Below are 561,674 nucleotides of genomic sequence, written 5' to 3'. Positions count from 1 at the left end.
GTATCTTTCTAGCATACTACAATATATTATTATTTTTTTCCTCCTTAGCACCTTTTTTATATATTCATGTTCCTAGAGTAATTAGTTTGTGGTTCCAAAACCAATCAAGATACCTAGGAATTTGACTTTTTAGCTAGGCCTGTTGCTTTTCATTTCTGTACTTCATTAAATTTCTGCTTTTATCTTGAAAAGTTTTTTCTTCTTTATGCTTTCTTTTGTTTTACTTTGCTGTTCTCTTTCTAGCTTTATGAGCTGAGAGTTTGGTTATTTTCTTTAATTTTTGAGTAGGGCTATGCATTTTCCTCTGTTCAGAGAGAACAATATGCAGTGTTTTCATTATCATTATTTTTTTAGAAATTCTGTAATTTCATTTTGAATCCTTTCACCCAACAGTTGCTTAATAGGTTTTTAAATTTCTAGATGGGAGGGTCTTATATTTTGATTTTGGTAGTAATTGAGTTTTGCTGCACTATGCTCCAAGAGTATGGTTTGTAATATTTCTACTTTATGGAATTGATTTTTTTTTTTTTTTGAAAGAGAGCTGGTCAGGGCACTGGGGGTTCAGTTGGTTAAGTGTCTGCCTTCGGCTCAGGTCATGATCTCAGGGTGCTGGGATCAGGTCCCTGCTCAGCAGGGAGTCTGCTGCTCCCTCTCCCTCTGCCCCTCTCGTGCTCTCAGTCTTTCTCACTCTATTAACTTTAAAAATGTTTTAAAAAAAGAGAGCTGTTCGATCATTTTTTGTGACTGTTGCCTATGTACTAGAGGTGTGTAGGTATGGTCTCTATTATCCATGTGTAGTGTTTGATATATATCCATAAAGTACAAAAAGAAAAAAGAACCTTATCACTTGTTATTTAGGTTATTTATTTTTATTTATCTATCTTTAAATGTTTTAAGTAATTTTTAAAAAAGATTTTATTTATTTATTCATGAGAGACAGAGAGAGGGGCAGAGACACAAGCAGGCTCCATACAGGGAGCCTGATATGGGACTTGATCTTGGGTCTCCAGGATCACACCCTGGGCCAAAGGTGGCACTAAACTGCTGAGCCACCAGGACTGCCCTATTTTAAGTAGTTTCTATATCCAACATGGGGCTTGAGCTCACAACTCCGAGATCAAGAGTCGCAGGCTCCACTGACTGAAACAGCCAGGTGTTCCCCCCCGCCCCCGCCCCCACTGCACCGTTTAGGTCATTTATATCCTCATTTATTTTCAGTTCACTTGATCTTATACTGAGTTTGTGTTAAATTCTACTAATGTATTTGTCTCCTTGATTTATAAATGTGGTTGCTGTGCTGTTTAGTGCAGATATTCATGACTCTTATTTATTTATTGTGAACTGCGGCTTTTAGCATTAAAAGTATACTTTAAATTCTTTTCAGTTTCAGGATCACTGTCTCTGCTGTTTTTTGTTTCCATTAACCTAGTATACCTTCATCCATCCCTTTAGCCTCTAGGCATCACTTTGTTTTGTCTCTTCTATGCAGCATAGTTGGGTCTTGCTTTTTGAGAGTCAAACTAAAAATCTTTTTCTCTTTTAATAGGTGAGTTAAACCCATTTATATTTATTGATGTGACTGAATTAATATTCATATGATTTTGTTATTATTACATGTATTATGTTTCATTTGCTCTTTTTCCCTATGTGATCTTTTCTTTGTGTTTTTGAATATATATATTTGGGACATTTTGCATTTTTGTTCTAATGATTTCCTTTGAGCTTCTATCTCTTTTAAATGCCCTTAGTTCCTTCTTTTCTTACATGACCTTTTACTTGTTAACTCCCACCTATTGGCTATACATCAGTCAGGGAGTTTACTTTTTCAAGATCTTCTTTGATATTTTTAGATGCATTTTTCCCTACTTGTCAGCACAATCAGTCCTTTTGCTGCAGCATTCATTTCTTGGTTGGATGAAGCTTGTCATTTAGTAGATGCTTCAACAAAGCATTCTATGGGTGTAGAATTTCATGAGTTTTCATGTGTTTACAATTGTTGTTCTGTAGTCTTGAAACCTTAAGCTGTGCTTGGCTGCATATAGAATCCGTGGCTTAAATTTTCCTTCCTTAAAAAAAAAAATAGCTTTGTTGTTGCTTACTTTGTATGTTCTTTTTGAAAAATCAGATGCTGAGAGGTGCCTGGGTGGCTCAGCTGGTTAAGCATCTGTCTTCGGCTCAGGTCATGAACCCAGGGTCCTGGGATCCAGCCCATCAGGCTCCCTGCTCAGTGGGGAGCCTACTTCTCCCTCTCTGGCTCCCTCTGTCCTTTTTTTTTTTTTTTTTTTTTTTTTTAAATTTAATTATGATAGTCACAGAGAGAGAGAGAGAGAGAGAGGCAGAGACATAGGCAGAAGGAGAAGCAGGCTCCATGCACCGGGAGCCTGATGTGGGTCTCCAGGATCGCGCCCTGGGCCAAAGGCAGGCGCCAAACCGCTGCGCCACCCAGGGATCCCAGTCCTTTTGCCTACTTGTGCTCTCTCTCTCTCTGCTGGATAAGATCTTTTTTAAAAAAACCAGATGCTTGTGTAATTCTTTGGAACTTGTATTTGGTCTTTTTTGCTTGGAGGCCTTGAGAGTGTTTTCCTTCGTCTTTGAAGTTTTATTAGGATATGTCTCAGAATGGGGTGTTTCAGGTGTTTTGTCAGCTACCCAGTGTGGCTCCTTTCAACATATACCTTCAACCTTATTTTATTTCTGTGAAATTTTCTTGGATTATATTAGTTTTGTTCCATGGTTTTTTCTTTTTGAGAGATTCAGAGTTCTTTGGTCTGAATTCCATTTCAATCCCTTTCTACTTTGCATTTCTTCCTATTGTCCATTTATTTTTAATTTTTGGATTTCTGATTCAAGGTGTTTTTGTTACATCCTACAAGTTGGCTTGGGGAAATTTAATGCAGTTAGAGTTTTCTTCTGTTTCACGGTGGTATTTTGGGGGAGAATTTTTATTAGCTGAAGTGTTTTTTAGTCTTCTTTTTTGGTTTCCTATGGTATTTTGGTATAGATCTATTTAGTTGTCATTTATTTTGCAGATCTGGGGTTATTTAAAAGATTCCAATTCAATTGCACTCACTTCTTTTGTCTAGTAGGTATTTTTAATTAATTAATTAATTTATTTATTTTTAAATATTTTATTTATTTATTCATGACACACACACACACACACACACACACACACACACAGAGGCAGAAACACAGGCAGAGGGAGAAGCAGGCTTCATGCAAGGAGCCTGATGTGGGACTCGATCCTGGGTCTCCAGGATCACACCCTGAGCTGCAGGCAGCACTAAACTGCCGTTCCACCCAGGCTGCCCTAGTAGGTATTTTTATTGCCTCATTTCCACATCTATGTTAATATTAGATGCACAATTAAATATACTGATTTGCAGTTTGGGTGTTCTCCGTATTCCAGTGATTGTGTGTGTGTAGCTTCTGTTGTTCAAATTTTCCTATATTTATGGAGGGTATGTGGGGATAAAGGCAACTGCCTTTATCCTCTGCCAACTGCCTGTATTTTGGATAAAGGCAACTGCCGTTATCCTCAACCACCTGTAGATCTAATGTATTTTTTTTTAAAGTCCTTCTGCCTGTTGGGCAGCCAATGGATTGTAGGTGGGCAGAAGTAGAATTTGGGAAGCTAGTTCAGGGGAGAGGTACGTGTGATGTGACTAGGGGTGGAAGAGGTGAGAAGTGGGTGAGTTGGGAGGTCTGTTGAAGACAGAGTTGAGGTTGTGCTAAAGGATTGGCTGTGTGGGGTAAGGAAATGAGAGCCAAGGAGGGTCAAGTGGACACTCTCCAGCTAGGTCTCTTCACGGGGAGTGGCGGGAGCATGAGCTCTGCCCCTAAGTACACTGTTCTCTCTCAAGGTTATAAACCCAATGAAGGGAAACGAGGGGATGCTTGTGAAGGCGACAGTGGGGGACCATTTGTCATGAAGGTAAGTGCTGCTAAAGGCCAGGAACTGGTGGGAAGATCTTCCGGGGGTGGGGCTGAGTAAGGAGGAAGTGTTCTCAGAAATAGTTGCCCAACCGGGTACTGGACTTAAGTTCATGCCTTGGACTCACCCTCTTGGAAACCCCATATTTCTTCCTCAGAGCCCCTTTAACAACCGCTGGTATCAAATGGGCATCGTCTCCTGGGGTGAAGGCTGTGACAGGGATGGAAAATATGGCTTCTACACACACGTGTTCCGCCTGAAGAAATGGATACAGAAAGTCATTGAGAAGTCTGGAGGTTAGGAGGCTGCTCACATTCTAGGCTCCTCACTGCAAAAATCACAGAAACCAATCCAGTGGAAGATTTATTTTTGTGGTGTGTTCCTAAAACGATATAGTTCTCAATAAAAGTGTCTGTCAACAAGCCTCCATGCTCCCAGTGCTATTCGTGGGCAGCTCAGAGTGAGCCAGCGTGACCGGATAAACAGGACTTAGGGAGGCCACCACTCCTAGAATGGGGTGGGGTGGGGATGTGGGGGGTGAGAGGGGCAGGTGGCAGGGAGGTGGTGGCCTGAGGGGCTCAGCACTGAAAATGCTCCAGACTCAGGGCCTTGGTGGGATACCTCATTTAATGCCCATAAGAGGTAGGTGAGGAAATAGACTAGAAGCATCCTGTCCGAGTTCACATAGCTGAGAAGGGTTAAAGTTGGACTTGAAACACAGAAGACACTGAAGCCTGTGCTTTCACTTGCTCAGCTGTGGGGGCGGTACGGCACTCGTCCCAGGACCCCAGAAGAGGTAGTGGAAGGCCAGAGCAACAAGGGAGAAGTAGGTACGTTTCTTTAGTGCCTACATCCTTCTGCATGTCATTAAAATGACATCAGACTTAATGCCTCCAAAAAGGAGTACTTTAAGTGCCTTCATCTGGGAGTATGTGGGATATGGTGGTTAGGCATGTGGCCCGGTGTCAGACTGCCTAGGTTCGTATCCTGGCTACAACTGTAAAAGGGACAAGTCAGCTGACCACCTCGAGCCTGTTTCCTTACATATAAGATGTACAGAAGGACATTCTTTATCTAATAAGGTCTTGAGGATTAAATTAGGTAATTCACATAATGTACTTGGCAAAACGCCCAATACCTGGTAAGCTGCCCATAAGTCACCGCTGCTTTTATTCTCACTACTGCCTGGCATGGCAGCATTCCTACTTCCCTCCTCTGGCGCCTACAGATGGCATGCTGGTGCAGCTGTTGCTTCCTGGAATTTCTACTTCCATTGAGAAGCCAGTTGCTCAGGTCTGTAACTGCTAAGAAATGGGACCTAGAGGGTATGCATAAGTGGATTCATAAAGGGTAGGGACAAATATAAAAGTCCTAAGAGTCACAGAACCTAAAGCTGCCCCGTCAGCGCATCCTTCGAGGTTGCTACTGGCTGAGGGGGTGCGGCTCTGACACACTGCTGCCCTTCCAGGGCTCCCTCCCCCCCCATTTCCAGCTGCACCTCGGCCTCCTGCCATTTCTGTTAGGTACCTTCATGACTCGGGAGCAAGGCACCACAGTGCTACAGGTGCCACACTGTTTCAGCCGGCATGAAATGCTGATCACTGGATAATTCTCTGGAGGACTGTGTTGAAGGTACCCTCATCCCTGAGCTTGGGGGTGAGGTGGGGGAAGAGCATGGATGCCGCCATGATTACCTCTTGGCCTTGAATCTTCGACCAAGATCTTTAAACTTCATGGGTTAACATGGGAAGGGATGGAAGTATACACTTTTACCCACTTCCCTCCCTCTTTGTTTTCTTTTCCCATTTTTCAATACATCAAGGAACAGAGATCAGACCTCTGAGTTCTCTGCCCTTGTTACTTGGTTCTGGCCAAGAATCAGGGTAAAAACCGGGGATTCAGTGCGTCTGCAGGACCTCGGCAGCCCAGAGCTTTAACCACAGTGGGGGGGGGGGGGGGGGGGAGTGTAGAGCGGGGAAGCACAGGGATTAAGAATTAGAATATTCTGGCCCCGCTTTTGAAACAAGGGTGCAGGCTCTCAAGGTGGCTTCCCTCCAACACAGCTGTAAGCACTGCAAGTTCCGGACCCAGGCACTCTCTCCACACGTGTTGTCCTAGCATAGCAGCTAAATGAACTCCTCCATCTTCTTCCCAGAATGCCTACTCCCACGTTCCTGCTTCAAGGAAAGGCACGGGGGGGGGGGGGGGGGGGGGGGGGGGGGGGGAGGTGATTTCAGGCAGCACAGGGGCCACCTGAGAAACATGACTAGAATCAACAGGGGATTCACTTTCTGTCAACCTTTTGTTTCTTGAGCGCCAGCTGAGTAAGACAGTCTAGAAGAATTCCTTGACCCTTGTGGTTGCCCATCTTTATCCAGAGCCTTTTGGTCCTGAGTTTTTCTGACTATGGAGGGAGATCCTGGCGGATTTATCCTGGATGTGACTCCTCTGTTCACTTTCTGGTCCTCACTCAGCCTGAGCGGGAAGCAACAATGGGTCTCAACTCAGGCCCCCAAACCAGGCGGGGAGCTCCTGAGCACCCCCATCCTCCTTCAGTCAGAGCCCCCAAGTCCAGTGTCTGTGTGGAAGGCACTGCTGCCTGGCCCGGGCCCCAGGTCACATGCAAGGCGGCAGGAAGCCTGGGAGCCCCTGGAGCCATGGGGCTGATGGGAGGAAGTCATGACCAGAACCCTCCGGAAGCTGCAAGCGGAAGGCAGGAACAGGGCATCACTCCTACTCAGGGTAGAAGCACAAGTCTGTGCGCCCATACAAGGCGGTGCTCCTTAAGCAGGACTTACTCATGTTTGGCTGCTGGCTGGCCAGTCCCAAGGACAGATGACAGAGCTGCCCAGGCAGGAGCATCTTGGGAGACTGTTCTAGTTAATGCAAACTTTATTTATAAAAGACTCTTAAATTAGTTGTATCATGCCATGCATTCATACAGAATACAGTGACCCTTCAGGGCTACAGGGAGAAGAGATCACAGACTCAAAAGGAAAACTAGTCAAGAGTTTCTAATAGTTAAAAGCTAGGAAAGATCAGGACAACTTTACAAATGAGCAGTTAGAAATAAAAGACCAAGGCTACGGAGACTAGTCGGAGCTGAGCGGAGGGCAGCTGTTTACAAGTCTGTACACTAAACTACGACACAGACAGTCTTCCAGAGGCAGGACGCTGGCGGAGCAGCGGAGCGCGTGGGAGGCCCGCGGTGGGCACATCCAGGCAGTCTGTGTGCCAGGCCCGCCGAGCCCCGGTGACCAGGAGGACCCCGAGTTGAGTGAGCTGGAGCTGCGGGGCACGGGGCCGGGGCCACTTCACTTGCGGCTGCTCTTTATTCTCTCCAGTCTCTTTTTCAAGTCATCAATGTTGGCTGTGGAGGACGAGGATGTGGTCACACTTCCTGAAGAGTGAGTCTGGTTAGAATCCAGGTCTGAGTGCTGGTGCTGCTCCCGGGACTCCCGGAGCTGAGAGAGTTTGCTGTGCAGCATGTCCGTGGAAGAGGCGACGGGGGGGACTGCTGGTTTGGAGAGCAGAGAGGTCAGCGGGGGCCGCTCGTCCTGCTGTGGAGAGAAGGACACAGTTGGCAAAGTGGGTCGGTCTGAAGCTCGGGAGCAGCAGGGGTCGGCCTGGCCTTGACCCACCCAAAGGACCGAGGCCTACCTTCGTATTATCCAGACCACATCGCTGTCGGAGGATTTTGAGCCTCTCCAGGTAGACGGACGGTCCCACCTCCTCTCCATTGGTGTTACCTATGGAGGACACTGTGCTTGTGGGAGCGGGCATACACGAGACCTCCGTCTGAGGGGAGATGCCTAGAGATGAAATGTGGAAAGGACACTCAAATGTACACACGTCCCCTTCTAGACTGCCCAGTTAACCTGCCACCACAGGGAAAGATCTGGGGGCTTGGATATCACCACTGTAAGGACTAAAGAAGCCACAGGAGTTCCTCTGGAGTTGGTGGTAAAAGGGGCTCTGAAATACCCAAGACAAGCTGAGTGAGAACTTGAAGAGACAACAGAGAAGAGCAGAATATAGGCTGGGCCGCCTGTCTACACCCTGGATATGTGCGGCGTGGGGGAGGGGGGGTTGTACTCTGTCATCCTGCCACTGACCTGGGGAATCCAAAAGCCTATGCTACGGTGTCCAGCTGAAGAAGCTCAGGACTTTACATGCTGGCAACAATTAGACTAGGTTTGGACCAGGTGATACACAGAGGGAAGTGCTTATTCAAAACCAGGGAAGACAGCAAGGAGCTCAAGGCCACAGTGTGTTCATGGGGAAGACGCAGAAATGCAGGTGTCCAACAAACATAAAAGAGAGGGACAGGAACGGGCTCACAGGTCACTCCCAGCATGGAGAACAAGATTCTGGCAGCAGAGGGGAAGAACCAGAAAAATCCATCCACCAGTTCTTGAAATTTTGAGAAGGAACAATTACAAAACATAGGCATTTTAAACACCCAAATTAGTATCAAAACGCATTATATAAGCCAAAAAGGTAAGATCTTGGGAAGAAAAACTGCCTTATGGTAAACCGAAGAGCAGCAGGATACTCTACAGGAAAAAAGAAATCCTTAATGTAAACATATGGAGGATACTCTGACCAGGTGTCCATGAATGAGAAAGGGAGTGAGAGACAGTAGTGATGGGTGTCTGAATACTCTCCACACGCAACCACTCCACAATCAGTGGGGTCACACACTTGTGCTGCAAATGTCCTATTTAGGCCCAAAGTATCAGTCAAATGTCGGATGTCACCAGAAAGGGCTGCAGAAGTGAGAAAAGGGGCCCCTACCTCGATCAAGCAAACCATGTATGTCCGCTTACCTCCTCTAACATGCCATGCAGTACAGCAGTTGTTAGGTGAACTGTTCGTGTCTATCTCTGCCCTTGTGGACTTTAAATTCTAGCAGAGTTTTTGGTTTGTTTGCTTTTTAAAGATTTTACTTATTTGAGAGAGGGCACAAGAGAGAACAGTGAGCACAAGTGGGGACAGAGGCAGAGGGAGCAGCAGACTCCCTACTGAACAGGGAGCCAGATACGGCCTCGATCCCAGGACCCTGAGATCATGATCTGAGCCAAAGGCAGAGGCTTAACCGACTGAGCCACCCAGGAGCCCCATTTTTTTAAAAAAATTCATTTATTTATTTATTCGTGATAGACACAGAGAGAGGGAGAGAGGCAGAGACACAGGAGGAGGGAGAAGCAGGCTCCATGCAAGGAGCCTGACACGGGACTTGATCCCGGGACCCCAGGATCGCGCCCTGGCCTAAAGGCAGGCGCTAAACCACTGAGCCACCCAGGGATCCCTTTTTAAGATTTTATTTACCAGCAGAGGTTTTTGTCTGTTTGCTGCCTGGCACACAGCAGGCATTCAACAGGTACTCCTGAATGACAGGAATGAAAGCTCATCCTTTTTTTTTTTTTTTTTTTTTAATTTATTTTATTTATTCATGAAAGACACACACAGAGAGAGGCAGAGACACAGGCAGAGGGAGAAGCAGGCTCCATGAAGGGAGCCTGATGTGGGACTCGATCCTGGGTCTCTAGGATCACGCCCTGGGCCTAAGGCAGGCGCTAAACCGCTGAGCCACCCAGGGATCCTGCTCATCCTAATGTTAAAGTGAAACATTACTCCCCTATAGTGAAAAAGTCAGTGTCTGCAAATTACTGCTCACAGGAGCTAGAGACAAACAGCAGACCCTGGAGATGTCAATTTTAGAAAACAGCTATTGGGGCACTTGGGTGGCTCAATTGGTTAAATGTCTGCCTTCGGCTCAGGTCATGATCCCGGAGTCCTGGGATCAAGCCCCACATTGGGCTCCCTGCTCAGGGGGGAGCTTAGTTTTCTGTCTCCCACCCTGCTCATGCTGTATCTTTTTTTTTTTTTTTTTGCTGTATCTTGCTCAAATAAGAAAGAAAAGAAAGAAAAGAAAGAAAAGAAAGAAAAGAAAGAAAGAAAGGAAAGAAAGGAAGAAAGAAAGAAAGAAAGAAAGAAAGAAAGAAAGAAAGAAAGAAAAGAAAGAAAAGAAAGAAAGAAAGAAAGAAAAGAAAAAGAAAGAAAGAGAAAGAAAGAGAAAGAAAAGAAAGAAAAGAAAGAAAGAAGCTGTCAAGAGCCTTAAACCAAAAGAAAGACCTCTGGGATGTCTGAGTGGCTCAGCGGTTGAGCGTCTGCCTTCAGCTCAGGGCGTGATCTCAGGGTCCGGGATCCAGTCTCGCATCAAGCTCCTTGTGGGGAACCTGTTTTCCCTCTGCCCGTGTCTCTGCCTCTCATAAGTAAATTAAAAACAAAACCAAAAAACTTTAAAACCAGAAAAAAAGACCCCTGTCACCATCCAGAGTAGAGCTCTCACGTCCTACATTTAGTTCTTTTGGGAGTCCCTGAAATTCCCACTCTTACCGTCTTGAATTTGTTTGCCTATAAAACCGTGCTTCTTTGTTGTTTTCAGATTCTAATCAGGTTCCCTCTCACCATGTATCTTGCTAGGCTGAAACTTCAGTTGTGTTCTTATTTTTCTTTTGTTTTTAACACCTGAAATTATGCTTCTTCAAGATTTAAGAGTCTTTTCCTTGAGGTGTAATGAGCAGAATTTCTACATATGGATGGCATGCTACATATGGATATACCATATGTTTGATCAAGGGGTTGGGGGGTAGGATGCAAATTTTAAGAAAGGTCTGAGACTGGTGTTTGAACAAAGATCTGAAGGAAGAAAGGACTAGTTACAAGGCTATCTTGGGGAAGAGCATTCTACATGTAAGAAACAGCTGTTGCAAAGGCCCCAAGCAGGTGCGTGCCTGGTATGTTCCAAAACAGCAAGGAGGCCAGTGGGGGCTGGAGTGGAACAGGAGTCAGAGCGAGTGGCAGGAGATGTAGCTCTCGAGGGGTCAAGGGGCCTTATGATGTAGGCCCTTGTAGGCCTCTGTAAGGCCTTTTGCTTTTGCTTATATAGAGCCTTTGGAAAATGTTGGAGGAGCATTGTTTTGATGCTATGAATGGAAAGAATTATGGGAAGACACAGTAGAAGCAGGAGAACAGTGCCACAAACCAGGTGAGAGATGATGATACTCATGCCAAGGAAGTGGCAGTGAAGGTCATGAGAAGTGTGTGAGGATTCTGCACATGGTTTGCAGGCAGAGCCAAAAGATTTCCTGACTGAGGGGAAGACATGACTGAAAGAAAGGCTTTGGGTCTAAGCAACGGAGGTGCCATCATCTGAGATGGAGAAGAATGCTAACGGAGCAGGTTTTGGAGGAATGGTTGCAGATTGAAGCCTGTGGAACGCCAACAGTAAGAGTTCAGGGAGAGGAAGAATCAGAGAGGCCAAGTAGGAAGAGGCCAGGAAGGCCAGGTAGGAAGAAACCAAGAGAACAGGGACAACCGGAAGCACAGGGCAGAAGTGGTTTCAAGGATAAGGCGCACTGCCCTTGTCAAACACTGGCAATGGGTCAAGTCAGGTGACAGAGTTGGCCACTGTTGCAGCAACGTAAACACCACTGGTGACCAGCAAGTACCGAGGAGCATAGGTATAAATTTAAACCAATCAAAACCTCTAGTTCCAGAGCTGGGAGCTATTTTGAGCTCCTTCCTGTAGCCACTGGAGGAAGCCATACCTGTAGATGCGGGAATGCGGCCTTTGCCCTCCCTCTCCATCTCAATCACCCGAAGGCCTCTCTCAACATAACTCTGGAAGAACTGGGAGGAATTTTTCAGAAATGGTTCAATGTCAGCATCTGAATATTTCTTCTTATATTCGTACAACTCTGCTAGGCCCTGGTTACCAAGAAAAAGGAAGAGCGGGGAGACATTAGTCGGTGACCCTTCTCCCTTAAGCAGATGCCTGCTTGGCTTGCCCCTTCCCCTCTCACCTCTTTAGTGTTTTCTTTAGAGCCAATCTTCTTAAAAATCTCAGCTAAGAAATCATTCACTTTGGCCTTTGATGATTTTTCATCCTGTGGTTAAAAGACACAAAGGACTGGCTAGACTTGAGTTATTAATCAGGAACCCACAACTGGGTAAGAACTGAAGAGGTCTCAAAATCCAGACTTACTGGAATGTTCCTGTGGTAACAGCACCCGTGTCTGCAGCAAAAAACCCTAACATTCTGGTCACTAAATGCCTCCAGTCGAAGGTTTTCAACTAAATTAGCGAGAAAGGACCTGGCCCCTTTCTTCTTAAGTAGAGCTCACAGTGGATTTACCTGACAACCTTTGGTTGTGTGGTAACCACACCATTATAACTAGTTCATATTTGAAAACCTCAAGGTGGAAATGGTCACAACACAGCAGCAGGAGAGCGACTGGCCCATCCCCGAGCCTTCACCTTAGACCCTGAGAGGGTGGGCTTTAGTGCTTATGCCTCTGACAAGATCACCACCCTCAGTCAGGACACTTACTATTCGAGATGCTCCCTTTTCTGTTTCCTTATCAGACTTGCTCCCTGTCTGGTCCATGCTGTGCTTCATCATCCGGCAGAGGTGGGCCTCCAGCTCAGACTCGTTCTTGTTGTCAATCATTGTTAGGTGGTCTAGGATCTGAGGGAGACACATGCAGATTCAGATGACGGTGATGCCATATCCATGTAGTTCTCCTTAAGCTCTCTCAGGGACCAGCTGCTGTTCTCACTTACCTTGGGCCCTTTTAATTTGCATAATGTGTGCAGCAGTGTCTTTAGGGTCCTTATGGGAAATTCACTTTTGCATTGCTTCAGTTTCTCTTTGGGGAAGACTTTCATGAAAATGTGTATGTCCAGAAGAATTCTGTCCAGATTAATGCTGTTGATGGTATCAGGCAAGAGTCGAACCATTCTCCAGAGACACTATTGAAAAAAGAAACAAAAGTTAGCAAGAGTGGCTAAAGAATAAAGATAATTCCTGTCACCATTCACCTGCCCTAGGCTCTGGGGTCACTTCTGAAAGGCAGTCAGAGAAATAAGTGTGGAACATCACCATGTCTTTTGAGTTCAGCTGCTAAAACATGAACAATTTCACTCCAAGCATGTCACTGGTTAGTGTGTGACAAGCCATCCATGTAATCATCCCCACACCTCCCTCCCACTACCTGGAGATGGGCCTTAAATGGTGAGAAGATATGGAGAACTGGGTGTGGGACCTGAAAGTAGAGTAGTTCATACAGCTTAACCAAATCTACTCCAAGGAGACAAACTCTATTACAGTGTAATAACAATATTATAGCGGTACTGAAATGTTCATCCGGGGTCTTCTATCAAAGAGGGCTATTCATATCTATTTCCCAAAAAAAGGAATAAAATTTGTCTCATGAAACTAATTGTCTTTTGCTTTTAAGGACAGTTGTCTTTCCCTTTTAACTGTTTGAGGCCAAGAACTGTTCAGGCTTGAGCTTGGGGTGTAAACTGGAGACCAAGTATATTTTTCAGTTGTGCCTTGGTTGATTTAACTCTACGTCTTACTTTCAATCCCTCTTTCCCCATACTTTAACAAAGTATTGCATCTTTGACAGAAAAGAGATCAAATTATTTGCACTTTACCTTCATTACAAGCTCTGAGAATTTGGGAGAACTGGCTGTTGCTAGCAGGCTGTCTTGGAGCAAAACAAGTAGGGCACTAGAAAAGACATCCCAATACAACAGCATTAATAAGTTTCAAACATGCATTCCAATTAAAATCAGTAATTGAAAGGCCAAGTGTAAATATTCTGTATCCACCTAATAAAGTGAGAGCACATGGATCAGGACCATCTCTGATTGCCTGATATTCAGCTGTGAAGAAAATAAACCAGTCTTTTAAGCTTCCTGTTACCACATGGCAAATGGGAAAGCTCCTTACTCTACTTTTCACTGTCACTGGTCGCTAAGAAAGAAATGCACCTGAAGTGTACATGAAATGGCGAGGTAACCAACAAACACTACAGTCCTATTCTAGAAAACTCACTATGCTGGCTGGCTTACTGAGTTGTTACTAGTTTTAACTGCTATCTCAGGTTGGAACACTTTTTTGGTTCATGAGGAAGGGAAGAGTAATAAATCAACTTAACTAGGCAAACCTAAAGTTCTAATTGGTCTAGTGACTTTGGTTTCCATGGGTAGACAAAAGAGGTTGTTCCAAGCTCTAATGGTGAGATTATAGTTATACCTCAGGATATTGGTCTGGTCTGACTTCTCCAGCACCTTCACCACCAAGAGGTTCACAGAGCGGATCACCTGTTGTCCTTCCTCTAGATCTTCAATCCGAGAGTCCAGCATTAAGGTGATGAGGCCATGCATCAGGTCTTTCAGTACCCCTGTGGAGGCCTCCCGGGCAAGGCTCTCTATCTGAAACAGCTATCCAATCATACTTGTGTTAAAGTGGTATGGAACCCAGTGTACAGAGCAAGGAAGATATGTTCACTAACATAGGTGGGTGGCACATTCTAGCAAAAAATTATGTATTTTAAAAACTTCAGGGGCACCTGGGTGGCTTAGATGGTTAAGCGTCTGACTTCGGCTCAGGTCATGATCCTGGGGTCCTGGTATTGAGCTCCTGCATCAGGCTTCTTGCTCAGTGGGGAACATGCTTCTTCTTCTCTCTCTGCCCCTGCCCGCCCTCCCCCTTGTGCTCTTCTCTCTCAAATAAATAAAATCTTAAAAAAAAAATTTTTTTCAGAGTATTTGGAGAAAAAAAAATCATCAGACTCCCTCAAACCTCCAGAAATAGCCAAAATTAACTGGAGTGCTTCCTTCCTTCCTGTTATAAAAGTACTTTTAGTGTGAGAAGTTATCTGTGACAATGCAGCCAGGGCCTACCATGCCTGATGAAGACACTGGCAGGAAGCAGAATTCTAGGTAGTATATAAGTAAGCATTCTATTTTGTACCCGAACAATAAGGCAAGCTGGAGTGTCACCCAACATCCAGTGAAAGTAGTAAATTACATGTAAAACCCTGTAAGTGACATGGGACTTGCTGGAACTACACTGACTCAGGCTTTAGAACCCAGACAGGATGAGACTGAAGGGAAGCTCATGTTCTGCAGATGTGGCCTTACCGAAATCATGTTGCCAATGATACAGCTATACAGCTTGATGATCTCATCTTTCTCCAATTTCTCATCGGCCATATGTGTATTGTAGATGAGTCTTAGTTGCATGAACGTGGCTATCAGAAATTGATCAATATGGCCAGACATCGCTTCAGCTTTGTCTTCCTGTCTCAGGACCTCATCAATCTGGTAACAAAAACCCCAAGATATAGTCTCCAAGTGTCATATTTTTAAGTAGTAGGAAAATATACTTATAAGGATGTCTCTGTAATATTTATTTGCAAAGCACTTATATCTTACCTTGAAAAAAATCCAGTCACTTTACATATAAATAAATAGTCCTTAGGGAGTCTAACATTTAGCACATGTTTATTGAGCAAGAGACTGTTAGGTCAATTAGTCACAGAGCCTATTCTAAAAGGTTCACTATCTAGATCAGGGAATATAATCCCAATGTTTAAATGTCTCATCTATTAAAGTGTTTTAATTCCCATTATATCTCATTTGATCATCCAACAGCTCTGAGAAGTAGTAAGGTTAAGTAAGATCTCCATTTATCAGATAAGTAAAATAAAGCTCAGAAAGATCAGACTACTTAGTCCAAACTCAAAACTCAGGTTTCCAACATCCTGATCTGGTGTTCTTTTTGCTTTGGACCATTGGCTGTCTCTAATCATAAAATATACTGCTATGGGAAAAAATGTATTTCCTATTCACTACTGTAAAAATATCCTTATGATTACATAAATAATTCCTGGAGACAAGCACGCTAATTTTCAACGACCATCGTTTCATGCAGGGGTGTCCTACTGTGCAATTCCAGGGAGCAGCATGGAGACAGACTGCAGTGTGAACAGTGCCCCCTGGTGGTGTGGAAGCCAGTGGTCCTACTTCATTGATAACTATGCATGTTTAGACTCTGTAAGTACACACAGTTTTATACGACGAGTTGTTTAACAATGCTGCTTCAACACCAACACCATAAAAAATACTTTTTTCTTCCCCCAGGGGGGAGCTTACTTTTTTTTCTAAGATAATTAACATTAATGCCTGGTCAACATCTTTCATGTTCACAGAATCAAGCATACTTGCACACATAAACGAGGTCAAGGTTTAGGGCATTGTTTATTCTACCAGAGGATTATAGTACATACATGTCTCTGCATCTAGCTTTCCTAGCTCCACAGAATATTATGAAAATCCCCAAAGGCCACAAGAATAGCTCTATTTAAAATAAAATAAAAAGCTCTATTTTTAAAGCCTACTTAATAGTCCACATAGGCATGTACCAAAATTTACTCAATCATTCCCTTACCAAACTTTCAATGTGTTTCCAGTTTGGTTATTTTATTTACTATAAATAATGTTACAATAAACATCTCTGTATATGTATCCTAACACACTTGTGTTTATCTATCTAAAAGAAAGAGTCCCAGGAGTATAGTTTTTTAGTCTGAAGAAGACTACAATTATGGTATAATAGATATTACCATGTTGTTCTCGTTAAAAGACACATTTAATTCACATTTCTATGTTTGTTTTTTTAAAGATTTTATTTATTTATTCATAGAGACACACACAGAGAGAGAGGCAGAGACACAGGCAGAGGGAGAAACAGGCTCCATGCAGGGAGTCGCATGTGGGACTCGATCCCAGGTCCCCAGGATCACACCCCAGGCTGCAGGTGGCACTAAACTGCTGCGCCACTGGGGCTGTCCTACATTTCTATGTTTAATGTATGAGTACTATTTTTACAGAATCCCTATCAACTGTGTGTTATTACTTTTTGTCACTCTGAGGCAGAAAGTGCTTATTATTACATTAATTTGTACTTTGTGACAGAGGAGGGCCTGGACCCCTTTTTATGTTTTTACTGGCTTGGCTGTTTGGAGATATTCCATGATTTGCCTATTCACATCCTTTGGTCATTTTTCTGTTGGGTTCTCCATTTCTCATAAAAATTCATAAGAGCTCTGTTTCCTGTAATTATTAATCCTTTGTTGGTCATATGGGATGCAAATATATATCACAATATACCACCTGTTCATTGACAGTATATGGTAGATTTCTCCAGATTAAAATCTTAAAAATTTTGTATGATCAAATGTCTTATTCTGTTCTGGGTTTCCTTGTTTTTTAATGGTCTCCCCAAATTCTCTGGTTATTTAAAAAAATTTGGGCAGGGGGAATCAATTGTTTTAAATTTCCACAGGGTTACAAGGGTCTTATTCTTTTTCAATCTCTTCCTCCTCTGTAGTTGGTTCCTTCCTCATTCCTGACACTTAGATTTTTGTTCTCTCATCAGGCTAGTAAGGAATTTATTTTGTTTTACGAGGAACAAATTTAGATTTATTATTTTAAAAATCCATTTCATGAATTATAGTTTATCTCCTACTTTTAAATTTCTTTGGATTTATTTTTTATTTTTCTAATTTCTGGTATGTACTGAGTTCCTTTATTTTAGCCTCTCTTCAATAATAAATTCATTTCAGGCAATATATTTTTCTGAGGTCAGTAGTTTCAGTAGAGTTTTAGAGAGAAATGCTTTCCTATTCACTATTAAGATTTTTGGGGGACGGCTCCTGGGTGGCTCAGTCTAGCCTCAGACTCGATTTTGGCTCAGGTCATGATCTCAGGGTTGTAAGATCAAGCCCTGAACTGGGCTTCACGCTCAGCAGAGAGCCTGCTTGGGATTCTCTCCCTCTGCCAGCCCCGCCACCTCCACCCCTGTCATTCTCTCAATCAAATTAACAATCTAATTTTTTTTTTTTAACAATCTATATTGTTAAAAATAAAGAGTTGTGGGTTTTTTATTTTGGATCAAAGGGTTAGTCAGGAGCATGTTTCATACTTTTCCAAGTATTTTTTGTGACATTATTTATTAAAAAAATTTGTTGGTCAGTATATCTTTATCATAGCATTTGTTAAGATATGAAAAAGTATACACATTTTCAGAGACTATAAAATTCTCTTCACAGATATATATATCAAATCTGGTATATATGTTTACTAATATTTTTTTAAAGAAGATTTATTTCAGACGGAGAGCACATGAGTGGGGGGGTGTTGGGACAGAGGGAGAGGGAGACAAGCGGACTCCTTGCTCAGCAGGGAATCTGACGTGGGGTTTCATCCCAGGACCCTAGGATCATGACCTGAACCGAAATCCAGAGTCAAATGCTTAAATAACTGAGCCACTCAGATGTCCCACTAATATTCTTTATTAAGCTTTAACTTTAATGTGATACAACATACAAATCCTAAGAATACAAATTTTTTTTTTTTTTTTTATGATAGTCACAGAGAGAGAGAGAGAGAGAGACACAGGCAGAGGGAGAAGCAGCCTCCATGTAGGAAGCCTGATGTGGAACTTGATCCCAGGACTCCAGGATCACGCCCCAGGCCAAAGGCAGGCTCAAATACTGCTGAGCCACCCAGGTGTCCCCTAAGAATACAACTTAACGAAATTCTATGCCTATGCATCCGGACATCTGCCATTGAGGACAAGCTATAGGACACCCAAAGCATCCTAAAGCTCTCTTCCTGTCCCCCATGCTGGTACCTTGCCTTCCACAAGGGGTTACTATTCTTTCTGGGTTTTCCTTTTATTTATTTATTAAAAAACAAAACAAAACAAAACCCACTATTCTGACCTCTAAACTGGTAAGAATTATTTAATTCCTATGTCCCTATTTTTCATCTACTACATCTGTCCCAATTGTCTTAATCTGTAACTTGTCTTTTCTTTTTTTTTTTTTTTTTTTTTTTTTTTAAGTATACTTCACAACCAATGCGGGGCTTAAACTCATGACCTTAGATTAAGAGTCACATACTCAACCGAGAGCCAGCCAGCCAGCCAGGCACTCCACTTGTCTTTTAATTTTGTTACAAACAAGAGTATCTTGGGATAAGAGGAAGTTTTTAGAAATTTTAATGTAGTAAAAGATTTCTATTTTTTCCTTATATTCTTTGTGTCTAGTTTAAAAAGAAATCCTTACATAATGTGAAGTAAAAAATGTTCTCCTATTAAGTTTTCCTTTTCACATCTAGGTCTTTAATTCATCTGAAATATAGTTTGGTGCAGGAAATAGCAATCTAATAATACTGTTGTTCCCATGGAAAATAACTAGTCCTAGCACCATTTACTGATTAATCTAGGTTTTACCAAGTGATTTTTAATCACTTGGTGTTAAGTTTCCTATAGCTGTGAGTCTATTTCTGGACTCTGTTCCATCTCAGTGGTTGAGCTGCTTGTCTGGGCCAATACTACACACTATCTTAGTTACAGTGGCTCTGTAGCCAAAGGTGATGCTAGTGATAGAAGCCCTCCACTATGTCCTCATTTTGAAAAAGTCTTAACTTGACTTTGCAATTTTTTTTTTTAAAGATTTCATTTATTTATTCATGAGAGACAGAGAGAGAGAGAGAGAGAGAGAGAGAGAGGGGCAGAGACACAGGCAGAGGAAGCCTGATGTGGGACTTGATCCCGGGACTTCAGGATCATGCCCTGGGCCAAAGGCAGGCGCTAACCACTGAGCCATCCAGAGATCCCAACATTGCTATTTGTAAGCCCTTTTATCTCCCATATAAATTTAAGAATCTGCTTCACAACTGCAGAAAACTGTTGAGATTTGATTAGAATGGCTTTGATTTGATAGGTTAATTTGAGAACTGGTAACTGACAACCCCGAATCCTGTGAACATAGTATACTTCCATTTATTTGGAAATTCTCTAATATCATTCAATTTTCTCTGTAAAGATCTTATATAGAAAATGCCTGATTTATTCCTAGCCACTTAAACATTTTTGTTACTGAGAGTTTTATTTTTATCTCTTAATTTTCTTATGACAGTAAAAATATATGTAATATAAAATTACCATTTTAGCCATTTTAAAGTATATAATACAACAGCATTACATCACAGTGTTATGTAAGCATCACCACTATTTCCAAAACTTTGCTATCATCCTAAACAGACTCCATATTCCTTAAATAACTCTCCATTCCTGTCTCCCTGGCCCTGGTATCCTCTATTCTACTTTCTATCTTCATGGATTTGCTTATTCTAGATACCTCAAATATGTGGAATCATACAGTATTTGTCCCTTTGTGCTTGATTTATTGCACACAGCATAATGTCTGCAAGGTTCATCCATCTTATAGCATACATCAAAATTTCATTCATCTTTATGGCTGAATAATATTCCATTGTATGTACATTCCACATTTTGTTCATTCACCTGTTGATGGACTCTTGTTTTCCACCTTTTGTCTGCTGTGAATAATGCTCCTATAAACACTGGTGCACAACTATCTGTTTGGGTCCCTGCTTTCTGGGAGTGGAATTGCTGGATCTTATTGTAAGTCTATGTTTAACTTTGTGAAGAGCCACCAGACTGTTTTCCATAGTGGTTGCACCATTTTATGTCCTCACCAGCAATGCAACACAGGCTCTCATTTCTCTACATCCTTGCCAACATGATTCCCATTTTTAGAAAAAAAATCCTAATGGGTGTGAAGTGGTATCTCATTGTGGTTTTGATCTGCATTTCCCTAATGACTAGAATGGCAAACAACTTTTCATGTGTGTTTACTAGCCATCTGTGTATCTTCTTTGGAGAAATGTCAGTTTAAGTTCTTTGCGCCCCCCCCACCCCCCCTTTTTGTGGTTGGTTGTAGTTCTTTCTGTGTTCTGGATATTAATCTTATATCAGATATATAATTTGAAAATCTTTTCTCCCATTCCGTGGGATGTCTTTTTACTCTCTTGTTAGGGACCTTTGATGCATTAAACTTTTAAATTTTGATGAAAGTTCAATTTAATTATTTTCTCTTTGTTGCCATTGCTTTTGGTGTCATACCCAAGAAATCACTGCCAAATCCAGTAACATGAAGATTTTTCCCTAATTTTTTTAAGGTTATTATAAAAGAGGCATGATGAAAGATTTCACAACTTCACTGGAATGGGCAGCTTCACACAATGCCATCTCAGTAATGATTTATTTCAGTCTACATACTTTCTGAGAATGTTACCATCTCTAAATAAGAAATAATCCTTGGAACACTTGGGTGGCTCAGTTAGTTAAACTTCTGACTCTTGATTTTGGTTCAGGTCATCTCAGGGTCATGGGACTGAGTTCCGTGTTGGGCTCTGTGCTCAGCAGGAAGTGTGCTTCAGATTCTCTCCCTCTGCTTGCTCTCTTTCTCAAATAAATCAACCAAGAAAGAAAAGAGAAAGAAAAGAAAGAAAAAGAAAAGAAAGAAAGGGGGGAGGAGGGAGGGAGAGAATTGTTTTCCTTGAGTTTTTTCTGGAAGCAAAATGCCTCCTTCGGTTGCAGTTGGCTGTACTCCTTTCAACCAACACTTGGTCAAAGAGGGAAAGAAACTTTCTTAATGCCTGTCCTGCCATGACTCTGGCCACCAGAGTTCATACTCTGCTCTTGAGCTGCCACTGCCACAAGAAGACCCTTCTCCCCATATTTTCTTCTAAGAGTTTATAGCTTTAGCTATTATATTTGTCTTTGATCCATTTTGAGTTAATTTTTTTATATAGCATAAGAGTCCAACTTCATTCTTTTACACGTGGATATCGATTTTTCTGGCATCATTTGTTGAGAAGACTGTTCTTTCCCCACTGAATGATCTTGTCACCCTTGTCATTCAGACCACTAATATGGTTTCTGCAGTGATCATCCTCTCCCTTCAGTCCATCTACTCAATTTTAAAATTCTGAAACCATGTTTTTTTTTTTCTTTTGCCAGAATCTTTATATGTAATAATAAGTCCTCTTTTTATTTTTCTTTATTATTTTATTTTTTTAATAAGTCCTCTTTAAGTACTCTTCCCACACCTTATTCTCCCTTCCCCTGTGGTCATCTTGTCCCCTCCAGCAATTCCATTGTGCTAAGAGATTACCATTCTGTTTTTTTTTTTTTTTTTTTTTTCTTCCCAGTTACTGAGTCTCTTATGGTGTGGTTCATTATTATTCTAACCTAGTCAGGATTCACTCTTGGGTCTGCCTTTGGAAAGCCTCAATTTTGGCAATCTGAGAATGGGAAACATGGTAGTTTCTCCCCTTCTAAGTTTGTGGTATGCCAGCTTGCAATCTATCAGTCATACAGCACAGCATTAAGAGCAGGTACTTCTGCTCTTCTGTCTCTGAAGGTACAAAACCTAGAGACTTCCCAGCCTCAGCCAGTGAATTCAGCCTTTTTGTTTAGCAACCTATAGTTCCCTGGGGGCCAGGGAGAACACTGGGTCCTCCTATTAACACTCATATAAACCACTACTGTCCTTTATTTAGGGGATCTTCTGGTCTTCGTGGATGAAAAGAGACTTCTTTCCAGAATTTTTGGTGTTTCCATCTTCTTCCCTGGGCTCTGCACTATTGAACTTCAGGTTTTCCTGAAGGCCTATATGTGGAAAAGCCTTATACTTGTACCAGATGGAGCTTGAAACTTGTACATACTTCAGATACCAACTACCTGACCCAGCAGCTCCTCTGCTCAGATGGGTTTGAAGTCAATGGAGAAAGGCAACAGCAATGCATGTATTAAAGTCACTATTTTCTAGAATGCCCTCCAATGTCGAAACTTAAAAGGAGACGATTTGTCAAACAATAGCAAAAATCTTTTGCTGAGATCCCCAGTTCTTCCATTTCTAGCCATCTGCCCTCACAGAGATGTCAAACAGACTACTCAAACTTAACACAGCAAAGACATAGCTCTTCATTTCCAACCTCAAGATTGCTCTTCCTTCAGTTTTCCCTATTCTCAAGAAGCACCACCATCCATCCACCCAGGTGCTCAAGCCAAAAATCAAGGAGTTACTCTTCTTTTCTTACCTTACTTTTCACATCCCATCTGTCTCCAAGTCTTGTGGATGATACTTATCTAAAGATACTCTGGAACCACCCACTTTTTTCTTCTTCCCCACTATGATAATCCTGGTGGATGTGATATTATCTTTTTATTTTTTAATATTTTTTTTCTTTATTTATTTATGATAGTCACACACAGAGAGAGAGAGAGGCAGAGACACAGGCAGAGGGATAAGCAGGCTCCATGCACCGGGAGCCCGACGTGGGATTCAATCCTGGGTCTCCAGGATCCCGCCCTGGGCCAAAGGCAGGCGCCAAACCACTGCACCACCCAGGGATCCCCTGATATTATCTTTTATATAAACTCCAGTCATAACTTTGTAACAGATCTGGTCTTAAGAGAATGGCCAGAGAGACATTTTCCCCAATAAAAATAAAGTTCAAACATTATAGAAATGTTGAAATAAAGGAATTTATAAAATCCTAAATCAGTTGAGAATAAATTGTCAATCTGATGCTCCACGCCCATCTCATACTTCGCTATGTATTTCTTTGTCACAAGGACATTCTCCTTCATACTCCCTGAGGCAACACTCAAAATCAGATTAGTATTGACATTGTTACCATTTAATCCTCAGGCCCTATTCTATTTTTTCTAATTGCCCTGATCACATTCTTCACAGCTAAAGGCCAGTCTAGAATCATGTACTACATTTAGTCATGTCTCTCAGTCTCTTTTTGGTCTAGACTAGTCCTTAGTCTTCCCTTGACTTTCAGGACCTTGACATTTGTAAAATATCCCTTTGTTTGCATTTGTTTGAGGTTTCTTCATGATTAGATGACATTAGGAATGTCGGCAAAGTGATGCAGAATTTCCACTGGATCCTACAATGTGACACAGAATTTCATCTTGTCTTATTACTTAGGTTCACTTTGATCACTTCAAGGTGATGTCTGCAAAGCTTCTGTATTGTCGACTTAAAGTATTTTGTATTTTTTGGTTACTTTTTGTATATTAGTCATTTGCATTTTGTGGGGTGGTACTATGAATCTGTAAATATCCATTTCTCTTCAAAATTTTAATTTATATGGGTATGGACTTGTTTCCTATTTGGTTACATTTTATTGAATATATTTCCTAAATTTTATTCAGTTCATTGGGTTAAACCCTATCATTATCATTATTGGTTTTGATGTTGGGTCCTTCTGACCTGTCCCTATCATTCTTTGAGCCTTTTCCTACTATCTGGTACAATACGATATTCCAGGATTATCCTATATTTTTATCCTATATTATTATCCTATATTTTTCTAATTCAGCCCTAGAATCTACCCCTTCTCCAAGGAGCTCTCATTCCCTTTTAGTGGAAAATGGTATTTAGAAGCCAAGATCTGGAGGTGCTGGTTACTGTTGGGGCATTGCTATTCTTAGGTCCCCTCAATGAAAAGAACTAGGGAATATATGTATATTATATACATACATATATATCTATAGCATATACTTATACCACATACATACATATATACACATTTACATTGATATTTATTTCTACTTTTGAAAATCATGAGTTCATACTGACACATCGAATCTAATTCTGGTCCAATACCAGAGTTTATTCTATTTTGCTTTCCTTTCATATTTTAGTGGTTTTTTTTTCTGGCAGTAAGAAATGTGACTTCTATTTTTCTTATATTTCTATGGCCAATCTCTTGGTATGTAACCAATCTCCCATCTCTGCCCCCAGTCCTTCCCTATGCAGATGCCTATTTCTCCAGCTTCATTGCTGACTCCCCATTCTGAGCCACCTGCATGCTGCCTTGTGCCCAACACACGTGGATATCCTCCTCATCTTGCCTGGGAATCTATCATGCCAGAGTGGCTGTCTACACAACATCCTCTTCATCTTGCTTGCGCTCTGACTCCTGACTCTGCATCACCCCTCCTGTATGACACCATCCTCACTCTTGCATTAGGCCATGATGGCTCCCCACCCCCACCACCTGCCACAAGGTGGATGCTTACCTTGCTCTACCAACTTACTGGCTTTTCGACTAGATTGTTAGGAAAGGGAAGCAGAAGAAGAGAATGATTTTTAAAAATTACATAGCTTCTTTGCTCAAAATTCTCTAATGGTGTCCCATCACACTTAAAATAAAATCCAAACAACCTACCAAGGAGCTTTAAAGATCTACATTGATGAGATGATCTCTTTTATTTTTTAAAAAATATTTTATTTATTTATTCATAGAGACAGAGAGAGAGAGAGGCAGAGACACAGGCAGAGGGAGAAGCAGGCATCATACAGAGAGCCTGACATGGGACTCGATCCACGGTCTCCAGGATCACACCCTGGGCTGCAGGCGGTGCTAAACCGCTGTGCCACCGGGGCTGCCCGATGAGATGATCTCTGTCCACCTCTCAAATCTCATTCTGTACCATTCTCCCCCTTGCCCACTCTGCTCTGGGTACATGGGCCTTGTGTTGTTTCCTTGAATATTCCAAACTCATTCTTCCCTATAGCTTTTGTATTAGCTGTTCCCTCTGCTTGCATCCCTGACCACCAATCTAAGTAACTACTCAGCTCTTCTCTTTGATCGCCCCATTTGAGTTATATTTACACAGTAAATGCTATTATCTGGTATTTTCTTATTTACTTATCTTTCCCTGTCCACTAAAATGTAAGTAAGTTCCATGAGATTTAGTGCCTACTTATTCAGTGCAGTATCTCCAGCCTCTGGTGAATGAATGCAAAGTGTAAAGAGCAAGTGTCTATGAGAGCCATATCCTGGGAGGCAGGTGATGACACTGAGTGGTCCCTGTTCAAAACTTTTTCATCAGGGCAGTGCTGAATGCTGCCTACACCTCCTTTGATTCTGTAACCAGTAGGTAGCCACCACTTGTACAGCCTCCAATGCCAATGGAATTACTGCCATGGTAATACCCCCATTACCTGTGTCAGAGCTTGGATGCTCGTGTTGATGTCACCACTGGCAACTTGGGAGATAATGAAATTGATTGTGGATGCTGTATTACTGTGCATGTCATCGAAGTGTGGAGAAACAGCCCGGATTCTAGAGAGCAAAGGGAAAAAATTCAATCTTTGTTACAAGACATCCCAGTGGCATCTCCAGGTCTTTGTAAAGAACTGTTACCAGCCATACAGTAATCAGTTCTAAAAAGTTCTGACTGCACAGAAAGCTCTTTTCATCTGTGCATTCTCATGATCAGACACTGCTAACACTTAAATGAGAGAGATTAACTTACTTGGGTTCAGGAATAAGGACTGGTTCAAAAATGTCATCCAATTTGTGCTGAACAAGCTCTGGCATTTCACATCGGACTGTACCATTGTCATTCTCAATCTCATCTAGATCCAGCTGGAATTCTCGGCGCACCATCTGGGCTGCCTCAGGATGTCCACTCATACTTCGGGCTTGGCTAAGGGAAGCAAAAGGAGGCTCCTGAACTAAAGGAGATTTCTGAACCAAAGAGCAAGAGTAGCACTGCCAGTTGCCCCAAAGCTTCAAGACAGATGTTCAACTTCTGGTTTCAGCCCCCCTGAATGATGTAAGTCCTTGAGTCTAAGCAAGTGCCTTCAATGGGCAACAACACTGGTTCATGAATACCCTTGGAGGAAATCATTCTAGCTTGTATTTAGAATGCCTTTCAAATGATAAGTATTCTCTCTAGTTCACTAAAGCCAACAAACCTTGTACTACTATTTCAGATGGGGCAGAAAATGATTAATAAAATTAATAAATTTATTTATATTATTATTTATTAATAAATTAATAAAATTTATTAATAAAATTAATAAAATATACAGACTAAAAGCTCTCTACTCGAGATTTAAGAAAAATCTCGACTGGCTGGCTCTTTTTTGCCAAATTAACTGGTGTTTAAGTTTTTCTAATCATAAGCATTCTTCCATGCAGTGTTTGGAACATTTTATACGTTGAGGGACAGTCACCTCTTTCTAGGAATATTCACTCTTGACAGGTCAGGGACAGCATTACATCCAAGCGATAGGTATTTAAGGCTTTCAAATTCAAATTGGTTAACATTAGATATTGCATATAGCCCAAAATAGAGCTGTCTTGCTTAGGAGGCTATATTTTGAGTCTCTATGCCAATTCTGTGTTGCATGCATTTTACTTATCAGCCATATCTGAAGAATAGGAACCTGAGCATGGCCAGGTATAACACAAGGAAAAAGGTGAACCAATTATTTAGCTACTTGACATTGAGTTGACACTTCTGCTAGCCAGTTGACTTCTAGGGAAGGACTGATTCATGGGATACTTATGGATACCTTCTAACCTGTTTAGAGTTATAAACTCTAAACCAATTGCCCTCCAGAGGGGATGAATCCAAGTCAGAAGTTAGAAAGATATAAGAGCCCTGCTAATGAGAAATTAGCAGGCAGTACTTACATCCTATAAGTGCGATACATAATTCTGTCCACGGAAAAGCAGTGAAAGAAGGCACAAGACTATTTAGAAGTGGTTTTGAGACAAAGACAAAGACAATGAAGACTGAAGGATTAAACATTTGGCTACAAGACATTTCCCCAGACATTCCGTCATGCATGGTAATGGCTACAGAAACTCAAGATTATGTTACAGGATAAGCTCTAAGCACACAAGGCAAAGGCCACTGAGATGTTCTTAGACAAGTGTCTCCATCTACATACTTGAGTTTGGAGGACATGTCTTCTGCTGGTCCCTTGCGCAACATGTTGGCGTTGGAGTTTATGCTCTGCGTGCGCGGAGGTTTCTCCTCCACCTGTTTTATTGGGGCAGCTGAAGGCCTCTTTGCTGACCGCTTAATCCTCTCCTCAAGCATGCTCATATCTTTTTCAGAGAGCTGTAAGAAGAGCCCAAATTTAATTTATTCTCTCCAGAATATGAAGAGAATTAAAAACCTAATTGGAAGATTCAAGAGTCAATATCCATTCATATATTGAAGCAAGCAGAACCTACTATGTTGGTTTAAGTTTATTTTCAAAACACTAGCTACATTTTAAATCAACTATTGTTAAAACTTTCTATATTAGAAGACTCTATGAAAGAAAGAATACAAAAGGAAAGGATATTAATAACTACAAAACACCAAAGAGTAAATAACGCTTCCTTATGTCTCTTGTGTCACCACTATGTCAACTAAAGGCAAGAAGCTTCACTTTTGACCATCTGTAAAATTCCCATTTGCTTTATCTCCTTCACTGACCTGTAGTGAGGATGTAAACAGTTAACACAGGTAAAAATATATAAAAACCGTGCAAATATATAAAATACTAGGGAATAAGTGGAGCAAAGGACTGAGATACAACCACAAGTGACTGGCTCAAATAAGTAATAAGCAATGAGAGCAGCTGACATGTCTGCATAGTGTGGCTTGTAGCTGTAGCTAAAGACTCTTCTGATCTGACAGGTACCAGAATTATACCTATGAATACTTGCTCACTAAAAACTAATTGCACTAACAATTCTAGAGCAGATTTCTTAGGCAGAATATAAACCCAGACTAGCTCAAGATTTCATTCAAAAACAGTTCTCAGGACACTTGGGTGGCTCAGTAGTTTAGCGCCTGCCTTAGGCCCAAGGCGTGATCCTGGAGTCCTAGCATCGAACACATCGGGCTCCCTGCATGGAGCCTGCTTTTCCCTCTGCCTCTCTGTGTCTCTCATGAATAAATAAAATCTTAAAAACAAAAAACAAAACAAAACAAAAAACCAGTTCTTGTTTTTAAAGCAACTGTATAGCTTTTCTTTCTCAGAAAAGAAAATCTAGTTTCCAGTAAGACATAGCATAAATTGCCCTACTACAATCAGAGACAGCCTCAAGGGTTTATTTGGACTCTAGGACACACTGGGTTAAGCTTAATAAAACGTGATAAACACTTAGCTCGAGTTGCAATGACATGAAAGCTGACCGACCCCTGATTCTGCAATTCACATGTTGAAAATGTTCAGAGAAAAGTCACTCACAGTTCCAATGAGTTTGAACACCTGATCTCCATGTACATTGTACACAGTGACGATGGTGTTGAGGGCAGCATTGCGCACAGCGTTGTCACGGTCTCCTATGTGAATCGCTATCTCTTTTAAGGCTTTCCCTGGGGTTGGTTGGCAAACATTCATGCCATAGGACTCAACGAGACACCCCAGTTCTTCCAGGCACTCTGATGGGGGAGAAAGGTTAAATTAATGAGACCCAACACACATTCGGCTTAGAGACTTATCTTTACTAGATAAATTTGCCTTAGATACGTGAAGGACTAAAATCTTATTCTGTCTCTATTTAGAATTTTTCCTTGTTTACTGCTTTCTGATAAAACACATAATAAAATAATAGTGTTACAGCAAGTGCTCCTGGAAGAAAGGGATACCTGTGAGTCAGATGGCCCCTGTGCACTTGATTTTGTCACCAGGGTGGTACTGAGTGGTGCCTGTATCACCTGATACTCTGGCTCCACCAGTGTGCAACTCATCACTCTCACAGTCCAAATCGGAAGGTTGGAATCAACTACATGGACACTGAAGAAATGTCCTTGTTCATCTACAAACTATTTCTTTTAGAGGTCACTGCTGTACAGACTCATGCCTCAATTTAAATTGTTGTTTCACCTGCTCTTTGCTTAGAGTTTTTGGATTTGGTTCCTTCCATGATGAAGGGGAACATCTTGCTGGCTGGGTAGACAAGGCACATCCGGTTCAGGATGGCACGGACATCTTTACGAATGACATCCTTTGGTTCTCCAACCTAGTTGACAAGGAGAACAATGAATGAGGCATTTCCTGAGGGGCAAAGGGTCATCCCATGTGTCACTACATCTTGGAAGAACAGGGGCACAGGAATGAACGGTGGAATAAATGAAAAAGGGAGAGGGAATCAAGGGTGGGAACTGAGGTCAGCTGGGAACTTGGGCAGTCTTTCAGAGTGAGAACAATGTATTACCTTGAGGATGAGATAGGGGATGAAGGAAGATGCTTCATTCTCAGTAAGATGATACTCCTCCTCACTTAGCAGGGTGAAGAGTAATTTTAAATATTCTAGGGCTTTCATCAGGACGCTGGTATTGGTGTCAAAAAATCGCAGGGTAAGCCACTTTAAGATAAGATCCAGGCAACCAATAACACCCTCTTTTTCACTCTCCAAGTGCTTAAAACAAAACACAAATAAAATTGTATAAAAATTTAAGTTCCATTAGGTAAGGACCTTACAGATTTTACTAGACATCAATAAGAAAACTAGATTCTTATGATTCTATTTAAGACCTAAAATTTTGATTAAGTAAATAATACACTCATGTAAAAAAAAAAAATCTAAAATTTTGAGAGTCATTTATTCTATCAAATAATTAAAAAGCCCCCAAAACAGAGAACATGGTGTATTCTAGTTTCTTCTCAAGTCATGTTAACTTCTGGTTATTTCACAAGGCTCAGTATTCTCATGGATCTGATATACATGTGTATTTATCTACAGCAAACCTACATCAACCATAACAGCAAGGGCTTTATTATGATGCTGAAAGTCTGAGTGAAACATCTCATCTTGTAACCACTTAGCCACACAGCTAGACATCTGAGTCTTTAGTTGCTCAATGTATTCATCCCGTGGAGTAGTAAAATTCCACTTCAGCACCTAAAAAAAAGTCAAAAGGGATTATAAAATGTTCAACTGAAATGAGGTAGAGAACATTATTTAAAGCATCTGCAGAAATCAATTTAATAGAATATTTTAAAATTTGACAAGATTAATTTGTTATTAAATATGAATGCAAAATGTATTATCAAGCAGTCATACTTCTGGAAGCTTAACTCAACATCCTCTAGGAATAGAATATTCAGCAATTCTCACTAGAAAAAAAAATCAATGCTCTATTAATGTACAACATGGTGGATGTTATTGGCACAATTTTAATAAAGGAAAAATTTGAAATATCAAAATTAAAAATGTACATCCATTCTAGTAGGAGTTTAATAAAGATATATTCACATATGTGCACAAGTACCCACATTCAAAGATGCTTACGGCAGAATAGTTTATAATAGTGAAAGACTAGAAGCAACCTAAATGTTTATATTGTGGGTTGGGGATAAAGAAAGGTACATACATATGACGTACCAAAGAATGAATGGATATATGCATAAGTTAATGTAATGACCTTTAAGATATTACAATCATTAAAAGAAAAAAGTAAAATACAGAACAAAGAGTATAGTATAGAGCATGTTCCCCGTGTGTAAAAAGCAGGCTATATATTTATACATATATGATTATATAGTATGAAATACTCATACTTCTGAATACACAAACACACTGGTAATATTTTCTCTGTGGAGGGAGACTAGAGGAAGACTTGCTTCTCATACTACATACACTCTGGACTTTTCATACTGCTTGACCTTTTTTTTTTTTTTTTTTTTTAAAGATTTTATTTATTTATTCATGACAGACACAGAGAGAGAGGCAGAGACACAGGCAGAAGGAGAAGCAGGCTCCATGCAGGGAGCCCGACGTGGGACTTGACCCCGGGTCTCTAGGATCACACCCCAGGCTGAAGGCGGTACTAAACCGCTAGGCCCCGGGACTGGCCCTGCTTGACTTTTTTAAAAACAATGTACATATTTTGACAAAACATCTAACTGCCTAGTAACACCAAAACAACATAAAAAGAGAAATGATTGAAGCAGAAAAATAAGTCACCAAATCTGTCTTTTGAGGTGTCAGGTACATTAAGGATTAAGCAAGCAGCCTACTACAGATGTGTAATTCATAAAAATCAAGGAGTATTTTCCATTCTTTGATTATAAAAATTAAAACAATTAATGTTTCTTTCCATTTGGAGGAAGAATAGGCAATAATAACTCCATTCTATAGATCCTTTAGGAGCTAATGCTCCCATAAAGCTGTCCTGGAGAAGAAACAAGCTATGATTTATAAGCAAAAGGTTCAGTTCATTATTAGGTATTTCACAATGAAATGAATTTCATACAGTAAAGTTATTTTTGATTAGAAAAACAAAAAAGCAAAAAAACTCTTGAAAGTTCTTGTCCCTTCCTTACCTTTAATCCTTTTTCATCCTTCATTCTTTGCTCTTTTCCATTTGGAACAACAATGAATATAGGACCAGATTTGTCTTCATCCTCCTTTAAGCTGGTTTTGCTAGGTACTTTCTTCCCTTGTGCACTCTACAGCCAAAGTTCAGGGAACACTGGTTAGCTAGGCTACTAGTCTTTGGGAACATGATGTTATTACCCAGTAAGCGGGCATTCTATAAACCATGTACTCTCTATATTATACGCTCCATGAAAGAAACAGATGAGCAACAGAATCTTACATATACTATGTTTCTGTATAGGTTTTCCAAAAATGTTTCTCTCTTTCTTTTTAAGTAGTCTCTATGCCCAACATGGACTCCAACATGGGACTTGAACTCATAACCAAGAAATTACAACCTGAGCCAAAATCAAGAGTTGGATGCCCAACTGAATGAACCATTCAGGCGCTCTCAGAATTTTTTTTAAAAAAGATATTCTTTATTTATTAACGAGAGACACAGTGAGAGAGAGAGAGAGAGAGAGAGAGAGAGAGAAAGAAGCAGAGACACAGGCAGAGGGAGAAGCAGGCTCCCTGCAAGGAATCCGATGTGGGACTTGATTCTGGAATCATGCCCTCAAAAATGTTTTTAGTACATTCTCAAGTAACTGTGGGTTACCAAGGCATGTAATATAGTTGGAAAAACTCTAAAAAAAGTCTATGACCCAGACCAATGACAGATGATAAAGATTTCATCCATCCATTCACGCAAGACACACACACAGAGAGAGAGAGAGAGAGAGAGAGAGAGAGGCAGAGACACAGGCAGAGGGAGAAGCAGGCTCCATGCAGGGAGCCCGACATGGGACTTGATCCGGGACTCCAGGACCACACCCTGGACTGAAGGTGGCGCTAAACCACTGAGCCACCCAGGCTGCCCGGGTCATAGACTCTTTATTGGACAGCTCTTTTCTTTCTTGAAAATCTTTGACACCATTTACAGCTTTCCACATTAATGACATTTTAAATGGCATTTACACATCTTAGTCAAGAAAGCTTTTCTGTTTCTCTTCATATAAAATGTATCTCTGTCACATCAATATAACTGGATATTCTCTGAACCTGTTTCTAGAGAAACTTGCTAGGAACATTTTAAATCATTATTAAAGTGGTTTTGAAAAATAACCTAAGATTCTGAATCTTTGTATCAGATAGAAGACAATAGCAAGCATTCAGAATATGTTTTTTTTTTTAAGATTTTATTTATTTATTCATGAGAGACAGAGACAGAGTGAGAGAGAGAGAGAGAGAGAGAGAGAGAGAAGCAGAGGGAGAGGCAGAGGCTCCGTGTAAGGAGCCCAATGTGGGATTCAATCCTGGGACTCCAAGATCACGCCCTGGGCGGAAGGCAGGTGCTAAACCACTGAGCCACCCAGGGAATCCCCAGAATATGTCTTTAAAATAATATTTTATTTTCAAAACTGGCACCATTATTAATTATTAATGTAAATGTAGCAAAAGTCCATTATTTCTAGTAGGCCAGAATTTCTTTCTAGTTCAAACACTGAAGTCATTCAGTTAAAACAAGTATGAGATCATTTATGTGAAACTGCTTCATAAACTGCAAAAGACTGGGGAAAAAAGTATAGCATTAAGAACAGAGTCAAAAATACTTCAAAGCACTTGTGATCAAAATACTAAAATAAGCACTTGTTAAATTTGGGATGAGGACAGTGGGGAGGACAGGAAAAGAACAGCTTCACTGGACAGTTTAGAAGATAATTACCTGTTTAAATTAACTCACTGAGTTAAAGGACCATGCATAGGGAAGGAAACAAATAACTGTAATATTCAAAGGAACGGCCAGAGTGCTCATTCTATAGAAACATATAATAATAAATGTACTGGGGGCACCTGGGTGGCTCAGTTGGTTGAGTGTCCAACTCTCAGTTTTGGTTCAGGTCATAACCTAATGGGTCATGAGATGAAGCTCAGAGTCAGGCTCTGCGCTCAGCAGGGAGTCTGCTTGAGGCTTCTCTCCCTTTGTCCCTCCCCGGGCTTGGGCTTGCTCATACTCTCTAATAAATAAATAAATCTTAAAGAAAAATAAATAAATAAGAGTAGTAATGATCATAATTTGATCTTTTCTAATAGAATGACTCAGTGTACAAAACACACTTAAAAGCAATTCTACATCTAACTATGCAGAGTTAACATACCTTTGCTTTAGAGGAAACTCCTAGAGCTTTGGCCTTTTTCGGATCAGGCTTGGGTTCTACAGTGCTGGAAACAGAATCTTCAACAGGTGCTTTGAGAAAAAAAAGGCATCTACTATAAATATAAACTCTAATATCACTTTATTCTGAGTAGGTTAAATATATAATGATGAAAAAGCTTACAGTTTTAAATGTGTCAATTTAGAAAGTATTTTCAATTAGATTTTTTCCTCATCTTTTTTTCTGCCTCAATTACCTTTTTTTTTTATTTTAAAGATTTTATTTATTTATTTATTTATTCATGAGACACACACAGAGAGAGAAGCAGAGACACAGGCAGAGGGAGAAGCAGGCTCCATGCAGGGAGCCCGATGTGGGACTCGATCCCGGGTCTCCAGGATCACTCCCTGGGCTGAAGGCAGGCGCTAAACCGCTGAGCCACTCGGGAGTCCCATGCCTCAATTACTTTTTAAGCATAACCCTAAGAAATTAACTCAATAAATTTCCATCTACTTTGCCAACAGTTAAGTTGAAGTTTTAAAACTATTTTCTAAATAACAGTTAAAAAACCCTCTTTCCTAGATGGATACTTCCTGAAGGATAGGGTCTGTCATTGCTGATAGTATTTATTTACCATACAGCAATATTCCAACAAATGTTGTAATTGAATATATACTTTGATACCAACAGTTGTACACTGTAAAATTTCTAACCCTATAGTATCAATAGTTTCTACACCACCAAATGAATAACATTTCATTTAAGCAGGAAGTCTAGAGAAGTGGTTACAGATTAGAGTTTTATTTATACATGATGGAATTTTAACATTAGGATGAAGAAATCAAGAATTTTTTCTAAGAGATTAGTAAATATTAGAATGAATCAGCAAATGGGCAATTTAGTGGAAGAACTCATTTGGGAATGAGGAAGAGGAATTATATGCTGGTTCAGGCACTGATTGGTTGTCCTTGTGCCAATCACTTAATCTTTTGGGTTTACTCATCTCTTAATAAAGGGGATTAAACTAGATGGTCTCAATTCACCCTCTAACATTTAATAGCAGAAAATGTATGGAAACCTTAAAAATAGTACAGAACACTCATTTTCTGGAGTATTTCAATGTGCTATTCCAAAACCCCTTTTTGGACTTTGAAACCAAATTAATCATATTCATACCTTTAGCACAATTTCTAGCATATACTTAACAAAATGTTTGTGGTAGAAGGATAAGGAGGGAAGGTAGGAGGGCGGGAAAGAGGACCTAGTATCTAAGCTGTTAGGAAATACAGTAAGAAATGAAGGCTCAATTTCTTTTCTTTTTTTTTTTTTTTTAAATCTTTGTTTTATTTTTTTTAAATATTTTATTATTTTATTTTTTTTTATTTATGATAGTCACAGAGAGAGAGAGAGGCAGAGACACAGGCAGAGGGAGAAGGCAGGCTCCATGCACCGGGAACCTGATGTGGGATTCGATCCAGGGTCTCCAGGATCGCGCCCTGGGCCAAAGGCCAGCGCCAAACCGCTGCGCCACCCAGGGATCCCTCAATTTCTTTTTAGATTGCCCTATGCTACTTCCTTCCCCCTTAACCCTCTGAAAATAGTTACCTGAAGATGGCTGGAATTTGGCTGGAGCTGACCCTCCCATTGGTTTGGAACTTGCTTTAGCAGATGCAGCAGGCTTGGCTGGCATGTTAGCTTTGGCTTTCTCTAGCATGGCCAATACTTGATCTTTAGAAGTTGGCTAGGGAGGCAACATAACAGGAGAAGTGAGAGGCCACATACATGATACTCATACTATGCTTACTAACAGAGCTGCTGTCAAACACATCATTGAACTCCTAGTTTTGAAATACCTATGAAGTAAGGGAGGTGGCACACTGTACAAGAGAAGTAACACATTATGAAGTCATACTAAATTAGCTACCATTCTAGAAGGTTGTAATTTTTGCCCCTCCAGAGTCAGGTTCTTTGAGTTCTGTGTATTGTTCGATTTGCTCTCATTGGGATTTCAAGTGCAACTCCTAGGAGGTAATATGATCTCTTGCCTATATAAATTCATGTTCAATATTTTTCTAATGGCTTTTAACAGCAGCAAACCACAAGAAGTAGTACCTTTAGTTTCCCGGTAGCCTTGGCCATTTTCTCATATCCCAGATGCATCATGAAGAATGGCAAGGCATCTTGGGCCTTCTTCCGCACATCTCCATTGCGATCCTCCAGGCATGAATAGAGATGGGGAACACAAAGGATAAGGTCTGTGGGGGTGGAACGAAGAGTCGGTAGTTTCTCAGCCAGCCAGCCCAGAAGCTGCCAAAAGAAATAAAGACCAGTTATACACTTCAAGTGGAAAATTATTACTTACATCTTATGCTTTATGACTGCATCAGTACCAAACACTGAATTAGTTCTTACGCTACAACTTTCCATTATAAAATCAGTAATTTTCATTGTTCAAGAACTACGCTGTATTTAAATAATATACACAAAGATGACAATCTTAAGATAAGGACATGGTGGGCAGCCTGGGTGGCTCAGCAATTTAGCACCACCTTCAGCCCAGGGTGTGACCCTGGAGACCCAGGATCCAGTCCCCATCAGGCTCCCTGCTAAGAGCCTGCTTCTCCCTCTGCCTGTGTCTCTGCCTCTCTTTCTCTCTGAGTTTCTCGTGAATAAATAAAATCTTTTTTTAAAAAAAAGAAAGATAAGGACATGGTTCTTTGGACCATACTTAGGCATTAAACTCTAAAGTTCTGGGGCACCTGAGTGGCTCAGTGGTTAAGTGTCTCTGCCTTTGGCTCAGGTCGTGATCCTGGGGTTCTGGGATCGAATCCCACACTGGGCTCCCTGTAGGGAGCCTGCTTCTCTCTCTGCCTATGTCGCTGTCTCTGTCTCTCGTGAATAAATAAATAAAATCTTAAAAAAAAAAACTCTAAAGCTTTACTTTTTTTTTTTTTAATTCTTAAAAGCTTTAATAGTTCTTAATGTATTTTAAAGATGAACAACTTTTCACTTATCTTTTTAAAAAAATTCTAAGAATTTACCTAGTCAGAGAAAATGCAGACCACTTATCTGATCAGGGGAGGACAAGTTCTACCAGGACTTGTGTTTTCAGCCTTATATCAACAGTTTTTCTCTATTCCTTCAAAATAATTCATATCTCTATTTTTTTAGTTGAAGTTTGTATTGATAATTGTAGTCATATGGAGTTATATAAGAAATAACACAGATCCCATGCACTCAGTTTCCTCCAACAGTACACTTTATAAAATTATACATAGGGACACCTGGGTGGCTCAGTGGTTGAGAGTCTGCCTTTGGCTCAGGGTGTGATCCAGGCGTCCTGGGATTGAGTTCCCCACAGGGAGCCTGCTTTTCTCTTTGCCTGTGTCTATGTCTCTGCCTCTCTCTCTCATGAATAAATAAATACAATCTTAAAAAAATAAAATTATACTGTAGTATCACAACCAGGTATTGACAGATACAATCCACTGATCTTGTTCATAATGCCCAGCTTTGCTGTTGTCATTTTTGTCTGTGTGTATACTTACTTAGTGCTAGGATTTTATCACATATATTTTACTACATCTGACATCACAGTCAAAATTTTAAGCAGTTCCATTGTAAGGATCCCTCATGTTGCCTCCTTTATAACCATAAGCATCTCACTTCTCCCATTCCAATCCCTGGTAACTACTGATCTGTTCTCCCTTTCTAAAATTTGTAATTTCAAATATATTCAATAAATGGAATCATATGGTATGTAACTGGAGCTGGGTTTCACCACTCAACATAATCCCTTGGAGATTAATCTCAATTGTTGCACATATCTGATTCGTATATTGCTAAATAGTATTACTATACGGACATAAAACAGTTGGTTTAACCTTGCACCTCTTGAAGGATATCTGGGCTGTTTCTAGTTTTTTTGTATCATGAATGAAGCTGCTATGATTATCTGTGAATAGATGTTTATGCAGATCAGATTTTCATTTTTATGGAATAAAAAGATTACAATTGCTGGGTCATACAGTAACCATATGTTCGGTTTTGGGGTTTTTAAAAAAGACTTGAGAGAGAGAGAGAGCGTTTGTGTGAGGTTTGGGGCAGAGGGAGAGGGAGAGTCAGAATCTCAGGCAGATTCCCCACTGGGCCTGGAGCCCAACGTGGAGCTCAATCTCATGACCCTGAGATCATGACCTGAGCTGAAATCAAGAGTTGGACCCTTACTGACTGAGCCACTCAGGTGCCCCTTATATGTTAAGTTTTTGTTCTTTTTTTAAAAGAGACTTTATTTATTTATGAGAGACACAGAGAGGCAGAGGGAGCCTGATGCAAGACTCAATCCCAGGACCCCGGGATCATGACCTGAGCCAAAGGCAGACACTCGACCACTGAACTACCCAGGCATCCCACATATAAGAAACTGCCAAACTCTTTCTTAGAGTGGCTATACCATTTTACATTTCCTCCAGCAGAGTGTTCAAATTTCTTTGCATCCTTGCCAGCATCTGGTGTTATCACATTTCAGTAATTCTGATAGTTGTAGTGATATGTCAATATAGTTTTAACTTATATTTCCTCATGGTTAATAATACTGAACAACTTTCATGGGGCTTATTTGCTATTTGCATATCCTCTTCAGTGAAACATCTATTCATGTATTTTGACCTTTTTTTTTTCTTTCCTTTTCTTCTTTTTTTTTTTTTATGTAGGACTCAAACTCATGACACTGAGATCAAGAGTCGTATGCTTCACCAACTGAACCAGTCAGGTGCCCCATCTTTTGGCCATTTTCTAATTATTATTATTATTATTATTATTTTACTGTTTTGCGAATTCTTTACATATTTTAAATAATGGTTATCAGGTATTGAGTTTGCAAATATTTTCTCCAGCAGTGTACCTGCCTTTTCATCATATTCACATGGTTGCAGAGTGTAAAAGTTCGTAATTTTTATGAGGTACACCTTTATCAATTCTTTCCATTGATAGGACTGTGGTTTTGGTGTCAAATCTAAGAATTCCTTGCCTGAAGAATTTCTATATCCTGAAGTTTTTCACTGATGTTATCTTTAAAAGTTCTAAAGACTTGGGGTGCCTGTGTGGCTCAGTTGGTTAAGCATCCAATTCTTGATTTCAGCTCAGGTCTTCATCTCAGTCAGGGTCAGAAGTTCAAACCCCATGCTGGACTCCATGCTAGGTGTGGAGCTTACTTAAATAAATAAAAGTTTTATAGATTTATGTTCTACATTTCAGTCCATGATCCAGTCTGAGTTAATATTTCTATAGGATGGAAGGTTTAGATTGAGGTTCAATGTTTTATCTACAAGTGTCAAAGGCTCTAGAGTCATTTGTTGAAAAGGCTAGCTCCTACACTAAATTACTTTGGTAACTTTGTCAAAAACTAGTTGATCACATTTGGTGGGTCTATTTCTGGGTTTTCTCTTCAGTTCCACTGACCTGGATCTGTCCTCTGTCTCCCAACCTCTAGGTCAGTTTCTTGATTATGTTAGCAATATGTAAGCCTTAATATATGGTAGAGTGATTATTTCCATGCTTTTCTTCTTTGTCAAGATTGTTTTACCTAGAATATAGATCTCAAAATAAACTTCTATTTGTCTATAAAAAAAAAAAAAAACTTGCTGCAATTTTGATGGAAATTACATTAAACCTATAGGTCTATTTGGGGAGAATGGACATCTCTACATTGAGCCTTCCTATCTATGATCATGGCGTATCTCTCCATCTATTTAGGTCTTCCTTGAATTCTTTCATCAGCATTCTGTAACTTCCAGTATACACATTCTGTATTTGCTTTGCTAAGTGTACATCTAAGGATTTCATTTTCTTTGGAGTAATTGTACATGGTATTATTTTTTTCATTTCAATTTCCATATGTTCACTATATTATAAAGAGATGTGATTGATATTTGGGTGTTAATTTTGTATCCTACAATGTTACTGAACTCTTTTATTAGTTTACTTGTAGATTCCTTAGCATTTTCTGTGTAGATAGCCATGTTATCTGCCATTAAGGATAGTTTTACTTTTTTTCCAATCTGTCTTTCATTTCTTTTTCTTGCCTCACTGCAATAACTAGAACTTCCCATACTATGCTAATTAATAATGGTGAAAATGGACATTGTTTACAATCTTATGAGGAAAGCATCCAGTCTTTCACCACTCTTTAGATAAGAATGATATTATCTACAGAGGTTTTCTGTAGGTGGTCTTCATCAAGCTGAGGTAATTCTTTTCTCTTCTATTACTAATATGCTCAGAGTTTTTGTCTTGAACAGATGTTGGATTTTCTCAAATCCTTTTTTGTGCGTCAACTGATACAATTATACGACACAATTATACTTTTTCTTCTTTAGCCTGCTGGTATGATGAATTATACTGATGGATTTTTGAATGCTGAATTTATTTTTATGTTCTGATTAAAACCTTTTATTTTACCATTTCAGAGTTCAAGAAAAGAAAAAATTTCACAAAAAGTCTAGTCCTTTAAAAAATTTTATTGTTAAGGGGCACCTGGGTGGCTCAGTTGGTTGAGCGTCTGACTCTTGACTTTGGCTTAGGTCATGATCTGAGGGTTCTGGGATGGAGCCCCAAGTTGGGCTCCCACTCAGCTGGGAATCTGCTTGAGGATTCTCTCCCCCCCGCCCCGCCTCTTCCCCCACTTAAGTGTGTGCATGCTCTTTCTTTCAAATAAATCTTTAATTTATTGTTAAAAAAAAGTATATGAAGAAAGGGAAAAAAAGAGGTACATGAGTATAAAAGTTTCAGGAATTTGGTTTCATTTTATTAACTGTTTCATAATGAAACTCATTCTATCCATATAAGTATATTTATTAGGTAGGTCATACCTCTAAGAAGGTAAAATTCATGAGTAAAGCACATCATAATTGTAGTACTTACCTCTTGCCTCAAGAAAGGATTTTCCTTTTTGAGCTCTTCAGAAAGATCTTCTCCCTCTAGCCATTCCTTCATGCCTGTCTGTTCTGCCCAAGCATTCACAGTTGCTAGTGCAGCAGCCCGAACATTGTTCTAAATGGAAAGAATTAGTAAAGATAATATCAGTTACGGTTTGAAGGTAGGGAGTGAAAAACTGTTGCTTTGGCAACATGAACAACGGAGGTTTCTTTAAGGTCCACACGAATATACTTGGAATCAACTTCTCTGACACAGAATTGAGTTCTACGGTAGTACTGAAAATCCAAAGTAAAGGAGAAACAAAATTCCAACTGTAAGATCCCATACTCCATTAAACTAGGCAAAAACAGTGACCTGGGCATAACATATCATGTAAAGGGAATAAACTCAGAGGTTTTGTTTTCTGAAGTTATGTCCACAGTTCTCTACTAAAGAATGTAACTCTACAGGGAAGAGAACTCATAATAGTTAGACTGAAATTACTAACAATTTACAGGGTAGAAAACTCATAATAGACTGAAATTACTAAATTTGCCTGAACACTTAGAATTTTCATATTTATGTGTTCATAGAATGAGGTCTTACTGACAGGAAAATATTAAAACACTCCCAACTCCTTACATTAAATGAATTGCACAAAATAAAGACACATTCAAATATTCAATCTAGGGCTAAATATAAGAGGCTTGCAACTTTCGAGGAGACCAATTCTAGAACTGTGAAACTAAAGTGACAGAAAATTTTGCTCCAGCAGTTCAGGAGAACAAGGAAGAAAATAAATACATGACCTCAAAATTCATAAATGTATTCACTCTTCATAACAGTACTTAAAACAATGATGTCATAATCATAATAGCCAAATTTCTCAAGTCCATACTATATGAGACAGTAACAGGTACCTGATGTACAGACTGTTATTTTAGTTCTGAAGAATGAAATTTCACAGATAAAGAAACTGAACCTCAAAGAAGATAAATAACTTATCTAAGAGTCGTAAAGCTAGTGTCATAATTGCTCACTTTATGAAGGTGAGCCTGGGAGGTAAAGATGTTTATCACTATTTTCCTCCTAATGTTCTTTTGCCTACAAAGTTTATAGATTGTTTATGTATACTCTTACACGCAGATGTAAGAACTGCTCTTAGCCCAAGAATGTGACTGGCCTATTCCAGAAGGGAGCTGTGGTCAGCAGTCAGGTTTACCTTGCTGTCTCCAAGAACTGTGATGATAGGGATGCCTAAGTTCTTCACATGCTGCTTGATGTTTGGGCCCATGGCTACTGCCAGTTGCTGGAGGATATTCAATGTCTGTTGCACCTGAGTGGGAAAAGAGCCAACACTTGATGTTGAAACCAAGAGCAAACTGTATTTAAAGTTTTCTAAGTCAGCTGGTAAGCAGTCAATGCAGTAGAAAGTTTCAGGCCTTACTTAGCTTATGAGTAATTTACAGGCAGTGGCCTCTCCTTTTATCATTAGCTCTAACACTGGAGTATTAGGATTTTAGACCAGAAAGGATAGTGCTTTATAATTTTAAAGGTAAAACCTAGCTTAAGAAAATCCTGTCATAAAAACCCAAATAAAAAAATTAGAAATTAAGCATGTTTACACAAATAACAAGTTAGTTTTATAGAAGGATATTTAATATTAGAGTCCTATAAAAAGGAAATCTGAGATTCATGAGAATTTGATTAATAAACCTGCCATATACCAACCTACCTTGAGGCACACTTAAGAAATTAAAGGAGATTATTTCTAGTTCAAAGTAAAGTGACCATTCATTTCTTTTGCAGGTGAAGATTATTAAAAAGGAACTTCCTACAGGGAAGAGGGAAGGAAAGAAAAGAATAGGCATATGTTCTACGTACCAATATTTTATTCGAATCATTGAGTCGACCTTTCAAGGCAGTTGGCAGTTCACCTATATTCGGCTGGATAAATTTTGCTTCATTGATAATACCTGCAACTTCATCAAGGCCTTCTTTCCTGATCTTCCAATTCTTGTCACTAATCTTAGACACCAACTCCGAAGTGATTTTATCACTGAAAAAACAGAAGACAGAATCTTTAATTCCAGACTCTTAAAGAAATGATGTCATAGAAGTATTCTTGACTGAGAAAAAGAAGATTAACATTAAGAATTCACTACAAACCGCCCCCTCCTTCTCCCCCATTACATAAATCCAATAAACCATTTGCAACAAACCTACCTGATTTCTGTCCTCGGCAAAAGATCCACAACATCAGTGCCCACCTCATCTGGTTCATCTCCATCTTCTCCTTCATCTGTACCACTAATGCTGTGTTTGGAAATTCCTCTGGTTGGAGCAGGTGGGCTCTGCCCCTGCATCTACACACAAACAAATCAGTGAGGATAATGAACTTGATGAACGGTACAATAGCAAACAAGTTAGAGAATGGGCCTATGTTAAACTTTCATATTCCTTCATACCACTTAAAATTTACACAGTTTAAGAAAGGGGGGGAGGGGAGAACCTTAAGCAGGCTCTATACCCAGCACAGAACCTGACACAGAACTCGATCTCACAACCCTAAGATTATGACTTGAGCTGAAATTAAGAGTTAGATGGTTAACCAAGCAACCCAAAGAGTCCTACCCAACATATATTTTAATTCCTACACAGATCCCAAATTTGAGATTATATGGCAAAAGTTTTCTTTTTTTTTTCAAAAGGTTTTTTTATACAAACCTACCAGAATCTGACTTTCCAATCATGAAGCTGTCTTTTGACTTGGATGCCCAAGAAGTATAGAGTAAGTCTGCCCAAACTCAGCAACTTTGGTTAGAAAGTTTATTCCAGGAAGACCAAGTTTCTGTTTTTATTTAAGCAATTTTAAATGTTGATATACTTTCTGAATAGGCAATACATTCAAATGTTTGATATTCCAAAGGTACAAAAGACATAAAGAGAAAAATTTCCCCTCCTTTACCACAGCTATCCAGTTGTCCTCCTCATAAACAAAGCCATCAATTTCTTATGAATTCTTCCCAGGGATACTTTATGCATATAAAAGCAAATACATATATAGTCTTAATTCCAAAGGGTTAAAAGCTTAAATTCAACTAACATGAGCATTCTCAAGTCTACTAATGGACTGTATCATTTTTGGAATCTTTACCTTCTCAAATTCTGCATCTATTTGGGATAGGAGGGCAGGCTTCTCATCCTCAAAGAACATTCGCAAAGAGGGACCAACATACAGATACATCACACCAAGCAGGGTGATGGCTGAAGTCCTCACAGCCTGGCAGACAAAACAAAAAGAACTTTCCAAATGAAAACAGAACCACAAAGATGGCTGCAATGTTCCTACATATGTGGTATGTACTCACTGGGTTTGTTGCAGCAAGAGCTGTCTTCACATTGCTAATGAAAGCTTTCACATTCAATCTAAAAGAAATAACATTTAAAATTAGAAACAAAAAAATGAAATCCTCAAAGTACTCAAGAGTTTTATAAAACCAGACTCTAGGACTGGTTCCCTTTGGCTCTGTCCTCAACTCTCACCTATTCTCTCTCCCCATTCATTTACAGGGAACATTATATACTGTCTACATGCTCATTACTCCTAAATCCCAGTGTTGACCTATCCTCTGAATTCTAGATTCATTCATTCATACACACACACACACACACACACACACACACACACACAGCCTTTTTAACACTTCCATTCGAATGTATAGTAGATGTCCCACATCTGTCAGGTCCAAAACTCTTGACTGTCCACACCCCAAACTCAAATGCTGCTCTTCCCACAATCTTCCCTACCTCAGTAGAGCCACATCATTCCATCATTCACTAAGGCCATCCTTCACTCTTCTCTCTCCTATACCCAGTAACCTGTTCAGATCTTTCAAATATATTCTGAGTCCTAATACTTCATCTCTACAAACTATGGCCAAGCCACCATATTTTGACAGGATTATTCCAATAGCTTACTAACTAGTCTCTTTGATCCATACTATCTGTTCTCTCCGACTACAGTTCAAATGATCCTATTACTTTTCTGCTTAAAATCATCTAATGGGGGATGCCTGGGTGGCTCAGTGGTTGACCGGCTGCCTTCAGCCCAGGGCATGATCCCGGAGTTCCAGGATCAAGTTCCACATCCAGCTCCCTGCATGCAGCCTGCTTCTCCCTCTGCCCCTCTCTCTCTGTTGCTCATGAATAAATAAAAATATTTTTTAAAAATCATCTAATGAAAAAAAAATCATCTAATGGTTTCCAACTTATTCAAAACCCGAGGCCCAATGTGACCTGGCCCCATTCTTTCTCACATCTTATCTCTTCCTACTCCCGACCCACCCCCCCAACTCATTCCCCTCTTCTACCTACTGAAGAACAATCACTCCTTGCTATTTTCATTTTTTAAAATTTTCACGATTTTTTATCTGAGAGAGTGTGTGCATGTGTATGAGTGGAGGGAGGGGCAGAAAGGGGGAGAGAGAGATAATCTTTTTTTTTTTTTTTTAGATTTTATTTATTTATTCATATGAGAGAGAGAGAGAGAGCAAGCGAGCGGTAGAGACAGGCAGAGGAAGAAGCAGGCTCCATGCAGGGAACTCGATCCGGGACTCCAGGACCACGCTCTGAGCTGAAGGCAGGCGCTAAACCACTAAGCCACCCAGGGATCCCCGGAGAGAGAGAGAATCTTAATCAGACTCCAGTCTGATATAGGGCTTGATCTCAAAACCCTGAGATCATGAGCTGAGACCAAGAGTCAGACACCTAACTGACTGAGTCATTCAGGCACCCCCAAATAATTGTGTCTTTGCTTGAATGTCATTTGAGAACCTCTAGGGTAGTATTTATTTGGTAGAATGTAGAAAACTACTTTGTTGGTTTTTTTTTTTTTTTAAGATTTTATTTATTTATTTGAGAAAGAGAGAGAGAGAGTGCGGACACAAGCAAAGTCAGGGGCAGAGGAATAAGTAGACTCTTTGATGAGGGAGAAGCCCAATGTGAGGCTCAATTCGAGGACCCTGAGATCATGACCTGAGCTGAAGTCACACACTTAACTGTTTGAGCCACCCATGAGCCCCTAGAAAACTACTTTGTAAGACATTAAGAGGTATATAGTAAAAAATAAGCATGGCACAGAGAAAGGTAACATGGTATAGCAGTTAAGGTATTCTTTCTTAGAATCTGAAAGCCTAGATTCAAATCTTGGCTTTGCCACTTCAGAACTGTGACTTGGACAGATGACTCAAGCTTCCTGTGCCCCAGTTTCCACATGTTTAAAATGGGAATGACAATACCTCACATAGTTTTTATAAGAATTAAATGAAATGAATTATTATTTAGAAAGTGCCTGGCAAAAAAAAAAAAAAAGAAAAGAAAAAGAAAAAGAAAAATAAGAAGAAAAAGTGCCTGGCATAGGGGCGCCTGGGTGGCTCAGTCAGTTAAGCATCTGCCTTTGGCTCAGGGCATGATCCCAGGGTCCTGGGACTGAGCCTAAAGTCAGGCTCCTTGCTTAGCGGGGAGCCTGCTTCTCCCTCTCCTCCCTGTTCCCACTCTCTTGTTATCTCTGTGTCTCTCTCAAATACATAAAATCTTTAAAAAAAAAAAAAAAAGTGCCTGGCATAAAGTAAGCTCTGTAAAATTTTGTTAAATAAACAAATGTGTTCAATATGCAAACAAGTTTGGGAAACAGTGGGTTAATAAATAAAGTTAGGTAAGCTTCTCTGTTGTTTAGGTAAACTTGAATTCACCAACATGCATGACAGATCTCTAAACAAATGTGATTATATGTAGTAATTTCCAAATGTGTTTGACTAAAAATCCTTGGAACTGGCTTTTCTAAGGGATAGTTATTAACACTTATGGAAAGATAACTTAGAGAGCTCTAATGTTAGAGGACATAAAAATGCAGGAGCATGAACCAACATCAACTTTTGAGGAACAAAGGTAGTTATGTTTTATATATATTAGATGACCCAGCTCTGGCTTCTCATAAATGGCAGAGATAGCTACAGCAAACAGAATAACAAGTCAGAGGTAGGCACAATATTTAATTATTCTGTACCTGATTTCTTTCTGACTTACCCAGAAAAACCAAATTCTTTTATTGCATTTGATAGCCAATTCAGAGTTTCTGATTGATTCTTGGGATTCTTCTGTGAGAAAGCCATTGACATAACCTGAAGCGAAGAAGGAAGAAAACACAAATAAGCATGTATTCCCTCTTATATATCTCACAGAAATATAGTATGGCATAAAGGTAGAAGTGGTTTTTCTAATGCTGATAGAATTGCAAGAATGCCTTAGGAATGAAATATTTAACTAACACAAGAAAATGAGGTATGTGACAGGAGTATTAAAAGCATTCTGGACTTTACAACTCTTCATTAGTGATCACTCTGAATTATAATGTCTTAAGAGAAAAATCACTCTCATTTTTTAATAGAATATTCTTGGCCAAGATAAATTCTTATCAGGCAACAGTATAATATTAGAGGTAAAGATAAAAATGCACAATATAAAAATGTTTTGACTTGAGAAGAAAAGAACTACAGTTTAATCAGTAACCTTAAATTAAAATTCGGGAAAAAGCCAGAAAAAGTTGGGGAAAGAAAGCTCTGTCACTAACCTGTTCAGCTGTCCATGGCAACATGCAAGCTTCTGCTATTGCTGTCATAGCTTCTTTTGCATTGTTCCCACATTTCACATCTCCAATCTTGTCCACAAGGCCATCCAAGACAATCTGAGCTGAAGTTTTGGAAAAATTCCCCTTCTGGGCAATCAGAGCAACTATATGAAGCTTCATCTGCATCACCTGAACAAGGATAAGCATCACAAATTTATGAGTAAGCCAAAAACACTGATTTACTTATTTTTATGGCAGCCTAAAGATGTAACACAGGGATACCTGAGAACACGACCAAACTAAAAATGACAAGTTTATTTATTTATTTATTTTTAAAGTAAGCTCTACATTCAACATGGGGTGCAAACTCATGACCCTGAGATCAAGAGCTTCATGCTCTACCGGCTGAGCCAGCCAGATGCCTTTAAAAATGACAATTTTTTTTTTAAAGATTTTATTTATTCATGAGAGACAGAGAGAGGGAGAGGCAGAGACACAGGCAGAGGGAGAAGCAGGCTCCATGCAGGGAGCCTGACGTGGGACTCAATCCTGGGTCTCCAAGATCACGCCCTGGGCTGAAGGCGACGCTAAACCACTGAGCCACCCGGGCTGCCCCAAAATGACAATTTTGAACAAAGATGCAAAATAATTTTTATCCTTGCTATGAATTAAAATAGCTAATTGACAGCAAGAGAGAAAAAACCAAACTCAATGTTTTAAAATATTAACAAGCAAAATTAGTACATGAAAAGTTTATGAACTGATAAAATTAATTTCTCTATTCTCCTTAGGGTTATTTGCATATAGTACTGAATACACATCCTGAAATACATAATAAATGACCAAACTAACCGCATAACTCAGAGTTCCTACTAGTGTTGCTCACAAAAAACTACAATCCTCACGCAGATGTGTGTGCATGTGCGCGCGCGCACACACACACACATACACAGAACTTGAGAGATTTCAAGAACTTGTAGATTTTTAAGTGGAAGAATGAAGATGTGAAAAAAATTTAAATATATAGATTTTATATATTTTATTTTTTATTTATGATAGTCGCACAGAGAGAGAGAGAGGCAGAGACACAGGCAGAGGGAGAAGCAGGCTTCATGCACCGGGAGCCTGACGTGGGATTCGATCCCGGGTCTCCAGGACCGCGCCCCGGGCCAAAGGCAGGCGCTAAACCGCTGCGCCACCCAGGGATCCCCGATGTGAAAATAATTTAAAGATGTTAATGTGATGATGGCAGATGTATGGCTCTTGGGACCCCTTTGCTCATCAATATTTCCCTCTGTCTTGTTTGAATATTTAAATAACAGGAATTTAAAAAACAAATAAGGGGCAGCCCCGGTGGCGCAGCGGTTTAGCTCCGCCTTCAGCCCAGGGCGTGATCCTGGAGACCCTGGGTAGAGTCCCACGTCAGGCTCTCTGCATGGAGCCTGCTTCTCCCTCTGCCTGTGTCTCTGCCTCTCTCTCTCTCTCTCTGTGTCTCTATGAAAAAATAAAATAAAAAATATCTTAAAAAAAAATAAATAAGTAAATAAATAAGTAAATAAATAACAGGAATTGGTGAGGATGTACAGAAATTAGAATTCTCTTGCACCACTGGTGCAAATGTAAAATGGTGAAGCCACATTGGAAAACAGTTTGGCAGTTCTTCAAAAAGTTAAACACAGTTACCATATGACCCAATAATTCTAATTCTAGGTATATATCGAAGAGAATTAAAAATGTGCTCATATAGGGGCACCTGGGTGGCTCAGTCAGTGAGGCGTCTAACTCTTGATCTTGACTCAGGTCATAATCTCAGGGTCATGAGATGGAGCCCTGCATTGAGCTCCATACTCAGTGGGGCATCTACTCGGGATTCTCTCTCTCTCACACCCTCCCCTTCTGCCTCTGCCTCTGCCCCTCCCCCTACTAAAAGATAAATAGATCTTTTGAAAAAACGTGCTCACAAAAAACTTGTACGTGAACGTTCAGAGACAGTCACAAAGTGGAAACGCCACCAATGCCCTTCAACTTATAAATGGGTAAAGAAAATGTTCTACTTCCATATAATGGAATACTATTTAGTGATAAAAAAGAATGTAGAGTTATAAGTGCTACTATCTGGGTGAACCCTGAAAATATTATGCTAAGTAAAAGACATTTCATTATACGAATTGTCCAGGAGAAATAATCCATAGAGACAGAAAGTAGAGTTCATAGTTGCCAGGGATGGGGGGAATCTGGGGAGGAAGAGTGACTGCTAATGGGTATGGGGTTTCTTTCTGGAGTGATGAAAATATTCTAAAATTATAGAGTGGTAGGAGTTGCAGAACTCTGTGAATATACTAAGAATTGCTGCATTGTACACTTCAAAATGGTGAGTTTTACACTCTCAATAAAGTTGTTATAAAGAAAAATACACATATAAAATTATCCTCTGTTATGGATCTAACACATAGGAGGGTATTAGCTCAAATCAGGTATGCTTTTTCACTTAAGAAGCTGCATAAAGAGGGGTTTTAAAAGTGGTGTGTAGGGGAGGAGGGCAGCACGAAATCCTCTTGGCAGAGGAAGACTTTCTGGAGCTGGATGGTATGGCTGAAGTGCTGGAACAGTGCTAAGGGAACACAGTGTGCAAGGAAGCCAATGATCCTAAAGAGAGAACAAGAAGTGGCAGAAGAGAAGCAAAAAAGGGACTAGCAGGATGCCCAAAATAAACCTGATATATTTCAAACTTTTGTTTCCCACAAGGTCTATGAATATCTAGAGAAAGAAACTTTTCTTTCCTGTATCACTTTTTTAAAATAAATATTTATTTATTCATGAGAGAGACAGAGAGAGAGGGAGGGACATAGGCAGAGGGAGAAGCAGGCTCCCCGTGGGGGAGCCCACTGTATCACTTTCTTATACCTCCCTTTATACCTACTTTTTAGGCTAAATAATGGCACTGTTAAATTTTATCTCTATTATCAGTTAATACATTAAACTATGTGGTAATTTTTCACTGGTAATCTAAAGACCTTTTATCTTTTAACCAAACAAGTAAGAAACTTGTCTCCCTGTCCATCCCTCTCTTGACATGTGAAGATTAAGGGGCTTCTAGCCCTAACTAATGAGAAGAAAAATGCATATACATAAATTACACAATATATAGATATATACTTCCATATAAACTATCAATTACACAAAGGTATGGTTATGTGTTGAATCAAAATGTACACACTCCATTGTTTACATTTAAAGTTAGATGACACATTGGTTGAGTGATTTTTTTAAAAGGGCTAAAAATCATTAGCAAACTACATCTTTCTCAATTTATAGAGTATGATGGAAATTACTTTAACGAAAGATATTAAAATCTCCAATTAAAAATTACCTGAAAATTGGTTTCTTTCCACCCAGGTTTCTTGGCCAGCATCCTCACTAATGCCTGGCATGGCATTTCAGTTCGATCCATTAGTTCAACAGCCTTGAAGTAAAACAACAGAACGATATTTAAGGGGTTAACGGTTACCTAGGGAAAGGGTAGATACCAAAGTCAAGTAGGTGACTTGAAAGAGGAAGGTTATAGAGGGAGCTCAAATAGATTTGTTTCTTGATTTGGGTATTTGATGTACAGTTATATTAATACCATTGAAATTCCGCCCCCCCCCAACCCCATTTCAGGATTTAACGAAGAATTTGGTCCAAGGAATATAACAGTAAAAGTTTTCCTTTGCTTAATGTATGGCAGAAACTGCTTATACATATTTTGACTTATCTGATTTTCCTAAAAACACATCACAAAGTAGGATAGGTTAGAAGTGGTTAAGTACTAAACTTCAAAGATGCACAACTCAGGTCTAAACCTGACGCATGGCACAGGCAGGACTGAAAGCCAGGTCTTCTGCCTCAAGTCCCAGTGCCCTTGTGGTTTCTACCTTCCTCATGAGAATCAGAGTAAATGTCAAAAAGGAACTTTCATGCTCCTTTTCAACAAGGATTTCTGAAAGGTGCTTCTCATACCAAGTAACAATGTCTGTTCTCCTTCTCATCATGACAACAAAGAGAGAAACAGAAATGGATGAGGGGTGGTTTAACTGGAGTGATCTGTTTGCCCATGAAAAGTTTAATGAACAAATACTGTGATATTAAAATTCATCTAAATCTTATAATTAAAAATAAACCTACTTTTGTTGAATATTAAGTTATGAGCTTACACAAGCCATAGATAGAAAGCAGATATTGAAAGATTAACACTACAGAGCTAAAACCGCACCCCACCCCTCATCTTTAGTTAACAACCTAAAACATGTTCACTGGATACAAAACACAGCAAGTAGGGCAAGCACTTTGTCAATTTCATCGCTTCTATATAATGCAATGTTCTTTTGCATTCAACTCATCTATGTGCACCTACCTTTTGGAACTCTTCCATACAGGCCAGCCTTTCCTTCCAGTTACTGCTGTCTAGAAGTTGTATACAGGTAGCAGGAAGGACAGCTGAAGCTTTTTCTTCACATACTTCTATCTGTAAAATACAAAAACATTAAAATTAAGAATTGCTTGTGGGGGGGAATGCCTGGGCGGTACAGTTAGTTGAAGTGTCCAACTCTCAGTTTTGGCTCAGGTTGTGATCTCAGGGTCATGAAATTGAGCCTTATGTCTGGCTCGCACTCAGTGCAGAGTCTGCTTAAGATTCTCTCTGGGACACCTGGGTGGCTCAGCGGTTGAGCGTCATGCTCAGGGTGTGATCTCGGGTCTGGGGATTGAGTCCCACTTCAGGTTCCTGCAGGGAGCCTGCTTCTCCCTCTGCCTATGTCTCTGCCTCTCTCTCTCTCTGTCTCTCATGAATAAATAAAATCTTAAAAAAAAATATTTCTCTCTCTCTGCCCCTACCCCGGCCCGCTGCGCATGCTCTCTCTCAAATAAATATATGCATCTTAAAAAAAATAAAGAATTGCTTTAGGAAACAGATGACGAGGATGTAAAAATACCGCAGGCCAAACTACATGGATACTCCATGTGTATGCTGTGGCACCATTTCAATAAGCTAAAAAATATCAATCAACTATATATGTTGTACAGCTCAGGAAACAACTCAAATATTCTCATAGGAACCGATTTTCCATGCTTTTCTGAGTTTGAGGCACCTCGTATGAAACTGACCGAGAGCTCGGGCTCCACTATCTCTTTGGTCTCTGGTCCTTTCTTGTTCTTGGTTCCGGTGCTCCCTGTGCCGCCTGGTGCAGCTGGCTTCCCCTTCTTAGGTGGACCTCCAGCCTAAAAGCAATTACAAAATAAACAAATAAACAAATAAATAAATAAATAAAATAAAATAAATAAAATAAAATAAACCACATAGGACTCAGAACAGTGGTTTTTCAACTTTTTTTTGGCCAGCGACTCCCTGAAAATTTGATTAAAAATAAGGGACCGTTCAACCAACCAAATACAAGGTATTTTTGGTGCCCATAGAACTTAGCACTTTCAAGGACAGACAGACCTCCTGAAGACCATTTGTGGGGAAATCTACAGACCCCATTATTAAAGAACCTCTAAATCAGAATGAGCTAAAGAGATAAATGAAATGAAAATGAACTGAAATTATACTACATTTACAGATTAAGAATTAACATTTGATGCCTTAAATGCCTCTAAATCTTTCCTACATTAGTAAAAGGCAGTTTCTAACTGCCAGCAGCTACCCAATACTTCATCACAAGATACCCCAATAACAGGAAAATATCTTACTAACTCATTGTAGAGCTACCCAATTTTGAATAGAGTGGTTGCTATGACAATGCCAGTGAATGGTCTAGTTATGTTGAAGAAGGCCACAGAACTCAATCTTTTTATTGCTGTAATAGTTCTTCAACTGGTCTACTTGTATTTTCCAAGTATATGACCGACCAAATAATCTACAAAAGTGATGACTCTGCCTTTTCCTTCCTCATATCAACACAGGTTTTACTTTATTCTTTTATCTAATTGTAGATTATTATTAAATAACAACAGTACCAGCAGGCATTTTTTGTTTTACTCCTCACTTTAATAGGAGTGCTCCTAGTATTTCATCACTATGAAGCATGATGCTGACCTGTAGTTTATAAGATCTACTGCTGTCTAAAGATCTATCTCTATATATTTAGTCATGTCAAAGTATTCATCCATTTCTATGTGTTTAAGAATTCTCATCAGGAAGACATGCTGAAATCTATTACATTCCTTTTCAGTGTCTGAAATTAGATTTCTTTGCATCTCTACATTTAGTAAGTTTTCGAATATTACTATTGAATTGTCTGTGTGATCCTGGAATAAACTTCAGTTGGTCATACTTTTTATTATACTCACTGGCTTTTATCTGCTAAGACTTTATTTAAGTAGCTTGATTTAAATGTACTTCACTTCAGTTTTGAAAGGTCATAAGAAAATCACAGTTTATCACAAAGCAAACAGCCAATAGCAGTAAAGTTAATATGGTAACATGCATCACTATTCACATCATTCCACCCATTTTGGATATTTGTTAAACTATGCCCCAAACCTGAAAAAGAAAAGATAAAATGACAGAGGGCCCAATTAGTCTTCAACATTCAGACCTCCTCTGAAACCAATGTTATCTTGAACATAATCTGAGCTTTTAAAAAGGTATAATTAGTAAAACTAAAATGCTCTTTTTCATCAAAGAAAAACCTCCAATACTTGCCAGTTCATATCAGCAGTATGATTTTGCTGGTTCGTAACAATGACCCTATAGAGATTTCATTGTTTTCTGACCCTAAAAATAGAAAATTCTATACTCTTTGACTAACCAGAACACCTCTTCTAGATCCTTTTCTATAGTAAATAGCACTTTCTGTATAGAGAGGGACTTCAATTAACAAATCTCCTACTTATCTTTTTTTTGTTTGTTTACAGCTATATATGTTTATTAGCTTAGCAGGTATATTGATAAAGTCTTTTCAAAAGAAGAATGAAGTAGATTGTTCCCCCCTGCCCTTTTTAAAAGGATTCTTTGTAAGAGAAAGTTGGCCAGCATGGTAGGGTTCAGCAAGATAAGAAAAGGCCTTAAGGTACTGTTCCCAGGTCATTGTCCAGAGAGGCAACACCTGGTGACAGAAGAGAATGGCTGCCAACCTCCCATTAGAATGCTGAAGAACACTGCATAATACAAGCGAAAGTACACATACTGCAGTAGTTAGAAATGTCTGGGTCCAAATCCCAGCTCGGCAACTCTAGCCATTCACCAAATGTGTCCCCGCTTCCTTCTGTCTGCCAGAAGCTCATCTATGCATGGAGAATTGAGCAGTAATAAGATCTTTATCCCTTAAAGTTTATAACATGGTGTGGTGGTGAGTAGTAAACGAACAAGCAGACAATAAAAATACCAGAGTGAGCTGCAACAGCAGAATACTTAACCTTGCTGAGCCTCACTTTCCCTTTCTGGAAAAATGGGAATCACAAAACACTTATTTTAAGGGTTGTTTGATGATTAAATGATATTATTAGGTAAAATATTTCCCAAAGTGATGCTTTATTAAATACCAGTTCTCTCCCCTAATTCATGGTGGGGTTCAGGGTGGAGAAAGGAATAAACTTTCTATATCTACAGTAGATAATTTCATGCTTCACAGAGTCCACGGGACAAGTGTTCTCTAAAAGAATGCCATATTCACCTTTAGGCATTTTCCTCTTTTCCACTTATACAAAGATACAAGACCTTAATTGGTATGTAGACTTGGTGATATGATTTAACAGCATTATTAGCAAAATGACCAAGGTGATATTATTGTTAAGGGCTTTGCCACATTTTCTTTACTTAATGATTACTTTACGATCCCTCAAAATGCACTCCTGTATCTTGATTACCATTTTTAGCTCTATTAAAGTTTACTTAGCCAAATATATTGTTGGAATACTCTGTCTTTGTTGATGGATGTTCTGCTCTATTTTCAATGTGGTAACGAATTCATTTCTCAAATGAAATCATACTGGAAGGACAACCAGGAACCTGAGAATCAGATCCCGCCTTACCAAATTCTAACTTTTAAACCGTATTTCCCAAGTCATCTATTAACCTTAGTAGTAGGTGCCTTTTTTAAGGGTCCTGGTTTGGGTGCTGAAATGTCTTTTGTGTCCTTATCTCCTGCAGCCCCTGAAGTGGCAGTCCTTCCAGGAACAGGCTTGGATTCCTTCTTGTCAGCTGCTAGTCCAGCTTTCTTGCCATGTACCAGCTCTACTTTTTCTGAACATTCTTTGATCTAGAGAATGAAATTGAGATGAACATCATTAAGCCCAACTCTGAAATTTAATCACTGTTAGTACTTAACAAGTCATCTAAATCCAACTATATGAGAAATCAGAAAGCTTCCTTTTCAGCAAAAATAAATTATCTACTTTCTTACATTTTATTTCTACACAAATTAAAATTATAATAAACATACATTTTTAATCAAAATTCATATTTAGAAGGGTAATTTTCCAGACAGTCGAAATAAATTTATCTTAGAACATTCTTTTCACCTCCTCTAGGGACTGATCAATCAGCTTTATTTTTTTGTTTCTTTTTTTTACAATTTGGAAGTTATTTCTACTGGTATCACCACTATAGCTTCAGAGGAAATTTAAATTGTCAAAAGCTGTTTTCACAGTCCAGGCTTAAACTACCAGTGGCAAATGAAATAACCTTCACAAACTGATCAGCATTTTTGTCTTCATGAAACAGAATAGACAAAATCAAAACAAAATCTAATACACGGAGATAGAATTGTTGTCCAATTTCATTATAATCTATCACTAACCTACCTTATCAAGCTTGAGTTTATCCACATCAGCTAAGAATGGATTTACTGCTTTCTCACCCACCACTTTCAAAGCAGTACCCAATGCTTCAAATGCAGCATCTCTGACTTCAGGAGCAGAATCATTGATGTGCTATGGTCCGGAAGAAGCAAAATGATCTTAATACAAGATACTTTGGGTATTACTGATTTTAATTCAGACTAGTCATTATTGGATAAAGAATTTGCTTTTTACAGTTTACTGAAGCTAATTAAGTGTAGCTTTCCTTTTGCTAACTGTTATTCTTTTACATATTCTTTTTTGGATAAGGAAACCTCTGGTAATCCATTCAGCAAATAAGTGCTTCCTTTTCCTTCTACTCTCTATTTAAAATGCCTCATATGCAAAGGATCTTCAAAGACTCCAAATTGTATGCCTGTGCTTGGCCAGATCCAGCTGAATACCATTATATGGGCCAAATAAGAAACAAAATGTTTAACAGTGGAATCATAAAGCTAACTTGTGCTTTCCTTTGGGAATAGGAACACAGGGTACAAGAATTTGGATTCAGTTTCCAGAGCCCTCAGAGGTCTGCTCCTCCAAAGACCATAATCTATAGTCTAAAAGTCAAGTAGTCATGGTTCATAATTAATATGGAAAAAAATCTCCCCTAGGTATAAAAAAATTCCCCCAATTCCAAAGAGAAGTCTATACCTTAAGTAGAGCAGCACAAAAGGGCTTTAGCAAGCTCTTTGGCAGGGTAGAAGCAGTACAATGGCGGAAGCTTCTTGCAATAAAAAGAGATGTCTGCTGCTTGATGGTTGGATTTTTATTATCCATTACTGCTAAAACATCCTCACTGATGTTCTGTAGTGTGGTCTTTAGAAAAGAAAACATGGTCAGTGAGATTTTCTCAACTGTAAGCATAATCAAAATATTACACTGACAAAATTTATTTTAAACAGAAGTGCAAATTCATGTTGTCAACTTACAGTAAGGAAGATTGCATCGATTGCCTCCTGCAGGGCTTGTACCACTTGAGGTTTCTTTTCTTTGAATTTTTCCAAAATGGTTGGCACAACCTATAAAAGCGAACCGCTGGAATATTAATTTGCTGGCAACAAAAATGCATGAGGTACTGACATGCCACATGAATGAACCTTGAAAATATATGCTAAATCAAAGAAGCCAGTCATAAAGGACCACATATGTATGATCCATTTAAATAATTCCATAAAATATCAATTCTACACAGACAGAAGTAGATTAGTGGCTGCCAGTAGGCAGTGATTGCTAATGAGCATAGGAGTTTTTTGGGGGTAATGAAAATGTTCTGGATTTAGATGGTCATGACAGTTATACAATCTTGTGAATATATTAAAACCACTTACTTATAAACTTTAAGAAGGTGAATTTTACAGTATGCAAGTTATATATCTTGTAACAAGCTGTTATTAAATAATTTTGGTGCCACCAAAACAAAATGAACACCTAAGTTGGATAAAAAGTAATTTCCTTCTTGAAGGGCACAAAGATCTTACGCCAGAACAATTAAGGGTTCCCATTCTGCAGTGCTTCTCAATCCTTTTTCTGCATCTCCACCTTAATGCAACCATATAACCATTCCTATCAGTAACATCTTTCATTAGACAAAAAGATTCCCAACTAGATGGATTTAGGATAGGGGAACAGGTACAGTATGTAATTTTTCTTCCTCACCTAAGATTCTGATATACTTCACTAAACTGAAATGTCTCCCACTCCTTTACTATACTAAGAAAAAGAAATAGTACTAAAAATAACAGCAATTTTGATCAGAAGGATATCCTCTTACTCATGTACTAAGTTTAGATCAATAAAGTTGGAATTTTTATAATTTTTATCTTATAAACTATCACTAATTCATTAAATATTTGTTGAATACCTATTACATCTATTGAGTGCCCGGTACTGTGCTAGCAGGCAAATTAAAGTTTATCTTTTAAGGTCCCAAAGATATAGCAAAGGTCAAAGGCATCCAAAAAAATATTTAAGATTTCACCACATAAGTGATAGAGACCAGAAGAAATATAGTTTCTGTGGAGAAATATAAAAGACTTTTCAATACTAGGAGTTAGTTATAAACTTGAAAATCAAGATGTTTTAATGGTTATAAAGCTAAAGTTCGCCTTTATTTGTATTTTATGAGAAAGACAGCTTATAAATAGCTAAAGAAAATAAACCTGAACCATTAATATGCTTGACCTCAAATACTGTATATGACAGTTTTAAGGGGGTGGGGGGTGATATACCAAACTATAAGCTTTATAACTTTAAGCTGTATAATAAAATATCACAAAGCCAGAACCAGAACTAAAACTGGGCCAGGTAATCATCCAACTAGGATTTAGCAAATTAAAATGTAACTTAAAAATTGTTTTTCTAGATTAAAAGTTACTAAGACAAAAATACATTCTTTTAAAAAAAATGCTAATAAGTAACACAAAACTTACCAAAAGCTGATTAACATACTGATTACATGCATACACATAAGTACTGTATAATAATTACTGCTATAAAATATGGTTTATAATTTTATTTCAATTCATAATTTACATGTCTAAGGGTTTTATGGACTCATTTTTATTTCCCTGGTAACCAGTTAGTCATGATTTATTTTTATTTGGTAGTGTCTTTTTTTTTCAGTTGTCTGAAATTATTTTTAATGCTATGAGTAAGCAAGCTCCAAATACCATAACTGAGCTTACACATTAACTTCACAACATAAAACTGACACATGACTACAAACTATGAGGAGCCTCTAAAGTCAATCTAGGTAATCAAATGATCAAGTAGCAAGTTCAACCCTATAGTTTAGTATGGTCAATTTTCAGGATGCTATACCTTCTAAGTAGTTCAGACCAGATTTAGAGGCCAATTATAAATGCCACAATTAAAACATCCCAATTTATTAAAACTGTTACCAAATTTGAGTACTTCGAAATTTATACAGAAAAGAGGGTATAGTCAACAAATATCTCCAATTGCATTGCTTAGAACAAATCAAACTGATATACTACCAAGAGTGTAATCTATACAAAATGTCTCAAGTTTATAAGTATATTATTTTTTGAATAGGAAAACACTATAAAATACATTTTATATATTCATCTCACTTCTGGTTTTACTTTTTTTTTTAATTTATTTTTTTATTTTTTATTTTTTATTTATGATAGTCACACAGAGAGAGAGAGAGAGACAGGCAGAGACACAGGCAGAGGGAGAAGCAGGCCCCATGCACCGGGAGCCCGACGTGGGATTCGATCCCGGGTCTCCAGGATCGCGCCCTGGGCCAAAGGCAGGTGCCAAACCACTGCGCCACCCAGGGATCCCTCACTTCTGGTTTTATACTGCCTTTCCTACTTCCATTTTACTTTGCCCTGGTGGTTATCATAAGTTTCATTTCATCCTGTTATACCGCATATCTTATAAGAACAAAGCAAAATATTAATAAGTAAGCAAATCAATTCAACGAAGTATTTAGGCGATGTACCCAATTTTCTATGTAAAGCTAATAAATTTAGCTACAACACCATCTTTACTAAAATGTTGTGAGGGATTAGGCTCAATATTACTAAAATTTAGTGAAAAATTCACTTTGTCCAATCAATGTATAAAGATTTATTCCAAAGAGCTGCTTTAATCATAAAGCTAGCCTGGCAATCTTGGTAACGTTGATTTGTATCTAAAAAGGAGTGTTACTCACGTGTCCTGCATATTGTCCAAATTTCTTCCTCAGTCCAACAGCCAGGCCAGTAAGACATTTCGCTGCCAAAGCCACCAACATGACATTGGTGTCCTTTCCAACAACCTACAAAGAGGAGGAGGAAGAAAGGAAAACAAAACAGTCAGAATCCTGTAGAAGGGAACTGAAAATGTTTTTTTTTTTAAAGATTTTATTTATTTAAGATGGAGAGAAAGAGAGTATAGACAAGCAGGGGGAGGGGCAGAGGGGGAAGCAGGCAACTAGTTGAGCAGGCAGCAAGATACAGGGCCCTGGGATCATGACCTGAGCCAAAGGCAGACACTTAACTGACTGAGCCACCCAGGAGTCCCTAAAAATGTATTCTTAAAAGAACTCTGCAAGCTGTAATGCTAAAGCATAGCCCATTTGTTTCCTATAAAAGAGGAAAAATTCTTCCGACAGTACCAAATTTGAGGGCTTCCCTTTATTCTGTTTAGTCTCCTATATTAAAGTTCAACCAATAACATATACATAAAACCACAACTTTAAATAGCTAACTCTCCATTAATAGTAGTCTGGGCTGTCCAAGTGGCACAACTGTGCAGGGGGGACTCTGACAATGGCAGACAAGCTACAGGCCTGTTGATTTTGCTCTGGAGCAGGAAAAGCCAAAAAACAGCGTACGTCAGAGGAAAGACACCTAAGGGCAACAGCTCCAATGTTTATACTCAAGGAGCACCAGTAGAAACTGGTATAGGTACTGTCAAGAAGTCCATGGGGACTTTCATAGGGGAAGAGAGGAAAAAATAAAACAAGATGAAATCAGAGAAGGAGACAAACCCTAAGAGACTCTAAATCATAGAAAACAAACAGGCTTGCTGGAGGGGATGGCGACTGGGGGAAATGGGGGGGAGGGGGATGAGGTAACCCAGTGATAAGACATTAAGGAGGGCACGTGATGGGGACGCCTGGGTGGCTCAGTGGTTTAGCACCTGCCTTCGGCCCAGGGCATGATCCTGTCCTGGGATCGAGTCCCACATCGGGCTCCCTACACGGAGCCACCTTCTCCCTCTGCCTGTGTCTCTGCCTTTCTTTCTCTCTGTGTCTCTCATGAATAAATAAATAAAAATTTTTTTTTTTTTTTTTAAAGGAGAGTACGTGATGTAATGAGCACTGGGTGTTATATAAGATTGATGAATCACCGGCCTCTACCTCTGCAACTAATAATACATCATAGGTTAATTAACTGAATTAAAAAAAAGAAGTCCATGGAGACTCTAAATTACAAATGCCATTACACAACCATTCTTCTGAGGGAGCTTCTGGCCTTTCAGCTGCCATTTTAGATACCTAATGATCATTAAGTGTGTATTTAGAGTATCTTAGTGTCTAGCATTTTTTTTAATCTTTTATTTTTATTTTTTTATTTATGATAGTCAGAGAGAGAGAGAGAGAGAGAGAGAGAGAGAGGCAGAGACACAGGCAGAGGGAGAAGCAGGCTCCATGCACCGGGAGTCCGACGTGGGATTCGATCCTGGGTCTCCAGGATCGCGCCCTGGGCCAAAGGCAAGCGCTAAACCGCTGCGCCACCCAGGGATCCCTAGCATTATTTATATCATCATCTTTCTCTTTACTATATTCCCAGGTAGAAGTAATTCTTCCATTCCACCTCAGACTTAATTAGCCCCTATGATCTGGTATTCCATAAGTAGAATCCTTCCTTCCAGATTCCCTGAATTAAACAACCCCTAATGCATAGCATGCAAGGAAGTTCTAGATGGCACTTACATGCACTCCTAAGTGCTAAGGAGTAATGATTAAGAGGCAAGATTAACATTTTTTTTTTTTAAGATTTTATTTATTCAGGAGACAGAGACAGAGAGAGAATGAGAGAGAGGCAAAGGGAAAAGCAGGTTCCATGCAGGAAGCCCCACAGGGGACCTGATCCCCGGTCTCCAGGATCAGACCCCGGGCTGAAGGTGGCGCTAAACCGCTGAGCCACCTGGGCTGCCCCGCAAGATTAACATTTATTAAAAACAAATTAGATGCTATAATTTCATAGGTGCTTTATAGTTCTTATTTTTCAACCAAAATCCTATAAAGTAGAAAACATTATTATCAAATTTTACAGATTTCAAAAATTAGGTACAGATTAACTTGCTCAAGGTCAGAGCTAGCCAATGTGATGTGATGTGATTTAAACCCAGTTCTGTTTTGACTCCAAAGCTTTTGCTTTCTTTACTAAAGCATATTCACACTGTAAACTCATGTTATGATAAATTCATTTTTCTTATGAGAAGATGAAATCAGGTCCTAATAAACATTTTGTTAAGTCCCTAACTACTATATATCCATAAAGAAAAAACTTCCATTCATTTCTGTATTAAACTCACTATCAGGGATCCCTGGGTGGCGCAACGGTTTGGCGCCTGCCTTTGGCCCAGGGCGCGATCCTGGAGACCCGGGATCGAATCCCACGTCGGGCTCCCGGTGCATGGAGCCTGCTTCTTCCTCAGCCTGTGTCTCTGCCTCTCTCTCTCTCTCTCTCTCTCTCTGTGACTATCATAAATAAATAAAAAAATAAAAATAAAATAAAAAAAAAATAAACTCACTATCAGGGGATGCCTGGGTGGCTCAGTGGTTAAGCGTCTGCCTTTGGCTCAGGTCATGATCCTGGGGTCCTGAGTAGAGTCCCACATCAGGCTCCCCACTCAGCAGGGAGCCTGCTTCTCCCTCTGCCTGTGTCTCTGTCTCTCTTTCTCTCTCTCTCTCTCTGTCCCCCATTAATAATAAATAAAATCTTAAAAAAAAATAAAAATAAAATAAATTTAAAAAATCAACTATCAGCATTTATTACATATTTAGTATTATATGCTAGACTTCATATTTAGATATAAATGTATATTGTAGGGATAGTCATCAAAAACATGCCAGGTATCCCTGGGTGGCTCACTGGTTTAGCACCTGCCTTTGGCCCAGGGCGTGATCCTAGAGTCCCGGAATCGAGTCCCGCATCAGGCTCCCTGCATGGAGCCTGCTCTCCCTCTGCCTCTCTCTCTCTGTCTCTCTGCGTCTCATTAATAAATAAATAAAATCTTAAAAAAAAAAAAATGCCAGACTCCATTCCAAGAAATCTTAGTTCAATGAATCTGAGGTGAGATTTGGAAACAGTATTTTAATATAGCTCAAAAGAAAAAGGCCATCAATCAATCCCATTCTCGGGAGAATAGCTCTCCCTATCCACCATTAGAGCAATAACCAGTGGGAGCTGAACCCTAGATACTGATGGTCCTGATGGAAAGTTGTGAAGAGGATCTTGTGAACCTATTAGAGTTCAAGATGGTAAAGGACTGAATGAACTTCTAGGTGAGAGACGGACCAGGCCTATCTGACTTCAACAATCTTTGTCAAACATTGTGGTTTGATTAAACAAGTGTTCTAAATTGAGTAATGGGAGTGAGGAAGGTGAAGAAATGTTTATGCTTAAGAAAAATAGCATACGTATCCAGGAGGACTGCATTCCAGATTTGAAAATCTCCATGACTCTGTTCTAGACTAGGGAAAGGAAGCTTTAGCTCACAATGTTAATTTAACCTAAATAATTGGAAATATTCTATCATTAAAAGTGCTGTCACTCCTCCCATAAATCTAGGCTTACAATATGATTATTAGTTGATCCTTGAACAATGAGGGTTAGGGGCACTATCCCCCCATGCAGTCAAAAATCCACATATGACTTCTGACCCCTCCAAACTTAAGTACTACTACAGAAGCTTTTCTGAGTTACAGTTGATTAACACATATTTTATATGTTATATGTATTATATTCTCTATTCTTATGATAAAGCTGGAGAAAAAATGTTATTAAAAAATCACAACGAAAATACATTTAGAGTACTGTTCTGTATTTACTGAAAAACATTTATGTGTAAGTTGATCCTTGCAGTTCAAACTTATGGTGTTCAAGGGTCAGCTGTAATTACCAATTAGTATTTATTTTTAACTACTAATGTAAGCCACTAGTTAATAGTAAGCAAAACAAAAACACTGTCAACAAAGTCAAAAGTCAATGAAATCCACCATGATTATTGTGCTTAAAAAACTATGATGAATATAAACAGAAAGGGGTGAAATATAGAAAGACCAAGGGGAAAAAGAAAACAGTTAATAACACATAAAAAGCTAATACCCTGAAGACCCAAATCTTAATCTAAAGATTAAAAAAAAATCATATCTATCTATATAACTATCTATCATCTCAGCATCCATAGGTAATTAGCCAAGTCAAAGAAGCTATTGAAGGGAGGTGGAGTTAAGGGGTGGGGAGAAATGGAAGAACTATAACCTATGAAAATAGGAAAGCCCATAAAATATGCTAAGTTACGTAACAACCTAAAAGAAATTTCAGTTTAAGAAATAATTTCAGAAATACCAAAAGGAATTTCAAAATGAATAGTTCTGCATTACTTGTATTAAAGGCGAAAAAAAAAATATTGGGAGATTAGTGGGATTACTTGATATAGACAACAAACATAAGAGACCATTTATATAGGGATGAGGCATCGATCTGTAGCCTATTCAGTCTCATTCTCTTCCACTTTTCCCCATTTCTGGTGTATGTCTCTGTCAAGTCATCACAATAGGGAGATGAAGTCTGTGTTTACATGCAAGTAAAATCACATAAAAGTTTTTAAAATGCCTTGTTCCTGGTTAGTTTATACAACTAAATTAACTTTTCATTGTTTTAAATATATTAGCCACAAAATTAAATTTCCTTCTACTCATGTGTAGTCTTTAATGGGCCCCACTCCATCATGTGAAGAGGGAGAAGTTTCTCACAGAAATCTACTGTCTCTGTCTACCCAATTACAAGATCCATGATCCTCTCTGTGAAGAATACAGTGAGAGATTATTCATAATGCCACTGGAAATCACAGAACAGTATTTATTTGAACAGCTAATATCCTAAGAAATTGCATGTGGAGAACATCAATTAATATTTCTATCATTAGATAAAAAAATAAAAGCTTTTATCTGAGGCACTGAGAATTCTGGGACAAGTAATAAGATTACAGATAAAAATTATATGCTGGGATTTAGAGAGACTCTGAAGTTCTCAATGCTACTAGAATCTCATTTCCCTCTCTTAGTGCTTTTTCTACCTGTTCTCTTCCCGCCCATGCTCCAGGTTGGTGAAATCTTTTCCCTGTGGGCAATTCCCATCTAATTAATCTTGCCTGGGTCTGGGGCTCTTCAAGATTGGAAGACTAAGAACTAAATAAGATTGGGACAAATCATATCTCTGCCTCCAAATCTCATTTGGAGGAAAACATTGTCCATTCTCATTACTCACAGATTTCATATTTGTGAATTCACCTAAACCTAACCCTTATCAATCCTCATAGCAGTCTCCCAGTCATTCATAGACAAGCACAGAGCTGTGAAAAATCTGAGTTGCCTGGTGTGCACATTCCCAGCTAAGAATGAACAAAGCAACACTCTGCCTTCTTCTTTCAGCTCTTATACTGTAAACAAGTATCTTTTTCATGGTCTGTTTAGTGCCGCATTTCTATTTCTTTTCTTTCATTTTTGTGATTTTTGTTGGTGCTTTCACTGTTTAAAATGGCCCCCAAGTGTAGTGCTGAAGCGCTATTGTTCCTAAGGGTAAAAAGGCCTTAACATAGAAATTATGTGTGTTAGATGAGCTTTATTCAGGCATGAGTTATAGTGCTGTTGGCCATGGGTTCAATGTTAATGCATCAATAATATATATTAAATGAGACCTCTTCAAATGATAAAACAAGCTATATATATATTGACTGGTTGATGAAAATGTTGAGACCAAAGAGTTGCGAATCCTAGCCCTGTGTTTCCTTAGGAGCAATGGTTCAATATTTTCTAATCCAGTGCTGTGATGACTTTCTAGAACATAACTACCATGAATAATGAGAATTACATGTGTATATAATTAAAGATTAACTGCCCCCCACAGCCACCATTCTAATCCTCTGTAATTTCAGGCTGAAGAAGCAAATGAAACAAAGTTTTCTATATTCAAGAACATGTCTTTAGAATTTGTTCTTAAACTCTGTAATTATATCCACAGTATTTGATCTATACTCTCAGATTTTATGAAAAGCCATTACATATAAATTTATCAACCAGCAACAAGACCAAAGGAGTGTTTTCTAAAAACATTTCTTTCTTATTTAGCACTTGCCCGCTTTATAATGACCACATATTCCCCACATCTTTCACTTTACATGCAGATATACAAACAGAAAAATATTCTTCATATTTAACATTTGTCCCATTAAATAGAGCCAATTTAAACAGTTCATCCTATAAAACTATATAAAGCCAGTAATATTTGGTTCTACATCAGCAAGATCCTCTTTTTCTTGAGGTTTGTAGATGCTATCAGAAAGCATAAAAGCAAAATGATAAACAAAGGTTGAAAACCAATCCCTCCAAACTAACCAACGACAATTGTTTTAAACAACCCTTTAAAAGGGTATGCCTATAATTAGAAAATCACCAATAGTGTTCCTTAAATGGCAATGTGGTTGTGATAAAAAAGATGACTGATGGCGAGAAATTCAAAGGCCTGGTCTGTTGTTAGGTTACCAGTGTTGACGCACTGCCCATTTACCTTCTTTAATGCTTTTACTAAATCTGCATAATCGCCTGCTTCCAGTTTGGGGTTTTTCACTAGTACTTCTACAGCCTCCAGAGCTTCTTTCCTCTCTTGCCATTTTTTTGCCTCCTGCAAGACATGGTATGAGTCACTTGTAGAACAGAAAATAAGAAGTCAAAATAAACAAATAAAAGTCTATTTCTCACATGTTCCTAATTCAAAGATACATAATTATTTTTTGTTTTCAGAAACTTTTTTTCTAAAGCCGGTCAAAAAACAAAACTGCAAAACTATGCAGCCAATCAGAATGTTTTGTTCATATATATAAAATTTTGTTCATACATAATAAATATTTTCAGAACATTTCACAACCCTAAAGTTCTATAAGTAAAAGAATGGGATGCCAGAGACTTCTTTCTCACTTTCCAGGCAAATTGTTAGTAAGCAAGTTATTAAACAGGAAACCTGCTATAAAGTGTTTCTAGCATATCTTATAGTGGGACAACTACAAGAGAAAAGAATTTCCATATTGGCAACATTAAAAAGATCAGAAAAAGACTGGGATGCCTGGTGGCTCAGCGGCTGAGCATCTGCCTTTGGCTCAGGGCGTGGTCCCAGGGTCCTGGGATCAAGTCCCACATTGGGCTTCCTGCATGGAGCCTGCTTCTCCCTTGGCCTATATCTCTGCCTCTCTCTCTGTCTCTCATGAATAAATAAATAAAATCTTAAAAAAAAAAAAAAAAAAAGATCAGAAAAAGACAATCACTTAACCGACAACCAAAATTGCTTTAATCTTGGAGATCAGTTTTATACACTGGTGGTACAATGCTACTTGTTTTGTTTTATGGCCATAAAGTAGAAAATACCTCACCAGAGATCAAGGATTTTGCATTCCCACTATCTGAAAGAATTGGGGATTCAACGAAGATGACAAACTTGCCACCCTGGAGAAGATTACAATGCAATTTAATTTATCAAGTATCTATTAATCAGAAGTTAATGAGGGACTGAAGGAGGTGACAGCAGAGCTAGAAAGATCTGCAATAAATAACTACTAGGTCATGACCACTATGAAAAGAGAAGTACAAGTTGCTCTGGTATTACAGCAAGAGGATTTAACCTACTTTAGGCTGACAGGTAGGATCTCCCCTAAAAAGTGACCCTTAAGGTAAGATCTAGAGGATGAAGAAGTATTATGTGGTGAATGGGGGAGAATGATATAGGCAGAAAGAACAGCATATATTAAGGTCCAGAGTTTGGGGAGGTGGGGGGAGAGTGTGGCACATGTGATACTGGGAGAAGTTAAAGATGATATAGGAGCAGAGTGAGAGCAATTAGAGAAGGTAAGGCTGGAAGGTAAGCAGGGGCCTCAAAGGTGCCCTAGGTGGCCTCGATAGCCATAGAATGATTTCAGATATCATATTAAACTCATGGAAGCCACTGAGGGGATTTAGTGAGGCAATGATAAGGGAGGATTTTTATTTTCAAAAATGACAGCTTTGATTACATGGGGAAATGTGATGGGAGGAGACAAGAGCAAAGATAGGGAGTTTTACAAGAAGGCTTGTTCCCGCAGCACAGGGGACAAGAGATGATGGTGGTAGTTGGGATAAGACTGTTTCTCAGTTGGGGATAATTGCGTCTCTTGGAGTACATTTTAGCAAAGTCTGGAGACATTTTTGACTGTCTGACTGGAGGAATGGTATTAGTGATATCTGGTGGGTAAATGCCAGAGATGCTGCTAACCATCCTACAATGCATAGGACAGCCCCCCAAAACCCAGAATTATTTGGCAAAAAATGTCAACAGTGCCAAGGTCAGGGAAACCTGGGGTAAAGTAGTGGCAATGGGATAGAAATAAGGAGATACACTGGAGAAATAGTCAAAAGTAAAACGACAAGGAAAAAGAAGTCAAGAATAACATTCTGGTTTTTGGCAAGACATGTTAAAAGAAAATACTACAGTAGGTATATATACACAGCAGTATGGGAACATAGAAGCAACTGATTCACTCTACTAGGGAAGATATGGGGTGTAAGGGGACACCAGGAAAGGGCTCAGCAGAACAATCTAATTATAATCAAGTAATTATTTAAAATGAAATAAATGGAAGAAAGTTATCATTACTTACAATTTTGTCATAAAAGTCTTTGGGAAGTTTGGAAAGAATTTCTACTGCTTCCAAAAGCTCATAAGCATCTATCTGTGGCACCTCATCACCATCATCACCACCTTCCAGGAGAAAAAAAAAAACAAACCTTAAAAATGGATGGATCATTTTTACTTATCAAAATAGTTTTCACATTTTTTACAACCTGATGAACTCTTGATATAGAAGGAATCAGTTATTAATGCTATCAACAATTGATATTGTATTAAATGGAAGTTCTACAAAACTCGAGGTTGGGCCCATTCTTCCTAATTTTCATAGAAACCAGTGTTTAAAACTGGCTTACCTCCCTCAGCATCACCACCAGCAGACTGTTGCTGCTCCAACTTAGCTTCTAATTCTTGCTGGGAACGCAGAAATCGACTTGGTTTAGGAGCACCTGTTGGCAATTTGACCCATTCTTCTTCTAGTTCTTTCAACTACAAATACCATAAAATATTTTTAAAACATACCTATATCCTCTCGATTAGAGAACACACTTAACATTTATATTTACTAACATCAGAACCCAATTTCTTATTTATGTGGTTCTAACAGGGCAAGAAAAAAAGATATGTTTAAAGTGTATACATTTGGTAACATAAATCAAACTGACATATTTACTATTGAAGATGTATGACTAAGCACTTAGAAAAAAGAATAAAATCCACTTTTTAGGACACTCATTAGTTCATGAATTCAGATATATTTATATTAGATAAAGTCTCTAAAAACATTTGTAATAAACAGATAAAATGCATTTTATCCAAACAGATATTAGGTCCTGCCACCCAACAGCATTATAAGCAATCTTTTAAATTGCACAGACAAACCAGAATCACTGAATGCACAGTATTTAACTTGAGAGGACAAAACAGAGACAGCTATACTCAGAAAAAAAACAAGAACTGATTTCAAAATTAAGAATGAGAAATAATTATTTGTAAGGATAGAATATCAACAACAAAAGGAAGGAAATATCTTCATATGAGCCTTATGCAAAGACAACCAAAAACTTTGTGCCTCACCTGGACAGAGTTTATATTTTGTAATGGGGGTCTCAGAGCATCCCGAATCCATCTGTAAATCTCCACAGCAATTAGTTTTGCTTCATCTCGAACAGCCTTTTCTCGAGACTCAAAGAGTTTTGGCAACACTTTGATAATTGGCTTCAGCAAAATGATTTTGGAACCAAATTCACTAGAAGTAAAACATTGGGGAAAAAAGAAAAAACAAACTTCTCAACATGCAATATATTTGGGTAGTGTTGGCTTTCGTTCACTCAAATATAGTTCTGTACTTATTAATAGTTGAGATTTTTTTAAGGCAAGAAAAAAAAAAAGCTCATAACATCTATGTTTAGATAGCACTCTTCGAAGAATGTTATTTAATGTCTAGGGTCCAAATATAAAAATCTTAAAACTAACCTTCTAGGTAACCAGATTAGGGATAATTCAAATCCATAAATGACCAAACTTGTGTAATGTATTAAATATATGTTTATACATAAAAGCTTAAAAATATAAACAAATCAGTTTATACACATTTAGATGAGTGAAATCTACTTTCAATAAATTTTTAATAGTTCTTACAATTAAGTTGTTCACTCAACTTGACAGATCACTAATCCTGGCAGTATGTTTGTAACTCTAGGCAACCTGAATCTCTCTTTGCTTCAGTTTTTCATGGGGAAAACAGTTGCATTCTGACTTCTTTTAAAAAGGTAGCACATTTAACCTTATCTATTTGACACATTTTATATTTTTAAGTTCCTAATTGGCCAAATTTAGCTTTCTGAGTCACTGCTAACATTTCTGCATAACAAATTCTAGAGCAAGAGGGATTTAGTTATGAAACAACACTAACATTCTGTAGTAGACTCATATATAGTTGACCCTTGAACATATATAGGTTCAAATTTTGTGGGACCACTCATACATGGATTTTTACAGTACAGTACTGTAAATGCGTTTGTTATGATTTTCTTCATAACATTTTCTTTTCCTCAGCTTAATTTATTGTAAGAATACAATATATAATACAGATAATATACAAAATATGTTAATCGACTATTTATGCTATCAGTAAAGCTTCTAGTCAACAGTCGGCTATGAGTATTTAGGTTTTGGAGAAGTCAAAATTTATACACAGATTTTTGACTGTATGGGAGTTGGCACTCTTAACCCCTGTGTTGTTCAAAAGTCAACTTATTTATTATATTATTATGTATTTATCTAATGTGTATAAATTTATCTCCTGTACACAAATCCAACAAAAATTTGTGTAATAACTCCTGACATAACTCCAACAGGTTAGAGGAGACAGAAAATACTCTCCATCAGAAGTGATATTTAAAAAGTTTATATGTAAAAAAAAAAAAAAAGTTTATATTTATTTATCAAATAGTTTACACTTCTGGTTATGGAGATAGTTTAATGTAAATAGTTTATTTTTTATTTTTATTTTTATTTTTTTAAAGATTTTATTTATTTATTCATGATAGACATAGAAAGAGAGAGAGAGAGAGAGAGAAGCAGAGACACAGGCAGAGGGAGAAGCAGGCTCCATGCCGGGAGCCCGACACGGGACTCAATCCTGGGACTCCAGGACGGCACCCTGGGCCAAAGGCAGGCACTAAACCGCTGAGCCACCCAGGGATCCCCAATGTAAATAGTTTAAATACAGATATCATAACATGAAAATATAAAGATGATCTCCAAGATTTCCTTTAAAATCCCCTTTGTTTTAATAGAAAAATCTCAATTGACCTATAAGGCTAAAGGGAAAATAAGAACTTAGGGTTACCAGGACCCCAAGCCATGACCTGAGCAGAAGGTAGATGCTTAACCTACTGAGCCGATGAGGTGCCCCCTTTTTAGATTTTGTTTTTAAGTAATCTCTACACCCAACATGTGGCTTGGACTCACAACCTCAAGATCAAGAGCAGTATCCTCCACCAACTGAGTCAGCCAGGCACCCCAAGATAAGCACAGACTTGATAACTAAGTCAATTCAATAAATTTCTAAGATGGGGATCCCTGGGTGGTGCAGCGGTTTGGCGCCTACCTTTGGCCCAGGGCGCGATCCCGGAGACCCGGGATCGAATCCCACATCTGGCTCCTGGTGCATGGAGCCTGCTTCTCCCTCTGCCTGTGTCTCTGCCTCTCTCTCTCTCTCTCTGTGACTATCATAAATAAATAAAAAAAATTAAAAAAATAAATAAAAAATAAATAAATAAATTTCTAAGATGATAGAGTGAAAACACTATCTACTACTCATAAAAACACACCTACTATACTAGGCGTGAAATGAGGAAAAATATATTACACAAAAATCTAAGTGAAAGTCAAATTTTATGATTACTTTATAAACCAAGTGAAAGACCATAAAAAAGTTTGACTTATAAGCTAAGGATCATTTTTTAATTTTTTTCAAGATTTTTAAAAAATGTATTTATTACAGAAACAGAGAGAGAGAGAGAGAGAGAGAGAGAGAGAGAGGCAGAAACACAGGCAGAGGGAGAAGCAGGCTCCATGCAGGGAGCCTGACATAGGACTCGATCCTGGGTCTCCAGGATCACACCCTGGGCTGAAGGCAGCACTAAACCACTGAGCCACCAGGGCTGCCCAGGATCATTTTTTTTTTAAATATTTTATTTATTTATTTATTCATGAGAGACTCACAGAGAAAGACACAGACATAGGCAGAGGGAGAAGCAAGCTCCATTCCATGCAGGGAGCCCAACGCGGGACTCGATCCCGAGCCTCCAGGACCACACCTGGGCTGAAGGCGGTGCTAAACCACTGAGCCACCCAGGCTGCCCTAAACTAAGGACCATTTAACAAAATTTAGAATTTTGATATTTCCATGGAAGATAAACACCAAAGGAAGCACTTTCTCCAAGAAGTAGGTCATACACAAAATCTCAAGTGAGCTGAGTTGGGATGATCTTCACTCTCATAGGTCACACATTTAGGACTTCACTAGAGCTGCTTTCTAAAGTTTCTCATATGGATAGTAATGGGGACAGGATATCAGATTATAAGGACTGCCAAATCAGAACATACTAGTGGTTTGTCTAATTCAGATTTCCATAGCAAATTATAGCCACTTGTTCCTGAAAGAGATCTCATTCATGAAAAACTTCACTGCCAAACTGCAAGAAATTCTAGCATTGAAAATAACTTATTGCATAAGAGTAAAAGTTATTTTTTATTTGCTATTGCTGTGCTTCTGTTTAAAAGGCACATAGCATTTTCTTCTATTTTACTTAAAAGGCAGCTAAAGAAAGGCTTGCTTTAGCAAATAGTCTTTGGCCAACATTTCAAAGTACATAAATATGCTTGAGGATAGTAAGAGAAGAACTGCTTAAATATCCTGAGGAGTGCTTTTCCATGAAAAGGTCAATTCATACTTTGAGAACAGGTCAGAAATATTTACCCTGCTCATCTTCATTAGAAGGAGATTTAGATAAAATAATGATGCAACACCACTTGAAGACTAAAATTACTGAATAGAAAGCACCACACTTGAGGAATGACTTTAGCTTTCCCAGGTCACTTATTCTGGTTGGTGTGGCATGCCAAGTCAAGTCCAGCAGTTTTCATTTCTGTTTAAGCCAGGCATTCAAACTCAATTGAGATATTCTAGTTCACAGAACTAAAGCAAAAAGTCTTACCTTAAGGCTTTCCTCAGTGTCTCTATGCAGGCCACTACGATCTTGGGGTTTTTGTTGTCTAGGCCTTTTAGGAGCTCTTCTTGCACAGCCTCTCCTTTCTCAATCTCTATGTACATTAGACAAATTTCAATGCCTAGCTCCTTGGCTTTGGCTTTGGGTTGGTTGAACACTTTACTTACGACACCCGACACAACTTCTCCTGTGGTTCTGTAATATAGAGTACAAAGAACCACCACCACACACAAAAACACACTTTAGTAATTTCACTGCTTTGAGTCTCTTTTAAATTAAATAAAACCCATACCATTGGAAATCAGAGGAATTGAGTGGTTTGGGACCACATGCATTTGTCATAAAAGTTTTGGTATCAGAAGAAAAATGAAATGAAAAAAAGCAATGGTCTCACTAATGGCAAGGGTAACAAAACTATCAGATTAATGACTGTCATTATTGGTATAATCTCTGAAGTAAGTCAAGTATAGATTTCTTGTGCAATGAAGGGTTTCCCCCACGTTTTTGATATGAAGGGCTCCTTTCAATGACAGCAAGACTAGTTTTAGAAAACAAGGTCTCTGAGGTATGGGAGGAGTGGGTGATTAGAAACCTGGATTATCTGCTGCTCAAGTTAAATTAGTCAGAGTCACAGAGGTTGGTTAGCAACACCTCTCCTAAGAGAAAAATGCTTAATTACCATAGAAGTAAAGATGTGTTTCTCAGATCACCTCACTGGGAAGCTTTGTAGAAAGAGATTTTTGTAATACCCAAATGCTTTCCAGTGAAATTCTGATAATTCCTTTGCTAACACTTACCTCAAGTTTCTTCTAAAAGTTACTAGCGATTTTCCCTCTAGTTTAAAGTTAATTCCCATATAAAAGGCTCAAAAGGAAACTCACTAGCTCATCAAATCTTAAGATAAGGTTTTCAAGATTAACTTCTAATTTGCTCTTTAAATAATCTCATATAACATAGATTTCTGAGAGCAGATAAAAACCAAATGAAAAACAAGTATCAAGGAACTATGAAAGTAAGAAAATTAATATCTTCTAAAAGTTCTAATAACTAAGGACAGAGATCCACAAATCTACATAAATTAATTGGTGCAGCACCAGACAAGGGTTTTTACCAGAATAGTTGGAAAGAAACAACTTACTTTCCTGCTACGTGGGCATTTTCAACATAAACAAGTGCAGCTTCTAATCCTTTCAACTGAACCACTGCATTTGAATCAGTCACAAGTTTTTTGATAAGTCCTAAAAATTTGGACCATTCTGGGCTCTTTTCATCCTTTATTTTCTGGAAGATCTTCAGGGCCTCTTCATACCCACTTAACCTTGCTTTCCAGAGCTAAAAGAAAAGTATTTTGAAACAAAACACAATTTAATTATATTATTATCTACTGTTAATTGAGGGGGGTGAATGACTACCCCATACCAGGTAATCTGAATAAAGGACCCTCTGATTAGTAACAAAAAAGGAGTTTAAGAAATGCAGAGTTTTCAAAGAACATTAATTAATAAACTTTTTCTTATAAGTGTTTAATATTTGCAATATTCTTCCAAGGTCATCTAGAATTCCTAAAAGGCCACTATAAACCTATCTCACATTGTATCCAAGTATTAGGTTTTCCTTTTTTATAATATGTAACTTACAATTAAAGATGTAACTTACAATTAAAAATGTAACAATTCAAAAGTGATATATGGGGGTGCCTAGGTGGCTCAGTCTGTTAAGCAGCCGACCAACTCCTGATTTGGGCTCAGGTTATGATCTCAGGGTAATGAGATTGAGCCCTTAGACAAGCTCTGCTCTCAGCATGGAATCTGCTTGAGATTCTCCTCTCTCTCTCCACTCCTCCCTTCACTCACTTGAGCACAAGCTCTCTTTCTCTCTCAAATAAATAAAAAAAATCTTTTTTAAAAAATGAGAAATCATCCTACTGAAATTGTCTAATCTCCAAAGCATGTTGTTTTCTCAGTTGTACTGTGTAATCATTAGGCATCTCTATACTGTGCCACAGATTGTAAAGTGCTGACCCAACAAGCTAATGACACTGAAATCTGAGTTCCAGGAAAGTCTTACCTTGTGTTCACATTTCTGATCAACCGGCAGTTTCATCCACTCACTGTCATCTCCCATTGTGCTTCCAGTTTCTCCTCAGAATTGAGTTATTTCTGGTCAGAGAAAAAACGGTACCTAGTTAAGTCTAGCAATCAAGCAGTCTTATAAGACAAAATGACTTTTCTGGGATTATTATTTTATCGTGCATGAACCCATAAGAGTAAAAAAGCTCATTCTTTGGTCAAATGCCCATTTAATCCCATTAATCAAACATTTAAAATCTAAATGAAGGGTGCCTGGCTGACTCAGGTGGTAGAGCATGTGCCTGTTAATTTTAGGGTTCTGAGTTCAAGCCCCATGTTGGGTGTAGAGCTTCCCTAAACTGCATCAAAATTGAAAAAAAAATCTAAATGAATCTAGAAGGGACAGTTATTTGTTTTTAAAAAACATGGGGCATCTTGCTGGCTAAGTCAGAAGAGTGTATGACTCTTGATCTTGGGGTTGTGAATACAAGAATACATGGAAATACATGGGAATACACCTACATTAGGTATAGAGATTACTCAAAAAAAAAAAAAAAAAAAAAAGACGCTTATATATTTTCCCAAGTGGGAACTTCCCAGATAATATATCTGGGAAAGCCAGAATGAAACTGAAGAGCTGACTACCTGGCCTTTAAAAGGCTTCATATTGTAGCATTCCGTTTATATGAAATGTCCAGAATAGATCAATCCTCAGAGACAGAATGCAGACTGGGGGTTACCAGGGATTGGAGAGAACATTTGGAAACAGGAAGTTACTGCTTCGTAGGTAAGGAGTTCTATTGTGGTGTGATGGAAATGTTGTGAAACTACATAGAGGTGGGGCTGGCACAACATTGTGACTGTACAAAATGTGGCTGAATCGTTCACTTTAAAAGAGTTAATTTTATGTGAATTTCATCTCAATAGAATCTCTCTCTCTCTCTCTTTTCTTTTTTAAAGTTCTCAAGTGATTCTAATATGCAGCTTGGGTTGAAAACCTCCAAAGTTACTTACTTGGCACAAGTTTAAGCTGCAAAGGCAATTTCTCCTATCTGGTTGTTGTTGTCGTTTTTAAAAGACAAACACCCAATGAAAGCTTTCAAATCACTTTCCAACTAAGAGAATGTGAACTGTCTATTTGTCAGTATTAAGTTCATTGAAATACTTTTTCTTTCTTTTTTTTTTTAAGATTTTATTTATTTATTCATGAGAGACACCGAGAGAGAGAGAGGCAGAGACACAGGCAGAGGGAGAAGCAGGTGCCATGCAGGGAGCCTGATGTAAGACTCGATCCCAAGGACTCCAGGATCACACGCCCTGAGCTGAAGGCAGACGCTTAACTGCTGAGCCACCCAGGTATCCCTGCAATACTTTTTCTTTTTCGTTGCTTTTAAAAACATGAAGAAAAAGGTTATCCAACCTAATTGCCTCATATAAAATTTAGATGCCGTTGTGTTATACTTTCTGAAACGGCTTCTGCTACTTTATAGCCTGAGTTTTTAAAAATTGGTGTTTATGGGTTTGCTTCTTTCTAGTCAAAGGAAAGGCCTGTTTCATATAAAAACTTCTCCAGCCCCTGAAATAATGAATACAGTGTTTGTTTATATATGAGGCACTGGGGACTCTTGCTGTCTCTCTGTTTGTCTTCTCCTAGGATTCATAGATTAAGAAAAAAAAGGACTTATCCACTAATTTTCTCCCAGAATTGTTTTAATTTAATTTATTTATTTATTTATTTATTTATTTATTTATTTATTTAAAAGATTTTATTTATTTCTTCATGAGAACACACAGAGAGGGGGGTGGGGCAGAGGGAGAAGCAGGCTCCATGCAGGGAGCCTGACACGGGACTCGATCCCAGGTCTCCAGGATCATGCCCCGGGCTGAAGGCGGCACTAAACTGCTGAGCCACCCAGGCTACCCCAGAATTGTTTTAATTTTAAAACTAACTTTAGAATTTAGGGTTTTGTTTTGTTTTGTTACATATACAAGAAAATATATACAATGTGAGTTATGAAGCATTACAATAAAATTGACCTGGTGACCTAACACCCAATCTAAAATTAAAACACTACCATTATTAATATTACTACACTTGCGTATTTCTTTCCTACCCCATCCCTCTTCTACAGTAGCACTTTCCTGAAGTTTGTTTAGTTCTATGCCATAGTCACATACCCCTAAACAACAAAATTAACTGTGCTTATTTGTGAGCTTTAGAAAAATATTATCTGGGGGGCATCTGGGTGGCTCAGTGGTTGAGCATCTGCCTTTGGCTTAAGTCGTGATCCCGGGGTCCTGGGATGGAGTTCCTCACACCAGGCTCCCTGCGTGGAGCCTGCTTCTCCTTCTGCCTATACCTCTGCCTCTCTCTCTCATGGATAAATAAAACCTTAAAAAAAAAAATATATATATATATATATATATAAAATCTGGGTGTCATCTTTCATAACTTCCTTTTTTCATTCAATATTTCATTTGTATAATTCATCCATATGTGTACTATAGTTCAAATCCACTCAAAATGTGATCCAAAGAATTATGCTGGTTCACAAACGTATCAGAGACAAGTACAGAAATGGAGATAAGAGTTTAGAAACTGCCATGGCCTATTCTAACTTCTTTTACTATAGTGGTTTGAGGAACTGAAAAAAGTTCAGCAAGGCTTTTTAGCCTTGCTATATAAAATGCAACACAGACAGTAAGGAGGTAAAAAGTCAGGCTGGAAAGTAGTCAATATCAGACCCTGGAAGGTCTTGTGAGCAGTGTTAAGGAATTTGGACTTTATCCCAAATATAAAATAAAACTCTGAAGGACTGTAAATAAGAAAAATTATGTAGTATGTTATCAAACTTGCATTTTTTGAAGATTGTATGGTGTACATGTAAAAAAACAATGTAAAGAGTGGTTTGGGACAGTCTGGATGGCTCAGCGGTTTAGCGCTGCCTTCAGGCCAGGGCGTGATCCTGAGGACCTGGGATCGAGTCCCACATTGGGCTTCCTGCATGGAGACTGCTTCTCCCTCTGCCTGTGTCTCTGCCTCTCTCTCTGTGTCTCTCATGAATAAATAAAATCTTAAAAAAAAAAAAAAAAAAGAATGGTTTGGAAGGCAGTAACAATGGAAGGAAGTCAGAATACATCAGTCTAAATAAATGATGGTGGTTTGGACCTATGGACAGTAGCAATGCAGATAGAGGAAAACAGATGGATTTTAGAGATAAAAGGAGTGCTAAAGAATGTTCTTACATAGTGAATATAAAAGGAGTATAAAAGAGGGAGGGAAATGAAGTTTTGGACAAGCTGTTTGAGATACATGCTAGACAAGTATAGACAAGTGCAGCATTTAGAGATTTAAGCATGGAGCTCGAGAGAGATCTGGCCTGGGGATAAAAACTTAGAAGTTACGGGATGCCTGGGTGGCTCAGCGATTGAGCATCTGCCTTCGGCTCAGAGCATGACCCTGGAGTCCTGGGATCAAGTTCCACATCAGGCTCCCTGCATGGAGCCTACTTCTCCCTCTGCCTGTGTCGCTGCCTCTCTCCATGTCTCTCACAAATTAAAAAAAAAAAATTAGAAGTTATCTGTAGATAAATGTAAGTAAAACCAAGGGGAAAGATGATAGCTCTGAGGAAGAGTACATAGTGAGAAGAGGGCCCAGGAAGGAATTCAGAGGACACCAGCATTTACAGGAGAGGTAGATGAACCCCTCAATTCACCATGCACACTGCCTGGAACATATAAAATGATCAATAAATGTCTGCTGGGGAAGGGGGGGAAAAACACAATAATCCAAAAACCACTAATAGTTTTATCAAACTTGAGAAAATTTTATCACCTTCTATTTCTGTCTGCAAATCTAAATTAAAAAGAAAAAGAATTCTGTATCTTCAAAACCACCACTGGAGAGGAGACCTAGTGTAAGTTACTTAGGCAAATGTATACTGTCTCAGCATGCTTGTGTGGAAAGTGGGGATATTAGTAGGGGAGAGTCCTACCTCACTGGGTTGTGGGGATTAAAGGAGTTAGTCTATCTAGAACTCTTACACTAGGTACTTGGCTCAATAAATGTTAGCAATTTACTATATTATCAGTATTTGGTCTTTCTAATTTGAAAATACTGCATTTCTAAATTACGATTGACTTTATTTTGTAATTTTCTAGGATTAAAAGAGCAAACGAAAATACCTCAAACTGAATTTAGTTAACATAAATGATATATTCATTAGTACAAGTCATGAATTGAATGTTTGAAAGAAAATAAAATATATTACACAAAATGTATAGGCCTTTTTTAAAGTAGGTTCTACACCTAGCGTGGAGTCCAACACAGGGCTCAACCTCACGACTGTGAGACCAAGACCTGAGTCACGATCAAGAGTCAGACACTTAACTGACTGAGCCATCTACGCATCCCTACATAATATATAGACCTTTTATAATTTTAGTATAGTCACTTTACCTTCTTACTTTTATGTATGCATTGACCAAATAAATAACTGAAATTAAGGCTTTTTTTTTTAAAAAAAAACCTTTCTTGGTCTAATCAATATTTAGGGGCGAGACCATGCATCTCTTGATCCTTTGAATGTAAAATGGAATTAATACATTTACATCCCCAAAAAACAAAAACAAATATAAATAAATAAATAAATAAATAAATAAATAAATAAATATACATTTACACCCTACTTTGTCTTAAGGGTCTACAAAAGGGGTTCTTTTTGTGCCATAGGCCCCTGGTGCACTCATAGGCCCTTTCTTTGTTGTTTTGTTGTTGTTAGGATTTATTTATTTATTTTATTTTTTAAAGATTTTTATTTATTTATTCATGATAGTCACACAGAGAGAGACAGAGAGGCAGAGACAAAGACAGAGGAAGAAGCAGGCTCCATGCAGGGAGCCTGACGTGGGATTCGATCCCGGGTCTCCAGGATTGCGTCCCGGGCCAAAGACAGGTGCCAAACCGCTGCGCCACCCAGGGATCCCTAGGATTTATTTAAGAAAGAGAAAGAGACAGCATATGCTCACATATGAGTGGGAGGAGGGGCAGAAGGAGAGGAAGACAATCTTAAGCAGGCTGCACGCTAAGCACAGAGCCCCATGATGAGCTCAATCTCACAACCTTGAGATCATGACCTGAGCTGAAATCAAGGGTCAATCATTTAACCAACTGAGCCACTCAGGCACCCCCAGAATATTTCATAATGCATAAAATATATAAGATTATGCCAAATTATTTTAAAATATATTAAATTATCAAAATATTTATTTTAAAATGTGAATATATGAACTTCTCCATTAATACATTAAATAAAAACTAACAAACTATAATTCTAAAGTTACAATGAACAAAAATATTTTGATATGTTGTATCACATCATATGATTATGAAAATTATCTCTAGGGACATCTAGGTGGCTCAGAGGTTGAGTGTCTGCCTTTGGCCCAGGGCGTGATCCCAGGATCCGGGATCAAGTCCCACAGCAGTCTCCTTGCAGGGAGCCTGCTTCTCCCTCAGGCTGTATCTCTACCTCTCTCTCTTTGTGTCTCTCATGAATAAATAAAAATCTTAAAAAAAAAAATATTTCTATTGGTGATAAATACACATGTCTTCTAACATTATTGTTTCTTATGGCCTATATTCTTAACTGAAAAAAAGAGCTAAAGTTTCAGTTACATGGTTAGTAAAAATTAAGACACAAATAGTTTTCCTTCCAAGTTCATAGAATCCCTGAATTTTAATCCCAGCTTAAAATCTCTTGCTCTATAACCTTTCAAAATTCTACAAGCACCTGAAGACTCCTTACTTTCACTGTTTACAACAGTCCCAAAGTCTTTACTTAAAACAGTTAATACCAAACTTAAAACAATGAATATCAATCATATATTTCAATAGTACTTTATATTTTACAAGTATTTTTACAATAATATTCCTATTTGAAAATCTAGTGAGGAAGACATTTAATCACTTCTATGTATTTCACAATGTAAATGCAAGCACACTGTTTTATTATACCATTGGGTTTTCTTTCTTTTTTATAGTACTCTTAGTTATGCAGCTCTTTCTCACTAAATTGCAAGATTCCCTTGAGCAAGAGCTTTTGTCTTATTAATCTCTATCCTTACAAAGCTCAAAAAAATATAAAAAACAACATGGGAGAAAGCAAATATAATTATTCTCTATTTACATATAGGGAAATAGAGGTTCAGTGTCTTACTCAAAGTCACCTAAGTAGGAGAGACTGGTCTAGAAGAGATTTCTTGAATCCTAGTTTGGTGAAATTCTTATAATAATTTATCTACCTATGGTTTCTAGATTATCTATAGTGAAAACTAATCAAACTTTATAAATAATAAGATTTATTTTGATAATTACCTAATTCAATTAAAATATAAAGAGAAGGGATCCCTGGGTGGTGCAGTGGTTTGGCGCCTGCCTTTGGCCCAGGGCACGATCCTGGAGACCCGGGATGGAATCCCACATCTGGCTCCCGGTGCATGGAGCCTCCTTCTCCCTCTGCCTATGTCTCTGCCTCTCTCTCTTTCTCTCTCTGTGACTATCATAAAAAAAAAAAAAAATATATATATATATATATATATATATATATATATATAAAGAGAAAAAGAAAGGAAGAAAATACAAAGAGTGAATGTTTTCCATAATATGAAAAACAAGTTTATTTGACTCCAAAAGGATTTAGGTAATTTAGAGATAAATTTAAAATTTAAGGGGGAAATACAGTAAAATAAAAAATTAAAAAATTAAATAAAATTTAAGGGAGAATCATCTCTAATCAGCAGTTGCTTAATAATCAAGTCTACCCAATTGGGTGTTAAAACACTGTTAACCTGCTTTTGGATAAGAAAGGAAGGACTACAGTTTTAACTGTAATTGTAATTTGGAATTATTCATGAAATTCAACTCCCCACCCAGCATCAAAGCCTTCATTCTACTGAGATGGCTCTGTACCAATTGATAAAATCTTTTCTTGAGATTAAGAAAAAAACAAAAGGATGGTAGGCTATGATGGCTATAATTCATATTAGTTCTAATTTTTTTACGAAGATTTTATTTATTTATTCATGAGAGACACAGAGAGGCAGAGACATAAGCAAGGGGGAGAAGCAGATGCCTCTCTGGGAGCCCGATGCAGGACTCAATCCCAGAACCCTGGGATGCCCTGCGCCAAAGACAGACGCTCAAACTAACTGCTGAGCTATCCAAGCATCCCTTAGTTCTGTATTTCTGACTATAATTCTAGAACATTTGGGGAAGAGGTCACTAAAGTGACCACTTGTTTGAAAACCCAGCTTTGCCTCTATCTGCAAATTTTATATTTTTAAAAATAAATTTTATTTTTTCATGAGAGGCAGAGAGAGAGAGAGAGAGGCAGCGATATAGGCAGAGGGAGAAGCAGGCTGCCTGCAAGGAGCCCGATGTGGGACTTGATCCCGGGATCATGCCCTGAGCTGAAGGCAGTAGCTCAATCTCTGAGCCTCTCAACCGCTGAGTCACCCAGGCATTCCTCTATCTGCAAATTTTAACTAGTCATTATCACAAGGAAAGTAAAGGCCTTGAGAACATTGGGAACATATACAGGAAATAATGAAGAGGAACCTCAGAATCAGTACAAAATGGAATACATATAGAATAAAATTTAACAATTTCATGAAAAGTCACATAAGTTAAAGGCCGGAATGGTTTCTTTAGAGGAATGTAGTACTGTTTTCAGTACTCACAGCAAACTGAAACTAAAATAACATTTGCAATAGCCAAAGAATGGGAATCACCCAAATGTCCATCCACTGATGAACACATAAATAAAATATGGTAAGTCCATACCAAAGAAATATTATTCAATAATAAAAAGAATTGAAGTACTATAAAGAAATCCAAAGGTGTGGTGGGTGGTTCAGCTGGTTAAGCACCTGACTCTTGATTTCTGCTCAGGTCATGAGCTAGGAATCATGGGATCAAGCACTTCCTTAAAAAAAAAAAAAAAAAAGCAACTCCTAAAACTCAACAAAAACCCAATTAAAAAATGGGCAAAGGACTGGACTAGATATTTCTCCAAAGATCTACAAATGTTCAATAAGTACATTATTGAACTCAACATTATTAATCATTATGGGAATGCATATTGAACTGTAAGATACTATCTCACACCTGTTAGGATGGCTACTATTGAAACAATAACAAAACAAACAAACAAACAAAAAAACCCCCAAGTGTTGAGGGGCACCTAGGTGGCTCAGTGGGTTAAGCATCTGCCTTCAGCTCTGGCCCTGGCCGTCGTGATCCCAGGGTCCTGAAATCCAGCCCCACGTGGGGCTCCCTGCTCAGTGGGGAGTCTGCTTTTCCCTCTCTCTCTGCCTGCCACTCCTTTCTCATGCTCTCTCCCTCTCTCTCAAATAAAACGTGAAAAAACAAAAACAAGTGTTGATAAGGATGTGGGGAAACTGGAACTCTTGTATACTGTTGTTAAGAATGTAAAATGGTGGGCAGCCCCGGTGGTGCAGCGGTTTAGCGCCGCCTGCAGCCTGGGTGTGATCCTGGGGACCCGGGATTGAGTCCCACGTCGGGTTCCCTGCATGGAGCCTGCTTCTCCCTCTGCCTGTGTCTCTATGAATAAATAAATAAAACCTTAAAAAAAAAAAAGAATGTAAAATGGTACAGTTGCTGTGGAAAACAATATGTCAAAAATTTTTTTCTCAAAAAATTAAAAATAGAATTATCATATGATCCAGCAATTCTACTTCTAGGTATATGTCCAAAAGAATTGAAAGCAGGGTCTCAAAGACATATTTGTACACCTACATTTATTTCATAGCAGAATTATTGATGATAACTAAAATGTGGAAGCAACCCAAGTGTTCATCAGTGGATGAGTGGACAAGCAAAATGTGGTATACACATAAAATAGAATATTATTTAGCCTTAAAAAGAAATTCTGACATTTGCTATAACCTGGATGACCCTGAGGCCCTTACGCTAACATGAAATAAGACAGCCAAAGAGACACAAATACTGTATGATTCCACCTGAATGAAGTAGTCAAAATCAGAGACACAAAACAGAATGGTTGTTGCCAGTGCATGGATGGATTGAGGGATGGGGTATAAAACTTCATTTTTCAAAATGAAAAAAAAATATGGAGATGGATGGTGGTGATGGTTCTACAACATAATGAATGTATCTGATACCAGTGACCTGCACAGTTAAAAATGGTTAAGATGGTAAATTTTATATTGTATGTATTTTAGCATACACACACACACAAAAGAAATGAAGTACTGATAAGTCCTATAACATGGATGAACTAAAAGAAAACAGTCATAAAGAACCACATATTAGTGTGATTCCATTTATACAAAATGTCCAGAGAGTAGACAAGTCTATACAGACAGAAAGCAGATCAGTGGTTGCCCAGGACTGAAGTGTCTGGGGATATTAAAAGGGTGAAAGCAAAGGAGTATGGGATTTCTTTTTGGGGTAATGAAAATGTTTTAAAACTGTAGTGATGATTGTACAAATCTAGGAATATACTAAAAGCTATTGAATTGTATAAATGGTAAGTGGTATGTAAATTATATTGCATTAAAACTGCTTTTAAAAAAATCAAACTAACAAAGTTTACTAATAAAAGTCTTGAGAGAAGATAAGAATGATTTGTTCAAGCTATTGATCATTTTACATGTGCGTGGATTGGCTGCACAGGCTAGAGTCCTTTCTAATAACAAGATCTAATAATAAGGAATTATTGTATTATAATTTTACCTACAGCATTCACATTTACTCAATTTCCCTATGGGCAAACTATGATGTGCCTAAGTTTACAGGAGTACAAGTAAGAAGTCTAAACAAATAATCATAATACAAAATACATTGTGTGGAAAGTGCTTTACACAAGGGATTAGTAAGGGTTATGGTAGTTCAATATAGGATTAACCTCCAGTGAGTGAGGGATGGTCAGTGAAAATCTCACAGAAAGGATGGTATCAAAAAAAAAAAAAAAGATGGTATCCGAACTCACAGAGAGTGATGAATGACAGATGGGATTTTCAAAAAACAGACAAACTCAAGTAGAAGAGGAGACATCCTAGGCTGGAAAAAAAAAAAAAGGGGGCAAAGTCTTGGAGATAGGAAAGTACAGAGCATATTCAGAGAACAACGTCGGCTCCATTTACAACAGTCTAAGAGGTAGATTAGGGTCTCATCATGTAGAATCTTGAACATTAAGCTAAACAGAAGATGCTGATGACTGGAGCAGGGCAATGACAGTATCCTATCTACTTCAGAAAGATAAATCTATGTAGAATGGATTGCAAGGGAGAGGAAAATAGAATCTTGATAGGAAATTATTACAGTACTCCAGGACAAAGATAAGTATGAGTCAGAACTAGGGGATGGAAATGGAAAGGATGGGCAGGGGAGACTGAAAGGAGTTACATTAAAGAAGTGAATCAGTAAGCCTTAGCAAGTTAAGGATGTGGGAGTAGGAAAAGTCTAGTAGGGGACTCCAGTCTCGGTGACTGGGAGAACAGTAGTGCTTATGACATAAAAATGTCAGAAGTAGTTCTGGGTTGTTTAGTTTTAGGTAGTGGAGAAAAACTGAGGAATATGATAAGTTTGATTTTAGACTTGAGAAATATGATCTTCAAGTGATTGGAAATATGGCCCCAGAGGATTCTGGATTTTATAAACACAGATGTGGTAAACTAAGTTGTCATTACATAGCAAGATTTGATGCTTCAAGAGTGAATAAAGTTGCCAACAAAGAGAAGCATTAATAAAATTAATCTAAACTATATATATATAATCATATATATAATATGATAAAAAATATATATATGATGCTTGCTATGGTTCATTCAATCTTAGTCCAGATGATAAATATTCATATTTTCAAGTTATTCAGAGCTCTCAAGAGCCTTTACCCTAGGCTGAAACAGAGGCAAAGACAAGGAAGCCAGCTAAAATAAATCTGTTCCACAGAAATATTATAATCTATTTCCATTGTTGTATCTAAAATGTCTTCCAAAGAGCTCAAATACCATACAGTCTACACTACTGCTGAAAAAGGTTTAGATGTAATTGTTTATTTTTAGACCAGGGGGTAAGAAACATTTTCAAGGTCATACATAAAGGCAGAAATTAGGATAAATTTCAAACTGATTTTTCAGTTTAAGTATTCAATTGAACAAATCACCTCTTAAGTATGCATTATGTATTATTATAATATATAGACACAAGCAATCGATGCATGTTCTCAATCATCAACCAGCTAAAAATAAGGCACCAAGAGACTAGTCATGAGTGATGTTAGAGCTGGGCCTACAATCTTTATCTCCTTTCTCAGTCCACCAACTCTGCCGCACCACTCATAAGTCCAAGTATAGTGTTTTTTAAGTTCCTATAACTTGACAGTCTATAAGAATTATACAGCTGCTAAACAGTCTGTTTTAGCTTTCTACTTGGGAAGCAGAAGTGGCAGTGAAACTATTTTATGGCTAATTCCCAAGCTCTTGACCTACAAAAGCTCTTCACTATCACAATACAAGAGATCTGGATCTGATTACCATTCCTGGACTCTCACTTCTGGCTAAGGAAATGCTACTGCAGAAGTATAGAATAAGTGTGAGGGAAGTCTGAGGAAAATTTCTGCCCACTGAAAAAGCAACCCTTTTGAATGACCAATATAGTATGATAATAGACTCACTCAAAAAATGATTAATTATAAAACAGGGATAAAGCAGAATACACATACAGGCCCAGAAAGCTTTACTCAAACCTTTATCGAAAGGACAAACGGATTAAAGAAGCATAACAATTATGTAACTGTCATAGAAAATTTAAGACTTTTATCAATTGGCCAAGCCAGACAAAAAGCTCATTTCTAAGTAACCAGTAACAAAATGACAAATCCTTCCCTCTAATTTAAACAACTTCAAAAAAAAAAAAAATAAAATAAACAACTTCACTGCTTCCGGGTAATTCCGATTAACAAGGACAAGTGTTGGGAGTATTCTGCATTATCAAGAGGCCAGAGAAATCTGAACTGCTTCTCTGGCAGGTTATCTCAGCAAACTTGGGTGTGCTTTGCTGTCCTAGTCCTGGGATGATGGCCTCTCACAAATTCCTTCTGAAGGGAAGGGTAAAGAGCTGTCCCTTACACATCCTGATATTCATATTAGCAGGACAGAAGATTAACTAGACTCTCCCTAGGAGATGACCACTGTTAATGTCTCCAAAAGGGGGACCCGCACCAACACAGGCCTCTGGGGAGATGGAAAGCTAAACCGGCTGTGAATTAGGTCAACTTCCACAGTTACCGCTCAATTGTACCAAGGCAGCTGAAAATCTAATGCTTACTCATCCCTAAACTACCCAGGTCTTCAAATCCCAGGCAAAGGACTCAAGGCCCAGGACACTAGATCCAGCTCCACCCATCCAGCTCAATAGAGCTATATATATATATATTCGGGTAAAAGCAATCTTCTCCTCACCCCAAGTAGGAACCAGTCTGGGGCAAAGCCTGGTCGGTCGTGGACACCGCTCAACCACTGCATATCCAAACAAGCACCCTAGGGCTGCTGTCACCACCCAGAAGTAGAGCAGATGCCCCAGGCTTTAGCTCACTGCAGCCGGCATTGTTTACGCTCTTTCGCCGCCTAAGCCTCTGATAGGCCAGGAAAGTCCCCTGCACTGTCCACCAGGACTTCCGGCATGGGCACAGGATGCTTGACCCTCGCCCGCAGTTTGACACTTACGCTCCCTGGGCAGGGAGAGGTCTGGGGGCCCTACGGTCCGAGCAGAATCAGCAGGAATACCCGGCGGGCCCTGGCGGCATTGGTGCGGAGGGCCGCTGGGAAACGCCTCCTCCGGGGGCGGGGCCCGGAGCTCGCTATCAGAGTGCCCGCCCCACCTCGGCCCCCTCCCGGCACACTCTGAAGGCTTAAAGGGGCCGCACCTTCAACCAGAGGTCTGCAGGACTCAGGGTGCTGCTTCCAGCCCATAGGGTTTCCAAGGCATGAGGCAAATGGAGCACCAACAGGAGGACTCTAACCGGGCTGGGTGTACCTCTTTCTTGGTGGCAACACAGGCAACGTTCCAGAAACAAAGGAGATGACCAGGTCCTACTATCACAATCCTAATCTTGACTCCAGGGATGAAAAAAAATTGCTGCAGGCAATAGCCAAAGCATCAGGATAAAAATATAGCACCTATTATGTAAGCTGCTTATTCCATTAATTTGAGCAGTTAGTGTTCTTCAAATGGTAATTGAAAGGCCCAGAAAATAATTTGGGCAGGCTTCATTGCTTCACCTCACCCTTTCACTGCCTTCCTTCTCTACACCATGAGAAATCCCAGACAATGATAAAAGGTAAGTTAAGAAGGTAATAGGAAGCGAAATGGAAAACATTCTCATTCTCGTGAGCAAAATGTGCTAAGAATTGGCACAAGAATTCAAAAACTGACCAAGAATTCACTACAGGTCTATGCAGATAAAGAAATCTTGTATGCAAATACAATTGTGATGTGCAGCCATCGAATTCAATATAAAGAGTTCTTGAGAAAACTATATAGAAACTGGATTATTATCTCAGGGAGTCAAGTAATGGTCCCTGAGGTTGTCAGAGAGTTTTAATTCTTTTCATAGGAGGAATTTTTCCTCAATCTCAGTTTACAAGGTTTGATGGCATTTTGTGTCTCACACCATCGGGAAAGAGATTTATGTGTTTACCAAGCCTATATTGCTCCATCTAATCTAGATGAATAAAGACATCTTATTAAAGCCTTAAACTACCACCATACAAGGGTGGGAATCAATTTAGTGAAGCAAAAGACCGTTTATAAATATCCAAACATCCTCCATCTCAAACATGGGTTCAAAGGGAAATATAAATTCCAACGGACAGGCATGAATACTGTCCTTCTTACTAGGGAACAGACGGAAGTTACAAGATCTTAGAGAATTCTAGGATCAGGCTGCTGGGAAGAGAAATGGATTCATATTAGAAATAATGTGATTTTGAACTGCAAAGAAAATCTCACTTTAAAGTGCATTTAACTGTGAATGATACTTTTGAATTAGGTAATTAAGACCTTCCATTCTATCCCCATGAAGCATATCACACCATTCTAAGGGTAATGGTTTGCAGATCAGTATCCTCATTAGATTGTGAGCACCTCAAGGGCAAGTGCTAGAATGTATCCTAATCATCCTTTTCTCCCAGGGTGATACAAAATGAATACTTAATATTTATCACAAAAATTAGGACCAACACTTTCTTTACACAAGAGTCCAGACAACAGTCAATAAGCACAGTGAATATATGTATGCATGCACACACACAAATGGATTAATACCCAGTGCTGTGCTTTAGTGAATCAAAAATTTAAAGAGAAAAAAATCCACTGATTTTACAGTTCAGTCTATCGGAGCTCAAAATTATTTTTATAGGGATTTATAGCTTTTGTCCCAAATGCACATTTTATATAAATACTCCTGAAAAATTCTCAGATATTTTACCAAATATCACAGTCTAAACATAACCCATCTTATTTTGGTTATTATTTTTACTATATACCATGAGGAGACTAAATTGGACAAGTAAAACTTCATAATTCAACAAATTACCAATTAGTAGTAGTCTCCTTAACATGGCAACATGGACTCTGTTTAGGAAATGATTTAGTAAATATTATATATAGAAGAGAACATAATAAAATGATAACAATTCATGTATTAGCAAAGTGGGATTTCTTTTTTCTAACGTTTTTCTCTGTAACACATCAACATAGAAAAATATTTAATGTGCATATAACCAGCAAGGCAAAAGGAAGTTTTAAGCATTAACTGAAATTCTTTATTAGATCATATTCAATGAAAGAAAGAGGCCAAGTTAATTATTAAGAGTATGGACTCAAGATAGAATGTTAGTTCAAATCCTGGTTGCAACCATTTATTAGCTGTGTGGCTTTGGACAAATTCCTACCCTCTGTGCTTCTGTTTTCTATATGTAAAATGGGAAAAATAATAGTATTTACCTAGTTGGGTTATTAGGAAAACTAAACCACTTAAGTTTATTATATTTGTAAAGTACCTAGAAGAGTACCCAGAAGAAAGTGCTATACATTAAGCATTTGAGAAATAAAATATACAATGTTCAACAAATGCTGCCTACCTTTTCCATCACATTCCTTTTAAAACTAAAAAGCTAGGGCACCTGGGTGGCTCAGTTGGTTAATCATCTGACTCTTGATTTCGGCTCAGGTAATGATCTCAGGGCCCTGGGATTGAACCTGTGCTGGACATGAAGCCTGCTCAGGATTCTCTCTCTCCCTCCCCTCCTCCTTTTGCTGGGCTTGCTTGCACACATGCACAAACTCTCCCTCTCTGTAAAACAAAATAAAAAATAAAACTAAGAAGCAAGGGCACCTTGGTGGCTTGAGTCAGTTGAGCGTCTGCCTTTGGTTCAAGTCATGATCCCAGGGATCAAGCCCTGTATCGGGCTCCCTGCTTCTCCCTCTGCCCCTCCTCCCTACTTGTGTGTCCGCTTGCTCTCTCTCAATAAATAAAATCTTTAAAAGAAAAAAACTAAAAAGCAAATGTATACCATTGACTGCTCCTAGCTCCTTGTGTTCCCAGCTGTCAGCAGTCATTAACGGAGTATTAGAGAGAGGAGAGATTCCCCAAGATGAGAGCCTTTAAGTAAGGTTTATTAAGGTATAACTTACATATAGTAAAATTCACTCTTTCTGGCACATGTTTCTATTAGTTTTGGCAGACACAGAGAATCCAAAACCACGATCAAGAACATTTTCCTCAGCCCAAAATATTCCTGGTGCTTCTTTGTATCAATCACAGGGCAATCACATATCAGTATGCTGTTCCTACAGTTTTGCCTTTTGCACAATGTCATATTTAAAAAAAAACAACCATACAGTGAGTCTTCTGAGTGGCTTTTTTCACTTATAATACAATTGAGATCATCCATGTTGCTGCACACGTTAGTAATCTATTCCTTTTTACTGGTGAGTAATAGTCCATTGTATCATCAAACACATTTTGTTTATCCATGTTACCATTTAAAGGACATGTGGGAGGGTATGGTTGAGACTTTGGTTCAGGGCTGATACTTAGTGTGGGGATAGAGCCCCATATCAGGCTCTCTGTAGGGAGCCTGCCTCTCTCTCTGCCCCCCCCCCCCATCTCTCATGAATAAATAAATAAAATCTTAAAAAATAAAATAAAATAAAGGACATGTGGGTTGTTTCTAGATTTTAGCAATTATGAAAAAAACCATTACAGATTTTTGTATGAACATAAGTTTTCATTTCTGTTGGGCAAATACCCAGGAATGGGAATGCTGGGTGGTATGGTAAGTATATGTTTAATTTCAGAAGTCACTGCCAAACTGTTTTCCAAAGTGGCTCTATGAACCATTTTGCATTCCTCTTCCATCAGCAAGGTCTGAGACTTTAAGTGCAATTAGTTTATGTCTTAGTACTAATTTCTAATATAGCTCTATATTTTTATACCTATGAATTAAAGCCAGTTCTTTCTTCAATTTGGTGTTAATGGTTTGTAACTTACTCTTCCACTTACAAACCAGTTATTGATCATTTGGTATGAATCTTAAATGCTACTTCGTAACACTTTCATAGGGAAATATCAATGAAAATTACTCTTTCAAATCTGGATCAACAACAGAACAAACCAAAGCATATATTACATACCTATCAATGGAACTGTTTTCCAACATTCAGATGAATTTATCCATAGCCTTAATAATCTCTTTACATAACAAGTCATATTAAACATCTTTATCAAAAGTATAATTCTCTTGATTTGGAAGCAAAAGAAGCTTTAAGAAAATATTTTAAAACTTATCATTTGTCCACTATTACAAAAAAAAAAAAAAAAGAAAAAAAATGCTTTAAAAAGGGGGTCTGGAATTTTTGTACATTGTAGGTTAGCATGGAGAAACTGATATATCCATTTTGGAAAATGTTTGTTATCAACCCACTCCCAAGAAAATTGAGAACATGTCCACACAAAAACTGGTATATAAATGTTAATTAATAACAGCATTAGTCCTAATAGCCCCAAAGTAAAAACAACCCAAAAATCTATCAACTGATCAAAGAGTAAACAAAATGTAATATATTCATACAATGTACTATTACTAAGCCATAAAAAAAGGACTGAAATAGCATACATGCTACAACATGGGTTAACCTTGAACACAATATGCTGAGTGAAAGAAGCCAGATGCAAAAAGCCACGTTGGGGGATGCTTGGGTGGCTCAGTGGTTAAAGCGCTGCCTTCAGCTCAGGCCGTGATCCTGGAGTCCCGTGATCCTGGAGTCCCGGGCTCCCTGCAGGGAGCAGGCTTCTCCCTCTGCAGGTGTCTCTGCCTCTTTCTCTGTGTCTCTCATTAATAAATAAATAAAATCTTAAAAACAAAAAACAAATACACAGTACAGGGAAAGAAAAGTTTCTGAGTCCTCTAGTCACATCTAGGCACCATTTGTGGCACCAACAAGACAGTATCACATTCAGAGCAGGTCTTCTCATGGCCTCTACTCAGGGCACCACACCCAGCTGAACACTCTATTATCCACTATCACTCAAAAGGGATTTAAAAGTTATATATTAAAAGCCCAGGAGAAGGGATCCCTGGGTGGCGCAGCGGTTTGGCGCCTGCCTTTGGCCTGGGGCGCGATCCTGGAGACCCGGGATCGAATCCCACGTCGGGCTCCCGGTGCATGGAGCCTGCTTCTCCCTCTGCCTATGTCTCTGCTTCTCTCTCTCTCACTGTGTGCCTATCATAAATAAATAAAATTAAAAAAAAAAAAATTAAAAAAAAAAAAAAAAAAAAAGCCCAGGAGAAACAGCTTCACTGGGGAATTCTACCAAACATTTAAAGAATTAACACCAACGCTCCTGAAACTCTTCCAAAAAATTGAAGAGAACATTTCCAAACTCATTCTATGAGGCCAGAATTACCCTGATATGAAAGCCAGACAAAGCCACTGTAAGAAAACTATAGGCCAATATTGCTGATAAATACTGATGCAAAAATCTTCAAAATACTAGCAAAATGAATCCAACAGCACATTAAAAATATTATACACCATGTCCAAGTAAAATTTATTCCTGGAATGCAAGAATGGTTCAACATACCAAAATCAATCAATATAGTACACCATAACTCATTACAAGAACAAAGGACAAAAACCACATGATCATCTCAGTTGATGCAATAAAAAGCATTTGACAAGATTTAACACCCTCAATGATAAAAACACTCAAACTAGAAATATAAGGAAACTGCCTCAACATGATAAAGGCCATTTATGAGAAGCCCACAGCTAACATCATGGTGAATGGCTGAAACTTTTCCTCTAAGATCAGGAACAAAGGGGCACATGGGTGGCTCAGTGGCTCAGTGGATAAACGTCTGCCTTTGGCTCAGGTGGTGATCCCAGGGTCCTGGGATCAAGTCCCACATCAGGCTCTCCAAAGGGAGCCTGCTTCTCCCTCTGCCTATGTCTCTGCCTCTCTGTGTCTCTCATGAATAAATAAATAAAATCTTAAAAAAAATATATCAGGAATAAAGTAAAGGATGGCTGTTCTAGCCATTCCTATTCAATATCATATTGAAAGTTTTAGACAAAAGGAATTAGGCAAGAAAAAGAAAAGGCATCTAAATTATAAAGGAAGATGTAAACCTATCTGTTTGCAGATGACATTTTTTATGTAGAAAACCCTAGAGACTCCACAAAGGAAAATTGTGAGAATAAATATATTCATCAAACTTGCAGAATACAAGATCAACATGCAAAAATCAGTTGTATTTCTATAAGCTAACCAAAACAATTTGAAAACTAAGAAAACTTCACTAACAATAGCATCAAAAAGAAAGAATCCTTAAAAAAAAAAAAAACTAAAAAAAAAAGAAAAAAGGAAGGAAGGAAGGAAGGAATGAAGGAAGGAAGGGGAAAGAAGAAAGAAGGAAAGAAAGAAAGAAAGAAAGAAAGAAAGAAAGAAAGAAAGAAAGAAAGAAAGAAAGAAAAGAAAAGAAAAGAAAAGAAAAGAAAAGAAAAGAAAAGAAAAGAAAAGAAAAGAAAAGAAAGAGAAGAAAGAAAGAGAATCCTTTTGGTTAGGAATAAACCAAATCCAAAAAAAAAAAAAAAAAAAGGAATAAACCAAATCCAGGAGGTGAAACTGATTGCTTCTCAGCCTTTTGGCTAAGATCAAATGCAGGAGGTAAAACTGAAAATTACAAAACAATGCTAAAAGAAATTAAAGAAAACAAATAAATGGAAAGACAACCCATGTCCATGGACTGAAAAATTTAGTAACATGTCCAAACCCCCAACAGCATTTTCTTGCAGAAATAGAAAAGTTCGTCTTAAAATTCATATGGAATCTCAAGAGACCCTAAATAGCCAAAACAACTTAGAAAAAGAAAAACGCTGGAGGACTCACATGACCTGATTTCAAAACATATTACAAAGCTACAGTAATCAAAACAGTATGGTACTGGCATGCAGACAAATATACCAATAGAATAAAACAGAAAACCCAAAGATAAACCCTTATATTTAGTATCAAATGATCTTTGACACTAAAAGGGGCCAAGACCACTCAATGGGGGAAAAAAGTCTTCTTATCAAATGGTATTGGGAAAACTGAATATCCACATGCAAAAAAACAAAGTTGGATTCTTATACCATATACAAAAATTAACTCAAAATTACTGAACACCTAAAGAGCTAAAACTGTAACATTCCTAGAAGAAAAACATAAGGGAAAAGCTTCAGGACATTGAAATGGTCAATAATTTCTCAGATATGATGTGCACTTAAAAAAAAAAAAAAAGAAAAGAAAGAAAAGAAAAGATACAAAAAAAAGAAAGAAAGAAAAGAAAAAAAGATACAAAAAGATACAAAAAAGAAAAGAAAAAAATACAAATCAAAACTACAATGAGATCATCAACTCACACCCATTAGGATTATTACTATATATATATAAAAAAAAAAACCTAAAATAAATATTGGCAAGAATGTAGAGAAATAGGAACCCTTGTACACCATTGGTAGGACTATAAAATGCTTTAACTGCTATGGAAAATATGTTGCTCAAAAAATTAAAAACAGAATACCACATTACTATGTGTCCATCAATCCCACTTCTGAGTGTGTGTATACATCTATGCATATACCTATCCAAAATAATTAAAAGTTGGGTCCTAAGATTTGTACACCCATGTTCAAAGCAGCACTATTCACAATATTCAGAAGCAGCAGCAACACAAATGTCCACTGAAGAATGAATGAATAAACAAAATGTAGTATATACATATAATGGAATACAAGCTTTAAAAAGGAAGGAAATCCTGTTACATGCTACAGTGTATAAACTTTGAGAACATTAAATGAAATAAACCAGTCACAAAAAGACAAATACTGTATGAGCCACTTATATGCGGCATCTGCACTAGTAAAATTCGTAGAAACAGAAAGTAGAATGATGGTTATCAGAGGCTAGGGGAAAGAGGAAAGAGAATATACAGATTCAGATTTGCAAAATGAGAAAAGTTCTGGAGATCTGTTTCACAACAACGGGAATATACTTAATTTAAAATGACTTAATTAAAAATGGTAAATTTTGCGTGTTGTATATTTTTACCACAGGTTTTAAGAAGTGAAACATTCATCCATTCAACAAAGTGCTCTGTAGCTATTTAATAAAAAAAAAAAAAGATGATGAAGCCTAACGTAAACATTTAAATTTTAATGTGGAAGAAATACATTACTAAGCTTTATTATTTTTTTAAAGATTTATTTATTTATTCATTCATAGAGAGAGAGAGAGAGAGAGAGAGAGAGAGGGGGGCAGAGACACAGGCAGAGGGAGAAGCAGGCTCCATGCAGAGGGCCCCACGTGGGACTCGATCCAGGGTCTCCAGGATCACGCCCTTGGCTGCAGGCGGCGCTAAACCGCTGCGCCACCAGGGCTGCCCCATTACTAAGCTTTAAAAAGAAAATTGGAAGACAGTATATGAAGTCTAGTTCATTTTTGTGTTTGGTAAAACTATATACAGGGATGTATATACACATTGGTAGTAGGCTGATAACAACCCCCGAAAACACTAGATTTTAATCCCTAGAACCTGTAAATGTCACTTTATTTGGAAAAAGTATCTTTACAGATGTGATTAAATAAAGGATCTTGTGGGGCAGCCCGGGTGGCTCCGCAGTTTAGCACCGGCTTCAGCCAGGGTGTGATCCTGGAGACCCGGGATCGAGTTCCGTGTCGGGCTCCCTGCATGGAGCCTGCTTCTGTCTCTGCCTATGTCTCTGCCTCTCTCTCTCTCTCTCTCTCTCTCTCTCTCTCTCTGTCTCTCATGAATAAATGAATAAAATCTTTGAAAAAAAAATTAAGGATCTTGAGATGAGATTATCCTGGATTACATCTGAAAGGGCCCTAAATGCAATCACATATATCCTTCTAACAGAAAGAGGGAAATTTAACACACACAGAGGAAAGCCACATAAAGGCAGAAAAGAGTAAGATTAGAAGAGGCTGAAGTGATGTGACATAAACTAAAGAATGCCAACAGATACCAGAAGAGGTGAGCAAGGGATTCTCCCCAGAGCCTCTGGAGGAATATGGCTCTGCCTTGGTTTTAACCTTTGTAAGACTGACCTAAATTGTGTTGGACTTTTGGCCTCCAGAGCTGAGAGCGAGCAAATTTACGTGGTTTTAAGCCACCATGTTTATGGTAATTTGTTACAGAAGCCATAGAAAACAAAAAACATTGTATATGTTTGAAATCACATACAAATTTTCTGGAAGGATCCACTGTTTACAACGGCTACTTCTAAGAAGTATGTCTAAGGGGCTGGCTAAAGAACTTTTACTTTTTACTTTAATATCTAGCCATTCTTTTGTTTGTTTGTTTAAGAGTTTATTTATTTGGGATGCCTGGGTGGCTCAGCGGTTAAGCATCTGCCTTCACCCCAGGGCGTGATCCTGGAGACCAGGGATCGAATCCCACATGGAGCCTGCTTTTCTCCCTCTGCCTGTGTCTCTGCCTCTCTCTCTCTATGTCTCTCATGAATAAATAAATTTTAAAAATCTTAAAAAAAAAAAAAGTTTATTTGAGAGAGAAAGAGCAGGAGTCAGAGCAGAGAGGTAGGGAGACAGACAAGCAGACTCCATGCTGAGGGCAGGGCTTGATCCCATGACCCCAAGATGATGACCTGGGCTGAAGCAAAACCAAGAGTCAGATACTTAACCAACTGAGCCAACCAGGTGCCCTCTTAGCCATTCCTTTATAAAACAAAAAACAAACTTCAGGTTTTTTTTTAACTTTAAAATTCCAGCTTGGAAACTTGAAGCTGGTTTTGTCTATACTTATCCCATAAACTAAGCCTCACTTCTCTCCCTTAACATTTTTTAGGTACCGTGTCTCCTTTGAAAGAAGGAACAGATCTTCTTTATTACCCCAGCATCTAGCACAGTGCTTCACACTCTAACATAATTCCTAAAATGACACCATTTCATCAAACTATAGAAGTCTTAAATATATAATAAATGTGTTCCTTGAGTTATTTATAAATAAAATTTTGTATGTTGAATGTGTATTCAAATAGGTCAGAAAAATATACATAATAGAATTCTGAAGCAAACCCTTTCTCAAAGTGAGAAATCACTCAGCAACAGATTTTGAAATTTTATGAGTTTTGCCACTGTTTTCTTAGGTACCCATTCATTATTATAAAATCCATTAAGAGACGGTAATTTTAATTTTAGAATCTTTGATTTTGGCAAAGCCATGCAGTAAAATAGTTGTTTGCAATAAATCTGATTGTAAGAAAGCTCTAGTCAAGATTTAATTCAATCTAAACCTGTCATCTTGGGCTCTGGAGTTAGATCTGAGTTCTAAAACATGTTCTGTCACACACTAGCTGAGCCTCAGTTTCATCATCTGTCCAAACAGCACGATCTTCACGTGATTCCTTATTTAATACACACTTCTAGAACATTCACTATGTGCCAGGCACTATTCTAAGCACTTTACATTTATGGACTCATTTAAATTCTTATTACTCTGAAGTGATATAATCATCTTCATTTTACAGACAAGGAAACTGAGGCATAGAGATTAAGCAACTTGCTTAATGTAATTCAACAAATGTAAAAATTAAATGAGATTTTGCCTTATACATGTTACGAATCCCCCTAACATCCACACATTACTCCCCTGCCTCACAAGGACATTTGCTTGTCCAATCATGTGAAGTTTCTCTGTTAGGCACTCAGCTATGGGCTGAGTATAGGTTGTACAATATATTAGCCTAAGGCCAGCTCCCAGAGAAACTGATACAGGCATATCTCACTTTTTTGCACTTTCCAGATACTGTGGTTTTTAGAAATTGAAGGTCTGTGGCAACCCTGCATCAAGCAAGTCTATGGGCACCATTTTTTCCAATAGCATTTACTCGTTTTAATATTTTACTTATTTATTTTTTAAGTAGCTCTATGCCCAATGTGGGGCTCGAACTCACAACCCTGAGATCGAGAGTAGCATGCTCTGGAGTGCCTCACTGGCTCAGTCATTTAAACATCTGCCTTCAGCTCAGGTCGTGATCCTGGGTCCTAGGATCAAGTCCCAAGTCAGGCTTCCTGCTGAGTGGGGAAGCATGCTTCTCCCTCTCCCCCTTAGTCATGCTCTCTCTCACTCTCACTCTCTCTGAAATAAAGAAAATCTTTAAAAAAAAAAAAAAAAAAGAAAAGAAAAAGTTTTATGCTCTACTGACTGAGCCAGCCAGGTACCCCATGCTTCTCACTTTAAGTCAAAAGCTGGAAATGACTGAACTTAGTGTGGAAGGCATGTCCAAAGCCAAGATAAGCTAAAAACCTGACCTCTTACACCAGGTAGCCAAGTTGTGAATGCAAAGGAAAAATTCTTGAAAAAAATTAAGAGTGCTACTCTATTGAATGCACAAATGGTAAGAAAGTGGAAAAGCAGCCTTACTGCTGATATGGAGAAAGTTTTAGTTGTCTGGATAGAAGATCAAACCAGCTACAACATTCTCTTAAGCCAATGCCTAATTGAGAGAAAGACCCAAAGCCTAATTGAGAGCAAGACCCTAAATCTCTTCAATTCTATGAAGGCTGAGAGAGATAAAGCTGCAGAAGAAAATTCTGAAGTTAGCAGAGGTTGGTTTCGTGAGGCTTAAGGAGAATAATCTCCATAACATCAAAGAGCAAAGAGTAGTCGCAAGTGCTGATAGAGAAGCTGCAACAAGTTATCCATAAGATCTAGCTAAGAAATCAACGAAGGTGGCCTCACTAAACAACAGATTTCCAGATGAAGTCTTCTATTCAAAGAAGATGCCATCTAGGATTTTATAGCTAGAGAGGAGAAATCAATGCCTGGCTTCAAAGTACAAGCTAACTCCTGTTGGGGGCTAATGTAGTAAGTGACTTTAAGTTAAAGCCAATGTATATTTACGATTCTGAAAATACTAGGACGCTAAAGAATCATATGCTAAATCTACTCTGCCTGTGCTTTATAAATCGAACAACAAAGCCTGGATGACAGCACATCTGTTTACAACACATTTTACTGAATATCTTAAGCCCATTGTTGAGACCTACTGCTCAGAAAAAAATGATTCGTTTTAAAATATTACTGCTCACTGACAATGCACTTAGTCACCCAAGAAGAGCTTTGATGGAGATGTACAAGATTAATGTTGTTTTCATGCCTGCTAAAACAACATTCATTCTGCAGCCCATGGATCAAGGAATAACTTTGACTTTTAAATCTTATTATTTATAAAATACATTCCATAAGACTGTAGCTGCCATAGAGAATCCTCTGATGGACCTGGGCAAAGTAAACTGAAAACCATCTGGAAAGGATTCACTATTCTAAATGCCATTAAGAACATTCATAAAAAAAAAATTTAGAAAAAAAAAAAAATTCATGATTCATAGGAAGAAGCCAAAATATCAATATTAACAGAAGTTGATTCCAACTCTCATGGAGGACTGTGAGGGGTTCAAGACGTCAGTGGAGTTGGGACACCTGGGTGGCTCAGCGGTTTAGCGCCTACCTTCGGTCCCAGGCGTGATCCTGAAGTTCCCAGGATGGAGTCCCACATCAGGCTCCCTGGATGGAGCCTACTTCTCCCTCTGCCTTATGTCTCTGCCTCTCTGTGTGTGTGTGTGTGTGTGTGTCTCATGAATAAATAAATAAAAATAAATAAAGACTTCAGTGGGGTAAGTAATTGCAGATGTGGTAGAAATAGCACAAGAGCCAGAATCCAAAGTGGAGCCTGTAGATGTGGCTGAATTACTGCAATCTCATGATAAAACTCTAAGGAATGAGGAATTACTTCTTATAGATGGACAAAGAAAGTGGTTTCTTGATATAGAATCAACTCCTAATGAAGATGCTGTGAAGACTATTGAAATGACAATACGGGATTTGAAATATCACATAAACATAGCTAATAAAGCAGCAGCAAGGTTTGAAAGGCTGACTCCAATTTTGAAAGAAGTTCTACTGTGGGTAAATGTTATCAAACAACATCACATGCTACAGAGAAAGCATCTGTGAAAGGAAGAATCCATTGATGCAGCAAACTTCACTGGTGTCTTATTTTAACAAATTGTAGGGATCCCTGGGTGGCGCAGCGGTTTAGGGCCTGCCTTTGGCCCAGGGCACGATCCTGGAGACCCAGGATCGAATCCCACGTCGGGCTCCCGGTGCATGGAGCCTGCTTCTCCCTCTGCCTATGTCTCTGCCTCTCTCTCTCTCTCTCTCTGTGACTATCATAAATAAATAAATTAAAAAAAAAAAACAAAAAAAAAAAACAAATTGTACTAGCCACTCCCATCTTCAGTAACCACCACCCTGATCAGTCAGCAGCCATCAACATCAAGGCAAGACCTACCAGGAAAAAGATTACAGACTGCTGAAAACTCAGGTGATGGTTAGCATTATTTTAGCTATATATACAGATTTTTTTTTCTTTTTTCTTTTCTTTCTTTCTTTTTTTTTTTTTAGATTTTTAAAAGATTTTTTTTTCGTTTTAAAGGGAGACAGCACATGCACAAGTAGTAGGGGGGTGGGGGAGGGCAGGGGGAGGGGGGGAAGAAAGGCAGGGGGAGGGGAAGAGAAGAATATCAACCAGGCTCCAAGTCTAAGACAGAGCCTGATACGGGTCTCGATCTCATGACACTGAGATCATGACCTGAGCCAAAATCAAGTCAGATGCTTAACTGACTGAGCCACCCAGGCACTTCACAATATATTGTCATTAAGGTGTGCGTATTGTCATAATGTTATTGCACATTTAACAGACTACAGTGTAGCGTAAACATAACTTTTATATGTGCTAGGAAACCAAAAAATTCATCTGACTCACTTTATTGTGATACTCACTTTATTGCAGTGGTCTGGAACTGAACCTCCAGTATCTCTGAGGTATGCCTGTAATTAGGGCTGAGAACTAAAGGAAATAGGGATTAGCCAGGCAAAGGCATAATGAGTGGAGATAATAGAGAATGTTACAGGCTTGTGTGTGAAAGCCCAAAAGAGCTAAGCAAAAGTAAAGAACAGAACTGTAACTCAAGTGGCCAAGCAGGGGCTAAAAAGGGCCATATTATACAAACCCAGTGACTTTATTCAAGGAAGGAGTACTACAGATTGCCTGGCAATTACCAACCACTCAAGAAATGGTAACTATCATTATTGTGTTGTTAATAAGCATCATCCCAGCCATTCAGGGATTTTTTTTTTTTTTAAGGATTTTATTTATTCATGAGAAACACACAAAGAGAGGCAGAGACATAGGCAGAAGGAGAAGCAGGCTCCCTGAAGGGAAGCCCAATGCGGGTCTCAATCCCAGGACACCGGGATCACACCCTCAGCTAATGGCAGACACTCAACCACCGAGCCACCCAGATGTCCCCATTCAGGAATTTTAAAATCAGTTCAGACTTAAACCCATATTTGAGTCCTCTGGTCCAAGAAAGACCTAAATTAGGGTAAAGCTCTTAGGATCAAGAAAGATCAGTCTTTTCTGGTTTAAAACAAGACTTAAAAGTGTTTAAAACAAACACTTTGGGTGTACAGGTAATCTATTCCTTGTTATCCTATAGAAAGTAGTTTTACTATTAATTAAAAAGTAAATGTCACTTATAATACTCAAAGGGATTGTCCATATTTTGTTTGGAATAATCTCCCTTATTAAACATTGTTCAAAATAAGCAGGTAGTCCTCAGAAGTGTAAAAATTGGTTTTGCAGAGATTTCTGATATGAGATTTGGTCTTTACTATCAAATGAAGCAATCATGCTAGTTCTAGACTAGGAGGCTTTCATAAGGCTTTTTTTTTTTTTTAAGTTTTTATTTGTAAATAGTCTCCACACCCAACATGGGGCTCAAACTCACAACCCCAAGATCAAGAGAGCCAGTTAGGCATACCTCATAAGACTTTTTTTTTTTTTTAAGATTTTATTTATTTATAGACACACACAGAGAGAGAGAGAGAGAGAGAGAGAGAGAGAGAGGCAGAGACACAGGCAGAGGGAGAAGCAGGCTCCATGCCAGGAGCCCAACGCAGGACTTGATCCTAGGACTCCAGGATCGCGCCCTGTAGGCGCCAAACCAAACCGCTAAGCCACCCAGGGATCCCCAAGACTTTTTTTTTTTAAGATTCATTTATTCATTTTAGAGAAAGGGAAAAAACAGGCATGAGTGGGAGGGGCAGAGGGAGTGAGAATCCCAAGCAGACTCCACACTGAGCCTGGAGCCCAATATTTGACTGTGCCACCCAAGTGCCTCTCATGAGCCATTTTTTTTTTTTTGAGATTTTATTTATTTATTCATAGAGACACAGAGAGAGAATGAGAGGCAGAGACACAGGAAGAAGGAGAAGCAGGCTCCATGCAAAGAGCCTGACGTGGGACTCGATCCAGGGTCTCCAGGATCACACCCTGGGCTGCAGGCCGCACTAAACCTCTGCGCCACCAGGGCTGCCTCATGAGCCTTTTTAAAAAAAGAATGTACCGGGCAGCCCGGGTGGCTCAGCAGTTTGGCACCGCCTTCAGCCCAGGGTGTGATCCTGGAGACCCTGGATTGTCGAGTCCCATGTCAGGCTCCCTGTGTGGAGCCTGCTTCTCCCTCTGTCTATGTCTCTGCCTCTCTCTCTCTCTCTCTCTCTCTCTCTCTCTCTGAGTCTCTCGTGAACAAATAAATAAAATCTTAAAAAAGTAAATAAAATAAAAAAGAATGTACCACATTTAATACAAAAAGTGTGGAATAACAGCACTGAAAAAAATTCTTAAAATCTACAAATGAGAGACGTCATGCTACAAATGGATAAGGACATCAAAATGATTTAGAAAATAAACAACTGTGAATAAATAGAAAAATAAAAAATAAAGCTACTTAGGAAGGAAATAAGATGTTCTAGACAGCCAAAATGGTCAGATAGGAGAGGTCTATACTTGAAACAAACTTATATAACTTTTTCATATAAATCTAAGAAAATACCTAAGCCTCCCAGTGTTCTTAAACAAAATATACTAATAATCATTTAAACCTTTCAGGATAGGGATGCCTGGGTGGCTTAGTGGTTGAGCGTCTGTCTGCCTTTGGCTCAGGGCGTGATCCTGGAGTCCTGCGATGGAGTCCCACATAGGGCTCCCTGCAGGGAGCCTGCTCCTCATTTTGCCTATGTCTCTGCCTCCCTATCGCTCATGAATAAATATAATCTTTAAAATAAATAAGTAAATAAAACTTTTCAGAATAATTCACTACTGCCACAAAGACATGAGTGACTCTTGCACCAGATCTAAATGGTTCCAATATGGCTTTTTTGAATTTTAATGTTGTACATTTTGTAGCCTTCCTTCCTCAAACCTTTTGATCAAGCTAACACTTTTTAGTTAGCTTGTCACAGCACTGTTTTTTTAAGTTTTAGCTCTTGAGGGGCACCTGGGTGGCTCAGAAGTTGAACATCTGCCTTTGGCTCAGGTCATGATGCCAGTCCTGGGATACAGTCCTGCATCGAGCTCCCCAGAGCAAGCCTGCGCCTCCCTCTGCCTATGTCTCTGCCTCTCTCTGTGTGTCTCTCACAAATATATAAAATCTTAAAAAAAAAAAAGTTTTAGCTCTTGATTTAAGGAAGCAAGAAGGTTAAACTGTGCCTAAGAGGGAGTAGGATCCACTTGAGAGAAGCCAATAAAATTTGTGATAACTACTGAACTGGTAGCTTTTTGCCTTTTTTGGTTTACTTCTTGGTAGTTGACTTTCAGATACATAAAAAACTATTTTAAGTCTTATGACTAAAAAAAATGGAAGAAAAAAAAGCATTCATATTAAACAAATGAATTTCAAGAAATTCTATAAATGACTCAATTTTTTCTCATCCTTACAAAAAAGGATCTAAAAATCACTTTAATAACAAATCTCTAAAAAATATAATTAAGAGATTTAAAAAAAGAGATTAAAGAAGTAGGTTTCCTTTTTTTTTTTTTTTTTTAAGATTTTATTTATTTATTCATGAGAGACACAGAGAGAGAAAGAGGCAGAGACATAGGCAGAGGGAGACGCAGGCTCCATACAGGAAGCCCCATGCAGGACCCGGACCTGGGCTGTGGGATCACACCCTAAGCCATAGGCAGCCGCTCAACCGCTGAGCCACCCAGGCATCCCAGGAGTCCCAGGTCTCTTAATTCTTAATAAAATATCAAAAATCATGTTTGAAGAGACAAGGTCTAGAGACACAAGGTTACCATGGCTTATCTGACACCATATCGATGCCAAAAACATATGACCATTCCAGCTGAGTCAGAATTTATGCTTTCAATGCATCTCTAAACAAAGATCATATCTCAAGTCAAACAACTGTTACCAGGTCATGGAAAACAATGTTTTCTGTGGCACTTAAAAAGTGTTCATTGAGAGGAAAAGTTAGATCTCAGTAAAAAGCAAGTTACAAAGAGGACATTTGTTTGGGACATAAGCTTCCTCTGAAAGTTGGAAGAGAAATGTTTGTATTCATGTTTAGCTTAATATACAAGCAAAAAGATACAGAAACAATTTTATGTATGTGCATATACATGAGTTAGCATACACACATATATTACTTTGCTATGTCCACTGAGAGGGCATAGAAATAATGACATCCCCAGCAATGAGCACATGGGCACCCAGATCTCAGTTTCTATAAATCACTATCCAATAAAAGAAACCAAGGATCCTTGGAGAAATGGCTGATTCTAGGGTTGGGGCAGGGAAAACATAAGATGTATCTGGAGCATCTTGTAGTACTAGAAAGTAAGGAAATGCTGAAAAAGAAAAAAAGGATGGAGACATGTCAAAGGGACACAGGAGCCAACATGAAGATCTCCCAATGGTCAAAGCTAGAACAATTGAGGAAAAAAATAAATAATACAGAATCAGATTATAACTAAGAGTACAAAATAGATACACTGATATTGATAAATGATTGAATAAAGAAACGAATGGGGGAGAAGAGACAAATATTCCTTCCAAAATTCCAAATAATAAAAGTAGATACTCTTCCCTCCAAGTAGTGGTACTTAAGCACCCCCATCCACTTTGAGGGTAGGCTAGAGGTAGGTAGGTAGTGATTCACTTCCAAAAAATTCAATATAGAAAAGTAAAAATAGTAACCTAACATATTAACATGGCAAACACTACCTTAACCAAGTGATACAGGTCAACATCCATCAGTGATATCATGTCAATGTCACATATCCCCTGATTATGAAATAATGGTATTCTGTGGCATTCTTTCCTAAAACATCTAACTCTTCTCATTTTTAAATGAGAAAAATATTCGATAAACTCAAAAGGAGGGACATTACACAAAATAACTGCTTAGTGCTCCTCAAAACTGTAAAAGTCATGAAAACAGGAAAGACTGAGGAGCACTCAAAAGACCAGAAAAGGCTAAGAGAGACCAAAACTACATACAGTGGGTTACCCTGGATTAGATCAGAACAGAAAGGAGATATAAATAGAAAAACTATAGAAATTCAAAAAAAATCTGGAGTTTAGCAAAAAGTAATGTATCAGTTACTGGTTTTTCAGTTTTAGATGTTAACAATAGGGGAAACTACGTGAGAGGTATATAGGAATCTGCATGCTTCATTTGCAACTTTTCTGAATATCTAGAAGTATTGGGGTCCCTGGGTGGCCCAGTGGTTTAACGCCTGCCTTTGGCCTGGGGCATGGTCCCGGAGTCCCAGGATCGAGTCCCGCATCAGGCTCCCTGCATGGAGCCTGCTTCTCCCTCTGCCTGTGTCTCTGCCTGTCTCTCGCTCTCTCTCTCTGTCTCTCATGAATAAATAAAAATCTTTAAAAAAAAAAAAAAAAAAGAAGTATTATAAAATAAAAAGTTTATTTAAAAAATTCCTCTGAGGGACGCCTGGGTGGGTCAGAGGTTGAGTATCTGCCTTTGGCTCAGAGCAGGATCCTGGAGTCCCTGGATGGAGTCCCACATTGGGCTTCCTGCATGGAGCCTGCTTCTCTCTCTGCCTATGTCTCTGCCTCTCTCTGTGTCATAAATAAATAAATAAATAAACAAACAAACAAATAAATACTTTAAAAAAATAAAAAATTCCTCTGAGGGGCACCTGAGTCGCTCAATCGGTTAAGCATCTGCCTTTGGCTCAGGTCATGATATCAGGGTCCTGGGACGGAGCCCCATGAGCCCCACATCGGGCTCCCTGCTCGTGCTCTCTCTCTCTCAAACAAATAAAATCTTATAAAAAAAAAAAAAAAAAGAGCTCCCAATGGACAAAGCTGGTACAATCTGAGCAATAAAAGAGTATTGGAATATCACGCAAAGTATAAAATAGATACCCTTTATTCCATACTGATTAAGTAAATACTTGACTAAATTAACAAATGAGGAAAGAGACAAATTTCCCACGCAGAAGAATTCCAAATAAATTATGTAGATACTCTTCCCCAAAGAACAGGGAGCATAACTCTTCATTCCTTAAATGTAAGCAGCACAGTTACTCGTTTCCAAAGAGGACTGTATGGAATGGGGCGGAGGGGGAGGGTAACTATAGTAGAGTACCCGACAAACATTACCTCAGCCAGATGATCAAAGTCAGTATTAACAGTCAAAAATCATGTTGATAGGATGTATCCTTGATATGTTATGATGAAAATGGTACTTTCTCCTTGCCATCATCCTCCCCAAAACCCATAACCCCAGTCTAACCATGAGAAAAACATAAGATAAATTCCAGTAAAGGGACAACCTAAAATATAGTTGACCAACACCCCTAAAAACTTCCATTGAAAGTTTTTTTTAATTAAAAAAAAAAATAACAACACAGTCGCTGTGGTGGCTCAGTTGGTTAGCACCTGACTCTTGACTTCACTCAGCTCAAGATCTCAGGGTCATGATATGGAGTCCCTGGCAGGCTCCAACAGACTCTGCACTGAGCATGGAACCTGCTTAGGATCCTCTCTCTCTCTCTCTGCTCCCTGCCCACTCACTTGTGTGTGAGCATGCTTGTTTGCACTTGAGCTCTCCTTCTCCCCTCAAAAATAAAATAAAATAAAATAAATAACAATGGGGGAGGGGGGGGCAGGGCGCCGGGCTGGCTCAGTCAGTAGAACATGAAATCTTGATCTCAAGGTTGGGAGTTCAATCCCCACATTGGGTGTGAAGCCTACTTAAAAAATACAATAAAATAAAATCTTAAAAAATAAATAATAACAACAACAAAGGCAGGAGTGAGGAAGCCAAATCTACCTTCCCTCCCACTTGACACAACATAAGACTGCCATTTTTCCAGTTTTCTTTAGTTGAAGACTTTCCAAATTAGAAAGATTGAGATACTGCTCACATCCAAAGACATAGCAACACAGCCAGCTTTAGTTATATACTGTCTTTATCACTTTATCATATAGAGAAGACTACAACAGTTTTGGCCAATTTTGTTCAACAAATATTTTTTGACTATTTGTTCCAAGTATTGTTTGAAGCATTGAGGTAACCTCAAAGACAGAAGAAGAAAAAAAATCTGTGCTCTGCTTTCATTTCTCTGAGGACAACAGATAATGCACAACCAAACAATAAATGACCTATCAGATAGTGATAAATGCTATGAAGTGAAAAAAAAAAAAAAGGAAAGTGAGGCAAAAGTGACCAAGAGGACTACTCTAATTGGGAGCTTAGAAAATGCCTCTTTAAGGAGATGACATTTGAGTTGAGACCTGAGTGGAGCCTGTATACAAAATGAACAGCAAATGTAAAGGCCAAAAAGAATAAGCTTAATGTGCTTGAGGTGTCTCACATAAACAGGCCAGCTGCCCTGATAGGAATGAGATAAGTAACGTATTCTGAACTCCAGAAGTAAAAATACAAAAGTCATTTAAGGATCTCAAACAACTCCAACACTGCCCATCAGGAGTCCATCAATGGTAATTAGATTAAGATCTCAATTTTAGGATCCCCCAGAGTCTCCCCCAAAGTCACAGCTGTCCAGTAACTACTGTATTTTGAACCACTCCATCTTCCTTCCAAATACCACCATGCCTATCATTCATATTTTTTCATGGCTCTGCCAGAAGTATTTAAAAAGCTGGTGGGGGGCGGGGGAGGCGCCTGGGATGGCTCAACTGGTTAAGTCTCCAACTCTTGGTTTCGGGTTCTGAGATCAAGCCCAGCAACAGGCTCTGCATTCAGTGTGGAATCTGCTTGAGATTCTTTGGGGCCCCTACATGGCTCAGTCAGTTAAGAGTCTGCTTTCAGCTCAAGGTCATGATCCTGGGATCAAGCCCCACATCAGGCTCTCTTCTCAGCAGGGAGCCTGCCTCTCCCTTTCCCTCTGCCTGCCATTCTGCCTACCTGTGCCCTCTATGTATAAATACACAAAATCTTTTATAAAGAGTAAATAAATAAATAAATAAATAAAATATTTTAAAAAGGAGAGGGGAGGGTATTCTACCCAGAAATTCTCCCTAATGTATCTCATTACTTCATGTAGTACAACCATCGGGTCAAAAGCAAAGGCCCTGGAGAAAGACTAACTTGGGTTCAAATTCAGATTTTACCAGTTGCATGATCTTGAACAAGTTGCATAACCTTTCTGAGTTTCCTTATCTGTAAAAAGCTGTGAGGATTAAAAGAGATAAAATGTGGCACCCAGTAACAATTCAATAAATGTTAGCTACTGCTAATAAAAGTATTTGAGTATTTTGTTCAAGGACCAGAGCTGGGCCAGAGGGATTATAGAAAATACAATTTGCTACAGAAAATTGTTTGAGAGATAAAACTGTCAAACTCCCTTAGGTCAGAAGCTTTGTCTTTTTCTGGTTCACTGGTGTATTCCCAGAATCCAGAACAGTGTTTAACACACAGTAGGCATCAATCTCAGTATGTGTTGAACAAATCAATGAATGAGATGAATGAGACTCCATTAAGTCAAAGGAGCATAAGAGAGCCTGGCTTTACTTCAAAATAAAGAAAAGTTTTCATTCCACATCAAGATTTTAAACAATATCCTAAGGCCTTGTTAGAGATATATTTATTATTTCTAATTGCCTCTTCAAAATCTAGAACACTGTTCATAATATTAAGGTACTCAAATTTATTGCAATTAAAAAGCTCTGCTGCTAAAATTGAGCTGTCAGTTGTAGGCCACACTACTGTTCATAATTCAGAGCTGATGATCAAAACGTTAAAAGTAATAAAGAACAAGGTATATGAATTGTTATGGAATACCCTGCTTACCTCTGACTGCTCTCCAGTGAACAGACTTGGAAAACTTGTGTAAAATTTTTTTCTCACGAGTTGACTAAGTTTAATTTATGCCTTATTTATGGCAAAATAAATTGATCTCACCTCCTCTGTATCATTAAATTTTATGAAAACAACATGAGAGTCTGTTCAGTCACTTACGAAAAGCCCAAATCTTTTAGACTTCTTATAAGTTTCCAAAGATTGTTAGCTTAATATATCGGCTCTTTAGGTCAAAGAAGGACTTTTCAGGGTGATGAAAATGGAGACAGAAGTTCACCTCTCTAAAAATGAGTTTTCAATTACTATAATTATGCATAAAATAAGACAGGCAGCATTTCTGGGCCAAGATCTGATGCCTTAGTTCCCCGTGAGAATTAGAGCCAAGCATAAATTTGGGGCAAGTTCTGAAAAAAAAAAAAAAAAAAAAAACCCACTTTACCCTCTATTGATGCTGAATGAAACACTCATTGTTAGGATTCATCAACACGAGTATATTTTCTAACACACAGTAAGCCACTCGGGCAACATCGCTTTCAGCATTTTTCTCTCCCAGAAACAGAATGGGATGCGTTTAAACCCCGACAGTTATCAGGACTGCAGGGTAGCTATCTCAACCGCCTAATAGTGGTAAGGGCTGAAAAAGTAAAAACCGAGTTTACCGAATCATAAAGTAGCAGGGCCTGCTTAGTTAAGCTAACCTACACTGGTGGCTATTGTATAGGTCCTCCAAACCTCCAGAGCTGGAAAGACACCTGAACTCTACTGACACCTTTTGAGAGAGGAAGCCAGGCGCGAGGGCGGCGCGGTACGATCGGAATTGTTAACACCGCAGCCGGCCGGCGGGGACACAGGTGCGCGGGCAGGCCCCGGCACCGCAGTCCTGGTCACGCTCCGAGACGACCCGGCCCTTCGCCGCCGCGACAGCCCTCCTGGATTCTTATTCACTCATTCATTCATTTGACAATTATGCGAGGGGCACCGTAGCAGGGCCGGCTCGCAGGGCCCCCGCCCGCCCCAGCCCCGGACCACCCACAGCCGCCAGGCGCGGCCCTGCACCGCCCGCATTCCCCTGCCGCCGCCGCCGCCGCCGCCGCCGCCCCGCCGCGGCGCGCTCGGGTCCCCCGGATGCCGGGCCTCGGCTGCACGCGAGCGCCCACGCCCCCCGCCCTCCCAGCCGCGGGTCCGCCGGCCTCCGCCCCGCTTCGCCGCCTCAGATCCGCCGGGTTCGTGCGGCGAGGGAGGGGCGCGTCCGCGGAGGCTCCCCCGCCCAGGGCTCAACACCCCTCGGCGCGCGCGACGCCCCGACCCGAGGGCCTGGGTGGGTGGGTCGGGCCCACCGGCCACTCACCTCCGCCGGGTCAGAACCGAGGGGCCTGCTCTAAGCCGTTTGAAACCGCTTGGGCCGCCGCACACCCCGCAGTGTCCTCGTTGTTTATTGGTTCCCGACGGACCGCCCATCGCCCGCTTATTGGTCCGTTTGAAAGGCCTGTGGGCACGCGCCGCCCGCAGCTTTAAAGGGGCCGCGCGCAGCCGTGTCTCCTTCGGAACCGGCGCTGCCTGGTGGGGTGGGGATGTGGGGTCGCTGGCGCGAAAGCTGCCCACGACCCCGCACCCCCCCGCACCCCCGAGAGAAGGGCGAAAGCTGTGTGGAGAGCTGTGCATCCCCGGCCATCAGCATGCTTGCTTTTTTAAATTTTGGCCATTCGAGCTACTGTCAACACCTGGCAATTTTTTAAAAAGTCATTTCATTCACCAAATACCGATTGTGTAGCTAAGTACGCGAGGGGAACGAGAGGCAGCTGGGATATCGTGGAAGGAGCAGTGAATGGAGCCAGGATGCTGGATTCTGGTCTTGGACCCGCTCTAAGCAAACCACTTTCCCAGTAAATTATTTGTAGCTCAGTTTCCTCAAAATAGGATAACAAGGTTTCTCTTACAAGCCTAGGGTGAGGATTTAATATAACTAATTGGATGTCTAGGAAAGGCCTTTGAACAGTAAGTGTTCTGCAAAAGCCTAATATTCCTGTTTCTCATAGAAATGATAGGCTTGGTTAATGTGATATCCGAAAGTCTTGTTTAGCTCTAAAAAAATCTTTAAGAAAGGGGGGGGTGGTGCTGGCGCCTGGCAGACTCAGAAGATGGAACTTGCAACTCTTGATCTCAGGGTTGTATGTTCCAGACCCAGGTTGGGTGTAGAGATTACATAAAAATAAAATCTTAAAAAAAAATAAAATAAAATGTGATAACCTCTAGCCCAATAATGCCGCTGTTAGGAATCTGTCCTACAGATCTATGCACGTATGCAAAGAAAAATGTCGAAAGATATTCACTCAGCAATTCTTAAGATATGGGAGAAAAAAACGCCCCACAAACAAAAAAACCCAAACCCTAGAAATTACAATGTCCATTCATAGGGAACTTGTTACATAAATTACAGTATATCCACTCAATAGAACACTATGTAACTATTAAAAAGAATCTGGTTAATCTGTACGTGCTGGTGTAGAAAAATGCACAAATTTTATTTAATTGAAAAAAGGCAAGTTGCAGAAAAGCATATATGGAATGATTTTATTGTATATGGTTATAAATGCATATGTACTTGTGTGCATGCCTGAAAATGGTTAGAACATTTCTGGAATTTCAAGAAATTATTTAACAAGGAGAGTAGATAGGGAAATGAATTTTTTGCCTTTGACATGTTAATTTAAATATATATATATGTGTATATATGTATATCAGGGAGAATATCTAGCAGTGGGAAAAGTAAGAGTAAGGGCACAGAAACAAAGTACAATTACATGTAGGGAATTGAACATGTGAGTTTGATTTTTAAAAGGGGTTCATGTTGGGAAGTAGGATACAAAACTGGCAGAGAAAGGCAGATTCTAGGAGGGTCTTGAATACTAAGGTAAGGAATTTGTACTTTAAATAGGTGATAGGAAGCTATGAAAGGTTTCTGAGAGTCACAAAATCAGAATTGCACTTTAGGAAAACTAATTAGCTTGATTGTCTAAAATGGGTTACAGTTGGAAGCCCCATTAGGAGTCTGATAGGAGGTGATAGCAGTGGAAATGCTGAGAACAGATTCAAGAAAGGGTGAAGGATTTAGCAACCAACTTGGTACAAAGGTGAGGGTGGGGCCCATTTAGGGAGATGAGTCAAAGAGCATGCTAGGATTTGAGACTAGGCAGTGATTGATCAAATGGAAGTAGAAAGTCAGGAGAAGCCAGTCTCAAGAGGAAGGCAAGGAATTTAGTCTTAGACCTGTTTACTTTTAGGTACCAATGAGACATTGAAGCATAATTTCTAAGTAGATCTAGGAAACACAGGATGAGGACTGTGAGAAAAGATTAGGACTCAAGTGATACAGGCTTAGGAAGCACCTCCAGAGAGTAGAAAAGATGAAATTGTAGCAGTGGATGAGACCACAAAGTGGGAGAGTGGAGAGTGAAAAGGTGGGGCATGAGGACAGATCCATAGGTTAGGGGAAGGAGAAAAGAACCAAGCAGAGCAAAAAGGTCAGAGTAACCTTTGAGAAATGGGTTAGGTACATACAGAAATAGTCTTCTTCAGTCATTGGTCATTGGCATGTTTATTTTATTTAAATATTATGGAAAATAAATTGAAGATTACATTTATAAGGAGAGTGTGATGGTAAACTGGAATTTGCTCTATAAAGGATGTATGGAGTCTGGATCCTGGAGAGCTTTAGAACAAAATGGCAAATCCCTTTTTGTCTTATGTGGTTTATGTAGCCCTACTAGAAGGTGGGCATTAGATGTCTGATTTCATTCTTTTATTTGTTCATTCATTCAACAAATATTTATTGAGCACCTAATATGTGCAGGGACTGTTCTAGGCACTTGGGATAAGTAGTGCACCACACACACACACACACACACACACACACTCAAATCCCTCTCTTATGGCACTCACATTATACTGAAAAAAGCATAGACAATCAACATATAAATAAATTATATAGTATGTAATTAGATAATGTGTGCAATGTGAAAAGAAAAAACTCAGTAAAAGGGATTGGGAAGTAGAGTTAGACATTAATTTTATAAAGGATGATCAGAGTAGGTTCATTAAGAAGTTTACCTTTAAGCAAATACTAGGTGAAGGAGTTAGCTATGAGTTTATCTACAGGAAGTGCCAGCCAGGGGGACCCGCTATGCAGAGACTCTAAATTGGGAGCATGCCTCTCAGGTTAGAGAAACAGGGAGGCCAGTATAGCTGAAGCAGAGTAGTTGGCAGTAGGAGGATAGTAGGAAATGAGGTCCGATAGATAATGGAGGGCAAGGAGTGGCAGATCCTGTAGGGCCTTGTAGAAACCTAACATAATACCTTGATCCATAGTAAGTGTTCAATAAATGTTCAGCCAGTCATCTTTTGCAGTCCATGATTATCACCAAATAGCTTTTATCTATGTATTATCAGAGTGACATGTGCTTACTTTATTCCAAGGACCTTTCAGTAGTTCTACATAAGGAAAGTATTAATGGGACAATGAAACCCTTCTATGCATTAGAGATCAAGGTGAATACACTATTATTGCAAGTGGAAGCAGTAAACAAATGTCAAACATTGTGTTTGCTGAATAACTGTGCTGAGCATTTCTGAAAAGCATGCTAGGGTGGGGACAGTGCTCATTCCATGATAATCACAAATGGCATTCTGGGAGAGAAAGCTCTGCAATGGGACATGGATCCATATTTCCAGTCTAAGAGGAGCAGCTTCAGTGATTAGCTTCCTCTCAACACTCGGTCCAGGTACCTCGTGCATTATTCCCTGGAGAAAGCAGTGGTGACATTAACACAGGCCTCAAATGGCTGTGGGTTTTTGTGCCTTTACTGGCCTCCCAGCTTCTTCCATATTGTACTGGTTGCATTTAATAGGTGATTGAATGAAAGAATGAATAACCCCTTTCTCATAATCCATTCTCCCACAGCCCCCCAAATGCAGGCTGTTCAAGAACTCTGACCACAGAAGCATCAGCTCCACCAAAGAGGAAGGAGGCAGAGGGAGAGATAGGGGCCTCATTAGCAGGCTGTCAACAGGCTTTTAGGGGCAGGAGGGAAAACCACTGAGAAGGACAAGATAAGTGAGAGTTCTTGGCTCTTTGTGTCTTGTAAAACGAAATAGGCAGATTGCGTAGCTTGGGGCTAACTCTAGCCTTGGGTTTAAACTCAGACCCCTAATTAGGCTGTCTGGATCTGTTTTAACATCATGTCAAGGAGTCCAAAATTGTGAGTTGGAACCTTGACTGGAAATAAAACTCTGTTCCCTATGTGGAGCTCTGCTTAGCCTCTGCCAGCTGCTTAATGGGAGAATGATCTAGAGAGAAAATAAATGGGTGAGTGAGGGAATGTTACAAAACAAAGGCTGCCTGAAACATTCCCAGATACACATCCTATTAAATGGATCAGTTGAGTCACCTTCACATATGAAGAAAAGACATACAATTTCTTAGCTATAAAAAGGGTTCAATGACATTTTTCATTATGTCCATAAGTAGAAATAACTGAAGTTTATGTTCTTGAAGTTCAGTGCATTACACTTAGAATCTTGTGTACCCTCAACTCTCATAGATGCTTTTTCTTAGTTCCTCTGCAGCACTTTGTTTTCTGTAGGTCTAAGTTTGGTGAAAGCTTCAATTCATGCCTTGGAGACCTCTCTATGGGCCACAGAGACGTTTTTACCTTAGGTTCCCTTATTTGTTCATGCAATTTAGAAAGAAGGACAGGGACTACATTTTGAACGTAATTAGCTTGTAAAAATATGTCCAGTTTGTTAGAATTTGACCAACCATCTCCCTACTCATCGGTTTCAGGTTTTATATCCAGAGAACCAGACAAGGAATTCTCGACTCTTGTTTTATCCCCAGGATTTCTTGGAAGGAACATAAAAACAAGTTTCAGGCTAGAAATTACCTTAGCAATCATTTGCCTTAACCTTTTCATTTTACTAATCAGGGAAGTATAAGCCAGCTCATAACCTGAAAACAGGGTGCTAAATCCTTGACACTTTTGCTTAAGTCCCATCGGCCCCACTCCAGATCCTTAACACCTGGGCCATCAGGCCCAGCCTCCTTTTCCTCTCCCATTTCTTGCTAACGTGGCAGGACAGTTGCAGGTTAGCAAGACCTTTATGGTTCAGGCAGTGTTGAATACCTGATTATACTGGCTCCTGTGGTCACAAGGTGTCAAAATACATTCACCAAACTGTTCTCCCAGAAACATTTCCCAGTCTTTAGAGCAAATGGTGTGTGCTTAATATATTCATTTTTTCTTCTCATTTGAAAAGTTATTCCTGAGTTTGCAACTTTGGTGGTCATTGTTCATGGGGTGGCCAGTAACCTTGAGCCTTTGGGAGGGGGTACTTTCTACAGGTATATAGGCTTATGCTTTAGTCTGGATTTCATTGCTTCAAATGTCCTTTTTTTCCTCTGGTGTGAGTTTTTTCAAAAAAAGAATGGTGGAGTAAGGGGATGGTTGTCCTTGAGCTATTCCATTTGTTCCTGTTCTAGCACACATATTTCCCACCAAAATTGGAAGAATTATACACTATAAATTACCCTCAGCTTTCTTGTTATTTAAATACAAGAGGCTTCAGTCTTTCTTGCTTTTCCTTTCTTTTTTTGGAGGTTGGGGGCATAGGGTGGGCATGGAGGCTGTTGCTAGATTCTAAGATCTGTGCTCAGGCATGGAGCAGGACTTGGCCCCCAGCAAGAGATGAGGGAATTCATAGAAGCATTATTCTATAAAAGGCTTGTGGTTTAGAAAATCAGCTACTGATCTTTGACATAGTATTCTCCATCTGGCACTGAGATTTCCATGATTCCCAATCATCACTGAGAGGTGTTACATCCAGAGAACCTGAGAAGGGATCCCCAACTCACTGTCCTAACCTTGAGATGTAGTATATAAAGTATCAGAAGGCAGCTTTTTTAAAATAAAAGGAAAACAAACAAACAAAAGGAATCATAATATTGATTAGATCTGTTGTCAGAATCACTGTAAACCCTAAGATCAAAAATAGCTAGGAGCGGATTGGGGCCTGTGATGAACCCTCCTTGTCCCTAGTACTTTTCCTGCTAGATCAGACAGTCTTGCCAGTGATTATCATGGCAAGGCAAAGTCCAGTTCTGTGACAATGAGGTCCTTATAAACCTAGAACAGAGATAAAAGATGTAGGTATATATGCCATGACACTTTCTTCCAGTGCCTGAAGGAGATGTCACTAACAATCTTGACACTTTCCCCATTGAGTCTCAACAGGACCTCAGGCAGCCACTACCAACCAACTGGAGTTGGCCCTTGAGATGAAACCTATCTGTTATCCCTGTTCTAGAGGAAATAAGGATTTCACAAGCCAATGAACTCTGGTCTTGACCGGTCTTCTCAAGATGAGCTGAACCTCACACCTTTTATTGCTCTTCATCATCCTCACATCCTCAAAGGACACAGAGGTGATGTGTCTCAAGAAGGTTTTCAAAAGCATGGGTCTGCCGGACAGAGCAGGTGCAGTTATTAGTCATGACTCCAAGCCAGGCACGGTGATTAAGAAAAGCTAAATTTATATTAAATTATCATAAAGTCCTAAAATACTGAACATAGTGGTTAAATAACTCCAGAAAGTCCAATCTCTCCAGTGAGTAACGTTAAAACCATTACACATGAGCGCGGGAGAATCACTTCCATTAGTTTAGGACAGAGAGGTTTTGCTTTTTTACATAGTGAATCAGTGCTCAAATAGATATTTCTTCAAATATGTCTTTTCTACATTCTGAACAGCCCAAGTGCAATAAGATCCTTCCCCCTTTCCAATCAAGAAAATGCCACTTTTCTATTTTCTTCCCATCCTCAACCGTGAGTCTGAGGACCCAAAGTGCTCCTTTTTTTACTGCCCCGTTTAAGTGTGAAATGTCTCCCTTTCTTCCCCTAAATGGCACCTCGCCTCTCCCATTGTGTGTACTGGAAAAGACTTGCTGGCCTGGCCAGGCTGTCCTGTGTGGGTCCAGACCTGGGTTAGCTACTACCAGCAGGGCTTAGGGCTTGGCACCTGTCTCTAGCAGCCTTAGAACTGACCAGAAAAGCTTTGCTTTTAATTGTTTTCACCGACATGTGTGGCAGTGGATTTCTCAATACCGACAACCACAGGAAAGTTTTCAAGTCAGGACACTTCCCCTAGAAGCCCCTGCCTCTATTCTCAGCCCATTGTCTTCCCCCTTGCTGCTTCTAATTCCTGGGGAGAAGGGTCTGGATCTGCCCTAGGCTGAGAGGGCTTCATGAATGGTCCTACCTTTCTATTCCTTCCCCCTACTTTGCGTCTTAATGTGGTCCTCCTCACTACCCCAAGCCTACGTCAGAAAAAGCAAACTAGGCAGTGTGTGTGGGGGGGGAATAAAGGAAGGGGCTATATAGAAGGTTTAGGGCAGAAAAAAAAAGCCTCCACTCCCCTGATACTAGCATGAGACATGCTCTTTCTGTGAACGAGCATGAACCAAGTAATGGCATCACAGCCTGGAAAGTCAGTCACTTAGCTGGGAAGAGGGTTGGAATGGGAAGATCACCACCCCTAGAGCCACAGGTTCTCTGTCCCTTAACTTAGATCCCTGAGCACTTGAGAGAGAACACAGGAGGTTCAACCTCATGGATACTTCCCTTGAGGCCCTGTGCACCCCAAGTCTACAACCCAATCTCTCTTCCTGACCATTTATGAAAACTTCTGGCCCTTCTTTGAAAAGTTGTTTCAGGACCTCTATGCTTAGAATCCCCGACAATGAGCGGGGAGAGAGGGGCCGAACGTTAAGGTTCAGGTGATGTGCTACTTTTGGTCTAAGTGGCGCTGGTTAGACCGTGCAGGGGCTCAGCGCTTGGGGCCCCACATTCCTCAGGCCCCTGTTCACAACCTGGTTATACTTAGAGTCAAAGACATAAGGGTACTGGCCAGTGGTGGCACCCACGGGGGAATTCATATTAGCCAGCGACCATGCGATAAGGGCTCTGTCATCGGAAGGTAGAAAAGCTTCTAGATACTCTAGTAGGAGGAAGAACAGTTTGAGCCACACCCAGATCTCACCAATACTGGCAGCTGAAAAAAAAAACAGTAGCTCTTAGGGCAAGAATAATATCCATTGCCAGCAATGGACAGGACATGCAGCCCAACAACCCTTAAAAGCTTTCTCATATTACCAATGCACTTGAGGCTGGAGGCTTCTGAGACGCCCATACCAGCTGGGCTTACTTCTCCTTCCTTTCTCAGCCTCTATCCTTCATCGCTCTCTCTACCCTTGTCCCCTGCCCCAGCCCCTTGATGGGCAAGTTCTCTCAGAGAAGCGGCCAGGCCAGCTCTGATGGGGGAGAGTGAAGTCTTGGGGATCATCAGTTCTCGTGGGGCAGGGTACCAGGGAAAGGGGAGGTGGAGCTCTGTACTGATGAGGAATCATTACCAAGCCTAGTTTCAGAGGCTCAGGATGGAGTGCAAGAGGTGAGGTTCGTGGTAAAATCCAGGTCTACGTTTTCGGGATGCACCATCACTTCTTGTGCACAGGTAGTTACGGACTCAGGTGGAAACAGCTCCCGTGGAGGTCTCAGGAGCAGTTTTTTTGGGGGAGAAGGACGAGCACGTAGGTTGGGGGGCCTGTTGTATAAGTGAGCACAAGGACTGGAAGTCCATAAAGGAGAAGGAACAGGCAGGGAGGGAAGAGAACATGGGCATTTAGACCTGGCTCTCTGAGGAGAGCTTGCGTTCATGTTTCCAGCCTGTGTCTGGCAGAGAGCCCCGTCTTTCTGGAGTAGCTGCGGTATGGACGCTGCTACACTCAGACTGCTCTTCCTGCAACAGCTGCTCCGTCTCCGTATCATCCAGGGAGCCCGAGCTGGCCTGGATAGACACTGTGTCTGTCTTCATGCATACATGATCCCGCAGAAGGCCCCCCCGTGAGCTGCGCAGTTGCTTGAGGTCATCCCACTCAGCATCATCCCCAGACAGAAGGCAGATTCCCTCTACGATCTTGATCTTCTCCTTGGTGTAGTTATGGTCAGGCCCGCCCTAGGGTGGAGAGTGGGGAGACACGGTCAGTCAGTTGGCTCTCTATAAAGGATCTCACGGTGAACTGAAAAAGGAAGTGGATGGGGTGAGAGGAGGTGTGAGGAGTACAAAGATCCCACAAATGAATGGGGAGACGTGGTCAGAGCAAACAGATGAGTCAGCCTAAAAGGAGAGTAGCAGCTAGGATGATTATTACCATCCTCAGACAGGGAGGAGGGAGAACCATGGCTTCCAGTCCTGCATCATCCACTCACTGGCTAGGTCACCTTGGGCAAATTACTTAGCATCTCTAAGGTCAGTCTCCACATCTGTAGTGTAGGGAGAATAACAGTATCCACCTCATAACCAAGTGCTGTGGGGGATCAATGAGGTGACACATGGAACACAGTTAGTAGGTGCTTGACACATAAGAAACACGAAATCATGTAAGCCATTGTTACATTGTTATTGTGGTTTATTAATGGGACATCATGCTGATGTACATGATCAAAGGTAACTGATAAAGGCAATTCAATGTGTACTTATTCAGAATTTTAAACTACTTCTGTGATCTTTTATTCTTACTTCTCTTCTTTCTAATTTTGTTTAGGAGAAAATTTTTGGGAAGTAAGACAGAAGGAATCTAGAAAATCTTATTTGGGTTCTGAGTGTCAGTCAATCCATTGGGGTCCCATAACCTATAGTGTTTTTTTGGGGGTTACTCTGGCCCTGCTCCCACAAGCCTTGAGGCCATTCCCAAGTGACCTGGGATTGTTCTAAGGACAGTGACAGTTCTAGTCAAGCTTCTCCTTTTATGGGTTTCTCAAAGGGTAGGCTTACTCCTGGTTTCTGGGGGATACCAACCAACATGCCTACCAATACCAGGGAAAAAACAGGCATGGCTTAGGTTCTGTCCTGGGATGGTGTTCCTGCCAAGAGCTCTGCAAGTGCTCCTCTATTTTAGTAGCAATTCAACTCCTTGGATATTTAACTGAGCCCCTACATTTTTTTTAAAGATTTTATTTTTGAGTGATCTCTATATCCAATGTGGGGCTCGAACTCATAACTCTGAGATCAAGAATTGTATATTCTATTGACTAGCCTGGCTAAGCACCTTTACTAAGCCCCTACATTAAACCATATATTCTGATGACTGTACTCTAAGAGTGACAGCTCCCTCCAGAGCAGAGACAGACATAGCACACAAGCACACAGGTGCATGCCTGCAGACCCACACCAATTCACCCAGCACACCCTCCGAGAGCTGAAATTAGCTTAAGATTAGATGGAGACATGCAGTATCTTCATTGCAGAGACACACTGCTGAGTAGGTTAGGAATTAGGAAGAGGTGGGAGCAATGGCACTGGCAGTTTGGGGGGGGGGGGCCCACCCTTTCCTCTACAAACACACCACAACAGGTACCTGAAATCAAGAGGAAATCAGAAGAGAAAGGGTGAAAGACTGTCTGAGGGGTGAAAGAGCTGCTGAGGAAAAGCATACAACAGAAGAAAGAGGTCACACACTTTTCAGTTATAACCTATGACCCTTATGACAGTTCTTCTCTGGGGCATCAAACACTCCAGGAACCGAAGACTCAGGAGTCTCTCAAAGATACTAATTGAGGAGGGGTCTACCAACCCTCTAACTGCAAACTATCCCTGCAAGTTGTGTTTTGGCTTACAGTAGAAGCTTTTTTTATATGGAAATTCATGGATCCAGAAAGCATGTGATTATTACATAAAATGTACTCATTGTGCATAGGAGCCCTGTATATGTGAGGGCACGTGTTGACTGTGCTAGACAGGCCAAGAGAGTAGACCAATTAGGTTTCATAAGGGATATAACTCCTGATGAAGAGTTACAGGATTTTGGAAAAAGCAGGGATCATATTAGACTAGGAAAATCTGAAATTGCAGGGTACTGATCCCTTGTGGAACTGGGACTATTTTTCAGGCCTAAACATTCAGCATATAATTTTTCACTGAAGCAACAAAGGAGTTAAGAGAGCAAAAGCATGTAAATCTTTAGAACTCTAGAGAAATCTCTTAAGACTCTGTGATAAGAGAAAGAATAGCAAAAAACCCAGCCATTCCCAGCCATAGATGCCAATAGCTTGGATCAGAGGTTAGAAAAAGGGACAGTCCAGGAGCTCGTGGATTTTTGGGGTATTGTCTAGGAGTCTAGGGCATCTCAAAGGGGTGCAGCCTCACTGCAGGGGAATGATGACTATGAGAGGGAAAACCTATGAGCCTGGGAAGTTACCTCCTGGTAGGGAGGTGCATACTCACATGCTTTCAGACCTAGACCTCCTGGAATCTGCTTACTAACCTTGCTCTCACTAAGGTCACTCAAGCTGGTCCCTCAGAGAATCTAGATCTTTCCAGAAACCCAAATCAGATTTAGTTCTTCTGTTCACTATAACTGCCAAAATGGTAGATGGGACTACCAGTATCCCTCACTGATCCATTCAGGCAACTGGAACATATCCTTCTCCCCCTCCCCCGAAAAACAAAAACCAAAACACAAAAACCCCCACCTTAAATGTAAATTGTAATTTTTACCTCTTTCTTATAGCACAGTTGATTGTACATGGCTGGTTTGGGGATTGCTTCAATTTTCACTTCCTGAGTGGAAGTTCGGTAGGAGGGGTTGCTGTAGGTCAGGTTCCCCATTCCAGGATCAGTTAACTTGGATTTTTTGTGTCTTTAGGAGGAAAAGTGATGAGAAATTAGTTCAGATCTTTATGGCGGTGGTATCTGGGGAAGTTGTACCCCGAATGTAGCAGGCAGCTTCTAAGATGGCCCCAGTGACCCCTGCCTCCTGGTCCTCACACCTTCTGAATCCTTGTCCCTTAAGTGTGGGCTACATTCAGTGACTCACTTCTTTCTATTTTATTTTTAATTTATTTTTAATTTTTAAGTCTCTACACCCAGTGTGGGGCTCGAATCCACAATCCCAAATCAAAAGTCACACATTCCACCAACCCCTGGCGACTCACTTCTGACAGGAACAGAATATGCAAAAGTGATGGATGCTAGATTAGGTTCCAAAGAAATCTGGGGCTTCCATCCTTGGTTGCCTTTCTTCCCTAATTCTCTCTTATGCTTCCTCCGAGGGAAGCAAGCTACCTTGTTGTCGGTTGTCCTTTGGGAAGGCCCCACAAGGCAGATAAGGGAGGGAGACCTCTAGCCAACAGCCAGCAAGGAACTGAGACCCTTAGTCCAACAGCCTATGAGGAACGGAATCCAACAGCTACATAAGTGGGGAATCTCTCCCCAGTCAAGCCTTGAGAAAAGACCACAACCCTAGATGATACCTGAACTGCAGCCTGTAAGAGAACCTTGAGGCAGAGGCACACAGCTAAGCTGAATCCAGATTTCTGACCCACAAAAACTGTGAGATAATAAAATGGCTGTCATTTAAAGTTGTTGAGTTTTGGAATAATTTACTATACAGCAATAGCTAGCTAATAGACTGAGTCAAGCCAGATCTGCATCAATCCCACACCTATTATTTACTAGCTGGGATCTTGGTGGACATAATCTAAACTCTATGAGCCTCAGATACTCATCTGTAAAGTGAGGAATAACAATACCTGTACTACAACATTGTTGTGGCATTGATACATAGTCACTGACTAGTAACTGTTACTATTATTATTAGCATTGTTGTCCTTAGCAGGAACCACAGCAGCATAGCAAAATCTTGGTATTTCTGCTGCAAGCTGTGTTGAAAGCATTTGGGGAAAATAAATAGAGGACCACAAAAAGAGGATTCTAAATTGAAAATGACATACTCCACCTTCCCGGGATGATCCCTATGGGGCAATGACATATCAAACAATATTGTAATAAAGGCCATGGTTATGTGAAGAGAAAAGCCTTTTGAACTTCCATCATTTGAGGTGAAGTAGAGTAGTGGAAAAGCAGAGGTGCCAGCATCAGTCCCCGCTTTGCCTCTTACTGTTTGACCTTGGGTAATACCCTCTGTGCCTTTGGCATCTCAGTCTACAAAGTCCCAACAGCTGCTTGGTCATAACACGTGCAACCTGCTTGAGTTGTGAATGGTGAAGAAGAATAAGGATTCAGGTTCTACCCTTCCTTTCTGTGGCTCTGACCAGAGACCCATCTTGACGTGAGGCTGGTCAGAGGTTGGATCAGCAAGACATGGAGTTCGGGAGATCACAGACGTGTTAATGAGGACCAATGGACACATGGCCCCCGCAATGAGGCTGAGGTTACCTGTATAGCATCAAAGCTGCGATCACCACCAAAATCAGCAGAATACTGAGGAGTCCACCAATGACGTAGCTGACATGAAGTCCTTCCCCTAGGAGGAACAGAGATGCTAGGTGGGGACCAATGACAATCCTCCAGTTGGTGTGAGGGATGGAAGACAGAGGGCTCCTTTAGTAGGGGTTGGATGCCACACCATCTGAGGTCAGCCAGGGAAAAGGCCACAGGGTAGAGGGCTGAGACAAAACCTAACAGCCTGCCAGCTCTAATGCCAATTCCACTACTTACTGTCCAATGTGACTTATGGCAAGACACTTAACTTGAACCCTATGTTTTCTCATCAGTTAAATGTAAATAATAAAATGCTCATAGCCTGGTGGCAGTGAAACATGAGCATTTACATACATATATATGCACACATGTATATGTGCAGACACATACACACAGCTTAACAAAATGGCTGGCATATGGAAAGCACTCCATAAATGGTAGCTAGCTAATATTAGTTTTTCTATTTACTCTGAGACATGGGTTCAACAACCCCAGAGCATCCCCATGAAGGTTCTGGAAGCTATCAGTGGAGACTTGAATCCCCTACATCCTTTTCCAAAATAGTTGGGCACTCAGGGCTCACCTGGAGCAGCAGGTACAGCCTCATTGGAATGTGCACAGAGGCCCAACTGGGCATCCTTTTCAGAGCATCTGTGGGGCAGAGAAAACAGAATGTGAGGGCTACTTGTATTTGATAAAGATCTTGCCTTCCTCCAGGTAAGAGAGAAAATCCTGGGGGGGGGGGGTGCACCTGGGGGGCTCAGTTGGTTCAGTATCTGACTCCTAATTTTTAGGTTAGGTCATGATCTTGGGGTTGTGAGATCGAGCCCCAAGTAAGTCTCTGGGCAGGGTGTGGAACCTGCTTAAGATTCTCTCTCTCTCTCTCCCTCTCTTAAATAAAAAAAGAAAAAGAAAAGGAAAGTCCTAAGAAGGACAGGGGAAAAGGACTATGAGTGGAACTTTTAGATATCTGATTGTACTTGATGGGAGACATCAGAAGCATAGACTAGGAAATATAGAGAAATCATTGTGAGTCACTGTCTTCAAGATGCTACATCATATTTAAATGGTTTCTTTCTTTTTTCTTTCTTGCTTGCTTCTTTCTTTCTTTCTTTTTCTTTCTTTCTTTTCTTAAAAGATTTTATTTATTAATTTGACAGAGAGAGAGAGAGAGAGAGAGAGAGAGAATGAGAATGACCAGGAGGAGCAGCAGACAGAGGCAGAGGGAGAAGCAGCCTCCCCACTAAGCAGAGAGCCCAATGCTGGGCTCAATCCCAGGGTCCTGGTATCATGACCTGAGTCGAAGGCAGAAACTTAATCGACTGAGCCACCTAAGTGCCCCTTAAATGTTTCTTTCTAAAAAGATTTATTTATTTATTTATTTGAGAGAGAGAAAGAATGAGAGAGAATACGAGTGGGGGCAGGGTAGCCCAGGGAGAGTCTCAAGCAGACTCCCAGCTGAGCACAGAACCTGATGCAGGACTGAGATCATGAATGACCTGAGCCAAAATCAAAAGTCAGCTGCTCAACTTACTGAACAATCCAGGAGCCCCATGCTTAAATGGGTTTTAGGGATGCCTGGGTGGCTCAGTGGTTGAGCATCTGCCTTTGGTTCAGGGCATGATCCTGGGGTCCTGGGATCAAGTCTTGCATTGGGCTTCCCACAAGGAGCCTGCTTCTCCCTCTGCCAGTATCTTTGCCTCTCTCTGTGTCTCTCATGAATAAATAAATAAAATCTTTCAAAAAAATTTTTAAATAAATATATAAATAGGCTTTAAAATATATACTCTTTAAAAAAGATTCCTCTAAAAAGGAGAAGCAGGTTTGGAAGTGAGCTGGAAGTCTGCTGACAGAATGCTAAGGTACCAATGGGAGGATTTATTAAACTACCAGGATGAGCTGGAAGAAACTACCAGCCAACCAAACCCCTGATTGGATACAGATTATCACAAGGTCTAAATAGACCTTGAAAAAAATTGTTTTTCTTCTCTTCATTCTTTCACCAGGGAATATGCAAGACATCCAGAGGGAGGGCTCAGAGAACCAGCTTGAAATGCTAAGAAGGTAACTTCTTTGTGGCACGTTATGAACAGGCAATTAAAGGCATATCCTAAAAGGCTAGAGAAAAGCTATTTGAAAGAGCATTTGAAACCAAGATGCATGAAGTCTTCAAATAGACTATGAATTTAAGAAAATATCTTAGTAGGGTTCAGAAGTTTTCTAAATTATCCTAAAGAAAATCAGATTAATCATGATTGATAGTACTTAAAAGTTAGTTAAAAAGCTACATGTTTATATCTGGATGTTTGCCTTTTTTTTTTTTTAAGATTTCATTTATTTATTCATGAGAGACACACAGAGAGAGGCTGGGACATAGGCAGAGGGAGAAGCAGGCTCCCCACTGAGCAGGGAGCCAGATTCAGGACTCGATCCCAGGACTCCGGGATCACGACCCGAGACAAAGGTAGACACTCAACCACTGAGCCACTCAGGGGTCCCGGATGTTTGCCTTTCGGTATAAACTAAAAAGAGAAAATGGGGCAAATAGAATTAATTCGATCATGTGCAAATTTTATTTTATTCATTTCTTAATACCCTAATTCTAGTTCTCAGACTTTATTTTTTAAAGATTTTATTTATTTGAGAGAGAGAGAGAGAGAGCATATGTAGGAGTTGGGGTCAAGGGATGGACAGAGAGAGAGAGAAGCAGGCTCCTAGATGAGCAGGGAGCCTGACACGGGGCTCAATCTCAGGACCCTGGGATTATGACCTGAGCTAAAGGGAGATGCTTAACTGACTGAGCACCTAGGTGCCCTTCTTTTTTATTTTTTAAGTAAACTCTACACCCAGTGTGGGGCTTGAACTCATGACCCTGAGCTAACGAGTCACATGCTCTACCAACTGAGCCATCCAGGCACCACGCAAATTTTATAACTTTAAAGACATGAGTCTAAAATAATAATAATAATAATAATAATAATAATAAAATAAAGACATGAGTCTAGAGCTCTCATTTGGGATTATTATTATATTTCTGTTTCCAGAATTGAAATTGTTAATTATCTTTTAAGCTGAAGTTGATACTGAAAATAAGGAGACCAGTATATCACAATGGAAAGAAAATGTCTTAATAGAAAAATGTCTAGAAAGATAGACATCAAAATAGTAACAATAGGAAAGTAAATCACTATCTTGAAAAGGTATCTACACCCTCATTCACTGTAGCATTATTTACAATAGGCACAACATGGAAACAACCTAAGTATCCACTGATGGATGAGTGTATAAAGAAAATGTGGCATATATATATAAGATGGAATTTCTTTCTTTCTTTTTTCTTTTAAAGATTTTATTTACTTATTTATTTGAGAGAAAGAGAGAGCACAAGTAGTGGGGAGGAGCAGAGGGAGAGGGACAAGCCAACTCTGAGCTCAGAGTAGAGCCCAATGCAGGGCTTGATCTCATAACCCTGAGACTATGACCTGAACCGAAATCAAGAGCTGGATGCTCAACAGACTGAGCCACCCAGTCACCCCAATATATAATGGAATATTATTCAGCAAAAAAAAAAAAAAAAAAAGACATTCTGCCATTTGTGACTACATAGGTGGACCTTGAGTACATTATGCTAAATGAAATAGATGGAGAAAGACAAATACCATGCAACCTCATTTATACTGGAATATGAAAAAAAACAAACAACCCAAACTCATAGATTGGTTTGCCAGAGGTGGGAGGTAGCAGGGATGGATAAAATGAGTGAAGGTGTTCAAAACATGCAAATTTCTAGTTATAAGATAACTAAGTCCTGGGGAAATAATGTACAGCATAGTGAATATCATCAACAATACTATATTCTACATTTGGAAGTTGATAAAAGGGTAAATCTAAAAAGTTCTCATCATAAGAAAAATAATTTGCGGCTATGTGTGGTGATGGATGTTAACTAAACACACTGTGCAAATCATTTTGCAATTTATACATATATCAAATAAAAAATATTAAGAGTAACTATATATCGGGCTTCTTTCTTCTTTTTTTTTTTAAGATTTTATTTATTTATTCATGAGAGACATAGAAAGAGAGGCAGAGGGAGGCAGAGGGAGAAAAAGCAGGCCCCATGCAAGGAGCCCGATGCGGCACTCTATCCCAGGACCCCGGTATCACTCCCTGAGCCAAAGGCAGAGGGAGAAAAAGCAGGCCCCATGCAAGGAGCCCGATGTGGCACTCTATCCCAGGACCCCGGTATCACTCCCTGAGCCAAAGGCAGAGGGTCTCAACCACCGAGCCACCCAGGCTTCCCTATATTGGGCCTATTTCTTAATTTCTATCCATACTTCCACATTATTTTTCTTGCAAAGTATAAATTAAAAAAAACATGAGAATTTCTCTAAAATGTAATATCATATTCAATCAAATTTAAGATGTGTCTTATTTTATATTTATATTGTTAGAATATAAAACCAACACCTCTGGAACAGGAATGTGTCTTACAATCAGTGGCATCTCAAAAAAAAAAAACAAAAACAAAAAACAAACAATCAGTGGCATCTCACAATTGATGTTGGTCATTTTTTCAGTTGACATTCTCAATTAGAATGCATCTTAAACTGATAGTACCATCAATTTAATTAAATACATATTTTATACTTGATCTGAGAACTGTTCATGGTTATGCTTGCTTATTTAGTAATAGGATGTGTGTGTGTACGTCTGTACACACATGTGCACAGACATGCATGTGTGTCTGAAGTCATTATAAGCTAAGGCTATCACAACCCTGAGGATGTTCCAAGTCCTAAAGCCACACCCCAGAGATCACTACGACTTGGTGGCTTCTAAGTAAACTGTAGAAGACCATCTACTAAACAGGTTGTATGAAAATCTCACAGAAAAGGAGGAATGCCATAAAGGAAATGACTGAGCTATGAACGCGGTCTTCTGCTGGTGAGAGATGGTGATTTGGAAAAAAGAGCCCTGAATCCCATACTGAATACATTTACCTTCCTTCAACCTCCTCCAGAGATGTGCGGGTCCGGGTGGTAGAGGAATGCAAGGTGGTAGGCAGTGTGTTGGGTAGCACTGGGCTCCTTTCACTTATGCTGGTAGCCCTGGGAGCGGGGGGCACTACACCAGGTACTGGAGAGAAAAAGAGGACTGGAGTGAGTCCCTGGAACCCTCAGTCTCTACATATGACTCAAGAATAGCACCCTGGGACAGCTGATGAAGCAATCTTATAGCTACCCTAATCCTAGGCATCCTTATTAGAGGCTCTTAATTCTGTAAAAAAAATGGATTTGGGCTCCAATATTCTCTTAATTCTGTATAAAATGGACTTGGGCTCCAATATTTTCTGTAAAAGATTTTATTTGTTTCTTTGACAGAGAGGCAGGGGGGTGGGTCAGGGCATGCACAAGCAGGGGAAGTAGCAGGCAGTGGGAGAGGGAGAAGCAGGTTCCATGCTGAGCAAGAAGCCTGATGTGGGGCTTGATTTGAGGACCCTGGGATCATGACCCAAGTCAAAGGCAGACACTTAACCAACTGAACCACCCAGGCACCCCTGGGCTCCAATATTATTAGCTCTGGATGGCTCGCTGGTCCACAAAGGTCAGGAAAAGATAGCAGTTCACAGGCCACAGCAGGGATCAGGGAACTAGGAGACCTGAATTCCATTCTAGTAAATGCCAGAAGCCTGCCAAACCCAGATTTGTACTATTCCAAAGCTCAAACTAATTGTTCTCAGTCACTTTGCGTTACCCCCTGAAGCAGATCCCATCTGAAATGACAAAGCTGAGGCTGATGATCTCCTGCCACTCTGAGGGCTCTGCTGTTCCAGGGGGCCATTCAATCCAACTCACCAAGGGAGCAGGGCCGGCCATCTGGCTCATCAGGACATGCACATACAAAGTCTGAGGCTCTGGCAAAGCAGAGGTGGGTGCAGCCTCCATTGTTCACACCACAGGCATTGGTCCCTAGAAGCAAAGCGGGTGAGTATTTGGTTTGGGATAGAATCAGGTCTCCCAATTTGACACTTCTCAGAAAGGAGGAGCCCCAGGGCCACCTCACCTTAGGGCAGTAGGGCAGAAGGGGTACAGCCACATGGGGCTGAAAAAGGTCTAAGAGTTTAAAATGGGAACCAAAAGGCTCCCTGTGAGTCTCATTGTCTTGGTCATTAAGAGCCCTTGGGAAGACAAACCACCCCACTAATGGTAAGGAAGTAGGCTCAGGACCCGGGAGCCCACCTGTCTGTCGTTGGGGAGAAACCACAATGATATCCATAAGCCCTTCTACATTCGCCAACACTGTCTCCTTGTTGCGGCCTGAGTACTTGTCAACACGCTGGATTGACTTGGTCTGCCAGTCTGTCCAGTAGATCCACCTGTCCTGCTACTCAACAGGAAAACCCAATAAAAGGTAAATTTTATTCAACAGTCTGACCCCAGCAGATCTCCTGTGCTTCAGGATATACATTCCCTCTGCTGAAATGCCCTCTATGTCTCTTATCCAGCACACACTTGTGGGTGTCCCCAGTATGGCACCATCCAGGAAAGCTCCCCATAATCCATACAGAATTCACTCCTTCATGCTGTTCCATGCCTACTACCTTTTATGCTCCATGGTCATTCGTTTACATGTCTGTCATGGAAGATTAAATTCTTCAAGAACAAAAAATGTATTTATCTCTCAATTTTTAGCACTCACACCCAATCCTCAGTTAACTGAATGGCTCAATGAATAATGAGTTCTTGTACCTAGCAAATAGGAGTAACCTGGGGGCAGGGGGTTCTTCTAAGGTCCCTGCTCTTCTGGGCCCTTCGCTTAGAGCCCTGGCCCAAATCTTCTGGTTATTTCTGGGGAAAGCTGCCATCTAATGCAGTGATCCTGAGATTCTCAAGCAGGGGTGGGGAGGGAAGAGAAGGTGGTTCCCTCCTGCTTCTGGGTATATATGAGGAATCCAAGGGGACACTTAAATATTGAGAAACCATATTCAATATCATCTTGTAGTTTGATATTTGCAGTATGGCATGGGAGAGGCTTATCGTTAAGTAGAGCCAAAATCTTATTGGCTGGTAGGATATCATGCACAACGCAGGTTTAAGTGGAAATTTGTCAAAAAGACCAAAGATTTTTAAATGATTGAGAATCCCTGTTTTGGCCTCAGGCTTGACAGGTCTCCTTTTTCTCTTCCCTGAATTGTCGTACAGGGTTAGAACTCAAAAATGACAGCCAGCAATAATTAAAATGATTAAAAATAACATGCACTGAGTACTAGATAGTGTGCTAATGCTTTGTGTATATTTCAGTTGGACACCATTATTAAATGGTAATGGTAAGTGAAGCTTAGAGAAGTTCAGTATCTTGTCCAAAGTTGCACTTATTCAATGATACAGGCGGAGCTTGAACCCACAGAGCTGGCAGATTCAAGGCACTTAGTAAACACATGCCAACTGGCTGGTTGCCTCAAAACTCTGGCTCATAGCCACTCCACCCTACTGCCACTAAGCAAGCTGCCTGGGCCCAGATGTTGGAAACACAGCATTACAATCAACTAGGGAATCTGTTAAAATACACATTCCTGAGCCCAACACTCACAATGCAGATTCTTTATATCCCAGGGCCCAGGAACCTACATTTGAGAGCCCCTCCCTCAAATGCTAGAACATGGAGTGGTGGGATAGGAGTAGCAGGCACACCATGGCAAGGTGTCAGTGTATGGGAAATGCCCCTAAAATGGGCTTCCATGGCATGCCTGTGGAGAAGCAACTAGGATAGAGGCTGTCAACTTGGAACCCTGAGGAAACACCCCTCATCAAGGAGGTTTAGTTGTCTCCCCTGAGCCAATACCTGGGTGAGAGCAAAGGGGTGGGAGACATGGCTGAGTAACACCTGCCGTAGCTTCCCATTGAGGTCAGCGCTCTCAATCCGGTCCAGATGTGCATCTACCCAATAGATCCTATGAAGGAAAAGAGAGAAGGTGGCTGCTCAAAATGATTGCCAAGAAGCCGAGTCCTTCCCCCCAAAGAAGCTATCTGTCCCCCTCCTGAGCTGAACCAGCAGTTGCTGTGAGCAGTCAAAAAGCACCATTGATAATCAGAGGTCATTGCGAGTCCCAAAGCTGAAGAAGAAAAGCTGGTGACTCAAGTAGGGGGCGAGGGGGCAGAGCTGTCTGGGTATGGAGTAGAGAGTCTAGTGACCAGGCTCATCTTCAGTAACCTGATCACTCTTTGACTCCTTCCCAAGAATTGAAGCCCAAATTCTTGAGAATACTCTTTAAGAAGAGATCTCAGTCTAAAAGGACATCACTGAAGTTAAAGGACGAAAGCATTCCTCTTCACTAGCCCAGCTCTACAGGTGCCTTTGATTGTTTTCTCCTGTTCTGGGGGCAGAAAGGGAAACAGACTGCCTCAAAGCCTCTGTCACCCTCTTCTCCCACCCTCTAGCATTTTTGATCTAGACAAGGAGTTGTGAATTCCAATGAGAGGAGGGAGTAGAAAAGTAACATGCAAAAAATCAGCCTTCAACAGGTAGGGAGGGAATCATGGGACTGGTGGTCCAGCCAGAGGATGTGCTCTGCTAAAGACACTCAAATCAAAAACATGTAAACCATACAAATAAAATCCATCTGAGGACTGAGGGCCAGATTCAGAGTATATCTTCTCATCCTTCTCACTGCTTTTTCCTCCTTACCTAACAAAGAGCTTTCCATCTTTTCATTTTCACTGTCTGAATCTCAACCATCCTTTCATCTGCCCACCCAATTTCAGGAAGCTACCAGGACAAGGTTCCCACCTGCGGGTATCATAGTCCAGGGTAAGGCCATTGGGCCAACCCAGGTCTGTGTTGATGAGGACCTTCCGCTCAGAGCCGTCCAAATTTGCCCGCTCAATCTTGGCAATGTGGCCCCAATCCGTCCAAAAGAGGTACCTGAGATACAACACTGCCATCATCACCAAGGCATGGGAAGATAACACCCAGGGGCTGAGAGAATACAGGGGACACTTGGATACCATTAATATATAGGCATCTTCCAAGAAACTCTTCATTGGGGGCTTTTTTCCTGGGTCTCTCTTCTGTTGGCCATTAACTTACCCCTTCCGGGGAAAAACAGCAATGGCCCGAGGCTCATCCAGGCTGTTGTTGATCAGCACCTTGCGGCAGGAACCATCTAGCCTTGATGCTTCAATGGTATTTCGACCTGTATCTGTCCAGTACAGATTCCTGGCCACCCAGTCTACTGCCAGCCCATCGGTGGTCTTCAGCCCACGCCCAATCACTGTTTCCATGTTGCTGCCATTCAGATCCGCTCGCCTAGGGAACAGCCCAGGATTGGATAACTGCCCTGACTGACCAGAAATAGACTGAAACATCCCCCTCCTTTTTAAAGTTATATTTATTTAAGTAATTGCTACACCAAGATCATGAGTCACATGTTCCTTCAACTAAGCTAGACAGTCGCCCCTAGACTGGAACCCCTTTAATCCATGTTCCTTTAAGTAGATCCTTACTAGACTGCAAGCTCCACAGAGGCAGAGACCACATATCTACCAGTACATTCCTCAGCACCTAGCACAGTAGATACTCAAAATATTAGCAGAATTAACAAACAAGACAGCCCAGGTGGCTCAACGGTTTAGCACTGCCTTCAGTCCAGGGCCTGATCCTGGGGACCCGGGATCGAGTCCCACGTCGGGCTCCCTGGATGGAGCCTGCTTCTCCCTCTGCCTGTGTCTCTATCTCTCTCTGTGTGTCTCTCATGAATAAATAAATAAATAAATCTTTTAAAAAAAAAAGAATTAACGAAAAAATTCTTGGGAGGACAGAAAATTTCCTGCTATAAATAGGAGGTGTTTGGGCCCATGTCTTACAGAAGACAGATTAGTAATTCCCCATATAACTTAAGGAAGTGATAAGGATTGCTAGGTGGTAATGATAAGAAAAGTAAATTTGTCAAAATCTACTTATGTATTTTTACTTTAGTCCTATACCAGGTACTTCAACCACAGGATGGGAGTATGTCACAAACACTTAAGGAACTTCTCTAAACTACATATTCCTACCTGTTACCAGCATGAGATTCTTTTTTTTTTTCTTTTAAGATTTTGTTTATTAATTTGAGAGAGAGAGAGCACAAGCAAGGGTGAGGAAGAGAGGGAGAAACGGGCTCCCCACTGAGTAGGGAGCCTGATGTGGGGCTCCATCCTAGGACCCTGGGATCATGACCTGAGCCAAAGGCAGATGCTTAATCAGCTGAGGCACCCAGGCATCCCTCAGCATGAGATTCTAATACACCCAGTAGGGAGAACAAAGGTGAATGAAAGGTGAATGCCCCTATATTTTCACATGAGAATCTCTGCCACGGTAAACCTCTCATACTAGTGGCAGAGCATCACATTCCTCAACTACGATGGGATAAAAAAATTGGGCAGCCTGGGTGGCTCAGCAGTTTAGTGCCACCTTTGGCCCAAGGCGTGATCCTGGAGATCCGGGATCGAGTCCCATGTCAGGCTCCCTGCATGGAGCCTTCTTCTCCCTCTGCCTGTGTCTCTGCCTCTCTGCCTCTCTCTCTCTCTCTGTCTGTCTCTCATGAATAAATTTAAAAAATCTTTTTAAAAACTCACAGAATAATAAAAATTAAAATAAAACAAAAATATTTTTAAAACAGCAAAGTGCAACCCTGTGAACAACCACAAGCCTCAGCATTTGGGCAGGACTCCTGTATTGTAATACAGATACATGGCCTACTCATCACTGAGTCTTAGGGGATCCTTGGAACTCCCGCAGTGCCCAATAGTAGGGTAAAGGCTCCAGATCCCCAGCCTGACTGTTTTACATAATGTGCTTCTATTCATCTGGAAATAAATAACAACAACAACAACAACAACAACAACAAAAACAACCAAAATTTGAACTGTGTTATAACTGATAAGCAAACAAATCAGGATCAGAACTCATGACCCAAGCTATCAAATCATTCAGTCTATTTAGAGGTCAACACGGACCTCCATCAGGGATCAGAAATGGGTCTGTGTCCTCTGGAGATTTCAGGGACACTCATACCTGATAACATCAAGGAACACATCCGTATAATAGACCTTTCCATCCACACTGTCGTAGTCCAGGGAGATGACATTGTTTAGCTCAGGAACAGGGATGTGCACATCTGTGTGGTCGCTAGTGTCCAGCGAGATACGCCGGATGGAGCCACGGCTGGAGAAGAGCAAGTAGGTCTCGGGAGAGGGATCGCAGGTCTTCCCATCTCCCTTCAGCTGGATGCCAGTGGGGCAGGCACAGGAAAAGCCCGAGGGCCGAGGCAAGCAGAGGTGGGAGCAGCCGCCATTTCTAGAGCCACACTTGTTAAAACCTGGTGAGGCGAGAGGCACGAGCTTTGACCAGCCTGGCTTAGTGTGTGAAACTTACAAAGGCCCTAGTTTCTTGTGCCTGATTGTCTGCTGTTCTAAGTGACAGAATTTAGTGACTGGCACAGATGAGGGAGAAGGAGCAGGTGTGTCTCCCTTCAGGAGTCTTTTAAAGGTGACAGCATGATGCAGTTGTAGTATGAGCCATACCCAGATGGAACACAGCCTGATTTAGGAAGGGGCTCCAGTAGGTCCTTGTCTCTGACATTGTAAAAGAATCTCTCTGTACTCTGGACCTGTCTCTGGCACTAAAATACGCCCCAAAAGCCAGCTCTGATGCACAGCCCTATGGGTCCTCTTACCCAGTGGCTGTGCCCGGTCCACAGCCTGGATGTCCATGAGGCCCGGCAGGTTGGACCTCACCAGGATGACATTGCTGCCAGTTCCCTTGTCAGCACGGTGGATGCTACGGGTCTGCCAGTCAGTCCAGTAGATATAGGAGTCAAGCAGGGTGAGGCCATATGGGTGCTGCACAGGTGATACCAGTGTGTGCCGACTGCCACCATTCAGGTCGGCAGCTTCAATTCGCTATAGTGAAAGGAGAGGGTGGGGGATGGCTATGAGTAGACCAGGAACCCAAACTGGAGATCCTCAACAGTCCTCTTCTGTCTTCCCAGGCTTCTGGGAAGCAACAGGAGCAGGACTCTCACCTCAGTATGGGCATCAGCCCAGAGCAATTGGGAACTGGCCTTGTCCACGGTCAGCCCATTGGGCCATCCGAGGTTGTTGCTGATGAGCACAGTCCGGTCTGAGCCATCCATTCCAGACCGCTCTAGCTTTGCGTTCTCTCCCCAGTCTGTCCAGTACATGAACCTAGGCAAGGAAAAATACGTGCTGCCATGTCCATAGCTCCTATATACCATAAGTACTGACCATAGGCCAAATGCTGTGAAAAGTATTTTATGTAAAAAATAGAATTATCTATGGGTATAGAGTTTCAGATTTGCAACTTTTTCTCCAGAAAAAGTTCTGAAGATCTGTTTCACCATAATGTGAATATACTTTACCAAGCTGTACACTTAAAAAAATGGTTAAGATGGGGGCACCTGGGGGGCTCAGCGGTTGAGTGTCTGCTTTTGGCTCAGATAGTGATCCCAGGGTCCTGGGATCGAGTTCTGCATCAGACTCCTCCCAGGGAGCCTGCTTCTCCCTCTGCCTATGTTTCTGCCTCTCTCTGTGTCTCTCATGAAATAACTAAAAATCTTGGATCCCTGGGTGGCTCAATGGTTTGGCCACTGACTTCAGCCCAGGCTGAAGTTTGCACCCTCAGCCCAGGGTGTGATCCTAGAGTCCTGGGATCGAGTCCCACATTGGACTCCCTGCATGGAGCCTGCTTCTCCCTCTGCCTGTCTCTGCCTCTCTCTATGTCTCTCATGGATAAATAAATAAAATCTTAAAAAACAAAACAACAACAACAAAAAAAAACAAGCAAACAAGAAAAACCAAAAAATTTTTTTAAAAAATGGTTAGGATGGTAGATTTCATTTTTTAAAACTTAAAAAAAATATTTTAGGGCAGCCCCGGTGGCACAGCGGTTTAGCGCCGCCTGCGGCCCAAGGTGTGATCCTGGAGACCCGGGATCGAGTCCCATGTCAAGCTCCCTGCATGGAGCCTGCTTCTCCCTCTGCCTGTGTCTCTGCATCTCTCTCTCTCTCTGTGTGTCTCTCATGAATAAATAAAATCTTTAAAAAATATATTTTATTTATTTACTTGACAAAAAGAGAGAAAGAGAGAATGCATGCACAAGCATAAGCAGGGGGAACAACAGGCATAGGAGAGGGAAAAGCAGGCTCTCTGCTCAGCTGGGAGCTCAACTCGGGGCTCTATCTCAGGCCCTTGGGATTGTGACTTGAGCCAAAGGCACTTAACCAACTGAGCCACACCGGCCCCCTATATATTGCTTTTTATCACAATTTTTATGTATTTTTTTTAAGATTTAATTTATTTTAGAGAGAGAGCAAGAGCATGAGCGGGAGGGGCAAAGGGAGACAAAGAAACAATCTCAAGCAGTCTCCACATTGAGCTCAAAGCCTGAAGCAGCTCCATCTCATGACCCTGAGATCACAGCCTGAACCAGAACCAAGAGTCAGATCCTCCAACTAACTGACTGAGCCACCTGGGCTCCCCTACCAAAATTATTTTATTTTATTTTTTTATTTTAAAAGATTTTATTTATTTATTCATGAGAGACACAAAGAGAAAGAGGCAGAGAGAGAAGCAGGCTCCATGCAGGGAGCCTGATGCGGGACTCGATCCCAGGACTCCAGGACCACACCCCAGGCCAAAGGCAGGTGCTAAATCGCCGAGTCACCTGGGCTGCCCCCCTCAATTTTTTTTTAAAAAGAATTTTCCACATATTCTCTCAATCCTCCCAAGAGCATGAGGTATACATTTTCACTATCACTTCCACTTACTGTGAGGAAGTTGTGGATCAGAGGTTAAAAATGGGACCCAAAGGGACAAACGCAGCTAATAAATAGTAAAGGAAGTTGAATCCTGGATTTCTGACTCCAGGGCTCATGCTCTTTACCTCTACATTAGCCCTCTGCCCTGAAAGAAGCCACAAGGAGCAGAAGGGCCCGACGGTGGCCAGGTTCCATGTTCCTATGAGGCGCACCTGCTTCCTTCCGTCTATGCCCACACCCGCCAGAGCCACAGAGCCGGCTCTCACCCCATCTCATGGTACAGCACGATGGCCCGTGGGCTGTCAAGGTTCTCCCACACCAACACCTTCCTCATGGACCCATCCAAGTTGCCCACTTCAATCCGGTTGGTTCCCGTGTCTGTCCAGTACACTTTCCGGCCGATGGCATCCACCGCGAGCCCATCTGTGGTTTGCAGCCCTGCAGGAAGTCAAGAGCGCACACTGGCTCCTGCCTTAAAACAGATGGGCTACTTCCCGAGTTCTGTAGCCAGACAGGTGGTCCCCGGGCTGGGAGCAAGGCCCACCTGTGGTGATGATGTCCTCGTGCTGTGAGCCATCCAGATTGGCACGGCTGATGCTGTGCAGTGTACTGTCTGACCAGTACACCTTTCCTGGAAAGGGAAGGCTTGGCTCAGCCTGGACCCTCGTCTCTCCCAAAGGGATACGCAGAGCTGACTCACGCCCTGAGCCACCCGGCGTGTCAGAGAACCCTATACCTCTGAGCAGAGGAAGTCAAGAGAAGTCTAGAAACAGCGTTAACAGGAAAGTTCTTGGCAGAGGGGACAAGGAAGGCCCTAAACCATGCCCTCGTTACGATAGAGAAAGCGCTACAGGGATGAGGGCAGGGCTGTGCCAGAGGGAACAGGGAGCCTTAGGGCCTCAGCAGGAAGCAAAGGTGGTGGGAGAAGAAGAAGAGCAGTTACAGTAGGTTAGGCACAGAAGAGGGCCAGGGGGTGGGGAGGGAGGAGGGCAGGAAAGGAGGGCCGCACGGACCTTCTTGAGGATCTACTCCAATGGCAATAGTGTTCTTCATGGTAATGTTGATAGGTACCACCACATCGGCAAAATAAGGGATGTCCAAGGAGACCATGCGAATGTCTATTCTCCTGGCGAAGATGAGGAAACTGTTCATGCCTGCCCAGGTGGGGAAGAAAGGAAAGAGGACAGTCACCCTAGTGTAGTCAGTAAGAGGGTCTAGAGTAAGGCAAACTGGAGTTCATGCCCCGTCTTTGTTAATTTCTAATAGTGTGATCCTGGGCAAGTTCTTTAAATTGTTCAAGCCTCAGTTTCAACATCTGTAGAATGGGGATCATAGCAGGGATTAGAAGAGGATTAGAAGAGATCATGTATGGAAAGTACTTAGCACTGGGCCTAACACACAGTCATAAATGAGAGCTCTGTTAATATCTTAGAAGTGACTCATTATGGAAGTTTTACCGTGAGGTTTAAAAACCTTCATGTTAAGTTTTTCCTGCAACCAGGAAGTCCCAATTAACAGATCCTTTCTCATTCAAATTCCCAAGGAAGTTAGGGTTCAAATGTGTCCTGCCAGGCAGCCCGCATGGTGCGGCGGTTTAGCGCTGCCTGCAGCCCAGAGCGTTATCCTGGAAACCCGGGATCGAGTCCCATGTCGGGCTCCCTGCATGGAGCTGGCTTCTCCCTCTGCCTGTGTCTCTGCCTTTCTCTCTACCTGTGTCTCTCATGAATAAATAAATAAAATCTTCAAAAAAAAAAAAATGTGTCCTGCCATGTAGCATCCCCTAGGGAGAAACATCAACTCCTAACATCTGGGCAGCCAGGCTCTGCTTCTGGGACCCTCCAGTTGAGGTTGTCACATACCTTGTGAAAGTGCTACACCCAAGGAAGGTATCTTAACGTTGGAGAGATCATATGTCTTAATATTTATTATACCAGCTTCGGACAGATGGAATTAAAGTGACTTGTCCTTACTGAATCGGTATATTATGACAGTTTTCCAACAATGAAAGTAAAGCATCTGAGAAATGAGCATCTTTTTCTGACATGCATAGAGACACCATAAGAACCAGTTAGACTCTGCCTATGATCCTGTCTACCTGGTCTCTTGGGCCTCTTCCTAGACTTCTCTTTTTTTCTAAAACTTCTTGGTCTCCCTAAGCCTCTCAGAGTACCAGGACCCATGGTTTCTCAGCCCACAGTAGAGTCCACCCACAGGGAAGAAAGAAAGCCACTGCCCCTCCTGGAGATGCTCTATCCTAGTCTGTGATGCTCAAACTTACCTGGTGAGCAGGTTTTGCCATCAGGCATCAGGTTGATACCCGTGGGGCAGGTACAGCTGAAGCCATTCGGATTTGGGGACCGGAGACACAAATGGCTGCAGCCTCCATTCTCCCTGGCACATGGTGTGGACACTGGGAAGGGATGGGGAGGGGGTGGTCAATGGGGAGGTCTACAGCAAAGGAAGGCCAATGAGAAGCCACTTCGGGTCCAGGGCTGCTCACCTGGGGGCCGCCGACGGTGGAAGACGTGGATGTCCATAAGGTTCTCCAAGTTCTCCTGCAGGGTCTCCCGGTCTAGCCCCGTCAGTCGGTCAGCACTCTGTATACTCTTGGTCTGCCAGTCAGTCCAATAGATGCGCTCTCCATACAGGGTCAGCCCAAAAGGGTGGGGGAGCTGGCTTCCGATCAGCACCTGCCAGGGCCCCAGCACTTGTGTCATCCCCCAGCAAGGTCCAAGAGTACAGAACAGTGGTCAAAATGGAGCCACACCCACATGTGGAGTAAGGATACAGTTCTCCCACTACCACCTGCTGTGCAACCCTGAGCAAGAACTAGTTATAAAATCTCTCTGAACTTCAGTTTGCCAATCTGTGATGTGACCATGACATCTATAATATGATACAACCTGGCTCCAAGGGTTGTGTGATGACAGTAAAAGATCATGTATGAGTTACATAATCTCAAAGTACCTCTGCACCAGTTACTTTTTAATTACAAAAGGAAAAACAGCAACTTCACACTGGACACCACCTTAACCAATCACCTTACTCACACCAAGTTAATATCACAGTAGAGGGAACAAGCTGACATCTGTGCCTGCTGATGAGACGTGCTGGCAGGACATGACTTTATTTAATGTAGCACCTTTGCCTCAAAAACAATCTGAATCCAATCATAAGGAAACAGTGGATAGATTTAGGGACATTCTACAAAATAATTGGCATCTACTTTTTGAAAATACAAAGGTCAAGAAAGACATAGAAAGGATTTATTTCCTTGACAGCATAGGTTAAATAATTATTAGGAAGTGTTCCAGATTAGAGGTTAAAGAGACATGACTACTAAACACAACTGTGATCTGGGATTGGATCCTGGCCTAAGAAAGAAAAAAGGAAAAGAAAAAGACTATAAAGGACATTATTGGGACAGTTGGTAGTGAGATTGAATATGGATCATGAATTAGACAGCAATATTGTATCAATGTTAAATTTCCTGATTTTGATCCCTGCACTGTGGTTACTTAGGATAATGTCCTTGTTCTTAGGAAATTGAAATATTTTGGGGTCAAGGACAGGATGTCTTCAATTTAATCTCCGATGGTTCAGAAAAATTATAATAATGCACATGTGTAGATAGAGAATGATACAACAATTTGACAGTTCTTACAACTTTAGTTTAAGTTTGAAATTATGCCAATAAACAATAACAAAAACAAAGAGCGATCATGTGTCCAGCAGACAACTGGTGCTTAAACAGCGTTAGTTGTCATGGTTAGTAGGAAGATCTGTGCATCACAATCTACAAAAGTCCCAAGTTTCCTTTCGTCATCAGGCAACAATCCCCCACCCACCCTCCTTGGCTCTGGAGGGTAGCCACAGTCTCAAAGGAACAGCACACACCTCACACTCGTCCCATCACACCTGAGTCCTCCTAGCTGCCAGCCTGGGAGTGCTGCCCTGGAGGCTGTCAGGGTTGTGGTAAGATGTCTTCACACCACCCTTACCTTCCTCTTGCTGCCATCCAGACCGGCAAATTCAATCGTCTTCATGCCAGCATCTGCCCAGTAAAGCCTCTGAGACCCATAGTCAATGGCTAATCCATTAGGCCAGGTCAGATTGGAAGAGATGATGACCTGGCGACTTGAGGCATCCATGCCAGCTCGTTCAATTTTGGGGCTTGCACCCCAGTCAGTCCAATACATGTACCTGGGCACAGGAAAGGAAGGTCTTAGAACCCTTCTGATTAATACTCCTTTGGGACTCAGGGTGCCTAAAGTATCACTAGGTGCCCCAGCCTCCTGCCTCAGCTCCCAGCCTCATCCTGGGCTCAAAGCTGTCTCCAAAACTCTTGTATATTCTATCACTATCCAAAGGTTCCTCAGGGTTTTAATAAAGGCAGAGCTCAATGGCTCAAGGAGTGTTCAGCAAATGAGGCCTATTTAGGGATAAAGAAAAAGAGGAAGTAAGAATGGGGTATAAGAAATGTTTCCTTGACTGGATGGGATAAATAATTATGGTATACAAATTTAATGGAATTCTATGTAACCATGAAGAACAAGATAGCTCTGTATTATCAAATGGAAAGATATCCAAGATATATAGTTAAGTGAAAAAAAAAAAAAAGAAAAACAAGTTATAAAACAGTATGCCATTGCTGTAGAACCAAAACCACCACCACCAACAAAAAATATACATATGCATGTAAAAGAAAACCTAGAAAAATATTCTAAACTGTTAACTGTTAGCAATAGTTATTGCTGGAGACTATCAGGAATCTTCATTTCTACAGATTTATTTACTTATTTGTTTTTGGTTGGTTTATTTACGAGTTCCTTTGTAAGCAGGCCAAAAACAAAAACAAAAAAAAGATGAAAAACTTAAAAGGGAAACAGAGTTTATCACTGCCTTCTGTGGTTTCTGTAGCTGCCTTTGCTGCCTTGGTGTTGCCCATAAGATCTGGCCACTCTCGCTAACCTCTAGACTTCCCTTTATTTATTTTTATTTTTATTTTTATTTTTTTTTAGGATTTTTATTCATAGAGAAAGAGAGGGGCAGAGACACAGGCAGAGAGAGAAGCAGCTCCACACAGGGAGCCCAATGCGGGACTCGATCCCATGTCTCCAGGATCACACCCTGGGCCGCAGGCAGCGCTAAACCGCTGCGCCACCGGGGCTACCCTAGACTTCCCTTTAAAGCTCAAATCTGTGGGATGGGTGGAGCTGGTCCGAAAGGAACAGGTGCTCACCCGCCCATGGGTTCCACCACGATATCCCGGGGACGATCAAGGTTCTCCCAGATGAGAACTGTCCTCATGCTGCCATCTGTGTTAGCTACTTCAATCCGGTCTGTACCTACCAAGAAGTAAGGGGCAAAGATATTAACTCTATACCTGGTCATTCACCCTACTACCTTCCACTCCCAGTACAGAGCTTGACATGCAGTAGATGATTAAGAAATATTTTACGACAGATGCATAACAAGTATGAGTTAACTGAATTTGGAAAAGATGATGCTGCAAGTCCAAGGACCACACTTTGAGTAGCTCTGGTGTAAGGCATTCTTCTTGCCTCCCATACTCACCTGGCTCATAGAAAATGCCTGTTTTATTAAGACAGTGATGGAAAGACAAGGCATAGTTTCCTTCTCTGAAATACCTCAAAACATTCTTGAGCACCAGCTACACAGCAGCAATAGCTGCCATTTGATTGGCGAATGCCAAACCCTCAGATATGAGCATATAGCTCCAGCTCTGCAGCAGCCCCACCACTTCTGACCTACCAAGAACTTTCAGCCAAGACAAGTAGTCTAGAGAGGCATTGGGCCCCTTCTCCCTGAGGCTAGAATTTTAATAAGAGGAATCCCACAGAGCCGGCCATATCAGCCTTGTACGTACCTGCATCTGTCCAGTATAACTTGTTGGTGACCCAATCAATGGCTAGCCCTGCCGGACTCTCCAAACTGGTATCTACTACCACCTAGACAGAAAGCAAAGCTGTTGTCACCAACTGGACCTGTGCCTCAGCTCTGGGGTGCAACTGTACCAATTTTCAAGGTTGCCAAAGGTATGGGAAGCCTTTACCCAGGAGACGGTGGATTCCTCCCCTTACTCTCTGCCCTCCCTCGATGGCCCCTACCTCCTGTCCTGTTCCATCCCACTTGGCCCTGCTGATGGTGTCACTGCTGACATCTGTCCAGTACACGTGGTCATCCCGGGAGTCCCAGTCAAGGGCCACAGCACTGCGCACGTCAGCCAGTGGGATGACATCGTCGGACAGGTCCTCTGTGTCGAAGCTGATTCGACGGATGTCCATCCTTCGGGCAAAAAGCAGGAACTTGTCAAGACCTGATCAAAGGCCGAAAGGGGTCTTCTTTTAATGCTCTAAATCCAATCACAGTGACAGACACAGACGCTCACCTGTGTGACATCTGGTTCAATCACACTTCCTGGAATCAGGTGCCCTATGTCCCCCTACTCTTCACACCTCAGGCCCCCTGTGAGCAATGGGTGGCCCCCAAGCTGACAGACACAAACTTTAGGATCAATAGCCTCTCCCCAGGGCCCAGAAGCACATCCTGTATAAGCAACTGTCAGCTTCATCTCCTTTTCTCTCCTCTTTGCTTAGCCTCTTTGGGTGTGCTGGCTAGATGGCCATCAACCCCCACCCGAGCCTGCTCACTTCTGCATCTGCTTCAGGGCTGCTGCTGCTCCACTCAGTCACCTATAACCCCTTCTCTTGCTCTTCCATTTATAGCTTTAGCCAACAGTGATGGTTTATTGAACACTTACTCCTTGCCCAGCACTGAGCTCTGGGCTCTTCTCACCTTGTCTCCTTTCTTCTCATAGCAACTCTTTGTGAGTCACATTATTCTTATTCTCATTATCTAGATTAGCCACCAAGGCTACCAGAGATGTGATAACTTGCCCTAGCTACAGAGTACCAGACCTGGGACTTGAACTCAGGTCTGGGAGCTCCAGAGAAGGAGTTCTGGCCACCCACCTACACACTTCTCCCTGCTGGCTCTTTTCTGTCTCTTGACCCATTCTGGTCTATTTCCCAGTATGTATTTCTGCCTGGAAAAGCACTTCCTGCCTCACTTCACCAAGTGTCTTCTTTTAAGATCCGGGAAATTCTTAAGGGGGAGCTCCTGGGGAAACATCTTGTACCTCACTGAGACAAGATGGACAAGGCTGGGTACTTATGAGAATGCAAGGAAGGTAGGCTCTCAATCAACATGTGTTGAATGAATAGCCCTTGTTCATCTGAATAGCTTTCCTAAACTCACTCTCTTTGGAAGGGACCCAGATCCCAAGAGAAATTTGGTTTTAAGAGGGATAAGAGGGGCAGTGGGGACACAGCAATAAATAAGAACAGCTGCTGATGTGTGAGGAATTACCCTAGCCCCTTGCCGGTCATGTCATACTCCTGGATCACTCCTCTCTGGACTATTCTTAGAAAAAGTCACCTGCGACTCTGAGCTAGACAGGGCCATTCTCTCAAGGCAATGACCCTGCAGGAGCTCAAAGGAAGCCAAAATAGCAGTTCAGGAGCAACCAGGGAACCCCATTATCTCCCACTCACTAGACACATATTCATCCAGGGTCACCATAAATACAGAGCATCACCAGAGGTCCTAGTCTTGGCTCTCTGATTTAAGAGGTGAAAGGAAGTCTTTAAAAAGGTGAGGCTAAAGGTAAAGAGATAGAAACCCCTGCTTTCTAGAAGGGCCTGGCACCCTCTAGCTGCCTATAGATCCTACGTGGCGAAATGGTACACCAGCCTGGTTGTAGGTATTCACACTCGACTGGGTGGTACCCCTGAGCCCTCACTGAGCCCTCATCCTCCTTTGATGTAGGAGCCACCAGCCTCTTATGTTCTTCCTCTTGAGGGGCTATGTGAGGAGTCTGGCTCTTTCCCCATGACAGACAATCCCTTGAATTCCTATCTCTTGTTCCTTCCACCCACCATCACAAGGCACGTCCATTGAGGCAGGTGCCCCAGACCCACTTACTCTGAGCACAGGCGTGGCTGCTGATCTTGCGGAAGCCAGTGGGGCAGGCACAGGTATAGTTCTGGCCACTGGGCAGACACAGGTGGGTACAGCCTCCATTGTTGTTCCCACAGCGGTTCTTCCCTGTTCAAAGAGCCCAGGGCAAAAGGGTCAGGAAAGACCAAATGTTGGCAGAGGCCATCCCAAGGCAGGTGAATAGGGGATTAGCTAGAGTGAGAGCTCTCTGGAACTGAGGAGCTATGTCTGATTGTTTCTTTATATCTGCCCCAGCTGCAAACACAGTGAACACCTGACAGAAGAGATGAATGAGATGGGGACAGTGAAGCACATTTTCCTGAGTCTCAATGTTGTACCCTAAATGTCCAGCAGAGGGAGAAATTGGACCGTTAACAGTGCCAACCACAAATTTCCCTGCCAGAAACAATGGCAGCTGTGACAGGTGCAGGGAAGGTTCTCAGAGGCACCAAAAGTTTACCAGGTGGGTAGTTTCTCACCTGCAGGCTGACGCTGGGGGTGCAAGGTGTGGATGTCCATAGGGAAATGGAGTTTGTTGCGAATGATCTCCTGGTTCTTGCCGGTAAATTTGTTAGCACTATTGATGCTCTTGGTGTGCCAGTCTGTCCAGTATAGGCTGTCTTCAAACACAGTGATGGCAAAGGGATGGGGGAGGCCTAGGGAAAGTCCAGAAGGACTTAAGTCCAGACACAGTTTGCCATGGGCCCTGGGCCCAGGCTGGGCAACTGCACAAATCTCACCCTCTGCCAAGGCTCCTAGGGGCTGGGATTGGGAAAGAAGGATGAGAGATGAAGAAGAGTAGAGAAAGGGCCTCACCCTGGCTAATGACAGCCTTGCGGTGACTTCCATCCAGATTGGCCCTCTCGATGACATGGTGCTTAGCATCTACCCAGTACATACGATGCCCAGCATAGTCAATGGTGAGGCCATTGGGCCAGAAGAGATGAGTGTCAGCGATGATACGGCGTCCAGAGCCATCCATGCTGGAGGCCTCAATGCGGGGGGTATTGCCCCAATCTGTCCAGTAAATGGTACTAGAAAGGGACAAGAGGAAATTTAGAGACAGGCAGCAGAAGCCAGATAGTAACAGGGATAATAATCAGACTGGGGTCTTTCATTCATTTAACCCAGGGGACTCCAACTTATAGAAGACACATTCTGTGTAGTCCACAGAGTATCTTCTAAATGTTTGAATTTAAATGTCTCTAGCAGGGCATTTATTTTTTGAACAATTTTTTTTTTTTTACAGAGTACCTGCAGGGCTCTCTCTTAAGGATTAGGAGTATAGCAGTGAATGAAATAGACAAAAATCCCAACCCTTGTGGCAGACTTTATTTTCTAATAGTAAAAATTATTATTAATTTTTATTCATTAGTTCAACCCTACAAACTAATAATAAAAATACTAAGCATCTGCACTGATTTAATGTGTATTATGACATTTACTTATTTATTTATTTATTTATTTAAAATGGATTATTTATCTGTTTGTTTGTTTGTTTGAGAGAAAGAGATAGTGAAAGAGAGAGATATATAAGCAGGAGGCAGAGGGAAAGGGAGAAGCAGACTCCCTGCCGAGCAAGGAGCCCAACATGGGGCTCAATCCCAGGACCCTGGAATCATGACCTGAGCCAAAGGCAGATGCTTAACTGACTGAGCCACCCAGGCACCTTTTATTATGCCATTTAAAATGCATCTCATTGGGCAGCCCCGGTGGCACAGTGGTTTAATGCCGGCTGCAGCCCGGGGTGTGATCCTGGAAACCCAGGATCTCCATGCACCGGGAGCCTGACGTGGGATTCGATCCCGGCTCTCCAGGATCGCGCCCTGGGCCAAAGGCAGGCGCCAAACCGCTGCGCCACCCAGGTATCCCGAGGAGAATATTCTTTTTTTTTAACGTATTTATGATAGTCACAGAGAGAGGGAGAGAGAGAGGCAGAGACATAGGCAGAGGGAGAAGCAGGCTCCATGCACCGGGAGCCTGACGTGGGATTCGATCCCGGCTCTCCAGGATCGCGCCCGGGGCCAAAGGCAGGCGCCAAACCGCTGCGCCACCCAGGTATCCCGAGGAGAATATTCTTTTTTTTTAACGTATTTATGATAGTCACAGAGAGAGGGAGAGAGAGAGGCAGAGACATAGGCAGAGGGAGAAGCAGGCTCCATGCACCGGGAGCCTGACGTGGGATTCGATCCCGGCTCTCCAGGATCGCGCCCTGGGCCAAAGGCAGGCGCCAAACCGCTGCGCCACCCAGGTATCCCGAGGAGAATATTCTTTTTTTTTAACGTATTTATGATAGTCACAGAGAGAGGGAGAGAGAGAGGCAGAGACATAGGCAGAGGGAGAAGCAGGCTCCATGCACCGGGAGCCTGACGTGGGATTCGATCCCGGCTCTCCAGGATCGCGCCCTGGGCCAAAGGCAGGCGCCAAACCGCTGCGCCACCCAGGTATCCCGAGGAGAATATTCTTTTTTTTTAACGTATTTATGATAGTCACAGAGAGAGGGAGAGAGAGAGGCAGAGACATAGGCAGAGGGAGAAGCAGGCTCCATGCACCGGGAGCCTGACGTGGGATTCGATCCCGGCTCTCCAGGATCGCGCCCTGGGCCAAAGGCAGGCGCCAAACCGCTGCGCCACCCAGGTATCCCGAGGAGAATATTCTTTTTTTTTAACGTATTTATGATAGTCACAGAGAGAGGGAGAGAGAGAGGCAGAGACATAGGCAGAGGGAGAAGCAGGCTCCATGCACCGGGAGCCTGACGTGGGATTCGATCCCGGCTCTCCAGGATCGCGCCCTGGGCCAAAGGCAGGCGCCAAACCGCTGCGCCACCCAGGTATCCCGAGGAGAATATTCTTTTTTTTTAACGTATTTATGATAGTCACAGAGAGAGGGAGAGAGAGAGGCAGAGACATAGGCAGAGGGAGAAGCAGGCTCCATGCACCGGGAGCCTGACGTGGGATTCGATCCCGGCTCTCCAGGATCGCGCCCTGGGCCAAAGGCAGGCGCCAAACCGCTGCGCCACCCAGGTATCCCGAGGAGAATATTCTTTTTTTTTAACGTATTTATGATAGTCACAGAGAGAGGGAGAGAGAGAGGCAGAGACATAGGCAGAGGGAGAAGCAGGCTCCATGCACCGGGAGCCTGACGTGGGATTCGATCCCGGCTCTCCAGGATCGCGCCCTGGGCCAAAGGCAGGCGCCAAACCGCTGCGCCACCCAGGTATCCCGAGGAGAATATTCTTTTTTTTTAACGTATTTATGATAGTCACACACACAGAGAGAGAGAGAGGCAGAGACATAGGCAGAGGGAGAAGCAGGCTCCATGCACCGGGAGCCTGACGTGGGATTCGATCCCGGGTCTCCAGGATCGCGCCCGGGGCCAAAGGCAGGCGCCAAACCGCTGCGCCACCCAGGTATCCCGAGGAGAATATTCTTAATACTGAGCAATCAAAACAAAGTTCTGAACTGAACCAAATGCTAAGACTTGCAGCAAATTGTAACTGTTGTCCATACATCTCTGATTTCAAATGATCACGTTCATTAAAATATCTCATTATTATTGAGCCTAATAACGACCAGATGTCATAAACCTGAACCCATCAAATTAATGTTTTCTCTATTAGAATTCCAACCAAGATTTCACTGAAGAAAAAGATGTTCTGCTGCCCAAGTCAGGCAAGTCACTTGATAGGCAAGTCACTATCCTGTTCCTTCCATGGTTGCTTTGCACATGATGTGGGCCTATCCTTCCCCCAACCAGGGCCTCATTCCCTACCTGGGCTCTCGAGCCCTGTAGACACAACCTCCTCCACATTGCTGCCATTGAGGTTGGCACGGAGGATCCGGTCCAGGGTGACATCTGACCAGAAGACAAGCTCGCGCCGGTGGTGGAAATCCAGGGCAATGGCGTTCTCCAGATTGTTGAGCAACAACGTGTACTCAGAGCGGTGCGGCAGCACCTGCCGGATGTCGATGCGATTGGCGAATAGTAGCACAGGCTCCGGCCCTGGGATGTGGCACAGAAATGGGGCCCCCACTGGGCTCCAGAGCTGCCCCTGACATCCATCAGCATGCACCCCAAGCTCCTCAGCTGACAAATGGGGCCCCCTGCCCATTAGGGCATGTCCAGACCTGCTGGCATCAGTATTGGAAAAGTGGCAGCCTCCAAAGTATACTCTCCCACCCACCCCACCCCAGCAGTTTTTCTTGGGGCCCAGAATGCAACTCACAGCTCTATTTTACTGATATGAAAACTCTCCCTACCTCTCAGCAAATCTCTATTCTCAGCCCTCTGCCCACCCAGCCGGACACGAAGGGCCCTTACCCAGAGCCTTGCAGCTGCGCCGGTCAGGCCGGAGCTCGTAGCCTGCTTCACACCAGCACTGGAAGGCCCCTTCGCTGTTGGTGCAGCCCTGGCTGCAATACCCCTCTTCCGCACATTCATTCACATCTGGGAGGACCCGGCAGGGTCAGGAGATCTCGGTTCTGCCATCCTCCCCGCCCCAACTTCCAGGCTGACTAGTTGTATCCCGGCCAACACACCCATCTTTTCTCTAGGCCTAGTGGGAAAACTATGTAACAAGTGGTTAAGAGCTTCAAGGTCATGGAGACCCAGGCTAGAATCCCAACTCTGCTCTCACCAGCTCTGTGGCCATCAGTAAGTTATTTAGCCTCTCTGGGCTTCGGTTTCCCCCTCTGTGAAACAGAAGGGGCAATCCCCTACCTCCTATGGTGATGATGACATGAGGTCAATGTCCGACCCAGAGGAAACATAGCTGCCTGTCTGCTGCCCCTGCCCAACTCCAAAGCAGGCCCGAGCTCACCTTGGCACATGTGCCCATCCTCGGTGAGCCGATAGCCTGTGTGGCAGGTACACTGCACCGCCCCCCGCACCATCTGGCACTTCTGGGCGCAGCCACCGTTGTTAACATTGCAGTTCTCCTCACCCGTCCGGGGCCCTGTGCCAGCCAAGCCAGAGATGGAAGTTGAGCCCAGAATCCTCCCCCAGACAGCCAAGTTGGCATTCCACCTGGACCCCGAAGAACAGCTCTGGAGGCTGTGAGAATCCCCAGGGAGGCTTCTCTTTGAACCACATGGGTGGGGTTCAGCCACAGACCATGGGTCAGGCCCGCCCACTGGGGACACTCACGGCAGTTCTGCTGTGGGCTTTCGTCACTGTTGTCTCCACAGTCGTTAACTCCATTGCACAGCTTCCTCTGCCCAATGCAGCGCCCGTTCCAGCACAGGAACTGATCTGAGGCACACTGGGGGCTTCCTGGACAGGGTGGGAGGCAAGCAAGGAGGGAGGGAGAGGCAGGTCACAGCAGAACAGGGCTTGGGTCAACAAAAGGATGGGAGCCTGTCATTTTCTAGGGTGAGCTGGAGACAGATGAGACTCAAGGTGGGAGGGTCAGGGTCCTGGGCAGGAAGCAGCTCAGACAGGGCTGGCTGAATGTCTGCGCTCGTTCACTCCCCAGGACACCACAGCGGGATAGTGAGGGACGTGGGACAGAATGAGAGAGTGCATCTGTGTGTCCTGTGCCCAGCGGCATGGCTAGGGCAGTGAGGGCTGTCAGCCACAGAGAACAATCCTCGCTCATTAGGCCAGAGCAACGGGTGGGCTGTCTGTGTAGGAGTCAGAACGTGAGAGGCTGCTGATGTTGTGTTCCAGGCTGTAAGGCTGTGCAGGTTAACAGATGCACCTGGATTTGACTCTGGTAACTGAGAAGGGCAGGAATAATCCAGGCCGTGGGCAAGATCTGGCTAAGCATCCCTGTAGCCCAGCTGGAATGGCAGCAGTGACATCCTCTTTCCATTCCTGTCCTCCAACCCAACCACAGGCTCAGGGGCCTGGGGTACCCCCGGGAGGCTCTACCTGTGTTCTCACAGTTCTCTTCATCACTGTTGTCTGCACAGTCATCCTCCCCATCACAGCGCCAGGACAGGCGGACGCAGCGACCTGACCGACAGCGGAACTGTTCTGCTGTACACATGGAGGTGGCTGGGCAAAGCAAAGGCCTAATGAAAGGCTGGCCCTGTTTTGGCCCGAGGTTCCACCCTGCTGCCCCAAACTGCATTTCATGCCAGCATCTGTGCCACTCTCCTGGTCGCAGTTGTTCCAAATGGCATCATTGTGAAAATCAGAAAAAGGCAACCTTTCCTCAAGATGCCTTCCTGCCATCCTTGAGAAAACTGCCACAACAAATATACAAATCTGTATGATTATAGAATATGTAGGTCCGCTATATGACTGGAATCCCTTTAGACGTACCACCTCTATGTCCTGCCCAACCTATACCACTGTCCACAATAGTCCTGTCCCATCTGTCTTTATCAATGGCGGCCTTTTTTGGCTCTACGAGCCCTTTCCCTATTTCCGGCCCAGCCCTTTGGCATTGTCTCCACTTACTGCAATTGCGCTCATCAGATTGGTCATCACAGTCCGCGTCGCCATCACAGCGCCAGCCTGCATTGATGCACAGGCCACTGTCACACATGAACTCCCCCGAGCGGCAGGGCTGGTGGGACGCTGGGGAAACAGGCAGGCTCCTGTCTTGAGCCAGTCCCTGGACACAGTGTCCAGGGCAGACCCGAAAGTCTAGCCCCAGCACCCGGTTCCTCCATCTCTGCCCAACAGGGAGCAGGGAATCTGGAAACTCCTCCCCTGAGCTCCTGCCCCAGCTGGCACCTGTGCCTTACCACCCTAGGAGTTCCTTGGGGCCTGGCCTCCCTCCCTCCTCCTCCACCCTGCTGGCCAGACCACTCACAGCAGTCGGACTCGTCTGACCAGTCTCCGCAGTCATCATCACCATCACAGTGGTAGATATCGAGGATGCAGCGGCCGTAGGCACACTGGAACTCCTCCAGGTTGCAGGGAGGCGCTGGCACTGCTGAGGCTGGAAGGCAGACAGGGGTAGGGAGGGGCATATACTCAGGCTTGGACAGAGAAGAGAGGCCCTGACTCCTCCAAGGGGTAGGATGTTCAGGCAAGGAAAGCAGGCTTCATTGGGGTCGACCCTGATGGACTGGTGCTGGTGGACCAAAATGAGCTGCCCCTCCGCACCTGGGGAACGTGCTTGCACCCTAGCTCAACCTCAGAGGTGCGGTTTTCCACCCTCCTGGCCCACTGTGTATGCACCCTGCAGCCTGGCCCTTGGCCCCTGGGATGCAGCCCTCTGCCCCAGCCCAGCCCACCAGCCTCGGTTCTGGGGCCACTCACGACAGCTCTCCTCGTCAGAGCCATCTTTGCAGTCGGTGTCGCCGTCACAGTACCAGTGCTCGGCGATGCAGCTTCCGTCACTGCAGCGGAATTCCTTGTCAGAGCACTTGCGCATGTCTGGGGGACGCAATGGGACAGCGATCCTGCAGGAGCCCCACAGGCCGCCCTCCTTTCATCGTGCCCAACGCCCACCCTCCCTGCCCCTGTGGGTCTGACCCAGTCCCTGCCAGACATCACAGACCTGGTGCAGACTGTGGAGGGGGTCACTGGAGCCCTGGAAAGACTGGGCCTGGGGCTCCTGTCCCGTGGTTCCCTGAGGTCTGCACTGCCCTGCCCCTCGGCCTTCCTTCAGCTGCTCTCTATCCAGGCAGTTCACAGTGCAGCTGTGCTAGAGCTGTTGCTGCCCATTCTCCCTGAGGCCAGGGCACCAGTAGCCATTCCACCCCCCCACCTCCAGAGCTCCACTCACCACACTGCTCATCACTGTTGTCACCGCAGTCATTGTCCCCGTCGCAGTGCCATAGGCTCCGGATGCAGTAGCCGTTCTGGCAGGGGAACTCATCCTCCTCACACTCCCGGGGGGCTGTGGGCACAGAGCAGTCAGGCTGCTGCAGGCCCAACAGAAAGCCCCATGGAACAGGGAAGTCGGGCTACTCCAACACTGCCCGGAGGAATCTGAAGCAGGGGGCCATCTCTTGGGTTCATCTAACCAAGAGGGGAGGTGAAAGGAGGGACAAAGAGCTGAAGACCCTAGAGTTGACGTGGGCTTGGGGCATCATTTTCTGATTGAAAATCCCTTCCCAGCAGAGCCTGATGGAGCCCGCCTGGCGCCACCAGCACTCACGACAGTCCTGCTCATCTGAGTCATCCTCACAGTCGTTGTCGCCATCACACACCCAGGAGCGGCGGATGCACTTGCCATTGTCACAGTGAAAGTCAAGAGGAGAACAGGTGGGCAGCACTGGGTCCCGGAAGAAGAAGGCAACGGGGAATCAGTCTGGTACACTTACTGAGACAGCCTTACCTGGGCTGGAAACCCTTTGCCAACACCTTTTATCCCACGTCTCCCCATGTGAACTACAGTCCTCCCTCGCAGGCTCCCATGCCTGCCCACAGGGCAGCACAACCTAAGGAACCCAAAACGACTAAAGAAAGCAGAGATAGAAACATGAGCAAGAAAAAGAGGTATACTATTTTTTTCTTTTTCTCCTGTTAAATGATGATGAACACATCTGGGCTCCATTTCCAGTTCTAGAATTCATTACTTATCACACTGAGCAAGTCAGTTACCATCTCTGAGCCATAGGTTCTCTGACTGTACAATGGGAGTAATTATACTTGGCTCACAGTGGTCTTTAGAGATAATGCACATGAAAGTGAGCCATTTATCATCACGATTAGCTGAACCGGTCAGGGTTAACAAGGTCCAGGTTGTAGCTTCATCTTATTACACTAATTAGCCACCCTCAGACATAGGTGCTATGCAGGTTGCACCCCTAAACCCAGACAACTGGCTCAGCAGTGACCGGTGTATAGATCCGAGGCAGGGTGCCCTGGCCTGTTGTGCATATATTAGGGGAAAGCAAGATTTAAAGAGAATATAAGATTTCTTACAAAGTTTATATTATTTAAAAAAAGATATGATTACACAGAATACCAGCATTAAAAACACAGAAATAATCTGCATCTACATATAGTATGCACAGTAAAAAATGCACAAATATGCAGGACAAATATACAAACATATATTCACATAAATACAGAGAGATCTATGTAAAGAGAATGCCTATAGTTTTCAAGGGTGTTTTCCTCCATACTTGTCACAGTTTGTTTTAATTGGGCATATCTGCATGAAAATAGAGGAAATACAAGAGGATTGGAGCCATATATATTGTGAAGAAACCACCCATCAGTTAGCATCTATCACCCTCACAGGAGTCCAATGCGCTGAGTCTGGCTCAGCCAGTGCACAGGACACCCTCAGACCCTCATCCCCGGGTCCCACTGCCGGAAGTGTGTAGGAGGGGAGGAGGGGACTTACTACATCCATCCTCATCGCTGTGGTCCCCGCAGTCATTGTCCCCATCACACTGCCACTGTGCAGGGATGCAGGTACACTCGCCGAGGGCGCTCACCGCACACGTGAAGTGGCTCCGACCACAAGCACACTCAGGGCTGCTGGCTAGGCCTGGGCAGAGGGGAAAGGAAGCAGTGAGGGCCCAGCTCCTACCCAACCAAAGCCCATTCCAGACAGTAAAGTAGAGGAGCCTAGTCTAGGGGCACATTTTCACCCAGGAGACCATGCAATCATGCCTTCCCCTTCTCCCAAGGCACAAATGGTCAAGAAGATAATCTGTGACTCTGGATTCATAAGCAGTAGGTACTTGCTCTAGGACTGGGCTTTTTGGTCCATACCCCCAAGAGACCAGAGATAAGTGATGCTACTCCAAGAGTTGATGCTCTTGGGGAAAAGGAGTAATGAGACAGAAAGGGTGATGCAGAGAGAAACTCAATACCCTTCCCTCCAAAGCAGCTTGATATATGGATGCTTTTGCCTCTAGCCACAACGAGGCCCTTGGTTGTTAGGTAGGGAGGGCAAAAAATAGTGGAATTAAAATGCTGGAGCCCCTTTTGGGATAAGGAATCCAGACAGGAGAGCGGGAAGCAGCACAGGCTGTTGTGAGTCTCCCGGTCAGAACACACCTTTGAGGAGGGTGACCAGGAGAAGCAGGGACCCAGGCTGAGGGGACTAGGCTGCCTCAGGGCAGAGTGACTGGGAGCAGTCAGAAGCTTCCCGCCTGTGGGACAGACTACAGCCCAGAGAAGGACGGCAGGAGCAGCCCCTCCCCCAGCCTCAGCAGCAAGCAGCTGGGCTTCCCTATTGAGCAAGGAGCTATCTGCCTGGCCAAGTCCCATGACTGGCTGCTGTGCCCCCTCCCCAGCGTGCCCAGCAGGATGCCCTGGGATGGCGTGTGAATGGCTCAGTGCCCTTGCTCCAGCCTCAGCTGGAACAAAGGGTCAGTCTCTCCCCCTCCTTGCAGTCATCTAACCCGCTGGGCTGCTGCAGCTGGGAAAGAAGGGTACCACCACTCATTGCTCATCTCTACCCCTTGCTTTCTTCTCCCCTTCCTCCCCTTAGCTGGGCCCTGCCCTCAGGCTGGGCTGGAACAGGGAAGGAATTAGGGCCCAGAATGAAAGGCTATACTGCTCTCTGCTCCAAAAACCAGGAGAGAGGGCTGGAGTCTGTCCCTCTCCACTCTAACCCCCAAAGGTAAGTGTGAGCATAGGGCATGGATAGATGGATAGATGGATGGATGGATGGATGGATGGATGGATGGCCAGCATTTAATATCAGTGAACTACTAAAACTATGGGCAAAATGTACATTTCTGGAGTAAAGGACCACAGATGTCACCAGATCCTCAACAGGGACCTCTCATTCCCCATTCCACAAGCTAAGGGAATCAGCTGCCCTAGAAAAGATGCTGGATCTCCTGTGGACACCAAAGGAATCCTTTTGAGAGGTGCAGCATCTCTATACTTTAAGAGGAAGGCTTTACTCCAAGCCCAGGGCTCCTGTCTGTCCAGGTCTCTCTGCAAGTGCAGGACAGAGTATTCTCCACCAGGGAAGCACTGAAGACCCGGCTGCCGCTGCCCCAGCCCCAGCCCCAGCCCCAGCCTCTTGGGTCAATTCTGAGAGCACTGAGGAGGGAAGGGGCTTTTTTCACACAGACCCTGAGCAACTTTTGTATTGTGACCGGCTCATCACAGCTCTAGGCACTACTTTAAGGAACTCTGGCTGGATGAAACAGCAAAGACTAAGGATTCCAAAGGACTCCATTCAGTGGGCTTCCCAACATGCAGATCCCCTTCACAGGGAGGAATGGTGAAGAGGAAAGATAAGACTAACTCAGTGATTCTCAAAGAGAGATGGTTTCTCCCCCAGGACGGTATTTGGCAAATGTGTGGAGACCTTTCTGGTTGTGGAGACTGGCGGTACTTCTGGCATCTAATGGGTAGAAGCCAGGGACACTGCCAGATATCCTACACTGTACAGGGCAGGCCCCCCCAACAAAGAAATGCTCCAGCCCCAGATGTCTATGGTTGAGAAAACAGCAGGGAGCAGGAGCTACACCAGCGTGAAACGTACGGTAAAGGGGGTGACAGGACCAGAGAGGAAGAATTGGGGGCTTGGGGAAGCAGGAGAGGAAAAAGCACCGGACCTGGAGCAGACAGACTGAGTGCCACCGACCAGCGGCGTGACCCCGCCGCTAAGTGACAAGTCGCTTAGCTCCCTGAGCCTCCGCTTCCTCATTTGTGAAAAGCCACAAGGACTGGACAAGAAGATAAATGTGGACGAAGCTAACCTCGGGCCCTGGCACACCGAAGATGCTCAATCAATGCAGGCTGGGGGTGTGGATGGCTGCAGATGCAGGGGTTAAATTTTCCCCAAACGCCTTGATTTTAAGAACCCGAGCACCAGGATTAGGAGAGTAAGAATAGCAGTATTGTGGTGCTGCGTGCAAGTTAAAAAGAATACTGAAGGTGGAAGGAGCCTTCAGTTTTAGGTTGATTTTTTCTTGTAGGCCCCACCCCCGCCCTTGGCTGCATGATAAAAGAAGTCCTGATTTCCCCTAGCAGATCTCAGGAACAAAGCATTCCATCGGGTGGGCATGAGTTAGTTGCAGGCGGCTGAAGAGTCCCAACTTCCTGCGTGTCAGAGAAACACATGAAGGTCAGGCAGCCACATCAGGCAAACCCTGGGCCTGGGCCTTCTTATGGTAAACAGACACGTAATGCCCTGAAAAGCCAGCTCTTGGTACAACTGCTGCCTCCTCTGGGATTCCCAGAGGTGAAATTCTGCGTTTTCACGCAAGTCCTGGCTGTGCAATCAGAAAGGACAGCTTTTAACCCTTTTGAATAAAAAGAGTAAAGAAAGGAACTGGATGAGTGCAGGTGGCACGCACAGTCTTCACTTTGGAAAGCGTTAAGTTAGAGTATTCAGCTATGCTCTTGGCCTTGAAAGCAATTTCTCAGTCATGCTCCCTCTTCAGCCTCCACGGACTTGGGCCTTTTGACCTAAAGCAATTCAATGAAGAGATCTCCCCCCAAAGTGTTCCCTACCCTTGGTAGGCAAATCATCTGGTTTTGGGGATACATGTGAATGGGCTCATAGGGTATTCCTGAGAGGTTAACCAAAATCCCACTACTTAATACCTCACTTCCCTTGCCTCGGCCACCTTACCAATTCTTCATGGCTTTCTTTTGAAGAAAAGAAGAGAAACATCCATTTGGTATACCAGATATAGTGGAACACTATAGTAAAGAGCATAGATTCTGGAATCGGAGAGACTGGACTTCAAGTCCTAGTTCTACCACCAACTCCACAACTTTGAGCAAGTTGATTAAGGTCTCTGAACCTCAGTTTCCTCATCCATAAAATGGGACTCCATGTAAACAGCTTAGCACAGGACTGGTATATGGCAAAAGTTTTATAACAACACAACCATCATTTACTGAGTATGTACTTACCAGGTGCCCTTCAAATACTTTTCTAAGTGCTTTTCTGATGCTACATCCTTGAAAGCTCTCAACAACCCTGGGAGGTGACATTGCTATTACTGTCACCACTTTACACTTAAAGAGATTGAGGCACAGAGAGGTGAAGTCTGTTGACAGGTCACACAGGTACTAAGGATTGAAGCCAGCATTCACACCCAGGCAGATTGATCCCAGAGCCTCTTCCCTTAATCACTTCATTACACTGCCTCCCAATAAGCTGCATTGCTTTTATGAGAATTTCCAAAACTCTGAGATCAAAAAAGGGAATTTACCACACTGAGACTTCTGGATCCCTATCCTTTATGCATTCTCGATTAGCAAATACGCACTGTGTTTATAGATCTCAAGTAGTGACCTCTCCTGCTTACTGCTCAGACTAAAGACCAATGTCTCTTGCCCTAAGGTAAAGAAAGTAATGAAGCAGGGACAGTCTGTAGCCTCAGCCTTTTGAACCAGGGCCTCCATGTTTTGTTGATCCAGAAGGGAACAGGGCTTCTGACAACAAATAGTAATATTTTGCAGTTACTCTTTAGAGGGTTTTTTTTTTTAAGAATTTATTTATTTATTTATTTATTTATTTATTTATTTGAGAAAGAGCACAGAGGGAAAGTGAGAAAAAGAAGCAGACTCCCTGCTGAGTAGAGAGCCCCATGGGGGGGCTCAATCTCAAGACCTTGAGATCATGACCTGAGCCAAACAAAGGCAGACACCCAACTGACTGAGCCACTCAGGCACCCCTACTCTTTTTAGAGTTCACAGGCTACTTTTACATGCATATTTGCATTCACCTTTAATCATTACAATAACCTAAGTAGTTACTGCAGTCCCCACTCCATGGGTAAGGTCATCCGCTTTGGCCAAGGTCATGGGGTAAATAGGAAGAGCCAGGATGACAGCCGCATTCTGACCCTAACACCAGTATTCTCCTAATGTGATCTCACAATCTGGACCTGCAACAAGCTTCTCAGATGACACTGATGCACACTTAAGGTTAGAGAGGCACTGCTCTCCACCATCCCATAGAACACTCTGCTGGAGGGAGGGGATACACCAGTCACTTAGAGGCCCAAGGTGGACAGGGACTGTACACAGCTACAGAGCAGCTTTTTCAGGTTGAACCAGAAATGAGAAGGCTTAAGGAGTGTCCTGTGAATGCTGGGATAGGACGGCTACCAGTGGGGAAAGGATTACAATGGAAAGGGAGGAACGAACCATCACTCACTCATATCAGGCAAGAGTTCTTGCAACATACCAAAGCTCTCCTCTCTCCTCCTGCCCACTGGTGGCCATGGTGAGGATATAAACCTTATTTCATGAGGACAAATTATGTGAAATGAAATCAGCTTAATCCAGGCCAATCAAGAGACCAATCTACTGATTTCAGCTGCTTGGGCAGCCTATGCAGTCCGTGTCTCTCACTGAAAGGGATGCCCATGGAGCAAGACAAAACTGACATAACTAAAAGGAGTGGCAGCAAGGAGCCACTTGGAAATGGATTTCACCTTAACCACAAGATATCTGGAATTAGGGGAACCCTGGGCACCGATAAACACCCCTGTTTCAAAGGACAGAGCTTGGGGATCTCTGGGTGGTTCAGCGGTTTGGTGCCTGCCTTCGGCCCAGGGCGTGACCCTGGAGTCTGGGGATCGAGTCCCACGTCAGGCTCCTTGCATGGAGCCTGCTTCTCCCTCTGCCTGTGTCTCTGTGTCTCTCATGAATAAATGAATGAAATTTATTTTTAAAAAAAATCAAAGGACAGAGCTTGCTTAGAAAACATCAGAACCAACACCAAAAAAGTAAATGGTTGGCAGAGGAGGCCAGGAAGTGCACCCTTTCCTGAGGCTGCCCCATCTGGGCCTACGTGGTCCCAGATGAATTGAAAGCCCCTGGTCCATGCTCCAGAGGCCCCCTTGTGCCTCCTCTTGTGGTAGCATTTAGCCTGCTATGGGATCACTGTTCACTTAACAGACTATAAGCCTCCTGGCAGCTGGAACTATATGACACAGAGTTTTGTCTTTGTATTCACAGTGCACAGTTCAATGCTTGGTGTGTAGTAGTTGATCAATACGAGTTTATAAAATGAGTGAGTGATACATTGAGCTAGAGTCTTGTGCGAGTTGGAATCAAAGGAAAAATGAAGCCCAGAATAACAGAAATAAAAGTAATTATTTCCTACCTAATCTGTATCAAAGAAAACAGGAATCTTCTTTGTAAGGTGGTGTCCTAGACCTATCCAGTTCAAGATCACCCCCTTCTCCTACAAGAGTTCCTTTCTATCACTGTATGGTCAGGCTGTAGTACTGGCATGCTATGATTCTACTTATTTCTATCCCTAAATACCTAGAGGCCAGCTTTACCTGGTTTGAAAATCTACCTGGTGAAATATTCTAGTGGGCTGCCTCAGTAATGGGCAGCTTTAGACACATGATTACTGGTCCCATCAAGTTCAGCCCTTTCTTACCACTCATTTTTTTTAAAGATTTTATTTATTTATTAGAGGGAGAAAAAGAGAGAGTGCATGAGTAAGGGGGAGAGGAAGAAGCAGGCTCCCCACTGAGCAGAGAGCTCTACATGGGGCTCAGTCCCAGGACCCTGGTATCATGACCTAAGCCAAAGGCATATTCTTAAACAACTGGGTCACCCAGGTGCCCCATCTTTTGCCACTCTTAACCACAGAAAAGAAGTTCATAAAGGTCAGCCTCCAAAGTTATGAGGCAGGAGAGCATATATGAGCATGGGAACAAAACTAAGCTAGTTCCTAGGCATGTTGCTTAAATCTCTTTTACCTTAGTTTCTCATCAGAAAATCAAGATAAGCATAGCCCCTACCTCACACAGACACTACAAGAGTTAAATTAGTTAATTCATAGAAAGCACTTAGCATAATGCCTTACACATACTAAGCTCTCAGTAAATGACAGGTCTTGCTATGACTATGATAGAACTTGACTCACCCAGAATTGTCTTATCTAGCCACCTCATGATTAAGCCCCACTATTTCAGGGCTTGAAATGTCTAAAACCCCTACTGTGGGCCAAGCTGCAAGGCCCCTCCACGGTTTAAGCTGGTGGCATGAATGACCTCAAGAACGGGTAGACAAAGGTACTGTGGCAAGAGTCCTGTATCAGTGCCTTTCTCTGGAGAAGCTCGAGGCACCAAGTATCCTTTACTCTTGTCTCATTTATGATCAACCCATTCCTAGGAGGCAAGTATAGAAAAGAGCATTCAGAACCTAAATCACAGAGCAATTCAGAAATGGATTAGCTTCCTCTATTGCAAAATGGGGGTAATAATAGTACCTTTTTCACAGGATTGCTGCGATGTTTAAATGAAATAATACATATGAAATACACAGTAAGGAGCTTTACTGTTATTATTAATCCCATCATCTTCACTTGGATGTGTCCTCTCAACCCAGTAATGTAGCTATGATGGAGTTAGGCTGTCTCTAGCCAGGTCCTCAAAAGTCTATTCACCCTCCCCAGCAGCTCAGTCAATAGATTTCACAAATCCAACATGGCTTGAATGTGGCTGTGCTCAAAATATTGCTTTCCTCTCCCCCTAACCTCTCAAAACACAAGGTCCATATTGTAATACATGGTTTCACAAGAGCAACACGTCTCTTCCTGGGAGCTTTTTATTTATTTTATTTATTTATTTTTAAAAATTTTATTTATTTGTTCATGAGAGACACACACACACACACACAGAGAGAGAGAGAGAGAGAGAGAGAGGCAGAGACACGGGCAGAGAGAGAAGCAGGGTCCCAGCAGGGAGCCCGATGTGGGACTGGATCCCAGATCCCAGGATCACGAACTGAGCCGAAGGCAGGAGCCCAACTGCTGAGCCACCCACACATCCCCTGGGAGCTTTTTTTTTTTTTCCCCCTGGAAGCTTTTTTAAAGCCTCCTCCTGGGGCTCCTGGGTGGCTTAGTTGGTTAAGCATCCAACTCTTGATTTTGGCTCAGGTCATGATCTCAGGGTAGTGAGATTGAGCCCCATTTTAGACTCCATGCTGGGCATGGAGCCTACTTGAGGTTCTCTAGCTCCGTCTCCTACCCCTACCCCTAAATAAATAAATAAGTAAAGCCCTCCTCCATCAAAAGCACTGAAAAGTTACTCTTTACGCATTGAGATTCCATGAGAAGATGAAAACAGGGAGGGGAAGTCAATCCAAAATAAAATATAGATAATCCCAATCTAGATCCTTTGTTACAGCTTGGATGTAAAGTATTCCATACTAAGGGGTAGTATGGGTGAAAGGCTTAATAGTTATGGCTCTAGGTTCAAATCCTGAGTCACTCACTAGCTGTGTGACATAAACTGCTCTGAGCCTTAGTTTCCCATCTGTAAGACAGGAACCTAACAGTACCTACCTTATCAGGACACTGAAAGGGGTAAATGTGATAATATACCATAATTACCACAGTGCCAGGGATATAGCAAAATATTTGAAAATGTTAACTGCCCCAGAAGTACTTTTGTATTAGTTAAACCACATGTCCCAGTTTGTGACACAAGAATGGTTAGCAGCGATTCTTCCCAAAGAGCAGAAATTCTTATTTGGGCGAGATACATTTTAGAACCTCACTTTTGGGACCCCTGGGTGGCTCAGAAGTTGAGTGTCTGCCTTTGGCTCAGGGTGTGATCCCGGGATTGGGGTCCCTCGCCCCCCATAGGGCTCCCTGCAGGAGGCCTGCTTCTCCCTCTGTGTCTCTGCCTCTGTGTGTGTGTGTCTCTCGTGAATAAATAAATAAAATCTTAAAAAAAAAAAAAAAAAGAACCATTCACTTGTACCACCTCTCTGAACCTGTAGGTGAAACTTCTTTAAACTGCCTGAGGTGTGGGAGGGTTGGGGTGTGTGTGGAAAGAAGTGGAGAGAATTTCCCTTGCTTATCTGCTAGGCTTATGGATATTATAATCTGGTGTCTGTATTTGGTCTCCAGAAGGCTGTAGTCAACCCAACAGAGAAACTATCTCTTGTCCTCATCCATGTCCAAAAAGTGGTGGCAGTCAGGCTCCTAAGGCTGAGGCCAACCGAGGGAGCACTTAGAGCCACCCCCACCTCCCCCGGTGGGGGTGGGGGGGTGGGGAGACCTGGCAGGAAATGAAGCTGGTGAGCTTGGAGAGGCACTTAGGATCTCCAAGCTTTATTTCACGTGCTGATCAGGTGTCTTTCTCAGTATCCTACTCAGTACCTGCCTGAGCCTACAGAGGGACAGTCCCTCTTCTCCAAAAAAGTTCTGCCTTGAGCCTAGAGCTTCTCTGCCCCAGAAAACCTCTGCTGATAAATTATGCAGCAGCACCTTTGTGTCACTGCCTCCCAGCCAGATGGGAGGTTTGCTCCCAGTCTTTTGTTTCCGGCTTTGCTCGCAGCTCAGATCCTTGGCTCTGCGCAGAGGTGAGGGGGGAGCTCCTGTAGGCCAAGTCAGGGCTTGCAGTAAGTCCCAGGGAGGCTTTCCCCAGCTGGGTCTCAGGCAGCCCTGCCTTGCCTCACTCTGACCCGAATGAGCAGGGAAATGAGTGTTAGGGACGCTTATTGTCAATCCACTCAGCTATGAGAATGCCTAAGTGCAGTGAAAGAATGAGGTTTGCTCGGAAAGGCATAAGAGGTGCCCAAGGGCACCTAAGATGTTTGCTTCTTGCTAAATCAAAAATGCAGAACAGAAAATGGAGTCAACCGACCGCCAGGAAGGCCAGCGAATCAGCTCTTCTGACCGGCTGCTCTTGGTTACGGTCAACTTTACGCGGCCCCCAAAAACATCACATCACTGGCACCAACTTAAAAGGAAGAAACAAAGAGACAACAGGGGTCAAACTTTGGGGTGGAGGAGATGGGGGCTGAGGGTGGGGGCGAGTCATGGGCTTGAGACCCACATCAATTATCCCTGCACACTGACAGGATTCCTGATTGAAGACGGTAGTCATGAAGGAAGGCGGCACTACAATGGCCCAGCCCCCAAATTGGGGCAATTACTACCTTATGAGCTCTGAGGCCTGACTGACTCCTTTTCCCAGGCCAGGGGGAGGGAGAGCTTGGAATTCTAAACTGTTCCAGCTACAAGAGACCTCAGCCAGCACCTCTCACCCTAGGTCACAGCAACCTTGGAGTGAGATGCCTGGCCACATCCCTAACCACAGAGCTTTTAACAAGGAAGCTCCCAGAGGAAAACCCCATCTTCCAGGACCTCTCCCGGGAGAAATAGGGTGGCATGAGCTCCCTAGACTCATGGTATAACTTAACAGATTTATTTTCTGTTAGTGTGGACAGAAGGGAACTATACTTAGGTTTCATTAGGTTTTCAAGGTGAGGTGGGAAGAAGGGGCAAAATCTTTAAAAGAGAAGAGCAAAAATAAACAGTTGAATGAATGAACGGCTGACCTTCCATTTTAGCACATGACACTATATAGTATAATGATTTGTTTACCTGGCTCCCATAGTCCAAAGGTAAGAATCATCTCTAATCTACTTATGCAAACTTGCTAACAAACAGCTAACATTTTCCTAAACCTGTAGTAACACAGTAGTCTGTGCTAAATGGTTTCAATATACATAAATATTATCTCATTTAATTTTTTAAAAAGATTTTATTTATTTATTCATGAGAGACACAGAGAGAAAGAGGAAGAGACACAGGCGGAGGGAGAAGCAGGCTGCATGCAGGAAGCCCAATGCAAGACTTGATCCTGGGACCCCAGGATCATGCCCTGGGCCGAAGGCAGGCGCTAAACCACTGAGTCACCCAGGGATCCCCTCATTTAATTTTTATAATATTCTCACATGATACTTTATTACTACTCCAGCTCTCCCCTCATTTACAGGTAAGAACCTTGAAGTTCAAGGAGATTAAGTGTTTTGCACAGGGTCACCAAGAAATGCTGAAGCCAAGATTCAAACCCCAGTACGCTGGTGCTTCTTAATCACTGCACTATGTACATGCTGATTAAGATTAGTGCTTGGCAAATGTGTGTTTGCTGAATGAATGAACAAATGAATGGGTATAAAACCCAATTTAGGGATTGCTCCTGAGTGTATCTAGGAGAAAGAATCTGGCCCTGTCAGCTCTAAGCTGGATGGAGAGTGGCAAGCACAGGCAGTCATTGGAGCTATTTATAGGGCCAAACCTGGGCTCTGTCAGCCAACCAGTCAGCAAGAAGTCTTTCCTGGGACACAGAATCCCACTAGGCTGAGAAGGGGAGAAGGACTTCCCATGCTGAAAATGAGGTGAGACACAGTTTGGGGCCCAGATGGCCCATGCCTAAGCAACTGTGGCAAAACTTGCAGCTAGGCTTCACCAAGGAATGTAGAGATTGTGGCTAGAACAGGCTTTAACAGACTAACTCAACCAAGGACATGGAACTGTCTCCTAATTATGAGATGTGCCTGATTATTAAAAAAGACAAGACTTCTTAAAGTAGTCCCTGAAATTCCCTATTCAGGAAGCCCCTAGCATTGATCTTCACTTCAAAGGAGAAGCAACAGAGCCAATCTTTCCTATTTTTCTTCTTAAGGATCAAGGTTAGCAGCCAATCAGTAGAGAGAGTGAGCAAAGACCTATAAAATATCCTGTCCTCTGTGACCTTCTGTGTTCTTTGCAGGCCCAGAGGATGGACATGCCCAACGTGTTCTGTATCAGACATAGCCAGGCTGGTTCCCTTGCACCTGTCATTCTTAATACCATGTGCCAGTCCCAAAGATGTTATCTGATATTCAACAGGGGACAGAAGAGGAAATCCAAAATCAGTGACAAGCCAAGCATCTTTCACAAGTCCAACAAGATCAGGGACAAGGTCAACCAAACACCATGACAACAGCCAGATGGAAAGGAGACCAGTCTCAGTTCTAACTCAACTTCAGAAACAGCCTTCAGAAACATCTACCTAAGCACCTCGGCAGAGTTTTCAACTTTTTTGCTTACCTGGAAGAGATCTCCAGGACAAACATGGTTGCTACTCTCCCAGTGGTGGTAGGCTGTAGGAGGCCTCAAGAGAAGGATACCCTCAACCCTCAGGAGAGAGATACCCAGGACTATTGCAATCAAGTTTCCTAACAAAAACCTTTACGGTTGGAGTGTTATGTAGGCTCAGGCCAAACACACAGGTTCTAGAAAAAGCCCATAGGACTAGCAGCAACCAAATAAGCACTTTAAACAATTGCATTAATACCATAAAACACTGTCTTCTCCATGAGCCCCTGGAACACAGCGTTAGGGACGCTGATTGGTCATATTTCTGGTTGGGCAACTGCTCGATCTCATTGGTGAACCATGACTCTGTCCTCTCCTCTGCTCCTCTCCTCCCTCAGACCTCCAAGGATGATCCAGTATCAGGCTAGGGGAAGTTTAGATCTCCGTGCCACTGAGTGTCCTTACACATGCTCACAGAAAGTCCCCACGCTCCGAAGTTTCTATTAAACTCTGTCCTTCAAAAGAACCCAACAGAGTTATCAAGAACCCTCCCATCCTTTTTCTGTGAAGCATTCAATAGACACAATTTTCTACCTCCATTCTCAGTGCAGATGAGTGTACGCAGTTTTGACAGCTCTGGAGCAATAAAATCCTCTTGGCCAGTCTCAGCCCAGAACCTTCCAGCTCCACTTTCCCTAGGGCAGAAGGCGACAATCTCCTCTCTGGTTTTGTTGGTATCCGTTTTAGCCTTTTTTTTTTTTTTTTTTTTTTTCTTTTTTCTTTTTTTCCCAGTGCCGTGCCATTTCCCTTGATCTTTTTCAAAACTTCCTCCAGGGGGCCGAGAGGAAAGTTCCATCCCCTTCTCTTGCAGCCCGAAGGGGGAAACCCCCCAAAAAGCATAGCTGTCCCTTTAAGGGGCCCATGTGGTGGGAAGAGCAGCTACATTCCTACCCCAGTAGGGCCGCTGTCCCGACACGCCAAAGAGGCTACAAATAACCTTCTAGGAGAGAGCCCGGGAGGGGGAGAGCACAGTGCGCGGAGGAACGTGGCTCCGCCGGGCTACTCCGCGGGAGGAAGAGCGGAGAGAAAGAGCTCAGTCGGCGTTAGCGAGCGCATGGAGAAAGTCGTTCAAAACCCTCGGGTAGTTTAAATAACAGACACCAGAACTCTGTTTTGGATTTGGGAGGTAAACCAATCTTTAAAACGAGTGCCCAGGCATCTCCACGCCCTGCCAGGCAAGTTCCGAGGTCCGCACGATTTCCACACGAGCTCCCGCACGCTGAAGAAAGGACTGGTGCAGGCAAGGCCGGGGTCTGGGGACCCCTCCATATTCTGAACCCCACCTCCCCCCCTCCGGGTTGCAAGAATGAGAAGATTCGGATCTCCACCCCCCCTCCCCGGTTGAATAGGGTTGGGGTTCAAAGATCAAAGTTCTTTGATCTCTGGGCACAAACTAGAGGCAGCTGCTAAATCACGGGGTACACCCACTGTGCTAGGCGGCTGCGGAGAAACAGATTCCACTGGAGCCCTAATCACACACAACAGTTGCGTACGGGCACCAAACAAGTCATTAATAAGGAGCAGATGAAGCAGCAGTTCTGCTGCCACCCGTCCAGCCCCCCCGAGGGCCACAGCGCGGACCGGGAGGCTGCCTTCTCTGCTGTGGGGCGATACCCGCCCCCCGCCCCACTACTCCGGCCAGGACGGATCTGCGGGAGCCTTCCAGCAGTTTCTTCCCAGTGTCCCTCCTCTGCCCCTTTTCCAGCCCGGTTCCCCCCCCCCCCCGCATCCCCCCCCCACCACCGGGAAGCATCCAGGGCAGGAAGCTGATTGGTCGCAGCCAGAAGAGGGAACCCAAAACACCACTAAGGGGAGATGCTGCGAGCAGGCAGGCAGCACCCAGAGACCCTCGGTGGCAGCAAGGTCTGGAGTCCGAGGAACTGTTCCCCGAGTAGAGGAATCCCCAGTGCCCAAGCATTCCGACTCCACCGGGCCCCGCCCCTGCCAGGAGGGCTTTTCACGATTTCTGGTTTAGCGACCCTCGTCCCCCGCCTCCCTTTCTTCGCACACATTCATTCGCATCAAGGACACAGAGACCCCGTCTTAACCTGAAAGGGAAGCAGCCCCCAGTTCTTCAAAGAGCGGCGAGGGCAGGCGAGCGGGAGCCCGGATCTGCCCCGAGCCCGGCCCGGCCCGAGCCGAGCCGAGCCGAGCCGAGCCGAGCCGAGCCGAGCCGAGCCGGGGAGCTCCGCCGCCGCCGCCCCGCTCGGGCTGGCGCAGCCGGGGGCGCCCCCGCTCCTCTCCCAGCACGCACGCTCGCGGTGAGCGCTTGGAGCGAGGGCGCAGGGTCCCAGGCCCCAGCCCGCGCCGCGCGGCTTTCGGGAGCGGAGTCCTGCGGCGGCCGGACCCACGGGCAAACTTTGCCGGCCGGCCGGGCTGCGCGGACGCCGCGGCGCCGCTTACCGTGTGCGCAGAGCAGGGCGCCAAGCAGCAGCGCGCCCCACCGCCGCCTCATGGTGCCGCGGCCGCCGCCGGCGCTCCCTGTCGGCTGGGGGGTCCCGCCGGCTCCCGCGGGACGGCGCGGCGGACGGAGTCGGCGCAGGGTCCCGGCGGGGAAGCGTCCGGGTCCGCGGCGGCCGGCGCGCCCCGCGAGTCGCCCTCCGGCCGCGGCTGCCTCCAGTGCTGCCGGAGCCGGAGCCGGAGCCGAAGCCGAAGCCGCCCCTCCAGGGGACCGGGAGGGGGTGTCCCGGGCCAGGCCGCCCCGCCCCCCGCGCCGCAGCCCCCGCCACCGCCACCGCGCCTGGGCCCGCCCCCAGCGCCGGGCCGGCCCCTTCCCGCCCTCGGCCCCCGCCCCCCGGTCCCCGGCCCCCACCCGCCAGCGCCTCCTGCGCTGGCCCCGCTGGCCCCGCTGGTCCTCCGGCCGCCCCCACATTCCTAGTCCTCGAGAGGGCCCCCCTCCGTGTCCCCGTTGCTGCTGCTCAAATGTCCCTAACTTAAAAGATCATCCCGACTGCAGCTCTCGATCCCTCTCACTCTACACTGTGCCCGAGAGGAGCACCCGGGCTGACCCACGTCCCCTGGACGTGACCCCGGCCCCCCTACCAGCCCCAAGTCCGGACTTTATTGATGTCTCGGAATACGCAAGGCTTGCTAATGCATAATCCTCTAGGTCTTTATTAACATCAAACAAGGGACATCAGGGGGCCTCGAGTGCCATATCTTAACTAGCATTCTCACTGTCAAAATTCCATTTCTGAGATTTTCTTCTTGCTCCACCCCCACCCTGGTCTAGGCAGCATCTTTCTAGGGCTAAATAATTCCACGACCTCCCCTTTTACGCATTTCCTGAGGTGGTTGTCTGGGTCCTGTCGCCCCAGCTCAGACGTCCAGAAGTGACCCAGACATAGTTCCTCCTCACTATCTTTGTAAATCAGCGTTGTTAGCCTCTTCACCTTCTTTGACTTTCTGATCCTGGCAAGGAAAGGAAGGGGGTAAGGAAGTTAAGTCTTTTCTTGGAGTTGCCCTTTCCCCAAAGAAGACTTGAGCCTGCCCTGGGCTTCTGTAGGGCCTTACAGCAGTATTTAACTTTCCGGTTACTATACAGAGTTACAAACTCCTCTCCTGTCGTAGCTTCATGGCCTAGCCTCTCCCCAGAGCATATTAGTAATGGGAGTTAATTTTGGTTTTGGTTGAATCTTGTCTTGTTACTTTTGTCCAAGCCCTCAACTTCCTTAGGGTCCTATATATCAGTTTTCACTTGGAGCTGGTATGCCAACATTCCCTGACTTTTCTTTCCATCTTCTGCGATCTCATTAAACCACTTTCCTCTTACTAGTAAGTACATAGAGTCAGGAAGACCCAAATGCCCCGTGTCAGCTGAGGGGAAAGCAATTTGGTATAGTGCCAAGTGAATATTAGGAGATTTCTCCAATGGTTAAGGTTTGACATTTCTTGTTTTCAATTTTGCAAAGGCTTTCACTTCAAACGATCATCTTTGACCAAGTTTAATGTGAACTTTGCAGCAGCAGAAACGGCTTCAAAAAATGAAGTGTTAACTCCTTTAGCCAGTACTTCTTTACACTGTTCTGCCTGAAATTTTTACACAGATGAAATGTGGTTGAACCAGCATCACCATGGTAACTAATACGGAGGCATTTTTCTCTGTGTGTAGTTCTTCTTGCTGACTGAAGACGGCAGTCGAGTCAGGTCAGGTTTACTGGATCGTCCTGATAGGAAAGACTGTCGACCTTTATGACCTACGCCAGTTTAGCCTAACATTCCAGGAAAAAAAAAGTGAAAAGTAGAGGCTGATTCTAACACCCAATCCCCACCCCCACCGCCACAATATTTGTGATGCGGCCTTGGTTGGTCTCAGGGTTTCAATATACGCCGTTTATGCGTTTGGACCTGTTGAGAAGGATCTTAAGATTCTGGAGACCATATTTTTTTCCACATGAAAACTAAGGACATGTGGTATAATGAATACATTTGTCCCAAAAAATCCAGGACATGCAGTCACCATACTTTCAATGTCAGGGGATTAAGCATTTATAAACATCTGTATGCGAAGGATAGGTTTCTTTCCAGAAGGCATGATTTATGTTGTTTTTCTGGGATTGAGGAGGAAGGGGGAAGCTGGCTGTCCCTGTCTGACTCAGGCTCGAGAGACTGCATTTTGTATGTGCATCTCAAGTCCTCCGTGGTTCAGCACAGTTCTGGTGCACGGAGCCATCCCTGGCTGCTGTGAGTCATTGGGAATATCAATGGATAGAACGAACTTCGAACTTCGTGCATAGTCCCTGCCTGGGTCACCCCCTAGGGTGAGTTAAGTCTTGGCTGTCAGAAACTTCTCTTATGCCAGGAGTGCTAAGCCATATTTATTTTTACCAGGCCTCTCAGACTTTCTTGTTTGGAGTGAGAGATCCTGAAAAGCATGCCAGAATGGGTTGTTTGTCTCTCTTTTATTGTCCTTTGGGACATGCCCCTAGAAAAGTTGTAGGGGACTGCCAATTCCAGAGGGGTCTCAGAGGCATTAGTTTCCTCAGAAACACCACCCCTTCCTTCATCCTTCTAGGACAGACCAGGGGACTGAGTTTCCAAGATCAGAATGTGGCCCTGAATCAGACCATCACTAATGCCCTTTTCAAAGGAAACACAGGGAGTGCTACAGAAACCAGAGAGAAATGGGCATATTTTGATCCAGACCTCTTATAACCTAGGCATCATTCAACAACCTGAATTTCTAGACATAATTCATCTGAAACAGTAAAAGGCCCGATGTTTTACACTTTAAAACAGTGGTTCTCAATCAGGAGTGACTTTGCAGATATGGAGCAACCCCAGGAGACAGTTTTGGGAGTGAGTGCTATTGGCAAGTAATGGGTAGATTCCAAGGACGCTGATAAACTTCTCCTGTGAGCCGGACATGCCTCCCCACAAAGAATTATATAACAAAGAATTATCCAGCTCCCAATTTTAATAGTGCTGAGGTTGAGAGATTCTGCTTTGAAAGATTAAGAACATGAGGGACACCTGTGTGGCTCAATCAGTTGAGCATCTGACTCTCAATTTTAGCTCAGGTTGTGATCTCAGCGGTTTGGCGCCTGCCTTCAGCCCAGGGCGTGATCCTGGAGTCCTGAGATTGAGTCCCACATTGGGCTCCCTGCATGGAGCCTGCTTCTCTCTCTCTCTCTCTCTCTCTCTCTCTCTCTGTCTCTTGTGAATGGATAAATGAAATTTAAAAAAAAGATTCTCTCTTCCCTCTCTCTTTCCCCTTCCTCTCTCTCTTTCTCTCTCAGGTACCTGGGTGGCGCAGTTAAGCATGGGACTCTTGGTCTTGCTCAGGTTGTCATCCCAGGGTCGAGAGATGGAGCTCTGTGACAGGTTCCAAGCTCAGCACAGAGTCTGCTTGAGATTCCCTCTACCCCTCCCACTCATGCTCTTTCTCTCTCTCTCAAATGAATAAATAAATCTGCATTTTTAAAAAGATTCTATTTATTTATTTGAGTGAGAGAAAGAACACGAGTGTGGAGAGGGGTAGGGGGAGAGGCAGAGGGAAAAAGCAGACTCCCCACTGAGTAGGGAGCCTCATGTGGGGTTTGATCCCAGGACTCCAGGATCATGACCTGAGCTGAAGGCAGACGCTTAAGCAACTGAGGCACCCAGGTGCCCCTAAATAAATCAACCTTTTATTAAGAGAGATTAACACAAATCTGAAAGAATTGCTCTATCCTCTCTCCAGAATCACCTTGTTAATGCAGTGTGAATGGAGGGAAAGAGTTCTTAAAGCTGTAGAAGGAAAAACAAGAAAAAGCATAGCTAAAGGAATTAAAAGGAGTCCTACACCTGCCACTTCTGCCTAGGGAGACCTATTTCCAGTATTTGTTCACTTAGTAAGTGTTTATTAAGGGCATATTATATTCCAGGCAATGTAGAGGTAGTGGTAAACAGATATATGGGTTCCTGGAACTTATAGTCTGATAGTTGGGGTTGGGAGTGGACACAGGTATGCAGAGGCATTGAAAGAATGATCCCACAAATGAATTTAAAACTATAAATAATAGGGACATTCAAGGAAGAGTACTGAGTTCTATGAAAGGAGAGACTTGATTTAGATTTGGGGATTCAAGGAAGGCTTGTCAAAGCAATGACACTTAAGCCGAGTAAGCATCATCAGGCTGGGAGTGGATGGCAGAAGGAACAGCATTTGCAAAGGCCCTGAGCCAGGAAAGAGTCCAGAAGATTTATGGGAAAATATCATTAACTTTTAGCAGGGGTTCCTTTACCTAAGTCCAGGGGGCTACAACTGGAGAATGGTGGGGGGGGGGAATTAAAGTGTAAGGAAAGAGTCTGATTGGCATTTCTGTACTTTCTTTAAAGACTTCACACCACCATTTCTACTGCCAATACTTTTTGTGTTTCAGTTCAACAGTGGTACTCACATCAGGGTTTGGGGTACAATGGCTGATTCAGTTACCTGGCCTAACTTGGGGCACACCCTGAAAGGTAAGACTTTCTAAGCACATTTTTATCTCCTGAAAGCTTGATATTCACACATCTGGCATATATAAGTAGAGCCTTTGCAGCAAATATTTCAGTAAATCTTGTTTATTTCAGCAGCAAAGATAAATTTAGAATGGTGGATAAACAGATGGATCAATGAATAAACACTCATGTAATAACAAACATGAGTCAAAAGCCTATGCAAATGGTCTTTCTGTTTTTATACTTGCCCTTTCATAATTCATTCTCTACATATACAGCAACCAGAGTGACTTCTTAAAAAGCATAAATCAGGTCATGTGATTACTGGACTTAAAATCTTCTGATGGTTTCCTATTGTACTTGGAATAATATCCATACTTCTCATTCAGCCTTCAAGGTCCTTCATGACCTGGCCTCTGCCTATTACTTTGACCACTTCTCCCCTTATTCGTTCTGCTCTGGCCACACTCGCTTTCTCTCTGCTCTGCAACATGCTAGCATTTTTTCCGATTTTTGCATGAGCTGCCTTCTTTACCTAGAATACTGTTTCCCCAGACCCTTCCACGGCCGGTCTCAGCTCAGCATCCGAGCCTCAGAGAAACCTCATCTTATCACTCTAAAGTAGCCTTGTTCTCCCTCACTGCCCTTTCCCTATTTTATTTAGGAGGTTAGATAAGATCCCCTGAGCTCATGGCATTTGGCCTAGGTCTTATAGGATGTGTAAGAGTTTACTAGACAGAAAACATGGGAGAGGTACATACTAGGCATGTATGAAGAACGTATACCAAAGCAAGGGGGGTGGGAAAGAGCTCCCTATGTTTGAAAATAATGAATAGGAAAGCATGGCTGGAGTGTTAAATATGTAGCAAAGAGTGAATGGCAAGGTGGCTGAAAAAGTAGGTTGGGATCAGACTGTGAAGGGATGTACATTGTCTGCATGTTTAGGAATTTTTCTTCATCCTAGTTATGGTGAGTCAGCAACGCTTTTAAAGTAAGGAAGTAATGTGGTCGGATTTGAGTTTTAGAACAATAAACTCTTGTAACAATCAAGGGATGGCTTGGGGGAAAAAATAGACGCAGAGACTGCAGCTTTTTTATCCTAAGATTCTAAAGTTTGGGAACTTCCAATTCATATCCTAAGTTTATTTAGTGATTCCTAGTATATCCCCTCTTGTCTTCCTGAAATAATCTCTAAGCTTGTCCACATGCAGCATTATTTGTATGCCTTTTGTTGAGCACGTTGCTTTTTTTTTTTTTTTTTTCTGGACATTTCTTAACATGTGGTGATCTCACACACACAATATTTAGGTGTAGGAAGGATATGCCAATGCTTTAGGTTTGATTTTTTTTTAAGTTTATTTATTTAAGTAATCTCCACCCAACATGGGACTCAAACTCATGACCCCAAGATCAAGAGTCACACGCTCTTCCAAGTGAGCCAGCTAGGCACCCCTCTATTTGATTTTTTTAATTAAATATTTTATTTATTTATTCATGAGGGACACTCACAGAGAGAGAGAGAGAGAGAGAGAGAGAGAGAGAGAGAGAGGCACAGACACAGGCAGAGGGAGAAGCAGGTTCCATGCAGGGAGCCCGATGTGGGACTCGATCCTGGGACTCCAGGACCACACCCCGGGCTGAAGGCGGCGCTAAACCACTAAGCCAACCCGGGCTGCCCTGGTACTAGAAATTTAAAGACAATGAACACTGTCTCTGCCTTCAAGGAACTCACAATCTAATAGGAGAGTTCAAAGAATTTTTTTAATGACATACATGCTTATCAGGGTGCATACTTGAGGACAGAGGAAGGCAGAGCTAATTTCTGTGGGCTACCAAGAAGCATCAGAAAATATTTTTCCCTTTCAAACTATATGAAAGTATAATTCCCAACTCTTTTTACAGCATTTGAAAATATAATACAAGAAGGTACAAGTCTGTAATCACTTCAGAGCTCTGTTTCAATTTAAGCCATGTCCTCTTAACCACTTTCTTGTAATGCATTAGTTATTTTTAACTAAGAGTTTGTGAACATTTCTTTTTTCTTTGCAAATTCTCCCAAATCTCTGAGTTGTTGGCCTCTAGCAGCAGTTTGGAATGACTCGTCTGTAAATAGCATTTTTCACTTTAAACATGTTAATCTCATACACTGGCATCACACTTAGTTTCTGCTTTGCTTTCATGGAAGATAAGTCTTTTAAGAAGAGCCCAGGAGCTCAGCATGAATTTCATGACCTGCATTTCTTAGTAGCTATTTTGCCTTTAGCATCTTTTCTGCTTGATGAGTCGATAAAAGCTTGTCCTAGTTTCTTGAACCTATTTTGTAGCAATAATTCAGCCTGCATTTTTTCTTTCCTTATTGTTTCCTTGAAGTTTAAAACTATTTAATACCTTCATATTTGTTTTCCTGTAGTTTTCAATTCCAGGGAGAAATTTCTTCCCTATTAATCTCTTCATAGGTCCTCTGCAGAACCAGAGATGTCTATTAATTTTCTCCTTATAATTAGGAATTTGATAAACTGACGTCTCCACATATCCTCTCTTGTGGGTGTTTTTCTGATTGCTTTGAGCTTAATGTTTCTGTTCCTTATGTTGTAGTAATGACTTTAATATCTTATGTCTTCCCTATGCTTTGATCAATTTCATATCGCTTGCTTATATTCAGGATTGTGTCATTGTCTTCTGATTTAGTTGTTTACCTCGATGATTATTTTAGGTAATATTTTCAGAAATATGTTACAGTAATTTAAGAATCTGAAAACCATGGGATGCCTGGGTGGCTCAGCAGTTGAGCATCTGCCTTTGGCTTAGGGTGTGATCCCAGTGTGGGATCGAGTCCCACATCGGGCTCCCTGCATGGAACCTGCTTCTCCCTCACTTATGTCTCTGCCTCTCTCTGTGAGTGTCTCTCATGAATAAATAAATAAAATCTTAAAAAAAATATATTTTAAAGAGGGGTGTCTGGGTGGCTCAGGTCTTGAGCTCAAGGTTGTGAGTTTCAGTCCGATGTTGGGCTCTATGCTGGCTGGGCATGGAGCCTACTTAAAAAGAATTTTTTTAAAAGACTTCAAGTCATTTATTGTTTGTTTGTTTTCAAGTTATAATACATGCCTATTATAGAAAATTTTGAGAATGCATAAAAGTATAAAGAAGAAAAATGTAAACAGTCAGTAATTCCAACACCAGTAAGGCTACCTGTTATTTCTGTGCAACCTCAAATTTTCTTGAAGCCTTAGTCTAGCAACCTCCTACCCTTTTCTTCCTCAATAGACTGTTGAAGACATTAAGAGTGGAAGACTTACTTTAAATATAAGGGTCCTTAGGATTTTTATGGAAGGGATAGAGCTGTAGGAAAAAGCTACAAATTGCTCCAGAGATGACATCTTGTTCCTATTTAGCTTTCTTTGAGTCATTAACAGTCGGGCGCCACTGGTGCTGAAACTTATCATTATTATAACCGCAAATGGGTTAATGCCCAAACAAAGCTATATTCTTGGGGCTGGTTCCCAGCTCCACCACACAGATCCCAGCAGCAGCACCCTCCAAGTCCCAGGATAATGCTCCACAAATAAGAGGATGTCAAATGTCCAGCCTGAACTTGAAATTCTCTTCTTTTATCTGGGAGCTTCCCGTTGCTGGCAGGGCAGAGCAAAAGGAAAAATAAATAAATAAAAACCAAGCCAACAATCCCTAAAAAAGGAGGCTGTGTGGTTTAGTGGTCAGACCACTAGCCTGGAGGTTGGGATAGCTGAAATCCAGTTCTGGCTCTCCCACCGATTGGCTGGATGATACTAGACAAGTCATCTTCCTGACCTGTTCCTCAGTTTCCTTGCTTAAAGAAGGAATTGCTTTAGAAAGTTTTTATGAGGACAAATAAAATGATCTGCAAATAGCTCCGGGTTGCTTGGAAAGAAAATGAAATTGTAGCCCTTAATAATTACTATCCTATTACTTTATTAATAATATAGTAATAAGCCACAAGTGTGAAAGTTATGAAACTTCCATACCCTTAAGCTGCACTGGGGGGGAGGGGCAGCGGCGATGGGATGGGGTGGGAGACAAGGGTGGAGGAAGAAAGCAAATATATTTTTTAAAGATTTTATTTATTATTTATTCATGAGAGACACACAGAGAGAGGCAGAGACATAGGCAGAGGGAGAAGCAGGCTCCCTGCCAGGAACGCCATGCGGACTGGATTCCAGGACCCAGGGATCACGACCTGAGCCAAAGGCAGACACTCAACCGCTGACCTTCCTAGGTACCTGAAAAACAAATATTTTTAAATCAAATCTGCAGGACTTGACGTTAAATACCAAATTAGTAAATTCATTAGTAAATTCATAAATGCTGCTCCTAGTTTGGCTCTGTCCCTTTATCCTTACCACATCCAAACTCAGAGTGACTCACGGGAGCCTAGAAATAAGACACATATACAATTTTAAGGGAAAGGGAGAATTAGGAGGTTTGAAGCTGCTGCCGGAGAAGGCTAAGAATAGACCACGGACACAAAGAGAAGCTCCTCATTCCCTTTCCTCCCAGTGTAGGTGGTCCCCTGGTTTCACAGTCATTCCTCTGATGGCATGATTCTTCTTTTCTTCTTTCCTTCTCTCCTTCCTTCATTTCCTTGTTTTTTTTTTTTTTTTCCTCCCTGCCTTTCCTCCTTCCTTTCTTTCCTTCTCACCTTGTGGAAGAAGTTAGCTTTTTTAAGGGTTAGAGTGGGCTTCTCTACTAGGTTTCAGCTGTGACTACACATCACTAAAGGTCACTAACCTGATGTTGGGATTGGGGAGAAACAAAAAGAAATAACTAGAGATCTGGGAAGTGAAAAACCAATTAACTCTCCCTTCTTGGGGCGCCTGGCTGGCTCTGTGAGTAGGGCCTCTGCTTTCAGCTCGGGTCATGATCCCAGATCCTGGGATGGAGCCCCCGCTTCAGGCTCCTTCTCCCTCTGCCCCTTTGCTCACGCACTTGCTCTTTCTCTTTTCTCTCTCAAACAAATAAATACATCTTAAAAAAGCAAAAGCAAAAACAAAAAAACCCCTCTCCCTTCTTAAAAAGAGAAGTGAGAAATTAGACATATGAAGAAAAAAAAGATGCAATAGTGTCCTCCTCGGTTGTGGACCCCATCCCCTTAAGAAGTGAAGTGTCTCGGTAGGAGAAAGGAAAGACACCCGAGAAGGGGATCACATGGTGAGTAAGGGATGGAGGGTAGAAGGGAGGACCAAAGATGAAGAGGAATTTGAGAGGAAATGTCAAAGAACTCTTGTAGAGGATGTAACAACCACCTTTCTGCGTGTCCAGCCCGGACCTCAAGGAGCAGCTAAAACCTACGCCTGTGGAAGCACTTGGTAGCAATTTAAGACAGTAAATAGTAAAGAGAGCTACAGGTAGGTATTGGGACACTAAATGTTGATGGGAATTTAGGGGTGGGAGCTATTACTGTGAGGACGACAGCTGTATAGAACAGCAAGAGTAGTTATGAAATTCAGAAACTGCGGTTGCACGGGGCTGACAATTTTTCGAGCGCGAGAGAGGCTCCAAGAGAACCCTCGACTCAGCTTCCTCTAAAACCTGACTCGCCCAGAACGGCGGTCCTAGCAGACCTCGACCGCCGCGAAGCGACTGCGCCCGGAACCCGTGTGGCGAGCTTAGGGGTTGCGAGACGGACACTGTTTGCGTGACACCCTCCTCCGCCTCCCGCCCCCCCTCCCGCCGCGTGGTTGCCACGGCAACGGAGAGAGCCGGCGACCTGGGTTCCGGAAGCCGGAGAGCTAGAGCCTGGAAGCTCTTCCACTGGTCAAAGGATGCTGAGTCCGGAGCGCCTAGCCCTACCGGACTACGAGTATCTGGGTAGGAGCTTCCTTCAGCCTCGCAGAAGGAGAGGAGTGCAGACAGGCCAGGGTCTGGGGAGGAGGCGAAGAGGGGGCTTAGTGGGAACGGGTCGGGGTGGGATGCGGAGGGGCCGTTCCCGGGCCTGGACGAGGGAGGCGGAGCCAGGGGGGAAAACAGCATCTGGGATGGGGGGTGGGGGGGTGTCAGAGAACGTCTGAAGTGGTGTACGGGCCCAGGCTATGTGGATCGTGTCCAAACTGGAGCTGAAATTTGGGGGCCTTGTGGGGGACGTTACAGATCATGCTGGTGGTGGAGTAACCTTGGAACCTGAAGTGCCAAACCAAGCCATTCTGTGGACAATTATGTCACCCTTATAGCGGCCACTCACATTTTTTGAGCATTTCTTTTTCCCGTAGGCACAATGCTAACTAAGCCTTTTACGTGCATTTTTTGATTTGGTCTTCCCAACAGCCTTAGGAAAGAAATACTGAGTTTTCCTTCCATTTTGCAGACGGAGAAACTGAGGCTGAAGAGGTGACCTGGATAAGTAAGGGCCACAACAGCTAGAAAATGGTAGAGCTAAAATCAGAAGCTGATTTGCCCGCTCCAGAGCTTGAGCTCTTGACCACTAAGACAGTAGCTGTAAGAAGGAATTTTATTTATTCCTTTATTGAGCACTTTCAATGTGTAAGGCCTTTGCTGGGAGAAAAGAGGATGTATGCACATTTAAAAAAAAAAGAGGCTTTATTTTATTGAGGAATTTTAAGTTTACGGAAAATTGAGCAGCAAATGTTGTAGAGCCGTTCCCATCTACTCTCTCCCCTTCACTCAGTTTCCCCTGTGATTAACATCTGACATTAATGTAGTACATTTGTTAAAATTGATGAATCAGTATTCATACGTTATTATTAATGACATCCTTGCTTTACACGAGGGATCACTCTTTGTGTTGTACAGTTCTCTGGGTTTTGACTAATAGGCGTCATGTATCTGCCATTATAGTATCATACAGAGTAGTTTCACTGCCCCAGAAATCTGTGCTCTGTCTGTTCATCCTTCCTTCTGCCCCTCAACCCTTGGCATCCACTGACCTTTTTACTGTCTCTGAAGTTTTACTTTTACAAAATAACATGCAATTGCAGTCATGCAGTATGTAACCTTTTCAGATGGGCATCTTTCACTTAGCAGTATGAACTTAAGGCCCTCCATGTGTTTTCCTGGCTTGATAGCTCATTTCTTTTTATCACAGTAATATTCAATAGTATGGATATACTATTAAAAAATTTTTTTTAAAGATTTATTTATTTATTTTTATTTATGATAGACACAGAGAGAGAGAGAAAAAGGCAGAGACACAGGAGGAGGAGAAGCAGGCTCCATGTCAGGAGCCCCACGTGGGACTCGATCCCAGGACTCCTGGATCACGCCCTGGGCCAAAGGCAGGCGCCAAACTGCTGAGCCACCCAGGGATCCCCACTATAAAAAAAATTTTAATGCAAAAAAATTCTAGTTTAAATTTTTAGAGACATAGGCAGAGGGGAGAAGTAGGCTCTCTGGGGAGCCTGATGTGGGACTCGATCCCAGGACCCTGGGATCATGCCGTGAGCCAAAGGCAAACGCTCAACCACTGAGCCACCCGGGTGTCCCTAGTTTAAATGTTTTAATTGGTACTATGGAAATTGCATTAAAAATATGAAGAAGTTTATAGTGAAGTCTCCTCCCACTCCCCCTTCCACCATCTACCAGTTTTCCTCCACCCTTAGCACCACAGCAGTAACCATTATGACTGGTTTCCTATATATCCTTCCAAATTAGTTTATTACGTACATAAGGGAGAGTATAGTGCACACTTTTCTCATTTAATAGATCTTAGAGTAAAATGTCAGTCTTGGAAAGCTTCCTTCTTTTAAAAAATTTTTTTTAGTTACATAGTATTTAAATAATTTAGCCAATTCTCTATTGGCAGACAAGTTATTTTTAGCCTTTTGCTATCACTAAAAATACTCCACTGAATAACCTGCAATTTTGTTCCTTTACTAGTATACCTGCAAAGACAAATTTTGCAAAGTATAATTGGTCGGTCAGGTAAATATGTATTTTAAATATTGGTGGATTTACCAAATTGCCCTTCATAGAAGTTGTACTGTTTTACATTGCCACTAGCAATATAAGAATACCTGTTTCCCTATAGTCTTTCCAACAAAATATATCAAATTTTTGAATGCTTTCAACCTATTAAGTGGCAGTTAGTTCCAGGGTAGATTTAATGTACATTTCTTTTGTGCAATTGAGCATCTTTTTACCAAGTTTAAGGGCTATTTGGTTTCTTAAAGGTATACATATATATAGAAAGAGGTATATATATATCTGCATATATATACATATATATGAGTATATATGTACACATATGTACATGTATATTTGTGTATTTATATATATATGTGTGTGTGTATATATATGTATATAGAGAGAGATTAATTGACCACATCCATTAGTCAAAATGGCATAGTTATATCACAGATAATTTTGTATCAAATGAATAATAATAGCAATGTCTAGGGCAGCCCCGGTGGTGCAGCGGTTTAGTGCTGCCTGCAGCCTAGGGAGTGATCCTGGAGACCCCGGATCGAGTTCCACGTCAGGCTCTCTGTATGGTGGCTGCTTCTCCCTCTGCCTGTGTCTCTGCCTCTCTCTCTCTCTCTCTCTCTCTCTCTGTCTCTATGAATAAATAAATAAAATCTTAAAAAAAATAGCAATGTCTAGACCTTTGCAAAGGATTATGTATTTTATCTTATTTACCCCATATTCAATGAATCTATAAAATATTTGAAAAACCTAGTCCATTGTTCAGTCCCTTGGGTGTTTGCTATTTATTTTTATTATTTTCTTTTTAAAGATTTTATTTATTTATTCATGAGAGACACAGAGAGTGGCAGAGACATAGGTAGGAGAAGCAGGCTCCCTATGGGGAGCCCAATGTGGGACTGTATCCCAGGACCCCGGATCACGCCATGAACCGAAGGCAGATGCTCAATCATTGAGCCACCCAGGTGTCCCATGCTGTTGAAATAATATACCTCAAAGTCTTGGCGTATTTAACACACTAAGTGCTTTGCTGAATAGAAGTTGGTGGTCCCTCCATAGTGGGTTTTTCAAGAAGACTAATTCAGTGGCAATGCTGATAATGAGTCTACAAACAAAATCAGAGTCTCAACTTGATTCAGAAAGCTCCAGTGTCCACCCTTCTACCTAATATCTAAACCCTGGACAAGTGCTTCTTCAGGCTCTGTTGCATATTTAAGTGTCTTATTTCCCTGTGCCATTCAGCATCCGGGCAGTCATACTGCCCTGAGCAGGGTGATAGTACTGGCTTCTTCATGGTTCATCAGACCATACAATTCTGTGAAATGCATTTGTCTTTAGTTGAGAACAACCCCTATCCATTACAGTTGGTCTCTTTTACGGGGACGCTGTTTTGATGTATTCACGCTCAATTTAATGACCATTGAAAACCATTCTTTATAAATTAATAAAATATCTCCTGGTTTTTAAAATTTAAATACCTGTAGAGGGTTTGTCTTTTCTTTTCTTTCTTTTATAAATTATGAAGTCAGTTACACGTGTAGGCCTAGAGAAGGAAATACATATAGAGAAAAGAAAATTGCAGGAACAGGAAAGCTCTGCACATTCAGTGAAACAGAAAGCCAAAGCTGAGTACCCCTTGGCACATGGGTCAGAGGGCTTCGATTTAGTATTATGGTAGAAACTATAGGACTGTCTATTCAACGAATATCTATAGATTTCCCTTTCTGCCTGCTAGCCAGGCCTTAATATTTGCCTTTTTGACTATTAGTGAAGAAAACAATCTTTCATCAGTTGGGCAAACTGATCCATTCCCCTGCTGACTTTGTGGATTAGGAACCTGCAGTCATCCCCTAGAATGGCTTAGGATCTTCAGATCATCATTACAGAATCAGATCAGGGATGTTCATGCCTGCAGTCATCAGAATGTAATGATAGAAATTGTGTTAATGCCGAGGGCTGGTAAGGAGATGAAATAAGAATAGAACCCTTGAAAGATTTCCAGCCTTATGAAATCTACTTATTGGAAGCTTCTGCCAGAGGCTGAGGTGTGTTTGTGTATCTGGTTGGGTGTGGAGAGCTCTCTAGAGCCGAAGGGCAGCCTGTTCTGGTCCCAGGTTTGCAAAACACACCACCTACGTGCTGACCTGAGTATAAGCATGAGGGTGTGAGGTTTATTTTTTACCCCACCTAATTTAGTGAGGTGTATGCTTTCACTCATGCTCCAAGTTACTTCTTCTGTTTCCATGAAAACTGCTTATTCTCACTAAATTTAGTGTTTGGTTGGCATAACAGATAACTCTAGGAAATTAGAGATGATCTTTCTCCTTTGGAGGGTATACTTTTGGAGGAATCTTAAATTGAATAGAGGAATTTTAAATTGAACAGTTTTTTTTTTAAGTTGTAGTTTTTAAGCACTTCGTATATACTTAGCAGTGTGCCTTATCTGATTTATTTTTCACAACCACTACACAAAGTAGGTATCGTTAATCTCATTTGGTAGTTATTAATATCACCTCATTTTACAAATAAGGAAAAGCTTGGAAAGGGTAATTAATTTGTACAAAGTCACATAGGCGATGATGCATAACAAAGCCAGGATTCAGACCCAAGTTTGCTGATTCCATAGCCTGTTTTGCCCTCTCCACCAAGAAGATACATATAAACAAACCCGAATACTTATTTGGCTTCAAAGGCAGTGATCCTTGCTTCCCTGTTAGAAGTGGAGCTCTTAAACAGTTCATTAGTTGCAAATGAGTTTCCTGAGATCAGGAATTGTATTTTACTCATCTTTATATACCAGCCTTTCACAATGACATACTTAATACAAACATATATGTGTGGGTTTGGGTTTTTTTTTAAGATTTTATTTATTTGAGAGAGAGCGAGTGAGCAAGCATGAGCAGGGAGAGAGGCAGAGGGAGAAGCAGACTCCTTGCTGAGTGGGGAGTCTGATGCAGGGCTCCATCCCAGGACCTGGCTGAAGGCAGATACTTAAGCAACTGAGTCACCCAGGTGCTTCCAAACAGGTTAAATAGAATGTGAATAATCTCATTTATAAGGTACCCCAAATATAAGCATCTAACAACAATTAAGACTTAATTAGGGACAAAAAAAAAAAAGAATTAAGCTCTTACTATGTACCAGGTAACATTTTAAGTGCTTTACATATATTAACACACATGAAATATTTTATTTATTAAAAAATATTTTATTTATTTGAGAGAGAGAGACAACAACCCAGGAGGAGGAAGAACAGAGGGAGAGAGACAAGTGGACTCCACGCTGAGCATCCTAATGCGGGGCTTGATCCCACGATCTGGGGCCCAATCGCACAACCTGAGGCTAGATCCCATGACCCGGCGATCAGGATCAGAGTCAGATGCTTAACTGACTAAGCCACCCAGGAGCCCTGATAATTTTAATTGTTATCTCCATTTGACAGATGAGGAAACTGCAGCATAAAAATACTTAACAACTAGTTAGTAAGTCAGGGAGGCAGAATTCTAATCCATCAGTCTGACTCCACAAAGCCCATATTGTTAAACTCTATGTTAACTTTGAGTAAATACCTTGGGCAACTCCAAAACTGAGGCTCCAACTATTGCATAGACCTATGCATAAATGTTGAAGTCCAGGTGACTCCAAGGGCTTACTTTAGCATTTCTGCCAGGAGGGGGCATCCTAGGAATCAGGATGGATCAGGGAATAGTAAAATTTCAGTTCCCTCTTGCCACTGGATTCATCACTCAGAGGCAGGCAATGAGGATATAACTTCTAAAAATAAACCATTTGGGAGTGTTTTATTGACAATAATCTGTGTGGTTTGGATAGCTGTGTGATTTTGAAGAAGTTACTTAACCTCTCTGTGCCTTAGTTTCCCTTTGGGCAAAATGTAGATAGTAATAGTACTTATTCATACATGTAAACCTTTAGAGCAGTGCTTGGCTGTACATTGTAAAAAGAGTGTACAAAGATGAGTTAGATATCTTTTAGAGCACCTGGGCAGGTGCTCAATAAATACTGTTGTAACTACTTTTTAAAAAAAGTATATAATATATCTGTGGCAGCCATAAAAAATGTGTCTCTCAGATGTCCTGCTGTGGGGAGGGAAGGGTAATTAATGTTCAACTCCAGCTCTGAATCCAACACCCTGTTCATACTGAGGTTACACTCCCACAAGCTGCTTCCAGTCAATGGCTGGGTGGGATAAACCCACTTCTATGAGGTATGTGACTGCTTCTTTAGGTGGTGAATTTGGCTTGAGGATTCTCATTGCATTGCTATCTAAATTCTCTTTTCTCTCTCTCTCTCTTTCGCTCTCTCTTTAAAGGGTCAGCTCTGCATTGTGGTCTGTCAGCAATCCCAGCCTCCCCTGCATTTGCTCCATGAGTTTTCCCCCCAGTATATCTCTTGCATGTCTGATCCTGTCTTGGTATCTGCTTCTCAGAGTATCTGGACTAAGACAACATCCAAAAATCACTGATATAGTCCCTTCCAGCCTCAAAGTTAATATAATTTCTTCAAGCCTTGGTAGAGGTTCTGACAGACTTTCTATGTAGAAGACTCTTAAGTGTTATCCTATTTTTTGTATTTGCTGATATCATAGCACATGGTATTTACTCGTCTTACTGCCAGACACTTTCTATTATTTGTTTGTTTATTTATTTGTTTGTTTATTTTGTCAGACACTTATTATTTATCTGTTTGCCTTTGGATGAATCCTGATGAGAAAACTTATTTTTGTTTTAGTATAATTAGTGAATCTTCCAAACCCAACCATATGCTAGGAAACATTGCTATTTACCATAAGTTAGCAGAAATACTCTTAGGACTTTAAAGTGGTTGGGTAGCTGCAGAAAAGAAATGAAATAAAATATTATAGATGTTACACTGACTTCCTGAATCTTTGGAAACTAGATTTATAATATATAACACTGGTCACTTTAAAATAATAATGAACGTATTTTACAGATCATTTCTTCTTCCCCCAATTCTCCTTCTTTCCCTTTCTTCCTAATTGTTCCTTCTTTCCTAAATACCCTCTCTCTGTATAGCAAGACATGAATGTAAAGTGTTCCTCCTGGGAAACTTAATGCCATATATAGGTGATGGGACATATTCGTGAAAGACAATAACACAAAGTGACCGTGTAGTAAGTGATGTTTTAGAGTGGGGGAATCAGATGTGTGCAGCTGTGTTGGTGGTTTCCCAGTTTGGTTGGCAGCTTCTGAGTCATGGCAGGGCAGCAGTTCCCTAGGCGGCCCAGTTCTGGGAGTTGTTCCTGGAAGTTCAGCCTAGACTCTGTAAGCTATTTAGTAAATATAATAAATATATTTTTTTGGGGGGAAAAAAGAGCAAATGATATTTTCACTGGGAGAAAAAAAAAGCAAGTGAATTCTAAGGCATGTTGTTCCCAATCCCCATCCACCCCCGTTTCTCCAAGGTAACTAAGTTGCAGGTGATTTCTGTTTTATTCTAGGGTTTTTAAATGGTTCTGTAAATTTGTGACCTCATCATTTATGTATTTAAGTAATATTAAAATCTTTCCTCCAGCTGCTGTCCAAAAGTTGGGCATCACTTTTATTTAAACAAATACCATGTTTGCTTAATGAGTAATATTAGGAGATTGAGTCAGTAAAGTTTTAATAAGTAATAATAGTAGATCAGAAGAGATAAATGATCCATTAGCTTATCTCTAGTTCATCATCCTGTGCATATCCTTCTTAGCACTTATCACAGTTACCTATTTGTATACTTGGTTATTGTCTGTTTCTTACTAGAATGTAAGCCGTGAGGGCAGGCCTATTCTCTCAGCATTTCCAAAATCTAGCACAGTGCTCAAATTAGGTGCTTAATTGTTAAATGAATGGTTTGCTTTAAATAACAGAATAATTTTTTTATTAAGAAGGGAGTGAAAAATCCAGTTCAACAAATAGTTATTGAATTTCTACTATGGAGAGACACTAGACCTTTTTTTCCCCTCCTTCCATGAATGAAAAAAAAAGGATGGCTGATTAAAATCTGCCCCGGATCATTCTAGTTTTAAACTCTAATTATACCGAAGGATAATTTCTTGGTTGATGCCATAGTTTCTGCTTTTTTGGTTATATAACAGTAAGATTTAACCCATTTTGAAAAAATGGTATTTTAAGAAGGAAAGACATTTTATATACTTTGGGGGCATCTCCAGGAGATCCCATCCTATAGTTGAGCAGAGAATATGCTTTGATTAAGACTGGAATTACCCTTGCAAACTAATCTCAGGGTTCTCTGCATTGGGATTGCTCTTGCACCACTTCCCCAGGGGCCTTAGGAAATAGCTCATTCTATGATTGGAATTTCAAGTCAAAACACATTTATCTGAGCAGAATTTTAATGATTTATCAAAGAGAGGAGGGATTTTCCCAAACACATCTGAACCTACCAAATTACTGATCCCATTAGCTATGTTTTCTCTTAAGCACCTTTCTTTGAACAAAGCAATTACTGCTGAAATCATCAAATGTATTTTTCATAAAAGCTTTTGACTAAGTTTTGTTTGATTAGCAGGAACCCGGTAAAAGTAAATATTGTTTGAGAAGGCACTTTCAGAGCCCTTTCTTTTTCTTCATTGAATTAGCTTTTTAAAAGCGCTATTCTTTGGAGAGTAAGAGCCTTTTTCCAGCTGTCCTATTGTGTAGCTCAAGGTCTTGTTAATACTATTATCTGGCCCTGAGATTACAGGTAATTGTGATAAAACACAAGCTTCAGTTTCTGTAATCTCAGACAGAAATCTGTTTGTGCCCAGACCTTCATATCAGGTGTTTGTTAAATTCAGACTTCTCTCACCTGGGATAGCCCCACTGGCCCCCCATAAACAGAGGTATCTGGCAGGGACACAGCTGCCTTAGGGCCATTGCCTTTTTTTTTTTTTTTAATTGTGGCAGAACACCTCCTGTGGCCAACTTACATACAACATGTGCTGAATAGGAAAATTACATATTTTAAAATAGTCATGTTTGAAACAAGAACACTTTTGAATGTGAAATGTACTAAAGGCCACATGTCTTTGGCTTTGCTTGTCAAATGGAGAGGCTGCCAGAACCACTCAGCTCCATGGTTCTCATGCCCCAAAGTCCTGCAAATTGACACGTAAGTAGACAACACACAAAGAAGCTCAGCCCATGAGAAAGTGAATTTGGGCGCTTGGGCTGGCCTCCTTTCTCTCTATGTGGAGTTTTTTCCAGCTTCACTTCTACTGTCCCATCGTAGTTTCTCAGAAAGGAGAGATTAAATGTGTCTGGAATTTCAGCATGTTAACTGCACAGGCAACATGAGGCTAGCACTCAGGCCACTGTTCAGCCTGTCATATGGAAGGAATTGCCTTTCAGGGGAGATTATAATTGTGTATGTAGCCACACAAATGCACATTCTGCCTGGAGGAAAATGCACAGAAGAGGAGGCCTCATGCTGCCACTCAGGTCTCTTTGTAGAGGGCTGCATAAGAAGCCCTCACATGGTGGAGTCAACTCTTTTGGGCTTAATGAGTCATCTTTTTGTGTGATGCCTACTTCAAAAAAAGAAGAAGAAGAAAAAAAAGAAGAATAAGAATAAGAAGAAGAAGAAGAAGAAGAAATGCACTTTTCCCAAAGCAAGTTGCTTTTATTGGCCCTGCAGCTCTGTTGAAGAGTTTTGTACATTCCTGATGACATCATTTACAATGCTAGTGCACAGACAGTAAACAAAAAATAATTTAGCTTTCGGGCATTTAGACAAACCTTAAATAGTTCAATTTAGAGAAATGATAATAAGCTTTATAAACAGTGCACACATGAGCTTAAACAATAAGCATGACCCCAATCCTTTTTGGAATGTGATGTGCTGAAAGATGGCTATAGAGAAAACTAGAAGCTTGACACTTTTGAATTATGTGCAGTTCAAACCTGAGTCGTGGTCTAGTGTCAATCTGAAGCCGTATGTCTAGTTAGTGGATAAAATGCAGGCTACCTTGTGGGTAAGTCATCAAACTCCTTGAGCCATAGCATTTTACCTATAAGAAAGGAAAAGGTAATATTACCACTTACCTCATAGGAATGTTAGAAGATTGAGAAGATAAACATGTGGGGCTCTTTATAAGGAAGGTATTTTGTAAATCGAAAATATTTTTGTAAATTGCTATTATTATTCTCCTTGATCAAATTTCCCCAACAAATGGAGTTGATAAAACCTACCTCACAAGGGGCTGAGAGGATAAATTAATTAATATGTATCAAGTATCTTAAACTTTTAAGAAGACCTAAAATCATCTTTTTTGATAGGCTCTAAGCCATCAAACCTGATATTTAGATGCATGGTTAACTTACAGAAGTCTTATGTGTGCAATCTTCTGCCTTTTCTTCAAGGGTTGGCATGATACAGAATCGTAAATATGTAGGTAGAAGAAAATAGGTTAGGTCTTCAGGGAGAATGGTCCTGCCGTTTTTCTCGTCAAGGTTATGCCTATGAATAGCCTATGGAGTTTTGCTAATCTTTGCTGCCATGTCTGGACATAGGGACTGTTTTGACCTTTGCTTTTCCAGTAAATATTTGGTTTTGATTTCATATTTCTAAAGGAGAAACACACTTACAAGGAAAAGAAGTGGTTGATTTGTCTCACATTCTGAACTTTTTCTTATCATATTTCCTAGTAGTTAAGGGAAAATAATTACTGTTGAAGGACCTGACATCAAGCTCCCCAAGTGGAAAGTTTTTAAATTTAAACTCAGCCAAGTAATAAAAACAGCTTTGATTGTTAGGTTTAGAAAAGGGACACCAAAAAAGAATTTATATATTTTTTTAAAGATTTCTTTCTTTATTTGAGAGAGAGAGTGAGAGAGAGAGCGTGCACAAGCAAGAGCGGGGTGGGGGGCAGAGGGAGAGAGAAAGCGACTATCCTGAGTGTGGATCCCGATGTGGGGCTTGACCCCATGACCCTGAGATCAGACCTGAGCTGAAACCAAGAGTTAGATGCTTAACCAGCTGTGTCACTTAGGCACCCCAAGAATTTTTATTTTTTAATGACAAAGTTATCATTGACATCTCTTCTTCTGTTGTTGGTATTTTCATAAGATTTGAGACCCACGGTTTCCTAGGATGCCTCAGTTGTGGCCATTTCCAGCCAATGAAAAGGGGAAGGAAGGACTCCAGGGTAAAGACCTCTTATGCAAGTAAGGCAGAAGTTACAAACACACCTTGTGCTCACATTTCATAGGTGAGAAATTAATATAAGCCTCCTGCTAATTGCAAAGGGCCCTGGGAATTGAAGTTCAGCCAGACAATCATGTGCAAAAAGAATAGGAGCACACATTTTGGGGGATGCAAACAATAAACTGGCATACCGTGTTTATAGTGGAGATATCTCTCCCACTGAAAGTGAGGTGTATTGTTGATAGCTAATTACCCTTATTTATAGGTGAAGCATGGATGTACTGGAGAGTGTTTAACTTCTTCTCCCCTATGTCTACCTTTCAAAATCAAAGTACAGAGGTGTTTTATCCCTATCTCTGTTGTCTACTCATTTTTTTCTTTCTTAACTCTGTGTCTCCTGTCATTTCTCTTAGATCACCTCTCTTTCCTTTGTAAACATTTCTAAATAATCAGAATAGTCCCTTTCTACCCTTTAGTGAGCTCATGTAATGTTAGGGTTTTAGTTCTTTATAATTGTGTTGGTTGCTGGGTGTTGATGGTTACTTTGCTGTGAATGGTTTTGTTTTGTTTGGGAGTTAGAGACTCATTGTAGGAACCTAAATGTAGTCTCCAGAGAGCTAGTTTTACAATAAATAAAGATATTGATCTTCCTAAACTTAGAGTAATTGGTAAAAGATTTAGGAGAATGAGGAAAAGGTGGTGCCGCAGTAACTGGAGGTGGAGTGAGTTTCAATATGGAGGGAGTGTTCAGTCATATCAGTTGCTTCAGAGAGGTCAAACAAGATAAGAGCTGCAAAGGAGGTTGTTAGTGGCATTAGGTGAGAAGTTTCATTGGAGTGGTATGGCAGGATGCCAAGATTTTCCTGTATGGAGGAGTAAATAGGAAGGGTGAAGGAGTTGAAACTATAGGTGGGCTCATTTATTTTTCCCCAGAAGTTTGTTTGATTGGTGAAGGAAAAAGTAGAGGGAGTGATAGCAAGAGTAGAGAGAATTTGTTGTTTTTAATTTTTTAGATGAGAGAGACTTGAGTATGAGGGAAAGGGAGGAAAAGGGAGCCATTGTAGAAGGAGAGATGGGGATCCAGGAGAAGGAAAGGATGATTAACTGAATTATGATTATTAACTGAATATGTTTTCAGAAGAGGTAGAAAGGAATTCTGGGGTTAAGGGCAGAGGTGTAAGGTTATTTTGGAGGTGGGAACCAGGGCCACATTATCCATTAGACATTATTGGTATTGTGTCTAATCTATAAACTGTTTTGAGATCTTTGAAAGTATTTGAGTCCTAAAAAAATTTATTGATCTTCAAATGGATAAATATTTAATTATATATTTATAAAACATGATGTTATTACTATAATTAGTATAGACAAACATTTTATTATATTTGAAACCAATTTATAGGTAACATTTTTCTCAATTAGCAGATATTACCAGTTGAGGCAGGGAATGGTCTTGAGACCATTGAGATGGTCTTAAAATGACTCTCCAAAGATTATTCAGCAATTAAAAAAGAGGAAATTCTGTCATTTGCAACAATATGGATGGATTTTGAGGGCATTATGCTAAAATATGGCAGACAGAGAAAGACAAATACCATATGATCTCACTAATATGTGGTATCTAAAAATAAACTAGACTCAGTTTATTTTTAACTGAGGAGGGTGGTGAGTGAAATGATGAAGTTGGGAGAAAAGTACAAACTTCCAGTTACATAGTAAGTACTCCTGGGGCTATAATGCACAACATGGTGACTATAGTTAATAATACTGTATTGTATATCTAAAAGTTGCTGAGAGAGCTTAAAAGTTGTCATCACAAGAAAAAATTGTCATGGGATGCCTGGGTGGCTCAGGGGTTTGCCACTTGCCTTTGGCTCAGGGTATGATCCTGGAGTGCCGGGATTGAGTCCCGCATTGGGCTCCCTGAGGTAAGCCTGCTTCTCCCTCTGCCTATGTATCTGCCTCTCTCTCTCTTTAGGTCTCTCATGAATAAATAAATAAAATCTAAAAAAAAAAAAAAAGAAAAAATTGTCATTATGTGTGGTGATGTGTGTTAACTAGATTTATTGTGGTGATTATTTCATAATATATACAAATGTCGAATGATTATGCTGTACACCTAAAACTAATATGTTATGTGTTACTTATTATCTCAAAAAAAAAGGAAAAAAAAACCTCTGACTCTACAAGGAATAAATATATTTGACCAACAGAGATGAAAAGTAAGGAAGGTGAAGAATTAAGCTTAGAAATACAGCTGAAAGTTGATATTTTTTGCCTCACCACCTCCTCTTTGTCTTTGAAGTCAGATTTTCAGGGTTTTGTTCTTAGAGTTAGAGAAACAGAAGTAAAAGATGTAGGAGAGCAAAGACAGTTTGTATTTTTTGCTGTGGGAAAAAAGAAAGGCACAAATACAAGAAATCTGACAGCATTAAGACATTTGAAGTAAGGACACATAAATTAATCTATTGGGGAAAAAAGAAGCAACAAAGAACATTAACAGGAATAAAGTTGGCTTTGTAAATTGGTGGAAGAAAAAATACAAAAGTATTACAAAGTAATAATTAGATGAAACAAATGAAAAACTATTTTAGGAAAAAACTTAAGGAAACAATATGTTACAAATAATGGGCAAGGAGAGGGCAGATCCGAGGAGTACATATTTTTTAAAATTTAATGTGTTTTTTTATTAGCTACAGAATTTTTTTTTTTTATTTTTTTTTTTTAAATTTTTTTTTTTTTTAATCTTTATTTATTTATGATAGTCACAGAGAGAGAGAGAGAGGCAGAGACATAGGCAGAGGGAGAAGCAGGCTCCATGCACCGGGAGCCCGATGTGGGATTCGATCCCGGGTCTCCAGGATCGCGCCCTGGGCCAAAGGCAGGCGCCAAACCGCTGCGCCACCCAGGGATCCCAGCTACAGAATTTTATTGGTTAAGTATATCTAAAGAGTTTTAACAAAACACAGTACCAAAACTTCTCACCTCTAAGCCCCACTCCTTGGAAGAGACTACTTCGAATTTTTTTCACCATTTCTTTTGCCTTTTTTTTCTGTATATTTTAATTTTAATTTTTAAATTTTTATTATTTTAAAAAATATTTTATTTATTCATGAGAGACTCCCAGAGAGAGAGAGAGAGAGAGGCAGAGACACAGGCAGAGGGAGAAGCAGGTTCCATGCAGGAAGCCCAATGTGGGACTTGATCCCAGGACTCCGGGATCAAACCCGGGGCCAAAGGCAGACGCTCAACTGCTGAGCCATCCAGGCATCCCTTTCCTGTATATTTTTAAATAGCAGGCTTAAGCTGTTCTTGATTTTTCAGTTTTAGATAATGACTTCCTGTGATGGATTCAGTGCTTTTATATCCCCTAAAACTCCCTTTTCTCCTAGCCTTCTAATAAAGTTATGATTTTTTGGTCACGCCAATATTCAGTGTCTATAATGACTATGGAAATGGTGTGTGTGCATATATATATATATAGAGAGAGAGAGAGTGAGAGAGAGAGAATGAGAGAGAAAGATTGGAAGAGTTTGTGGGTTTTTTTGTGTAGCCTTTTTTTCTTTTTCCTGGAGTCAATAATTGCTTTGTCTTTTATTTAGTTGGTTTTCTATAAATTTGTCTCTAATTTATCCCTAAACTCCAACCAAAAGATCAGTCTTCTCCCTGCTTATGTAGACAATCAGGTGTTCTCTACGTTTCAATTTATTTTCTTCAAGAGAACTCTCCTGGGGCACTCATTCACCTAAGTAGCCTCCTACTTCAATCTGGTCTGGTTTCTTTCTAAATCCTCTATCCTTATCATGTATATTACTTGTCTCTTTCAAGTCGTATTCCATATTTCCTGAAGCCTGTGTTTTCCTTTTTCCTTATGTACTCCTTTGGTTAGGTAGCATCCTCCAGTAGCTTTCTGAGAAGGATGCATACAAAATAAGATTTGAGGTATCTTTGCCTATGAAACTGTCTTTATATTACCCTTGCATTTGGTGGATAGTTTGTGTGGGTATAAGATTCTATGTTGGAGATAATTTTTCCTTAGAATTTTCAAAGCATTTCTCCCTTTTTAGCTTTTTATAATGCCATTTTGATTTGTGATATTTCATAAAGATGTCTATTGGTACAGAGCTTTTCTCACTCATTGTCCCTTTTATTTTGTACCCTTGTACCCTTTTATTTTTTTATTTTTTGAGACCCTTTTAATGTGGAAATTCATAGCTTTCAGTTCTAAGAAGTTTTTTTGAATTATGTATTTGATATTTTCTCATGTCTGTCTCTGGAACTGTTGTTCCTCAGGCATTAGACTCATGCTCTAATTTTCCTATTGTTCTCTCTTCTTTTCCATATTCTTTTGGTTGTACCTTCTGTGAATATTTTTGACTTTTCCAATCCTGTTGAATCCTAAAAACATCTACAATTATATTTTACATTTCTTTACTTATTTTTTGTTCTCTGAATTCATGAATAAACATTTTATCTTGTCTTCCTATTAATTGTAGGTTTTTAAATTTTTTGTTTTGTTTTGTTTTGCTTGCATCTATGTCCCCTGCATTTTCCTTTTCTTTCTGAGTTTATTTTTTTATTTGTTATTATTTTTTAAAGATTTATTTATTATTATTATTTTTTAAAAGATTTTATTTATTCATGAGAGATAGAGAGAGAGGCAGAGACACAGACAGAGGGAGAAGCAGGCTCCATGCAGGGAGCCTGATGTGGGACTTGATCCTGGGACTCCAGGATCATGCCCTGGGCCAAAGGCAGATGCTCAACTGCTGAATCACCCAGGCGTCCCTATTATTATTATTTTTAAAATATTTTATTTATTTATTTATTCATGAGAGAGAGAAAGAGAGGCAGAGACACAGGCAGAGGGACAAACAGGCTCCATGCAGGGAGCCCAATGTGAGACTTGATCCCAGGTCTCCAGGATCACACCCTGGGCTGAAGGCAGCGCTAAACTGTTGAGCTCCCCGGGCTGCCCCAAAGATTTATTTATTTGAGAGAGAGAGCATGAGTAGGAGGGGCAGAGGGAAAGGGAGAGAGAATCCCAAGCCAAGCATGGAGCCTGACAGTGGGGCTTGATCCCATGATCCTGAGATCACCACCTGAGGCCAAACCAAGAGTCAGATGCCCAACCGACTACACCACCCAGGTGCCCCTTATTTTTCATGTTTTATCTGGTTTTGTTTTTATGTAAGAAGCTTTCCTTGAGATTTTGGAGCTTTTTGGATTTCAGATTAGGTGGTAAGCAGGGGAGGGTTTTACAGATCAGTATGTAGACTTTAATGTAATCATCCTGTTTTTAGCAGAGGTCCTCTACCTTCAACTGTTCTTGGTGTCTCTAATTCCAAGGTCCTGGTGATTCACTCTCTTAATAGAGAATAAACTAATGTTATATCTGGGTGGAAAAAAGGTAGTAACTTTGTTACACAAGGTTGAGGATAGGATGTAGAAATATAACTGTTTCTTATGTACAGTTTTCATCCAACTATGTTAGTTAGCTTGGGCTGGCACAACACAAGATCACAGGCTACATGACTTAAACAATAGAAATTTATTTTCTTACAGTCTTGGAGGCTGCAAAATCCAAGATCAAGGTCCAACAGGGTTTGGTTTCTAGTGATGACTCTCTGCTGTGTACTTCTTGCTATGTACTACGCAGCATACATGTGTGCAGAGGGGAGCTTTCTCCTGTCTCTTTGTCAAAGAATACTAATCTTGGGCAGCCCCAGTGGCTCAGTGGTTTAGCGCCGCCTGCAGCCCGGGGTGTGATCCTGGAGACCCAGGATCGAGTCCCACGTCGGGCTCCGTGCATGGAGCCTGCTTCTCCCTCTGCCTGTGTCTCTGCCTCTCTCTCTCTGTGTCTCTATGAATAAATAAATTTAAAAAAATCTTAAAAAAAAAAAAAGGATACTAATCTTACTGGATCAGGGTCCCACCCTTCTGATCATTTTTTTTTTTTTACCTTAATTATTTCCTTACTCCAACTACAGCCACACTGGGTTAGAATTTCAACAAATGTGTTTGGGGGATACAGACACTTATTCCATAACACTAACCTTATGTTTTTACCCGTATTTACTGCATACCTTCATAGGTACTTGTACTTACAGTTCCTAAACTTTTCTCGTATTTTTTTTTAAAGATTTTATTTATTTATTCATGAGAGACACACAGAAAGAGGCAGAGACATAGGTAGAGAGGGGCAGGCTCCATACAGGGAGCCTGATGTGGGACTTGATCCCAGGACTCCAGAACCACACCCTGGGCGGAAGGCAGGCACTAAACCGCTGACCCATCCAGGGATCCCCAGTATTTTGTAAGAAGGTAGGCTTTATTGTGGTTTTCTCCTATACTGTATTGTGTTTGTCAGTTTGCTCGTTTGTCTCTTTTGAAACAAAGAACATGGCTCTGAATTTTTTCATTTTCCCAGTACCTTGTATATACTAGATGTTCACAATAATGTTTGAATGAGTGATTAAGTGAATGAAGCATGGGCCTAAATTAAACAGGTCTTATGTTACATTTTTTTTTTTTTATGTTACATTTAAATGAATTAGATGAGGGGCGCCTGGGTGGCTCAGTCAGTTAAGTGTTTGACTCTTGATTTCTGCTGGGGTCATGATCTCTAGGTCCTGCACAGGGCATGATCGAGCCCTGCACAGGGCTTTGTCCTCAGTGGGGAATCTGCTTAAGATTCTCTACCTCTGCTCCTCTTCCTACTTGTGCAGGCTCTCTTTCTCTCTCAAATAAACAAATATTTAAAAAAATGGATTGGACTATTACTAAAACATAAATAACTGATGCTTGTGTAATCCTTTATTGTTTGTAAAGTATATCCAGGTATATTATCTTATTTGTCTTAACTAAACCTATGAAAAAAGAATGATTAGTATTCCTTTTTAATAAATTTGAACATTACAAACAATAAGGTACAATGAAAACATTTAGGAAAAGGACTAAATGGGAAAATTTGGTTAAAAAGATGCATAATTAGTAAATATCATAGGCAAGATGCAAATAAATTTTTGGTAAATAAAAGGCAGAAATTATATTTACTGTATTATGCAATAAAATTAGAGAAAACGAAAGTACAATTTAAAAGCACCTAACCGTGAGGATATTTATCTGTATAAAATTTTTTTTTAAGATTTTATTTATTCATGAGAGACACACAGAGAGAGAGAGAGGCAGAGATATAGGCAGAGAGAGAAGCAGGCTCCACGCAGGGAACCTGACGTGGGACTCGATCCCGGGTCTCCAGGATTGCACCCTGGGCTGAAGGCAGGCACTGAACCTCTGAGCCACCCAGGGATCCCCTGAGTTTTTTTTTTTTTAAGAGGGAGAGGTTGGTGGGTGCAGAGGAAGAGAGAGAATCTTAAGCAGGCCCCACACTTATTGTGGAGCCCAACATGAGGCTTGATCTCACAACCCTGGCTCCACCAACTGAGCCAGCCAGGTGCCTCTAACCACAAGGATATTTAAAAATTAAATTCCTCTACAACTGAGTCAGATAATACATTTGGAATATAACAAGATATTTTTTTAAACCTTAGCACAATTAAAAGCTATAGACATATATAAAGCAATGCTTAGAAGAATTATTGTTGCTATCAAAAAAAAGATAAGTCAACACTTAAAGAATTTAGAAAAGGAACAAAGTAACAAACTGAAGAAAATAAAAATTAGAACTAAATAATAAAAATAGAAATAAGCAAACAAATTTACTGGTGATTTTGAACTTTCAGAAACAAATAATTTATAAGTTACAAGGTTTGTTATTTGTTTTTTAAGATTTTATTTATTTATTCATGAGAGACACACACACACACACACAGAGACAGAGAGAGAGAGAGAGAGAGAGAGAGAGGCAGAGACACAGGCAGAAGGAGAAGCAGGCTCCATGCAGGGATCCTGATGTGGAACTCGATCCCGGGTCTCTAGAATCAGGCCCTGGGTGGAAGGTGGCGCTAAACCGCTGAGCCACCCAAGTTGCCCACAAGGTTTGTTATTAACCAAGAAAAAATAACTATGATCTTTCTGTCAGCTTTATTTTTTTTTAAATATTTTACTTATTTATTTATGAGAGACACACAGAGGCAGAGACACAGGCAGAAGGAGAAGCAGGCTCCATGCAGGAAGCCTGATGTGGGACTACATCCTGGGACTCCAGGATCACTCCCTGAGCCAAAGGCAGGTGCTTAACTGCTGAGCCACTCAGGTATCCCTCTGTCAGCTTTATTAATACATAATTACATACCACAAAAATTACCAGTTTTTAAAAAATATTTATTTATTTGTTTGACAGAGAGAGTGTGCAAGTGCACAAGCAGGGGAAGCAGTAGAGGGAGAGGGAGAAGCAGGCCTCCACTGAGCAGGGAGCCCAATGCGGGGCTTGATCCCAGGACCCTGGGATCATGACCTGAGCTGAAGGCAGGTGCCTAACCAGGCCTCCCAGAAATTTTGTTTAAGCCACCCAGTCTATGATGTTTTTTTATAGTTGCTCAAACTGATTAGGACAGAATTGGTACTGGGGTGCCTGGGTGGCTCAGTTGATTAAGTGTCTGCCTTTGGCTCAGGTCATGATCCTGGTGTCCTGGGATTGAGCCCTCCGTTGGGCTCTCTGCTCAGTGGGGAGCCAGCTTCTCCCTCTCCCTTTGCCTCTCTCTCTCTCTCTCAAATAAATATTTAAAAATCTTTAAAAAAAGAAAAAAAAAAAAAGGAATTGGTGCCAAGGGGTCAGGTGCTGCTATAACAAATACTTAGTAATGTGGAAATGGCTTTAGACCTGGGTAATGGGAATAGGCTGGAAGAGTTTTGAGATGCATGCTAGGGAAAGCCAATATTGCTCTGAAGGAACTTGGGTTTTTGTTGTTGCTTTTCTTTAGATTTTATTTATTTATTTATGAGAGACACAGAGAGGCAGAGACATAGGCAGAGGGAGAAGCAGGCTTCCCATGGAAACCCCAGGATCATGCCTGAGCCGAAAGCAGATACTCAACTGCTAAGCCACCCAGGCATCCCTGTGAAGACACTGTTAAAGGCAGTTCTGTTGAAGATCCAGAAGAGAGACCTGGAGAGAAAGCCCCCATCTTCTTAGAGAATGCATAGTCATGAAGAGAATGTTGGATAGTAAATAGGAAATATTGACAAATATGAATGGTAAAAGGCAATTCTGATAAAGTCTCAGATGAAAATGAGAAATACATTTTGAAAACTAGAGGCAGGGGGATCCTTGTTTAAAGTGGCCAAGAATCGCGGTGCCTGGGTGGCTGTTGGTTAAATGTCTGGCTTTTGATTTCAGCTCAGGTCTTGATTTCAGGGTCATGAGTCCAAGCCCCATACTGGATGTGGGCCCTACTTAAAAAAAAAAAGAAGATATGGTGCACACACACACACACATGCACACAAATACACACACGGAATATTATTCAGCCATAAAAAAGAATGAAATCTTGCCATTTGTGATGACATGGATAGAGCTAGAGAGTATAATGCTAACCAGAATAAGTCAGAAAAAGATAAATACCATATGATTGCACTGATATGTGGAATTTAAGAAACAAAACAAACAAGCAGAGGGAAAAATAAGTGAGAGGGAGAGAGAGAGAAAGAAATCAAGAAACAGATTCTTAATTATAGAGAACAAACAGATTGTACCAGAGAGGAGAGTAGGGGGTTGTGTTAAATAGGTGATGGGATTAAGGAATGCATTTGTCTTGATGAGCACAGAGTGATGTATGGAGTGTTGAATTACCATATTGTACACCTGAAACTAAAATAACACTGTAGTTAACTAAGTGGAATTAAAATAAAAACTTTTAAAAAGCCCTTCAAGTAAAAAATTAAAAAAGAACAGAATTTCCCTAATGACTAATGATGTTGAGCATTTTTTCATGTATTTTTGTTATCTGTGTATGATGATGTATCTATTAAAATCTTTTGCCCTTTTTTGTTAGTAGCTTGTCTTGTTGATATTAACATTTCATTTTATATTCTGAATATGTTTTTTGTTATATATATGATTTCCAGTTATTTTCTCTCAGACTGCCTTGTATTTGTGTCTTTTGAAAGCACATCTTTTTAATTTTGATAAAGTCAGATTTATAATTTTTTTCTTTAATAGCTTTAAGCTTTTTATGCCTATTTGGGCCATTTTTTGCCTAACCAAAGGTCACTAAGATTATTTCCTATGTTGTCTCTTACAAGTTAGTTTTAACTCTTATATTTAGGTCTCTGGCTTTTGAGTTGATTTTTTTTTTTTTATGGTGTGAAGTAAGGGTTCTTCTTTTTGTTTTGTTTTGTTTTGTTTTGCCTATAGATATCTAGTTGTTACAGTACTGCTTATTGAAAAGACTATCTTTTGTCTATTGAATTACCTTGTCTTTGTTGAAAATGAATTGGCCATATTTGTGTGTGTGTATGTATTTCTAGATGCTCTCTTCTATTTCATCACTATATATATTTATCTTTATGCTAATACCACACTGTCTTAGTTACTGTCTTTATCTTTTTTTTTTTTTATGATAGTCACACAGAGAGAGAGAGAGAGAGAGAGAGGCAGAGACACAGGCAGAGGGAGAAGCAGGCTCCATGCACTGGGAGCCCGACGTGGGATTCGATCCCGGGTCTCCAGGATCGCGCCCTGGGCCAAAGGCAGGCGCTAAACCGCTGCGCCACCCAGGGATCCCTCTTTTTTATTTTTTTTTTAAAGATTCTATTTATTTATTCATGAGAGACACACACACACACACAGAGAGAAAGGCAGAGACACAGGCAGAGGGAGAAGCAGGCTCCATGCAGGAAGCCTGATGTGGGAGTCAATCCCCGGACTCCAGGATCACACCCTGGGCTGGGGGCAGGCGCTGAACTGCTGAGCCACCTAGGGATCCCCAATTACTGTCTTTATCACTAGTCTTGAGAAATCAGATAGAAGTCCTCCAGTTTTGCTGTTCTTGTTCAAAATTGTTTTAATGCTTTGATATTTCTTTTTTAAAAAATATTTTATTAATTTATTCATGAGAGACACAGAGAGCAAAGCAGAGACATAGGCAGAGGGAGAAGAAGGCTCCTTGCAGGGAGCCTGATTGGGGACTCGATCCTAGGACCCCAGGATTACAACCTGAGCCAAAGGCAGATGCTCAACCAGTGAGCCACCCAGTTGCCCCTGCTTTGATATTTCTTAATGGCTATGTCAGCTTGGGCAAATTACTTGACCTCTCTATGCTCAGCTTCCCAATTTGTTTTTGTTTTTATTTTTTATAAGCTTCCCAATTTGTAAACTGAATAGTAATAAGACTATTATGAGCTTTCCACACTACCCAGGGAAGGGTCCATACAGCGTTGTTCTGTGTTTCCATTGTAACTTAAAGGGAAATTTTAACAATGTCCGGAGCCCTTGATGTTCTGCAAATGAAGGAGGAGGATGTCCTCAAATTCCTTGCAGCAGGAACCCACTTAGGTGGCACCAACCTTGACTTCCAAATGGAACAGTACATGTATAAAAGGAAAAGTGATGGTATCTGCATCATAAATCTGAAGAGAACCTGGAAGAAGCTTCTGTTGGCAGCTCGTGCCATTGTTGCCATTGAAAACCCAGCTGATGTCAGTGTCATATCCAGGAATACTAGCCAGTGAGCTGTGCTGAAATTTGCTGCTGCTACTGGAGCCACTCCTATTGCTGGCCACTTCATTCCTGGAACCTTCACTAAACCAGATCTAGGCAGCCTTCTGAGAACCAAGGCTTCTGGTGGTTACTGATCCCAGGGCTGACCACCAGCCTCTCACAGAGGCATCTTATGTTAACCTGCCTACAATTGCTCTGTGTAACACAGACTCTCCTCTGTGCTACATGGACACTGCCATCCCTTAGCAATGACAAGGAAGCTCACTCAGTGGGTCTGATGTGGTGGATGCTAGCCCGGGAAGTCCTGTGCATGTGTGGCACCATTTCCCGTGAGCACCCATCGGAAGTCATGCCAGATCTCTACTTCTACAGAGATCCTGAAGAGATTGAAAAGGAAGAACAGGTTGCTGCTGAAAAGGTTGTGACTAAGGAGGAATTTCAGGGTGAATGGATGACTCCAGCTCCTGAGTTCACTATTCAGGAACTACTACTCAGGCTACTCAGCCTGAAGTTGCAGACTGGTCTGAAGGCATGCAGCTGCCCTCTGTGCCTATTTAGCAGTTCCCTACTGAAGACTGGAGCGCTCAGCCAGCCACTGAAGATTGGTCTGCAGCTCCCACTGCTCAGGCCACTGAATGGGTAGGAACAACCACTGAGTGGTCTTAAGCTGCTCTTCCACAGAAAACAGAACAAAACAAAGAGACTATTATGAAGGTTTTTTGTTTTGTTTTGTTTTTGTTTTTGTTTTTAGAGAGAGAGTTGGGGAGGGGGGAGAAGGAGAGGGAGAGAGAGAATCTTAAGCAGACTTCATGCCCAGGCAGAGCCTGATACAGGACTCGATGTCATGACCCTGAGATCATGACCTGAGCCAGAATCAAGAGTTGGAAACTTAACAGACTGAGCCACCCAGGTACCTCAAGACTGTTATGAAGATTAAATGAATAAAACTCATAGCATTGTTCCTGGCACATAGAAAGAGCTCCAAAAATATTAGCTAATATTATTTTTTTATTTCGGTTAAAGGGGCAACAGTGTGTTGATTGATCATAAAACCTGGCAAAAATAATCCTAAAAGAGGAAACTATAAACTATTTAAAGATATGAACAAAAGTGTGAAAGATCCTTAATAGATTTCTAGCACATAATGTGACATATCTACCACAGAAATGCAATATTAGTCTAATTTCTAAAATATTTATTAAATATAATAACTGGATATACCCTTAAGAGCATATTAATAGATACTAAGACTCAAAATAATCTAGCTTTTTGAAGTTTCTAACCTTGATAAACTCCAAAAAAAACCCCTAAAAATAGAGTATTTCTAACCTCTGTTATTTATTTAAAACTATGAGAAAAATTAAGTTCATTTTTCTTGAAAATAAGAACAAAACAAAGATGCCTCCTAGAACCACTGATATTTATTTATTTAGTAAGCTCTATGCCCAATGTGGGACCTGAACTCACGACCCTGAGATCAAGAGTTGCATGCTCTACCGACTGAGCTAACCCGGCACAGCAAACCACTATTACTTTATAGTATTGGATATTAAGACTTGAACATTTTTTTTTAAAGATGAATATAGGACCACAAATTATATATGGTCAAAGTTTTTTCTTACACTTGTGGGAGTGTAAATGGGTATATTTTGGAAAACTGTTTGGCAGTCTGTGCTAAAACTGAACATACTCATACCCTATGACTCAGTCATTTATTCCTAGGCACAGAACCAACTGAAATGCAGACATATGTTTACTAAATACTCATACTAGAATACTCATAGTGACACCATTCATAATAGGCCCAAACTGGAAACTTAAAAAATACTGTCAACAAGGAAATTAATAAATAAATCATAGTATATTCAACAGTGGGCTATTATGCTGCAATGAGAATTAATGAACAACTACAGCTCCCTGTCCCTCTGCCTGCCACTGCACCTGCTTCTGTGCACATGCTCTCTCCCTCAAATAAATAAAATCAGAAAGAAAGAAAAAGAAAGAAAGAAAGAAAGAAAGAAAGAAAGAAAGAAAGAAAGACAGAAAGAAAGAAAGAAAGAAAGAAAGAAAGAAAGAAAGAAAAAAGAGAAAAGATAGGTGCAAAAGACTGCATACTGTGTGATTTTATATATATCTCAAAAATAGATATCAAAGCACATTTTCTTATAATTTGTGACAAACTAAGTTTAGCAAATAATGTGAAAAATTTATTAGTTGACAGTTGGAAGGACCGTGGAGGGAATTCATTTAGATTCACACCTCCTACTTTATGGGGCACAATAAATTCTAGTTGAATTAAAATGTTAAAATACTTTTATATCCAGGAGAAAATAATCAAGTATGCTTACCCCTGAGATAATTTTATGACATAAACCAATAATAGATATTTGAGAGCAGATGGATGTGTAGATAAAATATTTTTTTAAGTTTTCATGGGATAGGGATCCTTGGGTGGCGCAGCGGTTTGGTGCCTGCCTTTGGCCCAGGGCGCGATCCTGGAGACCCGGGATCGAATCCCACGTCAGGCTCCCGGTGCATGGAGCCTGCTTCTCCCTCTGCCTGTGTCTCTGCCTCTCTCTCTTTCTCTGTGTGACTATCATAAATAAATAAAAATTTAAAAAAAAGTTTTCATAGGATAAATAGCAAGGATAAAAGAGGAGTGACAAGATAGGGAAATTACAATGAATATGGTGACTAAAAGTTAATATATGACATGGAAAGGAAATAAATGGTACAAATTTGTGTTATAGTAACTAAGTCCTTCAGGACAAGTGACCAGAGGAAGTTATTTAACAGTTTGTTCACGTGTAAAAGTGAAAAATTAGGGTCAATCTACATACCCATCAATAAGGAAATTGATAGATATCAATTTATTAACCATTAGTAGACATTCCTATGCAGCCATTAAAAAATGAGTTACATTCATTAACAGGGAAAGATATAAGTAAAATTTTAAGTGAAAATATAAGTTATAGAGTACAGTGCGATTACATTTCTGTAAACATGTTATGAACATTTATAAATATATGTACGATCACAGATAGAAAAAGTTCTAGGAGGAAGTATAACAATCTGTTAACAGTGAATACTCTGGGAAATTGAATTAAGAGAGTGCTTACAAGTAAGGATGCCTTACTGTTTATTTCATACCCTTTTGTATTCTATTACAGAAGAATGTGTTGCTTTTATAATTAAAAGTCTGTGTAAGAGAAAAGATAACCGCAATGGCCACAATAGCCAAACTGTGGAAGGAGCCTCGGTGTCCATCGAAAGATGAATGGATAAAGAAGATGTGGTTTATGTATACAATGGAATATTACTCAGCAATTAGAAACGACAAATACCCACCATTTGCTTCAACGTGGATGGAACTGGAGGGTATTATGCTGAGTGAAATAAGTCAATCGGAGAAGGACAAACAGTGTATGTTCTCATTCATTTGGGGAATATGAATAATAGTGAAAGGGAATATAAAGGAAGGGAAAAGAAATGTTGGGAAATATCAGGAAGGGAGACAGAACATAAAGACTCCTAACTCGGGGAAACGAACTAGGGGTGGTGGAAGGGGAGGAGGGCGGGTGTTGGAGGGGAATGGGTGACGGGAAAAAAAAAATAAATAAAAATAAAATAAAATAAGGGAACTATAAAAAAAAAAAAAAAAGAAAGGAAAAAAAAAAACAAAAACAAAACAATAAATAATAATAATAAAAAAATAAAAAAAAAAAAAGAGAAAAGATAACCTAACTAAATATTCAAGTTCACCAATAATTTAAGTTTTGCAAATGACACTGTTGGGTTAATTTAAAATTAAAGCTTTATACTGAGATGTCTGCAAAGAAATTGGTCTCCGTTTCTTGAAGGTAGTACAGTCTTTTTGGAGAGCACTTTGACAGTACATAACAAGAGCTATAAAAATAAGCGTATCTTTTGATGCTAAAGCCCCACTTCTGGGAATATGTCCTAAGGAAGTAACTCAAAAAGAAATTGTTCACATAAACATGTTTATAATCACATTATCTTTAAGAAAAAACTTGAAAGGGGATCCCTGGGTGGCGCAGTGGTTTGGCGCCTGCCTTTGGCCCAGGGCGCGATCCTGGAGACCCGGGATCGAATCCCACATAAGGCTCCCGGTGCATGGAGCCTGCTTCTCCCTCTGCCTGTGTCTCTGCCTCTCTCTCTCTCTCTCTGTGACTATCATAAATAAATAAAAATTAAAAAAAAAAAAAAAGAAAGAAAGAAAAAAAGAAAAAACTTGAAATAAGAATCCCTGGGTGGCTCAGCGGTTTGGCGCCTGCCTTTGGCCCAGGGCACGATCCTGGAGACCCGGGATCAAGTCCCACATTGGGCTCCCGGCATGGAGCCTGCTTCTCCTTCTGCCTGTGTCTCTGCCTCTCTCTCTCTCTCTCTCTCTCTCTCTGTGTTTATCATAAATAAATAAATCTTAAAAAAAAAGAAAAAAAAGAAAAAACTTGAAATAATCTAGAAGCAAACTGAAGTAGATTAAAAATAGAATATTATATCACTAAATAATTCCCAAGAAGACTTTATATATATGTGAAAAAGCGCATGAAATAAAATATTTTGGAAAAATGGAACTCCAATACAAACTGGTGTATACACTAATGAGAAGGGACTACAGAGATATGTAAATCTTTGCTATTTTAAGATAAAGGATTCTGTATTTAACATTTTAAAAAAATATTTTATTTATTTATTCATGTGAGACATAGAGAGGCAGAGACACGGGAAGAGGGAGAAGCAGGCTCCATGCAGGGAGCCCGATGTAGGACTTGATCCCAGGACCCCAGGATCACGTCCTGGGCCGAAGGCAGATGCTCAACCACTGAACCACCCAGGCGCCCTTTAAGTAACATTTTAAAATGCAATAACAGGGGATCCCTGGGTGGCTCAGCAGTTTAGCGCCTGCCTTTGGCCCGTGGTGTGGTCCTGGAGTCCTGGGATCGAGTCCCACATCAGGCTCCCTGCATGGGGCCTGCTTTGCCCTCTGCCTGTGTCTCTGCCTCTCTCTCTGTCTCTCATGAATAAATAAATCTTAAAAAATAAAATAAAATGCAGTAACATATTGGTCTTCTAATTTAAAAAAGGATTAAACTAGATGTCCTAATAAGATTGCTATCAGCTCCATGCTTTTGTAATCTCAAGAAAATGAAATTGAAAGTAAAGTTTTACTTCTTTTCCTTCTCCCTCTAGTACCATTCAGATTCTTATCCTCAGCTTAACATTTCCCTTAAACTAGATCCATTAATGAGAAATGATCCATTTCTAGTGGGTCATTTTGTTTTGGAAAGATAAAGTAAAAATTAGGGAAATAGAAGAGAATGCAGCAATTTCATTCTCCATATCCATTTATATTAAAATTTATACACAAAATGTTTACTTATGCTTAATCAGGCTTTCAGATAGTTCTGGGGAGTAAAGTATCATTCTCTCCCATAATCTAATGAAGACATGAATTTGAAGGTCAAATAACTTGCATAAGGCCCCAAGGAGTCATCTGTAGGACAAGGATTAGGAACTAGTTCTTGGGTCACCTGGGTGGCTCAGTTGTTAAGCATCAGATTCTTGGTTTCATCTCAGGTCATGATCTCATGGGTTATGAGATGGAGCCCCACATCAGGCTCCGTGCTCAGCAGGGAATCTGAAGATTCTTTTCCTCTGCCTCTACCCCTACTCGTGTGCTTGCTCTCTGTCCCTCTCTCTCTCTCTCAACCCTCCCCTAGCCTGTCTAAAATAAATAAATCTGAAAAAAAAATTAAAAAAAACAAACTAGGTCTTGTATAATGAGACCCCCTTGCTTGGGCTGTTGAGCCTGGATGCCTTTGTGGCACGGCAATGCAGGGCTGTGATCAATTCACTGCTTAAGAGCTGGACTGAAGGTCAATTCACTTCTCCTTCATGAGCTTGATTATTTGAGCCATTTAATTTTCTGAAATGAGATTTCTCTTTTTATTTTTCCCCCAGGTTTTTAAAACATTTTATTTAAATTCAGTTAATTAACATATAATGTATTATTGGTTTCAGAGGCAGAGGTCAGTGATTCATCAGTCTTATATAATAACTAGTGCTCATTACATCACTTGCCCTCCTTAGTGTCCATCATCCAGTTACCTCATGAAAAGAGATTTCTGGAAGCAATTGTAGAAGCATCTTAACACTACCACCAGGTGGAACTGAATAGGATCTGACCTATTTTGTCCAAAGAGAAGTGGTCATTTTTTTTTTTAATTTTTTTTTTAATTTATGATAGTCACAGAGAGAGAGAGAGAGAGGCAGAGACACAGGCAGAGGGAGAAGCAGGCTCCATGCACCGGGAGCCCGACGTGGGATTCGATCCCGGGTCTCCAGGATCGCGCCCTGGGCCAAAGGCAAGCGCCAAACCGCTGCGCCACCCAGGGATCCCGAGAAGTGGTCATTAAAGAGAAGTTCTGCTTCCCCTTTGCTACCTCTTCACGCAATGCCCCTCATTTGTTCACTCTTCTCTCTAATGCAAAATACAGGATCTTAGAAGGAAATGGTGCTGTCATCAGTTCTAAAATTGAACAGAATGTTTTCTCAGTAAGCAGAAAAATTAATTTTAAGAAGTCTTTATATAAATTCTGTGAAATACCAATACATTGATTTGTGGTCTGTTTTACCATCATGTTTGTATCACTTATTTTTAAGATAATGGTGATCTTTTAAACTTTCTAAATTTCTCCAAGAATTATCCTAATTCTGTGATTCAGTGGAAAATATTTACACTCATGAGATTAAAGTTCAAATCTTTGCCCTACTATTTATAAGCTGTGTGACCTTGGGCAATTTCCTCATTTGTAAAATGGCGATAATAATCCCAGCCTTATCTGACTCTTGGGCTGGTTGTAAGGCTCAGTGAGATAATGTATGTGAAAATATTTAGTAAATTTTCAGGGGTGTTACAAATGTTATTGTTCAAGTTATGAAAGTCATTAAGACCTTACCTGTTCACAACAATGATAACAAGCACTGAGATAGCATTACATTGCTTCAATTGCTAGAATAGTGTCTGAAACACTCTGCCATTGTATCATGCACTAACCTAGACCCATGAATAGGCCAGTGAACATTCTGATTGGTATGTTAATTTGATCCCTTCATTCATACTTTTGGGAAAACATATAGATACTTTATGTTAATAGTAGGTTTGTCTGGATACAGCAGAAAAAAACTAAAATAACTTGGTTTGAACAAGTTAGAAGATTATTTCTCGGGAATCCCTGGGTGGCTCAGTGGTTTAGCACCTGCCTTTGGCCCAGGGTGTGATCCTGGAGTCCTGGGATCGAGTTCCGCATTGGGCTCCCTTCATGGGGCCTGCTTCTCCCTCTCTGCCTGTGCCTCTACCTCTCTCTCTCTGTGTGTCTATCATGAATAAATAAATAAAATCTAAAAAAAAAAAGATTATTTCTCTTTTTGTGGAAAACAAGTCTGAACATAGGCAGTCTCTGGTTGGTATGGTGTGCTCCAAAGTATAATCAGCAACTCAGGTTTCCATGCTTTTGCTCCAACATCTTAACCAGAGATTCCATCTTTTACCTCACAATCCATGAGGACTGAAGGAGCTCTCTATTATCCTCTAGGGTAAATAAGGGACATCTTTCAGCTGAATCAGTTCCATTTTAGTACTTTCTAGAAGTCCCACACCATACTGGGCTTATATTTTATAGCTTAATCACATGACTAAAGTCTAGCTACAAAGAAAGATAATGAGAAAATATGATATTTATGCCAGTGGCCATGAGCTCAGGTAAAAATTGGAGTATGTTTCTAAAGAGGAAGAGATTGCTGGGGTAGGCAACTAGCAGTCTTTGTCACAGCATTATATAAATATATGGATGTCTTCTGTTATGCACTCCCCTCTCCCTTTCTCCCTGACATATGCATACACACATGTGTACACACATACACACTACTCACATTCACATAGGCACTGCCTATTTAATTTTATTTCCTAGATAAGTTAGTCCACTCCAGTGATCTTGTGCCCAAAAGTTCTTTTCTGGTGCTAATGCATGGTGATTGTACCAACTTTAGAAAATGGTCAATTGAGATCATTAAACAGAAGGATCTTGGTCTTTTTTCAATACAGCCAGTTGGTCAACAGAATAAATTGACTGTGTGTACTCCGCACTATGGTTGATACTGCAAAAGATGTGTAAGGCATATAACATGTACCCTTCTTCCTATATTTGATCATAGTGAATGGGGCCATCATATTCCCAAATTCCCAAGAAAGGAACCCAGAAATCATCCTAAATTTCCTCTCATCTTTTACTTCTCATATCCAATCGATTATCAACTTCTACTGGTTATCCCTCTTTTGTTTTGATCTATCATTCTTGTTGTTACTTTCCTATTTCAGGTCTTTGTTATTTCTGGCCTGGATGTTTGAAGAACTGCTTGATTTATATCTGTGCATTCTCCCTCCACTTCTTTCACAGTACTGTCACAGTATTTTTTTAGAAGTAGTAGTCTTTTACTTTCTTTTTTTGTTGCTGTTTTTGTTTTAGTCTTTTACTTTCTTGCTCGAAATTCAGTGATTTCCCAAAATCTGTGCTCCTTATAGAGTCCTTTAGAATGATGATGCTGTCTAAACTTATCTTTTAGCAATACTGAACTGTTTTTAGCTTTTCAGATCCACTATGCAAATATGAAAAATATCTTCATCCTTTTGCCTGTGCTGATGTGTCTTTATTGAATATCCTCTCTCCACTTGTTCACGTGGCAAATTCTTTCACAGGCTTTCTCAGCATAAGTGTTCCTCTTTTGAAACTCTTTCTCTGAGTCAACAAAACCACTCTTTTCTGTTTACACTTTTTGCGTACCTCCTTTATAACAATTATCATACTATATTATATTGTTAATTTGTATATCTACTTCTCTAATAGATGGTAAGCTTCTCAAGGACAAAGACCATACTTAAGTATTAAATAATTATTAAAAAATAAAAGAATGTCTTCAATTGTGTGGTAATGTAGTTGAGGACACTAACCGATGAAATAACACTGAGTCAGTGTGCAATCAAGTGCTATGTGATAAGTAATAGGAGTTCAGGGGAAAAAAGGAGATACAGGAGATTGGAGGAATTAGGGAAGGAATCAAAGAGAACATTATCACCAGTAGGGATATAGCATAATGATTTGGGCCAAGAAAACTGAAAATTCTAGGGACATATTTTTATGTTCAGCAATGTTTGTATAAAGAAATATTTATAGGGGTGCCTAGCTAGTTTAGTTGGTAGAGCATGCAACTCTTAGTCTCAGGGTTATGAGTTCAGGCCCCACATTGGGCGTGGAGCCGACTTCAAATAAACAAACAAACAAACAAACAAGATCAAAACAAAGTACTCCATTAAATTTTTAAAAAATATAATAAGTATACAAGAAAAGAAAAATGAGAAAGGATAAAACCATATGGGGCACCTGGGTGGCTCAGTCAGTTAAGTGTCAGACTCTTGGTTTCTGCTCGTCTTGATCTCAGGGTCCTGAGATTGAGCCCCATGTGAAGCTCTGTGCTCAGCACAGAGTCTGCTTGTCCTTCTTCCTCCCTCTCAGCCCATCTCCCACTCAAATAAATAAATAAATATGTAAACAAAAGGAAAAAAAAACCCTAGAAAATACAAAGGGGTATATTGGTTTAATTTGGAACCCTCTTATCTATAAATGTTTTTAGTTCCTTTTAACTTTAGCTTTTTTCCATCTCTAAAGAAATTAAAGTCCCATTGTATAAATACTTTATTAGTACTACTGTATCACATAAGCATCTGCATTGTCTCTGGACTATTATTCAGCCATAAAAATGAATGAAATCTTGCCTTTTGAAACAACATGGATGGAGATAATTCTAAGCAAAATAAGTCAGAGAAAGACAAATACCATGTTATTTGATTTATATGTGGAAATTAAGAAACAAAAAAAGCAAAGGGAAAAAGAGTGAGAGAGAGACAAACCAAGAAACGGACTCTTAACTATAGAGAACAAACATGGTTACCAGAGGGGAGGGGGATGGGAGGATGTATTAAATAGGTGATGGGGATTAAGGAGGGCACTTGTGATGGGCACAGGGTGATGAATGGGAATGTTGAATCACCATTTTGTATACCTGAAACTAATGTAGCACTGTACGTTAACTATACTGAAATTGCAGCAAAATTAAACAAAAGAAAAAAATAGAATTTGAATAGGTTTTTCTCAATAGAAGACATACACATGGCTAAAAAACAGATAAAAAAAAGTGCTCAATATTATTAATCACCATAGAAATGCAGATCAAAGCCATGAGATACCACTTCAAACTCACTAAGATGGCTAAAATAAAAAAAATATGGGCAATAACAAGTATTAAGGATGTAGAAAAATTATACCCTCGTATGTGTCTGGTAGGATTATAGAATGATGCAGCCACTTTTGAAAACAATTTGGCAATAAAACATACAGTTACCATATAATTAGCACTTGCACCCTTAAACATATGCCCATGAGAGTGAAAAATAGCTCCACAAAAATCTGTACACAAATATTCACAGTGACATTGTTCTTAATAGCCAACAAGATGAATACAACTGATGGATGGATAAACAAAAGGTGGTAAACTCAGAATGAAATGTATTCAGTAAGAAAAAAAAGAATGAAGTATTGACACAAGCTATAATAGGGAGGAACCTCAAAAACTTGATGCTAAGTGAAAGAAGCCAGTGAGAAAAGCCCATATTGTATGATTTCATTTATAGAAAATGTCCAGACTAGGGAAATCAGTAGAGACAAAAAATAGATGAATAGTTTCTGGGGACTAGGAGAAGAGGGCATGGGAACTGACTGCTAATGGGTACTTGCTTTGGAGGATTGAAGAGATGAAGAAATGAGGTAGTGGGGATGGTTGCACGACTCTTTGAGTATACTAAAAACTTGAATTGTACATGTTAAAAGGGTGGATTTTATGGTAAGTGAATTATATTTCAGTAAAGCTATTATTAAAAGAAAAGAATCCTCTGGGATGTCTGGCTGGCTCAGCCAGTGGGGCATGGGACTCTTGATCTCAGGTCATGAGTTCAAGCCCCATGTTAGGGGTAGATTTTACTAATGGGAAAAAAAAAAAAAAGAAAGAAAAGGATCTGCATTGTCTCAACCTCTAATCTTTTTAACTGTGCACATACACAGTATTAATATATGCTTATATATACATAGTTAATGTGCAATATATATAGTACAAATATGCATATACTCTGACAGGATAACATATTCCAAGGTTCAAAAAATATATATTAAGGCATACATTGAGAGGCATTGTTTCCACCCTGTCTCAATTTCTTCCTCTCCTGTGTTCTGTAGATAACTGCTTTTATTCAACCAGCTCTTTTATTTTATATTTTTTAAAGATTTTATTTTTAAGTAATCTCTACATCCAGTGTGGGGTTTTGAACTCACAAGTCCAAGATCAAGAGTCGCAGGCTCTACTGACTGAGCCAGCCTGGCTCAACCATCTCTTTTAAAATCTATAGGATATGATTATGTTTGTTTCTCCCAAGTTTCCAGTATTGCTGAGCTTTGCCTTTTTTTTTTTTTAACTGAAATTACCTCTTTCTTTACTTTTTCTAAAATACATTCTTTTTCTTCCTTTTATTATAAGGGGATGTAATAATTTGCCTGCTTTGGTTTTCTCCAAATTAAGGTTTCAGCATAATTTAGTAGTCTGATTATCAATACTTAGATTATCTTCTAGCCAATCATTGTGTTAAATATAAGTAACTCTTTATAATAAGTATTATCATGTATCATAGGTCAAAGAAAAGTTTATTTATAATTTTTCCTGAATTATGATTGACACCAGAGACCTGAATAGGTTATCAGTAGGATAAAAGAAGAAGCCTGGATAATATAATTTGATCATTCCATTTGGAAGGTTGGATCCATTCAGGGAGAGTATGAAAATATATTTGAAGATAATTTCGTTTTACCATGACTTATTTTGCTTGCTATGTACAAAGAAAAACTTCAGCAATGTGATTACAGATGGATATATGGAGAACTTCAGAACTGCATATGAGGGACGCCTGAGTGGCTCAGCGGTTGGGCATCTGCCTTTGGCCCAGGGCATGATCCCAGGGTCCTGGGATTGAGTCCCGCTTTGGGATCCTTGCATACAGCCTGCTTCTTCTTCTGCCTCTGTCTGTGTCTCTGCCTCTCTCTGTGTGTCTCTCATGAACAAATAAATAAAAATCTAAAAAAAAAAAAAAAAAAAGCTGCATTTGAGCAAGCCCAGATACTTTCCATCGTTGAATCAGGAGTGAAAAAAATGAGGAAAGACTTCAATTTCATTTTTTTTAAGTTTTATTTATTTAAGTAATCTCTACACCCCATGTGGGGCTCATACTCATGACCCTAAGATCAAGTCACATATTCTTCCAACTGAGCCAGCCAGGTGCCCCAGTGAGTCAGCCAGGCACCCCTTCAATTTTGTTATCTATAAAATGATGGTAGTTAAATGATATGATCTTTAAATCCTTCCACTCCTTAAGCTTGTGCAATTCAGGAGCAGTGGTGAGAATAGTAATGAAGTGATTGACTACTGATTCTAAGTTTAGTACAACCAAGAGGCTGGTAGAACAATCTGTGGGAGGACCTACGAGATTTCAAGTCCTGGTAAAGAGGAATAGTGTGTTCAGTGGAAATGGAGGAGAAAATGGAATTTTGGGGTCAGGGGATTTGATGGGCCATCATTGTGAAAGAAAGCCCACCATGTGCTCCTGGGAAGAAAAATGTGGGTTCTGGGTTTTTGGTTTTCTTTTTTTTTTTTTAACATGTGGGTCATAAATTCTCAGGGGAGCTATAGATAAACCTTAGGAGGTTCTCAAATCCTCTAAATTATGCACAACATATTAAATTATATCCATTTTTCTGTGAGAAAATATTTTCAGCTTTAAATAGATTCTTATCATGACCTAACAAAAAAAGTCATTCACTCTTAAAAATTAATGATAAAGACTCCTGATGATTAAAATGGAGAAAGAGGGATACCTCCGTGGCCTTGCAGTGGGTGAATATGGTCATTGTGATACTTTCAGAGTCCGTTAGGTTTTAGTCACCCGACCTTGAAGAGAGAGAGAAAAATGAATAGAAAGAAACAGAATTTGGGGATCCCTGCATGGCTCAGCGGTTTAGCGCCTGCCTTTGGCCCAGCCGCGATTCTGGAGTCCTGGGATCGAGTCCCATGTCAGGCTCCCAGCATGGAGCCTGCTTCTCCCTCTGCCTGTGTCTCTGCCTCTCTCTCTCTCTCTCTCTCTCTATGTCTATCATGAATAAATAAATACAATCTTAAAAGAAAGAAAGAAGAAAGAAAGAAAGAAAGAAAGAAAGAAAGAAAGAAAGAAAGAAAGAAAGAAAGAAAGAAAGAAATAGAATTTGCCATTGGGCAGTTTTGAGTCTTGGCTTGCCATTATTAGCTGTGTGACCTTAGACAGGTTTATAACCCCTGTTAAGCCTCAGTTTTCTCAGCTATAAAATGAAAATAGTAAGTAGCTACCTTAGATGGTAGTTGTGAGGGTAAAATGAGATAACACAGGTTGAACACATAATATGGTGCTTGACACATAGTGGGTATTTGGTCAACCTCTCCCCTCAGATTTTAGATTTTGTATATCTGGTCCTCAGTAAGTTCATCTTCAGAGAACTACTCAGTGATGCTCATACTCAAGAGATCATATCTTATTAAGAGGTCAGTTTAGAGGTTCTTTCCCATGCAGATTTGCAAGCCGAGTGTGCAAAAAACCCACATTGGACTTGTTGCCTGGCAGCACGTGTCCCTGAGTGGTAGTACATGGCTTGCATTGTAATGTCATCAGTGCAGGGGCCAGCTGGCTGAACATGTACTGCCACATGGGCTAGGGACTCCATTCCTCAACAAAACAGCAGCCAGCACTAGGGTTAACAGAAAATGACAAACCAGGCATGGATGAGGGAGGCGCCAGCAGAGCAGCGGGATGTCCTTTGATTTGCTTCTGTTATTTGCATGTCTTTCTTGTGATGTCTGTGAAATGTTCAGAATGACAAAGTTTTTAAAAGACCTGCTGACTCTGCCTGAAAAATGTGAAAAACCTCCCGTTTAGAGACCTATTATGTCCAGCTAGCCTGCATTTTCTATATCTTTTTCTTCATTTTTTATTAATGCAAACATTTGCATGAAGACAGAACCTTTGTTTCGTAAAGAGTTCATCTGCCCCTGCTGCTTACTGGCCCTGCCATGCAAGAGCACAACAGAACCTTTGTTACGCTTTCAGCAAAGCTGTTTATGAACGGTGGCTTACTGAGGACTGCTTCCTGTGCTGTGTGCTTCCATTTTGTCTAAAAAGAAAATAGTTCTTAGGAGTGAAAAGAATTTGGACTTTCTTTTATTCAAGTCTTGGATGTTGAAATGACAAGTAGCCTCCAAATTTGTGAGGAACTGGTAATTGCATCGAATGCATTTTTTCACTTTACCTTGAACATAATGAGGCCCTTAGTAACAATGGAAGGAGCAAGTGCTTTCTCATTGGATGAGAGGGAGGGGACAGTAAAAAGGCAACAGAAAGAGGGGTTGAGAACCGGACAAAAGTGGCGTCCTGTAAGAACCCTAATATTGTAACAGAATGTGTTTTGGTACTTAGCGTTTCCCACCTGGGAGGCGCAATCCTGAAGTGGTTTGGTTGAATAAAGAATAGCACCACAGTGTATAAATAGTGATACAGTTTATGTATTCAATCAGTAAATATTTGAATGACTGGTATGTGGAAGACACTGAATGGTCCTAAGAGTTAAAGGGGATAAAAGATAAATGAGTCATGGTCACTAGCAGCCTATAAGGAGTTGGAAGTCTAACAAAGAAGATAACACATGTATAACAGAAATCACTGTCTCCAGGTATAAAGTGACATTGGAAATATTTTAAATAGATGGTTAGGGAATTCCGGAAAAGGGAGATTGCTTCTGGGTCAGAGAGAATCAGGAAAAGCTTCGTGAAGAAAGCGGCATTTGACTTGAACCTGGCAGGAAAGGTAGGCTTGGACATTGCAACAGAGCTATGAGTGAGGAGTCAAAAATTATGTTGGTCTGGTAAAATAGATCCCAGAGTATATTTTTATAGGGTAATTTGGTGTTTGACACTATTAATTTAGATGCTATGGTAAATGTTGGCATGAGTTTTCTGTGTAATCTAAATTAGGGCCAGTCTAGGCTATGCTGTTCCATTCATTCACCCCATGACCTTGTGCACTTTGGCCTAGGCCTCTGGAGTATCTATAAATATCTACAATAGCATGTTTACTTTCATAACAAAAATAGACAAAAGGATTATTGGGCATTATTACAACCATATCCCATAAACAGGGTGTAGACACAGTTCTGAGTGGGGATTTGACATGTGAGACTCATGTTTTTTTTTTGTTTTTTTGTTTTTTTTTAGAAGTAACGTTTTTATTTTATTTTATTTTATTTTATTTTATTTTTATTTTTATTTTTTTTTAAATTTTTTTTATTTATTTATGATAGTCACAGAGAGAGAGAGAGGCAGAGACACAGGCAGAGGGAGAAGCAGGCTCCATGCACCGGGAGCCCGACGTGGGATTCGATCCCGGGTCTCCAGGATCGCGCCCTGGGCCAAAGGCAGGCGCCAAACCGCTGCGCCACCCAGGGATCCCCTTTTTTTTTTTTTTAAATTTTATTTATGATAGTCACAGACAGAGAGAGAGGCAGAGACACAGGCAGAGGGAGAAGCAGGCTCCATGCACCGGGAGCCCGATGTGGGATTCGATCCCGGGTCTCCAGGATCGCGCCCTGGGCCAAAGGCAGGCGCCAAACCGCTGCGCCACCCAGGGATCCCGAGACTCATATTTGAAAGAGAATCCCCACCTTCATATAGAAGCAGTATCAAACAGAAGGGAGAAGATCAGGAATTCTAAACCCATGAGTTTTCAGCTACCTTTACCTTCAGATAAATTAGAAATCATTTCTGTATCTTTCTGTTAGACTAAATGAGGTCCTGTTACTGTTATATAAGTTGTTGTGAATGCCAGCTAATTTTTGTGAAATAGTTTGAATGTAAAATGACAAGTAATTGATAAGTTACCTTATTGTATTAATACCGTTAATCCTTATATTCATAGTTAATTGCATATTACTAAATATAATTCCTAATAGTCTGTAAAGGCATGGTTTTCCCCAAAGGCTACAACCTTTTTTTTTTTAAATTTATTTTTATTGGTGTTCAATTTACCAACATACAGAATAACCCCTAGTGCCCATCACCCATTCACTCCCACCCCCCGCCCTCCTCCCCTTCTACCACCCCTAGTTCGTTTCCCAGAGTTAGGAGTCTTTACGTTCTGTCTCCCTTTCTGATATTTCCCACACATTTCTTCTCCCTTCCCTTATATTCCCTTTCACTATTATTTATATTCCCCAAATGAATGAGAACATATAATGTTTGTCTTTCTCCGACTGACTTACTTCACTCAGCCAAAGGCTACAACCTTTGATGACTATATAGCACAATTGATTTTCACAGTGTAACTTAAAAAAATTTTTTTAAAGATTTATTTATTTATTTTTAAAGATTTTATTTATCCATTTGAGAGAGAGAGACAGATAGCAAGAAAGAGCATAGGGAGGCAGAGGGAGAAGCAGGCTCCCCACTGAGCAGGGAGTCCAATGTGGGACTCAATCCCAGAACCCTGGGATTGTGACGTAAGCCAAAGGCAGATGCCCAACCAGCTGAGCCACCCAGCTGCCCCAAGATTCATTTATTTATCTTAGAGAGAGAGAGAGCATGGGTGGGAGGGGTAGAGGCAGAGGAAGAGAGAACCTCAAGCAGATTCTGCCTGAGTGTGGAGCCCAACATGCAGCTTAGTCTTACAACCCTGAAATCACAACCTGAGGTGAAGCTGAGAGTCAGACATTTAACCAACTGTGCCACCCAGGTGCCCCTTGCCTTGTAACTTTAATACTTCCCTGCCTGACATGACATTATGAGTGGCACTTGATTTACTCCATGTTTGTCAGTTTATAGGGTTTTATTTAACCTATGATGCCTTCTGGAAAATAGTTTTATGACTTTATGGAGTTGATTTCATAACAATACTGTTCTACGAGTAACTATTTTTGCAAAGCTACTGTCATGACGGTTATTACTTGCAGTCTTCACATGTCCCATAGATTGTAACTGTGGGAAACTGCCACTTCAGATTTCTTGGATATTCAGGCAGTACATTTTGTTATGGTCAGCTAGCTGAGTACTTTAAGTTTGGATCTCGGTAAAAGCCTCCTTAAAAAATTGTTTTTTCCTGTAGCTTCTGGCACTTGAAATTACAGGACTCCAACCTACTAATTCTGTATTATGAGATTTAGGCTAGAAATATTGAGGCAATAGGATTTAAGTACATGACCTTTACTGACATCCTCAAAATATCAAAAATCACCAGTTTTAGGAAGAAAGGAAAAAGGAAGGATTAATGACTGGCTAGAGACTGTTTGAATGTCAAAGCACTCAGCTTTGCACAGCTGTTAACTTGTACAATACCTCTATTTTTTGAGGGAAGTGGACTTCAGTTTTTCGTCCTCCACTTTACATAAAGATCTTTAGTGACTTCTTGTTTTCTGGTTGTCACAGGTGATGTTAACATACGTGTAATGCTTTGTTTGCCCTCAGTGTGTCTTTTGGTATTTGAGTTTGACTAGCTGAATAGCAGCAATGTGGTGGTTTGGGTGCCCAAATGTATTGTATTAGTTTTGTCTGTTTTATATTTATTAATGTAAGAAATCTTTCCTTAATTTGTAACTTGTCCTTAGAAGATTCCACTTGGGGGCTACCTGGGTGTCTCAGTTGGTTAAGCATTTGCCTTCTGCTCAGGTCATGATCCCAGGGTCCTGGGATTGACCTCTGAGTCAGACTCCCTGCTCATTGGAGAGCCTGCTTCTCTCTCTTCCTCTGTCACCCCCCTGCTTATTCTCTTTCTCTCTCTCTCTCTCTCAAGTAAATAAATAAAATCTTTTTTTTTTTAAAAAAGAAAATTCCACTTGGCATAGCTCGTTAAGGGCTGCAATATAGTGCAGTCCTGACCATAGACCTAGATTCAAATCCTGTCTCTGCTACTCACCAGGCTGTTAACATTTAGGTAAATTATATATCTGAATCTTCCTTTTTTTCATCTATAAAATGGAAATAAAGGAGGCACCCATTTCATAAGTTTGTTGTGAGAATTAAATTAATTAATGCCTATAGAATGGTTAGAAGGCTCTCTTGCAGAGACCTGAATAAATGTTAGCTGTTGCTATTATTATATTTATAGGTTTAACTACCTTTAAGCAAACCCTGTAATGATTAAGAGCTATTAAAAGAGGGAAGCCTCCTGCATTTATATCAAGGATGTTTATTAGGATATTCATATGCAATGTGTGATCCACTTACAATGTTTTCTGGGCACCCAAAGTTAAACTTGACACACAGCTGTTTTATATTTAGAGCTAGTTAATGTCTGAAGGGGCCTGATTTGGAGTTAATGCGTTTATTTTTCTCTACTCTAAGTTTTAAATTTCTTTTTATATTATGCTCACTGTGCTAATTGTGAATTCATGATTTGGTAAGGGACCCAATTATTTAAAGTAAAGATCATACTAGAAAAAATATATAAGATAATAGGTTTATTTACTTGGAGTAGAGAGGGTCTGTCTGAACAATACAAAAGCACAAAAGTTAAAATGTCTATACAATGAAAGATACTATAAACAAATTAAAGTAAAAGTCATAAGGTAGACGTATATATTTGCAACATATATAGAATTAGGAAAAAAAACTATAAATCAAGGAGACGAAAAAGGAACCAGAGAGGAAAATGGCAAAGGGTACTAGCAGATTATTCACAGAAAAAATACAAATAAACATGAAAATATGCTTAACTTTATTTGTACTTAAGAAGACCAAAATTAGGGATCCCTGGGTGGTGCAGTGGTTTGGCGCCTGACTTTGGCCCAGGGCGCGATCCTGGAGACCCGGAATCGAATCCCACGTCGGGCTCCCGGTGCATGGAGCCTGCTTCTCCCTCTGCCTGTGTCTCTGCCTCTCTCTCTCTCTGTGTGACTATCATAAATAAATAAATAAATTAAAAAAAAAAGACCAAAATTAAAACAATGAAAAGCTATTTTATAGCTGTTAAATTGGCAAAATTACAAAGTTTTAGATAGTGAAAGGATAGTGAAAAGATAGTCTAATGGCTAAGAAGAGTGTAAATTGGAATAAATTTTTGTAAAATTTATTGCTTTGTAAAAACAATTGTGTATGTCTAAGTAAACATGAAGATGTAGAGTAAAGGGAACCTTATGAATGCTGGTGGGATTGTAAACTGGAAGAGCCACTATGGAAAACAGTATGGAGGATCTTCAAAAAATTAAAAATAGAACTACTGTATGATGCATTAATTCCACTACTGGGAATATATCCAAAGAAAATGAAAACACTAAGTGGAAAAGATATCTGTACGTTCACTGCAGCATCATTTACAATAGTCAAGACATGAGAACAACCTGAGTGTCCACTGATGAATAAATGGATGAAGTTGTAGTGTGTATATATAATGGAACATTATCCAGCCACAAAAAATTAGGAAATTCTACCATTTGTAACATGGATGGATCTTGAAGGCATTATGCTAAGTGAAAATGTCAGAGAAAGACAGATACTGGGGGTGCCTGGGTGGCTCAGTTGGTGCAGCATCTGCCTTTGGCTCAGGTCACGATCCAAGGGTCCTGGAATTGAGCCTCACCTCAGGCTGTCTGCTCAGTGAGGAGCCTGCTTTAACTCTGCTTGCCACTCTGCTTATTTGTGCTCTCTCTGTCAAATAAATAAAATCTTAGAAAAGGCAGGTACTGTATGATTTCACTTATATATGGAATCTAAAAAACAAACAACAAACAAAACCCCAAACTCATTAAAGAAGAAATCAGACATGTGGTTGCCAGAGGCAGATTAGGGAGAGGGAATTAGAGGAAGGTGGTGGGGAGGCAGGGTAAAGATTTCCAGTTATGAGTACTGGGGAGGTAATGTATAGCATAATGACTGTGGTTACCACTGCTGTATGATACATAGGAAAGTGGTTAAGAGAATAAATCCTAAGAGTTCTCAGCACAAGGAGAAAAACGTTTTTCTTTTCTTCTTTCTCTTCTTTTTATTGTATCTATATGGTGAATGTTAGCCAAACCTATTGTGATAATCCTTTCACAATATATGTAAATCAAACTGTCATGATATATGTCTTCAACTTACACGATGATATTTGTCAATTATTTCTTAATAAAACCAGAAAAAAAACCCATGAAGATATGTGCATCCTGTGCCATGCCAATTCCATAGGAAAACTCTTCTGCATATGCACAGGGAAACATGTATAAGAATGTTCAACACAGGGAAACAGGTATAAGAATGGTAAACACAGGGACGCTGGGTGGCTCAGCGGTTGAGTGTCTGCCTTCAGCCCCAAAGCATGATCCTGGAGTCCCAGGATCGAGTCCCACATCGGGCTCCCTGCATGGAACCTGCTTCTCCCTCTGCCTGTGTCTCCGCCTCTCTCTCTGTATCTCTCATGAATAAATAAAATATTTTTTTTAAAAAAAAAAGGAATGTTCAACATAACAAAGTTTACTATAGTAAAAATATGGAAATAGCTTAAATATTTACTAATAGGGAAATATTTGCTATTGAGAAATACTGCAAGGCTAAGTTGGTTCCATATTGTTTCATAAAAGATCCCCAGACATAACTGAGTAAAAAAAACAAGATTCAGAAAAAAGTATATGTCATTTATTTAAAACAGAACTAAACCAAGCTCACAAATTATGTATTTTTATTTTTTTAAAAGCACGCATACCAAACTGACAACAACTGTTACCAATGGGAACTGGGATTAGTTTTTAACTTTTTCTAAACTGTTGGAATTTTTAAAAATAATTTTTAAAAATAATTTTAAAAAATAATAATTACATGTGTAATTAGAAACAATTTTTTATTTACAATTTAAAGATTATATAAATAATTTTAACTTAGTTACCAATTTAAGCTTCTTTTCTAGTATTTACATAAATAGCCAGCAATTTCTAGATAATACAATATAAAATGGGATGACACATTGGGGTTTTGGATTTTTCTTAATCATGATTTGCTTTTGTTTTTGTTTAGAGAGGTCATAGGTCATAGTGTAAGGACATAGGCTTTGGAGTCAAATCTAAGTTTAAATCCTAGATGAGCCATTTATTAAGATTTTTAGCATGTTCCTTAACCTCTCCGAGCATCAGAAAAGTCTATTACTTACCTCATTGAGTTGTATAAGGATTATATGTACTGATTTTCCTCATTTCCCATGTCCTTTGGTCAGAGGAAATTGGTCTAGTGTGGTCTCAGATCAAAGATGGTCTTCAATGGGTGATAAAATATTTCACCAGAACGTACCATGTTCCTGGATCAGGACATACGAGCAAAGATGGAGGATGTAAATAATTAATTTTAGAGTTCTATTAACTTTTTAAACCAGTAAGCTATCTATTTGTACTTCACAAGACCAAATCAAATCAAACCATGTTAGTGATTTATAAATGATCTTGAACTTGAAACTTCTAAACAATTTACCTGACAAGTTGTTTGGTTAACAGGGTTACTTTTCTTATCTCAGAGAACAGTCTTAATTTAATTCAACATTTGTGCCAGCCAGCATCTGAATCTCAAGAGGCTTCAAAGACTAAAATGTGTCTCAAAAAAAAAAAAAAAAAAAAAAAATGTGTCTCAGAAGGACTTTGGCAAAGGAGGACAAAGCCAGATTTAAAGTTGAATATATGTATATATTGTACTTTTCACTTACACTGCTGTTGCTCTTGTATGTGTCTATTAATATCACATGTAGTAATTCATGTGAATATTTTTCTAGTGAGACTTGTTTATTCTAGTATAGGGACTCTGTATAAAATAATAATAAAAAAATGAGTGGTCTAATTTATGTAGGTGGAAATTCTAGGCCCCTCAAGCAATCATTTCCAAATGGGACCCTTTATTTGATTGCAAAACAAACAAGCTAATACTTTGATGGTATTTATCCTTGGGAAGAGAGTTAAAAAGAAATAGTTCTGGACTTTCCCCATGTAAATTAGAGTCTCCTGAGTAATTAGCAGTTAATATGTGAATGCTTCCTATAAGTTTAAAGCTTATAGCTGAAATGGGCATATGCTTATGTATATTATTGTATGTGTAAGGTTTATATAGCCCAGGAATCCTTGAAGATAATCTGTAAACATCCTTGGTTGGATGAGCACAAGTTTAAATAAATGAATGGGGCTATACTATATTGGTCAGATGGTAGTTTGTTAGTGTTGAAAACCACTGTCTTGTAAGTGTTGCCATGTCTGGAAGTGGTACATAGTAACAACTGTAGTAATAACAACAACAAGAAAAATAATTGCTAATATTTATTGCATACTTACTATGTGCCAACCACTATGCCAAGATTATTACATACATTATTTAATTCTCACTACCAGCTTACGTGGTAGGTACTATTCCCCAATTTTATAGAAAAGGGCAGAGAGATTAGGTAACTTGCTTAAAGTCACACTGTTAATAAGTGCCAGAGCTAGAAATCAAATCCAGGTCAGCCTGACTTCAGAGCCCATACTCTTAACTATTGCAAAAAATTGCTGTGTCATTTTTAATCTGTAGAATCAGTATGTAGCAGTAAAAATATAATCATTAATGTCTTTTCATATATACCAAATATTTTCCAAAGAAGTAGTTTATTATTAGACACATCATTCTTAGCATTATACCCATTTTATAGCAAGAGTGACTGTGGTATAAAGAGATTAAGCGATCAGCAGGAGGCCGTTAAACAGAACCAAGAATTATCTGATCCACATTGCCTTTATTTGAGAGGTTCATATAACGATCATACAGTGTTAATTCTATTTCACTTAGATTTTTCAGTGTAGCATGTTGAAGTTTTAAGTGTTAAGAACGATACTATCTGAGCAAGACATGGACCTTGGGCCTTCATGTGGATTTCAGAAAAATAGAGTTTTATTGGTAGATGTTAGAAAAGTTAATCCTGGGCTTGTTGTAGGAATCACAGCAAAGCAAAAGAGGAAAAGTCAATCTGAAATGTTTTTCCTTTTCCAAGGAGGGCAGCTAAGATGCCCAGATATCTTTGCCCTCCGGGGGTGCAGGTGTGCAATTTTTATTCTTTAATCATTCACATAAATTAAAGCCTATTCCTTTGCATTTAAAAAATAATATAAAACGACACTCTCCGTGTTTTATTGCCAGGCAAGAGCTTTGAACTTCTGTCTCATTGAAGTTTGATAAACTGCAAGGACTTTCCAGGGTTGGGTGGTGCACTTAACCACAGAGGGAACATTGGACTGATAAGAGCTGCAGGTGAAAGAAACCACCAGAGAGTAGCAGTTAGAGAGAGCTCCTCGCACTTGGCTTGTGAGAAATTCTCTGCAGGGAGAAACTTTTCCTTGCCCTTTCTGGCTCTTCTTAGCTGCTTCCCTCCACCCACACATAAAAAGGGCACCAGGGCTTTCTGTTTCCGCATTGTGAATGAGGAATAGGTGGGGTGAATACTTTGTGGTGGAGTGATTCTTTATAAAAAAAACTTTGAAATTTGATGACAAATTCTAACTTCACACAAATGCTGATTGGCATGCACACCTATGCATTTGGGGACAGAATGTGCCCGCACACGCATACCTGTACACACACGTTCACACAGACACAATGGACCACATTTCTCAGATGATTTTACTATCAACATACGTCCCTGCCTTTGTGCTGTATATAAAATAAAGGTCATATTTACGGGAAAACTCACTATACAAAGTGTTAACGATAAGGCAGTGTGGTATTGTGGTAAGAGCATGGGTTCTTGGTTTGAGTCTTGGCTTTTCTTCTCACTAGGTTAGCTGTGTGATCTTGAGCAAGCTACTTTAATTCTATAAATCTTAGTCCTCTCATTTGTAAAGTGGAAAATGATATCTCATATGCAAAATACATATGTATCATAGGATTGTGGCAAATACATAATATAATTCATGTTAAGACAATGAGTACACTCAGTGCACCATGCTCCAAATTGGCATCATTTATTGTTACCATTATTATGTGTAATATTAAACTCTATAAACATCAGATTGGTAGATGAATGTTAAACGGGAATAATCCTTTTTCTTCCTTCCTTCCTTTCTTCCTCCTTTCCCCTGACCTTTTTTGGTGCATTTTCCAGAAAATTTCTCTTTCCCAACCCTAGGAGGACAAAAGTACTTTGATTCTAATTGCTCTGAAAATGTTTCATCCTTAAAGGGCTTTCACATTGACATTTAGTCCCTGAAGTCAGGAAGGGGAAGCATCAGGATTAGCAACTAACGAGAGCTCTTTCACTTCTACCATTAAATCAAAAAACCCAAAACACCCCCATCCTATACTACTAGGCTTAGGTAGATCTAAGTCAAAGAAAGTCCATCTACTCCAAGGAAGGAAGACCAGGAGATAAGTGGGTGGAAAATGGTAGGAGAATACAGAGATGGCAATGTTCTGGTTTTAATGTGACTTTGGCCATTTTTTCCCAATTTATTATTATTTTTTATTTTATTATTTATGAAAGTCACAGAGAGAGAGAGAGAGAGAGAGAGAGGCAGAGGCAGAGACATAGGCAGAGGGAGAAGCAGGCTCCATGCACCGGGAGCCCGACGTGGGATTCGATCCCGGGTCTCCAGGATCGCGCCCTGGGCCAAAGGCAGGCGCTAAACCACTGCGCCACCCAGGGATCCCCATCCCAATTTAATATATATTAAGGTGTAAAACAGTTAATGCCAGAAATTGGCATGTGTTATCTCTCAACTTCTCTCTCAATTGCAGAGTAATAGTTTTGGCCATTTCTTAGAGAAATAGTTCTTCAGTTGGAAGAACTGTTGCTGAAGCACTAATTCTATTTTCACCTCTTTTTGGGGGTAGAGGCTAGAGAATGTTTGCAGTACACTCATAGTTGTTTGATAGTGCACTTTGGGAAGCACTCGTATTGACAGAATAAGTCGCAGAATATAAACATGTCAGTCATCTGAATTTTAGGCCCATGCAAATGTGGTAAAACCTTAGGTTACCATTGTCAAATGAAGACTGCCCTGAGTACAGCGTGGGCAGATAAAGTTATTTGGTTTTTAAGACTGCCAAGGCTTCAGGAATGGTTTTTTGAAGTATCTGGTGTTTTTTTAGGGTGGGAGAGGGGTTTAGGGAGAGGGAGAGGGAGAATCCAAAGCTTGTTCCACGCCCAGCACAAAGCCTGACACAGGGCTCGTTCTCACAACCCTGACACGGGGCTCGATCATGACCTGAGCCAACATCAAGAGTTGGATGCTTAACCAACTGAGCCACTCAGGTGCCCCTTGAAGTGCCTATTTTTTATAAATTTTAGGTAATTCCTCCATATTTTCCTGAGGGACAAAACTATAAAAGAGACAAATGTCCATCTTAGTAACAACTTCGTGGGATTGCTTTTTGACAAGGTATTCATTACTTTGAGGATTTTTTTTTGTTCTCACTGCTCCAGAAGAAAGGTTTTTTTTTTTTTTTTTTTTTTTTAAGATTTTATTTCTTTGAGAGAGTGAGCAAGGGAGAGAGACAAGAGACAGAGAGAGAGAACAAGCTGGGGGATAGGCAGAGGGAGAGAGAGAGGCAAACTCTCCGCTGAGCAGGAACCCAATGCAGGGCTTGATCCCAGGACCCTAGGATCATGACCTGAGCTGAAAGCAGATGCTTAACCAATTGAACCACCCAGGTGCCCCCAGAAGGAAGGGGCTTTTTAAAATTTGTTTATTTTTAATTTTTTTGGATGGTAAGTGGAAATACTGAATTGGAAGTTTCTATGTAAACTGTGGCAGGATACCCTTGTTGTACCTAAAGATAAAATTCAGGGAACAGGAACAAGCATTTGTTGAGCACCTGTTGTAATGGAAGCTCTAACTTAGGTTGTTTACTAAAGTAACCCCCCCCCCCCAGTAGACCTTGAGATAGGCTCTTAAGAATTTATATTATCAAGCAAACCAGGGACTATAGTGCTTTACATGTGTTATATTATTCAATTGTCATAACCCTATGATGTAGAACTACTAATATTATTATTATGAATAGTAATAGTATTATTAAACACATTTTACAGTGAGGAAATAGGCTTGGAGAGTCATTTGCTCAAAGTCACACAGCTAGGAATTGTTAGGGCTGAGAATGGAACTATGGTCTATCTGAACTCCAAAGCCCAAGGTCTAAACCAGTGATTCTTAAACATTCAGGTACATAAGAAGCATCAAGGGTACTTGTTTAAAATTACTGGGCTCCATGAAAAGTACAGTATAGGAAATATAGTCCATAATATTGCAGTAACATTGTATGGTGACAAATGGTGACTATACTTATTGTGGTGAACATTGAATAGTAGGTAGAATTGTCAAAGCACTGATTTGAAACAAATAACAAATATAACTGTATACTGGCGTACAATGTTATATTTAAAAGTTTCTTTAAAAAGCCATTTTTTTTTTTTTTTAAGAATGACTGGGCTCCAGGTAGAAATTTAAGGTCACTAAATCTGAGATATTGTCAGATTACAAATCTGTATTTTAACAGGGTACACTGGGTGATTTAAACCAAGAAGCTGATTGACCATATTTTGAGAAAGAGCTAAATAGTATTTCTTTCCATACCTGATAAAGAAGAAAACAGGTGTAGTTTAAACAACTAAGATTAAGCTACCAAAGACAGAGCCATGAATCAAACCCAAGCCTGTCTTTTTTTTTTAATTAATTTTTTTTTAATTTTTATTTATTTATGATAGTCACAGAGAGAGAGAGAGAGAGAGAGAGGCAGAGACACAGGCAGAGGGAGAAGCAGGCTCCATGCACCAGAGCCCGATGTGGGATTCGATCCTGGGTCTCCAGGATCGCTCCCTGGGCCAAAGGCAGGCGCCAAACCGCTGCGCCACCCAGGGATCCCTGTCTTTTTTTTAAAGATAGATTTATTTATTTATTTATTTAGTCATTCATTCATTCATTCATGAAAGACAGAGAGGCAGGCTCCATGCAGGGAGCCTGATGTGGGACTTGATTCTGGGACTCCAGGATCACGCACTGGGCTGAAGGCAGGTGCTCAACCACTGAGCCACCCAAGCGTCCCTTAGTCTGTCTAATTCTAATACACCCTTTATTACAAACTCATGATTAATTCACACATTTTCCAGTCACAACAAATACAGAAAACATGCTTTCTGGTAAATTGAGCCACACAGATTTCACAGTCCTAAGGCTAATAACTTATAGCACCATTAATGACATTTTCATTAAATTCCCTTTAATTTTTTCAGGGACTTTTTGTATAAGGAATTGGGTTTTCTTTGGAAGCAGATCATCCACACTTCAGGCATGGCACCACTACTCACTGGATTAAGTTTCTGAGACATAGATAAGTGGAAGAGGGTAAAAGAAGGTAGAAAGAAAAGAATTCCCAGGTATATCTAAATGGTGCTAAATGTAGCTAAATGGTGCCAAAACTCCTCATCCTCATTAACGTCACCCTCATCACTGAAATGAAGAGTGAGGGGTTGATAGTAGTACTAATAGCCAATCATATGGTGATAGGTCGTGTTCTACATTGTCTCCTACTCTACCCTTTGAGACCATAGCTCAATTAGGGCCAGCAAGTTTACTCTGCCTGTTCTAGTCCACATCCTAGGGCAGAACCAACATTTTGATTGATCTTCATGGCTTCCTACTGGGACTGGGAAGACTTTTATCTTCTTTGTCTCTCACTTTCTCTTTCTGTCTTGATTTTTTCTTTTCAGCCCAGCGACATGTCCTCACATACATGGAGGATGCAGTGTGTCAGCTGCTAGAGAATAAGGAAGATATTAGCCAATATGGCATTGCCAGGTTCTTCACTGAATAGTAAGTACCTGAGTGTTTTGCCAATAGGGCGAGCCCAGAGGAGGCGCTTGGAAGCAGGCAAGGTACATGAAGAATAGAGCAGAGTATTGCTGATTATGTTGTGGCAGTGAATGCTCAGGTTTGGTAGGTTGGTTGAGGGCTGCCCAAACATGTTTTGGGACATGCCTTTGGTGCAGCTTGTTTTGTCCAGTGATAAGTCTCATGAGTGGCCATGATGATAATAGCTCAAGAACTAATTGATCTGTTAGATTTATTTCTTTAGATTCCTCCTATAATTTTTAACTTCCTCCATTATTCAGAATACTTACTCTGCCTGTAGTCAGTGTTCCTTTAGTCTGTGTGTTTCATAGCTGGCTTTTCTTATGGAAATGCTTAGGATGATTTCCTTCTACAGTTTTCTTTCTACAGGATGCTATGTCAATTGGCTAATGATTTTAGAGTATTACAGAGGCAGAATAGGTTTCACATTGTGTTTTTTTGTAAAGCTTGCTTGGAATGTGTAAAAGTCAAAATAATGACGACTTTTTTTTTTTTTTTTTTTTTTTTAATGACGACTTTTTTAATATCACAGAATTGTTCTTAGGTTGAAAGAGAATCTGTTTTAAACATCTTGGTCTTCATGAAAGGGTTTGCTAAAGAAATACAGAATGTTATTTGTATTTCCAAAATGCCATCACTATTTGTATAGTCATTTGGATTCTCCATTTTTTATGGTTTATTGGGAGCATTCTATGGAAGGAAGAATAGCTTCTAACAGGTTTCTTTAAAAAAATATTTTATTTATTTGAAAGAGAGACAGCATGTAAGAGAGCAGAGGAAGAGGGAGAGACAGACTCCCCTCTGAGCAGGGGCCCAACATGGGGCTCCATCCCAGGACTCTGGACTCATGACCTGAGCCAAAGGCAGACACTTCACCAACTGAGCTACCCAGGTGCCCTATTAGTTTTCTATTTAAGGGGAATCATGAGCTCAGGTCTGTCTTTAAAACATATTTATTTTTTCCTTTCCTCCACAGCTTCCTTGAAGATCAGACAGCTGTTCTAATGGCCTAAACTTGGGTTGCTGTTAGGGGGATTCTTGACTCTCCCTAGCTTTTTTTGTCAAGCTATGAATCTTGCAAATAAAAGCTAGATTTTTATGGATTGGAATTTCAGGTCCCTGGGAAAAACAGGCTCTCCAGTAGTAGAGCCTGTCCCTTTTCCCAGTCCTTTAAAGGAAGATCAGGAAAGGAATCTTACTTGTTCTCATGGTGTGGGCTGAAGCAAATGAGGTGGGCAGGGAATAAAGACCGAGATTGAATAGCCTTGCTTGCTCTTACAGAACTGACAAGCCTAAGGGGTCAAGTTTCTAGGCCATTTAATCTGTACCAGCACTCTTGAGGCTCCTTGCCAAGTGAAATATGATTCTTCTGGGGGCAATACTTCTTCCTGTTTTTTTTTTTTTCATTTTAGTCTGCTTCCTCCACCCTTCATCTCCTTTATAAGTCTTTCCTATCACAGTGGTTCCTTGTGGACAGGTATCATTGCCTCTTCATCTTTGTGTTCTAGTGCCTGGCACAATGTTTTGCACATAATGGGTGTTAAGTGAATGTTTGTTGAATATAAAGCTCTATCTATATTTTAAGTTATTGTACACAATTTACTCTTATTTTTGAAGAAGCTGTATGTTACGTATGTAGCACCTCAAAAGTGAACCCAACTGGTCTAAATAACTGATATTGAACTCTACAGAGCCAATAGTAAATCTTATAACTGTTCCCAAATCCTGTTGAATGCTATTAACTGTAGCTTTTATCCACCAATACACTATTGAAAAAAAATCTTAAGATTTTTTCCATAGTGCTGATAGAAATCTAGTTGCCAAGTGAGCTGTTTCTTATCCTCAGGAAACTAAAAATTACACAATGTCTGTGAGTGGCACATACCTGACACTATTCAGAAACCATATTGGCCCAAGGCAAGTTATTTTGAGAAGTAAACTAGCATCAAATCTCCAGAATCTTAAAACGAACAACAACAAAAGACTCAAAAGGTGTGGATATATGATGAAATTAAAAGTAGTATTTGGTAGACAAGGGGACCTGAGTGGTAGAAGCTCCTGATTTTCTTTGATTATGAATTCTGTTTATCTAGTGAAAATACTTCCTTCTCAGAGGCTTCAGTTTTGTGTTGATTCATAGCAGCATAATGACACTGCCCTAGGAAGAAGAGTTCCTTATTTATAAAAGTTCTGGCCCTATAATCTTGGGCAATTTCTAAAATTTTCTTGGCTTCAGTTACCCAGTTATGACACAGATATAAAGTCTTAAATTCTAATAATAATAACAATGTAACAGTTATACATCATAATGAGCAATTTTCTTTTAAAAAAATATTTTATTTATTCATGAGAGCCACAGAGAGAGGCAAAGACATAGGCAGAGGGAGAAGCAAGCTCGCTGCAAGGAGCCTGATGCAGGACTTGATCCCCGGACCCTGGGATCACTCCCTGAGCCAAAGCAGACTTCTGAGCCACTCAGGCGCCCCATATAATGAGAAGTTTTCAGTTAAACTCATAGTATGTCTTAGCCACTATAATTCTTTGAAGTAGGTAGTGTTATTATCTCTATTTTATAGATGAAGAAACTGAGACTCAGAGAGATTAAAATAGCTTCTTTAGATTCACAGGCTAATAAGTGATAGAATTGGGAATCAAGTCTCCTCTGCAATATTTCAAAGCCACTATTCTCTCTTGGCCATAAGGCTCTATACTGACTAACATCATTGGAGACCTAACCAGATCATATTTTGAGATCTCTTCTAGTTATAATTTCTAAATTCTTTGAAATTTCCTTTATGAACTCTACTCCACAAAGTTTACCACTTAACCTTCTCTGGTGACTTATTAGTTCATTGCCATTTAAATGTTTAATATTGGCCTTTTTAGGGGATACAATTGGAACTATCTCTAAACAATAGGAAACATGATATTTTAGAAAATATGTTAATGGGGGACATGGGTGGCTCAGTTGGTTGTGTTGGACTCTTGGTTTTGGCTTAGGTCATGATCTCAGGGTCGTAGGATCAAGCCCTGCACCAGGCTCTGTGCTTAGGATGGAGTCGGTTTGAGATCCTCTCTTTCCCTCTCTTTCTCCTTCTGCCCCCCCCCTCAATAAATAAATGAAATCTTAAAAATATATATGTTAACAGTATACTTCCATCTCTCAGTTTCAAGTTCATACCTTGGAATTTTCAAACATTTAATGGTGGACAATTTACCTATAAATAGTGACGAAAGTACTCTTTCAAATTGTTTTTGGAAGACTTTCTTGTTGATTTTTTCCTCTGGGTCTGCTTGTCCTCTCATCTGTGCTGTCACTCCTTGGTTGTTGGTGTTTTCCAACAAATCCATAATTGTTCCACTAAATCTGGGTATGCTGCAAAACATGAGTAGCTAAGCTGTACTGTGTGTGTATGTCTGCAAGACTGTGAGCTCTTTAGATCATATTCCTCTGGACACCCTTGAAAGAAGGATACTAAATCCCAGAGGATTTTCTTTTATGTTGCATGCAACCTCTACCTCTGAATGTTGTCTTTCAACCAGTAGAAGGTAAAAGGAATTAATATTTAGAGGTGCCACTCTATGAATAGACCAAGTGTCAGCATGGGGTCAGGACCTCTGAAGAAGTACATCCAAGAAAATGAGGCTAGAGTAGCTGCTGTAACTTAGAAACCACAGCAGAGTGTGACCAGGGTCTTGTGGTAAAGATAAAACGAGAAATGCGGTTTTTTAAGACATTGGAAAATAATGATGAGAGAAAAACAGACTGGAATCTGAGAATCCCTATCAGGATTGGGAATCATTCTTCACAGGCTAAATTGATAGTTACAACACTGTGGCATTAGGAAGCTTGATCTCCACATACTAATATAGAAATGAATGATACTCTGTGGTCTTGGTTGGTGGGCCCAGGAGGGCTCTTTCTTAAGACCAAGTGTCTTGTTTTTGTTTTGTTTTTAAATGATGATTTTGGCTTCTTGGGGCTGCTTTCGTGATGTCTGTTTTGGTTGCAAGTACACAGGTTACCTTCATTGAAAGAGGTTCATTTTAAGGATATGTGAGAATATAAGATAGCACTCACTCATGAATTCATTCAGCAATTAATTTTGAACACTTACTATGTGCCCATGTATAGTAGGCAGTGGAAATAGAGTAGTGAACAAGACAAACACAGTAATTATGCTTAATGGACGTTAGGGTTTAGTGAGGGAGATAGTCAATAAAGAAGTAAACTGATGGTGAAGACAATAGCTAATAGCTAATAAATAACTGCTATGTGCTAGGCACTGTTCTAAGCATATAACATGTATTCTATCATTTAATTCTCACAATACTGGGGCACCTCGGTGACACAGTCAGTTAATCATCTGACTCTTGATTTCGGCTCAGGTCATGATCTCAGGGTTGTGAGATCAAGCCCCATGTCAGGCTCCATGCTGGGCATGGAACCTGCTTGAAGATCCTCTCTCTCCTTCTCCTTCTGCCACCCCCCCCCCCCATGTGTACGTGTTCTTTCTCTCTCAAAAAAATTAAGAAGTAAATAAAATCTTTAATTCTCACAATACCATGAGGTGGGTTTTATATTCTCTTCATTTTATGTATTATGAAATTCAGACACACAAAAGTAACATTACCAAGGTTACACAGCTGATGACCATAACAAAATAAATAACAAGGAAATAACTAAGGTAATGTGATATACAGGATAGTCAGGAAGGCCTCTTGGAAATGGCATTTGAGGGCTTATCTCATGGTATGACTGGTTCATCCCATCAAAGAGCCAATAAGTTATCTCTGTTTACATGATTCACCCTTTTGTCCACCTTTGCTACCTAAGCTTTCTGTATCCAAAAAAGATAATATGATTGATTTTATTTGCTGCTACCGAGAATGGAATAACTTTAATAGGCAGTGATCAGGGAAAGCCACCTACAAGTAGTTGGTTTCCCTATGCATTGTTCATATATAATAAGTGAAAGTAATAAAATAATTAGACATAAAAATTACTTGTGTTATTTAATTATAATATTAATATGAAGATTGAAATCTTCGTTTTTAGAAAAAGAGCATTGATTATTATATCTTGATATAAATATTAATCACCAGAATTCATTTGGGAATTTGCATACTTTTTAAAATACACTCTTGTAGTAAAAGGTACCAGCATCAAATTCCATTTTTTTTGTTTTGATTAGAATACATACATTAAACGTGAACTTCATTAATTCACTCTCGGAGATGAAAAGGAAGTTCCAATGGTGCATATTCCTAAATCACTTAAAATGTAACTCTAATGAAAACAAACTATGATGATAAAATATGTATTATTTCTTCTTTTTTTAAACAGGTGCTCTAAGCCCTATGAAAGATGACCCACTTCTCTCCTAAGTAATCTAGAACAATCAGGGTATAAGCTTTCAGTTCTAAAGTTGGCAGATTTTTTTAGGATTATCCATCATCCAGCCTTTAAGTAATGTTGTTTTGGGTTCTTCTCGTGCCCATGGTAACAGAGGAGCAGTTTTGGAGCAACAAGAAACACATCAGAACAAACCAGGACTTCACTGATTTCCAGGCTGACAGCTTTGAATGAGGGATAGACTTGACACTTCTCTGGGCCATTTCTGCTCTGTGTTTTCCCTACTTATTGTTGTTAAATTGAGCCAAAATGTGCTCTGCTGAAGTAATGGTGACTAATCCTATTATAGACTTCTTCAAAAGGGTAATGCTTCTCTCTGCCCCGCCCCCATCTTTTTTCCATAGTTCACTTCTTAGCTGGAATTGACACATTATAACAGAAAATTACCCATTTCTTATTGTCAGCATCTGGATTCTCACAGACTCAGATAATTGCCAGGAATAGATTTTGCCTTCAGCTAGAACAATCCTATCCTCACTGTTACTGGTCCAAGCACTTCTGTCATTTGTAAAATCTATAGAGGATTCTGGTCTTTTCTCTGTCACTAGGTGTATCCTATAGCAGGGAGACATAGTAGTGAGTTGAGAGTCTTCAAAATCTGTTTTGAAACTTAAAAATCCAGATTCATCAAGGAAAGAAGAAGCTGCTGACTTGCTTAGAATCCATCTCTCCTCTTCAGTCTCTTCATGTTTTGATTACAGGAAACCATCCAGCAGCACTTGACCTGGTAACTGAGGAAGCCATTTCACAGCCCACTGGTCCCCTGACTCATTTAGAAGTCGGAGTCAGAGGTTGTGGAAGTAATAATTAGGCCCAGATTCTCCCTGTCAGGAGAGACCTCACTTCCCCACCCCTCCTTTCTACAAGTTAAGAGAAACTTAGCTGTTGTGAAACCATTCAATAAGAGGAAATGAAGGAACTCCATCCTTGGCTGAAGTATTCTCAAGAACCAGTAATATTATTTCTGTTTTCATGGATGCTGCTTTTTCAACTAGCTAGTATAAAACTTAGGTATAATTTTTTATGTGAAAATATTTCCCTTAGAGAAATTGCTTGATTTATTTTAATTTATAAATAATATAAAGCATCTTTACTTGGTGCTGATATTTCTTCTCATTCCACTGCTCTGATAATTCTGAGTACCCCTCTAGCAATCTGGTAAACACACACAAATCTGAATGAACAGATCAGTAGTGCTATTAAAAATGTGAAGTAGGTCATCAGAAGTTAAGAAATTTTACCTCATCAAGGATGGAACAGTTTAAATTCATCAATGTTTTTAATTTCTTCCATAATTTGCTCAGAACTCTAGAAGATCTGTGGTGCTGGCAGCCCAAGCCTGGCACAAGGGCAGGAAAGAATGACACATTCTGGCACCTTTAACCAGAATGTCTTTAATGAACTGGGATGGGGGTGGAGGGGAAAGAGGGAAAGGAGGAGGGACAGTTAGGATTTTGGCAGCCACACAAAGATTCTTCTTCCCTGAGAAAAGTGAAATGAAAGTCAAATGAAGCTTCTTTCTGTTGTTATGATTTGCTAAGATGTTTGTCTGTCTCTCAGCTTCCAGCCCCATGGCAGGTGCATCTTTACAGTCAATGACTTCCCCACAAAACAAATTGTTTCTCAGGATCCCTCAAGAGGGGTCACGTCCAACCAATTTCCTGTCTGAGGCCATAGCTGTGATTCCTTTCTTCAACTATCAGATGCAATTCTGACCAGCACAGTGGAAACTATCTTACTAGAAAATGTCATGAGCATGTAAATTTATTTTAGGATACGTTGGCCCAGGATTGCTGAGTTCTGGGGCTGCCATAGTCAGTAATGCTGTTTCCAAGGTGGCCATAGAGCAGCCTCGAATCCATCCCTTTGTCAGTAAATAACATCAACTACAAGTACCTTTGTTAATGTCCTTATACTTTCCAGATCAAGATCATTGCTAGGGATGATAATACCTATCTCATAGGGTTGTTGTATAAATGAGGTAAAATGACATGTATAAAATGCCTGGCTACATAGAATTCTTTCTCATTCCCCTTTAGTTCCAGGTTTCTGATATTTTTGCTTCTCTCCTACTTTGTGAATCTCTTGGAAAGTGTTAGTTTCTTGGAAAGTGACAGTTTTGCTCTTCTTTCTCTTTAAATGGTATTAGAGCTAAAGATTTTGAGGACTTTTTAGTCTCTCTTGTTTTCTGTAACATATTTTGCTTACTCTGCATTTTGTGTACTTTTTTGGAGATTAAGAACATTTGATGATTTCCTGCATGACTATTAGCCATTTAGTGTTAGCCACTTGACTCATCATTTAGTTCATTTAGAGAACAGCCTAAGAAAGCTTTTTTGTCTTTCCTTCTCCCACCAATTAGCCATTTCCTTACTTCCTGGCTCTACACTCTTTTTTCTGCCTGCCAGGATTAAAAAAATTCAAGGTGTAATGGGAGACCTGAGCAGGTCAAGTCTACCCAACTTGTATTGTTCCTTCTCTTAGCTAGCAGTACAGCGATGTGCTCAGGGTAATGAAAAGCAGACATTCTCTGCTGAGGTCATTGCTCCTCACACTGGCAGCCTGCTGCAGGAAGCTGTTTATCTGTGCTTGCTGAGCCAAGCTCCAGCCTCCCAACAGTTGGAATGTATTGAGAAACCACAGAGCCCAAAGAGACAGTGTTACACAGGCAGTTCCAGGCAGGGAGAGTATATTTACACCACACAGGCTGCAGTTTACATGTGTGGGGATAATTGTTCATCTGCACACTCTCAAACTTCACCTTCTATGCAATATATATGCCCTCTCAAGGGGGTTTAGCCAAGAGAATTGTACTGCAATGTCCAAAATGCCCTGAACACCTACTAACTTGACATAAGGAAAAAGATATATTATAGAAAATTTGATGTAAAAACCACCTTTTGGGGCACCTGGCTCAGTTAATTAAATGTCAGACTCATGATTTCACCTTAGGTCATGATCTCAGGGTCCTGGGATCGAGCCCCGCATCAGGCTCCGTGCTCAGAGTGGAGTCTCCTTGGGATTCTCTCTCTCTCTCCCTCCTCTGCCCCTCTCCACCTCTTTCTCCCACTACCCCTTTTGAATAAAAAAATAAGTAAAATCTATTTTAAAAAACTCTACCTTTTTAAGGTAGCTTTTTTTCTTAGTCAAATTTGATGTTTAAAATCTTAAACCGGGATCCCTGGGTGGCACAGCGGTTTGGCGCCTGCCTTTGGCCCAGGGCGCGATCCTGGAGACCTGGGATCGAATCCCACGTCGGGCTCCCGGTGCATGGAGCCTGCTTCTCCCTCTGCCTGTGTCTCTGCCTCTCTCTCTATCTCTCTGTGACTATCATAAATAAATAAAAATTAAAAAAAAAAATCTTAAACCATACAGGCCTGCTCTCTAAGGCATCCCAAAATATTGTTCTTTGCACGGTTTTCCCGACTACATATTTTTCTTATCTCTTTACCAAAATATCAAGTATCCTTATAGAGTTTCAAATGTGACTCTAAGATATGGTCCCTTGCCTATAAGGGGATGTAGTCTGGTTGAGGAGATAATGCTTATTACAAACAGAGAATAATTGTTAATTATTTGTTAATAATTCAAGACCTTATGTAATGGCATTAAGTTGTGCTCTCAGATAAGGAGAAATAATGGGTGCTAGAGAAGTTAAATAAGGCATCATAGAGGAATGTGTCTTGACTTGTGTGATGGTTAATTTTATGTGTAATCTTGACCAGGTGAGGCTATGCCCAGATATCTGGTAAAACATTATTTCTGAGTATGTCTGTGAGGGTGTTTTCAGGAGAGATTAGCATTTGAATTGATAGGCTTTAAAGAAGATCCACCTTCACTAATGTGGGTAGTAGGCATCATCCAATTCCTTGAGGACCTGACTAAAACAAAAAGGTGGAAGAAGAGTGAATTTAGTGTTTTTGTTTTTATTTTTGTTTTTTTGCTTTTGCTGGGACGTTTATTATCTCTCACCCTCAGACATCACAGCCTTTGAATTTGGACTAGAACTTACATCATTTGGCCCTCTGATTCTTGGGCCTTCGGACTCAGACTAGGACTTATACCAATGACTCCCTTGATTCTTAGGCTTCCAGACTTGGATTGAATTATATGCTACCAACTATCCTCATTCTCCACATTGCAAATGGCAGATCATGGGACTTCTTGATGTCCATAATCACATGAGCCAATTCCATAATCACATAAGCTAAATCTCTTCTTGTATATACAGTTTGCCTTTGAACAACACATGGTTGGGGACATCAATCCCCAACACCGTCAAAAATCCAAGTATAACTTTCGGCTTCTCCAAAAACTAAACTGCTAATAGCCTACTGTTGACTGAAAGCCTACACAGTTGATAACATAAACAGATGATTAACATGTATCTTGTATATTATATGTATTATATTCTTATACTAAAGTAAGCCTGCGAAAAGAAAATGTTTCAAGAAAATCATAAGGAAGAGAAAATACATTCATAGAACTGTACTGTAAAAAGTCTGTACATGTATAAGTAGCCTTGCATAGTTCATACCTGTGTTGTTCAAGGGTCAACTGTATGTACATATTTACTAGTGACTCTGTTTTACTGGAGAATACTGACTAATACAACCTAGAAAGGTGAATAGAATTTGGATAAGCAAACAAAAAAGAAATATTTTTATGTGACACAAAAGTATTGTAGCATAGTGATTAACAACACAGACTTTGGAGTCAAATCTGTTTGAGAGCTGCCACTTACTAAATGTGATCTTAGGCAGGTTGCTTAGCCTCATCTTATAAAATAGGGAGACTTATATATAAAATGTAAAATTCCATGTTACATGATTGTTGGGGGGATAATGAATGTAAAGTACTTGATATTTTATTTAAGATATACTAAGTGATAGCTACTGCTACTGTTGTTTGTACAATTTACTGAATGCCTTTGTGTTAGTGTTCTAGACACTGGAGGATACAGCGGTAAAAAACAGACAAATCACAACTTTTGTGGAGCTTCTGTTCTGATCCTAGCTTTCATTCTGAAACTATATTTACCTTTATTTCCTCTTGTAATAATTTCAGACTTACAGAAAAGGTATAAAAATAGCATAGGGGTGCCTGGGTAGCTTAGTTATTTAAGCGTCTGACTCTTGACCTCAGCTCCGGTCTTGATTTTGGGGTTGTGAGTTCAAGCCCTGCATTGGGCTCCTTGCTCCGTGTGAGCCTACTTAAAAAACAATAACAACAACAACAAAAACACATAGAGTCTCCATATGCCTTTCACCCAACTTCCACTGATGTTAGTATCTTCTGTAACCTAATAAAATTATGAAAATTAGTTCATTGAAAGCTATTAACTATCTATAGACATTATTAGAATTTTTACTTTCATTTTTCAAAGGTAGTTTTTTCTGGCATAAATTCTAGGTTGGCAATTGTTGTCTTTTAGTGCTTTGAAGATGGTATTCGATTTCCTTCTGGTTTCCACTGTTTCTGTCAAGAAGTCAGCTACCAGTCATTCTTATACCTTTGGAAAATAATCTGTCCTTTATCTATGGCTACTTTTTGGATGTTTCTCCTTGGTCTTTGGTTTTTGGTAGTATTACTATAATGTGCCTAGTTTTCCTTTTCTTTATATTTAAACCACTTAGTGTGCTTAGTGTTTCTCAAACCTATAATTTGATGTCTTTTATCAGTTTTGGAAAGTTCTCAATTTTTAGCTTTTCAGATTTGCTTCTGTTCCATTGTCTTTACTCATTTTGGGATTCCAGTTACACAAACTAGACATTTTTATGGTATCCTCTCTTATGTACTTTTCTGCATTTTTCATCATTTTGTCTTATATGCTTTCTTTTAAAAATATTTTTTTCTGACCTGTTTTGGAGTGCATTAATTCTCTTTTCACTATTGTGTGACTTGTTGTTAAGCCCAGGTAATGAGTTCTTAATTCCAATTATTGTTTTATTTTTCTTTTTGTGTTTTTTGTATCTTACCATGACACTATTAGCCTGTCTGTTTTAAATACAAAGGAGAGAAAAAAAGAAATTGCAAGCTGGGGAAACATGAATGTTGAAAGTGAGTTTGAAAAACCTGAAGATTTGTTTACTAGTGTTTCTCATACTTCTCTTAGTCTTGCTTCCCATAGGGCATCTTCATTTTCTTTTTTATTTCCAGTAGCAAAGAAGATTTTAATTAACTTTACTTTCTGTGGCTTGCCTCTATAGTTTATTGTGAAATTTTTATATAGTCTAAATATCCCTTTTTGGTTTGTTTCTTAAGGGCTTTTTTTTTTTTTTAGAGTAGTTTTAGGTTGACATTAAAATTGAGAGTAAGGTAGAGATTTCCTATGTATCCCCTGCTGCCAAAATGAAAAGGCAACACTTATTTTTATGTTTATTATCATTATCAACATCCCTTATATTTGGTACATTTGGTTACAATTGATGAAGCTATGTTGACACATCATCATCACCCAAAGTTCACAGTTTAGTATTCACTTGGTATTATATATTTTATGGATTTGGACAGATGTATAATGACATATAACCATCATTATGGTATCATATGGAGTATTTTCACTGCTCTAAAAATTATCTGTGTTCTTCCTGGTTATCCCTTCTTTCCACCCAATTTCCAGCAACCACTGATATTTTTACTGACTTCATAGTTTTGCCTTCTCCAGATGTTATGTAGTTGGAATTATACTGCATGTAGCCTTTTTCAGTTATTGTACTTTTTAGAAAGATTTATTTATTTATTTTAGAGAAAGAGCATGCATGCACAAGCAGGAGAGGGGGAAGGAGAGAGAGAGATAACCTCAAGCAGACTCCATACTGAGCATGGAGTCCAACACAGGGCTTGATCTCATGACCCTAAAATCAGAACCCACGCTGAAACCAAAAGTCAGACACTTAACCAACTGTGCCACCCAGACACCTCATCTAATTATTGTAATTTTTAAAAATATTTTATTTGTAAATAATCTCTCCACCCAATGGGGGGCTCAAACTCACAACTCTGATATCAAGAGTTGCATGCTCTACTGATTGAGCTAGCCTGGTGCCCTGCAATTTTTGTACTTTTTTAGTTTAAGAATTATCATTCAGGTTTTTTAATGGTTTTTTTACTAATTCTTATTCTTTTATGGTTTCTTTACTAATTTCTTCATTTTCTTCAAATTCTTTACTAATTTCTTCATTTTCTTGAGCATGGTAAAATATGGTTATAAAAGTCCATAGTTCAAAATCTAGATTCCTTGTGGGTCTGTGTCTATTATCTTTTCTGTCTCTTGGCTCTTTATTCCATTGTCTTAAATTGTAGTATACTTTTTCCTTTAGTTGAGTGTTATACATTGTATGTGAAAAATTATAGAGATAATGTAAAGCCTAGAATGCTATAATCTTTCTTTAGAGAGGATTTACATTTGCTTCTGGCAGATGGCCTGAGCACTGGCAATCCTGGATTACCTCAATCCACTCAGGGGTTGAAATCATTTGAAGCTAGGCATAAGTATCAGGGAGGGCTGATCTATTTCCAGATATAGCCTTTCAGGGTGTCAACTAGACCCTTAGGGATATACCACAGTCCCTCTATCCAGCCCGGGTGGGTCCTAGCTCTAGTTTTTAGACCACCAAGCCTCAAGAGTCCTTTGAAAATTCAGGAACTTAACATTAATTCAAAACTATTACCTGTTCAGTCTACCCGTTATCTCTTTCAGGACTGGCATAAGCTCCTGACACTGTGAAATAATATCTTCTTTTTAATATCTTATTTTTAAAATGATGAGTATAGATGATAGTGTGAAATATTTGTGACAACTTTAACATGATATGAAAATATTTGAGGTTTCTAACTGACAAAATCACACATACTACTAATTCTGTGATGTTTATATTCTTAACTAAAGGAAATGTAAATTCCAGTTAATGGTTTATAAAACTAAAGATGTAATTTTTTTTCCTATCCAAGTCTGTGGATCCCTTGAATTCAATTTATGGACTCTTACATTTAGAATTCCTGTTTATGGGGAAAAGTGGCACCAAATGCTAGGCTTTATTCTCTAGGTTTTATTCTCCTTTCATAACTTGGCCTTGTCATTCCTCATTTGCCTCAGTGTTTCTCTGATACTTCAACCAGATGCTTTTAATAATTCATCCAGTTTTTCTCAGCCAGAAAGTTTAGTCTAAATTACCTACTCTACCTTTATTGTAAGAGGAAGTATTTTGGAACTTTTGTTCTAGAGGAATGTAATTAGATTAGCAGAAGTAGAAAATATACACAGGAAGAGGCTATAAAGGAGTCTAACTGGACTTGTGGAGGACTAGTACATGTTGAATAGCAACAAACAGGAAATGTGTAATTAGGATAGGGCCAGTTTGTGGAAGGCCCAATTATGTTGAAATAAGAAAAAAGACAAAATAAAAGATAGCACTTTGTAAAGGCTAAGAAATAAACTCATTGCCTGGTCTTCCTTTAATTTTTAAAATGGCCCTGTGGCGCAGCGGTTTAGCTCCGCCTGCGGCCTGGGGTGTGTTCCTGCAGGTCCCATGTCAGGCTCCCTGCATGGAGCCTGCTTCTCCCTCTGCCTGTGTCTCTGCCTCTCTCTCTCTCTCTCTGTGTCTCTATGAATAAATAAAATAAATAAATAAAATAAAATAAATAAAATAAAATAAAATAAAATAAAATGTGTTAACTATTTAGTAAATACCTTCTATGTGACAATCTCTGTGCCAGACATGATCCTCTGTCATTCTCACAGAAGGCAAGAATAATGGCAGTTTCATACCAGAAAAATACAGTTATTCTACAGTGTGGACCTACTATATGTTGGATACCATGCTAGTGAAGGATAAAAGATGAGTAAGCTAGTTGAACTCAAGGAACTTATGAACTCAAGGGGAAAATCGGACATAAGCATAACTATTAGGATGCTATTAAATACACGCCAAGTAAAATTTCAGGCAACGTGTTTTGGGATAAGTGAAAGGAGATATTTATTCTATGAATTTTAAGGAAAGCTTCATGGAAGAAATAGCACTTTAAGTGGTCCTTAGAAGATGAAGAATAGAGAATGGGAACTGAGTATGTAGGGCATTGCTAGCCGAGGGAACAGCATGAGCAAGGGCACAGAGGCTTTCTGTTTTCAGAGAATGACAAAAGGTCTATGGTCTATGCTTTAGTCCATTCGAGCTGCTGTAACAAACTATCATGGACTAGATGATAACAGAAATAAATAACAGAAATTTATTTCTCATAGTTTTGGAGGCTGGAAGTCCAAGATCAAGGCTCTGGCAGATTCCTTGTTTGTTGAGAGCCTACTTCCTGATTCACAGATGGCCTCCCTTTCGCTGCATACTCACATAGCAGAAGGGCCAAGGGACCTCTTCTGGGCTTCTTTCATAATGGCAAGAATCCCATTCATGAGGGCTCCAACCTTATGACCTAATCACCTCCCAAAGGCTCCACCTCCAAATACCATCACATTTGGGGATTAAGTTTCAATATATGACTCGAAAGAGACACAAACGTTCAGTCTATAGCAATGAGGTAATAGAGTTCAGGACGATATGTAAGTGAGAGGTTACAAAGAGAGTTTGTCATGGAAATTTTCTACTCTGTACACTTGGTATGGTATTGGTGCCATTGACTAAGATCATTCAATTCAGGAAATGTTTCTTACATACCCTATATGCCTAGATTTATGACAGGTGCTGGGGAAACTGATTAATAAAGCATGATCTCTATCTTGAGTATACTTAGAGTCGAGTAAGTCAATAATTAAATAACTTGCGATTTGAGCTAACTAGAGGTTTAAGGTGATAAGAATGTCCAGAGGACATTATAAGCTTGAGGGGTCAGGAAGGGTGTCACAGAACAGGTGGTCCTCTAAGTTGAATATTCTTTATCTAACTTATTTATTTATTTAAATTGAAGTTATATATCCATACAGTTTAAAGAGTAAAATAGTTCTATAAGAATTGTTAATAAAAAAAAAAAAAAAAAGAAAAGAAAAGAAAAAGGTGAGACACCTGGGTGGCTCAGCGGTTGAGTGCCTGCCTTTGGCTCAGGGCATGATCCCGGAGTCCTGGGATCAAGTCCCACATCAGGCTTCCTGCATGGAGCCTGCTTCTCCCTCTACCTATGTCTCTGCCTCTCTTTCTCTCTCTTGTTCTGTGTCTCTCATGAATACATAAAATCTTTTTGAAAAAAAGAAAAAGGCATTACCTCAACTCTCAGCTTAGTTTCCCATTCCTCAGAGATAACCACTTTCAACTTCTTAGAGTGATTTGTTTGGCATTTATTACTGTATCTCTAAATTACTTGCTTATGTTACTACTTCATTTTTTTAAAAAAATTCAGGCATTATCTATTGACTTCCCACTGTGTGAAATGTAAATCTGTTTCTCTTTAACATCCTTTACCACACATTTGTGACTTTATTTACTCCCCAACCTCTCTCTCTCTTCTCTCTCTCTCTGTCTCTCTGTCTCTCTGTCTCTCTGTCTCTCTCTCTCTCTCTCTCTCTCTCTATATATATATATATATATATCAAGATTTTGGTTATATCAGTAATTATTATTTATATTTTATAATTATATAAATGTTATTGACACTTGAGCTGAGTTGCACAATCTTCTCACCCCTGAGACTGACATCCCCCCTTTTTTTTTATTTTTTTATTGGAGTTCGATTTGCCAACATATAACATAAACCCAGTGCTCATTGCGTCAAGTGCCCTGCTCAGTGCCCAGTCACCTAATCACCCCATCTCCCTACCCACGTCCCTTTCCACCACCCCTTGTTCGTTTCCCAGAGTTAGGAGTCTCTCATGTCTTGTTTGGTTAATTTTTATAAACTTATCACCAATTTATCTCCAAACTCTACCCAACTGAATAAATTGCCTTTCAGTACTTGCTATTTATTTTCCATTTGCCCCTGTAGATCCACTCTCCACATTACCCTGGAGGGCTGATCTGTACAGACTTTAATCCATGGACTCCTTTGCTCTATGATTACCCATTTGGGTTAAAGCAAGAGATTGAAGGGCAGGAGGAGACAGGGTGAGTTTGGGGTATCTATTCTCTCCCTACCAGTTTGCTGTGGGTTGGAGGTTGGCTCTGTTCCTCTACTGAAGGTCACAGCTTATGTTAGATGGTCCCTGCTCTTCCTAGATTTAAGAAGCCACTCCCTCCAGGTGTCTCTTCAGGCCTGGAGTCATAACACAATTAAACTGTTGCTAGCTATGGGATAATTCACTTTCTCTTAACCCTTTCCACACTTTTGTGAATATTCTCTTTTTACAACTTTCCTCAGCTACCCTTCTTAAATGTATTATTTGTTAACTGCCAGGACTCTGACTGAAGCAAGGACATTGATATTTGTATGTATTAATTCTCTCTCAGTTTTATCTTCTTAAAGAAGTCTCTCCGAGAATTTTCTTACCTGCTTTATCTTTATTATTTTACCCCTATGCCTGCTTTATAGTAGCATTCTCTGGACTTTCAATATTATTGTTGGGATTTCCTGTCTTTTTTCATCCTTGTTTTTGGTGTAGTCATTTTTTTTATTTTTTTAAGATTTTATTTATTATTCATGAGAGACACAGAGAGAGAGACAGGTAGAGGGAGAAGCAGGCTCCATGCAAGGAGCCCGACACGGGACTCGATCCCGGGTCTCCAGGATCAGGCCCTGGGCCAAAGGCAGGCGCTCAACCACTGAGCCACCCAGGGATCCCCAGTATAGTCATTTTAAAACAGGACCTCACGTTTCTTTGACACTCCTGCCTTTGAGAAGTAGAGTCTATGTTTTCTCTGCTTGAATGTGAATGTGATAGAAGTAACACTATGTGACTTTTTTTTTTTTTTTTTTTTAAAGAGAGGGAGACCGAGAGGTAGGGGAGAGAAAGGTAGGGAGAGGGTCAGAGGGAGAGAGAATCTCAAGCAGGCTCCACGCCCAGTGTGAAGCCTGATGTGGGGTTCAGTCTCACAACCCTGAGATCAAGAGTCAAACGCTTAACCAACTAAGCCACCCAGGCTCTCCAACACTATATGACTTCTAAGGCTAAGTCACAAAAGGCCATGTAGATTGTGTTTTAGTCTCTGGAAACTCACTTTTCAGACATTCTGTTTCAGGAGGCTCCTTTTTACTAACCAGTTGCCAAGCTGTAAGAAGCCCAGCCACAAGTTTGGTCTTTAAGCCTGGGTGACTGACATGTGAGGGAAGAAGTTCCAGACTATCCAACCCCCACTATTTAAGTCAGCTCCAGCCATTTAAGTCTTCCCAATTCAGGTCCAGAAATCATGGAATAGAGACAAGCTATCTCTACTGTACTGTGTATAATTCCTGACATACTGAATCCATGAGCATAATAAAATTGTTATTTTTTTATGCCACTAAGTTTAGTATGGTTTGTTATGCAGTAACAGATAATTGGAACAAAATTTTTTTACTAGGAGTGAAGGATTGCAATAACAAAAACCTAAAACATATGTCACTGGCTTTGAGACCAGGCAACAGGCAGAAACCAGAAGGACCTTGAGAACACTGACAGTGAAAGTCCAATGGGCCTCAAGCAGACCATCAATGAAGGCTTAAAAGAGAGTGGGGAAAATGTTAGCTGGAGATAAGAGGACCCTTGTTCTGTAATGACAGAAAGTTTAGCAATACTGTCATTTTTGGTAATGTGAAAAATAGGAAATATACACAGTGAGCAAGACAATCCTACCTGTGAAGATTCTGGGCTACCTATTTTTTTCTGGCTACCTAGAGTAAAATGTGAGAGAGATGAACTAAAAAATGTACTGTTTTGTTTTCAAGTAGAATTTAGAGAAAATATAGAGAGCTAAGGACAATCTTACCAACCAGCAGAAAGTATTCAAAGTAAGAAAGTGCCTTAGGACAAAGATCAAATCCAGAGTGCTGGCAGAGAAATGTGGTCCAAGGGTAAGATGAACCCTTTGTTTAAACCTCAGCAAGATATCTGGGTGGAGCCTCATAGACTTTTTTTTTTTCTTTCTCATAGATTCTTTCAGATAGACAAGAGACCTAAGGATTTAAAGAATGTTGTCCCATAGCAGCCTCATAGGGAACCCAAATAGGGAAGGACCAGTCTCAAAGAGGTTTGTGGGTATAGCTTTTGTCCAATGGAGTAAATCCCAATAAAGTTAATAGAAAAACCATCACCATCATTTTTAAGACAATTGTATTTGTGGAAGCCCCACTAACTTGGGCTAAAGAAGACATAAGTAATATAAAATAAAAAGTGGTCCCCAGACTTCTATGGGCAGGAAGCAAGCTGAGAAAGCTATTCAGTGGAGACTGTGATTTATGGAAACAAAAGTATTACTCAGAAGATGAAACCAGAAGCCCAGAGTTCAGTCAAAAGCCATGGAAAGTCATTATCAGGGAGAGGTGCTAGGCTCGAATCAAAGAGTAAGACATGTGGGTGGATGGATTTCAGAATTGCAGTGAACCAATGATTGCGATATTTGCTTCCCATTCTCTAGTTTTGGATGGAAGTTTACTGTGGTTATCCTTTTTTTTTTTTTCTTAAGGTTTTATTTATTTATTTGACAGAAAGAGAGAGCACAAGTAGGAGGAGCAGCAGGCAGCGGGAGAGGGAGAAACAGATTCCCTCATGAGCAAGGAGCCTGATGCAGAGCTCAATTCCAGGACTCTGGGATCATGATCCGAGCCGAAGGCAGATGCTTAACTGACTGAGCCACCCAGACGCCCCATACCATGGTTATCCTTCACTGTATTACCATTGTACATACTGGGCATGCAAGACGATATAACTTGTCTCTTTAGTTTGCAGGTGTTCAGAATGAGGAATTATACAAGGAACTGTACCCAAGAAATTGCACTTGAGAAACTTCATCTATACCTGGACTTGATTTATATGTCAAGATCCTCGAGTTTATGTTGATGCTAAAATTGATTTAGACTTTGAGGGTTTCAATGGGGAGTGTATTTTGCATTTGGGAGGAACATAAATTGTTTTGGCCAGAGGGCAACTGTGGATGATTATATTTTCCAAAGATAACTGCACTAATATCTCCTATCCTACATGATTTTCTACAAAGTGATCTTGCCATGCCCCCAATGAAAGATAAAATCTGATTTTTTACAGTGTGTGCTTTGGGTGTACACACATATTCATTCATTGTGGTAGGCTTATAAAGATTCTTTTAATCTGGGAACTCATGACTTTCCTTTCCAAGAAATTTTCTTCAATGTTTTTTCCTCCATTTTCTGTTTTTTCAAACATCTTGTCTACTTTCATATACACCCTTAGATATGTAGTTTTATATAAATGCTATCATACTACACATGCTGTTCTGTATGATTTTTATTTTTCAGATTATATAGGCTGTATATCCTTTAAGACTTCTCAAATAACAGACATTTAATATTTATCAATTAATATGACATTAAAACATACTTACCCAATCATTATACTGATATATATAAAATCTTTAAGCTGTTTCTCACACCTATAAGTGGCCCACACACCAAATAAAAACTTTTTAGACTCTGTGTCCCAATTTGAACTTCTGAAAATATGGTTACCATATGCTAAGTCATGAATTGGGGAATTAGCATAGTGTTTGATGCTCTCCATTGCTCATCCTTTCCTGTATGATGACCCCATCTTAAACGAAGGAGTCTACATACTATAGGGTCATTTAAAATTGTAATATTTTATAGAAACAATTATCTCTAATGACTTTTGTAAAAATAACATGTTTTCTTTTGGAGTCTGAAGCCGAGCTGCAAGAATTTTTCTTAGGAATCCAGACCTTCTCTTTAATCAGCAAAACCCTTTAATTTGCTAAAGATCAGTTTAGTGCCCCGTTGACCACTCAGTGGAACAAGCAAGTGTTAGAGAGAGATCCCTTGTGTTTTTCCTTTAGTTGTAAATTCCATCAAGCTAGACCATTAATTGCAGTGGATGGGAACAGTTCATTTGGTGGTTCCAAATGGTAGTAAAGGAAAGAAAAATATCTCTCTGATATTTTTGCTTAGGGATTTGGGAATTCAGAATTTAGTAATAGATAACTAGATTAATGTGTTTAAATACCTTAAATCACTTTAAATCATTCCTTGTTTTGTAACATGATCTTAGAGGTAGCTAAAACTGATTGGGAAATTCTATTGTGAACTTAGGATCCTCCAAAAGCAGCATCTGCTAATGAGCAGACTATTTAGGTAATAGATAAGCAAACATGGATTAGCTAATAGAGTAAGAAGTCTTGTGTCCTGTGGTTATCTCTCTCTATATCTGAGAAGGGGTATCATTTGTAGGCAAGAGGCAGTTTCCTTGGGATACACTATTTCTATTTTACAGGGCTTTTTTTTTAAATCCCATCCTAAAGATAACAAGAACATATAGTGGCACTAGATGGTATTAAACAGTTTAGGATGTTGACATGTTAGATTGTATAAAACGAGGCAGAAAGGATTACTTTTTGCCAGCTGCATCATTCCTGGCAAGAGCTTATTATATTCCTGCTTGTTTTGCTGTCATTGTTAACCCATTAGAGAAACTAACCACTATATTGGTTCCAGCCAAATCTTTGTCATCACTGGCCCTAAAAACCTCTTGGGGACCAAAGAGCACCTGGCTATTCTGAAAGCGTCTATCCACAGTGATTGATGCTCATCTCTGCAGGCTCCCCAAAGCCCTCTTCCCTTTTTCCTGAAGCACCTTCAAGCATTTCTGCATGGCTACCCACTCACTCTCTTCTATTATACCTCCTCCTCCTGCCTTACTGAATGCTGGATTTCCCAGCTCACAACTCTTAAGAAGGAGCTTTATTTCAGAGTATAAAGGGGCCCCCATATGTGGCCTATTATATCCATATCAACTTGCTTACCCTTTTCAAACAGCTATTGTCTTTTAATAGGGTCCTGCCTGGCAGGGGGAGTCCTTAATTCTTGCCATATAAGAATGGGCAGCTTGAGTTACAGCGAACTGCAGTTTGGTGCTCTGATCAAAAGGCCTCTGTTGTTTTTAGGTTTCCCCCCCCCCCTCCCTCTCTCTCTCTTTCTATATCCTGGGCTAATAATTCAGCACAGCAAGGTCATTACAGGCTTTGAATTGAGAGTTGAGAGTGTTAAATTACTGACCTAGAATAAAAGAGATCTGGGGGGCTCTCAAGAAAGATAAAGGGATTCTAGTTAGTAAAGTGCAAGCCCAGCAACCTCCCTTCTTAACAATATTATTTTTTTTAATCCTCTCTGTCTCCAAAAGTCTTTTCTGGGACAAGGAAAGATCTCCTGCCAGAGAAATTAGGTTAGGAACTCCACAACATCTTCTGAGAGCTGTGGCCCAATGCTAGCAATTCACTGGTGCCTGAGTAGCTGGCCTTCTATCTCCCCACCTTGTCAGTATTTCACACTCTGCCGCCTTCCTCCCCCGGCCTAGCTGGTCCTTCATTATGTAAGTCAAATATAGGTGATACTTCAGCCAAAAGATTATATCTCACACAGGATTTCAGACATGTGAGAAACAGACCACTTAGGCTTCAAAATATCTTTAAAAAGATGGTGTCGCCTCATTAAAAGCCACTTCCATTCCATTTATGCTTTGTAAAGAACATTTGCCTGGTCCTACCATACTTCAACAAGAACATTGCCCCACTGTGAATGTATACCTCCACTCTACCGTATTAGATCTTCTTCATACTTGGCCAAAAGCATTATCTCCCATGTATCCTCTTCCCCAGTTATCTCTTAAAGCCAAGCACCATCTCTGGAAAATATCGGCTTCCTCAGTTTTTTATTTTAGAAAAGTCCCTGAAACCAACTTTCACAGATTTCTGCTGAGCAAAGTAATAATAATAGCTGATAGTCCTTGAATGTGCCAGGCATTATACAACGTGCATTATTATCACATTTAATCATCTTTGGCAACTTTCACAATTTTATAGATAATGAATAACTGGAGCCCAAAGTGGTTAAGTACCTGAGCCAAAGTCACAAAAAAACGTAGGAAGTGGCGGGATCTGCCCCAGATGAGTGCTTCTTGAACTTTAATGTGCATGTGAAGCATGTGAACCACCTGGAGTTTTATTAAAATGCAGAATCAAGTTTAGTAGGTCTGAAATGCGGCCTGAGATTCTGGTTTCTCCCTGGCTTCTAAGTGATACCAATGCTGCTATTTTTGGCCCACTATTTCAGTAGCAAAGCCATAGTTATTCTAACTTCAGAGCCACTCTAAAGAAATATTTTGGTTATAGTTTCCAATTACTCATTCCACCAGACAGTCCTATAAATATAGGTATTGGGTATTTGACACCAATATTTTAATTTATTTATTATGGTAAAATATACATAACAAAATAACCATTTTTTAAGTGTACAGTTCTGTGGCATCAGGTACACTCACATTGTTCTGCAATATCACCACCATCCATTTCCAGAACTTCTTCATCTTCCCAAACTGAAACTGTACTCATTAAACACCCCCCTGCCAATGGCACTAACTAGGGAATTAGGAAGTTTCAGATGTGAAAAAGGGAAAGGCTAGAATGTACCCTGTAGCACTGGAATTTAATCAATGTATTCATGGGTTTTAATATATGTAGATAGCTAGATACATAGAAATGAATCTAGGAGAGTGTATGTGTGTGTGTATGTGTGCACACGCACTCATGTGCACACACCCACATGCAGAGTGTATGTATATAAATCTCCATCTGTCTTTCCCCTGACTCTGGGAGAGCCTAGAAGCAATGATACATTTGGAACACATCCAGCACCTACCTAGATCTTAGTTTTTAAACAGTCCTCTAATAAAAGCAAGTTGGGCTTCTTGAAGAAATGGCTGGCTCTAAGATTGGGTAGGAAAGAATAAGATAAGCCTGAAACATCTTCTTCTATCAAAAAGTAAGGAAGTGACCAAAGAATTGTGTGGACATGTCAAAAGGACCTAGACGTCAGCTTGGGACACCTGGCTAGCTCAGTAGATAGGGCATAGGACTCTTGATCCCAGGGTTGTGAGCTCAGGCTTCGCATTGAACATAGAGCCTATTTACTTGCTAAATAAATAACAGTGGTTCTAGGAGGCATCTTCATTTTGTTCTTGTTTTTCAAGAAACATAATTTTTCTCATAGTTTTTTCTTCTTTTTTTCAAAGATTTTATTCATTTATTCATGAGAGACACAGAGACAGAGAGAGGCAGAGGCACATGCAGAGGGAGAAGCAGGCTCCATGCAGGGAGCCTGAAGTGGGACTCGATTCCGCATCTCCAGGATCACACCCTGGGCTGAAGGTGGCGCTAAACCGCTGAGCCACACAGGCTGCCCTTCTCATAGTTTTATTTATTTATTTATTTTTTCCTTTTTTTTTCTTTTTTTTTTTTTCTCATAGTTTTAAATAAATACTTTAGCAGGGGTTAGAAATACTCTTCACAAGGCTTATAGATTAGGGGCACCTCGGTGACTCAGATAATTAAGTAATGGACTCTTGCTTTGGCTCCTGTCATGATATCAGGATCCTGGGATTGGCTGCGTGTGCTGCCCTTCCCCATTTGTGTGTGCACTCTCTCTCAAAAAAAATTTTTTTTTAAATAAGGCCTGTAGATTAGATAAGAATATTGTATCAATTTTAATTTTCTGATTTTGATCATTATACTATGATCATAAAAGAGAATTCTTTATTTTTAGGAAATATATGCTGTATTTAGGGGGTAAAGGAGAATCATGTCTAGAACTTAGTCTTAAGCAGTTCTGAAAAATAATAATATATGTGTGTGTGTGAGAGAGAGAGAGATTGAGAAAGAGTGAGAGAAAGTAAATGTAATAAAATATTCATATTTGTGTAATCTAGGTGAAGGGTATCCAAGAATTCTTTGTGCTGTTCTTGCAACTTTTCTATAAATTTGAAATTATGTAAAAATTTAAAAATTGAAATCTCAAGAGAAAAAACCTGACAACTTAAAGAATGAAAGAATTTACTCAATAAAATTTGAATACTGGTTTTGGAGAAATCTGTTTGATGTAGACATTATAGATTATAGTATACTTCTGTGTGGCCTTTAAAATATTTTTAGGAACAATTTTGTTTGATTTTAGAGGTAAGACTGATGTCTATTAAAAAAACTTTTTTAGTTCAGTAAAATACAATGAAAAAGTAGCAAGAATGTACATTTTTATGCAGATAGAAAATTTGTTTTGGATTTCTGGTCATAATAGGTTGCAGTGCTTATGATTTGGCCCTCTTATCCATTATAAACACATGGTAATGATACATAAAATTTTCTGAGAAGAAAATTTAAAGGACATAGCCATGTGTAGAACCAATATAAATTCATCTATAGACAAGGAATTAAACCACAATGCGAATGGGGCTAAAACCAAAGGCCTCTTGTGCTCTAGGTTCAGAAGCAAGCATAGGAAACTGGGAGCTCATTTCTTATGGAATAGTAGAGACTGAATGTGTCACACACAGAGCAGGAGATTTTTTTTTTTTTTTAATTACGATTGCTACCTGGAGGATGACTTATATAAAACCTGGGTCTATAAAAGGAAGCAGACAACCTTGCAACCAGGACTGAGTGGTCTGAACTACTCAAGGGTTCAGTGACAGTCTCTGTGATCCCCAGTATCATTGGGAATGGAGCCTTTTATTCACTCAATATACGATCTAGTCCTAGACTAGGATCTCTCCTTGGGAATAAGTGAGGGAGTGAGCAGCCCACTTAAGGTGAGTCTACATGCTGAAATTCCAAAATATATGAAAACAACTAATGCTAGTAAAGAGCCAATAAATTCAACAATTGAAATATGAATTTACTCCAGAGAAGATAAGACTAATTAATTATTTTAAATTGCATTTGAAATAAAGTTTAGGATCCTCAGGGACATCATAAGAGGAATGCTCATCGTTTAAAAAAGAGAACAACTGGATTATTTATGTTTGAGATACTGAGTTTGATAAGTTCCTTATATATTTTGAATATTAACCCATTATCAGATATGTTATTTGCAAATATCTTCTTCTGTTCTATGGGTTGCCTTTAGTTTTGTTGATTGTTTCCTTTGCTGTGCAGAAGCATTTTATTTTGATCAAGTCCCAGTTTTTTATTTTTGCTTTTGTTACCCTTGCCTCAGGTAACATAACTAGAAAGAAGTTGCTATGGCTGATGTCAGAGGTTACTGCCTGTGTTCTCCGCTAGGATTTTAATGGTTTCCTGTCTCACATTTAGGTCTTTAATCCATTTTTAATTTATTTTTGTGTATAGTGTAAGAAAGTAGTCCAGTTTCATTCTTCTGCATGTTGCTCTCCACTTTTCCCAACACCATTTGTTGGAGAGACTGTCTTTTTTCCATTGGATATTCTTTGCTGCTTTGTCAAAGATTAATTGAACATAGAGTTATGGGTTCATTTTTGGGTTTTTTGTTGTGTTCCACTGATGTTATCTGTTTATTTTTTTTATTTTTATTTTTAAATTTTTTTAATTTATTTATGATAGGCACACAGTGAGAGAGAGAGAGAGGCAGAGACATAGGCAGAGGGAGAAGCAGGCTCCATGCACCGGGAGCCCGACGTGGGATTCGATCCCGGGTCTCCAGGATCGCGCCCTGGGCCAAAGGCAGGCGCCAAACCGCTGCGCCACCCAGGGATCCCTATCTGTTTATTTTTGTGTCAATACCATACTCTCTTGATCACTACAGCTTTGTAATATAACTTGTTGAAGTCTGGAGTTGTGATGCCTTCAGCTTTGCTTTGCTTTTTCAAGGTTGATTTGCCTATGCAGGATCTTTTGTGGTTCCATTCAAATTTTAGGATTGTTTGTTTTAGCTCTGTGAAAAATGCTGTTGGTATTTTGATAGGGTTTACATTAAATGTATAGATTGCTTTGGGTAATATAGACATTTTAACAATATGTGTTCTTCCAGGGGCACGTAGGTGGCTCAGTCAGTTAAGCATTCAACTCTTGGTTTCGGCTCAGGTCATGATCTCAGGGTTGTGAGGTCTGCCTCTGTGTTGGGTTCTGTGCTGGGATTGGGATTCTGCTCCTTCCCTTCCCCCTCTGCTTCTCTCCCTGGTCACTCACTTTCTCTCTCTAAAATAAACAAAACCTTTTTTAAAAAAAAACAATATTTGTTCTTCCAATCCATGAACATGGAACATGTTTTTCCATTTCTTTGAGTCCTCTTCAATTTCTTTCATCAGTATTTTATACTTTTCAGAATACAGATCTTTTGCTTCTTTGGTTTGGTTTGTTCCTAAGTATCTTACAGGTTTTAGTGCAGTTGTAAATGGGATTGATTCCTTGATTTCTCTGTTGCTTCATTATTTGTGTGTAGAAATGCAACAGATTTCCATATATTTATTTTGTATCCTTCGACTTTACTGAATTCGTGTATCAGTTCTAGCAATTTTTTTGGTGGAGTTTTTCGGGTTTTCTATATAGAGTATCATGTCATCTGCAAATAGTGATAGTTTGATTTCTTCCTTGCCAATTTGGGTGCCTTTTATTTCTTTGTGTTATCTGATTGCTGAGGCTAGGACTTCCAGTACTATGTTAAGTAACAGTGGTGAGAGTGGACATCCCTGTCTTGTTCCTCACCTTAGGGGAAAAGCTCTTCCCCCATTGAGGATGATATTAACTGTGAATTTTTTGTATATAGCCTTTATTATGTTGACGTATATTCCCTCTAACCCTACTTTGTTGAGGGTTTTTATCATGAATGGATGTTGTACTTTGTGAGATTTTTTTTTGCATCTATTGGAAGTATCCTATGGTTCTTACCCCTTCTTTTATTAATATGGTATATAACATTGGAAAGACTGAACAATCCTTGAAGCCCAGAACAAATCCCACTTGATCGTGGTGAATGATTCTTTTAATGTACTGTTGGATTTGATTTGCTAGTATTTTATTGAGAATATTAACTCTTCTTTAAATGTTTGGTAGAATTCACCTGTGAAGCTATCTAGCCCTGGACTTCTGTTTCTTGGGAGATTTTTGATGACTGATTCAATTTATTAGCTTGTTATCAGTGTGTTCAAGTTTTCTACTTTTTCTTGTTTCAGTTTTGGTAATTTATATGTTTTAGGAATTTATCCTTTTTTTCCATATTGTCCAATTTGTTGGCATGTAGTTTTTCATAATATTCTCTTAAAATTGTATTTCTGTGGTGTTGGTTGTGATTTCTCCTCTCTCACTTGTGATTTTATTTATTTGGATCCTTTCTCTTTTCTTTTTTTTAGGATTTTATTTATTCATGAGACACACAGAGAGAGAGAGAGGCAGAGACACAGGCAGAGGGAGAAGCAAGCTCCATGCAGGGAACCCAATGTGGGACTCAATCCCAGGTCTCCAGGACCACACCCTGGGCTGAAGGGCGGTGCTAAACTGCTAAGCCACTGGGGCTGCCCTCCTTTCTCTTTTCTTTTTGATAAGTCTAGCTAGGAATTTATCAATTTTATTAATTTTTTAGGATACAAAAATACTAATTTAAAGAGATATGTGTACTTCAATGTTTATAACAACATTATTAATAATAACCAAATCATGGAAAGAGTCCAAATGTTCATTAACTTATGAATGGATAAATAAGTTGTAGTGTATATATAACATATATACATATATATTTATATACACCTAAATAAGTTAAACTGCATATAAAATCTTTTTAAAAACTTTTATATGCAAAAATTTTTTTAAAGATTTTATTTATTTATTCATGAGAGACACAGAGAGAGGCAGAGACACAGGCAGAGGGAGAAGCAAGCTCCCCACAGGCAGCCCAATGCGGACTCGATCTTGGAACCCCCTGATCCCGCCCTGAGCCAAAGGCAGACTCTCAACCACTGAGCCACCCAGGCGTCCTGAGTTGTAGTGCATATATAATATATATACACAACAGAGTATCGGTCATAAAAAAAGAATGAAATTTTGTCATTTGCAATGACAAGGATGGCGCTAGAGTGCACTATGCTAAGCAAAATAAATCAATCCGAGAAAGACAAATACCATGTGATTTCACTCATATGTGGAATTTAGAAAACAAAACAAATGAACATGGGAGAGAAGAAGACACAGGCAAACTGTAAAACAAACTTTTACTATAGATAACAAATTGCTAGTTACCAGGGTGGGTGGGGGCTTGGGGGATGGGTATAAAGGAGGGCACTTGTGATGAGCACCAGATTTTGTATATAGGTGTTGAATCACTAAATTCTAAGCCTGAAACTAATATTACAATGTATGAACTAACTGGAATTGAAATAAAAACTTGAGGGGAAAAAATAGAGAACAAAAGTTGGGAAACAAACAAAACCATGTAAATTCTTTAAAATACCAATTAAACATTCTAGAAATAAAGTTACTGGCATTTTAAAAAATTCAACAGGGGTGTCTGGTTGGCACAGTTGGTTAACCATCCAGTTCTTGGTTTTGACCCAGGTTGTAATTTCAGGGTTGTGAGATGAAGCCCTGTGTTGGGCTCCACACTCAGTGCAGAGTCTACTTTAGTTTCTTTCTCCCTCTCCCTCTGCCCATCCCACTTATGCTCTTGTTCTCTCTCTCTCTTTCAATGTTTAAATTAAATAAATCTTTAAAAAACCATTAAAAACAAAGCCATTAAAAAATTTAAAAATGGGCAGCCTGGGTGGTTTAGTGATTTAGCGCTGCCTTCAGCCCAGGGCGTGATCCTGGGGACCTGGGATCGAGTCCCTCATCGGGCTCCCTGCATGGAGCCTGCTTCTTCCTCTGCCTATGTCTCTGCCTCTCCCTCTCTTCTGTTTCTCTCATGAATAAATAATTAAAATCTTTTAAAGAAATAAAATAAATAAAATAAAATAAATAAATAAATTCAACAGATAGAATAAACTTTAGGCCAGACATAAAAGAATAAATAATTCATAATTTGGAAGATAATACTAAGTATAATACAAAGATAAAAGATGAGGGACACCTGGGTGGCTCGGTGGTTGAGCATCTGCCTTCGGCTCAGGGCATGATCCTGGTCCGGGGATTGAGTCCTGGCATCAGGTTCCCTGCGAGGAGCCTGTTTCTCCCTCTGTCTGTGTCTCTGCCTCTCTGTCTCTTTGAATAAATAAATAAAATCTTAAAAAAAAAGATGAAAATTATGAAGGATACAAAAGAGACCCTGAGAGGCTAAAATATACATCTAATAGGAGAAGAAAAGGATAGAGAGGATGGCAGTGAAGCAGTATTTAAAAAGATATCTCTGAGACAAAAGACATAAATCAGATTAAAGTGTTGAGCAAGATAACTAAAAATATACCTACATGATAGACACATTGTAGAATCCACAGAACATTAATGATAAATAAAATAGCTTAAATGAATGGTAAGAATGATTAACTCCATGAGGAATGGCAGGAGTTTGACAGATGGCCTCTTGACAACAGTGATAGATGCCAGATGACAATGGAATAGTATCTTTGAAGGGCTGAGAGAAGATAAATGACAACCCAGAATTCTCCACCTGGTTAAACCATTACTCCAGAGGGTAAAATGAAGATATTTTCAAGAAAATGAAAACTGAGAGCATTTACCACCCACAGGCTTTTGTGAAAACAACAGATCTATGAATATTCAGAAATTTACAATTTGAAATCAAAAAAGCATAGGAAAAAAAAAAAAAGGCATAGAAAACCTGAAGTTGTTTTTGCAGAGTTTTCCACAAACTCATTTGGGAGCAAACATGACCTGGACTAGTTTATGAGGCTATCTTTGGTCTTTATTTATTCTTCTTAATATAAATATATGTTTCACTGTGGAAATTTTAACATACTTGACCATGGGCTGCTACGCCAGCTCCACTGGAGGTACAATATCACATCTGGTTTGTGCAACATATTGCCTTTATAAAATCCAAAAGTTTGCCAATTCCAAAATAGAGAGGTCCAAAAGGATAAATGATTGTGGACCTATCTTAAAGAATGATATACTTTAGTAAGAAAATAATTGAACCAAGAGGGAAGGAACAGAATGAAGAACAGTAGTGAGCATAAAAATTGATATATGTTGATAAACTTAATTAATTATTGATCTTTAAAAGTAATGAGTAGTTTTTTACATTTAAAAAAGTAGAAGTCAAAAGGAATAAGGCACATTAAAATTGGAAAGGAAAATGTAAAACTATTTGCAGATGACATGATCCTATGTGTAGAAAATCCTAAAGGATTCCCCAAAAAGCTACTAGCCCTAATAAATTCAGCAAAGATGCAGGATACCAGATCAACACACAAAAATCAGTTGTGTTTTTATACACTGTAATCAACAGTCAAAAGAAAATTAAGAAAGCAATTATATTTATAATAGCATCTTTTTTTAAAAAAAAGATTTTATTTGTTTATTCATGAAAGAGAGAGAGGTGCAGAGACACAGGCAGAGAGAGAAGCAGGCTCCATGCAGGGAGCCCAATGTGTGACTCAATCCCGGGTCTCTAGGATCATGCCCTGGGTCAAAGGCGGCATTAAACCACTGAGCCACCTGGGCTGCCCTATTAATAGCATCTAAAAGAATTAAACACTTAGGGATACATTTTTTTGAAGAGTTTATTGATTTATTAGAGAGAGAAGGAACACACATGTGATTGGTGAGAGGGGCAGAGGGAAAGGGAGAGATTCTTAAGCAGACTCTGTATTGAGCATGGAGCTTGATGTGGGGCTTGATCCCATGACCCTGATATCATGACCTGAGCCAAAACCAAGAGTTGGATGCTTAACCTACTGATCGATCCAGGCACCCCAGGCATAAATTTAACCAAGAAAGCAAAAGATTTGCACACTGAAAACTATAAAACACTCCTGAATGAAATCTAAAAATCAGATTAAGTGGATAGACATCCTGTGTTTATGAGGAGGAAGACTTTTAACATTGTTTAAGATGTCAGTACTATCCAAAGAAATCTGCAGATTCAACACAATTTCTACCAAAATTCCAACAGACTTTTCACAGAAATGGAATAGCTGATCCTCAAATTCATATGGAATTGCAAGGGGGTTCCGAAAGCCAGGACAATCTTAAAAAAGAAGAATGGAGTTGGAAGACTCAAACTTCCTAACTTTAAAACTTAATACAAAACTACAGTACTGTAAATAGTATGCATTGGCATAAAGACAGACATATAGACCACTGGAATAGAATAGAGAGCCCAGAAACAAACCCTCGTATGTATGGTCAGTTGATTTTCAACAAGGGTGCTGTTCACTGGGGAAATGACTATTCAATGAAATGACTATTCAACAAATCTTTCCAGCTGAGGGGTGGTGCTGGGGAAATTAGATATTCACATACAAAGGAAGGGAGTTGACTCCTACCTTTTACATTATATAAAAATTAACTCAATGTGCTTACGTGACTCAGTTGGTTAAGGAGCTGGCTCTTGATTTCAGCACCAGTCATGATCTCAGGGTCCTGGGATTGAGCCCTGCATCAGGCTCCACACTCAGCAGGGAGTCTGCTTAAGATTCCTTTTCTCCTTCTCTCTTTGCCCCTCCCTCTCGCTCTCTCTCTCTAAAATAAATAAATCTTTTAAATGATAATAATTAATTCAAAATGGATCAAAGACCTAAATTTAAGAGCTAAAACTATGAAACAATGAGAAGAAAACAAATGTTTTTTAGCATTGTAATTGGTTATCACACCAAAAGCATGGGGAACAAAAGAAAAAAAATCAGTAAAATGGACTTCATCAAAATTAGGAACTTTTTTCTTTTTAAAGATTTATTTATTTATTTATGATAGACAGAGAGAGAGAGAGAGAGAGAGAGAGAGAGACAGGCGGAGACACAGGCAGAGGGAGAAGCAGATTGCGCCCTGGGCCAAAGGCAGGTGCCAAACCGCTGAGCCACCCAGGGATCCCCAAAATTAGGAACTTTTTGTGCATCAAAATGTACTATCAGGAAGGCAAGAAGCCAATCTGCAGAATAAGAGGAAATATTTTCAAATTATATATCCGAAAAGGGATTCATATCCAGAATATATAATGAACTCCTACAACTCAACAACTAAAAGTTATTAAAAAATGGGCAATGAACTTAGACATTCTCCAAAGAAGATATACATATATGCAATAAGTACATGAAAAGATGATCAGCACATCATTACTCATTGAAGAAATACAAATCAAAACCAGAATGAGATTCTACTTCACACCTACTACCATGATTATTAAAAAAATAGGAAAAGATTTTGGTGAGGATTAGAACCCTTTTGCATTGATGTGAGAATATAAAATGGTGCAGCTACTGGGGAATACAGTTTGGTGGTTCCTCAAAAGATTAAATATATAATTCCACTTCTGGGTATATACACAGAAGAAAGCAGGATATCTGAAGAAGAGATATTTGTATACCAATGTTTATAGAAGCATTATTCATAATAGCCAAAAGGTAGAAAAAAATCCATGTGTTCATCAGCAGATGAATGAATAAACAAATATGGCATATACATACAACGGAATATTATTTATCCTTAAAAAGGAATGAAATTTTATTAATCCCAACATGGGTGGACCTTAAAAACTTGGTGAAATAAGCCAGGGGCACCTGGGTGGCTCAGGTGGTTGGGTGGTCACTTTTAGTTTCCGCTCAGGTTATGGTCTTGAGGTTATAGGATCAAGTCCCATATCAGGCTCAGCAGTTAGTATAGTCTGCTTGAGATTCTCTTCCTCTCCCTCTTCCTCCCTGTCTGCCCCTCCCTCTGCTTGTGGGCATGTGTGTGTGCTCTCTCTTTAAAATAAATGAATGAATGAATCAATGAATAAATAAGTCAGTCAGTCACTTTTAAAGTGAGGGCAAAATACCATACAGCTCCACTTATAAGAGGTACCTAGAATAGACAAATGCATCGAGAGAGAGGGTAGAGTAGAGGTTACCAACATCTAGGAGGAAGGTGGAAGGAGGAATTACTGTTTAGGGGATTAGTGTATATAGGATTTTTGTTAAGGATAATGATAAAGTTCTCTGAATGGGTAATGGTAATGGTTAACAGCATTGTGAATGTATTTAAGCCACTGAGTTGCACACTTACAGTAGTTAAAATGATAAATATCATGATTAAAATAATAAGTATTACAAGCATTTTACCATATTAAAATTTTTTCAATTTAATAAGACAGAAGTCAAATTCTAGAAAATAGTATCAGAAGATAAGAAAAGTGCTCATAAGTTATTTAGAGTGTGCTTTGGTTCTTGTCTTGCTTTGGAGAGGAATAAAAATAACGAGCGACTTGATATTTTTTAAAATGTGTTCCTACTAATTTGAAAAGATATATGCATCCATGTTTATTTACCATTATTTAGAATAGCCAAGATATGGAAGCAACCTAAGTGTCCATCAGTACATGAAAGGATAAAGAAGGTATGGTTTATATATACAATGGAATATTACTCAGCCATTAAAAAATAGAAATAAATCTTGTCATTTCTGACAACAGGGATGAACCTACAGGGTATTACGCTAAGTGAAATAATTCAGAGAAGAAGAAATACCATATGATTTCAATTATATTTGGAATCTAAAAAACAAAACAAATGAACAAACACACATACACTATAGAGAGTAAGATGGAGTCTCTCATGTAAAGCAGAGGCCTATGTCCAGCAATGATGCAAGAAGCTATGGGTTCTGAAGCTATCAGATATCACCAAGACCACACCAGCTGACAACACCCCAGAACTGGTAACAAGCAAAAGCAGAGGAGGTCTCCAGGGGCTCAAGACTGATTAAATCCGGGGCGCCTGGGTGGCTCAGTGGTTGAGCGTCTGCCTTCGGCTCAGGGCATGATCCTGGAGTCCGGAATTGAGTCCCACATCAGGCTCCCTGAATGGAACCTGCTTCTCCCCATCCCCCTGTTCTGCCTCTCTCTCTCTATCTCTCATGAATAAAACAAAAACAAAAACTTTTAAGACTCATTAAATCCCTCTAAAAAGGAGGGGTTTTGCAGCAAACTGTAGACTCTCCGGACACTGACCCCTCAATGTATGACCACTTATAAAAGGCAGCCACTGCCAAAGGCTCTTCCTGATTCATCTCTGAACAGAACTGAGATCCTCCACTGCTTGAATAGAATAAGCAGAAAGTGCCTAGAGCTGATCTGGACCTGACTGAGGCCTTATTTCAACTGTGCACCCACAGACTGACTTTGCGTTTGGTTCGTTAACTTCCTACCCTCTGTGTTATCTTGTTTGTTGTGTGACTTAGGTCTTGTGTTTTGCTTTGTGTGCCATGTAAGAAGCCAAGTTAATCAGATGGTGAAATGTCATTGAGTTTGGAATCCTGAACCTGCTTTATACTTATGTTAACCTTGCTTTATGACTACATAAAGTTGACAGTGTGGAAAGACATAACTTGTGTGTGTACCTTCATAGTATGCTCATGACATACACAAACAGAAACAGTTTCATAAATACAGAGAACAGACTGATAGTTGCCAGAAAGGAGAGGGTGGAGGATGGGCAAAATAGGTGAAGGGGATTAAGAGGTACTATCTTGCAGTTATAAAATAAATGAGTTGCAGGGATGAAAAGTATAGTGTAGGGAATATAGTCAATAATACTGTAGTAACTTTCATGGTGGCAGATGGTGACTATACTTATTATGGTAAGCACTGTATTATATATAGAATTGTCAAAATCACTGTGCTATACATATGAAACTAATATAACATTGTATGTCAACCATACTTCAGTTAAAAAAATGAAAAGTGTGTGGCTAAATATGCACATTGATTTTTAAAAGAAATTCTAAGAAGTTATAGATTCTTTTGTAACTTCCAATCTAATAGAGGGGGGTGGAAATTATTTAAAAAAGAAAGAAAAGGGGATCACTGGGTGGCTCAGTGGTTTAGCTCCTGCCTTCAGCCCAGGGTGTGACCTGGAGTCCTGGATTGAGTCCTGCATCGGGTTCCCTGTATGGAGCCTGCTTCTCCCTCTGCCTGTGTCTCTGCCTCTCTCTCTCTCTCTCTCTCTCTCTCTGTCTCTCATGGATAAATAAATAAAATATTTTTTAAAAAAGAAAGAAAAAGGAGTACCTGGGTGGCTCAGTTGGTTTAGCATCCAACTCTTGATTTCAGCTCAGGTCGTGATCTCAGAGTCATGAGATCAAGCCCCACCTCAGGCTCCATTCTCTGTGGAATTGTTTGAGATTCTCTCTCTCCATTTCCCTCTGCCCTTGCCCCTTGCTCTCTCTCTCTCTCTCTCTCAAAATAAATAAAATCTTAAAAAAAAAAGAAAAGAAAAGAGGGATACGGGATCCCTGGGTGGCGCAGCAGTTTGGCTCCTGCCTTTGGCCCAGGGCGTGATCCTGGAGACCCGGGATCGAGTCCCACATCAGGCTCCCGGTGCATGGAGCCTGCTTTTCCCTCTGCCTGTGTCTCTGCCTCTCTCTCTCTCTCTCTCTGTATGACTATCAAAAATAAATAAATAAATAGATAGATAGATAAATAAATAAATAAATAAATAAATAAATAAATAAAAGAAAAGAGGGATACCTGGGTGGCTCAGTGGTTGAGCGTCTCTTTGGCTCAGGGCATGATCTCAGGTCCAGGGATCAAGTCCTGCATCAGGCTCCCTTCATGGAGCCTGCTTCTCCCTCTGCCTATGTCTCTGCCTCTCTCTGTGTGTCTCTCACGAATAAATAAATAAAATCTTAGAAAAAAGAAAAGAAAAAAAAACTTTCCTTTTTTTTAAAGATTTTATTTATTTATTCGTGAGAGACACACAGAGAGAGAGAGAGAGAAAGAGAGGCAGAGACACAGGCAGAGGGAGAAGCAGGCTCCATGCAGGGAGCCCAATGTGGGACTTGATCCTGGGTCTCCAGGATCACACCCCCGGCCGAAGGCAGCGCTAAACCGCCGAGCCACCTGGGCTGCCCCGAAAAAGACTTTCCTAATACAATAGAAAGCAGGAAAAGAAAAACAAGTCAAAGAAAAATAATTCACAGAAATGACATAAGAAGATGGCAAAAATTAAATATATATTTTTAAAACTCATACAGAGACTGTAAGATTGGGTAAAAAAAAAGAAATCTAACTATATACTACTCACAAGAGAAATATCTAAACCAAAATGACCCAGGAGGATCGAAATTAAAAAACATAGGAAAAGATATACCAGGCAAATACTAATCAAAGTTGGTATTGCCATATTACAATACTAATATCAGACCAAAGTCTTGGACTTCTAAAAAGTTTATAAAATGTTGACCTTCACTATTTCTAGTGTGGCTGACTACAAATATAAATCTGATACTTTCTACCTGGAATTACTTATCTATTCTTTCTAATGTTTCTAAATCAACTACCAAAGGGATTTATGGAGTAATATATACTACGTGTTAGTTGATGTGATGGAGACCAAGATGAGTACAGCCTAATTACTTACTCCATAGAACTGATAGTTCTATAGAGGATAAAAGTCCAGTAACTTTTTTTTCAAAGGCAGCAGATTGTGATTACCTTTAGAGAGTTATACATGAGGCATGATGGGAATTGGGCATGAGTGTAGAATCAGGAAGAAACTTCATGCAAAATGTGGCATTTAAGATGGTCCTGAAAAACTGGATAGAATTTTAACAGATGGAGTAGGGAAAAGTTATTTCAGGTTGAGAAGTAGTAAGGCTTTGAGCAATATGTTGTATTTTCTGCTTTTTCATTACAGCCATCTTATCTAAAAGAATTTTCACTGATTATATTATCTGTAAACTCTAAGTGGTTATGATCTCCATACTGACCAGCTAAATTTTTTTGGTAGGGATTATTTTAAGGGAGTAGTGGAAATACAACTATAAATCTTTTTGTATTCAATATTGTATATATTGTATGTCCTTGGCCAATCAGTTTGTTTTTTAACATTCTTATTTTATAACTTCTTATGTAAATTCTTATCTGTATAATGAGTCTCAACCAAATTCTTCAATGCATAAATTATTCCCTAGTTTTATTTTTTTAAAAAGATTTATTTATTTATTCAGAGAGAGAGGCAGACACACAGGCAGAGGGAGAAGCAGGCTCCATGCAGGGAGCCCGATGTGGGACTCAATCCCCGGTCTCCAGGATCACACCCCGGGCTGCAGGCAGTGCTAAACCGCTGCACCACCCGGGCTGCCCTATTCCCTAGTTTTAAAAAAGATGCATATGTGGGGATCCCTGGGTGGTGCAGCGGTTTAGCACCTGCCTTTGGCCCAGGGCGGGATCCTGGAGACCCCGGGAATAAATCCCATGTCAGGCTCCCGGTGCATGGAGCCTGCTTCTCCCTCTGCCTATGTCTCTGCCTCTCTCTCTGTGTGTGTGACTATCATAAATAAATAAATAAATAAATTTTAAAAAGATGTGTATATATATTTTTTTAAGATTTATTTGTCTCTATTTAGAGAGAGAGAGCACGTTCGCGTGTGCGGGCAAGCAAAGGGGTGGGGCAGAGGGAGAGGGAGGGAGAGAATTTCAAGTAGGCTCCGCGCTGAGCATGGAGCCCAATGCTGGTTCAATCAAACAACTCTGAGATCATGACCCTAAGATCATGACCTGAGCTGAAACCACAAGTTGGGATGCTCAACCCACTGAGCTACCCAGGTGCCCCTAAAAAATATATTTTTAGAAACCTACACTAAGGATATAATTTCACTAGTATAGTTTCTCTACAGCCCAGACTATTACCTAGACACCAGCTTTTTTCCCATGGGGGTATGAAGCATACTTTGGGACTAATTCTTTCCTGGATAGTTTCATAAATTTAAACTAGATTATTATCATTTTAGACTTCATTTGCTAGAAATGTGACCTACTCCATTTACCTGTAACAGCTCATTTGCTTTATTTTTCATTTTCCTTTGCTCAAGACAACAGCTTGGAAATTGCATGGCTAGGTTAACGCTTTCTTTGCTTTTTAAAAATTTCTCTTCCAACCTAATTCTTTACCAGATGTTTTCCTCATGCTTCCTCATAGTGTCTCAGAAGTAGATTTCTACACTAGTTTTCCATGGGGAGAAGAAGAGTATGTAATTTGCTTTTTCATACAGTGTTGTTAATATTAACAGGAAGAGGCTAACTTTATCTTAAGTGATAACATACTGTATGTTAAAGACAGGTTAGATACTTCCCTCAGAATTTGGTCAAGGAAAAGGAAAATGGAACAGATGACTCCTAAAATTTTTTCCTGTTCAGTTCAGAGATTCGACTTTTCCCTCACTTTAAAGGTCAGTAAGTGAAAAGTGGCATTTGGAATTTCCACTGTCTTCTCTATTGCTTTGCCATCTTCAGTTTAATGCCTGCTTCTCTACAAAGATTAACATATTTTCCACTCGTGATTTACTTGTTCAGGGAATTTAGGAGTTTTCTGGAACCTGAACTCTGCCTTTAGTTGTGATGATTACTGGATAATTGCCTACTCTTTGGTGGAATTTCCATTTTTAGATTACGCCAGGCCCTACAGCCTTTATTTCTTTGGCAGAAGAACCCAAAGGCAATGGAGTATATTTTTTCCCATTCTCCAGCCCAGTCTGAACAATGACTCACTAGGGCCCTGGGACTTTGCTTCATACTCTCATTCAGGGGCTACTTTCTACCCTTGTTCTTCTTATTTGCCTTAATGTTCTATTTTAAACCTTTAATATCCTTTGGCACATGGATTTGCCTCTGAGGTTATTGTTAAAAAGGTATCCATCACCCCCAAACTGGAACAGACAATACAGTTATGTCCTCATGGGCCATGTTGTTCTTATGGCAGCTGATGTAGGTCAGAGAGAGTACAGAAATAATATCATTAAGGAAACATAATTCCAAATGTGGTAGGAGAAATGTTCTCCAAAAAGATACAAGTGCCAATGTCATCCAGTTAAAAACTGAAAGATTTCCCTCTATTTGAGATGCTCCCTTGACTGATTAAAAGTCCCTCAGTGCGTATATGTGGGAGGTAAGAAACACTCAGAGGAATTGGACTCCTGGAGTTTTCAGAAGGATATGCTCATATGAAGGAATTTCTTCACTGAAAGACCTGGTCTATTCTATAGTTCAGAGTCCTGTTGGAGAAAAAAGATTTTCCTCCTTTTTGGCAAGGTTCTATGTGGTTTTTTATTTTTCATTCTGACTCTAGCCTTCCATAACTTATCATCTAATGATGATTTCTTGATTTTTCTCTTTGCAGTTTTAACAGTGTATGTCAGGGAACTCACATTCTCTTTCGGGAATTCAGCTTCATCCAAGCCACCCCTCACAATAGGGCATCATTCTTACGGGCCTTCTGGAGATGCTTCCGAACTGTGGGCAAAAATGGCGGTAAGTCTTCCCAAATTCTTTTCTGGCCTTCCTCTCTTCCTTCCAACCCTCTGTCTTTCTTTTGTTCCTATAAATCTTGTTGGAGTAAGTACTGTTTGAGGCTCTGTGAACACCTTACTTTTGGGGAGCTATCATCTTGTGTCACAGATACTGTCACCATTACTAGACCATCACATCACTAATGATGTCTGTTAGAAGCCAAGTGCAGTTCTGAGCACTTTATGTGTGGTAATTCATTTACTCTTCACAACAGTTCTCCATGGTAGGTACACTATAAGCCCCATCTTATAACTAATGAAACTATAGATCACAAGAGTTGAGTTATTGACAAGGTTATACAGCAAATGCTGGGGTGGGATTCATACACAGGCAGTCTGGCTCCAGAGCCTTTGCTCTTGGCAAATATTAAATTACCATGCAGCAAATTGAAGAAATGATGTGAATACAAAGAAGGAAACTCCTGAGGGAGTGTGGAGGTAGGATGGGGACACTAATGTTAGAGAAAGGGGAGCAAGTAGATTAGAGAAGGCTCTCCTGAGAACTGGTTGTTTGGTCTAATTTGGGAAGGAAGAGTAGGAGTTTTCTACATGGATAAAGGAAAGAAGGAGGTAGAGCATGTGCTGTGGTGTAGAAGCATAAAAAACTTGGAATATTTAAGACCATGAGAAAATTAGAATGACTAGAGTTTGTGAAGGAGGTTAGGGGTTAGGGTTTGTGAGATAAGCTTGTGAAGGAATAGGAGAGTCAGGTCCTGAAAAACCATTTTGCCATAAAAAAAGAAATTGGATTTTGTTCTATGGGTTAAAGGATTTTATTCTGAAGAATGGTGTGATGATAAGAGTTCCAGTCATTTGAAAGACAGTAGAGAAATGGCTTTAGAGGGTGGGGCACCTGACTGGCTCAGTCAGTTAAGTGTCTGCCTTCAGCTCAGGTCATGATCCCAGGGTCCTGGGATCAAGCCCTGTGTTGGGCTCCTTGCTCTGTGGGGATCCTGCTTCTTCATTTCCCTCTGCAGCTCCCCCTGTTTGTGCTCTCTCACTCTCTGTCAAATAAATAAACACAATCTCTAAAAGAAAAAAAAAAAGAAAAAGAAATGACTTAGAGGGTGAGTCTGGAGGCAGGGAGCATAGTTAGGAGACTTGCAGGAGTGAGAGATAATAAGAGCCAGACCTAAGGCAGCATCCATGGAAGGGGCACTTTCAGAGAAAGAATCTACAGGATTTGGTGATAGGGCTCGGTATGTAAGGTAAGCGAGAAGACTTGTGATAAATTTCCAGGTAAGTGTATGGTCCTGAAGCATTAGGTACACTCACAGTCTTCTTTTTTTTTTTTTTTTTTTTAAGATTTTATTTATTTATTCATAGAGACACAGCTAGAGAGAGAGGCAGAGACACAGGCAGAGGGAGAAGCAGGCACCATGTAGGGACCCTGATGTGGGACTGGATCCCGGGTCTCCAGGATCATGCCCTGGGCTGCAGGCCGTGCTAAACCGCTGGGCCACCGGGGCTGCCCCACTCACAGTCTTCTTAAGTCATTGCTACCATTTGTCTCCAGAACTTTTTCATCTTCTCAAACTGAAACTTTGTACCCATTAAACAGTAACTCTCCATTCCTCCCTTCCTCCAGCCCCTGGCAAGCACCATTCTATTTTCTGTCTCTATGAATTGGACTGTTCTAGGTACCTCATATTAGTGGGATCATACAATATTTATCTTTTTTGTGAGTGATTTATTTCATTTAATGTAATGTCCTCCAAATTCATGCATGTTGTGACATGTGTCAGAATTTCTGCCCTTTTTAAGCCCGATTACTCCACTGTATGTATACATTTTGTTTCTCTGTTCATCTGCTGATGGACACTTGGGTGGCTTCTGCCTTTTGACTAATGTGAATTATTTCACATGTTAAGTTTTTGAAAAGTTGAAATTTCTTGGGTACACAATTAAAAAGCTTTATCAAGAAGCAGGCAATACATGTTAGTACAGGTTAGTTCCTAGAAATACAGATTTGGGGAAGTAGAATAAAGTTTATTAAAGTAAGATTTTCATTTCACCTTAAAATCTTTGAGAGAAGAGCTATGTGCACTAGAGAATGCAAGTCATCTTTTATTTGCTCACAGTTGATTTGGCATCTTTGATTATATTCCAAGGAAAATACTTTTTAAAAACATTGATTGAAATAAGTATTTTTAAAGGCAGTTTCTGTAGTGATCATAACTTAAAGTAGAGGAAGACCTAGACTATTTCCTCATTCATGTAACAGGTATTTCTGGTAGACTTCTGTGTTCCTGGTGCTGAGGGTACAGTACATAAACAGGTACACTCCCTCTATATAAAGTAGCAGTAGCTGCCAAGACTTTTTTTTTCTAAAACTCCTTCCACTGTGTGTCTTATTAGATCATTTCCACTATCCTAAGAAATAAGTAAGGTATATCCATTTTATAAATAAATTGTGTAACTCATAGAAGGGTTGCAGACTACATTAGAAAGAAAGTTGGAAATGGAACTCAGACTTGCTAATATGTTAATATGATATTTCAGTTATTTTTATTACTCCAATAATGGCTTCTGTGACACGTAACTCAAAAGATTTTCCATCTCAATTACACTACTGAACATAAATACTTAGTGTACTGAGAATAGCATCATCTTTTTAGACTGTATGCACCTAGTGGACTCAATTTTAAGTGAACTACCTCAGAGAAACTAACCCATCAGTCTCTACATAAACAAAACTGGGAGCTCTAAGTATACAGGTAAAGTTTGTGGTATTTCATCAGAACCTGTTTTTCCCAATCCTTTCCCAGGTCAGCAAATATTTATTGAATGCTCACTATATTGAATAATGGTGCTTACAGCTAGAGCTGTTTTTTTGTGGAATAGGCACATGGAGATAGCTATAGACAGTCTTTAGATCTCTTTAATCCTTTTCCTGATTTGGAAGTAGGCCCTCTTCCAGAATTTATTTACTATCACAAGGGATCCATATAGCATTTGGACTCTGAGCAGATATAGGTTTCTTTACCTTTCTTATAGCAGCTGCCAGTGATTCATCCAGCTGCTAAGAGGAAGCAGCTCCAAGTTCTCCCTGTTTTTCCTGTGCCATAAACAAGATCTGGATTTTATCCTGGATATTTATTGTTATACTTCTTAATCAGACAGCCTCTGGTTTCTTAAAAGACAAAATGCAACATTTGCATCTAGATGATCCTAAAATCTTTAGTTAAATCATTTTAATATATTCTCAATTTCTTCTGGGAAAATTTAGAACATCTTTCAGTCCCGGAGCATGTCAGTCCCCAATTTTAATCTAGAATAAGCAAAAATACTCAGAGGCAGAGTTCCAAAAGAAAGTATTAAGCTCCATTTTTTCAATTAGAATGTCATGTACCTGACTCCTACTCAGTGGATCTGATTCTATATTGCTATTCTGCAGATGACTCCCTTAGAACATCTTGTACATATTTTAGCATTATCAAGAAGAAACTAGGTCTTCTGGGAAACAGCAAAAGAAGAGCAGAGTTCCAGCATAACATATCTAAAAATGAAGCCACCTGTAGATAACTAAGGACCTGATCCCTTCTGGCAAGGAATCATTTATCCCAGTTTTTAGCAAGTTTAGGGATGCAGTGTCATTTCTGCATGACTGAGTACTGAATGATGCTAATTTTCCTGTGTCTGAAATTCAAATAACCTCATGAAGATTGTAGTAAACCTCTTGCTCTCTAGGCAACTTTAGAATCTTGGAAGCAAAAAGATCTATCTATTCATATGTAACAAGCTTTAAAAATTCAACTTCTCACTTGGTATTTCTTTCAGTGTGCAAGTTTAATCTGAATTTTCCGAGTCTGGCAAAGATTAAAATTCCCTGAAGTAAATCTTTACTTCTGCTTAGGGATATTGGCTTAAAGAGCTATTGTCCACAGTTTATTTTTACGGTTTGTTGGAGTTTAATTTTGAGCTTTGTGCTTTTACAAATTTTATATATATATACATAATATATACATATATATGTACAATATGTATATGTATAATGTGTATAATATATATGTATAATATGTATAATACATATATAATATACATATATATGTAATTTATATATATATGTAATTTTTTCCCCATTTAATAAAAGAATGAGAGTTACTTCCTCTTCTGCCCATGAAGAAGTACTTACTAGGGAATTGTCCTCCTGCCATAAACAACTAAAAAATCAGACAACGTATCTAAAACAACTCTTCCAGACATTGAACAGTTAATCTGGAACTGTGGACTTTAAGAGGCAACTGCCAAGCAACAGTACGGGAGAGGAGATCCAAAGAGCCTAGCAGTCTTACCGAGTTGAGGAGGCAGAGATTGGGATTTGGAGGCCAAGGTGGCCAGAATTTGCAGGGCAGACTACCAAAGAGGAAGGAGTTGCTTAGTAAGCTCCAGAGAGCATCAAGCGGGTATTTGAATCTCTGGCCACAAACTCTGCACATGTGTGGGTTGGAAAAAGAACCACCAGAAAACAGTAGGCCAAACAATTCCTGGACTATACACAGGGCTAGGAATAGTTCATACTGCTACCAGCCAAAGCGGAGAAACCTCAAAGTACAAAGGGCATTGACACTGGATAGAGCCCTTGGCAGCTTAAAAACAAAAGATTAAACTGGTCTATCTGCAACTAACTTAGCTGAATACCAGAACAAAATTCAGTATTCCTTAAAGGAACTCAATAAAATCTAACACTCAATAACATAAAATCCACAAGGTCTGACATCGGATTAAAAATTACCAGACATTAGAAGAAACAGGAATGTATGACCCATAACCAGGAGAAAAAAAATCAATCAGTAGAAACAGACCCAAAAGAGACAGAGATCATAGAAGAAGCTAACAAGGACCTCTAGTTATTTTAAATTGTATAAATAAAAATAAAATAAAATAAATAAATTGTATAAATATGCTCAAGTGTGTGAAGGAAAACATAACTATGATTAGGAGATAAATGGAAGATGTTAAAAAGATCCAAATGGGATTTCTAGACATAAAAAATACAATATCGAAAATGAAAATGATAGCAGTGAACATTTATGAAGTTGTCTCATATGCGGAATATCTAATTTTTCTCCACAACAATCCTGTGTGTTAGGTAGATACTTTTATTATCACTTCTGCACAGAATATGAAACTGAGATTCAGAAAGTTAAAGAAGATCTAGTAAGTGAAAACACCGTTGCTGAAGAAGCCAGAAAGCTGACAAGAGGAAGTATTATTTTTTTAATATGTTCTCCATTAGACAATGTGTAATGTGCTTGAAATACAACTGAGTAAGTGACAATATGTGCCTTTAAGGAGCTCACATTCCAGTAAAGTAGTCTAGAAATAGTTTCCCCAGAGTGTAAGTGATCATTAAAGCTGTGTATAAGATTCAGTGATGGTACAAGGAAGGAAATAGTTCTGCAGGGTTGGGAAAGGCTATAAAATAGACAGTTGGGATAGATCTTGGAGTAGTAGAAAGCTGTTCAACAAATAAGGAGTACATTCTAACAAGAAAAAAAACAAGGTTTTTGAAAGTATGATGATATGAAACAACATGGTTTCTGTAGGACACCGTAAGAAGTTAATTGTGGCTGGTGCTTAGTACATTTAAAAAAAAAATCATCCCAGCCAGTCTGTAGAATCTTAGCAATTTGTATGGTATTTTTACATATGAGATTGGCAAAAGCATGGAAAAATCCAAGGGAAAGCAGGTGACAAGATCAGTTAGAAGCCAATACAATAGAACAGGAAGTGGCAGGGAGATAAAGAGCTATTTAAGATTGATTTGACTGGACTTGGGATTGATTGGGTGTAGGAGAGAAGAGTCAAGAATGAATGCCAGAATCTAAAATATTGCCAATTTCTTTCCTCCCTTTCTTTTTCCTTTCCCTTTTTTTCCCCCAATGCTTTCACTTTTTGTTTTATTCTGAGTTCACTGTGATTGTCTTCATAGTCTAGGTATATTCATTCATTCAACAAACATGTATGTATTAGTTGCTAGTGATAAAGCAGTAAGTGGAACTGAAATTCCTGCTTTCATGGAGTTTGTGGTCTGTAATCAGAGATTTGGGGGAAAAAAATCCTTGCGTTTATGAAAGAAGATCACACTCTCGGAATCAGATATTTGCAGTCAGTCTCTATAATCATATGATAAAAATGATTGTTCCTAAAATAGCTAATGTTATAGTGGTTAAAGTGATCTCAAGGGAAAATGCAGACAATTAAGTTTGAAATAAACCTTCTGGTCTGATTTCTGTATATAACTGCCTCAAACTTCCACCTGATTTTCTGTTACTAATCCTCATCCTCACCACTAAAAACCATTCTGTGAGGATTATCAGTGTTTACTTCAAAAGTGAGTGACTGTCTTGTTTGAAATATTAAAGAACTTTTGTTACTTTTGTCATTTTTTAAACAAATAAACAAAAATCCTTCCATGTAATCTCTTCAGTCCTGTGGTTTTTCCTGGCCTGTCCTCTGTACCTGCTCCCACCAGAGCTCCATGGCTCTGTATGTGTTCCAGAAACCTGCCATGGCCAATAAACAACTTCTTGAATCCTCAGTTCCTGGTGCCTATCTCTCGTTTTACTTATATCTTCTCAATTCTAAGTTTCTTTTTCCATTTTTACTTCCTTCTTCAAAACCTTTTCTCCAGGGAGAACGTTGACCTGTGATGTCACCTCCAGTCATTCACCTCACTACCTCCAGTAACTTTAATCTTTCCCTCTTTTTAATGTTCCTTTATTTTTTTCTATTTCAGTTATTTAGGACTATCACACATGTCACACAAGGATTCCCGGAATGCTTTTGTCACCACCTTGTTTCCCACCCAACCCTCTTCACCCTCCATGCATAATACCCTTAGGTTGCTAACCTCTCTTTATCCTTGTACATCTCAGTTTAAAGGTCAGCTCCTTAAAGGATCTTTTTTGCCCCTCTCTTCCTTATCTGAATTAGATCCTTCATTATTCTTTTGAAAATCATCCCGTATTTTTTAGTCATACCGTTTGTTACAGTTTCTAAGTGTTTTTTGGATGACTCTTTACTTAATGTCCATCTCCCTTATTAAACTGTAAGCTTGATGAGGACAAGAACCTTGTTTGTTTTGCCAATAACTATATTCTTAGCACCTAACATATGTAAACAGTTTCTTTTTTGTTATTTAATATGAAGGCTCACCACTTCCCAGTCACTATTCAATAATCTGTGAATAATAAATAAATTATATTATCTTCTCTTATATTAGAGGGTAAGGTTGGTTTTGAAAGAGCTTTATACTCTTTTCAGTTTTGTGTAGGAGCCTTGATTTAAAATAGTAACAGTTACTCCTTATTTTTTTTTAAGATTTAATTTATTTATTCATGAGAAACACAGAGAGAGAGGCAGAGACATAGGCAGAGGGAGAAGCAGGCTCCCTGTATGGAGCCTGATATGGAACTTGATCCCAGGACCCCGGGATTGTGCCCTGAGCCAAAGGCAGATGCTCAACCACTGAGCCACTCAGGCATCCCAATAGCTACTCCTTATTGATCACCTACTATAGGCAAGGCACTAAACTTCACATTCAAAGTGCCCCACTAAAAACTGACCCCTTCAAACTATACAATAACAGTTGACACCTGATTAAAATAATATTTAGTACCCTCTGGTGCTTCCAAATAAAGATGAAAAGATTTAGATCTTGATTTGTATGCAAACTTATTTTTATTTTCATTTTTGAGAGAGAGAGAAAATGTGAGGGAGGAGGGGAAGACGAAGAGGGAGACAGAATCTTAAGCAGGTTCTACATCCAGTACTGAGCCAAAGTCAAGAGTTAGATGCTTAACCAACTGAACCACCCATGAATCCCAGGATCTGCATGCAAACTTTAAACATTGGTGAGGATCTGGGGATCCCTGGGTGGCTCAGCAGTTTGGCACCTGCCTTCGGCCCAGGTCGTGATCCTGTGGTCCCAGGATCGAGCCCCACATCAGGCTCCCTGCATGGATCCTGCTTCTCCCTCTGCCTGTCTCTCTCTCTCTCTCTTTCTCTCTCTCTCTCTCTGTGTGTGTGTGTGTGTGTGTGTGTGTGTGTGTGTGTTTGTGTCTCATGAATAAATAAATAAAATCTTTAAAAAAATAAAATAAAAAACATTGGTGAGGATCTAACTAGTACTACCTCCTTTTCTTTTGTATTCCGAATTGTGCCTTTATGCTCTGAAGAAATCACAAACTAGCAGTCAGCTGACTACACGTGCCTTGGCCTGCAGCTATGTTTTCTTTGGCTAGCAATGTTAAAAATAATTTTGGGGGGCTCCTGGGTGGCTCTGTTGGTTAACTGTACAACTCTTGATCTCAGCTCACATCTTCATCTCAGGATAGTGAGTTCAAGCTCTGCATTGGGTTCTGCACTGGGTGTGGAGCCTACTTAGAAATAATTAGATGCCAACATTTAACATAAAAATCTCAATTCAGGGATCCCTGGGTGGCGCAGCGGTTTGGCGCCTGCCTTTGGCCCAGGGCGCGATCCTGGAGACCCGGGATCGAATCCCACGTCGGGCTCCTGGTTCATGGAGCCTGCTTCTCCCTCTGCCTGTGTCTCTGCCTCTCTCTATCTCTCTCTGTGACTATCATAAATAAATAAAAATTAAAAAAAAAAAAAATCTCAATTCAGGGCAACCCGGGTGCTTCAGTGGTTTAGTGCTGACTTTGGCCCAGAGCGTGATCCTGGAGACCCAGGATCAAGTCTCGCATCGGGCTCCCTGCTTCTCCCTCTGCCTGTGTCTCTGCCTCTCTCTCTCTCTCTCTCTCTCTCTCTCTCTCTCTCTGTCTCTCATGAATAAATAAATAAATAAAATCTTTATTAAAAAATCTCAATTCAATTTCACTTAAAGAATGGAAAATTATCTCAATACCATGTCCACATTCCAATAGAAAGGCAGTTTGCCAGGGTGAAGGTACAGCTGCTCCCTTTAGACAGGGCATGTGGTGGCCTCAGATTTACCACCATCCCCAGCTGCCTTGCTTCATCTGCTTACGTTTCCTGCCTGGCCTCTGTAGGCATTTGAGTTTGCTACCATTGCTAGAACTTCTTGGTTCATTTATAATCATTTGAAAGGTAGAGTTACACTATTAATTCAGAATGAGGAGTCAGGAACTTATTCCTCTACTAGATTCTCTTTCTCATTTCTCTTTGTTATCTTGATGTCTCAAAAATTTTAGAATTGAAAGGGACTTTAGAAGTCATCTTGTCTTGAAACTCTAAGGGTTTTAAAATATACCTATCCCTTGATTGTGGTAAAATATACATAACATAAAATTTACCATTATAACCACTTTTTAAATGCAGAAATCTTTTTTTTTTGGTGTTAAAATGCAAATAACATAAAATTTAACATTTTTGCCTATTTTTAAAGATTTTATTTATTTGAGAGAGAGAGCATGACCAGGGGATTGGGAGAGACAGAGGGAGAACCCAACACAGGCTCCATACCAGGAACCTGAGATCATGACCTGGGCCGAAGGCAGACACTTAACTGACTGAATGAACCATCCAGGCAACGCCATTTTAATCATGTTTAAATGCACAGTTCAGTGGCATTAACTACATTCACACTGTTGTGCAACTATCGCAGCCAACTTTTTTTTTCTTTTTCCATCTTCCCAAACTGAAACATTTTTACCCATTAAAAAATTACTCTCCATTTCCCCTTTCTCTAGCCCCAAATAATCAGTATTTTATTTTCTGTCTCAATGTCTTTGACTATTCTAGGTATCCCATATAGGTGGAGTTATACAATATTTGTCCCTTTGTATCTGGCTTATTTCACTAAGCGTGATGTTTTCATGGTTCATCCATGTAGCATGTGTCAGAATTTTTCTTTTCTATCCATTGTATGTATAGATAATATTTTGTTTATCCATTCATCTGTCAACAGACACTTGGGTTGCTTCTACCTTTTGATTATTGTGAATAACACTGCTATGAACATAGGTGTATGAGTATCTGTATAAGTCCCTGTCTTTGATTCTTGGCCATATACTTAGGAGTAGAATTGCTAAATCATATGATCATAATTCTATGTTTAACTTTTTTAGGGAATTGCCATACTGTTTTTCACAGTGGCTTCACCATTTTACATTTTTACAAGAAATTGACAAGGGTTCCAATTTCTCCAGATCCTCAACAACACTTGCTATCACTTGCTATTTCCTGTTATTTTGATAAAAGGCATCCAAATGGGTATAAAGTAGTATCTCATTGTTTTGTTTTGCATGTCCCCAATGAGTAATGAGGTTGAACATCTTTTCATATTGGCTATTGGGTTTTTTGGTGTTTTTTTTTTTTCTTACAAGTTATGTTTTAAAATTTTTCTTTTTTTTTGTTTTTTTTTTAATAAAATAATTTTTTATTGGTGTTCAATTTACCAACATACAGAATAACACGCAGTGCTCATCCCGTCAAGTGTCCCCCTCAGTGCCCGTCACCCACTCACCCCCACCCCCCAAAAAATTTCTTTTAACTCCAGTGTAGTTAACATAGAGTGTAATTTTAGTTTCAGGTATACAATATAGTGATTCATGGGACGCCTGGGTGGCTCAGTCAGGCATCTGCCTTTGGCTCAGGTCATGATCCCGGGGTCGTGGGATCGAGTCCCCACATCAGGCTCTCTGCTCAGCAGAGTCTGCTGCTCTCTCTCTGCCTGCTGCTCCCCTTGCTTGTGCTCGCTCTCTCTCTCTCTAATAAGTAAATAAAATCTTAAAAAAATATATAGTGATTCAGCAGTTCCATATATTACTCAGCTCTCCTCAAGATAAGTATACTCTTAATCTGGTTCACTTATTTCCTCCAGTTAAGAGTCTGTGTCCTGATTTGTCTCTCTTTTTTCCTCCTTTGCTCCTTTGTTTTGTTTCTTAAATTATACATGTAAGTGAAATTATATAGTATTTGTCTTTAACTTATTTCCTTTATCATAATTCTTTCTAGTTTGAAAATGGCAAGATTTCATTATTTTTTATGGCTGAATAATATTCTATTTTGTGTATGTGTATGTGTGTGTACATATATATAGGTATATACATCATTTTTGTTCACTCATCTTTGGATGGACATTTAGGTTGCTTCCATAATTTGGCTATTGTAAATAATTCTGCAATAAACATAGGAATAGATAGATAGATAGATAGATATAGATATAGATATATATCCCTTTGAATTAGTGTTTTTGTGTTCTTGGGGTAAATGCCCAGTAGTGTGATTACTGGGTTGTAGGGCAGTTTTATTTTTAATTTTTTGAGGATCATCCATATTGTCTTCCACAGTGGATACAACAATTTGCATTCCCAACAACAGTGTGCAAGGGTTCCTTTTAATCCATATCCTCATCAACTTGTTTCTTGAGTTTTCGATTTTAGCCATTCTGACAGGTGTGAGTTGTAAGGTGATATCTCATAGTGGTTTTTATTTGCATTTCCCTGGTGATGAATGATGTTAAACATCTTTTCACATATCTGTTGGCTATCTCTATGTCTTCTTTGGACAAATGTGTAAGTCTTTGCCATTGAATATCATTGTTTTTTTGTTGTTGAGCTGTGGGAGTTCTTTATATATTCTGGATATGAATCTCTTATCAGATAAATGATTTATATTTTCTCATTCTGCAAATTGTCTTCTTGCCCTCTTAATGGCATCCTTTGATGCACAAGGTCTTAATTTTGATGAAGCCCAATTTATCTACTTTTTCTTTTGTTCTCAACACTTTTGGTGTTATATCTATGAAATCATTGTCAAATCCAGTGTCATGAAGATGTTGGGTTGTTTCCTTCTAAGAGTTTTATAGTTTTAGCTCTTAAGGTCTTTGATGCATTTTGAATTAATTTTTATATAAAGACAAATTATAGGTCAACTTCTAGTTTCCCCAGCACCACTTGCTGGAAAGACTTGTTGAGTAGTCCTTTCCCCAGTGAATGATACCTTTGTGGAGAGTCAATTGACCATACATGTGAAGGCTTTTTTAGGGCTCTCTATTCTATTCCAATGGTTTATATGTCTATCTTTATGCCATACCATACTGTTTTAAGTACTGTAGCTTTATACTAAGTTTCAAAGGTAGGAAGTTTGAGTTTTTGACTTAATTCTTTTTCAAGAGTGTTCTGACTACTCAGGGCCCCTTTGGACTCCATATAAATTCAAGGATCACCTATTCCATTTCTGGTAAAAAGTCTGTTGGGATTTTGTTAGGGATTGTGTTGAATTTGTAGATTTCTTTGGATACTATTCACATCTTTTTTTTTTTTAGTTTTTTTTTTTAAGATTTTATTTATTTATTCATGATAGACAGAGAGAGAGAGAGAGAGAGAGAGAGAGAGAGAGAGGCAGAGACACAGGCAGAGGGAGAAGTAGGCTCCATGCAGGAACCTGATGTGGGACTGGATCCCGGGTCTCCAGGATCGCGCCCTGGGCCAAAGGCCAGCACCAAACCGCTGAACCACCCAGGGATCCCTACTATTGACATCTTAACAATGTTAATTTTTCTTTTCTTTTTTTTTTCAATGTTAATTTTTCTATTAAATAACAAAAACTCAACCAAGTGAATTTTATTTTTTATTATTTATTTATTTATTTATTTTAACCAAGTGAATTTTAAAGATCTAATTGGCTCTATTAATAGATTCATAGAAGTGCTGGGTGGCTCAGTTGGTTGAGCATCCATCTCTTGGTTTTGGTTCAGTTCTTGATCTTAGGGTCATGGGATTGAGCCCTGAGTCAGGCTCCATGCTCAGTGTAGGGTCTGCTTTTCCCTCTCCCTCCCCCTTTACCCTGCCTCCCTCATTTGCATGTACTTTCTCGAAAATAAATAAATAAAATTTAAAAATAGATTCATGAATGAGGCAGCATCCCATCTAGAAGTAGAGGAGAGTTTCATCAAACGACTGAAAAAGAAAAGTTTTTAAAGCTAAAGAGGGAGCAGGAAAAAAAGAAATTATAAGTGAAGATTCCACTGTTTAGGCAAAGGTCACCCTCCTAAGGGGAATAGAAGACGCCTATCAGTCAATTTTCTCATACTGACCAGATAATTTTCATATTGACTGGTTATAAGTTACATTCTTGGGCGGGGGGGTTGAAACTGCAGTTAGGTTAGGTATTCCAGTTTTGGTTTACTGACGTAGGACCTTAACCTAAGTGACACCATTTAATTTTAAGGCTTCTTTAATTTCATTCAGCAGTGTTTTATAGTTTTCAATATGCAAGTCTTTCATCTTCCTGGTTAGATTTATTCCTAAGTATTTTAGTCTTTTCACACGGTTGTAAGTGCAACTGTTATTCCTGGTTTCCTTCTCACACTTTTCATTGCTACTTTATGGAAATGTAGTTGGTTTTTGTATGTTGATTTTTTATCCTCCATCTTTGCAAAATTCATTTATTAGTTGTAATAATGTGTATGTTTTTGGGTGACAGAGAGATTTTTAAGGTTTGCTACACAGAAGATGATGTCATCTTCAAATAGAGACAGTTTTATCATTTCCTTTCCAGTTTGGATGTCTTTTTTTTTTTTAATATTTTTTTTTAAATTTTTTTATTTATTTATGATAGAGAGAGAGAGAGGCAGAGACACAGGCAGAGGGAGAAGCAGGCTCCATGCACCGGGAGCCCGATGTGGGATTCGATCCCGGGGCTCCAGGATCGCGCCCTGGGCCAAAGGCAGGCGCCAAACCACTGCGCCACCCAGGGATCCCCCAGTTTGGATGTCTTTTATTTCTTTTTCTTACCTTATTGCTCTGGTTAGAACTTTCTGTTCTGTGTTGAGTGGAAGTGGCAAAAGCAGGCATCCTTGTCTTGTTCCTGATGTTGGGGGAAAGCTTTCCAGTATTTAGTTTTGATATAAAAGCTTGTCAAGAAAATTGTGATTCACACAGATAATTAGCTGCAGATACTTAGAGCTTTGTTTTTTAGCATCTTGACATCTAGTCAGGTTTTGGTTTTTTTGTTTGTATTTTGGTTAAACTGAATTAGTTTAGTTATATGTCTAAATATTCAAAAAAGGAGTGATAGTAAATTATTTTTGTTAAAGCTGAGCAACTAATGTGTCTGACAATTGCTCACATTCCTAATTGATGAATAATCACTTTGGAGAAATCAATTAACAATTGTCAAAAATAAAAAAAAATAAAAATAAAAATAAAAATAAAAAAACAATTGTCCCAGCGAGGGACACCTGTGTGGCTCAGTGGTTGAGCATCTGCCTTTGGCTCAGGTCGTGATTCTGCGGTCCTGGGATCAAGTCCCACATTGGGCTCCCTGCAGGGAGACTGCTTCTTCCTCTGCCTGTGTCTCTGCTTCTCTCTGTGTGTCTCCATGAATAAATAAATAAAATATTTTAAAAAAATTGTCCCAGCTAGTTTAAAACTTTTTTATGTGGGGAAAAATAAATATGTCTTAAAACATTATATATGAGTTGATTAGTGATGTTATTTCTTAAAATGAGATATCTCAGAAGCTTCTATGGATTGAATTGTATGCCCCAAAATTCGTATGTTGAAGCCCTAACCCAGGGTGACTACATTTGGACGCAGGGCCTATAAGGATATAATTTAGGTTATATGAAGTCATTAAGGTAGGGCCCTGATCTGAAAGGATTAGTGTCCTTATAAGAAGAGACATCAGAGAGCCTGTGTCCTCTCTTTGCCATGTAGGGACACTGCCCCTGCTAGCTCCTTGATCTTGGACTTCTAGTCTTCAGAACTGGGAGAAAATACCTTTCTGTTGTTTAAACAATCCAGTCTGCAGTATTGTTATGGCAGCTCAAGCAGATTAATATCAAGGACATCTTTTTACTCACAGTTTCAGCACAGAGAAATTTTTCTTTTTTTTTTTAAATAAATTAATTTTTTATTGGTGTTCAATTTACCAACATACAGAATAACACGCATTGCTCATCCCGTCAAGTGTCCCCCTCAGTGCCCATCACCCATTCACCTCCACCCCCCGCCCTCCTCCCCCTCCACCACCCCTAGTTCATTTCCCAGAGTTAGGAGTCTTTATGTTCTGTCTCCCTTTCTGATATTTCCCACACATTTCCTCTCCCTTCCCTTACATTCCTTTTCATTATTATTTATATTCCCTAAATGAATGAGAACATACACTGTTTGTCCTTCTCCGATTGACTTACTTCACTCAGCATAATACCCTTCAGTTCCATCCACGTGGAAGCAAATGGTGGGTATTTGTCGTTTCTAATGGCTGAGTAATATTCCATTGTATACATAAACCACATCTTCTTTATCCATTCATCTTTCGATGGACACCGAGGCTCCTTCCACAGTTTGGCTAATGTGGACATTGCTGCTAGAAACATCGGGGTGCAGGTGTCCGGCGTTTCATTGCATCTGAATCTTTGCGGTAAATCCCCAACAGTGCAATTGCTGGGTCGTAGGGCAGGTCTATTTTTAACTCTTTGAGGAACCTCCACACAGTTTTCCAGAGTGGCTGCACCAGTTCACATTCCCACCAACAGTGTAAGAGGGTTCCCTTTTCTCCGCATCCTCTCCAGCATTTGTTGTTTCCTGCCTGGTTAATTTTCCCCATTCTCACTGGTGTGAGGTGGTATCTCATTGTGGTTTTGATTTGTATTTCCCTGATGGCAAGTGATGCAGAGCATTTTCTCATGCAGCACAGAGAAATTAATTTTGTTTTGCATGCTGAGTCCAAATTCTGTTTTGATTTATCACTAACATTTTATTTGAGGCCATGAGTATGGCAATGTTGTAAGTCATTGAACTATTTGATTTATCTAACATATTGGCAAGATTTCCAAGTTCATAAACCTATATTTAATGAACTTATTTAAGGTAGAAGTAATAGCAATTGATTTTATTTGACTATTGTTCTGACAGTTCCCTTATGTCGGTTAGAAAACTTTAGTATAAAAGAATAAATTCTGGTATCACTACTGACATCTCTGCAAATAACTCTGAAAGTTCCACAATCTAAGTCTTATCCTAATAAAATTGAAAGTCCATGTTAAGGGATCCCTGGGTGGCGCAGCGGTTTGGCGCCTGCCTTTGGCCCAGGGCGCGATCCTGGAGACCCGGGATCGAATCCCACATCGGGCTCCCGGTGCATGGAGCCTGCTTCTCCCTCCGCCTGTGTCTCTGCCTCTCTCTCTCTCTCTGTGACTATCATAAATAAATAAAAAATTTAAAAAAAAAATTAAAAAAAAAAAAGAAAGTCCATGTTAATTTGTATAATATTTATCCTATAGTGTTTTGAAAAAATGCTTGCCTGATTTTAACTGCTAGTGCTTATCTAACACAACATCTGAGGACATTTTAGTGCCTTGCCTTTGTATGATCCACTACTCCATGAATTTTTTCTACCATTACTTTTCTAGTCCCAGTTCAAACACGACTACATTTTTACCATTTTAGTATCTTAACACTTGAATACTTTTATTTTGTAATTATCAAACATTTTATAAAGTAATCTACTTTGTTTGGTTCCATAACCACATCATATAGAAGCAAGTAAGAGGAGGACTTGTTAACATCTGTACTCTCACCCAGAAGAATTTAAAGATTTTATGTAACCTCAGCCTTTATGTCAATATAGTCTTGAATTAAAAAGAAATGAAAACAAGCAGGGCAGATAAAAAGGTTTCTAATCAGTGGCATATTTACAGGTTCAAATATATATATATTGTGGAGCAGGAGAAGCTCCACAGTGAGTTAACCTGAAAGCATAGGTTGGTTGTGTCTATATAATAAAATTTACTATGTGAAAGATTTAGTGTGCATATATTTTGTTTTTTTCGTAGGTTTTAAATAAAGATATAGTTTTAGTAATAAAAATATTAAAATTGAACATTTGTAGAACCTTATAAATGCCTCTGAAGAATTCTAGTCTTCTGGTTTGAAAACTATTGAAGTACTTCCAACACTTCCCCCATAGTATTGATAAAAAATAAGCCCCCTAAATTGGGGTCAACTGTCTCCAACCCAACTGATAAGTTCAGGCATTCTCTCAGTCACATATTCTGCCATTAGCATCAAGTGCTCTTGCTCTGATGCTAAATGAATAAATATGACATTTCAGTTTCTGAGATCAATGAGTGATTTCCTGAAAGCCTAAAATATGATCAGAAGAGTTAAGGCATAAGAATGTATTACATTTGTCTGTGATCTTTCATTGCTTTACAGATGGAAGAAAGGCAACTACAAATTTAAATTCCATTTTACCTGTCTTCAAGAGAAAAAAATATAGTTATTGCATCTTTATTTAAAATTTAAAAATCATGATTCTTATTGCTGGGGAAGTATAGTACTTGCTTTACTATGTATTTCATGCTTTGAAGGACATAATAACTGGAATTTGGAAGTTCTTTGAAAATATAGCCAAGGATTTTTTTTTTAAAAGTTAAGCTGAAGTGAGACTATACTATGAGATGTTATTAAACCCATTCGCTAAACTAGATGTACCAGAAAACAGAATGGTGTGCCTTAGGTTTCTAAAATCTCTTGATTTCATGGTTCTGTTAGAAACAAAAGTAAATGACTAATTTAAACTTACACACTATGAATCAAAATAAAACTACCTTAGGTTAAAGATGTCAATTTAATAAACCGTACTCAAATTTGGTTGTTTTGGAGGATTTTAAGCTGGCAGTATATAAAAGCAAGTATAAGTAGTGTTGAAAATTTAATCTTTTCCAGTTTTATGTTGCTTGGCATGACTTGCTCGTCATTCACACTGCTGCCACCTGACCCTAATTTAGAACCCTAATTAATTGGAGAGGTTGTCCTAATTATCCCAACACTGGAGAGGTTGTCAAAAAGACAGATTCCTTGATCCCATCTCCAGCCTGCTAAATCAGTCAGCAAGGGAGGGATCTGGGACTTTTTTCTTTTCTTTTCTTTTCTTTTCTTTTCTTTTCTTTTCTTTTCTTTTCTTTTCTTTTCTTTTCTTTTCTTTTCTTTTCTTTTTTTCTTTCTTTCTTTTCTTTTCTTTCTTTCTTTCTTTTCTTTTCTTTTCTTTTCTTTTCTTTTCTTTCTTTTCTTTTCTTTTCTTTTCTTTTCTTTCTTTTTTTCTTTCTTTTCTTTTCTTTTCTTTTCTTTCTTTTCTTTTTTTGCAAGCTTTTCAGGTGATTCTTATTATCTCTTAAGTGTGGGAAACACTGAATAACTTTTGAAGTTTTTTTTTCTCTGCTCCAGTCCTTGCTCTAACAGCAGTGGTTTTCAATCCTAGTTGCATATCAAGTTCACTTAGGGAACTTTAAAAAAAGTAGTGATGCCAAGGCCCCATCTCAGACTGATTTAATTGGAATCTTTTTGGGGAACCCTAGGTGGCACAGCGGTTTAGCGCCTGCCTTTGGCCCAGGGCGCGATCCTGGAGACCTGGGATCGAATCCCACATCGGGCTCCTGGTGCATGGAGCCTGCTTCTCCCTCTGCCTGTGTCTCTGCCTCTCTCTCTCTCTCTCTCTCTCTCTGTGAGTATCATAAATAAATAAAAATTTAAAAAAAATTTAATTAATTGGAATCTTTTTGATTGGGCCCTATGCTATTTTTTTTTAATGTTTTAAGTTAAAAAAAAAGTTTTGCAATGTAACATATGTAGAGAAAGCAAAATAATAAATGTACAGCTCATTAGATTTCTATAAAATAAACATATTATATTCATCCAAATAAAGATAAAGAATATTACCAGTACGGCAGACGACTGCTTCTAGTCATTAATCCCCTCTAACATATCATTATCATCATAATGTTTTGTGCCTGATTTTGAACTTTATGTAGCTAGAATCATAGAGCATGTAGTCTTCTGTATCTGGCTTCTTTTGCTCAATTTTATATTTCTCATTTGTTGTTGGGCTTAGCTACAATTCTTTCTCATTGTTATACAGAATTCCATTTTGTATATAAACCACAGTTCATCCATCCTACAGTATGTAGCATTTGGGTTGTTTTTGGTTTGGGGCTCGTACAATGTTGCTGTAACCCTACTTTTATACATCTCTTGGTATATAGATTTCTGTTAGGTATGTACTTAAGAGTGAGATTGCTGGGAATGTGTATGTTCAGCTTTAGCATATATTCCCAGATTTTCCAAAGTGATTTTATCATTCTCCACACTTAAGAGCAGTTTATGAGAGTTCCTGTGGCTCTGGAACTTTTTGTGGGGCCCATGCATTTTAAAAGCTTTGCAGGTGATCCTGATAACCATTAAAGCTTGAGAATTACTGCAAAACCTTTTATAATATAATTCTCAAAAAAATAAATAAATAAATAAATAAATAAATAAATATAATTCTCTAAAGCACAGCTCTGGGCTTGTTCATCCCTGCTTAGAATGTCCATAGTTCTGTATTGCCTCCTAAGGAAATATGAATCCCATTACCTTACATTGTAGGCCACTCATGTTCTAACCTCAGCCTTTCCAACTGCAACTCTCCTACTCATAACCTAGCCTCTAACAACACAAAAACACTTGCTTTCCCCCCAAACACTCCTATGCTTTTCCCCTTGCACACTTTTGTTTTGCTTTTCTGCGTAGAATTTTCTTGCATGTCCGTCACATTTCTGCCCATTCTCAGGTAGACCCAGCTCAAGTAACATGTCTAAAAGTCCTTGTAATTATCACATCCCTCTCTTCCTTGCCTTCTCTTACCTCCATTCAAAAGTGAGCTCTCTAATGGCACTTCTTCTATCACATCTTATATATAGTTATTGGCAAATATAGAATCTCTTTCCTAAGATATCACCTGGATTTGTAGTGTCAAGCTTCACATAAAACCCTAAAGAGAAAACCTTTTTAGAGTTAAGTGGCCTTGGGTTCAGGTGAACTTTTTATTAGGTACAGCAGTGTGACCTTGGTCGAGTTACTTTTTCCAGGCCTTAGTTTTCTCATCTATAAAATGGAGAGTATACCACTTCAAAGTTGTGACAACTCAGTGAGATAACAGATTAAAGCAGTTAGTAATCTTGGCACATAATGACTGCTCCATCAATGCCAGCTGCTTGTGTCATTGTGATAAGTATCATCGTTAACTCCCTTGATGGCAGAGACCACATATTTTCTCTCTGAATCCTCATTCACTGCCTTTGCTTGGTTTTGGTGCTCTAAATGCTGGGTAAATAAATTCATGAATGCCTGCCGGATGACTGGATGTGCCATGCTCATTTACAGTGCATTTCCAATAAGATCAGCATGTCTTGGAAGGAACAGTTCAAATTTCAATTTAACCATCAGATAGGGACAGAAAGGAGGGTTTCTACTACAGACTTTTATTTTATTTTATTTTTCTACTACAAACTTTTAAAACTATTTTAAAAAGGCCAAATCCCCAGTTTAACCATACAACAGCTGCTGTCCTTCTGCTGCCAGGAAATAGGGAAAACCCTCCCAAGAGCTATTTGCTATTTGTTTGTTCATCTGATAAACATGCCCTGACTTGGGGAGAGCACACACTTCCCCTGCAGGCAAGCGCGGTCTGGAAAGTTGCATGTAGCAGCAATAAGGAAGAAATCCCCACTCTGTGGGAGAGGTTTCTGCACAGACTCTGCTAAACCCATTTGCAGTTTTGTTGAGTTATTTACCAAGATAAAGGGACTGGGTGTGGCTGGTCTGAGATTCCTCCTGGGAAGTCACTTCAAGAATCTCCTTCATTTCCTCACCCTTCATCTTTGTTCTCTGGCTTTGGTGCAAGGGTGCAGATAGTCGCGCCCAGTTGGCTGCTGCTCCCAGCACACTGAATTCTTTGAAGCTGGCTCTTGCAGCCAAGGATTCCCTGCCCTGTTCTTTTCTCCTTGCCCTGATTTAAAAAACAGTTCTGGAAATTCTCATCTGGCATGGAGATTGATGAGAAGGAACTTCATGGGTTGCATGCTGGTTTTTTTAGATACATAGGAACCAAAAAGGACATTTAGAGCTTTAAATTATTATTTTTCAAAAACCCAATATTAATAGATTTTACATGAACAAATTATAAAGTAGGTTCTGCCATCACCACTATCACTAAAAGTATTTTAGTGCTAAAAGGCCATACGAGTGGGACAAAACTGATACCGGAAAGTATTTATCACCACCTCTATCACTTGCAGAAGGAATGTAAGAATGTACTAGATAACTGAAACCTCAGGAAAGATGTGTAACAAAACATACAAAGATTAATGGGTAGCTCACGAAGGCATTTACCAGGCAACCCATTTTATTTATTTATTTATTTATTTATTTATTTATTTATTATTTCAATAGAGCTTTATCTGATAGAACATGGCACACCAAAAAAGTAAATAATGTTGATAAGAAATTAATAAGGTTTGAAGAACATGATTTGCAAACTTAACCTTATTAACTTGTATAAAATATCATATCCAACAATTGCAGAGTACATATTCGTTTTAAGGACATATGGAACATTTATCAAAAATGACCATAGATAGGGCCATGAAAGCAAGTCTCAATAGTTTACAAAAAATTAAAATCAAATATGTTATCTTACTAGTAAACAATTACTTCTAAATAATGCTGAGTCAGAGAAGAAATCACAATAGACACTAGAAAACAATTTTACCTAAATGACAATAAAAATATAACAAATCAAAATCCATGAGATGCAGTTAAAGTCATACTTAGAAGACAATGTATAGCTTTAAAAGAACAGATTAGAAATGAAGGCTAAAAATAAATTATTTACATATCTTTCACAAGATATTTACAAAGGAACTGTAAGTTGAAACTAAAGAAAGTACAACAAAAAAAAGAAAAAAAGGAAAGAAGAAAGTACAACAATATCTAAGAGAATTGAGAATCTGGGTCAGTAAGGACAACAGTTTAAATTCAAAACCAAACCTTAGGACTCCAAATATAATATTCACTTATTATACCATCTTGATTCTCCACCCCTTTCTCCAAAAAATATCAAAGAAACTAATTTGTAACAAACTAATTTGTAAGTCGGCTGCTCTTAAAACCCACTGTTTTGTTATTATTATGGCCTTTTCCTCATAAAGATCCTAGTTAACATTTCTCTTAGAAATATCAATTTTCTCCCTCTGAGCAAGAGTTTATCTCATAGGTCAAAGAAAACTATTAAATACTAAAAAGAGGATGAGTTTGGAAGTGGATTTTTAAAAGGATATTTCTCTTATGTAAAATATGAACAAATATGTGAATTTAGTCACATTATAATCACAGTAGGTCTGATGACAAAAGAATAGGCTGAAAAATATATAATTCCAGTGTTCACAACCTTATGTGTTATGCTAATTGGCCAATAATTCTTGGAAGTACATTTCTACTTTTAAAATAAAACTAGGGGATCCCTGGGTGGCGCAGCGGTTTGGCGCTTGCCTTTGGCCCAGGGCGCGATCCTGGAGACCCGGGATCGAATCCCACATCGGGCTCCCGGTGCATGGAGCCTGCTTCTCCCTCCGCCTGTGTCTCTGCCTCTCTCAATCTCTCTCTCTGTGACTATCATAAATAAATAAAAAATTAAAAAAAAAAAAAAAAAAAACTAAATTCAGGAGGCAATGATGGACAAGGAAGTAATACTGAAAAAATCTACATTTATTGTCTCAAGTTGCAGAACATCAGAATGGTATAATACCATTTATATAAAATTATACATATCTTATGTCTGTGCATGTTTATGTGCATACCAAAATGTTTGGAAAGAGGTTTACCAAAATGTTATTAGTGGTTTTCTCTCTGCACTGGCATTTTACTTTTTCTTCACACTTTTCTATGTTGTTTGAGGTTTTTTTTATAATGATCACGCAGCATTTTCATAATCACAATAAAAATAAAGCTATTTTTATTTTGAAAAAAAGAAAATGTTGTTTAAGCATCTGCTATGTGCCCAAAGTGGTACTAGGAGTTATGCGATATAGAAAAGAAGGCTGTGGCCTTGAGGCCAATGATGCATACAGTCTAGTTGGGAAGATGGCTAAAAAGTGGTATAGAGTATATCAGGTGTCAGGATATGTGGTTCAAAGAAGTGCCACAGGTCATAAGAAAGAAGCGGCCACATGACGAGAGGAAGCTCAGGTTGGACCTTGAAAGATGGCCAAATTTGACTAGGAAGAGGAAAGAGGGTATTTTGGGCAGTGTGAGCACTGAAGCAATAATGGTATTTGAAAAGACAGTGAGAAACCAGCTTATCTAGCATAATAAGAGAATATGATTTGTGGTGGAGAAATTTACTCTCCTACTAAGCTTATTCCATAAACTGTCTTATTTTTTTAAGATTTTATTTATTCATAAGAGATGCAGAGAGAGGCAGAGAGAAAAGCAGGCTCCATGCAGGGAGCCTGATATGGAACTCTATTCCAGGTCTCCAGGATCATGCCCTGGGCTAAAGGCAGATGTTCAACCACTGACCAGGTGTCCCTATAAGCTCTCTTTATTTGGATCTATTGCAGACTATATTTTGGTATACTTGAACATTTTATTTTATTTTAATTTTTTTAAATTATTTTTTAAAGATTTTATTTATTTATTCATGAGAGACACACAGAGAGAGAAAGAGAGGCAGAGACACGGGCAGAGGGAGAAGCAGGCTCCATGCAGAGAGCTTGACATGGGACTCGATCCCAGGTCTCCAGGATCAGGCCCTGGACTAAAGGTGGTGCTAAACCGCTAAGCCACCCAGACTGCCCATTTTATTTTATTTTTAAAGATTTATTTATTCATTTGAGAGAGACCGAGCACGAGTAGAGGGAGGGGCAGAGGGAGAAGGAGAATCCCAAGCAGACTCCTCGTTGAGCATAAAACCCCACACAGGGCTCCCATCTCATGACCCTGAGACCATGACCTGTGCCTAAATCAAAAGTCAGACGCTCAACTTACCGAGCCACCCAGGTGCCCTATACTTGAGCATTTTATTTTATTTTTTAAGTTAAAAAAATTTTTTTTTAAGATTTTATTTATTCATTCATGAGAGGCAGAGACATAGGCAGAGGGAGAAGCAGGCTCCATGCAGGAAGCCCGATGCGGGACTCGAGCCCGGGACCCCAGGATCACACCACCGCTGAGCCACCTACGTGTCCCTACTTGAGCATTTTAAAAAGCAGACCCTAGAAAAGTAAATATAATTATTCTGAATATTGACCCAAAGTGATATAAAAACTATGACTGCATTTCATTATGTTAGTGTATTGAAGATGGAAGACTTTAGTACACGTATTCTGTAATCCTCTCATCTCTGTCCAGAAGCTTGTTCTCAGTTCAGCCAGTGGCTTTTGTATGGTCTTTTAATTTGTGATTAATATATTCCTACCCCTTTCTTCTTCTATTAAAAAAATGAAAAAGTAGGACACAAAGGATGGGGCCAAAACAAAAACAAGTTTGTTTTTGAAAAGGACATTAAGATTGAGACTTTTCCGAACAATGAAGTCAGGATTCACTTTCAGTAGTTACTTGGTTAGCAAGATTACATTAAATTTGGAGTATACAGTCTAAATACTGTAGCTATGTAAAGTATACTTATGCAAACAAGTGTTTCTGACAACCATATATTTGAAATTTTATTTTATTTTTTTTTTATATTTGAAATTTTAAATACAAAATGTCGATCATAAGACTTTCCTTTTTGAATTCATTATTAAATGCTTTCAGTATTCAAAGCATTGTGCTAGATGATGAAAGGTATGCAGAGAACTCACTCATTCAACTGTTCATTCACTCAACAGTATTTGTTGAATGTGTCCTCTGTGCCAGGTTATTACTCTAGGTAATAACTAAAAAGGGTAAGGAGGATATCATTTTCTTTTTAAGTTCATAGTCTAGTTGGAGAGAAAATGGACATGTAAGTAAACAGTTATATATAGATCACTAGTAGAAAGTGTCAGGCCAAATATGCATGTTTATTTACTCTCTCTGTAGAACACACTAAAATTATGATAAAGGGGGGAAAGGATAGAAAGCCAAAAGAACAAACAAAATAAGAGAAGAGCTTATGATGAGAGACAGGTGTCAAGTAAATTTTAGAAGCTGGACAGCAGATGGTTAGGTAGGAACTGATTTAGCAGAGAAAGCTGATGACTAACTACTTACAAAAGAGAAAGGTGTCAGTTCCACAGAGGTCTGGGGGGTCAGGGACTGGAATTGACGGTACTCTGAAATTGGGGATGTACAGAAAACTGAAAACAGGAAGATTTGTTGAAAGTCTTTATAAGGAGCAGTAAGATCCCCAGATCCTCTCTCCTTCATCAAGCATCAAGGTCAGTGCCCTTCTGAATCCAGTAAAAGATTGGAGAAACTAAACTGGAGGAATTTTCAATTTAGGAATGAGAGACACAGAGCAGAGGTGAGATGGCTAATGAAAACAAGGAGATTAAGACAGCGTCTATATGCCAAATGTTGATATCCTGTTCCCTTCCCTCCCCTTCCTTTGCTTAGCTCTCAGAATGCTGTCTGCTAAATGGATGCCCTCCAGACAAAGCCTGGAATATTTTCTGGAGAAACTAAAGTAGCCCTAGAAAAAGTCCCTACAAATCTGATGTTTAGGAAAATGACCAGGTCTCAACCTATTAATTGTATATAAAGATCAATGTTAACAAGCTCTACCCATTCAGATAACCCAGCTTTTTAATATCTTACTCTAAATATGGATGGACATACTCAAGGATCACCAGATATGAGGAAGAAATCTTGAACATAATAGAAACCAAGGCAAAACTGACAGGGCACAGGAGGAGGAAACTCAGAAAAAGCTGTGACAATACAAGGAAAAGAAAGCTTTAAGAAAGCTATAATTAATACCCTCAGGGGGGAAAAAAAGAGAAAATACTAGATTCATTAAATAAGACTAGCCTACTATAAAAAAAAAAAGTTCTTAGAAATTAGAATATCAGAAATAAAAAATTCAGGGACACGTGAGTGGCTTAGTCAGTTAAGCATCTAACTCTTGGTTTTGGCTCAGGTCATGATCTTGCGGTTGTGAGATTGAGCTTCAAGTTGGGCTCTGTGCTGAGTGTGGAGCCTGCTTGGAATTCTCTCCCCCTTTGCCCCTCCCCCCACTAAAAATAAAAGAAAAAGAAAAAAATTCAATAAAAGGACTGAAAGGTAGAGTTGAGGAAATTGCCCAGAAGAGGCAAAAAAAATGGAAAGAGAAATACAAGAAACTTTGAGGCCCAGTCCAGGAGTAAAACATAAAAAAAAAAAAAAAAAAGGAATACAGAGGAATTAGAATGCTATCAGGCTTCTCAATATCAACACTGGAAGCTAAAAAACAATAGAGCACAATACTTTCAGAATTCTAAGGGAAGTTTATTTCTGACTTAGAATTCTGTACCAAGTCAAATTATCAATCAACTATGAAATAAAGTATAGATTTTTAGATAGGCAAGAGCTTATAAATTTGAACAACCATAAGCATTTCTCATGAAACCCTGGAAGGACGTGTTTCATCAAAAATTGGGATAAATCTAAAAAAGATGAAATTATGGGATCTAGAAACAAGGGATCCAACAACACAGGAGAGAGGTTAAGAGAAGTCTTAGGATGATAACAAAGGATAATCCCAGACAACCATTTGTGTGGAAGAGCTAAAAAACAATCAAACTGGAGCAGCAGAAAACTCCTAGACTGAATGTGTACAAGAAAATAAAAAATAGAACTGATTACTGATTAAACTGTTGTGTTAGGGGCCCCTGGGTGGCCCAGTCAGTTAAGCATCCAACTCTTGGTTTCAGCTCAAGTCATGATCTCGGGGTTGTGAGATTGAGCCCCATGTAGGGCTCTACACTAAGCACACAGTCTGCTTAAGATTCTTTTCTCCCTCTATCCCTCCCCATTGCTCTTTCACTCTCTCTTTCTCTCTCAAGTAAATCTTAAAAAACAAAACAAAACTGTTGTGTTAGATTACATTCAGTTGGAGGGTTAGAGATGAATTCTTCAGTTAAAGATATAATGATTACGGGTACCTAGCTGGCTCAGTTGGTGGAGCCTGTGACTCTTCATCTCAGAGTTGTGAATGCAGGCCCTGTGTTGGGTGTAGAGATTACTTGAAAATAAATCTTTAATAAAAAATAAATAAAAGAAATAGCGATTAATACTTAGAAACTCCAAGCAAACCGAGAAAGTGACAGTTATTCCAAGAAAAACAAAAGGCTGTATGAGAAAGAAAAATGAACTAATAATATACCTTGCAGCTTGGCTATGAATAATATTCATATAGCATAAAAATATAAGTACTAAATATTTTAAGATAAAATTGGTACTATATATTAGAGAGATTGGAAAATGGGAAGTATGTGTCGGTGGTAAAAAAGATAACTTATCTTTATCTAAGAGTTCAAAGATAATGTCTAAAATTTAAAAACCAAGAAAGAGCAACATATGCATATTATTAAAAAATGAAAACCAAACACTTGGTGAATTTAAGTGGAGTTAAAAAGATTTGCTGCTATAGTTTGATTTAGAGTCAACTGAGTTTGAAAAGCCAGCACACCTTTCAAATGAACCTGTCAGCAGGAATTCAAGACTGTTACAGAGATTGGAAGAGGAAATATGGTCAGTAGTTAAATCGTGTGAATGGATGAAATCACTGAGGAATGAAAGTGTAGTGAGAGAGGGGGATAAGGGCAGAACGTTGGGGGATCCTTATATTTAAAGGATGAGAGAAGGAAGAAGAATCAGGGAGAAACAATCAGAACATATGAAAAGAAATGGCATAATATAACATTGCAGAAGCCAAGGAGGAGAGTTCTAAGATGGGCAACAGTATCAGTTGTCACAGGAGCTAAGAAAAGATCCTTCAAATCTACTATAGTGACTGAGTGATTATCCATAACTTTTAAGAGAACAGTTTAGTTGAATGATGGGAGCAACACTGAAAGGATTAATGAGTGAATGAATGGGTGGTGAGAAAGAAGGGGATAATGAATATAGCACACCATTCTGAGAAATTTGTCTTTGAAAAACAAAAGAAGAAAGCTTTAGTGAGTAGTCTTTGAAAGATTTTTTAGATTAAGAGATCACTTAAACATGTGCAGGTAGCTAGCAAGGAGTTAATGGAAAAAGCAAGGTTAAAGATGCAGTGTAAGGGGATAATTGATAGAGCAAGGTCCTAGAGAAACTGAAAGAACTGACTTTAAGAGCACAGATGGAGGGATTAATCTTAGTAAGAAATGGGAAAGATTCTCTAAGAGAGGGAAAGAAGAAGTGAGGATTAACTGAAGACAAAAAAGAAATATTAAAGTATAGGGGAAGGAAATTGAAGGGCTGAAAAATCAGGTGACTTCAGTCTTCTCAGCAAAATAGTTTATCTGCTTAGAGTTGTGAGTTGGGGCAAAGGGTTAGTTTGGAAATTTGAGAATGGAAAATGTCTGGGGCAGCTGTTGTAAGGAATGTAATACAAAGTCAGAAGGAGATGACTAAAAGGATTACCCAGTAGCCATGAGCATCCAGTTGAGGTTAGATAGTATGAATTTGTAATAAAGCCAATCAATATGGTTTCTGGACTTCCTCCAAGAACGCTGTATCTCCAAAAGTTGTATTAGTCATCATCTTGGCTGGAGAAGGGTTTCCTTGGAGTGTCTTAGGAGACATCCCAGGGTTCAAAAACTTGAGAACAATCCTTGCTCAAGGAGAGTTAATGCCCAGAAGTACCAAAGTGCAGATTTGCCTGTGGGATACTTCCATCTGTGGGTCATTCAGAAGTCTTTTGGGAAGAATCCTAGGCAACGAAAAAGAAATATATTTAAGAGACTTAAGAGAAGCAAAGCAGTCTGATATCAAAAAGATCTATAGCTGTATGTGTATCTAGTCACAAATCTGAGGGTGGGAGCATGTCGGAGAACATCTGGATTCAGATAAAAGAAGAGCAGAAGAGAAGTGACATCATCATGGGATTAGACTGTAGACTACCTAGCCAAATGGAGATATAGATAAAGCATTTTTGATGCAGATCACAAAACTGGACTGAGTTAGGAGAACATGGTGATAGGGATTTCAAATGTCAAGGCATAAGTCAAAGTCAGATTCAGCCAAAAAGCAGTATACTTGATTAATTCTTTGTTTCTGTTTCTGTTTTTCTGATCATTAAAGAAATACTTGATTATTGTAGAAATGTAGTAGTACAGAGAGGTGTAATGAAGCAGAAAAATAATCACCTCCAAACCCACTACTGACAGCATTCACCATTTATATACTTGCTGTTATTCCTAGTGGGTTTTTTGTTTGTTTGGTTTGTTTTTTTTTGTTTTGTTTTGTTTTGTTTTGTTTCTTTTTGGTGGGTTTTTTTTAGCCTAAACAACAGAAATTTATTTTCTCACAGTCTCTAGGCTAGAAGTCTAAGTCAAGATGTCAGCAAGTTTGATTTCTCCTGAGGCCTCTCTCCTTGGTCTAATATTTTTTTTATAAATGGGTGTTTTTACACATAGTCTAATATATACTATGCTGAATATACATTTGCATAACTTTTTTTAGCATAGAAGCTTTTTCTCATGTATATTTCTCATATATCTCATGTATATCTTCAAATATATCTAAAGTCCTTTTTTAAACTTCATCTTTTTCTTCTTTAAAGTTTTAAATATTGTATTTGCTTTCATGTTATCTTCACCTTATCTAAGAAGGAAGAAATATGAGGTAGGAGTTCTAGATATAATTATAAAAAGTTTCACTCTTTATGGTTTCCTACCATTATTTATATTTTTCTGAAGATTTCAGTCAATATTATTAGGAAAAAACATAAAGACATACAAATTTTAAAGAAAAAGGAAAATTACATTATTTGCAGGTGATACAAATACTTACCTGGAAAGCCCCAAGATAAACTGAAATCTATTATAAACAGCATCAAACTTCAGCAAGAGAATTAAATAAAATATACTAAAACCAATAATTTATTTAGAAATAATAGCCTTTATATATTCAGATAAAAAGAAAAGTCCCTTTTTACAATAACAAGAGAAGATAAAGTACCTAGCAATAAACCTAACAAGAATATGCAAGACTATATGAAGACTTTAAAATGCTACTGAAGAACCTGAAAGAAGCCTTTGGCATATGGAAAGACATACTGCATTCTTGGAAAGGGAGACTTAAAAATCATAAAGTTGTCAGTGCTCCTAATTTTATCTATAATTAACATGATCTCAGTAAAAACAGTATTTTATTTTGCTTATTTGCTTATTTTGTTGAGACAAGCTGATTGTAAAGATTATACAGAAAAACTAAATAGAATAACCAGGAATATCCTGAGAAAGAGAAGAAATAATGGTGCACTAGATCTACCAGATTTAGAATCTATTGCAAAGCTATAAAATTTTATTAATAAAATAGCTAACACAAATCACTATGTTCCAGGTACTGTTCTAAGCACTTTAGATAAAATAATTCATTAATTCTCACAACAGCTCATTATGGTGAATTTGCTCAAACTCACAGAGCCAGTAAGTTGCATAGGTTGAATTTAAACTCAGAAAGTTGGCTCCAGTGGTACATCGCTTCATCACTATGCTATACTATACAAACATTCATTATTGGCACATGAATAGGTAAGTAAAAATCAATGGACCAGAATGGAGAAGCCTCAAAATTGACCCAAATATGGAAATAGTATTAACCTATGTTGGGGGAGGGGGATCATTTTAAATCAATGAGCACAACTAGTAGCCATCTTTAAAAAAATTAAGTTGGATTCCTTCCTCACACCTTATATGAAAATAAATTCCAGATGGATCAAATATTTCAATGTAAAAATTGAAACCATAAATACCCTCAAAGAAACCGCAGGAAAATGTTTTTATAATCTCACAGAGAGAAAAGCCTTTCTAAATATGAATGACAGAAAGCTTGGGATCATAAATGAAGCTCCTGATGTATTTCAATAGGTAAAAAAGGATGAAAAATCTGCTTGATGGAAAAAACCCTATAATGAGGACAAAAGATTAACAACAAATAGGGAGAGATATTTGTAACTTAGAGAGATGAAGGGCTAATTTCTTATGTACAGGTTCCTTAAAAATCAGCTATAAAAATACTACATATTCCATAGAAAATTTAATGAAGTGAACAGAAAACTCACAAAAAAGAATTGTATAAATGGTTCTTTAAAAATTTTTAAAATAATACAGTAAAATATAATTGAGTGCCACAAAATTCACCTATTTATTTAAGATTTATGTTTTTATTTTAAAGAGAGAGAGAGCAAGAGAGCATGAGTTTCAGAAGGGGCAGAGGGAGAGAGAGAGAGAATCTGAAGCAGACTCTATGCTAAGCATGGAGCCTGACATGGGCCTTGGTCTCACGACCCTGAGATCACAACCTGAGCCAAAACCAAGAGTCAGATGCTTAATCAACTGTGCCATCCGAGTGGCCCTATTTTTAAAATTTTTTAAAGTAGGCCCCATGCCCAACATGAGTCTTGAGTTCACAACCTTGGGATTAAGAATTGAATGCTTTACTGACTGAGCCAACCAGATGCCCCCCTAATTCACCTATTTAAAGTGTACAATTCAGTTGTTTTTAATATATGCGTACACAGTTGGGCAACCATCACCACAATCAATTTTAGAATATTTTCTTCAAAAAAAAAAAAAAAAAAAAAAGAATATTTTCTTCATTAACTCCCCCTGCCACCGCAACAAACCCATACTTATTAGCAGTAACTCTAATTACTAATTACCCACTACTTTTCCCCCCACTCACCTATTCCTAGCCCCAGACAACCAGTAATTTACTTTCTATCTCTTTGGATTTGCCTGTTCTGGACATTTCATATAGATGGAATTACACAATATGTGGGCTTCTATGTCTGGTTTCTTACACTTAAAATAACAGTTTCAAGATTCATCCATGCATAGTATGTATCAGATGCATACCTCATTCCTTTTCTGTGGCTAGATAATATTCCATTGTATGGGTATACCACATTTGTTTATCCACTCATCCATAGATAGACATCTGGGTTGTTTCTTCTTTTTGGCTATTATGAATGCTGCTATGAGCATCTGCATTCAAGTTTTTGCATGAGCATATGTTTTCATTTCTCTTGAGTATATATACCTAATTCTGTGTAACTTTGTGAGGAGCTGCCTGTTTCCAAAGTAGCAGCATCGTTTTATATTCCCACTAGCAATGTATGGGTTACAGTTTTTCCAGGTTCTTGCCAACACTTGGTATTATCTGTCTTTTTTAATATGCATCCCAGTGGGTAGAAAGTGGTATCTCATTATGCTTTTGATTTCCATTTATCTGATGACTAATGATGTTAAGCATCTTTTCCTATGCATATTGGTCATTTGTATATCTTCTTTGGAGAAATGTTCATCTACATCATGGTATGTACCATCACATTTGTTCCATTTTTTTTTGCTGAGTAGTGTTCCATTATATGAATATAGCACAATTTGTTTTTGTTCACCTGTTAATGGACATGTGAATTATGTGGTTTTTGGCTACTGTGAATAAAGTATCAAAAATATTTGTCTATAAGACTTTGTGCACATATTTTCTCCTAGCTTTATTGTGATATAATTGACAGGTAGCATTATGTAACTTTAAGTTGTACAAAGTGATGATTTGATATATATGTATATTGCAAAATGATTACCACAATAAAGTTAGTTAACACCTCCATTACCTCACATAATTACCTGTTTTTTGTAATTTGGGGGATTTGTTATTGTTGTTGTTGTTGTTTTGTAATTTTGAGGGTTCGTTATTATTGTTTTTAGGAGTGAAAACATTTACGATTTGCCCTCTTAGCAACTCTCAAGTATATAGTACAGTATTGTTAAGTATAGTCATCATGCTGTATGTTATGTCCCCAGAACTTATTCATCTTATAACTAGAAGTTTGTATTCTTTGATGAACATCTCCTCATTTCTACCACCTCCCATTCTCGGCAACCACCATTCCACTCTCTATTTCAATGAATTTGGCTTTTTTAGATTTGATATATAATTTGAAATCATACAGCATTTGTCTTTCTCTGACTTATCTCACTTCAAGATGCATCCATGTTGTTGTAGAAGGCAGGATTTCCTTCTCTTTTATAGCTGAATTGTATTCCACTATACACATATATTGTATTTTCTTTATCCATTCATAAACCAACACTTAGATTGTTCCATGTCTTGACCTGAGCAAAAGGCAGACACTTATCCGAATGAGCCACCCAGGTGCCTCTTCAGTTTTTTTATGAAATTCTTAGTTTTCAATGTACAGATTTTTTTGCTGAGATAAAAAAATTCTTTGATTAAATTTATTCCTAAATATTTTATTGTGTTTGATACTATTGTAAATGGAATGGTTTTCTTTCTTTTTCAGATAACTCGCTGTTAGTGTATAAAAATGCAGCTGATTTTTATATATTGATTTTGTGTCCTGCAACTTAGCTAAATTTATTTATTAGTTCTGACAGGTTTTTGGTTTTTTGTTTTTTTTTTTTAGATTTTTTATGGGCGCCTGGAGGGCTCAGTCGGTCAAGCATCTGCCATCAGCTCAGATTATGGTCCCAGGGTCCTGGAATCAAACCCTACACCCGGCTTCCTGCTCGGTGGGGAGCCTGCTTCTCTCTTTCCCTCTGCTGCTGCCGCTCCCCCTGCTGTGCTTTCTCTCTTTCTCTCAAATAAATACATAAATTCTTTAAAAAAGGAGATATTTTCTATATAAGGTGATATCATCTACAGAGACAATTTTACTTCTTCGTTTCCAATTTGGATGGCTTTTCCATTTCTTTTTCTTGCTTAATTTCTCTGACTAGGACTCCTAGCACTATGTTGAAAAGGTATGATCTTGTTCCTGCTCTTGGAGGAAGAGCCTTCAGTCTTTCACTGTTGAGTATGTTAGCTGTGGGCCATAAATGACCTTTATTTTGTTGAAGTACATTCCCTTCTATACCCAATTTATTCTGAGTTTTTTCATAAAAGGATGCTGAACTTCATGGACATATGTTTTTATTTCTCTTGGGTAAATATCTAAGGGTGGAATTGCTGGCCGACTTTTCCCAAAGTAGTTGTACTGTTTAATACTCCTACCAAAAATGTCTGAAAAACCCTGGTTGTTAATACATCCTTGCTAACATTTGATGTTTTCAGGCTTCCTTTCTCCCTTAGCTTTATTGAGATATAATTGACATGTAACATTGTTTAAATTTAAGATGTGTTGATTTAATATATGTATATATCGTGAAATGATTATCACTATAAGGTTGTTTTTAGAAATATGGAACACTTCACAAATTTGCATGTCATCCTTGCATAGAGACAATGCTAATCTCTGTATCATACCAGTTTTAACATATGTGTTGCTGAAGTGAGCAGAGACTTTTTAATTTTAGCCTTTCTAGTGAGTATGAAGTGGTATCTCATTGTGGTTTTAATTTGCATTTCCCTGATGATTACTGATATTGAATACTTTTTTATTGTTTATTAGCCCTTTTCTTTGTGAAATGCCTTTTGAAATCTTTTTTTTTTTGTATATGTTTTATTGGAGTTCAATTTGCCAACATATAGTATAACACCCAATGCTCATCCCATCAAGTGCCCCCCTCAATGCCTTTTGAAATCTTTTACTCAGTTTAGGATGGATTGTTTTAATTACCGAGTGGTAGGAGTTCTTTATGTATTCTGGTTGCAAGTCAGATTGCATATTGCAAATATCTCTACTGTTCTTTGGCTTGTTTTTTCCCTTTATGGTGTCTTCCATTAAGCAGAAGTTTTTAAAGTCCATTTGATAAATTTTTTCTTTATGGTTAGTGCTTCTGGGCCCAGTTTTTAAAAATCTTTGCCTATCCTAAGTTTGTGATAGTATTACCCTACATTTTCTTCTAAAAGTGTTGGAAATCTAGCTTTTATGTTTAGGTAAATAATCCATCTTGAATCAATTTTTGTGGGTGGTTTGAGGTTGAGGTCAAGGTCCTCTTTTGTACCATCTGGATAACTAGTTGTTTGTTCCAGCACCATTTGTTGAAAAGACTACTTTTCCCACTTAACTTTTTTGGTTCCTTTGTTTAAAAAAAAAAAAAAAAAAGTCAATTGATTATATATGTATGGGTTCATTTCTAGATTTTCTGTTCTATTCTATTGATCTATATGTTAAACCTTAGACTTGATTACTTTAGCTTTATAGTAAGGTAGTGTATGCACTTCAGCTTTTGCTTTTTCATAATTGTTTTGGTCATTAGAATTCCCTTGCATTTCTATATAACTTATAGAACAAACTTGTCAATTTTTACAAGAAAGGAAGAAAGAAAGCCTGCGAAGAATTTGATTGAGATTTGAAGATCCTGTAGATCAATCTGGGGAGAATTGTCAACTTTATATTATTGAATCTTCCAATCCATGGACATAGTACATTTTTCCTTAGGTCTTCTTATATTTCTCTCAGCAATGTGCTATAGTGTTTAATATATAGATATTATATATTTATTTATTTATTTATTTATTTATTTATTTATTTATTTTTGATCTTATACATTTTATTGAATATCCCTAAATAGTTCGTGTTTTGTGCAAGTATTTTAAATAGTATTATTTTTTGAAGTTATTTTCTTTACCAGTTTTTCACTGCAAGATTATAGACATCTCATTGCTTTTTGTATGTTCCTCATGTATTCTGTGACTTTGGTAAATTCTCTTATTAGTTCTCATAGATTCTTTATAGATTCCTTAGAATTTTCTGCATGCAAAATCATGTCATATGCAAATAGAGGCAGTTTTACTTCTTCCTATCCAATCTTCGTGGGGGTCTTTCTTTTTTCTTGATTGCACAGAGTAGGACCTCATTACAATATAAATAGAAGTAGTCAGAGCAAATAACCTTTTTGGCCTATATCTCCCACTCCCCTTCACCCATTTTTTCCATCTCCCTTCCTTCCTCCCCTCTGGCAACCATCAGTTTGTTCTCTGTATTTATAGATCTGATTCTTTTGTTTATTTATTAATTGTTTTTTAAATTCCACATAGGGGCAAAATTATATGGCACTTGTCTTTCTCAGTCTGACTTATTTCACTTAGCATAATACTGTCTAGGTCCATCCATGTTGTTGCAAATGGCAAAAATCCCATCCTTTTTTATGGCTGTGTAATATTCTATTATACACACATATGATACATATACACATGTGTATGACATCTTTATCTGTGCATTTATCAATAGACACTTTTTAAACATTTTATTTAAATTCAATTAATTAATGTTATTTTATAATGTATTATTGGTTTCAGAGGTAGAGGTCAATGATTCATTAGTCTTATATAATACCCAGTGCTCGCTATATCATGTGCCCTCCTAATGTCCATCACCCAGTTACCCTGTGCCCCCACACCCCTCCCTCCAGCGACCCTCAGTTTGTTTCCTATGATTAAGAGTCTCTTATGGTTTGTCTACCTCTCTGATTTTGTCTTGTTTTATTTTTTCCTCTCTTCCCCTGTGATCCTCTGTTTTGTTTCTTAATTCCACATAAGGGTGAGATCATATGATAATTGTCTTTCTCTGATTGACTTATTTCACATAGCATAATATCTTCTAGTTCCATCCATATTGTTGCAAATGGCAAGATTTCATTTTTTTGATGGTTGAGTAGTATTACATTATATGTATATATCACATCTTCTTTATCCATCCATCCCTTGATGGACATCTGAGCTTTTTCTATGGAAAAAAAAGAAGGTTTTACTATTGTGGACATTGCTGCTATAAACATTGGGGTACAGGTGCCCCTTCAGATCACTACATTTGTATCTTTGAGATAAATACCCAGTGGTGCAATTGCTGGGTCATAGGTTAGCCCTATTCTCAACCTTTTGAGGAACCTCCAAACTGTTTTCCAGGGTGGCTGCACCAGCTTACAATCAACACCAACAGTATAAGAGGGTTCCCCTTTCTCCGTATCCATGCCAACATCTGTCATTTCCTGACTTGTTCATTTTAGCCATTCTGACTGGTATGAGGTAGTATCTCATTGTGGTTTTGATTTGTATTTCTCTGATGCTGAATGACTTTGAGCATTTTTTCATATGTCTGTTGGCCATTTTTATGTCTTCTTTGGAGAAATGACTATTCATGTCTTCTGCCCATTTCTTGGCTGGATTATTTGTTCTTTGAGTGTTGAGTTTATCAATAGACACTTAAGTTGCTTCCACATCTTGGCCATTATAAATAATGTTGCAATAAACATAAGAATGCATATATAGGGCATCCCGGGTGGCTTAGTGGTTCAGCGCCTGCCTTCAGCCTAGAGCCTGATCCTGGAGACCTGGGATCGAGTCCCATGTCAGGCTCCCTGCATGGAGCCTGCTTCTCCCTCTGCCTGTGTCTCTGCCTCTCTCTCTCTGTGTGTCTCTCATGAATGAATAAATAATTTTTTTTTAAAAAAAGAATGCATATATAAAAGTCTTCCTTATTACAAAATTACATTGCAGCAGGGTGCTGGGCTGGCCCACTCAGAAGAGCATGCAACTCTTGATCTCAGGGTCTTGAGTTCGAGTCCCACATTGGGTGTAGAGATTACTTAAATAAATAAAACTTTAAAAAATTACATTGTAGCTAAAGGAACAATTGGGTCTAGGTAAATGGTATACCATTAATGAATGAAAGAAAAAAAACAGAGCATTCACCTCCTGTTTTGATTTAGTTTTCTCAAAGAGGATGCTATTTGGACTGAAAAAGGTAAAATTAAGAGTAGTTTCAGGGAATGAAATCAAACATGACTGGGATTGTAAGAGATCACCTAACTCCTTTAAGTGAACTCAGGTTTCTGGATCTAATTTGTACCATTGCTGTACCATTGCTGGCAGTCTGTAGAAAATGGAAATTGTGTTCATTGTGGGGAAGAGTGAGGGTGGAGAGAAGTTCCAGATTGGAGTCAGAGAACCAATATTCAGAAAGTCACTTAAGGAGACTGAGGTTGGTGACCCTGATACCTGTCTTGAGTGATATTCTTCAACTATTTATTAAAAAGAATAAATATCTGTAGGTATTCAGGAAAGGAAGCTATGGTAACTATAAGCCTATGAGAGTTGATTGAAGAAGAAGCAAGGGGAGAGGACCAGGGGAGAGGATGAAGGGAGAGGAAGGGAGGGGAGAAGTGAAGAGGGTAAAGGGAAAGAGAACCCACACTTTGTGGGTAAGGAAGGCCTGCTTTCAATCCCAGCTCTTTTACCTCTTGGTAAAATGATATCCTTGAGAATAAGCAAAAGTAATATAGGATGGATGATAAATAATTGGTTGAACAATCATACCAAAAATGTGCTAATTAATGGGTTCATATCATCCTAAAGGGACATCTCCAGAAGTACGATTCTGGACTATGTCCTTAGCCATTTTTCTTTTTTTCCCTAATCCATTGTTTGAGTGAGAGCATTGATGGCAAGCTAATCAAAGTTGGGAGAGATAGCTAATAAGCTGCCTAAAAAAAACAAGACCTGAAAAAAGATAGTATAATATAGTGGAACAAATATGGGTGTGGTATCATTGGGTCTGCAACCAGTAGCTGTGTGGCCTTGAGTAAGTTAAGTAACCACCTAAGTCTTTGTTTCCTCAGAATACCACTTATCCCGTGGTGGTTGTAAGAATAAAATATATGTGTTTCTGTGTGTGTGTGTGTGTGTTAGTTATCTATTGCTATGTAATAAATTATTCCAAACTTGGAGGTTTAAAACAACACTATTTCACACAGTTTCTAAGCATCAGGAATGTAGGAGCAAATTACTTGGATGGTTCTAACTCAAGGTCCCTCATAAGTTGAAATCAAGACTTAGATTCAGCTGCAGTCATCTGAAGGCTTGAAAAGGACCTTAAGCTCACTTATCACTGTTGGCAGGAGGCCTAGGATGTTCACATATTCCTCATGACTATGGCAGTGGCTTCCCCAGAAAAAGTGATCTCAGAGAGAGAGAGAGAACAAGCAAGCAGGAAGCCAAAGTGCCTTTTATGACTGAGTTTCTGAAGTCACAACTGTCACCTTTGTTTTATTCTGTTTATTAAAAGTGGATTACTAAGTTTAGCTCATACTGAAGGGGAAGGGACTTAGGGTCCATCTTTTGAAGAGGAGAGTATCAGGAGATTTTTGTGGACATGTCTTAAAACCACCATAATATAAAAAGTACCCTATATAGCACTTAACACTTAGTAAGTACCCCATAAATGGCACTTATTATATTGTTCTTAGTATACACTTAATTCTTGTATTTTTTACTATAGAGCCATTGTGGACAGAACAAGAAAACCTCTTGATTTTTCGGATTCTTGGAAAATATAGAGAAAGAAGCACTGTCTACCACTATAATTCATTACATGTTTTGTAAATTAAAATGAATGGACTATGTCGCATTAAGAGCAGTACTAATAAACATGCATTTTAATAACACTTAATGGGTGTACCTAAAATGCATAGTAAACCTGCAAAATACCAGTGACATGGATAATTTCATGACAGTTAATCCAAAAATTGATTTTGTTTTTTTGTTTTTGTTTCTTTAAAGATATTATTTATTCATGAGAGACACAGAGAGAGAGGAAGAGACATAGGCAGAGGGAGAAGCAGGATCCCTGCAGGGAGCCTGATGCGGGACTCAGTCCCAGGACCTGGGGATCATCACCTGAGCCAAAGGCACACGTTCAACCACTGAACCACCCAGGTGCCCCTTGTTTGGTTTTATTAAGGATTTTATACTTAAATGTAGATATGGCTCATCTGAGAATTCATTGAATTTTAATTGTGTAATATACCAGCTTGTCTTTCTGAGTATCCTGTTCTCCTTTCCATTTAAGAATGGGCCACAGCTAAAACAGAGAGGCCACAGTCTACAGCAAAGATAAGATTTGCTCTTCACATGCCTTCCCTGAGGCCAAGGAGCAATTATGGGGAGAAATAACCCACAAACAAAAAAGTATTTTATCAACAAAGGGCTCAATTAAGGAGGAGAGTTAATGTTGTGAGTAAAAATGTAGAAACAAGAATTAATAAGGCTAAATCACTGGGTAATCTGGATTTCCTTTGTTTATGTATACATTTGTGTACATACGGGTATAGAATGTCCATCATTAGCCTCAAGGATTGTCTGATGTTCATTGTAAACAAAAACCTAAAAACTCCAAATCCAAATGGACAGAGTAATTTAATGGGGCACTTTGATAAGATCATTAAATAGAAGATATTGTCATACCTTAAACTTATTAATTTTCTAGTGTTTTGATTTGCATTGAACATTAGATCCTCAGGGTAGTGTCAGACATGGTTGAACTCTCTTTAATATCTTACCAACATAGCAATCAAATTTCTAAGGTGTTCAAAACAAAGCCACTAGTTTGAAGGTAAGTAAAAAACGGTCCCTGAAGAGACAGTGTGTACAGAATTTATATGTGTCTTTGTAGGCAAGGCAGGAAGTCTCCTAAGAGTTTCACAGGGAGCCTCTTACAAATGCATAAACTTCAAATACAGATCAGGTTATCAATTGCAGATTTAAAAAAGTAGTGAGAGTGGTCTAAAGTATTGTTAGCCTTAGCTCACATAGCAGCGTGGCTTCCCACAGAACACCAAGCAATTCTTAGACACCAGCAGGGTGTCTAAGAATTCAACTTAATTCAGCTCAATTCTGATACCATCAACCTGGAGACAGCATCTGATTCCACAGGATAAGGGTTCTGGCCTAAAAGATTGCCCCCCATCCTCCCATCCTGGCCCCGCCACTGCCCTACTTTAGATAGCAGTAGCAAGCCCTGGTTGTTGCCTGTACTTCTGACCAATTAACTATAAATCCAAAGTTCTCAGTACTTTCTCCCCAGGTTTGAGTAATTTGCTAGGGCAGCTCACAGAGCTCAGAGAAGCATTTTATTTAATAGACTACCAGTTTATTATAAAAGGATATAATTCAGGAATAGCCTGATGGAAGAGATATGTAAGGCAAGGTATAAGGTATGGGTAAAGAGCACAGGGCTTCCATGCTCTATCCAGCTGCATCACTCTTCCCAAATCTCCATGTGTTCACCAACCCAGAATCTCTCAGAACCCCATTCTTTTGGGTTTCTATGAAGGCTTCATCAACATAGGCATGGTTGATTAAATCGTTGGCTTTTGGTAATTGAACTCCATCTCCAGGCCCTTTTCCTGCCCTGGCAGTAAGGAGATGGGGCTGAAAGTTCCACCCTCTAATCACAAGATTGGTTCTGGCAGCCACATCCTTATGTGCTTTCAGAAGTCACCTCGTTCACAAACAAGACAATTTTACCAGTCTCAACACTTAGGAAATTCCAGGGGCTTGGAGAGCTGTGAGGTAGGAACTGTGCCTAAATATATGAGAAATATATTTTGGTCATCCTCAAAATATATTTTTTATAAATCACAATATCACAGCCACACACCAACAGTCATGATAAATGTTATCAGAAAAGAGAATCACTAGAAAGCCAAATAGTGAAGAGAAAAATCTATATTAAAAACAGTATTTTAAGGTCATTTACCATGTAGGGGACAAATAAATCATTTTATTAACCTTTTTGCTTTTTTTTTATTTTATTTTTTTTAAACATTTTTTTTTTTAATCTTTATTTATCTATGATAGTCACAGAGAGAGAGAGGCAGAGACACAGGCAGAGGGAGAAGCAGGCCCCACGCACCGGGAGCCCGATGTGGGATTCGATCCCGGGTCTCCAGGACCGCGCCCTGGGCCAAAGGCAGGCGCCAAACCGCTGCGCCACCCAGGGATCTCAGCCTTTTTGCTTTTTTGAGGATATCTTTCTTTTTTCTTTTTTTTTTTTTTTTTTTTTTTTGCAATTAGCAAGAGGGTTTATTGGACGTTTGCGCAAACGGGCTCTCCGCCTCCGAAGAGGAAGAGAGCCCCGATTAGCAATTACAGGTATCTTTTAAAGGCAAAAGGAAAAAAAAAACCGCTTAAAGACAAAAGAACCTCGGGAGTCGCATAGCATTCAGGTTATTGATTTCACAGAGGGTCAACATGAACCTATTCAGGGACATTCCAATCAGGGTGTGGGGGGAAATGGTTTTCTTATTGTAAACAGAATGCTTTTAGTTGCTGAAATTTCAGGAAGGCACCTGGATGGGCTGCCTCTGGATTAGGGCTGGCCCTACTTACAAGGGGGGAGGTTTCTTCATTCCCTCCTCTTGTTTGGGCTGATTTTAACCTTAAAATCTTAGGGAACATTTATTTCTTCAGTTTGGAGGGCCCGACATTGCTGAGTTAATACCAGAGCTTGGGTAATAAGCAATCTTTCTCGGATGAACTGGAGCGGCCAGTTGAGGACTCAGGGGCCGAAAGTTAGCAGCAGGAGCAGGATAACTAGAGGGCCCATAATGGTAGAGATTAGGGTGGTTAACCAGGGAGACTGATTAAACCAGCTTTCAAACCAGCCCTGCTGGGCCTCCCGGTCCCTTTGTCTTTTATTTAACCTTTCCCTGAGTTTGGCCATGGAGTCTCTGATGACTCCAGAGTGGTCTGCATAGAAACAGCATTCCTCTCCCAGGGCCGCACACAGGCCTCCCTCTTTCAGGAGTAGTAAATCCAAGCCTCTCCTGTTTTGAAGTCCTACTTCTGAAAGTGAGGTGAGGGACTGTTCTAACTTAGAAACGGACTGCTCTAGTGTCCGTAGATCCTCATCTACAGCTGCCTGGAGTTCTAAATAACGTCGTGAGCCCTGGATCAGAGCAGCTGCGCCAGTACCCACCCCAGTAGCGACCCCTAGTCCCAACATAACGGCTAGGGTTAGGGAGACAGGTTCGCGCTGAAAACGGGTGGGATGTTCATTATACTGATTTTCTAGAGTTTCAGCAGGGTGATAGAACACCCTGGGTATGATCTGCACCATGACACAGAAGTCGTTTGAGCTATTTAGAACCTTAGCTGACACACAGGGGGTGAGGCCTTTGTTGCATGCCCACCAAGTTCCCGGCTGGGGCTCCAGGTAAGTCAGTCCCTAAAATCGGGGCGGTAGTATTGCAGAGTTCCTGGTAACCCTGGGTGAGTATAGTTAGCCTTGACAGTGATGTAATCCCAGGAGGAGGAGGGCCTCTCATCCTGTGTCTCCCTAGTCTCGCACCCCCAATTTTTACAATAGAAGTATTCCCCTCCTCCACAGGTGGGATTTAGCCTGCGATCTCTGTGGTACCCGGGACAGACATAAAAGGGAAGAGTGCTTAGCATGGCCCTTCTGTCAGGCGTGCCACATCCTCCCCATGGGTCTAATCCCAGTCGCCCTGGAGGGCTTTCTCGGTTAGAGGCTCTAGAGGTGTCGAAGTATCCCTCTAGGTCCCATGGGCTAGGAGCCCCTATGGTTAGCTTGCATAGGTCAGGATATAGGTTAGGCCACCAGGTTCCCATAGGGGCGGTCTTAGTTATAGACCAAACCTCGTCACCCCCAGACGTTAGTACCTGCCAGGTTAACCTTTTGAGGGCATGAGGGTCACCTTTGGCGGAGGTGAAGAGCGCTAGGAGAGGTAGGAATATAACAACTGTCATTGAACAATTTTTTGAAAGTGTTATCTTGAGCGGGTTTTGGGTGCAGTGGAGCTTCCATTGGAGTGGCTCGTCCGGTCCGCCTGGCTGGCGTCAGCGGTGCTTGTTGATGGTGTGAGGCGTGGACCCAAGCAGCAATGCCGTCTACCTTTAAGGCGGTTGGGGTGGTCAGTAGTACAGTAAATGGGCCCTTCCAGCGGGGCTCAAGCGTCCTGGACTGATGTCTCCTGACATAGACGGAGTCACCGATCTGGAACAGGTTGTGTCTCCGGGGCGGTAGACAGCTGCAAGGGGTTTCCAGATCTGGCCCTGGATAATCTGGAGCGCCTTTAGCCTGTCCTGTAAACCGGGAGTGTTAGCAAGAGGGTCAATAGCAGAATCTAGTAAGTCCGTCACTGGTGGGGGACCTCCATAGAGAATCTCGTAAGGAGTTAGCCCATGGCGCGCGGGAGTGTTCCGGACTCGGAACAGAACCATAGGGAGGAGTTGGACCCAGTCTCTAGTGCCAGTCTCCAATGTCAATTTGGTTAGGGTCTCTTTAATTGTTCTATTCATTCTTTCTACCTGCCCTGAGCTCTGGGGTCTGTATGCACAATGTAATTTTTAATTTATCCCCAGTAATCTGGCCACCAACTGACTTACCTGGGAGACGAAGGCGGGGCCGTTGTCCGACCCTATTACCTTGGGCAGTCCAAACCAGGGGAAAATTTCTTCTAGGATTTTCTTGACAACCACCTGGGCAGTTTCTCGTTTGGTGGGGAAAGCTTCTGTCCATCCTCCTGTGGGCCTAGTGCAGCGGTTCGTGCTGTTTCATCGGCCATCCTGTTCCCCTCTGCTACTGGGTCGTTGCCTCGCTGATGCCCCGGACAGTGAATTATCTACCACGGCCGCCCCGGCTTTACGTTCACCATTTCGTAGAAAGCTACTCCCCTCGGTGTACCAGGTTGCTTCAGCATCTGGCAAAGGCTGGTCCGTCAAGTCCCCTCTGGTGCCATGGACCTCAGCTAGGATCTGGTGGCAATCATGCATTACTAGGGAGGGGGACTCGGTTTCTGGAAGCAAGGTGGCCGGGTTTAGAGATGTAGCCGTTCCAAACCGTATCCGCTCGGAATTCAGTAACATGGCCTGATAATGGGTGACCCGGGCGTTTGAGAGCCATCGATCAGGGGGCTGGCGGATGACTGTCTCTACGGCGTGGGGGGGCCACCACAGTGAGGGGTTGGCTGAAGGCCAACTTATCTGAGTCTTTTACCAGGACTGCCACAGCCACTATTATTCGGAGACATGGGGGCCATCCTGCAGCCACTCTGTCTAATTTTCTTTTGAAAAGTATGCCACGGGCCTTTTCCAGGGTCCCAGTTTCTGAGTTAGGACCCCTTTGGCTATTCCTTGGTGTTCATCAGCATATAGCGCAAATGGCTTGGTTACATCTGGGAGGCTTAGGGCAGGGGCAGTCAATAAGGCCCTTTTTATTTTGTCAAAAGCCAATTGTTGCTCCTTTCCCCAGTGGTAGGGGGTGTTGGATTTCGTAAGAGGATATAGGGGAGCCGCCAGCTCTGCAAACCCGGGTACCCAGAGGCAGCAGAACCCAGCACTGCCGAGGAACTCTCGTAGCCCTCTGGCATCAGTGGGTGCTGGGATCAGGGCTACAGCCTTTTTGCGGCTCTCTGTCAGCCACCTCTGGCCTCCTTCCAGGAGATATCCCAGATAGGTCACTCGTCTCTGGCCTATTTGGGCCTTTTTGGCGGAGGCCCTATACCCCAGTCCTCCCAGTCTCTCGAGCAGGGCCCCCGTACCTTTTACACAATCCTGTTCTGTCTTAGCCGCTATGAGCAAATCATCCACGTACTGCAGGAGAACGAGGTCCGGATGGCCAACTCCGAATTCTGCCAAGTCCTGATGCAAGGCTTCGTTGAACAAGGTGGGGGAGTTTTTGAATCCCTGTGGTAGCCTTGTCCAAGTGAGTTGTCCTGAGAATCCCGTCTCAGGATCTTTCCATTTAAAGGCAAAAATAGGCTGGCTTTGAGAGCTTAACTTTAGGCAAAAGAATGCATCTTCTAGATAGAGCTCAAGGGTCCTTCTGCCTCAGTTAAAACTGAATGTTGAGCTCCCGTAGCAACCAGGAAGGTCACTGGTTGACCCCCCCACTTTAAGGGTTATCCGAGGCTGGGGGGGGGGGGCTCCTGGCCCTGACATCCCTAATCTTCATCCTCTAGGGACAGTACGGGAATGGGCTTCTTAGGTCCCTGCGTTTGGCCCTTCTTTGGACAATCTTTAACCCAATGTCCTTTTTCCTTGCAGTAGGCACGCTGGTCTCGTTCAACCCGTGGTCTTCTTGTCTCCCAGGTCCTTACTCTGTCCTGACTTACTCTGCCCTGAGCCCTGTACTATGGTGGCCAGTATCCCAGTCAGTTCTTTATTGCGTTTCCTCTCTCTCTCTCTCTCTCTCTCTCCTCTCTCTCTCTAAGTATACATACGGTAGCCTTCCATTAATCTTTCCAGAAAACCTGCACTATAGCACGTACCTTTGCCAAATTGGTGGGGCGTCACCCTGCCCCTCTGAGACCCGCTAGGAGTACCTGGCGATAGAGACGGAGCCGCTCCCTACCAGCAGCAGTGTCGTAGTCCCAGGTCGGGCGAACCAAGGGGAAAACGTCCTCAATTTCATTAGGCAGCTGGGTCGGCCTCCCATCCGCCCCGGGGACGTTTTTCTGTAGACGCGCTGTCTCTCCTCCGTGGTGAGGAGAGTCTGCAGGAGCTGATCAGGGTGCCCATGGGGTCCTGGCTGAGAGACCCGGGCCTTCACCTCCTACCGGTCTTAGGATTGAGCCTGGGGCGTCTCGGATCCCGGACGAGCCCCCAAATGTTGGACCCTGGCTCACGGGTGCCAACGTGTCCCGGCGGACGCCCCAGAGACTCAGACCCCAGACAGGCAGATGCAATTAGCAAGAGGGTTTATTGGACGTTTGCGCAAACGGGCTCTCCGCCTCCGAAGAGGAAGAGAGCCTGAGGATATCTTTCTATTATGCTCCAGGACAATAAGCCATATTCATAAGGTTAGAATGATGAAGCAAATGGTAACTCTGTTCACTATTATCTTATTGGTAAGACAAGGAAGTTTGTGATTCAGTTTAGAGACACTTCCAACAAATATGCATAAAATTGGAAAAAAATGACAATTGAGTAAGCTTTACTTATTATCTTATATAGAATGCACATAGAAGAAGTGAATCACTAGAGGCCTCTGGAAATGCTGTGTACTGGGAACCCTGGGTGGCACAGCAGTTTAGCGCCTGCCTTTGGCCCAGGGCACGATCCTGGAGACCCAGGATCGAATCCCACGTCGGGCTCCCGGTGTATGGAGCCTGCTTGTGTCTCTGCCTCTCTCTCTCTCTCTCTGTGACTATCATAAATAAATAAAAATTTAAAAAATTTTTTTAAAAAATGTTGTGTACTGATTTAGCATCACAATGGTTGTACATCCTGTGAATAATAAAATAATTTATAATAACAACCATCATTTAAATGTATCAGGAACTGTGTTAAATCTTTTAATCCATTATAGTATTGAATCTTCTCGGCCACCATTTGAGTAAATATTATCTCCGGTTTAAAGACAAGGAAATTGAAGCATAGCAGATAAATAATTTGCCTGACATTGTTTAAATAGTAAGTAGTAGAGCCCAAAAGGAAAATGAGGTCTGAGAATCTTCATCCAGCTTTATTATCTTAGTCTAAGTGTTTATGGTGATGGGAATACCCTTTCTAAGGAGGAATGATAGTGTACCTTCTAATATATTTTCAAAGAATAAGTGAGGATCCTCTCCTTTATATCTTATTGTTTATATGACCCTTTGTTTTTCTCTCACCCTGTGGTAAACCGAATAATGGCCCCCAAAGATATTCAGGTCCTAATCCCTGGAACCTGTGAATGTCATTTTATATGACAAGAAGAATTTTGCAGATAAGGCTAAGTTAAGAATCTTAAGATGGGAGACATTATCCTGGATAATATAATCACAAGGGTCCTTGTAGGAGGCAGAGAAGGTTTGATGACAGAAGAGGAAAAAAGCAGTCTGAAAGCCAAAAGCGTGGGAAGAAAGGACCATGAGCTGAGAAATTGAGATAGTCTCTAGAAAATGAAAAAAAAAAAAAAAAAAACAAGGAAACAATCTCCCCTGGAACCTCCAGAAAGAACCAGCCCTGCTGACACCTTGGTTAGCCCTGTAAGACACGTTAGATTTATGGCCTCCAGAACTGTTAGGAGAATAAGCCACTAAGTTTGTGGTAATTTGTTACAGCAACCATAGGAATCTAATATATACCCCATATTACTGGCTTCATGGCTAATTTGCTAACTACTTTGTTCTTGTATTTTTCCTGCACTGTAATTATTTGTTACTTTCCTGAAGTCAAGTATAAGGTGTGAGAATAACATATATGTAAAAGCACTATTTCAGATAAAATTGAAAGAAGAGTGTAGAGAATTGAGCTAAGCTACCACATGCTATTGCTGCCTCAACATCCATTTTATTTGGTCTGCAGGGACTTTAAACTGACACTAGTCCCCTCATGCAAGTGAATGCTCTAGATAACAGTTGGCAGGGTCACAAGCTTGCAATTGAGTTCCTAATAAGACTTCCCTAACAACCCTGTGATCAGCAGTCTCCCCTACCTCCCAGGGCCTACCCCTTGTGCACCTCTTAAAAAGACCCCTGTGGAGCTCACTAAAGCCTTACTCTTTATTATTTTTTTAAAACATTTTATTTATTTATTCATGAGAGACACAGGGAGAGAGAGAGAGTGGCAGAGACACAGGCAGAGGGAGAAGCAGGCTCCATGCAGGGAGCCCGATTTGGGACTCGATCCCCCAGGACTCCAGGACCACACCTGGGCCAAAGGCAGACGCTAAACCGCTGAGCCACCCAGGGATCCCAAGCCTTACTCTTTAAAAAAAAAAAAAAAAAAAGTATTTATTTGAGAGAGAGAGCACAAGTGGCAGGGAGAGGGAGAAGCAGGGCTCAATCCCAGGACTCCGAGATCATGACCTGAGCCAAAGGCAGACACTTAATTGACTAAGCCACCCAGGTGCCCCTAAAGCCTCACTCTTTTGGTTTGAATTGACCAATCCAGCCTTAGCCTGGAAACCTGAAAGCACTCCACACACAGACCCTGATAAAGGCATGTTCTCCCAGGCCCTGTCACTCTCTCTCTCTCTGCACCCTGCCTTGACCTCCCCACGTGGCCCCTAGTGCTTTGTGCTTCTTCCAGGATCTGTTGGAAATAAATAAACATATCTATTTCAGTTTGTCTTGTGGTCTGCTGTTGAACCAAGACTCACCATCTGGCGTCCTGTGCGCCACTTAATAAATGTTAATTTAACAAAGTCATAGCAAAGAGATATTGTGAGAGAATATCCTGTGGCTATTCCATATCCCAGCCTTTCCTATGGCTGCAAAGGAAAAGGGAAAGTATTACTAGGTATAATAATGAAAGGAAATCTTTCAAGATGAGGGATCAACACACTTTCAGAAAAATGTCGAAGAATAAGAGTCAAATCAGTTAATCATTTTTTTAAATAAATTTATTTTTTATTGGTGTTCAATTTGCCAACATACAGAATGAGCCAGTGCTCATCCCATCAAGTGCCCACCAACCAGTCACCCCCACCCCCCGCCCACCTCCCCTTCTACCACCCTTAGTTCGTTTCCCAGAGTTAGGAGTCTTTCATGTTCTGTCTCCCTTTCTGATATTTCCCACTTACTTTTTCTCCTTTCCCCTTTATTCCCTTTCACTATTCTTTATATTCCCCAAATGAATGAGACCATATAATGTTTGTCCTTCTCCGATTGACTTATTTCACTCAGCATATAAATCAGTTAATCATGATTCACATCTCTGAATAGAAATGCTGTAGGTTTCCCCTACTCCCATCAGTCCTCATTATAAAAAATTTCAAACCTACAAGAAAGTTATGAGAGTATTATAAAGGCACCCATTTGCCCTTTACCTGGATTCACCAAATGCTAACATTTTGTTGTTTGTGCATGATAGATAATTGATAGATTGATCATTTGAAACTAAGTTACAGGAACCCTGACACCTTACCTTGACATACTTCTAGGAGTAAGGGCAATCTCTTAGTATCCTGCACAACCCCGATGTTATCACATTTAGGAAAATGAATGACAGAGACGCCTGGGTGGCTCAGTCAGTTAAGCGTCTGACTCTTGATTTGGGCTCAGGTCATGATCTCAGGGTTGTGAGATCAACCTGGATGTGGAGCCTGCTTAAGATTCTCTCTCCATCTCCCTCTGCCCCTCCCCACCTCTAAAAAAAAAAAAGAAAAACAATTCCATAACATCATCTGACATCCAGTGCAAATTATAATTTCCCCAACTGTTCTCAAATATATTTAGCTGTTTGTTTTCTGACCCAGGATAGAATCAAAGTTTACACATTGTACTTGGTAACATCTCTTTAGTTTCTTGTAATCTAGAATAAGTCCTCTACTATTTTGTTTGTCGTGACATGTTTTTCTTGTTTTGCCTGACCTTCCCTGCACATGTAAACACAGGGGCAGGGATTTGGGTCCCTTTTGTTCGTTGCTATGTCCTCAGCATTGAGAATGGTGCCTGACACATATTAAGACTTAGTAAATATTTGTTGAATAAATAAATGAGTGAATGAATAAGTGACACAAGTATAATGAATGTCATGCAAGATTATTTAGAGGATGCCAAGGGGACTGAGAAGCTAATCTGTTGTTTGTGTGTAACTCTTACCTCTGTGTTCCAGTTAGACATGTTCTGGGCTTGAGCAACAGGCTCATTTTTACAACTAAAATGGGAAAATATAAAATAGTAAGTATTTTTAAAAAATTTTTAAACACCCAGTTGAAAAAATTGGCCAAGCAAAAGAGCCATGATAACATGCACCTTAATAATAAGACTACAAGAGACTTGAATTGAGTCCTTTTTTTAAGCTTTTACTTATTTATTTGAGAGACAGTGTGCACAAGCAGGGGGAGGGGCAGAGGGAAAAGAAGAAGCAGACTCCCCGCTGAGCAGGGCTGGGGGGCTGGGGCTCCATCCCAGGACCCTGGGATCATGACCTGAACCAAAGGCAGATGCTTAACTGACTGAGCCACCCAGGCACCACTGAACTGAGTCTTTAGCAACAGGATGATGTGACTCTCAAGAAGCTAAATTAGCCTTAGATTAATACAAAAAGAACAGAGGCCATAAAGAGAAGGTGTATGTTCTGCTCTATGTATTCATTCTTTCATTCAGCAAGTATTTATTGAGGGCCTACTCTATGTCGGGCACTATTTTATAGATTCCTGAAGGTTATCTTTTTTAGCCGTACACTAATAGTAGAAAGATAGTTTCACTTTGGAATGAAGGAAGGTAATTGTCACAGAAATAAAACTATTGTGTTATTTGGAGATATTTTAATTGCATTACTGACTTAAAAACTGCTTGTTTGGTCAGCCCGGGTGGCTCAGCGGTTTAGCGCCACCTTCAGTCCAGGGCCTGATCCTGGAGACCTGGAATCGAGTCCCACCTCAGGCTTCCTGCATGGAGCCTGCTTCTTCCTCTGCCTCTGTCTCTGCCTCTCTCTCTCTCTCTCTCTTTGTGTCTCTCATTAATAAACAAATAAAATCTTAAAAAAAAAACTGCTTGTTTTTGGGACGCCTGGGTGGCTCAGCGGTTAAGCATCTGCCTTCGGCTCAGGGTGTGATCCCAGGATTCAGGATCAAGTCCCACATCAGGCTCCTTGTGGGGAGCCTGCTTCTGCCTCTGCCTGTGTCTCTGCCTCTGTGTGTGTGTGTGTCTTTCATGAATAAATAAAATCTTAAAAAATAAAAATAAATAAAAATTGCTTGTTTTCAGCTCCTCACTCTAATTAGAGAAATACATCTCTGAGGGGAAATGGCCCACCAATGGGCATGACCATGACAAAGTACAGTAATCATTGTATCTTTTTCCTGAAAGAACTTTCCCATGATTGTTTAGATCAGCCCGAAGAGCCTTTTGTGACACTTAAAGATCACTAAAGGGGAACAAAAGGGACTATGGTGGATCATTTTTTTAAAGGCTGTAAGGGCTGAGTCCTTTTTTATCTATGAACTTTGTTCTCTTGTCCAACTCCAGTTTCCACAGGTTTCTGTTTTCCTTTGCTCTCCAGTCAAAAGGAAAAATACTAAAAAAAAAAAAAAAAAAAAAGGAAAAATACTCACATGATTATTAGAAATACTGGAGCAGTAAATTGTTTGAGGGACTTGAAACACCCTTTTCTCTCTCCCTTCAAAGCCTTAAATGATACTTGCTTCACTGAGGCTTACAGATCATTAAAAACAGGCCTGCCAGGGTGATGTAATACATGTTTTAGCTTCCAATAAAATTTTTTAAAAAAGAATAAACAAATAAACTCTACTAATCTTTGAATCTGAAGAATTTTTTCTTTTCTAATTTTAGTGTTTTGGAACGTTCTAACACTTTTTTACCACCTGCCATATACAAAACTCCTGTATCTTCCTTGAGCCAAAAGTGAACCTGGTGTCACCTCTAACAATTATGAATTCCTAACCCGTTTCAGATGTTATTTGTTCACTTTTTTCATTGCAGAGCAGCTCCTGAGTGTCCTGGAAAAACAGAAATAACACAGAAGAACAGTAGTTATATGGACATCAAGAGTACTATTACAAACCTGAATTTTTGGCATCTTTGTGGCTTCAGTTTAGAGTAACTGTAGATTGGCAGAGACCAGGCTGTCTCCAATTTGACCCTTGGTTAAGCTAAAAACTGCATAACAACTAAGGATACCCTACTTCCTGTTACTTACAGGAAAAGAAACATAAAAGGGCCAGACTAACAAAAAAAAGGAAATAACATTTATTGTGCGCCTTCAGTGAGGTAGTCATTGTGAAAGGCACTTTTTAAAGTTATAGTTCATACAGTATCACACTTAATCCTCATCATAATCTGCGAGATGTTACAGTAGTGCCTTGTTAGGTGTGGTTTTGCTTTCCACAGTTTCAGTAACCCACAATCAACAGGGATCCAGAAACAGAGGATCCTCCATCTAACAGATAGTCAGAAGGTCAATAGTAGCCTGACACTATATCACAATGTCTTTGTTGTTCACCTCACTTCATCACATTTTCTTATCTTACCATGTAGGCATTTTATCATCTCACATCATGACAAAAAGAAGAGTGAATACAGTATAAGAAGATATTTTGAGAAAGATCCCACTTTCACCTAACTTTTGTTACAGTTTATTGTCATAATTGTTCTATTTTATTATTAATTGTTGATCTCTTACTGTCCTAATTTATAAACTTTACCATAGATATGTATATATAGGAAAAGCCATATATAGAAGTTCAATAGTATCCCTGGTTTCAGGCATCCACTGGGGGTCCTGCAGTGTATCCCATGTAGATAAGAGGGGGGCTACTATATTATTCCTGTATAATAGACAGGAAAACTGAGGCTTACAGCTAATTTGTTCAAGAACATAGAATAAGTAGTGGAGAAGAAATTCTAAAACTGATACTATTTAGCTTCAAAGTTATACCCTTTCCACTACTACTTCCTTCCTCCTTCTCTGACCAATCCTTCCCATTGTTCCTTGTTCCTCAGCTTAAATGTTGGAATTTCCCAGATTCCATACTTGGCTAATTACTTTCTCACTACATATAGCTACTGAGCAGTCTTATCTCTTTTTACTTGTCCCACTACATTAGGCAAATGACTTCCAACTCTATATTTCTAGCCCTAAATACATACATCCAAGGTCCTATCAGGCTTATACATCTCTACTTATGTGTCTGACAATTACCTCATTTCAACATGTCAGAAAGAGAACTCCTCATCCTCACCCTTGGATCTGCCTCTCCTCCAGGCTTCCCCATATCAGTTCCCAGAGCTATACTCTTTTCATTCTAGTCTCCTTTTCTCTCCCCCTTCCCATGCAGTCAGCTGACAAGTCCCACTGATCATACCTTCAAAATAGTTTTTGGATCCCTGACCTTTCCCTTTGATTCCCATTATCATTACCCCAGGTCTTACTTGTACATTTACAATCTTTCCTATCCATTTTGTTGCTTTAGAGTCAAGTGATTTTTATACAAAGAAAATCTAACTGTGCTGCTGTTCTTCTTTTACTTAAAACCATCTATAGAATGAAGCACATAAGGCTTTTTATGACCTGATCTCTGCCTCCCTCTTCAACCTCATTTCTAGCAACCCCTTGCCTTGAAATTTACTCTTCAGTTTTATTGCACTCAACTGGTAGTTCCCCTCATCTCACATGTTGTTTCCCATCAGGATGCCTTTGTTTAGCCTCTGACTGTAGCACTACTATGCCATCTTTTCACTTGGATAAACCCCCAGTCCAGTACTCATTTCAGGTAGCACCTTCTCTAGAACACCTTCCCTCAGCATCCCTCTATCTCAGCCTACCAAGTGGGCTAAACCTTGTCCTGTGTGTTCTAAACTCCCTGTCATTACGTTTATCAACATGTTTTGAAATCAGTTGTTTGTCTTCTCAGTTAGACTTTAAGTTCTTTTGGCACAGAAACCATGCCTTACTGAATTTTGTAATCCTAATGTCTAGCCCAATGTTTGGTACTCTTAATAACTATTGAACTGTAATCGAACAATAACATGCTATCTCTCAAAAATGCTTCTATACTGGAGATTCAAACCAGACCCTTTTCTAGGTGAATTAAATCTGAAAACAATTAAATCAGTTAAAAAATGAGCAAAGAACTTGAACAGACATTTCTCCTAAGAAAATGTACAAATCACCAGTCAGTCATGAATGAAATGAAAGGATGCAATGAAAAAATGCTTAACATCACTAATTGTTAGGGAAATGCAAACCCAAACTACAATGAGATACCACTTCAAACCCATTCTGATGGCTACCATTAACAACAACTATTTTTTTTAAGATTTTATTTATTTATTCATGAGAGATAGAGAGAGAGAGGAGAGAGGCAGAGACACAGGCAGAGGGAGAAGCAGGCTCCACGCAGGGAGCCTGACGCAGGACTGATCCCAGGTCTCCAGGACCATGCCCTGGGCTGAAGGTGGTGCTAAACCGCTGAGCCACCAGGGCCGCCCAACAACAACTATTAACAACAACAACAACAACAACAGAAAATAATAAGTGTCACCAAGGATGTGGATAAACTGGAACCCAGGATCCCTGGGTGGCTCAATGGTTTAGCACCTGCCTTTGATCCAGGGCATGATCCTAGAGTCCTGGGATCGAGTCCCATGTCAGGCTCCCTGCATGGAGCCTGCTTCTCCCTCTGCCTGTGTCTCTGCCTCTCTCTCTCTCTGTCTCTCTCTCTCTCATGAATAAATAAATAAAATCTTTTAAAAAATAAAAATAAATAAACTAGAACCCTATGTACATTGGAGAATTGTAAAATCATACAGATATTATGGAAGAGAGTATGGTTGTTCCTCAAAAAACTAAAAATAGAATTACCAAGTGATAAGCCAGCAATTCCACTTCTGGGTATATATTCAAAAGAACTGAAAGCAGGGTCTCAGAGAGATACTTGTATATCCATGTTCATAGCAGCTAAAACATGGAAGCAACCAAGTATCTATCAGGGCATCAGTGGATAAGCAAACTGTGGTATATACATACAATGGGATTTTATTCAGCCTTAAAACAAAGGAAATTATGACATATGCTACAACATGGATGAACCCTGAGGACATCATACTAAGTGAAATAAGCCAATAACAAACAGAGAAATACTATATAATTCCAATTGTACAAGGTACTTAGAGTAGCCATAATCATGAAGGCAGAAAGGAGAATGGTGTTGCCAGGATCAAAGTGGGAATGGGAGGTTATTGTTTAATGGGTAAAGAGTTTCAGTTTGGCAAGATGAGAAGAGTTCTGGAGATGGAGGTGGTGAAGGTTGCATGACAATGAGAATGTACCTAATACCACTGAACTGTATGCTTAAAAATGGTTAAGATGGTTAAATTTTTTGTTTTATGTATTTTACTAAAATTAAAAAAACTTGAAAAAAAAAGCAAAAATAAAAAAACACAGGGAAAAAGTGTAAGGGTTAGTAAGCTTCTTGAATTGGCACCACTCTATCCCAATACAGACAGTGTCCAACCATGCCTTCATGAGCCTAGCTTAGGATCCAGTAATTCCCAAATAGCCAGTCTGGGATGTGGCAAAGGAATCTATAACTTTAATAAGTACCTCAAGTGATTCTGATGAACAGATAAACTTGGGGAAATTTCTAGACCACATTATTATAAAGGAATGATTGGAGAGCCTTTATTTGGATATTTTTTAAAACAAGACAGATCTTTTTTAAAATTGTGGTAAAACATACATAATAAATTTACCTTTTTAATCACTGATAAATGGACGATTCAGTGACATTAAGTACATTCATAATATTGTGCAACCCTCACCACTATCCATTTCCAGAACATCTTCATCATCCCAAAGTGAAACTCTATATCTATTAAACAATAACCTCTATTTCTCCCTACCACACCCCTAGCCCCTGGTAACTTCTATTCTATTTTCTCTTTATATGAATTGACCTATTCTAGGTACCTCATAAAATTGGAAAGATAATTGATTTTTTAAAAAATACTTATTTATTCATGAGAAACACAGAGAGAGAGGCAGAGACACAGGCAGAGGAAGAAGCAGGCTCCATGCAGGGAGCCCGACTTGGGACTCCATCCCAGGTCTCCAGGATCACACCCTGGGCCAAAGGCGGTGATAAACCACTGAGCCACCCAGGCTGTCCGATAATTGATGTTTAATGAAAGTTTGTTTTCTTGCCTGGAGGCATGAATTTGGGTGAAGGGAGGCAAACATTAATTGGGTACCTTGATATGATGAGCCAAGGTCACATTCAGATTTACTAGATTTATCTCATAAAAATTAATAAGCATCTTTTTGAAAAAAAAATTTTTAAAGCATCTTTTTGAAAATCCCTTCTCAATTATATCATTCAAGCTTGATATTCTGGAGTATCAAGGCCCAGCAGAAAAAAATAAGGAGATTACTATTAAAAATAGTTCCAAAGTTAAAGAAGAATTAGGACTTTCTAGTGTCTTTTTTTTTCTAGTGTCTTTTTATTAAAGGCTCTACCTCAAGCCATTGCAAATTTGAAATTTCTTTTTTTTTTTAATTTGAAATTTCAAATCATCTTATCCACAAGATTTAATACTTGACTGAGTCCCTTTTGGCTTTGTCTAGATGTCCAATGAAGCAAGGAACTTCTTTAGTGCCCAGCATATTACTCTGGGAAAAAGGTCTCTGCATCTTGTCTACTGTGGGACTTCAGATATCTGTGCCCAGGAAAGACTTGCCACTTGGAATATGGAGCAAAGGAAATGATTGTTTTCTCTATATTTCTGAAACTTTTAAGGGCAACTATCTGTAACCTACTCACCACTTTCACTGACTGACAGTATGTCTGACCCATCAGTAATATAGTATGTCAGCACCTAATTATATGTGTTGTGCAAAACTTTGGAACAAATAGTACTACCTGTTGTTTACTTAAACCTTGCATTGTAATACTGTTTTGTTTTGTTTTGTTTTTTATCTATTCCCCGAGGTTGGACTACTGTGTTGTGTGTGTGTGTGTGTGTAGATTTTATTTATTTATTCATAAGAGACAGAGAGAGAGAGAGAGAGAGAGAGAGAGAGAGAGAGAGAGGCAGAAACACAGGCAGAGGGAGAAGCAGGCTCCATGCAGGGAGCCTGATGTGGGACTCGATCCCGAGATCCCGGGTCTCTAGGATCATGTCCTGGGCCAAAGACAGCACTAAACTGCTGAGCCACCCAGGCTGCCCTGTGCTGTATATATTTATCTAGGATATCTTCCTACTCATTACTATTCTCCATTAAAAGAAAAAAGTCTTCTCACTTCTATTTTTCAAACCTCTGAGGGCTCTTCTGATAACTTAAATCTATCACTGTTTGAAGTTGACTCCTGGAGTCTATGCCACTCTGTGTCACAGATCTACTTTGTAACTTTGAGCAAATTATCTTAAACAGCTCTTCACACTATTGTTCATTAAGCATTAAAACCAGATAATAATACCATCTCTAGAAAAAAGAATTAGTGAATCAGTGGGTCTGTTTCCTTACTTATATCTGGATGGGAAAATGCCTTCTTACTTTTCCTTCTGAATTCTCCCTTTTGGGCCCTGGCCCAAATGAAGAATTGCTCTTCCTGGCAGCATCTATTGTTGCCAAGAGGAACTTTACCACACTGCCTTTGAAGTGGTGGAGCAAAGCTTTTACCGGGGTGCTTGGAAGATCTGGCTCCCTGGAGAATCCCCACCCACACCCTCTTTGGGAGGTTCTTTTCCTAAAGTTGTATTCAGACTTACATCAATGTGCAAAGGAGACATCCTTCCTATGAAAAGCTTGCTTTTCCTTCCACAGCTGGGGGGAAAGTGGTGAAGGGGAAGTGGGAACTGGGTATAATATTGGCAAATGTTTTGAACACTTCAGATAAAAATGTCTGATAAGTACAGTCTTGTTTTTATTGCTTTATACTGCTCATTGGAGAATGTGTTTTCTTTGGTCACCTGCCAATGAAAAAGATTAGCCTTTTCCTGAATCTAGGATTGTTTCTTTAACTAGTTATGTTGGTAGAACAAGAGAGACAAATGCTGCTGACATTAACAAATCAAGATCGGAGCATGGTCATGCTCATTTCTGCTCACTGCCCTTTCCAGTTCATTGACAGCTGCTGCAACCAATGTGAACAGTGGTTTGGGTGGAGCTCTCTCTCTGCTCACCTCTCCCAAGCTGGAGTATTTTCTTTCTTTCTTTTCTTTTCCTTTCTTTCTTTCTTTCTTTCTCTTTCTTTCTTTCTTTCTTTCTTTCTTTCTTTCTTTCTTTCTTCTTTCTTTCTTTCTTCTTTCCTTCTTTTTCTTTCAGCTGGAGTATTTTCAGTTTAGTTCCTTTGCTGTGATGTCCAAGGCTCTAAAGGAGTTGCCCCACTCCCCAATTTGTTCCTGATTTATGGCATCCAGTAGGAAATGGTTTTCATTTAAATGCCTCTTCTGTAACACAAGAGTCAATCTTTAGATTTCACACCTTGTAACTTCTAGTTTCTATTTTAGTCCAAGCTTCATTTTCTTTGAGACAAACTGAAGTGTTGTATGTTTGCTTCTTTTGCCATCTCTCAAGTAAATTTGTTCTCAATTTTGTTCCTGGCTTACAGCAAAAAAACACTAGCATAACATTGCTGTATCAGAAGCAAGTTGAGCTAAATGCATATACTTTGATCTTTGCCTTGATGTGTTTGTGTTGATCTAGGGTGTATCTTTTGGCTCTGTGCATTCTGAATTAAAGTTAAAGCCCTTAACCCTTAATTAGGTCATTTCCATCTCTTCAAACAAAAAGGAAACTAACTTCTATCACAGGGTGAAGGACTGAGGTCACACATGAGGGCGAATTTATTAGAGATGATGTTACTTAATGTCAGCCTGGGTTCTTAAGCACTATAACAGAATACCCTTCTCTGAAGTTCTTTGTCTCGGTTTTAGTAGAATAGAGTCTGGTTATGAGGAATGGATTATGTACAGATCTATTGAAGGCATGATAGACAAGTTATCTCTTAAAGTCTCTTACTCCTTAGAACAAATACGTTTTTTTTGTTCTGAGGTAATTTTAACACTGATTTAATTGGGAGAATTAAATGAGCCTGAAGCCAGTTTACAGAGGAGAGCCCTGTAGATAGTATTTTTTATTTGGTTTGCCAGCCACTAATTCCAACTCAGTTATGGTGAGTTTTAAGTATAGATAGTTCTAAGATGTGGTCAGTTTCCATGACTGCTAAATAAAATGTGAACTTCTCATGTTCCTTGAAGACTACTTGTGGGAGGTCTTGATTTGGGTCTTTGCAGCTTGTGAGGAGTGGATCGTGGTTTAATACATCTCATTTGAACCCTGCAAAGAGGGATCCCTGGGTGGCGCCAACGGTTTGGCGCCTGCCTTTGGCCCAGGGCGCGATCCCGGAGACCCGGGATCAAATCCCACATAGGGCTCCCGGTGCATGGAGCCTGCTTCTCCCTCTGCCTGTGTCTCTGCCTCTCTCTCTCTCTCTCTCTCTGTGTGACTATCATAAATAAATTTAAAAAAAAATTTTGAACCCTGCAAAGATGGTGGTATTCATCTTAGAAAAGATAAAAATGTGGGTACCTACCTATGCGGTGTTCTATGCCACTTTAAGCCATTTACTTGTGAAACAGTAACCTTTAGGACAATAGCCTGAGGTCACTTCAGTTCTCCCCGTTAGTCAATTCTTATCTCTTTACACATTCTTTTGCTTTTCTGCTGTTAGAAGGAGAAAAGTGGCTGGCAGAGGTAGAACAACCTTTATGAACATTTCTCTAGCAGAGCACCATGATCCTAGAAAGTAGGAACCAGAAGACATACATAGGGTCTAGGAATCCTCAGAGTAATATTGCATGACAACTAAGATGTTTACATGAAGAAACTGCAATCCCTGTGACCTAAATTAAGCTATTTAATTGCTTATGTCATCATTTCTCTGCTTGTAAAAGGGAAATAGCAATACCAGTCACTATCTTCCTCTGGAGTTTGGGAGAAACTTAATGAGATAATGAACTTAATTCTACTCTTACAAGGGAATATATTGTTGACTTTTAGAAGAGTGAACTATTTGGGGGTCCCTAAGGGACCTGACAATCTATTGCCTCTTCCCACACTCAAATAGAACTATTGTAAAAAGCTAATACGCTGCCAAAAAGTAAGCCATTTATTCTGTGGATAGATCAAGTCCAGTGTGAAGGGGGAAAAAAAAAAGGATTTTGATCTCTTCTTTGGAAGAACTATCACTGTTAGGCACAAAAATGTCCTTTTTTTTTCTTTCTTTTTGTAAAATCAGAACAGAGGTGTAATTGTGTTTGATAGTTCACTTCGGGAGAATGTTAGGTTCAAACTCAGACACATTAAGTCACATGATATACTTTTAAAAAGTCTCTAGAACATGCATTCTCAATGGTAGCAATATTGCCCCCAGAGGGGGCAATTTACTCTCTTTGAGAGTAAAATTCATGAGGGGTAGACAGTTGGAAAAAATGCCTATGAAGGCTAAAAGAGGGGGAGTGGGAGCAGGGGGAAGGCAAAATGTAGGGGAAAAAAAGTTGAGAAATACTGCTATAGTCAATTATTTTTCCAGACATATTTGTCCCTAAACATAGGTGAACCAGAGATTGTCAGGTTGAATGTAGATTGCTATTGATTCCTTCAGTCCAACAGCAATGGAGTTCATACAAAACTTGAGAGAGATGAAATTTATACCCTAAGGGATAATGATCTCAGACAACCAACTCAAACATAAAATCTACCTGTTAGAACCAATACTTTGTACTTAAATAAATGTGGTTAAATCTTTAGGGTAAGATATTCCTTTTTTCTCCTGCTTCTTTAGCCTTACAGAAAGGCACATAAAGGGTAGGAATGATCTTCAAAGTACTTCACTGAAAAAGCCAGATTGGGAGAAAGGAGAGGGTGTGGACCCCACAGGCAGGAGGAAATAATTATCTAAACAGTAATATAAAGTGCAAAGCAGTGAAGATAAGCAATGCAATGGGAATTGGCATTTAAGTATTTAAGAAATTTTAAGTTTGATGTTGCTGTATTTATATAACTGAAATATTTTTCCCTCCATCCCCTCATATGTCATATATTTCTTTCTTTCATACCTTTTGAATGGATGGGACAACCCAAAATTGACTTGGTGTGTGCTAATGTAATTTGAAAGAGGTCCTGTGTTCCATTAGGCTTAGCAGTCCTGAAACAATAGAATGGCCATTTAAAAATATATATATTTTCTTGCATCCTCTGACTCTTCTTTGCTTAATCATCCTATTCTTTAATAGATATAACCATGACTTAGGGGGGAAAGAAACAGTGATTCTTCCTCCCTGCTTACCCATTTCCCAGTAACACTCTGGACAACAAGCAAGTACTCTTTGTCTAAGCCAAGCATTGCTAAGCATTAGTTGCTCTGGCATTTAATTGCCTTACAGAAATCTACCCCAATCCCCTGTTTGTTGATTTCTTAAGATCACAGAAGAAAATGAAATGAGCTAGAGAGAAGCCTTCAAGCCCCCTGACACACATGGGGCCCAATCATCTCCACTCCCACCCCAATTCCAAAATCTAACATATTGCTCCTTTCATGGTTCCTCGGATCCCTGCCCTTCAACTTCTCTTTGTTACCCCCTGGGTGGGTGTAACCAAACCTCAGTCATACGGTGGCCCCAGCAGCTGGGCTTCTCTCTACACCATCACATTGCAGACATTCTTTTCACATCATTTTGTCCTCTCTGCTGCATTCCCTCCATTTGGCATCATTCCCTCTGTGCAAACTTCTGTTTCAAGGGACAGGAGTTTGCCAGGGAGATGCTGGCAGAGAGGGTCCAGTTCTTTCCTTTCTATCTGAAGAGCCCAGTGTCACTCATTAGCATATGAGAAGAATGGTTGTAAATAAACATCAAATGAGGTTAACGAGCTGCAGCTCATCAATATTAATGAAGTCCATCTCACAGCCTCGGAGGGAAGTACTGATGGCTCTAATCACAAGAGGGGTTTCCTAAGGCCCTCCATTACAGGGCAAGAAGGGTTAGATTCAGTCTGTTGGAATGTTTGTCATTTTATAACCCTAGGAATGCCATAGAGAAAGGCTGTCTGATACCAGATCTGTGCTTGCAAGGCCCCTCTTATGTTCAGATTACATCTGTTTGTCTCAACAGGTGGAAGCCTAGAGGAAGGAGGCTGTATCTGCTAAGCCAGACTCGGGTAGGAAAGCCCCAGGCCAATCTTCAGTTCCCAAGTCCAAAGTGAGGGCCCCAGAGTACTTGGACTTGATGTCTCATTGCCCTTTCATCAGTAACCCCCAGAACTCAAACTCTTGTTGCCAGTGCATGAGGAAAGGTCTGGAGACCTTCTAAGCCCAGCCTCATAAAGAGATGAAAAACTCCCATTTTATATAGCTCATGTGCCAACTGCCAGTCAGGTCCCTCCACAGAGCCATGTTGAGTGCCTATTTTTAGAAGATTCAAAGAGTATAAGTACAGCTGTCATCCACTGAGCACTTACTGTGTCCCAGGCTGCACTAAACATTTCTGATACGTTGTATAATCCTCGAACTAATCCCATGAGTGTGAATCCATTTCATAGGTGAAGAAGTTAAAGCTCCTTGATTTTATGTAACATGTCTTAGATCATAATGGTAGCAAGTGACAGGCCTCAATCTGACAGCAGGGCCTATGCTCTTCATCATTGCATTCTGTGCCATCTCAGACTCATGCAAAATGTGTGAGCTTTTGTGCTCTTCCTTCTTTTTTGTAAGATGTGTGCCCTTTCTTCTCCGGTTCAAGAGACAAAACACAAAGTGGTTCTCTGAAAGTAGAATCAGAGGATTTTAGAATTAATTTTTCAAAAATCAAAGTACCTCTTTGAAATTATTTTTCAAAAGGAAACTTTCACTAGATGTGTTTTCCTTTGTATATAAATTTGGGGTCAGTGGGATATGTGCTTTGAAGTGTGTGTGTGTGTGTGTGTGTGTGTGCGTTTGTGTGTGGTGTGGGGGGGGGGGGTTGGTTGGTTGGTTGGTTGGTTAGCAGTGATACCAATTATCCACCTCATCAGGCCAGTTCCTTTTATGATTAAGCACACACCTTGCATGAGGTCAGTGACTGTAACACAAAGAAGCGCCTGGCTCTTATGGCTGACTTGAGCCTGTGATCCTAGCCTCAATCACAGTTTCAGCAACTGAACTGTGGCTTACTACTTAAAGTTCATTCTATCCACTTTTTTATCTATGATTTCACTGGGGGCAGAAGGAGAACCTGATGGTTCACCCAAATTGTTGTTGTCACAGAAGTTACACTTGATTATTTAAAGAACAACTCATAGTGAAAGGATCAGAGAGTGAAACAGCCACTATCTTTCTTCTCCTTTCCTCCCTGAAAACTCAGGGACCATACTTGGTAATTTTTACGTAGGCTAAACGCCCAGGAATGTTTCCACAGAATGGCACCCAAAGGCCACCCATGCAGGAGCCCTTCCTGCCACCAAGGTAACCAAGACTGGGAAGCAATTGAAACTGGGCCTTCCTTTCCCAGGCCTGTGGCTGTCAACTTGGCTCAGAAAGAGGCAGACTGATGACTTTGTCTCCTCACCCAGTCACACCACTACACAGTTCTCGCTTGAGCCTGAAGTCACATGGGTATGCTGCTATGGCCAAACAAGGATGCGCTGTTTCCAGTTCTTTGCACCCTGGGTTTGGCCTGGGCATCCTTAGTTGAAACCACCCGGGCCCCCAAACCCTGAAGTTTTTCCAGGGACAAATTGCATGCAGTGGTGGAGAGGAGGAGCTGAGCTGTGCAGTGGAGCAGCGGATGGTGTGCAGTTGGGATGTTTGCGAGAGCCAAGGGGTTAGTTCATTGCTGCTTTGTATACTCAGGCACACCAGAAAACTCAGATTAATAGGCTGTTTATTCTTCAGCATGTTCCTTGAATCAAAGGCTCTGGATGGTATTATTAAAGAGTGTTTGTGAGAGCGCCCTGGAACACTCCTTCTGGGCTCCGCTCACTGAAGAGGAACGATTGAGTCCTTTCATTTCCTGGGCAGCATCCCTCACGCTCATTGCTCACTGTAGTATAAAGGTCTGCAGAACCTTTGTTAGAAACAGGATCTTTTGTTCTGTCTTTCTGAGGTCCCATTACCTACAGCACCTTGGTCTGTTAGAGTCTAATTATTAAATGTTCTCATCTTTCGAGCTACCTGAACCTAATGAACATAGTCCACTGTATCTCAGGGAGGTTTTTTTGTTTGGGGTTTGGGAGAATTTGTTTTTGTTTTTGTTTTTGTTGGCTCTGTTTGGCACCAATTCTCTGTTTGGGCAGTACTGTCGTCTTTTTTTTTTTTTTTTTTTTTCATGGCTGTTTAAAGGAATTTTGCCAGGAGGGAAGAAAACATCCACCTGAACCCTATTCTGTGAAGCAAAGGATGATGTTTTTGGCCCTTCGAAGATTCCCCTGAAATGTAATGAAAAGTTTCTTCAAACCTTGGAATTGAAATGTATTGAATTATGAAAAATGGGCTTCTTCCACTACTACTCCCTGCAGTAGAGATTTATATTGGAATAGGTTAAAAAAATTAGGAGGGAGGGATCCCTGGGTGGCGCAGCGGTTTGGCGCCTGCCTTTGGCCCAGGGCGCGATCCTGGAGACCCTGGATCGAATCCCACATCGGGCTCCCGGTGCATGGAGCCTGCTTCTCCCTCTGCCTGTGTCTCTGCCTCTCTCTCTATCTCTCTGTGACTATCATAAATAAAAAAAAATAATAATAAAAAAAAAAAATTAGGAGGGAAACTGCTTATCAACCACCCCGCCCAGCCCCCTTTCAGCAGCAGCATGCTGTCACGTGAGTGATGTCTGTCCCCTGTTCCCTCTGGCAGTTATAGTTTTCCTGTGGCCTGGAAATTATTGTACTTCAGGCCTTCCACAACTTCTGTGTGTGCACGCACACACACACACACACACACACACACACCCCACAGCCACACCCCTTGTGGGCATGCCTTCAATACAGAGGCAGCCAGCCTATTGCAAAGGTGCTCAAAGCTCACTAATCACTGTAGACAGTGCAACACTTGGCATGTCACGGGCGCCCATGTCTATCTTATACAAATCCAGTACACATCATAAACAATAGCTTTGAATCTGGCAAACCTCTTAATTACTGCAGCCAAAGGCCAGAAAATGAAATTGGGGTCATATATCTGGGGTTAGAACTGTAGAAACCATCTGGCATCCCACAGCCCAGAATTTCCCCAAGGAGGTACACCTTGGAGCAACAGGAGTCCTCTCATCCAGAAAATACTGTCCCCTCACTTCTCTCCACAACCAGCACAGCTGTGTGGTGAGGCCTATTTGCCATATATACACTGAGACCAAGATCTATATACACACCCTGGCGTTCCGCCTGAATCCTTCCACAAAGTCCATCTGTTTATCCAGTTCCAAATCCCAGAAGGCAGTCACCAAAAAGTAAATAGTGAGAAGGGACAGGTTTTTTTTCTTTCTTTCTAGATAAACATGTTCCAATGAACAAAACAGATTTTGCAAACACATTCCATCTAGTAAATCTTACCTAACAGCTGTGTGAGAAGGGCTTGGAAGAGAGAAGGATGAGGCGTGGGGGGTCTCGGGACTTGGGTAGGAGACTTAGAAAAAGTTCAGAAATCCACAAGGCAGAGGCAGTTGAGTACTATCCACTTCTTGTTAAATGGAAATACGCTTCTTTCCTGCATCCTATCCCATCATGGCAAACCTAGGATCTGTGATGGGCTTGCCAGAGATCGAGATCTGGCTGCAAATATCAGCTTCTTCAGCTGAAAACCAACCCATCAAAACTTTATGTACTGAAGACGTGGCCTGTGTTTTTGACGGCACCCTCTCCCTCTCCCACTGGCCCTGCTGTCCTCTACCCCAGCTGTAATGCTCCTCTGGAATCAGACATGAGGTATTAGCCTCGAGCAGCCCATCCAGCCCACCTCTACTTCACATCTACCCCTTTGGCTGGAAACATGAAGAACTGAGCATAGATCAAGAACTTGGATTCTGAAGAACAGAAGACAGGGACAAGCTCAAGAAATTGACCTTTTGCCTCAGAGGTGGCTGGATATTTGTGTGTCTCTGTTCAATGTCGAATTGGCTCACCGTACCATTCAGGAGTTGTTTTTTAAAAATGTTCTCCTCGCTCCTCATTTGTGGGTCAGATGCTTTGGATAATCCAGTGGAATTCTCTCTGCTTCACTGCTGGTTGCTGCCAAACACAGAGTGCTAAATCCTGTCGATTGGTGACTTAAAATGATGTTGTGTGAAACAGCACTGTGATTTAGACATCCTGCGCCCAGTCACACGGACTGCTCTGCCAATTAACCATAGTAGTGAGATGCAGTAACTCATGGGGTGGGGAAAGCAGTTTCTGCAGCCCCTGCCTTATCTTGACTCTGGGATCAATGTCCCTGCATCTGTTCCCACCCTCCCCCAGTGCCAGAACATGTGTCCAGTAATCAGTGCACCTTGGAATTTCATTTCGCTCAATATTTATTATTCCTTTCCCTGGCCTCAGCAATTTCTTTAGCAGATTATAACATGTCAGTGACAAAGAAACAGCATCTGTGTGCAGAATATGCAAGTGGCAAGCAAAACACTCCCGCTGCCGGGTCCCACCTCCTGATCTGCATTTCCCGGATTGCATGCGTGCGTGACTCCTCCTCCAGTGAGGTCTCGGCTCAAAAGGCAGCTTCGGAAAGAGATTATCCTTGACCACCCCATCTAACGTCCATTTGCAGTCACTCCATGTCACACCACTCTCTGTTATGCATGTCATTGCTCTTATCGCTTTCTGCAAGTATTTTATTTGTTCCTGTTCACTGTCTACCTCTCCACCCACACACACATACCCATGAAAATAGGGATTTTTGTCTGTCTTATCCATTGCTGTTCCCATAGAACCTAGAATTGCCTTTGGAATACAGTTGGCACTTAATATTTATTGACTGAGGGATCCCTGGGTGGCTCAGCGGTTTGGCACCTGCCTTTGGCCCAGCGTATGATCCTGGAGTCCTGGGATTGAGTCCCACATCAGGCTCCCTGCATGGAGCCTGCTTCTCCCTCTGCCTGTGTTTCTGCCTCTCTCTGTATGTCTCTCATGAATAAATAAATAAAATCTTAAAAAATATATATTTGTTGACTGAGTAAATAGATAAGAACGGAGCCATAAGAGCTCCCCAATATGTGGTTGCTCTCCGGAGATGGTAGAGGCAAACAGACATATAGTTTGACAGGACGCCTGGGTGGCTCAGCAGTTGAGCATCGTCTGCCTTTGGCTCAGGGCATGATCCCAGGGTTCTGGGATCAAGTCCCGCATCGGACTCCCTGCATGGAGCCTGCTTCTCCCTCTGCCTATATCTCTGCCTCTTTCTCTCTGTGTGTCTCATGAATAAATAAATAAATCTTAAAAAAAAAAAAAAAAGACACAGGGCAGCCCGGGTGACTCAGCCGTTTAGTGCCGCCTTCTGGCCAGGGCCTGATCCTGGAGACCCGGGATCGAGTCCCACGTCAGGCTCCCTGCATGGAACCTGCTTCTCCCTCTCCTTGTGTCTCCACCTCTCTCTCTCTCTCTCTGTCTCTCATGAATAAATAAATAAAATCTTTTAAAAAAAGACATATAGTTTGAGGAATGGAATAAAAAATACAAGGTTTCTCCTGGTTTTCATATTTTTAATTGTAAATTGAAATATTGAGTCAAAGATCACATAAATTGAGTCGCTTTTCATTCTTCTGTCTCAGAGGAAACTGTTTCCTATTGAGTCGGTTAAGTTAGGGTCACATAGACCAAGTAACACACTCTTCCTTGCCAAGCTGGCATAATCGAGGCCACAAAGGATGCCCACTTCCAGATTTCCACTGGACAGTGCCTGGCATTGCTTTCCGTAGGGCAGGTGCCAGAGGAAACTGGCACAACAATTTAAAGCAATTTAAAGCCCAGTCTGGCTATCTTCGTCCAGCCTTCCTTACATTCTTGCCTGGTTCCAGTTCCCAAAGAGACCACATTCCTCTACACAGCTCTGGTGCTCTGCAGTTCTTTTTGTTAGGAGGGCCATGGAGGGTGGGTAGATATGTCTTAGCTTTGACCTGCCCAGCTATGAGACAAGATGACTGAGAGAACTTGTCCTTTTAGCCTGACAGACATATGGCACTCATCTCCTCAGAGGTCCTTTGCCCAAACAAGAAGTATTAGCTCCTCAGAAGTTATCCTTTGTCTTGTTGGGGCAAGATCAGTGCCTAGTGTCAAGAGAGGGAGATTAAAGATTAAAGAACCTCCACCAGGAAAGGGGATAGTTTTGCTTGAATCTCTTAATTTGTCTTCTCCCCCCATACAAGTGCATTCATGTTGCTGGACTCCCAGGTTTACTCCCTGGTGGTTTGTAGTCATTATTCTCATGATTTTGTGGTCTCATTGATATTAACATGTGTTTCAACTGCTGTAGGTGACGCTTCCATGCTCCACTACTTTTTGTCTTATGTTGCTAATGACTCTTCTGTTGGTTTCAGCCTTTAGCCAAACCCACCCCATCCACACCCTACTCTTTCCATCTTTTATTGATGCCGTGTTGACTTTGTGTGTCTCTGTTAGTTCAGTTTTCTAAGCACCTGAAGAGAATTAACCAACTTTACTTGCTACTGGGGATCACCTTTGATTGATTTGATTTCTGTGCTTTGGGAAATGTTGAAGGACTCACTCTAAAACCCCACCAAAGTACATAAAAAGTGCTATAGTCCCTGTAGCCTGACCTTCCAGACTAGCTCTGCATAGGGACCAGAAGTTATTCATGTAAATACAGATGTGGATACCATCCGTTAAATGTTTACTATGTGCTAGGGATGCCTGGGTGACTCAGTCAGTTGAGCACCCAACTCTTCATTTTGGCTCAAGTCATGATCTCATGGATCATAATATCATGGGTTGTGAGAATGAGCCCCGCATTGGGCTCCCTGTTCAGCAGGGAGTTTGCTTAAAGATTCTCTCCCTCTGCCCCTCCTGCCCACTCATGCATGTGTGCTCTCTCTCCCTCTCTCTCTAAAATAAATAAATAAATATTTTACAAAATAAATGTTTGGGATCCCTGGGTGGCTTGGTGGTTTAGTGCCTGCCTTCGGTCCAGGGCGTGATCCTGGAGTCCTGGGATCAAGTCCCACGTTGGGCTCCCTGCATGGAGCCTGTTTCTCCCTCTGCCTGTGTCTCTCTCTCTGTCTCTCTCTCTCTCTCTCTCTGTGTCTCTCATGAATAAATAAATAAAATCTTCAAAAAATAAAAATAGGGCAGCCCTGGTGGCGCAGCAGTTTGGCGCCGCCTGCAGCCCAGGGTGTGATCCTGGAGACCTGGGATTGAGTCCCACGTCTGGCTCCCTGCATGGAGCCTGCTTCTCCCTCTGCTTGTGTCTCTGCCTCTCTCTCTCTGTGTGTGTCTCTATGAATAAGTAAATAAAGTCTTTAAAAAATAAATAAATAAATAAAAATAAAAATAAATGTTTACTATGTGCTATATACTGTTCTAAATGTTTAACATGGCTGTCTTGTTTAATCCTTACTTGTAGGCCTGAAAGGCCAGTATATGAACTGGCCTCAGGTATTTCTCTAATCTCATTTCTTACTCCTCATTCTCTTGACTTCGGCTACACTGGCTTCTGTGCTATTCCCCTTACCCAACAGACATGCACCCTCCTTAAGGCTTCTGCAGTGGCTATTTCCTCTGCTTGGAATGTTCTCCCTTCATCCCTTAGATGTCTACCTAGGTTACTTATTAACTTTCTCCGAATCTTGGTTTAGGTGTTACCTTCTCCATGAAACCTACCTAGATCACTTCATGTAAAATTGAAGGTGTACCTGGCTGCCTCAGTCAATAGAGCATGTGACTCTTGATCTTGAGGTTGTGAGTTCAAGCCCCACATTGGATGTAGAAATTATTAAAAAAAAAAAAAAAAAACTGTTAAAACTGATAAAATTGTTTTACCACTGCCACCTCACACCTATTTGACCTGCTGTGTTTTCTACCTTTTTCCATTATAGGTATCACTAATGTAATATATAGTATATTTGTTGTGTTTATCATTTATTATCTGCCTTCTCAAACATAGGTAGGCTTCATGAGGGCAAAGAGCTTATCTGTTTGGTCTCTATGAATCCTAAGCACCTAAAAAACAATATCTGGCACTCAGCAGATGCTCCATAATTCCTGGTCAGTGAATGAATTTTGTCCCTTCAAAAACCCTCTGAGGTAGGTGTTTATATTATCCCCTTTTAAAGATGATGGAGGGCAGCCCGGGTGGCTCAGCGGTTTGGTGCTGCCTTCAGCCTAGGGTGTGATCCTGGAGACCCAGGATCAAGTCCCACGTCGGGCTCCCTGCATAGAGCCTGCTTCTCCCTCTGCCTGTGTGTCTGTCTCTGTCTCTCTCTTTCTCCCTCTCTCTCTCTCTGTCTCTCATAAATAAATAAATAAATAAATAAATAAATAAATAAATAATCTTTTTATAAAAATAAATAAAAATAAAATAAAGATGATGGAATTGAAGCTCAAAGAGTTGAAATGACTAACTTGCCCCAGATCATTCAGCTAGGAAGTGGTAGAGCTGGGATTGACTAACTCCAGAGAATGTACTTTCAACCAGTGGGTCAATAGTTCTCAAACTTTAAGAGTCACCCAAGGTGTTTGTTTAAATGCAGGTTCATATACCCTGACCCCGAGGATTCTGATTCTGATTCTGTAGGCCTGGGACACAGATGATCCATGAATCATACTTGGAGAAACATGGGGATATACTACATTGCCTTTAAGGTTTGGAATCTGCATAGGGAGGCATAAGATAAAATCCATTGAACATTTTTGGAGTGCTGCTATGTAACCAGTCCCTGTGGCATAGAAAAACAAGTAAAATGAAGTCTTTACCCTCAAGACTCAATGTGTTGATGCTGATGTGACAAACAGATACATATATCATAATCAGATCATTGATAGGGACACCTGGATGGCTCAGTGGTTGAGCGTCTGCCTTCTGCTCAAGTCGTGATCCCAGGGTCCTGGGATCAAGTCCCGCATTGAATTCCCCGCAGGAAGCCTGCTTTTCTCCCTGTTTGTGTCTCTGCCTCTCTCTGTGTCTCTCATGAATAAATAAAATAAAAACTTTTTTGAAAAATAAATAAATAAATCAGACCATTGATAAATCGTGAGATGCTTAAAAGCACATACTTTGGAGTCAGGCCAACTGACTGAACATGCTCCCACTACTTACGTAACTGGGTAGATGACTTAACCTCCCTGTGGTCTGCAAGTAAAAAGAACAACAATATTTATCCAGTAGGACTGTTATGAGGACTTAGATGAGATGAAGGGTGTACAGGAAGGCAGCTTAAAAACACAAAACAAACAGCAGGAGGCAGTGCACAGTGTATAAGAAATGATAAACAAATGGCTGAGAGACAGTAAATATAGAAAATCTCAGAAGAGTTCTACAATTTCACAACCTACCGTTTTATAATTAAAGTTTGGGTACCAATTTTTTGTTGTTTTGAATATAACTTACATTGAAATATTTTCAAAATATATTTAAATATACATGTAATACCCCTCCCTGAATTTATGAATATAATTTACCTTGGCATCCAAGTATCATCTTAAACATAAAGTATTGTACTATGGTGGGAAACACAATTGCCTCCAGAGTTTGTTGAAGTGTACCCTAAGTGCATTCAGATTACACTTAAAATATTTTTTCCTGCTTCTATGTTCATATCATACTGTGAATGCCTAATTTCTAACTGTCGTCCTTGCACCTGCCTTTTGTAGTTCCTTTTTCATTCCCAGTTTAGTGTCTGGTCTGTGTTGCAAATTGATGGCCTAGTGTATTAATATGGTGAGTCTAATCAGAGCTTATCTTAGAGGCCTGTAAGTTAACCACATGAGCTGTGTGAACTCTGTGACATCTGTTTGCCTACTTAGAGACTTATTGGCATTGAGATATTTGAGATTGCCTATTAATTCAGTTTTAAACACATTAGGTATTATTCTGCAGACTACAGACGCCTGCAGAAACCATTTTCCTTGTTCTCAGCGTTGCAAGTTAGTTCATTCTGTGGCTCCACAACTTAAAAGAGCCTTGGGAATCACAAAATCATAGATCTGGCCTTTTTGCTCCCAAGTAGACAACTGATGGTTATTTCCATTCTACAGATGGAAACTTCTACTGATGAAGAAACTAAGGCCTAAAGAGTAAGTAGCTTGCTCCAGTGAGATAATCCAGAGAGCCAAGACGGGGTTCTGAGTCTCCCCGGTCTCTGCTCAGCCACACTGTTCCCAGAAAGAAACAGAGAATCATCTTGGGCTGTGGAAAGGAAGGAAAGCCATCCACAAATATCACTAAAAATCAGAAAAATAAGATCTTATTAATATTGCAACTAATCAATTTTAGCCTTGACTTCGATAAGTGTTTTTACTCTCCCCCCATCCTCATTTGAAGGATGTATAACTTTATTGTGCCCCCAGTGAGCCTGAGCTGTGAACATATATAAGGAAGAGCAAGGGCATTATAATAACATCCAGAAGTGTACAAAGGATTATAAAATGCAATCATCAGCTTTGTACCCTCTTTTCACTGTAGACAAAACAAGGTGATTTAGAGGGGGAACATAGAACCACTGAAAATGGGGACATGAAAATCAATTTCTTTTTTTCTATAAGATTTTATTTATTTATTTATTTATTTATTTATTTATTTATTTAAGAGAGAGGAGTACACAAGCAAACAGAGGAAGAAGCAGACTCCCCACTGAACAGGGAGCCTAATGCAGGGCTCAATCCCAGGACCCTGGGATCCTGGGACTATGACCTGAGCCAAAAGCAGGTGCTTAATGGACTGAGCCACCCAGGCACCCCATCAGTTTCTAAAGGAAGGCTCCATTTCTCCAGGAAACTTCCTTCCTTTCTTCCTTCCTACCTACCTACCTACCTACCTTTTTTCCTTCCTTCCTTCTGCCACTTTATTGAGATACAATTTTCATACCATAAATCTGGGTACTATTTATTCATTCATTCTTCCTACTGTAAGAAAACACAAAGCACCCATAATCCCCAAATGCAGAGTCAACCACCATTATTCACACTTTGGTATATACCATTCTTTTTCCTATGCAAGTTTATTTCCTTTTGTTTTCTTTTAAAGCAAAGGTGTAATCATACTGTACTCAAGAATTTTTATTTTGCTCTTTCCCCTTAATGTTATGAGGACATCGAAGTTTATATATTTTAATGTTAAACTTATTTACCCATGAATTAAATCCTTATTTTAAATACTTCTCCAGAGAAATTCTACATCTGGGGTTGAAAATTAAGGTGCCAGCAACAACCAGATAGGTAATGGAAGAAGCCTAGCTGTCATTCAGTGCACCACAGGGGGGCCAGGGAAGACTTACAGGGATAGCTTCTGCCTCAGCCCCAACTCCTTGAGGCCCTGCAGGAATGTTGGCCCACTATTCCAAGTCCTCTGATTTGTTAGAAAAGAGATATCTGGAATTTAGATTTTATCGTAGGAAATGTCTTGACTTTTCCAGTGTTTTAGCTCCGAATTTATAAAAAAGATTCAGTTCAGGGATACCTGGGTGGCTCAGTCAGTTAAGTGTCTGACTCTTGATTTCTGCTCAGGTCATGATCTCGGGGTCGTGAGATTGAGCCCCACATTGGGCTCTCCGCTCAATGCAGAATTTGCTTATTCCCCTCCCACCTCTCCTTCTGCTTTTCCTCCCCACCCCTCTCACTCTCTCCGTGTTTCTAAATAAATAAATATGAATCTGTAAAAAAAAATACAGTTTAAGCTAGACAAAATCTGTCAGCCGATTTCTGTCTTGGACAGGGAGTGTGAAGAGCTTCATAAGCAGTAGCTCACTTAATTATCACAGCCGGTCCTGTTACTCTAACAGTTATTTACTGAGAACCAGCAATAAATAAAGGAAGCAAAATCTTTGCCCTCTTGGAGCTTACATTCTAGTAGGGAGACAGATAATGTAGTTTTAAAATATTCAGTAGATCATACAGCAATAAGTACTATGGAGAAAAACCAAGCAGGAAAATGAGGGAGTAAGGGGAGCACTGTTGTTTTAAATATTACAGCCAGAAGTGGCCTTATGTATCATGGCATTTGAGCAGAGACCTGAGGAGGAAAGAGCTATATGGGGGTTGGGGGCGAAGGGAGAGAAGATCTAAAAGCCTGAGATAAGAGCATACTTGACGCAGTCAAAGAATACAAAGCCAGTGTGGCCAGAATGGTCTGAGCAGGGAATGAGCAGAAGGAGAGGCAGTTAGGGCAATAGCAGAGGTCCCCGTTGTAGAGAGTCTGAGAAAGAAGTATTATCCAATTTTATAGATGAGGAAACTGGAGCTCAGAAAAGTTTGCCCATGCCACATAGCTGGGAAATAACAAAGGCATTTTTTTTTCCTAGCCTCAATAATATATTTTTTTCTTGTGTCTCTGACTTTATTTTTTTTTGGCACTTTTTTTATTAGAGTTCGATTTGCCAACATATAGCATAACATCCAGTGCTCATCCCATCAAGTGCCCCCTCAGTGCCAGTCACTCAGTCTCCCCGTCCCCCCACCCACCTCACCTTCCACCACCCCTTGTTCGTTTCCCAGAGTTAGGAGTCTCTCATGTTCTGTCTCCCTCTCTGACATTTCCCACTCATTTTCTCTCCTTTCCCCTATGATCCCTTTCACTATTTTTTATATTCCCCAAATGAATGAGAGCATATAATGTTTGTCCTTCTCCGATTGACTTACTTCACTCAGCATAATACCCTCCAGTTCCATCCACATCGAAGCAAATGGTGGGTATTTGTCGTTTCTAATGGCTGAGTAATATTCCACTGTATACATATCCACATCTTCTTTATCCATTCATCTTTCGATGGACACTGAGGCTCCTTCCACAGTTTGGCTATTGTGGACATTGCTGCTATAAACATTAAGGTGCAGGTGTCCTGCTGTTTCACTGCATCTGTATCTTTGGGGTAAATCCCCAGCAGTGCAATTGCTGGGTCGTAGGGCAGGTCTATTTTTAACTCTTTGGGGAACCTCCACACAGTTTTCCAGAGTGGCTGCACCAGTTCACATTCCCACCAACAGTGCAAAAGGGTTCCCCTTTCTCCACATCCTCTCCAACATTTGTTGTTTCCTGTCTTGTTAATTTTCACCATTCTCATTGGTGTGTGGTAGTATCTCATTGTGGTTTTGATATGTATTTCCCTGATGGCCATGATGCAGAGCATTTTCTCATGTGCTTTTTGGCCATGTCTGTCTTCCTTTGTGAGATTTCTCTTCATGTTTTTTGCCCATTTCATGATTGGATTGTTTGTTTCTTTGCTGTTGAGTTTAAGAAGTTCTTTATAGATCTTGGATACTAGCCCTTTATCTGATACGTCATTTGCAAATATCTTCTCCCATTCTGTAGGTTGTCTTTTAGTTTTGTTGACTGTTTCTTTTGCTGTGCAGAAGCTTCTTATCTTGATGAAGTCCCAATAATTCATTTTGCTTTTGTTTCCCTTGCCTTCATAGATGTATCTTGCAAGAAGTTGCTGTGGCCAAGTTCAAAAAGGGTGTTGCCTGTGTTCTCCTCTAGGACTTTGGTGGATTCTTGTCTCAGATTTAGATCTTTCATCCATTTTGAGTTTATCTTTGTGTATGGTATAAGAGAATGGATCTAGTTTCATTCTTCTGCACGTGGCTGTCCAATTTTCTCAGCACCATTTATTGAAGAGACTGTCCTTTTTCTAGTGGATGGTCTTTCCTGCTTTGCTGAATATTACTTAACCATAGAGTTGTGGGCCCATTTCTGGGTTCTGTATTCTGTTCCATTGATCTATGTGTCTGTTTTTGTGCCAGTATCATACTGTCTTGATGATCACAGCTTTGTAGTACAACTTGAAATCCGGCATTGTGATGCCCCCGGCTCTGGTTTTCTTTTTTAATATTCCCCTGGCTATTCAGGGTCTTTTCTGATTCCACACAAATCTTAAGACTGTTTGTTCCGACTCTGAAGTCATGGTATTTTTATAGGGATTGCATTAAATGTGTAAATTTCCCTGAGTAGCACTGACATTTTCACAATATTAGTTCTTCAACGGAGGCATTTTGAACCCAGGCCCACCTTAATTCGAGATCTCCTGTTCTTAGCTACTACATGTGCTACCCTAGAATGTAGTCACATGGATTTGTAACATTCCCATTCCTCTAGCAAGTTCTGTGCTACCTGTATTCAAATCATGTCCTACCTGTCCTTTGTGCTCTTTCCTCAACCACAGAGAATCACAATGAAAGAATCCTAGAATCTTAGACTCAAATAGAACCCTGAGGATTCTTGAGACAAAAAATTTACACTTTCGTTTATAATTCTAAACGGTTATGTTTTTTTTTTAAGACTCCTGGATGTCTTCCCAGTGCTTATTATACTTTTGCTCTTTTCATTTTTTCAAGTGGGTTATACGTGAAGGTGACAAAATTCAAATATTTATTTTTTTAAAAATTTTATTTATTCATTTGAGACAGAGAAAGAGAGTGCATGATTGTTGAGGGGTGGGTGTGGGCAGAGGGAGAAGGAGAAGGATTCTCTGCTGAGCAGGGAGCCCTACCTGGGGCCCAATCCTAGTATCCTGAGATCATGACCTGAGCCCAAGGCAGACCCTTAACCATCACAAACCACCCAGGCGCCCCTATTTATTTATTTTAGGGAAAGGAAGAGAGTGCCCACATACAAGCGGGGGAGGGGTAGAGGGAAAGGAAAGAATCCACAAGCAGAATTTTATTTATCCATTTGAGATGGAGAGAGAGTGTGCATGATTGGGGCGAGGGGTGGTAGAGGGAGTGGGAAAAGGGTTCCGCACGAGCACAGAGCCCAACAAAGGATTTGATCTCAGAACCCTGAGATCATGACCTGAGCCAAAATCAAGAGCCGGCCACTCAAACTGACTGAGCCACCCAAGCGCAGTGAAAGTGACAAAATTCAAAAGGCTAAAAGGGTATACAATCTTAAATACTTTAAAGTACATTTAACTTAGTCTAATCGACCCTGACCATTTACATGTGAGGCGTGACAGAAGAGGAAACTGAGACATAAGGAGCTGGTGTCCAATTGAAAGCCACTGATCAGTGAAGAAACCAGGAACTTTATCCAGACCCCAGTGAGTAAGACCAGACTTTGTCTTTTAGAATCCTCGTGCATGAAAGAACATGGGCTCATCCTTTGATACTGCTGGGATATTTTTCATCTTTTTCCTTTCTTTCTTTTGTATGCCTGCCAGTCCCACTAAAAGATAAGGATCAGGGTTCAGAAAGCCTCACCATTGTGTCATTTCCCAGGATGCAGAGCCACTGTCATTTGGTTCACATTTTTATTAAAATAAGATGAGTGATTCACTCACATTACAGGCAAAGAATCTTTTACCAGGAAAACCATACTTTGAAAAACAAAGCTGATGGCTTTAAGGAACAGTAACTGCTAATGTCAATTTCCTTTCCCATCCCAGTGCCATTTCCAGTCCCAAAAAAAGTCAGGCACTCTTCTGTCTTTAGCTGCCTCTTTCTCTTAGCCACACATATACATATAATTATAGATAGGGTACATTATATATGCCCACAAAAGACAGACAACAGCAGGAAAGTCAAAGGTGGATTCATTTGAAGAGATGTATGTGTTTATCTATATCCAACCCTCTCTCTGGTTCCTGCTGTTTTTGTTTCTTAAGTCTATTTTTTTAGTTGATGGGTAGCCATAAATCCATCATCATTGGTGGAAGTTAGTGGATTCTGACGAGGGAACAGGCTGTGGTCTTTGTAAATACGCCTACATGCTGGCAACAGCCTTCCCCAACTCACACAATCATCGAGAACCAGGAACTTAGATTGTTTTTTTTTTATTTTTAGTCTGTCTTGGTTCAACTCACTCTTAGTGAGTAACTCTGTTAGCCACTGCTTCCTTTTATATTTATTTAGAAGAGAAGGAAAATGCATTTTAAGCAAATCAAATGCATAATCTGTTCCACTTCCTATTTATTCTATGGCGACGTTGGACAGTGGAAAGCCCAGAGAAATACTTTTGTTGGTTTTTGTTTCCTGTGGCTTGCTTTCTCAGACAAGTCATCAGTTTTGCTGATAGCTTTTTAAAATTCCATCCCAGGGGCACCTGGCTGGCTCAGTCAGAAAGTGTGACTCTCGATCTCAGAGTCAAGAATTCAAGATCCATGTTGGCCATAGAGATTATTTAAAAATAATAAAAATATTAATTAATAATAATAAAATCCCATCCCAACTGTCAGCTTGGTTTTTTAAAAGATTTTATTTATTTGAGGAGAGGGGGAGCATGAGTGGTGGGGAGGGGCAGGGAGAGAGGGAGAAGCAGACTCCCCACTGAGCAGGGAGGCCGACTCAGGGCTCCATCCCAGGACCCTGGGATCATGACCTGAACCAAAGGCAGACACTTAACCGACTGAGCCACCCAGGCACCCCCATCAACCTCATTTTAAACTGGAAAGGAAAAAGATAGTTGGAAGCATTTTTGTGTATACATTAAATATACTTTTCTCTTGCAAATCTGTGTTCAGTCCTGTTAAAATTACAGATAGAGGCCTATTATAGCTTCAAATGTTTATTATTTACATTGCTTCTTCTCTATTTTCTTATAGAGATTAGCAGCTAGTCACCTAAAATAGAAAGGGTCTGTCAGTTTGTTTTGGGGGCAGCAAGAAAGTCAAGAGCCAGGGAGACTACATCTGACCCTGGAGCCAGCCCAGGAGAAGGATGAGAGAAAGAATTGAACTAGCTGGTAGCAGATTTAAATATTAACAGTAATACTAACAACAACAGCAGTTACAGCTAATATATACTACATTCTCATTATGGAATTCACTATGCTGGCTGTTTTTCATCCATAGAAGACATAAAAGGCTGAGGGCCCAGGAGCCCAGCGGCCCAGGCACCATATAGCAAGAAAGAAAGAAAGGCTCATGTAGTGGAAAGAGGCCTTGATCTAGAAGGAGAAGGCTTGGTTAGATCCTGCCTCTACCATTTACTTATCCCTTATTGAGCCTCATTTTTCCTTGTTATAAAATGGGAGCAATGCCATTTCCCTCTCCCCACCTCTCAAGGTTCTTACCAGAATCAAAAGTGATAATGCATCTGAAAATCGTTTTCATGATTGTACAGTCTCTCTATAAATATGACTCATCAGTACTTTCAGTATGAGATGATAGAGGATTGGCAGTGCATTGACTCTCAAGGAAAGTGGTGTGCACCACCTGCCTTCAGGCAAGAATTCTGTTATTCTCTCATCAATAAGAACAAACGCAAGATAAAACAAACACGAGATAAGGAATAAGATTGTTTTAGCCACCCACTGGCTTGAGCTGGAGGACTTGGATGAATTGTGCCTTTTGTTACACAGGTGCCATCCCACCTGTGTGCCTCAAAAGCAGAAGCATGATAAGAGCAGGTACTATTTATTGAATACTTACCCTGGGTCATATACTTGCACTTTAAATTTACTATCTCCTTTTTTATTGGCTTTATTTACATATAGTTAACACACAATGTGACATTAGTTGCAGGTGTACAACCTAGTGATTCGACATTGCTATACATTATGCTATGCTCAACCCCAGTGTAGCTACCAGTCTGTCACTTTTTTAAAACCAACTATTTTAATCTTAAAAACTCTTCATAGGGCAGCCCAGGTGGCTCAATGGTTTAGTGCCGCCTTCAGCCCAGGGCCTGATCCTGGAGACCTGGGATCGAGCCCCACGTCAGGTTCCCTGCATGGAGCCTGCTTCTCCCTCTGCCTGTGTCTCTGCCTCTCTCTCTCACTTTCTCTGTGTCTCTCATGAATAAATAAATAAAATCTTAAAAAAAAAAAAACTCTTCACAGAGTCTTACTATCAGTCTTACTATCATATCAGTATTATACGTAGTCTTACTATCAGTATTGTACATACGGTTATTATCATTGGTACTAGTATTAATATTTACTCTCATTTCTTTTTTTTTTTAAGATTTTATTTATTTATTCATGACAGACACAAGCAGAGGGAGAAGCAGGCTCCATGCAGGAAGACTGATATGGGACTCAATCCTGAGACTCCCGGATCACGCCCTGAACCAAAGGCAGACACTCAACCGCTGAGCCACCCAGCAGCCCTTTACTCTAATTTCTAATTGGCTTACTCAGTGTCACATGGCTAGTTAGCTGAAGAACCAGGATTTGGATCCTGGTTGGCCGATCCAGGAGGCTGTACTACTTAAGTAGGCACTTAGGGGTTTGTGGGTCAGACCCATGTTGAGTTAGAGCCAGGACTTTTTAAACCATCCTCAAGTGAGCCCTAGAGTTTTAAAGCAGCCTCAGGTTCCTCCCAGCCACTTCATCCCTTGCATCTCTAGCCTAGATGAAAAGAAGGTTGGGTAAGAAAGGCTTTGTTTGGGGTATCTGAGTGGCTCGGTTGGTTAAGTGTCTGCCTTCAGTTTAGGTCATGATCTCAGGATCCTGGGATTAAGCCCCGAGTCAGGCTCCCTGCTCAGTGGGAAGTGTGCTTCTCCCTGTCCCTCTGCTTCTGTGCCACTCCCCCACTTGTGATCATGCTCTCTCTCTCTCAAATAAATAAAATCTTTTTTTTTTTAAGGCTTTGTTTTTATCTGCACCATAGAGTTTCCTTATAAGATTTCCATTGAAAAAAAGTATATGTTTTAATTTTTTTCAACCCTCACATAGCACATCTTTCTTATTTAAGGTGAGATAATGGAGGCCCTCAAGAGTTGTACCCAGAATAACGTGGTTAGTTCTTTGCAGAATTCAGGTTTGTTCTTTTCTCTACGTCATATCATGTCAGTGAGAGAACAGACTTTCCCCCCTCCAAAACAATGTGAAAACCCTCATTCTGGTCAGAACCATGTAAGGAAATTTAAAATACTGCCTCTTTTCAAAGATTGAGTGAGGTTTTCTAGATACACCACCATTGCAAGGGCAGGATGTTTCCTTTCACTGGCAGTTACCATGAACATGGACTGAAGTTCTGTCTCCACCTTACCTCATGTGACTGTTTAACCATTTCTGTCAGTTCAGAACAGGTTTGAGTCACAGGCACTTGAGACAGCACTTGCTTCTTCCTGGACAAGAATTACACCTTGGCTCTGAGGTCTCTGTTTCAAAGAACACTTCCTAACTTCCTATTTCCAACAAAAATGTAAAGTAACAACACCTAGTAGAGCTGGACTTATTGATATCTAATTAAAATGTGAACGGGTACAGATACTATGCTTGAAATGGCTTCTATGATAAGCTACTCGGCCCTCCAAGAGGTTATAGTGCCAAGGTCCTGCTGCACATTTTGCTGTTCAAAGCTGCCTCCCGTTTCCTCAATAAATTGTCAGAAGACTGTGCTTGTCCCAGAGTGACTAGTCCTGTTGCTACTGGAGAGAGGCCTTTATTTCTCCTGGCACCAGTGCCTCCTTCCACAATGCCATATGGCTGCCCACCCTGGGCCTGTGCAGCCTGTTGTGGTTCATGTCATCAAAGCTGTCTAAGACAGTGTCCTCCGCAGAACCAACCATTGCCTTGGTCCTCAAACTCCCAACATCTCCATCATGATGGACCCAAGAGAGGGTCTAACATGGTATGCAGGAATCTTATCATACCAGACCTCTGGTTCAGTCCCACAGTAGGAGCTCGGGATGGCCATGGTTAGCCTAAAAACCAGATCAGATTGCCATGATGTGCCATACACAATCCCCTATGGAAGAATGTTCAGATCCTGATTAGAAATGTTCCCATTTCTTTAAATCTCTGATAATATAAACAATTCCTGAGGAGTCTCTTTTGTTCTTTCTAAAAATTGCCATATAATTGTTACTATGTTTGATTTAATTCTTTGCCTAGAATGCATACACTGGTCAAACAGAAATAGTCTCTTGATGTTGGGCTTAGTCATAATAAAGAAAGAAGGAATCTGGCTTTCTGCCCCTGTTTAAACACACTAAACATGCTCTGGGGAGTGATGGGTTGGCAAAGGATAGTGTTAATAATGGCCCAACTACTTTACCCAACAGGTGTCGATGGAAGCCGATGGAAGCCGGTGTTTCTCATTCCTTTTGTAAAATCATTTCCTTTTCAATGAACTAATTATCATTTCCCCTGAATTTATAATATAAAACAACAGTGCTGTCAAAAAAGACAGAATTCAAGAAAACAGCCTGCTGTTTTTCTGGGGCTCTAGGATGTTAACTATCTTCCTGTGACTTGTGGGACCACACGCTACATGGAGATTGAAGCTGTCAGATATCTTACCTCCTTCCCCTCTTCTCCTCCCCACTCTCCCTCACTCCCTTCCCCCACCTTGCAGAGTAGCACTGAGAAGTATTTACTCAGCTGCGGACTGGTACCAAAGCCTCAGGGCACTGGGGATAGGAAGGGGCGGTGTGGTCATGCCCCAAACTATCCATGTCCTTCCGAGCATCTCTTGGCAGAGCAGGCTGGCTGAGGGTGAGTGCCATTTAGAATGAGCATTCACAAGCCCTGCATAAAAAGAACATAAAAACAATTGCAGCTGAAAATTGGAGAGTCCACTCATGGGCTGTGGTGTTCTCTGGCCTCTGTGGCCTCCCACTGAGGTTATGCAGCCAACCAACTAGAGGTTGTTCAGTCCACTGGGATTCCCCATGGCTTGGGAGCATTTCATTTTCTCCAGCTCTTGTCCTGACACAAGCTTACCCAGCCATCATCTCATCCTCCATCCTTTTGGAGCTAAAAACACTTGATTTCAGCTTTGGGGAAGGCTCTCTCTGAGTAAGGGACAAAGATATGGCCTTAGTTCCTTCTGTCTGGCACTCCTCACTGGTCTCCTTTAATGACACCACTCTGACCCTTGGAAAATGCACCATTTCCCAGGAAGAACAGAGGTGTCTGAGTCTATAAGCACACACTACCACAGTTCTGAGCAAATGTGTGGGCACACATGGTGGTCTCCAAGGAGGATATAGAGATGACTAAGCTGCCCCCACAGAGCTTCAGAGACAGGAATTTCCACAGCAAGAAAGCAGACCAAATGTAGAAAAAATGTAGATCTTCAGCCTTCTTTTCCAAGAAAGAAGAAGGTGAGAACAAGTTAACTTAACCCTGATTATTTCTTTGCCAAAATAACCTCACCTGTCTCCCTCTAGGATTAGAGTGGAGATAACCAACAAAAGAATATTCTGAGCCAGGCCTGGTTATCCTGAAAACTACAGTATTCATGCTCAACTTGTAACAGTGGTAAAGTGAATTAATAAGAAGTAACCGCTAGGCTTCTTCTAATTTTCATGATAAAAATGGCGATGTATTCCTGTTTTAAAAAATATTTTATTTATTTATTCATGAGAGACACAGAAAGAGAGAGGCAGAGACATAGGCAGAGGGAGAAGCAGGCTCCATGCAGGGAGCCCAACGTGGGACTCGATCCAGGGACTCCGGGATCACGACCTGAGCCGAAGGCAAACACTCAACCACTGAGCCAACCAGGCATCCCGTGGTGATGTATTCCTATGAAAACAAATACTCAAGCCGATTGGATTGAGCACCTGATAAGAAGGTGCTAGGAGTCAGTAAGCACATGAAAAGTAGTCCACTTGCCAGGTTGTATTGTGCTCGCTGAGAGTTTTGGTACCTAGGACGTTTTCCGTTTCCAGCACTTTACAGCTCCTAGCATCTCACATCCCTCTAAATTTGTAGACATGCCTCCTGTGCCTGGTGAGTCCTTATCTCTGTGTTCACACAGTGACCAGAAATTTGTCCCTCTGGATTTTCCTCTGGGTCACAATGTAATGCATGTTTTTATTCATTCATTCCTCCAACAAGTATTTACTACTATGTGCCAGGCATTGCGCTTAGGGCTTTAAGTTATGTCTAAAGATTCATTAATTTCAGGACTTCCAAGTTTTAATCAGATAATAATTATAAAAGAATCCTACCATTATTGAGCACTTTGATTTTTTTTTCAAAAAAAGTGCTTTTTTATTTTTTAAAGATTTTATTTATTCACGAGAGACAGAGAGGCAGAGGCATATACTTTTCTTGGGGAAAAGTGCTTTATATTTAAATTGCCTCGGGGTTCCTGGCTGGCTCAGTCCGTAGAGAATGTGACTTTTGAACTTAAAGATGTGCATTTGAGCCCCATATTGGGGGTAGAGGTTAATTTTTAAAGTGATCTCTATTATTTAAATATTATGGCTGAGGGTCACATTGAGCTGCAAGGTGCTGCAGGGGTGTCCTTAGAGTCAGCACCATGGCAGAAGACATCAAGTCCAAAATCAAGAACTACCAGACTGCCCCTTCCCCAACCAGAACCAGACTAGGAACTGCTGGCAGAACTACCTGGACTTCCACCGCTGTGAGAAGGCAATGACTGCTAAAGGGGGTGATGTCTCCGTGTGCGAATGGTACCAGCGAGTGTACAAGTACCTCTGCCCCATATCCTGGGTGTCGGCCTGGGATGACCGCCGTGCAGAAGGCACATTTCCTGGGAAGATCTGACCTGGCTCCACCCACCTCTCCTCTGTCCTCCATCCTTCTCCCAGGGTGGTGAAGGGGGACCTGGGTACATGGTGATCCCCACCCTGGGATCCTGAATCATGGCTTAACTAATAATAAATACTCGTTGGAAAAGTGTAAAAAATATATATATATATTATTTAACCTCTATTATTTTTAACATTTAAAAAAATAATAAATTGTCTTTATTTTTACAACAATTGCATTAGGTAGGTACTGTGGTTATTCACATTTCTAAGAAGAGGAGACCAAGATTCAGAGAAATTGTGTAACTTATCCAAATCATGGTTAAGTAGTAGAGTGGTTAAGTAGTAGAGCTAGGTTTTAAACCCAGGTGTCTGATTACAAAGTCTAGGCTGCGGATCCCTGGGTGGCTCAGTGGTTTAGCGCCTGCCTTCGGCCCAGGGCGTGGTCCTGGGGTCCTGGGATTGAGTCCCGTGTCGGGCTCTTGCATGGAGCCTGCTTCTTCCTCTGTCTCTCTGTGTGTGTGTCTCTCTCTCTCTTTCTCTGCGTTTCTCATGAATTAAAAAAAAAAAAGTCTGGGCTCTGCACTAATACAACTGCCCTGGGCCATTTAATGTGGCCCACCTGGAGGGTATCTATATGTTTAACTTCAATAGAAAGTCTGTCAGTCACCTGGTGTGAAAAGTCCTACCTACCATCAGAGGTCAAGTCCTCCACAAAACAGCTGGATCCCACTTGCTGGAGTAGAACTTGCAGGACCTTTGGAGTTAGACAGGCTTAGGTCTGAATCATCATTCTCCCTCCTCTGACTCGCTCTATTTCCTTGAGAAGGCAGTTAACCTTAGTTAAAGAAACTCTAGTTTCTCCATTTGCAAAATAATATTAGCAAATACTAACAGCACTTTTGATGGGCCAGACATTGTTCCAAGTACTTTACATTAACTCACAACAACTGCATGATGGCAGTACTATCACTATCCTCATTTTATAGATAGGTAAATGGGTAAACTGAGGCACAAAGAGCTTAAAGGTCAGTATCAAAGCTGGGATGTGGACTCAGGCAGGATAACTGATGTCTATGCCATAAGCCACAGTGCTACGCTGTGCTGCCTCTGGAAAGGAGAGAATCAGGACATAAAAACTCTGGTCCAGAGCCAGGCCCACAGTCAATGGAACTATTACAAGGTGGAGAATAAGAACATTTAACAGCCCTGACCACCCACAGAAAGAAAGGCACCAATTTGTGGAGAGTATTCTAATTTTGATCTTACACCAAAGCCTTCTTGTGCCTTTGCCTTTGAACTTTTAGGACCTGCTGGCTAAAGCTTTCCTAGCTGGGGATGTGGTATTCCTTTGGAGAAGGCATCTCTTGGTACATACCACTTACCCTCCCTGCACCTGCCAGGATGAACAGTGGCTGGCAGGTGGGTGGGGATGGGAAATGGCGGCCTGGCCAGGAGCACAGGTGTACTCATCCTCCGCCCTCCCGTGGCCTCTGGCCCAGCACAGGCAGTGCTGCCGGTGCTTATTGTCTTTCCTGTTGACAGTAATTAGAACCTTTCAGACTAAATTTCTTACAGGAAAAAAAATCCCAATTCACTTGAATTGTCTCCTTGATCCAGTTCACCTGGAGCTATTTAGTTCCTGCAGTTTGTTTGGAGGGAAAAACAAGCTCTTAAGCCTTCACACATTATGGCTGATAAGATCAAGGTGCTGAAAATGTTAGGTAAATGTTGGAACCTGACTGAGTTTGAATTCCAGTTCTACTTCTTAGGCATACACGATCTGAGTTTTTATATCTGTGAAATGGGGATAACCATAGGGAAGATTAATTAGACAACATAGGAAAACCCTTGCAAGAGTAGTACTTAGGGGGCACCTAGGGGAGGGAGTTCAGTTAGTTAAGTGTCTGCTTTCGGCTCAGGTCATGATCCCAGGGTCCTGGAATCAAACCCCACATCATGCTCCCCGCTCAGTATAGTCTGCTTCTCCCTCACCCTCTGCATCTCTTCCCCACTCGTGCTCTCTCTCTCAAAGATTGGCTATCAATATTATTAAGCCCAGCCAGCCCTCACCCCTCCTTCCCTCCCTGCCTAAGATTTTGCTCTGGGAAGCCATGTTCCCTTACTGTCCCCCAGGCTTCAGACCCCTCTTTTCTCACTCACCAGATAGATGTCAATTGACCCTTGAACAACATGGGTTGGAACTGCCCAGGTCCCTTTGTATGTGGATTTTTTTTTCAACACAGTATTGTAAATGTATTTTCTCTTCCTGATGATTTTCTTAATATCATTTTCTCTAGCTCACTTTATTGTGAGAATACATATACACAATATAAGTTAATTGACTGTGTTATCTGTAAGGCTTCTGGTCAACAGTAGGCTATTAGTTGTTAAGTTTTGTGGGGGAGTCAAAAGTTATACATAGATTTTTGACTGCACAGGGGGTTGGTGCCCCTAACTCCACATTGTTCGAGCGCCAGCTGTATTTCATCTCTCTAAGCTTTATCTGTGAAGTGGGACTGGAAATAATGGAGGCTCCTTCATAAGGTTGTTGTTGAGGTTAAGTGAGCTAATTCAAGGCTTGGTAACTATTTAGTCTCATTACCGTTGTTCCTGAAGCTTAAAGGGTTGCCTGAAAAGGCCTTTGAGATCTTGGAGAGCTCTTAGAGGACCCAAAGTAGGCATTTAGGGCTAACTAGGGTCTGAGTGTAAACCTCAGAAGCTGGGGAAACTGCTAGCTTGTTCGTTGCTGTGATACAGTGCCTGAAGCTGAGGAGGCCCATGGTAATAGTAAACACATGAATACTGCAAAAGAGTATTTAAAAACAGATTTGGCTCAGGGGCACCTGTGTGGCTCAGTCAGTTGGGCGTCTGGCTTGGGTCCTCGAGTGGAACTGTGTGTCAGGCTCTCTGCTCGGTGGGGAGTCTGCTTCTCCATCTCCCTATGACCCTCCCCTGCTTGTTCTCTCGCTCACTCACTCTGTCAAATGAATAAATAAAAAATCTTTGATAAAATAAAAATAGGGGATCCCTGGGTGGCTCAGTGGCTTAGTGCCTGCCTTACGCCCAGGGCGTGATCCTGGAGTCCCAGGATCAAATCCCACATCAGGCTCCCTGCACGGAGCCTGCTTCTTCCTCTGCCTGTGTCTCTCCTCTCCCTCTCTCTTTCTCTCTGTCTCTGTCTCTCTCTGTCTGTCTCTCTGTGTGTGTGTGTCTCATGAAAAATAATAAAATATTTTAAAAAAATAAAAATAAAAACAGATTTGGCTCAGGCAACCTGACAGAGAATTCTAAAGGCATACCACTCCTGGGTGTTTAAGCATTTAAACTCAGCAGGGAACACTTTCCTCTTCTCTATCTTTGCCCCCAGAATTTAAATACAAAACTACAATATCCCCTTTGTTTGATGTTACTGTTTTCTAGACATTCTGCTACCTACTTTACAGACATCATCTCTTTTAATCTTGATTTCAACCCTGAAAGGTAAGTATCATCATTCCCATTTTACAGATAAGAAACTGAGAGTTAGAGAGATTGAGCAATTTGTCCAAGGTTGCATAACTGGTAAATTGCAGAGCTGAAATATGAACCCTTGCCTGAGGGACAGGATGGGACAGCTCCTGTTTGCTCATCAATGTTCAGATTTTGGGACAAGTCTTATCACCCACCATTCCCCCAAATACCCACTATACAACTGAGGAGTGTCTCCAAGTAGCAGATGCCTCTCCCTCAAAATCAGGTGGCCTTGGTATTATCCAGCCACTGCATTAATAAAAGTGGAACTACTGTCTTTGGGGCACCTGGGTGGCTCAGTCAGTTAAGCATCTGCCTTCAGCTCAGGTCATGATCTTGAGGTCCAGGGATTCAGCACTGTGTCCTTAGGCTCTGTGCTAGGCAGAGAGTCTGCTTCTCCCTCTCCCTCTGCCCTTCCCCCTGCTTGTGCTCCTCCTCTCTCTCAAATAAATAAAATCTTAAAAAAAAAACAAAAAACAAAAAAACCCTGCTGTCTTCCACAATTAAGGTGGCAAAAATTCTCTATTTGCCTGGACTTTCTTTTTTTTTAAGATTTTATCTATCTATCTATCTATCCATCTATCTATCTATTTGAGAGAGGAAGACAGAGCACAAGCAGGGGGAGCAGCAGGCTCCCCACTGAACAAGGAGCTTGACATGGGGCTCAATCCCAAGACCCTGGGATCATGACCCAAGCCAAAGGCAGATGCTTAACCGACTGAGCCACCCAGGTGCCCCTGCCTGAACTGTCTTCTCTTTATCTGACTATCTTCCTCATTTTACATTTGGGAAAGTCAGTTCCAGAAGTGGTGAACAAGGTGTATTCTGTTATTCTGATGTATTTAGTATTTCCAAGAGCTGTTGTTGCATTAGAGAAATGTAGAATGATTTTTGTAAATCATTCTTCTGCCTTGGAAGCAAGTATTTCAGGCATGTGAGTTATAATATCATCAAGAACCTAAAGAGAGCTGAGGGTCTGGAAACCGGGAGGCTGAGATTGATACCCGACCTTGTCTTTCTTGATTAAATATGGTAGTTACACAGTTCTCTAGGCTTCTTATTTTCCTTTATCTTGTTTATCTTCCCAAGGACATCTTGTAGGTAATTTGGGGGGACAAATGTGGATTTCTGTGAAACACTTCAACCCCCAAGAATAGTATCAGATACATCCACCAAAGCTTAGCCTAGGAAAGCAACGATGATTCAAAGATAGAACTTTCCTTTGCAGGCACGTTTGTGCTTCCCCAGTGTTGCATTTTTGTGCATATTTTGTGCATGTTTGTGGCAACCCTGGGTTAAGCAAGTCAATCGGTGCCATTTTTCCAACAGCATTTGCTCACTTTGTGTCTCTGTGGCATGTTTTGGTAATTTTCACAATATTTCAAACCTTTTCATTACCATTATGGTGATCTGTCATCAGTGATTACAACTTGCTGAAAGCACAGAATGATGATTAGCATTTTTTAGCAATAAAGTATTTTTAAGTTAAGGTGTGTGCTTTTTCTTACACATAATGCTATTGCACACTTAATAGATTACAGTTTAATGTAACCATAACTTTCACATGCACTGGAAAAGCAAAAACTTAGTTTGATTCACTTTATTGATATGTTTGCCTTATTGTGGAGTTCCAAACCAAATCAATAGTATCTTCAAGGTATGCCTGTATTTACTTCCTGCCAGAAATTACTCCTCTTTATACAGGGAGTTCTAGAGTGAGAATAATGTGGGAACTCATTAGACTCAATAGCTTTTCTCCCCTCTGTTCACCTTTCCTGCCCCTTACCTAAAATCTGCAAAACCACGAGTGGCTATTCCTCTGTCCCTTGAAGAACAAAACCTCCTACCAGGCTATGCCCGAGGTCAGGCAAGTGAGGAGAGGAAAGTGCACACCCCATTGTGGCCAAGACCAAGGCCACAAAAGCCATCTTGATCCTTTGACCTACATTGACGCTGAATCTGTTGCTTTGGTGTCCCTGACTTTAGCAGTGTGGTTAGTCTAACTCTCTGCCTCCACCTTGAATTAAGCTTTGATGAAAAAGTAGTAGGAGCCCAGACCTGTCCCTGGAGATTTGGGGTTTTTATCTTGGAAAAACATCAACCAAACTAGCAGGGCAGGAGATCTGGATTCCTGTGGCTTGGGCTAACTTAGGTCCAAAGAAACCAAGTGCCTATGATCATCATCTTCATTCCCCAAATGTGGCCATGCCCTCTGGATTCCCTTCTCTCACTCGTTCTCCCAGTTAGGATGGCTTCCAGGATGCCTGCTCTTGCTTTACCATTAGCTTGGCATTTCCATATTTGAAATGCTTCAGTGTACAAAATACTTGTGGATGGCTACTGCCTGGCTGATCTAAAATCTTTTGGCTTTGGTTCATGCAGTAACAAAAAAACCTTTACACATCAGTGTATTTTCTCTCCCTTGGGATCCTATAGACCTCCCCGAGATTTGCCTCTCTGGGTTTTCTGATGGGCCAGAGAGCCTCATCCTGGCTCACCTCTCCCAGAGCACTACTTCTATATATCAGGAATCATTTGGTTGCCTTGATTGTATATCTTGAACATTTGTCTTGGCTTTCTATAACAGATTGACCAGATTTGTGTGCAGGCATCTAAACGAAGCCTACCCATGCAATCCTGGATGACAGAATAATAAGGTCTGTGGGTTGCTATGATGTATTCTTCTCCATATATTGCAAGACTGAGTTTGCCTTAGTAGTGCTTCCAGATATTCTGTGGATGGTCTTTGGGCATGTTGTGGTGGATGTTACCATGCCAGAGAATTTCAGCAGATTTAACCAGCTTTGAAACGACTCATTCTTGTGGATTTTCATGCACAAGGAAAACCAAACTAAGAAGGCTGCTCAAGGTACCCCTCTTGTTCCCTTCTCACCCGACCATTTTTCAAACCATTGGATGTGGCTTGTGGCAAGATATTGTAGCAGGCAGGATAGCTTCCACCCAGGAAAAACTTTGTAGAAACAGTGATCTTAAAATCTCACCTCCAGAGGTTAGTGGCTAGCACACCCATAACACTGACTCACCTTTATAAGAGTAGCTCTACTGAGACGATGTCTGAAGCCCAGAAAATGGCCAATAAGAGAGCAATCAGTGCTTTCCCACACAGAGACTTAATGTGTTCCTCTCTATTTCAACTTCAGATTTGCTGACCATGAGAGAATATCACTGTCTGCTGCAATTGCTGTGCCCAGATTTCCCGCTGGAGCTTACTCAGAAAGCAGCCAGGTATGTATGTCCCCTGGGCTCTAGAAGCCAGTTCAGCCCTCTGTGTACCAGGGCTTCTTAAAGAAACCTGAAATGTATACAAACTAACAAACCATTAGGAAGACTAAAAAAACCATTAAAAAGAAACTGGCATTTGGAGAGGGGTCTATTTGGGATTTGCCCCAAAACATAATACTTTCTGCCATTTCCAAAGGGAAGGCAAATGATCCTTTGTGGTTTCTGTGGGGAGTCTTAGGGTCTGCAGATAGAGTTGAGGAGTGGTGAGATGAAGAGGCAAACACATACACACACACACACACACACACACACACACACACACACACAGAAACCTCTAGAGGATGTTCTGAGAAGAGAAGGGACAAGAGTTGGCAGCAACCAGTGAAGGAGCAGATTGAGATTGGAGACTGGAAAGGCATGAAGGTGATAAAGCCCAATTGAGGGAAGAATAAATCATATTACTTATGCTAAAAGATTTTCAAGACCAGTCCAGAACCAGGAAGACTTGGCAAAAGTGGTTTAGAACCCCCTAATTTCTGAGTTTGGTTTCATAGTCATTCACATTTTTAACCAAATGAGGTAGTTGGACTATGCCTCAGTTAACTTTTCCTTAAGGCAGAATTTGAGCTAAGGTGGCAAATTTCAAAAAATTGTGTTGTCTGAAATTGCCAAAAAAGAGGATTTTTAGGAAAATACCCTGTATTGTAGTATATGTGATAGATACATTTCCTTATGCATTTGTCTAAAGCTATGGAATATACAACACCAGGAGTGAAGGGTAATATAAAGTATGGACTTGGTGATAACTCTGTCAGTGTAGGTTCATCAGTTTTAACAAACATTCCACTCTGGTGCACCGTGGGATGTTGACAATGGAGGAGGCTGTGCATGAGTGGGAGTAGGGAGTATGTAGGAAATCTCTGTACCTTCCCCTCCATTTTGCTGTGAACCTAAAACTGCTCAAAGTAAAGTCTCAGTAATATTTTTTAAATGCCCATCTTACCTAAATCATAATGTATGCATATTTATCTTCATTGTTTCATTTAAATTCACTTACTTTAATGATCTCAATCTTTATAAAAACTGTTACCTTCCTATTTTACTGAAGAGGAAATTCATATAACTCAATTTAAAAAAAAGAAGAAGTGGAGGCTCAAAGAGGTCAAGGATGTTGTCTGAATTTACTGATAGCTTTTAAGTAGCAGAGGCTTGACTTGAACCCAGAGGCTGCAGAGGCTGCCTGAATTCAGAGACTTTGCTCTTAACCTCCTTACACTCCGATTTGCTCATATTGTGAAGTTATTTCTGCGTGGTGGTCTGACCCACTGAAACCATGACTGCACTAATTACACTACACCAAAAACCATTGGGTCTTTCTGAAATGAGCCAGCCAGCTCCCCCGTCAACTAAAAAGATGGGAAGTCCTCTGCTGCCAGCAACAGGCACCGGCCTCATATTGGAGCAGGCTGTTTTGCAGCTCACAGCTCATGCACTGATTTTGCTGATCATGTGCAAAACTTGCTTACTGACCACGCACTCAAATCCTTTTTCCCCCTCATTGTTCAGTGGATACTTACCTCCTCCAGGGGCAAGTGGCCACTGGTGAAAGCTACAGTTCAGGTTTTATCATTTTAACTTACCTGCTATCCAAAGAAGATTTAGATTTGTTCTTCTTCCATAGTTGAAAATAAAATGTGGGAGATTATTTTAAAAGGTGTTACCTGGGCAGCCCTGGTGGCGCAGCGGTTTAGCGCTGCCTGCAGCCAGGTGTGATCCTGGAGACCTGGGATCGAGTCCGACATCAGGCTTCCTGTATGGAGCCTGCTTCTCCCTCCGCCTGTGTCTCTGCCCCTCTCTCCCTCTGTCTCTATGAATAAATAAAATATTAAAAAATAATAATAAATTAAAAAAATAAAAGATGTTACCTTCAGATTTCCAGTGATAATTCCCCTTGGGGTCAGTTCATTTTAAGGAAGCTTCCACCCCAAAATTTTAAGGGGAAAACTCCATGCTCTTAAAGACTGTACCATTATTTCTACATAGCTGAATAATAAAAATCAACTGTGAACTCTAACTAAAGAATTCTTAGAGAAAAGGTACAGTAAGTGTGAGTATGTGTGCTCCACGAGGGCAGGCGTGATCTATACCAGCCTTGTTTGCAGCTGGATCACTGTCACTCAGTACAGTACCCGGATGCATGCTACACACTCCAGAAGTGTCTCCTGATTGGGTGAACATATGAATGATATCCCTTGTCAGGCATTTTACATGGTTCTAATAGGCCATGGTTCTAAGTAATGCTACAAACAAAAATCAGCAACTGTATCCTATATTCATTTGTTCATTCCTTTATATATTCATCAAAAATTTTCAGTGTTTTGGGATACAATTCACATACCATGTAATTACCTACTTAGAGTATAAAATTCAGTGGCTTTTAGTCCTATCACAGAGTATATTCATATCGATCACCATGATCCATTTTAGCACATTTTAACTACCCCCAAAAGAAATCCTGCACTCCTTAGCCGCTACTCCCGAATCTCTCTTCCTCCTCAGCCCTGGGCAAGCACTGAGCTGCTTTCTATCTCTATAAATTTGCCTCTTCTAGATCTTTCAAATAAATTCAGTCCAATAATATGTGGTCCTTTGTGACTAATTTCTTTCACTTAGCATCATGTTTTTGAGGTTCACGCATGTCTTACCAGGTGTCAGTAGTTCATTTCATCAAGTATTTCTTGAGTGCTGATTTTGTGCCAGGAGCTCTTATGCACACTGGGGATACAGTGATGAACAGATAGAGTTCTGCCTCTCAAGGAGCTTAACACTGGGCTTAGGAGAGGATCACCTAGGCTCCAGTCACTGCCTGCTACCACTCTGTGACATCTCCCCTTCATTTCTCTCACTCCAGAACAGCCACTGTCCTCCTTTTCTGAAAGGTAGGAGGCAAGTTAAGGAGGGTGACCTTCTGTATGATTTTTCAACCCCAGAAGCCACTGCACTTGCCCCATCCATCTCCCATGCCCTTCTGAAAAATCTGATATGCCTAAGCACTGAAGATTAGACTAGAAGTAACATAGTCCTATAAAATTCACTGATTCTGGGGCATCTGGGTGGCTCAGTCGGTTCAACATCTGTCTTCAGCTTGGGTCAAGATCCTGGCATCCTCAGATCAAGCCCCAAGTCAAGCTCCCTCCTCAGCGAAAAACCTGCTTTTCCCAGTCCCTCTGCTGCTCCTCCTACTTGTGCTCTCTCTCTCTCTCAATCAATCTCTCTCTCTCTCTCTCCTGGAAGAAAAAGTAAAATTCACAGATTCTTACAATTATTGTTACTAACAGACTTCTAGAATGGTATTCCTGTAGCTGTGGCCAGAAGAGAAGCTTATCCCCTCCTTACCAAAATACCTACTATTTGATAGAAAAGTCAAACCTTTCCATTTGAGGACTATAGCCAGTCCTTGTCAGTAGACATGTGAAGAGATGATGGGAATGCAAGTATAAACAACAGAAGGGCCTAGGGCAATCCTCAGGATACTGGCTATAAAATTAGAGGTGAATTCAAAACTGGGGCAAGTTTGTTTGCTCCCTGTGTATCAGGCTTCTGTGTCAGCCCTACCTCCCCAGTGCCATTCTTTCCCCACTCTACTCCAGCTGGTGTGTGTATAGAAAAATTATATATATCCCATAAAGTATTCTCTAATTGTTTAAGCTATTCCTATTTTGTCCTGAAGGCCAAGATCCCAGCTTCCTCACACACAAGACCAGACTTCTGATCAAAATTACCCTGGAGGTAGTTAGGCCTCCAAGGCAATCACTATTGCTAGAAGAGGCTTTGCACTCTCCCATCTCATGACTGGGCTTGCTTTATGCAGGGCCCTGAGGTCTGAGGACAGGCTGCAGGAGGAGGCTCCAGTCTGTGATGATGTGTGCAGAGAAGAATGTAACCCACAGGCAGCTGTACACCAGAGCCAGTTCAGGAGCATGGCGTCTCCACATGTGCCTGACTTATGGACTGAAAGCACTGTGGCCAGGCCCTGGGACAACAGGTGTGAGCTGGAAACACAGGAGAGGAAAGAGAGCAAATGGGCTGAATGGCAGGCCTAGCCACAGATGCCCTCCACTTCATGTATTTCCACAGCAGTAGGCATCATTAAGTAGTCTTATCCTAAATGATTACCACAGCATCTCCGCCTCCCTCCTCTGTGGACTGAGAGGCTTTCCTGAAGGTGAAGAGCATGTAATCAGAGCCAGGTTTCTTGAGTTCAAATCCCAGATTCAGTTTCCCAGCTTGTGCCCTTGGAAAAGTTATTTTTTGAGCCTCAGTCTCCTCATCTGTCAAATGTAAATAGTAATAGTTGTAATAATTGAAGAAGTATGTAATGTGCCTGAAGTAATGCCTGGCACAGAGCAAACTTTGAGTGTTAGAAGTAGTAGTATTAACCCTGACCTGTAAGAGCATGGGCATCATGGCCTTGGAAACACCGTGAGGGTCCATGCCACTGGTGCACTATTCACTGGATGACCTTGAGGATTTCTCATAACTTCTCTAAGCCTTATTTCCATATCTGTACAATAGGGAATAATAATAACTAACTCATAGGGTGGTGTCAGTTTCAACAACCACAACAAAATACGTATATATTGCTTAACACATTGTAGACATTCAGTATATAATAGTTTCTTGCTGCTAAAATAATATTGGCATTATTATTACCAGATTTTAAAAATATAAACGAGAAGTTCCTCAGCTCCCTAAGGCAGTTGTTTCTGGCCTTTTTTCACTTCAGAACACTCAGAAAATAATAAACATATAACAAAAAGTCAGTAAAGATAGAACTGCCTGTGATTAGCCTGCAGGCTCTGGCTTCTTCCCTGCTGGGCCAAGAGGATCATCCACCTGTAACACATTCAAGGCACAAGTGACACAAGGTCCCCTGCAGAGCTTATTAAATCCCAGGTGGCTCATTCCATCCCCAGAGTTAGGTGGATCCAAGGTAGCATTCCAAAATTCATATTTTCAAAATTTTCCCATGTGATGATGGTCTGGAACGACAGTTGGAGAAGTACTGATTAAGGGCATCGCAGGCAGTCTCATCCTGGCATTTTAGAGTTGACTGCATCAAAAGGAATTACATTTCCTTCTCTCTCTCTCTCTCTCTCTCTCTCTCTCTCTCTCTTTCTCTCTTTCTCTCTCTCATCTAGAACACCATTTAACTCATTTCTACCTCACTGAAGGCCAGATTCTCCAGTGAGTAATACATGTTTACTAGGGAAAGTTCTTCATGGTTATATGCTAAATACAGATAGTGACTTGAAAACACATGAACCCCTAAGGAATCTGGTTGTAGATGTAGCAATTCACCCCCATTTAAGAGAGTCACTTTTCAGCTAGCCCCTGTGTCACAAAGGCCAGATACCTAATAGTGAAGGGACTCAGGTGCTGGAGCCAGATAGCCCTGGATGGAAATCCCAATTCCTTCATTTACTGGCCTGTGACACTGAGCAATTTCTCTAAGCCTCGATTTTTTTCATCTGTAAAATAGAAATAATGATAACACCTTCCTCATAAAATTTTTAGGATTTAATGAAATAATGCATGCAAAATGCTTGTCACATGGCCCTCAAAAAATTACCAATTTTTAAGAATTATAATGAGCAAATGGGGAGTGATTCCCATATTCATTTTTTTCAGATATTTCCTGAGTATCTAGTATCTGCCAGACTTCATGCCATGCACTCAGGATACAGTTATATGCTTTCTTGGTATTTGTCTCTTGTTATGCCTCTCCCTGGTAATATCATTCTGCTTCAATATCTTTCCTAGCTCTGACTTGCATCGAACAGCACCACTCTTGGCCCAAATGGTCTTTTGCCAAAACAGACCATCCCTTCCTTCTCTATTCTTTCATTCACCAAATATTTATCAAGTGCCTTTTATGTGTTGCTGGTCATTACGCTTGTGGAGAGGCTAACAGTAAGCAAATTAGATGTCATTCTACCCCTCAAGGAACTTACAAACTGATAGAGCCACAGACATTAAATAAATGAAGTACCAAGTGCTATAGGAACATATAAACAGGAACCTAGACCTAACATGGGGAATCATGAAATGCTTTTCCATGAGGAAGAGATGTTGAGTTTGGAGCCTAAAGGATTAGTAAGAGATGAACACACACTTTACAGTTCACAAGACTTAGTTACCAGGCCCTTGTAACTAAGATAGTATGGTCCTTGAGTAAGGCTAGACAAACACATCATAGCAGACAGACCAGAGAGACACACACATTTATAAAAACATGATATGCAGAGCAGTAGGGAAAGGGATGCTTCAATAAGCATTGATGGGGCAATTGGTTATTTACATAGGAAAAAAATAAAGTTAGATTCCTACTTCATATCATATTCCGAAGTCAATTTCATATAAATGACAGACCTAAGTGTGAAAGGCAAAACTATAATATTCTAGAAGAGAAGAAAATATATTTATGGCTAACAGTAAAAGAATCCTTAAGATACAAAAAGCCCAAGGGGCACCTGGGTGGCTCAGTCAGTAATATTGTGACTCTTGGTTTTGGCTCAGGACATGATCTCATGCCTCCTGAGATTGAGCCCCATGGGGGACTCTGTGCTCAGTGGGGAGTCTGCTTGGATAGCCTTCCCTCTGCCCCTCCCCCCCTTCTCTGTCTTTCTGAAATAAATATATCTTTTTTAAAAAAAGAATTAAAAATTTCTGTTCAACCAAAGATAGATAAAGTTGAAAGATAAGCCAGAGACTAGAAGAGGATACTTATGTGTATAGCTAACAATAGATTGGTCTGCAGAATTTTAGTCTAAAACATTTTTTATAAAGAACTCCTACAAATCAATAAGGAAAAGATGAAGAATCTTAGTAGAAAAATAGTCTAAGGATGTGAGCAAGCAATACACAGAAAACCCTAACAGCTCATAAACATATGAGCATATTTTCATGCCCACACTCACTAGTAATCAGGGAAATGCCAATTAAATTGAGATGCCACTTCACATAAAATGACAAAAATTTTAAAGTCTGATAACACAAGCATTGGTGAGGATGTGAACTCTCATAAAGTGCTGGTGGGAGTATAAATTGGTACCATCACTTTGAGGCAATTCAGGCAAATCTAAAAAGTTCACAGTTATACCTGGTTATAAGGAAATACACAGCACTATTTGTAATAGCTATCATTGGAGTGCTCTGCATGCCCCCACTGTAGAAGAAAGGACAAAGTGTGGTATCTTCATACCACTCAATGCTATACAGAACGAAAATGGGTATAGGTAGCAATATATGCACCAACACTCTTATATCTCAGAATATACATAAAGTTTGAAAACAAGCTGATAATGTTTTACAAATACAGGCATTTGTGTGAGTTATTATAGCATAAAAAATGTGCAGAGGGGTGATAACTGCCAATTTTCCATGGTGCTCCAGAGGAAGAAGGGTTGAGGGATGGAATGAGGGAGAGGTGAGCACAGGTGGCTTGAACGATATATATAATATTTTACAAAGCCTTTACAAATTGAAGCAAGGATGGCAAAATGTCAAGGTTTGATGAAGTTGGCTAGGGGTACACAGGTGTTTATCATGTTCTGCATAATTTTCTGAAGTCTTAAATATTTCATTTAAAACAAAAAGGATGGGTAGGATCAAAGTAGAGAGTGATGGGCAGGAAAAGCAGTGTAAGGGAAATAAGCAGCCTGGAAAAGAAGCCAGGCTGTCACCAATAATGACCTAAAGAAGCTTCAAGAAGCCAGTGGTTCTGGAGTTTGAGGAGTTTGGAGACCAGAAGGGAAAATGAGGGTCTCAGGAGGCCATGAATTGGGGTTGATATTTATCCTAAGAGCAAGAAATAGTTGGCCCCTGGTTGTAAGGATTCTTAGGAGAGGTGAGGGTAATGGGGTTTAAATGGCTGTGCAAGGGCCTTCAAGCTCTCTGCAGGGAGAAGCAGCATGGAGCCTCAGCTCCTGAGCCCTCCTGGGGGTGGGTACCCTACATTGATAACAAATTCCAAGATTGGGAGAAGGGAGAGTGCCACCAGGAAGGTGTTACTGTCCCACTAGAGAGCACAGGGCCTCCCTTTTCTTTCAGGTGCAGCTGATTAGAGTCAGAGAGACCTGTGTTTGAATTACAGCTCTTGCAATCTCCCTATAACCTTGGCCATGTTTCCTTTTTTTTTCTTCTTTTTTTAAGATTTATTTATTTATTTTTTTATTTTTATTTTATTTTTTTTTAATTTATGATAGTCACAGAGAGAGAGAGAGGCAGAGACACAGGCAGAGGGAGAAGCAGGCTCCATGCACCGGGAGCCTGACGTGGGATTCAATCCCGGGTCTCCAGGATCGCGCCCTGGGCCAAAGGCAGGCGCTAAACCGCTGCGCCACCCAGGGATCCCAAGATTTATTTATTTATTTATTCATGAGAGGCAGAGACACAGGCAGAGAGAGAAGCAGACTCCATGCAGGGAGCCCAATGTGGGACTCGATCCCAGGTTTCCAGGATCAGGCCCTGGGCTGAAGGTGGAGCTAAACCACTGAGCCATCTGGGCTGCCCCTTTGGCCATGTTTCTGAATCTTTCTGAACTTGTGTGTTCTCAGTGAAGATATCCACTGAGCTTACCTCATAGGATTATTATGAGAAGAAAATTAAATGATGAATGTATGTTACTTGTCGACTCAGTAAGCCCCCAATGAATATTAACCATTGTTGTTTGATTTTCTGCACTCTCTGGATCAGGCTGCTTAGGCACTACAGGGCAAGTGGGGTTTGGGGTACACTAGAGGTGTAGGCTGAAGCCAGGGGAGAGCGATGACCTGGACATCCCAAGCTGCTCTGCAGGCCTGGACTTGTGGCAGTTCGTGCAGCATGAGGGTGCATCTCACACAGTCCAGAAGAGGGGTGACCCTAAGGAAGCATCCCAGGAAACCTCAGAAGCAGCCTCTGCCCCCACCTGCAGAAGGGGGCCAGCACCTGGTTTTATCCTCACTCATGGCCTGATACAAAAGCACAGCCCACGGAGGCACATGGTGAGTCCACACACTTGGGGATTCACTTTGCCCATGAAGGACCCCGGTCCTGTGACCTCCCAGAAGAGGTGCAGTCAGGGAAGGTGCCTCTTCCTTCTGGCCCTGGCTGAGGGCTGGCTTCCCCCCAGAGTGGGCTCGAAACCAGATAGCTGGCTTCCGCCTGAGAGCCTCTTCATGGTTGGGTGCTGGTAGCACTCACTTCCTCTGAGTTTTATTTTTACTTGCTATTTTGAGCTCCTCTAGCACCTTAAGCCAACTAGAATACACTCATTGATAGTAACTAATGCTTATTTTGAGTGCTCATTGTACACTAAACACAGTACATCATCATATGGACTTCTCACAAGAATCCAATGAAATAGAAACTATGATCATCTCCTCTTTTCAGACGAGGACACTGAAGCTCAGAGAAGAAAAGACACCGTGGCCAATGAGTGGTGCAGCCGGAATTCGATCCCAGGGCTTGCTAACGCAGAACTGCAGGCAGTTGGATGCAGCTCATGCCATTTGCCCAGGGACACTGACCCATGGGATGAATAGAAAGTTGGCGAGTCAGTAGGTTCAGACTGGAAGCTATCGCTTCCTTGGCACCCAGCTAACTCCCAGCCAGCCAGCCCATCCCAGCTGTTGGAAGTGGGCAAGAGAGGGAGAGAAGGGCCAGCCCCCTTGGGATTAGCTCTGACCCTGCCAAGTGTTCTTTCTTCATTCCAGTTGCCTGCCCTGGACTCCACCCTCCACATGGTTCTACTCAGGGCCGACCTGAACTGCACTGCCTTGACTTCTCTCCCACAGTCCCTCTCTCTAGTCCTGAGGCATGGCCTGCAAGGATCCTTCCATGATCCAACAGATTTTTACAGACTCTTGTTGGCAACAGTTCCTTGTTGGCTTTACCTCAAAGCAGTGGCCGCCAGGCTCCTCCAGGTGTCAGAAGCAGCTGGCATGTTAGCAGGAGGCCTCTGGCAGCAAGGGGTGCTGAGCCAACTGCCATCAATGGAAACAGCACATGTGGATGACCTCGTTTCCAAGAGATTCCTTCATGAGCCCTCTGGGAGTGGTGACAGGTTTGAGTTCAAGATGAAGGAGCTGCCTGGGGAATCAGGGCCTACAACCTGGGGTTGTCCCTGCCACCAAAGGCAAAGACAGACCTGTAGCCTCCTGTCTGCCTTTTTTGCAGCTCTGCCAAGATTCCAGTGCCAGTTACCTAGAACTTTTATGGGCCCAAGCGTTCTTTTAGAGATGGACAGTGCAACATATGATGTTTCTGAAAGCATTTTCCTGTAAGTCTTTCAGACTTTTCTGCATCCACTGTCCTCCAAACAGCAAACTTCAGAACCAGCACTAACAGAAAAGCTGTCAGTTCTGTCCCACCCTTGGGACAACACATGCTGTCAGAGCTGAAAGATGCTCTTTCATACTTTTGGGAAGTACGAGCCTTCTGCTTAAATATCTCTAGCAACAGGCAGCTCACCCCTTCACAAAGTAGCTATAATCCCAGGGCTAAGCAGTTTGAAGGTCTTCTAGAGCCAAGCTTTAGATCCCTGTTACATAGCCCTCAGAGGCAGATCTTTAAGAGTTAAATCTCAGGGAGACTGGGTGTCCAACTCTTGATTTCAGCTCAGGTCATTGTACTTGGGATTCTCTCTCCCTCTCCCTCTGCCCCTCTGCCCCAACCCTGACCCCGAAAAAGAAGAGTCAGGTCTCGGCCCACACTTCCTCCTTAGTTTTTTCCTCTAAGCTAAAGGATCTAAGTGCAGCCATTTGTATGATATCATGGTTTGCAGACTCACCACCACTCTGACTCCCTATTCCATGACTCTAGTTTATTCCTCTTAAATGGACTGTCCAGACCTAAATGTAAGTATCTTAGTGTCACCTGGCCAGGGGAAAAGAAAAGAGTACTGTGGCCCCTCTTATCCATCTATTCATGCTTGTCCTCATGCAACAAATATTTACTGAGCACCTGCTATGGGCCTGCATGGGCCAGACCCTGGAGTCAAGCCACAGGCTGAGAGACAGAGGCCTCACCTGGTGGGTCCTGGAATCCTGGGGCAAAGACAGACATGAGCAGTATGAAGAGGTCACAGAGAAGTATGGAGGCTGGTAGAAGAGACAAGCATGTCTGCTTTGTCTTGGAGGGAAAGGCTTCCCTAAGAGCTGCTCTTTGGGCTATGATACAAAGAATGAATAGGTGAGGAGGGTGGCATGAAGGGTGGGGAGCATTACAGGTAGGGGGACTGGGTGGTCTGAAGGCCATGAGGAAGGAGGGAGCATTGGGAATATTGTTAAGGGTCCGTGTGACTGGAACACAGCTGAGGAGGCTGCCTGTGGCCTCCAGTGCATCTACAGGGATGAGGGGAGACAGGGAGCAGATTGTGTGGGCTCATAAGCCAGGATAAGAATGGCGGATCCTGTTCTCAGGTCAATGGGAAGCCCATGAAGGGCTTTAAACAGATTGTAAAGTGGTCAAATTCACATTAAAAGAAAAAGTTTTTGTGACCACAGTGTGGATATTCAATTAGAAGGAGGCAAGAGTAGTTGCAGGAAGCTGGCCAAGAGGTCATCCGGTAGCCCACAAGAAGGACATGGAGGTGGGCATCATAGGTGGCTGTGGGAGTGGCAAGCAGTCAGCAGATTCAAGAGGCACAGTTAGGGTGGCATTGCTAGGACCTGGTGATTGATTACTGAGGGGCAGGCAAGGGAGGTAATTTCCAGGAAGTCCAGAGGACATAAGGCCTCTGGGTGAGAAGAGTAGGGGGTGGTGTTGCTGTTCATGAGAGCTGAGGTCCACCTGGCTCTTTTCGCAGCCAATCACACTGCCTACAGTCAAGAAAACCCCTCCATCCTTTGCACGCATGCAGCTGGGATCCAGCCACATATCCCTCAGAAAGAGAAAGAGATCCCCTGGCATGGTCTGCGTCCCTAACCACCCTGCTGATCCCCCCTGACCAGTGCCAGTTTCAGCTCACCAAAGAGCCCGAGTGGAGACCAGAGCGCACACTGGGCCACCTAGCTCCCATAGAGCCTGCCACGTTCACATAGTGGGTCTCCTGCCCTCTGTCAGGCTGCGCTCTCCCCTTTCCCCAGCTGCCCATCTTGAAAAAAGCTGCTAATGTTCACAGTTAAGAATGGCCCCAACAGAAAGCTGCAGGCCAGTTCTGAAGCTGGAATAGTGAGCCCTGTTTCAGCTTCTAGTCCTCTCTGTGGCTGAGAGAGGAAGATGCTTATGGCAATTGGCTTCAAAGGCCTGGTGTGGCAGGGCCTGTCTCCGGAGCATGCTGATTAGCAAGAATTACAACTTCTGGAATTAGACAGTGGTGAGGGTTGCACAACTTTGTAAATACACTTAAAAACACTACACTTTTAAAGGGGAATTTTATGGTGTTTGAATTGTATCACAATATAAATGAAGAAATAGATAACAAAAGAAAGAAATAGTCCATGGAGGTAATTACTATAAACAGGAGCGCTGGGTCCAGGTTGATGATAAAGGAGAGAAGCCAAGTAACATCTTCAAAGGCTTTGGCTCCCCTTCGTGGTTTCCTGCTTGGGGACATTCTCAGCCCAGTGCTCTTCCATAGTAATTAACTTCAGGCCATTTGGGTTCTTAGCTGTCCTGGGAGTAGGGCAGGAAGGAAAGGTCACTGGCTTCCCTCCACAGGGACCTTTTTCTTCTCTACTTGAGCCTGGGCTGGAAAAGCGTTGTGGAGGCTCTACCCCCCCCCCCCCCCGCCCCACCCCCACCCCCACCCCCACCCCCAGTGCTCTGGGAGTGCTCACTCATCTGGAGTTTGGGTGTCTTTGCTAACCAAAGTATGTCCTACCTGCCCCTTCTCTCTGCCCTCTGTCGCCTCTTCCTCCCCATCCAGATATCAGAATCTGGGCTTTGTGCCCTCTCTCTTCCTTTTTGCCTGTCTGGGTTCTCCCAGGGTTAGGAGAAATGGGGGCAACTACCTGGCCTCTGGCTCAGCATTTCGTCCAGGAGCCGCTGATGGAGGGACCAGGGCGCCCTCCTGTGGCCATAAGCAGCACTGCTTCCCGCCATCGGGCCTTGAAATTTTTTCCAACTGGAATTTTAATGTTCAACTCTGGTAGTTGGGCCACAAAGAAGATAAATTAGCCAGAAGATTAAGAAATAAAATGTTGGTGTTTATATTCTGTATCTTTATTTTAAAAGAGGCAGTGTGGGGCAGCCTGGGTGGCTCAGCGGTTTAGCGCCTGCCTTTGGCCCAGGGCTTGATCCTGGAAACCTAGGATCGAGTCCCATGTCAGGCTCCCTGCAGGGAGCCTGCTTCTCCCTCTGCCTGTGTCTCTACCTCTCTGTCTGTCTCTCTGTTTGTCATGAATAAATAAATAAAATCTTTAAAAAAAAAAAAAAAAGAGGCAGTGTGAGGGGCACCTGGGGGCTTAGTCAGTTAAACGTCTGCCTTGCCTTCTGCTCAGGTCTTGATCCCAGAGTCCAGGGATCCAGCCCCACGTTGGGCTCCCTGCACAGCAGGTAGTCAGCTTCTCCCTCCCCCTGTGCCCCTCTCCCCTGCTCATGTGCACTCTCTCTCTCTCAAATAAATCTTTAAAAAATTAATAATAAAAAATAAGAAAAGAGGCAGTGTGACCTAATGGAAAGCAGTGTGAACTAATGGAAAGTACCATGGCCTATGGAATTGAGCAAACTCCCCAGCTATGTGGTCTCAGCAAGCCAACTTCTCTGAGACTTATTCCTTCACATGTAAAATGTACATCAATGTAAGTAAGACCTACCCCCTAGGAATGTTGTGGAATAAAATTCAATATAGTTAAATACCTTGCACAGTACCTACCATGAAGTAGGTACACGTTCCCTGCTTCTACTGTTGTCATGATTACAACTGAAGACTAGCTAGGGGAGCACTTTCTCTCTTCGGGGAGATCAGAGAGCAGAGCCAGCTGCCTCACACAACTGTGGGGGCCCCTTACATTATATTCTCTCCAAAGCCGCTTTCCCCGAGGTGTGCAGTTCCGGCTGTCTTTGGAGTTGATCCAGGTGCCAGTTCGGGGATCTTCTGACACAAGGAGGTAGAGAGAGGTTTAGAAAAATACACGAGTGAACAGAATAAAACAATTTTGTAATAAATGAAAGATAAAGCCAGAAGAGCCAGTCAGAAACAGATTGGGCGCCCCGTTCCCCTCCAGTAGATAAGTTTGGCACCCTGCCTGGCACCTGGATAGAGCCCAGCAAGTGCTCATTTCCTTCCCTTCCTGTGCCCTCCTGCATGAGGCCCTGAGCAGAGTATGAACATGGCCTTGGTCTGTTCATTTAGTATCAGATGTTTTTCTCCCTATGAGGTGGGAGGGCCTAGAGAGGAACACCCAGGGGGTGGTCCACTTGTGGGAGCAGACAGCAAGTAGGGGCACGGCCACCGTGGCGTCACAAGACGGGGTGTGTTCTCTGACCCTCTCAAGTGCCGAGTCCCCAGTAGCTCTGGACCCTCTTCTCTTGTCTGCCATCTGTGTCTCAGGACGGAGGTGCCTACAGTTCCTGGGGCCCTTGGTAGCTTATTAAATCTCAGTGCCACTTGCCAAGACCTCTTTAAGCTTCCTGGCTGTTCTTTTTTGCCTTTTCTGTTCAGCTGTATTTATTCTGAACTAAATGGTCCTCACTGCAGGATGAAAGGATTTACTGCTTAAGTATATGAAAAGAAATCTTGGCTGCGTTACAGTTGCGCCCTCTCCTTGCTGCCCTCCCTCCTCCCTCCTCAAGCTCTGTCCACTAGCTGGTGCCACAGAGACTGAACTGGGAGCCTGTCCTTGGTCGTTTGGTCAGCACCGTTTGGTGCCAGAGCCCCACTCATGGGGAAGCGAGGTGACTGGGAGGAGTTGGCTTTGGGGATCCTTCTCCTGAATGTCTTGCTGTCCCAGGAAAGACTGGAGCCCCAGAAACAGCTCACTTACATGCTCCCCACCCACACCCATATATACATTCTCTCACATTTTCTCCCTCTTTCCCCCTCAGGATTGTGCTCATGGATGACGCCATGGATTGCTTGATGTCTTTTTCAGATTTCCTTTTCGCCTTCCAGATCCAATTTTACTACTCAGGTGAGAGTCTCCTGGGTCCCATGTGACTCCTGTCAGAGCCATGTCTGCCTTTGCTACCCTGGTGCCCTTTCCATCTGGTGCCTGGCACACCCATGTCTCTCCCCAACTTCCTTTGGTGGTGTGCTCCCCCATGGGCCACTGACAGGATGTCTAGTTCCCACTGGCGGTCACAGATTCAGTGTGCACAGCCTGGTCCCTTAGCCTCCTCAAGACATCGAAAGCCACAGGGCTTTCAGTCAGCGGTGAGGGAAATCCATCTAAGTGCCGGTGACCATACCTAGAACAGTGCACGCCGCTGTGACAGCACACGACACGTTCACAGGGTATCAGTGTGCCAGGCCTAGCACTGACTTCCATGCTTACAACAGCCTGAGGAGACAGGGCCTCTGAGACAGGGCCTCAGCTTAGAGGGAAGGAGCCAAACCCACAGAGCTAGTAAGTCGTAGAGCCCAGACCTGCACCGAAGGCTCACTCCAAAGCCAGTGCTCTTAGCCCTCTGCCGTGCAGGGCTCCCCGCCGGCCCTGACTCCTGTGTGTAGGCACACATTTTCCCGCCCACACAGCTTTGAAGAAGCAGACAGCTATCTCACACGCCTGTCCTACTCCCCATCCACACCAGATGGATCCTCAAATCCCTTCTCGAATCAGGTGTAATAGAAACAGACGAATAAACACAAATGCACACTGGCTCACACAGTGCACACAGCAACATCAAATGGAATGTTGGGCTCAGAAATTGCTGACTATGTCCATAGACAAACTCACTTAAAATGGGCTCTTCCAGTAAACAGGAGGCTGTCCTTGGAACCTGGACATGGCTCCCCTGCCAACCGGTGACCCCAGCCAGCCTTAGCCTCTCACAGGCGCCACATTCTGTTTTCGTGATGGCAGCCCAAGGGCCTGGTCCGGTGGGGGCTGGAGCCTGGGGTCTTTCCACCTGCTCTGAGCAGCTGCAGGCATCTACTTTCCATTTCTCTGAAGCTCCTGGGCCCTGGAGAAGGAGCAGCCAGGTCTAAGAAAACCTTCTCCTCCTGCCTTTCAAATGTGTCATAAATTAGCAACTTGAGGCCTTATTCCACCGTGCTTTCTTGAGTCAGAGAGGCAGGTGGCCTCACAAGTGAGAAGGGGTTTACCAGCGCATGTGTGCACACGTTCACTCTTTAAAAAATATTTTTAGCACATAACATGTGCCCAACACTGTGCTAGATACTAAGGCAGAAAGGTTGACAAGGCACAATCCCTGCCTTTGTTCAAGAATCTTCCACTCCAGCAGGACGGAGAGCAAACCAATACTTATCCAGAAAACTCATCCTTGGAAAAGCACTACAAAGAATTCTGGGGTGCTCCGAAAGTGTGCAATAGGGCACCTGCCCAGTCCAGAAACAGCTGCTCTGAGGAGGGGACACTGGACCTAAAACACACGTTAGGGATATTGCTCACGAGCTCGCTGGTCCCACGCAGTTGAGGGCCTGGAGCATGCCAGTGGGTGTGCTGAGGAGGTGGTGAGCTGAGCTAGCAGAGAAGGGTAGACCCAGCGAACGGACGAGGTGTGTCCCCTTCGCTGACCTATGCTCCCCACCCACCATGGTCCACAGAATTCCTGGAGAGCGTGGCTGCCATCTATCAGGACCTGCTGGCGGGCAAGAATCCCAATACGGTGATCGTGCCGACGTCCTCCAGTGGCCAGCACCGCCAGCGGCCTGCGTTGGGTGAGGCTAGCACGCTGGAGGGCGTCGAGGCGTCCCTGTTCTACCAGTGTCTGGAGAACTTGTGTGACCGACACAAATACAGGTGAGCAAGGAGCATGGAGGCCTCGCCTCGGCCCCGGGGAGCTGGGCTGTTGGCTCGGGAACACCGCTAGCAGGTGTTCTGACTGGCGCGGGGCTTCCAGGGCCCTCGAGGGGTATAGTTGGTTAGACCAGCGCCAGGAGATGGATCAGCTCTAGCTTTTTGGAGAGAAGGGGTTAACGCTCACTGTACAAAGCATGCACCCTACAGAAAGGAAGAACGAAGCTGTCCACGGGCCACAAAGTCTCCTTAGGGACAGAGCAGCCAGTTTTGGTCTCTTCCAGGAAGAGACTGCCACCCCTTGCCTTTTGGCCATTCCCTTCCTCTGCTGCCCTAGTGAGAGCACCGGGTAGGGAATGTGCCAGCCCATCCTGTCCCCAGTCAAGGCCTTGCTTCTGGAGATGTGCTGTGTTCCTCCGGGGCAGACGAGGCCCCTCAGTCCTGGCTTTGGGCACCCTCCCAAGCCTGAAGGTCTGCAGGAAAAGAAGGCACTAAGTTTTGCTGGCCTTTGAATCTGGCATCTGTATCCTCCCTTCTAGCTGTCCACCCCCCGCACTTGTCAAAGAGGTACTAAGCAACGTTCAGAGACTGACCTTCTACGGATTCCTTGTGGCTCTTTCAAAGCATCATGGGATCAACCAAGCCCTAGGTAAGCCAAAGCTCGCTCTGGCTAGCCTCTCCTGCTCCACCACAGAGCCATGTGGGGACTCACTGCTCTTGGCAGACATGGTCCCAGCAAGGAAGGGGGTCTCCACCTTGACTTCTCCACCTTGACTTCTCAGGGTCAGTCTCGGATGCCTCAGGAGCCAGAACAGGCACAACAAAGACTGTGCCCTCTTAGGCCTCCTGCACTCGGGTGGTAAGGGACAGCCTTCCCCACCCAAGGCCCTGCCCCAACATGAAGCGGCCTCTCGGGGGCAAAGGTGTGCCCAGCCCCTCCCCGGAGAATGCCCCATTCTGCTCTGGGGAGTGGCCTGCAGGTTGGGCAGACACAGGGCTATTTACTAAGTGGCTTTGGAGATTATATATCAAAGGGACTTGAATCCCATTTGTAAGCAGGGCAAAGGTGTGTCTGAGGAGGCCTTTTTTCCCAGCTGGGAAAAAAAAAAAAAAAAAAAGAAAACTAATTAGTCTGAACAGGAGCAAAAAATGGGGAGAGAGGCCTGCACTGGCCCAGTTTTTCACGCCCGGCGCTACTTCTCATTGGCCGGCCTCCTCCTCCCACTGGCTCGTGTCCTGTTCACACCTGCTGCTCCCCCAAGGGAAGAGCCCCCAGACCCCTGCCCACCAGAGCTGCAGGAGTTGTATTATCTCCCTCTTCAAGAGTATCCAGGTGTGTTTGAGGCCTCAGATCTCACATGATACAAAGCCTGCTGGGGATGCATGCAGGAACGCAAGCCCCACAGGACTCACTGAGGCCCACTGAGGCATGATGCTGCCCAGCAGCCGACTTCCTCCGAAGTGATGCCTGGGGGGGCACAGGGCCAGGAGTGATACTGGTCGCCGAGGTCACTGGCCAGACCGGAGTCAAAAGGCAAAGAGGAGAAGTCAGGAGTAAGGGGGCAGTGGGTGTGACTTGTGTAGGGTTTCTCTCTCACCTCGGTAACTGACCGCCCTCCCTTCCTTTCCACCAGTCAGGCCACAGGAAGGAAAAGGAAAAAGTGGGCCTCATGCCCTTACTTTAAAAAGGGCAATCACTCCGTCAACCACTTTTACCAGGCACTACCGCAGAGTGGAGAGGGAGATGGACAGAAGCACCTGCCCTCCGCCGCATCTCCAGCATAGAAAACAGGGATCAGGAGATACTCGGGGTGCAGCCAGCTGTGGAGAGGGGCTGTCCTGCTCCCTTAGTCCTCAAGGTGGTCACAGAAGCACACACACACACACACACACACACACTCACACAAAACGAGAGGGCCTATGGAACATAGTTTGAAATCATTAAGAGCAAAAGGGGCCAGGAGGCATCAACTGGAAAAGCTTTGGGAAAGGAAGGAACTGAACTAGAGCCAGATGGGTGGGCTTAAGATCGGGGCTTTCCAGAGACCAGCGCTGTTAGCAGCCAGTTCTCCGTGCTGAACACCAGTGAGCTTTTCCCTCCAGTTGGCAGGTGAGACCCTTTCTATCTGTGCACTTCAGCCCACCATCCCTCCACTGTGAACAGCTCCAGGGAGCATCCGAGAGGTGCTCCTCTCCCCTTCCCCAGTATCCAAGCACTACTGCCGTTGGTTTGTAGCTAAGGACACTGGCTCAGAAAGGGTTGTGGCCAAGCAGAGAGGAGCCAGATCCCCTCGGGCAGCTCCTGGCCATGCAGAAGAGTTTGATCCGATTCTGACCCAGCCTTCTCCTCTCGCCTCTCAAGAGTCTCTGAGGAGCTGAGACAGCATTTTTCACCATTCTGTCTCCAAAGTGGGCTCACTCTGACTAGGGTGGTGGATACACAACCGTATAATTTCTGATTTGGGGGGGATTACCTGGACTGTACGTCTCTGGCTCCTTGTCAGCCCAGTACGTGGGGCCTCAAGGAAGGAACTGACCACCCCTCCACCAGCTCACACCCACCACCTAGTCTTGGTCCTGTGTGTGCAGTGACCGTGGAGTGTGGGGTGTCTCCCGGCCGCAGGGCCTGCCCGAAGTTGAAGAGGGTAGGCACAGGTTCACTAAATTTATCTAACAGGAGCCAGGACTTCCTGCTCCCGTAACAGGCCTCTTAAAACTGCTCTTTAGAGCCCTTCCCCATGAACAAGTCATGGGAATAGAAGGTACAGTGTAGCGATTGCGGTCAATGATACTGAACTAGCATTCATGGTGACAGACAGTAGCCACCCTCGTGGTGAGCTCAGCATGCAGAGGTGGCAAGCCACTGTGTTGTACACCTGGAACTAATATAGCATCGTGTGTCAACTGTACTCAAGTTTTTTAAAAATTCTTTTTTAGAAAGAGCACTTCCTCAGATCTTTTAGATGAGCCTTCCCAGGGTCCGCAGTGGAGGTAGACACCAAGGTGAGGGGCATAGAGGCACCTGCCGGGCATGCGGCTGTCTGACCGGAGCCCGCCTGAAAGACGCTCAGGTTAAGTTTTGTGCCCTCCAATTATCTCCTAGGAGCTTTGCCTGACAAAGGGGACCTGATGCACGACCCAGCCATGGATGAGGAGCTGGAACGGCTGTAAGTGTCGGGTGGGAAGATGCTGCCCCCTTGTGGGAGAGGCCATACCTCTGTTGGACCAGGCAGTGCCCTACTGTGGGTCACACGGTGACTGTCCGCAGCACCCGCGTCAGTCCGAGAAGGGTTTGGGCTCCAGCAGAGCCCTGAGGCAGCCACTCTTGGAGTCCTTTGGGAATACAGCCCATGGTTTCATCCAAATACAAGAGTGACCATGGAGGTCCTGGTCCCTAGACAGGAGGCACCTAGCTGCCCTCTGGGTTTCTTCCCTCCTCCAGGCTGGCCCAGGTCCCAGGCCTGGTCAACTCGGCCACTGCCAATCCAGAGGCTGGCTGCCTGCCTTCCCGGACCCCTCCCCGGGTTGGCTCTCCCTGGAGACCCCTCCATCACGCCCGCAAGGTGGACGCAGAGAGCGATGGTTCCACTGAAGAGACGGATGAGTCCGAGACTTGAGGAGTCTAAAGGGTCCTGTCCACAACTCCCTCGTTCCCAGCTCCCCCCCACCCCCGCCCTTTGGGACTCCCGCCAAGCCCCCTCTCCAACTCCTGCGGCCTGCTGCCCTCTGCTGGTGACAAGCCTTGAATAACAGCCCAAGCCCAAAGACCTGCCAGAGGGGTCTGGTATCTGTCAGCCAAGTCTAGCAGTGACCCTGACAAGTAACAGCCTACTCTTCTTGGCCCTGTCTGCCTCTGCACTTTAGTCAGGACCCAAGCTGACAGCAGACTGAGCAGAGGCCGTGAGGAAGATGATGTTTGCTGACAGTCCCCATATAGGGTCTCCCCTCCCCTCACAGCACCTCTAGGGAGACCATGAATAACGGTGCAGGGCTTTGCATGGTCAGGGGTGACACCTGTGGGCCACACACAGGGTGGCCATAAACACAGTGGCCTTCTCCTGGAGGGAGAGCCACTACTGTGACAGGACAAAGGGTAGGCAAGACCAGTCCACTTTCAAAACCTGCTCCAAGTCTCCTCTGTGTCTAACGGTTCAATGTTAAATGAATAAAGTCCCTTGCATCTGGTAAGTGGTGAGTCTGAAGCCACTAGACTGAGGATGGGGTGAAGGGAAGGGGCGAATTGGGGGTTTTGGTGCTGAGTCCCAGCTCTTCTGGCAGGAGTGGGAGGTGGGGGCCAGAGGACCACTCATCTGGAGACAAGCCTCAGATAATGAGCCAAGAGGGACTCCCCTCCTGCACAACCTTTCAAAGGTGCTCACAGCTGGAATGGGCCTTCAGAAAACAAGCTCATAGGGTTCAAGGCCAGGTTTCCATAACTCTAATGACCCTGGCCTGAAAGGGTTAGCACTATAGTCTTCTCTAGCCAGGGTTTCATTAAATATTTGCTAAGCACCTGCTCACGGTTGGGGCAATGGGGATGCAGCTGTGAATGACAGGCCAGAGGACAAGCTTCCAGCCAAGACTGGAGGAAGGTAAGGACAGGTGGTCTTCAACCTCCTTTAATTGGCCAGAGGCAATCCAGAAAGTACAAGCCACCCAGGGACCCAAGCAGAGCAGATGGGTGTCACCACACTGGGCACACATTTCCCTGGGCTCCTCTCTGTCCAAACCAGCCACCCTGGAGTTTCAGGGACCAGCTCTGGAAGCACTGCAGTATCAGACCAGGGCTGAAGTTCTAGTTCTACTGAGGCTCCAAGCCACATGGACTCTCCAGGTCCACCACTGTCTCCAGCCTTTGGCTGACAGCAGCTTGGAAATCCTGGGAGGCATCTGAATCCCCTCCAGCTGGTTTACGACACAGGTGATAGTCTGGGCTTGGGGTGAGATACAGAAATCTGGACTATGAACATTCCAGATGATTCCAGAGCTGGAAGGCCCAGGCCCACACTTTGTAAGTCAATAGCTTAGAGCCCCACAGCCCCCTTGCCCATCTTATCTAATGGTCCATCTCCCTGCCCAGTGGTTCACAACTGTACCCTGAGGACCTGGAGTGGCAGCTACATTCCAGGAGCCCCTACCGGGGGGGAAAAGATTACCAAGCTAAGGAGTCCTACACACACCTACATCCTTTCATCCTGGTTTTAAAAGGGTTCCGTGAAGGGTGTAGACTTCATTTGTCTTGAAAACTCCGAGAAACAAACCGCAGTCGAGCCTGTGGCTGGGATGAGGTGCAGGGCTGCTAGGCTGCGTGCCTGCCCATGGCCATAGGGCTCACAGGATGAGTTCAAGGGCCAACTAATACCAGCTCTTTCCTCCGCGTGCAACAGGGTGGTGAGGTCGAGGCTGCACCGGACCTCGCGGCAGCACAGGGCCGAGAAGCCAGGGGCCTTTGGCTTTCAGAGAAGAGACAAGCTGGAGGCCCCGGAGAGCATGCCCTCAGCTTCAGCACCAGACACCCTGCCCATATCGGTGGGAGCCCAGGGAGTGAGGCCAGGGACCTGCACTGGGCAGGGAGGCAGGATCCAGAAAGGACACCACTTCACTCAGACCAACAGTGGCCCAGGGCCCTGTCGAGGCTTTATTTGACACCACTCTGTTTCAATACAAACAGTCCAGAAAGAAAGTCACGTCCCTTTGGGGGAGGGGCGAGGGAAGAAGGGTCCGTGTTGCTTGAGAGCCCAACCCCCACCCCACAGTGGGCAGCACAGCAGGGGTAAGATGGCACCGAGGAGGCCACAGCGCACGGCCAGGGGACAAGGCCTGCAGCCCAGTGGGTGCCTCAAGCACTCACTGGTGGTGCTGTCCAGGCCCAAGACCAGGATGATACAGAAGGAGAAAGTTGAGCCCCAAGAGCCTGTTTCTGTCCCTTATGTCCTCTGCTTCCTTGGCCAGCATTACGCTCACAGCATCCAGAGCAGGGCACAGGGCAGATGAGACCCACCATGGCCACCAAGCAAGGGAAGAAGGGACAGAGGGTCCTGTGCGCCACAATGGATGGTATGGAAGGACTCCGAGACACTCAGGAGAAGTATCCCTCAAGTGATCACTGTAAAAAGGGGTGGTGAGACAGGAGAAGATCACTCGGGCCTCCAGTCTGATCCCAAATGAAACCTTTAGGTAGTCGGTCAAGTTCCTAGCCCTTAGTAAGGCCCAGACAAAGGTCCTCCCTCCCCACCCCACCCCACCCCCACCCTGGGCGCCCATAAGAGCCTGCTGGAGCAGGAGTAGCAGCAAGTCCAGAGCCTCCCTCCCCCGGGGGCTGATCCACAGCAGAACTCTTTCTGGACCTGCCCACTGGTTCCAGAGGATGGGGGCCAAACCCCAGACAACCTGGAAGGATCCTAGAGCTAGCAGAAAGCCTTATACTTCTCACTTTCCCTACTTAGGGAAGGGCTGGACCCAGAATCGGCCCGCCTGAGGGAACTCCTCCCCTCGCTCCCAGTGTGGCAGGACAAGTGAGCAGCAGCTTGCAGGGCAGGACCAGAGGACAGTAATCAGCACTCAGGGGAGGGCGTGCGAGGGGAGGACAATAAAGGGCTCAGTGTACAGGCAGAGGTCAAGGCTGGAACCGCCCATCCCCCTCACCCGAGATCCTCAAAGGCCACCCCACTCACACACAACACATATAAAGTAACAATTCCTCCCCAGCTTCCACAAGGCAAGCGCCCCTGGCCTTGGAATCATGGGGGTTTTGCTGCTGTTGCCACCATTCACTTGCGCCGTGGCGCCTGGATCAGTAGGAACCATAGCGATCCTGGACGTGGGGAAAGAAAAAAACAAGTCCCAAGTCTCTCACCTGCAGCAGCATCCCCCACATGCCCCTGCAGGACTCTGGGGAGTCGGGCACCTATCTGAGCATGGCAGAGATTGTTTTATATTTTACTGTGATGCGGGAGAGGGGTTGTGGCCGGATCCCAAGGCGGGGCGGGGGGTAGCCCTGCTTGATCCTGAGGCTGGGGAGGGGGAAGAGGAGCTAAAGTCACAGATAAGGCTGGAGAAATCAGTGCGGACACGGCATCATCTTAGGGAGTGGCCCAGCCCTGGTACCGAGCTCAAAAGCTGCCCCTCCAGGAAAAGAAAAAGCTCTCAGGCCCGGGTCCACCCAGCAGCAGTGTCTGGGTGTGGTGAAGGCCAAGCTCCAAGGACTCTATCACTTTCCCCTCCTGCCCCAGGCCAAGCAGCCCCAGCCTCACCTGCAAAGAATTCATCACACCATTGGCCAGCACAGCCATCTTCCCGGCCACAGACTTGACGCCCTGCTTAAACTGGGCAATGTCAGCTGTGGGGAGCACGTTGCCCAGGGATACGCTACCTGTAAAAGCAAGGGAAAGGGTGGCTCAGAACCCCCTGCAGCAAGCCCTGCCCAGGCCCCGCTCTGCTCACAGGTTCCACCGGTGTGCACCTTACCACTGGCGCCCTACCTACTCCATGAGCCCCATCCACGTCCCCAAAGAGGTCAGACGAGCTGATGGCACTACTGCCCGAGAGCTGCTGGAGTCGAGACCTGGCTTCATGCTGCGGTGAAGAAAGGGATAGGCCTGGGGATCTTTTGGCCCAGCCGAGATACCCTGGTGCTGAAGCCTAAAGCAATGGGAAGGAGGAAGCTCTTCCCCAACCTGCCGCCTCCAGGCTCAGGCTGGACGATGCTACTTACCTCAGCATCCACCTCCCGCCCAAAGAACATGTCCGATGAGATGGCTTTGGCTCCTGCAAATTTCTGACGTGCTTCACTGGACTCAAGGCCTGAGCTCCGGCTTTCCACTTCCCTTCTGTTTGTGACTCTGAGGGGTGGATGTGGGATACCTCTGATCCTTCTATCGCTATCAGAGCCTCATATTACTAAACCCATCACTAACAGAAGCTGAGAAAAGTGCTAGTGGCCTTCTGGAGACTCACTATGGCCCCATCTGGCTGTGGCTCTGGGACTCCGCAACCCTCTCCCCTGGACAAGGCCCCTCTCTTCTCCACACCAAAGCCAAAGCACAAAAGAGTGTACACTGCCTCCACCAGGCAGCGTGGACACAGTCTAGAGGGCACCAGTCCTCTACCCTGAACCACAAGAGCTTCACCCAGGATGTTAGGACATCTGGCTCCTTCTCCATCACTACTGCCAGTCTACTCCAAGTTACTGGAGTAGAATTGGCCTAACACTAGAGTGACCCTATGTCTCTGTTTGCCTGAGTTTATACCTATTCTCCTGGCATTTTGACTGGCAAAGGCATCCCAGTGTGGACATAACGGCATACGGTCGCTCCTACCGATTGCTGACATGCATACACCCTGGGCTAGCTGCTTTGTAAGTTCTGTTACATTTAATCCTTCCAGCGACCGTGTGAAGGGACTACTCATACCCCCGTTTTACAAATGATTTGCAGGTAATTCATCAAACATTACCCAGGTTAACATAAACTTAAATAACATAACATGGTGGCCAGAAACACACAATCCCTGGGTCTCCAGGACTGAAGCATGACTGGGCCCCTCTTGCCAGAGGAACTGATACTGAACAAAAGAAGCTACTAATAAGCCTTCTGTGATGATTAAGCACAGCTCAAACCAGAGTGTGATTTCTACACTACCCAATCTGGTAGCTGCCAGCCACAGTGACTATATAAAATTATTAAAATTAAATAGTCAGTTCCTCAGCTGCACTAGCCACATCTGAAGAGCTCAGTAGGCACATACTTGGTGGCCACCACAGGACAGTGCAGGTATCCAGAATGTTCCCATCACAGAAAAATCCTACCAGACAGTGCTGCCCTAGCCCACTCCACCTTTCTGAAATAGGCCGGATGCTTGAGATGGTCACTTCTGGCTCCTTCTCCTCCATCCTGTCCACACCCCAGGCGGCATCTGTATCCCAGCGGGAACTGAAACTTTCCCCCAAGGAGAAGGGGTTGTCCTTGTACCTAGTGAGACAGTAGAGTAGCTTAGAAGAATTGAATGAGGAACTGGCGGCCAAGTCTACACCCCAACGACAGCCTTACTTTGGGGGTCCAGAGGCGAAAGTACCAACATCATCAAACAAGTCCAGTTGCGCGCGGGAGGATTTTGCACTCACTGGGGTTTCCTGCTCAATCACCTGCATCTCCGACAGCACCGAGTGAGAGATAGAGCTGTGAAGACAAGTGGGGCCGGCCCAAGAGCAGGGGTGAGCAGAGGCATCACCACACAAGAGAAGATGCCCAGCTGCTGGAAATCTGGGTTCTCTTCCACTGGGCGCCCCCCAGAGCCTTCCCCTCATGCCGCACACACAGGGCAGGGCCAGACCCAGCAGGCAGCACCATGGGCCTGGCTGGGCCGGAGGACACCCTCAACTGTCCGCACATCAACTTTGTTTTCTCAAAGTAGGGCTTCCCTGGCCAAGGACTGTTTGCTTGTCTGCTGGCATGTTAACAATGATGTGCGCCAAATGGTAGTGCGCTCTGTCCTTAAAAACTCAGCAGACTATGAGCCACATCCTTCGCCAAGAGCGACAGGTTCACATGGAAAAGATGCAAAATGCCCCAGAACCAGGAAGAGTCTAATGGCATCAAAGGAAGAGGTCTTAAGTTTCCTAACCCCCAACTCAGCCTACCTTTGTCAAAGTACAGAGCCTGGCTGTCTGCACTAATCCCTGGGGCTGCTGTCTGGTCTCCCAGGGAGAAGAGACAGAGCTGGGCAGGTGCTACTAACTCCTGAGGCCTCGACATCCTCCCATGTCACGCTCCACAGAGGCATCTTAACAGTTAACACCGCTTCAATAAACTCATTACAAAATATCTACAGCATTTAGCGGGCAGAAGCCCAAGGAGTGAATGTCTTACAATAGGGTTTTAGGAAGGGTAGGCTGGGTTTAAGTCAAAGATTCTATTGCACTGCAAAAAAGAACCAACCAGCTGAAAAAATTGTTCAGACCCTTTAACCCAGTAATTCCTGTGACCGAAACAGGGAAAGGGAGGAGACCTAGAGTCCTTTCCGGGATTAAGATTTTAGGTTTCCCTGATTAGCGGTGGGGAAATAAATAGCGTAACTTAAATCCAACTGGCGCATGTTCTGAAAAGATGAAGCAGGACCAGCCAGCCGTGTCCTCTTTCAGAGAAGTAGAGTATTAAGGCCCAAAATACTGAATTTGGAATCAACAATTCTACACTCAAAATCTAGCTGTGCCGATAACGAGATCTGTGGCCTTCAGGCAAGTTGCTGAATTGCTAAGTCCATTTTCTCACCTATAAAAAGGACACGGTAATACCCCCTGCCCAGGACTGCTGTATTTCAGCAGGTAAGGCCAGTGGTGGAGCTCACAAGCCCACCGCAGCCAGGATGGCTGGCCCTGGTGCTGTCCAATACTCCGATTTTTAAGAGATCAAAAGTCTAGTGTTACCGAAATCTCTAGATATCAACTCTTAATGTAGAGCAAACAAAATAGTTCAGAGAACTGGTCTGCAGTCCTTGTTTTGCTTTTAAGAAAACCAGCAACACAAACCCAGTGGTCATGAAACAGGAAGGGCGTTGTCAATGCCAAAGGGCATGGTCTAGGGGCATTTCTGCATGTTAGCATGCCTGGCAGCATTGGCATTTAGTGGACTGGGGATGCTAAGATCTTTGCAATTCTCAGGGAGCTCTTAAAAAAATAAACAGATGTCCCACCGAAACGCTGTTAGCACCCCCATTAAGCAACACCACCATACCCTCTTGGGTTTATTGAAAAAGCACCCAATCTTGTGTTTGTTTCATTTAACAAACACGGTGAGCACACACCTACTCTGTGACCAGCACTACACTAGGCACTTCAAGACAATAAGCAAAGCCATCTATCTGTTCCACCTCAAAGACTGAGCCCCAAAACCCAAACTGCTGGGAAGAATCTGCAGTGGCTCCCAGAACAGTGGCACTTCCCTGCCACACCCCAGAGCCAAGCCTCACCTGCGGGACACCAAGCCCATGCCCAACCTCTCTGCCTGTTCTCGCTTCTTCCCTTCTAGATTCTGGAGCTTCTTCTCCTCCTTCTTACGGTCAATCTGGAGCTCCTGGTAGGCAAGGCGCATAGAGGCAACCCTGGGAAGGAATAATGTGTCAGAGGCCAGCATGCATCCTCACCCGTCCTCCCTGCCCACCCAACGCCACGTAAGCCAGGGTCCCATGGGCAAACGCTCACATGGACTCCTCAGCCTGCTTCTTGGCATCCGCCACCTGCTGCTCACGGAGCTTCTCTGCCACCTGGGCCTGCCGCTCAATCTCACTGAAGCTCTGGCTGCTCACCTTCTGGGCCCCTAGGCCTTTCTTGGCACCCAGCTGAGAGGAGAATGATGGGATGGAGGCCTTGCCAACAACCATGAAGTCTTCTGTTCCCTCCCAAGCGTGGGTCCTCTAGCCACACCCACAAAAGAAGCATTTCTTCTTAAAGTTTAGGGTAAAAAATAGGAGCCCAGCCAGCATGGTCATGAGGGAGAACAGTGGTTCTGCTGGAGCTGGGCAGGAGGTGGCTCACACAATGCCAGCGGATGCTTCAGAGCCTGAAAACAGCAGGTAATGCTGACCAGGCCCAGTATGCACTGGGCACTTGACGTGCACAATCACACGGACTCTTCCCAGGAGCCCCTTAACAACAGTCGTCTTAACAACCCTTTCACAGATAGGGTTCAGAGAAGTACCTTTGCGAAAGTCACACAGCCAGCAAGTGGCAGGTCAAGCTGATGCCAGTTCCTAACCACCACCATACTGCCTCTTTCCACCTACCCCTTTCTTAGCTGCTGCTGGCTTCTTCTTGCCAATGAGGGAGGTTCTCGGTTCTGTGTGAGAAAGATGGGGCAAGAGTGAAGACAAAGGGAGGTCAGAGGCAGCAGCTCAGTCTGTAACATGCAACTTCTTGGCAAGAACTTCTACAAAAAACAGCTCCAGGCAGAGGAAGGCAAGGCTGCCACCCACCAGTTCCAACCAATGGCATCGGCATAGCCCAAGTCAAAGACAGACAAACAAGGTTAGGCAAGGCTCCTGACTCCCAGCTGACTAAGACAAGAACTAAACCCAAAGCACCAGAGACCGTCACAGTCCCTGAACCAACACGAAGCAGGAGGCAGATGTTAAATATCAGCCTCAGCTCCTTCAGCAGGGAACTGGCATGCAAGGGGCTGGGTTCCCCGAGCAGCTGTTGGTTACCTCTGGCAGGAAGGGCCCCTTTAGGTGACAGATACATGGACTCTAGAGAGAAAAACTTGTGGCTAACAAGGGGCCCACCCCAGGGCCTCCTTATAGCTCCCAAGCCCAGAGACCAAAATCATTCTGAGAGGCCTCACTTTAGGCTAAACCATGCTAGCCTTCCCATGGGCTCAGTTTCATAATCATTCTCCTAGCTTCCTGCCCCAACCCCCAAGGGTCAACAGAACCACCAAGGCCAGCAAACAGACTGTTCTAACATTGAACCAAGACTTAAAAACACTAAGGAGAATTTAAAAACAACTGAAGGGCCACAGACAGGCTGAGAAAGGACAGTGTTGCCTTCAGCTGTGAGAGCTGCACCCTAATCTGGTGAAATGGACCAGAGAGGCCAATCTTGCCTCAGACTCCAGGGTTAGGTATCCTGTCTCATACTGGCCTCCCCACACTTTGGCTAGATCCAGCTCCACATACAGAGGCAGACACCAGGCCTCGTACACCAGCTACCAGGTTTATCAATTCAAAAGGCCTGGTTCTAAAGTCCTTGCAGTTGACGCTACAGCCACAAACCCAATCCCAGTCCCCACTCCAGAAAGGTCAGATGCTTGACTCCTGAGGCCTTAGTCCACATAACCAGGCAGAAGAAGATCTGAAAAGAGCCCTGGAGGCCCACCCTCTCCCAGTCACCCCCCACCTGTCAGGTGGCATACTGACCCAGAGAGGCTTTGGGTGAGGTGCCAAGCAGGTCCATGTTGGGGCTGTGCTCTGGCTCTGTGGATGCAATAGTGGAATTTAGATATAAGATACAAAGCTTGCAGTGACTTCCCCTTAAGGGGAATGATGGGATAAGAGTAGGAAGGACTGGCTTTCTTCAGCTTGCTGAGGCCACCAAAAGATAAAAGAAACACCCACCACTTCCTCCAAGGGATTAAAATGAATCACAGCTCACCAAGAAATACAGGAACATATACACACACGCACTCACTCACTCCAATCCCCTTAGCCAGGTGTCCCCTTTCTAGACCAAGTCCTTTGCCAACACCAGGGCCCTTGGTTGAAATCTGGACTGAACTCACGTGCCAGACTACTGATCTCTGTAGAAGGGGTCAGCTGCTGGGTCTCTGCTGGGTCGGGGGCTTGTACTTTCCAGGCAGGGGGCTGAAAAAGAAGCCAGATCACAGAAGCTTTGATGAGCCACTTCTACCGGCAAGGAGCACTAAGAACCTATAGGTACCTAGTGGGTATGAGGCCTTCCTCCAAGCCCATGAGAAAAAAAACTGGAGGCTAGTGAGTAAAAGTATAGCTGCTATTACTGACTATGGAAAAAAGAAATAGGAAATTAGCAGCCACCTCCACCCCTCCACTATGTACTTAGAGCCAGAGCTCATCCCCCTAATTTCATGACAACTACTATTGGGCACTTACCACCTGCCAAGCACAAGTCTAAAGGCTTTTCACGCATAAATACATTTAATGATCTTGACAACCCTACAAGGTAGATATAGCCTCTTTTAGCAACTCGGATTTTGACAGGTTAAGTGCCTTGGCCACCATCCTAGAAATGCTAAGAAGAGAACAAGAATTCAAATTAAGAGAGTCTGACTTTAGCACCCAGTGCCAGTCGACAGGAAACCTCCTCCTAGGGGTGGGCTGCTGGGGAGGGACTCCTTTCCTTGTCCCAACCACAGTACCTTTCTTATGGGGAAAGAATCCAGGAAAAGTTGTCTGGAGCTCCTGACACCTCTTGAGCTCTCAAGAAGCTTCTCCTCCTGCCTACTATCCCAGTTTATAGGAGTCCATTCCTAAGGAGGACCACACTGCACATCTACTCCGGGGAGGAGGAAACCTCTGGGCCTACCCAGCAGTGAGCTGTAGACATTCCCTGTCCAAGGAGCCATGGAAAAGCACAGAAGGCCTTGACCTTGGTAAGTAAGTCACCTGCCAGCAACAATCATGTGAAGCGTTCCTTGTGGGCACTCACTTGAGTGTGTTCTGTGAAGAAATCAGAGTCCTTCTTCTCTGGGGAGTGACTGGGAGCACTACTCATATTGTCTATCCAAAGCTAGAAGGAAGAAGACACCTTTGAAACATGGGCCTCTGAACATTCCTACTCACCCCACTACCTCAGCCCCGGGGAACACACACTTACATCAGTGCCATGCCTGGCCAGGGCTGCACTCCCCAGCTGCCGGATCTTCTCCCGGTACATCTGGGCAGCTCGGCTATTATATTTGGTGTTGGCATCATTGGCTGTACATCCATGTTGGCGGAAGAAAGCTGTCTGGAGAGCAAGGGAGGAGAGCATGCTACAGGTGACTCCCCAGAGCAAAAGAGGCACCCCCTTGTAAAAGCCCAGTTATTGTTTATACCTGACAATACACCCTACTGACGCCAGCAGTTTTTCAGAGGTAAAGATCCTCAGAAATCCCTGCAAAAAAAATGGCCTCCCATCCTCTGAGATAACTGACTGAACCTCAGCTCTCTCTCAACGCTGCCTGAGGACAGCCTGCCGTCCACTATGCCCATCCTTCATCCAGGCTCATAAGATCTGGATGACTGTGGAGGCCCCAAATCCCTTGGCCTTTCCCGAAGAACATGTGTCTGGTTTAGTATGAATCCAAACCCACTTGAGAAGAATCAATCTCCAAGTTTAGAGAAAAGTGTACCGTGTTGCTATAGACCAAAAAAAAAAAAAAAAACAAAGAAAAAAACAAAACAAAACAAAAAAAACCCTCTGAAAACAGATACTAACAGGGCGTTCTAAGGAGACATTGCTAGAACCCAAGCAGAAGAATGGGGGTGGGGAGGATGGTAAGGAGCTTTACCGCATTGGCATTTCCGCCGACCTGCATACACCTCAGCTGGAACCAGTTCCAATTGGAATCCAACTCTGTGGACCTGTGTGCAAGGGCTGCGTGTCACCCACAGGCAGACACCAGGAAGACGCTTCCCTGGCAGACCCACACCTGTCATTTGGCCTCGGGCTGCAGTAGATGCCCAGGAAACAGTCATCAGCCACCACCCTATTTCCTGCACTCTCCCTTGTCCGTAAAAGGTTTGCTCTTCAATTATCTAGTCGAAAGAGTACTAATTATTGTCCAGATCGGAAAGGAGGTCGAATTCTCAAGCACTCAAGCTTGGCATTGCCTCTCCCCTTACCGACGGTCAGTCTCACTCCAGACATGTGCTCCATCAGCAACAAGGTCAATGCAGCTAACTTTTCCCCGCAACTAACAAGAGTGTTAAGTTTAACCAACAGGAAAAGAGGAAATGTTGCGCTAGACGCGGACGCAAGCCGCCTACACGGCGAGGGGCGCACACAGGCGGCTCCCTCCCTCGCCGGGAGTCCTGGCGAGGCGGCCGCTCTCCGTCCCTGAGCACACAGCCCCGGCCGGCCGGGTGGAAGCACAGCTGCCGCGGACCCCACCTGATGAAGCTGAGATGGACGCCCAGGGAGCGGTGCACGCCAGAGCAGTCAATGCACAAGAAGACACCGTACGTGATGCTGGCCCAACTCGGATTCTTGGCGCCACAGTCGAAGCAGGCCTGGGGGAGGAGGCGGTGGGCCAACGGTCAGGAGCCCCGAGTCGAGGCCGGGCGAAGCCACGCCAGGGAGACGGCCCCCGCCCGCCCCTCTCCCTCCCTCAGGCCCCAGGGCCGACGGGGGGGTCCCTCTCCGCCGGCGCCGGACCCCGCGCGCCTCCCGCCCGCGCACCTTGTTGGTCGGAATCCCGCGAAGCCGCTTGAAAAGCGTCTGGATTTCGGTCTTGCTCGGTTCCGCCGCCATTTTCTCTCCTTCCCAGACACCAGCGCGACCGACGGGTCCCGTCGCGGGCCAATCGGCGGCCGCGAAGGCGGGGCGCCGGGCCGGCGAGCCCCCGCCAACCGGGGGCGGGGCTTGTCCGGGTCCGGACCAATGAGCGGCCGGCGCGGCCGAGTCGGGGCGGCCACCGCCCCCGCGTGTGCAGAGCGCGCGGGCCCCGCGCGGCGCCGGGCGGAGCGACTGCTCACCCGCCGGCCGGAGGCTCGCGGGCGCCCCCGCCTCCCGCCCCGAGGCTCGCCGCCACCCACCCCCGCAGGTGGCGAGGGCTGCGAGGCTGCGGGCAGTTCCCGGTGGCCGAGGAATGATTAACCGTTCTAGCCGGCGCTCTCGGCCCCGCCGGCCGGAACGGGAAGACAAGGTGCTGGGCTCCCGTCCAGCCCAGAACTCAGTCCCCAGCCTCCGTCGAGGGCGGGCTCGCGCTAAGCCCCACCTGGAGTACACCCCCAGCTTAAGGCCCCCACGTTCCAGACCCGAGCCACGCGGGCGGACCTTCACCCACCGAGCTCCCCACTCAGGGCCTCTCTCCAGATGCTCTCTGCAGCCCGGCAAGGGTGGAGGACCAGAAAAGATGCACACAGGCCTCACAGGGCTTTTTTTTTTTCCTCCAAGTTTAATACACACTAGAACAAGCCACAATAGAGTGCTGCTAGCCCAGGACTACACTCACCCCAAGACCACCCCACTGAGACCAGGAACTGGGTCCACAGCTTCTGGGGAGACCCACCCATTCCTGGAGAGGCCCATGTTCCCCTGAGCCCTTCTGTCACCTTCTGACCTCCTCATCTTCCCCTCAGCCTAGACTCAGTAGATGCAGGCGGCTCCCCTCCCTGGGTCCCAGGACTTCCTCCCTCCTCAGTGGTCAGAGGGGCAGCAGGGGCACCATGGTCCAGGGCCCTTGGGTCCAGCTGTGCAAAAGAAGCTGGGCTCTGATGCAGGGTGGAGAAACACTGCAGGGGGGCTGTCAGGGGAGGTCAGGCCCCCACACACTCCACGTAATTGGCAGGGTACAGACCAATGCGGCCACTCTGCAACTGGCCCTGGCACCAGCCCTGCTCATCCTCCTCGCTCATCTTCAGCAGCTCCTCCCCTGGGGGAAGAGGGATTAGTCACTGCCAGTTGCCCTGGCCCAGCCCCGAAACTGCAATTGGGTCAAGGACCAAGGGGGGGGGGGCGGGTTGTAGGAAAACCAGCGAGGAGAAGAGACATGCCTCAGGCAAAGAGAGGTCAAAGTCAGCAAGTCACCCCCCCCACCCTGAATGCATTAAGCAGGCCCCCACCACCGGTGACTTTGAGAGGGAGGTGAGGGCTCAGAGCAGACACTCCGGGGCTGAACCCAGAGCATCCTTAAGAATCCAACATCTGGCCCTTAGGAAGTAGGCAGCAGGCTTCCCTTTTGCACACCCTTGCTCCGGATGTAAAGGAGGGGAGAGAGTGGCTGAAGCCTGGGAAGGAACAGGAGAGGGCTCCCCCGGTGGGTACCCCAGGGTAGGTACCTGCTCGGAAGCTCAGCTCGTCAGCTTCCTGGCCGGCGTAGTCGTAGAGCGCCCGTACCCGCACCCCCATGGCAGCCTTCCGAGGATTCTCCTCATCTGACCACTCCTCATCCTGCCCACCGCTAGACAGGGGAGACAGAAAGCGGCCTGCTCAGGGCACGAGGACCACCTCGAGGAGGAGAGCCTGGGACCCAGGGTCAAGGGCTCGCCCTCCAGAAGCAGCTTGGGAGAGGCGGGTGGGAAAGTGCTGAAAGATCCCAGTCTGACCTCTGCCACACATGCCCGTGAGCTGGGCACGTTTCCCGCCACACAGGGCTGACATGAGCAGTAGGTGAGCGCAAGTGCGGGAACCACCGCAAACACTGGCATCATTACAAGCACTAAGTAGGTTCCTAAGGTTCCTGGCACCAATTTTCAACCCACTTCAGGTGTGAGGGGAATGAAGGGAGGGAGACAGAGGGAAAGTGGGCAGGGCAGAGGACGAGCTATTTCCTTCCCACAGCCAGGTTTCTGGCTCTCACCCTGGGGACCCCGGGGACTGGGGTGGGGGTGCAGCGCCATCTCTTGTGGGCACGATGCTGGTCAGAGTAACCTCATCAGAGCTCCGGCCACCCTTCTCCTTCCTGCTAATTGTCCTCTGTGTATCCAAGGACCACTCCTGTGGGGACAGTGCTTAGGGTCAGGCTGGGCTACAGGCTGTGGTGGCAGCCAGAGCCATTCAGACCTTCACCTACTTCATCGCAAGCCCTAGCCTCCCTCCTGAGGTCCAGGCTGAGCCCACCACACCTCCCAGCCCCCCAGCCAGCCTGGAACACGGACCTCGAACTGCGGCCAGTTCATGGCCATGCCTGGCCCGTGGGTGCTGCGCCACCAGTGCAGATCCTCTTCATCACTGGCTGCCTCGATGCCCTGATGCAAGTCTCGGTGGAGTTCATGGAACCTGTGGCCCCAGGCACAGCCTCAGCCTGGGGAGCCCTGGGCCGCCCCCCAGGACCTCCCCTCACCAAATTCATTCCACCTGGCCCAAGCCTGGGAGAGATGGAGCAGACCCAGCATTAGCCCAGACCTCCACGCCCACCTCGCAGGCCATACCTCTCACTGCTGGAGAGGTCGAGGTGCTGGTGCAGGGTAAGCAGCATTTCCTTAAAGAACAGCAGCCGCTGGCGCTCCGCGGCTTGGCAGGTCTCAAAGGCCTGCTCCATGTCCTCCATGTAGCGCGGGGTGTAGCGATGCAGCTCTGCCAGCGTCTGCTCATAGTGGCTTTTCATCTGGGTGGGAGTGGAGGGGCCTGGTGAGCACAAGACCGTCTTCCACTCGGGACTCCACAAGTATTCACTGAGTGAGACCCCGGGCCAGACACTAGCGGCAACAAGGCTGCAGACCCAGCTCCTGCCCTCCAATACCCCAGCATCCAAACAGGGCAGGCGATGCTTAGGGACAGCAGCTTTAAGAGTCTGGTGAGTGGGGATCCCTGGGTGGCTCAGTGGTTTAGCACCTGCCTTTGGCCCAGGGCGCGATCCTGGAGTCCAGGGATCGAGACCCACGTCGGGGTCCCGGCATGGAGCCTGCTTCTCCCTCTGCCTGTGTCTCTGCCTCTCTCTCTCTCTCTCTCTCTCTCTTTCTACGTCTATCATGAATAAATAAATATAATCTTAAAAAAAAAAAAAGAGTCTGGTGAGTGAAGGTAGAGATTGAGGTAAGATCGACCCCCCCCGGGGGGGGGGGTAGAGAGAAATCAAAAAAGGCTTCATGGAGGAGGTAGAAACTGAGCAGCAGAGCGGCACCGGGGTGGCTCAGTTGGTTAAGCAGCTGCCTCGAACTCAGGTCATGATCTCAGGGTCCTGGATGGAGCCTCAACCAGCTTCCCTGCTCCGCGGGGAGCCTGCTTCTCCCCCTCCCTCTGCCTGCCACTCCCCCTGCTTGTGCTCTCTTGCTCTCTCTCAAATAAATAAATAAAGTCTTAAAAAAGAAACTGAGCAGCAGATGAGCAGAGCTGGAGAAGAGGGCGCTCGCTCCAGCAGAGCCAGCAACGCGACAGCTTGCCCCAGGGGGGACACAGCGGAAGGAAGGGAGCTGGAAGGTGTCCTCAGCCGCTAAGATCAGCTAAGATCCTCCCAATGCCTGAAACTGAACCGCTTTCCCTGGGTACAGGCTCCTCTTTTAAATGATGATCTGGAGAGTGGGTGGCCCATGAGGACTGGGCCGCCTGGGCCCTGGGGCCGGGGAAGGCACGCCCGCCTACCCGCCTGCCGGCTCGCTCCGCACCTTCTCCGCCTCCCTGGAGCAGCGCTCCACCCGCTCCTGCAGCTTGCGCAGCTGCTCCTGCGACACGGCGCTGTCGGCCTTTGCATGGCTCTCCCGGGTCTGGGCCGTCTTCTCCTCCTTCCGTGCCGCGTGGTAGCTCTTCTTGGAAGCCTCAACCTGGCACACGTGGGGACAAATGTGGACCCCGCACGCTGAGCCCCGGGCCCCTCAAACCCACTCCAGCCCCAGGGCCAGTTCAGGAAGGGGCCCATGCCTGGTCCCTCCCAAACTCACCTCCTTCAGCCTCTTCAGCCAGGGCTTCTGGGCCTTTCGGAAGCCGTCCTCGGCAGCCCGGCTCTCACGGAAGCCGCCCAGCACGGGCCGGTGGAAGGCGCCCCGCTGCCACGAGCGCACCCGCTCGCTGTCCTGCCCCTGCAGCTTCTCCCGTACCTCTAGGTGCAGCGCGCTCAGCCTCTCAGCCGCCGTGAAGAAGGCGTGCCAGGCCTTCTCCAGGGTGCCGTACTGGGGGCCTGTGGGGAGGCATGGGCTTGGGCCGGCCCGGGATGCCACCAGAAACGAGCCCACCCACCCCCTCTCACTAGGTGCTGCTCTGGGTGCCGGGCATGGAGGGGGTGGCTATGAAGACGAACCACAAAGAGGTCTGCTGCTACTTATAGATATACGAGATCTCACCGAATCCTCATCCCCCACCATGAAACCAATGTCACAATCAATAACAGGCACAAAGCAGTGACCCAGAAAAGTGAAGTGCCCAAAGCAAAAGAGCTACAAGTGGAGCTGAGATTCAATCCAAATCTGTGGCATCAACCACCACACTCTTTATCGCCTCAGAGGGAAGAACAAACATCCATCCTCAAGGAAGGCAGCTTGTTAGGATGGAAAGATCCCAAGCTCCTGAGTCAGAAGGCTGGATTCAAGCTTCAGCTCTTCCTAGCCGTGTAACTTCAAGAAAGTCAGTTAGCTTCTCTGAACTTCTGGATTCTCCTCTATAAAATGGGTGGAACAGGACTATCTCCAACATACGGCTGCTACAAATATCCAAATAACTCATGACCATACTTTGGAAACTCTAAACAGCACAACTTTCAAGAAGAACCAGGGAAGCTCTTCACTCTTCAAGGGGAAGGCATACATGGAATCATGGAACTTTCCATAAGAGGTGCAAAAAAGGAGCTGCCTTGCCTGATCTCACCCGTAGTGGCCCTCTGCTCCTGGCTAGGCCCGGGCGCTGGCTCACCCTTTTCCACGGTGCCTCTCCACTTGCGGGCCCAATCAGCCAGCTGCTGGGCATAGGCCTTCTCGATGCGGGCCCGTTCCTGGAAGCAGCTGACCAGGTCCCCACATAGCCGATGCCCGTCCTCCACCCGCTGCACAGTCCGCCTATAGTTGCCAGCCTGGGGTAGACAGGAGGGAGGTGGGGTCGCTGGGGAGAAGCCCCCTCCCAGGCTGGGTCTGACAGTGAGGCAACTCCCTCAACAGGTGGCTGGGCCCAGAAGGGAGTGGGCATTTCAGTGCCACCCCCCCAAACCTAGGACCCAGCTGCTCACCTCCCAGAAACTGCCCTCTAGGGCCTCCCCTCCAGCGTCTTCCTCTGGAGCCATGGTGTCCCCGCAGCACGGAATGGTGGCGGATTGGGGCTGTGGAGGGCAGAAGGGTAAGCAGGGAAGTCGGACATACTGTTTTGGGGGGAGAAGATCCTCTCCTTTCCCTGGACTTCATCCCCACTGCTATCTCCACCATCCAAGGAACGGTCAGAGCTAGGACTTCACAGAGAGGGGTGTCTGGCAGGTTCCCAGGACGGGCTGGGATAGGGGAAAGGAGGGCCACTTCAAAGCTTCTCCTTGTGCCCTGAGTCTGCCCACCTGCCCCAGCCCCAGCCTCACCTACCTGGGACCTAGAGATCACTGCAGAGACCTGGATGTCCTACTCTCAAAGCTGCCACCGTGATTCTGCCTCGAAGCTGACAAAAGCAAAGCGGGGGGGTGAGCTCAGGAACCTAGAGCGTCCAGGGCGGTGCCCGGCTCCCCCGATATAGCAACTGCTGTCAGAAGCGCCAGATTCCAGCCAGGAGAATGCCAGGCGGGTCACACGATCCAGCTAGGGATTAGGTGGCGGGCGGGGGTGGCTGGTGGGCAGAGGGCCCCACTGCCCCCCCCCCCACAGATGAGATGGGAGGGTACCTGCCCACGCCGGGCCCTGATGCCTTTCCTTGAACAACATGGCAACCCTTTACCAGACCAGGCCGAGGCAGAGGGTGCCCGGCCACACTCCAGTGACTCCCTTTGCAGGCAAGAGAAGACTGGGAGCAGGAGGCCCAAGTCCGATCTTGGCCAAGAAGCTTGAACAAGTGCATTTTACTGTCCTCTCCTAAGGAAGCCTCGGCTCCCTGGTAAGTGGAAACTCTGCCTCCAGGTTTTCTGTGCCAGGGCTGGTTTAAGACTCAAAGCAGGCAATGAGCAAGAAATGTGAGGGGCCCGACAGTCATCAGGGACATCCATCCTGTCCCACAGCAAGCACTGAGGCCCACACGCCTCCATGGGTCATGAGTAACTGAGCCCCACCCTCAAAAAGCACAGAGTCTGGGGCAGCACCGGGGAGTCAGACAGGCAACCAGCCAATTGTAAGCGCATGCTCCAGAATTGTAGACGAGGGCAAGGAGATTCCAACCCCAGAGCCACCACCCCAGAAGCTAGAGGACACAGTGGCACGCAGCCACTCCCCTCCTGCTTCTTGGCAGCAGCTTAGCTGTCCCTAGCACTGATTCAAGCCCCTAGAAGGAAACCGCTTCCTCCCCTGAGTAAGCCCAAGGGACACCGCCAGGCCCATGAGGACAGAGTTTGTGCCCGCTGCCTCCAAAGCAGCACTCGATCACACTGCTCCCCTCCAAACTGACAAACCACCATCCATCCTTCAAAACTCAAACTGAGGCATCGTCTCTATAGTCTCTCTGACCCCACTCCCCCATCCCCATTCACACAGCCCCTGTGAACCCTCAGTCAGGTTACATGTTATGTATCCCATCAAAGAGGATCTGTCCCCAGTCATTGGCAGAGGGGTCCATTTGGGTTTCTTCGGGCACTGGAGTTAATATTTGAATACAGAAACAAATGACATGCACCTCAGGGCCGGGAAACCTGCTGGCTGTACCAGCTGGGAGAAAGCTTGGCCCCAGTGGGATCCAGCCCTAAACTAACAGGAGGGAGAGCTGAGGCCTGCAGCAGAGGGGCCTGGGACCAGAGCAGCTGGCCCACCTTGGCCCTCAGCACTTCACCTTGCTTCCTCTTGTGTCTGCCCCATTTACCCAGAAAGGACTTGCCAACCAGATGGAGAGAAACAGAGCTGCAGCTGTAAATCACAGGGCCTTCGGAGCTGTCCCAGTCAGGCAGCCAGGGGCCTGGGCCCCCTGCCTGCTCCAGCCTCCGGCTCCCTCCCGGGAGAGCTGCCCCCCACCCGTTCCCTCTCTCTGGCCCCAGAACAGAGCGAGCTGTGTGTGCAGGGCTGGCACTGCTCCCTCCGGCCTCCCAGAGCAAACACAAGCCCGAGTTCCAGGCACAGCCAGGCCCCACAGCTATGGGGGTGGGCCCTGCATGCCATGGCCCCTGTTGGGGTCCCCAGAACCCGCTTTGCCACAGGCGAGAGCTCAGAAGGCAAATGAGTGCTTCCCAGCCCAGGCGGCCAGCACCTACTGGGCCTGCAGAAGTCTGCTGGGGCTTGGCAGGGGCTCCTCACAGCCAGCCCCGGCCAAGGTAGGAAGAACCCCCTCTCCTGCCTAAGGTAGGTAGGTACCCCGGGCGGCCACGGGCAGCGGGGACCAGCCCCCACCTTCCCAGAAGCCGGGAGCATGCCCCTGGGAGGGAGCACTGCCAGGCTGCCCTGCCCGTCCTCCTGAGTCACAGGCTGCGCCCAAAGGGCTTCTGCCAGCAGCCCCTCCCGGCCTCCCGGCCCCGAGGTGTGGAGGCACAGATGTGGGCGGCCCCCTGGCCCGGAGAGGGGTGCCTAGGCTGGAGCGGCTGGAACCCGGCTGGAACCAGCAGCCGGAGCCGCCGAGGGTGGGGGAAGGGGTGGCGCAGGGAAAGGGGAGGAGGCAGGGCCAGGGAGGGGCATAACAAAGGGGCACTTTTGGAAACCCGACCGGCCGCCTGAGGTGCCTGCTCCCTGATGACGCACTCCAAACCCGGAGCCTCCACGCCGGACCTCGGAGCCCGGGGGCTGCCCGTCTCTGGCCTCAGCCGTACGGACGGCGCCCACCCACCGGGCCCCCTCGCCAGCCCGGAGCTGCACAACTCGGAGCCGGTGGAGCCCACGCGGAGCGGCCGGGCCAGGCCTGGCCATGGAGGCTCTAGGACTTTCTTGGCCAAACTTGTTGAACTTGGTCTCGGCGGGGGTGGAGCCGGCCGATCGCCGCCCAGGGGAGGGGGCGCACCGTCTGGGCCAGCCCGGCCGCGAGCTCCAGAAGGTGACTGGGGGCAGCCGCCCGGGAACTAGGAGTCTCTGCAGAGAGTGAGGGGTCCGGGCAGCGGGGCCCCTTTGGGGGCCCCAGGGCGTCTGGGGGCCTTTGAGGAGCCCCAGGAGGCGGCACGGCCCTCCAGCCCCGACGCCCCCCGTCCTCGGCCGGCCTGGGAAGCTGCGGGGAGCGCGGCGTCGACTGGGCGGCACTCTTCCCGTCCTAGCGCGGAGTGGGGTAGCCGGGGGCTCCCGGGCGGGAGTCGGTCCCTTTGCAAACTTCAGGCGCGGGAGGAGGGCGGGCTCGCCTCGCGGCTCCCGCCGCCGCCTCCCCGCGGCTCCCGCCCAGGCAGCACTCACCGCGTCCTTCCCGGGCGTCTCGGCGGGTAGGGGTCCGGCCACGCTCCGGCCGGAGTCCTGCCGCTCCCGGGCCGGGGCCGCCGCCTCCCGGAGCGCGCCTGGCCCTCCCCCGGGAAGCCCGGCCCCCGGCCCCGCCCTCTCCTCGCCGCTGCGCCCCAACCCCACCCGCCAGAGGCTGGGGCGCCGGGGCTGCGGGCATCGCGGCGACCCGCGGCTCCCGGAGCGCCGGCCATGGGGTATCGGCTCCAGCAGGAGAAGCGCCAGGGCCGGCCCCCCAGGTGGCGCCGCGCGGGTGAAGGGAGTCAGATTTCGGCTTTGCCCCTCCCGGCCTTTGCAGAGCCTGGGCGACCCGTGGAAGCGGGAAGGGACCGGGCCTCCCCGCGCACCCGTGGACGGAGGCCTGGGGGCTACGCTGCGTTGCATTTTTTTTTTTTTTTTTTTTTTTGCTGAGCGTAGCTTTCTTATAAATTAGCTCCGGCGAGGCTCACAAACCACCTCCTTTTAAGCATTAGGATTCCCATTGTACAGATGCCGAAACTGAGGCTCAGAGACCTTCAGCCGCTTGCAAAGGATCTGTAGTCGGGCACGACCCGGATTCCAAAGCCCATGCCCTTTCCAAGCACAGCCCTGCGCGCCGATCTGGAGGCGCATTCGGAGCACCGGGTGGGAGACGCGGTGGGGGTGGCGCAAAGGGCACGAGCTCCTCCCCTCCGTGCTCTTATTCCCAGATTTTGTACCACGAACCTTTCTTTCTTAAATCTCTTCGCCCCTCCACCCACTGTGTCAGTCACCAGCTTTGGTAGATTTTTCCAGGTCGCCACGCTGCCACCCCACCCTTAAGAAGTCCCTTCTGCCCCACCCCCTGTGCCCCCACCCCGGGATTTTTCGCAGCCTGCCTGTCAGTTATTTATATCCACTGGAGCGGCCCAAGAATGTTCCCAGGCTGACCTAATCGCCACCTGCTTGGCTTCTCCGTCCCTCCCGATCCCTCCTGGGCCAGGGGACCCGGCGGCCGAGCCCTCCTCCGGGCGGGGGCGAGGGGGCGCGGGTTGGCAGGTCCGACGCCGCCCGGGCGCTGCGAGCCCCGAGCGCGCCAATTCGCTGGGGAACGGGGAGCCCCAGTGTGCTCCGAGGAGCGCGCCCCCAGGGGGCCGGCGCTGGCGCTCGGGGAAGTGGGAGGCCAGGCTGTTCCCTCCCCAGCACGTAGTCTCCGTCCTCGCTCCCCGCCCACCACCGCTCCCCGAGGAGCCCGAGTGCGTGCGCGCGGACTTCTACGCTGCAGCTTTAAGAATAGCGAACGTATGTTTCTGACTCCGAGACACATCGCTGGGCGCTGCGTTGTTTATGCCGAGAAATCCGCTCATGAAATGCAAAAGGGCCCTGAAGAGAATGGACGAGGGTAATTTCAGGGGGTAGAATTCGCTGCTAAGGACGGAGTTGCTCTCCCGTCCTCGTGGGTGCGTGTGCGTGTGTGAAGTCGTGTGCATCCAGGACGCCGCGCGTTTGGCAAATCCTGAGTAGTGGATCCTGGCCTTGGCGCTCGCAGGGTGTGCACCCGGCAGGATATGACTTCTGAAACCAGTTTCAACACCCAGTCTCTGTCGGGGCATGAAAAAATCACTTTTCTCCATATTTCTAACTCAATGAAACATGACAGCCGACCCGGCTGACCTTCCAAATGGACCACGTGCCCCAGCTAATTAATGACTGTAAAAGCTGTAAATGAGAGGAGCTGGGGTAATATATAATGACAGCTATACTGTTCTGTATTATTTTAAATCAGTTAACATCCCACCTAGTGCCTGGGGGCCTTTAGGCACCAGACAGAAAGTGTGAAAACACAAGAATGAAATTAATTGCAGGAACCGCCTATTAAAACCCCATTAAAAATAAAGGCTACAAGCCAGACTGGCATCTGGGAAAGCCAGGCCAGAGAGAGATTCAAAAAACAGGGCTCTTCCTCAGATCACAAGGAGAAGGGGATATGGAGTGGAAAGCATCTGGCTTCCCTTAGATTCCAATCTGGAGAAAGCAGAAATATTGCAGCTGATTTTAATTGCCCCTAAGGTATTGTAGGGGGAAAAAATAAACCAAAACCCAGAGAGCATGCTGAGCTGCTTCAAAGGTGAAAGGAGACAGAGCTGCCTTTGGAAAGCCAACCCCCTGCTGGTGCTGTCCAGGGGCTCAGATTTCTATGCTCTGTGGCCAGAGAGCCCCTGCATACTCCAACGAAGCTCGACCTTGGCTCTATCAGCGCAATAACCGAACTTGAACAGAGTTCAAGATGAGATACCCGAGGTCAGAGGGCTGGATAGACAGCAACCTAGAGAGGCAGCCTGGCTCAGGGCAGTAGGTAGCAGATTGGTCCAAAGCCCAAGCTCACGACACACAGACTCACTCACCTTGAGTTTCTGGAATGTCCTAACCACTGTACCTTTATTTGTTTATTTATTCATTCAGTCATCCAGTTGAGAAATCATTTGAATTTTTGTTCTATGCTAAACCCTATGCTAGGTACTATGCTAGGTACAAGATAAATAAGGCCACAGTCTTAAGTGTAGGATAATGATACAGTGTGGATAAGAAGTACTTTGGGAAAACAGAGCCAGAAGGGGACCACCTTTCACCAGGTGATGATACTCGGTTGATCTAAATGAGCTGGAATTAGTCATGTGAGGAGGCATTGGAGGCAGGAGCACCAGGGTGTGCCAAGCCTCTGAGGTGTTAGCCTAGGACTTGGTGATCCAGCCATTTCACTTTTTGGAATTGACCCTAGACAAACATGTGTAGAAGTGCAGAAAAAGGTACAAGGATGTTTGCATGTAGTATTGTTTGCCGTAAGAGAAAGCTGCAAACCAATGTCCACCAGGAGACTGCTGGCTGGCAGGTCACCAAGGTGCATAGGCCATACAGTGCCTAGAGGTCCCAGCCCAGGGATTCCATCCAGGGACAGGGTGGTGGGGCCCGGGCCCTGCCACTCAGAGTGGCCCACTGGCCATGTTGGCCATTTAAAAATTCCTGTATAAGGATTCCTGGGTGGCTCGGTCAGTTAAGTAAGCATCTGCCTTCGGCTCAGGTCATGATCTCAGGGCCCTGAGATCAAGCCCGACAACAACTACAGACAACAACTACAACAGGCTCCCCACTCAGCGGGGAGTCTGCTTCTCCCCCTGCCTCTCCCCCTGCTTGTGTACTTGCTCTCTCTCAAATAAATACATAAAATCTTTAAAAATAAATAAATAGGGATCCCTGGGTGGCTCAGCAGTTTAGTGCCTGCCTTCGGCCCAGGACGTGATCCTGGAGACCCGGGATCGAGTCCCACATCGGGCTCCCTGCATGGAGCCTGCTTCTCTGTGTCTCTGCCTCTCTCTCTCTCTCTCATGAATAAATAAATAAAATCTTTAAAAAATAAATAAATAAAGAATCAATCCTATATATACACCAGAGATTTGGAAATAACAATAAACACCAATGTGCAGGAGAGGAAAAAATAAATGATTGAATAACCTAGAGTTCATTCATAGAATTAGCTATGGCTAACTCTGCAGCAACTAAAGTACAAGGTAGATAAAGATTTTTTTTTTTTTTTTAAAGATCTCTTTATTTGAGAGAGAGAGAGTGCAGGGGGGAAAGGCAGAGGGAGAAAGAAACTCAAGCAGATTCTGTGGAATGTGGAGCCCAATGCAGGGCTTGATCTCATGATCCTTTGATAATGATCTGACCCGAAACCAAGAGTGGGACACTTATCCGACTGTGCCACCCAGGCCCCCCCAACCTGTGTTCTTATATGAAGAGCTCTAAGACACTGTTGAATGAAAAAAACAAAAGGCAGAACATACAAAATATTCAGAGGATATATACAAAACTCATTTTGGTGGCTATCTCTATGTAGAGGGCTGGAATTGGTAAAAGAGATTTTTGTCGTGTTAGAAAATTATCAATGAACGCATAGTTATGTGTAAATTGTATAATCAAGGAGTTTTTAGGAAATCACGAGTGGGTCTTATTGTCTGAAACAGAGCTGTCAAATAGAATTTTTGCAATGATGGAAATGATCTATAGCTGCACCACACTAGCCACCTGAAGCTATTTCATTTCACACTTGTAATTTAGGAACTGAATTTTTAAGTCAATTTAATTGTAATTAATTAAAAATTTGACAGGACATGTGGCTCGTGGCACCTGTATTGGACAGTTGTTTGTTGTTTTTTTTTTTTTTTGTATTGGACAGTTCTAATAAAGATTTGCAAGGTGGGCATTGTAGTTCAGACTTTATCTTAGAGGCAGTGGGACATGTGCATGGGAGAGGCTATCAATTTATCCAAAAAACTCTAGCAGGCAGCCCAGAGAGCAAGCAGGCTTTGTCTGTTTGGAAGGCTGCTGTGTTCCTCTTCATGGCCTCTGGACATTGCCCCAGCATTCCTGACGGGCAGCTGAGTAAAGTATTCTGCTCAACGGCTATTTTTTTTAAGATCTCAGGCAACCCCAGGTAGAGAAACTGGTCTGAGTTTTGAGAGGGGTTAACCTCGGTGGGGGAAGCAGATCTGGGCAGGACGAACAGCAGATGGATAGCATTAGAGTACAAATGCATAGCAGGCTTCCGTGGGGCCTGTAGAGAAAGCTTTTCCAGGGTCAGGAATTTGCCCGGGGCGGATTCTTTGGAAGGTGCCACGAGCCGCCAGTGCACAGCCTAGGTATCCGCTCAGTTGGCAGAGGGTTCTGCTCAGGAAGGCTGCCCTGGTTCATTCAGGCCCTTCCCTGAAGTCTGCTGGGGCCCTCCTTATTGGCCAAAGAGGAGTTTTGGTGGAGGATCCATTTATTTCAAGGAACACCCTCTCTGCCAGACATGAGGCTAGGTGCTTAGTCCACAAGGCAAAGCAGACACACTCTTTGACTTCGTAGGACTTTTGACTAAAACCAAATAAAGGTCTGCATACATATTTACAAATCATGGTAAGTGTCCTAAAGGAAAAATATTTAAGATAGAGTGCTAGGAGAGAAGAGAGAGAGCATAATTTCAACGAGGGGAGCATCAGAGAAGATTTCATTCAGGAGGTTTCAGCTTCTCTACCCCAAAATGGCCCAAAGACCCCCAAAGACAAACAGAAGTTAGCTAGGTAAAGAGGGAACCCAGGAAAGGTTGGATGTCAGGAGAGGGCATTCTATACTAAAGGACTAATGTGTGCAAAGGCCCTGAAATGGAAACTTGACCTTCTGAGAAAGAAGGTAGAGTGGGTAGGGCGTGGTGAATGAGAGAGTGAGAGGTCGAGGGTGAGGTAAGAGGCGGGCAGCACCCGAACACTGCAGGCTTTGTTTTATTCTGAGTGCAGAATTTAAGCAGAAGAGTGACAGAATGTCTTTCTGGATGTGGTGCGAGGAGTAGATTAGAACAGGGCACCAGCAAACAGTAGGCTGGATCGCCCACAAGCGAAGAATGGTTTTCACATTTTTAAACAGTTGAAAGGAATCCAAAGAATATTTTTGTGATATGTGAAGGTTTTAAGGACAAATTTCAGTATCCATGTATCCATAAAGTTTTACTGGCACACAGTGATGCTCACTCGTTTACATATTGTCTACGGCTGCTTCTGCGTTGCATTGACAGAGTTGACTGGTTGCGGTGGGACTGCATGCCCAGAAAAGCCTTAAATGTTTGTTATCAAGCCCTTTACACAAAAACCCTGTGGCTCTCTGAGGGAGACAAAAAGAAGGAGACCATTTAGTAGATGGTTTCAGTCATTCAGGTACCAGGGATAGGGGCTTGTTGTAGGGTGGTGGTTGTACAAGTACAAGGATTGAAGTACTGCCCAGTACAAGGATTGAAGAAGTGGCCATGGGAAGGAATCAAGAGAACTTGCTGATGGGTTAAATGTAGATGGGAAGGAAGAGGTACATTTCAAAATGAATCCCAACCTGTGATCTTGGATTGGATTCTGGACCAGAGTAGGACATGACTGGGGCACTTGGCCAAATTTGAATAAGATTTGTAGATTAGACATTAGTGTCATTAGTACTAAATTTCTCATCTTTTTTTTTTTTTTTTAAAGTAAACTCTATGTGCACCGTGGGGCTTGAACTCATGACCCTGAGATCAAGAGTAGCATGTTCTACCAACTGAGCTAGCCAGGCGCCCCCAAATTTTCTCATCTTGATCATTGTATTTTTATCTGATGTCACATCCAGGAAATTAGGGAAGAGCATATGGAAATTCTTTGTAACCTTTTCGCAATTCTGTGCAAGTCTGAAATTCTGTCAAGGTGAAAAGTTTAAACATAAAACAAAAACGATTCGCCGGTGTTTACCTTGAGTCTCGACTCAAAAGTGCCATTTACTGAGACAGTAGAAATGTGAAAGAGGCAGGAGGAGAGTGGAAAATCAAGACTTCTCTTTTGGATACAGTAGGTTGAAATGCTGAGATGTCCAAGGGGGGGTGTCAAGAAGGCAGGGCTAGGCATTATTTTGGACATCACCCAAGAGCTAAAGGAAGGTATCGGCACCATGTAACTCAACCTCAGACTGGGGGCTCTGTGAGGTGAGGCAGGCTAAGGTGGCAAAGGGGGACCTGAGAGGACTAGGTGTGGAGTGTCCAAGGCATAGCAGGCATTGTGTTCAGCCCTTTGGCACCCAAGGCTTGCAACAGCCCTATCCAGTAGTCCTAATTCTTCCCAGTTTGCAAAGAGAGAACAGAATCAGAGAGGTGCTAAGATTTGCTCTAAGACGGGGATGCCTGGGTGGCCCAGTGGTTTAGCGCCTGCCTTCGGCCCAGGGTGTGATCCTGGAGTCCCGAGATCGAGTCCCACATCAGGCTCCCTGCATGGAGCCTTCTGTTTCTGCCTATGTCTCTGCCTCTCTCTCTCTCTCTCCCCCTCTCTCTGTGTGTCTGAATAAATAAATAAAATCTTTTTTTTAATTATTTTTGATTTATGATAGGCACACAGTGAGAGAGAGAGGCAGAGACATAGGCAGAGGGAGAAGCAGGCTCCAGGCACTGGGAGCCCGACATGGGATTCAATCCCGGGTCCCCAGGATCACGCCCTGGGCCAAAGGCAGGCACCAAACCACTGCGCCACCCAGGGATCCCAATAAATAAAATCTTTAAAAAAAAAGATTTGCTCTAAGACACAGCAAGGACATGGGAATGTGGGAGATGTCTGGCCCCAACATCAGGGAACGATTCTCCCACTGGGTGATACTGAGCACCCACAGCAGAGACTGGGTGTCTTAGTGTTCAAGGGCTAATAAGGTGGCTCAAAACAACAGAAATTTCTTTTATATATATATATATAGTTCTGGAGGCCAGAAATCCCAAATCAAAGTAAGGGCAGGGCCATGCTCCCTCCCCAGGTGCTGGGAGATAATCTTTCCTTGCCCTTCTAGTTTCTGGTGGCTGCTGATAATCAGGCAATCTTTGGCATAGAGGGCATAGAGTTTTATCACCCCAGCCTCTGCCTCTATCCTCACACTGTCTTCTCTTTGTAGCTCTCTCTCTGTTCCTCATTCCCCCTCTGCCTCCCTGTTTTTATTTTTTGATTTTTTATTTCTTAAGTATAGCTGACACACGATGTCACATGAGTTTCAGGTGTACAATAGCACCAGGTGATTTCACAACTCAACACATGATGCTATGGTTTGTTGTCGCTGCTGTCTTTAATCAAAGTATAGTTGGCATGTGATGTTATATTACCTCTGCCTCACTCTTATAAAGATGCTTACCAGTGGAGGTAAGAACTACTGGGACAATCCAGGATGATCTCCTCTTCGTAAGACCCTTAACTACATCTACAGAGATCCTTTTTCTAGATAACACTCCCAGGTTCTGGGAATTAGGATATGGATGTATCTTTTCAGGGACCACGACTCAAGCCACCACAGCAGGCTAGAGGAGGCCACAGCTGTTAGCCTTGGAAATCTAGTAAAATATGACATGAACTTAAAAAAGCAGGCTGCCTTTCTGAGTTGTTCTTCATCCAGTTTTGCTAATGTGCCTCTTTGCAGAATGGATCAGCGGCCTCCATGCTGCCAACACAAATGTGGCTTGGTCTTCTAGGCAGCCTGTAATTATGACAAAACTCTCAGACTCCGGGGCCTGATGACACAGGGAAAGCCAAGCACGAAGAGGAATGTACAGTAAGTGTGTCTGAGAGGATGCACGCTGAAAATCTGAAGTGTTGGGGAGGGTGTGAGTGGATTTGTACCAAGATACCCTCCTCCAGGCTCTTGGCTTCACCAGTAAGAACCACAGCCACCCAGGCGGCCCACTGCCTTCCTCTAGAGACAGTAACTTAGCTGCAGTTCCTTGGACCAGTTTTTTGTCACATGCTCCTGGAGTTTTGATGTCATAGTAGGGACGGGAGCCAAAGCAGGGCAGTGGAGACTGGAGTGGGAAGACGGGAATGCACGGGAATATAGATGTAGCTCCTCCGGTCCCGCTAGCATGTGATTCATCCACCCATAGGCAACTGGCTTGGTTCTAACACAGAATCATTTTTATTTCTGCTACTTGGGATTTTTACAGTCTTTGGAAGAGAGTGAGTGTGAGGCACCACCAGAATTCAAACCCCTGGTCTCTGAATCTCTGGTCCCTGCTCTTTCCACGATGGCTACCTGACTGGTGAGAACTCTTGAGAATGCCAAAGAGCTCCTTCACCAACTTTATCAGATCTTATCAGTATATAACATACTGCCAGGAGATTATATAACAACTTCTATTTGTAGAACACTTTACAGTTTGCAAAGCACTTTCAAATAGACTATTTCAGCACTCTGGCAGTTGCCCTGCAAATCTGGCTGCCTAGAGAATTTTCCTGGCATCCTGTACCTATGGTTTTCCATGGCAGGATATTGATTTAGAGTGTGGATGGTGCCTCATGCCCCACAGAGAAGACAGAAGGTGGGGTGGGGTTTTTTTGGTATTTACACAGCTGTCTGACACTTCCAAAGCTACCCTAAATTGTATTTTTGAAAATGGATGCTATTCACAAAGGATGGAAGCCATGCTTTCATTTAGCACTCTTACAGCATTTATTCATATTTGGGCATTGAAGTATGTATAGGAGATGCCAGGGAACAAGAACTCGATGCTATATTCAGTCTGTTTCCAATGCTTTAGGAGGAATTTAAACTCCAATTCCCTGCAAGCTCTGCAGAACCCTTGAGACTGTCATTTGCAAACCACTGGAGGCAGTAACTGTGTGGGAAGCCTGCATGCACCGTCCCCATGGATTATGGATTATTTTGTAGACTCAGCAGAGCTTTTGGATCCATAGATGGCTTGATCAGAATCAGAGTCATGTACCGGCCTGCACCAGAAAAATGATTCCTACTAGATGGAAATTTCCCACAGGGAGGCCAGAGTTGAAAGCAGTGACCGGGAAAAAAAAAAAAAAAAAAGCAGTCACCAGTTTCTGCTGCTTTAGCAGAACAGCACATCACAAGATTCCAGGTTTTAATACTAGAAGGGATCTGAAAGACCACCTAGTACCTTCTCTTGACTTCATGATGATGAAACTTAAGAGACGTGAAAGGAGGAACCCAAGCTATACCACCTAAGTACAATGCCCTTCCTACTACGCTATACTTTTTGTTCCAGAAAATACGTAAGCCACATATTGTTTTGCAGATCAGAGAAACTGGCATTTATTTAGGGTGATGCTCATGGTCTTGGTCTGCCCTGCTTCCAGTGTGAATGCGAGACCTTAATTTGCTATCACCAGCAGCTTTTGAATGAATTGCCTTGTGATGTCTTATGTCAAAGGTAGTGTCACAGATAAGACCAAAACATCTATAAACAAGGCTTCATAGCACAGCCTGTCTGAGGCATGAAACCAGAGCAATGCTGCCCCATTCACCTCATCATCAGATTAGCAGCATCACAAAATATGTATGGAATACTTCTGTCCACCCTGCATCTGTTGTTCCATCAGATGGGAATGGATGACAGTAAGTCCCTAGACAGTTGTTTGTGGTGAAACACAAGATAAGAAAGCCCCAAAGCACAACCTGAAACAAAACACTTTACCAGCATGTTCAAGGCAGGTTTCTACTACTCACGCATGGCTGGGTTTTTGTTTGTTTTTGTTTTGTTTTGTTTTGTTTTGTTTTAATTCACCATGGAAAACCTCCCCAATCCTAAAAACAGATTCTGGGAAATCCTGGCTTTAAGCAGGACATTTCCTCTGCTCATGAATCCCTCATGGCTAATTACTGCCTCCCTGCCTTCCCATTTCCTACTCTCTCTGGGGAAAATCCTCCCCCATCCCTCCCAGTTCTCAAATTCAGCTTAAGTGGGCCCCTTCCCTGGGAAAACTTCTCTGACACTGTTCCTTCTTCACTCCACGCAGAGTTGGCATCCCCTTTTTGTGCCCATCCCCAGCCCTGCTCGAATGCGATGCTTCCTCTCTCAATAAACTCATTACACCCAATTTTAGCTGTAGGATTACCTGTCTTTCCCACCCTAAAAAAGCACACTCCATGGGGGCAAAGAGCATTTTTCATTTCAGCATTGTCTTTCATTGGAATAATATCAGGAGCACAGTAGGTTTTGATGTCAATAGAAATAATGAAATTTGAATTCTGCCTGCCATTCAGCCTCCTCCTCCATCTGGCCTCTCTTACTTTGAACAGATCCTCAATATGACCAACTTTCTCCTCTTCAAGCTGCCTCCTACCCGACTCATAAATGTCAATGCCTCCAACTCAAACACCATCAAGGACACCCCTGTAGTTGAACTTGGGGTTTATTGCTCAATGCAAAGGGGAATGCATATGGTGGAACGTCATTGCAAGGTGTTAGGAAGGACTTTTAGGACTTGGTTTGCCTTGGATGACTTGGATAAGGGTTCGGGGAAGTGGGGCATTGCTCTGAATTGGAGTTTGTCGGGAAGTGGGGGGTGATTCTATGATTGGGTATCAAAAATCTTATCCACAAGGTGAGAGGAATGAAGCAAATGCAACACTAAAGCTGTGATTGGCAAAGAAGCTGCTTTCATATTAGCCAAAGCAATATGGGGATGTTTGGTTATTTTTGTGGTTTGGACAATGTTCTTATTTCTGCCTGTGTTCAGACATGAGTGATCATGTTTTTGTCTTGGTCTATCATGGTCACAGAGTGGCCTTGTCCATTGTTGTTTTGTGCAATTGTTTATTTCAACAGACTACCAAGGTCTAACTGATATAGGCCAGTTCCCAGATGCCAGGGGCTGCTTCTCTCTTTCTCGTAACTCATACACATGCCTTTTACCAAGCTGTTCGCCTGCCCAGGATGCTATTCTCTCCTCCAGCCAAACTCCTCTTAAATTCAAATCAAACTCCACAAAATCCCATCTTCCCCGTGAGGCTTTCCTAAATATTTCTTTCTCTACTGAATTCTCTTTTCTTGAATGCATCTAAAAGCCTTGGCCAGCATACCATGAATTAGTATTCAGCTGTTTTCCCCCTGGAATGGTTTGACTTGTTTAACAGATAGTTTTCCTCTCTGCTCGGTAGGTTCTAAACCTTTCTAGGGGCAGGGTCATTCCTTACATTTCAGTATCCCCCTAAAACGGAGAAACTTGCTGAGGTGAAATTCCTGACTGGTCTGAGTAAAGGAGGTGAGTCGGTTTCTGTGACACAGCTCTGAAAGCACTGCTACAAGCCCCCCCCCCCCCCCCCCCAGGAGAGAAACCACCTGCTTGCCTTGCTCTTCTCTAACACTCTGGCTTTGTCTTTCCATCTTCCCATGGAGAACCATGTTTGGGGGTTTCTGGGTGGCTCAGTAGGTTTAGCATCTGCCTTCAGCTCTGGTAATGATCCCAGGGCCCTAGGATGGAGCCTGCCATCAGGCTCCCTGTTCAGCGAGAGAGTCAGCTTCTCCGCCTCCCTCTGCCTCTCCCCTCACTTGTCCTCTTTCTCTCTCAAATAAATGGACTTTTTTTCCTTTTTCTTAAAGATTTTATTTATTTATTTATTCATGAGAGAGAGAGAGGCAGAGACATAGGCTAAGGGAGAAGCAGCGCCATGCAGAAAGCCCGATGTGGGATTCGATCTCTGGACTCAGGGATCACACCCTGAGCAGAAGGCAGACACACTCAATCGCTGAGCCACCCAGGTCTCCCAAATAAATGGACTGGAAAGAAAGAAAAGAAAGAAAGAAAGAAACCATAGTTGAATTTTTATTTTAGATCATTCATTTCTTCCCAAGACTTATTCTTGTCAATGTCTCCTATCCCTACCTGTCCGGGAGTGCAGGACCCACCGTGAATGCACTGGTGTCTCCTCTCACCCTTCCATAAAGCCTGGGTCCGAGCGTGGCGGATAGAATGAAAGTGGGCGCCCAGCAGTACTCCACTAATCGTAGCTCCGGTCTGGCTCGTCGCAGAAAATAGGATACATCCGAACTGTGTCCCCGGGGGGCCGGACAGAGAGTCACCTCTGAGGGTCAATGCCTCGGCCTCTTGCTTAAGTCAGGGCACAAGACTCTAAGCCTGGTTAGCCTGCACGTCCTCCAGCTCACCATTACTCTCTAGGCCGACACTCGGCAGGTTTGGGAAACCTCAGTTAAAAGCCGCAAGTTTCAGCCACTCTGCACAGAGCAGCTGAGATTCGGCGGAGCCGGGGAAACAAGTAGCGCACACCACGGCGAAGCTGGCCGGCGGGAAGAGTTTGATTTCCACCGCTGGGAGGTGGCTAGCTCCCTACAGAGCTGTCTATCCCCAGAACCAGCCAATCCTAAAGCCCGAGAGGGTGTGATCACCAATTAAAAGTCAGGGGAGGCGGAGCCTAAGCCTTGATTGGCATCTGGTCTCCTGTGGACGCGCCGAGGCCGGGCAGCGCCGATTCCGAGGTGGCTTCAAGTTGGGTGGTCTAGCGGTGGCGGCCATCTTTATTTCTGGCAGATCAGCTGACTGGCACTAGCTGGCCCAACACTTCTGCGCCATCCCGTCTCTCCAGGGAGCCCCTGAGCTCCTCCCCTCGCGTGCCCCGTCTTCGCAGGAGGGGCGGGGCCGGAGCGAGAAGCCAGATTGAAAGCGGTGAGGCTGTTTGGCGGGAAGTTGGCGTAGTTCCCCGGTCCCCGCCTTGTTTCTCCCCAGAGGCTTCACAATCTTCCCTCCACGGTCTCGGCATAGGGCATATAGTACCCTTTCGCACGGAAGACGCGATGGCTCCCAGGAAACGCCCAGAAACCCAGAAGACCCCAGAGGTGGCTGTGCGCCCCAAGAGCAAGAGGAGCAGAAGCCCCCGGGAGCTGGAGCCCGAGGCCAAGAAGCTCTGTGTGAAGGGCCCCGGTACTGCCTGCGCCTGCTGCTTTAATAATTCCGCCTTTTAGGGTTCTCACGCAGGAGGCTGGAGTGGGGGATGGGTGCTGCTGGTTTCCCGAGGCCCTCCCAAGTTTCGGATGCCTTGAGCTGTACATTTTTCTGCAGGTCCTTTCACATCATAGAGTTTGGGCTTAACCCCCCTCAGGTGCCGGGAAGAGGCAGATGAGCTCCATTACATAAGACACAACGGACCTTCAAATTCCTTGTTTGTACCAGGATTTCTATACACTGAGAACTGCTTAAAATAATCCTACTTTGCCTAGTGGTGTGTGTGCTGAATTTCGATAGTCATGGTTGCTAGCTGTGTGTCCTTGGTTTCCGCTGTAAGAACCCGCAATTTCCTTAGGAAACTCATTCTCTGAGGTTTATTGAGGCTTGAACCTGGGGCTAAAGGAGTGTGAGGCAACACAGAAGACCAGCGGGGGGTTGTTGGTGAGGTGGGTTTTGTCCATAAGAAGAAGGAGTTGGTTGTCAAGAGGCCAAATTCCTAGAGACTAGGTCCTCAAATACATCTTTATTACTATTCTAAGTGAATTTACCTCCCCAACAGTAGCTTAGTTAACTTCAAGCCATGCCAGACCCTCTGGATCTGCTGGTTTCCAAAACTGATTGGACTTGGGGCCAATAATGGGTCACCTCTACATTATTTTAGTATAGGATTTAAAGTTACTTCTTTCCCCCTGGTCGCTTCTGTGCTATCCTAAAATCCTTTCATTGTGCCTATTATATGGGATTTTAAAATTGTCACTCAACCCTAGTATGAGTTTTCCGACCCACTGGGAAGAGTTCTTCATAAACTTTATTCTTGTTTGTTTCTTTAGCTCAATACACAGCAACCCTGCAAGGGTTTGGTTTCATATCGTTTTTTATTTAGTTTCGCTTCAGAATTACTATTTTGGGGAGTGTTTGGGGCAAGGGGCTGAATCCCTACTCCTTATTTATTTATCTTGTGCCGATGAGAGTGAGCAGACCACAGAAAGGCCTTAGGTGATGGGAGAGATTGGCTGTGCCGAATGAAAAAACAAGGCTTTCTTTCTGAGATTTCAGCAGGAAACTCTTCCGTGCGTGAGAATGGAGAGGAAAATATGTGTCTGTTCTGCTTGGCAGGTTCTAGCAGAAGATTTGACTCAGGCTGCCTTTGGGCGGGGTTGGCTAGCCTGCAGGTCCCGCCATCATGCAGCAGCATCGTCAGGGCGCTCCACCACCATAAGCTGGGCAAAGCTGCCTGGCCATCACTGCAGCAGGTGAGGCGTTCCAGGCTGAAGTGCTCAAGGGTTTGCCTGGAACACTACTGGGATGTTCTAAAATTAGAGGCTGGGTTGGTTCAGTGGGTTGTCAGAGTGGTCAGATCACCTCTACCTTGGTGACTGACCTACTGGGCATTCAGCCAGGTAGAAGTCTTATGCTGTAAAGGTCTCATCTGGAATGCACTCTGCCCCCTTGCTTTCCAAGATTAGTTTGTGCACGTTGCAAATATTTTCATGCGCAGAGCCAGGCAGTTAGTTTTCCTCTGGTGGGAGGACTTGGCCCTAGAGCTCATCTGTGGAGGAGGCAGAGATTGGCAGTGTACCCAGGACTTGGGTTTTAATTCAACTTAATTCTTTTTTTCTCCATGTCAGGGTCTCCAGCAGTCCTTTTTGCATTCTCTGGCTTCTTACCGGATATTCCAAAAGGCTGCCCCTTTTGACAGGAGGGCCACATCCTTGGCATGGCATCCAACTCACCCCAGCACCCTGGCTGTGGGTTCCAAAGGGGGAGATATCATGCTCTGGAACTTTGGCATGAAGGACAAACCTACCTTCATTAAAGGGGTGAGCAGTCCCTGTGCCAGTCAATAGTGCTGAAGAAGTGTTTGTTGAAGGAGTGGAAAGTTATCCAGTAACAGGGAGATGATTGGGATCAGAAGTAACTGGGTATTTTCAAACAAGTAAATGGTAACAATACTCAAATCTTCATTGAGGGCCAGCCCTTAAAACATTAGAAGGTGTGAAATATTGATCACCCTCTTGTACGTTATCACATAGAACAGAATCTGAGCCCCTTCTTTATTCTTGGCCTCGTCTTCTACTACGGTCTTCCTCACTTCTGATGCTTTAGCCACACTAGCTATTTCTTTCTCTTCCTAAAACTGGGGCTTTGGACTTACTGTTCTCTTTGACTGGGGTACTTTTTCCCATGGTTTTCTCATGGCTGGCTCCCTCTTTTCATTCCAGTCTTGGCTTAATATACTTTGTCAGACAGCTTTCACTGACCACTCTGTCTAAAGTAGCTTCTGCTTCATTCATTCACTCCCTATCCTGCTTCACTCCCACCCCACCCCACACCGACACCCACACACCCACACACCCCACCCCCTGAGACAGCATTTATCAGTACCTGAAATGTTTTGCTTACTTGTATGTCTTTGCCCATATAAACCTCTTTGGAAAGTAAGGTCCATGATAAGAGGGACCTTATCTTTCTGGTTCACCACCATATCCTCAGTGCCTAGAACAATGTTTGGGCTAGAGTAGCTGCTTTGTATTTGATGAATGAATGAGAGTCTTCAAGTGTAACTGGGATGTATACATAGAAGATAACTGGCAACACGGATGCTAAATGCTACAGAACATGAGAGAAGGAAGAACCTCTTTGTGAGTTAAGAGCAGAGAAGGCGGGATCCCTGGGTGGCTCAGCGGTTTGGCGCCTGCCTTTGGCCCAGGGCGCGATCCTGGAGATCCAGGATCGAATCCCACATCAGGCTCCCGGTGCATGGAGCCTGCTTCTCCCTCTGCCTGTGTCTCTGCCTCTCTCTCTCTCTGTGTGACTATCATAAATAAATAAAAAATTAAAAAAAAAAAAGAGCAGAGAAGGCTCATGATGAGTGGGGAGGGAGGAAGGGCAATAATTAGGGAAATGGAGAGAAAAAGGAAATGGGGAGTGTGTTTGGGGCAAAGTTTGGCATAGCCTTTTTAAGGGATGATTAGTATTTATCATCAGTTGCTGAGGGGCATGGTGTTGGTCCTTCCACCAAAGATAAGACTCTTAGTTTGTACAGCCAGGGGGCTGACTATGGAGGGCTATTCTGGAAAAAACAGCCCTCTGGCTTTAGAGCAGAAGCCACAAACTCACGTGCTTAAGAAGCCAAACAGGAAAAAGAATGCTTGGGGTGGGGTCAGTGGTAAACTGGAGATGGTTGACATGCAGGAATCTAGGTCCCATGATGGTATCAGATCCGGATTTGTTCAAATGAAGCCAGAAATCCTGATTTTTTTTTATATGAAATGTTCTGATTTTTAAAGATTATGATGAAATACACCTAAAATGTATCATCTTAACCATTTTTAAGTGTGCAGTTCAGCAGCATTAAGAACATTGGAATTCTTGTGTAGCTAGTCTCCAGAATTTCATCTTGCAGAAGGGAAACTCTATACCCACTAAACACTAACCCCTGTTCCTCCCTCTCCCCATCCGTGGCCACCACCATTCTACTTTATGTCTTTATGATTTGGACACTCTCATGAGTATCTTATGTAAGTGGAATCATACGATATTTAACCTTTGGCTTATTCCACTTTGCATAATGTCCTCTAGCTTCAACTGTATTCTAGCAGGTGTCAGAATTTCCTTTTTAAGGCTGAATAATACCCCACTCGATGTAGATACCACATTTTGCTTATCCACTCATCTGCTGATGGACTCTTGGGTTGCTTCCACCTTTTGGCTCTTGTGATTGATTGCTGCCCAATGCTGCTATGGGCATAGATGTACAAATATCTCTTCAAGTCTCCGCTTTCAGTTCTTTGGGGCATATACCCAGAAATGGAACAAAAGAGATAGATGAGGCCATGGGTGAACCCAGGAAGAGTTTTCTACAGTGTCTCTTTAAAGCAGCCCATCAGAAAAAGCCAGGTTAAACAGGCTTGGGATGACATGGGTATTAAAGAAAAAGGTCCCTGAAGCCAGAAGAAAGACAGCCAGAGAAATGCTGTGGACAGAGCTCAGCTTCCTGCCCAGCTGGTGAGACAGGTGACCAGCAGAAGGGGTAGTTTTAAATTGAAGTCAAAACCCAGAGCTCAGACAGGAAGAGATTTTTTTTGTTTGTTTGTTTTTTGGATTTTTTTTTCCTCTGGGAATTTAGGACATGGGAATAGAAAAATTTAAGAAATAGCCTAAGGGTGTCCTAGGGGAAGAGCCTCCTGACCAAAAGGGGAATGACATCTGCTTTAAACTTGTGCCAGGCTGAGGCTGCTTTTGTTCTACATCACTCTTTATTATAATGTGCACTTAAGTGACATTTCCTCATAGCATCATGGAGATCAGTCTGGGCATCTGAATTTGGTGGCTAGCAAGAGGCTAGACTGGAGTAGAAGAAGGGTATGGTGGCCTGGAGAGCTGTCTGTTTTTACTCCCAGATACTGACAAAAAGTCTATTCGAGAACAGGAACTGAAAAAACAGCAGTGCTTCATTTTGTTACATCTTTTTTTTTAAAAAAAAAGGGTTTTTTTGTTTTGTTTTGTTTTTTTAATTTTAAGTAGGCTCCACACCCAATTTGGGGCCTGAACTCACAGCCCCCAAATCAAGAGTTGCATCCTCCACTGACTAAGCCAGCCAGGCGTCCCTTATTTTGTTACTTCTTTAGCCCTCCAATGTTGGCTACGATCTTTACATCTTTCAGGCCCTTGGCAAGGAAACACATATGACATTTTCAACGTGAAGATAACTTGATTTTACTCTTATTGTAAAATAATCCATGCTTGTAAAAATTTCAAATAATGCAGAGAAAAGCATAAGGAATAAATATTACTTGAAATCTCTGCTGGGGGCATCTTTTTCTGTGGGTATACACTATTGTTCACACCCATACTTCTACTTAATTATTACATAAATATTCTACCCTAGAAGGTGTCATATTTTACTTATTATATCAGATAGTCTAGTTTAAATCATATATCAGAGGGAAGCCTGGGTGGCTCAGTGGTTGGGTGTCTGCCTTTGGCTCCGGATGAGGTCCCGGAGTTCTAGGATCGAGTCCCAAGTCAGGCTCCTGCATGGAGCCTGCTTCTCCTCCCTCTGCCTATGTCTCTGCCTCTCTGTGTGTCTCTCATGAATAAATGAATAAAATCTTTAAAAAATCAATCAATCAAATCAATCAATCAATCATATACTGATAACCACTAAGAATATCCTGTAGTTCCCTTTTGTTTTCTGTAATGCCTTTGGTATCAGAGTAATGCAGACTTCACTAAAAGAGTTAGGAAGTGTTCCTACCTCTTGTATTTTCTGGAATTATTTGTGTAGAATTGATACTATCTTTTCCTGAAAATTTTTGTAGTATTTTTAGAACTTAGTTTTCTACGTTGGGAAGTTGTTAACTATATATTCAATATCTTTCATAGCTATGGGACAGTTTAGATTCTCTCTTTTGAACGAGCTTGGTTTGTCTTGCAAGGAATTTGTTCATTTTACCTGTTGAATTTAGTGACATGAATTTGTTAGTGGTAATTCCTTACTATCCTCTTAATGTCTACACAATCTTTACTGATACCTCCCTTCACATTCTTGATATGGGTAATTTGTGTCTTTTTTTTTTCCACTTATTAATCTTGCTAGAGGTTTATCAATTTTATTGAAATTTTCAAAAAAAACTGCTTTTAGTTTCAATGTGTTTCTCTGTTTTTCTGTTTCCTTTTCACTGGTTTTTATGATACTTTTCCTTGGTGTGTTTAACCTTTATTTTGTTCTTTTTCTAGTTTCTTCAAATGGAAGTTTACATTATTTGAGATCTTTCTTCCTTTTCCTAATATAATCATTTAATGCTCTAAATTCCCCTCTAAGTATTTCTTCTTCTTCTTCTAATTATGATTATGATTATGATTTTAAAGAGTCTATTTATTTGAGAGAGAGTAGGGGTGGGGGAAGAGCAAAGGGAGAAGGACAAACAGACTCTGTGCTGAGTGCAGAGCCATACACAGTGCTCGATCTCACAACCCTGAGATCATGACCTGAGCCACAACCAAGAGTCAGACACTTTAACAGACTGTGCCACCCAGGTGCCCCTATTATTTTTTTTTTAAAGTAAACTCTGTGCCCAGTGTGGGACTTGAACTTAGAACCCTGAGATCAAGAGGCACATGTTATACAGAACCAGCCAGTCACCATCCCCCATCCTTTTAATTTATTTGCACATTTGTATATAAAATGGGTTTCCTATAGACCATGTTAAAAATATATATATATATCCAGGGGATCCCTGGGTGGCGCAGCGGTTTAGCGCCTGCCTTTGGCCCAGGGCGTGATCCTGGAGACCAGGAATCGAACCCACGTCGGGCTCCCGGTGCATGGAGCCTGCTTCTCCCTCCTCCTGTGTCTCTGCCTTTCTCTCATCTCTCTCTGTGTGACTATCATAATATATATATATTTATATCTCCAGCCTGACAATCTCTGCCTTGTAATTGGAGCATTTTACCATTTACATTAATATGATTATAAATATGTTCGGGTTTAAATCTACCACCTTGCCATTTCTATTTGTCCTGTCTCTTTGTTCCATTTCTCTTTTCTTTCCTGCCACCTTTTTTTTTTCCCTGTCGCCTTTTTCATTGAGTACTTTATATGATTCCATTTTATCTTCACTATTGGATTAATAGTTATACTTCCCTTTCCTTTTCTCTTTTCTAGTGTTTGGTCTTGGGTCTATGATATACTTTTCTAACTCATCAGAGTGAACCTTCAAATAACATTATACCGCATCACATATATTGTAAGAATTTTACAACTATATATTTACTTCCATTTTCTCTATTCTCTCCTTGTCCTACATTTTACTTCTACATATATTAGAAACCCCATACATTAATATTTTTGCTTTATATAGTCTGTTATCTTTTTTGTTTTGTTTTTTCTTAGATATTTATTGAGATATAATTGATATATGATAAACTACACATATTTAAAGTGTGCAATTTGGTGACCTTTGACATATATATACAACTGTGAAACATCACCACAATTAAAATAATGAACATATCCTTCATCCCCAGAGTTTCCTCATACCTCTTTGTAATCCACCCCTCCCTACCTCTGAAAATCTACTTTCTATCCTTATTGGTTAATTTGCATTTTCTAGACTTTTATATAAATAATATTATATATAATTTTTTCTAGCTTTCAGTCAGTATAATTATTTGAGATTCTTCTACATTTTTACATGTATCAGTAGGATTTTTTTTCTTTCTTAGTAGTGTTCCATTATATCAATGTACCACAATTTATCTGTTCATCTACTGAAGGATATTTGGATTTTTTCCAAATAAAAATAAAACTGTTATAAACATTTATGTACAAGGCTTTGTGCAGATGTATGTTTTCATTTTTCTTTTTTTTAATTAATTGATTTTTGTTTTGTTTTCATTTTTCTTGACTAAGAACTTAATTGTGGAATGACTGGGGTACAGGGTAGGTATCTTTTAAGGATTTCTTTAAATGAGAAGAAAACTTTAATACTTACATATTTGCCATTTCCAGTGATATTTTTTTATAATGTAGGTTGGTTGGTGATACATTTTTTTTCCTTTTGTTTGTCTTTTTTGGAGAAGATATTTTTGCTGGGTATAGAATTCTAGGTTCACAAGCTTTTGTTTTTCTTTTTTTTTTTTTCTTGTTTTTACTACTTTAGAGATGATTTCTGATGCAAAGTCTAATCTCATCCATTTTTTTAAAGATTTTTTTTTTATTTGAGAGAGTGAGAGAGAGAGTATGAGCAGGGGGAGGGGCAAAGGGAGAGGAAGAGCAGTAGACTCCCTTGTGAGCAGGGAGCCCAATATAGGGCTTGATCCCAGGACCCTGGGATCATGACTTGAGCCAAAGGCAGATGTTTAACTGACTGAACCACCCAGGCATCCCTCTTCTTTCATTTTTATGTTCCTCTTAACATGATTTTCCTTTTTTTCCTTTTTTCTTCTTCTTTCTGTCTTTCTTTCTTTTTCTTCTGGCTGCTTTAAAAATGATTGTGATTTGTCTGATGTGTTTCTCTATACGTTTCTCCCCTTTGGGGTTCATTGTACCTCTTGGATCTGTGGGTTTGTCATAAAAGTTGGAAAATTTTAGGCATCATTTACTCAAATAGTTCCCCTCCTCTTTTCTTTTCCAGGACTGCAATTATATATATGTTAGGCTACTAGATATTGTCGTACAGGTCTTTGGTAAACTGTTCATTTTTTAATCCCCCCATTTTATTTTGCATAGCTTCTATTGCTATGTCTCATATTCACTGATCTTCTGCATTACCTAATCTGTATTAGATGTATTTTTCTTTTCAGATACCGTATATAGTCTCTAGAAGTTTGATTTTGGGCCTTTTTCAATATCTTCCATTTATTTTTTCATGTTCACTACTTCCTCTACTTTCTTGACCATACACAGAGTATGTGCATAATAGTTGTTTTAATGTTTTTGCTAATTCTATCATCTATGACACCTTTTTAAAAGATTTTATTTATTAGAAAGACTGTGTACCAGCAGGGGGAGGGGCAGATAGAGAGAGGGAGAAGCAGACTCTCCACCTAGCAGGGAGTTGATTCAGGGCTCAATCCCAGGACCCTGAGATCATGATCTGAGCCAAAGCCAGACACCCAACCAACTGAGCCACCCAGGTGCCCCTCATGTATGTCTCTCTCTTTTTTTTTTTTTTTTTTTTTAAGATTTTATTTATTTATTCACGAGAGACAGAGAGAGAGAGGCAGAGACACAGGCAGAGGGAGAAGCAGGCTCCATGCAGGGAACACAACATGGGACTCGATCCCGGGTCCCCAGGATCACACCCTGGGCTGAAGGCAGTGCTAAACCACTGAGCCACACAGGCTGCCCTCTATGTCACTCCTGAGGGTGTTTCTATCCATTTCGTTTTCTTCTGGTTATGAGTTATATTTTTCTGCTTCTTTGCATGCCTGGTAATTTCTCCTTGGATGCCAGACATTGTGAATTTTATGTTGTTGGATGTTGGATTATGTTATATTCTTTTAAATATTGTTGGTCTTTGTTCTAGGACGCAGTTACTTATAATCAGTTTGATACTTTCTGGCTTGCTCTTAAGCTTCATTAATATAGTTACTATATTAGCTTCCTATTGCCTCTATAACAAATTACTACAGACTTGGTGTCTTAAAACAACGCAATTTTATTCTCTTATAGTTCTGGAGATCTGGAGGTCAGAAGTCTGAAATCATTTTTTCTGGACTCAGGACTAAGTGTTGGCAGGTCTGGTTCTTTCTCAAGTTTCTGAAGGGAGAATTACTATTTTCAGCTTCTTATGGCCATCTAAATTCCTGGGCTATGGCTGCTTTTTCTTTTTCTTTTTTTTTTTTTTTTTTATGGCTGCTTTTTCTATCTTCAAAGTGCATCACTCCAATTTATACTTCTGTCATCACATTGCCTTCCTTTCTGACTCTGACTCCTCCTGTGTTCCTCTTATAAAGACCATTTTGATTTTGATTATATCAGTCCCACCCAGGTAATCCAAGATAATCTTCCCATCTCAAGATCCTTAACCACATATGCAAAGTCCCTTTTGTCATCTAGCATATTATTCACAGGGTCCAAGGACTAGGGCATGGATATTTTGGGGACCATTATTCAATCTATCCCAATTAGCATGGGTTTAAGGCAGCCAATAGATATTAAATTGTTCTCACCCTGAGGCAATACCCTTCTGAAGACTTGATGTTTTGCATATAAAATATTTTCTCTCTGGATGGTCAGAATACAGATTGTTCTGAGGATTTCTCCCCTACTTATTTATGGGTGTTTCTCCTTGCCCCCTCTCCCAGTCTTGGGTAGTTTCCTCAGACATGTTTATACATTAATACTTCCCAAAAACTTGAGGGGACCCTTGTGAAACTCTCCAGGATGTTCCTTCTCTGTGAGCCTTTTGCCCACAAATTCTTACTATGTTGGTTTTCCAAAAACTGTGTCTCCTCAGCTCAGTGAGATTGCTAGGCCGTTTGGTTCCTCCCTGTCTTGCAGCCTGAGTACTCTCTCCAAGCAGTTAAGCTGGGGCAATTGCAGGGCTACCTCCCTTCTTTCCCTCATGTCTTGTGCTGCCTGTTGTCCAATGTCTGAGAACTTATTTCATGTATCTGGTCCATTTTTTGTAGTTGTCTAAGGCAGGACGATATATTTGTTTTCTGATGCTCCATCTTGGTTGAAAGCAGAAATCCACACCTATTAATTTTGATAGTTCATCTGAGGATTTAAATTTTTTTCCTATACAATCTTGCCATCTACAAATAATGAGTGTTTGATTTCTCTCTTTACTATTCTGATACTTCTTTTTTTACCTTATTCCATTGGCAAAGACCTCTAGTGCATTGTTTGAATACTGACGATAGCAGACATGTTTGTCTTGTTCTTGATCATAGTAGGCTTATATTTTACCACTAAGTATGATTTTGTCTACTTTTTATTGTGGTAAAATGCATATAACATATAATTTACCATTTTAACCAATTTTAAGGGTTTTTGATGTTGTTTTAGTAATCTCTACACACAGCTGAACCCACAACCCCAAGATCAAGAATCACATGCTCTAAAAAAAAAAAAAAAAAAAAAAAAAAATCACATGCTTTTCCAACTGAGCCAGCCAGGCATCCTCCCATCATAGCCATTTTAAGTGTACAATTAAGAACATTCACATTGTTCTGCTACTATCACCACCAACCATCTGCAAAACTTTTTCGTCATCCCAAAATAAAACTCTGTATCCATTAATCAATAACTTTCTATTACCCTCCCTTAGAGCCACTAACCTGCTTTCTGTCTCTATGAATTTGACTATTTCTAAGTATGTTCTCTAAATGGAATCACACAATATTTGTCCTTTTGGGTTTGACTCCTTTCGTTTAGCATAATGTCTTCAAGTTTCATCCTTGTTGTAGCATGTAACAGTTCTTCATTCCTTTTTATGGCTTAATGACAATCCATCATATGGCTATGCCATATTTTCCTTATCCATTCATCTGTTGATGGGTGTTTGGGTTGTTTTCACCTTTTGCTTTTATGAATACAGCTGCTGTGAATGTTCATGCACAAGTTTTTGTTTGAAACTTCTTTTGGGTATATACATGGGAGCTTGTTTATATTTTAAACCTTGTCTGTTTTTGAATATCCTTTATCAGACTCTGGAAGTTCTCCTTTTACTTCTAAATAAAATAAATTACCAAAAGTTCTTATCATGAATGATAATGGAATTTCATCAAATACTTTTTTGTATCTCTTGAGATCAGTATATGATGTTTCCCCTTTATTCTGCTAATGTGATAAGCTACACTGATTTTTTTTTTTTTTAAGATTTTATTTATTGAGAGAGAGCATGAGCAGTCAGTAGGGGCTGAGGGAGAGGGAGGAGCTGATTCCCCACCAAGCAGGGAGCCTGCCATGAGGCTTGATCCCATGACCCTGAGATCATGATCTGAGCTGAAAGCTGCTTAACCAACTGAGCCACCCAGGCACCTACATTGATTGATTTTGTATGTTTGTTTTAATTTATTATATTCACATTTTTCATTTAAATTTTCTCCCCCACCCTTTTTTTAACCTTTTCAGTTATATCTCTAGCAAGTAATATTGCTTCGCCTTCAGCCCAGGGCCTGATCCTGAAGACCCAGGATCAAGTCCCACATCAAGCTCCCTGCATGGAGCCTGCTTCTCCCTCTGCCTATGTCTCTGCCTCTCTCTCTCTCTCTTATGAATAAATAAATAAAATCTTAAAAAAAAGAAACTTGTAAAAGCACAACACTGAACCATTATTAAGTATACAGTAGTGTTAATCATATTCATTTTATTGTATAGCAGAACTGTAGAACTTTTTCTTCATGTAAAGCTGAAACTGTATACCCACTGAATAAGTTCCTTTTTTTCCCTACCCTCAGCGCTTGGCAACCACAATTACACTTTCTGTTTCTATGAATTTGAACTACTTTAGATACCCCTAAGTTTTGATGGTCTTACTGTGGTTACATAGGAGTATGTTCTTGTAGGAAATACACAGGCTTTTGAGGGTGATGGGACATTATGTAGGCAATTTATTATCAAATGATTTCAGAAAAGCAGTTTGGTTTTTTTTTCCTTTTTTTCAGAAATGCAGTTCTTTGTGCAATTTTTGCAACTTTTCTAATAATTTGAAATAGTTGGAAAACAAAATTAAAAAAAAAAGACTGATAATATTTCTTCCTTAAATGTTTAGTATATTCAGCAATGGATCTACCAGGATCTGGAATTTACTTTGCAAGAAAGTCTTTAGTTGTGAATACAATGTTGTTATAGATGTCAGACTATCCCAAATTTTCTCTTTCATCTTCTATCAGTTTGGCAAGTTTGTATTTATCTAAGAAATTTGCCCATTTCATCTAAGTTTTCAAATTTATTGGTGTAAGATTGCTTATTATATCCTTTTGTAACTGTTTAAAATGTTTAGGATTTATACTGATGTCCTTTTTTTTGATCTATTACATTAGTAATTCGTGACTTCCGTTTGGTCAGTCTCACCAGGGATTTATCAATTTTATTAGTCTTCTCATTGAACCAATATTTTTTTTTAAAGTAGGCTCCATGCCCAATGTAGAGCTTGAACCCTGACCCTGAGATCAAGAGTCGTGTACTCTACTGATAGAGCCAGCCAAGCACCCCCCAACTTTTGTTTGTTAATTCTCTCACAGTATATTTGTTTTGTTTCATTAATTTCTTTTTTCTCCTACTTTCTGTTTTTAAGATTTTATTTATTCATTTTAGAAGAGAGAGAGTGGGAGGAAGAGCAGAGGGAGAGGGACAAGCAGACTCTACACTGAGTTCAGAGCCTTTCATGGGGCTCCATCCCACAACCCTGAGATCCTGACCCCAGACAAAATCAAGAGCCAGATGCTCAACTGACTGAGCCACCCAGGCACCCCCTCCTACTTTCTTTTCCTATTACTTTCACAACTTCTTGAGATGGATGTTTTGAGGCATTGATTTTAGCCTTTTATTATGGATGCTTCTGTGAATATTTGTGTACCAGTTTTCATGTGAACAGACATATTCATTTCTCTTGGGTGTATGTCTAGGAGTGGAATTGCTGGGACATATTTTAAGTTTTTGAGGAACTGCCAAACCATTTTCCAGAATGACGACTCCATTTCACATTCCCGCCAACAACATAGGAGGGCTTCAAATTCTCCATATCCTTAACCATGCATATGTTCTTTTCCAGCTTTATTGAGATATAATTGACAAATAAAAATTGTACATATTTAAAGCATACAGTGTGAATTTTAACATGTGTGCATTGCAAATGATGACCACAGTCAAGCTAGTTATATTCGTCACTTCACATATGACCTTGTGTATATGTTCTGGGACACTTAAGATCAACTCTTTTAGTAAATTTCAAATAGACAATACAGTCTTATTAACTATAAGTCACCATGCTGTACATTAGATCTCTGGAGCTTATTTATCCTACATAATTGACACTTTGTCCCTTTGACCAACATCACCTCATTTCCTCCATCCCCAAGCCCCTGGAAACCACCATTCTCCTCTCAGCTTTTATGAGTTACACGTCTGTAGAGTCCATGTATAAGTGAGATCATGCAGTATTTGTCTTTCTGTGTCTGACTTATTTCAGTTAGCGTAACATCCTCCTGGTTCATCCTGGTTGTCACAAATGGCAGGATTTGCTTCTTTTTAAAGGCTCAGTATATTCTATTATATATACACACTACATTTTCTTTATCCCTTCATCTGTCTACAAACACTGAGGTTGTTTTCCTATCTTGGCTATTGTGAATAGCTACAGTGAACACAGGAGGGAGGATAACATGTTAAGAAGCTCATTTCATTTCCTTTGGCTATATACCCAGAAGTGGGATTAATGAATCAAATGGTATCTCTAAATTTTCCAAGGAACTTCCATACTGTTTTCCACAGTGCCTCTGCCAATTTACATTTCCATTAACAGAATACAAGAATACCTTTTTCTCCGCACCCTTGCTAATACCTGTTATCTTTTGTTGTTTTGATAATAGCCATCCTAACAAATGTAAGGTGATGGCTCATTGTGGTTTTGATTGCATTTCCCTGATGTCAGGATTAGTGATGTTGAGCACCTTTTCATATGCTTGTTGGCCATTAGTATATCTTCTTTGGAGAAATCCCAATTTAGGGTCCTTTGACCAGTTTTTAATTAGGTTATTTGGGGGTGGTTTTTTGCCATTGAACTCCTTATATATTTTTGATATTAACTTCCTTTCAGATATCATTTGCAAATATTTTTTCCCATTTTAGGGGTTGTCTTGTCACCACTTGTTATTGTCCATCTTTTTTATTATAGCCATCCAAGTGGGTACGAAATAGTATCTTAAGATGACTAATGATTTTGAGCATTTTCTATGCTCCTAACCATTTGCGTATCTTTGGAAAACTGTGTGTTCAAACCTTTTGTCCACTTTTAAGTTAGATCTATTTTTATTTTAAAGATTTTATTTATTTGAAAGAGAGCACATGCACACGCATTGGGGGGGGGGGTGCGGGGGGGCAGAGGCAGAAGGAGAAGCAGGCTCCCGGCTGAGAGGGAGCTTGATGTAGGGCTCAATCCCAGGACCCTGGGATCATGACCTGAGCCAAAGGCAGATAGATGCTTAACCAACGGAGCCACCCAGGCAACCCAGGTCTTTTTTTTTTTTTTTTTTAATGTATAGTAATAATATGTTTTTAAGATTGTATTTATTCAACAGAGAGAGAGAGAGAGTACAAGGGGAGCAGCAAGCAGAGGTAGAGGGAGAAGTAGGCTCCCTGCTGAGCAGGGAGCACAATGTGGGGCTTGATCCTAGGACCCTGGGATCAGATCATGACCCAAGCTGAAGGCAGATGCTTTCCCAACTGAGCTACCCAGGCACCCCTAATCACAATATTTTATTTTATTTTATTTTATTTTATTTATTTATTTATTTATTATTTTAATTTATTTATTCATGACAGATACAGAGAGAGAGAGGCAGAGGGAGAAGCAGGCTCCATGCAGGGAGCCTGACGGGAGACTCGATCCTGGGTCTCCAGGATCACACCCCGGGCTGAAGGTGGCGCTAAACCGCTGAGCCACTGGGGCTGCTCTAATCACAATATTTTAAAGCCTGTATTTAATAGCTCTAACATCTGAATCTCCTGTCTTTCAAATATTGTTTCTTTCTCTTAGTTTCTGGTTATTTGGCCTTATATTCTGGTATGTTGGGTGATTTTAGATTTAGTACCAGGTATTGCATATGAAAACTTTCAGAGATAATTTGGAGTTTTGAGTGGTGGTATTTTCCTCCAGAGACCTTTTTTTTTCCCCCCTTTGACAGGCAGGTAGGGCGGAATCAGATCATCTTAATCCAATGAGATTGAAATGATTTGAATCTGGACATCAGCCTTTGTGAGGGTCAGGCTATTTCCAGTGCCGTCTTCTATAGTGTGTTAGGGATCCCAACTAAAAGCTAGATTTCTTCCAAGACCTCTGCCCCACAGAACTCCATTTCTGCCCCTCTTGCCCTATGAGACTTGGTGAAACCTCAGCCCAGCTTCTCAGCCATGAGCACCCCTCCCCCCTTCCCATTCAGCTTCTCTGCAGTGTGGTTCCTTGGCTTCAAAGCCGCAGCTTTCTTCCCCGCATGGGCCTCAAAGGGAAATGCAACATCGAAAGGTCAGGCCTGCTTTTCTGCTGCTCCCTGCTCTCTAGGACGTTGGTCTTCAAATCCCTGATGCCTTTGTAGCTCTCTGTTGACTTTAGAAACTTTTCTTTAAAGACATAGATTTTGTTTCCCTTTTCTAGTTCTCAGCAGAAAGCTGGCCCAACATGAGCTAAACACCATCCTGGTGTTGCAAGTCTCCAATATATTTATCAGACTTTACCCATGTTTTAATCTTCCTACTCAGTATACAAGTTGATTGTAACGTCTTGTCTACCCTTACTATAAGAACACAAATGCATTTTATTATTTTTAAGATTTTATTCATTTATTCATGAGAGACACAGAAAGAGGCAGAGACACAGGCAGAGGGAGAAGCAGGCTCCCTCGGGGGAGCCCAATGTGGAACTCAATTCCAGGACCCCAGGATCACATCCTGAGCCAAAGGCAGATGCTCAACCGCTGAGCCACCCAGGTGTCCCCACAAATGCATTTTAATCCAAAACGTTTATGTGTTTGTTACTGATGCTGACATAGGACTAGGCCTTTTCGGGGAGTAAGGCTCAACTGGTCTTACATAAACCACACCTATAACATATATATATTTTTTAAATGTATTCTTTATAGGGTCTAGTTTCCCTTTCTCTAAAATGGAGCATAATTTTTTTTTTTAATTTTTATTTATTTATGATAGTCAAACACAGAGAGAGAGAGAGGCAGAGGCACAGGGAGAAGCAGGCTCCATGCACCAGGAGCCCGACGTGGGATTCGATCCCAGGTCTCCAGGATCGCACCTGGGCCAAAGGCAGACGCCAAACCGCTGCGCCACCCAGGGATCCCTGGAGCATAATTTTTTTTAAAGATTTATTTATTGGGGCGTCTGGGTGGCTCAGATGGTTAAGTGTCTGCCTTTAGCTCAGGTCGTGATCCCAGGGTCTTAGGATCGAGTCCCATGGCAGGCTCCCTGCTCATGGGGAATCTGCTTCTCCCTCTCCCTCTGCCTCTCCCCCTGCTCATGCTCTCTCTCCAATGAATAAAATCTTTGAGAGAGAGACAGAATATGTGAGTAGGGCAAAGGGAGAGAATCTCCAAGCCGACTCCCCACTAAGCACAGAGCCCAACACAGAGCTTGATCCCATGACCCATGAGATCCTGACCTGAGCTGAAACCAGTCAGATGCCTGACTGAGCCACCCAGGCGTCCCGTGGAGACAATTTAAAGGCAGTTATGAAGCAATCTGATTGCAGATTCTTCAAGTTTTATTTCCCACCATAAGTGTTTATAAGTATCTCACCTATGCGTAATTTGACAACTGTTATCTTTAGCAACTCACTTTTATCTAGTTTTTCCCAAGTATTCAACGTGGCTTTCATAGAAATAACAGTGGTCTTTTTTGCACATATTTCCTCAGTTTAATTAAGCTACATGTTTAAGTAAATGCTTAAATGTTTCATTGAAATGTTTTCTTTTTAATTTTTATTTATTTATGATAGTCACACAGACAGAGAGAGAGAAAGAGAGGCAGAGACATAGGCAGAGGGAGAAGCAGGCTCCATGCACCGGGAGCCCGACGTGGGATTCGATCCCAGGTCTCCAGGATCACACCCTGGGCCAAAGGCAGGCGCTAAACCGCTGCGCCACCCAGGGATCCCTCATTGAAATGTTTAAATCTTCAAGAAACGGTTAATAAATGACATGTAATAAAGTTACATATTTAATTAAATTACATAACTACAAAAAAAAGTTCAATGGGCATATACAGGTTTAAGAACAGACACAATGAAACCTGGGTGAGCACAGGACTAAAATGTTGGGAGCAGATGGTGATCACAGCAGCAAGGGTTCGGTGGACCACGGGCACAGGTTAGAATGCTTTGTAGAGGGGATGGAACTTGCCAGTGAGCATGCTGAGTGAGATAAGTGGATGTTGCATCAGAGGCCTCATAATCTATGAGGCTAGGATAGCATCAGCATAAGAAGTGGAGACGGAGCTCTTGAGGTTGTAAAGTTCTTAAAACTGTGTCTGATGTATAATAAGCATTTAATGAGAGTATGTTATTGATGTTATCTCATGACCGTTTACATCATCCTTGTCTGGGACATCTGGAAAAAATAGGAAGGAACTCAGATCTGACTCCTGCCCTCCTAATCCAGGCACTGTTTGGAGCTGAAGCTCTTCTGGTTTTTGTTTAAGGTTTTTATTTTTGAGCCAGAAAGAGCAAGCACATGTGCACGAGCAGGGAGAGTGGCAGAGGGAGAAGCAGACTCCCCGCTGAGCAGGGAGCCCAACATGGGGCCTAATCCTAGGACCCTGGGATCATGACCTGAGCCAAAGGCAGATGCTTAACCAACTGAGCCACCCAGGTATCCCGGAAGCTCTCCTAAAGAGCACTGGGCAATAAACAAACTGTGGTGCACCCACATAATACAGTGTTGAGCAGTAAAATGAAATAAGCGATGGGTACACACGGCCATGTGGCTGCATCTCCGGGGGCTTGATGCTGAGTGAGATGAAAGATGCCGGTCACAAAAGGATGCCTACTGTAGGCATTCATTTCTATGACAGTCTATTAAAGGCAAAACCACAGCATGATGGAGAACAGATCCTTGGTAGCCAGAGGTTACAGGTGAGAGTGGGACTATGACCAGAGAACACAAGGGAGATTCTTGAGCGATGGAATGGTTCTGCATCCCAGTTTGGATAGTGGGGATTCAAATCTCTACTGTGTGTTCAAATTCATAGAACTATATTCTAAAAACCGTATGTTAATTCATTAAGAATCCAATTAAAATGAAGATCTTAATAAAGAGCCATCACGGAACGCATCCCTGTGTACAGGCCTCTCAGCTGGCCTGGCCCCACGTGCTGCCTAACCTCTTGGGCCATGGTCACTCACTGGCTTTTCTCTTCCTTGTGTTAGATTGGAGCTGGAGGGAGCATCACTGGGCTGAAGTTTAACCCTCTTGATACCAACCAGTTTTTCACCTCCTCAATGGAGGGAACAACTAGGCTGCAAGACTTTAAAGGCAACACTCTGCGAGTTTTTACCAGCTCAGGCACCTGCAAGTGAGTAGCCTCACAAGGAGGGAAAGGGCTTCTAGGCGCTCAGCATAGTTCTGCTGAGAGCATGTGTATCTCATGTGTGTTCCTCAGACCTGGCATAGGGAAGAACTGCCAGGTAGTGGAGCCGCTTTCCGCCCACCCCTCTCTATCTGAGAGTTTCCTTGGCTGCTCCTCCCCGTCCCAGGTGCCTTGCTGCTTCAGTGAGGTGGTCTCGAGCCTCCGCTCTTCTCAGCGAGGGAAGGGCTTCGGCTCTTCTGCAAGGCATTCTTGTATTAGACGAGACCTTGATTCTCACTAGTCAACGTGGCATTGGCCCAGAGAGCCACTTAGCAGTTGGAGCAGGGACTAAGAATTTAAGACTTCATTCCCTACATCACTGGGGTGCAATGAGGCAACCAGTTGCTGGATGGAAGCTTAATGGGATAGGATTGCGTCCGCAGAGCATGTTGGACACCCGAAGGGCAAGTGGCTGGAGAATATACAAAATGCGCGTCACTTGGATTTCTAGACAGAGACAGGACTCTTACTGTTCTCTAAAGAATCTGGGGGGTTGGGGGGGTGTCTAACTAGCACTGGACATTATCCTGGGTGGCCCCACAGAGGTCAGAATAACACAATCAGGTGATGATCCCATCAGACTCAGCTCCATGTTATTCTTCCATAAGAAACCCTCCCTCTGAAAGATACTTGTAAGGGATACAAAAAGCACTGTGGCAAGGATTTGAATGTTTGAGAGAAAAAAAAATATGAATCTGAGCTCTCCTGGCTGGGTTTTAGGATCCCAGCCCAATCCCTTCAACCTCAGGTAGTCTGAGACACAAAAGAGCAAGACAGAGCTCTGAAACTTGTGTATGCTTTTTCCCCTAAATGCTCAGAAGGGGGCAGAAGTTCCTTTCTCACCAACCAGCGGAACTGAGCTGGGCAGTCCCTGTTTGGTTTGTCATCTCCTGTGGCCCAGAGTAGAGAGTGAAGGGAGAGAGCAATAAACAAATGTTCCTCAGAACCCAGGGCTATAGGGGGCAGGCTAGCCTGGGGATTTGCTTTATGGCTCTGAGCTTCGGCTGCTTGGAGGACTCTTTTTTTTTTTTTTTTTTTGGAGGACTCTTACTAGCTGAGTAAATGGACACATTTCTGAGCCCTGTCACACCCATCCCCTCTGCATGGTAGACAACTCTGAGTGTTCCTCACTGGGAATCTGTGGCGAGACAGTTATTCGTTCAGCAAATACTGATCAGACATCCACTGTACATTAAGACACTGGAGCGGCAAAAGAATGAGTGGACCTTGCCTCTGTCCCCAAGAATCTTACAGCACAGTTTCTCCCTCCAGCTTCTGGTTTTGCAGCCTGGATGTGTCTGCCAGAAGCCGAATGGTGGTCACAGGAGACAATGTGGGGCACGTGATCCTACTCAACATGGATGGCAGGGAGGTGCGTTCTCTGGAACCCAGTTCCCCCCTTTCTGTCCCTTGCGCCTGGCCTCCCTGCGCCCCACCTGAACTGAGCCCTTCTCTGCAGCTCTGGAATCTGAGAATGCACAAAAAGAAAGTGACCCACGTGGCCCTGAACCCATGCTGTGATTGGTTCCTGGCCACAGCCTCCGTAGATCAAACAGTGAAAATCTGGGACCTGCGCCAGGTTAGAGGGAAATCCAGCTTCCTTCACTCGCTGCCGCATAGCCATCCTGTCAATGCAGGTGTGATATACCAGACCTCATCCTTCCTGTAGAACCTGCCTATCCTACCACTACTGGGATTTCTCCCCTCAATATTTAGAAGCTGCTAGGTCAAACCTCTACCCTGAGATCATCAGCCAAGTTGGTGTCTTGGAAAATTCCTGATTCTAGCTGCCTCCAACAGCTGCTAGGTTTTTAGAATGGTTGTTGTTTTTCTAAGATTTATTTTATTTGGAGAGTGCGAGGGGGAGGAGGGGCAGGGGGAAAGGGACAAGCAGATTCCCTGCTGAGCAAGGGGCCCCAATGTGGGGCTCAATCCCAGGATGCTGAGATCATGACCTGAGCCAATATCAAGAGTCAGCTACTTAACCAACTGAGCCACCTTGGCGCCCCAAGTTTCTAGAATATTTTTGTTCACAGCCCAGATTCACCTCTTCCCTTCCACCCCTGTCCAGACAGGAGTGGGAGAGAGGGCACCCCTGTGGGGGAAGGCCTGTGCTCTCTCCAGCTCTGGGGCTTTTCACTTGCCAGCCTGTTTCAGTCCTGATGGAGCCCAGCTCTTGACCACTGACCAGAAGAGTGAGCTCCGGGTTTACTCAGCCTCCCAGTGGGACTATCCCCCAAGCCTGATCCCACACCCTCACCGCCACTTCCAGCACCTGACACCCATCAAGGTAAGTGATGGAGGCAGGGAGCTGTGATTGTGGGGATGGACAGGGTCTACCCAAGGTAGGGAAAGGCCAGATCTCATCCTGCACCCACACGAAACAGTCTCTTTTCCCCTGGCCTTTCTGCAATTTCTGTCCCCATTCTGAGATCCCGCTTTGCTGGGTTGTGTCTCCCGGAAGCTCTTTCCCTGTTTTTTTTTTTTTTTTTTTTCTGCTCAACCTACTTGTCCCCCTGTTCTGCCCTCCCTTCCAGTTACCTGCATGTGCTGCTGGCCCACTGGCTGACCTCGGCCCCCAACACTGATGGTCTTTAAGTCTTCGGATCCCTTCCCGCCCATGCCCCAGACCCACTCCTCTGCTCTCCTGGTTTCTGTTCTTTTCGAACACTACAGTCCCTCTTCAGAACTCCAGGGGTCACGCCTGTACTTCCCTGTCAAGGCAGGCCAACACCCCTGGTTGGAGTCCTTCGGTAAGCTGCTTGGGTTTTGGATCTCAGTTTCCTCATTTCTAAAAATGCAGTAATAGTACCTGGCTGACAGGGTTATTGGAAGAATCGGTATTCTTAAAACACATGGCTAGTGCCTGGGAAGCACTATGTCAACGGTGATCGTTTAATCTTAGAGCGGCTCTCACATACCTCAAGTCAAATCCAAGCTCTTAACAAGGGTTCTTCACTGGCTGGTTCCCACTCATGCATGTGTCATTTCCCACTTCGTGTCTGGCGAGGACAATCTCCAGCTTCCCAGGCGGGACTTGTACCAACTTTCTCCTTCCCGCTAACCATGTCTTTCCTCTTCAAAACTTCCTTGCGATTTCTTAGGAAAGCCCCCATCTGATTCTGTCATTCCGAATCACTGCCAGATTTGTTTTGAGTGGGATCATCTGGGGAACATAGGTTTCCTTCCCTTTCTTGGCCACCAGCCATTTTCTGCTCAACTCTTTCATTCACATTGATCGAGGAGGGACAGTAGTAGGATTACTTCAGAATTTATGTCCTACTTTTGGTTTTGGTTACCAGAGACTTTTTGCTTGGTTGGAGGCCTACCTCTTTGGTTAATGGTCAAGCTGATGTTCAAACATCTATCGATTGGTATGATCTCAGGAAATAGAGAAGGCCTGAAGGTGTCCCAAGGTCCAGAGAGGCCAATTTGGGATTAAAAATGTGGAATGGTAGATGTACATGCACTTGAAAGCTGTTCTTGTAGTTTCATGTGGGTCTTACTTCCATTATTAAATTGCTGGCACTTGTATCAACAATTGTGAGTGGCAAAGAATACTTCTGAGGTCCCTCTTGACAGTACTCTGCATTTGCTCTCATGACAACTCTCCATCTCCTAGGCAACCTGGCATCCTAGGTACAACCTCATTGTCGTGGGCCGATACCCAGATCCCAATTTCAAAAGCTGTACCCCTCATGAATTAAGGACGATTGATGTGTTTGACGGAAGCTCAGGGAAGATGATGTATCAGCTCTATGACCCAGAATCTTCTGGTATCATTTCGGTAAGGTCTGGGCCCTCAAATGATGGGGGGGAAGCAGGGATTCAACCTACCTTAGCTGGCCAAAAATGACCAGAAATTAGCCATAATGTCCTCTTCTCCCAATATCTCACCTCCTCATGCTTACACCCTTGTCTCTGCAGCTCAATGAGTTCAATCCTATGGGGGACACGCTGGCCTCTGTGATGGGTGAGTGAAGCAGGTTGTATCTCAGACTGGCCAAGCCCTACTCTACTCCCCAATGTTGAGTACAGGCTCTCCTCAGCTTAGCCCTGCCAGTCACCCCAGGGTAGGAGGCAGGAAAGAAGATTTCCAGGAGACAGTGGACGCTTTGGCCTAGACCCTCCATGCCTCTTGCTTTGTCTTGGTTGTGACAGTACCTGGCTGCTGTCCAGTGTCCTGGTTTCCTTACCAAGCCCTAGGTTCCCTGGGCCAGCCCCAAGTTCTCAGAGTCTGATAACAGAAGGTGAGAGTCAGACTGGTCTCACTCCTCCTAGGTTATCACATTCTCATTTGGAGCCAGGAGGAAGCCAGGATGCGGCCATGAGAGACACTAATGAAGGTGTGGGCCAAGCAAGAGCTTGGAGCCGCCTGAAGACAAATCCTGTAAGAAGAGGCGGCTGTGTATTAAAAGGGCCAAAGGTATCCAAGTCTTAGGGTTGGAGCAGGGACACTGTGGCATGGGACACTATGGGACTGGGACACTGGCACGTTACTGCTCTGGACTCAGCTCCAGAAACTTCTCCAGAGTTGGTGCCCCAGGTGCCCCAAGGGCCCCTGCTGTATCTAGCCTGGAGCCAGGCTTCTCTTGGAGCGAAGGTACTCTTCTATGTTTGACGTGCAGTGATGGAGTGATAAGGTAGTGGTTTTCAGTTTGTGCTCACTATTGACATGGCTAATAAAACCATACCCAACTGAGCCTGTGAGTGGATCTTCTAGCACTGACCTAATCAGAGGGCTCCTTGCGTCCCCCAAACCAAAAAAGGCACAGAAACAGAGTCTAGAACTTTCATTCTCTGGAAGCTGCCTTAGCCCTATTCTGGGCCAGTCACAAGCTGTCCAGCTCACAACCTGCATTCACCTCTGGTCCCCAAAGACCCCGACGTAGCCAAAAGGGATCGGTAGTGTCATAACTATACTGCAACTCATGCCCCCCCCCCCCCCTCCCAACACCCTTCTGACCTGCTCCAGCTGCAGGGTGACAAAGATGCCTGAAGCATTATGTCTAATGGTGCCTTCAGGGAGACAAAGGAAAACTTGGCCAGCGGGCCTCTGCATGATCCCATTCCCTGGCAGCCAGTGTTTATACTCCCAGAATTGTGCAGTACTTTCCACTAAAATAAACACTGGGGTGCAGAACTGTGTCCTCTGAACGATTTGCTGAAGACTCTGGGCTAGAAGAGAGAGCATGGCTTGATTGGTGGGGGCGAGGCAGATCAAGTGCTAACTCTTTCAGTTTGTCAATCCCAGGTCCTGCGTGAAACTTGCTTGTTTACACTTCTGGTCCTTAGTAAGCATGGTGGAGGCAAATCTTGTCTGGAGAGAGCCAAAGTCCAACACAGTACTTGGTAAACGTGAGGCACACGAATGCTAAGTGACGGGTGCCATGGGCCAAGCCAAGTTATCACTTGTTTGTCTAGGCTGGGGTAATCCAAGGAAGGCCAACCCAGGGTCTCCTGTCCATGGGCTGGGGAGCAGCAAGAGTCAGGAGCAAGGGCCCAGCCCACCTCCCCTAGGAGGCAGAGGGAAGGGGGCTGAGTGGTTGTCAGGCATGATCTTCTCCATCTGCGACATGGCGGTAGCCGGGAGGCTGGGCCTGCATCCGGAAAAGGACGGTGAGGAGTAGCACTATGAGAAGGAAGAGGATGGAGCCACACACAGCCAAGGCCACGATCACCTCTGGGCATGGGATGGGGTGGGGGAGAGAAAGGTCGTATCAGTGTTTATCCGACAAATACTGGATCATCTACCATATGCCAGGTGCTCTTCTTACAGTGGAGACATGCACAGATTAGTGACAAATGATATAAAGGAAAACAAACTAAAGAGAAAAGGATAGAAAGGTACATCAGTCAGAGAAGGCATCACTGAGGAAGTGACAATTTAACCAGACACCTGGAGTCACTGAGACACTTGAACCTGAGAGAAACGGGTCTTGGGGCAAGGGCAGAGGGGATGGGCAGACAAAAGCCAGTACAGAATTTCCTTGATGTGGAAATAAGTTGGGCAAATTCTAGGATCAGCTACAAAATCAGTTATCACTATAGCAGGGTAAGTGAGGAGCAAGCAGATCAGAGCAGAAGATCAGACAAGAAGCGCTTGAAGGCCACAGGGAAGAACTTGTATTTTGTCCAAACATCATGGAAAGCCACTGCAAGATTCTGAGAAGGGTAGTGATGTGAATTGACTTATTATTTTTATTTTTTATTATTTTAAAATATTTTATTTATTAATTTGTGAGAGACACAGAGAGAGAGGCAGAGACACAGGCAGAGGGAGAAGCAGGCTCCCTCTGGGGAGCCCGAAGCGGGACTTGATTCTGGGACTCCAGGATCACGCCCTGGGCTGAAGGCAGCACTAAACCACTGAGCCACCCAGGGATCCCCTATTTTTATTTTTATTTTTTTAAATTAACTCTGCAGTGCTGAGACTGGTAGGGACAAGAAAATCAGAAGGAACACTAGGAAGATTTTCTGTAGTTCAGGCAAGAAGTGATGGAGGATCATACCAGGGAGGCAAGAGGATGCATTTTATTTATTTTTTAATTTTTATTTATTTATTCAAGAGAGACACAGAGAGGCAGAGACATAGGCAGAGGGAGAAGCAGGATTCCTGTGGGGAGCCCTATGCAGAACTCGATCCCAGAACCCCAGGATCATGACCTGAGCCGAAAACAGGCACTCAACCACTGAGCCGCCCAGGCATCCCAGGAGGATGTATTTTAAAGATCAAGCTGATAGGATCTGCTAGTGGACTGGATGTGAGATCTGGGAAAGATGGTATTCAAGATGACTCATAGGGTTACACTATGCAACTGGGTGACTCCTGTGGCATTTGCTAAGATGGACAAGTCTGAAGTAAGGGTGGATTTGGGGGTTAAGAGTATTTGGTTTCAGACATATCAATTTTGAGATGTTCTAGTTGACCTCCATGGAGAGACCTCAAGTTAGCAGCTAGATATGTGAATCCGTAGCTCAGAGAAAAGGTTATGAATCTGAGTCATCAAAGCATGAACTCTGCATGGAAGTGCTATGTAAAGCCATGAGGTTCGATGGGATCACCTTGGGAGTGGGCACTGAGGGAGAAGGGCCAAGATGAGACCTGGGCCCTCCATTGTTTGGTGGGGAGAAAAAGCCAGTCAGGAAGCTACCTAGAAGTCAGAAGAAAAACCAGAGAAAGCCAAGACAGAAGAGTCTATTATATCATGCTCCTGAGAGAGGAGAGAAGCTAAGAATTGGTCACTGGCTTTGATAAGAGGGTCATTGATCCTTTACGAAAGGCTTCACTGGACTAGGTGACACAAGCCTATCTACTGTGAGTCTGACAGAACGGACACTGAAAAAGCGAAACCAGAGTCTAGGCAAATCTGCAGGATTCCACTTTCACAGGAAACCGACAGAGCGGTGGCTGGAGAAAGATGGGGCCCTGAGAGATCTTCGTTAGACTTTTAGATGTAACTGACCTAGCAGACAGGAAACGCGGAGGCCCCACAAGTCCCTATGGAAGTGAGAAAAGATAGATCCAGAGCATAAATGGAGAGGTTGTTGGCCTTAGGTAGTGGGTTACACCAGCAAGTAAGCTAGAAGATCTGCTGGTGGGAGGATGAGCCCAGGCTTTCCTGAACACCATTATTTTCTCAGTGATATGAGAAGAGAGGGCATTGCCTGAGAAAGAGGGATAGGGAGAAGGTGAGGAATGGTCTCAGGGTGGGGAAGTAAACTGTCTAGGGAAGTGAGTCAGATGGCTAGAGGTGCAGCAGCTCTCCAGAGACTTGCGGGTAGGAACTGAAAGTCGTTCTGGGACATCAGCAGCAGAGTCAGGCAGCAGCTCACCTGTGTCCGCAGGACCACTTGCCAGCTGGCACTCCTGCTGCCAATCCTTGGGCACAACAGGCTCTGTGAGGTGAAGGAAGTCCTGCAGTGGGCAGCGGTGAAGGCAGCCAGGCAGGATCAGTGGCCAGGGAGCCTTGTTACTCTCGTTCCGAAAGTACATCTCCACTGAGAAATTCCTGAGGATCGAAGGGAGACGAGACGGAAGGTACTCAGCGGGCCTGTCACCGAGTCCTTGGGCTGCCCACAGCCACCACATTGGTGCCCCTCCCCAAGGCAGACCGTCCGGTAGCTCCACTCACCCATTATCTTCCTGGTACAGTTCGAATATGTGGCAGGAGGCATAGGGGGCTTGTTCCCCATTGTAGACATCCAGTGCCATTTGCAGAGCGACCAGGGTGGTGTCATGCTGTGAGAGGGGAGCCCCCTGTCAGTGCTACTCTCCCCTCAACCCTCATGCCCAGGCACTGAAGAGAGAAGAAGAAATCTAGCTCCTTGCTGGACATCAGCAGCTGGGGACTATGGGAGCTTACCGCAGAGTAAACCAGCAGCTTAGGGAGCTGGGACGAGGTTGCCATCAGGGTCAGGTTCTTCCGTATCTGAGCCAGCAGAACTCCTGAAGGAGAACAGTCCTCCGTGACAGAGGCTCCAGATACCCCTGTCTTCTGGTCAGACCTGTCTGTGGCCCTTTACCCTCTGCCAGTCCTGAGTCTGATCACCTGCGCACTCTGAGGGGGGATGGGAACCACGCAGCCAACTTTCCAGCACCCCTCTTCTCTCAGAACTTTCACATTTACAAATGGAAATGAGATAAAATAAGGTATTGGTATTTCAACACCAATAATAAAGACCTGCCCATTTATAAATGAGCTACACAGGCCCTGCTCACATCTGAACAATCACTCCAGTCTGGCACAAATATAAACTTAAGGTTGCTTCAGAACATGCGAGACAGTGGCGTGTATGGGAGCTCGGCCACATGCAGGCTCGCAAAGGTTTAATGGCCAGCCCTCCCTTGGGTGCTCCCATCAGGAAACTGGCACGTGTGTGACTCTCAGCCTTCTTGCCAAGTGGCCCTCAGTGGTTCTCTGGAGGGAGGAATTCATTTAAGGGGAGACAGAGGGTCTTCTGACAGGTGACACTTAAGAATATGAATGGTAGGGGAAAAAAAGCACACAAACTTGACAGTGGTCGCTCTACAGCAACAGAGGCACTAAGCATTTGGAGGGCTGGGGAGACTTCATTGGCTAATGGGAGGTCTGGTTTTGAAGGGGCAGAGAGCACTATAGGTAGAGAAGTTAAGTGTGTGAGAAACCCTCCAGAACAGATTTTTAATGCTGTGGAGTCCTGATGGGGAAATGACACGCTGCTCTTATCACTCACCCCCCTGAAGCCGGGCCTTCTCTGCCTGCTCGTAGATCCCGAAGAGGAAGCGGAAGCTGAAGTCCTTTAGCCGGCTCAGACGCTGCATGGTTTGGGGTGAGGCCCAGGGTGGCAGGACCAGCCCATGTGTTTGCTGTGTATCGCAGCGGGCAGGTTAGCTCCCCAGGCCTAGGCCTGAGCCTCTCCGGGGACAGCTCTCTTCCCCAGCGGGAAGGTGCCTGTGTGTGTGAGGGAGGGAGGAAGGGAGGGAGGGGAGGAGAGGAGAGGAGAAGTGAGGCTGAGGGCCTGGAACCAGGACACATGGTGGACAGGACACAGGGAAGGCAGCTCAGGCACGAAAAGCGTGACTCAGCAGGATAGAGTCGGATACCATGAGAGTTCTGGGTGGAGAGAGGCAAGAACTGCTGACAAGTCATGAACCATTTCCCACTCTGAGGTTTTCACCCGTGAGGGAAATTCCTTTGTTTCACAAGAAGCAGCCTGTCTGGACCTCCCCGGTGGAAATGGCATCCAGACACTGTACGCTACTTGTCCTGGTCACCTGGGCCTGCTGAGGTGTGAGGGAAGAGAGCTCATACCGGGGACACTAAGTGGGCTCACCTCACAGAAGAGTGTGTCATAGACATTCCAGACAGTCTCCAGTGTCACGTCGGTAAGCCCTGTCTCGTTGGCCACCATATCCAGAAATTGCTAGGAGAAACGGACCTGGGGATCAGTACTGCCCTGAGGAAAAGGACCAGGGTGGTGATCCCCACTTCAGCCCCACTCACTGCATTCTGAACACTCTCATTCTGATACTCTGGTGTCTGTCGGGTCTCGTTTTGCAGCTGCTCATATCGGGGACACGGGCCCAATGGGAACTTCAGCAGCTGCAGACCAAAGCAGGGGAAAGAGAAGGAGTTGGGGATCAGCAGGCCCATGGCCAGCGCTGTCCCTGTCACCGCCTCCAGGGAGGGGGGCCGGCCAGTCTTACCCTATCCTCAGTGATAGGCACAGTGTGGACGGGGATAGGCTGCCAAGAAATATTTGGGTTGAAACGCTGCATGCCGTTGGGAGGGAAGAGTCCAGCCAGGTTGGCCTCAGCACTCATGAGAGTACGGTCAAAGTCTGTGCTTCGCACGTAAACCTGCAGAGATGACACCAGTTTCACCTGAGTGGGGAGGGGAGCTTTGGCCCTGTCGTGGGGCTGGAAGGGGAGAACCTGTTCTTGATGGCTACCAGCAAACTGTGGCCCTCTCCCGCTCTCTGGCCTTCCTTGGCCCAAGCACTCAGCTAGGGGCTATAGCTGCCACCCCGCTGTGAAGAACTCCTGAGGGGATGGCTCTAGTTCAAATGCCCTCCCAGTCCCAAATGCTTAGTCAGTCGGGCTGTCACGTCTGTCTGTCTGGTTTTCTAACAACGCCCATCTCCCTATCTCTACCAGGGGTCCTGGAGGGCAGAAACTGCCTCAACCACACACACCCCTTTATAAAGTGGCTTAGAGAGCAGGGAGGGAACGGAGATAATTGCTTGTGCAAAGGGAGGAGGAAGCAGTGGGGAAGGGCAAGAGCAGGAGAGAGCTGGCCCCCAAGGGACAAAGAGCATCAAGAGACTCTTTAAGATGTCTGTAGCCAACAGCAATAACCAAAGGAACAGCTCTCCCCATCCCTGGGGTAGGGGAGGGCCTCAAGGAAGCCAGCACACTTGCCAATCTTCCCTGACACGCCTCCTCTACATGTGATCCCTGCTATCTTTATCTCCTAGCCCTGTGTGGTTTATTGTGTGTCACCCCCGCTACATTCCAAGCCCCACGAAGACAGAGATCATATCTGTGTGGTGCACCATTTCATGCAAAGTGGTAGCACAGCGCTTTGCCCTTAGTAGGTACTTAATAAGCATCTTGGATGAAGAATCCAGGTTGACAGTATCAGAAAAGACTTTGCCAGGCCCTCAATCCTCAGTTTGGATGCTTGATCAATTTTGCCCTTTCCAAGTCAAGGAAGGGCAACTTGGCATCTGTGACTATGTTCTACGCAGCTCTTGGATGCCTTGTCCTGTAGCTGTAATCAAAAATGCATGGAAGGAGGCCAGAGTGCCCCAGGCTCCCTGAGGGCAGAGGGTGAGAAGGGCAGATTCTATTCCTCTTGCCTCTCGAGCTCCCAGTCTTACCTCTTGCCGGTGGTAGGAAGTGTTGAGGAAGCCATGGTAGCGCTGCCGCAGAGCCTGGCCCAGCTCCCAGTGCTGTAGCATCCCTTCCTGTGGGCACAACCCAAGGGTTAAGAGGGAAGGGACCACTCGCAAGTCCCACAGGGCTTAGGCACTGTTGCTTTCCAAATTTCCCCTGGCTGGAAGTAGGAGTGGGTGAATCTGATCACAGATGTCATTTACTAAGTGGCCTGTGTATGGCACCTGTCCTGGGTACAGAGGACAGTAAGGTTAAGAAATCCAGTCAAAGTCAGCACCCACGTGGGAAATGACAATGTGGTGAGGCCCCAAGTTCTGTAGCAAGCTCCAGAGATCACTCATCCTACAGCCCCACCTTGGGGGCGGTGTGTGTGTGTGTGTGTGTGTGTGTGTGTGTGTGTGTGTCTGGCTTCTGACCCACCTTGGTTAGCTGCCCAAACCCCTGAGGCCACTCGTCTTCCTGATAGGGGTCCTTGGGGTATGTCTTCACTGGCGAACGGTCTCCATGTCGGTACAGCTGAGGAAAGAAAAGGGTTTGCCAAAAAAAAAAAAAAAAAAAAAGAAAAGGGTTTGCCTACAGGTCAGAAGGTTCCTAGATGGGGACACAGCGCCCACCTCTGCCCGCTGTTGGGGAGGGAAGCCCTACTCCCTCTGGGAAGCCTTAAGTCTACGCACAGCAAAAGACCCCGGACTTAGAAGTCAGTAACTTTGAGCGGGTTCCAGAGATTCCAATTTGGCCAACCAACGCCACTTGGAGAGACCATAGGCGAAGCCAAAGATACAGGTGGAAATGGAAGAGAGAAACGAAAGCGATGCAAGTGGCGGGGTGCGGGTGGGGGTGGGGTGCTGGAAATCACCAAAGGCTTGATTAAGGGAGGGTCTCTTTACGGTTCTGCAGCATGCCTGCCCCAGGACAGGCTCACCTGACCTATGCCCTGCGAGACAACTCCGGACCCCCGGCCTGCCCCCGAAAATAACCCGGCCCCCACCCTCCAGGCCGGGCGTCTCCCCCTGCACCCGCTGCAGCTCCGCGAGGGACCCCGACCCAGCGCAAGCCCCGCCCCTCCCTCCCACCGCGGGCCTGTGCCCTTCCAGCTCGGGCAAGCCCTCGGGCCACCCCGGCTCCCGGTACCAAGGTGACGAAGCGCAGACTCCGGGCCTGGGTGGGTGGCACCACGAGCAGGTTCGCGCCAAGAAGGAGCTGGAGCAGAACCGCCCCGCTCCACGCAAACGGCCCGCCCGCCATCGCCGCTAGAGACTCAGCGGCACAGAGGCCGGAACCCGCTGCGTGGCACCTCCAGCTGCCGCCCGGACGCACCCGTCAGGACACACGCCGGAAGTGCCTTCGCCGCCATCTTGCTGAAGGAGGGGCAGAGATGGTGGGAACTGGAGGGACCTGGGAGGGGATGCGCGTGGGAGGTCCGCGAGGCGGCCGCGGCGGAGGAGCGTGGGAGTGTGGCGCGGGCTCGCAGGGCCGAAGGCGCTGGAGACCTCGTCTTGGTAAAGAGAGCCCCGAGCTCGGGTGGGCCTCGGCCACGGAGACCCTGTAACGAGGTGGCGCCTGCTGCGGGCCGGACAGTGGCTGGGAGCGCGAGCGCCCCCTCGGGCCGGGGTGCCGCCGGGCCTCAGCCCAAAGCCAGAACGGCTGCCGAATTGGGGCGAGGGTTGGGAAGTGCAGGGCGCCCTTCTCCACGCCCCTGCCTTCTGGTGGAATTTGAGCCTTGGCCCCTGGCTCCGTTCCCCGGGAGAAGCCCTGTTTGGTGCAGGGCACAGCGTGTCAACAGTTCTTTGGACTCCCTGTGCCCTTGGGGTTGGTCCCAGTGCAGCCTGCCGCTCGTGCATTTGAGCAGAGCTCAGGACACCTCTCACTTTACCTCCCAGTCCTTTCCCTTCCCTTCCATCGGTCCACTTGCGACTTTGGGATGTCCTGGAAACGTATCACGCCTCCTCGGAAAGGAAAGTGTTGCACAGTACATTCAGACTTTGCAAAACCAAAGCAGTGAATCCGTGGGGGAGGAATTTCAGACCGGTGGGGGGATATATACAGGGATAAGGGGAGGTGCATAGCTTAAAAGTGGGAGAAGATGGATTTTCCATAGAATCAGAGACGCCCTGGGCCTTGGCTGTTAGGATCCAAGTGCAGCCAATTTGGCCTCATGGCTTTGTGACTGAGCTCGGAGTGCCTCGCAGCTCCAGAGTCACGGGCCTTTGGGATGCTTTGATGCAGATCTGCCCACTGGAAGCAAAACTACCTCGGATGGTTGGAGAAATGAAAACCTGATCAGAATGATATGGGAGAAAACAGGGTCAGTATTTTGCCCTAGAACGCCAGATGCGATTAGTTACATATACCTTCCAGGGTTGTTAGGAAAAGAACGAATAGAAATTGAGAGCTGAAGGATGGGTAGGCAAATAGTTTCTTAATCTTACTTACTCACAAGCACCTTTAATGAATCAAATGAAAATTTGCCCCCGTGTCCCAGAAAACTGTCCACACACACACAAATGGAATTTTGCATGTAATCTCAAGAGGCACGTGAAGAACATCAGTAGTTTTCGTAAGTCAGCATCTCTGAATCCTGGATCTAACCTAGTCCCCTTACTTTAAAGGATTAGGAAACAAGCCCAGAATGAGGAACTTGTCCAGGGTCACAGAGTTTAGGAGAAGGGATTAAAACTCAATATTTTCTGATTCCCAGTCAAGTAGTCTTCATAATGGACTATTTCTTGCTGGCTACTCAAACTGCATTGCTAAACCATGTATCTGGTGGCCCCCAGATACCTTCAATAAAAGAGATTCTTTAAAAAGGAAACCTTTTCACGTTGTTGGGGTTGATTAGGGCATGGCTTATTGGCAAAATTCTGCGTCTTAGTGGAAGTTCTTGAATGTTTGTTTTAATATATCCCTTACTCTTCTTGCAATGTAGCCAGACCTTTCTAATTTCAGAATAAATCTTGGGCTCACTAAATTTTGGCAAGTAGAACAAATTCATCTCTTGCTTTTCTTCCCACTTGCTAAAGTATGTTTGAATCCTTTGTGCCTGCAAGTATCCTGTGTAGGAGGGATTGATGGAGCAGATATTTCATTTCTGTAGTGAAAAACAAATCCAGGAAGCGTGAAGATTATACCACAAGTATGTGGTAGAACCAAGAGGTAAGCCATGGCTTCTTGGCTCCCAGTTTCTGCATATTTTTCTACCAGGTGATTCTGTGGTCTCCATACCTTGGTTCCTAACTACAGACACAAAAAACTAGGCATGTAGATGGATAGGTAGATAGATACAGGGGCCTACCCCAGGCTGAATAAATCAGAATCTCTGAAAATGAGGCCAGGTTTGGAAACCACTGTTGCACTCTGTGTTGTCAGAAGCAAACCTAAATCCAGGTGAGTTGACCTTTTTTTTTTTTTTTTTTTTCCTTTTGGGGAGGCAATTTTTTGTAATGGAGTGAAGTGTTTTTTTTGTTCGTGTGAGTTTGAGCTTTTGAGTCAGCTCTACCTGTATTCAAACTTGATATTTGCCCACTTGATAGTAATTATCTCCTGGAGTTATTATATATGAGGATAAATAACACATGCAAAGATAAACATGTGGAGGTAAATGTTACTTTTCTCCTTTCTGCTTTGTATATCATCTCTTAACTCAAGCCTGGGAAGCAGAAATTCCTGAGTTCTCTATTTTGTGATCGGGAGGTTGGGCACAAGTTGTTTGAGTGCCCTGCAAGATGACCCCCACACTCTGCATCTTTCCAGAATGGTGAAGGAGGGAGCAAAAATCCATTTCCCTAGTCTGTCCCTCCTTGTAGCCTGCTTCATGGGAATTTGAGTACTTTCAGGGGAATTATCGAGTAGTACATATGACTGTGAACTGGTAAGTGCTCCTGTACTTTTGCTTCAAGTTTCCCTTTGCTACAAGGAAAGCCTCTGGAGGTTCTAGGGATCCCAAATACGACCTGGAAGATCCCTGAAGGTGCTAAGATCCCCGAGGGGCCAAAGAAACATAGGAAAAGCCCTGTAGCACTAGGAGGCTTTGCACCTAACACCTGTGGGCTAGTGGGACCATTCTGTGGGGGTGGATCTGGCAAAGCGAGACATGTGACCCCAGCTGCTGATCATCTGACTACTTGCTCGGGTTTGGGGGAGAAGTCCCAGTGGTTGGTCTGCAGAAACTGTGGAGATGGTGCCAGCAGGTTTTAGGCTTCTCCTGTTTTCCTCTCCCTTTCCCTTTTCACAGTGGGGGAGGCTCCTGAACCCTGTAACCTGAAAGGGTAGCTCTGGCAGTAAGGCACTGGTCATGCTTCCTCCTGTACTTGAGATAAAGCAAGCTAACCCCCTGGCTTGGAGGAGATGGCGCCCTGACCTGCTTATTGAGCAGCTGGCGCTAGCCTCTGTCAAGAGGGCTCCAGATGGGCTGGTGTGTGTGGTCTCGGGTCCTGGGCTGCAGAGAGGCTAAGATATCAGGAGAGGGAGCTACAGATCAGGAGTAGATGAAACAGGCTTTTCCCACCTCCTAGAAGGTAGGTCATCAAGCCCCAGAGTAAATTCCATCCCACATTCCTTATAACCAAATGTTGCAGTGACATCTCTGACTATACTTCTACGCTGATGCTTCTGGGGGTGGAGAAAGGTGGAGGAGGGAACTGGATGGATGATGTGAGTGCTGGGACAGAATGGTTGCAGTTTCCCAGAGGTTGGAGTCCCTGATGTCTACTTTCCCAGGACAGCTGGGACCTTGTGAAAATCAGGAAAGGGACACATGGAGGAAGAATGGAGAGCCTTGTGCTCATGACTCAGAGATGCTCAGACAAGGGTGGTGGCCTTATGAGGGGATGACCTTGTGATAAGAGGGAACAAGAGCTAAAGCTGGAGGCAGAACTTTGAGATGGGGGGTGTCAGAGGGGCTTTTCTGAAATGTGAAAGTGAATACATGGGCAGATTTTGCAATATCATGCAGCCTGCTGTCTTCTCCAGTCTCTGCTCTCCAACCCCCACCCCACCCCGTGCTTCCTCCCCATCTTTCACCACGTTCGTTTTCTGTTTCTGCTTTCCCCGTCCTTCTCCATCCTGTTCCTCCACAGCCTCTGTCCACTCCCTTTTCCCTCTCTTCCCTGGTGCCCTGTTCATCTGTTTCAATCCCTCTGGCTGCCTGCCCTGGCCTTCTGTCCTTCTGTCCTCTGATGTGGGGCCCATGGGAACTGGAGTTCACAGCAAAACAGGAAGAGCCTGTGAGCAGGAAACTGGGAGCAGGGCAGGGGGTGAACAACCAGCAGTAACCTCAGCTCCTCGCCTCCCACATCTGGACTGAAGCATCCCCAGGGCTCTCTGTCCCTCCCACTGCAGCCCTGGCTTCTTCCATCTTGGTGCTTCACTGGTCCAGCAGACCTGAGCGGCAACCGGACAAGAGTATTCCTGGACTCTGATACAGGAGAAAGAGCACAGGGACTAGAGTGAGGACATCTGGATTCTGACCCCAGTTTGGTCACTAGCTGTGTGTGGTCTTGGAAAAGGCTATCCCATGAGCTCAGTGCACTCTGTAAAAATGGTGCTCCTGTTACTTACCCTCCCTCCCTCTTGGGGCTGCTTTAAGGACCAAAGGAGATAGCGAGGAGTTTGCATGTGGAAACAAGCCCTGGAAGGTTAATAGTGTACAGATTCAAGATGATGGGAAGACCTATAGCTGAAAATATTGGAGGTGAAAACAGCTACCCTTGAACACTTACTATGTGCCACACCTTGTGCTATGTGCATTTACTTGTGACAACCTTATATGGCAAAAACAATTATCATCCCTTATTTTATTTTTTTAATTAATTTATTTATTTATGATAGTCACACACAGAGAGAGAGAGAGGCAGAGACACAGGCAGAGGGAGAAGCAGGCTCCATGCACCGGGAGCCCGACGTGGGACTCGATCCCGGGTCTCCAGGATTGTGCCCTGGGCCAAAGGCAGGCGCTAAACCGCTGCGCCACCCAGGGATCCCCATCATCCCTTATTTTAAAGATAGGGAATCAGATTCAGAGACATTATGTAACTTATCAGGATCACACAGCTACTAAGAGACAGAAGCAAAGGGAGGATTTGAATCCAAAATCAGCGCAGAGCTCAGGTGCTAAATCAACATGATGAGATGGAACTGACTAGAGTTAACAAGTGTGGAAGAGGATCATTCTTTTTCTTGTTTACCTAGTCATTTAACAAACAGGAACATAGTACCCACTCTGTTGCCTGCTCTGTGCTAGGCCCTGTTCTGTGAGCTACAGGGGAGATAAAAATCAATAAAACATGGTATCTACCTTCGGGGATGGATCTCCCATTCTAGGTAGCAAGGCAGGATAGCTATGGCTCTAGTCTCAGCAGACGCTGGATAGAACCTACCATCACTGCCGATGGAACCATTCCCAGTTGTGAGAACCTGCATACATGTTCCCGGGTCCACCGTGGACTGGCATCTGGGTCACCTGCCATCTCCGCCCCTACCCCCATCCCAGGCCTGCCACTGCTCTTCACCTGGCCACTTCACATCTCGGTGGCCCCCTGCAGGGTACCAACACTCAGACACCGTGGGAGGATAAGCACCTGCTTCTCCACCCCTGGAGTTCTACCAGTGTGGCCGAGGCCTGGGGTGAGTGGGGAGAGCCTTTTGGCCTCATCCCAGAAGCAGAGGAGGAGGAGGGAGGCTGGGAAAGCAGGCTGGGGCTCGGTGTCGCAATTCTGGGCAGTGCCTGGACCTTTGCTCTAAGAGGTGTCTATGGAGGGGAGGGAACACCGACTCTGAAGGCTGCCGGGATTGGGGTAGGGGTGCCTGGTAGGTAGTCCTTCTGTAAGAGCAGCTAAGAGCCACCGGGGTGAGGAGAGGAAGGGGAGAGACGTGGAACTGGGCTGGTCTACAGGGAAATGTGACTGTCATGGTTGGGGGCAGGGGGGCAGGGGTGAGGCTGGGCTGAGGGGGCGGGCAGGCTGGGGAGGAGTCACCATGGTGGGGAAGCTGCCTCCTGGGTGTGGGGACGGCGGCCAGGGCTCTGGTCAGTTGTCTCCGGTCTGCCTAGCAGGAAGGAGAAGTGGCCCGACCCCTTGGCAGTCCCTCCCCTCAGCCTTTCCCCACAGTACTTCCCTGGGGCTCCCGTCCCTCACTTGCTCAGCTCCGACTCTGCCAGCGTGAGGCCTCCAGACCAGGGATTGCACCATCCTCCCCTCCCAGCAAGGGGGCTCCAGAGACTGCACCAGCCAGGAAGTCTGGTGGCCTGGGGATTCGGTGGGTCCACTCCTCAGCACTGGCCTGGGGCTCTGTGTGTGAGTCTGGAGTGGGAAGGGGTCACCCTGTAGAACTTAGGGGTCTCTGGGGAGAAGCGAAGGACGATGATGGTGATGGCAGCCCAGGCAGCAATAGGATAATAATTCCCAAGGGGTTCTGGGGGAAGGGGTCCTGGCTGTGGGATGGAGTGACTCCTAGAGGCAGGAGGTTTGTGCTGGGGCCCTGGAAAGTGACAGCACTGAGGGCGTCTGACAAGCAGTGAGTTTCACTGGGCGAGTGAGCCTCAATCCCATGCCCTAGTCCTGGCCAACTTTGGCTGTCCCCCGTCCTGGAGTGAGGGGAAGGGCTCTGAGAGAAGCTGGGCAGACGTGCCCAAACCCTCTGTGATAGCCTGGAAGGGCCCCTGGGGAGAAAAGGTGGCAAGGTGGCCAACAGCTAAGACTTTGAAGTCAGAGAGACCAGAATTGGAATCTTGGCTCTACCATTGCCTAACTGTGTGGCAATAGGCAATTTACTTAATCTCTCTCTCTCTTTTTTTAAAGATTTTATTTATTTATTCATGAAAGACACAGAGAGAGGCAGAGACACAGGCAGAGAGAGAAGCAGGTTCCATGCAGGAGCCTGATGTGGGACTAGGTCCCAGGACTCCAGGATTGTGCCCTGGGCGGAATGCAGACGCTCAACCGTTGAGCCACCCAGGTGTCCCTACTTAATCTCTTTAAACCTCAGTTTCCTCATCTATAAAATGGGCATAAGAATAGCCATGACATCCTAGGCTTATCTAGGGGAAGGCATAGAAAGCTTTAGCACAGGCTGCTGGATACATACACAGCAAGTGAATGTTAGCGGGTGTATTGGTACTCGTAGGATCGGGTAGAGAAGGTTGCTGAGGCGAGAAAGGAGCCCAGTTCTGAAGACTGTAATGTGGGTCATTCCTGCAGGACAGCCTCCTTGGTAATGTCCAGGGCTCCAGGAAGAGATGTCCTTGTGGCTGGAGGCCCCTGTGCCTGACGCTTCTCCTGGTAAGCCACTCCAGCCCTCTCTGCACTCAGGGCCCAGGTCCTCTCCTCCCTCAGGAATCAGCCTCCTGCCATCCCCCGGAGGGCATCCCAGAGTTGATTTTGGTATTGCTTGCCTCCTGCCCGGACTGCCTATCCGTGGGTCTGGTGCCGGTCCTTCTCAGCATGGGCTTGCTGCTGGGGAGAGCTGGCATGTCTAGTGCTTACCAGCACTGGCTTTGAAGAGCGCTGAGCTCTGCAGTGGACGCACGCCAGCCCCTCAAGGGGAGGAGGGTTAACATCCTGAGATGCAGGGGTCTACAAGTGACCAGCCCCGAGAGCCGCACAAACCCCAGGGTCCTGAAGCCTGTGCCAGCATTTTGCTGCCCTCTAGGGGTAGAGATAAGTTTCCAGTTTCCCAGAACGTGAAGGAAGGGGATGGGAGGGACCTGAGACCCCCTTGTGCCTCTCTTTTGGGGGGCCCAGACTCGGCAGCGGAGCTGTGGGAGCTCGACACACAGGATGCCAGCAGCCAGGCGCTGGGAGGCAACGACTGCGTCCTTGGGGAGGAAGCCGGCACTCCCCAATCTGCTGGGGGCTCTCTGGGGGCAGGGCTGCAGGCACCAGAGCCCACTGTCCTGCTCCCCGGAGTGGATACCCCTCCAGAATCTGCAGGTGAGGAGCTGTTGGATTCGGAGGCGGTAGGGGCCCTCTGGATCTGCGAGGGGTACCTTGGGCCTATTTACCCCTATAAGATCATGGTTAAGTCCAAAGGCTTCGGGTTCTATTAGACCCGACTGCTCCGAGTGTGAATTTTGTCTCCACTTTGGGCCTATCTGAGCCCGTTTCCTTATTTGTGAAATGGAAATAGTAAATAGTACGTGTCTGCTAACGGTTGTGAGGTCGATGTACATAAAGGGTTCGGGCAGGACCTAGGATGTATAGCACTTGGCACCTGAGACCTACTTTCTCATAACGGACAAGACAGCCTACTGTGAAGGGAACAAAGGTCACTGGGCGCTAAGGGCCATGGCCACCTGGGCACCGAGCTTTTTCCTTGGAGAAGAACATTAATAGGCTCTCCCCTGTACCCAGAGCTCCGTCCACAGAAGCGGAAAAAGGGGCCAGCCCCCAAAATGCTGGGGAATGAGCTGTGCAGTGTGTGTGGGGACAAGGCCTCGGGCTTCCACTACAATGTGCTGAGCTGTGAGGGCTGCAAGGGATTCTTCCGCCGCAGCGTCATCAAAGGGGCGCGCTACGTCTGCCACAGCGGGGGCCACTGCCCCATGGACACCTACATGCGTCGCAAGTGCCAGGAGTGCCGCCTTCGAAAATGCCGCCAGGCTGGCATGCGGGAGGAGTGTGAGTGTCTGGGGATGGGAGTGGGGGGAAGAGGCTGATGGGCAAGGGGTGCCAGGGTATGAGGCCAGACAGGCAGCTGAGCCTGCAGGGCCTAAGTATGGATTAGTATCTCTTTCTTCCCTTTACCCAATGCTCTCGGCTTTTCTGGAGCCTCAGACCACCCCTCTGCCCCATCCTGGCTGCTCATTTCCCCTCCTCATGTCACACGACCCTGTCCTTAGGCGTCTTGTCAGAAGAGCAGATCCGCCTGAAGAAACTGAAGCGGCAAGAAGAGGAACAGGCTCAGGCCACATCCATGCCCCCCAGGGTGTCCTCACCTCCCCAAGTCCTGCCCCAGCTCAGCCCAGAGCAACGGGGCATGATTGAGAAGCTGGTGGCTGCCCAGCAGCAGTGTAACAGGCGCTCTTTTTCTGACCGGCTTCGGGTCACGGTAACCAGGGGAACTGGGGAAAGGGGGCTGTGCTCAGAGCACTGGTTGGCTCCTTGATATCTGACTCAGTGTAGTTCATTTTTTCCATCCTTGCCCTTCTGGGTAGCCTTGGCCCATGGCACCAGATCCCCAGAGCCGAGAGGCCCGTCAGCAGCGCTTTGCCCACTTCACCGAGCTGGCCATAGTCTCTGTGCAGGAGATCGTTGATTTTGCCAAACAGCTGCCTGGCTTCCTGCAGCTTAGCCGGGAGGACCAAATCGCCCTGCTGAAGACCTCTGCAATCGAGGTGGCTGGCGAGGCCGAGGGGTGAAGGGAGAACCAAGGCGGGACCGTCTCTGGCAGGGGCTTCCAGACAGCTGGGTGGGGAGCGCAGGTGCCCCATGCCAAGACCGGCCTTCCGAGCCCCTGTTTGAGGTCTGCTGCTTGTGTGCAGGTAATGCTTCTGGAGACATCTCGGAGGTACAACCCTGGGAGTGAGAGTATCACGTTCCTCAAGGATTTCAGTTATAACCGGGAAGACTTTGCCAAAGCAGGTAAGGACCAAGATCAAAAATGGCTTGGGCGGGGTGGAAAGACACTTCTTGTCATCCGGCTCATAGTGACTACAGAGACACAGGCCCAGGCTTTGGGTGGCTGTACGGGGAAGGTTCCACTTGTTTTTCCAAGATAGAAAGTCAGAGTGGTGTTAGGCCTCTCTCAGCTGATCCAAATAGACTTCTGTTCTCTGTTGCATTTACCTAGTGGTCTTCACACAGTGTTTCAAGGAGCCTGGCCTGTGGGTGGGGGCTTCCATAGAAGTGTCACCTTAGAGGAGGAACAGTGACACAGGAATGTCCTTCATCCTCTCTAGCCAAACGAGAAACCATTTTTTTTTTTTAAGATTTCATTTATTTATTCATGAGAGACACAGAAAGGCAGAGACATAGGCAGAGGGAGAAGCAGGCTCCTCTCAGGGAACCTGATGTGGGATTTGGTCCCAAGACCCTGGGATCACGACCTGAGCCAAAGACAGATGCTCAACCGCTGAGCCACCCAGGTGTCCCAAGAAACTCCATTTAATATTGTGCTTCTGCATAATGTTTTGCTTGAAGAAAAGATTTCACAGCTAGGGAAAAAAAAAACTTGAAAAGCACTGCACTGAGCCTTTTAGTATCTACTGATGGCCTTGGTTGTGCTTTTTGAGGATCTTGGGGACTGATTTTCCCCCCTACTCTTTTTCAGTTGCTTTTTCTGATGAGTTGTGGAAGAGAAGCTGAAACATGGCAATTGTAGGGCAGTTTTCGGATAAGAGTGAACACTCCCATCCCCATGCTGCACCTGGAGTGTTTTCTCCAAGAATTAGTTCCCAGGACTTCTTTTTGCTCCTTGCTTGCAGGCTAAGCAGTGTTGGTTTCCTCATATTCAGTTGCTGGTAATGTTTGTGTTATTGGGGGGCAGTGGTGGGAAAGAATGGAATGCTCACAGGGTTTTGGAGGGACTAGAACTTCAGCTCAGCAGGAGACTGAGTAGTTTAACACCTGAGTGAGTGGGTCTGTAAAATAGGGCTCATGCTGTGTCTCCATTCTCAGGGTTGGCAGGTCCTGGTTTCCAGGGCAGAACTCATAAAGTCCTCTCTTTTTTCTGGCGACACAAACCAGCTCATGTGCCTCTTGTTCCCACACAGGCCATCCAGTGAGCTTTCTAGAAAGGCTTCCTTAAACAACAGGGCATGGCCGAGGTCTATTGGCATCTCTTGCCTTCTGTAGTGCCAGGTGTGCCCCTGGATTGTGTAGGCACCTAATGGGGCAACTTGAGGACTTTTTCCAGCTTTAACAATCCAGCCTTGCTCCCTTTATCTGCCTGTTCCCCAAATGCTGCTTCCCCAGCCCTTCTGAAGCATGGTCTCCTCCTCATCCTTCCTAACATCCTCCTTTCTAAATCCTTTGCCATTCTCATGTGAAGAGTGTTCCTTCAGCACTTGCAGACTTGTGCCATCTGAATGCACCTATTTATAGATTCATTTATATAAGCAGTTTCGAACCATCATGTTTGCCTTTTTTAAAAAAAGATTTTATTTATTTGACAGCAAGAGAGCACAAGCAGGGGGAGCAGCAGGCTCCCCACTGAACAAGGATCCCAAGGTGGGGCTCCATCCCAGGACCCTGGGATCATGACCCAAGCGGAAGGCAGACACTTGACTGAGCCACCCAGGCGCCCCTCATGTTTGCCTTTCATTTCTTTTTTGTCAGTGAGGTCTTGGGTAGGAGGAGCAGGGGCTCTCTTTTGTCAGATCTCCGTCCTTCTGTACATCACTACCATATGCTGCATGCAGTGGACAGCTAAAGATGTGCACGTACAGTGCTGGGGTTGTCCATTCAGCAAGCGTGAGCAGACCTGGCAGGGTACACAGCACAACTCCAGAACCTACTCATCCTCTCTGTACAAAGGGGCCATTCACAATTTGAGGCTTAACACCTCACCAAGAAAGGCTTTATAAAATGGCGCTTGTCCATTAAATGTCTCAACACACACTTGATAAACATCAGGGTGAAAGTGCAGGAAGTGACTAATCAAAAAGCCTCAAATGGAAAAGTTAGCAGATGGTTGCTAAAAGAAATCAGAAAGCCTGAGGGACAGGGAGGGGTGGGGAGACTTTGTGATGGCAGAAGTGTGCTCTAGATGTTATGACTTTAGGTCAAGGTGTGTTGAACTTCACTCTCAGCAAAAAGACTGGTTCTATTTTTAAAGTTTTATTATTTATTTAACAAACGCTTATATAGGAGTTACCATTCTAAGGACTCATTATGAGGTTGGTGCTGTTATTATCTTCCATTTTACAGATGGAAAAACCAAAGCCCAGAGAGCTTAGATAACTTATGTAAGGTCACACAGCCTAATAAATGGCCAAGCCAGGGCTCAAACCCAGGCAGTCCAATGCCACAGTCCATGCCCTCAACCACATTGCTGTGTTCCTGCTGGGACGTGAAACCTGAGGCGTATCTCTAGTATTCAAATAAGGCCAATTGCCAGTGAAAAAGTTTTCTTTGAAAACAAAAACAAGGGTTTTTCTATTTCTAGTAATGTGGGGCCCCGGAGAATTGCAGTAATAGCAGGTATTATCATTTACTTCAGTACCTCCTTGTGTGACAAACACAGCACTATACATGCTTTGCATGCTTTGTGATTTAACCGTCAAAACAGTCTTAGAAGTTCAGATATTCCCATCCCACAGATGAGGCTTAGAAAAGAAACTTGCCTAATGTTACCCAGCAGAGCCCTGGAGACTTCTTAGTTCCTAATAGTTCCCATAAGTTAAGGAGTTGGAGGAGAGAAGGAAGTTCCTGCTGCTGGTGCTGCATGCCCCACTCCCTTCTTCCTCCCCAGGGCTGCAGGTGGAGTTCATCAACCCCATCTTCGAGTTCTCCAGAGCTATGAATGAGCTGCAACTCAATGATGCCGAGTTTGCTTTGCTCATTGCCATCAGCATCTTCTCTGCAGGTGCGATGAGGGGCAGAAGAGAAAAGGAGCAAGAGACTTACATCAAGTGGGGCTGCAGGCCCCACAGGGCAGGAATTGTGGGAGTGGGAGCCCTCCATTGTTGTGCTACCTGGGGAGAGGGTGGGGCATGTCCCTATTTGGGGGGTTGTGATTTGGGGTGTGGCACTGAGACCCTGGCCACACCTGCTCCTGACCTCTGTTGGTGACCTATAGACCGGCCCAATGTGCAGGACCAGCTCCAGGTAGAAAGGCTGCAACACACTTATGTGGAGGCCCTGCATGCCTACGTCTCCATCCACCACCCCCATGTGAGTCTCCCCAAGTTGCCTCCTTTTCTCCTCCCCACAGGCTTATCCCCAGACACCCCTACTTCCCCTTTAAGTATCCTTCCCTGACTACATCTTGCACAGCTAGTTCTCTACCCATCCCACAATTCCCCTATCCTTGCCCCCCTTCCCTGGGGAGAGACAGACACTATACTTGTCTCTCTCCTTCCCTCAGGACCGACTGATGTTCCCACGGATGCTAATGAAACTGGTGAGCCTCCGGACACTGAGCAGTGTCCATTCAGAGCAAGTGTTTGCACTGCGCCTGCAGGACAAAAAGCTTCCCCCACTGCTCTCTGAGATCTGGGATGTGCACGAATGACTGCTCTTCCCCCCCATATCTTCTGTTTTCTGAGGCGCCTGCCTGCTTCCTAGAGGTGAAGCAGATGGAGAAGGGCAAACATTCCTGGGAGCTGGGCAAAGGAGATCCTCATTGTGGCATTAAAGGAGAGTCAAAGGGTTGGGAGTCTGTGGCTGCTGGGCAGTGAGGGTCCTGCCAACACTGTGCTCCATTTGAAGACAGTACTGAACCCAACCAAGTGAATGGATCTGGGGGCCACTTTGCACAAGATTCTCCAGGGCCCTGCCCGTCCTGCCTCCACCGCTTCCTGTTTTCCCCACAGGGCCCCAAGAGAAATTCTCCACTGTCATTCTGTGGCTCAGCCATAAATGCCTCGGGGCTGCCTCACTGATAGGTCTGGCGCCGTGTGTACAGAAAGACCACAAGGAAGGTAGAATGAGAGAAACTATTTCTGGACCCTGCGGGTGGGGGCATGGCCATTGGGGTGGAAACCGACCTTTAGGGTCCGCCTCCAGCGCTTAAGAGGGAGACAAACCACAGTAACAGCCTTGGCAGTGAGAGGGGACCTCCTTCAACTAAGCCCGCCCTACTGCGGCTTAGATGCCCCCTTCCCCTTTAATGATCCAGGTGGGATAGGGTTCTCTTTCTCAGGGGGGAAGGGGGGTGAATTTTCAGCACAAACACCCCAGCCATGCATGCACCTGTCTTCGTGCGCGCCCTCGTAATGCCTCGGGTTTTCCGTTGGTACCTAAAAAAAAAAAAAAAAAAAAAAAAGGAGGGCCCAACAGTCAGTGCTGTAGGGCCCCAGGCCCTGAAGACCGCGAAGGAAAGTGCCTTGAGGCCAGGGGAGGGTTGGGGCTGTCAGAGGGACTGGACTCCATTTCCCAGCGGGTACTGCGGCACCGTTCACGCCCCCTGCGCTCTGCGCGCTCCCGCGTAGGTGAGCCGGCGGCCACGCCTTCCGGCCTCGGCTCCCACCCCCCCGTCGTCCGTGAGTTGGTAGGCTCCACCTCCGGGCCCGCAGGCTTTGCAGCCCAGGCTGCCGGGCACTTCCAAGCCGCGAGCGGGGGGGTGGGCAATGGGGGGGGTTGAGGTGTGGGTGACGCTCAGAAAGTCTCAGGAGCAGTTTTATGTTGAGAAGCCGCTTCCACGTTAATCCACAGTTCGTCGAAAGGGGCTCTATCACCACGTCAAATTAAAACCCCTTTGTGCAACCTACACAAAAGGTATCCCTTTGGGTCCTCCCCGTGGCACGCTTGGCGCTGGGCCGGCCCAGCGCTCCCCGTCGCCTTCCCACTCCCCCACGGATAGGTGTGTGCGTAGCCGCCTTTCTCCCGAGATTGGCTCCACCCTTCAGCGGACGGCTTGGTGCACCCCGTCCCCCCGTGGTGCATGGTACGGCCCCCGGCCCCCTCAGCCTCCCCCCTCCCTCACCGGCTCCGAGTGGTACGCGCCCCCCGGTGCAGACGCGGAACTGGCGCGCGCGCTCGGAGCGGCGCTGGCGCCGGCGAGCTTCCGACAGCAGGCTCTGCTGCCGGGGGCCGTCTGGCTGGGCCTGGTCGGCGCCCCACGGCTCGGGAGGTAGGAAGGTCCGGGCCCTGGAACGGTCTGGGGACGGGGCTCTCCCGGGGAAACGGGCACCAGGGGAAGCCACCTCTGAGGAGGCCCTCAAGGAGTTGGGGGGCGGGGGTCGCGGAGGGAGGGGGCGGGGCTGGGACTGAGGGCGCTCGGGGCTGCCGAGGGGGTGCGCGCCGGCGCTCCGGGCTCTGCTCGCCGCGGCGGGCCTCGATTCCTGCCGGGGTGGCCCGGGCGCGGGTTCGGGGCGGGGGCGGGGCGAACTGTCCAGCAGGTGAGGGGGCGGGCGGGGCTGTCTTGCGGGAGGACCGAGCCGGGATAAGCACCTGGCGCGCGCGCGTGTGCACGCACGCCCTATATTTGATCACGATTCGGAGACCATGTTTGGTCTTTTCGAAAAAGAAAAAAAATTGTTTTTTGGTGTTTCAAAACTGAAGTCGAGACACTGTTTAATCTTTCCTGCAGCTGCTTGCCTCCTCATCCTCGTGCATCTTTCAATTCCACCTCTTCCTGCCCCCCCCCCCCTTCTCCAACCCTGCCTATTGCCTGCCTGCCTTATTGCTCTCTTTCTCCCCCAATGCTGACTAGTCTGTGCTGATGCGCTTGCAAGGTCACTGCCTGGGTAGGAGAGGCGAGAGCCTCCTGTTGTGCTCACGTCAGCAAAGATGTCATATCGCTCTCCGGTTCCTGTGGTTTTACTATGACATCCTGCCCCACAGGAGGGACTAATCCAAAGCGTTGATTATCGTCGCCATTCGTAGGCTGAAAATTCAGAGAACTTAAAAGATCTATGGATTCTAAGTCAGCGTCTGGATGGTGAAGTAGGACTTCAGCAGATAGGTATGCGTTTTCAGCGTGACGCCTTTGGAATATAGGAGCTGAGAACCAGGGACCCCCCCCACCCCCATTAGTAAAAACATGGTTGAGGCAAAAGGCAGAGTCTGAGGCTGGGTTGATACGAAAACAGGATGTGAGTTATAGGTGATATCAGAGTCTTTATGAAAAAGGGAGAGAATGGGGAGAAAAGCCTTGGTTATCTCTGCAATCTGAATAACCAGAGGCAGTGACTGTTGATGAGAGATGAAGTGTGGCTAAAATTCTTTTCTATCACTAGTGCTGAAATAGTCACAAGATCTCAGGGGCCTTGTGATTCTAGAGGGAGATGAACATGGTAGAGCATGATAATGACTTGAGTTTTATCAAATGATTCTCAGTGGCAGGGCCGCTCTCCCACCAAGGCTAGAGGCCTGATGCCCTGATATGTTAGTAGAAAATGCTTTAGCTGTGATCTTTGAGATTTTGGCCAGAAAGGGCTCTTGGTTTTCAGTGTAAACATAGATTTCAAGGCTTAGCCTTGAGCTGTGGCCTTGTAAATTCAGTTTTACTTTAAGATGCATTGGCTCTCACCCTAAGCATTTTCCATATAATTATAGGAAGAATTATGCTTTTTACCCATGTCCCGTTTCATTTCTCTATTTCCCTCCCCTTCTTACTCTGCTTGGGAGGAGCAGAGATCAACTTTATAACAGTGCCCACCTTCTGCAGTTTGCTCATGACTCCGTGGCACTGCAGAGAACCAAAGGACTTTTTGGATGGTGGTGATACCTAGAAATGAGTATATGGCATGCATAGAAACTTGGTTTTGGTTGCATGGAAAGAAGATACTATCTCTCTCAAAATCCAGAACTAGGACAAAGTACAAACTAAAAATAGTTTGGGGAGAAGATAACCTCATAGTTAGCAGGCACTGTCAGTGGAAGAGGTGTCTCTAGATTCAAGGAGAATGAATTGTTATGGGCCCTGGCCGACTCTGGAGTAGCAGCTGCTAGCACTGTGCGGTCACCAAGCAGGGGAGGGGCTGTGCCTATGCTATAAATAGTTCTGGGAGCCAGAGTTGCTATGGAGACAATACCGAATCCTATTACCTGCAGGTCCTCTATTGGGAGCAAGAGAAGGGAGGGAGCAGTATTTTGAGGATTTGAGAGTATTGCAGAGCAGTCCATTTATTATTAAGTAGGGAAGAAAAAAGATAGAGCTTCTCATTATCTAAATCAAATAGGACCTTAAGTATACAGGGATTGTGCATGTCTGGGTATGGGAGTACACGCAGCAGCCGAGAAGGGAGTGGCGTGTGTGTGTTTGTGTATGTAGGGTTATGGTAATATTCATGATAGTATAGCGAAGGAGGTCTTAGTGTGGCCGTGTGTGGAGCACAGAGGTAGAATCCTTATGCACTGAAGATAGCCTTGTAGTGGAGTGAAACATTTTATTTAGAGAAGTGTATGGAGACCCAACAGGTCATAAATTATAATTAAGACCATGTAAGCTTTTCCTAATTTTTGGACTGTGGTTCAGAAATTCCTCTCAGCACCTCTCCCTGCCCTTGCAGAAATTCTGTTATTTATGCATCTAATTCTTAATTTGTACAAGACGTACAAGGATCAAGTCTCATTTCTGTGTACTGTATTACTGATTCCAACCGTAGGACTAGAATAGAGGAGAAAGACTATGATTCAGCACCAAGGGCAGAGCTAGTAGCGATAGCCAGTGGGCCCCTTTCTTGCTTGAAGAGGGAAGAAAAATAGTTTAGAAGAAGCAATTGGGGCATAGATATTCTTCATCTGAGAGTGCGTAAGGTAGAGTAGCCTGCTGTTGTTATCATCTGAATGCACAGAGCATACAGTTTTTATGGTAGTTTCACATGAAGCTGAATGCAGAATGTTGGAACAGAAAGTAATTAGGTTTTCATGTAGAGGTAGGAGTACAGATTAGTGCTGATTAGAGTCTGGTTTGATCCTGATCCACTCTGGAGCTGTCCTAAAAGTGACTTCGTTTTTGTTATCATAATGACCGAGTCCAGATTAGACTAACTGGGTCTGTTATTCAGAAACAAAGCACCAGGAGTGAAGCTGGAAGTGGGCTGCTTTGTAGGGATGGGGAGGTGAGCCATTATTTGTTCTAATTCTTGACATTTGACTCTGTGAGTTCATAAGCTTAGACCAAGTGCTAGGCTAGGAAAAGTGTCATGTTCTCCCATCTTTAGTACTAAAATGGAAGAGACCTTCTGACCTATGACCCTGGCTGGAATGAAGCGAGAGGGATGCATCCCTTAGGCACAGCGGTGGATTTTATCAGTACTTTTTTTCCTATTGGACTTGAATTTTCAGATAACATCAGAATTCCTCCTGGGAACAGTGACTTCTTGTGTGGTGCCTTGAAGTTTCTCTGAGATGAACTGATGAATTGGAGCCATGGTGCAAAAGAAGAAGTTCTGTCCTCGGTTACTTGACTATCTCGTGATCGTAGGGGCCAGGTAACCAAGAAGAGACTGATTTTTATCTTGTCATTTGGGATGACCACAACATGTGTGATTATTTCTCTTCCCGATACCCCACATTGTTTTGCATAACTCATTTGTCCCCTGTTATTTTTCCTTGATGGGAACATTGGTGCTAGTAGTGAAAACAGCAGTCAGGTGGATTGAGAGTATTGGTCCAGAGGAACAGAGACAGAATGAAATTGGTCTTATATAGCATCTTTGTGTTCTTGGGCAAATGTACTCTGTATACCTCAGTTTCCTTATTTTTTAAAAAAGAAAAGTATGCTGTGCTCTTTCTCTACCTGCATATGCTCTGTTGGTAATTCATTAGCTGATATACCTTTAAAAGTGCTAATCATCTTAAGGTGTTAGTAATAATTCCATTGTTGTAATTTTCCTTGCATTTTAAGATAGGTATCTTCACGACAGCACAGACCTCATTTAGCCTACCAGCTAAATGTGGCAAGCAGCACCCATATTTTCCAAGGTCCTGCAGTTAGGTTACTTTATTCAAAATAGTATTTTAAGCTCTATTTCTGGACTGTGGTTAAATTTGGAATGGCATCCTATCCCTTCAGGCTGCTGAATTTCTCTTTATGTTCTTCAGGCACCCAAGCAGTGATAGTGTGGCCCAGACTCCTGAATTATTACGGCGCTACCCACTGGAGGACCACGCTGAGTTTCCCCTGCCCCCAGACGTAGTGTTCTTCTGCCAACCAGAGGGCTGTCTGAGTGTGCGGCAGCGGCGCATGAGCCTGCGGGATGATACTTCTTTTGTCTTCACCCTCACTGACAAGGACACTGGAGTCACTCGTTATGGCATCTGTGTTAACTTCTACCGCTCCTTCCAGAAGCGTATGCCTAAGGACAAGGGGGATGGGGGGGCAGGGTCCCGTGGGAAGGAAGGACCCCGTGCTACTTGTGCCCCAGAAGAGATTGGCACTGAGAGCTCAGAGAGTGGCTTGTCCCTGCAGCCTCCCAGTGCTGACTCTGCCCCTAATGTAACTCAGTCTCCTCGGGGCAAACCCCGAGCCAAGACGGGGAGCCGCTCCCGCAATAGTACTCTGACATCCTTGTGCGTGCTCAGCCACTATCCCTTCTTCTCCACCTTCCGAGAATGTCTGTACACCCTCAAACGTCTGGTGGACTGCTGCAGTGAGCGGCTGCTGGGCAAGAAACTAGGCATCCCTCGAGGTATACAAAGGTATGGTTTGCCACTGACACTTAGAAGAGAGGGAAGCAGTGAATGATGAGGTATTAATTGGTCTGTGAAGGGCAGGAAATTTCTTCTAAAGCCCGGGGTCCTTCATCTAGCTAGAATGAAGTGTTGTCTTAGATCTTGATGTATGTTTAAGAATAAACTTTTGTTTAAAAAAAAAAATCAATCATTAAAAAATAACCCGAGGTCCTTCATATACCTATTATTTATTTATTTTTTTTTTAAATTTTATTTATTTATTCATGAGAGATACAGAGAGAGAGAGAGGCAGAGACAGAGGCAGAGGGAGAAGCAGGCTCCATGCAGGGAGCCTGATGTGGGACTTCATCCCGGGACTCCAGGATCTGCCCTGGGCCAAAGACAGGCGCTAAACCGCTGAGCCACGTGGGCTGCCCCATATACCTATTTAAACACAGTATATTAGTGCTTCCTAAGGGAAAGACTGGGGAGTTAGACTTCCTAACACAGGACTGTTTGGAGCTCGATGTCTCATGCAGGCAGGACAATAAGTACTGCTATGTATACATTTTAACAGTGGTTCTCACTCTTGTACATACCCTCTGATCCTAGCCGAGCCCAGAGAGTGGGCATTTCCAGTTGTCATCATTTTTACTGTAAGGTTACACTGTGTTGCAGCAGGGTGTCAGCTCCTGGTGCTTACGTGTCTGTTTCCTGCTGTGTGCTCCTCAGGGACACTATGTGGCGCATCTTTACTGGATCATTGCTAGTGGAGGAGAAGTCAAGTGCCCTTCTTCATGACCTTCGAGAGATTGAGGCCTGGATCTATCGATTGCTGCGCTCCCCAGTGCCTGTCTCTGGGCAGAAGCGAGTGGACATTGAGGTCCTACCCCAGGAGCTCCAACAAGCTCTGACCTTTGCTCTTCCAGACCCTTCTCGATTCACCCTAGTGGATTTCCCACTGCACCTTCCCTTGGAACTTCTGGGTGTGGATGCCTGTCTCCAGGTGCTAACCTGCATCCTGTTAGAGCACAAGGTGAGAGAGCCAGCTCTCTAGACCTTTAAGGACAGGGACTATGTCTTTTTCATATGTTTGTCTCTAGGAGGTAACATGATGCCAGGTATACACCAGGTACTCCGTTGGTGTGGGTTGAATTAAGGTACAATCAGTGGAATGTATTCAGAGGGTTGTCCACTCAGTCGAATTATCCTTAACCAGACTGACTTAATGCTTTGGAAATATCAGTAGTTCTATTCCAATGAGTGGTCCTGGAATTGGGGGACCAAGGACCAGGAAGGTAAGGCATGGGGCAGAGATAATTGTGGAAACTGTGCTCGTGGAGCCCTAGGCATGGTGAAATGGAAATTAAATTATATCATTGGAAAAAAAAAAAAAAGAAAGAGAGAAAGAAAGAAATTATAGCATTGGAAACTATTTTCTCATAAACCTTATTTATACTGCTGAATGATCCTTCTATGGCTTGTGGCAGGTGGTGCTACAGTCCCGAGACTACAATGCCCTCTCTATGTCTGTGATGGCGTTTGTGGCAATGATCTACCCGCTGGAGTATATGTTTCCTGTAATCCCACTGCTGCCCACCTGCATGGCATCGGCAGAACAGGTGAGTTTCAGGCGTTTTCTGGCTTTGTCACCTCTATCTTCCAACTCTGTCCAGCTCTGAGGAAGAACATACAATACCAAGAAGTTGTAAATCAGTACTCATCTTCAATCCCTTATTTTAACTTAACCTGTCAGCAGAACATGACCTCATGTACTGATTTAATGGCAAAACCTATGCTTTTATGGTTTATACTTACCGAAGGAAATGTTGGGGCACCTGGGTGGCTCAGTTGGTTAAGCATCTGCCTTCAGCTCAGATCATGATCCCAGAGTCCTGGGATTGAGCCCTGCATCAGGCTCCCTGCTCAGCGAAGAATCTGCTTCTCCCTCTTCCTCTGACCCTCCCCGCTGCTGCTTCTCTCTCTCTCTAAGATTTTATTTATTTATTCATAAGAGACACACACAGAGAGAGAAGCAGAGACACAGGCAAAAGGAGAAGCAGGCTCCATGCACAGGGAGCCCGACGTGGGACTTGATCCCAGGTCTCCAGGATCGCACCCTGGGTCAAAGGCAGGCGCCAAACTGCTGCGCCACCCAGGGATCCCGAAAAATATTTTTTTTAAAAAGTAAATGTTAATAATAGGCCACTGGCTACACTGTTGCAGGTATTACATAATATACAGAATATACATTGTTACCTTTCTAAAATTTAGAAAATTGTGAATACTGAGACACACCTACCCTCAAGAGTTTTGGAAAAGAGATTGTAGACCTACATTTCCTTATTTAAAAAAAAATCATGATTCATTAAGTGATCAAAATAGGTTTAGTTTTTGTTTCTTACTCTCTTTTTTCTTTCCACAGCTGCTGTTAGCTCCAACTCCGTACATCATCGGGGTCCCTGCCAGCTTCTTCCTCTACAAACTGGACTTCAAAATGCCTGATGATGTATGGCTGGTGGATCTGGACAGCAATAGGGTGAGGTTCTTGACTGAGGTATTAGAGTCTAGGACAGGATTGTGTGTGTGTATGTGTGTTTTCCTAGATTATTTCCAGGAAGGTCCTCAGTTGGGTGATCTCTCTTGTGTGACTCCTTGAAATCATTTTTTTACATGCTTAGCTTTTATATTTTTGGCTTATGAGACCCTTGGTTAGGACTCAGAGGATTTAGTTTTGCCAGGATGAAGCTATATCTGGAGCAGCATGTGTTGTAGGACCACTACACCTAGGGTGTAGATCACCTAATGGTTTTCCTGGGGTATGGTTTCTGGTAAGTGGCTTTCAGTGCAGATTTAAAATGTATATTAGTAGTCTGTGATGTGAATACATTCAGACTTCGCCAGGAACCCTTATGTGTGTTCATTGTAAAACTATAAGAAAAAACACAGTCCTAGTATGTAGAGATAGTCACCAGCAACATTGAGGTATATTTCTTTCTATATGTATGTGTGCATATCTTATATGTATGTATGTATATATATGTATTATATATATATAATATATATATATGTATAAAATATATTTTCACATATACGTGAAATATTCGGTATATAACTTCCTATTTCTGTTACCCTTATGTAAGAAGAATTCCAGAACAATTAAGTCTAAGATCATGCCTTTTATCTTTTTCCTGGTACAGGTGATTGCCCCCACCAATGCAGAAATGCTACCAATCCTGCCAGAACCGGAATCATTGGAGCTGAAAAAGCATTTGAAGCAGGTGGGTGAAGAATGAAGAAAGGGAAGGGAGCAGTAGCCACTCTAGGACAGCTATCCTTTCAGACTCCAAGGGGAATAGAATTTCTTAGCTAAGAAGTGTGTCCCATTTCTGGGTGTCAGGATGAATCTCATAAAGGGCTTTTAGATTTTTTTTTAAAGATTGATTTATTTTGAGAGAGAGTATGTGCAAGGGAGAGGAAGACGGAGAATGCAGAGTCCAACATGGGGCTCGATTCCACCACCCTGAGATCATGACCTGGCTGAAACCAAGAGTCGGACACTCAACTGACTGAGCCATGCAGGCACCCCTCATGTCTACCATTCTTTATGGCCGTATAGCGTACTCTCAGTCTTATCAGGAAGGAACTAGTCATTTGGACAATCTGGTTCCTTTTATATTTCCCTCTTGAATTGATCTTTAGGTCCCTGTAGAATGCTTTCTTTAAAAATTCTTCTCTTTGAGTAATCCTTTAAATACATTTTTCATTGATCGATTTTCTTCCTCTTCTGCATGCTGAACACAGTACCTGAAGGTAAAATATGACAAGACTCCATTCATTTGCCCTTTTGTGTATGTTATTTGGGAATCCCAGTAGATGCCTTCGTTTTTCTTTTAGGAATCCTTGTTCTCACTTGAAGGGTCTTCAGGAATCTCTGTATTGTCTTAGTTGCTCAGCAGTACCTCTAGTTACCTGTTTGGGTTTAAATGGGTCATTCTGTAGCATCCCTCTCCCTCACTTGCTTCATCCCTGCTGATGTAATAAGGTGTCTTGTTACTGCAGAGACTGCTGAGGATTGCAAGTTGAGGAAGTTCTCTGCCTTCCTTTGCTGTGTTTTCATTCTTGATGATTGCTTTAGTATGATTAATTAGATGGAAAGGTTGATATGTAGAATTGTACTTTAAATGTTTATAGGAGTTAAGATCCTTGGGCTCATTAATCCTGTATTCTTACTCCTGCTACTTAAAGTGTGGTCCATGGACCAGCAGTATTGCCTGCAGTTGTTAAAAGTGCAGAATCACCTCAGATATATTAAACCAGAATCTGCATTTTAATAACATTCCCAGGTGACTCCTGGGCTCATTAATATTTAAGAAGCACTACTGATCTAGACCAGTGGTTTTCAAATTGCCCCATGGAGCCTCTTAGTGGCTGATTTAGGCTGGGCACACAGAGCCTGTGGAGTTCTGGGTTATGTCCTTCAGAGAAACTTTACTTTTACGTGTTTCAGTTGTTTATATTTTTGTATAGATTTTAACTGAAGAACAACATTTCATGGCTAACATAAATTTGAAAACTATTGCCATGGGCTCCAGATTTGATCAAGTTGCCTTGAGCCAGGTTGGCTTAAACTGAAGGCTACATAATTCAGATTATCTTCTAAAGGTTAAAGTATTTAGATTCTTATTTCAAACACTCTTTCCTAGGAGATGAGATTGGCTAGCTGCCCAGGAATCTGTGTTCCATAGGGGATTTCTTGTTTTTCCACAGGCCCTTGCCAGCATGAGTCTCAACACCCAGCCCATCCTCAATCTGGAGAAATTCCATGAAGGCCAAGAGATCCCCCTTCTCTTGGGTAGGCCTTCTAACGACTTGCAGTCCACACCTTCCACTGAATTCAACCCACTCATCTATGGCAATGATGTAGATTCTGTGGATGTTGCAACCAGGTATGACCAAGTTCACTAGATAATCACGAGCTCTTAAACTGGGTTCTGCTCTGTTGGTAGTTATATTTGCCAGCTTAGTAAAAGCAAAGAGAAGAACTAGTTCCTCATACTCCCAGGCCTTTTAGACCTTGAGTAAAGAAAGAGATTGTTGATTGTTTAAGATCCCTCTCCCTTAGATGTTGGAAGCCTGTGAAGTGATGGCTCGGGGAGGTGATCATAGCAATCCTTACAGTGCGGGGTGTGGGACTCGGATTATCTCACCATCCCCTTCTTCCCCAGAGTGGCCATGGTCCGTTTCTTCAACTCCCCCAACGTGCTGCAGGGCTTTCAGATGCACACACGTACCCTGCGTCTCTTCCCTCGGCCTGTGGTAGCTTTTCAAGCTGGCTCCTTTCTAGCCTCACGTCCCCGGCAGACTCCTTTTGCTGAGAAACTGGCCAGGACACAGGCTGTGGAGTACTTTGGAGAATGGATCCTTAACCCCACCAACTATGCCTTCCAGCGAATTCACAACAGTGAGTCCATCTGCCCTCTGCTCTGCCCCACCTTCTGCCCTTGTCCCCTGATGGCTCTTCCCTTTGCTGTTTCCTTTTCTCATCTGCGACCTGCTCCTTCCATTCCTATTTTGCTCTAGACTTTTTCCTGTCTTTTATGTTTTGCTTGTTTTTTTTTTTTTTTTCTCCTTGTTGGTAACTCCATTCTTTTTTCTCTTTGGGTAGACATGTTTGATCCAGCCCTGATTGGTGACAAGCCAAAGTGGTATGCTCATCAGCTGCAGCCTATCCATTATCGAGTCTATGATAGCAATTCCCAGCTGGCAGAGGCACTGAGTGTGCCACGAGAGCGTGACTCTGACTCTGACCCTACTGATGACAGGTGAGCAGTAGAACCACTTTTTAAGGTAAAGAGGCTCTCACTGTCCCTTATTGAGCATGATGGCAAAGTCTCATAGGACTTAGATGTTAGTCTTTTTTTTTTTTTATTTTTTTTTTATTTTTATTTATTTATGATAGTCACAGAGAGAGAAAGAGAGAGAGGCAGAGACATAGGCAGAGGGAGAAGCAGGCTCCATGCACCGGGAGCCCAATGTGGGATTCGATCCCGGGTCTCCAGGATCGCACCCTGGGCCAAAGGCAGGCGCCAAACCGCTGCACCACCCAGAGATCCCAGATGTTAGTCTTTGAAGCCTTGGTTATATTTTGCTTGATTGTTTTGTGTTAACTTTCTTATTTTATCTTGTTCCCTGGCCTTGAGTTAACAGTGCACCTCTGTTTTTTTTAGATATATTTATTTATTTGAGAGAGAGAGCATGTCCACGAGCACAGGGAGAGGCAGAGGGAGAGGGAGACAAACAGATGTAGGACTTGATCCCACGATCCTGAAATCATAACCTGAGCTGACATCAAGAGTTGGGTGCTTAACTGAGCCATGCAGATGGCTTTTTTTTTTTTTTTAAGCTTCTAATTTTAATTCCAGTGAAGTTAACATACAGCGTTATATTAGTTTCAAGTGTACAATACAGTGATTCAGCAATTCTACACATTAGGGCTTACCGTGCTAAATGTACTCTTTAATCCCCTTACCTAGGGATCCCTGGGTGGCGCAGTGGTTTAGCGCCTGCCTTTGGCCCAGGGCGCGATCCTGGAGACCTGGGATCGAGTCCCACGTCGGGCTCCCGGTGCATGGAGCCTGCTTCTCCCTCTGCCTATGTCTCTGCCTCTCTTTCTCTGTGTGTGACTATCATAAATAAATAAAAATTAAAAAAAAAAAAGAATTAATCCCCTCACCTATTTCACACATACCCCTCCCCCCACCTCCTCGCTGGTCATCATCAGTTTGTTCTATATTGTTAAGAGTTTCTTCTTGGTTTCTTGGTTTGTATCTTTTTTTTTTTCCTTTGGTTGTTTCATTTTTTAAATTCTGCATATGGGTGAGATTGTATGTTATTTGTCTTTACTTATTTTGCTTAGTGTTATACTCTGGCTCTATCCATGTTGCAGATGGCAAAATTTCATTCCTTTTTATGGCTGACTAATATTCCTTTATATGAATGTGTATGAGAGCCCTTCCTTCTGTATTTTTTCCTAATGCTGATAGCTGATTCTTTTCCCTGCTCCTCCTTTCCATTATGTTTTTATTTTTGTTCTTATCTTTATGCTCTTCACTCTGCAGTGGCAGTGATAGTATGGATTATGATGACTCAAGCTCTTCCTACTCCTCCCTTGGTGACTTTGTCAGTGAAATGATGAAATGTGACATCAATGGTGATACTCCCAGTAAGTGTCCTTGGGGGAGATTGGCTGGCAATGGGCAGGGTTTGGGGCTCTGGGACAGTACGGTCTGTACCTTGGATGTTGGCAGATGTGGATCCATTGACACACGCAGCCCTGGGGGATGCCAGTGAGGTGGAGATTGATGAGCTGCAAAACCAGAAGGAATCAGAGGAACCTGGCCCAGATAGTGAGAAGTCTCAGGAAAACCCGCCACTGCGCTCCAGCTCCAGCACCACTGCCAGCAGTAGCCCCAGCACTGTCATCCATGGAGCTAATTCTGTACGTGAGGACTTAGAATGGTACATAAGTGAGACCTGATAGTTGGGATGTGGGCCATACCTCTATTAGAGAGATGAGGCTGAAGCTGTTAATTTGCCTCTTTCTTCACAATCTTCCTGTCTTCCTTTCTGTAGATCTCCTAGCTTAGAGCCTGGGAGACACAGTTTGACTCCAGAAGGAACTCATTAGGCTTTTTCAGGACTTAGCTAAGATCTCTCTTGCATAGTTTATAGAGACACAGAACAGAGGTGTCACAGAGTTCTTTTCTCACATGTTCCCTTAGGATAGGAGATGGGAACCTAATAGGCCTGGCGTGGCCCTGCTAAACTGAGAAATAGGAAGGTGTCACTGGGTACTGGGTAACCAGGTTTTATTTAATGTGGCCTTTAGGAACCTGCCGACTCAACGGAGGTGGACGATAAGGCAGCAGTAGGTGTCTCCAAGCCCCCCCCCACAGTGCCTCCCAGCATTGCCAAATCGAACGTGGACAGGCGTCAGACAGAAATTGGAGAGGGGTCAGTGCACCGGCGAACCTATGACAATCCATACTTCGAGCCCCAATATGGCTTTCCCCCTGAGGAGGAGGATGATGAGCAGGGGGAAAGTTACACTCCCCGATTCAGCCAACATGTCAATGGCAATCGGTGAGAGCTTGGGTATTCCTTCGAGATGGGTGACTGAAGGACCTCACTACAGTGGACCCCGGGTGAGGGTTAATCAGAAAGTTGGAGAAGTCTGGATGCTCTGGTTGCCTGCCATCTCAAGGTGGTGTTTTGATCTAGGCATATAGAAGTTACGGGAAGGGAGCAGTGGCAGCAGTGTAGCATAAGGCCCACATTCCCAAGACTAGGTACCCCTGCCTGGGGCTCATAGATGCCACTGTGCATTCAAGGGCTCAAAAGATGCTGCGGCCCAACAGCTTGAAACTGGCAAGCGACTCAGATGCAGAGTCAGACTCTCGAGCGAGCTCTCCCACCTCCACCGTCTCCAACACCAGCACCGAGGGCTTCGGGGGCATCATGTCTTTTGCCAGTAAGTACCTTCAGCTCTCATGCCTTTGTCACATTTTCTCTATAGTAGGCCCTGGCCATGGTGGATGCTTCTTAGAACTTTAAAGGTAGAGATGGATTGGCATTATTATCAAGTCCCAATTCAGTTTGTTTGGGTGATAGTGAATAAGGAATTTTCATGGGAGTTTAGTAAAGGACAGGGACAAAGTAGTCTTTATCCCCAGAGGTTTCAGTCTATCTCAGGTAAGATAGCTGGTCAACTAAAAGGTAGTCATTGTATTTTTTTCTTTCTTTCTTTTTTTCTTTTTTTAGAAGTAGTCATTGTACTAAACATCACATATATATTTTTTAAATTTTATTTATTTATTCATGAGAGACTCCGAGAGAGAAAGGCAGAGACACAGGCAGAGGGAGAAGCAGGCTCCATGCAGGGAGCCTGATGTGGGACTCGATCTCGGGTCTCCAGGATCATGCCCTGGACCAAAGACAGGTGCCAAACCACTGAGCCACCCAGGCTGCCCCTAAACATCATATATTTTGTAGAAATATTCTGGTCAAGTTTGATTTGGGTCTGTATCTAATAATACCTTCTTTGCCTGGTGAAGGACTTTTTCATGAACTTGCTTTAAAATCTATATGAGGTTGACTTTTGTGCCTAGAGAATATTTCCAGAAATGAGGGGTGGTATAAATTAAAGATTGGGGACAGACCAGGGATCAGAGAGAGCCAACATCAGGGATAATTATGATTGTGAGTTTTTTCAGAAGCTAGGTAGGGACAGCACCAGCTTCTGATCAAAAGTGCATTAACTGTCAGCTTTCATGTGGAATTAGCATTGAAGAGAGACTTGGCTGTTACTATGGAAGGTGGAGAGAAAGTTGTTACTGGATTTTGAGCAGTCCTGGCACTTTTCCCCTTTGTTTGCCATAAATTATAGACTTAGTCCTTTCTAAGTCTATAATTTAGAAAGGTAGACCAGAAGTACTGAGATTATATTTGACAAGGAGGAAGATGGAGATGATGGTGCAGTCATCAGCTTTGATTCCTTAGGCTCCTAACCCATCACTCTCACGCCCTTCTCTTGACAGGCAGCCTGTATCGAAACCACAGTACAAGCTTCAGTCTTTCAAACCTCACACTGCCCACCAAAGGTGCCCGAGAGAAGACGACCCCCTTCCCCAGTCTGAAAGGTAACTACAGTCCTCCTTCTGTCAAACCAGGATTCTCTGGGAGATATTTCAGGCCTCTGGGTGCTTGTCAGGAGCCATGTGTATGACGACTCATTTGATCTGGCTGTTGCCTCTCATACCGCTTCTCATGGCTTTCATTGCACACTGTGGGCTCTGACTGGTTTTCAGATGGAAACAATCTTCATAGCTGAAGAAAAGGCCCTGTTATGTCATTTAGGATAACAGCAACTGTGAGATTACTGTTGCTTCTGAGGGGAGCTTTGTCAGATGTACATAATTAACAGGGATCATCAGCTGCCACCAGTCCTCTGCCAGGTTCCTACTGAACGAGCAGAGTTTGAACCTCATCCCAAGGAGCTAGCCTGCTGGGATGGTTGTGAGAGCCTGGCAGTGTTTATAGAGCCAGGAAGCCTCTTACTTTGGCTTCATGTCAACTTGGGCCCCGTGGGTGCACCAGGTGGTATTGGTTGGCTTCTAAGAGCAGTTAAGACCTTATTTAATTTTCTTATTTTATTTTCTTAAATATTTTATTTATTTATTCATGAGAGACAGAGAAAGAGAGGCAGAAACACAGGCAGAGGGATAAGCAGGCTCCATGTAGGGAACCCCATGTGGGACTCGATCCTGGGACTCCAGGATCATGCCCTGAGCCAGAGGCACTCAACCACTGAGCCACGCAGGCGTCCCCCTTATTTGATTTTCATTTGTGATCTCTGAGAGTCTGAAGGGCTCTTCTGAATTTACTCTCTGACTTTCGTTTATTTTCTCTAGATATTGTACTGAGATAATTAATTATAGCAGAAAGCATAATGACAAGCAGCTCTGTATATATTTTAACTAACTCCTCTTCCCAGTGATTAAAAGCTCCGGGAATCTAAGGAGTGTTCTTTGGTGGGCTGGGAATATCAAGTAGATGGGCAAAGGGACAGAACATTTAGTGGTGCAAGGGGTTAACCAGCGCTGTGGCACAAACCCACACATGACTCAGTAGCTTAAGGGTGGAAAAGTGGTAGCGTCACTGGCTTCACTTGATGCACTTGGGGAGGAAAGCAGTTGAAATGCATCCATCGCATGCTGATGCTTCACTTCATTTGTTGCCCTTCTCACTCCCATCCGCCTCCCATCCTCACACCCCCACCTACTTCCCATGACAGCATCTGCAAGATGGGTCTCCTCTCCCTGCATACCAGCAGGCCCTCCTATGCTAGATGTTTCATGAAATCCAGCGGTCCCTCTTTCACGCATGTGCCTGTTGAGTACCTGAAGATCCCTCGTGTCATTTACCCTGCCCCTGGCTTTTAGAGACCGTAGTCTTAAGGATGGTCTTTCCTAGAGCCTTGGTGGTTTCCTGATCTCTTGGCTTCCAGCTCTGAGGTGCCTGAGAACTAAGGTTATGTGCACTAAGCTTTGGGAAAATCCTCAGATTGTCTGACTTACAGCTCCATTGAGGGGAATAGGGGTTGTGGTATCATGGTGTACCTACTAATTGTGTATTTTGTGTCCCAGTATTTGGGCTAAATACTCTAATGGAGATTGTTACTGAAGCCGGCCCCGGGAGTGGTGAAGGTGGGTCTTGCCTGTGAGCTGTGCATGATCTTTCTTTTCCTAGCATCTTCCGTGCCTGCCTGAGGGCCATCCTCCTCATGGAGCAAGCGGTATCACATGAGTGACCTGTCTTGCCCCGTCCCCCGTGACGCCCGTGCTTGCCCATGGGGCGTGCTGCTGGTGCATGTGGAGTGGCCTGAGTCTCCATCCCCACTTCCTCCACATTGCCATGGCTGGTTTCTACCTATGTGTGATGCCCTGGGGCCACCCTCACCCAGCCCTTCTGGGGAATGGGTGTGGAACGTGGCTCCCCACGGCGGTGCTGACACAGGCTACTGGACCACAGTAGTGATGTCTCTCATTCCTACCTCCCTGGCTGTAGGAAACAGGAGGGCCTTAGTGGACCAGAAGTCATCTGTTATTAAACACAGCCCAACAGTGAAAAGAGAGCCTCCATCACCTCAGGGTCGATCCAGCAATTCTAGGTAATAAATGACTGAACTGTTTCAAAAGTTCTATGATAGAGGTAGCGATTGCTGTACCACACTTCAGGGTTGCTCAGGAGTAGGAGAGCATCTCCCATTTGGGTAGATGAAATCATTCCTTGTGAGCACTGCCCATTCTGACTGACTCCCCGTGCGACAGTAGTAGCCCACACCGGCGAGGAGAATGAGACTACTGTGCTGGGTACGCAGGCAAACCAGGCCCTTGGCAGGGGTTGTGGGGCTGGGAGGCAGGGGACTTGGATGTTTGGAGACCTGGCTCTGTGTTGCCCCTGGAGGCAAACATCTAGTCTGATGAAAAGGGTGGGTGCTCTGCAAAGAAACTGATTACCACAGAAGTGGTGTATGGACCCCATAGTGAGAACCAGCAGTTCCTGAAGGAAGTGGTACACAGCGTGCTGGATGGCCAGGGTGTTGGCTGGCTCAACATGAAAAAGGTGCGTCGGCTACTGGAGAGTGAGCAGCTGCGAGTCTTTGTCCTGAGCAAGCTGAACCGAACTGTGCAGTCAGAGGATGATGCCCGGCAGGACGTCATCCCCGATGTGGTCAGTGTCCGGGGTGGGGAGCTGGAATCAACTGGAAGAGGGACCTGGACACCAAAGGCAGGTTTGCCAACTCTGGCCCCTGGGTTATTGTTGCAGGAGATCAGCAGAAAGGTGTACAAGGGGATGTTAGACCTGCTCAAGTGCACAGTACTCAGCCTGGAGCAGTCCTATGCCCACGCAGGTCTGGGTGGCATGGCCAGCATCTTTGGGCTTCTGGAGATTGCCCAGACCCACTACTATAGTAAAGGTAGGGATTACAGCAGCTGGGCAAGGGCTGTCCACAACTCTCCCACTGATCTCTGAAGAAAGCGAACTTCTTCTACAGGTTTTCCAGGGCCAAGCTACTTCCCATCAGGCTTTGGGATTTTATTTTTTTAATGCATGTTTATACACACTGGGTATTTTTCTGTCATGAAAAATAAGATACCTGCTTTACTTTTCTTGTACTTCTTCATTCTGTATCTTCCTATATCCTTGCTTCTCCCACCTCATTCCCAATAACTTGATTCTCACTGTCTATTTTGACCCCTTCCTATATTCAATCTTTTCCTAGAACCAGACAAGCGGAAGAGAAGTCCAACAGAGAGTGTAAATACACCAGTTGGCAAGGATCCTGGCCTGGCTGGGCGGGGGGACCCAAAAGCTATGGCACAGCTGAGAGTACCCCAGCTGGGCCCTCGGGCGCCAAGTGCTGCAGGAAAGGGTCCCAAAGAACTAGACACCAGAAGTTTAAAGGAAGAGAATTTTGTAGCATCTGTTGGTATGTATCACTATGTTTGGTGTGGTGGAGGGAGGGTTCTGGCTTCGTAAATACCTCTCCCTCCTTCTTTCAATTCATCCAGAATCCTGCCTTTCTTTTCCCCATGCTTTGCTTTCTAGAGAGGGAGGTAGGTCTGCATCCATTTCTGATGGTATTTCTTTATACTTCTTTATCCCTTATGCTTCCTTTACAGGCTCCCCCACCCTCACCTATACCTTAGAGGAAGAATAGAAGTTTTGCTTAGAAGGCCCAGTGAGGTTTAGTGCAGGGAGTCTGAGCTATATTCCTGGTCCCTCTTTTTACTGACATCTGGATTTCTTCACACAGTGGAGAGCCACGTGAGCTCCTGGAAGCTATAGGAAAGTTTAGGGATGCGTATTTGGCCTATAAAATTATGATCGTCTGGGTCAGTTTACTCCCATCCAACCATTACACTACCGTCAAATTTGCTTCTCTGGGGTATGTCCAGCAGCGCATTTCCCTGGGCTCTAGACCTCAAGGTATAGGTTTCTGAATCAACTTCTCTTTAAAAGTTTCCTTACTGGACTTGATTAGGAGCTTGTTGACATTTAGTGTTTCTCCATTCCCACTAAGGCAGTGCCTTAGTGAGCCCTCTGGGTGTCACCTCCTTTTGACTCACTCTGTATTTGACTTTGAGTCATCTAGGTTGTGTCTTTTTCTGGTTCCGTTTCCCTGGGCAGTATGCTTGTAACTGTTGCTTCTTCGCCACACCACTGGCAGTTGTCTTATGCTCCCATTAATGGTGGTGAGGAACCAGTTTCCTTCACTGGGGAGCTACCCTTCTCTAGCCAGCACAGTAGTGTCCTAGAGGCAGTCAACTCTGCCTCTCTCCTGCTTGACGTGATGGTCTAGCATAAGTACCCGCCTGCAAATCTGAAGGTCTGGAGTTTTTGTCCTGTTCTGCCTCCAGCTAGGAATGAGACTTTGGGTATAGCACTTTCTCTCTCAGGGTCTTTCTGTCTGCTCATCTGGGAAATGAGGAGTTGGATTATGTAGACACAAGTTCTTCCAGGAAAAGAATGCCACCATTAATTTTCTTTCTTCTTTACCCCAGTGAAGATGCTATTCTTGATCATTTCGTGTTCTGTGTCACCTTTACCGGAAGCATTTTTCCAGATGATTAGCTAAGAATGGGTCACTTGGCAGGGCAGACACTGATTCTGAGGGTGAATTGGATTTTTAGTAGCAACAAGGAGGGATGCTAACTGCCTGCGTGAGTGGCAGTTCTATCTGATGTTCTACAGAGTTTTCACCACCACTTTAAGGTTCAGGTTAGGAATTAAGAGTCTTTAGTTCATGAGTGGGGGAGGGGGAGGCATTAGATCTCTTGATTTGTTTAACCTCCCAAAATGAAGATCCCTTTTTAGCTCTTGATTTGTAATCTTATGCCTGAGACTGAATCAGCTTGGGTGGGTGGGTTTCCATTCTGTGACCAGCCTCTGACTCTGTCTGTCTTTCTCTCCTGCTTACATTGCATCTGGGGTAGAATTGTGGAACAAGCACCAGGAAGTGAAAAAGCAAAAAGCTTTGGAAAAACAGAGTAAGGAACAAATGCCCCTTCCTGTTCCCAAATCTTCCATACCTGCCAACTCCCCAGGCCCAGTTGGGGCAGGCTCCCTTTGTCAGCCCCACCCCAAATTTGCTCTTGGGGGGTATTTGGAATGAAAGCAGGTAGGTGGTATGTGATTCACAGGTATATGGCTTGTAGGCTGCTTCTTTCCCCTTCTCGTCCTAGCAATCAGGCTGTAATCAGGGTGTCTACGAGTAAAGTCCCTTAGAACTTGGTTCTCTATTGCTCCAGAGTTGGTGGGGAGAATGTTTGCCTATTTCAGTGCCCCTCATTGGCTGATCTCTCCCTCACCCATTGGAAGGCCTGTGGGAGCAGTTGGCAGAGATGGTTGCTGTCCCCCCGTGTTGAGTCTGTAGCTTCCCGGCTCTCTCTGGTGGCTTGCCTAGGCACGCTTTCTTGCTTTCTGTCATTCTGTCCTTCTGCCATAACATGGTGGGTGGGTGGGGAAAAGTGAGGGCAGTTTTTATTTCAAATATAGAAAGTTGTAGAGTTGGGGTAGTCACTGTCCACGGAAACAGCTGGTGTTTCTGTATCTCGTTGGACCTGTCCTTTTTTAGCCCCTTTAGATACATTTGTTGGGGGAAGCACTGAGTGACCTGGGGACTCTTAATGGGTTTCACACACCAGTGAAGCTCCAACTCTGAGTGTAGTGGAATGTGGTTTAGACATTTGTTTGTGGAACTTTCTGTTTTAGAATGATTTGCTCAGAATTTTCTCAGGTTGTGAAGATGGCTTCAGAACCCCTTAAGAACAGGTTTAATTTGTCCTACTTGGTTCTTAAGGCATCTGGGGACTTCTTCCAGTGGGGCCTGATATGAAGGCAGTCCCTGGAAAGGTGACTGGGTCACACTGAGCCGGTCGGGGACCAGGCTGTGTGCTGTCCCACTCCCTTCACCAGCCTGCCCCTGGCCTTTGTGTGCTGAGTGACAGAGGTTTTCCCCTACCCAGGGCCTGAAGTAATCAAACCCGTCTTTGACCTTGGTGAGACAGAGGAGAAAAAGTCCCAGATCAGCGCAGACAGTGGTGTGAGCCTGACATCTGGTTCCCAGGTTTGTGACAACCCTGTTGAGAATTGTGAGCACTAAATTTGCTATCTCAGAATATTTAAGTTAAAAAAAAAGACAACCTCAAAACAACATGCATGCCCGGTAATAGGAGAATGATGAAATAAGTGTGATATATCCATATGATACGGTATTAGTATCTATTGACAAAAATTTGGTGACGTGGAAAAATGTTTTATAAAGCTACATGCAGTATATACTTCCTGTTTTATTTTTAAAATGTACGTAGAAAAAAACTGAAAGGAAATATATACTAAAACCTTAGCAGTGATTAACGTCAGTGGCAGGTTTATCGTTTATTTTTGTTTCCTTATTCTTCCATGTATTTTCTATAGCGAGCGTGTATTTCTTTAATGTTTATTATTTTTTTGTTATGCAAGTCATGTATATCTTATATTCAGGAAAAAATATATTTTTCATGTCCTACTTAGGGATAATAATAGTAGGTTGGGGTTGAGGAGAAGGAAGAAAATACAATACCTCCTCTAATGTGTTTGAGTCCCCTTATCGTTTCAGAGGACTGATACAGACTCTGTCATTGGTGTGAGTCCAGCTGTTATGATCCGAAGCTCAAGTCAGGACTCTGAAGTTAGCACCGTGGTAGGGGAACACCACACTGGCATCTTGGTGGGTGGGGTGTGAATTCCCCTTTGGAAAAGGGCTGCTTTCTCCCTTGGAGGCTCTTAGTCTTATGTCAGCTTGGTTCTCACGGTGAAGATGCTCACCTATCATAGGTCTGTGTGCGTGGGATCAGACCCTGAGATTTCACCCAGGGCTTCTCATCTTGTAAAGAAGGTACTTCCAGAGGCTGACACACCTTTGAAGTTCAGTGCTTTTGCTTTTTTTTTTGTAATGGCGGTAGAGACCTCTAACAGCTGGGCATTTCTGGGACCCCTTCACTGGGGAATATTCCTTACTACCTTTCTTTCCTTTCCAGGTGAGTAATAGTTCTGGAGAGACCCTTGGAGCAGATAGTGACCTGAGCAGCAATGCAGGTGATGGACCAGGTGGTGAAGGCAGCGCCCACTTGGCAAGCTCTCGGGGCACTTTGTCTGATAGTGAAATTGAGACCAATTCTGCTACCAGCACCATCTTTGTAAGTTTTGTTTACTAACAAAGGAGATCATTTCTTTCATGGGAGGGGAGTGGGTTAGAAAAGAATGAAAAGTTAGGGGCAATTAGAAGGAAAGACGAAGGAATGGATTATCCTCATATATTTGGCTTCAAAGAAAAGGTTTCCTAAGGCTTTTTTCGGAGTTATTTGACTCCATGATCTGGGGCTTTTAGGACCCTCTCCTGAATCAGTGATGCATCGGGCTCCCCACCCAGTCAGATAAGGGCTTCAAATCCTATGTAGCAATTATACCCATATTTACAGTAGGCAAAGTGATAGATGCCTTTGTGGCAATGACAGCTCTCATTTTCTTTTCTTTTTTTTTTTAATTTTTTAATTTTTTATTTTTTTATTTATGATAGTCACACAGAGAGAGAGAGAGAGAGAGAGGCAGAGACATAGGCAGAGGGAGAAGCAGGCTCCATGCACCGGGAGCCCGATGTAGGATTCGATCCTGGGTCTCCAGGATCGCGCCCTGGGCCAAAGGCAGGCGCCAAACCGCTGCGCCAGCCAGGGATCCCCAGCTCTCATTTTCTATCAGTCTGCCTCTTGCTATGGAATAGTTTGGTTTTATTCTAGTCACTGCTTTATTTAGCATTTAAAAATAACATTTTATTTTAGTATGTTTCTAACACTATTTGGTATTTCTATTCATTAATAAATAGCTATTAAGTGATTTACTAAGTGGTATATTCTGTACTAAAGAAAGAGGGATGAATAAGACGTAATTCTCACTTTCAAGAAGTTTGCAACTCAGCATGTTGCTGTGACTAATCTCTGACAGGTGAGGGGAACAAAGCCTTAGGAGAAAAAGCACTTGCCCTACATCCTACAAAAAGCCAGTGATCAGTTGGAATTAAAGTAATTCTGTTTAGTCCTTGCCTTTAAACACCCTGCTTTCTCGTGTATACATGCCTCTGATGGTAGCATTAAGCACTCTGATACGCTTGTCACTTTATTAGACAGAGTTGAGAATGAATATTCTTTACAGGAGCTTGTAGGGAGAATGGAAGATGAAATTTAAATGAAATCAGGTATTTAACACTGGTGATCATCCCCACCCTCAGAGCTTTCTATGTGTTTATAATAGAGCAAATGACATCCCTGAGCAAAGGTAGAAAATGGGATTGAGAGTCAGGAGAGCTATTTGAGTTAATGGACCTTAACTCTCCTTGAGTCTAAATAGACGATTTTAATGAGAGTATTTTAAATCCTTCTAGTGTGCCTCCATTCTGGAGGTTAAGATAGACATTATAGGCTAGCAATCTTGTAAGAAGCCATTCAGCTGTGTGCTGCTTTCTTGTCCCCTTCCTGAGACAAATTCTTACTTGTTCTATGCTGGTGGGCAAGGGCTGTTTTCGTACAGTTGAGTTGCTGAGAGCAATTACCTAAATTTCTTGGCTCAAAAACCAGGCTGTCTTAGCAAGAAAAAAAAAAAACATTAAGTCAGTATGGTCCGTTGAACAAAGAACTGGGTTGTGAACCTGGAGTCTGGTGTGTAGACACACTAATGAGGTGTTGCCTAATAACCTTTGATCGGGCCCTTCTCTGCCTATGCTGTTGCATGAGTTGTGAAATGGGCATGAAATCTGCCTCTTAACCCATTTGAAATCTTTTTGAATGAATAGAAAGTCTAATATTGCAGAAATGGCAGATATTTCTAAGACATGGTTGGAAAGAGGAAATTAACATTTATCCAATACCAGTCATGAGCCAGACATTGTTAAGTGATTTACATGTATTTTCTAATTTAATTCCCATAATGGGGGATGCCTGGGTGACTCAGTGGTTGAGCATTTCCCTTTGGCTTAGAGCATGATTCCATGTTCCTGGAATCAAGTCCCACATTGGGCTCCCCACAGAGAGCCTGCATCCCCCCCTACCCCCTGACCCCCGCCGTATGTCTCTGCCTTTCTCTCTGGGTCTCTCATGAGTAAATAAATAAAAAAAATTTTTTTAAGATTTTATTTATTCATTTATGAGAAGCACAGAGAGGAGAGAGAGAGCGGCAGAGACATAGGCAGAGGGAGAAGTAGGCTCCATGCAGGGAGCCTGACACGGAACTCGATCCCGGGTCTCCAGGATCATTCCCCGGGCTGAAGGTGGCGCCAAACCGCTGAGCCACTGGGACTGCCCTAAATAAAATCTTTTTTTTTTTTTTTTAATTCCTTAATGGTCCTATGAGGTAAATACTATTAGTCTTCCTTTTACAGTTGAGGAAAACAAGACTCAGAGAAGCTAAGTTTTATATCTCAGATCACACAGCTAGTAAGAGACAGAGATCTGAACCTGGGTTAGTCTGACTTCAAAAACCAGTGTTCTTTCTGCTACAGAGAATTTGCCTTATTTATTTATTAATTTTAAGAGCAAAGAGTCCTTTAAGATTTTTTTAAAAATTTATTCATGAGAAACACAGAGAGCAAGGCAGGACATAGGCAGAGGGAGAAGTAGGCTCCCTGTGGGGAGCCCGATGGGGGACTCAATCGCAGGACCCTGGGATCATGATCTGAGCCAAAGGTAGATGCTCAGCCACTGAACCACCCAGGTGCCCAAGAGCAGAGTCTTACAGAGACTAAAGGGTAAAGATAAATAAAATGAGAACATGATTGCATGTTTTAGGAGGCAGTAACAGAAGCAGCATTATCAGATTGACTTCTGGTCAAATCCTTGAGGCAGGCAGAGTAGCAAAAAGCAGGACTACTAGAGTATATGTTGCTAATGGAGGGTAACAGGTGTGTGGACCTCTCAATGAACTGCATGGTTTATTTTGGCCTGTCATTACCTTGGGCAGCTGACCTATCATCTCTTCTTTGTAGGGGAAAGCCCATAGCTTGAAGCCAAGTGTAAAGGAGAAGCTGGTGGGCAGCCCAGTTCGCTCTTCCGAAGATGTAAGCCAGCGGGTCTATCTGTACGAGGGACTCCTAGGTGAGAAACAGACTGGGAAGACCTTTTGCTCTGGAAGAAAGCTGGATTCGGCTGGGGAAGAGGGTAGCACTGAACCCATAGCTGCTTAGCTTTGTGCTGATCTCAGTGCTGATGTTAGAGGGTGTTTTTATATCTGAAGAAGGTGACTTACTGGGTTTGGAAAAAGCAGTAGGTGAGCACTAGAAGAGACTGGATTTTCATATTAATCAACAGCCTCTGTCTTTCTGTCTGTCTGTCTTTCCTTTCTTGCTACCATGGTCCTTCCTGCTCACAAATTGGCAGGAAGGGACAAAGGATCGATGTGGGACCAGTTAGAGGATGCGGCTATGGAGACCTTTTCTATAAGTAACCACCTTTCTTTGTGTGCTGTGATCATCCCTCCTCCTCGGGAGGGGCTGGGCCTCACCTGGAGGAGCCGGGGCTGGTGGCAGGAATGTTAGTTCTGGGGTGGAGAGGCTCATGTTTCCTTTGTCTTAGAATTTGTCCCTTTTACCTAGAGTTTACTCATGGTTTGGCAGCTGTATTTTTATATGTTAAATAAGCCCCTAGAAAAATTCTATTCCACACAGGCAAAGAACGTTCTACTTTGTGGGACCAAATGCAGTTCTGGGAAGATGCATTCTTAGATGCTGTGATGTTGGAGAGAGAAGGGATGGGTATGGACCAGGGTCCCCAGGAAATGATCGACAGGTATGAGACTTAGTAAACACTTGGAAAATGTAAATTCAACCTCTTCTAAGTGAGTTCTGTGGTCTCCCCACTGAGGACCAACTTGTCTCTGATCTCCTACTTAGGTACCTGTCCCTGGGAGAACATGACCGGAAGCGCCTAGAGGATGATGAAGATCGTTTGCTGGCCACACTTTTGCACAACCTCATCTCCTACATGCTGCTGATGAAGGTAATGCCAATTTTACTTGATGCCAGAACGGCAAGACTTGTTCCTATCACCTAAGTTCTGGGGCACTTGGGAAACTGTCAGAATATCTTACTAGGGCTCTCATGCTGATTGAAAGTGTGAGGTCTCGGGGCAGCCCGGTGGCACAGTGGTTTAGCACCGCCTGCAGCCCGGGGTGTGGTCCTGGAGACCGAGACCCGGGATCGAGTCCCACATCAGGCTTCCTGCGGGGAGCCTGCTTCTCCCTCTGCCTGTGTCTCTGCCTCTCTCTTCGCTCTCTCTGAATGAATAAATAAATAAATAAATCTTTAAAAAAAAAAAAAAAAAGAAAGTGTGAGGTCTCTCTGAAGCTCACACATGATCCATTTGTCTGAAGCTGCCAGGCTGTTGTGCTAAGGAATGTTGTAAAGATGATTGGTGATTCCATACCATTTGTTTTGAATTTTATTTTGTTATTATTTAAAAAAAATTTTTTTAAAGTAACCTATACACCCAACATGGGGATCGCAGCCCCAAGATTAAGAGTTGCACACTCAGGGTGCCTAGGTGGGATAGTCAGTTGAGCATCTGACTCTTGTTTTCTGCTCGGGTCATGATCTCAGGATCATGGATTCAAGCCCCGTGTCGAGTTCTGCACTCAGTGTGGAGTGCCCCTCCCCGCCCCACTTTCTCTCTAAAATAAACAGGTTCATCTGGGGGATACAGTTGGTTGAGCATCTGACACTTGATTTTGGCTCAGGTTATCATCTCAGGGTTATGAGATCAAGCTCCACATAGCACTCACCACTCAATGAGGAGTCTGCTTCTCTCCCTTTCTCTCTCCCTCTGCCCCCACCCCCCACCCATACCCCCCACCATTCATGAACACTCACATACTCTCTCTCTGTGTCTCAAAAATAAATGAATAAATCTTTAAATAAATCAATCGATCTTTTTTTTTTTTTTTAAGATTTTATTCATTTATTCATGAGAGACAGAGAGAGAGGCAGAGACACAGACAGAGGAGAAGCAGGCCATGCAGGGAGCCCCATGTGGGACTTGATCCTGGGTCTCCAGGATCAGGCCCTGGGCTGAAGGCGGCGCTAAACCACTGAGCCACCTGGGCTGCCCCAATCAATCTTTTTAAAAAGGGTTACACACTCTACAGACTGAACCATCCAGGCACCCTGTTTACTTTGAATTTTATTTTTATTATTTATTAATTTATTTTTAAATATTTATTTATTTGAAGAGGTGGGAGAGAGACCATGAGCAGGGGCAGAGAGAAAGGGAGACGCAGACTCCCTGCTGAGCAGGGAACCCAGTGCGGGGCTCAATCCTAGGACCCTAAGATCATGACCTACGCCAAAGGTAGACACTTAACCAGCGGAGCCACCAGGTGCCCCTATTTTTTTTTAAAGATTTATTTATTTGTTTGTTTGTTTATTTATTTATTTATTTATTTATGATAGACATAGAGGCAGAGACACAGGCAGAGGGAGAAGCAGGCTCCATGCAGGGAGCCCAATGTGGGACTCGATCCTGGGACTCCAGGTAGCGCCCTGGGCCAAAGGCAGGCGCCAAACCGCTGAGCCACCCAGGGATCCCGGTGCCCCTATTTTGAATTTTTTTTTTTTTTTTCCCTATTTTGAATTTTATATGGACTTCCTTTGCTAAGTAGTTTTAGGATGGCGGTAGAACTCCCCACAGAATACAGTGAATTAAAAAAAAAATTTTATTAGTTTTTAAAACCTTAGGATAGTCAGAATTCATTTTTCAGCACTAGCCCTTTATCATATAGAATTTTCCATAGATGTAAAAGAACTACTCTTTAAAAATTTAATGGTAGGTTCTAGTTTGACTTGGTTGCACTTGGTTTTATAGCTGTGGAAGACGAAGGTTACCAAATGGAAGTATCCTGCTTTGAAAGGGAAACATAAGTTTGGGGTTGATGGGTAGAAGAGAGTTGTTTTGAGAATGAGCTCCTGGATTTCTCCTCCTCCTGTTCTTGCAGCCTCTCTAAATATGAAGGGATTAGTTGAACAGATGCAGAAAACACCTGATAGGCTGACTTAGTTTGTTTCATTTTCTGTCCTAAAGCTCACTCCTCTCTGTTGAACTCTAGGGGTTTCAGTGAACTCTGGTTGGGAAAGGGTGGTGGTCCTGAACCCTGGGAAGGTGTCTGCTACGGCCGAACCAGAATGTTGCTACTCTAAGGCCTTGTTTCTGAACTATATTCTGAGAGCCCCAGTGGTTCTTAGGGCCTCTTTACGGGTGAATGTTTATGGTATTGGTTTAGGATAGGGAGGAAGTATCTCCTTGAACCCAATCCATTTGAACCAGACTTGCTCTAAAAGCTATTTCTGGGGATCGCCAGTGGCTCAGCGGTTTGGTGCCTGCCTTCGGCCCAGGGCGTGATGCTGGAGTCCCCAGATCGAGTCCCACATTGGGCTTCTTGCATGGAGCCTACTTCTCCCTCTGCCTGTGTCTGTGTCTTTGCCTCTCTCTCTGTGTGTCTTTCATGAATAAATAAATAAAATCTTTAAAAAAAAAAGCTGTTTTTCTACAGAAACCATCCAGAGACAGCCAGAGTTTTCTTTCCTAGCCTGTTAGCAGAATAGGCCGTTGAATGTTTTCTCTCACATTCAGTGATGTGGACTCAGAATTGTCTCAAATGGTAGGAAACTTGCTTGTACATTCCCTCTAAGTTGCAAGGAGAGCAGATCCCTCATTAAGATTTCGTTTTGGCTTTCCAGGTAAATAAGAATGACATCCGGAAGAAGGTGAGGCGCCTAATGGGAAAGTCCCATATTGGGCTTGTGTACAGCCAGCAAATCAATGAAGTGCTTGATCAGCTGGTGAACCTGGTAAGCATATCTGGGCCATCCCCTAGGCTCCCCTCCCACTGCACTTGTCGTCTCCCAGGCTTGGGCCTTATCACCTAATGCAGAGGCTTCCCCACAGGTCATTTCTTGGCCTGTACATTTTCAAGACCCCCAGTTTTAAAAATTGGGCTTTGAGTCTAGATGAGGGTTTAGTCCTTCTGTTCTGTGGTAGGATTCTCTATACTAAAACCATCCTGGTACAGCCATTTCAACATATGATCTGTGGACTCCTTAAAGAGCCACGAGATGAAAACTATTTTCATAATAGTACAAAAATGTTTGCCTTTTTATTACTGGGTTGACATTTGCACTGATGGTACAAAAGCAGTGGTGGATGAAACTGTGGTTACCTTCACACAGAGAAGACAGTGGTGCTAAACCATGCTAGTAGCCATCAGAATGCACCTCCAATTTAAAAAAGGAGAAAGAAAAATAGTTTCACTTATGAATGTTCTTGATGAAAGTGTTAAAATCATTAATTTTATTAAATCTGATCATTGATTATATATCTTTTTAATATTTTATGTGACAAAAGGAAAAATATACAGGAAGTATTTGTGCTGCAAACCAACATATGATGATTAATTTCAAGGAAAAGCAATTTGTGACAGTTTGAGTTGCAAGGTAAACTGTCAGCTTTGCTCATGGGACATCATTTTTACTTGGAAGAATAACTGTGGTTATTCAGAGTTGGGTATTTATTTGGCAGATTTTTAAGCTTGAGGCGTCCTGATACTTAAATAAAGATTTTTGTAATGAGATTGATGATATTAATAAGTGTGATTTTTTTTGATATTCTATAATGAAATGTGTCAATGTTTGGAATAGCTGCATTACTCCTTAAGCCAGTATTTTCTGGAATACCATTGTGTGGTGTTACAAATTCAAGTATGAGTAAAGAACCACTCAAAATGCAAGGCAGACAAGTGGATTTCATGTAACAAAGTATAAAATGTTCGTTGTAGGATTTTCAGATTTCATATTGCAACTAACTATGAGAAACTATTTCTTCTCAAGTATAATTTTGGTATAATTACCAAAGAAGAATATGTATATTTATTTGGAAAAGCTATTAAAATACTCTTCTCTTTTCCAAAGATATATCTTGAAACCAGATTTTCTTTATATACCTCAACCAAAGCAACATAACACAATGGATTAAATGCAGAATCAGATACAAGAATCCAGCTATTTTTTTAAAGACAGACATGTGCAAAAATATAAAATAGTGCCAGTCTTCTCATTTTTTTTTGTCTTGGGAAATATTTTAAAAAGTTATTTATATTACCATATAATGGATGTATTAATAATGATTTTAAAATGAATTAATATTTAATTTTGTTCAGTTTTAATTTCTAATATGAATATCTATAAATATAACTCACATAAACATAAACTCTTGGGGGGCCTAAGCCCCTCGTGGCCTATAGCTAAGTAAGCTGATAGGAATTTAATTGCTGAATTGGGGCCTGGGGACGAAATTTTGGCCTAGAGAACTCTGTGAGAGAGATACCTGGATGTGCCTAAAAGATTTCTCTTTTCTCAGAATGGACGTGATCTCTCTATCCGGTCCAGTGGCAGCCGGCACATGAAAAAGCAGACATTTGTGGTACATGCAGGGACAGACACAAATGGAGACATCTTCTTCATGGAGGTAAATGCTAATTCATGCTAGTTCAGATGTCTCAAAGGAACATTTGAGAGTCACAAGGAACTCCTAGAACTGACGTCAGAATATTTCTCTCACTTGATCTCATTCGTGTTTATAATCCATTTATCATTAAACTGTCAGGCTCTTATGCAAATAATGTAATAGATGATTCCCCAACATTTCCTTTAAATATATATTGAACAGATGATATAGTCACATTGTCCATAAGTCAATGCTTCCAATAAGCATTGGGAAATCTTGCACTCTTTCTCATCCACTTCCTCTCAATTTTTCATCAACCTCATCCCTTCCTCCTATAGTTGACCACTTAATTGGTTTCCTTTGTACCTTCCAGTGGTATTTTATACAAACACAATAGAATATGAACATAAGTTCTCTTTCTTTTTTCTTACAGAAAGGTAGTACATCTTAACCACTGATCTGTATCTTGCTTTTCTCATTGAACATATCCTGGAGATCTCTATACCAGTACAAAAAGAGGGTTCTCTTTTTTAAGTTGAAGAAGAATTGACATACAATTTTATATTAGTTTCAAGCATATAGCGTAGTGGTTCAACAATTCTGTACATTATGCAGTGCTTACATGATAAGCGTGGTCACCGTCTGTCACCATAAGTCATTACGACATTATTCACTGTATTTTCCATGGCTCTTATTCTTTTTTCCATCTGTATGGTATTCCATGGTATGACTGTGTTATAGTTGACTTAACCAGTCAGTGTAGATATGTGCCCTTGGTTTTCTTCCACCTTTGTGCTGTTGCTAATGGTGCTGCTATGCATGATGCTGCACCTGCTTCCCTTCACACATGCGCAGGCTCTGTAAGAGCTCTCAGAGTGTGATCACCAGACCAAAGAAAAGAATGTATTGATAACTTTGGCTGATATAATTATAAAGTATCTCTTAACATATAATAGTTCCCTTCCCACTTTGCCATTTATTTTGTTGAAGAAATTTGCCCTACAGAATATCTCACATTCTCAGTTTTTTGCAGATTGCATCTGTTTGGTGTTAACACATTTCTCCATCACTTGTATTTTTTATAAACTAGTAGTTCAATCTAGGGGTTTGGTGAGTTTCAGATTCAGTGTTTTGGCAAGAATGCTTCATGGATAGTGCTGTATATTGCCTGTTGTGCCATATGGTCATCTCTCTCTTGGTAATCAGTGGGTTTAGATGTGGGCAGCCTGCTCTGTTCCCTGTGAAACTCCTCATCAGTCCTTTGAGTTTGCTTGTGGGGGTTTTTTTGCCATGCAGAATTAATTAATTAATTTATTTATTTATTTATTTTTACCTTCCCTCCAACCCTTGGCAGAATTTTTTTTTTTACTTTTATATAGTTGAATTAACTAAGTCTTTTTTTTTTTTTTTTTTTATGATAGTCACAGAGAGAGAGAGAGAGGCAGAGACTTAGGCAGAGGGAGAAGCAGGCTCCATGCACCGGGAGCCCGACGTGGGACTTGATCCCGGGTCTCCAGGATCGCGCCCTGGGCCAAAGGCAGGCGCCAAACCGCTGCGCCACCCAGGGAGCCCCCTAAGTCTTTTTTTAAAATAGCTTCTGGATTTTGAGTCATAGGTAGAAAAACCCTTCCCTATCCCAGGATTGCAAAGGAAATTGGCTATTGTTTCTTTATTTCTGTATTTTTAATTCTAAGGTGAATGTCTTCTACATAATTGTAGGAACCAAGTACAATTCCTATATTGAGTAGTGAAATTAAATAATTTTGCAAGTATTCTGTTTCCTTTTGATTTAGTTGAGTTTGATTTTCACATCCATAGCTTTTTGAATGAGTGGTTTATCAAACATAGGGTGGGGGTTCTGGCCTAAAGCAGAAACATGTGCGTTGGTATAGCTGAGAAAAGAGTCATTTTCACGTCACTGAAGTTTTAGAATTTGGCCAGGTGTTTCCTCGAGCTGAGGGCCAATTTAGGACATCTGTACCACAAAGAGGTGACAGGTGATTCTCACCCTTTTCTTTTCCTTTTAAAAAATAAATGCAGGGCAGCCCCGGTGGCGCAGCGGTTTAGCACCGCCTGCAGCCCAGGCGTGATCCTGGAGACCCGGGATCGAGTTCCGCATCAGGCTCCCTGCGTGGTGCCTGCTTCTCCCTCTGCCTGTGTCTCTGCCTCTCTCTCTCTGGCTGTGTCTCTGTGAATAAATAAATAAAATCTTAATCAATCAATCAATCCAGAAGACTCCTTAAAGTATAAGACTAACTCTGGCCACCATGCAGGGGAGCCTTATATGAAGTCCCTGGAGTATGGATGGATCTATCATCTTATAGACGCCTCTCCCTTAAAGCACTAAATAAGACTTTACCTCTTTTACTCCATTAGCCACCCACTACACTTAGCCTGACTTTCTCATCTCTGCACAGCTTGCTGGCTGCAGGATCACTGGGAGAGCAATTGCAAAGACTTTAAAAAATCCTCTTCATTACTTTTTTTTTTTTCAGTTACAGAAGTAGACTGGGGCACCTGGTGGCTCAGTCAGTTAAGTGTCTGACTCTTGATTTCGGCTTAGGTCATGATCTTAGGGTCAGAAGATCAAGCCGCGTGTCAGGGTCTGCACACTGGGTATGAAGCCTGCTTAAGATACTACTCCCTCTCCCTCTGCCCTCCCTGCTTGTTCACACATGAGCACGCTCTCGCTCTCGCTCTCTCTCTCTCTCTCAAAAAAAAATGATAAATTACAGAAGTAGAACAGTATATGTTGCGAAAGTTGCAAACCATAGAGAAGTAAATGAAATAAAAAGTAAAAGTTTCCCTTCATTTCCTTCCATACTATGTTTCAGAGATAACCAGCATTATAGAGTTTGGTGTGATTTTTAAAAATGTGTGTTGTGGGATCCCTGGGTGGCGCAGCGGTTTGGCGCCTGCCTTTGGCCCAGGGCGCGATCCTGGAGATCCGGGATCGAATCCCGCGTCAGGCTCCCGGTGCATGGAGCCTGCTTCTCCCTCTGCCTGTGTCTCTGCCTCTCTCTTTCTCTCTCTGTGACTATCATAAATAAATAATTAAAAAAAAATTAAAAAAAATAAAAATAAAAATAAAAATGTGTGTTGTATAAATACAGTTTACTTGTATGTAATTTTGTTTTGGTGTTTACCAATTGATACCAATATTGGTATCAAACTACGAATATTGTTATATAGTTTTATTTTTTCCACTTAATTTATGACTGACATCTTTCCATGTCTACATATTATCTAAATCTGTTTTTTTTTCTTTTTTTGTTTTTTATTTTGTTTTGTTTTTGTTAAGTAAGCTTTATACCCAATGTGGGGCTCAAACTCACAACCCTGAGATCAAGAGTGGCATGTTTCACCAGCTGAGCCAGCCAGGTGCCCCATCTCTGTTTGTTTTTGTTTTAAGATTTTTATTTATTCATGAGAGACACACAGAGAGAGGCAGAGACATAGGCAGAGGGAGAAGCAGGCTCCAGGCAGGGAGCCCAGTGTGGGACTCGATCCCGGGTCTCCAGGATCGCACCTTAAGGTGAAGGCAAATGCTTAACCACTGAGCCACCCAGGTATCCTGTCTCTGTTTTTTTAAATGGATGCTTAATTTTGTTTTGTTTTGTTTTGTTAGCTATTAGATGTTATATGGATGTATACCATAAGTCATTCAACTAGTCCCTCCCACTTTTAAAAAAATAATTAGTCTTTGAATATACTTGACTGTGTATCTTGATAATGTCTTTTTAAATTTTTTAATTTTTTTTTAAGATTTTACTTATTTATTTATTCATGAGAGACGCAGAGAGGGAGAGTCAGAGAGATAGAGGGAGAAGGCAGATGCTCAACCACTGAGCCACCCAGGTTTCCCTAGATTTAAAATTTTTAGATTCTGCCAAATGCCACCCCAAAGACTATACCAGTTTATATCTCCACCAGCAGCATAGGCGAGTATGGTGCATTATTGCTGTCCTCTCCCAGTCTAGAAATCATGTCTAAATACCTGTCCTGCCCCTCTCCTTTACCTGGTGTTCTTAAAGCATTGTGGAAAGTAGGGGCAGTAGTCTTCATTTTTCACCTGGAGAAAACTATAGAGTCAGACTAAGGCTAGAATTCTAATTTTTACTCAGCTGCTTTATGACCTTGTTCTTCATGAGGCTTTTAGGACCTTAGTTAACTCAGGTAGCAGATTAAACCTGGTAGTCTTGTGTGATCCTTTTTCTTTCACTTAATATTTATGGAGCACATACAAATCCCAGGTGCTCTGGGTATGCAGTTATAGCAATGAATAAGGGAGACATGGTTTCTGTTGCCCTTACAGGGTTGACAAGCCATTGGAGAAGTCATCTATTGAAACAAGGTGTCACAAAGTATGATGAGCTTTATGAGAGAAGATGCTCAGAGGCAGGTGGTATGGGAATACATAGCAGAGGGTCTAGGAGTTGTGGACGACCCCTCAGAAGTGATCTTTGAGTTTAGACTTGAAAGAAATAGGAATTAACAGCTACAGTGGGGGAAGGTGGGACTTGGTGGTGTAGTGAGAGGAAAAAGGAGTCTCACATTACTCCTTCACTTCTGGCTTGGGCAGCTGGGTGAATGGTGACACCATTTACTCAACTAGGGGATGCAGAAGGAGGATCTGCCCAAAAGGAAATGCTGACTTCAGATTTGGACATGATAAGATCCAGGGTGCTGCCTGTGAGCCATCCAGATAGAGAGAGGTTCAGGAACTCAAGAAGATGGGTCTCGTATGGAGAAAAATTTGAGAACCATCGAAGGGGTCATAATAATCATTGCTATGTTTTTTATATTGTAATTATAGTGCTGTTATAGTATTCTAGCTCTAGGGCACTTCCTATGTGCCTGGCTTTGTTCTGAGAAGTCTGTGCACATTGACTTATTTAATCTTCACATGAGAAAATGTAGATGCAGATCAACTTGTTCAGGGTGACACAGCTAAGTAATGGGACAGCCAGAAACCTACCATAGTCTGATCTTAGAGGGAGAATGTTGAACAAGAAGAGAATGTGAAGGGGGCACCTGGGTGGCTCAGTCAGTTGAGTATCTGACTCTTGATTTTGGCTCAGGTCATGAACTCTCAGGGTTGTGAATCCAGCCTGCATTGGGCTCTAGGCTGGATGTGGAATCTGCTTAAGATTCTCCCTCTCCCCCTCCCTGTCCCCGCTCACACTCACTTGCACTCTCTCCCTCTGAAAATAAGTTAATTAACTAATTAATTTAAAAGGACTTGTGGTATTAAAAAAAGAATGTGAACGAGGAGTTTGCCTTTTAATTTATATCATCTTGTGTCATAGAATATTTTTTGCAATAAGCATTGCCTATGTGTCATTTATGTGATTAATTACTTAAAACATTTATGCAGAACTGAGGCTGAGCCAGTATTAGAAAAATGGTTCCATTTTTTTCTCCTGTCATAATCCCCCCCTGCTTTGCACTCATCCACAGAGATGGTTCCTAAGATTGGCCCATGGCGGCATGAGACACCCTCTCAAGTCTAGAGCGTATATGAGGTGACAGACATGGGGTGAGGTGAAAATTGAAACACTGATTGAGCTTTCTTCCTTGCTCACAGGCTCCTCTCAGTGATTCCTTTTTTTTTTCAGTAAACCTTTTAGTGGACAGTATGTCCAGCAGTTTGGTGTTTATGTCTCCAGCAAAGGAAGACTATGAGCATAAATCAGAGAACCTGACCATAGCGGTGCCCCCAGGGCCAGTGGTCCCATCCTTTCCCTGTGGGAAACAGGGTGGTGTGGCCTGGGATGATGGAGACTCTAAGAGACAAGAACCACTGACACACTCTGTGCACTTCTCCAGGTGTGTGATGACTGTGTGGTGTTACGTAGTAACATCGGGACGGTGTATGAGCGCTGGTGGTATGAGAAGCTCATCAACATGACCTACTGTCCCAAGACCAAGGTGTTGTGCTTGTGGCGTAGAAATGGCTCTGAGACTCAGCTCAACAAATTCTATACTAAGAAGGTACCCATGAGCTCTGTTTGGGTGGAGGGTGGGTGCTGAGGGCAAAGTATTGAGTTCCCTGCAAGGAAGTTAAAAATCCCACAGTCCATGTGTCGAGCCCCACTTCGCCTCTGGCTGTGGTGGGGGATAGGTAAATAAAGCAGTCTCCGGCACCCGGGCATCGGCCCAGGCCCTTGGCGGCCATTAGAGAGCAGAGCAGAGCAGGGGGACCCTGGAAGGCTGGGATGACGGGACAGCTCTCTCCCCTGTGTGCCGCAGTGTCGGGAGCTGTACTACTGTGTGAAGGACAGCATGGAGCGGGCTGCTGCCCGGCAGCAAAGCATCAAACCTGGTGAGAAGAGAACGATTCCCCAAGCGAGTGCTTTCTGTTTATTTCTGTCCGTCCTTCTGAGCGTCAGAGGCCTGACAAGGGAGTCGGGCATGGGTGGCCCACCTCCCCAGTGAGCTGATCACCTCCTTCCCCACCACAGGCCCTGAATTGGGTGGCGAGTTCCCTGTGCAGGACATGAAGACTGGTGAGGGTGGCTTGCTGCAGGTCACCCTAGAAGGGATCAATCTCAAGTTCATGCACAACCAGGTAGGTGCAAGTGGCAGCACCGGCTTCCTGGCCCTGTCATTCCATCTGCAGCGAGGCTCAGTGTCCGGGTCCCATGCTTTCCCAGTGAGCCTGAGGGCCTGTGGGGCTAGTGGGAGAATCGGAGCAGCTGCACCAGAGAGAGGAATCAGAGGGAGGGCACAGTGACCCTGGCGCCACCGTGAAGGTGCGGTGGGGAGCCTCTGCGGGCAGCAGGCTAAGAGAGGGAGCCGTGGTGGCTAGGCTGCCTCCATCCATTAGACTCAGCACAGTGTGAGTGGGAGCGTCTCACTTGGCCCTTCTTCGCACAGTGTCTGCCTTCCCTTATTCCCAGGGTGTGCTTTTGCTTGGTGGTTTCGCTTCGAGAGTCTAGACCAGCTGATCTCCTCGCGTGTTTCTGGCGTGCGTGAAGCGTGTGTGCACATGCACGTGTGTGTGTGTGTGTGTGTGTGTGTGTGTGTGTGTGTGGCTCATGTCTGTCCTACCTGGAGTATGTGTGTTTATTTGCCTATTTCTCCTGCTGATTCTTCTTTCTGCTCTTCTCGTCTTTCTGAGTGTCCCCACTCTGTCCCCTGCTTCACAGGCCCATTCCCTTTCTTTTGACTGGGAAGCACTTCAGAATACATCTTTCTCTCATTGTGATTCCACCATAGGAACTGACTTTTTTTTTTTCTCTTGGTCTTTTAACACAGTGTTACTTTTTCTCTCAGTGGACATTCCTTAAGCTAATTCCTTTCTGAGGCCAGCGCATCATCCCAGGTCCGTTCCCAGTTCTGACTCTTCACACAAGTGCCTTCCCTCCCCCTTTCCTGATGTACTGGTTCCTCCCCCTGAGGCTCTGAGCCAGGTCCAAATGTGCGAAGCACCGCAGCCCCTGGCCAGGCAGCAGATACTCAGGGGAGGTGAACACCTGGGCTCTGTGGCTTTCTTCCTCCCCTTGCCATGTTAGTTTCTTCTTCTAGGAATCTCACTGGGCAGCTTTGGTGTGATGGTATATATCCAGCAATATATTTACTATCTGTGACTTTAACATGCTAAATAGTGTACTTGAGACCTTAGGGTCAGCCCAAGGAGAGGTTTACTGGAGTACTTTTCAGGAACACAAAGGTGCCAGCACTTCTTGGGGACCAGGCTTCTGACCGCATTTTAGTGCCGTGGCTTCCCCCGATGCCTCACCTTCTGAAGAGGAGATCTTGTTAAACAACACCCAGCCCCCTATGGGGTCTCCTGCTCTGGACCGACCTAATGTCTAACCATTCCACAGATATGTACAAGCTGGTCTGTAGTTTAAGACTTTGCCCTAGAAGAGAGATCCCGCAGAGAGGGGGAGTCAGGCCCCTAGTGATAACAAGAGAACGGCCTTGGGGTCCATTTTCCACCACAAACAGTCCGTTGGAGTTGAGGAAACGTTGGACCCTCTGGTAGACTCCTACAGGGTGGGGTAACAGATCTTTGGAGTCACGATGTGCTTGGATTCAGAGCCCAGCTTTGTTATTCACGGGCAGATAAGCTTTCTGATCCGATGTCCTCCTCTATAAAACGAGACTACTTACACACTGGGCCACATGGATGTAAGGATGCCAGTAGGATTTGTAGAACTCCTAGTAGGTGCTCCTAAGCAGTGGCTGTTATTCTATCACCGTGTACTTCTTGGGAGAGCCTGGATTTTGTTCGAGGAAGATATGAACACCTCCCACCCCAAGGACAATCCGAGGGGAGCTTTGCGCCCGTGCCAGCCCTCTGCGCCGGAGGAGGATGCATGGAAGGGTAGAGAGCTGATGGGCTGAGTGGGGAGACCCCTGGGGCACCGTGTCCTCCAAGCGCTGCCCTGGGCAGAGGGTATGGGCGGGCAGCCCAGGACAGCAGAGGGGCCTTCGGGTTGGGTTTGACCATTAAAACTAACGCCTTCATTTCTCTCCCATGCTTTCTCCTCCGGCCAGGAGCGGAAGGTACATGCCCTTTCTGCTGTCTTCGCTTCTTAGCGCTTCTGAGTTGTGTGTGTGTGGATTCCTTCGGTCCTCCCTTGGAGAACTAGGTCTTCTGTGTGGGGGTGGGGCTGTAGCTGGGAGAGCGGGGCGTTGTGGGGCTGGGGGAGAGCCTCCGGGCCTGACCCCACCCTCCCTCCCTCTCTTGCAGGTTTTCATAGAGCTGAATCACATTAAAAAGTGCAATACAGTCCGAGGCGTCTTTGTCCTGGAGGAATTTGGTAATTACACTATTTTGCTCTTAGGTCTGGACTCACATGGCAGTAACTCAAACCTCGGCGCTCCAGAGGAGGGACTTAGAGACAGAGAGAAGAGCCACCTCTGCAGAGAGGTCAGGAGGCTTAGGAGTGTTAGGGAAGAGAAGGGAACCTGCGATGAGCAAGGGGAAGGAGGAGCAAAGAAGAGCGAGACAGTGGCTGCTAGGGAAAGGGTCCCAGAGGAGCAAGTGGCCTTAGACGGGGTTAGACTTCAGAGATGCTCCCACGGAGGCTCTGTGAGCTGGCGCCACCTTCCCTTGGCCAGCTGGTGCTCAGAAAGTTCTGGGGCAGAGCCGATGGGCAGTTTCCAAGCTCTGCTGTATTCATGTTGCCTGCTGAGCTCTTCCTAGCAGCCCAGTGCTCCATCCAGCCGCCCTGGCGCCACCCCGGTGTCTGTGAGCCTCTGTGCCACAGGAGCGGTGCATGGTGGACCAGGCAGCCTCACTCTAGAGGGCAGGGAAGCCCAGTGGGCCTCACAGGCAGGCAGGGCAGTTGTCGCCAAGGCTGGGAGCCAGCCTCCCTGCAGCCCAGCGCTGACGCTGACCAGTGGTGTAGCGGGTTCTCACCCTGGGGCTTTGAGTTCCTGCTGTGTTTGTGCTTCATTCTTTTGTGCCCCTCATCGCTGCTATGAAAACCTTCGTTCTCCAGCAGGTAAAGTGACCTCGGCTCGTGCTGCCTCCCCCCAGGCCCCCGCCTGGGCCCTGCAGGGGGTGGGGCGGGCTCCCTTCAACCAGACCAGCTGCTCATATTGCCAGTTTGTCTCATTCCTCTTCTCCCCACCCTCTTCCTCCCAGCCTCCCCCACTCCCCCACCCTCGTGCTGGCTCACTGGTTCTGAGTTTTCTCCGCCCGAACCCCCACCCCACCCCGTGCTCCCTTCTCTCTTCTGCCAGAGAGATATTTGGGGGGAATCTTTCAATTCAGGAGAAGGACCTGGGCTTCTTGCTCTACCTATGATGAGTTTTTTCCCTTTCCACCTTGGGTCCCCCTGCATTCTACCTCCCAGGGTCAGAAGAAGGTGTGGCCAACTCTCATCCTACCTTTTCTGGCCCCCAGGGGGATGCCACGCCCCTCTGCTCCCATCTCCAGGGGCCATCAGGATGGCTGAGCCCGGGGGGCCTTCCTCCTTCCTCTGGCCAAGCAGAACCCCTGCATGGCTGGGGCAGGGGTGCCTCTTACTTAGCCTTGCATTCCGGGCTGTGGACATGTGTGTATTTTGCCTGATGCTCCCTGTCACCTCCCTCCCCGGGTGCCGTACTCGCCTGTCTTCTGCTCGATGTGTCTGCTCCAGAGCCCTCTGACGCTCTCCCTCACACAGGCAGGCCTGGGCCTCTCCTGCCACTCAGGGAAGGAAGCTTACGAGTCTGGTGGGTTTAGTACCATGCCACTTCTTCATCCAGCCTAAGGACCCTCTGTGTAGGGGCTGGGAGTACAGGGAACCATGCTTAACATGAACAGTTTCGGGCCGGTAACAGGGATGAGTTCTGGGGCATCCCAGTAAGGTGAGGCACAGGCTAGAGACAACTCTTTTCACCCAGCCAAAAGGGGGGAAGGCCCCACCGCAGCTCCTCGGGGCCCTGGCCAGTAGCAGTGAACGGGCTGGTGAAAGGCCAGCCCACTCCTGTGCTGAGGCTCTTGAAGCGGGTAGAGTCGCAGCCGTGGAGCAGGGAGCCACAACAGACCTCACAGGTCTGGCTGAGGAGTCTGGGGCAGTGTCCTCTCGTCCCCCAGCGGCGGGGCAGAAGCTGTCATAGCGTAAGCTGCTGCAGCCACTCGGACAGGCCACAGTGGGGACGGGGACCCTGGTGCCGGGCGCTGCCGCCTGGGGGAGTGTGGCACTATCGCTCTTAGTTTTGAACTTTCTGTTTTGTCTCTTGCCCGTCCGGTTTTAGTTCCTGAAATTAAAGAAGTGGTGAGCCACAAGTACAAGACACCAATGGTGAGTATGGCACCCCGCCCGGCAGGCCAGTCTGCGCAGGGCTCCCTGGGGACCTTCACGCAGGCATGGGGCGGGCCCTCTGAGAGCATGGGGTAAGGGGGACGAGGAAGGCTTGAAGAGCTGAGTTTGGTCTAGATGTCACAGGTTCAACTGAAGCCGAAACAAATCTTCAGCCCCGGGAGAGAGACACACATTCAGATTCCCTCTCCCTGCGGCCAGCTGTGAAGCCTGAGCCCGGCGTGAGGGCAGAGTTTCCTGCTTGGCAGATCTCCACACATGGAGATGTCAGCATGTCAGGAATTTGATCTGTCTGGTTTTTCTCTCCCCTCTAGGCCCATGAGATCTGCTACTCTGTGTTGTGTCTCTTCTCGTATGTGGCTGCAGTTCGTAGCAGTGAGGAAGATCTCAGGACCCCACCCCGGCCCGTTTCGAGCTGATGGGAGGGGTTAAGAGCCCCCCAGTCCCGGGGATGCCCTTGCGTCTTCTGTTCGCAAGGGCACGATGCTGCGTGTGTGTTCTCTGCAAGGCCCTAGCCGTGGCTTAGTTGGTTCACAGTTGTGTGTCTGAGCGTGTCTTAGTGTCTGTCACCGGGCTCGGCTGGTTTCCTCCATCTGCTCCCTCTCCACTCCCAGGAGACCAGCCTACTGTCCCCTCAGGGCTTAGGAGTGATGTCTGTCTGTCCTTTGGGCCAGTGGCTTCTAAGAACTCTGAGTACAGTATGAGCCCACCCTTACGTGTCCCTGAGACATTCGTGTTGTGGTTCCTTGTCCTTGGTGTTACGACCCTCCCAAGCAGGACTCTGGCTCTCCATCCTCTGTGACCCGGCGTGACTGGGTGCTGGGCGAAGTCCCCCTTGGTGCGGAGTGGGGGAAGCTTGAGGCCTGCCTCTGGGGCGAGAGGTGGGCAGGGAGAGTCATGGGGAAGCAGAGTGAGTGGCGGCCTCCCTCCTTCCATATACATTTTCCAAGCTGGCAGCTGCTGCCGCCAGGCCTCCACCACTGCGGTGGAGCAGCACCCAGGGGCTCCTTTTCACTGAGCAGCAATCTCCCTAAGGTCTGCCTTGCTTTTGGCATCAGAGAGCAAAGTGGTCAGGCTGGGAGTGCCCCAGAGACCACTGGCTACCTTGCCCAGGGAGCAGGGTGGGGTGGGGAAGGGCTGAGCTCAGTATACACAGCAGGGTCTACAGGCAGAGTCTCCTGGCACTGGGTGCCAGAGGGAGGGACAGCCTGGGAGTGGGCAAGAGATAATTGTACATAGTTCAGCTCTACGTTATTTATAGAAAATGTACAGATGTGTGAATGTGAAATAAATGTCCTTAACTCTCCTTGGCTCCTGATTGCCTTATATTTCATGATACCTCCTCCTGGCCCAGGCCTGAGGAGGGCTGCCCCTGGACTCAACAGAAGCACCCCAGTTCCAGAAGGAGATGAGATCATGCCCATCCAAGTCTTGGCATGCAGAAGCCCCAGCCTCCCACCCTGCTGCTGACTCAGCGGGGCTCCTCACCTAGCCTCCTGGGCTCCCAGGGAGAGGTTATGGGAGGGGCTTCCTGCCCTCTGCCCCCCAACCCTGCAGGGAGCTGCTGTGCTAGGAATTGGCCATCAGAGGAAGCAGCCAAATCAAGACACCTGAGCAGGGAGTCAAGTAGCAGTGAAGGAAAAACCAAGGCTCCCCTTGCCCCTCACAGGTGTGGTCCAGAGAGGTGGAGTGGCTCGGTCAGGGTGTCATACTTGGCCTGGGGCCCCGTGCTCTGAGCTCTTGGCCAGGAGTGCCTTGGGCTGTGTGGAACTCTGACAGAAGGCACCCTAGGACCAGCCTTTCTGGAATTTTTTTTTCTTTTTCATAGAAAAACCTCTGGTACTCCGAAGGCAAGAAAGACCATCCACTTTTTTTTCTTTTTCTTTTCCTTTTTTTTTTTTTTTTGAGAGAAAGAAAGACTATACTTTCAGGGATCATTTCTATAGTTTGTTACTAGAGAAGTTTCTCTGAACATATAGAGAAAGAGTGCATGGGGAGGGGCCAGCAGAGAGAATCTTAAGCAGGCTCCATGCCCAGCTCGGAGCCCCATGCAGGCCTCGATCTCGTGTCCCTGGGATCATGACCTGAGCCAAAATCAAGAGTCAGATGCTTAACTGAGCCACCCAGGCACCCCAAGACCATCCACATTCTTCTAGGGCACCTCTGAGACCCATTGGCTTCTTCCCAAAAATAAACTGATGATTGAATTTAGGTTCCTATGTGGGGAAGGAAGAGCAGAAGAGGGCCCTGGATCCCAATGTCTTGTGTTGGACAGGACTGCCTTCTACTGGGAAACAGGTGTGAAGAGCTGTAGGCCTGTTGCACACCAGAACCTCGAAGCAGCCTGGTATAGCTTCATTCCAGGCTTTTTAGGCACAGAACCACATGGAAGTTCAGCACCGCCCCTGTCCAGGCTGCTGTGAGCACAGGTCAGCAGGGCAAAGACAGTACAGAGCACACGGGACCAGGCAGGAGAGCCTTGGGTTTCTGCTCTGTTGCTAACACACTCCCCTCCGTCACTGGCCCAGCTTTCCCCATCGGGGGAACGTACACAGTGGGGGGAAGACTAGGTTTCTTCTCGTGCCTTATGAATTCAGGATTCCACCATCAGCCTCATCTAACGCATCCAGGAGACAATACCTGGTTCAGTTTGCTCTGAAGCTATATTTCCCTGGGCTTTTTGTAAAAACACTAGACAGGAAGAGTCAGCTCTCTGTGACCACTCGTCTTTTACTGCCCTCATATATTGAGAAAACATGGCAGGCCAGCAAGGTCTGTCCCCAGCCACCATTTCCTGAGCCCACCAACTTTTTGTCCCAAGGCCAGAGAGCGGCCAGTGGGAGCTCAGATGGTTCAGTCTACACAGAGCCGCCAGGCCTGCTTATCTTAAGGGCATTGCCCTATGGATGCTTCCCCCCCAGCCCCACCCCAAGATACACACTTGTGCACACACACTCAACAGCAGGAAGGTGGCTTGTCCAGCGTTCTTCCAGGTTCCCGGGCCGTGGGCCATTGGCATCCTGTTGCACCTGTAACACAGGTTCCCTTGTGAATGCACTGGTCTGAAATCTTGCAAAGAGGCGCCTGCACCTCCATCTCCTGATGGCTGCCCCCCCAGAACCAAGGGCTGGGGCTCAGTCTCGGACTCGGGCCGTGGGTGTGGGGATGGCTTAGAGTACATACCTGGCCATCGCCAGAGAGCCAGCCAGGTCACTGAGGCACTGCAGGGGAGAGGGAGGCCGTGTCACACGTGTGTTTCCCCTCCTGGCACCACCCATGTCCCCCCAGCCTCCTGGAAGGCCAAAGGGGGCAGCTGTGGCAGCAGAGCCCAGAAGCCAGTACCCACGTTGGACATGACAGGGTTACTGCTTTCAGCCAGAGAAGCTGCATGGCTGAACCAGAGTCCCGGCTGGTTCCCCGCCTTCTCCACCACCCCAACCCCCGGCCCTGCTCCAATGGGCTCCTCACCTCGTACTTCCAGGCGGCACTCACACTGTGCCTCGCCTTGTAAGTTGATGGCCCTACAGACATAGATGCCCCCGTCAAAGGGACAGGGCTTTCTAATCTCCAGGGTCAACACTCCCTGCTTGCTGAACATGCGGAAGCGGGCATCCTCCCCCAGATCCAGGCCATTCTTGAACCAGGAAATCTTGGGCTATACATCAGAAAATGGGAGGGAGGGAGACCATCTCAGGTTGGCAGGAGACTTCGCAGGAACCTGTTGCTCTTCTAGGGGCTCCCACTGGAGTCCAAACTACACCCAAGCAGGGATTGAACGAGGGCCCATGAGACCACCAAGACTGTTCAGGGAGCGGAGGCTGGCCCTGAACCCCTGTGGGATAGGAGCAGGGAATGGCTGGGGAGAGGAGCATAGAGTTGGAAGCCTCCAAAGCCTGCCTCCCAAGTCGTCCTGCACCAGGACCCCAAGCTCTCTACCTTGGGGCTACCCCGCACAGCACAGCAGAGGGTAGCATTGTAGCCAGCGATGACTGAGCGGTTCACCAGGGGGCGGGTGAAGCTCGGGGCCTCCGAGAAGTCCAGGGCCTTATAGCTGGGTGGCTCATACGTGATGCCTGTTGGTGATAGGACTTTGGAGAGTGCCCCCTCCCAGCTCCTACCACCTCCCTGCCCCGGCTCCTCCTGGGGGTGGCAGGAAAGGTACAGCACCTGGTCTGGGGATAAAGACAGGCTCCTTGGTGGTGGCGGCTTTGTCACTGGGCCCCACCATGTTGTGGCTGAAGACCCGGAAGTAGTAGCCGTTGCCAATGATGAGCTCTGACACCACGCAGTGAGTGCGGCGGTAATGCTCTAGGACAGTGAACCATTCCTGGGGGTGTGGAGGAAGGGGAGGCTCTGTGGGGCCCTACTTCCTGCCAGGGAGTCTCTTTTGGGGTATGCTTGGTATCTGTACCTTAACTGTGGAGGGAATCAGGTCAGGGAGGGAGGATGAGCAGCAGACCCTTTCTCAGGACAAGAGAGGGAGCTGAGGCCCAGTCTGCCTGGCCCTAGGGAGGGAATATAAGGGGGGCCCAGCACCCCAGGCTCACCATGGTCTTCTTGTCAGCTTTCTGTACTGTGTAACCCCAGATCTCTGTGTTGCCATCATCCTGGGGTGGCTTCCACTCCAGAGCCACATTGAAACCCCAGGCTTCGGCGACCCGAATATCCTGGGGAGGGCTTGGCTTGTCTGCAGGAGAGAGCCCAGCTGGAACACACCCCCCGAGTATGCACAGAGGACCCTGGGAGGCCCCCTCACCCCTGCCAGCCTGGCCCTGGCCTGCCACCCTCTGCAGGGACTCTGGGCATCCCAGAGGAGGGGCCCCTGTGCCACGCACCAACGATCTGCAGGACCAGCGTGGCCTTGTCCTCCATGTTCTCGATCCGCAACATCACCTGGTAGGTGCCAGAGTGGGCACGGTGAGCAGCCCGGATGAACAGGATGGTGTCCGTGGGGCTGTTGCGGATGCTCACCTCCTCGCCTGCCAGGGGCTGCCCCTCTTTGGTCCAGGTCACCTGAGGCCGGGGCTTGCCCTGTGAGGAAGGGACAGCTCACCCCCAAGCCTGGCATGACTGGGTCTAGTTAGCCCTGAGACACATTTCCCAACTAGGCAGAGATGACACGCAGTGGAGGACGGGGAGGATAGCCAGCCCTACCTGGAAAGGAATGAGGAGGTTCACAGGCTCCCCAACCTTTCTCTGGATGGTCTGGCGCAGGTGCCTGGGCAACTGGAGCCGGGGCCGCTCTGTGGGTGCCAAGTGAGCAGCTCAGCAAGGGAAAAGCTCTGCCCCCAAGGAGCGCCACATGCCACAGCTCCTCCCCTCCTGAGGCAGGGCCAGAAGGCCACAGCTAAGGAAATGCCCCTCCCTTAGCTCTCCCTGCCCGGCCCCAGCCCCAGACCTCAGCCTCACCACACGGCTGTAAGAGGCAGGGATCAGAGAGGGTGAGCAACTTGTTGGAGGTCACACAGCTAGAAGTCACAGGCCAGGATGCAAACATGGGGTTTGGGTCTCTACTCTAGCCCCTGGCTGTTTCCACCCCAGTCTGCTGTCCCTTTTCCACTTTGAGAACCAATCTCTACAAGATCCATGCTCTGTCAGGAATAGAGGAGCGGGAAGTGGATCCCAGATGGGCCGATGTGATGCTGAGTCATGAGCACAGGGCAGTACCTGCCTGTAGACCTGAGAGGCCCACAGAGCAGAGCTCAGAGACAATGGTGTAATGACCTACATTTTCCCTGTCCCAGAACCGGGGGGTCACACAGAAGATATTCTCTGAATATTTGCCCTGGGCCTGGGGCATGAATAGAGCCTCTGACCTTCCCCCTTGGAATATTCAGCCCCTCTTTCCAGTAGGGCCTCCCTGGGCCTCCCCAGTTCCTTGGATCCCAGGGCCCGGGGCATCAGGGGCGGGCCTGTCCTGTGAGGGCCACTCACGAAGTATCTCCTGCACCGTCACGGGCTCCTGGGTGGTGACGGGGGCTCCGGGCCCTGCCATGTTGTGGGCGCGCACCCGGAACTGCAGCCGGGCCCCCGTGGGCAGGTCCTTCACCAGCACCGCCGTGCGCTCCGTCAGCCCCTGCAGGGCCGTCACCCACTCGGAGCCTGGCGGGGAAGGCCCAGGGGCGTCAGGCGTGCACAGCCCACCCCACCGGCCGCCCTCCCGCACTGGCGGCCCCACGGGTCAGGGTCAGGGTCGGGGTCGGGGCGGAGGGGGGGGGGGTGCAGGGCCACTCACAGCCGTCCCAGCAGTACTCCACGCTGTAGCCGTCCAGACCGCCCGCGCCCGCGCGCTCCGGGGGCCTCCACTTGAGGGAGACGGTGGTGTCCGTCACGTCCTCCACCGCCAGGTGGGTGGGCTCGCTCGGGGGGCCTGGGCACGGGGTCGGGGGGAGGCACAGAGGGGTCCGAGTGGGCCTGCGCCCCCCGGAACACCGAAGGGTTCTGGAGCACACCCTCGAGCACAGGGGGCGCTCGGCTCCTGCCTGGCCCTCCAGCACCCGCAGAAATGCTTCAGCTCCGTTGAAAGACATGTCTCTAGACGGGCTTCCGACAAACGACGGCAACAATCCTCGCTAAAGGGGGCCGCACACAGGAAAACATACCCCAAAGAACGCACACGCGCCCAGACGGGCCACTCAGGCAGGACAACACAAGAAATGTTATAAACATAGCTTTTAGGGAAAAACTAGCCCAAAGCAGGGAAATTCCTGGCGCCGTAGGGTGAGGTGAGTGGACTGAGAGTTAAGCAAACTGCAAGTCAGTCCCTATAGAGAGAGGCCTGGAGTCTTCTCCCCACAGGCCCCCCACCCCCATGCTGTCATCTCCCCAGGTTGTGTGCCCCCTCCAGGGACTATAGGGGGGTGCCCGCCCCCCACCCACCCCCGACAGCTGCCCCCACCCCGCTCCCACGTCCTGGGAGGGACAGCTGTCCTCTGGACCCCATGACCCAGAGAGGAAACAGAAGCTTCAGGGGAGGCCGTGACCCCAGATGGCCCCCCTGGAGTGATGGAGCTGACTCTGCAAACTCTGTCTCTGAGTCCAGCCCACGATCCTTTGCACAGACCCAAGCCCCTTGGACCCCCAGGCAGTCAGGGCCCTCGCTCTGTCCTATATATGACAAACTCTGGTTGAAGGGAGTGGGGAAGAGGGGACAGTTTACATTTATTGAGCACCTGTTGTGTGCCATCCTAACAGCAGTTCCATGAAGTAGATATTGTCATTACCCCCATTTTATAGATGTGGAAACTGAGGCCTAAGAGGCACCCACAGTCAGATTGGTGTGAGTCTCGGCTCCACCCCTACCAGCTAGGTGACCTCAAGCAAGTCCTTCTGGGCACCTCACTTTCTTCATCTGTAAAATGAAGAGGATTATCCCCAACTGAGGCTTGTAGGAGACCCTGATGTAAATATGCCTGGTGTGGTGGCCGCCCACAGAGCAGGGGCTAATCCTGACTGGGGAGGGCGCGGGGCAGCACCAGGCCAGGCGGGCTCACCGATTGGCATAAAGGGCTGGGAGGCAGGGCTAGGCCTGGACATGCCGATGGCGTTGACCGCGTAGACTCGCATCTCGTACACCACACCCTCAATCATGCGCCGGGCCTCATGGCTCAGCTCCCGCAGCAGGTCGAAGTTGAGCCGCATCCACCGGTAGCTCTTCTTCTTCTTGCGCTCCAGGATGTAGCCTGATGAAAGGGAGGTGGGAGCTCCGGCCCAGGGCCCAGATACCCCCGCCCCCCGGCCCCTGGCTCTGTCCCCATGCCTGCTGCTCACCCAGGACCGGCTGGCCACCGTCGTAGGCAGGGGGCTCCCACTGCACGGTGCAGGAGTCCTCACCCACGTTGCTGATCTTGGGGGCCGCAGGAGCATCCGGCACATCTGAGGGAAGGGTGGATCCACATCAGCCCTGCCAGGCCCCTGAGCCGACGCTGCTCGTTCCCTTGGCACCCCAACCAACAGCCAGAGCCCACCTCCACAGCACTCCACAGACATTACTAGAATGAGGCTCTGATCATGTCACCAGCCTGTGATCATTATGGCTCCCCACTGCCCGTATACACCCCGTGTCCTAATCCCAATCCTCTCCAGGGAGCTGAGAGCATGTCTTGGGATGTCTGTCAAAATGACTAACCAAGTGGACGGACAGGCCCCCCTGCCGGGTTCCCCACTATTTTCCCCTCCTGGCCCTGGGACAGTCAGCCTCACCGATGACCTTGACTGTGAGGTTGACCTGGTCCTCGCCCACGGGGTTCTTCACCGTGACGATGTAGACACCCTCGTCTTCCTTCTCAGCCCCCTCCACAGTGAAGATGCTGCGGTCCTTGGTGGTCTCCACACGGACCCGGCCCTCGGTCTCACACAGCAGCTGGGGGGGAAGGGGTATCTGGGGACTTAGTCGGACCCCACAGGCTTCGTGAGCCTCTGTGATGGCCCGAGATAGGAAGAGAGCTCAGGGGGCACTTGGGTGGCTCAGTGATTGAGCCTCTGCCTTTGGCTCAGGGCATGATCCCAGGGTCCTGGGATCGAGTTCTGCATCGGGCTCCCTGCATGCAGCCTACTTCTCCCTCTGCTTGTGTCTCTGCCTCTCTCTCTGGGTCTCTCATGAATAAATAAATAAAATATTTTTTAAAAAAGGAAGAGAGCTCAGAGCAGGGTCCGGGGAGCAGATGCAGCCCAAGTGGAAACCACTTGTGTGAGGACCTAGTCCAAACACCTTTATTTAGTGCCTGCCAGGGGCATAGCACTAGGGTGAGGGTCTTGGGCTCTAGCTCTGGCTTTGTCTGGAGCTTTGGGCCTTTGCTGTTCTCTCTGTGCCTCAGTGTTCTTATCTGCCCAATGGAAATAGCACGGCCTTACAGAGCTGAGGATCCCGAAAGACCTCAGGTGGGTGGAGGGGCCAACTGCCCGGAGGAGGAAAAGCTGACCCAAGTGGGGCCCAGGCAGCTGCTCTTTCGGGGAAACCCTCTCCCTCGCTGGGAAGACGGGAGCCAGGGAGCAGCCCTGTCATGAGGGCGCCCCAGCAATGCTCCCCTCCAGCAAGGGACCCTGTGCCCAATGGAGGCACGGTGGTGGGGGTGGGCGGGGGGTCCCACAGAGGCCGTGCCTGGGGCTGGGGCATAGCTGGCCAGATGCATAGGCAGAAAATAACAGAAGGCAAAGGAGCCCCATCCCACCATCAGCCTCACTGACCTTCTTGTCAAACACCCACTCGTCACTGGCAGCAGCATCCTCCGAGGCATCGGGCGCTGGCCCTGCTGGGACCTTGTTCTTCTGGAAACAGAGCAGGAAGGAAGCAGGGGAACGGGCTGACTCAACCTGGAGGGAATCCCTACCCAGCCCCCTTCTGCGGCCCACCTTGCCCACCTCCCTGCCAGCTGAGCGCCTGCGCTCCCGCTCGGTGACCAGCTGTGCACATGTGGGGTGGGGTGAGGAACAGGTTCCCACACCCGCTGGCCCCACGCACCCGTTGTCCGGATGGGGGAGTGGAGGACGGGGGCAGGGTACCTGTGTGATGGTCTTCTGCCAAATTACAGTGGGAGCAGGGTCCCCTGAGATAGGGACATCCAGGCGTAGCTTGTTCCCAGCCACAACCACGATGGTGTCTGGCTTGCGGCCCGGGCAGTCCAGGTGGATCTTGGGAGGTTCTGGGGTGGGGTGGAGAAGGCATAAGTTGGAGAAAGGGGAGGGCCCACGAGAGACGGAGAAACTGGAAGGAGCATGTGCCCCTGCTTGTGTTTAATCACTTTGAGGTATAATTTTTTTTTAAGATTTTATTTATCCATGAGAGACACAGAGAGAGGCAGAGACACAAGTAGGCTCCCTGCAGGGAGCCCGATGCGGGACTTGATCTCAGGTCCCCAGGATCATGCCCTGGGCTGAAGGCAGTGCTAAACTGCTGAGCCACCCGGGCTGCCCCACTTTGAGGTATAATTAACATAGAATAAAAGGCCGAGATTTGAGCACACAGCTTGATGAGTTGTGACAAATGCGTACACCTGTGCAACTACCACCCCAATCAAGACCTAGAACATTTCCGTCCCCCCAGGCAGTTCCCAGGGAAGTTTGTAACACCGGGTCGCCTACTGTAGCATTTCTCAAACTGTAATTACGGGGGACATGAAGGTTCTGCCAGAAAAAAGACAAAAGAAGTTTCCGTGACCAAATCAAGTAGGAAACCCTGGATGAAACAAAGTCAAGTACATTTCTTTACCATGGGATTTAAAAACACTGAACACTTGCTCTCTCTTTCTTGCTCCGGAATCAGCAAGAGGTAGAGCAAGTGTTCAGTGTTTCCCAAACTTACCTTACCATGGAACTCTTTGGGGTTTTTTTGTGAAGATTTTATATGTTTATTCATGAGAGACACAGAGAGAGGGGCAGAGACACAGGCAGAGGGAGAAGCAGGCTCCATGCAGGGAGCCCAATGTGGGACTCGATCCCGGGACCCTGGGATCTCGCCCTGAGCCGAAGGCAGATGCTCAACTGCTGAGCCACCCAGGCGTCCCACCATGGAACCCCTTGAAATGGAGTATCCTGCTCAGTGGACTTGTTTGGAAAGCACTGACCTAGAGTGTGCCTCAGCCTGGACTATCCTCCTGAAGTTAGAATTCTTAAATATCTGATAGATGTTTAATCTAAAAGCAGGGGGGTTACTGCTAAAAGCAGAACAGATTTGGGGCACTTTGGGTGACTCAGCCCACTAAGCGTTCAGCTCTAGATTTCAGCTCAGGTCACAAGCTCATGGCTGTGAGATGGAGCCCCTTGTCGGGCTCTACGCTGGGCATGGAGCCTGTGTGAGATTCTCTCTCTCCCTCTCTCCCTCTGCCCCTCCCCCTGTTAAAAAATAATTAAAAATAAAAATAAAGACAGAACAGATTTAATGATGGAGTCACATCTTCTTATCTTTCCCGCACCCCATGGAGGAGGCACTATGAGGAGTCCCATTTTATAGATGAGGGAACTGAGGTGCCTAGAGATTATGATTGGCCTATGGTTGTGAGCACTGGAGCTGGAGCTGGGTCTTGGGGTCCCCGCTGCAGGTTCCTTGCTCTTCCCTCTGTCTGGGACTGGAGGGGGACATGGGTGGAGTGGGGTGCAGGGAAGAGGTCCCGAGACTCACCCTGCCTGGGCACGAAGTCGATCTTGACCTCTGCAAGAGAAGGAAGAGCAAGTGGCGTGGAGGTGGGTGGACAAAGGCAGAGCCAGCCTCAAGGGCCCCCACCGTGGCCCCGGTGCCGCTCACCCATAAAGTGCAGCTTGGCCGAAAGGTTGCAGGCAAAGCCTTCAGGCACAAAGCTGTAGTCAGCCTCGTCCGCAGGCGTGACGTCGTCAATGGTCAGTTTGTGGACTCTGCAGAGAAGTGGTGGCTCAAGGGACCCCCCGAGCCACCCCACCCTGCCCCACCCAGCCCTGACCACAGTCAGGGCTCCCAGGGCCCTCGCTCCACCCTAGCTCAGGGGTGGTCTGGTAGTTCAAATGCTTGCTCTATTTTTGACCTTCCAGCCTCTCACGTGTTTTCAGAAGTAGACAACGTACAAGTGGCCCTTGGCTGGGCCCTTGGAGACTGAGCAAGGGCTGGTCGCACTAATCTCTGTGACCTTGGGCCCAGCACGGGCCAGCCCAGATGCTCGAGGCATGAGTAAGAGAGTGGGAGAGGGAGAGGGCCCCTGGCCAGAGCCAGCCTCCGGGTGGCCTCCTGCCCCGTGCTGGTCATGAGCTGGGGGGTACGGGGCGGGGGGGTACAGGCTGGGGGTGGTGCTCCAGCCTGTCTGTGTCTCTCACTGCTTCTATGCAGGACTCCCCTCTGTGTCCTTCTCTCTCTAAATCTCTGACCTGGGTCTGTGTGTCTGTCTTTCCATCCATCTCTGTTTCTGTCCCTCTCTTTCCATGTCTCTCTCTGTTTTTCCCTGTCTCTCCATGCGTCTATCTCAGCCTCTGTGTCTGTCTGTCTGTCTGCTTTCCTGTTTCTCTGTGTCTGTCCCAGGCTCTGTTTCTCCCTCTGTCTCTGTCTCCAGTCTCCGCCCACCCTGTCCGGCTGCCCCCCTCTGCGTGGGGCTGAGCCCCGCACACTCACCGCCCTATGTGGGACACCTTTATGCGGCTGTCAGGCACCAGCTCCTTCCCGTTCTTCAGCCACACGCCCCGCACATTCTCGTCAGACACCTCACACTTGAACACTGCCTGGTCCTTTGCGCCCACCGTCAGGTCTGCAATGCTCTGGTACACCTCTAGCTTCTTCTCTGGGGGGCAGGACAGAGCCAGTGAGCTGGGGAGGGGGTGTGGGGCTGTGGGCGCCAATCCCCATGGAGATCACATGGGTGTGAAAACACATGTGCATGCACGAGTGTGAGGCATGTGGGCCTGTGATGGTGCAGTATGCACAAGGAACCTCAAGTGCTTGGGGTTGGGAGTGGGGGTGGGGGACACTAACTGGCCCCTTGGCCCGTCCCAGGACTCTCTGAGGCGGCCACCTCAGCATCTCTATGTTACAGATGAGAAAAGTGAGGCTCGGTGTGTCAGAATGACTTGCCCAAGGTCACATGGGCCTCCATTCTGGGTCAACCTAGCTCCCATATAAGGCCCGGGGTGGTGCTGGGGCCGAGCCTGCCCAAAGCCATCCCCCTGCTGGGCCTCACCCTGCACGATGAGCTCGGCTAGCGCCTGGCCGCCACTGGTGCGCAGTGCATAGTGCCCGGCGTCCTCCAGTGTCGCCTCGTTGATGATCAAGTGGTGTCTCTGGCCATCCTTCTTGAACCGGTATTTGAAGGTCTCCTCCCTGGTCAGCTCCACCCCATCCTTCAGCCTGGCCAGTGGGCAGGCTGTAAGTGCTGGGGCCGCGGTTGGGGGGTGCCCACAGGCCGCCCCCCCAGCCCTGCCCATGCCCCATGAGCCCAGCACTCACCATTTGACCTGGGCCCCCTCCTCGGACACCTCACACTCAAACTCCACCCGCTGTCCCACCATCACCAGCTGGTCTTCCAGGGGCCGAGTGATCAGCACCGGGGGCTCTGTCAAGGAGGGTGCACGTGAGGTCCTCTGCCCCTGCCCCCCAGGCTCGGGCTCCCAGGGTCCCTGGTCCAGGCCCACCTTTGACGAAGAGCTCGGTGCTGCACTTCTCCCCGCCCACCACGCACTGGTAGGCCGCGTCGTCCGCCAGCGAGCACTGGCTGATGGTCAGCGTGCGCTTGGCTCCGACGGACTCAAAGATGTACCTGCGCGGGCGCCGCGGGAGGGTGCAGGAAGGGACATTACTCACCTCCTCAGCCCTGGGGGACCCGTCCGACCCCCGGAGGGGACCCCGTGCCCCCACCCCAGGCCTTCCCTCCGGCAGCTGGGCCTTACTTGCTGTGGAGCCGAAGGGGCCGTGGGAGTGTCCGGATGAGAGGAAGCGAGCCGAAGAGAAAAAGCAAGAACAGAGACAGGCAGATAGGGAAAGATGGGAAACTAGACCCGGACAGAGGGGGGTGGGGGTGGGGGGAGACAGGGCAGGGACCGGTCGCGGTAGAGAACATGGGTGGCGCGAGGCAGGGAGAGCAGGCTGGGGAGCCTCCAGGCCCCCCTCCCCGCCCGCCCCCCCCCCCCCAGTGCACCTGCCGCTCATCTGGATCTCCTGTCCATTCTTAAGCCACTTGACATCGGCGTCGGGGTCGGCCAGCTCCACGGTCAGCCGGATCTTGTGGCCCTTGCTCACCTGGTAGGCCGGCTCCAGCTTCTTCTGAAAGGCTGAGCACCACCATCATGGCCCTCCCAACCTCTGCTCCCCCCAACCCCTTCACACCCACTGCGGTGGCTGGTGGCTGTGCCCCAGAGCCACGTCCTCCCACCACACTCCTCCTGCCACCCCTTTCTCTCTCCGCGTCCACTCTGCCTGTTTCTCTCTCTGTTCTGCATGCCTGTCTGCTTCTATCTCTTTGTCCTTCTGCCTTCCTTGGGGTCCCCTCCACCTGCTCGGCTCGGGGTTAGGCTTAGTGGCTCCCAAAGAGACAAAAGCTTGGCTGGAGACCAGTGACGGCGGTCGGGGGTGGGGGGTGGGGGGCGCAAGGGACCTAGTCTTTGCCTTGACTCTATTTCACAGCACCCCCCAGGCTTTTCTTCATTGAGGGCCCCCTCTGTGCTCTGTCATTTCCCTTGTGGTGTCTCTGGGCTAAACTTGCCCTTATTTTTTTTTGTGCCCTTCTTTTTTTTGGACAGGGGCTAACCTGGGCATTCTTGGTTTTTTCCAACACAAAGCTGGGGTTAATCTGGGCTCTTCTTCTTCTTGCCTGGGTGTCTCTGGGCCAAGCTGGACTCTTCCCTTCCCACCACAACCGTGTGTGCGCCAGCGCCGTCTCCTCTGGGGGGCAGGCGGCCTCACCTGTGCTCTTCTTCTCATCCCGCTTCATGCCCTTGAGCCTCTTGAGCATGCCACGCAGGTCGGTGACGCCGTGCTGGAAGGCGATGCGCTCGTACTCGGACGGTGATGCCTGCCGCAGGATCTCCCACACGTCCTCCTCGGCTGGCGCCTCCAGCCTGGAGTCCCTGGTCCGAAGTCCAGCAGAGAGGCCTCAAGGGATACCCCCGGCCCCCCTCCCTGCCCTCCCCTGGGGTGGGGCTTCCTGGGGCCCAAGACCAAGGAGGCCACAGCTGCCCCCACCCCTCTGTCCCTTCCCCTCTGGTGCAGCCTGAGCTGGCACTGGACTTAAGGTTCGGTATGGGGGAGTCTCAGTGGAAGTGGGGGTGACAGGGGTGCAGGATTCAGACTCACCTCCGGAAACTGCTGCTCCGGGCAGGGCAGAAAGGCAGTGACCATTAGAGGCGTGGGCCACCTGCCCTCAAGGATGTGGGGTCACAGCCCACAAGCCCTCACCTCCTCCCTCCCCTTCTCCCCCATTTACTCTGCACCCAGCATGCACAGGAAGGACCCAAACCTCCCAGACACCCTAGTCAGGGGGGTCCACACACGGGATGGATTCGGAGTCCCACCAGCACCCTGCTGGCCCAAAGCACCGCCCCCGATGCTTACTCTCTGGGCCGCAGCAGCATCAGCCGTAATGCAGGGTCCAGGAGACAGAGGGAGGGGACACAGAGTCAGCTGGGGGCCAGGGGAGCAGATTCCAGCTTCTTCCAGGTCCCCGGAGCCCCACTGAGTTAAGTAAGCTATCATAGACTCAGGGGTCGGGGGTCAGGGTGACCCTATGAGGATATTAGTCCACAGGGTACAATGCCTGCCCTCTGACTCCTCCCAACAGCAGGACTGTCCCATTCGACAGACCAGGAAACTGGTTCAGAGAGTTCAGTAACTGGCTCAGGGCCACACAGCTCAGGTTCATGAGAACCTCATCGCCAGGGTCTGAACTGGGGCCTCGACATCCACCCCAGGAGCTGCTACCCAGCAGCTCACCTCTTCTTCAGCAGCGAGCTGAAGTCCAGAGTTCCGGCGTCCTCGTGGCTGTCACTATGGAGAGGGACCCCCAGTGAGGCTGCAGTGGGGCCAGCCGGGTGGACTTGGGGAGGGGCAGGGGTGGGGAGAGGTACTGGGACAGGACGGGGCACTGGCTGGATGGGGGCCCCCTGTCATCTCAGACCCCCAAGGTTGGCGTACTGGGCAGGAAGGGCTGGGAGACGGTACCTGATACGCCGACCACTGCCAGCCAGGCTCCTGGGGGAGGGGGGGGTCGTTTAGAACAAGTTCCTCACCTGCCCAGGGGAGCCAGCTGCTCCACCCCTATCAGCTTCATCCCTGCACCCCCCCCCCCCACAGCACTCCCAGCCCAGGGGAGCCAGCTGCCCTACCTCTATCAGCTTCATCCCCACCCCCACATTCCCCCCCCACATCACTCTTGCCCTAACCCCAGGGGTCCTCCAGCCCCAGCGTTGGCCTCCCCCACACCCTGAGGATAGACAACCACTCACGTGCGGCGGAAAGCTGATCTGAGGTCCAGGTCTCCCGGGCCAACGGCCTCTGGGTGCAGAGAGGGAGGAGACGGGGAAGGGGCTTCAGAGGAGCCGTCCCAGAAGCCCTGGCCTGGGATCTCTGAGTGTCCCACGCCTGCCCTCCATGACCCTTGAGAGTGGGCATCTACCCCAGAGCTCCACATTCTGGGCCTTTCTGGGGTTGAGGTACCAGGGAGGTGGGGCGTTAATGGTCCTCAGTCCCTTAGAGGTGGCTGACCTCACACTTGACTCTCAGCCCACCCTTCACCTGTTCACGCGTGCCAGGAGCCTGGGCCACCGAGATGACTGAGACCTCAGGTGAGACCCGGGCGCGGCTGTCAGGCCCCACCCCAGCCCTAGAAGCATCACAGGTCTCTCTCATGGCCCTGCCGGAGCAGCCCTGGGCATGTGGTCAGCAGTCGTTGGAGCAGGACGAGGCATCCTCCTCCGTGTTGGCAACTGGGGGCAGACGCAGGGGAAGGAGCCATGGGGACCCCGAGCCCAGGACAGACACCAGGCTCCCCTCACCGTGGACAGTGAGATTGAAGTTGCAGCTGTCAAACTTGTCCTTGGTGGACACCTCACAGCGGTAGCCGCCCGCAGAGGTAGGCTGGGCATCTGTAATGTGCAACTCAAACAGGTAGACCTGTGGAGGTGAGGGGTCAGGGGAGACCAGGGGCCAGAAGAGGAGGCCGTTTGCTCCTAAAGAAGGCTGGGAGTGGCTGATGGCCTCTCCCTCAGGGTTTAGCTAACCCTTAGGGTTTTGTGTAAAGACACATGACTGCCATCTGCTGGCACAGGGTGGTGATAAATGATAACTGTGATGTCTACAAGGCAAATGACAGTCACTTAAGATGAGGCACTCTTGTGCAGTGCACAATCCACGCAACCAAACATCTTGGCCCTGCCCTGCCAGAGGCTCACTTGCCTGGGCCAGGACTGTGGAAGAGTGAGAGGAGCAGAAGCTGGGAGTCAAAGCACAGGTTCGAGGCCTGGCTCTGAGTGACAGACCAGCAAAAACAACCTCTCAGCTTTGGTATCTTCATCTGTATAACGAAGGGCAGCTTGGGCTCTGATATCCATCTATCCAGAGGCTTTCCATCCTCATTGGCTGAAGAACACCCCAGCTCTCGTGAACTCCCTGCACCCCCCTGAGCTTTCTTACGCCCCCTTGAGATTATCGTGCCCTGCAAGTCCCCAAGTCCCACAGGTCTCCTGGAATTCCCCATTCTCCCCGTGTACCCGTGGCCACCTGACCTTCTTCCCAGCCTCGCCAGGTATCTTGTTTGCACCTGCCATGTGCCCTCAGTCTTAGGGTGATCCTCCAGGGCTCCCTGTGCCTCTGGAGCCTCCCAGGGGCTCCTCATGGCCTCTTCCCCACCCCCACCCCCACCCCCACCCCCGCTCCCGGCAGGCCCCACCTTGCTGGTCCGGTCATAGCTGCTGTGCAGCTGCAGGTGCTGGCCGGCTTTGCTGCTCAGATCCACCCACTTGCCTTTGAACCACTTGACCATGGGTGGCTTCAGGAGGCTTGCTCCGGCCACACGTGCTGAGAAGGTGATACTGCCACCTACAGGAGAGGGGCGCAGGGCTGGGCTTGGGAGGGAGGGCGCCCTGCTGCCCCCTTCCCCACCCTACCCTGCTGCAGCCCACACTCACCTGCGGTCACTTCACCGTCCTGTGGCCGCATCACAAAGAGGCCGATGGGGTCGTCAGGGGCACCGGAGCCATCAGTGGCTGCCGAACTCGACCCTGTGGGTGGAGGCCTCTGAGACCTGCCCCAGGACACCCCATCCGCAGGCCGTGGCTGTCCCTGCACCGCCCCTCTCACCTTCGGGACTTGAGGAGCCTCCTTTCTCCTCAGTGGCTGAGGCCAGGGCTTCTCCAGGGGCTCCGGGAGCCTCAGCAGGGGCAGGGGCAGGGGCAGGAGCAGGGCCCGGCACAGTCTCTGCCTTCTCTGGAAGGGCCAGGGGCAGGGGTCATAGAGCCACTTCTCCCCAGAGAGCCCTCTTCTTGTCCCTGGTCCCCCTTGGGCTCTGCAGGCTGCCCAGATCGGCGTGTGCACATCGTGCAGACTGCGTGCCTGAGTTCTGGTGCGGCAGCCCTAGCAGAACTGAGCGCCCCCACCCCCCCAGGCTGGGCTGGCGCTCCCTGCACACCCCCAGCCGGCGGGCCTTCCCCGCACACACAGCCACAGCCGCCGAGCGCCCATCCCATCGGCAAGCGGGTGTCCAGAGGGAGGGCGGCCTTCTGCCTTATTCATCTCTGAATTTCCCCTACTTGCACGATGGCTGGGACAGGCCAGGGAGGCCCATGGGGACATTCAGAGACGTCTTGCTGCCGAAAAGAGAAGGGCATTCCTGGCAGAGGGCACAGCCAAAGCAAAGGCAACAGGGTGGAGAGGCACTTCCTCCCTGGGCGACGACGGACGGGTGCAGGGCTGCCCCCAGAAGCTCAAACCTCGGGGAAGGGCTGACCAGGGTCTTACCCGCTTCTATGACCTTGAGGTCAAACTTGACCTTGGAGGAGCCGGCGATGACTGCGTAGGACCCCTGGTCGGCAGGGCCCACGTCCCGCACCGTCAGAGTGTGCCTTGTGCCCTCGGCTGCCAGGCCATACTTGTCACTGGCGCTGATGTCACTGCCCCCCCGCTGCCAGCGCACCTTTACTCCTGACCGCTCCGTCTCGGCCTCAAACACAGCAGGGCTGCCGGCGGCCACCTCCGCCGACCTCGGCTTCTTGCTGAAGGCTGAGACTGAGAGAGAGGCCCGCGGAAGCTGCAGGAGCCCCTGGCTTTCCCATGCACCCCCACCCCTGCAGCCCTCTTCTTGACTCTGGTGATAAGCACTGTAATGCATCACCTCGTTTAATGCTCCAGCGGCTCTATGAGATGGGTGTGATTATTACACCCATTTCCCAGCTGAGGACACTGAGGCTCAGAGAGGTTAAGTGACTTATCCAAGATCACACAGCCAGGACTGTGTTCCTAACCTCCACACAAACTTTGCTAGATGTGTCCTCGGATAGCCCACCCTGGGGAAGCCCAGGTCCTTCTTTCCCCCACCATCCAGGGCCCTTAGCAGGGGGCACCCGAATGTGGCTAAATTTGTTCTCCAAGGGCCTCAGGCAGAGAATCAGCAACTGAGATAAAGCTGGCCTGGGGGGAAGGGCTGGAAAGGGGGTGGCCGATCCTTGCCCTGCATGACCTTGGTAAGAGCACAGGCCAGGTCCCTGGGCTGTGACTTTCTCTGCCCTTGGCCCAGGATCAGGGGCCTGTTGATCAGTGCCTGTTCCTCTCCCAGAACAGAGGGGCTGCATTACCTCAACGTGGGAGTCACGCCTGCCCTGGTGTGGGGGCCACAGGGGTGCAGGCTCATAAAGCAGAGAATCTCACAGCTGAAGAGAACCAACCCAACTCCTCCTTGTACAGATAGGGAAACTGAGACCCGGGGAGGGCAGGGGCTTGCTCAGGAGCATTCAGTGAGACTGGCTCCAGTCTAGACTCAACCTGGGTTCATGCCTGTGGCGATCTTTTTCCAAAAGCCAAGCTCAGGCTTAATCTTGCTACATAAGTAGATGGGATGGGGACAGGGGAGGGGTCCTCTGGCTGGCCCTCACTCTATCAGAAGGATGGAAAGGAGAAACTGAGAACCAGAAAAAAGACCTGGAAGGCAGCCAGCCACCACTCTCGGGAACTCACTCTGAGGCCTGCCCCCACTCGTAAATGCCCCAGCCCTTCTTCCCCACACCCAATCCCAACCCCAGACCCGGAGCTACCTGGCTTCTTCCCTGGCTCAGGCATCTTGAGAGAGGTGACACCAGGGACTGTGCAGTCACAGGCCTCCCAAAGAGGATCTGAGCAGGACCCGTCCCCCCACACTATATAAGGGGCTCTCCCCTCCCCAGGATTTCTTATCTTCCTCCTGCCCAGCCACCTGCTAAATATAGACAAATTCCAGAGAGTGAGGCTCTTCAGGGGGATGGCAGGGCCACATTGTTCCAAGCTCGCTCCTGTCCCTTCTCCCTCCAGTCCAATGTGATGGCTTCTGCCCCCCAACCTTTGGTAAGTCTCAGGGGTACCACAAACCCTGTCTGTCTGTTCATCTGACAGGGAAAGGGCATGATAAATTGGCACGCTCAGAGATCCTAGAGCCGGGCTGCCCTGAGTCCTGGCACTGCCATTTCCTTAACCTCAGTGCCTTAATTCCCTCATCTGTAAAATGGGGTGATGACAGCAGGTGCTGCTGTGTAGGATTATTCTGGGAGTGAAGTGAGTTTATAAATGAAAATGCTAGATCAGTGTCAGGCACGTAGAAAGTGCTGGATGGATGACAATGCCTCTACTCTTGCAGCTCACAAGGCCCTGGAATCCTGGGGAAGCTCAGTCCAGGGCCAGGTGGGCAGAGGGCAGTATTGGGTGCTGCCCTCACCCAAGGGGAAAAAGAAGTGGGTGGGCCTGCAGGTGAGGGCAGGAGGGAAAATCTCCAAATACACCCCAAAGTGGACGTCAGAGGCAAAGCTGACTCTTGCCAAAGTCACAAGGATTCACACAAAAAAAGACCCAGAATATTCTGTACCACCCCACACACACTGTTCCTCTATGAACTTTTGCCTTCCCCCCTCCCCCACTGCCCCCTGTCACAGCAGGGTCATCGGTGTCTGCACAGAAAGAAGCAAACTAGGCATGACTATCTCCAAGCAAGATGCAAATTTGGGAATGGTCATTTGTCCCTCGTGGCCTGGAGGAAGTTCTCTACACATCATCACCATGTAGCCCAAACTTAGACATTCCTTTTTTTTTTTAATATTTTATTTATTTATTCACGAGGGTCACAGAGAGAGAGAGAGGCTGAGACATAGGAAGAGGGAGGAAAAGGAAGCTCCTGCAGGGAACCCGAAGTGGGACTCGATCCCAGGACCCCAGGATCATGCCCTGACCAAAGACAGATGCTCAACACTGAGCCACCCCCCTGGCATCCCTCTATTCCTCTTTTTAACTACCTGTGACTGTATCCCCCGCTCCTTAGCCTTCTTCAAAGAGGACTGAGCACCCCTTACCCTCTTGTGGGGCTTGGAAACCTACGAAGGGACGTCATAGTTCAAGCCTGGAGGGCGTTTGCCCTGATGCCAATGGCCCCGAGTCTGGATTCTCTGAGGCCTGCTGACTGCCCTGGGATGTTTCCTCACTCCCACGCTGGTTTCCGCTACATCTTGTCACTTACTGTTGGAAGCAAGATGCTTCTGGGCTTCCAGGTTCATCTTTTTTTTCTGTTTCTCCCTTTTGATGGGGACTAGAAGCCGGACCAGCTGTGCAATTGGGGTCCTGCCGCCATGGATTCTGTGAGGATGCTTTGGGGCTTAATTCCTGGTCCTGGCCCTGCTCGACAGCACCCCATTCCAGACCTGCAAGGGGGCCTAGCAGCCAGCCTGCGGGGGGGATCCAGCCCATCCTTCACCTAAGCTGTGTGACCTTGGACAGACCGGTTTGACCTCTCCATGACTCAGTTTCCCAGTCTATAAAATGGGATGATACTAGACTTTGCTCCTCGAGTTGACATGTAATAAATGGCCAGAAAATCCAGCGTTGCAGCCACGATGATCCTCATCATCCTCACAGGAGCCACAACCTAGATTTTAAGCCTCACTGAGGCATTTTTAAAAAGCCCATATAGGGATCCCTGGGTGGCACAGCGGTTTGGTGCCTGCCTTTGGCCCAGGGCGCGATCCTGGAGACCCGGGATCAAGTCCCACGTCGGGCTTCTGGTGCATGGAGCCTGCTTCTCCCTCTGCCTGTGTCTCTGCCTCTTTCTCTCTCTCTCTCTATCATAAAAAAAAAATAATAAAAAAATAATAAAAAAATAAAAAGCCCATATATCAGGCGCAGGGGCTCTGTATGATTTATTCCCCTGATAACCCCAGGACCCCTTCTTCCACCAGCTCTAACTCGTGGTGTCGTGTGTCCTGATGGCCCCAGCGCCCAGACCAGGCGAGGTCCTCAGTCAACACCCAATGGACAAATGAGAAAAAGAGAGACCAGACAGGGGCGCCCGGACAAGATGCACGAAACAGCATAAAAGAGACTCTGTGCTACAAGAGGACTCACTAGAATAACTTTAATAACTTTCTTGAGGAAGCTAACGGGGACGAGGTGGGGGAAGGAAGAGACGCTGGAGTAGAAGGGTTCCATTTATACAAATATGATGACTTCAAACAACCAAGGTAGCGACCCGGGTCACACTAAGCAAGGCCCTGGGTCAGATGCCCCGGGTTGGAGGGGGGGTGTGCCCGCTGGAGCCGGGGTTGGAGTCCTGGTCGGGGGGCGAGGAGAGGGAGTGGGTGGCGGGCTCGGAGGAGGGCGTGGACGGGTGAGGGGAGGCCCGGCCCTCAGTCCTGTCCCTGGCCCCTGGGAGTTTGCCTCCCTGTGTCCGGGCCGGGCGAGGGGTTAATGCTATGGCCGGCGGGGAGGCCCGGCGGGCCCGGCGGGGTGTGTGGGGCCGGGGCTCAGTGGGGCGGGTGGCGCCGCTCGGCCAGGCTCCCGCGGCCCAGCACCTCCCCGCTGAACTGGTAGGTGAGCTTCTTCTTGACCTTCTTGACCTCCCCCGTCTTGCCGTAGTTGCGCAGGGCGCGGGCCATCTTCTGGTAGGTCATCTTCTTGCGGTTCCCCTTCTGGATGCCCCAGCGGTGTGCGAGCGCCTCCTTGTGCTTGGACGAGAACTGGAAGGTGCCCTTGTCCTTGTCCACCCACCAGATGCTGTCCTTCATGTCTCCGCTGCGAAGCAGGTCGAGCAGGAACTGATACAGACGGATCTTCTTTTTGCTGCCTGTGGGCGGCAGGGGGTCAGCGCCCCAACCCAGGGACCTGGAGACCCAGGGACCCACCCTCCCCTCCCCCCTGGTGTGGGGCGCCCTGGGGAAGAACCGGGAGGAGAGGGTGGTCTACAGGGGAAGGGGCTCCCTCGCCCACGCCTGGCATTCATACCTGCTCACATGCAACCCAGAGAGGTACAGACACACGCCCTCAGTCACATAGATGCCTGTGTGTGTTCACGACACACTTGTGCACATGTGCTCACTGACACACGAATAGGCACGGATGGTCACAGATGCGGTGCACACTTCGGCAAATGTTCACACGCTCAGATAGAGACACACACGCAGCTCTGTGGCATGGCTGCCATGGCCTTGGCTGGGTGCACGGGGCCCGTATATGGCCAGGGTCAGGGCTGGGCCAGACGGCTGGGCCACCCTACCTGTCTCCCCGTGCAAGAGGCCAGGCCCTGGCTCCAGGCCATCAGCCTCCCCATCAGACACCTCCAGCGGGGGACTCTGCCTCTCGCCTTCCTCCTCATCCGAGCTAGGCTGGGCCGGGGACAGAGACGGGTATGGGAGGCACATCCGGGGTAGATAGGAGACCTAGAAAGGCAGGGAAAGAGGGTTGAGGTCAGTGAGGGCCAGTTCACAGCTCAGGGCCGCCAGGTAGTGGTGATCCGAACAAGAGAAGAGGGGGTAAGGAGAGGGTGGGGAGGCCAGCAAGGTGCAGAAAGACTTGGGAGAAGGCCGGGGAAGCTGGAGGTCCATCAGGTTACAGGGGTCGGGCAGGGGCAGCTACCCACAGAGCTTGGGTTGTGGAAGCCTGAGGGCTGCAGGAATCCCATCCATCCTGGGCCCCCTGGATTGTGGCTGCGTGGCCGGGGGGACAGGGCACCCTTTCCCCAAACGCACAGAGGTGCCCTATGGCCTGACATTCCTGGGGTCAGAGGTGGCAGAGAGGAGGGGCCCATAGGTAGGGTATGGGAGTGACTGGGGTTTAACCAGGTGGGTGAGAAGTGAGGGAAGGGCCAGTGGAGGTCAGTGAGGGATCATAGAGGTTAACAGAGGTCACTGATTGGGATTAGGGCCCATGGGGCTGAGGAGGGTCAATAAAGGGGGTCAGTGGAGATGGGGAGGCCAGTGGAGGCCAGTGTCCAGTGACTCGAATGCCGGGTCCCCGAGGGGCCGGGAGCTGGGGGTTGTCAGGGGTGGATCAGGGGAGGGAAGAGATTCTAAGGGCTCTGTCCATCAGCAGGCAGGAGAAGATAAGGGGTGTGGGGTCACGAGGGCAACCAGAGGGTCAGGAGGCAGCCGTTGGAGCTCCGGCCGCCGTTGGCGCTGTGGGGCAGGAAGCCGAGTTGAGTAAGAGCCCGTGTCAGCTTCCTGCGAAGCGCTGGCCTCACCGCAGGCCCGTCCCAAGGGAGCAAGGGCCGCACGCACCTGGTGGCTGATGCCCGCGTGGCTCGGAGCCATGGGGGTGTCGAGCACGTGCATCTGCTCCAGCTCCATGTGGCGGTAGAGCTGCTGCAGCTGGGGGGGCTGCACGCTCTGCAGCTCTGTGAAGTGGTTCTCAGCGAAGCTCTCGAACTCACTGTGCACGTGGTGCGGGTGGAAGTCCCAGTAATGGTCTGTGGGGACAGCCAGGCAGCGGGGGTGAGCTGGGTGCGGGGCGGGGAGACACTATAGTAATTCCCGCCCCCCCCCAAATCATGACGCCGGGCCTAGGGGGCTATTATCACAGGCCCGGCTGGGCTCCAAGTGGAGGTGCATCATCTCACCACCCACCTTGTTAGGCACCATCCCCATTTTACAGATGAGAACACTGAGGCTGGGCAAGGTGACAGAATGGGCCCGCAGCTAGAGGCCCCGTCCCAGGCAGAGCTGAGACCTGAGGGGAAGCCTGCCTTCCCAGCAGCCAGTCTAGCCCGCCTCCCAAGTGGTCACCAGGACACGGTCATGGTCTGAATCCTGGCTCTGCTATTTGCTTTCTGGGACCTCTCCAGCCTCAGGTGGGTGACTCACTCGTAAAATGGGGATAATCGTTATTGGGAGGCTACAGATGAGATCCCATTTGTAAAAACTCTCAGCTCCGGAGTAGGCCCTCAGGGAATACTGATTACCCCTCCACAGAGTGGTTCCTGAGGCCACAGTCACGCGCACACGGTCTTGTCACATGGCCAAGGTGTGATTGCAAAGTCACACGGCTGACATTCCTCACACCAGAACTTGTCCCGGCCCACGGCGCTGCCGCTTCAAAGCCATGGCCCTAGGCGGCTGTATCTGTCCTCCAGCGAGGTTGCCAGGACACAGACCCCCCTGGAAACTCCCCCTAGGTGCTTTCAGAGTCTGCGGTGCGGTGGATTCAAGTTTGGGGAATGGCCACATGCTCGCGGGAGCCCTATCTTGGAACTAGGACATGGTTTCCCTGGACGTCTTTTCCAGGGAAAAAAAAAAAAAAGCAAAACTGCCACATGTCTGTGGAATTCCTGGGTACAATCTCGGATCCAAAAGAAGATGTGGTGAGAAAGTGACAAGAGGGATTTTCTCATGTGACCCAAGAGGGAGTGCACAAGATGCTAGGCCAAGGCAGCATCCCTGGAATGCTCCAGAAGGACCACCACCAGCCCTGTGTGTGTGTGTGTGTGTGTGTGTGTGTGTGTGTGTGTGTGTCTGTCTGTCTCCATTTCTTTTCTTTTTTTCCACACAAGTGTATACTCATTCACTCACACATCCCATAAAAATGTGGGTTTTTTGGCTTTGGACCCAGTTATCAGAAGACCTGCTCTCTAATACTACCCTGTGGTGGCTTGCTGTGTGACCCTGCACAAGTCATTTTACTACCCTGAGCCGCCAATTCCCCAGTCTAAAAGTCAGGGACCCGACTGGATAGTTACAGACGTCCTGTCTACACATGAGATCATTTGAACCCATAATCCAGGCAGCCCACACTCCCACCTCTACAAGAGGCACAGAAGAGAGAAATTGCATGATGTGAGAGTCAGGCAGAGCTGGTTCAAATCCTGCCTCTGCCATTTACTGTTGTGTCCCATGGCAGGTCATCTCCCATCTGTAAGCCTCAGTTTCATCATCTGTAAAGAATAATTACACACACCTTATAGTCTTGTTGTGAGGGTTCAATGAGCTAATGCCTGCAAGATGCTTAGAATAGAACCTAGCATAAAATCCCATTCAATAAATATTATCTACTACTACTACTACTACTACTACTACTATTACTACTCTGTATTATTCTAAAGAACCTAGATTAGCACTTGAGCAAATGGCAGATACTTTCATGTACGTTTATCTCCTCTTCTTCCTCTCGCTCCCTGCCATCTCAGTCAGTGGCCCAGAGAAATAGTTTGGGGGGGCCTGTTGCATTCTCCCAGAGGCTAGAGCTGGGGCCTCAGCATTGCACCATGAGGACAATGTTTTGTTCCCCCCCTTACTCCCAGGGCGTAAACACAGCAGTCATTCAGCAAACAATGTTGGGACGAGTGAACAAATGAATCATTGAATAAATCCTAGCCCCCTGAGAACCGTCTCTGACTCCTCCACACAATTATCTAAATCTGAAGGGAAAACAAAACAACACTTAATTTGTGCCGTCATCTTGCAGCAAGTTAACAGCTATCCCCCTGCCTGGGAGAGTTGTCTCTGTGCCTTACAGATGGGCTGTTCTGGGGGGTCTTTAAATATATGGTGAGCCAATCTGGGGTCCACTTTAGGAGTGGATCCACCCTCTGGCCCCACTCCTGGCCCCTCTCGTTTTTGCCTTCCCCACCCAGGTTGAACTGTCCAGATCTTAACAGCGTGCCTTATCCTGCCAAGCAGCCCCCACACTCAAACCCACTCCAGTTCCAGGCTTTAGAGGACCATGCAAGTGTGCAGCTCTCCAGGTGTGGGGCAATGGCCCCCTCACTGCTCTCTTTCTCTCCTGTTCCCCCTCCTTCTGTCCTAGCTTTACATGAGATCCCTGAGCTCACTCTAGTGGTCCCAACCTGAGGCCAGGATTTCCTGTGGGGTTCTCAGTACACCTTCGTCAGAGTTGGGCCCTACTTGGAGACCCAGTGAATCAGAAGCATCGAGAGGGGAGCTGGAGATTGGAGTTTCTCAGGGCCTCCAGGAGGTTCCTTTGTTCACTGAAACTCTGGAACCCTGTCCCAGGGTCCCCTGAAAGCTGCGAAGGGGACTCAAGGTACAATTAAGGTTTCAAAAGCCCCAATAGCAACCGCCTTTACCCTTGATTTGCGTGCTTACGCAATTATGTAATAAACCCAGTCTGGTAGGCAGAAACGTTCCAAACATGGGGCCTTCCGAAAGAACACAATACAAGGAATCCTTCATAGTGCAAAGGTCAGCACTCCTGGGCTCTTTGGACCTCATTTCTAAATGGCTGTTCACAAACACATTGCTTCACCCCTTTTTGTGCTTTCACTGGGTTACCTGGGTCATCCTGTGATATGCCTCTTTAGCACAAATCTGCTCCTCAAAGGAATATAATGCCACTTGCATATCCGGAGTTAGCTCTGGACCCTCCTTTTCATAGCCCCATACCTAGTAAGCCTCAATCAATAGTCAATCACATGATCAATAAAAATTGGCTTTTAACGTGTATTTTTACGTACTTGGAGCTATGCTGAGCACTCACATCACCTTTCCCGTTTAATCTCACCTTAGCTATGACAAGGTGGTCACCAGTATGATCTTTCTCTTTTTTGTTTTTATTTTTATTTTTTTTTCAATATGATCTTTCTTTTGCACGTGAGGAAACTATGACTCAAAGAGATTAAGTCCCGTGTCCACAGACAGGCATTGGTAAAGTCACCTGTGCCTGCCTCCAGGAACCGAACTCCTACCTATCACACCAAACAACTTCTGAGAGACAAGACTATTAATGAAAACTTTAGTTAAGAGTCATGGTGATACCGACTTTACTGCCTGCTTTTATCCATCTACCCTTCACCCATTATTCATCATCTATCATCCATCCATCCACCATCCATTCATCTATCCAGCACTGGCCCATCATCCACCCATCCATCATGCATCCATCAGCTAGCTACCCATTCATCATCAATCATTCCCTTCATTCATCCCTCCATCATTCAGCCACCCATCAATAAGCCCTTTCATCTTGATCTCTCATTATCTCCCCTTTAAACCAGCTCCCGATCTGGTACCAAAGTCCTTCCCTCTCATCCCTATTCTTACTCAGTATTTTTGGTGTCCCTAATACCTGTATGTTACCAAGACAAAACCGAAATGATATTCCAAACAACTCCACACATATACAAAACTGAAGCCTTAAGTGTCATTCAGTTGACCTTATCTCCTTAGAGCAGAAATCCCAGTCTTAAGCCCAGGGTTCTCCCCCAGCAGAGCAGAAGTAAGAACAAGACAGGGAAGGAAGATGAGGAATTAAGAAGGCAAGGGCTGAGAAAAAACTTTAGGAAATCACAGACCATTGGACACAGGCTCCTGAAACCCTGCTCTCCTGCACATTGCTCAAAGGAACCAGAGGTCCAGAGAGTGGTGAGCTCCAGGCTTCATCATACTTGTTACTCTCTACTGTTATCCTAATTATTAAGGTTTTAGTTATTTCCTCTGTTAAATAAATCTGGTGGGATTTGTATTTTTATTGATACCATAGCACCTAGCAATGTGCCTGGTGTAGGAGAGACGCTTTGTATACATTTATTAGATGGGCAGGTCCGTGAGAGATGGATGGAGGGTTTGGCAGGTGAAGAGGACAATTGGAAAGATGAATGAGTAAATGATTAGATGGCTGTGTGAACACATTGGTGGATGGGTGGATGGTTGGCGGTATGAAAAGATGAAAGAGTACGTGGAAATATGGAAGGATGGAGAGGAGTCATACTTTGGAACTCTAGTTCCTTTACCAATCTCCTCACAAAGAGCAAATCCTATCACACCTATTGCTATGGCTATTATCAATAAAACAAAACAAAACAAAAAAAACAGCAACAACAACAACAAAAAAAAACAGAAAGTAACCACTGTTGGTGAGGATGTAGAGAAATTGGAACCCTTCTGCACTGTGGGTGGGAATATAAAATGTTGCAGCCACTGTGGAAAACAATACAAGGGGTCCTCAAAAATTAGAAATAGAACTACCATTTGATATTATGTGTATTTTACCACAATTTAAAATAATAAGAATAGGGGCACCTGGATGGCTCAGTCAGTTAAGCGTCTACCTTTGATTCAGGTCATGATCTCAGGCTCCTGGGATGGAGGCTCCTCAGCCCTGCATCAAGCTCCTTGCTCAACAGGGAGCCTGCTTCTCCTTCTCCCTGCTCTTGCCCTCTGTTGCTATCTCTGTCTCTCTCTCTCTCTCTCTCAAATAAATCAAACCTTTAAAAAATAAGATAACATAATAAGAATAAACAGTAAATTTTATGAGCCCTGCCTTCAAAATCTATCCTGAATCTGCCTACTTCTTTCTGTCTCTACTACCACCACTCTTGGCCAAGCCACTAGCATCTCTTGCTTGGATAATTCCAGGAGCTTCCTCTCGGTGCTTTCTTCCTGTCCCTACTGTGGCCTCCACTCCATCTATTCTCCCATAGCAGCCAGAGTGACTTTTCAAAAAGCTTATTCAGTGGAACTACTAGATGTTAAGTGAAGGTACTAAATGCCCCACATTGGGCTCCCTGTTCAGTGAGGGTCTGCTTCTCCCTCTCTCTCTGCTCTCTCTCTCTCTCTCTCTCTCTCTCTCTCAAGTAAACAAATAAAATCTTAAAGAGAGAGAGAGAGAGAGAGAGAGAGAGAAGGTACTAAAAACTTCCAGAGACAAAACAAAACTAATCAAACAGAAAAACAAAAACAAAGAACCGGTTACATTACAGAAAGGGGACATAAAAAGGCATCCGACTTCAAAAGAAAAATTCTAGTAACCAGAAGATAAAGAAATGCTTTCAAATTCCTCAGAGAAAATGTGATTTTCAACTTAGATTTCTGTACACAGCCAAACGGCTAATCATAAAGACATGAGGAAAACAAACAAAATAAAACCCTACACATTCTCACACACTCTCCCTTAGGACACTAGAATCAGAAACAACCCCTATCCATGTCATGAAGCATTCACGGTGTGCCCAGCACTGTTCTAAGGATTTTACGTAGCGTGATTCACTCAATCCTTATAGCAACCCCGTGAAGTAGTTACTATTATGAAGTTGAGACACAGAGAGGTGAAATATCTTGCCCATGGTCACTCCAGATAGTAATGGGGAAATGGGGTGTGAATCCCCGCAGCCTGGCTCCAGAACGAGGTTCTATCTCCTTGCTACACTGCCCCTTGTCCTCTTTTTGGGGGGGGGGGGTGAGAAGAAAGTACAGATAATCAAAGTACACCATGTGGCTCAGCTGAGTAATCCTCACATGGTCATAATCCTGGAAAATTCAGACACTGATTTAATAAGTTACTATATGGAGAAAGACAAATATTGTATGATCTCACATATAAGTGAGAATCTAGAACAAAAATCCCAAGCTTGTAGACAAGGAGACCAGGTTTGTGGTTGGCAGAGACCGGGGTTGAGGTTGGGGGAATTGGAGGGACGAGTTCAAAGGGGACAAACTCCTAGTTGTAAGTGCTGAGGACACGATGTACAGTGTGGTGACTGGTGCAGTTAGCAATGCCATATGGGGGGAATGCCTAGATGGCTCAGTGGTTGAGCGCCTGCCTTTGGCTCAGGGCATGTTCCCAGAGTCCCAGGATCGAGTCCCACATCGGGCTCCCTGCAAGGAGCCTGCTTCTCCTTTGCCTGTGTCTCTGCCTCTCTGTGTCTCTCAGGTTTGAATAAATAAAATCTTAAAAAAAAACAAAAACCAATGTCATATGGTTTATTTGAGAGTTGCTACAGGATTAGATCCTACAACTTCTCTCTACAAGGAGAAAATCTTTTATGTATTTCTATAAAGTGAAGAACGTTAACTAAATTTACTGTGGTGATCATTTCCCACTATCTACAGACGTCAGGTCATGACGCCATGCGCCTTAGACCTACCTGGTGTTGTATATCAGATACATCACTAAAACTGGGGAAAAGTTGCTGTAATCGTTTTGGTATGTGTGAAGTGTGTGTGTGTGACTACAGTCAGAGTCTCATCTTACACAGAACAAGAGAGCACAGTAGCCAATATCGCAAATCAAAAATCCAAGCTAGATTCGTCTCCACCTAGCACATGGAAGGTACTCGATAAATGTCTGTGGATGAATAAATGGACAGTGTTCTAAGTCTCCATTTCAAATCTTCATGTGTACGTTTACTTAGCATTGTAATAGGAAGACCAGAAAAATAGCTTTTATCCATCTCTGCCATGCCACGTGTGTTATGAAGAAATGTCTATGATACAGCTTAAGTAAAAAGCAGCAAGTTGCAGATCGGTGCGATACTACAATTCTGGTCGTTGAGGGAATAGACTATACACATGCGCGTGCATGCATTGACAGACATCCAGGAGTATACAGGGGGAAGAAAATGTTTGCACGGATGGACCAAGTGGGGAAGGAGGCTGGGAAGAGGGAAATATTTTACATGATAAGGATTTTTTAAAGGATTTTATTTATTTATTCAGGAGAGACACACAGGGAAAGAGAGAGAGGCAGAGACACAGGCAGAGGGAGAAGCAGGCTCCCTGCAGGGAGCCCGATGTGGGACTCGATCTGGGGTCTCCAGGATCTGGCCCTGGGCCAAAGGCAGGCGCTAAACCACTGAGCCACCCAGGGATCCCCCATGATAAGGATTTTTAAATTTTTTGCAATGAGTATTTGTTATTTTTAACAATAAAAAATGCAAGATTTAAAATTTGTTTAGATTTCTCACCACGTACACAAACACACACACGCAAAATGATTCAGATCATGTCATGTCCCTGCTCAAAACCCTGCAATGGTTTCCCATTGTTTGTAGGCTAACACCCAAACTCCTGCCATGTCTTTGGGCCTGTGTGATCTGTCCTCGGCAGACCCCTCTGGCTTCTCTCTGTTCTCCACTCACGCCCCATGCACCGGCCACTCAGGCCCTCTGTCGGGGTCAGCACTGCTTTGCACTTGCTGCTCTCTCTACGTAGAACATCTTTCCCCTTTTCATGCATGTTCCTTCTCTGCACTGAGACTTCGCCTCCGCCACCACCTCCTCAGAGGCCTTCCCTGACAACCCAAGTGGAAGTGCCCCCTACGTAGGCGCTCTGCATTACGTTACTTCGCCTTTTATAGGGCTTCTTATTGCGTGTCTACTTATTTGACTGGTTACCACCACCTCTTCCCACACTGGAATGTAAATTCTGTCTGACTCGCTTGTCATGGAACCTCCAGTGCCTAGGACAGTGTCTGGCACACATCTTATAATCAGAAGCTATTTGGTGGATGGACAAGTGAGGGATGAGTGGACATGTGGAGAGACAATAAGTGTTGGAAGGATGAGTGGGTGGCTTTGAGGGTGGGTGGTTGCATGGGTGGGTGGCTGGCTGGTTGACTGTCACCTGTGGATCTGTCACAGAGTCCTCTGTGTTCCTCCCACTCTCCCGACTTCCTCTCCCCTGCCTGGGGCATATAGTAAACCTAATATACTGTGTCCTGAAAGCTCACTCAGGACCTCACACATTTCACGTATTACCTCAGTGAATCGCCACAACTCTACTAGGTAAGTGTTTCCATGCTCTCATTTCCATATATTAGGGACCAAAGGGTCTGAGAGGTTAAGTCACTTGCTCTAAGGTCACACACTGGTGAGTGATGAAACCAGGACCAGCCCCAGGTCCAGCGCCAGTGCCTTCTTAGTAAGTTTCAACCACCTGGCAATGCAGACCCAGAGGACATGCAGGAACTGGCGGGGGTGGGGGGAGATGTAGGGTGTGGGGTGAAGACTCTTGAGTCTTCAGACAAGAAGTATTAGGAAAGGACAAAACAGAGCACCTGGGTGGCTGCCTTCCACTCAGGTCATGATCCCGGTGTCCTGGGATCCAGCCTCGCATTGGGCTCCCTGCTCAGCAGGGACTCTACTTCTCCCTCTGATCCTCCCCTACCCCTCAAATAAATAAATAAAATCTTAAAAAAAAAAAAAAAAGAAAAGAAAAGAAAAAAGGACAGAACAGATGCACAAATCAGCACCAGTGCCCAGACTGGCAATGATGGGAGCAGGCTGTGGGGAGTAGGGACAGGACACCTGGGGACTCTAGGCAAGTCTCCGAAGGAATTGGGGTGTGACCAGAACAGGGTGCTCAGAGGTCTAATCAAGTGTCATTCCTAGAGCCCCAGCCAGGATACAAGGGACCTGCCTGGGCACTGGGCCAAGAAAGTGCAGGCTTTCTCCAAAGGGCTCACTCCATCAGCCCCAGCCACCAGAAACAACTGGTTTCTAGATGTGCTCACAGCCCCTCATATTACAGGAGGGGAAACTGAGGCTGCAACAGACCCAAAGGAAATGCCCTCGAACCCAGTGAAACTGAGAGGAGGTTAGGCCAGAGGGGAAAGAGTCCCTCGACAGGCTCAGGCTTTGCTGAGTGTGCGGGCAGTGGGCCGTCCTGCTTCCTGGAGCCACCAGGGGGAGCCGGTCTTCAGGGTCAAAGGGACCCTCTCAGGTCCTGAACTGCTAGGTGCCAGGGTCACCAGGGGCTGGTCTTTAGGTCAGGGAGGCTTGCCCTTGATACCGGCTGGGGGGCTGGGGAGGGAAGTGGATGGGGGAAGCTTTCTCCTTAAATTGTCCAGCTTTCCCACAGAGAGGATGCATGGCTTGCAGAATCATAAATATGCTTTGAAGGGTGAAAACAAAGATATTTAACACCCCCTGAGCCCTGGGATCCTGAAAGAGGTCTGTGTGTCCCCACATGCAGACTTAAGGCTCAGTCACCACCCACTCCCTAGACAAGGCTTCCAGGTCTCTGTAGTAGCTTCCAGGTGTTTGTTCCCCGTGCAGCTGTGCCCTCTGTGGCAGGCTGTCCATGTGCCTGAAGAATGGTGCTACAGGTGTGGCCGGGCCCCAGGTGTGGCCTCGCCGTGAGAAACCTTCTGCTTCCAGCCTGCCTCTCTCTCTGGGGCTGCAGACACCCCAGTGTGTGGCATGCCCAGATTTCAGCACTCCAGGAGAACCCTCCAAGGAAGGCCTATTAACTAGGCCTTCTCACTTGGGCTCAGGGGCATCCTGTCACTATAGCAAGATCCCCTTTGGGTGGCCTGTCAGGGTGGCCTGCCCAGGTTCCAGGCACCCAATGCCTGTCCCTGTCTATCCTGAATTTGCTCCAGGGTGGAGGCTGGGCCTTGGGATGAGCAGTGAGACTCACGGAAGGAACCCCTGGCTCATACTCCATCCTCGGTCCCACTTCAGCTCGATGAGGGGACCCTCTGAGCCTTTCCCTTAGTGAGCAGTTCTTAGGGCTGATTCTGTCCCCCAGGACACGTTTGGCAATGTGTGAAGATCTTTCTGGTCGTGGAGACTGACGGTATTTCTGGCGTCTAATGGGTAAAAGCCAGGGACACTGCCAGATATCCTACACTGTACAGGGCAGGCCCCCCCAACAAAGAAATGCTCCAGCCCCAGATGTCCATGGAGGTTGAGAACACAGCAGGGAGCAGGGGCTACACCAGCGTGAACCATACAGTAAGGGGGTGACGGCCCCAGAGAGGAAGAATTGGGGGCTTGGGGGAGCAGAAGAGGAAAAAGCCAGACCTGGAGCAGATAGACTGAGTGCCACCGACCAGCAGCGTGACCTTGTACAAGTCGCTTAGCTCCCTGAGCCTCCGCTTCCTCGTTTGTGAAAAGCCACAAGGACTGGACGAGAAGATAAATGTGGACGGAGCTAACCTCGGGCCCTGGCACACCGAAGATGCTCAATCAGTGCGGGCGGGGGTGTGGGGCGCCGAGGGCCGCGTACTCACCGCTGTGGCTCTCTCCATCACTGCTGAGATAGGGGTAGTATTCATGCGTTTGGCGCTGGTACAGGTCTGTGTCATAGGGAACCAGGTCTTCCGATGGCTGCTGAGAGACCAGGCTGTCAGGGCTCGGATGGCAGCGGGACAGCTCGGACAGGTGGCAGCCCTGGTGTGCCGCGGCCACCACCACCACCTCCCCCACCCTGCTCCTGGGCACAGTACCAGGGCCCCTTCCCGCCTGGAACCTGGGGAGACAGCGGTGGGGACAGGGGACCTAGGAGGACTGGAGTCTTGCTGCTGCAGAAAGGGGCTGACGGGACTCCAAAGGTCAGAGGTCAAAAGAGGACCTGGGCTGAGAGAAGGCCCCAGGCCTCCCTCTCCCCCCTACACAGCTGCTCCTCAAACCACACTCACACGCACACTGGCACCCACAGGGCCCCACCTCGCACAAGCACTCTCTCACGATCACGCTGACACACCTACACCTCCAAACCACAGACGCTCCCCGTGACACCCACACCCCCACACATGAACTAGCACCCAGTGGTCTGCCTTCACATGCTCTACAGGCCCCTCGCATTCACACTCACCATCGCACACTCACACCATAGGCACACGCAGCCACTTGAGTTTACACAGGTATCCTCACACTTGCCTTCCGGCACCTTACAGCAGGCTCCAGCTCATGCCCATCGTGGTCACTCACATCCCGCCCGCACACCCATTGTCATTGAGTACACTGCTCCTCCCGCCACAGTCCCCACTGCCTGTGCCCGGGCCTAGGTACCCGTGGCCACTCACACTCATGGCTCCTCAGTGTTCACCACGCGGGCCTGACCAGCCAGAGCCCTGGCCCCCTCCCTCTCCCTCCTCCCTCCTCCCTCTGACGCACCCACTGGGATACCCCTTCTCCTCCTCCCTTCCCTCCTGCCCTCACTCCTCATTCTTCCTCCCCACTCCTCCCCATCCCCCTTCTCCCCTCTCTCCATTCCCCCTCCTCTCTCCCCCTCCTCCCCCTCCTCCTCCTCTATCTCCTTTCTCCTCCCTGTTCTCCCCTTTCCCGTCCTCCCCCTCCGCCTCCTCACTCCTCCCTGCTCTTCTCTCTCCCTCTCCCCCTCCTCCACTCCCTCACTCCTCCCTGTCCTCCTCTCCCTTCCCCCCCCTCCACTCTCTCACTTTTCCCTGTCCTCTTCTCTCCCCCTCCTCCTCCTTCCCACCCCCCACTCCTCCTTGTACTGGTGCAGGCACAGGGACACACACACCCATTCTTCACAAGAGTCATCAGGCCTCCTTCCACCCCCACAGTGTGTGCCCAGGGATTGCACAACAATTACTCCAACCCTTGGGGCTTGGGTGGGAGGCTGAGATGTCTTGGGAGCCCACCTTCCCAGGAGTGCACAGAGTAGCCCCTAAGGGGTTTGGTGTAGCCACCCAAGGAGATGTGCCTCCTTCTCAGGTGTGTTTGGGGAGATTGGGGGATTGAGAGGTCAAGGGTCAGAGACAGTGTGGTCAAGCTTCTGGACCTGTGGTTTTCCTGAGGCAGACCTGGCTCTTCCTGGGACCCTCTCCGTCTCCCCCCTGCCTGCCCTCCACTACCTTCTTGGTGGTGGATGGGGGCGTGGGGTTGGGCCCGGGTGCCAGCTACAGCTGGCTGTCTGTGTCTGGCCAGTAAGAAGGCCGGGAACCCAGCCACTGGTTTCCAGACAGCTCTGCCCAACAGCAGGATGTCAGGGCTGGGGTGCCTCCCGGGGCTCTGAGGCCTGGCTGGGGTGAGGCGGGGGCAGGGAGCTGCCTCTGGGCCGGGAAAGCTGAGTCAGGTGGGCAGGCCCTGCCAAGCCCTTCCCGGCTCCCCCAGGGCTCCCCGGCCCTGGGCCCTGCTGAGCGGGTACAGGGTGGGAAAGAGAGAGGGGTCCCCCCTGTGGGGCCCAGGTCTGCACCTGCCCAAGGCTGCAACTGTCAAGGAGGGCAGGAGCAGTGGGGACCGGCCCCTGCCTGCTGCCCTTCCCCTCCAGGGGTCCCCTGGGACTCCTGCTGCCTCACCTCCAGTCCCAGCCCTGTCCCACCCTCAGCCCCTGCCCTCACTGCAGCCTCTGCTCTGCTGGGTCCTACCCCAGACGGCCCGCTCCAGCACCTGCCTGGTCTCCCTGCTCCCTGGCCAGTGCCCCAACCCAACTGCCGTCCCAGTCTCCGCTCCACTCCCCGCTGCCGCCCAGCCCCTGGGGACCTGCCGGCCTGAGGCCCAGACCCCAGGTCAACAGCTATGTCCCCTGGGCCAGGCCCCAGAGCGGGCACTGGAGACCCAGACACAAACCAGCCTCAGTCTTCAGGAGCATCCAGGCCTCGGGCCAGAGACCTCTGGCCTATCGCCTCCTGCCCTCACGCCTCTACTGTTCTGGGGACCGGCTTCCCCTCGCACCAGGCTCCCCATCTCCTCCTCCGCCATCTCTCTGCCACCGCCCTCACCATCCCCAGCCCGGCACCCTGCCCAGGAGCTCCACCAACCCGCCACCCAAGCCCCATCTATAAATAACCGTTCAGGCCCCACCGATCACAGCCCCACCGTGGGCCCAGCCCTCGGCCGCCAGGGCCTGCTCCGAAGAAGCCAACGGCCCCTCGCCGGGTCCCGGGCCAGGAGCTCCAGGGAGGAAACACCAGCTTCCCACAGATAGGGAGCCGGGGGGCAGCCGGCCGGCTGCTGGGCTGCTGGGCAGGCGGATGGGCGGCTGCGGGCCGCGCGGGTCAGGATCGCAGAGGAGCCCCGGTACTCACAGGGGGGACGAGGGGAAACCCTTCCATTTTGCACGCCTGTAACATCCAGCCGAGCTCCGAGATGGTCAGGTCCCCCGCCTCGGTGGGGGCCAGTGCGGAGCCCCTCAGGATGGGGCGCCCCGTCGGGGGGCTGGATGAACTCGGGGCGGGCACAGGGCTTGGGCCTGCCCCCTGAGCTACAGGAGCCCTGGGTGAGCCCCCTCCCTTGACATTGCAGGGCCAGCGCAAGTTCCTGATTTTATCGAAGGGCCTGCCACTGGGAGATAGTCCCCTTGGGGTGACATCACCGCCCCAGCCCGTTTGCATAAATCTCTTGCGCTACAGGAAGTCTCAGGCTGGGCTGGGGCAGGTGGTGCTTCAGGGCCTGGCCTGAGAGACCATGGGGGACAGACCCCCTGCCCAGAGGAAGCTGGAGCTCTGAGGGGGGTCTTGGAGGCTGGGGTGAGGAGAAAGAGGAGGAGGGAGGAAGGCTAGCTAGACCACAGGGAGGCCAGTGCTGCTCCCCAGGCCCTGCTGAGGCCCCCTAACTCCTAACCCCACTAATACCCACTGCTTTTGAGATTCCCATGTGGCCAACAGAATCTTGCTTGGGGCCAAAACTGGTAGGGGTGGCCTTCACTTTTGGGGGTCAGCCTGAGTGGTGTGATCTACCAGAGTGTCAGGCCTGGCTCTTCTGGAATCTGGGTCTCCAGCTCTTATATTCTATCTGCCTTGGGGCTGGGCTCCAGGACAGGGTCCTCAGCACAGTGCTACTTTCCCCCTCCCTGAGCTCCTTCATACCAGCTTCCCTTCCACCAGAGGAGGCTCCGGGTTCTTACAACTTCCCCTCCCAGTTTTCTGAGTACCGCCACTTCTTCCAAATCTCTAGGGGCTCTATTCCCAACCCAGATTTCTCAGTTTCCCCACCCCTACCAATACCTGAATATCAATTTAGTCTTCCTAGTTTAAAAACCTTTCTTGTTGGCCCATCCATTCATTTTCCTACCCATTTTTTATCCATCCATCTTTTCACCCATCAAGCCAACCATACATTCGTCTATTAGTTCATTTAGCTGTGCATTTGTTCATCCATTTATCTGCTGGTCCATCCCATACATCCACTCACCTGTTTATTTACTTGTCCATCTAGCCATTGAAATGCTCATATATTAGCCCATCCATCTGTTATTAATCCATTTATATTTTCATCTGTTTATCCACTGTATATGCAGCTCTCAATCTGTTCATCCACCTATTCATCCATCCACCCATCTGTCCACTTATTCATGCATTCACACATCTATCCATTCATCCATTTATCCAACCACCTATCCATTGACTTAACCATCCATCCATCCATCCATCCATCCATCCACTCATTTATCTGTCTATGCATCCTGCCAATATTAACTGACCTCCAGGCTCTATGCTGAGTGATGGGAAAATAGAAGTTTCAGACAAGATCCCTACCTTCAGAGACCTCCTGATCTAGTCTGGAAGACAGAAGGATGAACAGAGACAGTTTTGATCCATTGATCCCCAGTGAGTCCACTGCACTGGAGAAGAATTTTTTGAGCATTCAGTTTCTTCCCATGTGTAGTCCAACTCTTTATTTTCTACCTTCTTCCCACTAAGACTAGCCTGCCTCCTTCCTATCAGTGGAATCTCAGGCCCCCAAGAGTTTCTTTCCTCACAGGCAGCAAAGACTAGGGATTCACAAGGTCTGGGTTCACTATTAGATCTATTTCACTTCCATCTTCACTGATTTTTTGAATCTGTACTTGGGACTCTCCAAGGGGTCAAGGTCACAAGTCCTCAGGACTCCCTACGAACCTGACCAAGGCCCCTCCCCAAGAGTAAGGGAGAGGCTGCTGACTGGGCATCAGTTTCATCCCTGTTCCTCACTTCCCCATCAAGAAAGCCATGTCCTAGCTGACTGCATGTGTGTGGAGTGGGTTTACTCCATAAGAACAGGTCCTGCATGATGTCTTCATTCATTCATTCATTCATTCATTCATTTCTGTCTTGGTTTGGTTTGTTTATATGCATATTTATCTATTAATTCATTTTTTAAATCACTAACTTTTTATGTGCGGGGCCTGGTAAGGGGGCACAAATGTGAATACGGCAGTCTTGGGCCCCTGGGAGTTCCCAGACCTGCAAGGGAAACACACATGTAAACAGATAGCATGGTCTTTGAGGAGGTGAGGGAACAAGAGAGAGGTACTAAGTGCACTGGGGAACAATTAATTCGGTCAGGTCCATAGGTAGGAAAACATGCCAGGAAAAGGGAACATCCAGCTGAGGAACCAGCCTGAGCAAAGGCAAGAAGATGGAAAAGAACAAGGGAACAGTGAGGCCCCATCCTCTGGCAAGAAACAAGACAAGATAAGCAAAGAGCCTTGAGTGTCAGCCCAAGGAAACTGGGTTGCATCCAGGGACAGATGCAGAACCTGTGCTGGTTGGAAGCAGGGAGTGTGGCCCTCAGCTCCACGAGGCAGACAGCATACCCTGTCAGCTATGTGTTCCTCAGGCCTAAGTCTTAAGGCCCCCCAGGAGAAGAAAGAGATTCTATTATCCCAAGCCCAAGGGGCCCAGATACGGAAGCCCGAAAAGGATCCAGGGCCACCAAGCTTTAAAAATGGGCCAGAATAACTCCACTGTCTGTGCAGTGAACACCAATGTGTGTGTCCAGCAAGCCCTCCCTACCCTTCCTTCCACTTCCTCTCCTCCCAAAATGCACCAGGGGCCTCTTCCCTAACTCACAACCCCAGGGACCACTGTTATTCAAAACCATTGGATTAGTAGCACCCAGATTCTAAGCAATTCAGAACAGCAGAAAGGGTCTGATAATCAACGCCTGGAGGCTAAGAGTTCCTAAAGGGAAGGGAGGGGGCAATACTTTTCTGAGTGCCCAGCACTGTGCTGGGCACTTCCACCCATGTGATCTCACGTAACCAAGACAACCACTTGTTAAACTGAGGCCCAAGAGGTCAGTGACTTGCCCAGGGTCAAGCGTTGTGAGTGGAGGGCTGGGGCATCAGTTCTGCCTTTGGGGTCCTTATGGGGAGGGAAGGAAGCAGAAGGAAGAAGGAAAAAGACTGAGAAGCCAAGAAGACAAGCGCAGAAAGGGCAAGGAAGATGGGGGCGGGAGTGGGAGGAGGATTGGAGAGGAAGAGAAACAGAAAGAGAAAAAAAAAATGGGAGAAAGAGTCAAAGAAGGGAGCAGAGGTGAGATAAGAAAGAACAAGCAAGCCTGGGGGAAGAGGAGGGCAAAGGGGAGGGAGAGCCGAGACTGGACAGCCTCCTCCTTCTGCAGTGGAGGAAGGGGGACCGGAGAGGGTCCAGCAGGTACCTCATTCTCTTCAGTAAGAAGTGGATTTGAAACAAAATATCTTGGGGGCTCCAGGGAATGAGAGGCAAAAAAACCATTTTTTGAAGTTATTTTATTTTTTTGAAGAAGTAACATAGGCACATGGTAGAGAACTCGAAGGTACAGAAAAGGACACGGCTGCCCAGTTCCCCTTCCAAAGGCTACCCTCCCTGTTACCTGATCCTTGTGCATTTTTCTAGATAGTCTGAGCAGACACAAAAATAAAGGCAGCTATATTATTTTTTAAATTTTACACGGAAGGTAGCATGCTAAACACATTCCACCTCTCTCTGGTTTTATTTTTCCCTTAAATCCATTCCATGCTCAGACATAGAGAGTTACCTCTGTTCTTTTTAATGACTGTATAGTATTTCACTATTTGAATGGATTGTGATTTTTTTTTTAAGTAAGCTCTGTGCTGAACATGGGGCTTGAACTCACAACCACGAGATCGAGAGTCACATGCTCCACAGACTAAGCCAGCCAGGTGCCCCTCGACAGTGATATTTATAAATCATGAGAGACCTCATTCATATAAAAGAGTGCTCAAAATATTTCTGTATGGTTTAAGGAGTAATTATAAAGCTAATACTTGGGACGCCTGAGTGTCTCAGTTCATTAAGCATCTGACATTTGAACTCAGCTCAGGTCTTGATCTTAGGGTTGTGAGTTCAAGCCCTGCATCAGGCTCTGAGTGTGGAGCCTATTTTTTTAAAAAGCTAAAGCTTATGTACTCACCATCCAGGTCAAGAAGTAAAACATCTCCAACACTCCAGAAACATCCCTCAAATGTCCTCTTACAGATCTCTCCCTCTGTAGAAATAACATTGTCTTAACTTTTTCGGTCATTATTTCCTCACTTTTCTTTATAGTTTTACCACTTTTGTAAACATCTTTATAGTTTAGTTTTTTATTGTAACACATTTTAATCTCAAATAAAAAGAAACATAGGTAAATATTCTTTAGGGTGCTACTTCTTTTTCCCATCATCTGGTTGCATGTAGCTGTGGTTCATTTCCATTACGCATAGTTATCCTGTTGTTTAAAAATGTATTTATTTAAACAGTCTCATGGAAGGACATTCAGGTTGTTTCCAGTCTTTTGCTATTACAAATCATAACACAATCAATAAAATTTGCTAGTTTACACTTATGCAAGCTAGGTCTAGGATAAATTCACCAAAGATTGAAAAGATGGCTCAAAGGTACTTTTTTTTTTTTTTTTTCCAGAGAAACTAGAGGAGAATATAGGGAAGGTTTGAATTACATGTTTCCTGGGCTGGATGGACTTGTACCACTGGCTCAGGATGTCTGCTCTCATGCTTTTAAGTGTGCTTGTCTCTAAAAAAAGCACCTTTGACGATGAATAACAAAACATATTTTTCTGCCTCAGATGAAAACAATGTAGGAGAAAGACCTACTGTGGAAGTAAATGTTTGAAGGGAAATTAAAATGCTATAAATTCTCCTTTTTCTATATTTAATTTATCAAGGTCAATGTTGACAGTTAAGAGATTGGTACTGGAGGGGCGCCGGGTGGCTCAGTAGGTTACGTGTCTGACTTTGGCACAGGTCATGATCTTGGGGTCCTGGGATAGAGCTCCATGTCAGGCTCCCTGCTCAGCAGGGAGCCTGCTTCTCCCTCTCCCTCTGCCCCTCCCCTATCATGCTCTCACGTGCCCTCTCTCTCTCTCAAATAAATGGATAGAATCTTTTTTTTTTTTTTAAGACTTTAGTTTTTATTATTTGAGAGAGAGAGAGCTTTCATGAACAGGGGCTCCAACCCAGGACCCTGAGATCATGACCTGAGCTGAAGGCAAATGCTTAACTGACTGAGCCCCCCAGGTCCCCCAATGGATAGAGTCTTTCTTTTCTTTCTTTTCTTTTCTTTCTTCTTTCTTCTTTCTTTCTATTTTTGGATAGAGTCTTTTTTTTAAATTTTTTTTATTTATTTATGATAGTCACACACAGAGAGAGAGGCAGAGACACAGGAAGAGGGAGAAGCAGGCTCCATGCACCGGGAGCCCGACGTGGGATTCGATTCCAGGTCTCCAGGATCGCGCCCTGGGCCAAAGGCAGGCGCCAAACCGCTGCACCACCCAGGGATCCCTTGGATAGAGTCTTTAAAGAAAAAAAACATTTAATAAAAAATTAAGAAAGTCACAACTAAATACAGGCTGAGTCAAAAACCCTTGTGACCTCCCTTTAGGCACTAGTAAATCGTGTCAAAAGTTACCTAAAATTGAAATTAAAAGCCCTTCAATTCTAAAATGTCTATGAAAATGACAGCTCTCATATCTTAAGTCATTGGGAAAAAGACCACAAGATTTATTTAGATTTTATAACATAGGTGCACAGAGATTCTTGACTCCCTTCTTTTGATGTCAAAAAAATATATATTTTTCACTGAGTTATAATTGACACAGAATATTATATTCGTTTAGTTGTACTGCATTTTAAATCTTGACGTGGAGACATTGTCATATTGCCGTCGATCAAAGTGGTACCACTTACCCTCCTCCTACCAGCAGCGCATGACAGTGCTTTCTCCCACTCCATTGGACAAGTGGGCAGCCTGTGGAGTGACAGGGAGGCCGGGCAGCCCTTTGCCCTCACTGGACTGGGCTGCTGAGGGGGTAGGCTGGGTGCTATTGCAATCTCAGGGTAAGCCAGCAACAGGAAACGTGGGTGCTGCATCCTAGAAGCTGAGTCTCTACAGAGGGGGACATGACCTCTGAACTCGCAGAGCCCTTCACCTCAGCTCAAAAGAACTCTAAAATAAGGGAAAGACACCCCTCCCTACTTTCCCAGCCACTGGTCTCTATGGGGAGTGACAGAGTATGTGGGAAAGCTCAGGCCTCAGCCCGACACCTGGGAAAGTTAGCCCAAAGGAGCTGAGCCTGTGTATAGAAATGGTCGTCTTGCAACTTCCTCTCATGGTTGAGACACTGGGGGAGGCTCCTTGGGCCCCAGCCTGCGCTGCCGGGGCCCCTCAGAGCTCCCCAGCTCTGGCCAGAGCACTGGGCTGGCTCTTCAGTGCATGAGGACCTCCAACAAATACGTACCCAGGGCCTCTGTGGGCCAGCCACCCCACAGAGGCCGAGACTCCTACCCGCGTGAGGGTAGGAACAAGGAGGCTTGTTCTTGAGCGAACAGGGGAGATAGGGACGAGCAGGTGTTTGAGAACCCTTCCCTGCAGGTTAGAAGGGGGACAAGTGCGATACGAGAAGAGTGGCCCTCTGGGTAAGGAGCAGTGGGCAGGGCAGGCCTTGCGGGGAAGGGGACGTCTGAACCAACTCTGGAAGCAAGTGAGGAGCAGGCTAGCAGACAAGCTCCAGGCGGGGACTCCAGCCTGCACAAAATGTGAACCAGGAACAGCAGGGGGCTGGTGTGAGGTGAGAGGAGAGAGGCTGTGGGCTGGGGCAGGTAGGGCCCTAGGGCCAGACCTCGTGTGTGAAATTTCGCTTTGACTCTGAGTGAAACAGAGGTGACACTGCAGGCGGGTACATTCTTGTTCGCATCTGAAGTTGGTGCCATTGTCATCCCCATGGTACAGATGAGAACACTGAGGCTCAGAAGTGGCCCATGACCCGCACACGCTGGCTCAGCCAATCTGTGGCCCGAGCGAGGCTTAATCCGGCATCTGCCTGAGACCCTGGCCCCGACCCACAGCAGGTGCTCAGAAAGCCCTTGTGGGGCCATGACAGGGGCCAGGGGAAAGAGCCAGCATTTGTTCTCACCTGAGTGCCTACTGTCTACCTGCATTAACTCCACCCTCGGGTATTTATTACCAGGCCCATCTTATGGACATGGATGAGGGAAATGAGGCTCGGGTGGCTGGGGGGCACATGCAAGGACACACAGCTGGTGACACACAGCTGGGGAGGAGACGGGAGGTGTCGACCGTGGCTCTGGGGCCACTGTCCCTTCAAGTTTCTCCCATGAGTATTTCCCGACCTAAAAATCTTCCTTAGTTCTTGCTTGTCCACAGGCTGCAGTCTAAAGCTCCGAGACCTCTGCTAGAGCCCCCGATACCCAGGATCCCAGGGTCAGCCCATCTTGCCCCCCTCCCCCACCCACATGGACCAACCCCAGCCCCACCTCCAGCCAAAAGAGACTACCCAACATTCCCAGAACCTCTCTCAATCTCCCAGGCCTTGCTCATAGGCCCATCCCTCCACACCCAAAGCCTCAGTTCTCACAGGCCTCTCCTCCTCCAGGGTGCCCCCCTAGACACACCCCTCTTGTTTACCTCCATCTCTCCCCAGCTCCCCCCAACCCCATCTCTCCTCTTACTCTGTACCAGCGCTCCCGCCCCCACCATCCTTAGCGCCCCAGCCCCAGAAGCCAAGAGGCACAGCTCTCCAGAGTAGCCCGACTTCTTCTAAAGCCTGAATCTCGGCCACCCCTCCTCACCCCTGTCTCCTGCTGACCAGGCCTGCAGACTGGGAGCTTACCTCCTGGCCACATCACTCAGACTCCGGCACCTCAAACCCACCGCCACCCACAGCGACTTCCTTCTGCTCACCACGGGCAGCACCCCCCACCACCTCTGCCCTACTCGCTCACTGAGGACAGGATGGCTTCCCCTGCAGGCATAAGCCCAGTCCTCTATGGAGCCCCTGTCACCGACTTCTATCTAGGTACCCCTGGATCCTTCCCCACCGCTGGCTGGGTGGCCTCTGTTCTTCAAGGCCTCAAGTTCCTTCCCCTCAAGGAAGCTCAGACAACTCAGTTCTATAGAGGGACCAACAGGACCCACCTCCCAGAATTGTTCAAAGGACAGAAAGAGATAATCTGTGTAAGTCTTTACCTGACATACAGAAGGGGTTCATTTAGTGCCCATTTCCCTCACTGGCCTCCACACACCTTTAACTGAGCCCTGTGGAGGTTAAGAGGGTAGCTCTGGAGACCTTGATATGAATCCTGTCCCTGTTCTTCATCCTCTGTGTGGCTGAGGGCAAGTCACTTCTCAGAGCCTCAGTGTCCCCATCTGTAAAATGGGGGCAATCATAGCCAGCACCTCACAGGGTTGTGAGAATTCAGTGAGATAGGAGGTATGATGTTCCTGTGCAAAGTGCATGCCCGGTGTCCCTCCAGAGGGACGAAGGCTCAGACCTGGCCCTGAAGGCTCATCATCCTAGCAGAGCTCCCCTCCCTTTACCCTCTTTGGGAAAACAGAAATGCGGGGAGCAGGGGAGCTGTTGGAGGCGAACCCCAAGATAGCTGCGCCCCTCCCTCCTCTGCCCCATAGCACTTCTCTCTCACCCTCCCTGTGTGGGCAACCAGCTCCCAGGAAGAGAAAGCCAGACCAAAAGGGGGCCCAGGTCGGGAGCAGGGACCCTGTGAAAGAAGAAGGAGAGGTAGTAATCACACGGCCACCATCGTGGCCCAAGCACATTGGACCTCTAGAGTAAGGCTAGAGGACAGGGGCGGTCTCCATTTCACAGGGAGGAATGGGGCTCAGCACAGGTATCCTCCAGGTCACAGAGTAGAGGGGGCCGGACTCAGGACCAGACCCAAAGCCTGTGCTCTCAGCCCAGAGCTGCCCAGTGTGTGTGCCGAGTCCTGGGGAAGGGGTGTCAGTGCCCATGACGGGAGGGCCCTGGTGGAGGAGTGGTGGGGGGCAACTTTGACTTCCAAGCTGTGAGCCCCAAGGCCAAGGTGAGGCCACCCGGGGGTTTCACTCAGGTGGGGGTAGGGGCAGCCTGGGCTACGGAGCAGAGGGCACGGTGCCTGGAAGGAGTTAACTGCATGAGGGGCCTGAGTGAATCAGAGGCTCCGCAGGCTGCATTGGAAATTCCCTGTGCATGGCGTGTGGTCACCCAGAAAAGGGAAATGGTGCTTTTCGGAGCAGGGGACGGCGGGGGCTGGAGACCGGGAGCAGACACCCGCCCGGGTGGGGCTGGCGAGGGTGTCGTGACCAAAGACGCCTGGCCGCAGGCTCCGCTTAGGCCCTGGGTGGGAGAAGGGAGGTGAGGGGCCACCAGACCAGGCCAGGCCTGGTCATTCTATGCTGTGCCCATGGGCCCTGAGGGATGGGTAGGAGTTTTCCGGGCCCAGAGGAAGGAAGGGCACTCAGGCCGTGGGAACCACTGGCACCAAAGCATAGGGGTGTGACTCAGCATGAGAGTCTGTCCCCATGCTTTTTCTGGGGAACTTGTCCCTGTCCTTCGGGTCCCATCCCCAGTGATACCCCTTCCCACCCTAGGAAGCACCATCTCTCCCTTTCCCTGTCCCAAGGTCTCCGTTTCCTTCTGGGAGCTCTCAGAATCCTAGAACTCAACTGTCTTCTCCATGGGACTATGGCCAGGGGCCAAATCCTAGCTTCAGAGACAGCTTGCACCCAGCACAGAGCTGGCACCAAGAAGGGGCTTGGTGGCTATGAAATGAAAATGACCCTGAAGGCTCAGAGAAGTTGGGAGAAACTCAAGCAGCCAGCTGGCTCTGGCTGAGTGGGGTTCGGGCTTGGGCTTTTGCCTCAGCTGGGACTTGGCAGGAGAGAAGAAACCGGGCAGGCATTCTTCCCTCAGAGCCAGGCAGGGGCACTAGGCCCTGACAGTCCGGCCAGGGGTGGCCATCTGACAACTGTGCTGTCCAAAGCCTGCTTCCCTCTCAAGCACCAGGCCAGGCCTGCTCTTGCCCTTGTCACAGTGCTAGGAGACTTCCGTTGCACGACCAGGGAGATGGGGTCACAAGAGGCAGTCAGGGAGAGAAGGGGACAGGTGTCGAATCTCAATCCAGACACTTTCGAGCTGCGTGGCCTTGTATGCATGGCTTCGCCTCTGAGCTTTGGCTTCCACTTAGTGACAGAGGTGGTGGCATAGGCTTGTTCTGGGGACAGAAAGAACTGATGGTGTCAACTGTAAACCTCCACACCAACGTGACAGGTTCATCTGTTCCTAGTAAGGAGTGTTGATCCTGTTACTGGTTGTCTGTCCTCGGAGCAGGGTGTGCTGTGGCCTCAGGCCTGGTGTCAGCCTGTCCCAGTCAGCTCTGTGCCCCTGAGGTCCTGTGCCCCACACCAGCCCAGAGAGTGAGTGGAAACTCTGCTGGAGGAGAGGAGTGGCAGGGTCCTCCGGTCCAGAAAAACGCTGTCTGGAGTCCCCAGGAGCCCAGAGTACCCCTGGGCTCAGGGGGAGGTTCAGGGTGCCCGAGGAAGCCTTCCTCAGGAGGGATGGGCATTGTGGTAGCGGCCATTGGCGCTGGAGCTTTTCCAAGCACGAAGGGGAACCGAGAAGTGTGGGAATGGGCCTCGGGCAGGCCCAAGTGGGCTGGGCCCGTGTGGGAGGGGCCACTCCAGCCACTCCAGGCTGTTGGGGTCCTGGGGGTGAAGAGGAGAAGGGGACCTGCTGGCCAGGGCCTGTGGGCTTGGGGGTGACCGTGAGGGGTTGGCAGGTTGTCCAGACTAGCGGGCTGGGCAGTGGGAGGTGGGGAGCGGTGTTGGGGAAGGAAAGAGGAAGCCATGGGGAGAGGGGGATGGGGCTGCTGGGGATGGAGTGGGAGTGGGGGCTGGGGGCCTGGAGCCACTTCGCCCGCAGCCACTTCGTTTCTCCTGGTTTCGGTTTGTAAATAGCTGCTGGCTCCGTGCAGGCGGGATGGGCCCTGCCCCTTCTGTGGCCTGTGTCCAGGGCGGCCCAGGTCTGAGTAGCCGCAGATGCTCAGACTCTGGATGTGAAGACCCCAGGAGGCCTCGAGGCTGGCCTGGCTTTCCACCCAGGTGGGCAGGTTCAGTGGGCCCAGCCCTGGGCAGCCCGGACCTGTGGTCACTGAGGTAATGCAGCTGGGACAGAACTTGATGACTTGGCCACATTGGGCTTATTTATAACTGGGCCCCCGTGGGCAGAAGCAGCTGCTGAGCCGCCAACTCAGCACTTGGGCTGGCCCAGTAGGCAGGGGACAGGCCAGTAGGGCCCTCAGTCCGGGCCTCGGGCTCTTGGGTTCCCCAAGGCCTTTGTGGCTGGAACCAGTCCTTGTGCTTTCTGCATTATCAAAGCTTTGAGATTTAGGGATTCTACTCGCAAGGTGGGCATCTCAAGACCTCCTAGACCAAGAGGGTATCTGAACTCAGTCAGTGGACTGGTCAGTTCCCAGGGGGCTCATGCCTTGGCCTTCCTGCAAAGAAACTCTTCTTCCAGAGGTCAGGCACCGTCAGCAAACTCAACAAGAAGCAAAGTCATCTCCCCTCCCCTTCTCGCAATAGCCATGCTTAAAAAAAAACAAGATGCATTCGGGAAGAAGGCAATGCCAGCTCCTGTGGCCTGGCCCCAGTGGTGGTACCTGACACCGGAGGAATGATGTGGGTCCCTCCTGGGCCTCCCATTGTCGGACCACATGGTACCCAGCTCCTGTTTGGACAGGAAGCCCTGGCCCTGCCCCCACTCTCCCTCCAAAAGACCATTCACTCATCTTTCTTCTAAGAATAGGAGGGCGGGGTGTGGGGGTCAGTCTCCTTCCCAAGTTTTGCAGGAATAGAGACATTCCTAAAATCTTCCTCCCACTTTGCATCATCCTGGATCAACTTTGTCACCTTCCACTCTGTCCCATCAACACCTGGTCTCCCAAACCTGGCCCTGGCCTTCCTACCTCTGACCTTTGTTCCAGTGTGGCCCCCTGCGTGGCAGGCCCTCTCCTCCCTTGTCTCTCCAAGTGCCCTCCATGTCAGGGCCTGTGCTAAGCCCTGCTCTGAGGGACCCAGCCTCAGTGCTTGTCTATCCCCCAAAGCAGAGGCTCTTGGAATATAAAATCCAAGGGTGATGTCAGAATTGGAGCAGAAACGGGTGAGAGATTTTAGATCATGGATGCCACAATCACTACACAAAAGAGGAAGCCAAAGCCTGGAGTAGGTCAGGGATGGCCAAAGCCCCTCAGTGAGCAAAGGATAGAGTTCAGACCAAAACTACACGCCTGGACTCCTGGCCTAGAGCCTGAGCCCCGGACCTCTGACCTCCCAGACCCCAGGCTGGCCTTGCATGATGGCCCCACCTGGCCCCTTCCACTCAGTGAGAGCTTCTGGGGATGGGAAGGATGGGGACCTGGTGTGGCGGGCACCTCAGGCCACCCACGGCCCAGGTGTGGGGCCTCAGATGGCAGGCCTTCTTAGGCCCCTCTGGGCAGGGTCGGGGTGCCCAGCCCAGAGCCGCCCGGGCCACAGCTGCCCCTGTTTCCACATCGGCAGTAGCAAGTCCGGCGCCTGAGAAAACAGGAAGCGCCCAGTCACCACAGGAAGCGTGTGTGCGCAGCCTCCCCACCCCCCGGCCATTGCAAAACGCCAACAGCCCCATTACCACAGGCACCACACAGTGGCGGGCAGAAACGCTCTGGCCACCAGGCCTGCCCAAAGAACCGGACAGACAGACTCCAGCCCTCACTTGCCTGAGCCAGGCCACAGGGTGAATGTCCAGTGGTGGCCTGAGGAGCCCGGAGTCTCCTAGGGTTCAGGCCTCATGCCTTACTCTGGATTCTCAGCCCAACCCCAGGCTAGCCTAGGCTGGGCCTGCTTTGGCCATCCATAAATCAGAATATGGGGTCAGGGGTCAGAGGGAAGCCATTTCTCTGACCGGGTCGTTGGTGCTGGGGGACCCCGTGCCTGACCTTCAGACCTGACAGGGCCTGATCCCCAAGCCTCGCTGAGGCAGTTGGCCTAGATCCCGCCACCCCCACGACCCCAGTGAGCCATCTGCTGTCAAGTCCACACCTGCCACACCCTCTGCCCAGCCCCAGCCCTTCCCAACCCAGACTCTGCTGGCCCCTGGGGTCCTGCCCAGGCTGGCCCTTAGGAGACCTGGGCCCTTCCTCATCCCACCCCATCTGCCCAGACTCACCTCCCATTTCTGGCCACCCGGCCTCAACCCTTGGAAGGAGATGGGAGTGCAGCAGTGCTGAGGCCCCGTGCCTGGGGAGGCCTGTGCTCCTCCGGCCCCGGGGACAGCAAGGAAAAGAGAAGAGAGCAGAGCATTTCATGGCTATAATAAATCAAAGGGGGAAGTCAGAGCAGGAGAAATAAGAAACTTCCCTACCCTGGGCACAGGGACCTGCCAGGCAGCAGCCCCCGGCTCCCCACGGCCTTCCCTCCTCCCTCCTGCCTCCCTGGCCAGGGCCCAGATCTGGCACTGGTTCCTCAGGCCTAGGGACCCCACCTGCCCAGAGCCTCCTGGACTCCCAACAACCCTTCTCGCTGAGCACCCTAAGTTAGGTACCGCTAGGGCTGGGGCCTCAGTTTCCTCCTCACGTACACAGAAATCCCCGGGGTGTGTGCTGGTTTAGAGTGAACGGTCAGGCTGTGAAGCAGAGTGGGGCTGAAGACGGCAATGCTCGTCTGGACAGGACAAAGGGATGACAGAGATGAAGGGAGGGGGAGGCATTCTGGGAATTCCTGGGGGACAGCCAGGCTCTGCTGGACAAACGTCTGTGAGAGGAGACAGAGGACCCAGGCAAGAGGCAGGACAGAGCAGAGGTGGGGAGAGCCCGAGACTGTGAGGGCAGGCAGGGCCCTGGCCTGAACGCAGCTCCTGTACCTTCTCCAACCAGACCCAAGGGCCCAGGGCCTGGGGGCCACTGTTTGCACCCCAGCATGTCTTCCTGAAGTGTCCACTCACCATAGAAACAGAGAGGGGAAACGTTTTTTTTTCTCCTCCCACCCCCGGGGCCACTTTTTTTAAAAGGCAGGGGGAGAGCTCACATATTAAAAAGAAGGATGCAAATCTGTATGAATTTGTAAGATAAAATAAGGAATTTCGGAAACATTTTAGCTAGTTTCCAGGACACTATGAGCCAAGCCCCTCAGATACCCAGCAGAGCCTCCTCCAGCCCCTCTGCCACTGGGGTGCATTGTAGACGACACTCAGGATGTCTCCACCTGAAGCCCTCCTGAGACGGTGTGCTCACTCCCTTTCACCAGGGGTCTCTGCTCTCCCTGGGAGCACATTCTCCCCAGCCTTGGTCTCCAGATGATGTCTCCCAGACAGCTGCCAGCCTGTAGCTCAGGTTGAGGGGAGTGTGGCAGGGTCTGGGATCCCTCTGAGCCTCTGAGATCATGCTGCTTCACTCACAACCTTTTCAGGCAGGTAAGATAAGAAAGTGGCTGTGACTGTTGGGAGTCTGGGTGGGCTGCAGGGCCAGACAGCTCCGACAGCCTGCAGCGCCTGCCCCTGGCCAGGTGATCTCACCTCCCACTCAGGTTCCCTACTTGGAAAATGCCTACCTTGCAAATCTGCAAAGAAAGACAAAGAGGGTCATGGAATGACCCCAGGGTGATGGTGGGGTCTGTCTCACACAGCGGCCACTGCTCCCATCTCCTCCCAGAGGCACCCACTTCCTCCCTCCTTTCCTTTTCACCTGCCTGAGGTGGGGTGAGAACCTCTGCTCCTGCCTCTTCTCCGCACCCACAGGGCCCCTGGCCTAGCTCTGACCTGTCCTGATCTGGGAGAGTGTGAGAGCTGGGGTTCCCAGCCCTACTGCAAGGCACTCCCTCCGTGGGACGAGACCTTGGAGCCCCAAACTCTCGCCCTGCCAGGACTCCCCACTGCTGTTTACACACCCCCTGCTCTCATGCAACACCCCACTTCCATCTGCAGATAGCTGCAACGGTCTGAACAACCAGCGGCATCCCCTAGGCGCTTTACACACGTAACTGTGGGTATTTTCCCCGCATTTGAAATGTGGAAAAACCGAGGCTCAGAGGGGAGGAAGATCAGCTGGCCAGAAAAAGAGCAGCTCTGAGATGAGAACTCATCTTTTCTCATCTGTCTGCTAACCGGGTGGAAATCCTGCACAGACCATGAGGCAAAGCAGTACCTCTTTGTTTGGAAAAAGACTGAGCCTTTTGGGGTGTCACTGCTGCCCACGCCCATGGTCATGGCCTATTCTCAGCGCCCCCTGCTCTGTTTCCATCACGAGTCTCTTGAATCTCCTGATCCAGGTTGTAGGATGTCAGAGTTGGAAAGGTTCCAGCCTTGGGTGCCCCCAAGAGCAGAGACATCGTAAAAGTCAGAAAGGTGAGCAATCTCCTGAATCGAACGCTCCGCTTGGTTCCCTGTCTGGGGCATGCACACCTATAGCAGGGGCCCTTAACTCTCTGGGGAGAAAGTCCCAGGGGAGCAATGTTCCCTGGTAGAAGCAAGGCACTGGTGCCAGACACTCACGGATTTTAATGTCAGCTCTACAACAGAGACCACCCCTGAGCAAGGGACTTATCCCTAAAATGGAAAGAAAAATGCCTCTTGGCCTGACGATTTCACAGAAGGGAAATTTGTTTCTGAAAGCCAACGGCTCAGCCCCTCTTCATGCATGGTCTCATGCAGCCACGTAACAGCTCTGGCAGCTTGGTACGATTATTATTATTCCCATTTTACAGATGAGGAATCTGAGGTGAACGAGTCTTCCCGAGGTCACACAGCCCTAGTCCTGTGTAACTGCAAGTCAGGCACATTTGCACAGCCGCAGAGAGGTCCCCCTTCCTTCTCTCCTCGGAACAGTTGTTCTCAGCCACTGCCAACTCACCGGGCCAGGGGCCCGACTGACAAATTCAACCATGACTGGATGGCCCTGCCCAGCTGTGGTGCAGTCCCCAAATGCCTGACTGCCCTTGCTCTTGGGTTGGGCTTGCGGATGGCTTCCTGGGCACGCAAGGGGTTGGGACCAGCTGCAGCAGGGACTCCTCCAGGCGGTTCCCCAGCCATTTTGTTTGGGGCCACAGCACCCTGTAAACATGCTGGTGTCTGAGTCTCTCCCAGGGAGGCACATTAAGTCCTTGCAGGGCACCTGCCCCTGAGGCAAGGAAAGGGGGAGGCCCCACTCGAGCTTCTCTCTTGTGGCACCTTCCAAGGCTCGGGGAGAGGCCTCAGCAATCCTGTATTGTGATTTTGGAGTCTTTTTCTTAAAGAGGACCTCAATTTTTTTTTGGGGGGGGGGTCCAAGTATACCCGACCAGCGGAGCAGGGACTTGACCGAGGACCTCAAATTGTATAAGCCTCAGGCTCTAGGAAACCTAGCTCTGTCCCCAGGCTGGGGGCAGGGGGACGCCGTCCATCCTCGGCTCCACTTGCAGCGCGCTCCCTGGCTCTGGGACCTTAGGTGAGACCCGCTTCCCCGTGGAGGCAGGAGGCGGACGCCCAGCGGCGGGCGGGCCCAGCGGGGGCGGGGAGAAGGCCTCGGGGTACTCCCCCTTGACGGAGGCCTCGGCCGCAGGGGGCTTTCGGCAGCTCGCGCGCCAGTCCGTCTCCAAGCCCCGTGGAGTAAGTGGATCTCCTCCTGCCCCCACTTTCCAGCTGAGATAAATGAGGCTGGGAGCTGAAGGCGCGGGCCGAGCCCTCTGCCCCGCGGCCCCACCGCCCCCGCGCCCCGGGGTCCCCGCCCAGGATGCCGAGCCCGGGCTGGGGGCGCGGGGAACCGGGGCTGCGGGGCGCGGGCCGGGGCCGGGGGGCGGCGTCCCGCACTGTCTCACCGCAGCGCCGACCTCGGCGCTTATCTGCTCGCGCAGCTTCCGCCCCCGCCCAGCCCCCCGGCCCCCGGCCCCCGGCCCCCGCCCGCGGAGCCCCGCCCCGCCCCCGGGGAGCGCCGCGCAGCCGGCCGAGCGGAGAGGGGCCGGGCCCCAGGTGAGGCGCCGGAAGTGATCAATAACTCCGGGGGGGCGGGGCTCCCGCGCCGAGGCCGCCTCCCGCCTCCAGGCCGCCGTCCCGGGCGGCGCGGGGCTCCCCGAAGCGGGCCGCCCCGGCCGGAGCTGGGAGGGAGGCGGCGAGGGAAGAGGAGCGGAGGAGCGGGGGCCCCGGGAGCCCCGGGAGCCCCGGGCGCAGGAGGGGCGGCGGGGCGGTCTGCACCCGGGTCCGAGGGACCCGAGCCCCCCCCCCCCGCGCGCGCACTAGCGACGCCCATGGGCGCCCCTGGCACAGATGTGAGAGGGAAGAGAGAAGTGGAGGCACCTTGGGGAAAGTGAAAAGCCAGCCACAAAACGGAGGAGACGCCCGCCACGTGCAACCGGCAAAAGCTAAGCATCAGAAGTACATAAAGAACTCTTGCGAGCGCATAAGGGGACGCGGGGGCGGGGGGCAACGAATCCGGCAGAAAACAACGGAGAAAAGACGTGAACGGGCTCGCGCACCGCGCACCGAGGCCGGGGGACCGCGGCGCCGTGGCGCTGGGATGCTGTTTCACACTCCTCGGAGCCGAAATTAGCAGCGCGGCACCAAGTGTGCTGGAAGAGGTGGAGCCGCGCGATCCCCGGAGCCTCGCTAGTCAGCAACCCTGTAACCACCGGAGAAAGCAATCTGGCCTTATCTTGTAAAGCGGAGGCCCGGCCGACCCACCCCACTCCACCCCTGCGGGCGTCAAATCCGGAGAGACCTGGCGCGTCCTCCGAGACCCCGGGCAAGAGCTTTCAAAGCTGCGCTGTCCTTAATAGCAAAAGTCTCCAGTAACCCACGAGTCCACCAACAAGAGAGGGAGTAAATCAGTTACAGCGGATTTATCCACACAGCGGCACACAGTTCAGGGGTTAAGCAAGCAAATGAGCCAATTTCACATAATAACAGGAGTGAATCTTAGTACCATAATGTTCAGTGAAAAAGCCAGTCCCAGAAAACAAATATCCTTCCTGTGAAGCTCCAAATCAAGCCAAACATATCTCTACAAATAGCAATGTTGGTTCCTTCCTTTTAATACTTTTGTTATTAGGAGATGACAAAAGACTTAAAAGTAAGTCTGAGAAATTATGAGAACTGGTAAAAAAAAAAAAAAAAAGTAGTTGGTTTACCAGGTATCAAAGGAATACATAAAAATAATTTGCCTTCCTGTGGGCTATCAATAAATCGTCCAGAATGTAGTGGGAAATATCCTGTTCAAAATATCTGCAAAAATGTAAGATACTTGAAACTTATAGCAATTATGCAGGGCCTATATGAAAACAATTGTAAAAATCACTGAATAATGTAAAAGAAAACCTTATGACAACTTTTTATTTTCCTCAATTTTAAAAAGTGCCAAGGGGTACCTGGCTGGCTCAGTTGATAGAGCATGCTTGATCTTGGGGTTGTAAGTTCAAATTCCACGTTGGATGTAGTGATTACTTAAAAATAAAATCTTCAGGGGATCCCTGGGTGGCTCAGCGGTTTAGAGCCTGCCTTCTGCCCAGGGCATGATCCTGGAGACCCGGGATCGAGTCCCACGTCGGGTTCCCTGCGTGGAGCCTGCTTCTCCCTCTGCCTATGTCTTTGCGTCTCTCTCTCTGTGTCTCTCATGAATACAAAAATAAAATCTTAAAAAATAAAAAGCGCCAAATCAGACAATATTGTCCAGGCATACAAATATATGAGAAAACTCTTCATTAAAAGAAAAAACTGGGATGCCTATAGGTGGCTCAGCAGTTGAGCATCTGCCTTTGGCCCAGGGCATGATCCTGGAGTCCCGGGATCGAATCCCACATCAGGCTCCCTGCATGGACCTGCTTCTCTCTCTGCCTGTGTCTCTGCCTCTCTCTAGGTCTCTCAAGGATAAATCAATAAATGAAAGGATAAAAGAAAAGAAAAAAAGGAAAACTAATCATCACAAAATTCAGGTTCCCCCAAGGAGACAGGAGATGGGATGGGGGAAGGGTGACAAGTAAGCAAATACATCAAAGATAAATTAAGTAAAAGAGCCCCCCGCCCCCCATGTGATCCCTGGGTGGCGCAGCGGTTTGGCGCCTGCATTTGGTCCAGGGCACAATCCTGGAGACCTGGGATCGAGTCCCACATTGGGCTCCCAGAGCATGGAGCCTGCTTCTCCCTCTGCCTGTGTCTCTGCTTCTCTCTCTCTCTCTCTCTCTCTCTCTCTCAGTGTGACTATCATAAATTAAAAAAAAAAAAAAAAAAGCCCCCCATCCCCCACTCCCTGGCAAAGGCCCAGATGGCCTGCCTACTACAGAAGTATCTGCATTTGCACTCCTGAAGGGGAAAGAAAGACATTAAATTCATGGACAGATTTTTATTCAGGGTATAGGCAAGAGCTTGTCTTTCTTTCCAGAAGCCCACAAGGGATTGGAGGGGGACCATAGGCAGGACAGGGTTTAACAATCCCAAAGGCACACGAAACGGAGGGCCTTTCAGCCTGGACAGATCCAGGAGGCTTCAGGGAGGGGCAGCCTTGCAAACGTGTTGGATTTCAATCAACAGATGGCCGAAGGGGAAGAACAGGCCAGGCCCGCCAGGAGGCGGGAGGAGGGTTCTAAAGGGCGTTCTAAAGGCAGAGAGACCAGACAGAAAGTAGTGAGGCTTGGCTGCACATTGGCTTCCCAGAAAGGGTTGCTAGGGGAAGGGGGTGGTGCTTTGGGGTTGCTGGGGCATCATCTGGCCAGGGCTCAGGATTCGGGGGAGAAAGCACCCCAGAAACTCACTAGGGAACAAGGCTACTCTAGGAAGAATGGAGAGAGGGTTAAGGTCAGGGGTTCCCCAGCAGCAGGTGTGGTTTGGAGAGGGGGAGCCTGAGTTGGTTTTAAGAGCAGCCTCATTTCAGCTAGGTGATCACTGCCCTGAGCCTCAGATACTTTTCTTTTCTTTTTTAAAGATTTTATTTATTTATTTATTCATGAGAGACAGAGGGAGAGAGGCAGAAACGCAGGCAGAGGGAGAAGCAGGCTCCTGGGGGGAGCCTGACATGGGACTGGATCCCGGGGTGACGGCAGGACCACGCCCTGAGCCAGCGGCTGAGCCACGCAGGCGCTCCCTCAGATACCTTTCTCCAAGAGGTTGCTGCCAGCCTGTGGACCCCATGGGAAGCCCTGAGGAGAAGGCCACACTTTGGAAGCCGAAAAAGTGTGCATCAACCCTCAGCCTGGAGCATCTAACACTGCGCTGCCAGAGGTGGGGAAGGTTGTCAGAACATTGACAATGCCAGGCCTTGAGGACTCGCAGCCACCACCTCGTAGACAGGCCCAGGGCCAGTCCTACCTTCTGGAATAGAGGGCTGAGACCTGGTTGCTGAAAAAAGCCCCCACTAAAGATACGAAAGTCGGGAAGAAGGTGTTGAAGTCAGACCCAGTGAAGTCAGAGAAATGGGTCTGCAGCTCTGCCCCCACCCCCAGCCAGCCGCCTCCCAGCAGCTTAGATCCAAGCACCGTCTAGGCTTATCCGCCCTTACTAAAGTTTATCTGCCCAGTGCCTCAACCCAGAAAGTCCCCGTGGCCTCCAAACCAATTGATAAATGTGTTGGAAAACACTCATCTGTGTTCAGCAAGGAGAGGAGAGGATGGTCCTCATCTTGCGTCTCTAATTTATCTGTTCATTGCTGTAACATTTTCTTTTTCTTTTCTTCTTTTCTTCTTTTTATTTAGAGGACTGGGAGAAGCAGAGGGAGAGGGAGAGAGAGCATGCTAAGCAGGCTCCATAACCAGTGCAGAGCTCCATCTCCTGACCCTGAGATCATGACCTGACCTGAGCTGGAATCAAGAGTCAAATGCTTAACCAACTGAGCCACCCAGGTGGCCATGTAGACATTTTCTTTATACCCATGTCTCCACACATATAAATAATAATTATAATATCTAATCCTTAAACAGAACTTGTCACATGCCAGGGGATCCCTGGGTGGCTCAGTGGTTTGGCACCTGCCTTTGGCCCAGGGTGCGATCCTGGGGTCCCGGGATCGAGTCCCGTGTCAGGCTCCCAACATGGAGCCTGCTTCTCTCTCCTCCTGTGTCTCTGCCTCTCTCTATGTCTATAATTAATAAGTAAATAAATAAATAAATAAATAAAATCTTAAAAAAAAAAAACTTGTCACATACCAGGCATAGTTCTA

General features: G+C 44.0%; 12 protein-coding genes, 2 long non-coding RNA genes, 2 other non-coding genes and 3 pseudogenes across 82 annotated transcripts in view; 8 read left to right on the top strand and 11 right to left on the bottom strand.

The window, feature by feature from the left end:
- Positions 1-4,358, top strand: part of F2 (coagulation factor II, thrombin) — a 17,122-nt gene extending 12,764 nt beyond the window's left edge. The window contains exons 13-14 of the mRNA XM_041722114.1: positions 3,864-3,934; positions 4,092-4,358. Coding sequence (XP_041578048.1) covers positions 3,864-3,934; positions 4,092-4,235 — 215 coding nt within the window. The 3' untranslated portion in view covers positions 4,236-4,358. The remainder of the gene's footprint in view (positions 1-3,863; positions 3,935-4,091) is intronic.
- Positions 4,359-6,808: 2,450 nt separating this feature from the next.
- CKAP5 (cytoskeleton associated protein 5) lies at positions 6,809-111,840 on the bottom strand. 6 transcript variants are annotated; one of them, XM_041722595.1, is made up of 44 exons: positions 111,771-111,840; positions 75,582-75,673; positions 74,653-74,846; positions 73,503-73,709; positions 69,853-70,024; positions 69,132-69,264; positions 68,807-68,907; positions 66,691-66,804; positions 60,060-60,164; positions 57,307-57,396; positions 57,029-57,193; positions 56,339-56,467; positions 55,612-55,794; positions 52,700-52,813; positions 51,951-52,061; positions 50,928-51,020; positions 47,561-47,746; positions 47,017-47,111; positions 44,301-44,358; positions 44,087-44,212; positions 43,156-43,295; positions 42,814-42,988; positions 42,152-42,265; positions 40,936-41,064; positions 36,127-36,321; positions 35,620-35,755; positions 34,018-34,106; positions 31,825-31,950; positions 30,251-30,400; positions 29,714-29,917; positions 29,383-29,518; positions 28,744-28,937; positions 27,448-27,620; positions 26,019-26,192; positions 25,705-25,825; positions 14,939-15,118; positions 14,049-14,236; positions 13,445-13,520; positions 12,566-12,754; positions 12,333-12,470; positions 11,806-11,889; positions 11,551-11,710; positions 7,595-7,746; positions 6,809-7,494 (listed from the first exon to the last, which is right to left on the bottom strand). In XM_041722595.1, exons 2-44 carry the CDS (start codon positions 75,636-75,638, stop codon positions 7,249-7,251), a joined length of 6,102 nt encoding a protein of 2,033 aa, XP_041578529.1. In that variant the 5' UTR covers positions 75,639-75,673; positions 111,771-111,840; the 3' UTR covers positions 6,809-7,248. The 6 variants fall into 6 exon arrangements, with proteins under 6 accessions (XP_041578529.1, XP_041578530.1, XP_041578531.1 ...); XM_041722596.1 differs by lacking the exon at positions 111,771-111,840 and adding an exon at positions 88,355-88,474; XM_041722597.1 differs by lacking the exon at positions 111,771-111,840 and adding an exon at positions 88,091-88,338 and having other exon boundaries at positions 6,809-7,491.
- Positions 29,146-29,256, bottom strand: LOC121472423. Its single transcript, XR_005982901.1, has one exon. It is a non-coding gene; the product is annotated as a small nucleolar RNA SNORD67 (small nucleolar RNA).
- Positions 111,841-114,335: 2,495 nt separating the features above from the next.
- Positions 114,336-169,034, bottom strand: LRP4 (LDL receptor related protein 4). The gene is made up of 38 exons (XM_041722431.1): positions 167,872-169,034; positions 155,851-155,997; positions 154,654-154,770; positions 154,279-154,392; positions 153,810-153,926; positions 153,358-153,486; positions 153,000-153,119; positions 152,466-152,591; positions 151,740-151,865; positions 151,414-151,548; positions 150,915-151,040; positions 150,366-150,596; positions 150,104-150,155; positions 147,411-147,628; positions 147,074-147,250; positions 146,580-146,702; positions 144,704-144,912; positions 144,463-144,544; positions 143,815-143,920; positions 142,574-142,775; positions 141,073-141,262; positions 140,851-140,982; positions 139,586-139,726; positions 139,117-139,203; positions 138,839-139,010; positions 136,818-136,980; positions 136,470-136,695; positions 135,809-136,112; positions 133,841-134,059; positions 133,541-133,675; positions 132,596-132,704; positions 130,993-131,137; positions 130,609-130,722; positions 129,754-129,889; positions 125,334-125,401; positions 124,706-124,793; positions 123,026-123,167; positions 114,336-120,484 (listed from the first exon to the last, which is right to left on the bottom strand). The coding sequence occupies exons 1-38, from the start codon at positions 168,131-168,133 to the stop codon at positions 120,152-120,154; spliced, it is 5,823 nt and encodes a 1,940-aa protein (XP_041578365.1). The 5' UTR covers positions 168,134-169,034; the 3' UTR covers positions 114,336-120,151.
- Positions 169,035-179,990: 10,956 nt separating this feature from the next.
- Positions 179,991-383,182, top strand: C11H11orf49 (chromosome 11 C11orf49 homolog). The gene is made up of 9 exons (XM_041723446.1): positions 179,991-180,108; positions 230,886-230,988; positions 270,564-270,694; positions 362,006-362,090; positions 377,121-377,206; positions 378,802-378,997; positions 379,534-379,643; positions 382,098-382,161; positions 382,437-383,182. The coding sequence occupies exons 1-9, from the start codon at positions 180,063-180,065 to the stop codon at positions 382,609-382,611; spliced, it is 996 nt and encodes a 331-aa protein (XP_041579380.1). The 5' UTR covers positions 179,991-180,062; the 3' UTR covers positions 382,612-383,182.
- On the top strand, positions 202,419-203,641 carry LOC121472222 (annotated as a pseudogene).
- LOC121472224 lies at positions 221,901-224,657 on the bottom strand. Its single transcript, XR_005982813.1, has 2 exons — positions 224,325-224,657; positions 221,901-222,100 (listed from the first exon to the last, which is right to left on the bottom strand). It is a non-coding gene; the product is annotated as an uncharacterized LOC121472224 (long non-coding RNA).
- On the bottom strand, positions 304,861-304,964 carry LOC121472378. The gene has a single exon (XR_005982866.1). It is a non-coding gene; the product is annotated as a U6 spliceosomal RNA (small nuclear RNA).
- Positions 355,060-355,489, top strand: LOC121472223 (annotated as a pseudogene).
- On the bottom strand, positions 374,237-376,906 carry LOC121472225. Its single transcript, XR_005982815.1, has 3 exons — positions 376,085-376,906; positions 375,086-375,219; positions 374,237-374,747 (listed from the first exon to the last, which is right to left on the bottom strand). It is a non-coding gene; the product is annotated as an uncharacterized LOC121472225 (long non-coding RNA).
- A 1,430-nt stretch (positions 383,183-384,612) lies between the features above and the next one.
- Positions 384,613-395,038, bottom strand: ARFGAP2 (ADP ribosylation factor GTPase activating protein 2). The gene is made up of 16 exons (XM_041723434.1): positions 394,905-395,038; positions 394,617-394,735; positions 394,015-394,087; positions 393,339-393,470; positions 393,171-393,251; positions 392,266-392,347; positions 391,904-391,960; positions 390,773-390,825; positions 390,192-390,328; positions 389,960-390,091; positions 388,042-388,170; positions 387,829-387,963; positions 386,709-386,835; positions 386,476-386,569; positions 386,248-386,366; positions 384,613-385,808 (listed from the first exon to the last, which is right to left on the bottom strand). Exons 1-16 carry the CDS (start codon positions 394,974-394,976, stop codon positions 385,788-385,790), a joined length of 1,563 nt encoding a protein of 520 aa, XP_041579368.1. The 5' UTR covers positions 394,977-395,038; the 3' UTR covers positions 384,613-385,787.
- A 625-nt stretch (positions 395,039-395,663) lies between these two features.
- PACSIN3 (protein kinase C and casein kinase substrate in neurons 3) lies at positions 395,664-403,789 on the bottom strand. 2 transcript variants are annotated; one of them, XM_041723433.1, is made up of 11 exons: positions 403,574-403,712; positions 400,658-400,730; positions 400,318-400,407; positions 400,008-400,164; positions 399,044-399,279; positions 398,771-398,926; positions 397,598-397,773; positions 397,325-397,445; positions 397,027-397,163; positions 396,506-396,627; positions 395,664-396,099 (listed from the first exon to the last, which is right to left on the bottom strand). In XM_041723433.1, exons 3-11 carry the CDS (start codon positions 400,369-400,371, stop codon positions 395,984-395,986), a joined length of 1,275 nt encoding a protein of 424 aa, XP_041579367.1. In that variant the 5' UTR covers positions 400,372-400,407; positions 400,658-400,730; positions 403,574-403,712; the 3' UTR covers positions 395,664-395,983. The 2 variants fall into 2 exon arrangements, with proteins under 2 accessions (XP_041579367.1, XP_041579366.1); XM_041723432.1 differs by lacking the exon at positions 400,658-400,730 and having other exon boundaries at positions 403,574-403,789.
- On the top strand, positions 402,021-440,369 carry DDB2 (damage specific DNA binding protein 2). Of its 6 annotated transcripts, none has more exons than XM_041723439.1 (11): positions 403,096-403,226; positions 411,569-411,700; positions 417,976-418,112; positions 418,488-418,679; positions 435,468-435,613; positions 436,940-437,039; positions 437,127-437,304; positions 437,815-437,957; positions 439,290-439,454; positions 439,595-439,640; positions 439,949-440,369. In XM_041723439.1, the coding sequence occupies exons 2-11, from the start codon at positions 411,694-411,696 to the stop codon at positions 439,996-439,998; spliced, it is 1,164 nt and encodes a 387-aa protein (XP_041579373.1). In that variant the 5' UTR covers positions 403,096-403,226; positions 411,569-411,693; the 3' UTR covers positions 439,999-440,369. The 6 variants fall into 6 exon arrangements, 5 of the variants coding, with proteins under 5 accessions (XP_041579369.1, XP_041579373.1, XP_041579372.1 ...); XM_041723438.1 differs by lacking the exon at positions 403,096-403,226 and adding an exon at positions 404,013-404,972; XM_041723435.1 differs by lacking the exon at positions 411,569-411,700 and having other exon boundaries at positions 402,021-403,226.
- A 76-nt stretch (positions 440,370-440,445) lies between these two features.
- On the bottom strand, positions 440,446-448,395 carry ACP2 (acid phosphatase 2, lysosomal). Its single transcript, XM_041723445.1, has 11 exons — positions 448,179-448,395; positions 447,468-447,563; positions 447,032-447,118; positions 445,857-446,009; positions 445,654-445,752; positions 445,484-445,573; positions 444,884-445,016; positions 444,034-444,116; positions 443,803-443,909; positions 443,504-443,679; positions 440,446-441,350 (listed from the first exon to the last, which is right to left on the bottom strand). Exons 1-11 carry the CDS (start codon positions 448,290-448,292, stop codon positions 441,217-441,219), a joined length of 1,272 nt encoding a protein of 423 aa, XP_041579379.1. The 5' UTR covers positions 448,293-448,395; the 3' UTR covers positions 440,446-441,216.
- Positions 448,396-453,786: 5,391 nt separating this feature from the next.
- On the top strand, positions 453,787-461,352 carry NR1H3 (nuclear receptor subfamily 1 group H member 3). Of its 5 annotated transcripts, none has more exons than XM_041723441.1 (11): positions 453,787-453,851; positions 454,096-454,298; positions 455,240-455,320; positions 455,783-455,971; positions 456,392-456,658; positions 456,880-457,088; positions 457,195-457,374; positions 457,522-457,621; positions 460,452-460,565; positions 460,779-460,873; positions 461,067-461,352. In XM_041723441.1, the coding sequence occupies exons 3-11, from the start codon at positions 455,278-455,280 to the stop codon at positions 461,211-461,213; spliced, it is 1,344 nt and encodes a 447-aa protein (XP_041579375.1). In that variant the 5' UTR covers positions 453,787-453,851; positions 454,096-454,298; positions 455,240-455,277; the 3' UTR covers positions 461,214-461,352. The 5 variants fall into 5 exon arrangements, with proteins under 5 accessions (XP_041579375.1, XP_041579377.1, XP_041579376.1 ...); XM_041723442.1 differs by having other exon boundaries at positions 453,800-453,851; positions 454,151-454,298; XM_041723443.1 differs by lacking the exon at positions 454,096-454,298 and having other exon boundaries at positions 453,794-453,851.
- A 1,243-nt stretch (positions 461,353-462,595) lies between these two features.
- MADD (MAP kinase activating death domain) lies at positions 462,596-504,482 on the top strand. 50 transcript variants are annotated; one of them, XM_041723392.1, is made up of 38 exons: positions 462,596-462,773; positions 463,487-463,607; positions 465,935-466,080; positions 466,694-467,290; positions 467,996-468,299; positions 468,754-468,885; positions 469,689-469,802; positions 470,464-470,544; positions 472,034-472,212; positions 472,492-472,727; positions 472,932-473,088; positions 474,385-474,488; positions 474,574-474,764; positions 475,155-475,279; positions 475,657-475,796; positions 476,863-476,964; positions 478,471-478,530; positions 478,892-478,994; positions 479,371-479,557; positions 479,654-479,804; positions 480,111-480,317; positions 481,825-481,878; positions 482,857-482,957; positions 483,489-483,560; positions 483,910-484,068; positions 486,903-487,011; positions 487,294-487,356; positions 487,581-487,701; positions 487,806-487,911; positions 490,644-490,754; positions 492,319-492,426; positions 498,235-498,399; positions 498,658-498,730; positions 498,870-498,976; positions 500,914-500,922; positions 501,110-501,179; positions 503,107-503,153; positions 503,486-504,482. In XM_041723392.1, exons 3-38 carry the CDS (start codon positions 466,019-466,021, stop codon positions 503,588-503,590), a joined length of 4,812 nt encoding a protein of 1,603 aa, XP_041579326.1. In that variant the 5' UTR covers positions 462,596-462,773; positions 463,487-463,607; positions 465,935-466,018; the 3' UTR covers positions 503,591-504,482. The 50 variants fall into 50 exon arrangements, with proteins under 50 accessions (XP_041579326.1, XP_041579316.1, XP_041579314.1 ...); XM_041723382.1 differs by having other exon boundaries at positions 475,155-475,408; XM_041723380.1 differs by having other exon boundaries at positions 475,155-475,408; positions 483,489-483,569.
- Positions 504,483-505,086: 604 nt separating this feature from the next.
- On the top strand, positions 505,087-505,224 carry LOC121472432 (annotated as a pseudogene).
- A 659-nt stretch (positions 505,225-505,883) lies between these two features.
- Positions 505,884-522,950, bottom strand: MYBPC3 (myosin binding protein C3). 2 transcript variants are annotated; one of them, XM_041723430.1, is made up of 35 exons: positions 522,858-522,950; positions 521,569-521,835; positions 520,912-521,037; positions 520,740-520,832; positions 520,502-520,650; positions 519,609-519,726; positions 519,060-519,108; positions 518,776-518,805; positions 518,548-518,601; positions 518,170-518,172; positions 517,912-517,923; positions 517,522-517,685; positions 516,758-516,890; positions 516,510-516,512; positions 516,255-516,379; positions 516,070-516,175; positions 515,804-515,970; positions 515,242-515,407; positions 514,411-514,517; positions 514,288-514,317; positions 512,673-512,812; positions 512,358-512,438; positions 511,374-511,533; positions 510,942-511,046; positions 510,665-510,853; positions 509,407-509,541; positions 509,106-509,273; positions 508,326-508,414; positions 508,007-508,202; positions 507,719-507,858; positions 507,339-507,498; positions 507,108-507,244; positions 506,640-506,826; positions 506,355-506,392; positions 505,884-506,200 (listed from the first exon to the last, which is right to left on the bottom strand). In XM_041723430.1, exons 1-34 carry the CDS (start codon positions 522,880-522,882, stop codon positions 506,382-506,384), a joined length of 3,825 nt encoding a protein of 1,274 aa, XP_041579364.1. In that variant the 5' UTR covers positions 522,883-522,950; the 3' UTR covers positions 505,884-506,200; positions 506,355-506,381. The 2 variants fall into 2 exon arrangements, with proteins under 2 accessions (XP_041579364.1, XP_041579365.1); XM_041723431.1 differs by having other exon boundaries at positions 512,358-512,435.
- A 2,225-nt stretch (positions 522,951-525,175) lies between these two features.
- Positions 525,176-540,808, bottom strand: SPI1 (Spi-1 proto-oncogene). 2 transcript variants are annotated; one of them, XM_041773315.1, is made up of 5 exons: positions 540,559-540,808; positions 537,796-537,895; positions 527,331-527,518; positions 526,331-526,493; positions 525,176-525,901 (listed from the first exon to the last, which is right to left on the bottom strand). In XM_041773315.1, the coding sequence occupies exons 1-5, from the start codon at positions 540,601-540,603 to the stop codon at positions 525,582-525,584; spliced, it is 816 nt and encodes a 271-aa protein (XP_041629249.1). In that variant the 5' UTR covers positions 540,604-540,808; the 3' UTR covers positions 525,176-525,581. The 2 variants fall into 2 exon arrangements, with proteins under 2 accessions (XP_041629249.1, XP_041629250.1); XM_041773316.1 differs by having other exon boundaries at positions 537,796-537,892; positions 540,559-540,807.
- Between the last annotated feature and the right edge of the window lie 20,866 nt (positions 540,809-561,674).

The sequence above is a fragment of the Vulpes lagopus genome, chromosome 11, assembly GCF_018345385.1.
Source record: "Vulpes lagopus strain Blue_001 chromosome 11, ASM1834538v1, whole genome shotgun sequence".
In the NCBI taxonomy this organism is placed as follows: domain Eukaryota; kingdom Metazoa; phylum Chordata; class Mammalia; order Carnivora; family Canidae; genus Vulpes; species Vulpes lagopus.
The sequence above is the reverse complement of the archived record's forward strand: the minus strand, read 5'-3'. Positions and strand labels throughout refer to the sequence as shown.

Bases quoted from the DNA above. Each gene is read 5' to 3' on its own strand.
- CKAP5 (XM_041722595.1), bottom strand. From the start codon at position 75,638: ATGGGAGATGACAGTGAGTGGATGAAACTGCCGGTTGATCAGAAATGT. The intron at 56,468-57,028 runs GTATAGACTTCT...TCCGGACCATAG, and splicing joins TTTGTGCTGCTCTACTTAAG to CACATCAATGATTCTGCTCC. The intron at 44,359-47,016 runs GTAAGTCAGAAA...TATTTCTTTTAG, and splicing joins AAAGAATTTGGTTTTTCTGG to ATTGAATGTGAAAGCTTTCA.
- LRP4 (XM_041722431.1), bottom strand. From the start codon at position 168,133: ATGGAACTTTCCTCTCGGCCCCCTGGAGGAAGTTTTGAAAAAGATCAA. The intron at 136,981-138,838 runs GTGAGAGCCGGC...TTCCTTGCCTAG, and splicing joins GTGCTGTACCATGAGATGGG to GTTCATGTACTGGACAGACT. The intron at 123,168-124,705 runs GTAACCTCAGCC...TTCCTCCTAAAG, and splicing joins GCAGCTTTGATGCTATACAG to ACACAAAAAATCCAAGTTAA.
- C11H11orf49 (XM_041723446.1), top strand. From the start codon at position 180,063: ATGCTGAGTCCGGAGCGCCTAGCCCTACCGGACTACGAGTATCTGG. The intron at 377,207-378,801 runs GTGAGAGTCTCC...CATGGTCCACAG, and splicing joins GATCCAATTTTACTACTCAG to AATTCCTGGAGAGCGTGGCT. The intron at 382,162-382,436 runs GTAAGTGTCGGG...TCCCTCCTCCAG, and splicing joins GATGAGGAGCTGGAACGGCT to GCTGGCCCAGGTCCCAGGCC.
- ARFGAP2 (XM_041723434.1), bottom strand. From the start codon at position 394,976: ATGGCGGCGGAACCGAGCAAGACCGAAATCCAGACGCTTTTCAAGCGG. The intron at 386,367-386,475 runs GTAGGGCGCCAG...TTGCTTTTACAG, and splicing joins GGATGGGGCTCATGGAGTAG to GTAGCGTATCCCTGGGCAAC. The intron at 385,809-386,247 runs GTGAGGCTGGGG...CCCCACGTCCAG, and splicing joins GTGTGATGAATTCTTTGCAG to GATCGCTATGGTTCCTACTG.
- PACSIN3 (XM_041723432.1), bottom strand. From the start codon at position 400,371: ATGGCTCCAGAGGAAGACGCTGGAGGGGAGGCCCTAGAGGGCAGTTTC. The intron at 400,165-400,317 runs GTGAGCAGCTGG...TGTCTACCCCAG, and splicing joins TAGAGGGCAGTTTCTGGGAG to GCTGGCAACTATAGGCGGAC. The intron at 396,628-397,026 runs GTGAGAGCCAGA...TCCCCTGTCTAG, and splicing joins CAGTCCCCGGGGTCCCCAGG to CGGTGGGCAGGATGAGGAGT.
- DDB2 (XM_041723435.1), top strand. From the start codon at position 402,929: ATGACGCACTCCAAACCCGGAGCCTCCACGCCGGACCTCGGAGCCCGG. The intron at 439,455-439,594 runs GTAAGGTCTGGG...TTGTCTCTGCAG, and splicing joins AATCTTCTGGTATCATTTCG to CTCAATGAGTTCAATCCTAT. The intron at 439,641-439,948 runs GTGAGTGAAGCA...CACTCCTCCTAG, and splicing joins CACGCTGGCCTCTGTGATGG to GTTATCACATTCTCATTTGG.
- ACP2 (XM_041723445.1), bottom strand. From the start codon at position 448,292: ATGGCGGGCGGGCCGTTTGCGTGGAGCGGGGCGGTTCTGCTCCAGCTC. The intron at 445,017-445,483 runs GTGAGCCCACTT...TGCGATACACAG, and splicing joins ATGACACACTCTTCTGTGAG to CAAACACATGGGCTGGTCCT. The intron at 441,351-443,503 runs GTGAGCTGCTGC...TCCCATGCCCAG, and splicing joins AAGTGGTCCTGCGGACACAG to AGGTGATCGTGGCCTTGGCT.
- NR1H3 (XM_041723441.1), top strand. From the start codon at position 455,278: ATGTCCTTGTGGCTGGAGGCCCCTGTGCCTGACGCTTCTCCTG. The intron at 455,321-455,782 runs GTAAGCCACTCC...TGGGGGGCCCAG, and splicing joins TGTGCCTGACGCTTCTCCTG to ACTCGGCAGCGGAGCTGTGG. The intron at 460,566-460,778 runs GTGCGATGAGGG...GGTGACCTATAG, and splicing joins CATCAGCATCTTCTCTGCAG to ACCGGCCCAATGTGCAGGAC.
- MADD (XM_041723379.1), top strand. From the start codon at position 466,019: ATGGTGCAAAAGAAGAAGTTCTGTCCTCGGTTACTTGACTATCTCGTG. The intron at 481,879-482,856 runs GTAAGGAACAAA...TCCCCTACCCAG, and splicing joins AAAAGCTTTGGAAAAACAGA to GGCCTGAAGTAATCAAACCC. The intron at 490,755-492,318 runs GTAAGCATATCT...CTCTTTTCTCAG, and splicing joins TTGATCAGCTGGTGAACCTG to AATGGACGTGATCTCTCTAT.
- MYBPC3 (XM_041723430.1), bottom strand. From the start codon at position 522,882: ATGCCTGAGCCAGGGAAGAAGCCAG. The intron at 520,651-520,739 runs GTGAGTGTGGGC...CCTCTCCTGTAG, and splicing joins GGACGGTGAAGTGACCGCAG to GTGGCAGTATCACCTTCTCA. The intron at 509,542-510,664 runs GTGAGCCCGCCT...CCCCGTGCCCAG, and splicing joins CCAGCCCTTTATGCCAATCG to GCCCCCCGAGCGAGCCCACC.
- SPI1 (XM_041773315.1), bottom strand. From the start codon at position 540,603: ATGTTACAGGCGTGCAAAATGGAAGGGTTTCCCCTCGTCCCCCCT. The intron at 537,896-540,558 runs GTGAGTACCGGG...CTGGTCTCTCAG, and splicing joins GGTTTCCCCTCGTCCCCCCT to CAGCCATCGGAAGACCTGGT. The intron at 526,494-527,330 runs GTGCGTGCGGCC...CTGCCTTTCTAG, and splicing joins ACGCGGGCATCAGCCACCAG to GTCTCCTATCTACCCCGGAT.